The following is a 576716-nucleotide window of genomic DNA, read 5'->3' as shown; positions in this document are numbered from 1 at the left end:
ATGTTGTTTCAGTAATTCATATTAGTACTTTCTTGTCAAGTGTTGTCAGGTGATAAAAATCCAGACTTTTTCATTACAGGAAACATTGAAATGAACATTTACAGGTAAAGGACCCATCCTAAGATCTGATGGCTTTGTATTACCACATAATGAAAAAACCTCTTTCACAGGAAACGCACCTAGTTATCTACTAGACAAAAATAAAAATAAGAGTAAAGAAATACAATATATGGCCTGAATCCAGTTCCTCTGATCTGTCCAATATACTCATGACAGAGATGTTGGATTTTACAGCATGAGATCCAAAGAAATCTGAAAAACAGCAATATGTATAGTAACATATAATGCTTGCTAATAGATAGAGACATAAAATGTTTTATCAGTAGTGTATGGTTTATGTAATGCTGTTGACAGGTTATTCAAGTTCTTATCTGTTTTAAATACCACTAAAATTTGAGGGTACGAACTGTTCACATTTTCTGTCCTTCTGTTCAGAGTGCATTATATGCTGTTATTTAACAAAATAAAATTACCAAGTGATGGCATTAGAGAAACTAGGTTACACATATAAAATTTCAAAATAAGGTTTGGGGAAACTATTGAAAGGAGTAATGGTAACCTATGCCTTGCTTATCTTCTTTGACCTCTCACTTTTTACAGCACATGAGTGAATCAATGCATTCAGTGTTCCAACTAGTTATTTATTTTCTGTGTAGGATGCTTACTTTCCTTTCTTTTCCCCTTCTTTCTGTTTCTTCCATTTCAATTTATGCCTGCCTCTGTTAGATGTTGACATTTTTATTATGGTAAAATCTACTTTGAATTGTCACATATGAATCCCTTATACATCCACAGGATAGGTCATTAATACATCTGTTGACTGCCTGTCCTGTATCTAAGCTCTGTGCTAGACTGAACGCCTAAAAGAACGCCTTGTTGTGTCACTAGGCTCTGCTGTGTGACTAGTTGGACCCTCTGACACATTCATTACACAAGACTTCCTTATGCTGCCATGTATTTGCCCACCTTAGCCTTTTAGGATGTTTATTGTGACCTAGATACGTATATGCATGCTGCTATTCATTGAGGTGGAGGAGCACTGTGGGGGGAAGAGCAGGAACACATGTATCAGCATTTGTATATCTTCCCTGCCCTTGCACCTCTGGGCCATTTTTCTCTCCTCAAACTCCTTTCCTCTATGTGCTTGTAGCAGTGGGACACAAACTGGACTTGAAGACTGGTCTGTGTTGGACTTCCATAAAAGTCTTGTCAATATTGCCCTTTTTCTCTACACTTGTCATGCCAACAGTCTCAGTGTGGGAAGACATAGCATAGAACCTCTGTCTAAGAGATTTGTGGACAGGGCTGTTCTCCACAGTTTCTCAACCAGGCTGTCATATGAAGCAGATAGCAGAAACCTTCTCATGCGCTGGAGGAAATGTGGCAACCGCTGGCTCCTGCATACCAGGTATGCAGCCGGGGGCTGACGTGTTCCCATGTAGGCCGAGGGTCCAGCTCTCATGCCCAGCAGCCCATTATCACACCACAAATGAGGTCCATGAAAGACTAGGGCCAGTACAGCATCCAGGGTTAAAGCCTCTTATGCTCAGCCATACCATTATTCGGTAAATCCACAGTCTTAAATTAGTTATCTAGGCTCTAGAGAAATTCACAGATAGTTAATAAGTAAGAAATGATGAGGGAAACAAATGTCAGGGTCTTGTGATTAAGCTGCTTCAGAGGGGCAGGAGTAATTCTTCCTGACTGGGATTTTCAACCTGAAACACTGTCCTGGAGCTACAGACCCTCTTTATGCAGCACAGCCCGAGGAACTGGCAATTGTAAGCAACTTGTCCTGTGGTTAACACGCTCAGCCAGGATGCATTTAAAAAAAGGTTTAATTTCTTCCTCTGACAAAGGGGAGTTAAAGCTCTTCTACTTTGATTGAAATAATTGAATATTAATTGGGCCATGAAGGCCTGCACGAGGGCTAGAGCATTTATGTAGGTGTCAGGGCATGTTTAAATATTTTATAATAATTAACCACTGGAGCTGAGCATCAGTTCTCCCAGGTGAATGCCCTTCTCTTCCAGTTCTCTGTGAGCAGCCTAGTCTGCTTCAACACCTTCTGAATCTAGCTGGCTAGGTACATTAAAGACAGGGGAAAAAAAATATGGAAGGTGTCTGCAGAAGAGGGTTTCCTGAAGGACTGTGGGTATTCAATAGTCCTGCAGCCTCACTTCCATGACTTCTTCCTTGTTGATTTCCTTAAAAATGTGGCAGCAACAGTCTTTCAGCCCTTCTTTTTTGTTTTCCTACCTCTCTTCTTATGCAGAAAGGAGACTGTAGCATCTCCTAACACTCACATGATCAAGAACGTATAGCTCAAGATAGAAAAAAGAAAAATTAATTCAAAGAGTTGATTTGGGCAACAAGATCTGTCATATATTCACAACTGGAAATGTCCATAATTTATCTGAGCCTTAGGTACTTTCTTAAACAATATCAAGGGTCCCTTAGATGTGTATCTGATAGACAGATAGATACAGATGTCAGCATTTTTGCAAATTTATGGATAACCTTGCAAATCTTGTCCTACCGTGCTTTAAGGAGTCTTTCTACTTTTCTGGTTGTTTGCACAGGGCTAGAGCTCTAACGAGCAGGTTGGGGATGGGGGAGAGAGGCCTGCTTTTTCACAGAAACCTATGTTCACACATTGCCCTGATGCAAAAATAAGTCCTTCAGTAGAGAAAGGCTGGGGTGGGAGAATAGGGGTAAAGCTTCTATGCTGACAGTGACAGCACATCTCTGCTTCTTTTTGTCCTATGCCAAAAATGCATCCTTTCTTGGGACAGTAAGATGCAGAGAGGTCGTATCTGTTGCGGCATGCTTGAAGGCAGGGGTGAGGCATCATTTACAAGGTGTCCCAAAAAGACGAAAACTTCCTAGTAATGGAGCTATGGTCCTCAGCACAAGGCAATAATAGACAACAAGGTGGAAAGCCATAAGAAGCAAAAAGAATAAGAAGAACTACCATATAATTAACAATGGAAAACGTGCAAAATTATGCATTGAAGGAAACCTCAACATTTGCACTGGGATTGGAATTGGGCAACTGCCTGGCTCTGTGGCAATGCTGAACTAATACAGCATTGGCAACTGTCATTTCAGTCATTTTAACATTCATGATTTTTGTCTAAAACTGGAATCTGCTGTTTCTCAAGCTGTCATTAGTGATTGTCACCTGGAAGAAGCACTCGCTTATAGACTGAGAACAAGGGTGATCATTCCCCCAGCAAAGCCTTACTGATGTTTCTGTGTCCTCACTGCTTCTGCACTTATCTATGCTCATCTTGACATTTATCTCATGCTTATTCTACATCCGATTTTTTTCTTATCAGTTACACTGGCTGTGGAAAATTAGCCTCTTTTTTTATGAGGCACTATGGGAAGGGCACTGGAAAATGATTTCTCTTACTTTTGCCTTTTTCAGATACATGTTGTAGACCTTATGAAACTAACAGTGGCACTTAACCCATTCTTCAAGCAAATAAGCAATATGAATTTTAAAAACCCCTATTGTATTGTCCATATCAGTGGTAGGGAGATCTGAGTTAGAGATGAGATGAGAGCCTATATTATCTGTGAAATGGAGTCACTACTTTCAACAGTAAGTTCATCTGACAAGCCAAGGACGTCCCTTAAGTTCCTAAATACACCAAAATATATTAGCAACTTCAATGAAGATTTAACACATTTACAAAATGTGATAATCCTTCTCCTTCTTTTAAAACATAACAAACTGCCGTTCGTTAGTTCACTGCCTCTGCTTTATAAATCAGAGGCAAGCAGTAAAAAAAGAAAAGTATTTAATTTTTAACAAATATGTTTCAAATATCTTTCTACTTTAAGGTTAACTAAAATTAAACAAATTTTATTTGTAAAATGTGACAAATCTCCAAAACATCAAGAAGCAACACAGGGTAAAGAAGAGCAACTCTCTCCGTATTAAAACCCAATGTTTTTAGAGGCTAAAGGCAAAGAGTTTTCACATTTTGAATGTCACTATCTTGCTAATAGCTCTTTAGACTGACTTCACAGCAATAATGCACTGTTCCATAGTTACTGCCTCTAGCTGAATTCCAGCTTGTTTTTTATTCATCTCAGTTCCCTAACACTCAACTAGATAACACCATTAACCCGAGTATTTTAATTGCAGATGTGAAAATGGAGAGGTGGGTTCTTTTAGTCCAGTATTTCCCTTTAAATGGTACTTTTCAAGGGAACAACATTTAAGGAAAAAAATGCACAATACAGTACTTACATACCACTGTATTTTAATACATTTGGAACACAAAACTACAAGAGTAGAAGGAAAGAATTTTAGCTGCTACCATTACTATTAACAATGTATTATTCACCAAGGCAAATTAGCCAAGCTCAGTCCTGCGCTTAACAGGTGCAGCTCTGTAACAGTTATGTGTTAGATATCTCACATCACATAGCTGATGTTAAGCAATTCAAAGTGCTCATTTGTGAGCATTACTTACTTTTTCTTCAGAAAATTACATAGATTCAAGAAAACTGGGAGCTGAAAATCACACGCAGCAACATTTAATCATTAGAGCACAGTCCAAGTCCAGTAACTTCTAATCTTGATCCTGACATTGGCTTGTTCGACCTCCTTTTGTTCATTTCCTGACCTGTAAAATGGAGATAACATTTTACTTAGGTATTAAGATCCTTAGATATAAAACACTGAATAATGTAAAAAAGAGCACTGTTACATGCAACATATCTCTTTCGTCATAGTATTTCTTAATTTTTCCCCATGATACATACACAAAATAAATATAGATTTTTTTTTTTTACCCAGACTATAAATTCTCATATACATTCACACTGAACAAACCAAAACAGTCAGATTAACTTTGAGAGTGGGAAAGAAACTCATTCATTTTTGCTTGAACTGAAAAATAAATTTTACATCAACAACATATTGACTTGAAGTGGAGAAATGAAAATTGAGTCATGGATTTGAAAACTGCTATGATTTTCATTTAATACATAAATAATTTTTATTAATATGTTTGTGAGCTATTTCTCAGTCTTTTATGTATAAATGCCACAGTAAAACTATTCCTATGGGAACAGTTATTAGTAGTCTCTGAGTGTTAAACTAACTCTGTAGCTTAACAGAGTACTCTTACATTATTCAGATGTGCTAAATGTTCCTATTTTTCTGTGAAGTGTATGTCTGGAAACAAAGAAGGACATGATATTTCATTTTTTAGTAGCATAGTAAATAATCATTGAGAAAGTCAGACAGAATTTACAAAACTGTGTAAAAGAACTTAAGAGCACAAAGTGGTGGCTGTATGCACTGAACTGCTAGTACCAGCTTTGAACAACTAAACAGGATACCAAATCCCAAGTGATAAATGAGTTGTCAGATTTTTGACTCTGTCCCAGCCTCGTTGCTTCGCCGCAGGGAAGTGATGGCAGCCCGCATGGGGCAGAGATGCTGCTGCTCCCTGAGTCCCAGCCATCCGGATTCAGGTGGGGCCATATCCTGGCTCAGCACCCAGCCATAATTACAGTCTCTTTGCCCGAAGCAGAAAATAGCCATTAGACTAAACGTTTCAGACACGCCAGAGGGAACTGCCAAAAAAACTGTCAGATGTCAACCACGAGACGATCAGCTTGTGGCCTGGCTTGGGCTGGGCTAGGACAGAAATACGGTAACCAAGTCTGAGAAGTCTGGCGAGGTAAGGGACCTGGGGTGAGGTTCTCTGCCTTGATCAGCTCCGAGTTCAAAGCCTTCCTTAGTCTTCCGCAGTGGAGTTGTCTAATTTATGAAATGGGAGTGAAATCCTTATAACTGTTATGACGTGAAACTCTGAATGTAAACAGCTTCCTACATTCATTGCATGCTTTATTTCTGATAATTTATGTGATGGCATTGAAGCAAGCACTGTGCACTCTAATGTAAGAAATTGGTTTGTTAATTCTGGTCTTACTGAGACATATAAACAGACCACACACCGAACTGCAAAACATGAACTGCTGGATGATGTTCTGATAAGTCATAAGGCTTTGTAATACAAAATTACACACACCCCCCACCAGTGTGTTTAGGAATGTTTTTTTACGTTTTATAAAGCTCTAAAAAATAAGAAATAGGTAATAAAAATGCTATTCAAACTAGTAGAGCATTTTTTGTACAGGTAGTTTTGCTTGTCCAGTAGAACTGTGGCAGTTTCTCTTGTCTGAAATACAATTCAACTTTTGAGGTTGGTTTACTCTTGGGACCTTCCAATTTTTCTTTTACTTTCAAACTCAGTTCAAACATACAACTAGAAAACTTGGCACTTGGAGATCAAACATTCTATTCATTGCATGTGGCTCCAAGGATTCTCCTGGGAAAAAAAAAATAGGCTGCAAAATCTAATGAGTCTTAAGAATGAGGCAGTGCAGCTTCAGGTGATGGCTGGGACACAGGAGGGAGGTTTAGGGGACACTCATCTTCAGCTGCAGCTGAGGGATCCTTGGAGAAAACCCAGAGGTCAAAAGGGAGACAGGCTTATGGTTGCCTATATTCAGATGACAGCTGTCAATAAATTCCCTCAGGTAACAATCTTACCTAGAGGGGGTAGAGGAGTGCTGGCAGGCTCCACGTTAGTTGAAATCCATGAATTAGGCATTTTGAGAGTCTTAGTTGGCCTTTGGCTCGTCTGAGGTTATCAAATCCAACACAAATCTGTTCCTTTGCCAGCAGTGAAATAAATATTCAGTTGTTCAAAGGATTATAATCTTCCATGAATTCTGTATTTTCCCTGATTTTTAGAAAGATCTGTTAGGAAATTATCACCAGAGGTAGAGTGAGAGTATGTGTCTGGAGCTAAGAACATTGTATTGCGGTAATTAATAAATCTGAATCTAGAGAAATTTGCACAAATGTACTAGAGAACACTTTACCTTCCTTTCTTCTCATGTCCTGGTGGCTTTCCCTTCTACTGCACAGTGATTCTGGCATTTTGGACGCCCTTTCAGTTATTGATTGAAATAAAGCAGGCCAGTTTGCTGACATTAGTGTCATATTCCTAAAATAAACTAAAAAATTTATCACATCTTTGCATTTTCATTTCCTCACTTGCAAGACTTGAGTTGCAGTTTATTTTAGGCATTGCATTTCAGTTTTAGAAACTCAGTTCATTGGGCTTGTTGTGAAATAACATACGAGCAATACGTTTAATGGAGCATAGAATGCCTTTGTGTATGAAGCATGCCCAGAATTGTTTTGTGAACTAGATTGCTCAAACAATGCTTTATCTAATATAGAAAAGGCCTGAGAGTGGGAGTTGTTTATGCTATTGAAATATTCTACAGTTTGCTGTCTTTATTTTTCAATACTTTGCTGACTGGGAGGGCAAGTAAAATCTCAATCACCCCTTAGAGCACTGCCTTCATTGCTCTGCCACATGTTTTTATGTGGATGTGAAATTACCGTTGCAGTAACTACTGAACTTTTGATAATCTCTGTTGCCCTCTCAGCATTTCTTTCCCTGCAGTACCTTCTAGCTGGTTTCATTTTATCTTAATACTCTGGGTGGAAAATGGTGTTCCAAGGTCTGATTCTTGAAAGGCCAGACAACAGCACCATTTAATATAAGGCTGCAAGTCCAGAGCAGACTTCAGCACAATGCTGCTGGCTGTTGGAGAGCTGGCAGCAATCACAAGGAGACAGTAAGGAGGTCAGGATTCTCTCATTTTGTCGCTAATATGCCATGAGTGATAACTGCAAGACTTGAGTGGAGCATGCACAGCATACATGTTTTGTCTCACGTGCCTGATAAGTTGGCTGACATTGCTCACTTCCCCAGAGACAGTAAATTGAAGCAAAGCTCGCTCTACATGGGGGAGGCCGTGAACAGAATTATTCTGAACAGTTTTCATTAAAATACTGTCAGGAGCAGAAAACTGAGGATTTTATGCAACTCTAAGAGAACATTAGTCTTGTCAGAGATATGTGAGCAACATGGATAGTTAAAATGCTTTTTTCTTCATTGAGAAATGACAATTGGTCATTGGAGAATTAGAAGCAGTAACTGCTTTAGGAGAGCTTTGAGAAAGTCCATCTGACTAGATGTTTTAGGAAAGAAGTGGAAGCAAATAGGATAGAATAAGTGGGTAGTAGGAACAATCCTGGATAACAAAGGAAGAGAAAGGGAAAATCCAGTGGGATAGAAAGAAAAAGAAAATTGGAGATGGAAGATTAATTAATCCAAATCAAGGCAGATAACCTACATTATCTGCACTTTTTCTTCTTTGGATCTGGCCACATATAGGACCTCAAGCCTTCCTTTTTCATCAGTATGTGGCACTTCCAAATACCTAATCATGTTTGCATTGTTACAATATGCGAGTTGAGATTAGTTAGATTGACTTTGTACATCCCATACTGTGCTTTTTCTTCCTCAAAAGTGACCTCATCAAAGCATAAACATTACTTAGGAAGCCCTTTAGCTCTGCCAGCCTGGTCTTCCTCCTGAAGAATTTCTACTATTACTAAACTCTGGGAAAAAAAAAAAAAGTTTGATTTTTATTTAAGATAAATAAAAATAAATGCAGGGTTTCAACTGTCACTGAATGTGTTTGAGGAGCTTGTTGCATGAAGAATCTGGAGAAAAGAAAATGAAAAGTACATGAGGTCACTGATGCTTTCCTAGAGGAAATGAAGCAAAATTAAGAAAAACTAAAAGCACTGTGTTGCTCAGGCTTTAGATGTAAGTAGAATGGTTTAAGACTTCTAATCAAGTGATTCATCAAGAGAAAATAACTGGTCTGATGTGAGTGACTGCTAATACCAGACTCTCCTGAGTCACACCTGCCCAAAATACCAGAAAACTGGACAACCTTATCTCTGACACAGGTCAAGTGCCCAGCTGTGACACAGAAATATCTAAGACAAGAAGTATAGCTGTTTACTCTTTTATGAAATAAAAATCCCTGCAACTTCAAAAGGAAAAGAAAAACTGTTTTAGAAATTACATTAACATACTGAAAAAAAATTTTCTCACTATTTTTGCTTCTGTTTGACTTCACAGTCCTGCAACAAAAAGATCTTGAGGCTTTAAAAATAATGTTTTCTAAGAAGATAAACTATGTGCCTGAAGGTCAGGTGTTCATCATTGTGAGCTATTTCTACCTAGAAAAAGCATAAGAAATGAGACAGTGTGCAGTTTCCACAATATATAGTATCTATACATCAGAAAGCCTGAAAAGAATGTGCAAATTATGTGTACATCTAGTCCTTTCAGAATTGATAGTAGTGAATAATATTGTGGGAAAAGTCATACAAAATGGCATACAAGCTATGAAATACATTTTCATATACAAGAAAAAAAAAAGTATTGTCATTTGAGCAGGAGAAAAATGAGCTTCACAAGAGGAACCGCTGACTTCAATCACCTGTTCAATGAGCTTGCAATGTTACGCATCGTAAAGGGCCACTGGTTACAACCCTAGTAAATATGCAGTGTAAAAAAGACCTAATTCATATAACTCTGCTGGAAATCATCAACCGTTACTGCAGAATGAAGCAGACTCATCCACTTGATCTGGATACGCAAGAACAGATGTTTCCTAATTAGAATCTAATAGAAACTCATCAGCATTATGTATCTATTAGATTTGCAACAGAAGACAAATCCCTCTTTGATATCTGTTAATGTTATCAGCCAAGTATATTAGCAATTAGAGCACAGAAAATTTTCAGAAGATTCGGTGGTAAAAATAAAATACTTCTGTTTCATAATGGTAGTAGAAAGGGAAAGCTTTATGATTTCTTATCCCATGGTTCACTTAGACCATATAGACCTACAAGAAATATTAGGAACAGAGACAGTGATTTCTTCATAAACATATGAAATATTACAATATATTAAATATAACAACTTACAACTCATCAACATACATCATCAAGGGGAATTTTTTTTTTTTTTTTTTAACCTAACCTGGAAACATCAGTTGTTTAGGAAACAAAAGTTTGTGCACGATGAACTGAGTGACAACGATTGTGTGGAAATGTAAGTAAACAAGTGTTCACTGGAGAATCAGAGGAACATCCTCTGTGTACATAGATGCCCGAGAGGCAGGTGGAGTGCCTATTTGTGCTACTAATGGTACGCATTATGCACTTAAATATCAATTTTTCTTGCTGTCTTTGTCTTGCATTCATTGGACTCACACTTCTGAAAAACCATTTGATTTTACATATCTCTTGACACTTGTACATAATGGAAGGAATACAATCCAAGGGACCCAGAGATATTTTGATTTGGTCAGACTGCATATTAAACCAACATATACCCATCTTACTGCTGGTGCTTCTTTCCTTGAAGCCTGTGCCCTGGAAATCACCACAATTATGCGCCTCTGGACAGATCCTTAATGTCTGCCCAAGGTGTGGTTTATGGGCTTGAAGGTAAAAGTTATGTTGAATAATGGCAGGTATGATCTGAGCTAATAAATATTTCCAAATTGAATCTAGCATTGTATATCCCTGACAGATTCATAATCCATAATGAATTTAAGATCCAACAGACATTTAAAAAATAATCACTGATGGTCAGATTGCATAACCTGGTGTTCAGTTTGTGATGTATATTAATACTTTTGGCAGGCCTGCAGGTTAAAATATTAAGTTAAACATTTCCTCATCAAAATCTCGATATCTATACTACAGAGTAACATTTTAAAACTAGTACATCCATGTGTGTTTTGGTCTATTTTTTAAGAGGCAACATGAAAAGAGTAATGCCACTTAAATGAAAAATTATTGTACTAATAAAAAGCACATTTTTAAGGATATTTAAGAATGACATTCCATTTTTTTGGTGTTCTTTACATGCAACATATAAAGTAGCTTCATATTTTGATAACGAATATGTCACCTAAGTCAATGTTATATAGATGAAATCAAAGTAACAGACACCTCCAAGCAAATATCTCAGTCTTTCTCTCAGACTGTTTTACAGTCCCTCCCTTTAAGGACAGATGTTTTAGCTGTTGTCCTAATTGTGAGTAGTTGGTAATTTCCTCATTAATTTGGCTCTGCAGTCTGCTTAAGATGATAAAAGATGAAGGCTGTCTAAAGGAAGATAAGACTTTTCAAAGCAGTATGACATTAACAGTAAATACTGTATTCTTGTAGGCCACCCAAAAATCTGGGGATCAGAAATCGGTAGTGATTAAAGACCATGGACACATCCAGTTTTTCCACTAAACTCGATGTATCAAGCAGCTGCCACCATTTGCCCAGATTTCTGGTTCAAAGCTTTGTAAGGCTGCACTGCAGTGACTCACTCTTGAGGTGAAAAAGGCTGAGATCACAAAAGAGCTGCATATGAACAAAGTATTTACATCTCAGCTGGAGCGGAGAAGTGAAAAACAACATTCTTTACCAGTGCTGCCCTGCAACTATCTATCTTCCACAGAAAATACAGCTACTGTTGTGAACTCAAGCTAGAAAGGAAAAGCATTTGCTTTCAACCTTTCACTAGCATGACGTTTGTTGCGCAAGGCAGCCTCAGTCTTATCTGTATCAACTCCCATTCAGTGCCCCTTATCCATGCCCAAGCACCGGACCAGGTGTTTAGTATCACAGATCAGGTAGATCATGCAAAAGCTATTAACTTCCCTTCCAAGTACACCGGTGAGGCACTGGTGCCACCTCAGCAGTGTTCACAGAAGATTCCTAGTTGTAATTGTGTTGTAGCAGCAGAAGATGCTACTGCATGTGCCCGCACCCTCATTGCACCCTCCTTCTTGTCACTAGTGGTCCCTGCGTCCTCATATCCATCAGCAAAACTGCATGTGACGGTTACCCTACCCTCATTCTGTCAAAGAGGTTTGAGTGAGTCTGAATGCTTTCAACAGGGAGGCTGATGCTTGCTTTTGGTTGGGTTTTGGGGTTTTTTTTTCCCCACCAGTTTGTTCCTTTGACAGCAGCAGGTTACAGAAGGGAACATGTGTGATGGTGCCAACAGATCTGACAGGGCAATAATCTCCAGTGGGGAAATGGTGATAATTTGCTTAGGGAGGTAGCGTTTTGTCTTCTCAAACAAAACTTTAGACACCTTAGGACAGTGCGCCAGCTCCTGCCTTTTACTAGGTATGCTACTTGCAGAGTGATATGTTTATTTCTGTCAACCCTTCCTCTCACCCCCTCCTCCGAAAAAAACCCAGTACTATAGCAACATGTAATTGTCCTGCATTATGATTTTACATTTCATAACAATTTTAGGGAGAATTACACTTTTGAGCCCCTCTAGTAGTTATTTTTTGGTTTTCTGATCAATTGCAAGCTATCCCCAAACCGTTCATCCACTTTCCTCACTTAAAAAACAAAACAGGCAATAAAGCCTGATAAGTGTTCAATATTAGTTTTGATAGCTAACTTGCCTATTATTTAATATTCAAGTTTGTTTGTAGAACATAATATATGGAAATTAGTGATTTTTAATCTAAGAAGTCTTATGTCTGTGCACGTAGCCTGTAGAAAAGAATGTGAGGTTAGGAAAAGATGGCTGGATGGGTGTTGAAAGTAATGTATGTTCTGGTTGTCTGGGATTCTTGGCAGCTTTACGATTTGAGGAAGCACACTCTTTAAGTGGTGCTCAAGCATTACAGAGGCTTACCCTTCTCTTCCCCCTACCTTCTCTTCTTCGCACAAACTGCTTCACTGACTCCCATATCTATAATTTGGCCCTGAGCAGCTAAAGGTGGATGAACTCATCTTGGAAACAAATGAGAAGTAAGAAAAATTAAAATACACATGAGGATGTTTTACATTCCCTGGAGCCCCTGGTATTCAGCCCTCAAATTCCCTGTTTGCTTGAGGAGATGATATTAAAAACTGAGAATAATTACAAGCTAAACCTAGGCTTTTAGTGCTGTCACTTCTGCACTACATTCCCTACTATGTCCATTGGAAATATGCCTTAATTTCTAGAATCTGATACTGAAATGACATCAGAGACATAGGAGATCAAGCCAGAGCAGAGCCATTGTGAGGGGTTTGCTTTCTGGTTTGGATTTGGGTGTGTAGGAAGTTTGTTAGGATTTTCTTTTTTTTTTTTTTTTTTTTTTTTTTTTTTTTTTTTTTTTGACATGCAATTCTGATATCTAGCTGTTCTGCAGACAGCTTGAATCAATATGATGGTCAAACCACAGAAGACACCACCCACCCTCTCATGTTCCTTAGAGCAGAAAGGAGAGCACTTTAATAAGAGTGAAAAAGCTTTCTTGATGTGTCAAGTATGTCAGTTTTCTGTGCAAAGTGAGAGCTGAGGCTTCGCAGGGTAAATCAGTCCAAGAAATAACAAAGAGCTCTTACCCACTTTGGAGTGAAAAGAAAAAGCAGGCAATCTTTTTAAAGCGTAGCTTTGATTCAAGTGAATCAATTAGTAGTTAATCACATGCTTAATTTTAAAAGATTGAAATGCAAATAATTGCATAACGTTACTTGAATTGTTTTTAAATATAGTAATCAAGATTCCTGTCTTGGATAAGAGTGTTAGCTGATACTTCACTTATGCCCACGTACATTTCCATACTTACAGTCATTTATGCTCCCTCTGATCATCTTTGAGCAGGCTCTGACTTGCAAGACTGCATGCGTTAGTGAAGAAAAAGAGCACAAAGGACAAGTTCCTCTAGCTGTCCTTAACAGACTCCTGCAACAAAAAGGAGAATTTCCTCTTCCTAAATCCAATGAGCATGCGTGACAGCTAAAAGAGGGTGACGTGTTTGAGAGGACCCTTTCTCCCTCCTTTATTCACTATGCAGTGGCAAAATTGGACAGAAACATTGCATAGGTCCTTCACGTTCAGGGTGTCAGGAAAGCATCCGAAAAGCACCCTGGTGTGATCTCACCTGTGCCTTATTGCAAACTGCATTGACATGACTCCTTCAGAACTCACCCTCCTTAAAAAACATTACTTAGCCGTTGCTCAATAAATCACCCTCTGGAAGGGCATCCTCACTGACTGTATAATATCCTGATAGAGACTGTCCTCCCAACCTGAGTTTTTCAGCTAGGTTACACAGAGTTGTTTGAAACTCCCTTGTTAAGATGTTACAGTTACCTCACTTCAGATTTGGAGTAACTCCACATAACGTCAGTTTTCTAGCAAAGGTCAATTTTATGCTCTGTGTATGACTAAGGTATGTCTATGGAGTATTGAAAAAAGGAGACTTTCAAGTGTGGAAGAACTACGGGTTGTTTCCACTTCTACAATAACTTTCAGTTCCTGCTCAAGACTGGCCTTTGAGAGAGACCAGTTTAAGAAACAGTATTGGTGTCACTAAACTACTCAGGTGCTGTTTTTCCAGGTAGTCAATGATTTGGTAGTTTAAGATTTGCAAATTTGCAATAAAGAGTTGTTCTGATTTGATGTTAGTTTTACTGATAACCTGCAGATTATGTTCACTAAAATGCTATTTGAGTTGTGTTATTTTACTGTCATGAGAAACAAATGCATTATAAATACAGCTTCAAGCAAAGCATAGTATATTGAGGATATGTTCACTTAATTTACTTGTTAAATATCCACTCAAACTATAAACAAATAGCTACTTGAAAGCCTCTGCATTATCTGCATTTCTATTTGGATTAGTGACAATGTTTTTCCCTTGTCAGTGGCATTTGTTTTAATTTATTTTATTGTTTAGTTTTATTTGTCTTTTTGTTTCCCCTTAACTGACACACTTTCAAAATTCATGGTATTTTTCTTTTTTTAGGAATGCTGCTAAAGAGAAGCTTTAATTTAAAAATGTAAACAGTGTTTCCCTGGCAGGATTAGTCAATCATGTGAAGGGCAAGCCAGATATAGCTTCTGTAACAAAGCTGGAAAACACTGGTTTTAAATCCAGAATAATGAGAGAGTTTTTGCATTCCTCAACACCTTTGAAAGGGGAGGAAACCTCTACTAGCTCTTTCTTTTGCAGCGTTCAGGAGGAAAATTCTTTAGGTGAAGCCCAGAGCTTTGTGGTGTTTGCTGCCTGCATGGGCTGAGTATCAGGTGCATTCATATACTGCAACACAACATATTGGTGATATTTAGAGCTAGGGCAAAATAAGGAGCTTTGCATGAGATAATTCACCGCATTAATTTATCACAGGACAAATGTATTAGGATGGACAGAGAGTCAAGATATTTAACGCTGCAAGAAAACACCCCTCCGATACTGGTGGACTCAGCCTCCTGAACCATAAAAAGCTCTGGCTATTTCTTTCCTCTTAACTTCAGAAACAGTGTTCAACACCTAAAAAATATTTTAACAGAGACTCACTTTTCTGCTGAAATGTGGATGTGTGAAGAGAAGGCTCTGCTAGGGTCTTTTTATAACTAAATTAAAAAAAAAAATCAAATCAGAATGATTTTGCCTAATTCAGTCCAAAAGTTTAGAGAATGAACTAATACTGCTCAAAGCAGCAAGACACCTTGCCTCAGAATATAACCTCTCTCATACCATTAACATTAACTCCGGCATTTACCTGAAACAACTCTTTGTTTTGACGGGCCTTTGGAACTGTTTTGAACGTGCTGTTCAGGAGCCATAGAGCGTCTAAAGAGAATTTAGGAAAAAGTAAACGTACCATAGCTATTTTGATTGCATGCAGCAGAAAAAGAAATACAAATTAAAACTTTTGGTGTTCTGCAGACTGTATATTAACAAAACACCTAACATTCTCCAAAACCTGTGGCATAGAATAATCAAAACTTCAGAAAAATATGCACTGAGGTGCAGTTTGTTATGCCCTCAAAACCATCAGAGTGTCCAAAACATGTAGCTTTTTGTTATTCTTGGAATTTCTGATGCCTTTATGTGTCATAGGAAAAGCCTTAACATGTATGTTATCAACAAAAAGCCAGACCTGTGGGGTTTGGTTTTTTTTTTTCATTTTAAAGGAAAATTTATTAACATTGTTAGGTGTATATATGTGTGTAATTATATGTCACACACAGGCAGGCTAATTATTCCAATAATAATGATAATTCCAGAAGCCGACTGTTCCACAAACAGTGCCTTAGCTTTAGAACTATCATCTTAGTTGTACTTTCAGGCATTTCAGAAATTGATTTCATTCTGAAAAGAATCAACAAGATGACGAGTCACGGAATCTTTTTAGTATTTTTTACTTCATTAGTAAAGAAACCTCCTAACTCTTCTCTATTCATATTGATACTTTACCCAAACTCATATCATAGCTTGAAAGAACTTCATGTGGCAGGGAACACACTCATGGTCTGAGGTGCACCAACCTTCCAGTTACTACATCTAGTCTCTCTGTAGGCCACTTGCTTAGACTGTGTGTGTATATGTATATAATAAGATAATCTCATTTGTAGATCTGAAACAGCTGGTTCCTGGGGTGGGATTTCTGCAAAATAGTCAGCCTTTATTGGCAAAGACAAAGAAACCCAATTAACATCTTAACTGTTTCTTGTCAAATGAGCTTGGCTTGCAACTTCTTTATTGTCATGGGGTGGACAGTAGAGATCTTTTGACACCTAAAAAGTTCTCCAACAGCATACACAATAATAAGATAGAAAAGAGCTGATATTCACTGGGTCAAAAGCCAAACTTGTGCCAACGGTGCTGTGTTGTTGCAGAAAAGAAACTCGCCTGTGTAGACATGCAAACTGCTGGTAAGACCCATGGATAACCCTGCAGCTCTGGTCAGGAATGGTAGGACTCAGTGGGAATACTGTGTCCTTTAGGTAGCACATCTCAAGAGAGGTGTTGACAACGTGTGAAAGTCCAGGGGAGAGCCAGAAGAAAAAATCAAAGATGTTGGAAGCACAAAATGGAAAAAAATAAAAAAAATAAAAGCACCTTTACTTAAGACTACAGAAGAGAATCTTAAGAGGAAACAAGATAAAGCTCTCCAGTTACACAAAGCTCTTGCAAAAAGCAAGGAAAGAAGTTGTTTGTTGACAGGAGAAGCGGCTTAATCATTGGTTTGGACAGCAGCAAGAAAAGACTAGATTATATGCAGGAAAAGCTAAGGCTTTGTGAAAACAAAAACCAAAAGCCAGGCTGTGGTTACCCAGGAGGAGTGAGGACGCTCCTTTGCTGGATGGAGTACGCTAGGAAACATTTCACAGGAGTGATGTAGAAGGCTGATCCTGTATTATGGCAGAGGAGAATAGCAGGTAACTTCCTGATGTCCTCTCTAAACCTTGTTCACTGTGATCCTCTGAATTTATGTCTTAGTAGGAAAAGAGTAGAGAGGGATTGAGCCATAATAGTGTTAGTTCCAATCAGAGGAAAGACTCAGGGTGTCACAGCCAATGTTTCTGGCATTCGGCAATGGAGAAATCAGAAAAAAAGAGAAAGAATTGCTAGGTAATTGTAGCCCAGATTTTGAGAGAAATAAGCTACTTATGTGGCAGTTAGATACATAGCCATTTTATCAGCAAATAGATTGTCTGTACTACAGGGCTTATTCTTAAAATATTGTCATTACCCCAAAGAGAAAACTAGAATCTTACTTCTGCATGTCACTGCAATTAATTTCCTTGCTATGCAGCTTACTCATGCCATCAGTAATGACTTGCTGCTAAGGCTCAGAAAGACATTACAGAGCAAATTTACGTCATGTAACATCCTCTCTCTAACAAATATGCCTTCTCAAACTGGCAGCCTCTGAGTATCTTCATCAAAACCAAGCAAACACTCAGCACGTGTGCTTCAGAACTCCTCTACTGTGGTTGTAATTATAAAAAGTGTTATCACTTAAATGAATAAATAAATTGAAAGATTTGGCAGTGTCTGCCCTTGCTCTTCCTTTTGGTAACTTTTCCCTGTGCAGGGCTACCAGCAAGGAGAAGGCTTTGTGGCTCCAGTCTGTGCAAGAGCACGGGTCTGGCAGAGGTGAGAATACCTTTGACAAGGCGCTGGGCAGCAGCCGGCCGTGGCTGGGCAGCAGCCCTGCCCTTTGCTGCGGGGGGTGGGAGGCGAAAGCCTGGGAGGGGGCAGGTCTCATGGGAAAAACCAGGGATTTTTGAGTATTGGGAAAGAGTGAAGTGTATTGTCTGACAGACAGCTACTGACCTCTCAACTTTCAAAGAGTAAGGAGGAGAAGAGAGAACGAGGGAGAGGAGGAGAGTCTGTGACAGCCTATCCTCATAATCTGGGGGACAGAGATTGTGTTTACCGCAGCGTTGCTTCATCTTCCTCTTGCAGGCAAGCAAGAAGTGCATCATTTGGCTTGTGTTCGTATGCAGGACCGTGAGGTCTCACCTGGGTTTCCTAAGCTGAGCACTAGGCGGTTTCCGACATGTTGTTGGATAAAATTATGTCCTAACTTTTAAATTCTTGCATGCTAGGGAGTAACAGAAATTTCTGCCAAGCAATTAGTCTGTTTTAAAATGAAGGATAATGTCATAAAAATTATGTAATTTTTAAGGACATTTTTTATATAGAAACAAAATTTCTGTCTAAAAGACATTCTAAAAAAACCACAAAGAGTCACCTGTGCCTACTCTTTTGAAGACAAAAGTATGACAGAAAGCAAGCAGTCACTTAGGGTTTTCTCTTTGGTGTGTTGACCCTTAAATTTTGAATGGATAATTGAGTGTGAATATAAATATATGCATATTCAACAACATTATGTCACAAGATTTACACACTTGCAATTTATTGGAGTATTTTTTTTAAGTCGCTTTAGTCACTTTACCTCAATCGTGTCCTAAGAACACGTGAACTGAGGACAGCTGTGTGAAAATCAACACCTTCAATAAAAAGTTCATGAGTTTGTGACTGGCAAGAGGACTGGAGTTCACAGACTGGTTCAGTAACTACTTAACAGCTTTCCCTCAAGGTACAAGAAAAAAGTGTAGTTTGAGTTAACACTTTCTTTTACATTGCCTACAAATGTCTTGAAGCAATTTAATATCTTATAATGAGCTTGAAATTGGAAGCTGAAGTGAAGAACATGAAGGGATATGCCCTAGTGTGTGGCTTAAAAAGGTTTCTAGATTTCTTTTTCTCTCATTTTTGGATAAGTAAATATGTTTAATTTATTAAGTGTGTTACAGGTGACTAGTTTATAACTATTTAATAGTTAGAACAGAGTAGGGGTTGGATTCCCTAGAAAACTTGGGGTTAGTTATGGTATTGTCTGTGATTTTAATTTTTTTAAATTCATTTGGCACAGTATTTAAATTGCTGCTGCTTCTTATTTAGAGATGTGTGATGCATTTGGGGGGGGGAAACTCATAATCATGTTGTTCTACCTTTCTTCTTCATAAACTTTACTATCTTTACCAAAAAAACATTTATGTTGCATGAAAATCATTCCTTGTATCAGCTGAGATAGATAGCTGCTGACTTTCTTTTGACAGATCAGTAATTGTTTCAAAAACAATACATGAGTTTTATCCAATAACTTATTCAGAAAAAGGTGTTTCTTCAACTGAAAGTTAAGCCCCACATGTTAAAAAAAACTTTAATAATACAATAATATGTTTCTCCTTTCTGCTTCTTAATAACCTTTCTAATTTTAGTATTTAGTAGGTTTATTTTATCTTTTTTCCAAGACTAGGTGCTTAGTATCTAGTTAGTTCTATGTCTGGTCTGACCCTTATCACCTGCTATGCCGTGTCTTCAATAGCTCTCACAGAACTCTGTGAACTCCCATGCTTTTACCTATGCTGAAAGTCATGGCACTTTAATTTGTAGTTTATCAAACTTTAAGCACAGGTTTAATCTCTTAGCATCAGTCAAAGAAAAAGGTGAAGCTATGTAAGAAAGAGTGTGCCTTGCTTCATAGTCTGTTATTTTCCCCCTGTAGAGTTAGTGTGATGGCTTGGTAGTTACAGTCAAATCAAAGAATGAAAACACGTGAAGCTGTATATAACAAACAACATTTTACCTTATTAGTTTTTACTTTGTGTCTCGCTTCCAAATATGACCTCTCTGAACTTTGCTGGCTGTAGTGCTAAGTTGAAGAGCGGGCTGGTAAGTCTGATATCATGGAAATGTACTCATTAAGATCCCTTTTTGTTGCTGTTGGTTTATATCTGAAATTAAAGTAGTTGGGGGGGGGGCGGGGGGGCTGAAATGTAGAAAGGATGTGATTTTGATATTGTGGACCACTAAAGGAGGAAGGTCTAACAGTGACTGAAGCTGACTGAAGGGTTCCTTCAATCTGGTGGTCCTAGACTTTATATCGAAGATTTTGTTGTTGTATTTAAACTGTATGAATATACCAACCAGTTTAACAGCTTATGTTTGAATATGAGACATAAACTGCAGAATTCAGTTGGTTAAACAATTTCACATACAATTCTGTTTCCTGGAACTGGAAGAAAACCAGGCAAATGAAGAATTACAGATGCTACTGAAGCCAATACACGCAGGCTTACTGGATCTCTCCTTGTCTAGCTCTAAGTATGTGACTTTTTTTTTTTTTTTAAATCTGGGTGGAAGAAAGAGATTGCATTCTTTACTCTGTTTTCTGTTTGCACTGAAAATTGATTTAACAAATGCTTTTGTTAAAGCTTTACTTTTTTTTTTTTTTACCTAGGCTTAGAAATAATAAAGGAAAGTTTTATTTCTAGTAGTTGTAGTTTATGCGTTCTCAGTTTATCAATACACTGCATAGTGTATGTTTTTCGGTAGACTTAAAAAAAAAAGGCTGAAACATTATAAAGTGTTTTAGTCAATGTAGTTTGTGTTTATGTGTTATACTCTTACTGATCTTGAATTCCATTTCATAACAAAAATCTGGAATACAATTTAACATAGCACAAACAGCAATCAGAAAATGACTTATTTACTCACTTATGGGTGGAATAAAGCATTTGATTTCTCCACAGGCTAGTAGCAACTGTGAAATCAGTATCCTTGGCAGTAAAGTTGATGACCTTATATGAAATGTTGTGCTTTGAGAAGCACTAGGCTGTGCTTCTAAGTCTCAGTCTTTTATGTATGCCTACAGCTGAGACTGTCCCTGTAGATATGCTGCAGTCACCACCTGCTCTGCCAAACAGAGCCCAAGGCTCACACAGCAGCAACTGGAAATTTTACATACAGCTGAATTGCCAGAGAGTGCAGGAAAATACATCCCTATTTATGTTTGCTTGATGCAGCTCTGTTTCTGTGACAGGCAAAATCAAAATAGCTACAGATTTCATAGTTGATATTCACTCAGATGCTTTAGTCTGGATCTCTTGCTTGCTCTCTGCTGCCAGCTGTAATTATTTTCTATAAAGGTAACATACTCTAAAGCAGAAGGACCAAAAATTTGTCCTTTTTGGCAAGTATTTTTTTTCCACTGCAAAACATAATACTAACATTATTTGAGAAAAACCAAACATGCTAATCTGTATTAGCACAATTCAGTTGTTATTTGAGTTACCTGTGCATAAGGAGAAGAGATTGTCAAGTGAAGGTCATGAGCTGGAGCTGCAGGTCGTAGGCCCTCATGCTATTAACATCACCAGAGCTCTACAGTTTCTAGTCATATGGGTCTCTGTCATTCCTTTGCAAAGGTTTTTATCTTGCGTTTGAAAAATGGTTGCTGGGAAGACCACAAAGGCCCTATGTGCAGTAAAGTATACTGTCTATATTTTCTACATTTAGCACCTACATTGTGCATTCTTGGGGAAAACCAAAAATTTTTCATGTCCAAAGGAAATGCATGGTCCTGAGAAGATAAAAATGTTGCTGTGCACTGGATATGGCAGACTCCACTGACAGAGATCTTGCTGCTCGTTAAGAATGTGATGGCAGCTGCATCATAGTGGAGACTGGCAAAGCTTGGACATGAAAGAGCTAAATACCTTTCCTGAGGTCATGCCTGACTTCCTCTATCATTTTGGACACATTTCCCTTGTGCCCTTTTATTTGTGGTTGTGGTACTCTTACTTGATTACACAAGGTATTTACAAACAAGGATGTTTGGCAGGGTGTATGGTGCTATGCAGTTTTATTATGTGCCAGTTCAAAGAGATGTCCAATAGATAATTTCAGACCAGCTCATGCAAAAGAACAATACAAGGCATGTGTGAATGATATTGCTTGAACCAGAGCTAACCTGATGAGAAGCTGTATTTATTTCCAACTAAATGGAGGTCTATTACAGTAAAAGCTAAAATTACCATGTGGTGGTCTTCAAATCAGATGCAAGCAGCGTAATTGTCATTGCAAAACAAGAAAACAACCTGTGCATCTTGTAAACACTTGGCACCCCCATTCCTTTCTGTAATTCAAAGTTTGACCTCTTTGGCTATAGTTAAGCACAAGAACACAAATTCTTCAGATTTCGGAACGTATCACTGGTTTGTTCCAGCAAATGATTTCACTCATGGCATTTTCAAGTGACTTTTTTAGCGGCAATAGAAGCACGAAAGCTTAGGCTGTGCAATTCTGAAAGGACTTAGAAAGCTGAGTCTTGTTCAACCTCTCTATACCTATGCCTGCCTGTAGTCTGAAAAATATTACCTTTGTCTTTTAAATGAATTTTTTAAACCCTTTTTATTGCTTTTCATTGTATAAAGATATCTGGCAGTTTTGGGGTTGGCTTTTTGTGTTCTTCTTTTTCCCCTGCAAGGGGACCCATGTCTGTGGAATTAGAGAATTGACAAATATCGTATCCAACAATGTAACAATTTACCAAAATAAGTATTTCCAATTATCATTAGGAAGAACATCATGTCTGATCCTTCATATACACGTAGATCCAGGGGAGCTTAATGAAACATTTTTGATTGACAGCCATCCATCACCACACAATGAAGGAGTGGTGCTGGATCTGTGAGGAATATGAGGTTTAAGATAGGGATTTGAAGGGTGCATGTCAGTCAGTAGCTTTCCTGACAAATGCAGGTAATAGATTTTTGTAATGCAGGAGTTGTTCCTAGTGTGATGTTAAACTTTACAGATGGAAATCTTTCAATTAATCTTTTTTTTTTTTTTTCCCTGGAGGATAATAGCATGAACTGTCACAGAACTGTCTAAATTCCATTGATTTTAGAGAGTGCTTTAAGTGGGAGGACACCAATGTATCATGAAAACTTCCTATTCCAATGAAAAAAGGAAACTGATCTGGAAAGAAAAGCTCAGATCTCTGTTCAATAGAGCACTGAGTAGTACTTACACCCTGTATACTAGTTTAAGATAACAGTTTACTTCAAAACAGCACATATAAATGTTGGTGACCTTTGACTTCTAATGCATCATAGTCCCTCTCATTTCCAGCTGGGGCTCACTTGACTTTCTTCAAGCCCTTTTAAACCAAATGGGAAGAGATCTTGTCAGGCATATGGGTAAGGAAACATGAAGCTTGACACTTGTCATGGACATGACAAAAGACCTGTAATAAATACCGGAATTTTTTCACGTGACTTTTCACTGGGACCATTGCAAACAGCCTTTCCTATATGATATTAGCTTAAGAGAATAAATAATTAATTTGATCAAGTATTGCTGGTTGTTTTTTTGGCTAAGAAAAATGTCTAGTAGTAATCTGAAATAATTAATCTTGACTGATGAACTTTGGACTCCATAAGTCAAAGAAGCATTAAAGGAGAGTAACACTGTGCATGTGTGCCTACATGTATGGGGGAAACCGATATGCCTAGTTCTAACAGACATGCAGAACACTTGTTTGTGTCTAATTTTAAAGGTATAAGTCATCTAGTAGAGTTAACTGGCAAGGTTCATTCTGAGAGTAAGTGGATGTATGAGGAAAGCAGTTATCTGATGCATAACTTGTCCTAATGACCTTACAGCACTATGTCCATGTTATGAAGGAGAAATGTCAGAATATATGGGCTCAGCAATCCCTTTAGGACTGCAAAAAGACTTAGGTGAGCCTCTGAAAAACATGTGCCATATGTGGTAGTGTACATATGTACAAAATGTCCTACTGAGCTACTCCATTTTCCTCCTAAAGAGATATTGCAAATCAAATGCTGTATCTGAATTGGTCAAAAGTTGTTACCAGCTACTCAGGCATGTAAATCCAAGGAGCTGTTCAGGAGCTTTTAAAACATGCATTTAAACTCACTTCCCTGCTGCAGGTTTAGTTTCATGTTGTGATACCTTGGGGGAAAACACATAATGTTATCTTTCCTGTTCATCCTCATTAACAAGGAAGATAAAATAATTCATACTATCATCTTGGCACTTCTTTTTTTCCCTCCTTCTCCTTACCATGAAAATAAAATTTCTAGCAAAGCAAGTGGTTTCCTTCATATGGGCTTGAATGTATGGGACATGCCTGAAAAAGCTTATAGCTGTATTTCCTCCACTGTTTTAACCTTGTGACCTCAGTGGAGAACCATCACTGGTACAGCTTTTGTCACATGGAAGTTTAAAAGCCAAAAACTGTTATTTAAATATATAATTTAATAGAAACTAAGAGTAAAATTGTAATACAGACTGTTTGTTAAACTTAATGAAATTTCAAGGGGAATTATTTACGTACTTTTCAGTTTTGCTGTTGGGAAGAAACCCTTTAATGGAGAACCAGACAAACACCCATGAAGAAAAAGTTAAAACAAGTGTCTTTTGACAGAAACTGTCTAGCAGAGCAGTCCTGAAGTTAGTTAAAAGTCATTCTTACTTAGCTAGAGAGAACGAGCAGTGAGTATGAAATACTTTTCTAAGTTTCTGGCACCAGAACTGAAAACCCTGATACAAAATGGAAAGATATGAAGTGGATTACTACATTATGGAGTCTTCATACTTCCAGTACTCAATATGTTTACTTGACTTTTGACAGTAGGGGAATGAGGAAATGTTCAAAAGTGGGGTTTTTGTACACTGAGATAATTTGAAATACCTTCCTAGTGATTAGATTCCTTTGTTGAGCTGAGATTTTCAAGAAACTTAACCTGAAGTAGATACCTACATAATATAAAAAGATAGCATATGCTAAAGTGTAGATCTCTTTAAAGAACAAACAAACAAACAAGCTCCCCCCAAGAATGCCAAGTAAGTGTACCTACATTTCTCTTCAGAGAAGTCTCCTGAAATTAGTACATAAGCTCAAATTCTACTCAAGTGAAGCTATTGGAATTATGTTCTGATTTCGAAATATAACCAAAAAACCCTGGCACTTGAACAGCCACTGAAATCCTTGTTCTGTTTTAGACAATGGGAAGATTTAAAGAACTGTGTATATGCTTTAATTTGCATATATATGAGTATTTTATGGTAACTTGTATAGCCTTTTTATTCCTGCTTTAGAATTTATATACAGATAAAGTTGAAGGAAGGAATGAAGCACTTACTTCCTTTAACACAAAGCAAATAGCATTTATTTACCTAAATCATTGTTCATTGTCTGACATGATGAAAATTGGTAACGATGCACACTGTTATTCTTGCTTTTCCTAAATGAAGTCCTCAGGTTTAGTTAGGATGTTCCTAGGACTTTGAACATTTTATAACCTAACTTAATGTTCCGAGTATGGTAAAGCTGATAATTATTTAACATGTGGCTGACAGTTTCGTTTTGGGTGTGGTTTTAGCTTTCCTTACTGATGACATATCAGTAACTGATAGAAAAACTACTGTTGCAACAACTGTGATGTGCTTAAAGTGCATGTGTTTTACACTTTTCTAAATCAGCTAGACAAATAAATTAATATAAAATTAAAAAAGAATAGAATAGAAAATCTTGGAGGTTTTTGCTAGTCACACGGTAAGTCCCACAAGTACTATCAGCAGTTTGTTCAGTGAGATGGTTGGACCCACAGATCATTTGTGGCCATGTGGTTTTGAACACCGCTGCCTGCTCCAGGCTTGGGCTTCCCTCCTCTGTCTCTCACTGTTCCACACCAAGGTTTAGACAAGGTGGAGAAATACTACTTCTGGTGGAATTATAAGTGCGTTTCAGTATTTCACAGGTCTAAGACCACTTAGGAAGCACACCGTATCTTGGAAGAATACTTTTTTTTACTGCACCATCCCTCACCAATCTAGGGTTTATCACAGTGTCTACTACTGTGTTTTGCTAGTGTTTTGAAAAGTACTTATTCAATCTTTCCAAGTAAAGGTTTTTACCTTCCTCCATCCTCTGGAATTTATGCTGTATTTGAATGTGTTTGTTTCTCCTGATGATGGTGATGATCCCTTTTTCTGTTTCATTCTTATGTTCTTTGCCTTCACTCTTTTAAATACAAAAAGTACACTAATTCCCACTCTCTTGTCTCTTTCTGAGCACTTGAAATAACCTGTGACAGCTCTCCATTTTTGTCTTCACCTTATGCCAAGAATGACATAATTATATGGAGTAGAAATATTGCATCCCAGCATTATCTCATGATGGCTCTTTGCAGAAAATCACGTTGACCTTTTTTGCTTACTTATCACAAGCTTGCATAGCTTTATACTGCTAGCCTAAATTGGTCATGGATCATGTCATGGCAGAAATGGAGATATCTGCACAGCTCTATATGCTTTTAAAGGGGGGGATGATAGAAACACTATTTGACAACGTTAAATATTATACTAGCCTGGTTTGGATTTCTTGATATGGGCAAAGCTATATTATTCCATTGTTGTTCCTTTTAGTACCATGGTTTTGACTTTTAGAGCAAGTGATTTCTGATTCTTATATATCCGTACGTCTCGCCTGAGGTATGTTCCTGTTCTGTATTGCTTCCATGGGAATGACTTGTACCATATTTATTTCTAGAATAAAAGAAAATACCATAGAAATGCCAAGTGCCCTTTTTCCCTTGACCTTTCTGTTACAGATTTGAAGAGCAAGTTTATTACTCATTAAGAAGGATAAATAATCAACAGTCATTAAAGCAATGAAATATGTCTTGCCCACAGCACTAGAAAATAGCTGCTGTTACCCACAAGAAGTTCAGAAAATCAATTACTGTTGTGTTTCTGTCTTACTCCATGATAAATGCATGTGTGACCTACTTGCTAGTCCATAGGGCCAGATTCAAATGTGAGATTTGGTTGCATTTAGAAGTAGCAGCCCTGAAAATCCCCCTCTCGATGCTGCCCAGCTCTGTCAGTGCCTAGATTTGAAGGCTGTGAGAGCTGCTCTTTTTTTGTGTGCCCTCCCCAGTTGCTATCATTGGGATAACACTGGAAAGCTTGGCGTATGTTTCACATTCAGAATAGCTGGGGTTTCAAAAATAGGCATTCTCTGGACAGGCCAGGCCTGCACTTATTTTAAGAGCATGTCTAAAACGTAAGTTTGGTATCTGGACAAAAAATAATTGCATTGTTTGCTATCACTGACATCTATGAGATAGTGGTCAGAGAAGTCTTCAAGACAGACATAGACCTTGGTATCTATCACCTCCTAGGAGGGTACATGAATAAGACTATTAAGGGTATTTTCCTTTTGTTGAAACTGTTTTGTTGCAGCAAAGATTAGTTGCACTGCCTAGAAACAGATAACATATCTCTCCGTCAAAGTGAACTCTCTTCCCTGAGTTTTGATCCTGCTTTAAAGAGTATATGTGCTTCAGTTTTATAAATGGAAAAAGAAAATCTGATTCAGAAAGATCCTCTTTGTTCTTCCTAATTCACAGAATGTTACTGTTAACAATTCGGAAAACACCAAATGGACCTGAAACTATTACCGTTCGTGCAAGAGGTAAATCATGGTGCAGCTTCTAAACTTTACTATTATTAACAACAATATTTCTTATATGCACCTTTCCTCCTTTAAGCAGAAAGTGAGTTACTACTGAAACAAATTCTGTTCATATGGTTTTTCAATACAGAATTTCCTTCAACATTTATTATCTAAACATTGACAAGACCTATGACAAAACAGGGCCATGCCCTTCCATTCACAGGAAGCTGAGCTCCCTTATGGTGGTGAGCATGAATACTGTATTTGCCATCACCTCTGCCAGTAGGTACTTCACTAATGAGTCCAAATTTCTGTATTAAATGTAGCACCTCTGAAATTAAAGTAAAAGAAAAAATACAGTAACTTTGTTCTTCTTTGTTCCTATGTTGTTTGCATAGTAAAAGATGCACTGCAAGTATGACTAATAGTGGATTTGTCAGTACCTGTGTGGTAGCTGAAACTGAATTTTCTTTAGCCAGATTGTGTGAGTTTCCTTCCTATATTTTATAATTTTTCTTTGCTAGAAGTAGGGTTTCAACAAGGATAAGATGGAAGTAAGAGGAAGGGTTCTGTTTGTTTTCTTATTATTGTTTATTAGGTTCAGCACTGAAGATTTATCTATAAGCTACATCCTGTCAGAAATCCTCAGGGAAGAATGGGATGAGATCAGAGACAGAAAATGACACTGACTGCTTAAGAGGAATATGATACCATCTGCTACAGAGCGAGATGAATTGGAAAAGTTATATTGTCTTGTTTTGTCTGCTGTTCAAGCTACTCTTCTGTGTGCTAGCCTGTACTGAACCTGGGGTTCCAGTGGCCTGAGCAAATGGTAGAACCAGTTTATTCAGAAATTCTGCACTGCTCTTTCAGATTGCGTTCCTCAGAATGCACTCAAGAACAAACTGACTACTTCATCTATTAAAAGTGACTACTTATTGTAAATGGATAAAGCTCAAGTACAGACCATCTGCACAAGCACTACTTCAGGGGAAGTATTTTAATGATTATGCATCCAGTGAGATGAAGGTGCTGTTTTATCACTACAGTGGTGAAGAGTGTTAATATCATTTTAATTAAAAGTCGTGGCCTAGCACATTTTTTTACTCATCATTTAAAATCCTAGTGCATACTTTATTTCTTGGTCCAAAAGGAAAAAAAAAAAAAGGGTGGGGAGGTGTTCATTCTTAACTTTTGAACTCTCAAGAATTAATTTAGTGAGTGTACAAAAACATGTCAGACAGCATTCTGGAGACTTAAGGGCCTGGTATTTGCAGAACAGCAGCACAGTTTTTAACTTTATAAGCAAGTGCGTGTCAGAATCCTGGTTATACTGTCCAACCCTGAGCCGAGTATTCTCTGAACTGAACAGTGAATTTGCCATTCCTGAATTTGCAAATACTCTTCCATCAGGTGTGCTTCAGTCCCAGCATAGGAAAAGAACTTTTCAAACAGGTCAGCAAATAGCAACTGAGCTAAAGGTGTAAATCTTGCCGAGACAGTGACTTCCTTTGGTGACCTAGTGTAGAGCAGTCCGTATCCCTGAGATCCGAAACACAGAAGTGACAAGGGTACTGATGCTACAAAATTTTTCTGGCCCCTTCATTACTTGCTCAGGTGCTACGATGAAGTACAAAGGAATGGCAAGATTATGAATGATGGAAATAATGACACCAAGAGCGACTGGAATAATTGCATTGAGGTTTATCATCACCAGGGACAGAATGAAGGAAAAACAAGTGGAATAGAAGAGCAAATGGAATAGGCAACATGCAAAAAGAAAATTACAAACATTTTTTTATGGTTGTGGGGAAGGACAGAAAAAGGTGAAATACTTTTCAGAGATAAAAGAGGTAAAGATAGTGGACAATGAATATGATTTCTCCTTTTTTTATCCCCCTTCTAATTCCAGCTGCTCTGACTTCTCTATGTTCTGTGACTATTTCATGCTGGGTTTTCTACTACCTTTGCCTTTTGCTACTTCATTATTTGTAAGTGAATGAAATGCCCCTTAGAGCATAAACCAGTTTTGCCTATAGCAACATTTGAAAGTGTGCAATGCAGCAAATTAAAATCAAAACTAACTTAAGCGCTGCCTCTGCTCTACTCATTTTTTGTTGGCTTTGTGATTACAAAACATCATTCACTCTCCAGATGAAAAACAAGCTTCGAATAATATGGGCAATATGCAGAATAGCAAATTCTGTTGAAACTTGGGACACCAGCTGAAATAATAATGAATACTATTCTGCAGATAATATTTTGATGGAAATAGATGCAGTCAAATTATCCATTGCAGATGAATAAGAATGAATCATCAGAATGTTCTACTTCTGCCACAGGAGTAAAAGGGTGAGATAAATATTTTAAAGATATTAGCTATTTTAAAAAAATTTAGTAGTCATTAAAAGAGTTATTAAATAGTCAAGTTTGTTTTAAAGGTCTTGCCTAGATCTGCAGTTCCTTCAGGGCAAAAATCTTTTGGAAGAAAAAGCTTCAAACTCCTAAATACCTCACAATATTGCCATGTACAATTTGTTTTATTAACAATAGAACATAGGTAAGATTAAAAAACAAACAAACAAACCCCACCCCCACCCCCACACACACACATAGGTATGGTTGGTGTTTAAAAACAAAGTTGATTGATTAGCATTGTTTTAGCTATGTATCTGAAAGCCAGAAAATACCTGAATAGGTTTCAGCTGTTACAGACAGGGTTCTTCAAGGTATGTGGAAGCTCCCAGAGACTGGCTGAGGCAGAAGGATGTGAATGCACTACCACTTTGAAAACAAGCACAATATTTTGTGACATTACCTCACAATGAGGTAAGTACCACAGAGAGCTTGTGGACCAGTGTGTATAAATGTTCCTCAGCCACTGCAAAGCAACATGAAGTGCCTGAATATTGCTGGAGATTAAGAGACCTCATGTAACTGTCTCACTGCTGCTTCTGTGAAGATAAAAACCTCTGTACATAAGATTTCTTCATTAAAAATGTCATAGGATAGATTCTGCAATCATTACTCGTGCTGAGCAGTAGATTACCATGTGAACAGGTTCGCTGAATTCAATAGCTGCATTGAAATGTGGTTTGTGATGGGAATACCTTTCAGTAACTGATCCAAAATTAAGTCAAGGCTCCACAGGATGGTGTCCAGGAATGGCTTAAGGGAATAAGATAATTATCTGCAAGTGTATTGGTGGAAAAAAACAAGTCAATCCTTTGCTGCTCTAAACCCTGGAAGGTGCATAATTCAGAAATCTCCTATTTATCTAATATGAACACTAGTATAAATTGGATCAGTGAGGTGTTAAATGTTTGAAATGAAGGTGATGCGGGTCAGCAGTGTAGCTTGACCCCAACCACACCTGAAAATGCAGAACTGTCCTATAGCTTTGTTCAGCACCTCACTTTCCTGCAGTACAAAAAAAAAGTTCATAAAATTAAAGAAACTCACAAACAGAACATTTTGAAAAATTAACATTATTGTGCTGATGGCTGCTTGAAATATTAGATGAAAATGATGTGCATTGACGAGGCAGGATATTCTTCTTCAAATTACTTTTTAGCACACTTTGAAGTCAGTCTATCAGTCAGTAAACAAATGAAGGAATACATTTTGTTAAGAAAATCTACCATGGTCATAAAACGTGCAGCTGCAGTACATTGATGAACCCTCAAATCTGAACAAAACGTGTGGATGAGATTTGAGAATGAGTGGGAATAATACATGCTTTTGCACAAACACCTTTATTTGACCTGTCTTATGAAATTGCACTATTGGTAAGAGATCTTTTCTCTGTACTTGAAGCAGACATCCACCAAAAATGTGTGGAGAGGAGGACTTGTCTAAGCTCATTTTTAGGGTTTTTCATGGAACAAAGTTTTTGAACTGGAATCATGCTATCTCAGGTCAGCGCAGCACTGATAGGGAGCTTAGTAAAGCGCAACACCTGTGCTAGGTTCAAATAGGGGTTAATTTTTAGTTTCAAAGGAAGACCTGGAATTTAAAATCCATATGTGCAAAACCTAAATTCAATGCTAGCCTAAAATTTAGCAAAGAGTAAAATACCAAGTGTGTAACAGTTATTTCTTGGCTCAAGGAGACAGTTGTGGCAAGAGGTTGTGTGAAGTGTTCCCATTATCCTCCTAGGAAATTAGCAAGAAGCATTATCTGCTACTAATTTTCAAATAATCTGCACAATGAAAGTTAATCAGTGTCTGCCAACGATGAGTGTGATTTTGAAGGGCAGTTACAATCCTTGACTATTTTCATCAAGATATTAGTTTGCAAATAGTTGTGTTCTGACATGGGTTCTGAGTGACGATTCTGCCTGCTTGCTGGATGCAGGGAGTTCAGCCCTGTTGCCTGCGAGCTGCAGCCTGGCTCTCCCATCACTATGGGGTTCAGCAGCGTGACAAGATTTTTCCATAGAGCTCGAGATGCATTACCATCTGAAAAGTCTGTGTGGGTGATTGTCTCTTAGTTCATCGCTTCACCAGCAATGCTTCCTCCACCAGGTAGCCTGGGAGGAATACAGAGAAACTGTCCAAGGAGCCAGGGATCAGGTTAGGAAAGCCAAAACCCTGATGGAATTAAATCTGGCCAGGGACATGAACAGCAACAAGAAAAGCTTCTACAGGTACGTCGGTGATAAAAGAAAGACAGGGAAAACGTGGGTCCTCTCCAGAAAGAAACAGGAGACCTGGTTACTCAGGATATGGAGAAGGCTGAGGTATTTAACAAACTTTTGCCTCAGTCTTCACCAGCAAGTGCTCCAGCTACACCACTCAAGTCACAGAAGGCAAGGGAAGGGACTGGAAGAATGAAGAACTGCCCACCATAGGAGAAGATCAGAGTCAAGACCACCTAAGGAAGCTGAAGGTGCACAAGTCCATGGGAACTGATGAGATGCATCTGCAGGTTCTGAGGGAACCAGTGGATGAAGTGGCTAAGCCACTCTCCACCATATTTGAGAAGTCGTGGCAGTCCAGGGAAGTTCCCACTGACTGGAAAAGGGGAAACATAACCCCCATTTTTAAAAAGGGAAAAAAGAAAGACCCAGGGAACTACAGGCCAGACAGTCTCACCTCTGGTGCCCAGCAAGATCATGGAGCAGATCCTCCTGGAAACTATGCTAGGGCACATGGGAAATATGGAGGTGATTGGTGACAGCCAACATGGCTTCACTAAGGGAAAATCATGCCTGACAAATCTGTTGGTCTTCTATGACAGGGTTAAAGTGTTGGTGGATAAGGTAAGAGCAACGGATGTCATCCACCTGGACTTGTGCAAAGTGTTTGACACTGTCCCGCATGACTTCCTTGTCTCTAAATTGGAGACATGGATTTGACAGATGGACCACTTGGTGGATAAAGAATTAGCTGGATAGTCTCACTCAAAGATTTCCAGTCAACAGCTCAACGTCCAAATGGAGAGCAGTGACGAGCGGCATTCCTCAGGAGTCAGTATTGGGACTGGCGCTGTTTAACATCTTTGTTGGCGACATGGCCAGTGGGATTGAGTGCACCCTCAGCAAGTTTGCCAATGACACCAAGCTGTGTGGTGCGGTCGACATGCTGGAGGGAAGGGATGTCACCCAGAGGGACCTTGACAGGCTGGAGAGGTGGGCCTGTGCGAACCTCATGAAGTTAAACGTGCAAGGTCCTGCACATGGGTCAGGGCAATCCCAAGCACAAATACAGCCTGGGCAAGGAGTGGATTGAGAGCAGCCCTGCAGAGAAGGACTTAGGGGTATTAGTGGATGAAAAACTGACTATGAGCCAGCAATGTGCGCTCACAGCCCAGAAAGCCAACCGTATCCTGGGCTGCATCAAAAGCAGCGTGACCAGCAGGTCGAGGGAGGTGATTCTGCCCCTCTACTCTGCTCTCATGAGAGCCCAGCTGGAGTACTGTGCTCAGCTCTGGGGCCCCCAGCGTGAGAAAGACATGGACCTGCTCGAGTGGGTCCGGAGGAGGGCCATGAAGATGATCGGAGGGTTGGAGCACCTCCCCTATGAGGACAGGCTGAGAGAGTTGGGGTTGTTCAGCCTGGAGAAGAGAGGGCTCCAGGGAGATCTTATAGCAGCCTTTCAGTGCTTAAAGGGGGCCTACAGGAAAGATGGGGAGGCACTCTTTAACAGAGAGTGTAGTGATGGGATGAGGGGTAATGGTTTTAAACTGAAAGGGGGTAGATTTAGATTAGATACTAGGAAGAAATTCTTTACTGTGAGGGTAGTGAGACACTGGAACATGTTGCCCAGAGAGGCTGTGGCTGCCCCATCCCTGGCAGTGTTCAAGGCCAGGCTGGATGGGGCTTTGAGCAACCTGCTCTAGTGGAAGGTGTCCCTGCCCATGGCAGTGGGGGTTGGAACTAGATGATCTTTAAGGTCCTTTCCAACCCAAACCATTCTGTGATTCTATGATCTATGACCGGCCACTGTGTCTGATTTGGAATGACTTTTGCTTCTACATGCTCTTAACTCCTTGCCTTTCTATATACTCAAGGCTGCAAGCAGAAGCTCCTGAAATCACCTAAGTGAAACCCATGTCCTGTGCTAGCAGTGCATGAGCACTACCTCTTTGCTGTTACAGTCAGAGTAAAGATTTCCAGACATTTGTCGTGTTTGGATTTCTTTGATCAACTGTAATATATATATGCAACATACATCAGACAAAGCAAGTATTCCCAGTTTTATCAGGCAACAGTTGGAGTTTGCTGGTATTTGACTGGTTTTGTTTTTTTTTTTTATTTTTGTCCTGAAATTTTACACTGTCCTCCAAGATGTTTTTTTTCCTGTCAGTCAGGGTGACCCTAGACCACATCAATTTCCAGCATAACCAGACTTATGGAAGTTAAATTGTGACAGAATAGTGTGGTGCTGGGGAAGAAAAGAATGTGATAATGGAGGTAAACCACTAGAAACTTTATGTTTATAAATATTCTTTTTATTTTGATTTTTTTATGAAGGGAGAATGTAGTGGGAAAGTGCTACACAAATGGATATAATCTATAGATCACACAGTACTAATAAAATTAATATCAGTTGTTGTGAATCTGCAAAATTCCTGTGAAAACAGATCCATCATTGCGTAGCAGCATTCGAAGCTGGGAACTCATGCCGCAGAAACAGGCTGGGATTTCACAGCGAACGGCATACAACCTGCGCTATTTGACAACAGCAACCTCAACAAAGCGCCTGTTGCCAGGCCCAGCCTTCAAGGATCTGTGTCTGAAGGCTGTTGTAGCAGCGTGTTTACACAGAAATGAATGCGAAATGTGTTGCTGCATCAGTGTGACCAGCTGTCTCCCTGCAGTGACTCAGAGAGGCGTTTAGGTTGGGTTCCAGGGTGGTTTCATTACAAAGCTTTTCACTCTTTCCCCAGGACCAAGCAGTGATACTAGCATGTGCATGTTTGCTAGTCTGTTCTTGCAAGGCTGGCTGAAGATTTTCAGTACTTTAAGGACTATTTTTCAGTGAGTGGGTGTCGAAAGCTATCTGAAACGTGAGCCCACAAACAAAGATAAAAATTGCTTAGATCTGCAGTCAATTTTGGAAAATTGTTGTCAGGTATTTTGTCAGCCCCCTGAATCCAGAGGCAGTAAGTTAAGGCCAGCTTGCACACAGCCTAGATCAGTCTCTAGCTGCTCCTACACATACATACTTGTATGCAAGGAAGAATGCTATCCAGCTCGAGGCTTCTGATTGTCTGAATAATCTCGCTTCAGATAGTCTGACAAAAGTCTTTCCTAAGTTTGCTAGCTGCATTTTTAAAGGGTCCACCTGCTGTCATGCTATGTCATGGAGCTGCAAAGCATTTCAAGCTCAGGTGTTGTGTACTTACACTGTTTTTGGATCCAGAGCTTATTTACTGTGAGACAAGTGCCAACTGTGTCTTGCACAATGCAGAAAATTAAGAATGCACACTTAAATGAGATCCTTTCAAGGTGGTTGGCTGGGGATTCCCTTCTTGGAGAGCTTGTTTTATTTCTCTGTGATGTAGCTCCAAATGCTCGGTAAGCATAACAGTAAGTCTTCACATCACATGGATGTTGTGAAATATAGCTCTGTGTGTGAATCTCAACATCAGTTGCTCTGATGAGTGCCATAAAATCCTACTGTATAAATGACAGAATTTACATCATGCGTGGTAAAGGACATATGTTGAATGAGGAAGCCAGAATAAAATAATGAATTTCTGATCATGTAGTAAGTGTTCGTGATTTTAGGCAGTGCTTATAACAGGAATTTGTGATATAGTAGAATATGTATATGGAATAATGAAAAAAGTTATTGAAGTACTTAAAGATTGTGTCATAGCAGCTTCTTACAGGGAAACTGAATTAAATGTGTTGTTGGCTTTAATTCTGACATTTAAAAATTCCTTAATTTTTTTTTAATGAAGTTTTATAAAACACCAAAGTAAACAAAATTTTTAAACATGCTCTTATTTCCTTTGCCTGTTATATTTTCTATTTCTACTGAAACATGCTCATTAATTAATATATGCAGACATGTGTGTGCATGGGAGCAGTGTTCAAAATTCTCCTCTAGTCCGCCTGATCTCAAAAGTCACTGAATTATACCAGTGCCTTCATAATTCTCCTGGGTCTCAGAAACATCAAATAGACATGATCTCTCATGCTTACTTTCCTTTACCTACCACCTTCATGCTTCTGAAGGCAAAAGGAAATCCCATACAGATTCCAGGTCAGGGTGCAGGTGATGTTTCCACGTTATGGGCTCCAGTCTCATTTTGGAAGCACAGAGAGTATTTGTACCTTTACAAAATCATTTTTTTCTACTAAAATCATACATTTAAGGTGTAACAGATACTCCTGTCTACTGTTCTTGGTTTTGTTATGTTTACCTTCTGCTATTTCAACCATGGAATAATAAATATTTATGTCTGACACTGCAATATTCATTTCCAGAGCTCAGACACTGTTGCAAAGGTAGGAAGACATTGTTATTACACATTACAAATGAAAAAAACTGGAGTCAAAGAGATCAGATGACCTGACAAGAAACACTGACAAAAAAAAATGTGATAAGGTTTGTAGATCTCATGCAGTGCCATGACTCCTCCATTGCATCTGTCCAGAAATCACTGAAGAACAACAGGATAAAATGGAATATTCTGTGTTTCTTTCTCTAAAATACAGAGAGAAAAGGCAACAAACAGATACTGTTGAAATAAGCAGATGCCTAGACATTGTCTTTTTTTTTTTTCTAGGCATCCTGGAAGGAAAAATGCATTTTAGAAGGGATTATGAAGAGGATAACATCTTACTTTGCAGGTGTTCAAAAAGACCAACCTTCCCAGTCATGTATTATATCATCAAAGGTAGAACAGACATGTGTTTGAAAACATAAGGAAGACAGAGGCTGGTGTCATGGGATGATCAGAGGTAGGAATGAAACTCAAAGAGTGAATAAAAGATGAGCAGTGAAGGACCTTGATTATTCTTTTCATGCAGAAACAACTGAATATTTTAAGTTTATTTGAATATCCTCAGTTGTCAGATGAAAAGGATTAGCTCTCAGAATGACATTTCCAAACCCACATCCAGTGGCTTTTGTTGGGGTCAAGCTGACAATGAAGGGGACCTGCCAGAGGTTGGTGCTTTGCCCTACTTCTGTTGGCATTCCAGAAAAGTTGTGCCATTCCCACCATTGCAACATCCTTCTGTCCTTTGTAATGAAATTAATTCATTGATACAAAAAATTTGATACAGTCCTCAGCTTGGAAAGCTTAGTCAGGGTAGAAGTCACAGACTTACTACAAATTGAGTGCAACAGTCAGTATAATTTCTTGTATAACTTAAGTCCAGTCAGATGGTCAAAATCTTTGCTATTGGGTCCTACATCCTAACCATTTTCACCTGCATATTCCAATTTTCTGTGTTTGAATCTAGGAACAAGGGAAGAGCTATTTGGGAAAGAAACTATCTACAGATTGTCAATTATCACTACAACACAATAAAACTTACTGTTTTCTGTTAGAAAAAAGTAAAAAAAGTCTACCCAAGAGGGGTCCAGATACAGCTTGATTTAAAAAAAAAAAGAAATTAATAAAAGCCAAATGATTAAAGGGTTCCAGTTGTGCTATTTTATTTATAAATTCGTAAATTGGGAACATATTCATGTTTCCGTATTCCATCTTAGGTCTTCTCAGAACAGACTCGATCCCTAAAACTTCATCACAACAGAAGATAAACAAACTATTTTGAATAATCTTAATGACTTTAAAACCAATGAAACTGTAAGAAAAAAGAAATTATTTCATCTTAGAGAAATCTTGCACTATGAAACAGAAGAATTTGATTCTCGTATTTTAGCGCTCATAGGTCTATACTGCCAAAGGCAAAGACCAATTTTCCCTCGGTTTCTTTTCTCTTATTGAGACTATCCTGTTAAACTAGAGCTTAACATCATCCTAGAGTTTATCTTACCCTTTTCCAAAATAATTTTCTCATTAGCTACAGATGTATGGCTAACTGAATTAAGAAGCTACTACAAAAGGATATACTAAAGTAAATTAAACTCATTAAGAAGATGGGACAGACATTTGCATACGCTTAATGCTTAACCAGCCTACCATAGCATTAGTATTCTTATGAATTTTAAAAGGATGCTAGTTTCAGGATATCAAAACAGTAACATTTCACAAACACACCTGACTTCACAGATTTCCAAGTGGAAGAGCACTGAATTCAAGTAACTTGTGTGTTAAACTCTCTTCTTTCTTTTAGGTTTCTGTCACTAATTCTGCCAACAGTTTGTCTGGATTCATCTCTCTCTCACACCAGCCTATAAAGAGTAATGCCCTAATAGTAAGGATTAAAGTCTTTGTTCTCTTATCTTTTGTAACTTGAAACTGTCACTTTCAATAATATGCTTTTTTCCCCTCTTTTTTAAATGCAGTCAGATTATTTATATTCTGTAACATTAAGCATATACATTCATTTATGTTGAAAATAATGTTTAAACTTTTTGCTTTTTACAGTGCTGAAACAATATCAACAAACAAAGTAAATAAATAAAATCAATTCTCCATATTTTCTATGTCTGGAAAACTGATTGGATTTTATGGAAATCTGTTTGACATGGATGTACACTCTCTTTATATATAAAAAAAATTTCTATAGTAAAATAAATATCACTAAAAGAAATGCTAATAAATTTCAAAAGAAGCCAATCAATCTTCTCAGCCTAATTCTGTAGCTGTGAAAGTATTAAAAGACTGTACTAGAATTGAACAGCCCAGATAATTTTTTTTTTAATCATATGAGAAAAGTCTCATGAGTCACAAATGAAATGGCATTACTCCCTACCTTCATTGACTTAATGGATAGAGATTAGCTTTCAGTTTATTATTAAAAGGAATCTTTCTGAATGTAAAACATATCTTTCAAACCTTCTAAAAAGTGTGGTAAGGGAATTAGTTCCAGAAATATTGTTCCAGATGTTTTAGGTCAGGATGACAACTATGATGGTAGTAGTATGAGTCTGGTTTTTTCAAGCATATATCAGAAATGAAACTGAAGTTATGTGCCTTTATAAAAGAGAAAAGAAATTAAAAAAGGATGTTACAGTCAACAAAATGCAATGCCTTTGTATAATTCTTTGCCTACACTTCTGAAGTTTCATACAATGCATTTTTGTGAAAGATTTATTTTGACAATAACCTATCAAGACAAACAAGATACCATTTATAGGAACAAAAACTAGTAGGTCTGGCTGAGGGTTCATCAAGTCCAATGTTGCATCTGAAATACCTAAGGAAGAGCAAGCACAGAATAAAGGAAATGTTATACTTCCTCTGTCCCCTTCTCCTAGTCTACAGGTATCTTTCAGGGGCTTTCCTGGGACTGATATGGTTGGCTAGTAGCCCACTGTATATGTCTCTTGCAAGTACTTGTTTAGCTTCTCCTTGAGGTCCACTAAACATATTGCAGCCTAAGAAGCGTGTTCCTAATTTACAGCATGATAATCTGGTGTAATACTGCAAATCAGCTCAGGAGAGACTTCTCCATAAAATTATCTCCTTGTGTTTCTGTATTGTTCCCTCTCCTCAGAAAAGTGCTCAGCCTTCCTGCCACCAGGGACTTATGGTAACAACTCCCTTGGTCTATCTTATCTCAGGAAATCAGCTTTCTTATAGTTTCTTTCAAAATTTATGGTGACTGGAAGGGGAAGAAGCATATCTGAGTATATGTATCATTGCAGCAGCCTCTTCCTTGTTTCCTAGCGCTAATCCAAGTTTCAATCCTATTCCTGTCTTCAGCACAGCTGTCTTTTCCCTTTCCCTATGCATGGCTGTGAGAACGAATCCATAATTTACTGAACTGCTATCCTCAAGTTACTCCTGCAAAATACTTTCCAGTGAATCCATATCTTTTCTCTTACGCAGCTAGCCACTGTCCTCCTTCAACTTCATCTCCTGCCCCATGCTATTCATGTCATACTTCAAATTATCTCAAAACCTAATTATATGCAATGCCACATAAGGATGGAACTAAGTTCTCTTGCTAATTTTTGTAAAGAAATGACGAATGTGGACTGAGAAAAGACAATATCCTTTTGATCAGGCACAATGTCTCATTCATCTTGGGTGTGGAAGACACAGATAAACTTCAGTGTGGATTTTCTACAATCCAGCTACATATGCTTATTCCTTTCTTAAAAGGTTCTAGCAACAGTAAATAGCAAAACAGAATTCAGAAATGCTAAAAACATATTAACAAAAATCCTATCAAGCTATAACTGACTATTCAGAAGAAATAAATTTTTTTGTTGTTGTTCTTTAAATCCCTTTTAAAGTTTTAGTTATATCTTTAGCATAATAAAAATTAAATATTAGGGTAATGGGCAAGTAGATGTCAATCTCCTTCTTCAAGATTGTTCAAGAACAGTAACTCCTAAGACATGTAAAAAAACCCCAAGTACAAAGTACAGATATGTGCAAATGGTGAAGAAAGAAGAAATGCATAGACTTCTATAGAACACTTTAATTGTATTTCTTGAAAAAAATGATTAAAACTTTTATAATTGTCTCTGAAGTTATTTGTTTTATGCATACGTATCTTGGACTCTCAGATTAAGATAGTAAAAATGTCTATGTGGACAACAAAAGCTCCTAGTTTTTTCTTCAAGATGCAGGCCAAACCCATCTGTCCAAATTTAATAACATACATCTTGGTTTTGATGCAAAACTAAGGAGTACCTGGACATGGTCTCTGAACTTTGGCTTATTATGTTTGGAAAGTCAATTTACTGTTGCTGATAAAAAAAAGGGGTTAAGGCTCATCGTTTCATTGTGTGATATTGTAATTACATATATGATGCAAAATAGTTATAGAATAAGCCCACAAAAATACCACAAAAATACCATAACATTTTAATTTCTAGACTAAACCATCCCAGACATAAGATGTTCCAAAGATAAAAGATAACATTTTTTCCAGGATGAAAAAAAAGAAGCATATGCATCTTGAAAATGACTTGTTTGATTTTCCAATCAACAAAAACCACATAAATAAATGTAAACAGATGTTATTTGGCATAACATATTTGTTGGAAAACCAAATTTGTCATGGAGAAATAAATTAAGATGACGTCTGTGTTAAAAGTAAATCCTGGGTTTTAACATATTTTTCTTCATATGAGTTGATACATCCACCTTGCTTTTTACAGATACATGGACAAGATATATGATAAATAATCCATACACACTACAGATATGTATTTTATATTTCCATTTCACTTCCATATTGTATAGAATTATTTTCTGACTCGAAGGATAGCCAAACCCTTTCACTAGATCTCTTCTGGGCCACTGTCAAAAGTACTGACAAATCTTATGTATATGTTCACATATACATCACCCTCAAATTCACTGAAATTTTATTCAGGACATATGTTCTACAGAAACATGAAAAATTAATAAAAGCATCTAAAATATGCTATAACTTTAGGAGGGGGGTTTACATAAAGGAGATAAGGAACACATAACACTGAAACTCAAGATTTGGAAGAGAGCGGGATACTAACAGCATTTTACAGGAAAAGAATATTTAATTTCCTGGTAGAAAGCAGGAAAAGTATATCTAAGTTTCAAGTGAGAATGAATGACTGAATAACGCAAATATTAACCTATACCTGAAGGTTCAGAACCCTGAGAAAAACGTATTCTGGCTCTGTACTTTCCCCTCTTCTACCTCCTTTTGCCTCCTCCTCTGTCAGAAATGAACCTGGGCTATCACTATAAGGAAAAAGTAGAAAACAGAGATATGAAAGACAGAATTATTTACTTGTTAGGGCCATAGGTGCGTAGTTAAGCCATTGCTCTTCAGGTTATTATTAAAACACTTAGAGAGTCGTAATTCAAAATGGTTCATAATTGCACCTTGACAGGGCTATGGGGAAACTATTAGTGGTCTTAGACTGACTTAGTATGCACCGAGGGCAAAGTCTTCTCTTGGCTTAAGCTGAAAGGTTTTCAAAGATGCCGCTTTACAGGTGGTCTGGGGATACAGGGACTTTTAAAATCATATCTGAAAGAATTTCAAAGCAGACAAAGCACTGTGTTAAAATGTGAATTATGTATCATCCTCCCATGTACTTGAGCCACTCCTAAGCTTGTCTTCCCCTCCCTTGTTCCCTCCATCTCCCAGTCCAGACAAAACTGTAGTGTGACTCTCAGATTTCAGAAACACAACGAGACAGGTTATACTTCTGCCATCTCACATTTCTGACATCCTATTTGTGAAAAGGGACTAAACTGATCCATGAAACACGTAGTAATGGGAATGAGAGTAAGGAACAGCCACGTGGATGCAGTTCAGGATCAGCAAGTGCCCCAAGGAGAAAGGCTTGCCTGACCTTGGAAGCTAATTCGAATTAAAGAAGGGTGCGTGAATTTTACTGTGAGTGTGAATCTAGGCTAGAATGAAGCAAATTTACTCATGAGCAAGGATATCTATTATCACAGTTGCTCCAGAATAGCTGATCTTTACCAAGTCCTATTCAGTATCTGAAAAATAGTACTGCCAACATAGGACTGTTTTTAAAGATCGAAGGCTGGTGGTCATCCAGGACTAACAGACTGACTTAAAGTGAACTTTTTCACACTTTATGCTAGTGCACCATTTTTAAATCAGTGTGGCTCACTGGAGTTATTCCTAATTTAAACAAGTGTACCGAAAAAGTAATCATACCTTACAATTCTAAAGCCTTTCTAAAACGTAAATGTACAACTGTAGAAACACATGTCATTTTGGGGTGTGTTCATAGAATTTTTTTTCTTAAGTAAAGGCGTCAAAATTAAACCATGCTTAGAACTATATACAGAAAGTTAATTTTGGTTTTTTTCAGATTTCATTATTTTGATGTTTACTTTCAGATCAATCTCTCATTATTTTTAAATAGCCCATAAATGTGAATGGAAGCTGGGCTCTGGGTCAAGGGCATCAACGGGGTAAAACAGAGCCAGAAAATCTGGACCATCAAGAAGCTGGACAGATATATTCATAAATCTTACTAGACACCACCGTGTCACCTGGAACCCAGGGAGCTCTATTCGGTTTCACCTTGTTAGGAGACTTACAGAGGACATTGGTGCTCAGGGCAGATGTGCTGTAAAAAGAGAAATATTAAAAAACAAGAGCTGGTTTCATCACAGCTTTTTCTGGATTTCATTTCTATTAGATTCAGATACGTGAAACCTTTTTTTTTTTTTTTTTAAATGACCTTGGCATTTTCTAATAAAAAGTTGATTTCCTGAAGAATCTCTGCCTCATGTACTATGCACAGTGATCTAGTTCTTTCACTGCTTCCTATCAAATCTGGTTACAAGTCTAAAGCTTAGAAGTCACCTGATATTTTTTACTGCATTATGTTTTACAATGACATCCTATCATTTTTCTGGAGAACTATTTCTAAGTGTGAAAGAGCAGTTTAATAAACTCTTGTTGGAGTAGACAACCTGCACACTCTAATATCAAGCATGCTGGTGGTTTTGGTGCTGTAGATACCAATCCACAAGCAAACTTCTAACAGAAAACAGATCTTAATTATGCAGAAATGGTGGAAAACAGGACTGGGCTTTAGAAACATAAAGGTCTCTACTGGTGTTGAACAGACAGGGTTTAAGAGATAATAAGAAAGTGGAATGAAAGAAACCCAATTTCCAGATCAATTCTGACCCTTTCTAGAGTGGAAATGCTGTGTAGTATTAATAATGTACTGTTATTTCAAACGCCCTTCCGCTTGATGGCAATTGTAAGTTTATCACTTAGTTGTTCAAAGTGATGCCTGGTTGGTTTAATTTCTACTTGACATTGTAAATTAGTTCCCTGAGAAACTAGTGCTTGTTAGAAATGTCTCAGTTCTTATGCCAGCTTTCTCGCTAATTCACTTTGTGAGCTTGGACAGATCACTAATTTTCTCAAGAGGCTAGTCTATACGGCAAACTGACAGCGTAGTGCACAGATACACAGATTTTTTTCATATAGTTCAGATGTGAAGAAGGGTCTATGCATGGCAGGCCAGTGCTCTTCTGTGTAGACTGATTCACCTTGCAAGAGAGTTAGTATGCAGGCATACCCCACCTTCATTTGTTTCTTGATGCAGACCAGCGGACTGATAACACAGACTCAGCTACCTCAGAGGGTCCAGAGAGAGGGCTACACTGCGAAACAGAGGGGGATGGCAGGCATGTTTTCTTATTTCCCTAGTCCTGTAGGAGTACTTGGTACTCATCCCACAGCAAATGGCATATTTTACATTTGGGGACATTTCCAATGGATTTGGGCCAAGTTTTTTTATTGTACCCAGATTACATCTATTATTTTTCCTTTGTGTTGTAACCCTCAAGCCCTTGTACCCCTGAGAGTACACTGTTGTCTCCAGAAATAAGGCAGCAATTTTTATCTGTTCCCTACTACCCTACCTGAGAACACAGTATCTTTTGAGGATGATACTGTGTTTTCTTTACTAGCTCTATAATCAACAGTGTTGCCAGGGCTCATTAGCACACTTGATTTATAGAAAAAATGTGATAATGGAATAAGCCTTTTTAAATTTTGATTGTCTGATTTTATGCTTCATTGTTCTCATATTGCCTTGAGACTCAAATGTATTTCAATGTGCAACTTAATACCAAACGATACTAATAACTGTGAGGCTATCTATTCACCTGTCTCCTCTGGAAAATTTCATGTATTATGCTCTTTTATGCTACTTAGTCAATAAAAATTTCATGCACCATGAAAGATACAGGTGTGGGCTGTGGGCACAGGATAATCAACTGTTCTGGAGTAGAACTGGACTGAAAATTGGGTTGAAAGTTTGCTGGTCAAACAAATAATCTGTAAAATAATACCAGTCTTTCTTTTAAAAAAACAACTATCAATGAATTATGGTAAATGTCTTACTGAAGCTTTTTTATTCTGATGAAAGTCTAAGTGCTTCATATTAAAAACATCAAAACAACACATTTAGATTGTTAGGATATTTGTTCCCTTTCCCTCTGTTTTTTTGGCTGAAGTGGCTGCAATTCAACTGGGATTACGATTTGCAGTCATCCTGAACATGCTCTTTTCTGTTTAAAAACAAACATGTATTGTAACAACAACAGCAAATCTGAGGGAAAAAAACCCCAAACCTACCCACAAAAAACCCCCACTGAAGTATATTTCCAAATGAATTGACAAGCATATTCACCCCATGACCCCAGTCCAGCCAAGCACTGAATTACATACTCATCTTTATTTTGGGTCTTCTTTCCATTTACTTTAGTGAGTGGTAGATGTAATATTAGCCCAGGCAATCCCATAATCTAGGAAAAGTAGTATTACAAACTTCTAGCACAATCATAAGCAAGTGAAAAAAATGGTAATTGTCACTCCTGGATCAGTGAAGACTCCCCTGAGACTATAAATGAGTATTTTTACAGAAGTTTGTGTCTATTGGTACCTGACCCTATTAATTCTATCCTGTTTTTCTTCTTTCATGGACAGATTCATAGGAATCTGTTGTGGCTGAGAGAAACAACTTTTGCTTTGCTCCAAGCGCCAACAGAGCACTGATTCCCTGCTATTACAGGGGTCACCCTGTGGAAGTGTTATATTTTCTTCATCCCAGGCTAACCATAAACCAGGTGAAATAAGGTAATTTTTCCTTCTCAAACATTTTGATTAAACCTTGGGGATATTAGAATTTATATTCACAGCCACGGTAGAGTTCAGATCTTTCTGAACGATGACTGATTCTCCTCCCTGTTCACTGTTTTCTTCAGTGTTCAGAAAGCATGAACACCTGATTTTCAAAAAAAGTGTCAAGGTTCCCGAAAGTAGATCTCAGACATACATTATGAAATGTTGTTGTTGTTATTATTATTTTTTTTAATTATAAAACATTAATTTTTAATTAGATATTCACTTCTGGCCTCCCAGGTGCTGCTTCCCCATTCACAGTAGAGCCTCTCCCACTAGCACAGTGGTAAAATTGGTTTTGAAAACAAAGAACCTGATCTTGGGATATTGTGAGTGTAAAACAGAGAAGGAGGACTACAAACAAAAATAAGCCTCTCAAGAAGTCTGGCATGAAACTGTAATTTTCACATATTACTATTTTTGATTAAAGCTGTGTTCAGAAAGACATCTTCCCATACATTCCTGTAAATTTATATTTATATAACCAATTATAACAAGTCAGCCAGAGGAAGGTTTTTTTGTTTAATAACATAGCTTTAAATTATATTTTGGTTTCTGCAGCAGTTCACCAACAGAAGCATGATTTGTACTGGAAAAACAGAGGTAGCAGAAGGAGAAGATTAAGAACACCTCTAAACTCCCAGCCACTCTAGGTGGTTGGATTTTTCATAGTGGAAGATCCCAGAGGGCATGGGGAGAGTCCTTTTCCTCCATGATTATCACATAAGAGATGTGCAGTTATACATGTTCTTATTTTTTTGTAAATGTATGCGCAAATCCCACACAGTATGCTCTTTTTCTTTAGCAAACTAAAAATTGGTGAGCAGAGTAGAAGCAGAAAAGGAGCAATCAGCAGAGGTTGGTGGGGACAATCTTTGCTGCGCAGTTAGAACTTGATAAAATCTATTTGGATTCTGTAAGCTTCTTTCAATAAAAATATGAAAATCTTACAGAATTGCCCACTTTGGTGTTTGCCTACACTTAAAGAGGAAATTTGCTTTTTTGGTTTTGGGCAAAATTCTGAAAAGAAAAGCTGTCCAGGGCAAAGGTTTTGTTAACCTTCTTAAATATATACTATGTATAAGAACACGTGCCACAAGTATATAGGTAAAATACATACATACCTACATGTATGTAAAATATGTAGTAAGAAAAATACATTTACCTAAATTATTATGGCTAGTAACCTATATTCCCTTGTGCTTATACACAGTCCTACAACTTAGTTTACAAGGACTGTGGTGACTTTTTGCCGGGCTGTGCCTTCTTGAGGAAGATCCAACTTTTTGTTAGTTTTCTTCAGGGATGTTGTATATATTTTAAAAATGAGTAACCATTTATCCACACCCTTAGCTTGAGTCTCTTTTTGTCTAATAATTGGTAAGTAATTTTTTTTGTTGCTTTAGGCATTTGTCTTAAACTTAGAAGAGAGGTAAGGCAATGTCATGTAGGAGACACAATTTGTACAAAGTAAGTGGCAAATGCTCATTTCAGCTAGCATGCTGTATTGCAATTATTCTGAGACTGAAGTGGGCACAGTAGAGCCAGTCTGAAAGCATGGTAGCAAGCCAGCACTTCCCAGCACATCCTGGGGGAAGTTTTTCTAGAGAGATCCTATCAAACAGCATAGGAGGGCTTACTGCATTGCGGCACTGGTAGGTTTTGTATTGTTCAGTAAAACAATCTGAATCGCTTGATAAACCCTGCCTATTGAAATAAAAACCTGTAATACAGCCAAATGAGGAGTTTTACACAGCTGAGAAAAAAAGAATGGAAAGCGTACAAACAGAGCAGGAAAATAGGTGTCCTGGAAGAGGATGTCTCAGAGAAAATGATGTAGGGATTCACAGTGGATAGACATCTCAATTGGAGCTACCATTGTAATGTTGGGTCAAAAAGGCCTAATGCAATTCTTAAATAAATACAGAGAAAAAGAGTGAATAGAAGGAATGAAGTGATTTTGCTACTGTAGTAGAACGTCATGTAGGCTTTTTGTCTAACTTTTATAAAAAGGCTGTTGAAAATGTGAAAAGATACCAAAGAGAGATGTAAAAATGAGTGGAGGGGTATAGAAAGTCCCTTTCAGGAAGGTACTTAGAGCTTAGACCGCTTAAATTATCAAAAAGAAGTCTGAGAAGTGAGTTGAATCCTGGACATAAGTACCTTTAAAGGGAGAAAACACTGGAAAGTGAAAGGCTCTTTAATCCAGGAGAGAGAGGAGCAGCAAGGACTAGTAGCTGCAGACCAAACCCAGGGCAACCCAAGCTTGGAACAAGCCATATCTTTTTAAACAACAAATATGGTTAATCACTGGACAAATGGCAAGGGAGAGTAGATTTGCCATGCCCTAAGGTCTTCGTATCCAGAATGGGACCCTCTCTGGGTAGAGGGAAGAAAGCAGCAGATGAGCTGACTGAATTTGAGGTAACCTGAGACCCTGCTGGGAGCAGACCCTGCATAAGTCAGAAGTCCATAAAGCTTATTTCAGAAAGTAAGAGCAGCAAACATCAGGGGAACTACAGTCCGCAGCTTGGCTCTGGCCAGTTTTACCTAACCTGAGCCCTAAACACTGCTCTGGGTTTAGGAAGCATAGCAAGAGCTTGATGTCGGAAAGGTGAAAGAAGGACGAGCTGGGAGTAGTGCAGGTTTAGGTACCTGTTTTTGCCATAAAGCTGTGGTGCCCTGGGCAGAAAGAGGGGAGAAAACACCTTGTGAAAGGCAGAGACAACAGTCTGAAAGGGAGTGTGGGCACTGTCAGCCCTCAGCAGTGCCTGGGCTGGCAGCCCCATGAGACTCCGGGGCCCTGTTACGTGCCAGTTTGTTTCTATGAGTCACTGTCACACGCGTGGTCATATATATGTATATACTCCCCCATTCACTAAAAAAGCCACAAAGCTATTTATTATTCATGGAAAGTCCAATTTCAGAGTCATTCTTCCTTTAGTCATAGTCTCTATAAGTTGTTTTTTTAATTTAATGGGCCAGTTACAACTTTCATAAAAAATAGTTTCTAAGGGGCTATTCTAAATATTTTTGCATGTGTATCCTAAGCTAATTTTCCTTAAGTATACATACAGATGTATACAGTACAATTTAACTTGACTATGCATCTTTTTTTCTTCATTTTTGCCTTTCTGAATGATAACCTGGAAGGACGACTGCTTAAGCAAACATTTTGTGCTGGGGTATTCATAATGAAAGAAATGGAAACAAATATCTAAAGCCTCTGATACAGTGGTGGCATCCCCTGCCTTCATTTTGGAAAGCATAATATGGAAAGAATTAATCTGAGATCTTCCATATTTCAAGCAGATTTCTTCTTCTGGAGGGTAATCTATACTTGGCTCATATTTTTTCCTTTTCTCTGAACTGCTTCTCTAATTCTTATCTGATTTCAAACTGGATGGATGCACATTTCTGGCAAACATAACTGTTTATGGGAAGGAAAGGAAAGAGCCTCCTTATTCTAGCTTGAAGGTTTTTCTCTTTGAAAATGTCATTAGAAATATAAAGAGATGTGAATCAAACTCCAGCATTTAAACTTTATCCATGGATAATTTTTTCCAACAATTTTTCTAGGTGCTTATGTGGTTTTTTTCTTGTGAGAACTGTAAAAAATATATGGAGAGAAGGTCCTGCAAAATCCTAGATTTTATTTCTTCTTAGAGAAACCTTCAGTAACTATAAGTTATGGAAAACTGCTGTTGATGAGACTGGTACGTGTCCTACTGGTTAAGAATATGATTAAATCACTCTTCTTTCTTTGACATTCAGATACTACCACCTCATTTTGATACTGTTAAATCCTGAAAATACATTCCTTGAATACATCTGCTCTGAAGAAAAGATTTTACCACAAGCACTCTTATATGTCATCATATAGAAGGTGCTTTCATGGCTTCATGGATTTACTGCAGTTTGGAAAATCCTGCTAGCACTCTGGATTAACATTTTAGCTGTCTGTGTTGCTGAATCTTTACTGCTATTTTTACTCATACTACCTAAATGCAAATGTAACTACTTCTGCTTTTAGACTGAAAGCTCATTTCACATGTGTCAATGCACAGCTTTCAGTAGGTAACAACACATTTTAATTTTTTCTCACTCCATTTAGATTTGAACTGAAAAACTGGAAGAAGATATCATGTATCCATTTACAGTGCAAATACTAATCACCCATGCATTAGGGTTTTCTTCATTCTTTTGAAAATTAGTTCCTTTCCATAAGAAAATTATTCGGCTTCAAAATAAAGTGAATAAATCCTATAATGAGTGTTCTAAAAATATTAGTTCAATGTTTCTTTCTCCTGTCCCAGGAAAGGAGAACAGCTTCAAAGATCTATAAATCTTAATCCTTACAATATTATCCACCACATTTCACTTTGGTACTTGTGTCAAAATAAGATACAGCTGTAACTTGATGGAGTCAATCCAACAACGAAACAAAAAGTCATTTTCAAAACCATCTTTTCTCCTCAGCCTTTACTGCCCACCTGCTGTTTAACAACAGCAGCAAAGTTAGGCAAGAAAGATACCTCATAGCCAAGAGCACCGGTGCCAGCCTGTGTCAGACAAGTGGGTAAAAAGTATGGAGACAGGGCTGGAAACTCAAGGTAATTCCCTCTAGAAAGTGGCGGTGCAATGGAGGGGAGATTTTAAAACAGTCAGTGCTGTCGTGAGAGAGTGGCAGGTGTCAGAGAAAGAAGGGTGCTTAATAGAGCCCAGCCCGGGGCATGATTCATGTCTGCAAGTTCTAGAAGTTGAGTTTAGTGGAGGTGACTGCCTGGCAGCTGTGGCTTGTGCTCTCGGTGGCACGGGGACATCGGAGGTAGCTCGGGTTCAGACACAGGACCTCAACAAAAGGGTGAGAAAAAACTTCTCCTCCTTACTGGAAACTTATGTTTCAACACGTCATCATGTCTTACCTATGTGAGAGGGGAAGCAGAGCTTTCCACCTCACCACGGCTGCAGCCCTGAAGGGCTTTGGTGGGGACTAGCACAGATTTGCTGGAGGAGTGCCTTCTTTCTCACTTTGGCACAAGGGATAGAACTGACAGGGGAGACAGCTGGCTTGCTCTTTTCAGAAAACTAAATTTTATAGGCAAATACAGGCTAACAGGTGAGAGGTATTACCTTACATGGTATTAGAATAGTTTTACAGTGGAATAGTTTTACTAGAATAACTAGAATGGCTTTACAGCTCCTGAGACTGGGCCAGCTTAAATAAGCCTGAAGGGGGATTAGTAAATTTAAGGAAGAGGGACAGCAACTGCATCTTCAAACTGGAAGAAACCTCCCGCCGGAGTTGCAGCTCTAACTAGGCAATTAGCCTCCAAGAAACACTCATTGACTACCTTGTCTGTTATCCTGGGGATGAAGATTTATGTGCTGACATAGCCAACACTAAGTAGTCACAGCAAGTTTGTAAATGCATTTTTCCCATTGCAGAGAGGTAAGGAGAAGCCAGCTCTGATGGAGTTCACCCAGTGAAGAAGAATTTACATCTGTGGCTGTCTGACCAGAGCCAGTGGTAAAGGATTTGTCTTCATGATGTCCCTGCACCCTTCCCAGGAGGAGAAGTACAGGGACAGCTTAATGCTTTCCTTCTCAAAGCGTGAGGCAAAGGAACGTTATCTCAGAAGGGATCTGCAAGGAGCCTTCACTCAGCGAAAGTGCAGATAGAGCTGTAGCAGCAGTGTTTGATTCTCAAGGTAAAGGCTGAGCTTGTAAAATCACTAATTTTAAGGCACTGAGAGTTCTTTGCAAGCATCTATGCATATTAGACCATTATTTCTTAACATCCTCAGAGGGCATGCCCTGGTTAACCAGGATGGCTGCTCAGCATATTGATGGGTGAATTTATTCATCAGGGTGACAAATTTTCAAGTGGGGAGCACGAGATAAGGCTAATGGCTAACAGAAGCCCCTCCCAGAGATCTCTGGAGGAATGCGAATTCAGGAGAGACTACGGATGATCTCTTTGCTTTCTGCAGCAAGACAACCGAATAAGCACAACCAGCGATCAGGCTTCAGACATATTCCAGTTATCTGTATGTATTATCACATTTAGGGGCTAAACCAAACTTTCATTCCCTGATAGGGCTGCTGGATAGAAAATGATATCAACTTTAGGTCCTAGCCCATCGCTACTGAATAATCATTGTAAAGTTCTCATTAGTGGTACCTCAGCAAAGACCAGACAGATCTTGAGGGAAGCTGTGGGGGATTTTTACCTTTATTGGTTTTTTTCCCTGAAAAGGTCATCAGTTTCAGATTGTTAAAAAAATTGACTAGAAACCAGCTGGTCAAGCTGAAGGCTGGCAAGCACCTAGTGATGAATCTATATTATCCAGACTTCATTAATAGTGGAGACTCTGAAAATACAACCTTCGCCACCTTTCTTAAACTTCTGGTAACATGTTTAGAAATATATTAGTTTATCTCTCTAAGCAAGTCTCTGGCATCTGTCAAAAGTGGCAGATTCCTGGCTCCATAAAAAAAATGACAGTATCCTAGTCAAAATAAGAAGATAGCTGTATTACAAACACATACGTTGTTTCACAGAGCAATTAGTTCCTCCCTACAAATTTATGTAATTGCATTAGGTTCAGAATCTGTCATTATTTGCTTAATCTGACATTAATGCAATAGGAAAGTCAAGATCATTTTCATATACTATAATCCTTTGTCCTTTTCTTTGCTTTTCTGCCCAAAAGATGAAACATGAGAAATACTATCATTTTGGAGTAATATTCATTGCTTTCACCTGCCTGCAGTCCTTACTGTAGTTGTCGTTATAGAAGCAATACTTCCTTGCAGTGACAAAGAGGCCATTTCAGAAAAGTGTGGGGCAAGCTTATGAAAGAATTGCAGCAAGCACAGGGTGCTTTACATTGTCTGAAAAGTGGTATGATGTTGTATTTTCACTTATTTTGCTGAGCAAATGATGAAAGTCACTCACTTTTCTCTGCAATATCTTTTAACAAGCTCTCCTAGCTGTGTAGTTACAGTGCAATACTATCCAGGATAGTAAAGATCTTCTTCAAATGGAAAAGGGGAGCTTATGTTATAAAATAAAAGTGTTCCTTTTTTCAAGATCTGAAAAAAGGTGCCTTCAGGCAGGTGTATTTTCTATATTAGTCTGGTCCTTGTATTGTGATATATATCAGTGGGTGACTCACTGTAAATCTGAAAAGAATAGATTTAGCTTTCCTAGGAATTAAAGATACTCAGGTACATTTCCTTTCAAAAAGGAATATTAAAAAGAGATTCTCACATCTTCTAGGAAAGCCATTATCAGTCAGGTAAATGTGCATTTATACAAGGTTGATTAGTGTTATTAGAAAAAATGAAAAGAAACTTGACATTAAATAAATGGGGAACCTGATGCCATGGTAGACATCTGAACACATTAAACAAAGGATGTTTAGCTATTTTTGAATAAGCTGGTTTTGAACTAAAGGTCCTTATCTTTCTCTTGTGTTTTGTGCTTTATCAAAAATGTGTCTTGATGTAATTCAATGGGAGAGGGTGGAGGGAAAAGCTGAAATCTCAGGCTTTTATGGGAAGGAAAAATAATCTTTAACATTTCCCTAACTGCTTAATTCAAAACTTCATTCTGTAGCAAGCCCCTTTTATTCCCACATATAGCAGCATTTTGTCATCAGTCAGCAACTTGTCATGTTTTCTATAGTTTAACTAACCTACAGGAGTCAGAGGTGCCATTGTCGTGTTGTCTGATATTTATATACGAGAGAGTAGAATTTGAGCAATTGATTGTGGGTCATTCATACAAATAACGTATTTGATCCTTTGTTGACTGAGGCAGGCTATGAAGACAAAGTAGGATACCTGTGTACGTACTTCACCCACCAAGAAGACAAAAGCATGTGATCCAAGGGAAAAGGTGAAGGATGTATTGAAAGGCCTCAGAAGGATTTCAGGCATGTCTGTGGTTAAGGTAGAGTTATTTGCAGTTTTTATTTGGCATTTTAAGCTTTCTGAATTAAAATATCTGGATTTGACCTTTTGAAAGAGGACTTAACTGTGTGACACTGCCAGCTGTCTCTTAGACCATCAGTAGTGGCCCAGTTCTATTAATTACCTATAAAATGAAGACAAAACACTAGCAAAGAGTTTAGTGAGGGAAATCTATTTATTATTACAACTTACTCTATTCTGTGTATCTTCTCCATCGTTTTAGACGGAGAAGGTAGTGGAAGGAAAGGAGAGCAGGAAATATGTTAGAGTTCTCCAGCAAGGAATTTTCCATGCAGGAATACATATAATTATTGGATGACATTGTCTTTGAGACAGAAATTATAATTGCAAATTAATCAGCAGGATGTGAATTATCCCTTGATAGTTAAATTTGATTTCAATTATAAGATTTGGTTTGGATCAGAAACAAAATTTCTTGGCATGAGTGTCAAGTAACTACAATAAGAACCTGAATTTAATTTTCTGTGGCAGCCTCCTTTTTGCAAGAAGTGAGCCTGCATTTCCATTTTGTGGTAGCCCACAGCAAGAACTGCAAAGTGATTGCCCAGTGCTCTGCCTCGGAGATGCAGTACTGGAATTTCATGCGGTCAGATCCAGTCTGAAAACATGACAGGAAAGTGATAACAACTCTAATATAGCAAGTTCTTATTAAATGCATAGGTAAATGTTGTCTCAGCTGTTAGAGAGGGAAAAGGTAAATTGATCCTGGTGAGAGTCATTTGAAAAATTGTCAGCGCTTGATGTGTCAGTGTTCAGTTATGTTGCGGGCAACTTCCAAACTAGTTTCTGACAGAAGTGCTGCTGGACATCTCAGCAGGAGCAAGGGTGCGCCATTCACCGCCCTGCCATTGAAATACAAGTGACCTGTGCTGGCCACTGTGCCTGAGAAGAGACGTGGCAGAGACAGAAAAGTCCAAATGCCTGCAGCTGCCTGTGAGAAGGGTAGCTATGTCTAAGGGGATGTTCGAAGTGAAGTATTTACAGAGTCTCTGTCTCTCAGAGCTTTTCTGACAGCACACTGAGCTACCCAGAGGGAGCTCTGGAGCTGGCACTTATTTATAGGTTAGGAGAATATTCAAGAAAAAAAATCCTTCCTGACAGATTTAGCCTGGAAGATCAATTTAATCCAGGTGAATTTACCCAGTGATATCTAAGGTGTTGCAAAGCCTTCTACTTTCAGGTCCAGTTTTTGGGAAGCTACTGTGGTATTTAAAACATCCTCTTTCATTGTATTACCAAATACCTGCAATGCCTTACTGTGCTACACACAATGAAAACACTGATTACATGAAAATATAACACACAATCAGATTATACTGACTATGAATTTTCTTTTATGGAGGTGGCAAGTATCTGCCCTGCATGAGTGTGCTGTGCAGTCCTTTCAGAGACAGACAAGGATCATTTGTGCCAGGAATTATGATGGCTGTGCCCTTTGAAATTCACTTCACAGAAAATCAGTAATACAAGTGTGAATTCATGAGTTTCCTCCCTTGATGGCTACTCTTCAGCCTTTGTTTTTCTGTAGAGGTCCACAACGGTCAGCCCAGACATTTTCCCTGCTGTGCTCTCAGGCACAACATCCTCTTACTAGGTCTCAGTTAAATTAGGAGCACCTTTGAGAGCAATCTCCAGACCTTATTCTTCCACTTCCCATTAGCCATAGACACTGTCTAAACATCACCACTGTCTGAAGGCCTGACTTTTAGGCAAACTCAGATGAGACAGGCCTTACCCGTGGACAAAAAGATGGCAACAGGGGAGAAATGGTGAGGTGGGAGAAGTGCATTTAATTTTAGAATATAATAACATTTTTATTTACTTTAATAAAAGATACTTCATATATCATACTTCTCAACTGATAAAACTTCAGTGAGATATAAGATGACCTCTAGGCTTTTTGCCCTAAAAATATTTTCTGGGTTTCTTTTAACTAAAAATATTGAATGAGCATGTCTATAAGACTGTATTTATTTTGCCCTATGAACTGGAATATATTTACTGAATGGGACACTGCATCCAAAGTATGCTTATCCAAATATTGCTGTCCTGGAGAAATGCAGTACACTTGTTCTTCTCCTGCCACATCAGGCCACAGCACTAGTCCTGCATTTGTCATTGATTAGCAAGAATAAGAGTGATACAGAGGAAAGCGAAGAGTATACTGAGACAGTATTAATATATTGTTACAAGGGCAGTAACATTGCACAGAAAAGACAAAAAAGAGTCAAAATACAAATAAAGAGTTTATTTTTTAGGCTTATAGTGCCATTGATGAACTTAGTGCCCTCATTAACACTGGTGGAAGGCAATAGCATTAGATACTAGCATGTACCAAGCCAGCTTTCATTCAGAATGAATAGCAAAAAAATAAACTTGTATTAAAATTATGCATGAATGAAGTTAAAGCAGCACTGCATGGCACAGGTAAGTCAGAAATAGTATTGTCATGAACTAAAATATATTTTTATTATTTCTATGTGGTCTTTAACACTTGTTTGATCATTTCTAAGTATGTGTATCAAATAGAATAAAATTTACAACCACCTTCTCTATCTCATTGATTAAAGAGTGACAAAATGCAGTATTCTCATTCTGAAAGGCATCCCTTGCTCTTCAGTTTTGTCTGCTTGATTCACAGCGTAATGAAGTTTCAGTTCAGCTATTAAATAGAGCAGATGGGATGACAAGGACATATTCTGCTAGGGCAGAATTACATCCAGTGAAACCTGGGATCATTGTTGGTGGATGCCCTTCCAGGCAACCAGGGGATGTGAACACAAAGGGCAGCAGTGCCTGTCCACTCCACCGACACCTCCCTGGGAGCTTCCAGCTGCATACAACGTGGGGCCCAAAATCCGTTTGAGAGTGGTCATTGATAGTGATCTCATTTCTAAACCTGGAGTAAAGGCCTCAGAGCACCAGGCTGGAAAGTGAACTCTGCCACTTAAGCAAAGACACAGAGAAACTTTGTTTGAATTGAGCAAGTTCTTATCTGTCTCACATCACGGCATCTGTCAAAATACAAGAGTCTTCCTCTGTTGAATTTCTAGGCCATGTTTTATTCTGGCTGTTATTTTATATGAGCTTCTTCACTTCTATCAGCTTTTTTCCCTAGGTTTTGAAAGCCAAAAAAAAAAAAAAAAAAAAAAAAGGTTTATCTCACCCTATAGATAATGAGACAAAACTATGTGAACCAACTAAGACTACTGAAGCAAAAAACATAAAAAAAATGGTTTAAAAGGAAAGCAAATGCCTTTATGAAGAAAGAGTTGGTAGGAGAAGATGGTGACAAAATGGGAAAGCCAAGTAGCAAGAAACTATAGGAAATTCAGTAGCTTTTCTCAGCAACTTCTTGTGCTCTTATGTTAACCTAATACATAGAAATTAACACAGAAATGTATTCTTTTCTGCTATTTATTTCTTTGCTTTCCAGTTACAATAGTATTTTGATTCCTCTTAATGAAATAGCAATTGATAAATGCCCTGCAGAGCGTTTCACAGGGACAGCATTTAAACTTAAAGACAGAAAAGCAAAGCAATCTTACTTGAAGCTGCTCAAAGCTGAAGTCACCTCTAAATGACTGATGTTCACAGTTCAGAAACAAGATGTTCTCTGGCCTTGAATCCTTACTGAACAATGACACCAAAATCAACAGTCTCTACTATAAATCAAATGTTTTGTCGTTCACAAAAACAAGTAATAAATAAGCATTGACCATTCTGATTTTCTGCTATTTTTAGGGGAACAAGCTGCTTTCTCTCTGTCATGAACTATGGAACAAAATGCTAGTATTATGGCCTTCCAACAAGGCTTGTAAGGCTGTAGAAAAAGAAAATGGTATACCGCAGTGATTGATGGCTGCACAGTGATTTTCCTAGTACTAGAAGGGAAGACAATCTTTAGTGCAAGAATGACTTTCATAATTATAGTCCCTTCTTACTGCTATCCTTTACTAACCAAACAAAAAGGGGAAAAAATGAAGTGGTGCTATGAGAATGTTAGAGTGGGAAAAGAGCAGATTTGGGCAAAGAAAGCAAGGAGATAATTTTTCTGAAAGACAGACACTTAAAAAATGTATTCTGGATAAAAGAATCCAGTACTCACTTAATCTAAGACCAAAACATATTTGGGAATGTTAAGGAATCTAAGACAGGAAAATGAAAGTGAATGTCTATTCTTTCTAGCTGCATACATATTTTTCCCAGGCTAAGTAGGTGATTGATTATAAGATCTCCAAACAAGAGGATATTTGTATTTCCACTATTAGGCGCTTCTGAATTGGAGGAAAAGTATATTCCCAGAATGCTTGTAAAGCTGCCACACAGGGAAAGGTTTTGAAATTGTTTGAAAGTCTGGGTCTGATTCTCTAGGGAAGCCATGCTGCGAAGTCCCCTTTGCATGATGAGGTCTGCACCTGGCATCCATTCAGATCAAGGAAAATGTAAGAACATATGGGCCTAATGTCACGGGATTCAAAAGAGCAGTTCTGCGGGTATCCACCTGGGGTATACAATATGTTTGTTATATAAGATAATTACACAAAAAGAAATCATTAAAAGAACATTATTAAAGTTGCAAACTAAAAATCAGAGTTATTGATTTCTCTATGATTTTGCTGTTGGGCTCATGATTGTTCTATAGATGTGGATGCTTCTCATTTTTACATTATCTTTCTCAACACAGAAAAGACCTTAAAGACACAGTCTAAAGGACACAGGCTAAAGCACCTGTTAAGAGGGAAGAGTGAAATTAATTAGAATGCTGTATAGGCATTCTTGATGTTTTTCCCTAGATAGGAACATTCTCTACAAGAGACATTGTAAATGACACATCAGTGTTGAAGATGTCTAACTTGGGGTGAGTTCCTGAGTGAAGGCCACGCATATTTTCATTGACAGATACAGAGGCCTCAAAGGATTTTCAGCCTCCTTGTACTTTCCATGTGGAGGTACAGACTTTTAGAAAAGTCATCCGTATAGATGATTTTAGATGTGGGTTTTAGTTATCTTCCTAATGTTACTCTGTGGGAGAAGAGAGAGGACACTTACTAGATGATTAAGCGGAAGTCCAGACTTCTGCACCATTCTGGTAAGGTTCTTCAGAAGATGTGTATAATCTCCAACGTAAACTGTTGGGTCAGTACTACCTTTGGAGATATGTACATGAGGTCCCATATGACAAGAGAACAGCCAAGAGTCCTTGAAGTGAAAGACCCTCAAAGGCAAATACACAAAGAGAAGCCAAAGACTCAGTAAATTTAAAGACAATGCAAGGTAAAGGTGTTAGTCCTGAGCACTAGCCAGCCAAGTGAAAAAATGTTCTTGATTTGTTACTCTTTGCTACACAAAAGTGAAACTGAGACTCTAAATGACTCATCGTAAATCCTGTTGGGAATTCAGACCCAGAAGGGATTTCGAACTCTGTCTTGCCCGTTTGGGCTCAAAGACAGCTTGCTCCTCCTTCCACTCGATATCCCATCTGAGTCTTCTCTGAATTAACACAAGTCACTCAACATTGAAGCGTTTAAATCTAAATTACCATTGTCCCTGCACTTTTTTCAAGTGTTTTCTCATCATACTACTTACTTTCTATCACTTATCCTATGGATCTAATCTATACAAAATCTACAGCCACAGCCAGTTCTTTGACTGTAACAAGTCATTTAAGCAAGAATAGGTTTGAGTGGAGAATTCTTTGTTTCACGGAGGTGAATTTATGCAAAGATGTAGATTTTTCTAGGAATGAAACTGAACCTGCACCATAAACTCACATTGTAGCTGATTATTTCTAGCTTTCAGAATAATTTTAAAATCATGCTACTTTAATTAGAATTGGAAGAAATGAAATTTCACAAGAAAGGCCAAATTTCCTGGAAGCACTGGCTGAATTTTGAGTTTTGAGCATAAGTGAGCCCAATTATGTTGTCAGATGAAAATCATGTGAAACTGGATGGTTTGTTATGTGACAGTTTTTCATAGACTTTTTCTGATTATTTTCCTGTTTTTCATCAGTGAGCTACTGATTTATTCCATTCAGAAATTAAAAGCAAAACTCAAGGAATTAAATCCTGAAGTGGTTGAAGAGAGTGGGACTTTTACTCCTGAAACAAATAGCACAGTGAACCAACACTTCCTCCCTAATTAATTGCATTAACATTTGAAAGGAAAAAAATAAGGAAGTTTTGCCTCTGTCCGCCCAAGCAAACCCAAAGGTTGCATGTTAAATATGGTTGTTCCTATGAAGTACTGAAAAACTATTTTGGAAACTTTCCCGTCAAAGCAGCTGTGTCCTTTTAACTTGAATCTGACTAAAAGGACCCTGGTTTTCATTCACATAGCAAGAAATGCTGAATGTAAAGCCATTAAAAGGAGCTTTCAAGATCACTTGGGCAGACTTAACATTTTGTAAATGTTAAGGCTTTAGCTTTTTTGCAAAAAATACCTTATTTAAAAATGAAGTTCATCTAATAAAGTATTTTGATAGTCAATGATAAAACTCTTTTCAGCCCTTTAGTCTTAACAAATACCTCTTAATAGTTCCCATGTATTCTTCTATCACTGCTTTATTTTCTGTTTGGCTTTGTAATTTGTTTTAATGAGTTACATAAAATCTTATATCAAAATGAGTTTTTTTATCTCCTTGTTCTTATAGAGGCAAAAATATTACATAGTACTAGAAAGTCACTAGCAAGACTTTACAAGGAAATGTTGTTTTATAAAAATAGCAAAAATCTAACAAAACATATGGGACATTAGTAGAATTTTTGAAGCATTTTGGGGTTTTGTCATCAGATATTGAAGTATGGATCTCTTCAGTCACCAAGGAAAAAGGTGTATTCTGCGTACTGGTAATTCCAGTCCATGTATGAACTTCAGTGTTTATTCTAGCTAGAGTCTGCTGGGTCATTCACTCAAAGGGGATGTTTGTATGGTCAAATCACAAGTAGAACTGCAGGGTTAAATACCAGGACCAAGATTAAGATAAGAAGTCAGGCTGAGTGATCATATAAAGCCTTGATATGACTAACTTTCAATAAATCAGCATTTTTTCTTATGAACTTTCTTATTCCAAAGAAAGCCAAGTGAGCAGTGCTGTGAGAATATGAAGTTGATGTGCTAATAAAGTAGCTCATCCTTCAGTGATATATAAGAATTTGGTGTTCCAGCAGGAATAGTTAGATACAAAAATTTCCATATCCTTGACTCATTGTCCTATTCAAATGAAATGAAGTAGCCTTAGTGGCTAAAGCGAGGCAGAACAGAACAGAAAAAATGCTTTTCTCTTTAGTGATGGAGAAATAAAATACCATATTGATAATATGGAAATGATGAAAAGAATATTCCATTGAGGTACTATCAACTATGAAGCTCTTGTTCCAGAGGACTGACTCCAGGAAATTAGAAAAACAGTCAAAATGCTATTGGTTCCTATTTCATTACTTTGCTTCATACATATCAATTATAAATGTTAGTCCTGAATAACAAATATAAACGTTAGGGCTGACTCACTTGAAAAACAGTGGCTTTCTCACATCTGATTTCTCAACACCTGAAAAATTGCCATCCATGGGGTTATAAATACTGAAAAATATGGATGTGAATTCATTACTTTTTAATTACAATGAGAGAACATAGGAAAAAAAAACCTGTTCGAAATTCTGTTCTTTGCTGGTAAACTATTCCAATAATTATATTTATTGTTGCAGTAGTAAAGAGTGAACTTTATAGAAACAGAAGAGTATGTGTTTGTCAGAGGAAAATATTTCTCAAATTTAATTGTGCTGCAGTAGACATCAAGAAGAATTATTAAGTGTTTTTCATTTATATTTTACAAAACCCTCTTTCTGAATTTCTGTTCGACTTTTTGTATTTTTCCTTCTCAGAAATCAAGAAGATGTATGCAAAACTAATTCCAAAGAATAGTTATTTTGCTTTTTTATGAGTCTGTATTTTGTCATAACGAATACCTAGGTGGCTATTTCATGTTTAAAGTAGTTCTATAACAGTTTTCCTTTATTACTCTGTAATGTGCATGTCAGCAGTATTCACATGCAATTGCCTTATATGTGCTGGTGCAAAGACTAAATTCTAGCTTGTTTCTCATCTAGATAACTACACACTGAGAAAATGGAAGAAGCAACTGTTACTTTCAGAAAAGTTCTGTGCAAGATTAGTCAGTGCTATTGCTAATGTTGTTTTTGGAAAACTAGCCACTGGAGCTATCAGAAAATTTTCCTTTGAAACACTGTCTTTAAACTGATTTTTTCAAGGCTAGGGATCACTCCAGCTACCTCAAAGAGGTGGATTAGGCCATTTAAAATATTGTATTCACTTAAATGTTGTATTCAACTGTTCAACCGCTGCTCCAGGAAATCATATGTCTGTTGCAGATTTTATGTTAGTTATACCTGTTATGTGAAAAAATGTCTTAACTACCCTCAAGTATTATCAATATCTGGCACCAGAAAACTGCCTGAGTTGATGCTGTTCATTTGGGGCGCTGCTATTTTTATTAATAAAGTTTTATGGACTTCTTGTTTTCATTTGTCTACTGATATTTCTCAGAATTAATGTAGTAAAATAGGAAAAAGTACAGGTATGAATAATATTACCACAATCTTATGGGGTAGGAATGCTTCTATATTAAGGATAATTCACTTGAAACTTCTCCTTGGAAAAAAATGGTAGCTGAAGGGAGATCTAAGAAATTATACAGTTGTGAATGGTATGGAAAATGTAGGTTAAAAAATATTATTAATTTTTTATTCTTAAACTGAGTGTTATGATTGGGTACCAGACTGAAAATAAAAGGGAAGCCTTTTTTTTCCCCACAAAAGAGCCTATTTTTACAGGAAGTTTTTAGACACCGCAAACATAAGTAGGGTCAAAAGAAGAATTACTTAAATTCCCTGAAGGTAGATTCAGCTGTGGCTATTATCTATGATGATTTGAATCAAATTCTAGGTCACAAAATTTCTAGATCGCTGATTGCTGGGAAGGTAAAATAAGCCAAAGATCTCTGTGTTATTTGTTCTTATACTGTAATCTTATTCCAAGACAGATGGCTTGCTACACCTATGATCTGACCTGGTTTTCTTGGTGGAGTTACCTGTCAAGCAGGAAGCATGCTAAGAGGTAAATTGTGATCCTTATGGGAAATGGGGGGGCAGTGGTGGAGATGACACCAATCAGTGGGGTTGGGTGTATAAACAAGTCTCCTTCACTTGCCACGGATAGTCTACCTGACAGTGTGTGATTGTTGGTTAGCACACATGACACCATTCTCCGTATGCTTTCCTTCATTTCCTATCTGGCAAATTTACTCACTGAGTGTAAACCGCTGAGAAGGTCTGCTGTATTGCAATAGCACATGGCACGTCCTATTGTTTCTGTTTGGAGTTAGTCTACATTATGCCTCCTTGTGTACGTATTCCACTTGTGTCAGATATATCTCACCTCAAAACTGAGCATGGACTCATCTTCTTGAACATTCCTTTGCGTATTACTTTCTGTACCACAGCTGAAGTTGTAAATGATCTGGCTCATTTCCATTGCCTGACAGACTGAAACTGGAGTGGCAATGCCACTAGCCACTAACGATATGCGAGACTGAAAGCAGTAATAATCCACAGCAAAACAGATGAAAATCAGTAACAAATATTTTCAGGGTATGTTCTGCGACAATTTCTAACTATTGCCACTGAAAATTAAATTTCAAAGAACAAGTTCTAATAGTAAAGTTGAAGAAAAATAGGGGAAAATATAGCATAGATACAGATTCTTTCCACTGTTATTTCCATATTCTACGGTTTTGGTTTTCCAGTCAACTATTTCTGTGAACATAGTTACAGAGAGCTGTCAAGAAGTGTTCTTCCCTGAAACACAGCTGTGAGGAACCCTTGCCAATGACTCCAAGTGATTAATACTCATGGGACTATTTCATAAGCAAATGCAAATTATGATCTATTTTGCTGGTTTACCACAGTTGATTTCTTCAAATTTGTCTTTAATATCTTAGCCTTCTGTCTTTGTAGAAGAGAAGTCTGATCTTTGAAGGAAACTGACCCCAAATGCTGTAAGTTCAGGTCTTCTCAGCTGTGCTATACTGACAAGTATGATTAGACTTATTTTTCATATAGCCATTTGATAAGTAGCCTTATTGCTCTTACCCAGGGATTATAAAGATCCATTACAGTGCAAATGTTATAAAATTGCATAGCATGCTTTATTCTTTAAAACTTCCCATTTGTTTTTGCTATATTTATAAAACAATCTTGAGGTTTAAATATTTAGACCCAGACTGAGTAAAAGGTTAAAGGTTAAATGTTTAACTCATTGCAGTAAACTGACAAAAATTCCCATTAATTTCAGATAGAGAGTTTTGACCCAAACCACTTATATACTTTGAGCAGGATTCATTAAGTGTTTACAAGTCAGGCAAGACAGGCCAAGTGATTCATCTTGTTTATGCCTCCTACATGAACAACATGGGGAGAACAACTCTTGATATGATTGATCTGACACTGAGAGTTTCCCAGATAGGGACAAGGACGCCAGTCTAGAAATGCCTCCCTCCCTCCTCTGACGATGCAGGGTTTCTAGACAACAACTTTAAACTAGATGCCTATCTTTAGATGTCTAAATTCTGAAGAAATCAATTCAGAAGAAATAAATACCACTCAATGTCAAACATTTTGTATCTTTAAGCAAAATAAGTCCTTCTTAACATCAGGGTTCCATATCATGGAATCAAATCTTTCTTAGTCTCTATGCATATTTACCTCGAATTTTAGGCTGAAGGGGGAGGAGGGTTGGCTTTTTTTTTTATTTTTACTTTCCAAGGTTATCAATCGCCAGTTTCATTCATTCATTAAAGGACCAACAATTCTAACATCCAGCAAACACTAGTTACTAACCCACTTGAAGGAAAAATGCTATAGGAATATGTATATGGAGCTATAAGGCACCTTCAGAAAAAAAAAGCACCGCTTGTGTCACTGAAAGCTTGCAGGTATGTAAGCCAAGAAGGCAAGAAGCCAAGACTGAAGAAGACAGGAGAAGACAGAACAGAGGGCATGGATGAGGAAAGTTACAGCAAAGAAAGCCTGAGTGTTAATTTACGGCACACCTGTTATTTCAAAAGAATTAGCCAGAGGATTTCACATGCCTGCCCTATGAAAATGCAGGTAGGCTGCTTCTCACAGCAAGGGGCAAACTACCTTGTATTAACCAGATTTAGAAAACATGTGCAGAAACATAAAATCCTACTATCCTAAGGCTTTGAGGTTGTTTATGCACTAAAATATTCCTGTTTTCCTTATAACACAGGAAAAAGAAGAAACCTAACAATCATTTCTCTGGAGCTGAAGTGGATCCAAAAAAGGATAGCTTAAATAGCTTAAAAAAGGATAATATGCCAGTTGACAGTATGTCATTGAAAAAGTAGTTTAAACTGTTTCCTCTTGGGTTTGTAATGGTGGGATGTCTTCTGGGTCTTCTGTCTCACCTTCCAGGAAAGTGATGGGCAGCAGGTGATCAATTGATCAGAAGCTGAGTCAAAGGAAGAACCAAAAAAAGGTGAGAACTGACTAAGGGAAAGGGAAAGCAAATAGCAGAGATCCTGCCCTGAGCTCAGCATGGCTCAGTGAGCTTCCCCATGCTGAAGTAATTACTGACCTTGCTCCTGACTGTGCGGTTGCCTCCAGTGCAAATGAGTAAAACAGAGGAGCCTGAACCACGGAGGAGCTCTGACCTAAGTGAGGTGGAGGGGGCCAGACACAGGACCCACAGCAAAGAGACCCTGCAGCTCCACTCAGAGCCTCGCTGTGTCACCAGCATGTGGCCAGATGCTTGGGTGATGACTGGTTTACGGTACATGGCCAATGAGATTTGTCTAACTTTAAAAGCGGTGGTTAAAACCTCAGCAATAAACAGAAGATGATTGCTTTCTTGATTATGGTAATACGAAACTTGAAATGTAAAAGCTTCAATTTGTTTTGAGGTTGTTGACATTGATATAAATCACTTGTTACTGCACTGGGTGGACTGCAAACACCTTAAGAGACAGAGAATTTTTTCCTTGTATATCAATCTTATAAATGTTAGCAAGCAGTATAAACTCTACATTAAAAAGCAAAACCAAAATTAACCTCTAAAATTAAGAAAGAAAAATGAATGTTCTGTATAATTTTGTCCTGGTTTTGGCTGGGAGAGAGTTAATTTTCTTTCTAGTAGCTGGTATAGCTATGTTTTGGATTTAGTATGAGAAGAATGTTGATAACACACTGATGTTTTCAGTTGTTGCCAAGTAGTGTTTCAACTAAGTCAAGGATTTTTCAGCTTCTCATGCCCAGCCAGCAAGAAGGCTGGAGGGACACAAGAAGTTGGGAGGGGACACAGCCAGAGCAGCTGACCCAAACTGGCCAAAGGGATATTCCGTACCATGTGAAGTCATGCCCAGTATATGAACTGGGGGGAGTTGGCTTGGGGGGGTGCATCGCTGCTCAGGAACTAACTGGTCATCGGTCAGTGAGTGGTGAGCAATTGCGTTGTGCATCACTTGTTTTGTATATTCCAATTGTTTTATTATTGTAATTTTATTATTATTATCGTTATTATTTTCTTCTTTTCTGTCCAATTAAACCGTCTTTATCTCAACCCATGAGTTTTACTTTGTTTTTCCGATTCTACCCCATCCCACTGGGAGAGGGAAAGTGAGTGAGCGGCTGCGTGGTGCTTAGTTGCCGGCTGGGGTTAAACCACAACAAATTTGCAGAACAGGATTCTACATTTTTATGGGAAATATATTTTTCAGGTCCCTTTTCCTAGACACTACATAGGTGCTATAGAAAATGTTAAGATAGATGAGTAGCTTCTCAGTACCTTTTTTTCTGCATAATGAATAGTGGTTATAGTGTTTTTATGCAGATTTCGATTAGTTTTATGAAGACCCATTGTTCTGTTGATATTAAAAAGGAAAAATAAGCTGTTTAATCTCATCCCGTGTAAGGAAATGACTTTTATTTTACTAAATTGCATGCATGTACAATGTGTTTAATTCAGAAAAAGAGATGTCTTAAAAGTATAATACAAATTCCATTTGGATTAGATGCAACCAACTGCCAGGGGAGTAGCAATGACTGAGAGACTAACAGAATAGAAAGGATAATACTCGTTAATGCCTTTCTTAGGGATTCCACAAATTCTCTTGATATCTTCATGTAAGAAGAAGTGTACATGATGCTCCAGGCTCTAGCAGAAATTGCTGTGTGAACTGAGTGTTGGCCTGTGCCTGACTTCTGAACTGCAGGAAGGCTGTACTTCATTTCCCTATTGAAAAATATTTATCGTGTTTATAATCTTAGATGGATTGGAAGGACTTGGTCACCTTTAATAAAAAGTAAGTTTCAGTTCTACCTCTAATGTTTTATTCATATAAATTAACGTAAATAAGATGTCACCCCCAAATCCTGATAAAGACAAATACATTTTGCTTTTGATGTTCTATGATATTCTGAGAAGAGCACAGTAGAAATTATATAGAATTCTATACATCTTTTCTTATGTGTATTTCAGCAGAATCATTGTAAGAGACACATGTTCTGTCTTAGTTCTTATCCACCATTTTGGTACATCCACAGTCAAGCTAGTCTGTGTTTCTTTAGACATGATGTCTCCACCATCACAGAACCACAGAATGGTTGAGGTTGGAAAGGACCCCAGAAGTTCACCTTTTCCAACCCCCTTGCTCAATCAGGGTCACCTAGAGCTGGTTGCCCAGGACCATGTCCAGACAACTTTTGAATATCTCCAAGGATGGCGACTCCACAACCTCTCTGGGCAACCTGTGCCAGTGGTCAGTCACCTGCACAGTAAAAAAGTGTTTCCTGATGGTCAGATGGAGCCTCCTGTCTTTCAGTTTGTGCCCATTGCCTCTTTTCCTATCACTGGGCACCACTGGGAAGAGCCTGGCTCTGTCCTCTTTACGCCTTCCCTTCAGGTGTTTGTATACATTGACGAGATCCCCCTGAGTCTTCTCCTCTCCAGGCTCAGCAGTCCCAGCTCTCTCACCCTTTCTCCATCGGAGAGATGCTCCAGGCCCTTAATCACCTTTGTGGCCCTTCGCTGGACTCTCTCCAGTAGCTCCAGCCCTCTCATGTGCTGAGGAGCCCAGACGCAGGCACAACACCCCAGGTGCAGCCTCACCAGTGCTAAGTAGAAGGGAAGGATCACCTCCCTTGACCTGGTGGCAGCCCAGGATACCATTAGCCGCCTTTGCCACTTAACACAAAGCCGATCAAGAGCCTTACTTATAGCTGTTTGACCAACCCTTGATAAATGCTTGGATTATGCTGCTTTTACTATTATTCTTTTATTTATGTTTCAGGGAAAGGGAAGTTACGGCATTGCAAATTACTTAAAGCAGACATTTAAATTGTTTTAAGACTCCTTGGATGAGAATGGACATCACTCAAGTCATTTTCCTGTCCCCTTTGTGTTTCTTTCCAATATTTCACCCCAGGAGTGAAGCACAAAACAGGCAAAGAAGGGCTTTTGTAAAGCTTTCAGTTATTGTTTGCTTCTGGATGCATGTAGACAAATGAAATGCAAAGCAGATAAAGCACATCCATAAACCCTGTCACTCTTCTGCAGATCTGGGAATTGCAATGATGTCTCAAAAGTTCAGTCACTGTCATGTTGTTTGTAAAAGTTAAAAGCCACTGTAAATGCACATGGTAGAACACTGCAGCTTGTCTATCAATGAAATATCGATTGGTAGTCAAGATTCATTAGAAGAGTTGGTAACTACATAGTTTTTTTCATACCTCCAGTTCATTTTCAATGATAAAAGCATGCTATCTGCTTATTCCGTTAATGCAATAAAATTATACGTAATTTGTACTGGCAACTCACATATAGGTTTTAATAAGGTAATTTGTTAAAGGAATATATTCGAAATATTAGAGCTCTAAAGGTGCAACAGAACAATGAGAAACAAAGTTTTTGGCTTTTTCTCAAGCAAGGCTGTTATGCTTTGTTACAAAGGAATTGCTTTCCAATGATGTACTATGTGTCCATTCTACTGCTCACTATAATTATGGTCACAATTAAACCTCAAAAATTGTTACTGTCAGTTTAGGATGTATGAAGCTGAAAAGACAGTTTGCACTGCAATGAATTTTATTATTATTAAAGACTGGGTAATCATAGCCAGCTGCAGTTGATCAATCTGGAAATCTCACACATTTACAAACATGTCATTGAGCTGATTCTCTTAACTTTGGGGGGGGGGGGGGGGGGGGGGGGGAGTTGCAGTTAAATTGTAGCCATCTCTGTGGAAAGAACTATCTTAAATGTCTTTCCTCCTTCACTGCCCTTGTCCAAACCATCACAAGCAGAATAAGTCCTTTCTTTAGCATTTTTTAATGCAATTGGGAATTCTTTGTGATTAGGTTTGGACTCTTGTATTGTTATCATTAAAAAGACACTTCTATGGATGTGGAAGTAAGGTACAAAATGCTAACTTTACTTTCTCAAATTAGACCTTGGACTCAGAAAATTTTCATTTGAAACTCTTTCTTGTAGTATTATGAGGCAAAGTTCTGAATTTATAGGATTAAAGCATTTTTCCCTAGATTTTCAAACTCATAGCCTTTGAGTTTGATATACAAAACTTTCGTGCTTTAGTTGATGCTACAGTGTAATGTTTGGCTATATATCAAAGTATATAGATTATATTCTCGCCACAAATCTTTATGAAATAATAGATTAGATTTTGCTCTTTTGTTGGTTGGTGCAACTGGCATTTTGAATTGAGTGCTTGAATTACTGGAGTTTTATGCTTAGGTGAAAGAGCACACAGTTAAGTATTTAAAACAATCTTTATTTGTTTCAGTGTTAGATTTATTTTTAACTTCAGTAAGTGCATAAATTTTTATGCCACAATAATTTCTGATCTCACAGAGCAGGAGTATTTCAATTGCCATGTTTGACCTGTCCTACAGATTCCAGACTGTTTAGTAGGTAGAGCACTCAAGCCCTCGACACATACCAAGAACTTCTAATGCTTCTTTCTCTCCGGGACTTAAGTCTGAAAGTTTTGAGTTTGTAACATTTGACTTCTGTTGTAATAGTAAAAGCTCTGTTATGTTTTCCAACCTTCATTTACTCGTTCCTTAACTTGTATCTCAACTATAGGTTTTTATGTGTGGGAGAATGAGAAAAGTACAGGTTAGAACTATGAGAAATATTCTTTCAAAAAGTAATTATTTTTAAAAAAAGTCATGAAAATTTAGTTGTTGTAAGGTATGAAAGGGGAGTACAGATTTTGAATTGATTTCTATTACTATTTAAAAGCTTATTTAAATAGACCATTTCAATAAACACTATGTCACTGCTATTGTGATATGCATTTCTAAATGTAAGAGAAATTAATTTTCATTTTTTCACATCCATCTTATAAGCAAAATCAGTGGCATTAGAAAATAGCATCCATTTGCCAACTACAAAACTTCATTTGAGTTTCCTGTATTATACTCAATACAGCTATGCACTATGCATACGTGAGAGTATATAAGAAAGTGAGCATCTAAAGTCATGAGTATAGGAGACAGAGAAATGAATTAGAGGCAGAGTAGTGTCAAGAAAAGAGGCACATGAACAGAGCCTGTATGTCTGTGAGTATTTAAAGTGGAAACACTGACCCAGACGAACCTGCATGGGAATATGAATAGCTCCTCAAAGCAGTCTGTTGTCACAAAATTTAGACTTAAGACAGAACATAGGTTTTTACCTCTGTCCCTGAGCAATAGCTTCAGTAAGGTATAAAAAAAAAAAAAAAAAAAAAAAAGAAATAAATTTGATTTGTGAAATTGTAATTGCATTATAAGAATGGAATTTCTTAGACAATTTTGCCTGGTAAATCACAGTATCAAAGTACTCCAGCATTCAGTAATATTCAGAATCTCAAAGTTTTATGTCACTCTGTATCTGTGTTTAACAGCTGGACTCAACAATTTCACCTGAAGTGATAATTAAATCGGGATTTTTTCCTTTCTCACAAAGCTCATTGCCAAAGTCTCTAGTGGTAGACTTGTGCCTGAAGACAAGTATGAGATCTTGCACTGATTTCATTTAAAAAAATGGGCTGTCTTTTTGTATTTGACTCTTTGTTCTTTTCTATTTCAATTAACTTCAAATTGACAATTATACCTCCTTATAGCTATGGCAACAGCCACAAGCTTGCTCTCTTGGCTTTCTTTTTCACTGTGTGCATCAAATGTTATGCCAGTTTTAGTAACATGGTAGACATTAATAAAGACTTTGTTTTCAGTGTGCTTCATTTGGCGGTTAACTTTTCCACTTCTGTTGAAATAAACTCACCTGATAGTTTTGAAGTTCAGAGTATTATTAGTTGTTGTTCAATATTTTAAATACAAGCCTAAGCTTATGTCCTACAGAAGAAAATATCCTCAGCCCCGAAGTCTGAAATGATGTGCAGTTAGTATCATACGGATGGAGGACTCCATGTCACACTCCCTTAAAAAGAAAAAGAGCTAGGTTTCTATGTCAGTAAGACAGTTAATTTCATAGTATATTTATGTCATTTTTACCTCCTATATATTTATCAGTTTTCATGAGAATATGCTGTATTATCAGATGCAAAACACAATAGCAAAAGTATCCTCACCCCAAAGCATCAAGCCCATAAATTTTTGAGTTCATTCAAAATTTGAATCTAAGACATAATCCAAAGTTTTAAACTAGGAGTATTCCATATTCTGCATAGCATGGTCATTACACTTCATCCCACATCATGCGACAAGCCCAGTAACATCTCTGACTGAAATATAAGTTGTACTACTGATGGCTATGTACATGCTCCTTATCCGAGTGCAATTTTGTAGTCAAACATCATACTTCAAACCTGGCAGTAACTATCTTTGTGTGTAATTCCTGTAGATGATAGTAGTTTAAATACTATCTTCCTGAAGGACAATTAAAGAAAAGAGTATGAAAAGCATGCATGAGGATAAACTAATAGGAATGAAAAGAAAATCCACTATTCTCTGTTCTTCAGTGGTCTTCAGATCAAATCATTGTTTTCATGCTCAGATATCAGAGGATAAACCTTTTTAAACTGCCACTTAGATACACCTGACTCCTTTTTAACTTTGCATAATGATTATAGTTATCAGACCTACCTCTAAAGTTCACAGCTTTCAATTTCATATTAATATGTTTACTCTGTTCACTAATAAATGAATTAGAAATGACTACAACTTGATTATTGTGGATGATATTCGGATTTCCAGGTTCACCTGAGCTGTGTCCTTAACAGCAAATATCAGAATCCAACTACAAGAATTCTTATTAAATCTGCTTTTATTTGTATCTTTTGTAATTTCACATGCTATAAAGACAACTGTTTTCCACTAAAATTAATGGCCCTGGGAATTATCAAAGTTTTATTGTAATTCAAGTACCTGCAGTTATAATGGAAGTGACTGGAAAAACCTTTGAAAACATGTTTATCATATTTTCTAATCCATTCCAATTAATTTCTAATCCAAAATATCTCATTTATTGCATTACAGAAAATAAAAGGTAACTAAATAATCTTTGTTGTTACTCATAAGATAGCTGCAATAAAAATTGGAAACAGTTTCCCCTCTCTGATATCTTTCTTTGAGCATATCCAAACCTATACAATTATTGAAGACTTTTTTTCACACTTATCAGTATGCAATTTGTAGCAATACAGGACACTCGTTTTCATTCTGCATTCTGGTTTATAGGCATCTATAGGAATTACTTGGCTATTACTAAAAGAAGGTATATAAATTTACTTTATTTATCTTTGTTGTTTCAAAAGCAGGATCCAAATTATACATCCCTTTTTCTAATCCAACAGAACTAGAGGCAGAGGGATAAAGGCTATTGACATGTTCTTGGTATGGGCAATACACGGCTTGGGTCTTGTCTACTGTAAACTCTGTGGGCAAGTTAAAGAGTTTGAGCTCTTGGAACAAGCTCTAACTAAGTTTTGAGGGGGCCAGCATTTCAGGAGCCGCTCTGGTCCTGCGAATGTGCAGGGCTGGTGCATCCCTCAGAGCCCACTGATTGTGGGCAGACAGCAGCGAGCATTGCTGGAGGTGGGTGAGGAAGACTTCATTCCCAGCCTTTTGTGTTTTAAAAATGAAACCTGACTGTTGTAATGCTAACCCACTTTCTGAAAAAAAGTGAAAAAATGAATTAGTTTATTGGTATTTTCTCCTTTCCTTTGTTCTGCGCGTTTCTAGCCTAGAAGAATTCATCAAAGGTAATACCAGTGCTGAGTGGCCATTGCTTTGCAGATGAAAGCCTTTGGGGAAGCCCCGTGTCTGCGCTGGCCACCCAGACTGCAGACACAGGAGCAGGAGGGAGATGTTTGGTGCCAGGTGTCCCCAGCCTGACCCCACGCCGGCTCCTTCACCTGCAGAAGAGCAGCATTTCCTGACCAGCAAGAGCAAATGACTCTTGCTGGGGTGAGGTTTTCAGTTCATTCCTGCTGATCACATTATTGCGTGCTCTTGCCTTGTTACTGCTCTCTGAGCGGGGATATATTGCACTCGCAGGTTTCCATTACCCTTGCTGATGCTGTAAACTGGTATCCACCGATGCCCATGAAAGTCAGGAAAGCCGTCGTGTAGGATTAGTAGGAGGTAAGATAGCGTCAAAGACTGATGAAGCAAATTAAGCTTTCTGCCACTTTCAACATATTCCAGTATAACCTTTTTATATATGATTACAAACATAATGTACTGTAGCTTTTTATAATTTTCTAGTTCCCTGTTTGCAAACTCAAACTGTTTTTAACTCTCAAACTCTTCCCCATGCAATTAATTTTCCTCATGGACGAGTGGTTTAAAAATAACCTATTTGGAAAAAAGATATAAAATTTCCTCAGTTACTGCAGTGAGTGGTTTTGATATTATAGAAATACTTACAGTAACAAAGATACTGAGGATATCTCACAGCATTATTCATACATAATTGGCATGTTTTAGAGAGAAAACAAAAAGGGTGTATCCAAAGCACACCCTTTACTAATGGATCTCCAGTCCACGCTTTCTGTCACACAGAGGATCATACCTGAAATTATGGGGTCTATATATATTGTTAGAAGTTGTTCTTTCTCAGAGGAAAAGCACTGTTGCCTTTAAAAGCAATTAGTTTTACCATGGAGTTGACTGAACAAATGAAGCCATCTGTCTGCATTTACCACCATCAAACCAAGGCAGAGCCCCACTGTTAATTTCTGGTAGGCATTGGTAGGGCTCCACCAGCAGAATGACAGCAGACTGCAGCTTCAGCTGGTGTCTAAATTCACCCTCCACTCTGTTCCGGGGCATAATCTGGAGGCGGACGGCCCTGCTTCCCCGTGCAAGCTTGCTCCTCATGGGCATCCAAGCATGCATTCCTACTGCCCCACCAGGCTGGGACAAGGCATTTTCTGCTCCCCTTACAGAAGTCCTGTGACACAATGGTAGATATTCACCATCATTTTTTTAAGCTAGTTTCAGGCCAAAGACAGAACTTGCATCCATCTTAAAGTGCGCATTTATGGTGGGTGAAGCAGGAAGCTCAGCATGGGAGGCCACCAAGAAGGCCAACCTGGACAGCCTATGTATTTGCTTGGTTGAGAGGCAGGTTTTACGCTCCTTTTGTAAGATAAATTATTTTCCATCTCCATCACATACTGTAATTTTATCTCTTGTTCAGTTGTTGAGAATATAATGAACTTGAAACCTTAGTTTTCTCTGGAGAAAAATCGGAGATGTTCAGTGTGAGAATACTGAGGGAAATAACTGGACTGTTACTATTATTGTATGCATCTCTCTGTTCAAGGGATAAATTTTATAAATAACCCATAATGTCAATGGAAACAACTAATTACCACCTCAATATGTAAATAATCCAATTTCATTTCAAGTAACAGAAAAGTTAAACCTCACAATAAGCATCACTACTATGACAGCAAGGTCATAAATACATTATAAATGGGTAAATTTGAAAATTCACTTTCCTTTGCGTGCTGGATGAGTTTTACCTTTTCTGGTACATGCCTTGATAATAGAAAAATCAGAAAACGAAATTACAAATGCTAAAAAGAAGTTTTTATCTTCTACTTTATGCCTACTTGAAAATAATCCAATTGATTAAAAAAGCAAACAAGGAAACAAAAACCCAGACACTCACAACTTTCAACCTGAGGCTTTATTTTTATAATTTCTGTATTAAATATCATTGTGAAGAACTTCAGTTTGCATGACGTGTGCTTGCAGCTCGATGTTACCAACACTGAATCTTCAGGATTTTCAGAAAACTTTTTATGTAACTCCCAGAAAACAATAGTTTAATCACAAGGTGACATCTGGACTAAGGAGAATTCTTCAGCAGACCTCATACTGAGCTGATCCTGATGAACAAGAAATCATTACATGCTTTTGTTTTGTTATATGCAAAAAAATACAAAATAAAAAAATGATGATAAACTTTCTTCTTGCTTTAGAAAGGCCATTTTCAATAAGGGATAAATCCAGAGCCAAATCATCTAGGGCACATAATTAAAGATTAAAATTTTTAATTGAGTTGTTTCAGAAGGTTTTAATAGGTATCCAAAAATGTCACACTGATGAAATAAAAGAAGCTATAGTCTTAAAACAATAAACCAAGATTAAATCAGAATCAAAACCAGCTATAATAAAATTTAAAAAGGAAATACAAACAAAAGGAAGAGGATGTTTATAGCAATAAAGATAAACTAATGCTAGGAACTCAGAAAACTGAAAAACCTTCTAGAAAAACATAAGGGCATCTATATATATAACATAAGGACATCTAGAAAAACATAAGGACAGGTTGAAGGATAAAGAATATTTCAAAGAGCATGAAGAAAAAAAGAAACTTAAAAGAGTTGTATTGATCACAGTTTTGCTTGACTAGGGGGGTTCATCTTTTGACTGATAAATCAAGTCTAACTGATCAATGAGACTTGACAAGCTCTACCTTTTCATTTCAATTACGTGACAGGCAAAAGGATTCAGAAATAGATATTATGATAGAAGATGTCAGATGACTACTTCATTCATACCGTATGATGAACTATTTTCTATTGCATCAGTAACTTTGGGAGGTTTTAGCAACAGTTACAACAGTTACAGGACCTAGACATGTTAAAATGAGGATTTTTCAGACAACCTGAAAACTTACACTTAAATAGTTCAGGAAAAATCCCTAATTAACATATTTAATGTTGATTTTCAATAACTAATGGAACAGCCAATATTCAAAAAGGACATATGGGATGATCAAACTAGTTATGTCTGTCAGCTTGTCATAAAGCCTGAAGAACAGCATGGACAAACTGAAAAAAGACTTTATTAATAAAGATTTAAAGGAAAGTAATGTAATTCATGCCAATCGGCATGAGTTTATGGAAAACAGATCTTGTTGGACAAGCTTTATACCTTCCTATTGCTGAAAATAAACCCCATCATCTATGGAGAAAAAGGACAAGGAGCAAGCTGTAGATACAGGACCAAGGCTGAGGACTCGCATCGGTTGTAGGAAGCTGTTACCCTGATGTGTGCAGGATGCCTACCTGAACAAGAGATCCCACTGGAGTAGGCAGACCAAAGGAGCAACTCTTAATATCAGGGCCATACGGGATCACAAAGTGATATATCCCTTTTACCTCTATTTCCCTCAGCCTTCCCAGGTCAGGAAGGAGGCTGGAACTATTCTCAGTAGGTTTCTTGGCATGGTCATATTTTGGGGGGCAAAGGGGTCATAGATAAGAGGTTTTAATAGTATGAATGCAGACTGTTCTTTGCCAGATGGACTCAGCTCCAGGAAATAATCCTGGGCATGTACAATTTGTGGGGGTAGAGGCAGCCAGAGTGCCCATATTTGACACTGTTGCCATCTCACACAGGAATTCTCTGTATAGCCCAGAAGTTACTGATTAAGGAGGTTGCTGGCAGACAGAGAAGATGTCATGGAAAAGCCACAAGAACAGCTGGCAGACTGGAAAGATGCTTTAGAGTCCGAGAAGTCATCCACTGTGTCTGAAAGCTTAGCAAAGATTAAGGTGTGATTTGATAACCTCTTGTAAGTGCCTACTGAGGAAACAGGAGTTTGATAGTGGAGAATAGATGTCCCATGGTTACAAATGGATGTTAAAGATTTCAGACTAAAGAAAAAAAAGACACCATTTTTCAACTACAAGAGTTATAATAATAACCACTTAGCAAGGACTATAGTGGTTTTTTCCATTACTTGCTTTAAAGAACACGGTTATATATTTTCATTCAAGATACATTGCATGCAAAAGGGAATTAAGCCAATGCAACTATAAAGAAAGTCAGAACAGATGTGTTAGAGCTGCTGATTGTGATTCAGCTCACAGGTGTGATACAGAGGCTGTCGCTATCACCACAGTTTATCTGCCATAAACAGCTGTACGCATATTGCTGAGAACAATCTATTATTTTGAGAGACCATTAGCTGTCCAGACTTTTGGACCTACTCACCAGCTGGGAGGCATAGGAACTTGCTTGGGGATGAAATTCAGAGCATGCTATTGCTAATTTCAAAGGTGGAATTTCATTAAGGGACAACAACCTGGGAGCAATTACCCCATACCTTCAGGTGTCTAACTGAGGGATTGTACCATGGCAGGCACTGACTCTGTACATTGTGCTCCTGTCATCTAGCTCAGGGGAACATCTGACAGAGCTACCTTAATTATTCCACTGGCAGTCTAGGAAGCAGAGACTTCTAACTTTATGTGCTCTGAACTGCACCAAAAGTAGGTGCCTACAGTAGGCGGCATGAATAGCTTCCATTGTGGCAGCTGCTTGCACCAAGTGAAAAAGAAAAGGAAAAAAGAGGTGTATCACCACAGCTTGTCCAAGGAACATGCATAAGCAATGTGCCTAACTCACACTGGTAGTCAACAATGAGTAGATACCGAAAAGCACAAATGGCACTAAGCTCTTAAACACCTTTGACTTACAGAGGGAGTCAAGCAAGCATGCACAGCTTGACTCTGTGCAATTCTGCACTCCAAGTACCTCACTTCTCTCCAAATCCCAAGTTCAGAACTGGGACTACTGTGCAGGCCACAGAAATGGCCACATTGCTGGCCACAGCTGTTTTGTGCCCTACATACCCTTGGGCTGTTTAGAGCTGTTATTATCTCTCAAGAGAGCTGAGCTACACTAGCATATATATATATATATATGGATTTTAATCTATTCCTCTGAATTAGAGCCTCTACAATGCATTTGTGCTACAAGCATATAAGACCAAACATTTAAAGCCAAAATTTTTAAAGGCCCTTAAATATGCAAAAGCCAAAAAGTAAGGGAAGTTTGATAGTCATGTTGAGGATAGTGAGAAACAGTCAAAACATACTCCAAAGTTTACATTTCTAAACACCTTCTCTAATCTTGTTAGGCAAAGTTTTATTCCTTTGATGTACAGACGTAATTCCCACTGGTGATTCAGGTTATTTTCCAGATATTTTTCAGCCAATGACCTCGCTTGCTTCCTTGTATATGCTGTCCATATACAATAACTTGCCCTCGAAAAATAGCATGTAATTTTTTTTTCCTGACTCTCTCTAAGACCTGCCAAGGTTTCTTTGAATTTCATGCTAATAGTTACAACCTTCGTGCCTTGGTGACCCTTCATACTTAATGAGCACACCTTCTGTTTGCTTCTCTGGGTCATTCATGCAAACATTTAGCAGTTTTCTACCCTGCGGAGACCCTTTGGAGAGTGGAAACTGCTCAGCTTTTGATTTACCTGTGGCATTTTCATCTAAACCATGCTTTTCCAGTTTCCTTCTAGGAAAGGCACACGAGCCTGTGTTGAAAACCTTACTGGAACTGTGATATGACATCTGCTGTTTCTCCTCCATCCATAAGGCCTTTACCTTTTGTAGGAGGAAATGAAGCTGGTTTGGCATGATTCATTCCTGACACACAAAGGTTGGTGGTTATTCATCCCTCTGCTTTACTCAGTGTGTTCACAGATTGCTTGCTTATTGGCTCCATGTGTTTCTCAGAAGCGGAAGGAAGTTAGGGTATCGGCAATTTTCTAGCACGTCCTTTATAAAGCAGTGCACCACTTTTGCCTTTTGCTATTTTTTCATATCCATCTGTCACAACTTCTCAGAGGAAACCTAACACTGAGCTTTTATTAATGAATGCTTTCAGTGCTCTGGAAAAAAAACGTTATCAGATGAAGGCAGTTTGAAAACATCTGATTAAGTCAAGTATCAATTTGTTCCTTGCTACACCAGGCTGAAGTCTTGATCCTTTATGCCTGATATTAATTATGATAGTGTCTGATAGCAAATGAGCTTTTTAGAGAGAGTGAAAAAAGTCATTAAGTGTTTAGAAATTTTCAGCATCATATGTCAATCACTTTCAATCTCTGCAGGGGCAAACTAACCATCTCTCTTGTTTTCATCTTACCTCTGGAATACTTACTTATAAGTGGTTTCCTGCTGCAGTTCATTTCCTCCATGAGTTTCCTTTTGTGACTTTGTTTTTCTAACCCAAACTTTAATTGCAGTGCTGTGTTTTTGCACCCATCCTCAGTAGTTTGACCTGGTGCCCGTTTTCTATGTAGTTCTTTTTTGTGCTTAAAATGCCAACGAGATATTTCATCATATTTAGAGTTTCTCAGCTGTGTGCCCTTAATATTCTTTTTAATTGCTGATCTCTTTTACACCTTCTCATAGAAGCCATTTGAAATGATCTTTCCTCCCAATTCTCTGATTTCTTTGAGATCGGGCTTTCTGAAAGCCCTTGTTTTCATTCTGCCCTTACTTGTGCACTCTGAAGGGTCATGAAGTTACAATGTCATGTTCACTCATACCCAAGTTATCTTTCAATTTGATAGCCTCAGAGTTCTTTCCTCTTCATTGAAATAATATGTAGAATTTCTCCCCTATAAATGTCCTACAGTTTTGCTACTAATTAGAAGAACTTGTAGGGCAGTCAGTGTCTCTCTACGTCCACTTTTCATAACTTGTTTCTGTTATTAAACATCTTTACTGATGACTGCTTATTTAAGGGTTTTAAAGGGTCAGAATGACATCACCTACTCTGGCTTACAATTGCAACAAATATTTCTGCTCAAGATTGTTCACTCGCTAATTCTGTATTTTGTGAGACTTTGCCACTTAAATCTATTTCAATTTCTCCTTATTTGCATTTTAGTGGCAGTTATGAGTCTCAGCTATGGCTGAGGATTCAATATTTTGAGACACTCTGCACGCATCTGTAAAAATAATAATAATAATAATAATAATAATAATAATAATAATAACCTCCCCTGTAATTTTCATATGCTTTCACAATAAAATTAATTGTGCTCAATTCCTTTGCTTTGCCTGTGTTGCCATTTTGTCTTTAACTACTTGTTCAGCACAGTGGACTTGTGCATGTGTGTATGCATAAGTGTACGTGCCTGCACTTACATGAATACTGAAATTAGACAATGATTTTGCATGCTAAGGAGGCTAAGGAATAACAGAAAAAGGAGTGTTTGTCTGACTCCTAGAACTACAAGTGAAAACTAAGCTGCCTATAATCTGTGGAATTAAGAACTTCTGGGCACAACAGGGAGATCCTTGAGAACAGTTTAGTGACTGCAGCAACCATAAAAAAAAAAAGTTATCTTAGCTGTATATAAGCAGAAACACCTTCATAAAAACTAGGAGATTATTAATCTTAAAAAAACCTGTTCAAAATTTAATTTTAAAAAGTGTTTAATTTTTCTCCTGCTTTACCATACACCTCTTTGGTCATGTCTTTCCATTACTTTAGAGGTCTTGGAATTAGAACTAGACAGGCTGATTTACTTTGGTTGATGTTTCATATACGTCTGCATTTAAGCATCTTATCCATGAAAGACAAATAAAAAGAAAACGTATCAAGGATTCAGAGGCCTGAGAAAAGTGTGATGTTTTTCTATCCTGGAATTAAAGTACTGGGAATTATAATTTCAATCTGCATTAAAAGCAAACTGTATTTTTTAACCCTGTGTGTCCTTAAAACCCTGATTCAATGAGGCTTTTAAACACCTCCTCTACTTCAAAGTACACTCACAATTGCTTTATTGGATCAGGTCCTAATTCACTCAAAAACATAAATGGACCTTATTAAAAGTCAACAAGCTTGTGCTCTGTGGCTTACTTTCAAGTTATTTCATCTGAAGCCCAGGGATCCAATTAATTCCGATGGAGCTGTTTTACAGATATTAAATTTACATATTAAATACTAAGATGAGGCCAAATTGAGGATTACTGATGCTCTAAAGGCTTCCAGTTCTATAGCTGTCTGCAGTGCAAAACTATTTTTGCAGAATAGTTACCCGTTCTTAGACAATTTTATAAACTATAGAAATATAACTCTTTTCACCTAGCATTCACTTCATAAATACATTCATCTTTCTTAAACCACCAGCATATAGTCACAACATGATTTTCAAATATAGATAGTAAAATAAATTAGCGTAAACAAATGATAATGTTTGTCCACTGGAAATATTAGGTACTGAAATCATCAGAATTAATTTTTGGAACACTTTAGCTGTATCTTGTTAACATGAAGATTGGTTCTGATTTATAGGATCACTGTGGAGTTCCTTATTAAACTGTCACTCAGAGACTATAAGAGCGGAAAACCCATTTACTGTGTTAATTAGGTCTGTAGTAGTTTTCATACTCGTGGTGACAGCTGCCCACATGTGGCCTAGCATATATATTATCTGAGCAGCAACACTACCTCTGTTGGGGTAGAAGACTTCGCAGAGTCATGAGAAAAGGGAAAAGGATGTTGCTTTGCCCCTTACAGGCCAGTGTCACAATCTAGGAAAAAGCTTCAAAGGTTACATTTATTTTCTTGCAAAATACGTGTGAGGACAAAACATGCTTCAGCTTCAGTTCATTTTGCTCTTTTTTTATTTCTTTCTTACCCAGGGGTAGCTGCCTTGCACAAACACCCAGTTATGTTCATCTAGATACAAACGCTACTGAGAAAAAAATCAGATAAATTGATACCAGTGGACTATCTTCCTCAAAAACGTTGTGTTTCTTGCATGACCTCAGCCACAGGACTTCAGGAAATAATTCCATGATAAAATAGGTGTTTGCATTTCTGGCCCATACCAGGCTGGGCTTAGGCAATAGGTAGCCCCCCACATCTCTTGGTATCTTTCAGCTGTTAATGACTTTCAGTTTCAGCAAATAGGGGTGAGACAGAACTTTGTAATGTGCCCTTGTGACATGGAGACTAATCAAATTTTCAAAAGTGATCTTGAAAGGTATGTCCCTGGTCTTTCAATCAGACTTAGGCTGCACTATACACATTCGGTACTGTTAAGCAAACCAAGATATAACATTCAGATGTTTAGCCGCTCTAGAGCAAGTTCATATAGGCCTACACTTACCTGTGGTAAACGTGTAGTAGCAAGCCCCACCTCCATCAACAGGAACATGTTTGGAAACGTTGATGAACTCCTTCAAATTGCCTCGAATGTGCTCAAAGCTGTTATCACTTAGTAGCTAATACTCCTTATAAACCCTAAAAATCCATATCCTGACTAGTAAAGCATTCAGTCGTTCATGTAGCCAGCATGCTAAGTCACATTTGAAAAGCAGAATATTCTTTGCTAAGTCAGTAAAGCATGTCTTAGTGTCTCAAAACTAGATGCAGTGAGGCCCACCAAAAGCGATACTATCGCCTCCTGAAACCCAAGTGATTTTTATTTTCTTCTACCTTCAAAAGAAAAGTACTCTCTCTTTTTGGTCCAGCATTGCACTGGGAGATGCTGTCCAGCAGTGTGGCAAGCAGATACGGTACACAAACCGAGTCATTCATTAAGCAACTATTTGTGGGCTGACACTAATACCTATACTTAGAGAGCATGCTAAATATCTATTCCTGCACACATTGCTGTTTCCACTCTTTAAAAAGTAAAATAGACCAAACCAGAACCTGCCATGAATTCACTGAAGTCAGTGGACAGTCTCCCCACGCACTGGATTGGCTTTGTGCCTGGGTCTCATGCTGTGCCCTGCTGAGAAAAATGGCTTAATCCATTTTTCCCCATCTCTGACTTCAATGACTCCCTGGTGTTATTTTCCCCACATTTCCATTCCAATCTCACTTTCTTCTGCATACACCATTTCATCATATTTTCTGTCACGTTTTTAAAACTCATCATTTAATACTGAAAATTATGTAGAACTTTTTGACATTTAAAAGATCATGGACTTCTCAGCAGAAATAGGCAAAGTCTGCTAGTCAGGAGACAGGCCACAATTAGTGTGCAGTCAAAACTTCTCCCATGCATATAAATTACTCCCTCTCACAAAGTCAGAAAGAACATGTGGATGAGACACTACTATCTTGAAGTGCTGTTGATCTTTACTATTTAGGCTGAGCTCATGGACTTGCTTTTAGTCAAAGGACAGAATCCAGAGCCATTTGTCTGGAAAAAGACAGTTGCAGTCAGCTAGCAAATGAGAAAATTCAGCTAGAATATTTACAAGACAAAAAAAAAAAATTAACTACATCTGTCTGAGATCTTTGTGATCACTTAAGATGTTTGACTGAGCTACTAAATTCCAAGCAATGGCAGCTAGAGTATGAGAGAGAAAAAAGAAAGTTGTTCCAAGATTACCTACTCAGTGTTCACCGTCCATCCTTCACATGATGGAAGAATATAATGGTAGGTTAAATTTTTTTCTCTCTGAATTAAAGAGTCTCTGCTCATGGAACTCACATGTCATCTTGCCTCCATCACGACCTCCTTTGGAGGTTTCTACTGGTCGAAGGTTTAAAAAAGTGGCAGGTAATCCATGTTAGAACAAGGAAATCCGAAACATATCATCCTTTTGCCAACAAAAGACAGTTTATGTTACTAGCTTTCCTTAAATTACCTTTCTCATGATATGGGTAAGACCTTCCAGACAGACAGCAGCTGAAGAATCACACTTTGAAGCTGTCTCCACTAAAGCAGGGATGCTAAGAAACAGTGGATTTTCATAGAGTCATAGAATCATAGAATCATTTAGGTTGGAAAAGACCTTGAAGATCATCGAGTCCAACCATCAACTATGCCCACTAAACCATGTTCTGGAGTACCCCGTCTACACACTTTTTGAATACCTCCAGGGATGGTGACTCAACCACTTCCCTGGGCAGCCTATTCTAATGTCTGACAACCCTCTCAGTAAAGAATTTTTTCCTAATATCTGACCTAAATCTCCCTTGCTGCAACTTGAGGCCATTTCCTCTTGTCCTATCACTAGTTACTTGATAGAAGAGACCAGCACCCACTTCACTACAGCCCCCTTTCAGGTAGTTGTAGACAGCGATAAGGTCTCCCTTCAGCCTCCTCTTCTCTAGACTAAACAGCCCCAGTTCCCTCAGCTGCTCCTCATCAGACTTGTGCTCCAGGCCCCTCACCAACTTGGTTGCCCTTCTCTGAACACGCTCCAGCAACTCAATGTTTTGTAGTGAGGGGCCCAAAACTGAACACAGTACTTGAGGTGCGGCCTCACCAGTGCCAAGTACAGGAGAACAATCACCTCCCTGCTCCTGCTGGCCACACTATTTCTGATGCAGACCAGGATGCCGTTGGCCTTCTTGGCCACCTGGGCACACTGCTGGCTCATATTCAGCCGGCCGTCAACCAGCACCCCCAGGTCTTTCTCTGCCAGGCAGCTTTCCAGCCACTCTTCCCCAAGCGTGTAGCGCTGCATGGGGTTGCCGTGACCGAAGTGCAGGACCCGGCACTTGGCCTTGTTGAACTTCATACGATTGGCCTCAGCCCATCAATCCAGCCTGTCCAGATCCCTCTGTAGAGCCTCCCTACCCTCAAGCAGATTGACCCTGCCTCCCAACTTGGTGTTGTCTGCAAACTTGCTGCGGGTGCACTCAGTTCCCTCATCCAAATCATTGATAAAGATATTAAACAGAATGGGGCCCAACACGGGGCCCTTCAGAGGAAGGCACAAGAAATCTGGAGCTGCTATGAACATTTCCGGTTTTCTGCTGTTTTTATCAAACTTATTTTAATGTCTGATATAAAAGAGAATTCAGACCTGGGATCACAATCTGTTTCCTTGACTGTGTTCTCAGAAGCAGTATCTGTCCCTCCAAAAAGGGTCTGGATTTTTTTGTTCACCTTCATTTCTGAAGACTCATTTGGAAAATGGATTATCAGAAGTAGAAACAAGGGGGTGAAAAGATTTCCTCGGTTACAAACAGGATTAACCAGTAGCAACATTAAGTTATATCAAATTATTTAAAAATATTTCATATCAAGACAAGTCCTTACATATATATTCAGATATCACCTAGCATGTGAACTGCTACTTAACAAAATTACTTGAATTAGCACAAACTGATTAATCACTGCATGCAAGTTAAACTCTCTATTAGTGTCCATCACCTTGCTTCAAACTTGCTGTCAGAATCCAACCAACTCAAGCAGAAGAAGAAAAAAGACTGTCCTTATGATTAAAAAGATGGAATTTTATGGCTCCACAGCATTGCAGTTAGAGAATAAAATGCAAACCTAAAATCCTTCTTTTAGCAGCACTCAGAGCAGACGTTCAAGTTTTTCTAGGGGTTGAAAACTGGTAAGGGTGTAGTACGTGAACTTTAAGTATTTGACAGTTATGGTCCTATACCAGGGATACTTAGCTTATTTTGTATATCTAATAGAGAAATAAAGTGACATATCATTTGTGATTTTATATAGAGAAGAGTCTATGCTTTAGAAGTCAGTCAAATTCTCTTTTTGTTTACACCTGACCAAAAATAAAACTGAAAACTTCATTGTCAAAGGAAGATTGCTACATCCACAGGCATACGCTGCATTTTAGCATGCAGATTATTGAATGGGTGTTAGTGAAGGCAATGTGATTTAAATTCTGAAAGATTTCTAAAGGTATCTTAATTCAGGAGTCCATTCATAACAGAATTCAGTCTAGCAGCTCTAATGAAACTGGTAAGATGCATCAGCTGAAGTTATCATCAATTGCAATGTGTGCAACAGCACTAAAGTGAATTAATCACTATTAGTCACTCCTGAACCAGTTGCTTTCATGCTGATAACTGTGCTTATTCCAATAACCACTATGTATAACACCCAGACTATTTTGTTTCCAACAACAATAATTTGACAATAGAGGTGGAGAGGTATATACTTTATTACATATCTGAAGAAGAAAATACAAACCACTTTTTTTTTTAAACTTGGATTTGCCTTTCTACCTTAACTGATCTCTTACTACCAGATATTTAAATCTTACAGTATAATGTAGCAACACAAAACACCAGTCTCTCATGCCAATATGTTTATTTCCATGTGGGAGGTTAGAAGAGTATTAGATTTGTAACAGCAATGCTATAAGGAAACACTTGGTCTCCTAGCTGCCATAATTATTATCAGCTGCAAACTTACTGGGTTTCCTCTTATTAATGTTATCACTTGGCACAGAATTATAATGCATGTTTAGCCAGTTATTTAGCCATCTGTGAAGTGGCTTAACTCTGTAAGGGATGGTATTAAACAAAATTCATATTAGTTTTGAGGAACACACTGTTCATGGCGTTGTCTGCAATTCAGTTAAATAAAAATGAAGTCAGTTGGGAAATTGCTATAGTTGGACTAATTACATATAATAACATAGGAAAATATGGGGATTATAGATGAAACTAAATCTTTCAATAAAGACTCCTTATGATAGACGTTTTTGGATTTCCTTCCCCTTCTTGCCCTGCAATAAACTATGAAAAAATTGAACCTCTCGCTAAATTATTTTCCTTTAATTAGTCAGATTTCAAATAGAATATTTTTCATCCCTTGTCTTCATTTCCTGGCAGAGAACAGAACAAATAAATTAATTCCATTAAGAGCCATTAGAGGAACAATATAGAATACTAAATCTGGTCAATAATAGACTGACCTATTGAATCATCTTGTAGTAAATTAAAAATAATTTTAACAGCCCACAGGCTAAAGTATTAAAAACAACATCAAACCCCTTTTGGTTTCATGTGTAAGATTCAAAGGAACTAAAGGGTTGGAGTCTGAACACTGAATTCTCTGCTTATTCATTCCCATGGATCCCATCAGCAACTTCAGGCTTTATATCAACCACTGATACACACAAATGATGCCAAATCTTACATTCTTATAAACCAGTGTAATGTCGTAAGTGTATCTATCTGCACCAGTCTACATTGCTGGAGGCACAACTTTCTAAGGAATACACTGGAAAAGTCAGGATGCTCAGAAATCCAGCGCTAACACTGGTATGGAGAGACTTAAAAAAACAAAGTTATTTAGGTTGCCACTGTTTCTCCCTGAGAAGCCAGTATATTGTTTTTATCATGTCTGATGGGGGCTAGATCAGATTAAAAAAAAACCCAAAACCAAAACAACAACTTCTTTTTAGACAAAAATCAAGTATGCATTTTTTAAAAATAAAAATATGTCTCTCAATAGAAAACTTGTTAAAAAATGGTATCCAAATTAAGAGCAGTTCCTTATGAACACTGCAAGGAATCACAGAACTTTGTTGATGATTGATACTAACTAAAATTTAGGAGACATAATTATTTTATCAAGCAATAAAAGAATTCTCATTTTCCACGTCTTGTTTACTGGATGGATGGGAGTGTTCACAAATTTCATGTTCCTTGTTTGAGCTTTATATATATGAATATATATATGTATACATATGTGTGTGTATATATATATATATACACACACAAAAATAAAGTTCCCTCCAGGCAATATATAGTCTTCAAGGATACTGAAGGTTATTGCAAAAAGGAACAGAACGATCTGTTTGTGTCCATGGTGGCTGGTATGAGAAGCAGTGGATTTAACAGCATGAAGGAAGATTCAGATTAATCTTTATTAAAAGGGTTTGTAAAGTGAAGCAATATCCAAGAGGGAACAAACTAGAATAGATTACGTGGGAGGTGATAGAATCTCCATTTTTGGAGGTCTTTACAAGCAAGCTGGAAAATACCAGAAAAAAATACAGTTAATCCTACATTAGGGGAAGAAAGCAGATCAGATGATCTCTTGAGATGCGTAGACACTCAAAGCAGAGTTGTGTATATCCTTCCGGTGGCCAAAGACTTGAACTTAAGCTTAGGTGTTTGAGTGCATCCCCATGATTGTTTTAGTTTGGGTCAGGAAGATGATTTCCAAGTGAATTTTGCAATTGTTCTCACTCACTGCATGGTGCAGCGCTTGTGTAGCAGGGAGGTCTCAGTAGGTATGAACTCGGTTCCCTTTAGGTAAAACTGAACTGGAAGATGCACTCTGGGATCACACTTAATACATTTTAGCTGCTAACTGGCAATCAGTTCATGGGGTCAAACTAGGTTAGTCTGGAGGAAAGTGACTATAGTGCAGAGAAAGGTCCTTACACCATTTGTTTTGCTCTACAAAGCCTCTCCTGTCAGACCATTCTTCTTGCTAGTGTAGACATGACTTAAGGCTTTTACTGGTTATGACCATAAGTTCCTGAGGAACTGATGCAGCCAGGATCTGTTGTACTTCTGAGTCCTGTACCACAGACACAAGGAAAATAAAAGGAGAGACAGAACCTAAGCTCTTTTTAGTCCCTTTTAAAAGCAGGAATAATTTTATTAGAGCATATTTATACCATATATTAGATCATCTATATAAAACTCTATTTATATATATGAAAATACATTCATAACACTGAGCTTCAGTCAGTTGAAGGCAAGTCTACAGACACTGGGAGTTTGCTCAGGCATCACCATTCTTCATCTTTCCTGAACGTATTTTCCAAAGTAAACATTTCTAATACAGATTGCAAATGAAATACAAAGCTTTTTGCTAACAGATGATGCCTTTTATGCTTTTTCCCAAATCATATCTGACCTATTCTTTATCTTACAAACTATCTTTTGAAAATAATAAGTCACCAACAGAACATAAATTAGTAGATCACCTCACTATATGATGATGTCTCTGCTCTCATGGCCCCCCATGCTTTTGGCCATCATCCAGCCACCAACACATAAGTGCAATAGACTGAGATATAAAAAACTGTGGAGACCTGGAGAATAGGCTTGGGACTGATTTCTGATTTCGCTGACATTAGAAGCTCTTTCTGTTAGACTTCAGGCTTGTTTCTTTTGTCTCTCTCGGTGGTTCCTCAGTGCGTTTCACACTGCACTGAAACCCACAGAGGGGCACGGCCACAGCCAAACACTTTTCACCTCTACAAAAATACATGCAGCACATGGCTTCTAGCTAGGAGAACTTCTTTATAACAGGGAAAAGGAGTCCATGGTCAGGAGCAGACCCTGACAGAAAAACTGGGACATTAAAAGGACAGGAATGGCTCAACTTTCACAACTTTATCCTGATGGTCGCAAACTGCAGAGAGCTGCTGGAGGTACTGAATGAGAGAGGGCAATGTGCTAAATGTCAGTCAGCAAAGATTAGCCAAGGAGTGTTGTGTTCAGGTTGGTTGCTATATTCAAAACTGAGCTGTCCTCTTTTTACACTTTATCACTTAAGCAAAAGGTAAAGATAAAAGAGGTTTCACGAAGCTTATGTCTAATTACTTTTGAAATTGAATGTCCTTGGAAAGAGCTAAATGATAAACCAGAGTATCTGCACCTTGGCTGAAATGCTAATGTGTCCTGGTTTCGGCTGGGACAGAGCTAATTTTCTTCCTACTAGCTGGTACAGTGCTGTATTTTGGATTTAGTATGAGAATAATGTTGATAACACACTGATGTTTTAGTTGTTGCTAAGCAGGGCTTATCCTAATTCAGGGGATTTTCAGTTCCCCATGCTGTGCCGGCTAGGAGATGCACAAGAAGCCTGGAGGGACCACGGCCAGGACAGCTGACCTGAACCAGCCAAAGGGATATTCCATAGCGTAGGATGTCATGCTTAGCATATAAACTAGGGAGAGTTGGCTGGGAGGGGCAGATTGCTGCTCGGGAACTGGCTGGGCATCGGTCAGCGAGTGGTGAGCAATTGCATTGTGCACCACTTGTCTTTCTTGGGTTTTATTTCTCTCTCTCTTTTTTGTTATCTTCCTTTTCATTACAGTTATTAATATTATTAATATCATTATTCAATTATTCAGTTGTTAAACTGTTCTTATCTCAACTCATGAGATTTACTTTTTTTTTCCAATTGTCCTCCCCATCCCACCAGGACCAGGGGGAGGAGTGAGCAAGCAGCTGCGTGGTGCTTAGTTGCCAGCTGGGGTTAAACCACGACGTAATGGAACACGCAAGAGAGATTGTGGAGGTTTGGGGACAGCCTAATTCATTCTGACATCAAAATTTTTGGCCTACAGATGACCTGACCCCAGCAGCCCTTCTCACAAAGGCTTGAAATTCTCCTCTGAAATGGGCATATTAAGGCTGGAGGATAAAATCAGAGCCAAAATACTATAATACCCTGAGGTGATGACAAAATCAGAATTTCTGTACATATGTACAGTAAATATGCATCTCTGAGACACAAACGTACACACATATATAGTAATTACTAGTAAGTTAGCAAGAAGATCTGTTAATAATTTGTCAGAAAAAAATGAAATGGTGAATTGTCTAAAATGCAAGAAGTGGCTTCTCTGACCAGTTGCGTAATGATGAGATAAGATTCACAACTTGCAGTCTGCAGACTTTTTATGATCCAGCTACAAGGTCCTGCACATCTGTCCTCCCCCAGATCCTCTCATTTGGGAGGGATTTCAAAGTAGCCAAGACAGCTGAAAGAAGATGGGGGTGGACTATTATCAAGGATGCATATATTTAGGAAATCCTGAGCTCTTGAAAACCTGCCAATAATTGCCTCTCTGTCTTACAAAGCCATTTTTCTTTCTCCTAGCAGTGTGCTGCTTCTATTAGCTTTGATTACAGAAAAGCACAATCTCTTATTCAAATAATGAAGGACTGTCTTCTCTTTTAAACACACACTGAGCACTGGTAGGCTGCAGTATTTCACTAAACACTGAGGCTAGTCCGAAGATAACACAAGGAAGAAGATAAAAAGAGCAGCGCATTCCTGTGTGAAATGTTATATTCAGGTTGTCTCAGAATCAGACACCGACTTCCACCCCCTGAGCGCATGCAAACGGGCACCCGACGGCACCGCAGGTTATCGTTTCCTCCTGCCCAAAGTCGCAGTGGCAAGAGTTTGAAATTGCACCTGAGTTTAACTCTCTCACTGATACACGGTCCAATCTCACCAGCTGCTTACCAGCACCTGTACCACTGAACCGCAACAAATGCCGAGGAAATAGTAATTCCCTGGGGAGCTGCCCCTGCCCAGTGCTACCTTCTGTCTCCCTACAGGCTCTGACCTTGAGGTCCATAAAGCCAAAGTTTAAGAACGTCCAGCACCTGCCCAGCTTTGTTCCACAGAAAATGTTAGGTTTGGGGGACTGACATCTTTGGGGAGGAACAGATTTCTAGCTCTGACCTTTGGATAATAAAACCCACTTTTTACAAACAACAAAGAAACCTTTACTAAGGCATAAGTCAGTGATCTTGACTGAGTTGTCTAAGATGGCATTAATTTCATAATCAGTGTCCTTTTTCCACAGAAAGAATGAATGAATCCTCAATCAGGAGCTTATCTTAAAGATACAGAGTCTTGTTCTTTTTGCAGTCCATATCCAAAATAATCTTTGGAACTAAAAAATAAATTATTTTGCTCTCATATTTCACGCTAGTATCGACTGAAATGAAAACTAACTTTGACGCATGCAATTTTACTCATTTATTTAGGGAAATGTCAGCACAGTATTTAAAGTAGGCATGGCAAAGGAATGATCCCTTATTGCCTGCTTAGGCTATTGCAGGTGTCACATCTAAATTTTTTAGGGAGAGGACACAAGAAAAATAAATGTTGTACAGCTGGCATATAAATATTCCTTTGGATATTGTCCGTGACAGCTGGCTCTCATACAAGAACAGGTGAATTCCTCACAGCAGGAGAGTGTTTGAGGAAGTTGACAATTGCTGCAATAACTAGTGAGTACACAGTTCAGGTTAGAAATGTGTACCAGGAGACAAGGTTACAGATGTTTTCCAGAAGGTAGAAAACAAAAGACCAGTTATTTAACTGCTCCCGGTCATGGAGGACAGGAGAGCCAGACAATTTTGTGTCTCTGTGTGTGTGAATGATCCCCTGTGGCTTCTCAAGGGAGCACTTTTTTAACATACAAAAGCTCACATCAGCTCACTAACAGTAATACAGAATTCTAGAAGGACTTTTCCTGCTCCTAGAGTAAACAAGCAGTTTTTCTCCTGCTGATGTGAATTTTTTTATTAGTCTTATTGACATAGTCTCTAAAACCAGAAATCTCTACCACTTCACATAAACCATGAAGTTCTTCATGCAAATGTACTTGATAGCTTCTTGTGAGCAGAGACTCTGTGAGAGTGTTTTTCTTAAGGTAATCACTGCATGTGACTCATGAGGTCATTGGAGACTGCCACACAACGGGACTTTGTTCTCTGCTTTGCTGGGCAATTCTGACAACAGAGCTACTTACGCAACAGCACAGTTGCAGTCCTCCCTTTAGAAAATCACCATGAGAGAAGTTTTTATTTTTAAAAGTGTTGGATAATCTTACAAAAAACACATGTGGTATGTATTATGTTGTAGTGTTACAAAGTTACACTCTCCAAAGCAAATTCTCTTTGATTTCTAGAAGAGAAATAAACTGACAAGTAAACCCAATCTAAATAATGAATCAAACACCCCAAAATGATCGGCTTAAAGTATTTTTTCTTTCTTCTTTTTTTCTTCCTTCATGTAACAGAATTGTCTTTAACACCTTGTTTTGAAACCTGTAAGGTTCACTAAGGTTACATTTTTAAGCTTTTCTCTGCAACTACAGGGAAATTTTCCTCTTAGCCAAAAGTTAAGATTGGCATGGACCTGGGATTTGTGGCTAAAAGGAAAATGTCAGATATTATGAGAGTTGTGATAATATCATACTAAAGTCACCTCAAATATCCTGGTAGTAAGTCCTGAGTTGGGCACGGGAACAACTCGCATGAGGAGTTGACTGAGTAACCGAGGTGCCAGACTCAGGGTTCTTACCACGAAACAGGGACCGGGGACAATATACTTCTACCCTCACAAAGACAGTGGAGCATGTGCTTAGGCACAAAGATACTTCACTCTGTCTGTAGCCCTTGTAAGGCAAAGAACCCGTGGTGAGAGTACAATGCTGTGCTGCTCCTTCTTCCCCTTCCTCTGCCATCCTTCTGCGCTATTCCCACCCCTGCCTGAGTGCAGTACACAGCTGGGGTCCTAGGGCACCACTTTTTTCCAGAAATCACCCCAACAGATTTTTTTTAAAATCTTATTTATTGAGGAAACATTTATATCTTGTTTATTTTGCTATGGGTCATGTTTTGCTTGTCTCTTCTCCTTCCACTCTTGCCCCCTCCCAGTCCTCAAACCCAGGTGTTGTGTAATGCTGCGAATGAGGAGACTGTGCTAGAACCGGAATATCAGCTTCCCTGAGAGAGCAATGAAAAACAACATGAAAAGGTCACCTCTGTGGTAAAGTGCCCCTACACCTTTCTGAATGGGAAAATACAAGGCTTCTGTTGACTTTGCAGAACTAATCAGAAACAATGATTTGGATCCAGACTTCCCCTTTCCTTCAGAAGCCAGAGACTGATCCCCTTACATAAGCTGAAATGTAAGAAAGTTAACATGCCACTTAGTCTGGATTAAGAGAACTATCTGCAGACTACGATATCCTCAGTCGTGGAGTGACCATGCTTGGAAAGGGTAATTTTTAAGCATTATCAGCCTACACTTCATGAATCTGAATTCTGTTTTGCTACGTAAGTGTGAATCCAGAGCAGCTCCATTGACTTATCTGCATTCTTACCAGGGTTACTGAGAATAAAATCAGGACAGGACTCCCGGGTTTTTATCATTTGATTTCTAAATGGAGATGTATGCCCTTCAACACATAAAAGAACTATTTGTTAATTTTCATTTTAATGGAGTTTCTTATAGGTTGCTAATATGTTACTTGGGAATCACTTCAAATATGAAAGGAGAGGTAATTCCCACTGCTGGGAGTAAAAAGAGAGAAATGATGGTTTGAGATTTATTCTACCAAAATATGCCGAAAATTCTGTTGGAAGTGGCTTTGATTAAAGAATGCATTAAAGTAATTTTAAATAACATTGATTAAGAAAGTGAGCATATCAAGAGGAAATATTTTAGTAGAGAGGTTAATATTTACCCTGAAAAACAACTTCATGGCTTGAGTGAGTCAGCAGGATGTGTGGGAGAAGGGCTGGTGGAAGGCTTCTCAGCAGTGGAAGTAAAATTGAGTTATTCTGCCTCAATGAAAAGGGTACAATAAGGTAGCTCTTTCTGGCAAGGTGTCTGTTCTCCTTTTTTCTTCTCTTCCCTTCATCTCCATCTCCTCGTCTCCCATTGCAGTAGCTGCTTCCCAGACTCTTTGGATCATTGCTTGGAAGGCTGAGTTTCGTACTCCGCAGCTTTGTGTAGCAGGGTAAAGTGAACAAGAAAGCCACTGCAGCCTCTTTTTGGGACACCTGCTGTCCCCCAACACTCAGCCTGGCTATGAAAATGCCTGCTTTGCCCACACCGACAGTTCCAAGAGTCAGACCTTCCAACCAGATGCATCTCATTAAAAGCAGCTTTCCTTCCATATACTCAAGAGCAAGAAGAGTCAAAGTCCCTATGTGAGGCTGCTCTAGAGTAACCTGTCTCTGCATTAACTATCTAGAAGAACTGACCTCCCCAGACATCTAGTGCAGGTGTCTAGAATTAAATTTCTTATATCGCTGCATTATTATGCAAACACACTGTTACTCAAATTTCCCTTCTCCAGGACCTGTCTTTCTTACAAGAGTTAGCTCTGCAGAAAACTGGTCATTTGTACTAGTTATTCCTGCATATTTTGGTCTTATTTAGGGTGAAATTTAATTTTTAAATCCAATTTTAGTGACTAACAGAAGAACCTGGTGAACTGATGGAAAACTTCTTGGGAGATCTAAAGATATGATTGAAGCAGCAACTTTTGTAAGTACCTTCAAGTGATCTAGACAAATAATAGGTACTGATTTTTCCTTATTGAGGATGAAAGCTCATGTCCAGTCCTGCTTATTTGCAAGAATATGTTAGTGGTAGAAGTACAGGGATGTTGAGAAGCATATGTTCAAAGACAAAATCTTGGATTAACTTCAGAGGAAGCTTAAATGCTCCATTTGTTCTTCAATAATACATTTTATGTAATTGGATTTATTTTTCATTCAGATCCAAATAGGCAGAGGCTAAAAAATACAACATATTTCATCTTTCTGGTGGCTCCAGTCACTTTCAATCCCTAAGATACTGACTATCTGGGTCTCAGTATATGTATTAGAAATGACATTGTATCTTTAGCCTGGAGTTCAAACCCCCACTCATACCTGAGTCTGTCATACTTTTTTTTTCCTTAAGACCTTAAACCCTGAAACTGCCAAACTTCATTCAGCTACAAAAAAATTACAAGATTTTTAATGTTGTAAAAATCAAATGTAGGATATTTGAGTGAATACAGAATTCAAAGTTAAAATGAAACTTGTGTAGCTAGATCTGGCCTGCATCACTATTTGTACTGATTATCAGGCATTGTGTATTAAGGGAAAGTGGAAAAAAAGAAATAGATCTGTGACTTGTGAAGTCTGTAGCACTGAGTACGAGAACTGAAAACAAGACAGAAGATTTCATAGCTCATTTCAAGTACTTTTATGTCTGAATGTTCCACTGTTGGTGAACTTGCAGTATACCTAGAATATAACTAAAACCAAAGTTAAATCAAAGTGATGCTGATTTGAAATTTTCATACGAATAAGCTTCAACAAACATACAAAGAAGCCTCATTTCTCCTACAGAAAAATCAGAGCATTTCACTCTGATTTAAGTAAAAGCTGTCTTTGTTGAAAGAAAAGAAGTTGCTTTACGAAAATAACAGACTGATGTGATCTTTCAATAGAATAAGGTCCTGCATTGTAAATGGACATATTTGGAGTTTAAAATACGACTGTTAACCAAAGTCATAATCTTTATGTTTTGGAAAGGAGTAGTCACACCATATGAAGTATTACAGCATTTTATGTTCTACAACAGAAAAGAAAAAAATGTATATGTGAAATTTTGCCTTATACCTACAAAAAAATTGATGACACATTTTCTGCCTGTTAAATGGCTGCCTTCCAAAGAGTTCTTGCTACCAAATCAAGCTTCATAAATACTTCAAATGTGCTTTCTATTGAAAACTCAGTGATGTATGAGGATTATGTGGGTTTTCCTTTTGTTTTGAAGGAGTTATCCTGGTCATCCTTATATTCTTTGGCAATTAACACTCACTAGAAAACATGGGCATTAATTTCTGCAGGATACCATCCTAGCCATAGAAATAATGGAGAAATTTATTTCTGAAGCTTTAAAAGGCTATTCAAATTTCTATAGCAAATTCCTGTCTGAAGAGTCTAAACATCACCTTATCTTCGCAACCCTGTAATGCAAAAAAAAATTAAGTAGAGCTTTAAAGAAAGAGTTTGTGGACATGCTTTTCTGGTAACTGCATGTAGAATACTTCCACCAGAAGCTTATTTTGGATAATGAGGGCTGCAAGGACCAGGAGGCAGCATCAGTCTCCCTTCCCAAGTATAGCATTTATTGCCCTAGCTGTCAGAGCTGAATGGGTTTAGCATGTGGTGCTTACAACAACTCGTTAGCTGTTATATGCTTGACATGTGGCAACAGCTTAAAACCATTTGGAAGCAGAAGCTAAAGCAGGTTTCTGCACAATGAGGGATGACATTGCTGGAGCAAACATTATTGCACCTGTGAGGATAGCCTATAGAAGCTGCCTTTCAGTTCCTGGTTTCCATCCTACTGTGAGAAATCTGCCTGCGTGGTGTGAGCCTGCATTTTGGAAAGGCTGCCTGGTCATCTGCAGGGCACGTGAGGGAAAACCAGCCTGTGCCTCCCTGGGCCCCATCAGTCTGAAAACAGGCACCTTTGAAAGGGAAGGACTCGTGTTTGTTCTCACCTGAGATGTCACCAATGGCTGCATCAGAAAATTATTGTGACATAAAATACAGTAATATAGAACAAAACCAGCAAGAGATTTGGCACTCGATTCTCCTGGAGTAAAACGTCAAGCGCCAGGACTCTGCTTTGGAAATAGCAAAGCAGTGCACTTACCATGGCAGTCAGGCTGTGTCCTTTCTTCGAAGTAGTTGCAGGTTTGAAGCAAGAATTATTGGGAAAAATCCAGTAGTGCACATGGGGCAAAAGGCCCCAAAGAGGAATTTGATGGTCTTCTCTGGCCTTAAATTCTATGAATACCAGGCATAAATGCAAAGCTAATAGCCATAAAATTAGTGCTAAGTTCATCTTTCCTCTCTTACAGTTACTACTGCCCAAACTCTTCCCATTTTTATTTTTTTTTTTTAAATGTCTGTGGAAACTTGTGCACTGTTACCAACAGATTTGGGCTGGTCTAGACCAAGGAGGGAAATCAGTTCCAGGCCCTCAGCTCTCTCCCAGGTAATATTCTACTAGTTTTTGCTTGTGTTGTACCAGCTCTGCACAAGCTCACCTGCCTCTGGCGCTCTCAGCTGGGGAAAATAACACAAAGGGGGAGCAATTCTCTCGTGGTCTTCCAATTTATTTACAAAGAAAACAGAACTAGATAGCACAACATATATCCACACTGTGTCCTATTTTAAAGGAAGTTTTATCCTGTAATTGTTGTACAATACTTCTGTAGTAAATACAATCTAATCTAAGATTAGCCAGGGAAATAATAGCTTCATCTCCAATTAACTCTCAGGTTTATAGATATCTTTCCAAGAGATGCTGTTCTTTAACAATGCCTAACAGTATCATTTTATGGGAAACATTCATGTAGGCTTATTGTCATGGTGTCTAAGCACCTCACGTTTATTTAAAATATATATTTAAGAAGCATTTCAGTAAGGTGGAGAAAGAGCCCTTTCCTGATATTACAACTAGAGGCCAATGACCTGGCCCAAACAAGGAGGTACACATCTTTCTTTGAAAAGGAGAAGTGTATGTATCCATGCTTCTTCTTTACACCTAGTAAATAATTGGATAACTCCAGCAAGGTATGGAAGACATGGCTAGAAAATGACATTCAGGCCTAGACACTTCTCAGGAGTGACTGACTCTTAGTGCCAGACTGTTAGCCACTTAAGGACTAAGAGCATTTCTTCAATGTCAGTGTTTATGTTTTCGCCTTTGAATGCCATACTTTCAGATTTATGACCTGGAGAAGTGAGAGAGATTGCACAGGTCCTTTGCAGCTCTGTGAGATGGGGAAGAAAGAGTTTTTTATCCCTCTTTGCATGGTTCCTATGTATCGCTGTCCTCTGGTAGTTCAAAGTAAAAAAGTTGGAGCAAGAACCTCCTATGCACTGCCTGTGGGGCACGGCCATCAGACTGCAGTGTGGCTCTCTCCCTAGTTTTCACCTTCTGGCTCAATGACTCCTTAAATACTGCATACAAATTGAAACTTTTCAACAAAAATGAAAGAAAGTTCCCCATTCTCTATCTCAACATGTGCCCAACTAGACACATCTGAAGCATCTGTACTGGATTTCCTTGAAAGAGGTTTCAGCCTCTTAGACCATCTCTTTCATACTCTAAAAATGGAAACCTACTTTACTAAAAACTAAGCCAAAGGTTTCACTTTCCAGTGGACACTCTTTGAAAAATATTTTTGTAGAAGGCACTTTCACTCTGCACAGAGCGGTAATGTAATTTTGGATTACACAGAGCTTCAGGCCAATACAGGTCCTTGACACCACTGAACTTCTGGTGACCACTGGGCACAAGCAGTACTACAAGAGCTTAGGGAAATAAATACTTTCAGTGTTAGGCATCACCTGAAATGAGTTTTTAAACCTTCTCTATATTGGAGTCAAGTGTTTAAATTCAAACAGTCTAAAAAGAGTTTTGCCCAGAAAGCCTCTGAGGAAGGGTTGAATAAAATAGTTATTCCAAGTCTTGGGGTTAACAACTGCAACAGTGACTGATACAGTAAGAAACAGAAATTCCTTTCATTGCAGGAGTGGAGAGAAATGGCGTTTGTGAAGAAGGAAGACAAACCAGGTGTCTATCATGGTTCCTTCTGATTTTACATATCTGTGGAAGAGGTAAAGCCTCAGTAGCTATTAACCGGTTTTACTATATAGCTTGCCGAGACGTGAACAGGTCTCCAGTGCTGCCATCATCCCTCACTATTTCTTCTGTTCCTTTTATTTGTTTGCTACCCCAAATCACCACACTTCACCTTCAAAGAGCAGGCAAACCCCTGAGGGCAGAGACTCTCTCTTACTCTGTTTGCACAGAGCACAGCATGATCCTGACAGAAGCTGCAGGAGCACACAAGCTTAACTTCATTCATCAAAAACTCCTAAAAGGAAGGAGTATTTTTGAGGGAACAAACTGACTCTAGTGATTCTGGGGAAGTGTAGGCTGGTTTTTTTGTTGTTGTTGTTGGGTTGGGTTTTTTTCTGTGGGGGGAATGTCCCCCACAACAATCATCAGGTCAGCACTGTGCTGTATCAATGCTGCTTTTACCCTGGCACACCAGTGCTGTAACTGGATCACCCTTGGTTTGCTCCCAGGACCTCCAGACATTGAATTCTGAGTTTTGATTTTTATTTTCTTTTAAATTCAAGATTTTGTTATCTAAACAGACTTATCTATTTCTTCTGCTTTGATGTTCTCTGAGCATGTTCTCAGGGTATACATTTTTTTCCCTAACATCTAGGGACCCATCACCCACTGGCCCCAAACTCCACCTGCTTCTCCTCAGGTTGGGATCATAGTTAAATATAGTCTTTTACAGAATGCTAAAGAGGGTGCAAGTCCTCACTCCTGAAGACATTGTTCACAGAGTACCCCCTCATTGGCTTGTATGGTGAAGCTTAGGAGGCTGGGTCTGCTCTTTCCCTTAAAAGACAAAGCCCTTCCAAATCACAGGACACCAGTATATCAATTTTTCAAAGTAAAGTTTATTTCTACCTTATTAAGCAACTGCCTAAACAGCCTCTTTTCAGCTTCAGCTGCTAAAAATGATTGAAGAAAGAGTGACTATTCTCTCTTTTTTACAACTTTCCAAATCCGCATGAAAGGTATTTGGAAAAATCACCATTCGGCTACCTTAGGGGATTGCAGACTGGTTACCGAACCAAGTAGCTTTGCTGTTGAAGTGGTGGTCTCTCTTGTTACATCTCTGACTAGTGGGTAGTGTACTACCTAGGTGACTAGCTTCAGGGAAAGGCCAGATCAGGTGTAGCAGTCTCTTCTTGACAGGTTACTAGAGTTTCAGCACAAGAAGAATGTGAAAAATCAACAACAGCAAAAGGCTGCATGTCCAACATGGAATTTGGAGTTTCCTGGCAGCTTTGTCTGTTCCCAGAGTTTCTGAGCTAGAGAGGCCGACTCTCAAAATCCCACATCTGCCAGTGCCCCCTTACTCTAACTGCAGCAGTTCAGTAGGGAAACTCAGCTAATGTGCTTTCCAATCACTGGGTTTCTGGAAACTCATGAATAACTACAGCAACATAGGCTACCTTTATTCTCTGAAAAATTCAGTCAGCTTAAAAGTAATGTGCTGTCATTATAGATCTTTTTCTTAGTTTACTATTTGGTAATTTCTTAAACTCCTTGTATTAGTGGAAGCCAGGGAACAGAGGACAGGGAATTTGCACACACTCTTCCTGCAACTCATCTTTCCCTAACTGAATGGGAGGCAAACTAGGTGGCTCATTTCTTTTGCATCCTTCATGGCATCCCACAAATGCAAAGACAAATTATAACAATTCACCGGGATGGCTGGTGAATCGTGTATGGATTTGTCCAGAAACTAGCAGAGCAATATAACCACAGCATTCAACAAGCAGCTCGTGTGCTAAGGCTGTTTGCCAGCACTATGAGACAAATGCCGTTATCACATATCACTTTTTAAAAAATGGTACATAGCTTCTGGGTTTTTGTGGGTTTTTTTCATTCTAGAAGGAATTTTACTGAGCGTCAGTTTTCCCGTAACTATAGAAGATAACAAATGAACTCAAATCTAAAGAAAATAATATTGTAAGTGGAATGAAGCTGTGATGCTTTGTGACTGCTACAAAAATTCTCATGCTGAGTACAAACAAGGTGTAGAAAGTTAAACTCTGTATCACAGTGCTACAGAGTAAACAGCTTCTTGCTCTTAAGACAAATTTTATGAATATTGGAGACTGTTTCCCCTCTACACAAAATCCAAATATCTGGAAATAAAGAAACCCAAACACACAACGTCAAAGTACATAGTTTTTGCCAAAACCAGTGTGCTTGACATAAAATACATGAAGAATCAACTTTGGTTAATGAAATACGGCACAAACTGTGCTCACTTCAGCAGTTAGGATCTGCTCCCATGAAAACATGCTGCCAATTTTACGCTGAGATCCGCCCCCAGCAAACCAGGCTTCTTGAATCTCAGGAGAAGCTACATGCTGATCAGCAAAGATGTTTCAGATAATTCTAGGAGTTCACCCCATCGTAAATCCTCAAACAAAGCCTGCTGATGAAAAAAAAAGTACTTTCACAAGAGCTGTTGATTATACTCTTATACTAAATCAAGTATTGCTTTTCAATTAGATCATGGTGTGCTCAGCCCTGCAAGTCAGCAGGAAGGTTAGAAAAGTCATCTTGTCCTGAATTAATCTACTAGCGTAAGTGTTTGCGATGTTGTATGTCAAGCCGATCTAAACATAAATTGATACAACATACTTATTTAGAAAAAGCTGTGAAGAGGATATAAATTAAGGCTATCTTGGCTCACTTAAATTGCTACCTGAAGTTTTCCCTCATGCCTTTGTCTTCTTAACACTGCCTCCAAGCCATTGCAAAAGCCTCTGCTTCACTTTGTTCCTGTCTGCTGAGACAGAAGACTGTCCAAAATCGTTTGTCTTGTATTAACAACAACAAAAAAGTACTGTAAACCAGGATGAAGTTGTCAGGCAGGTTTCTAGTTTTACAGACATTATTACTCCTTTATAAGCTGTGGTTTACTAAATGGCAAATACTAAATCTTCCTTTTACTAAGAATTTTGTGGCTTTTATTATATTTTACAAATTAAAGCATAGTTCTAACTACCACTTGACTGACAAAGCTTCTTAATGAGATCCAGTAGATGGGAATTCCCATGTCCCATTAATGGTTTACATTTGTCACAGAACATGTAAGAAAAGAAAAAGCATTTTAGCCATAGATGGGGAACAGTCTCGGGCCTAAATTAATAAATACCATGTTATTTATTTCTTGCCTCCTGACCCAGGAGGAAAGGAGAGAATATACCAGGACAATATCCGTATGAACAGGTCTTAACTGCATTTGGCCCAAAAGTTTTCAAATTTTGAAGATATCTAAAGATATCTAGCAAAAAAGAATGGGAATATCAATAAGACCTCACAGCTCTACAGAGGCTGCAGGTATGTTTCTAGTTAAAATTTACAAGCAGCAGACCAATTCCTCACACCCTTCACTCCGGGTCTGGGGCTGAGGCTTTTGCACTTGCACCAGCACAAAGCTCTTGTCCCTGCATATAAGCTTCTACTGCAGGAAAACAGTAGCTCCATACAAGTATACCCCACCAAAACTTTAAGTTAGGCCAGTTTTGGGATACCTGATTGTCCTGATTTCAGCTCAGATAGAGTTAACTTTTTTCTTAGTGGCTGGTACAGTGTGTTTTGGATTTAGTGTGAGAATAATGTTGATAACATGCTGATGTTTTAATTGTCGCTAAGTAGTGCTTATCCTAATTCAAGGATTTTTCAGTTCCCCATGCTGTGCCAGTGAGGAGGTGCACAAGAAGGTGGGAGGGAGCACGGCCAGGACAGCTGACCCGAACTAGCCACAGGGATATTCCATACCATAGAATGTCATGCTCAGTATATAAACTGGGGGGAGTTGGCCAGGAGGGGCGATCGCTACTAGGGCATCGGTCAGGGGGTGGTGAGCAATTGCATTGTGCATCACTTGTCTTTTCTTGGGGTTTATTTCCCTCTCTTTTTTTTGTTATATTCCTTTTCATTACTATTATTATTATATTTTATTATTATTGTTATTATATTTTATTTTATTTTAGTTATTAAACCAGTCTTATCTCAACCCCTGAATTTTAACTTTTTTTTTCAATTCTCCTCCCCATCCCACCGTCCCATTGTGGGGGTGGGGGGTAAGCAGCTGCATGGTGCTTAGTTGCAGGCTGGGTTAAACCACAACACTTATGTATGAAGGCTATTGCCTTTAATTTTCATGAATGCTGTCTCCTTGCCACTTTACATACTCTGCCTGCATGGATTCTTTTCTCCTAAACTCTTGAGGGGGCATTAGGAATAGGAAAAGAAAAACAAAAGGAGAATATTTATATTCTGTTGGTAAATGTGGTTGATGCAGGGGGTTCTGGTTACTAAGGGGCAAAGAAAATCTCAAATTTGTGAAGAAGCTGCAAGGACATGTGACTTTGAAGAATCTCAGTGTTTATAAAACTTAAGATACATTAAAATGGTGAAACATTTAATGTTCCGTCTCTATTTTTCAGTCTTGGCTGCTTTCAAAATTGGTGTTTTAGGAGTCATTTGTCCAGTAATTCTGGATATATCTACACTAGCATTGCCAGAGAACATTGCTTGGGCAGTGAGAATCAATCGTCTGTGTTGTCAAACTGTGGGGATGTCCCTGGCCTGGTGTGGACCCAGGGTAACAAACAGTGCTCCTCTCTGTCCCTGGAGCAGTCTGGCTGTCAACCTGGGCCAAGGACAGAGGCTGGAGGTAGCTGTCCTGTTCTGGAGGAAAAGGACATTTCATAGGAGAGAGATGGGCTGTCTCGTACCTGTTGGTCTCAGTGCCAATCCATGTGTCATGGCCACGTGAATTTTTAATACAGTTGTAGTGTAACCCTCCTACACACCTGAAAAGAAAGTGGCGATTTCTTACTTTCACTCTGAGTTTCATTTCTCTCACTTGTAACGCTGGCAGATTTTTAGGGACACTTCAGCTCTGTAGCAGCACAAACTTCCACATAATAAACGTAAACAGATGAATAAATAAATCTCAGCAGGCTAAAACAGCCTGGTACAGACTTCTGGTTGTATGTTATGATTATCCACGTATTTCGTCAACTAATTTAGTGTTGCTTCCTCCACGACTAGCCTCTGATAAAAAATATTCTTTTCCAGAGCATAAAAGCAATATTTATCTGTTGTGTTATAGTTGACTACATAGTTCTCGTTCACTAGCAAATTACAGTGTCAACTTTATTGGCACAATTTAATTTTATTTACCAGGAAACAAAATTCTTCAACCAGATTAACTGGTTGTGGCTTTTATTTTTCAAAGTTACAATGAAGTGGGCTTTCAGAGAACAAAGTAAATATTTAATTAGTAACAAGTTATATAAACCAATTACCTCTATAGGAAGTGCACTTTCCCCTCCTTTGTGTAAGAGACTCATTGTTTCCAAAGACGAATTTTGCCAGAGTAATGACTGTATGACACACTTACATAAAAGGAGAGAATGTCATCCACCAGTAGTGATCATAAGTATTACATAGCCATTATTGCCTTCTCTTTTGGCAACTGCCGCCCAGAGTATCCAATGCACTTTAAAGAGGCTTCATTTGCATACCACATAAGGCTATCTGTGTTATAAGTGTTTATTGCATTGAAATCTCAGAAATATGTGTGTATTTGTGTAAACTGGCACTTTTACTAGCTGATGTATTCAGAAAGTGCCAACACCTTATTGCTTTAAATCACTGTCCTTAGGGCTGGCATTATGGAACACGCAAATATCTTTAAAAGCATGTAAAATCACCCCTCATGTCTTTCCTGGGGCATCCCTGTCCTACCCCCAGCACAGCTCACAGCATCCTCTTCTGACAGTCACAAAAGCTACTACAGCCTTGTCTCCCTCTGTGGCTTCTTCCATGAGCAATGCAGACTAATTAAGGGTAATTAAGAGCGATTAACTACTGAGATAGCCTCCCTGGGCTCCAGTTACTCTTTGTGAAGGTTTGCTCAGTCAATGACCCATCACAGATAACTTCATTGTCCAGAGATTGCAACAGTCAGGAAGGACCTTCTTACATGCATGACATGAGCGCTGGGAAAAAAGGACAGAGACACATAAAGGACCCTAAAAGCTCAATATTTACAAAAAGAGGTGCTCCCATTCCACTAGCTAAGGAAAACCATGAGAAATGGCCTCCTGAGATTATTTGCAAACATCACTGGGGACCTCTTGAACACTTCCATAGACTCATAGAATGGTTTGGGTTGGAAAGGACCATAAAGAACACCTAGTTCCAACCACCCTGCCATGGGCAAGGACACCTTCCGCTAGACCAGGTTGCTCAAAGCCCCATCCAACCTGGCCTTGAACACTTCCAGGGATGGGGCATCCACAGCATCCCTGGGCAACCTGTTCCAGTGCCTCACCACCCTCACAGTAAAGAATTTCTTCCTAATATCTAATCTAAATCTATCCCCTTTCAGTTTAAAGGGGTTACCCCTTGTCCTATCACTACATGCCCTTGTAAAAAGTCCTTGACATGGGTTGTTTCTCAGAGAGGACAACTGGACTGGCACTGTGTCTCAGAGTTGACAAAGAGGCTCACAGAGCATATAGGGATGAGCAGATATAATGCAGGCAGCTGTCAAGGCTGTCTGTGCCATAGGCGTGCTGGCCCAGGGAGTTGCCCATGAAGTGACTTTTCCTCATCTCCAGTCACTTTGGGTGCAAGTTCTGCACATTGACTCTCAAAGGTGCAGGTCACAAGTCAACAGCTTCAATGTGGAAGCAAGCCCCAGCACTTACTGTGGGTCTAAAGTCATGGTTTCACAGACTCAAGAAGTGAGTGCTGGATCCTGTCTAGTCTACATTCATTTGTCTTCACTGTTAGAGGACACTGAACGTACAAAATGTAAATCTGCACTGGGATGCTTTTTACCCAGTGCAGGATGCTCTTCCACTGACTGTTGTTTCCTTAGCAATCTGTAGGACACTGACCTCCCCCGAAGAATCAGATACAACATGGGCTCTTTTCAGTAACCCTTACTTTAATAGTCTTCAGCAGGTTAGGCAAAATACTGAAACTTTCTCCATAGTAACATGAGATAAAGTCACCTGAAGAGCGATCCTGTAAATGCTGATTTACAGAGAGCTATCCATGCTTAAAATTAAGCACTAATGGAAGGGTTTGGATGGCTGGGCACCAAAATTCTTAGTGTCTTGGAGTATCAGACCCTTTGTCAGTGTATGTAGCATAGATAAGCATGGTAGAATTGAGGAAATATTACACTACAGATGTATGCCATTGTCTTTATTAAAATTTTGCTTTTAATTATGAAAATATTTCACTATTTTATTCTAATAGTTACCATAACTATACAGATGACTCTATAATGTTATGTTATAAACTCTCTTTAGTCCTTCCAGTCTCAAAGACATGTGAAATTATAGAGACAGTCAGATTTTGAGGTTTAAAAAGTGCACTTGAGATATCTGAAAAAGGGAACGCCTGTCACATTTTTTCCCTTTTGTCTACCGAAGCATTTTAGTTTTGAATTAAAATATCTTAGGTTTGTGAATGCCAGGAGGGATTTACTGGAAACACAATGACAGCTGTGGTGCTGGCACTCAGAGTAAAATCAAATGCATGAAAAAGATCTGTTCTGTGATTCCATAGAAATATTGTTTCTTTGTTTAATCGGTCATAGGGCTCAGTAACGGGGACAATAGTTGTCCCTATGGGGAGTGTTGCTCTGTGCCTTCACAGGAGTACTCTCAGGGCAAAAGTATCTCTTACAATACAGAGCACTCCATAAGTGTGAAAACACTATCATTAACACTGAGTGGTAGCACCATAGTTCACTTTTTCTAGTCCGTGGATAGCAAGGTATAACAAAAGTTATGCCTTTATATGACTGAATTCCCACCTGAAGTATGAAAAATTGTATCCATTTTCTGCTTCAGAAGTTCTGTCAAACTACATGAGATGGGTAAACTGATTAGCTGTGGGGATTTTTATCTGATACAGAATAGGCAAAGGCTCAAATCCTACTTTTTGAACTTATATTGGGTTTGCATGGCAAGGTTTTGGTAGCAGGGGGGCTACAGGGGTGGCTTCTGTGAGAAGCTGCTAGAAGCTTCCCCCATGTCCGACAGAGCCAATGCCAGCTGGCTCCAGGAGGGACCTGCCGCTGGCCAAGACCAAACCCATCAGCGACTGTGGTAGTGCCTCTGGGACAACAGATTTAAGAAGGGGGAAAAGTTGCTGCACAACTGCAATTGCAGCCGGAGAGAGGAGTGAGAAGGTGTGAGAGAACCAACCCTGCAGACCCCCAGGTCAGTGAAGAAGGAGGGGGAGGAGGTGCTCCAGGCGCCAGAGCAGAGATTCCCCTGCAGCCCGTGGGGAAGACCATGGTGAGGCAGGCTGTCCCCCTGCAGCCTGAAAACCTGGAGCAGTTTTCTGGCAGGACTTGTGACCCCGCGGGGGAGCCATGCTGGAGCAGTGTGCTCCTGAAGGACTGCAGCCCATGGAAGGGACCCACACTGGAGCAGTTCATGAAGAACTGCCGCCCGTGGGAGGGACCCCACACTGGAGCAGGGGAAGAGTGTGAGGAGTCCTGCCCCTGAGGAGGAAGGAGCGGCAGAGACAACGTGTGATGAACTGACCCCAACCCCAACTCCCCATCCCCCTGCGCTGCTGGTGGGGGTACGTAGAGAATTTGGGAGTGAAGCTGTGCCCAGGAAGAAGGAAGGGATGGGGGGAAGGTGTTTTAAGATTTGGTTTTATTTCTCGTTACACTACTCTGATTTGATTGGGAATAAATTAAGTTAATTTTCCCCAAGTTGAGTCTGTTTTGCCCATGACGGTAATTGGCGAGTGATCTCCCCTGTCCTTATCTCGACCCACGAGACTTTCGTTATGTTTTCTCTCCCCTGTCCAGCTGAGGGGGTGAATGATAGAGCAGCTTTGGTGGGCACCTGGCGTCCAGCCAGGGTCAACCCACCAGAGTTAGAAATACAAAAGGACAAGGACAGAACAGAAAAGAAATAGAGAGAGATATTATGTGTTGATAAGTCTTGAAGAATATTATTGCATTATGGAACAAAACTTCAAAAAAGTTTTCAGTGAAAGGTGAAGTGAAAAGTGAAGAAAAGATATGAAAGTAATTCTATGATAATACAAGTGAGAATGAAGTGCAGTTTGCCATTCAGGGCACATTTTACTGCAAACTGGTTTGGAGCCATATTTAATTTGAGGTTCATGTGGGGAATCACTGTCTGAGATCAGTTCAGTAAACACATAGATTATTGTTTTCTATTCAGAACAGATGAAAAAACCCAAACACACTATTTTTAGACTTTAAAAGACAGATCAGAGAATAAAATATCTGGAGAGATTGTTTGAAGTTGAAAACTGAGAGCTCCATTTTGTGTAACTTGCCTGAGACTTACATGTGTGACAATAACAGAAGAGAGATGTTCAGGCTGGAAGACTCAGCAGTAGGCAGTTTGATAAATTTAAGGTGGCAAAGTGTACCTTTAGCGCTCAGGAAAATCTCCTGACGGTTAGGCATTGGGTTGAGACACAGCCTTCTTAAAAAGGCTTGGAAGCATAACAGGTTAGGATATTGAACATTTCAAACTAAAACATATACTGTTGTGACTAATCTCAGTCAAATCTGTTTGAGAACGGGGTGAATCAAGGGCAATTTTTGTCTCCTCTTGTCTGTGAGTGTATGAAACTTGGAACATTGAACTGGACCTACTATTTTGTCAGCTCAATTTTTATACAAGTATTTCCTAAGCAGTGTTTTGTTGTGTATCCTGATAACTCTTTAGCATTTGGTTGTATTCAGCTTGTGCTGCTCTTCTTTCATTGAAGACTCCATTAAAAATCTTGTATTCTGTTTCCGTGTTTGCCTTTTTGGGTGAGACTCTGTACAGCACTTCTTAGGGCTGCTTCATAAAAGTAATTGTCCAGACCTTTTACTGTCCTTCAGAGGGAATGATGGTGATGTGATTTCAAGCTTTTTACTGCCTTCCTGTTTCTCAGCAAAATGTTGCAATTTCCAATATAAACAGACTCAACATCCTCGCTGATATGGATCACTGATGTTTCTGTGATAGGCAACAGTACGTATTTGACAAATTAAAAGTAAAATTTAGCAAATATAATTCAGAAAATAAATATGCTACTGAATTGTCAACTCCTATGGACACTATGTCTGTGGTGATGCCTTATCAACCTCTTAGAGCAACGAGCAACTTTTTAAAAAAGATTTGGTCTCGTAACTGGCACCATCAAAATTCTTAGAATAAATTATCCTGTGGTTCACATAACAAATAGATGCAATCAAAGGCATGCATCTCTGCAATAAGACACACTGTACAAGCCAAGCCAAAAGCAAGAAACAATGCCTTATTGTAAACTCAAAAGGTGCTGCAAAACACCTGTGAGATGAAGCTGAGTGTCCACTGGGTACCAGAATGACGATGCCCCAAACAACTTCACTTGAAGCAGTAGACAGGAGCTACTTATCTATAGCCAAGAAGTGTGAAACAAATGTTGACTTTCTTAAAATGTCAATAGTAAACTCTCTCGAATTTCAGGAAAGACCAAATGTCACCTCTAGCTTATTCCCAGCTCTGGCAAGAGCTTCTTGTTCAGAATTTAAGGAATTACATCTCTGAGTTCTTACCTTTAACCATAAACAAATGCAACAACAATTTTCCACATATGTAAATTTGCTTTTGATTTACAAATGACAAGTGCCAAATGTTTATCATAATTTAAATAGGTTTGGGATGGTCAAACAATGTATTGATTACAACTCTGACATTTCTAATATCGCTGTCTTTATTAAAAAGAACCTACTATTACATGCATATTTCTAAAATGTAAACTTATATGTAAAATATAGAGTCCAGACAATAGGAATAAAATAGGAGAGATATATGTATATCTCATCCTAAAGGTTCAATATTAATAGAATATAATATGTTCACAGGCCATGATTTCTCTAAAAATAAGATTTATGTGTAGTGTCCAGAAACTTCACACAAACTTACTTGAAGGCTTCAAAGTGTGATTTCAATTATATTTTAAGTGACTTTTTTTACTCGAATGATGATCAATAAAAATGCAACTCCTTGTTCTTGCCATCTTTCTACAGAAAACGAACACTTTCATAACAGAAATAATGTGCGTAGCTGCCATTTGTCATAAATATTGTTTTTCTCTTGATTTTTGTGGTTTGAAAACAGAATGGAGTTTAAAAATTAATCCTCTCTGTGTGCTTATTTCAAAATGATGAATGAGTTCCAACATAGAGAGAAGTTTATTATAACATCTTTTGTGATCAAAATGGATTAAAATGATGGTACCTGTAACTGTGATTTTATTTACTTCTGCAGTGCGTTGACCCTGGCTGGACGCCAGGTGCCCACCAAAGCTGCTCTATCATTCACCCCCTCAGCTGGACAGGGGAGAGAAAACATAACGAAAGTCTCGTGGGTTGAGATAAGGACAGGGGAGATCACTCGCCAATTACCGTCATGGGCAAAACAGACTCAACTTGGGGAAAATTAACTTAATTTATTCCCAATCAAATCAGAGTAGTGTAACGAGAAATAAAACCAAATCTTAAAACACCTTCCCCCCATCCCTTCCTTCTTCCTGGGCACAGCTTCACTCCCAAATTCTCTACGTACCCCCACCAGCAGCGCAGGGGGATGGGGAGTTGGGGTTGGGGTCAGTTCATCACACGTTGTCTCTGCCGCTCCTTCCTCCTCAGGGGCAGGACTCCTCACACTCTTCCCCTGCTCCAGTGTGGGGTCCCTCCCACGGACGGCAGTTCTTCATGAACTGCTCCAGTGTGGGTCCCTTCCATGGGCTGCAGTCCTTCAGGAGCACACTGCTCCAGCATGGCTCCCCCGCGGGGTCACAAGTCCTGCCAGAAAACCTGCTCCAGGTTTTCAGGCTGCAGGGGGACAGCCTGCCTCACCATGGTCTTCCCCACGGGCTGCAGGGGAATCTCTGCTCCGGCGCCTGGAGCATCTCCTCCCCCTCCTTCTGCACTGACCTGGGCGTCTGCAGGGTTGGTTCTCTCACACCTTCTCACTCCTCCCTCCAGCTGCAATTGCACAGAGTTTTTTTGCCTTCTTAAATGTGTTATCCCAGAGGCACTACCACCGTTGCTGATGGGCTCGGCCTTGGCCAGTGGCGGGTCCGTCTTGGAGCCAGCTGGCATTGGCTCTGTCGGACATGGGAGAAGCTTCTAGCAGCTTCTCACAGAAGCCACCCCTGTAGCCCCCCTGCTACCAAAACCTTGCCATGCAAACCCCATACAAACTCTCAATTTAAATCAATTTATAAATGTTATTGAAGATTTATAATCCCCCTTTTTTTGAAAAATAATTTACATGCTACAATTACAAGAAGTATTTATCGTTGTAGTATCTCTTCACAGCTCAGTAGGTCATCTTTTATTATCTTTTCAGTATATATTCTTTCAGCAGATTGTATCCTTTCTTGTTTAAGGCAATAGGAATTGATAGAACAAAAAATATATTGTCATAAATCTTGCTGACTTCAAGTACTTTCTATCTATAATGTCTTGTTTAATTAGTTAATACTTCATATAGCAATAAAACGGTGCTTTACAGTAAAATACTTTTTCAAAATATTCACTACTTGCTGTTTATGGCTTTTTTAATATGAAACAGGCATGGATCTGCAATGTGTCTATGCACATTTACTCCTTTGCTTTTGAGCTATATACAAAGTACATTAAGTAATCAACTTCTGGGTTTGAATTTTGGTGCTTCATTCACTTTTCTAAAATCCCCCAGATCATCATCAATTTTCTTCATGTCTTTTAAAAATGCTGCTTAGTGGTATAGTAACTGACATGTTAGCTAATCTTTCTAACAGCCTAGAAGGATAAGGTAACCCTCACATATTCCATTTTAAGTACTTTTTTTCATCTTAGAAAGTTATTTCTACTGTCTTTTTTTGATACCTCTTTCATTTTTTTCAGTAATTTAATTTAGTTACCCTCATCTGGTAAACAATCTATGTTATATTTTGTGATATTTTTCTCTTATACATTTATGAGAAACTTTTCTTAATTTTTTTCTACCATTTCATTAAGTCCTAGTGGACTGCATGTATTAGATATTAATAATATTAAATTACTCTGAAGGGTTATTTTGTAATTGTTGGAATTTCTGCTTCAGTCATTAGGCTGGGAGCTGTGTCCCTTGTTACAGCTAGAACAACCCTATGTAGGGGGCACCAGGAAAATGGCATGTAGAGGGCCAAATGAGGAAGGAGCTTGCAGCTCCCAGGAACTCTCCTTGAATGCTTGAATGGCACTTGCAACAAAAGCAACAGCTGCACGAATACGCAGGTAGCACAAAGAAGAAAAGGTTGTGAGTCTATCACTCACTACGTATGCAGCTTTGCTCCAAGCAGAAGACAGAATTTAGATTTCAGCACAAGTTAGCATTTCATAAGGAAGAATAAATAATGGCTCAGCTGTAGGAAAAGATTCAAAACACAACTTGAAACTATAAAACTTGTCTGGGTCTGCATATGAATATGATATATTGCATGTGCTGCTTTCAGATTTGTTAAATATTACAAAACTAGTGAGTATAAGAAGGACTAATGTTGAGCTGCATTTAATGAAAGACATTGAGGATTAAAAAAAATGAGTGCTGCTTTTTTAAAAAGAAAAATACCTTTATTTTTTTTTTAAATTTTGGTATTGTCACTGATTGAAAATTCCTGTTCTCTAAATACCAACCTCTGGAATAATATTCTTGTGTACCTACATGATTTTATAGCTTTCTTCTGCCCACTTTTTACATGCAGGTAAAAGCACAAGTAGTCACTAGAAAGGGAATGCCTACATCAGCTGAACCTGAGATTCAAGGCTGGGCTTCAGCACAGGAAAGGAAATGAGGAGACACCACTTGCAGTATACTGACAAGGGAAGAGCCAAATGTTGAAATAGTCTCTACCAAAACTGGGTGGTTCACATCAGATGGAACTGAGGAAGAGACATCTACAACCTGTTCACGTCACTCAAATCTGCATTTCTATTGCTGCAGGGTGAACTGATCTGTGGTGTGTCCTTAATGTCTTACTGGCCATGGAACAGACTGGAAGCTCCTCTTGTACTCATGCCTTGTGCTGAAACTCTCCTACACATTGCAGTCAAGATGATAACCACATTGTGAGCCTCACCGGAATACAAACATAAACCCTAATAATGAGTAGTAGTAAAACCTAAAGGCTTTAATGCTTTAATTTACAGCATAAGCCAATTAATGTTGCCAAACGCCATACGACTTCCCCAGGATGGGTACCTGAGGAACTGCGGTAGCTCCAATATTTCTCTTTACTCCTCCTCTGCCTGAATACTTCCAGCCTATTCTATACGCTTTCTTTAAAGGTGACCATTTTTACTCTAAATCCACCCTTGTTCATAATAGGTAGGATTTGTGCCCTGTCTTGGATTTCAGATGATGTTGACAGATGCCTTTTGATTTCACTGTACATACATGTGCACGTGGTTACGTAATTACCAAGATTCAGCATAAATACCCCCTAAAGATTACAGCCATTGCAGGTCTCCAAATCTCTAGACCTGACCTTTTAGGGACATAGACCCTTTAGGATGTAAATTTTTCAGCCTGTTCTAATATTAAGTGGTGAATATAGTGACAGAAAAATAAAGACTTTGCAGTGCTGTGCAGGGAGTGAAAGTTCAAACTTGGGACTTGCACTGAATGTCCCCACATGTTATCCCCATGCCAGGGAGCACCTAACCTTTCACTCTGCAGACTCAGGGCAACTGGATGAAATCTTAGTCATACCGCTGTCTTGTTACTGTATCAAAATAAAGCATTGTGCCTTTTACAGGCTTCACAACTCCCTTTTGAACCAACTATATCTGTTCTGAGGTCATTTTTATTGTAAAGGACTTATTCACATTCCTGACAAAATTTAGTCAAACCCATTTAGTCAGTAGCAGAACAGTGAATCTCTGTCCAGCCCTGCACCCTCCACCCTATAACTTAATACCCACCCCATAACTTGATAGCTGATCACACTCTTATGTGTACGTACTTGCCCTCCCAAGGAGTTCATATGATAGTGCTGTCTTGGGCCAGATTTCACTTTACAAGCTTCACATTTCCAGGTTCAATCACTTCATGGTTTTCCCTGTTCCTTTCATAGTCATAGGCAGCTATCCTTCAAACGGCACTCTTCCAGGGCCGTTTACTCCAAATGGTGAAAACTGCTGCTCTGTGGCAATGCGATTTCTATCTAGGAGGGGGTCTGGATCCTTCCCCTCTTCAATTCATGCGTTTCACATTAGACAGCATAAGAGGCCTTGAAGCGAATCTCTCATCCAGCAAGTAATGTACGTTCATTTCAGATGGCATATAATGCCAGGCAAGCGCTGCATTCAGCTTGCTAATTAGGCAGTTAGTTTTGTCCCCTCACCTTGCTTCTGGCCCTTTGGAGAAGCAGTTTTTAAAAACAAGCTGGTAAGAACTAAATTACTCTTTGGAAAACTTTCCCTGATGATATTCTTTGCTTCTTTCTGCTTGGACAGACGTGGTTAAAGGTAAGGTATGTGTTACAGAATGATTCAGAAGCTAATGATATGTGAACTTGACTCTGGGGCAGCCAGAGTATTTGGATTAGAATTGGTATTAACCTCCAGCAAATCTCTATGGAAGCTCTGCTGTAGCTTCTTGCCTCTCTTTTTCTTTGTTAGAACGTGCTTTCTTCAGTCACCCTCTTTCCTGAAATAATATTTTTCTGAAAGTATGCTGAAGAAGTAATGTGGGTAGCGAAGCAGCATGAAAAAGTGTTGAAAGGTGGGGAAAAAATGTAAGAAATCTGTCTGGTTTACCTCAGCCAATTAAGAGTCTGATACACAATCTGCATACACTGCCTGTGGCATTTCCCGATCCTCTCAAAGATTTTGAAGCAAATTACTTTTGAGAAGAGGCTGAGAGACTGTGGTTTGGTAAATGTGGGAAAGGGATGGGAGAGGGGAGGGTCTTTTTGCTTTCTTCTACTTGTTAATGAGCAGTTACAGAGAAAGTGGAAAGAGACATTTATTGGAGGTGCACCCTGAAAGTCTGAGAGGCAGCAGGCACATATTTCAGCAAAGAACATTTCAATTAGATGTAAGAAAAAAAAATTTTCTCAGTGTTTGCCAAACCATTTGCCCAGAGATTTTTTTGGAAACTCCCACTTTGGAGACATTATAAACTCAACTGGAAAAGGACATGACTAACCCAGACTAACTTTTACTTTGGCCCTGCTTTAGGCAGGAGGTTGGACCAGACAACCTCCATAGGTTCCTTCCAACCTCAATTACTCTTTTTCAGTAATTTAGCAGTAGAACCTGTGTCAGAGATATGATTAGAAAGAAGGAACATATTTATCGTGTTCATGTTCCCATTTCATACTTTCTATCTGTTTTTTAGCTTTCTTTTTATTCTCCACCTCTGACATCTGTGGTACAACACTGTTGGAAAGAACACCTTTCTTGACCTATCAAAATGATTTGCATGATTGCTTAAAACTCTTCCTTTATCTCTGTAAGAATCATGGAAGTTTTTTAAAGTTATGACATTCCCCATGAAACTATCCATTATAAGGTAAAACAAAAATATTTACAAGAATCGGGATAAATAATTGGGAAAAAACCTGCCCAAACTCCAGAAGTTTTGAAAGCTCACCTTCACCTGAATGGTTTGCCTCAATATAAATTTTTCATCGTTCTTTATCAGATCAACCTGATGTGCTCTCCATGCTGTTAAGAAAGTCTCTTACCTTACCACAAGACTCCAGTGGTATGAAGATCAAAGAGGTAATGTTCATTATCATACCCCACTGTGGTTACAGTACTTCCAGAGAACAGGGGGTGGTACCTAATCAGGTAGGGCACGTGGCATTTGTTGCGGTACTCAGGTATTTCCCACTATGACACTCAGTGCATCTTAATTTCACCAGGACTTTAAGTATTTGAATTAATTTTCCCATATTGTAGCACTGTGTCAAGTGTAACCTTTTTTGGACAATTTCAGATAAAATTCTTTGTCTGTTTTCCAGAGTGAAAATAGACTGAAAATTGTTGTTCTTTGTCCTTCTGCAATAAAAATTCTAGTTAATTTTTTCCTGTGCAAAAACTGTACAAACACTGCACTCTGGAAAAGAGACTTGCGTCCTGTGCCATAATCTGCATAAATCTGTATGAACTTCACAACTTAAAAATTAAGCTTTGCTTTCACATGCTTAGAGAAAGTAAAATACCCCAAAGCTCCCGTCAGCTTGGGCTCGATCAGGTCGTTATCTGCCACGAGACCTTCGCATAGCAGTTTGGAGTGGGGGTCAGGCTGGGTGCGCAGGGTGCCTGCCAGCAGCATGGCTTTTTGCCCAGTCTGGGCAGCACAAAGGAAATCTCACATCTGACTGAGGGGGAAGATATAAATGTATTGTCTCAGAGAAAAGGCAGATGTTAAAGTATAACTTCTGCAATTAAAAATACTGCAGGAAACAAATGCCTATGAATAAAAGGCCCTCACCGACCACCAAGGTGGCCTCCCTTAACAGTGGTCATCAATTTTCCCTTGACATAAAATCTAAATTTTATGAGCTTAGATGAACTGCCTCTATATCCTGTCTGTGTGACTTATAACATTTTCATCATCAAATTAATTGGGAGTCCTAAAAACTATTTTCAGGTACAAAGAGTCTTGAATTTATTTTTTAATTGGAATTATGCAGCTTTATGTTAGCTAATTGCCATAGCTTCATCACCCAAATGTTTCACTTGGTCCTTACTTACATACATTTTAGGATCTTAAAATATTTATCTAACCTAAAATATACTTATACCTATGATATCTAATATAAAAAGAAATGTCAATGTCTCATTTTTTTGTTTTCACTGCAAGCACTTTTCTGTAACCATTACATGTTTTTCCCAGTTCACAAAAATTTCTGTTGTATATATTTTGGTCCACGTTTGTTTGCGATAGATGAGTTTTCTAACCTGCTGAACTCAAGTGCCTAATTTGCAAGTGGTTGTCAACTCACAGGACTTCAGTGATTTATTTTAAGCAGTAGATTGGAGGAGTATAAGAATATGAAAGTTTGCAAACTTTTTTTAGTCTCAAAGCTTCCTATAAGCAGTTGCAAGTGAAAATAAAAATAGCTCTGAAACTGTTAAACCAAAAAATGTGCTGCAGAAAAAGGTCAAGATTTGTTGAAGTACAAGCGCTTCCTTCTAGAAAACAAGCCAGTTTTGTTCTTGTTAGCAAGGTCATGCAGCCAATTCATTTCATCTAACTTTCAAAAACCATTTTTAAAGCACTCAATTTATTAGATTTAGGGCCTTGGGCTGATACAGATTGTTGTGGCACCAGCAAACCTCTGGAGTTACGTCAGCTTGGGATCTGGTGCTTAAATTTTTATTCTGTGTCTTGCCACATAAATAAAAGTGGTTATCACAAGATTTCTCCTCACAGGACTTTACAGGTCACGGATGGTGTCACCAGCAACAGGAACTTACTGAAATAGTTTGCAGGTTCTTGTGTAACAGGACATGCTGCTATGTTCTTCCCCCGCCAAAAGGCAGCAATACAGTCCCAAAGACCACAGAAGGTGTGCTACGTGTGGCTCTTGAAGGGATCCTGCCACAGAGATCCCGTACTGACTGGTAAGACATATATGTACTTCCCTGACCACCTATGCCTCCTACCAGGGGTGTCTCCTCCCTCCAGGAGGTGTAAAACCAATCTGAATGTCCTGCAGAAAAGGATCAATCCTAAAACTTAATATGGCTTCCAAATTTTTGGAAGCAGGTCAAATAAGATAAGAAGGCGGCCAAGTCACGGGGCGTGTGTTGGGCCCAAGGGTGCCACCGTTCTGACTCGAAGCCTGGTGTCAGTGCCGCGCCGCCGTGGGACCTGGGCTCAGTTTGACTGTGAAAGCGGGTAAGGTGTGAGAAGGTGCTGGAGCTAGAGCCACTAACTGCAGGTAAGAAGTCCCATGGCTGTAGCTGCTGGGGCTAGAACAGCTAGCAACTCAAGGCTTCAAGCCACCTGACATGAAGAAGTAAAAAAATAAAAAACAAAGGGAAAAAGGCGTTAAAGGGAACCATAGAGGGTAACTCAGCAAGACCAAGGCTCAGCCTGCTCTAGGCTGCAGTGAAGGCTCACTGGTCCATCCCTGACTGAGAGCTACCTGCAGAAGTGTTTTGTCCAGCCTGAGGAGCATATTAGTGCTTAGCCTGGCACTGTGTTGGTCCTGGCCATCTATTGCATGTGTCACCCAATAAACAAGTGCTGCGCTCTCTGTGCTGTGTACAGCCTGCTTGCAAAGTCTCTTTGCATGTGGTAAAAGGTGTCTGAACCAAGGTGACTCACGAGGGAGAGTGACGTGTGCTATTGGCATAAAGATTCCTGTTGACTTAACTTCAGCGTTTGCACTTCACATAAATATTTTAATTATTGATAAAAGCATGATAAGGAGGGAATGGAAAGGGACAATTAATGGGAAGGGACAGAGGAATGGGGAGGAAGGGAGAACAGCAAAGCAGAAATATTGCCTCTGAACTTTGCTTGAGGCACAAGTCGTTCATATGATATTGTACTCGAGCCAAGTATGTGTCCATGCATGAGCAGAGATCTCCATCACGAGCAGGAGAAGGTTGCTGAGGACTGCATGTGCTCCACAGACCGCCCTGCACCCCTACCCATGCTGGGGACAATTTGTCCCCAACAGCGGGGAGGGGGGGTGCACTGATTCGTTCAAATTCATTCTCCCCTGAGGTTCACATCAGGGTTGAGAATGGAGGAGGGAAAACAGGAAAAGAGCAGGGTGTGGGACAGAGAGGGAAAAGGGCAGAGGAAAGAAAAGCAACCTGCCTGAAAAAAGTGAAATAGTTATCCCACAGTGGAGCGGAGGTATGATCATTTGAATTTTATCACATTTTTCTTGGTCTAAGTGTACCTAGCCATGGACAGATATTGCAGATGAGCTGATTATCAGGTAAAATGTTAACCTTTAGTACTCTGTACTCTTAAATGTTAAAATTGGCTTGAAGTATAAAGTTTCTTTTTCTCCTAAAACTGTGTCATAGAGGAAACATTTAATTATACACTGACCAAAACAAATCCCCCATGTAATGGATTTGAGTGTATTTTCTTTTACTGCTGAGGAAATTCTGTGTGCAATATGGCACAAAACAGATCATTCGGTTTCTTCTACTACAAGCCTCCATGGAGCATGGAAAATCTCAGATATGTCTCATTAGCTTTTCTGCATGTGTGTCTCTAATTATAAAGTGCTATAATTGATCATTTTCCTTTTCAAATTAATTTATAACATAAGAAGATTTGATTGAGGAAATGTACAAAAGGAATACTTTGGTTTGACCTTACAGCTTGTTCCAACTCTTTGGCTGGTGTCCATCAGGATCATTAAAATCAATTAAGGAGTTAAGTACAGGCCATCTATTGTTCTGCCATAGAATCAATGGACCCTTTCAAATCTCCTGTAATTTTAGGGATCACAGCAGGCAGTTTAAAGAATTACTCTTTTGTAGAATCATAGGTTCTAATCCTGTATACAATGACTTCGTTAGGTCTATTTGCCTCTTTAAAGGCAAACACGTACACTTTGGGGGATTGGAAATATAGTGTGATCTATAAGAGGCGTTCAATCCACATTCCATCTCTGATACCACAGACACACTGCATGAAAACTAAAGTACAGCTGATTTCTTTGCTCCAATCAATTTCATTGAAATTGCTAAATATTCAGTGCACTAATCATTGGTCATTTGTAGCTGCAACTATATTTATAAAAAGGAAAAAAGAGATATTTGTATCCAAATAATGAAGATGTGGCCCATGTCATAGCTACGTGGCTGGATCAGCCAGTGGCAGTCATTGCAGCTATTGAAATAAGGAATGTGGGGAAGGACAGACTAACATAGTCCTTAAGGCCCAGAAGCTACACTATTGCAATAATAACGCGGAGCCAGAAATAAGCTTGACTGGTTTGGTGAAACAGGATTATTTCATGTGAAGCGTGGCTCCATTCAGAAACTGTAAACTCAGAGCTGGGACAGTGTTCGCTCATATTTACGTAGCACCTTCCAAATCGGACCGATAGTGCCTAGGGGTGTCAGTGCTAATGCTGGGTAAATGTTAAATGGCTCTTGTGCTTTTTATTATTTAGCAGCTATTGCTGGGCTGTGGAGGAGCTGGTGCTAAATATAATCATTTTCAATCACAGTGAAATATTATAGGCCAGACAGTCATTCTGGAAACTAAGGATGAATAGAGAATAATACCACACACCTTATTTATGACCGAGTTTAATACAAATGAAGGAAAAATGAATGAGGAGAGGAAATTCTCTAAAGTCAATGCCTACAGTTACACTCAAATTTTATTTATGGGCACAGAGGAAGGACACCTTACATAAATAAAGCCAAGAGTTTATTGCTCGTATAATCGAAACTGAAAGACTCTAATCATTTTTAGTCCACATCTAATTGTTACGGAAAAAGAAAGAAGAATAATAGAATTAGCAATGGTATACACACACATCTTAGTTTCTACCCCTTTTCCTGGGGTTATGCTCTCCCTTTCCCTGCTCCATGGGGGGGTGTTATGGCAAGCTCTCAGCATTTGGAGTCCTTCATCAGGAGGAACACCTTGTTCATGTTGATGGTTTCATCTCCCTTGGCATCCTGCTTATATGTTTGCTAACATGCTTTCATACCTCACTCTTTCTTCATTGGTCTGCAGCTCAATGTTACATTCAACCTTATTATATATGGCATCTTTTTTCTATGCTGGATATTATTTCTTTGTTCTTTTTTCCATCTCCAGGTCTGCATTTCTTTGACCAACCTTGGCTGAGGAGTTTATAGCCTCGGGGCCTCCAGTGCCAGCCACTGCCCAATCTCACCACTGAGCTGTGTTTGGTGCCTCCACTTCTCAAGGCTGCTATCTCACCAACCTATGTTTCTGTATGTGACATCATTACAGTAGAGTCATCAAATCATGGTGGTACACCATACAAAGACAGAACAGAAGAAAACAAATTAGCCATAGACACCTGGTAATTAGAAAAAATGTTGTTACAGCTGAACCATATTGAAGCAAAGCTGCTGGCAGATCAGTAAAAGTTCAGACAGAGCAGGCATGCCAGTCCTCAGACCTGAGGCCTTGCAAACTCAGTACAACACTTATGGCCACTTGCTAGCAATGGTAATACCATGTTGTAGAGCTACAGGATAACACTTAGCTACATGTAGGTTCAGCAGTAAATCCTTTAAAATTAGTATTTTCTTCATCTGACAAGATGCTTGGTTCAACATTAAAATATTGTCTGCCTGCAGTGAGAAATAATCACTCATTTTTTTCCACTGAAAAGCCAAATTAAATATGTTTCCATATCTAGTGGGAGGACTCCTTAAGCACTGATTACTGCATAATCTGTACTACACTGTCATAGAAAGTGTCCACATTAAAAAAATGAGTAAAGTATCAGTGATGTAACTTCACTTTATAATGTGGCTTCCAGCTTATGTAAGAATAAGACTAAACGTAAGCATAATACATCTTATAGTCCATAATACCATATATATTTGTTATCATCCACAATATAAGGGTAATTCAAAAGCACTTTCTTAATTTGGGAAGAAGCGCTCGATTTCTACATTGGCAATGTGAAGATATCAAAAATTATGTTGGTTCTTTCTTAAATTAGCAGGCTATCCCTGTTCCTCTTTGCTCCTCAAGTTCTCAAGCAAATACCCCATCAGGCTGCAATTAGCTCTGCTGCCATCAGGGCAGTGGCAGAGGCCAGCGTCACTTCCACCTGGGGACGCCCGGCCAAGCAGGGGCAGGAGGGAAACCCAGGGGGGCACGGCGGGAAGGGACGATGGCAGGGCAACCCCCTCCACAGCCACCAGTCTCTGGGGGTGACAGGGAGAGCTCTCCTCTCCCTCGGTCACGGATGAAGGTGCAACCGGTACCTGTACGACGGGCTCAGAGAGAGGACGGCGGGGGACTTTGGAGGATCCCTAGCATGGCCCCTGTGAAGAAGTGGGGGACAGAGATTCCTCGTCCCCTGTCGCCATGCCTCCAGGCCTGCCTGCCTTCTGACAAGCAGCTTTAACCCTCTGTCTCGCATAGGTGGGTACCAGGTCCATTTCCAAAAACTATGTGCTACTGTCAAAGCGAGAGACAGGAGTTAAGCACCCTGCCGCTCCTTGGCTTGCGCTAACAGCTAGCTGGGAAGCCGCAAAATGCTGACAGCTGAAAATTCATCATTAAAATGTTCTTCAGCGTCTGTCTTTCTTTCCCCTATCACCAGCAAGCCCACAACATCAAGACAAACAGGGTGACCCTGACAAAGAGCTGACTATTGCCTTGTGTGTGCCAGCTATCGGGTTTTACTACCGCTGTTTTCTCTCTTAGCAGAGCTATTCCTAATTGTGTGTCAAGAACATTTCCTGCTTCAGAAAGCAATAATCTATATCGGTAAAGAACCAAACCACCTAAGGTATCTCCATGAGCCAGTGTCCTTTTTCCTGAGCAGTACTTTGAGGGCTGAGCACCCCACTTTGGGTAGTGGTGTCTGGACAAGCCCCAAATCCCCAAGTAGCAGGGAATCAAAAAGGGGGAAAACAACATTTGCCAAAGGGCTTAAATACTTCAGAGTCAGCAGAAACTGCCGGGTTCCCCATGTAGCCTTCGCTTGAAACTCTTGACACTATGAGGGGCAGGATACGAGCAAACATACCTGGGGAACAAAGGAGCTTTGGCAAGAAAATGCTCTGTTAATACTCATTAATTTAGATCATTTGTGTGCACTGTGCAAAGCGGCACTATGGAAAAATAAAACGCTACATGCGTTTCTTCTTTTCTATGGAGCAAATATTGTAAGGACTGGCCTGCAATTTGTAATAAACTACCTGGTGTTTCTTCAACTCTAATGCTCTGATGTTTCAGATTGCACCATATTTCCCTCATGGAACACATGGGAAGAACATTTGCAACTTGGAACCCATGTTGAGAAAAACACCTGCACATCTATTATATTAATGTATTCCTAACAAAAGCAAAAGGGTGCTTCTGAATGCCATCAGAGTTTATACATATTTTTTTGAGCAGGTTGTAAATTTCTAGGAAAGCCTGGGCTCCTGATTTTCTGTAGTGCAATTGCCACACATGAACTGTTTATTCTGAATTTTTTTCTTTGGCAACTGTTAGCTATTTATACCTGGAAGATATGAACTTTTGTAGATCTAAGAAAGCAGCCATTATGTTTTTCAGCATTACAGACTGTTTTTTTCTGCTTCTTTATTATGTTTTTAAGCTTAAAATCCTTTCAGCCCTTTTTATTTTTCTTGAGAAATTAGACATATATCATCTTATGTTACTACTATAGAACATAAATTTTATCCTTACAATTTTATCTTTCATGCAGTTTGCAGTACTTTATTCTATGCAAACCATTGAGTACTCCAACTTCTACATATATCTAAACTCTCAGAAATACATATAATCATATTTTATTTTCAATGTTTATTACTTTTGGGAAAAAAAACCCTGTTTATTGTTTTAATTAACCATCAGCTGGCACAATCATTTTTGTTTCTTCTTTTATATTACACAGATTACAAGTTCTGGGAAAAAATCTATTAGGTAATAAAATGTCATTTAAAGAACTGAACCATACAAATGTAATGTAGTATACATACATTTCTAAGTGGCATGTGTTGCAGATAAAAGGGATAATGTACAAGTCCCTTATTTTTCAATTACTATTTTTACATTCAGAAAAGAAAATCATTAAACTTATCAGAATTAAAGCAGAATTAAAACATTCCCATTTAACTCCAGTTCCTCCACTGATTTTTTTTTCTGAAAAACACTTCAACAAAGGCTCACCAGAATATTTTACAGCAAAAATTCAATACCTGAAAGATAATGATGCATGATAGCAAACTTGCATATTGGCTTTCCCGACTCTGCAATAAATAGGGGGAAACGTTATATAAGCTCAATGGAGAACATCTCTCTTATGTGAGATTTCTATTTGCTGGATTTAAAAAATCATGTTATAACTACATAGAAAGAATAGTTCAATTTTTCTTTTTTTCTCTTGCATATGTAACTCTCTCCTAAATGAAATCTGGAGATCTGCTTATTACAGCCTCGCAACTTGTTCAGTAAGAAAAGGTACATTGTACATTTAATTCTGTATAGGAGGGAAACCTGCCTCTCAAATGATCTTGAACTGGAACTTTGAATGCAAATTACCTTCCCACACAAATTGGAAGATAAAAGGAAAATGAAACAATCATAAGTGCTTGTTTAGATGAAAGTCAAAGCAAATAAGTACTTTTTCAGAATTTTTACCCAAATCTGGTATAAATAAAAGTTTTGTTTACAGAAATTTCTATAATAATTTAAATCCAGGTCTCCTTCCTCACCCTTCTTTCATAATAAAGTTGAACCAATACAATAGGCTGTTGCTGAATGGAGCGAAGCCCAAGTGCAACAGGCTTTACCAATGGAAGCAACTCTCTTGCCCTTTGTCAGTGTGCTTGTATTTGCACTTTCTTATTGCAGCTCCTTATTCATGGGAACAGTTAATTTATGTTTCAGCCATATCCCATCTTCTTATTCTACTCTTCCATTAGTACAGGATCTGAGTGCAGGCAGACAAGCCTTATATATAGCCCAGGCAGTGCAAACAGATGGTTTGTTTGCATTATGCTGTCATTACTATGATTTATCGCAACCACTCCCAGAGTAAGACATTAAATTTACCTTATTGTCCCTCAAGGACCAAGTTTTAGAGCTTGTAGTGGAGAGCAGAGTAGAGTAGATGAAGGCTGTAAGGCTTCCCACAGTCACCAAATTGATTTTTTATGTCCCTGTGGTGCTGAACCAGAGATTCATAAAGTTAGGTCGAAAGCAAGGTTTTCATGAGAACATTTCAGACGCGCTGGTACGCAGTGATATGTCCTCTGTAAAACATGAACACGCCAAATGCTAAGTGCTTCCTACCCCAAGACTCTGGCTCCCTGCTGACACAGTAACACAGGAACTCTGTTAACTATTATTTTCCTTGCCATATAAACCATAACGGTGAATCAATTCAGAGTCAGAATATTAGCACAGTGGTCATGTCACCAAGAACAACTGCAGTTCTTCCTTCACCCGCACAAAGAAAACAGCTGGAGGAAGTGCTTATTTTAAATATTTCTGGGCTACCTGTTGTTTCTTTCAAAAATTTCTTACAGAAAAGGTTTCCTTTTATCCTGCTATGTAACCAGGTGTCTCCCATCTGCTTGAGGAAAGTGGAGTCTGCTGAGATATTCCTGCCTGGTGGTGGGAGAAGAAGAGACTGACTGAGTCAGAAAGAGGCAGCCACCCACATCTGCACCTAAGATAGGATTGTTCTTAAGGAAACAACACAATATGAGCCAAACAAACAAACTGATCATTCATTAACTTTACTAAAGGGGACAAGACAATCCACTGTTGACTCACTTGTAACTCTTGGGGTTGCGTGTCCATTTGATCACAGTTTAGGACTTTTTTAACATGGAGGTATGCAATAAAGCTGTGATCTAGCAGAGGTTGTTAGGCACACCACACAAAACCTCTGCAGAAGCAAGCAGATGAAACATGAATTCCCTTAGAACAATGTAAAACTCTGTGCTTTTGCCTTTCTTTTGTATTGCCCATGCCCTTAGCTGAGTGTTTCTCTTCCACCAGAGAAGCCAAACTCAATTTGCTGTGCTGTGCTTACCTTTTTTATGATATTTTCCATCTCCCTGCAGTCCCAGACCACTGAAACTCCAGGTTAAGTATGTTTTGGAGCTAGATACACCTGACCCAATAAACCTGTAAACCAAGCCAAACTTCAGCGTGTCGTGTGTGTTAAAGGAATTTAAAAATGCACTTTTTACTGTGGGTGGTTTTTTCTGACACAATTGGGCAGCTGTGAGTAATGATAGCACCTTATCAATTTAAGAAACTGTAAACTGAAATTCCTTGCCATGTCCATTTTTAAAAATAAATTTTTTAAAACCAGTAAAATTAAAATGTAAGCAAGTAACTTAGGTGAAGATTCATGCTTTAGAGCATTACACTTCAGTTTTGGTTGGCTTGTCATGTAAAGGTACGTAAGAGGTGCATCATATTGAGATTGGAAAGTATAGGTAATTATAGAAAAGCAAAAGAGAAGGATGTGCTGGAGGTTTTGGCAAAGAGGAAAGACTATAGGAGCAGATGACTAAATCTTGTATTTGTGTCCACAAAAGGCTGTGAACATGAACTAAGATTGAAAAAAGAAGATAAAGATAGGAAAGATAAAGACATCAAGCATGGAACACAATAGTACAGAGTAATGAAGAGCAGCAGCTACTCCCATGCAAAGATTTGAGGAAATCTGTAGTGTGCGAAAGTCAGTTTACAAAGGCAGTCACACCATGTTAGCCCATTCCTATGCTCTCCTCTTTGGCATAAGTAAGAACAAACTTTCTGCAGCACTTTGCGCAAAAGCTCTTGGCTTACCGAGTCTATCAGTAACCTATTGGATATTAGTACTGCCTGGAAACACAGTGAATTCCTTTCACTGTTAACACATTTCATCTGAAATCAGCATCTCGGCCACACAGAACATGCCACCTGAGGCAAGGTGTGTCCCCCCCCAGTCAGGCCCAAGGATGGGTCTTTGTTACCCCCACTTTCTGTGTTAGGAAGTACCTTTGCTTGTCGGTCAGCTCCAACAGGAGGGCGTCCGGAGCTGGCATAGGATGCTCCAGAGAAAAGCTCCTGTGGGGAAGCTTCTGCTGTGCTGCTAAGGAGCCTCGGCGGGTAGAAAGCTGGGGACATGCATAATTCAGAGATCATCAAAAGCAAATGAAAAAAGTGCTAGTATGGCCTGCCCTGGTTCTGGGCAGTTTGAAGTGGAGATCCGCAGCAGGATAACTTCCAAAAATATGTTCAGGGTTCTGGAAAACAGGCATTTCAAAAGAAATAGATAAAGTCCTTCTTAAGTGTTAACAATCACAAAAACTTGGCCATGTGTCTGTGACAATGAGAATATGAGAACGTTATCTGCCTTATGGACTCCTGATTTCCTCCAACATGTATCTGGATGGATAGCGTGTACTAATGTCAACATTTTTATTACCCAGGAAACCTTTGCATAAGAAAAGAAGTAAGAATGCATACTCCTGAAAGGTTGCATACTTTATAATAGGAAAGCCTTTCTGAATCATATACTTAAACTGAGTAAGGGAAAACTTATTCCTTCCCCACAGGACTGTGTGTATTAAATCTTGTGTATTACAATGTCTACACTGAAAATGGCAAGTCAGCTAAAATAGGGAATTATCATCTTTAGCCATTTTTCATACATTTTTCAATTGTTTTTGTACTTCTGCTTTCTTCCATATCTGTATAATATATGAAAATAAGCCTTTTGATACTGTCAAGCTTATTTTGCAGTTTCTCATTTACTGGCTTTTACATATCAGCATGAGAAATATTTTTCAAGGTATATCTTTAACTTGCTTCAGAACATCGTATTTCCTTTAACAATTATGACGATTAAAATCATATCTAATGCTAGTATGGAAAAGTAATTTTAAAATTAAAATAAGATGACAGAATGGATTCTGTAAGAGGTTTTACAGCTTAACTCATCAATAAGTTGAGTTCAAAACTACACATCATGATGAAGAAAAAAGAAACTAGACTCTACATGTGCATTCATAACTGTACTGATAGTCTTTGGAAAACAGACATGGAAACACACAATATAAAAAAAAGCATAGGAATCCTGTAAGCAACCAAATCTGTGGTGTTAAATATAAAGGAAACTATTTACACTTCAAAGGAAACATAAGAAAATTAGTCCCAAAGAATAATGCTTAAGAACCCCTCCACACCTTCAACCTAAATTTTTGAGATGCTGTACTCTTACAGTACAACTCTGTAACTGTTCTTAACAATATCTGCTAGTAGCAGACTGACTGGTGTTACTCTGAACTAAATTTCCCCAACTGAGTGAGAAGATATAAAAATTAATTTTGAAATATTTTTATATCTAAACATTGAGATAATACCCATTTCTCATGAGGTTAGGCTGTTCCCTGTTCAAAACCACTTCTAAAAAAGGTTAATAAATTCAGTAAATGTCATAAATGTCTTGTTGATGCTCTTTGTTTTCATGTTTCAAAAGCTTGCGGCATCCAGTCAGGAAATAGAAACAGTACCACGTGCCAGCGGAAGCATTCATATCCTGCACCTCACAAATTTTGAATTCTGTGCTTCATCAGTGTGTTTGGACTGTTCACTAACCCACGCCTAAACAGCGAAAGTGGTTTACACATGACTTGAGCTTTTAAATGTATAGGCTTTCTTCCTACTCATAGTAACATTTAAACCGAGCCTAGTATTATGTGCGCACCCATGTCATTTGCTTACCCAAAATGGACTGAGGCAAATACCTACATTCTTTGCCAAACTCAGGTCTTTGCTAGTGTTAATGGATTCACGCGTATGCTAGCTCAGATGAAGGCCATATAACTACACAAGCAGATGATTGCATGAACACAAGAATGATTGAAATCCTGGATAATACTTACAGAGTGCTGCCAAAGAAAAGTCTTTGGGAAGAATGAAATTATTAATCAAGACCGTACTATTAACAACCCACATATATTCCACTTTCAGTGCTCAGATATTCCTCTTTAGGACTTTCTGTCCCCAAGCTCGTCATGCAGCACTTGCAAAGAACAACAAAAAAAAGCACTTGCTTCTAGATTTAGCAATTTCTGACTTACATAAAGACACACTGATAGATGGATGTCTGGACTCATTAAATGAACTGGACACTGTTTTATAGGAAGTGGCAGCTGGTCTTAAATAGCTGCTTTGAAAAAGGTCTCTATGCTGCCTTTGCTAGCAAGCAGCTAATACATTATTGTAAGCAGGAACCATGCTTACATTAACATATTAGGCAAGATACAGCTCTACCAGTGTTTGCTTATGTTATAATAAATTACTATTTAGTTCAGGATAAAACTGAACACCAAAGCCCCTTTATGAGTCTATCTATTTGACATTGGCAGGCAACCCTCAAGTAGCTGCACAGTATCTCCACGGAAGGGAACCAGTGATCTGGAAACTCCTAGTGAAGAACTCATGTCAGTGTTTTCACAGTGATACTAACTGAGAGAAAACAAAAGGCAGCTGATTCTTTAAAAACTAAATATAGGGTTCATGGAGAGATGAGACTATTCAGGGAAACACTTCTTTCATCAAACTTTTGCAAGTCAGAATTAGTAGCCAACCTAAATTTACTTGTCACTGTTCCATTTTACCCTTGTGCGCTGGCAGGGATGCAACAAAAATCATCTACCGTAGCACAAAGCCTCACTTTGCAGGTGAAATGGTGACGAGGCCACTCTGCCCAGAATGAATTTACAGACCTTAAAGGAGGGACAGAGGTAAAATTTGACTTCAATGTATAACCTCTCAGCCAATGTTAATTTTCCTAAATTAATATTAACTTTGAACCAAGCAGAAAAAATAATCTTAAGGAAATACCCCTTGTGCTAAAAGAAATAATAGTCCTTCCCTCTTAAATGCTGTATGCCAAGTGATATAGAAGCATTTAGTGTCACACAATCAAAGGCTTTTAGAAGACCAGCTCTCACTGTGATTTTAAATTTGAGTCAAATTTCCCTGAGAATTGTCAGCAACTGCTCATTTTTAAATGTGAACTCTTATTACATGGTTTTATAATGAATTCTGTGGAATGTTTATACAAATGACAAGCAACAGCTGTTGCAAAAATATTCCCCAATTCTCTTCCTGTCCAAAGAATAATTTTATACTATCTTCAAATATTTAAAATTATTGCTGCTCTCCAAAAGAAAAGAAAAGAAAAGGAAAAGAAAAGAAAAGGAAAAGAAAGTAGCCTGTCACAACAAGTTAAGGATGTCATGTCATTTGATCTGAATGTTTCTGTTGTGCTGTATATGCTCTACACATCAGCATTAGGTGTAAGTGCAAAATAAAAAGTCTCACATTTCAGGGTAACCTTTTATTTTTAAGCTTCTCAATTCATACAATCACTCCAAGTCCTGTTCCTCATTTGTGACACTCTAACAAACCCTTACAACTATGTGAGAATCTCAATTTAATTCTTGTATGTATTTCTAAAGGCTTCTGTGCAGGATGACTGTGGAGAGAGGCTTAAGAACTTCAGCCAATCTTAAATCAAACCCAGAAACCTGAGGAAAAGAATACAAAATATTGTATCTACTTGTTTTCCTTTTTTTTAAAGCCCAAACCCAACACTATGCCACTTTCAGTGAACTTAGAAAAGTCAGTGCAGGTCTCTTGACCAAGGCTTTAGTTTTACATATATCTATCTGCATAATAAGGGCCAGCCCAAATTACCATATCACAACTACATCATATACATCCAAGCCCATTCTCAGACATGGGCTTCATAAAACCTTCAAATAGTTAAGAAATGATGTTATACTCTGAGCACTTCTTAACACAGATTTCAGTGAATCTGTCTTTCCCACCCGGCTCTGACCATCCTCTCTTAGGTCACATATCTGCAGGGCTTTCTTGGAAGGAAAAGTTGTTGCTTGCCACCAGAGGAGATAAGACTAAGCTCAGGCTTCCTGTGAAATAGTAAGGACAAGGTCAACACAGCTGTGCAGAGGAGGGTCAAGGAGCATTCTGGAGCTGACAGCTCTTGTCTGGGAATAAGAAGAGAAGAACAGCGTGGTGGCTAGGATCTAAATTGACTTTGACCTCTCTTACAGCAGTGAATAGCAGATGACTGAAGAAGACTATCAGAAAAGGACAAATTGTAGTTTAGGGATATGCTGGCCCAGAAGCAGATCTTTGTGTTTAACAGCCTTGGCTTTTTTCTTTTCCTTTTTTTTTCATTTTTCTTTATTTTATTTTAATAATATATTTATGTAATCACTTTTGAAATTATGCAGACTTTTGACATCCTCAATATTCTGTGGCAAGAAAGTTCAGTTTAACCCTGTGAAAGAAACTTCTACATTTGTTTATTTAGAATCAGATTAAGCCAGTGGGTTGATGACAGGGCGTGAGCAGTCATTGCCTGTTACCTGTTCACCTGCCTCATGGCACCAAGGACTGCAGAAATCACTACCACTCGTCTTCTTTCATTTTGAAATGCAGCCATCTTTTAAATACTTCCCTGTGTGAAGACTATCGCATAACTTTGGCCACCTTTGTCACTCTTCTTTTACACTTTTGTGATTCTATTATATTCTTTTTTGAGATGGGAATCAGGGTTACAAGAAACCCCTAAAACAGAAAGGTGTTTTATGGATTAGTGCGGTGGCAATGTAATGTTTTTCTTGAAATTTTCTAACATTTTTTTTGCTTTTCAAATTATTGCTTTTCCTTCAAATATCATGAGTATTGATGATTGCTCTCAAAATGTCTGTTAAAAATAAGCAAAAATGTCATGATAATTTCTGTAATTACTAGGCTTGACTGTTATAAAACCACCCTGAGTTCATGAAAATTACAACTACTGTAACCTGCTGACTCTACAATGTAGGTGGATTTTAGCATTTGTATGTACTCCCAAATGATCTCTGGCAGATTGTCATCACTTCCTGAAGTGTCTGTTAGCATTATGGTAAATTACACATTATAATTATAGTTTGCTCCTGCCTGCTCCCAAATTGGTTATTTGTGTTTCAGGTATGATTGTTACCTTGTTTTTGAAAAGGTAAAAATATTTGTGGTGACTGAATAGTTTTTGTAGATTATTTTAAAGGCGTTTTCATCTTGATATCTAAAAGGCATACCCACTGATGAGTTCTAAGGATGACATAAAGAATGACTTGTCTTAAATAAGATCCATATTTTCATCATCAGTTAATAAGTAGAAATGTTTCTTGCAAGATTCATCTTAAGTATGCCAGAAACTGCCATCATAAAAAAAAAGCAAATAGGCTTCTTTATCACGTTGAAACAGGTATTCTCTAATTATGATTTCTAAGTTTGATTGCCAACCTAGTCTAGAGATACCCTAAAGCAGTGGAAAATACGCTCTGTGGGTAGAGCCTAAAACAACTTCCCTGAGGACAGAATAATTGTCTCTCACTGAAGATTGGGTACATTGCTAATGCATACCAAAAGATTACCTGGATTACCTACCTCTCTACAGTGTCTTATATTTGTAACTCTTCCTACATTTTCTCATCAGTAATTGCAGAGCATGCAAAGGATGCCTTGATGCAGGCACAGCACTGCAAACAGGACTAATCAGAAATAAGGTTTGCATGTGGCAGAACAGCTGGTGCAGATGGCAGCTCTGTGGATGGCACTGCAAACGCAACATCCATCTGGGAGCAGAGCTGGATGAATGTAGCATAATGGGATTTCTGAATATTTTTGTGAAACCTGCTGAGCTTCACGCTAGTGTCATTGAGGGCCCCCATACCCCTTTTTTCACTGAACAGCAAAACTGGAAGGTTTTTTTATTATTCATGTAAGAGACCTGCACAGTTGTAATAATTCAAGGATAATCCAAAGGAAATAATGGGGCCTTCCTTTACGAACACTTGTATAGAGTGATTTGATGATCACATAATATGCTATGAATATACAACACTCATTGCAATTAGTCACAGGCAATTTACTTGTCTAAACTGATGGTGCCAGCAGTTCCCCAAATAATTATGAATAGTAAATGTACAATAATATATGTGGTTTGAGACGTGATTATTCATACACAGGTATAGATACTATATCTAGTAATTGGGACAGAGTCCAAACCCAGTTCATTCTCAGATTGATTACCCCTGGCTTTGGAGCCTATGAACTTGAAGACCACAACTCCTACATAGACTTCATAGCCACAACTTTTTAGTCAACTGTAAGAAAAGCCTAGAGCTGACAAATCTTCAAAAAATCAAATTCTCCTTGTTTGATGGGTACTCTGTGTCATTAGGCTGACTCACCTTTGAGAACTCTGCAAGGACATATAATATATCTTTGTTAATAACTGATGCTTTTTCCCATGACAGTCTCCAAGGCAAGGGAGAAACATATGGTGGACAAGAACACCGGCAGGTGGAAAAGTGTTAAAGGAGTGGTTACCAGTGGGTCATTATCAAAGTAGAAGCCTGGGGTCCTGGGTGTGGTTACAGTCAAGAATTTCGTTCATTGTGTTGGAAGTGCAATAATCATATCCTTTTCCATTTTCTGATGAGGCAGAGGAGCAACGTGGAGGACGTGACCAACGCAATATCTTTAGATACCACTTTTATAAACCATGTCTCTATATGTCTCAGCTTTGTTCAGATCTGGTCATTATTACTTAGCAACATCTTCCTGGAAAGGATTTCAACTCAAAGCATATTCAGATTAGTTTGAAATAGATTTTATTCAATAGAGGTGAATACAGGTTATTATATTTTAGGCTAGGGAACTGACCAACTGATTGCAAGTCCTGCAGGAGACTACGCAGTTGATCATGATTCATAAATTCGACATGTATCAACAGTGATGCCTGTTCGAAAAAAAAAAGCAAAGCACCTCACAGGATGTGTAAGCAAGACATATATGAAATGTGAAGTAATCCCCCAGCTTTACTCAACTGTACTTCAAGAGCCAACTTTAACCCCTGCTTTCAAAAAAGGTGCTGAACATCTAAGACAGCATCCAAACAGCAAAAGTTTATGGAAGTGTAGAAAAAATAACCTTCAAAGAGGGAAATGGAGTTATCCACCATACCAAAGAAAAAACCAAAGAGAAAGACATAGTAAGTATTTTAACATATAAAGAACAGCTACAAGAAGGAAGGAAATTAACCCTCTTGCCATAGTCAAAGAAGTTATAGGCTTGAATTGCAGCAAGTGCAGCTGAGGTTGCACTGGGAAAAACTTTCTGATAGGAAAGATGATGAAGCCCAAGTATGGAAAGGGAATGTTGCAGAATCTCCTGCTGAGAGGTTTGTAATAGCATATAAATTAAACAAGAACCTGGTATAAATGGCTCGGGCAGCATCTGGACAGGTTCTTACTTGAACCTGTTTTCTGTGATCTTACACTCCTTTTGCAGAAGCAAAAAACCCTATTCTTTTTGTTAATGTAAAATAATAAAAAACCCCTGCTGTTGTTTTCCAAAACACATGGAAACATGTATACTGATGTTAATGGAGGAAGATGATGTTACTCCATTGTCAGTGATGTTCTTCAACTCTGTTTCTAGGTATATTGATTTTAAGACAGACCCCCCTTTGGTTCATCCTGATGATTAGGAGATGGACAAATTTAAACCTGATGGAAGTTTAATTTCTTGATGTCAGTGAATCCAGATTCATGTACCTTGGATCTAAAATTGGCACTGAGAGCATGAGTGCTTTTACTTTCTTAATTTAAAAAAACATCATTGCTAGTTGCATGGGGACAAGCCCACCCATTCATTGTTCTTATGGTCAAGCCACCCATCCATTCTCCTTTCTGATCCCATTTGTTCTATTTTAACTTCTTTATCTTCTTTATTTCCTTCTTGAATTCTAATATTTATTTTAAACAATAAATGCTAATAAGATCTGCCAGAAACTTAAAATTCAAAACTAGAGATTACAGGTGATTATAATGTTATCTGAATTGTTATCTAACTGTTGGCAGGTACTCCACAGTCACCACTGAAAACTTCAGTAACTGAATTTATTGAGCCTATAATAAACAAAATCAGTGAGTTTAAAATGAAAACATTAAAAATTTTTACATTGAAGAATGAATTACCATTGATATTTTAATAATATGTAAAATAAAAGTGAACCTCCCACATTGGAATGCCTTTTCGTTATTGCATAGAAATAATTGGTTATGCATGTGCTCAGGTATTTCTAAATGCAGTTAATGCAAAATAAATGCAACAAAATGCCAGCTTAAATGCCATTATTGATAACTGCATCATTGCATATAAAAAATAATAAGACACATTCACCAGATTTTAGTTTCATGAACATAGCCCATCTCCTGTGGCTTGAAGACTAATAGTTCCAACTGAGCCACCCTAACTGAATCAGCTGTATTGTGTTACTGCACTTACAGTGTACCATGCCTTTGGTGAGTGAACTATATTTCTGATACAAGCAAACACATTTTATTCAGCACTTGCAATGTGCCAAGATCGTGCATATCGCCAGCTTTGATGGCTTATCTAGCGAGAGATAGTTTGATTGCTTGCAATCATTCTTTTTATCCTAAGATAAATACTAGGTATATTGGCTTTTGCATCACAGGCTGGAGCTATAGACAGTGTTATGTTTATGACTAACAGAATTTGATACATACTCGCTGAGCTGAAAACAAGGATTTTACTAGCACAGGACATCAACCAATGAACATTGAGATGCAAGTGATGTGAAACCTCTTGCAAGACAGTTCTGAACCTCCTTGGGACACTGTCATTACAGAGATCATCACCATCAGAGGCTGACCAAAATACTGTGGACCCCCACCGACACTTGTTCTCTATTCCCTGGTCAAAGAGCTCTCTCTTTCCTTTGGTGACAACACGTTTCTATTTTGGACAATAATAAACAATACGAGCATCTTTCAAAGGAAGTATCAGCACCACATGAACTCCCATATGTAGCGGTAGAAGGCATTGAGTTTTAAACTTAACTTGTGAATCTACTTTTTCTACTGTGTAAGCCTTCTGTCCTCTGAATCAGCATAAATAATATGTAGTACATTGCATTCCTTATGGTCTTCTATATCTCTCATGATATCTGAGGAACCATTTACTCTAAATATAGGAAAATGCCATCAACAACATCCTTTAAGAATTATTAGGAAATTGTTGGATTTCTTAATGGCAACTACTATCTTTTTTACTACTGACAATTATAGTGTCTTAATATGATCAAAGGTTGTTATAAAGCACAGTGCTATAGTTCTTTACATGAATATAACAAGTACGCAACATAATTTTAAGATAATGCCACTAGAATCCCTCCATGCAGCATCAATTGGTCTTGGTCGCTGTTGCACTCCAGGGCTACGCTGCCACCTTGCACACAGATTAACATTTTAATTATGGCCCTTCTCAGAGATTATTTCACATAGGACTCATACTGCTGCTGTGGACTAACTATAAATATATACATGTCTTTCTGAATCATCAAATTAGTGTAGGCGACTGAGTCCCAGTTTGAGAAGGGACTTGTGAATTTTGGGCCCAGATACCACCTATTGGATCTTGGAAAGGTTGGGATTTGGAGAAAATGGAGAGACATGAGACAGGGAGAAGAAGTAGGTGTCAGAAGATTGCAAGTCATGATAGAGGAATTGCTAGAATGTAGTCTACTAAGATGGAAAGAAGAAGAGCTTGAAATACTGTGCAAGTATAAGTAGATGGTACTGTAACGACTTACAAACAGCTACCAAGACCCATGGAAATGCAGTAATGGGAAACAGATAGATTCTTTCTTACTTCTCTGTGTATCTTTATCCAAAATGTCACTGTGCATCATGCAAACTTCGTTCCTAATACTTTTTATTAATTTTTGCGTATATATGATGTGCTGTTAAAAACAATAAATATGTAGATTGATATTGTGCAATTTCAAAACTTCTTTTGTAGGAAGCACGTGAAGTGTGTGTGACAAGTTGAGGACTTTCCACCAAATGCTCAAGGTTTCTGCCACTTACTTAGTCCACAGGAATTGTAATTTGACATGTATGCTCCAATCAGCATCTAGTTACCTGTATGAAAATAATGAGATGATACATAGACAGAGAGACAGAAAGAAAGAAACCTATTACCAACAGCAAATATTGAGAAACTCACTGTGGAGCAGACAACAGCTTTCTAACTACGCAAGTCACTGGAATGTGAAAGAATTAAATTAAAGCCCCTGGTCTGAATTATTAAGTTAGATTTTCCTTATTTGACTATTCTAAATGAATCCAGAGCCTCCTGTTTTCACAGGAGCAGAGCTTTTGTCAAAATTAATACAGATCCAATGAAATACAGTTTTATCTGAACAGCCATAGAAGTCTAAAGGTTAAATCTTATCTTTTCTTCTTCTCAAAACCTGTAAATCCTTTAAGACTAGAACATACAGGTGTTCTTATCCTTGACTGGCTTGATTGGGTACAGAGGATACTGAGTAGCTTTTAATTTAATGAATGTTATTCCCCTGTCTCTTTCAAAATTTCTGAAGCCCATCTCTCAGACTCCACCTCTTGAAAAGGTATTTTCTAATCAGTGCCAACCTGGCCCACTTTACTAAAGCCCGTGTTTTTCTTGATTTTCTTACAGCAGCTCCTGGGACTCTGATGAAGTTTAACTTCTTCCATTTTTTATTTTCAGTCACTGTAGTGGAATAAACTTACTGCTTTGCTATACTGAAATTTTCTTTGCTGTCCCATGATCTTTGTGCAAAACAAGAGCATAAATGATTAGTTTGACTGTAGTACAACAAGTTTTTCAGTTTTAATAGTGGTATTACTTGTGGGGCAAGCAATATTATTGTCTTATAAAACTGCTAAATCATTAAATATTTTTATGTGTTATAAGAACATAAATTCTTAGGCAAAGAGTAGTATAGAATAATTAATTTTAATATAACTTTGATTTATAAGATTTGTGTTGATACATACACATAATTCAGTTGATCAAAAAGTCCTTTCACGCTTTTATTAAGCAGTCATAACGGATCTGAAATGCACATAAAGCACAAGTGTTGTTCTACTTTATAGTTACTCTCCTTTTTATGGTCATGCTCTATTTAGTTCACAAAAATGCCCCTAATTCATAAGCAAAGGAACAAGTGAAGGAGATCGACTATTAAATTACAGGCCTATTCTCCCTGCTTATGGAGGAGAAAGGCCTTTATAATCCTGCCATAAACCTCTAGCCAAAGGTTTTACTGTCAGATGGGAATACCCTGTTTGTGGCATGCTCTGCGCAGTTGTCCCTCAAAGCTGTCAGAGGAAGCTGCTAAGAGGGAAAAAGCATAAAGAAAAGGACATGGACTTGTTCTCCACTGACATGGAGTCCATGAACACCCTAGAAAGTTTTGGGCCTGCTTCACTGTGTGTCGAAGCCAAGTTCTAGCCCTATGTATCAAGAAATCATAGCAGCCTTCCTGAAATGCATTTATTCCCTACACATTGCCCTAGCTAGAGAAAGGAGATAACAGAGCCTGTTTTGAAATCTTTGCAAGCTGATCTTGATTGTTGTATTACACAGAAGCCAGAGGGCATCTGGGACGAAGAACTTCTTTTCCATAGGGTCCTCTTTTGTAATAAAAAAAAACCAAACAAGTGAAGATATGCACAGCTTCTAATTATCTCATGGGAGCACTGTTAGGAACATCCCATAACACAAGAGAATATGACTAGCAGTAAAAATATAATAATATAAGGTTAGCAAGTGATTGCCTTTTCAGTGGAACTGACTCACAAAGATGTTATTTCTCAGAAGTGCCCATTGAGGTTCTTGGGAGCCAGCATCTTGCTCCACATTAAAACTAACTCTCTTTACATCTTGTGAAAATGTTGTTCTGTATGTTTGTAGCATATTGCTACCCTTTTCCACCAGACTAGTTCATCAAAATTAATTTCTTTGTGTTCTTTCTGTATGGGAGAACTTGATAGTGGGGCCAGGTATTTCTTTGCACACATTCTTTGTAAATACAAAGGATTACGTCAAAGTCTGATTCCTCTGAATGCAACAGGAATCAAACAAGAAGGGAAAGTGTTTACTCCCTACTCCAGTATTTTATAGTACATATTGTTCAAAGACTGTCTGAGATTAATTTCAGGTCATACTACAAGCTCTTTTTTGGCTGTCCACTGCTTTTTGCTGCTTTTTTTGCTGTCTCTGCTGTTCCTCTCAGACACAAACACACTGCTGCAATCCAATCCATATCTTGCCCCACCTCTGTTAGCAGAAGTTCAGGATCTCCTTATGGCCCGTGGCTTAAGTCCTGCTACATACTATCATACATAATCTATTTTGGCAATCCAGTCATATTGTTTTGGATTACTATTCCATGGAAAATACAATTTTCTAATTTCTCTGAATAAAAGGCTCCCTAATCCAGTTTACATTATGTTTTCTCATACCTTAACTGTGTTTTTTATGGATTAATGGTAAGCCTTCTCAACTAAAAAATTCTAAGGAATTTATCTGTCTTTTACAGTTACTCACTGCGGTCAGAAGAGAGGACTGATTGATTACAAATACCCTACACACTGCTATTTTCAGGAGGTCCTCTCTAACACATAGTGATAGCTCAACCTGCTGGTTGACTGAAATCATCTACTTTATCTTCTTAAAATGTTGGCAGTCAGTGCACAGTGGAAGGTGCTGAGGGGGATCCCAGCCATACTAAAAGTCTGTAAATTTCTACTGAAGCAAATGAAGAAGTCTGAGTATCCGGAAAGGCAGAACAGGGCTGAGGATTTTGCGTTTCCCTGACTGGGTAAGTGATATTCACCCCCAGAAGTGCAAGGCAAGTTAGGTGTTTCCTTATTCATAACAGTGGTGGGATAAAGCCTGATACAATTACCTCTTCCTGAAGCATCTCAGGGATTTCAAACTTGAAAACGACCAAGTTGGGGAAAAGGGTGTGATTACTAGAATGATACCAACCCCACCCTACCCCACCCCCAAAAAAACCCAACAAAAATATTCCCTTTACAGTCAACATCAGCAAAAAATCGAATCTTAACTAATACGGAAATAAATTGACCTTGAAAGAACTTATTGGATTACACAGTGAGAAAAGATCAGACAAATATGTGGTGAATGTTATAGTGACATTTAAGGCTTAAACTCCATTTAAGCAATTACTTCAGAAGCGCTGCTTCTAAATAGGTAATTTATATGTGTCAAATGTATCTGCCTGTCTCTGGCTTATTATAATCAATAGTATGATTTTTCAAGTCAGAAGAGAAATAACTACACAACACACATAGTAAGGGAATATGAGGAAGAGTGGAATTGCCAAGTGTAGATTTTATACCTGTTCCTTCTTCATTTGACTTGGGTTTAGGAAAAGCTCCTGTTTATTCTCAGATTATTTCCTAGGGAGAATTGAGCAAATATAAAGCCACATACTTTTCCTGGTGCAGCTACTCAAATTCACACCAAAATTAAGAGATTCTGTTTAAAGCATCAGATAATTTTACCCCAAATATTTGCTCAAAATCAGTGCATATCCTGAGTGGTTTATAACATATCTTATTCTATTGCAGCAAATCTGCTGTGAGTCAGTAAGTCTTATCCTGCAAATAAGATGACTCCCACAAAAGTAATTCTCTCTTTTTAAAAAGATGACCTTTTTCAGACTGTTCCTCATCTCACTGGCAAGGAATGTACAAATTCCAGCTCATTAAGTCTTCCATTGTCCACGTGGATCATCCTGGAATGAATTTATTCCTTCTGTCAAGGGCACACTTCAGCAGGATAACTTCCACCGTGCTGCTCCATCTATAACAGGCCATCCACAAAACTGGGGGTTTACTCCAATTCTGTCAGAATCCTCCTGCTCGTCCTCCAACAGCACCTTTTTTAAACCATAGTGCTTATGAAAGGATTATGCAGCAATGGAGTTTCCAAGACATGTTTGTGGTGGTATTAATAAATCAAGGCCCAAGTTTTTATAATGCTTTTCTCATTCCCAGTTATGAAGTCTCCGATGCTTTTAATTTACATTTAAATCTTGCAAGAACTTGTTGTTTAAAAAAAGATGTGAGGCAATTCATATTTTAATTCACTGTGAACTAATTGCCTTAAAAAGTCATGATGGGAATCAATATTTCGTGTACTTAAGATACATATGCTATGTTAAGCATTAAATGCATGTTGCTAGCTTGGTGTTAGACCTGTCTGGAAGACAGCCAGTGAAGCTGAAACTAGCATTTTGACACATTCAGAATTGCAGGAAACCTCTTAATGAATAATTATTTCTACAGAATTGTTTACATTCAGAAGTTTTAACCAAATCTAATGCTTGCTTTAAGTAGAACCACATTTGTCTTAGCATGCTGCTAAAGTGCATATAAATCATAATTTACCTTTGCTGCGTAACCTAATGCAATCTGTTAAGGAAATAGTTCTTTTAATAACAAGTCTTCAGGAAACAGAGAGCTCAATCACACACAAAGAGACAATAAGATTACTGTTAATACACTTTTAACCTTTTAATAACTCACTCTGATTAGCACACAGAGCTGAAAGGATCAGTGGTTGTTTCCCTCTTTATGGACTGACAATTTTGTCGCCCCCGAAAGCAAACCCATGGGCCAGAAATGACCTGGTGTCCCACCTCGTTCCCTCGTCCTCCTGGCAGCAGGGCTGGGCCCCGAGCACGTCGCTCTGGGCAGCTGCCCATACGGAGGGGTGGGATGCACCAAGCACCGTGAGGCTCGTTTGAGCAGAGGTGTTTTACTTTGCAGTTGGGGCAGCTGTAGACAGCTCTCATGGACAAATCACTCGGAGGTAACTCAGTAAGCTCCTATAATTCAACACTTCGGTCTGAAATGCCATCTCCTAAGATCCCTTCTTCTGCCTTTAGCCACACTACTGGTCTCAATGGAAAATGTATTTACTTCTTCCGTACTTTTCCCTATATCAGTCTTTATCAAATATTTCAACTTTTCTGAGAACTTTGACATTCACAGCCAATATTTTTCTAATTAACAGAAATATTTTTTAAAAGGAAAAAAAGGATGCCATTCCAACATTTATCTGTGGTTCAAAATATTCAAGAAAGAATAAAATACAAAACTCAGAAGATAAATGGACCCTTTCATGGCTTTCAAAAATTACAGAATTTTAATATTTTGAAAATATTTAATAATCCTTTTTTTTTTGGAGGCTATTTTTATTTGGTCTTAAAGTTGAAAAAAGGCATCATACCCACTGATGCAAAGATTTCTAACCTTCACACTGAGCTCAAATTGTTTACCCCTGAATAGTTACAAGGGATTGAAATTTACAGTCAAAATATTGATTTGTTTTACCAGAACAGGTTTATAACATGCTACCCACAAGCAAGAGACTGTTCAAAGTTTAAATGATGGATCAATGTGGAAAAGCATTGAGAATTTGAAGCAATCAGACCTCTGGCATCTGTAAATCTCAGGACCAAACTTTCTTTTAGGACTGACAGCACCTTTCACTTCTGGTCTCTGGCCAGTGCCAAGCTGGTCCCAGTGCCAAACAAGTGATGTCTCTGAGGATTCCTCCATGAAGCCTTAGCCACAGCTGCAAATGCAAGCTGTGTGCATTTATTTCCAATTTTCAGAAAGTTTGGTCTGACACTTGATGCTATGTCCATGGGTGGAAGGAAGCTGTTGTTTTTCACAGGAGTTTGTTGGATCTGATCAGGAGTAGAAGCCAGTTCTCACTGTATTTTAGTCTTCCACTTTCTTTTCTTTCTCGTTTCAGGCAACTTGGTTAAACCATTGATAGCTCACAGGAAACCTTGAAGTTTGTTTCAGAAGAGCAAAGAATTTTCTAATCTCCCTTATTCATTATCTGACTGGTGGCTGGCTGCTGAATAGCCAGTAAGCAGACAGATTAGTATCTCCCTAACAAAATAAAAACAACCCAAAAAGACACTCTTGACATCTGAGGGAGGCATACACAGATTTTCACAGCTCTTTTTTTTAAATGTACCTGTATAACTCAGGACTTTGAACTTCCTTCCAGGAAAAGGACGCACTCATTAAATGTACCCAGGGACATCTTTAATCATAGACCGCATACTGAACCAGGTCACACTTTGTTCTGGCTTACAGCGTGTTCCTTCCACATTTTGCTGAAGGGTTTTGTTTAGTCAGCTTTGGCTCTACAAGCCACTTTTGGCTGGTGGCATCCTCTCTGTCTTTTAAGCGACAAAGCTCCAAAAGCATTATAGATTGCAGTTAGGTTGGGAAGTAGGACTTACTGGAGACAATTTCCAGCTTTCTGTTATAATTATGCCTCTCCCTGAGCTGTAAATTTTGTATTAGCTTATTCAAAATACAGCCCGCTTTGCAGCTCGGCATCCTGGCTAGGCTAGCTCTGCAGCGCGCTGAGAGCGTTGAAGAGCATTTCACGGGCCTCTCCGCCAGCAACCTGCTCCCACCCGCACCAGCCCTTCGCGGTGCCTCCTCTGGGCTTCTGCAGCCTCCACAACACGCGCGGGCCCCTGGCACAGCCCCAGGCCCATCGGCCCTCATGCTGCTGCAGGGACACCCCACATACCCTGTGGTGTCCCCCTATGAAGCACTCTGAAATAAGCCACCAAAACCAAGGGACAAGGCTGTAGCTGTTGGGTGTAGGTGGCAGATAGTACTGGAGACCATCCAGGAAAACTAAACCCTAAGGAAGCCTGTGATTAGCCGAAATATTACACACATTTTACATAGAAGTTTTGAGGAGGGTAACTGCTTCTTCAGCTGATGGACTTCAGTCATTAGTGTTCAATTCTGTAGCCTCAAGGACCAGCACCAGCAAACTCCTACGCCTGATCTTTTTGAGGTGCCATACAGACCTCGGGAGCCTCGTCTTTATGGCAAATGCTGACTACCTCCATATCCATGACAAACAGCAAAAGCTGATCATGTGCTGTTTGTGCAATCAAAAGGATAGATAAGACCGAAAGCACATAGAAAAACAACAAGGGAAAATTAAGCTTTGGTTAAAAATTAAATAGCTACATATACACGTAGTAAAAATATGCAAACAAAAATATACATTATATGATAAAAGCTCTAGGTAAGAAGACAAAGCTTAGAGTTTAAAATATAACCAAAAGAACCTTTAGACACATCTAAGTGTAGAGCTTGCTTCTGTATCACAGGCTGCTCTCGCTCACAGGTTTGACTTCTTCATGGCTGATCCCTTCACCTCAATTCGGGCCATACACTTGAGGAGAACATCTTTACCTTGGTTTTACTTGAATGAATGTTCACAGAAGCCACTCATTGCAATCTTCTCATAGGGGTATTTGAAAAAAAAAAAAGGAGTATATTTAAAATATTAGGCAGAACTATTTGTGTTGTAGTGCTTACATACTCTTCCTGTGAAGAGAAACACATGAATATTGTTACCATTATCCAACACCATTTAAGTAGCAAAAAGCTACAAAAATTATTTCCAGTGAATGCTTGCACATTTTTATTAATTTATTTACTAAAGACTAGAAGTAAGTCATATTCTCCCCAGGGCTATTACACAAGCAGCAAGAGTATCTAAGTGAACTGAAAATACCAGTTATAAATTATCTATTCAGCTTTTCTTCTCAAATACTGGCAAGCAGAGCTCTGAACTACTGGATTTAGGCTTCCTTTCCTCTTCAGTGGACTATAAAGAAACCTCCAATGTTAAGTGGCAGAGCAGAATACTTGTAGTCATCCCCCATCTTCATCCAACATCAAGCTTGAACATGTATCACACCAGGAAAAACTGCTACTCCTGCAGCAGGTTGAGAGTTTTTTTCCTTTTTACAAAATGGTTTTGGAAATGCAGAATTCTCAAATCTGAAACAGTTGGAATTCTCAAATCTGAACAGATTGGAAATACCAAATTCTCAGATCTGAACCTCTTGGGCAGGAACATACCAGCTTAAATTTAACTGAGTCTGCCATGAAGTTGCTGACCAACATGGAAGTGGCGGATGCCAGAACAAAAGATAAGCAGGTAGTTGGGTTGCAGGTTTGGAATGTGATTAGCTGAGATGTGAAGGTTTTTGGACATTGAAAATAAAACCTGGCCCAGACTGTTGCACCTCTCCTGTGCAAAGAACAAAGGTCTGCTTTTTTTCCAAAGCTGGTCATATCTCCTCACTATCTTTGGAGATACTCTTCAAATTCTAAAAAGTAGTTGCCATTTCCTGACTATTAAAATGGAGGAAATAGCTGTTCCTTAACTCTTTTCTTTCATGCTTGGATGAGTACTCTTCTGTTTACCATCGGCAGCTTTTCAGAAAACCTTTGTTCATTTTCAGATACTCTTACTTTCTACAATGTCCTTCTTAGAAGAATATATTTCCTTTCTTATGTATTCACTGCATAATAAACCTTTGCCATTCAAAGATGGTTTTTTCCTTAACAGAGAACACAATCTCTATATAAATGCTAGTAATAAAGATTGTTATATGTAAAGTTTAGGGATTATGAAATGGTTATAAAATGACCATAAAGTTAACTTTCCTGTTGACTGAACTGCGCGTTGAAACATTTTTGTTCGCTTGCTCTCTCAGTAAAGCTGCTGTCACTTCACTTCAGAGAGGATGACAATTCTGGTTTTCTCCACCTTCAGCTTGGCTTCTCTGATTTGGGTTAATGTGTTTTGGTTAAACGAGAAAAGGTGATGACTGTTCTTGCAGGTCTTTTCCAATTTGTTAAGATGATATACTGAACAATAGCGTGGTCTTCATTCTCAGTCTATAGACCAGACATAGGATACAGAAATATGTACTTTTTCTACACTGTTGTTTCTGGCTTAGCTAAGCTTCATATGGTCATGATTATCCAGTTGGCTATACAACCAAGGCATCACCAGGCAAAATAGAGCAGAGCAATATAGTGATTAATGCATAGATGATTTAGACAATACATTATATAGTATGACAAGGACAGAAAGAATACCTCTAGGTGGCATAACATGATGACTTTTCCTGGCATGCAAGGCCAGTTGATAGGAACCAGAAGCCATTACCTTGCCAAGAAACATTTAGAAATAACGTGAAACACTGGCCTAATGCAAACAATTGATACTATTTTCCAAAGCTAAGAAAATACTCACCTAGTTGCTTGAAGTAAAATAATTCTCTAGTTTATGAATGTTTCTGTAACTGAAATTCCAGAATTCTCAAAAGATGTCAATAGTCAAAAGCAAGGAAATTCACAGGACAAAATAATTTAAAAAAATGTAATACAAGGAGCACAGTATGGTATATTCATTCCATATCACTACAAATATTACCTGGTAGAGAAATTATGTATGCACTCCTGAATGGTTTTTGCTGAGTCTGGATGTATGAGTGATAAGCAGTTGGGAATGGCTGCTATGGTCTGTGTCACTGAGAAAGCTGCCTCCACAGACGGTGTGTCCCCTCCTGTCCCAGCAGTTCATTGTGATGCACTGTCAAGGTTTGCAACTTCTTCTAAAGAAACCAGCCATGAGTGAGATAGACTTCTCCTGTGTCTTCTGTGTATCTTCTGCGCATAAAGCAGAATTCCCATGCACCCACCTATGAGATTCCTCACCATGTGGTTACTTTTCTAGGCTTCTTTTACGGTGCTCCACAGCTTTCCCATGGTCCATATTGGCCACAAGCCATTTCTTTTTATTAATATGGTACTAAGCCAATGCTAATATTCTTTTCCTCTCCAGCAGGTTTTATTAAATTGGGATAACCTTAGTTACAAAGCTTCCGATTCAAATCTGGCTCACATTTGAGTGCTTTGGAAAGAGGAAAAAGTTCTTACATAGCTATCTGCAAAATTTCATTTAACTGTAGTCTCCATTGAAGCACAAGGTAAGAGTATTTTATTGGCTCTAGTGTTGAAATTTTTAAACTGAAATCAGGTACTCACAATTTAAAAGCAGACAATCTTCACAGTTATCTATCATTTTAAGTAAAAGATCTAAACTCTATTTTGAGAGTTTTTGAGGCAGAGCTGGCTGACTATTCACAAGAGACTGTGAATGACATAAAACTTGTTATCTCACTCAGAATAGAATTAAAGTCCTATGCATCCATATCCTTCTTCCCTATAGAAAATGGGTCTTTTCCTGAGCTACCGTATATCCTATAATTTTTATGTACTTTGTACTGCAGCTACTTACTAGCTGTTTCTGATGCTTCTGCTTTCCCTGTATATGCTCTGTAGGAAACATCTATAGGACACGCTCTTGAATTTGAAGTCAAAATAATTTATCTAAGAGCAGTTGAATATGTTTATTCACCATACTGCACTTAGATCACAATCTTGAAAGTGACTTTGAGTGAAGGAAGAGCTTTGAGAGTTCTTTGAAAGCCCATTTCCTAGGGATTTCATCATGAAATCTGATCAACTTGAGGGTTCCCCTAGTGACTGCAGCAAATACCTATCCACAGGCAGTGGTTTAAATATGATTTCAGTTTATTAAGTTGGTGCTTGGATTGAAAAAAAAGTTATTACTTTCCACTTGTCATCCAGGTTTTTTCTCACGTTTTTAGTTCTAATTTTCTAAACTCTACTTATCTCATTATCAGAGTTTAGTGAATATGCTAAAATTGATCATTTTTTGCCCACAATTACTAGAAACCATATCTTCTAAACATGTTTTGCCTTCCTTCTCTCCAAGTCATTTATTTTAGTCTACAGGTACTTAAATTGGTTTGACTTGGTTTATTAGTTCCTGATACATCATGCCTATTAAATTGTCCTTTCCAAATGCATCCAAATGTATAATTATCTTCAACACATATCCACTCAACAAATATCTTAGTGTAGTCATCAGATTTTTTAGGTCTATAATTTCCATAGCACTTGGGGGGATTTTATCCTTTTTAATAATGGAACTTTATTTGTGTTTTCTCCAGATAACCTGAAACTTCTGCTACATTAAAAGATTATTTTAAATTACTGACAGCAGGATGCTTTCTTCTCCAATGCTGCTAAGGTTAAATTCTCTCACATGCAGAGTCTCTGGGTCCCTCAGAATGAATTCTGAGGATTTAAATGTTGAATAGCCTTGGCTGAGAAACCCCTCAGAATACAGAACATCAGAAAAATTAGCCAGGTTCTTGTCACTTTAGTTTAGTCCAGCACCTCCTAAAGTAGTGAAAAAATTCCTGTTGACCTCAAAAGATCATGCTATCTTTGCATGCAGACTCTTTGAAGTTAATTTAGAGCAGGAGACCAGGGCAAAATCTGACACGTAGTCCATTAAAGCGGATGGAACTTGAATTCATCTAGTTCTCAAAGACCTACTTACATCCTTACTAACTGATAAATAAGGGAAAAGCAGTATGCATTGACAACATTTTGTGTAGGAGCAGTCTATTTTCAAGTGTAAACTCCAACACCCATCAGAGCAGGTGAGGGACATCAGACTGACTTCATTGTGCTTTTTATACCCCAGTGAGGTGATGTACAGAAAGGTATGTAAATAACATAATGCTGTGTGGGACTGAGTTTATATAAGTCTGACTAGTTCATAGAGTTTAATATAAAGATACATATGCACAGATATTCACTAGAGCAACACAGCATATTTGTCGTCAAAGTGCTTATTTGGTACTAGGCAAAAGGTAGTCAAGTTGTCCCTTGTTAGCAAAGAAACGACATGTATTTATACATATACACAGGAAATCCAACAGAAGGGAACGTTAACTGTTCAAGTTTCACTTCCAAACTATAAACTCATTCTTCCATGGAGTAAAGGCAGTTACGTGCAGAGGCGAAGAAGCTCCTGTTGGCTAAGTCTTTGGATGATCCTTTCAGTTTTAAAATTAGCAAACAATTCATCGTGATTCTTGAAAACCTTTCAAGTCTGAATATTGCCTACAGTATACAAGGTGTAATTGAAACTCCGTTTGTCTGAGATCAAACCCAAGGGAAATTACCTGAATTTGAGTGCACTAGTCAGTTCAATTTAAAACTGCCTTCTGATGACAGCATGGGCTTTGTTTGTTTGCTTGTTTATTTTCTAATCCGGCATCTTCCTACCAATTGTTCGGTAAAAGTCCTTAATTAAAGGTGGGTGTTATTGTGAGCAGCCAGCTTAGTTTTATGAAGAAGCAGAGTTTCTAGGAAAGCTCTATTATGATCAGCATAGAAGGAAGCGGCACATTTGTCTTGTTCTGTGTCAACCTTATTTTTTCCTTACCGGTAAAGTAGTAGAGTTTCAAAGCCAGACACTGCAGCTTGGGGAAAGAAATGTCAGACACATTTTGCATCAGAAATGCAAGGCAAGTAATTGCAATTGCCTTTAGAAAAATCCTAACAGGACATCTGCCTGTGTGTGAAGCGTAGGCGTCTATCTAACAGCACACAGACATACTGTTTGCAACTTTGCGGGACACTTTATGTAACTTTCATATGTTGCAGAAAGTTAAGAAAAGCATTAAATGACAGTGGGAACAATTCTCTAACATTTTCACTCCCCTGCACAGGACAAAGGACTCCACGAGCTGGAAACCAGTTGATCCGACGCCTGCTTATCCAATAGCAGGAACAACAATGCCCAGAAAATTATCTTAATGGGTTTTTTTCCTTGTGTTTGGGTCGCTACAATTCTATCCTAGCTACATTTACTGGCAAACTTACTAAACAAACAAGGCTGTCCAAACTCTCCATCTTGTATGCTGGCTGAAAGTGGAAGTTTGATTATACACGCCCTTGTTATGGACTGATCATTATCTCTTTGTATATGATTTGTGGGGTGCTATTTTTGTGAGACAAACAGGGCCAACAGAACCGCATAGAAGTACAGTCTGTAGGTTTTCCATCTTCTGCCAACTAATTGTTAGCAATATATCTAGTGAAGGATCTATTGCTTCACTTTAATTGTTGGGAAAACAATGCTTACACCATGTGCACCTTTCAGTGGGTGGAAGCAAAAGGTGCTTCCACTTCTTTTAGCCATCCACAAGAAAAGTGTATGAAACCATACATAAAACTTCACTCTAGCTGGATTCTCCCAAGCTGAGATACACCTTCCCAGTTCAGTCACTTCTTTCAAATTAATGATAATACTTGAACAGATCTCCTGCTTGGAGCAGAAGAGTGAAAATACAGGATATGGGGAGCATCACTCTTGCTCTACAATGCAAGTCCTAAGAGTGAATTCTTTCACATTCTTCACCATAAAGCATATTTTTAAACTAGGATATTAATTTAGATTATTTGTTTTCACTCTGTGAAACCTTGCCACCATGACACCGCATATAAGTTTGAAGGATGAAAAGGAATACAAAAGTAGAATCACTGACCGTGTTTGAAGGGTCTGATGCAGAACCGTGAAAAACAGCACAGCTACCACAGAGGTCAAAAGCTTCTTGGAAACTTCTTTAAATGCTTAAAAAAATTTACTGGTGCCTTGGGCCAGGTCTTAAAATTCTACCATGTATTAATCTCTGTACCTCAAATTTTAGATGAGATCTGTCATGCTCATTACAAATGCGCATTGATATTTTTTTTCTTTCCCTACCACAATACTGTGTCTTATCCTGATCTTTGCAGTTTCCCAGAAAGTCAATCCTGGGAGACTAGTCGCAGGGAAAGCTAAAGGAGAGCTCTGCATGCTTCTTTATATACATAGCTAGGTCTCAAAAAGCAAATAATCTGAGGGATAATCTGTGGATGGGATTCAAAACCACTCGAATACCAGCCACAACTGTTCTGCCAAAGCAGCTATGTTGTGCCCATATTTAGGGAGAAAAGCAAACAGGGCCAAGAGCTATTCTCCTATGTTTTGCATCTGACAGAGCTGTTTCATGTCAACATCACCAAAAAGACCATGGTTTTGGGAGAAACCTGTTGTTGAACTCAGTCCACAAAAACAACGTGAGGACCATTTCCCAAGAAGAGAATGGCTCAGGGGTAATTTCAAATGGGGACAAAAATCTAGGCAGGACTGGGAGTTCAACTAAGTTTTGCATTTGTTTGCCCCTGGGCCACAAACAGATGATTAAAAAGCCAGAGCTGCATCCTTGTAACCATTGCTGAGCTCCCTCCTGTTTCCGGACCTCGCCTGTCCCGGGTGACACCTGGTCTGTGGTCCCCAGCCTACAGACCTGGCTTGCTCTGGGTGTGTTTTGCAAGACAGCAAGACTGTCACCCTCGGGGCTTGCTCCTCCATGTTACAGTTTGTTCCATTCAGTTGTTTACATAGTCAGGCCCTCTTCTAGCATGTTTACCCATGGAAATAATTTTAACCCCCCAGTACCATTTTCCTAGCAATTTTACACTATTTATCACAGGAAGATAATATTATTTGGTAGGCATCCCAACTTTTGCACATCAATGCAGTTGAACTGTTGTGATTAGAGTCTGTCCTGAAAACAGTATGATATAACTTTGATTACAAATAACTATTTTAATGTTAAAATGACAAGTTTTGCATTTCATCAAGCATAGCCACAAATGAAAACCTGAAAAAAAGGCATATGACAAAAAGCGCTATGAAAATAAGATATGAAAGCTATAATTTATTATTCAACAACCACTGATTAGTAAAATATTAAAAAGACAGTGCAATCATAAAGTACAAACATAAAAAAATCAACTATGAAAAATCCATGAAAAAGCAGCAGTGGTTAATCCATGTAACCAGATACTTTCTGTTTTGTAAGATGAATTAGTAGAAAATGGAGAGAGGAAAATACTAAACTTCACATTGAACTATACTGCTCAACTATTAAATGGAGCCATCGTTCTATTTTTATACACTTTCAGAGAATGTTAAACTTAGTACCGTTGCAGATGACTAGTTTGGAAGGGAGGATGCTGTGGGTGAAACTCTTGTGTAGAATAATTGCACTTCAAAACTTTTTAATGGAAGTTCCTTATGCATTTATAAACATACCAGCAGAGAAAAAATATGTACGCTTTCCACTTTCTCAGAAAAATGAAATTTTACACACACAGCCTATATACATTTCAAAATCAGTCTTACATGTTGAAATGGTACTTCAAGGGTATATTTAAAAGTAGATTGATGGCCCTTCTGGGAAGGAGAGTAACACTGAAATTCGAACATTGCTGTGTAAGAATAACCAAAAGTTTCCTGGCTATAATTTACAATTTACAATTCACACCGGTGGAGTTGATTGGACCCTAAACTCTGAGTTGCCACCGATGGGCTACATGGCCTCTGTCTGCAGTCTGGTGAGGAGGGAGGTTGGTTGTAATAGTTACAACAGAATTACTAAAAATACTACTGTAATTATTGCAGAATAATAGTGATCGCAGTATTAATATGACTCTGTTTTTGCAGCAGTAAGCAGTCACAAAAGAAAAATGCTCATAGGCTGGTGTATAAAAATATTTTGTACGGTTGCTGTAACCCTCTAGCCCTTCCTAAATCCGCCTGATGTTTGTGATGGAAGGGTGTCCCCGCTCCGAGGACCGGAGGTGCAGAGGCACTCAGGACGTGTGGGGGAGGTGTGGGACGCACCGTCCTTGGAGGAGGAGCGCAGGCCTCGGGCACCCTCCTGACCAAAAAGGCCCCAGTGTCTTCCCAGTGCTGTGGCCAGGAGGCTGCAATCTTTGGAAATCTGCACCCCAAACAGCTAGTGGATCCTGCAGCATGGCTGCACAGGAGAAGACTTTGTGTTGTTTCAGAAAGATTTCATCCTGTTTTTCCAAAGAAACTCTTTTAATAAATTTGCTTTTCATGGAAAATGTAAATATTGTTGAGTCCTCATTCCCACTGAAAACAAAAGCTTCAAAATATTGGAATTTTGCCCAGAATGAAAAGTCCAAGCTTTACTAAGCACCTCCCTTTGTTTGTCTTTTTTTTCTGTTTAATGTCTTCTTTGGTTTGGATTTCTTTTTCATACATTTTCATACAACATCATGAGCTGGACAGTTGTTTCTTGAGCAGCTTGGCAGAGAGGTTCTGCAGCACAATTTATTTATCAGCTGAATTTTCAAACTATTGGATGTTATTGGATTGACTCAGAAATTGCAAACATAAAATGAAAAATATATTTAAAGCTATTAAATATATTCTAAAACACTAGCTAGGGGAAAAAAAAAGTGGGTTTAAGTTTATTTTCAGTTTAACAATATCTTGTCCCAAATTTGGATTTTCTAATTTCTCATTTCTCATGTTTGATTACACATGAACAGGAGGGTCTTCAGACATCAAGACCGATCCAGGTGATCGGAGACAAGCATGTCCCTTGCACGGTCCTTTCCCAAAATAGGCAGCTGTCACCTTAGCATCAGTTAGACCTATCATCTCAGACATGCAAAGGTGTTGGGAAACAAAAAATATATATATACATTTTAGAGTTCTTGAACTTCCTCTAGCTGCCTCACTGCTGCAGTCAGTGAAAACATCCATGGTGATAGTGTGGTCAAACAGGCTAATTAGCCCTCCTTGGGATTTAGCCCACAGTATCAGCCATGGTCTCTTTCTCATACACAAATACTTCCATCCCTACAGCAAAACAAAAGCGCAAAACCAAAAATGTGAAAGCTGGGTTAGCAGCAAGCACAGGCTCTGGTACCGTGACATTTAAATCTTCATCAAAGCTGCTACAGACCAAGCTGACCTTTTGTTAACAAGAGCTAGCGCTTCGTGTTGTTCAAATAAAAGTTTGCTTTAACAATTTACTCTTCAAAAGTGTAAAACACTTCATGTTTGCTTCTTAAAAATTACTTTCTTGTTACATTTCAAAGTTACTACTGATAACAAAACCTACAAACCTCGAAGTAAAAAAAAAAAAAAGGCAATGAGAAAGAAAACAGAACATTTCTGAAAAGGTTATAAAAATAACTGTAAGAATTGTTAAACCTTTTTTCTTTTACTTTTGGATAGAAAGTATTAAGTTTGCTTTGCATTCTTAGGCCAATAAAGCACAACAGGCCAAAAGATTTTAAAACAAGTTTTAAAGTAGGTAATTGCGATAGCCTGCATTAAAAGGCTTATACGCTGCTGGATCTTCCACAGCCCACACCACTTGTTACGTGCAGGCAAGAAGGCTTTGAACCTCAAAGCTATGGCTTTGGAGAAGAAAAAATACCCAACTATTTGTCCTTTGAATATCCACATATGTCCGCATCCCGGTACCGCAAGGTTTCGTTGGCTGCAGCACCTCCTTCCAAAGGTTTGCAGGGCTTCTCCGTCTCCCCTTCTGCCCCTGCCACTGGGGATTGTGCCCTCGCCCGTCCCTGCCCCGCGCCTTGCAGGGGCCAGGCAGGGCACACATCCCCAGGGGGGCACTGACGCAGCATGAGCAAGCAGGGGACCCCCAGCCTCCTCTTCATCCTCCCGTGTAAGATCTGCTTCTCTCCATCCCCTTTTGCTTTGCTCAGGTTAAAGGTAGAAGTCCCATCCTGAGATGGCATACATGTTAACAGACAAGGAAGCAGCTAAGCCCAACATGAAACAAGATGTTGATGACAAGTATTTACACTACAACTCTGTGCTTTGTAAATTCTCTCTTCTCTTTAAATTTTTAATTTTGTCTTCAAAGTCCCCTGAGCACTCAGTGTTTCATATTGGTTCCTTTCATGCTGATTAGATTTTCCTCTTTCCTTTTCATTCTTGCTGTTTAACCCATCTTTCTCTGCTAATAAAATCACTCTGGCAATCTCATCTTGTACTCTCGTTTCATTTGTGACAATCCCAGCTGTTGTTTGTTTGTTTATTCTGAAGTCCATTGTTAGGTTTAAATAATGCCTTTCAAAGAGTCCATCTTTTGCTTTAAGTGTCCTTTAGCCACCCATGACCTTGGGTTGCATTTTGGTACTCTCATTCCTTCTTTTCCAAGTTCAAAGGCTAAATTCTCTTTCTTTCTCATTCTCTTCTTTCGATGCAGTCATCTGAGGACCCTGGTTAATAGACTCTGAATTTCTTTTGGCCAATGCCTTGTGTGCTTCTTTCAAAATTTCCTTCAAAAAAGCCAACTCCTTATCCTTTTCTCATAATCTCCTTCCTAGTTCTCCCTGTAATGTTGCTACACTTCCCTTGGCTTTAGAGTTTCACTTCAACACACGGCCCAGCTGCTGAAACAATACCCTGTGACCGACTGTTGTGCTTTAAACCAATAAAGCAGGTACAAGTTGCCAGCACTGATTAAACAGCACGCTGAGGTTTCTGTTTTGCACTAACCTGGATTTTTTAATTTATTTTTTTAATTCCCATACTTCTTTACAGCTGAATCACTGATTTTTAACTTTATTTTATTGCAAATAAATCTTCCAAAGAGCATGCTCTCCTGCGCCACGCTTACACACACAGCGCAGGGGGAGAAGGCGCAAGTAAGGAAGGACTCTGCCTACAAATTTCAGCTCTGTTCAGGCTACCTTTAATGCTCTTTGAGTAGGACCATGTGTTTGGTGCTTAGGCTCCTTCCAGGCCAAAGGGACACAATGGGTTATCGCAGGGTAGGTCCAGAGGCAGCGGCGGAGGGGAGCATGGCCAGGAACCATCCCACCCCGGATGCTGTGCTGAGCCCAAGCCAGTAGGGAAAAGCTTCAGCCCTTCCCTTTAGGAGGCTTATCTGCAGCCAAAGAAAGTAGTGAAGGAGGCATGCGATAGCCTTTCTTTCAAATGCCCGGGTGGGCACCCTCAGCAGTGCCACCGGAGCCCCCAGAGCAGCTGCCTGGAGTGGACATTTCAGTCTGAATGTCCTGGCTTCCCCAGACCACCTGAGGCTCCTAAATACTTTTTTACAGTTAGCTCTGAGGGTCCTAACCCTTAAGTCTCTGTCAATTCCAGTGAGTCATAGCAGAATTAAAATCCTTTGAAACGTATCATCCATTGCTGGTTTGAAGCCCTAGAGGTACGTCAGAGAGAGGAGTAACTGTTCATTATCCTGGAGAGCTGAAAAGTCAGAGCTGAGGGAAGGGGGCTGTGAGTTTTCTTCCTCTTTTTTTTTCCTTGGAAGTTTTGGCATTTTCCTGCTGGTTTTTGCCTGTCTGGAAAATATTTTCACTCAAAGTACAGCCTCTACCACCAACAACAATCCAAACACAGAAAAAGGAAAATAACCGATATAAAAAAAGCCTCCAACCACAAATATCAAAAAGAAGCTTAAGCAACAAAAAAAATTAATAATTGCAAGAAGCTAAGAAAAATATGAAAACCAATGTCATTAACACAGCAGTAGTACAAATCAGAGATGTCTGAAATATGGTCAGAATAAATCCTACGGTATTGCAGCAATAAGCCAGTTACTTCTTCTATAAATCAAATTATTTGTTAACAAACCCTTGGGGTTTTTCCAAACCAAGTTTGAAAAGAAATACTAATTTTCAAAAGTACAAGAACTCCAGGATATTTGTTAACCTCCGGGCTCCTGGCTGGTTTATCAAATTTTGCTGTGTTCATTTTAATGTAATAAAAGACACCTAGATTGATAATCATGTCGGTATGCATCATTCAGCGAGTTCTTGGAGATGTAAGTGCACATACCACCGCTCACCGCCTATGGCTGTGACAGTTATTAACCATCTTGCTCTCTTATTTAAACATACAGAGAAATAAAAGGGAAAAACAAGTGTAAATATCTGTTATTGGTGCAATCCACCTTTTTTTTTACCTTTTGAAAACTGCGGAAAAGTTGGTGGACTGCCCTGAAGTGCTAGTGAGGCTGTCTTGGGCACTGCAGAGTCCTGTCCCCTCCGGGAGGGCAGCCGGTAGGTGACTGCTCTCACCGTGACTGTGTCCCCCTCGTCCTCCGGCCCAGCCACCCAGAGATGCAGTACCCTCCTGGAAGATGTGTGCCCAAACTGCTGTGGATTCTCCTTTTAATTATCTCCTGCCCTTCCAGCCTGAGCAATAGGCTCACCACGGTTTTTAAAGGTTGTCTCAGAAACCACGAGTAACAAATTGCTCATGGCAAATAAAACCAAAAGCTGACATTTTCTGGAAACAACATGATTCTATGAGTTTAGGTTTCAGAGAAATAATGAATATTGCAAAGTTCTATGACAACTGTATGAAATTTGTTAGGACTGCACGGTAGAGGAATCCAAAGATTTTACATGCTCGTAATACAGCTTGTTCTCACTGCTGTCCAGTACAGACACTGACACTGGTGGCAGAGAAAGGGGGGGAGTGGACAGGGTGAAGTTTCTCCAGATGTGACAGGAGTTGCTCTCACTGAAAAGCACAGCTGCTGTGAGGTTACAGCACACAAGACATCTTGCTGCCTGGGATTGCTTTCAGTGGGTGATAAAGTCTGTCCATCTTTACCATGTTGGAAGGCTTTTTATGAAATTGGCTCATAAACTCTGATGCAATCACAGCATAAGGTCCTCACATGAAGTTTTTCCTATGCAGATCCACAAGCACTTAACAGGGTTAGCTCTACAGTTCTTAGGAATCAGTTGAAAACATTTTTCTTCAGTCCAAGAGGATCAAAATGAAAATAAACAGTGCTGGAATATTTTGCTGGTCTGATAATTTAATTAAAATGCAGGTCTGCTCCAAAATCCCTCCTCTCCTTCACTCTGCCCAGGCATTTACACTGGGCTGCTGACTGTTCTCTAGTGTATTGATCTCCGTGTGTTTCTTCATAAAAATTAAAAAGAAAAACATTTAATAACTTTGATTTAATCTCTGAGGCAATTTTGCAAAACAGCCTAAACCTTTCGTTTGAAATCTCTTTGGCACGGTGTTAGCAGGCGGCAGTACCCCTACTCGCTGTAAGCAGAAGCCGGCAGCAGAAGCAATTCACTCAGCGAGCAAGGGCAGACCTTGAACCCGAGTCCCTCAGAATTTGCTCAGTGCCTTGGCACATTGCCTCCCCCCAGCCTCCTCTATTTGCCTTTTGCAGAGTGAAAGCCCAGCCCCTTGTGCCCGTGGGTACGGCTCTGCTTTGGCTTTGACGGGTCTGCATGGTCCTGCCTGCCTGCGCTCCTCGGGCAGGGGTGAACGGGGACAGGATAACACACAATGTAAGGTCAATCTCATCAAACATGAGGCTTCAAAGGGAAGTTTCTGTTCACAAAGCCGGAACTCTGCTGGCAGTAGTGTCACAGAAGTGGTGAGAAATTCAATTTTCTTGCCCTTTTTCTACTTCCAGGGTCATAGTCCAGCAAATAGATAGAAAAGTCATAAGGTTGTCGTATTTTCTTTTGATGAGTATAAATGACAGTGAAAGAGAACCGGCAATGATTCTTGTGTGCTAATGTTCATATTTATGAGCAAGAAAAGGCTCCTAGAGAAAAACGAAATGTAGTGTGTTTGAAGTAGACAAGGATAATTTCATTGTATTCTCTTTTTTGGCCAAGAAATAGTCTTTCGAAAACTTAAAGTGGTGGTATTTTGCACACTTTGAATACCTGCACACTAACATTACCACCTTTAGTTAAGAAATAAAGAAAGTATCTGCACAGAGGCAAAACTCTGACAACATCAGATTCGATTTTAATGACAATAGGCCTCTCGTATGGATAACAAGAGGAACTGACAGATCGTGATTCTCCTGCTACTGTTGCTTAAAAAGGCATCGGGATGAGGGAACCTGAAATTCCTGGTTAGCATTCACGTGGCATGTTGACAGTCCCTGTTGTGCTCGCCTTTAGGCCCACACATCGCACTTCAAAAACAGGGGCTTTTTCTGGCTCGCTGCCTTCTGTTCTGCCTGCATTTTCCTGCACCGAGTCAGCCCTCTTCCACCGCCCGCAGCCTTGCCGATGGGTGCGTGGGGCACTCTCACAGCTTTTTCACCTCCTGGTACATTATTGCTTCTTAGCTTTACGCTATTTCATGACAACTGTAAGTGTAAAAGTAAAACCTGCCTCCTGCCTGACGAAGCTCTGTGAATCTCAAACGTGTTTTTCTATCAACTCAAGAGAAATTTTTTTGTCTCAGGAAGAGTTTTGTGCGGACATTCCTGTGCCATTTGCAACATACAGCTCAGCCAGGTGGCAATGCCAAGGGTTTTTATTCTTCTTTTAGTCCCAGCACACGCCTTGTCAGCATGGCATTTTATAGATTTCCTACCACCATCTATATGGAGATAATTTTTGCAAAAATGCAATCTGCGGTATAAAGAAGTGACACTTTTCCAAAGCACTCAGTTCGGAAACACCTCTGCTTGAACACGGCTGTATAAATAACTGAATCTTCAGATGATTTGAGCGAGAAAAGCAGGAAAATAGCTTTTTGGAGTCAACACCATAAAGTTTGTTCAGTCAAAAAAGCCACCTTAAATACAATATTTCAGTTTTACTTAAAAGACTCCTAATACAATAACTAGATTTCTAGACAGAACATTCTACTAATGTTTTTAGAACAGAAAGAATACAGGGTATTTTAGACAAAATAAATCTAACTATTTTATTCTTTATTAGTTAGCTTTGTGGTGAAAAATTGTATCTAACAAGTTCATTCAGTTTTATTCATGGGTTTATCTCTTGGATTATGATTTTTAAAAAATCTAACCTTTTTGAAAGAAACCTATATCACAATTTTCAGTTCAAGACAATGCTATAATTGGCATCAAGGGTTTTTGTAAATGTTTTGTAAAAAAATTACAATAAGTTACTATAATGTAAAGTTTAAAGAGATTTAAAATGGTAAAAAGACAACATAACTTTTCCGTGCAGAACTAATAAGCATTCTATTTAACCTAAAGCATTTTATCTGTTCAGCCAGTGAACTGAAAACTTAGTGATTGCAACGTGTAATAACAGTAATGGCTATGTCTTGCAAAGCATTTCTCAGCCATTGACATAAAACACTTTACAAAGAACATAAGCACCAGTTTCAGGCAGGAATAATGATAAAAGCTCCATGTTACTTACTGGCTGAGGGGATCTTTGCAAGGCAAGGGACATGATGTGATGGCAAGGCAAGGCAAGGCGAGGCATGGGAAGTGGGGTGCATGCTGGGGGTCCACGCTGCCAAAAGGGCGGTGCATGAAGAGAGCGAAATCCGTCTTTGTCTTTCTGTCTCTTTACCCTCCTTCGTCACCATGAACTAAATCCCTGTTGAAGATCTGAGGTGTATTTGACATCTGGGCCTGTTTCTGTGAAAAGCAGAATTTTTCTAGGTGTTAGAGAAGTGACTAGATTTGAAAGAGCTCATCTCCTTGGAGAGGCCTTTACGTATTAGTTTCTTTTTCAATGCATACACTGACTTGGCATGCAGGGATCAATACAAAAGCTGTGTATTTTTACTTGCTTATTGTAATAATAAAATGTCTCTGTGATATCACTCTTCTGTGTCTCAAAATCAGGGAAAAGATGAGACAAACACCTCCTTCCATCAAAATATCTAGAAGAACAATAATAGCACTGGGCACCCTTGCATGAAGAAACAAACATATTAATGGCCAAATCTAACAGCAGTCTACTATTTCAGAGAGGCCTGGGTGGGAATCTATAAGCATAACCATTGGGGTTGGTGGCTATTGTCCCTCTCTTGAGCTTTAGCTAGAACTGGAAAATAAATCTCAGTGTTACTGAATCTCCTCTACATTATATACACATGTATGCACATGCAATACAGTAAGGGATGCCGGTATTACATGTAAACACACACACACACAAGTTGCATATACTTAACTACTTTTCATTCTTTTGCTATGGAGCATAACAGTGAATGTTCAAGAACATGGTTTCAAACTATTCAAAGATATGAAGTTCCTGGATCAGCAGGGTTAGCCAAATTCACGAGTAAAATATTTTCAAATTAGCAGAAAACATGTTTTTCAGCACCCATGGTAACAGAATTAACAGCATTTGAAACTCTACCCAAAACCATACTTTTTTACCTCTGGAAGAGAAGTCGTCTTAAATGAATAAACATAAAATAATTATACAATAGTCTTTTAAAAATAAAGTAATATATGTTGTTAGCATTCCAAGCCAAAATGTTTTACATACTGCATTCAAATGACCATATCATTTTAAGACACAAGATTAAGGTTTATTAACCCAAACTTGCATTAGTATGCATACTGCACATTTTTTTACAGTTGTTTTGCACTAAGTGTTTAAGAGCTATGGAGCTAATTCCTAGCAAGTTGCTACCTGAGGCAATCAAACTGAGGAGATAATATGTATATGAACTATCCTTCAGAAAAAGACTGTCTTTATTTTCATCTGCCATTGAGTGGAATGAACAGGGTATGTTTCTCCAATATGGTGACATGGGGAATAGTTTTTTTTCTGAATTTTTTAATTAATTTTATTCTACATTATGTCTGAAACATGCTACGAATTTGCAAGATTGGTGTTCTAGAGGATTTTATGATATTGCAGGAAGTGTTATTTACTTGAAATCCAGGGTTTTTTCTTTTTCAGAGGGATTTAGGCACTGAATGTTTCCATGTCTGACATGTATGCACTGGAGACGATTATGTACCCAGAGTCCTCAGGCTTCCTACAGACGCCTTGGAGTAGGAGCCACAAAAGTCAGCTTGATTAACAGGATGCTGTGCTTGAAACCAACAAGTTGAGCTGTCAGTTTTCTAAATTCAGGCTCAGGTGACCCAATGCCCACACCTTTAAGGTACCAGAAGCACGTTCCATGAACCACCTTTGCAGCTTGACTTTTGCTAACTAGGTAGCAGAAAGGTCAGCGCAGCTGAGAAGCTCTGAACTTCAGCCAGGTGAGTGAAGTGTCCAGGGAGAGCTCAGCACAGTCACTGCGGTGGTAACCATAGCTGGATGCCTCAGCCTTCACTCTTTGGCTAGAGAAAGAGGATAGTTGTTTTGGTCTTTTGTCTTGAAAACCCCTATGTAGTAAAAGATGACATTGATTTGGGTCAGAACAGGAAAACAGGGAATGCTAAAGATACTTAAGGACTTTTAAAATGACATCTTCTTCATGTTCCTAAAATAAATATTAAGAGAAAAAAATATTTCTTTCCTAAAAACAAAGTTTTCTTCTGTAGCTGTATTGTAATTGATATTGTCTATAATATAATACTTTCAGGGACCATCTTTCAGAAATAGTTTCACCAATGGGAGTATTTGCTATCCTATTCTGCTTAAATAAGAGAAGTGGGGACTAGTGTCTGTCCGTCAAGAGACACACACTGTCTAAGGTTACCTCCTTAGACAGTGGGTATAGGAGGCTCCAAAGCTTTCTGGAGAAGTTTTGCAGGACTCTAGGGAGCCAAACCTAGTTCAGTCTTGGGAAGACTGTAATTTGGGATCCATCCTTGGAATGAGCTACCTCCAGACTGTCCTTGGAGAGAGCTAGTTGATGTGACCCTGCAGGAGAACTGGGGAACAAGCTAATATTGAGGTCGGACAAGCAGGGGTCCAGTACAAAATCTCTCCCCAGTCTTCTTTTATTTTGCAGCACAAAAAACCTCTGGAGTCATTTAAAAGAATAGCTTCATCATAATTATCCATGACAGCCCATGAAGTGCACAGCCACAGCTGCACTGAGGAGTCATGGTTGCATTGAAACGTGATACCCAGGGTAAAAAATCCACCCCCCCGGCTCCTTGCAAAAAGCAAGCACAACACCTACATACTGTTTATACCCCAGTCACGTTTTACTCTGACCTGAATGGAAGTAAGATATAGACCTTGTTTTATGAGGGCAAGTATTCAACTCAATAATTAAATTAAACTCAAGAAGGAGACAAGCTGTATCATATGGTTGAGAAATCCTGAGGCTTCTGATAAGGATCTATCCAATGCCTGACAGGTGTAGCACGAGCTCTTAATCTGACCCTCTCCTCTACTCATCAACAGTATTAAACACTGATCTGGAAGTGATGGCTCTTACGTTTCTTGCTGCTGAAGTCAGAGCTATGACTCCTCACCAGTAACACAGCTCCTGAGAGTTCACTGCGATGTCTCAAGGAATACCTCTGCTGCAGTGTTCCATGCCATGGCTTCAACAGTGGCTAATGGTTTTGCTATTACTTATTTTATTTTGGGATGACAATGACAGATCTTTGTTTTAAATATAGATGTACTCATTCCAGTTAGCTGAAATATAATGTCTAAACTACTTGGAAATATCTCTTTAAACACATATGTAAGGACAAAGACTTCTGCATTGTAAAGCAGCAAATTTTAGTAAGTGAAGAGAAACATAGGGCAAAGAAAATATATTTAATCAGTTCTATAAAAGCAAAAGGATTCTGACACCGCACAAGACCATATTTTTCACTCCTTCTCTATAAATTGCAGTTAATTATCTCTTAAAACAGGAATGTGATTCTGGATTTTGGACAATGGCACATTCAGTCTTGGTCCTTCTTTGCCCAACCTCTGCCAAAGCCCATCCCCACGTTGTCATCCACATGTGCCCTTCCAACCATCGTCCCCTCCCTGAGGCTCAAGAGTGACATTCAGTGGAAAAGGGGTTGGGGGGAAGGCTGGTGCTACAGAGACCTCACCCTCCACGTCCTCCCTGCCCACCTTCCCATCTTACTGAAGTCACCCCACGCATTGCTCTGTGGGGTTTCTGAGCCTCTTTCATAGAGAGCTTTATATGCCACCCTTCTGCCTTGAGGGACACATTGGTGGTTGGGTGCAGCATAGATAAGCTCAGCAGTATGTGTAAGGCCAAAGGCTGCTTTCTGCCATTGCACTGTCAATTCATACGGGACGTGGAGAAAGAGACTGCTTTACAAAACACATTTTTATTAAAATCTCTGGGATGAAGAATTGCCATCAATATGAACAGATGCAGAATAATTGGGTACTAAATGTACAGCATAATTGACTTCCACTAAAAATGGGGCTTTGAAGGATAATTGCTGATATCTTTTTCTTATATAAAAAATGGTTTGCAGATTATGAATAAATAAAATGGAGGGAATTGAACCTTTTTTTAAAAAAAAAGTTCACTAGCACAAAATGTCTTTGAGAACACTAAGTAACTACATGAATAACGACCATGTCTTAAGAAGATAATTTCTTGTAAGGATATGTTAAATTATACACTAAATGACGTGTTACTATATCTAATACTTATGTTAGGGCCATGCTATCCTAGATGGTGCAATAAGACAGCTTCAGGAAATGAAGCAGAAACTATTCCTGAGATCGTGAAAGACACTGTGGGTCTCTTTGAGCATGCTGCTGTCAATCACCCTGCTGATAGCAAGGAGAGTTGTGGGGAGACCCCAACCCATCTCCGTGCTCTCCAGTCCGGCCAGGCACAGGTCAGCTCTGGTCCAAAAGCTGCAGACCTGAGGTGGGGTGGTGCTGAGCATCGACTTCGCTCACCCAGGCAGCTGGATCAAGTCCAAGCAATTTAAAATGCAGAAGCGAAGTAAGTTCATGTCCATCTTCTGACATCTGTGTAGAAAAGCTCATGGTATCTCAACATTTCCCTTCTCTGACTGAAGAGTGAAATCCTTTGCATGTCTCTCTTTCACAGCAGGGTGCGGTGTAAACCAGCTCCTGTTTCGTATTCTGGAGCTGTTGAAAGAAAAACACGACAGGTCCTTCAGGTTGTATTTTCCTGCATGTCACAATTACCCACATTGTTTGGGGTCTTTGGACCCTAAAAGAAGGAGCACCTAAAGATAATGCAAGTCTCCCCCATGTAAGCAGATCACCTAAGGGACCAGAACAGCATATATTCTTTAGTTGATCCTATAAGTAGCTGCAAATTTCACTCCAGTAAGACAAAAAAAGGGTGATAGGAATTAGTGTAAACCCAACATAGCCCTTTTTTTTTTTAATTTATTTAATTTTTTGTTTATTTTATTACTTTTTTTGCTTCAGAAAATGAAGAAATTGCTAACATCATTTAAACTGGAATAATACTGTTAATGTTTTCAGTGCACATAATACTGGGATTTTGTGGTTTACAATTAATTTGACATTTAAAGCTGTATTGAAGGTCAAATCCAAATGACCTGTGTTATATTGCCAAACCCGTCCACTAAAGCTTGTTAGGAATTTTTTAATTAAACAATGTTTAATTCAAAACTTTTCCTGGAAAAGGTTCCATCTGGAATTCTAATCAAATGAAAAAGAAAATTAGTGAACAAGATGTACAGAAAATAGCCAAGGAGTAAACAGTCATGGCACTCTTCAGGACAAGAGAAACTCTGGTTCATGCCTTTCCTGTACTCCTGAGCTCATTTCTCAATAATATTGCTATAATATTTTCTAAAAATTTTGGATAGGAATTTAAAAAGTATTTTAAACATCATCATTATGTAGGACTGGGAAATTACTTACTCTTCAGCCTCAGTAGCCACAACCACCTGAAACACCAATAGCGTAGTCACACAGTGCACGTGTAGAAGTGCACACATTTCTTTTTACCGAGTAAGAGTAAACGTCAGGCTTGCAGAACAAATCTGGGTCAGTTAGATCTGTGTCCATCATGACTTCATTCCTTTCAAGAGCTGCCTTTATGCAGCAGACAAACAATAAGGCTGTAATTTCATATGGTAGCTAATACTCGTTTGAATTGTATAACTTCAGATAGAAATACATAGCAGCAGGAAAGCAAATTATGGTAGCAAAGCAGTGGCAAAGTGGTTAATATTTCTTTATCCACTGCGCCCTTAGAAAATTATATGTGGAAAAGATGACTTTTTCTATTGGTGGTTTCCAAAGGAGCCACAACATAAATACTCAGCTATCTCCAAAGTGTTGCATACTTAATTTAGGTCAAATCCTTCTCTAGCAAGCAGGAACTTAGTATTTACCTAAATGGAATAGCAGATATGAAACAAAAATGTGTCTGATGATTAGATACAATGTTTATCAGTATGAACAGAACTTGTATGATTATGTGACTTCAAGAAAAAAAACATCCAACGGAAATATTTATTTTCACAATCTTCAGTGCTTTGAAAAATAGCACCCTTACCTGTGAGAAGCAGGCTTTGCCATAGCAACTCACACTTTTTTTCCCCAGCTTAGATCATTGCTCCCGATAAATTAGTCTAAGCTGTCCGCAAATGCCACCAAGAATGACCGGGAGTGTCTCTGGGCACTTCCAACGCAGCATAAAAGGGCAAGAGCAAACCACGCCTGGGAGACAGGGAGTGCAGCTCAGAGGACTCGCTTGAGATGTACGTAATTTGGGCAAGAGATATTCCAGAGACCTCATCCTCTCCAGCTGCTACTGCCAAGAGGCCACGTTCTTAAAATCTCAAAGCTGTTATTCATTTATTTTGGCTCAATCGTATCAGAGGACAAGGCAGACAACACAATACATTTCAGAAGCTTAGCAGGAGAAAAGAAGTTTTAAAAGCCTGAGATGCTTTCAGTGACACGATGTAGGACAGAGTATCTCACCACCTGCTGCTGTTGACAAATGAACTGAGGAAACTGCCTGTATTGTCTGAGTGGTATGATAGCATGGATGTTTCCCAGAAACAAAAATTACAGAAAATACAGGTGTGGGGGTAGTCCATTACACCCCCTCCCTGCTGCAGGGAAGGATAAACTATACCAAAATCATTCCCAGTAGAGAAATATCTACCAAATCAAAGCCAGATGGGTTCCCCCTTTGATGTCCATCCCACAGGCTTCCCACCCAGCCTGCTTTGTGCCTGGCTCAGGGCACACTTTCTCTGTGCCCGAGGACAGGGAGATGGCAAGGGCCGATCTGCAAGGCTTTTCTTCTCAGGGGTGAAGGACAAGCCTGGATGGAGAGGCAGGAACAGCTCCTGCTGTGCAGGCAGCCTCCCCAGCAGCAACGGCAGCAATCCCTTTGCAGCCCGCTCCTCTTTCCTTCATGCCAACTTTTTCTCTTGCCACAGTAGTAGAGTGAGACTCTGACTCTGGTTTTGGCATTGTGGCACCTGCAAACACTGCCAGGAGCCAGGAAAGGCTCAGGGGGGTTGGGGAGGATGCTCTTGGAGGGGTGACTCCAGCTCTCCATCTCCTACAGAGCCTCAAAACACCCCATAGCTCCTCCACCCCCGGGACACCCCCCTAAAACTGCTTCACCTTTCTTTGTCACTTGCAGCCCTCCACTGACATCCTTTCCCACTGCAAGCTCCCACACGTGAGCCCTCGTCCACCCGGGAATGCCCCATGCCCCCCGCGCCTCCCCCAGCACCCCTTCCTTCCCCCTGTACCCCAGCTGCTTCGCCTTCCATGCCCAATCCTCACCCAGCAAGGTCTTTCATCTGACCGTGTCTCATATTTGTACCAGGGCTTCACTCCGAGCACGGCACATTTATTTCCCTATCATCAGACTCGTACAAAAAGCCCATTAACAGAGACATATGTCTGCACTTCCATAACACCTTATCTAACAGAGACAATCTTTTCTCTTAATAAAGTGCACATGGCACAGCCATTAATAGTGAAGGCTCTGCAGCACCACTATTTGTTTTCAGAATGAGTTAACACTTACTTCAACATTTTCAGTGTTTGCTCCCCCATCCACTCTACCTTGTGTTTGAGCTTTGGCTGAGCACAGGAAATGGTTCAAATAATTATTCATCTATTTGGACAATAATGGGTAGCCTCTCCATAGTTACAACCAAAATCAGTCTGTCTTATTTTACACTTCTATAATTTTGATTCCACAAAATGAGTTTGACGTGCAATTTTAATCCAGTATTACCTCTAGATTCAGAGAGAAATAATTAAACTGTCTTTAAGCTAAATTTAAATAGTACAAAGGAAAAGGCAGTAAAAACTAGTTCCAGGTTTGCATTTTCAAGTAACATTCCTTTGTCTACCTCAAGCGTCTTAAAAATTCATGCTCAAGGTATACTTGGCAGTAGTTTTATAATTACAAAGCTATTAAGCTTTTGTAGGGAAAAAATGAAGCTGTTTTTTTCCTAATTAGCTAATCATAAATTTTTCAGGGAAATAGTCTTCTGCTAGAAAATGATGATTTGAAGAGGCAAAGTCTTCAGCAGGAGTATGTTGATTATAATATATTTTCTTACAAAAATCAGTACATATCCCCAGTTAATTAAGTCTGTCCTTTGGTAACAGATCCACTTCTCTGCCTGGATAACTCATATCCTTCCTCCCACTGGTGCCTTTAGAGATGCTGCACAGTGAGGTGCCAGGAAATCAAGCAGCTAAAAATGCTCATGACCCCATCAATTCCATTCTGAAAAGTTGAAACTTCTGTACCATTATTTCTCAGTGGAATTCCTGAATTCTGTGGGAAATATTTATGTTTATAAAGGAATGTTTAGCAAGTTGGAGAAATTCTTATTAAATAGATTTCTGACTTCTCCATCTAATGCAATGTCATTGTAGCTTAGACTTGTAATGCATTGTCCCAAAGACCACATAGAACCTGTCAATATTAGCTGTCTAATACAGACATGAGAAGGCCAAAACTGAGGATACATTTATAATAATGATAGCTCTTCACTGTAAAGGAGATACTCATACCTGGACCTATGATTATACTGTTGCGTTAGAGAAAACAAAGATTCACGAACAGACTGGTAAAGTAACTTACTGCTTAATGATGAAGTAATCATCGGGTGTATTTTCCTCAATACACACAAGCCCTTCCTTCTGCTTGCAGAATCCATCTTAAAGATCCAAAAATATTTTTCTCAAGCCATTTTATAATTCAACATGAGACACATATGTTCCTGGTGGGTTTCAGCCATTAAAGGAAAAAAAGGCTTAGCAAAAAGAACAAAGTGGCTGTATTCAATGTACAGAACAAACAAAAATCTTTCCACACCCATTCAGTCACACACACCCATACACACATGCACCAACAGTAACTGAATTTCCTGTCACAAGGAGTTTCCACCTGCTTTTGCAAGTTGTTATGAGAACTCTTTCTTAAAACTCACATTTAATATCTGATATCAAGCTGGCAAAAGGCTTCTCCAGCTTTTAGGCTCAAAGCAAAATCCTTCACCAAGGGTGAAGGCAGAGTCTGCACATCTGCATTATCTAAACCGATTTAGGGAGCTTGTTGACAAGAACTTGAATGATTCTTGAATACCTAAAGCACAGTGACAGCTATGCTTCCCACTGACCTCTGAACCCAAAGTTAAGTGTGACAGGTAGGGAAAGAAAGGGCAATAAGCCAGGAAATTGGTGAATCTCCAGTGGGAAATGTTTTTATTGCTAAGGAGGGTGAGAAACTAGGAACTGGAAAGTGAAGGCAGGAGACCTTATAAGATAAGATGATCTTCCTCTAACTCCCCAATGAGCAGAAGACTTTTTCTACCATTCCTTATCCCCAGAACAGAGGATTTATTCCACTTCTTAGGGGGTTATAGTCTGAGTTGCTCTCAATCCTTCCCCCATGTTCCTGAAATAAAAAGCTAAGAGAGATCTCATTTCCTTTGCTTAGCAATACTCAGAAAGGAACAGTTTCCAAAAAAGAGAGTGTTTCATTGAAGATGTCCATTGTTCCTCCATCCTAATTCAGTATTTTCCATTGCCTCTCAGTCACTGTGTCTGGAGAGTGTGAAAATAACCTTGGTAGTATAACAGTAAAAAATAAAAAATGTGTGTCTGGCTTTTCAAAACACTATTCATGTAGTGTCAGCCTCTGAGGACATTCTTGGGCACCCGAGATGCTCATAAAGCTGCCCCATTACTATACCCCGTTACTCCACCACCGTACCTCTGAACTCTTAGACCCAGAGACGGACAGAAGTTGCAGTCCTGAATTTTTACCTCAGGGCAGTATAGGGGGAAGCACAAGTGAATAACAGCACAATAAAGGACAGCAAGAGAGGAAGGAGTCTTTGCAGCACATCCTCCAGTCTTTCCCTCTGCCTTTTAGGCATCTGTTGCCTTAAAAGCACCACTGCCTTAAGCTCCTAGTGAAGTCAACAGAGCATGAGGGGCACACCTGAATAGGGACACCCCATAGCTGAGCTGCTCCTTTTGAGCTGCTGCACCTCCCTTCTTCGACAACATGGTGTGCCTGCATTACTGATTTGATTCAGAGCAGTGTGTAGCTGTGGAGCAAATGCTCTGGTTTTATTTATCCTGTGCGGTTTGGTTCTTAGAGCAGTTTTGGTGTACATGAGCTGGGTTCACTTTGGAAACTAGGACCTGGAGGAGGGCACAACGCAAGTCCGTTGCTCAGGAGAGTCATTCCTTTCTCCCAGAGTGAGAAAGGCTCTGCACCACCCTCTGTCTTTCTATTCCCTGCCAGGTTTCCTACTGCCAGCCCTTTGTCCCAGCACCTCCATGCAGAGCAGCATGCAGGTGCACTTCTGTATCCCACACATGGGCTCGCCTAAGCAGCCCCTGGTAATTCCATTCCCCTAAATGACCCATTTTTACTAAGGCCTGGGAAGGACAGAGCATAAAGACGCAGGCTTGCAAATGGAAGGAGTAGGTAATGTGGGCTTATTGAGCTGGCTTCTCTAAACCAGATGAGAAATGTTTGGGGATGCAGTTCAGCCCTCTCACTTCTTTATGTGAGAAAGCATGGAGATGAGCATTCAAAAGTTGCAAAGACATGCCTTCAGGTTCAAGAGAAAATGTGAGGCGTGAAGATAGGTCGAGAAAATTCTGCAACTGTGACAAGGAGAAAGCCACTGCTTAAAGAAAAATAACCACAGGATTGATAAGATTATGTCATATTCTGTCATTTTCCTTAGGAAGAATCTTACTCAGTGAAAGATGTGAGGGTTATAGGAAAAGCAGGTTGGATGAGTAAGTTCAAGGTTGTGAAAAGATGTCTTCTTCAATGAAGCAGCAAAAACAAGTTTCCTTAGTTATGAGGAAGATAAAATCAAGAGGGCTTAGAGATTCCTTTCCTTGGAGAATAATAAGAGAAGAAAGACAGTTCTGCAGGAAAATATTTGGCAGTCCTATGTCAGTGTTGTTAATATTACAGGTTATATAAATAATTTATTATGTAAATAGCTATTTAAGCTAATTGACAAATCATTGTAATTTATTATGAACACTGTACGTGTAACCATAGATGCACTGCCAGTTTGACTGATAGAATAATCAAGGCCTGAATTAATAAACGATGGTGAGAGATATTGTTGACTGACATGTCTTCCATTTTGGAGGCTGGCATTAGCCAATTTGGCCTTAAATGAAAGAGAAATCATTTTCAATCTACATATCCGTTCTGTTTTGTTAGCAGATTGTCTACTTTTGTTTGCAGATCAGCATGAGTTCCTGATGACAGCTGACTCACACATGCTGTAAACCAAGAAATATCAAGTAAAATGATGTTTGGCAGCAAAGTAACAAAAACATATAACCATTTAAATATTGACACTTGACTTTTGTCATATGAGCAGCAGCATATTTTGTATGAGTCTTTTTCTTTTCACGATGAATCTAGCATGCTTAAGATCTTCTTGGTGCATGGTGTTTTGTCTACCGTGGAGATATCTTCAACACTCTAGATGTCAAAAGTGGCCCAGAAGTGATACAGACATTTTTTGCTGAACTTGTGAAAAGTGAAGCACAGGCAAGGAGTCGCCGCTGCATGCACAACAGTGATACTGTTGGACTTCTGCAAGCTCTGTTAGAGGCTACAGGCTTCTGCTATGGGCAGAAGCAGGGGTACAAAGTGGGGCGTTGTGGGCATTTACTGAAGGCTGAGGAGAGCCGGAGGTGCCTCCCAGTGGGGCATCATGACAGGACAAAGGAGACGCCAGCTTATTATGTAGAGGGGTGAACTCTTTGATTTCTACCAGGTGCTGTGCCAGCTTACCAGAGCTGCCCAGTGTCACAAAGCTGCTCAGGCTTTCCTTTGCTTGCCCTTCACTTCTGCTGCAGATGTCCTTTCCAGAGGTACAGCACCAGTGCTCAGACCAGGTTTTCCAAAGCTTGGTCATGCAACAGGCGCAGCAGCGTCCAAGCTAGGGGGAATTGAGGGCAACCCGCAGCTGCCCAGACCAGTCACTAAACTGGTGGGGTTCTCTACCAAATGATCCAGTATGGTTCGAGAGATGGAAAAGATATGCAGAAAGAACAAAGTATAACAAACCTAGTGCCTCCTAGTTCAATAGGACCTTCCATTTAGATACAGCTAATGTATGTAAGGACATGTTTCCAAAGCACAAAGGAGAATAAAGATGAGACCAATCAGTTTTCTTATCTGTATAAAGAAAGGAAGATACATTATGCCTTACGTGTCATTTTTAACAGGAAAAATGCCCTTAAATACCTGTTACCAGCATTATGCTTTTACAGATTGTATTTATTCTTAAAGCTTGTTATTTTGTTAACATTATTACACAGAAATTCTTAAAGACAGTTTTACATAGAAAGAGAAGCTTCATAGTCAGTTAAACACAAAGGTTTTCTGAACTGTTCATTTTTGGTTTGCAGCAGGGCAAGTGGACGTACAGTTTTGAACTGAGGAGCCAAACCTCTTAATAAGCCTAAGAAATTATTTCTCACTTGGAGCTGTTCTAGGGAAATTATTTTAAGTAAACTGGTTTTTGATGGGAGTTAGATTCAGTGACATGGAAAATTAATTAATTTATTTTAGTTTTACCAGATTATTCCTTTTGGTATTATAATGTTTTCTTCTGACATTTTGAAGAAATTGAAGTTTCCTTCAATTTGAATGTAAAGACTTTTAATAAAACTAACGCTCAAATCCAAAATAGTATTTGTGATTTGTCAAAAAGTTGACTTTTCTGTTTGGTTTTGAGTTGATTAGAGTTGAAATTTTGCCAGCCAATGAACCAATCAACCAACTAAAGAAACCAATTAGTTGCACATGCTTAACTTTGAAGAGCAGCTGGAAAACAATTTGATTCATAGCTCAGTAGTACGGCAAAGAATAAATGCTAATGAATATAGTAAAGTTTATTCTCTTCTCACATGCTTCACACATGCTGGTTGACTTTTCTCTTTTCTTTTACCACTGATATATCTCTCCATTACAGAATTTATACAATATCATACTCTGTGAAAAACTGTACATCAGTTGGGCATCCCAGGAATCCTCTTCCAAATTGATTTTTTCTCATGTAAAATATAACTCTGTGTGTGTAAGGGTGCAACCACAACAGCCAAAATTATGTCAAATTAAGTTAGTCTTGAGTCTAACTTCTTCAATACTGTATTAGAAAAATTGTCTCAAAAGATAGAGGCTTTGAAGACCTACTAATAAAGTGAAAGATCTGACGCTGTTTTGAGCCAGGAACACCGTTCTTTTCATTTCCTAATAGGGCTCAATAGTAACTCTTCTGATTAAATGGATCTTAATAATTAGAACTTTATTGACAATATCTCAAATGGCTTTACTGGGAGTGGAGGTCAACCAGTGAAAATAACTTACAGGAAAAAAAATTATTCAACAATTTTCTGAAGTGCTGTAGATTCTAGGTTACTGTATTTTTAAGTTAAAAATTATTTTAAAGTACACTATTGACTTTCAAGACAGAAAAAAAAGCGTGGTTTATATTTTCTTGTATTTTTTGTTGTTCTTAGTCTGTGTAAGGGGTTTATATAGGATGATTTTGTTTAAGTTTAAAAGTCTCAGGCAATTCTAAAATATCTGGTGGGGATATCAAGCTTTTCTGGTTGTTGTTAATGCTGACCCACACAGATTTTATCACATTTAAGAGCTATACTTTGGGCTATACTGTGCTTCTTGCATCCTACAAGAAGCAGAGTAAAAGTAAACATCCTTGAGGAAGAACACTGGTGTGTCTCAAAGAGGTGCTATTTTTTCATGTTACTCCTTGTTTATGCTCGGAGATACAAAATGGCAGCGTCCCTTTGTAAGGCAGCACCGTTCTGCCCACACTGTGAGCAACCAGACTACTAGCTGCTCTGCGGTGCAAAAGCTGCCGCGACTGCGCAGGCTCTTCAGTCTCTGTCGTCCTCGGGTATCACACAGCCTGGGCATGCCAGGAACAGAAACAGGAGCAAGAATAGATCAGCTATCATAATTCCTAATACAAGGTCAAGTTTGCCAGAGTTAGGCTCATCTGTAAACGCCACTTTGTCTGAGAATTCATTTATAGTGTATATAGTGTATAGTTAAATCAAAGACAAGGTTTTAGTCATTGCTTCTGCTATCATTGTTTCTTGCCCAGCTGCAAAGGAAACTAAACTTTGCTGCAACTGCTTTTTGTTTCCATGAAAACTATAGCACATTCATCTTCATGTGGTTTAGGAAGATATGATAAGAGATGCACATAAAGACACTGTTTTCTCTTTCTATTGCCTCTAATGTCAATATGCTGTGTGAGGGCGGAAGCTGGGAGGAAATTGAAATTTCCCTCTGAAAGACCATAAATCTAGATCTGTTACTCATTAATGAACTCCATATAGCTCTTAATTGCCAGAAGATTTGCTATGTAGAAAACGCATATGGTAGAAAGTCAAGAAGGCATGCAGGCAGCAGGTGTGACCAGCACACTCTCTCCTTTAGCTTGCTAAGGTACCCGATAGCCATATTGAAAAAGCAGAAAAATTTTGATGGAACCAAGCCTACTTGGTCTGCATTCATCATCAAATTGGTAGCAAAACCAGAAGTACTTTCCACTTAGGACATTTCCTCAGAGGAAAAAAACCCTCTGCCTGTTAGGTTCAGTTTGGTGATGAAGCTTGCCCACCTCATTGCTGTGTCAGCTACTGGATTTGTAAGAGCTGGCACTTAGCCCGTGGTCCTCTTTCTGGAAGCTGCTGAAAGAAATCATCATAAAGACAAAGCAGTTTTTGTACAGCCTCACACATCTCAGCCAAACGCCAGAGTTTTAGGCCATAAGTAGCTATTTAAACAAGCTGTATAATTTCTACAGTTGTAAAACCCCAGTGTAGATGCAGCCTTTGATTTCTGCTTCTAGCTCAGCTGTGATCATATCAGTTTCATCCTCTCATTCCCGTTCACCATCCTGCTTTCTCTTTGTTTCCGCCATCAGTGTGCAGACAAAAACCTGAGCTGAAGTATTGTTTTAGTATTGATTTACAGTTTTAATCTTTGCTTCTGCTTCTTCATTCCTCACCTTCCAGAACTTTATACTCTCTTTTGTAATTTCTAATTCATGTTGATTTTTCTTTTTCTCAGTTGACCCTTATACATCCTGACCTCTAGGTTCCAACCATTTGCCAGCAGTCCTTTTTCTGCTCCTTAGGCTCTCTTCTGAGATCTCATATCTGTTCTAGGGTAGGAGAGGATGAAGGGGATGGGAATGAACGCAGAGGAGAGGAAGATTTCAGGCTTTACCAAAAGGTTTTTTCCTTTTGCTTCACATACAGGTTAATTCTGTACTGATCAATGTAGGTAATTGACTAAAATGGATTAAAACAGAAAACAAAACAAAACAAAAAAAAAAAAAAAAAAACAAACAAAAAACCCAAACAAACCAACCAAAACCAAAAAACTATCGAAATAGCAGAATGTGTGATTATTGGTTGCTCAGTTCTGATTTATCCCTGGTTACAATAGTGCATCTACATTTAAAATGCCATTACATGTTATCAGTCACACTTTTTAGACTGTACATGCTGTGATTTTAGATACATTCTTTATCAGAATTATTTCTTAAATATATCTCTTTTCTTTTGGGGGATTTTTACAGTCTTTCCAGATCTGCCTTTATTTTAAAGAAAAAGAAAAATGAAAAAAAATTTTTAAATTAAAAACCTGAACTTTCATTGTTAGATAGCTAAGCTATCTGGAAACAAACTTCTCTGCAAGGATTGCCTTCACATAGTTAAATACTGCTGTCTGTTGGAATTGTCCATTATTTTAATTTCTCCAGCTGACCTTAACAACATCTCAAAGGTGGTCAGGGCTGTTATATTTAAATGGTCCTATTACAAAATTGGATGGTATAATTCATCACATGTGAAAAACAACCGTGCCACTTTCATTGAAATACTCAAGTGTCCAAAATACTACCTGAATAAAATCAGAAACCTGTATTAATTTGTGTAGCTCCTGTACATTGACTAGTCTTTCATACAAACTGCTGTTCTGAACCCCAGTCAGCAAAGCAGCAAACTTATTTTTCCATAGATGAGAACCAGGTCATGTCTGACATAATTAGCTTGGAAGTATCTCATACATGCTGAATAATCAAAGGCATAATATCTTAAGCCATGCATGTGTGAGTGTGAATAATGCTTTATTGCTCAGCCCCCTTAGTTCCTCATAAGATGCTAAGACAAGTTTGCTCTGCTGGGCTTGGGTTACACACAGGTTTCTAACCTATTTATTTCATTTTCTAGGACTTCACGTCACTCATTCTCTTTACTTCGGGTAGAATTCATTCTAATAAATTTGATTAACAGGCTTCATCCTATGTCTTTTCTCAAGACCTTTTACTATGTCGTCTGAATATCAGAAGATGACTAGTCGTCTTTCACTCCAGTAGCAGGTAATGTGCTGGAGAGTTTTCAAGCAGCTCAGAAAAAAACCCTCTGACTCCACTCACTTTTAGGAGGAGAAAACCACAGAGAGAACTCTGGCAAAGATCACCGTAGAAAGCATGTAAGTTTTTCAGCTGGGGAAACTGAAGCGCAAAAAAGCTTAAGTGACTGCACAGCAAGGAGGTGGTAAATATAGAAGAAAATGGAAATTCTACTATTGTTAATCTAAGACTAATTTATTACTGATTCCACATCTCTCTGTAGTTCTTTCTCTCTCAAAACTGACAAAATTGGATTTAAAAATTAACTTTCCACTAAGATGAATAAGAAAGGATCATTTACCACTCATGCTTTTTTTGTTCTATCTGAGGATTTAGTAAGACATCACAAGAAAATTCATTTTCCCCTACTATAAAATTATAAAGCACATAATACTGTTGACTCCAGAGCAACATCACATCTAACCCAGAACATAAATGTTAAAAATGTTTTTTTTGTTTACAGGTTCTTAACACCATTTTCTAACTCACTCTTCTTACTTCAGCTTTCTTAAACCATTTCATCCTCAGCTCCTCCTTTTGCTGACATTGCTGATAAACTTGGGAGATTTTCGGGTTTTTACAGCTCTTTATTGAGCTATGTGGAAGAATTGAAAAATTGGGATAGAAATCTCAGCCTTCTCACCATTTTAGCTTGTTGAGGACTAAGATTTATATTCAGATTGATTTTCAGTTATAATGGATCTACAAGTCAATAATAAGGCTGATAAAGTATGGTTTCCAAACAGCAGGATATTAAGAAGTCTGCATTAGACAGAGAACAATTTGGACCCAAGCATCAGACTGTTCTTTTGAAAAGAGAAGAGCGAGTCAACACAATCAAGTGAACCAAAACTTTTACAATTGTTACTCTTTAAATTGCCATAGAATTAATTAGCAATGACTAACTGGTTTATTAGTTTGTTTTTCTCATTTGGAAACAAACACGTGAACTTGGTTGCAGGTTGTGAAATGTTACTTGTGCTGGTATATGAAAGAAATTTTAAACTTTGTTTTTGCAAAGTGCATGGTCTTTCAGAAAAAGTCTTCCAAGCTTTGCAAGCAAAATTCCTGCAAAATTAAACTCCAGTAAAATGCAACACATGATAAATGCTTGAGTGACATCTAATTAAATTAGTAAATCGATACTGGGTTCTGAACACACTTCTGGATCAGGCAGAAATAAGCATGGCAGTTGCTTGCCGCACAGTTACATGTTTCAGATTCATCCAGCAGAAGTGAAGCTCTTGACCTCAGGCTCCTGTGAGCAGTGCCTACCTCCCAACACGTATATCCTATATAGGCCAGCCCGGCAGGCAAGTCGCCCTTCCTATCCACCTTCCATTTCTTAGTCGGATGCCAGTGATCCTCACAGACAATAATCATGATATCTGAAGTTAGATAAAGTTCTTTCCTGTTTGATTTGAAAAAATACTTTTTAAGAGTTTATTCCCTATGTACCACTTAAATATGGAAATTATAAAGTAGACTAAGAGAAGCCTTCAAAAGACCATAGAATCCAGCCCTCTTTTCTTTGGATATAGGATCAAATATTTATTTACATATCGCCTTGGTCAGAAGTCTGTCTAACTTCAGTGTAGAAGGAGAGATGAAGGGAAAATGGGCAGTATGCAGACCCAGACTCCCGTGCACATGTTGCTGACGCAGTTACACATAGCCACTGCCCAGAAGTAACTGCTCTCCTCCCGTACCCTGATAACTGATTTCACAGTTTTACATTATATGCAGTTTGAGCACACATTTTAAAAATACTGATAAATGTGTTACCTGCTTTTTTTATCATGGTGTGCAAGTAAATACAACACTTTAAAAAACAAGCATTCATTTTCTTTCACTGCCCTTTAAAATATATGGACTTTCTGTGACTTCAGTTACAGAACTTTGACTAGGTTTTCTTACTCCAGTAAAACCTCAGGTTCTTTCTGTCTTTGTCAGTGCATAAACAGATACTACATTCATCAGCCAACTATTCAGTCTTCAGAACAAAACTCATAAACTTTGACTGCAATAGCACAGACCTCACTCATACACTGAGGCAAAAAAGCAATGGCATCTGTCTGGATAAGTCAGGCAAATAAAGGCCTGAAAAGATCACTGAAAAACAGTCACTTCTTAGTCTCCTTGCTAGGAAACCCATCTTATTTACCTGGGTTTTTTTACTTCTGTATCTCAACTTTCCTAGGCCCCTTCAGCAAGGGCTGACATATCTCCTCATTCTAAAGCTTTCCTTTAGAGTTGTGTTTAATTCTGTGGTTACAAAAACCCCACAGGTATATGTGCTCATTTTAATATTTATCTTTAATTGTCAAACAATGTAAATTAATTTTCACAGGTCGTGATGCTACTGAATCAAATTTCAGCTGCATTAATTTCTGAATCTATACTGTACAATGTACACTGGTGGGGATTAAATCTTTTTTTTTCTTTCTAAAAACATACATTCTGGCTGCTCTGAATATATAAATAGCAAAAGAAAAAGAAGGAAAAAAAAATTTAAAAAACTACTATCAGCAGGCTGAATGCTTCCTGCTTTCCTGCAGTCTATAGGAGACATGCTGCTCAGCGTTTCCCTGGAGAAGGCCATCAGCAAAGAGCACAGGTAACTCCTACAGTGATAACAACCTTCATGGAGCCCTTGTGCACAGACCCCAATGTTCTTCATCAAATTAAATAATGTTACCCGCACTGTCTTGCGCGGGAAACCAAGTCATAAGAAGCTGGGTGACAAAATTTACTGTCACCCGGTACAGTGACAGGGTACTGGGGACACCCAGTAGTTACGGGCTGAGCTGAGGACACATTCAGCATAGGTCCTTCATCATGTGTGTGTGCCTAAACATCTTGCTAACTGTTCAAGTACACAAGCCTATCTACATGTTCCAGTACCTTATTGGGAAGTGATCCTGGCGCACTTCCTGCAGAATTATGCAGGTGCCACAACAGAAATCTACAAAGATACATTATGAGATTAATTGCCGTAGGCATTATGTAAAATAATTCTTGAGGTATTGGATGGTGAAGAAAGCAATTAATTCCTGGAGAGTATCCACATTTTCCATGTACGATTTCCTTTAGGAAGACTTTGTTTCACATATTTTGTTTGCTTTTGAAAAAAAAAAATCTATTAATAAATGTCATCTTTCCTTTTCCTGTGGTTTTTTTCCACTTCCCTTTCTCCCCTTCCAATGTTTGCTACCGTGTACTATAGTACTGAAGGGGTAGCCTTTACTTTCTCTTTTGTTTTCCTATACTTATTTCAAGTGATTCTTCAACTGTAGAAAAGTTGCAGAATGCTACAAAGAATGTAAGGGTGGAAGGGAAAAGCATTTTTTTATCACTTATTTTATTTGGCCCATGTTGCTGCAACTCATTTATGCATAACCCACTTTGTACAATTGTTTCTTCCACCCCTGCATGCACTAATAGATATACAAAATGCTGCAAAAAGTATTTTAAACAATGCTTATAGGGAATTGATATTTCATATCTCAGGCTCTGACAACATGTGATTTTTAAAACTGGAGATTTTTCATTCAGTCCAGGCATCTGATTTACAGGCATTTGTACTGTACAGGTATTGCATTAATTACAACCACTCACAGATGGAAGAAAACAGAAACTCTCCATATTGTGCTGAAGTTCAAGTTTAGACCAGCAAAAAGGTGATGTGATAGGTCTCTTTATTATCTAATAACAGTGCAGACAGTTTTTCCTTTTGTGTCTAGTGGTAACTCAGTTTCATGGTCTACTGTGTAACTAGACTCTATGCACTACTAGAAAGCATGGGAAAGATTAAATTTTTTATGTCAGCATGTTCCTTATACAGATATTTAAAGAATGACTTGAGGAAACAATTATTCCCTTCTAATACCATGAAGGCAAATTTATTCTCTAAGGCATAACTTTGGAAACACAATAATTCTGAAGTTACATCAGAACCATATGCCCTAATTTTTTCACTTGCTTGAAAGAATGAATGGCTCTCACTTGCCTTAGTCAGGGACCCTCTGATCTACAAATGGGATCCCAGAATCACAGAAAGGTTGAGGTTGGAAGGGACCTCTGGAGGTCATCTGGTCCAATCCCACTCCTCAAGCAGGGACACCTATAGCCAGTTGCCGAGAACCATGTCCCGATGGCTTTGGACTATCTCCAAGGAGGGAGACTCCACAACCTCTCTGGGCAACCTGTGCCAGGACTCAGTCACCTGCACAGTAAAAAAGTGTTTCCTGATGTTCTGACCAAACCTCCCGTGTTTCAGTTTGTGTCCATTGCTTCTTGGCCTGTCACTGGGCACCACTGGGAAGAGCCTGGCTCCGTCTTTTTTATACCCTCCCATCAGTTATTTATATACTTATATCCCTTCTCTTCTCCACACTGAACAGTCCCAGCTCTCATCTTTTCTTCGTAGGAGAGGTGCTCTAGTCCCTTCATCAACTTGGTGGTCCTTCATTGCACTCTCTCTAGTATACCCACATCTCTCTTGTACTGGGCAGCACAGAACAGGACACAGTCCTCCAGATGGGGCCTCACCAGTGCTGAGCAGAGGGGAAGGATCACGTCCCTCGACCTGGTGGCAATGGTCCTCCTAATGCGGCCCAGGATACCATCAGCCTTCTTTGGTGCTGGGGCACATTGCTGAGGGAAAGGCAGCATTCAGTACTTCAGCCTTTTCCATGTCCCATGTAACCAGGTCCCCCATCTTGTTGAGCAATGAGCCCGCATTTTCCCTAGTCTTCCTTTTGTCACCTATGTACTTGTAGAAGCCCTGTGTGGGATGTGAGCTAAAACACGCTAGATTCCTTCTGCAGTATTTTGGGCCTTACTGTAACATACTGCTTCCAAAATTCCACCCCCCTGCCAAAAATTGATTTACCATATCTTAAACGAAATCTAAGTTCTACTGCTTTTTTACTGCATGCTGCCAACAGGGTATGTAGTAAGCCCCAGAGCAAAACTCATCCTTTTTTGCATCTATTATTGTGTAAACATAGAGACTGGGAAAACCTGCATCTCTACCTATATAAAAATGCTTTTACATCTTTCTTTATGGTTTATGCAGAGATGTGCCCTAGCTCAAAAGACCAGTGAAAAAAATAAAGTTATCTTGCTAGAAAACTTTCATTCAGCTGCAACCTGGTGGCTTTTTAATTCAGCTCTGCCTAGGACTTTTTTTGCTAGGTCATGATCAAGTTAGTTAAGGAAGCCCTAGCTGAACGAAGGTGAGCATGATGTCATTAGCTACCATTTAGCAGGATGGCTGGAGCTAAAGTGTGTCCTTGGCTTCCTCCTTCCAAGGCCAGGAGAACAGTTCTGTTACCCATGTTGCAAGTTTTTAGCAATGTTTATACATAGTGGAAGTGTGTGAAATGAGATGCATCCTAGTTAACTAAGAAATTGATTTCAGTAACTAGAATAAATGTTTGCTAAAAAAATTGAATAAATATTTATTTCCTGGCAGGTATTTTTGATGTTTGCTAAGAAGGTAGGGAACTTTCTGTCATTAACTTTGTGCATAAGATCATGAATACAATTGCATAAGCTTTGAGTTTCTAACTGAAATGTGAGTTCTCAGTGGTATAGATCTCTACCTGAAGTATAAGTCAAAAGATAAACTTCAGCTTTATCTACAACTCCCCCACCCTTCAGTCATACTAGGGAAGATGCGAGATTGCTGGCCTGCCTATTTTTCATGGCAAGTTTTCTGAAGTCTGGGGTCCGTAGGTCTTTGTTCCTAGGTAGGACTAAGCTGCATCTGGAGTTGTATTTGGCAGAATAAGAGCCTTGAATATGCAGCAGCTCTAGGGATCCACCTCCCATGATCTTTGAACTGAAAAATCAAAAATAAATTATCTAGCAATGGACCATGACAGAAAATCTGGACCAATAGCAGACGAGCTGGATCCTTTCTCTCATTGTGATAACTGCCATCATCAGAGGAACGAAGAGACCATTAAAAAAAAGGCTGTTGGATGCAAAAGATAGTTTTTATTACACTTAACAAGAAGCAAAGAAGAATAAAATGACCCATTTCATCCTATGCATAGAGAAGAATGTTGGACTTTAAGGTGGGAAGAATCCTGCACGGTTTTATTATGTTTAACATCTGATGAACTGAGAGCCAAAAACAGCTGGATGGTTGTACAGATACTGTATAGACATTAACTCTCATCATAACATGGTATCAGTTGATGATATCAACAGCAATGAATTCTAAGATTAAAGTACAGAACAATGTAAATGCTATGTCCCATCCACTCACGATGGAAATACTGTATTGCATATACAATGAAATGAAGATAATCACACCTGGATACTACTTAATTACACCACAGCAACTTTAAACATCTAACTGCTATATGGTGACTTTTTCTTTTCTACTTTCTTTTTTTTTTTTTTTTTCCTTAATTGTCTGTCGAACTCTGAGTGAAGGTTAAGGAAGCTCCAGCATCTGTTCCCTGACCCTGTCATGGCTTTTGCAGAACCTAAATTGGATGAGGCAAACAGGAGAGAAGACACCTGTCACAAGTAGGCCCTTTTTCCTCTATCATAATTTCCTTAAAAAAAAAAACCCAAACTATTCTTTTTCCTTTCTCTGTTATTCCAAAGTAATAGTTCAAATCCCAATTAGAGGCATTGAGCTAATTTTGGTCTAATTTAGTCTAATTATCAGGTATGATTTTTTTTCCTTTTAATTCTCTGAATGTACAGTGAGTTTGTTCCTACTCCATGGAATAATTGAGCACCATGCAGTCTGTTGTTTTGTGGATTTTCATAGGCCATCCTAAAAAATCACATCCCCTGCAATTACTGTGTGAAAGTACTGTGGTATTTCTTGTAAGTGGAGGATTTGTTCCAGTGTCTTTGTGGAAAGTTTCTTATTTCTGCTAGGAGTTCTAAACTGGTTGTTCTTTTACTCTAGAATTGACTGCCTCACAACTGTGTGATAAATGTTTCCCTACACCCAAGGAACCAGACTACCAAGCTGTCTAGATACCTAATGATAACACTTGTTATTAGAGCGTGTTTTAATTATCACAACATTTAATGCATTTCTAATGATACTAATGATTTTAAATCTGGACATATTCTGAACATATAGTACAACATATTACAAAACTACTAATTTGAAAACATAAAGAACAGGTTTACCATATGGTAAATCTAATGTCATACAGTTCTCCAGCAAAATCTCACTTATTTATGAAGAAAACCTAAGTGAAAAGTGGTGTCAAATACTATCAGATATGAGCTCTGGTAAAATGCAGGTGGCAATCAGTCAAGATGCCTGCCTTGCTATTTCAGCTGGTCAGAAATGACCTGGCAGAAAGCTTTTCATTTAAAAATACAGAATCAGCAAACCCAAAACTTTCTGCAAGCATGCGTTTTATGTATGTATGTGCTTACAAATATATCAGTCTCAATACAGTCAGTTTTTAATAATAAGGAGGATTTCTTGCCATCAGAATGCAGTCTGTGGGGATAATATCTCTTCTTTCACAGCAGATATCCACTGGCAGTCAGAGCACTCACCCAAGACATGAGGGAGCTGGGTGTTTTCTTGAACACAGACTAGACACCTTAGCTCATCAATAATAGAGTTAATAATTCCATTAAATAGCCACCCTCAGGGTTATTTTGGCAGAAGTTTTCTCTCTCAGTTTCTTTTATTGAAGCTGATTTACTTTGTATCAATAAACTAAATATTCATTGGTCTAAATAGAGAAAGTGTGGTTTACTCTGTTATCTTAGCAGTTACATCACTCACCAGCAATACAGGAAACCATAGGTCAAGTTCTTGCTCTGGTTAATGCATATGTGACAAACTGTTTTTGGACAAAAAGGGGGACCTGCAATCCTTAAAAGTAGATCTTAATGGAGACACTGTCAAGTCCATTGCTGGTTTGACATCATATTGCTTTCTACATCCTCAGAAGAAGCCCTTGGGCAAGGGACAAAGGGCATGCTATAAACTTGACCTTGCTGAGTCTGCCATCAGCTGGAGTAGTCCACGCTCCACTTACTGAATGCCGTCTTTCTCTCTGGAAGTTAAACTGTTAACTTATCACCTACCTCCAGCACTTTCTGCAATGAAACAGTTTTTTTCCCAGTGTGAAATATGAGGAATTGGACCAGTGTGGTGCTCATGTCAATGAACTAACAAAAGTTTTCTGTCAAATTTAATAGGGCTTCCAACCAGAATTTTCTCTTTTCCTCGAACATAAACAAACAAACCAAAAAAGGAGACATTTCAAAATGTTCAGATTTCGTATTTTCAGATATTCAGATTTGCATTCAAATCATGACACTGTCTTTAGAACCATGTACGTGTACTTTGTTTCAATTTTGATTCTCTAGAGTTCAGAATGGAAGTCTTGCCTTTGAAAAAATGGACTTAGAAAAGAAAAGGAGGGATGTAGGAAAGGTAAAACAAACGGACAAGTTCTTCCAGCAAGTGGAACTTCTGAAAATCATCAGATGGTGCCAGGTTTATGGTAAAGTTATCAGACTTCATCACTTTCATGGATTCTAAGTGACAGAATTTTGAGGTCAAACAAAAAAAAATCTTACAGATTTATCACAACCACTCATGACTTAAGAATTCACCTGAGGATTTGTTGAATGTTTTCTTACTAGAACTGAATGAGGCTCAAATTAACGGGGGGGGGGGGGGGGGGGGGGGGGGGAGACGAACGACACGTGTACAGAAAACCCTGAAACAACATGGAGATTAAACATTATTCACAGCTTTCTCAAATAAAACAGTTAAATTTTACATGTCATAGTTTTAAGATTAGGGACAGCAAAACTTCCTTGGTTTGCAGAACTCAGGTAGATGTATCGTTGCAGATGTATCAGTACATTACAGTACCTTTTCAAATATCTCCATCTAATTTTCTGTTTTTCTAATACTGAGATGGAGCTTAAGTCTGATGAGCTCTGTTTTTCCTGGCATAGAGGGATGGCATAAAAATGCCAAATAAGAGATGAGTGAAAACTTGCTTGTATGTATGTGAATCCTTATGGACTACCTTCCAAGCATAACAAGGTAACAAATGTTGGGATGCAAAAGTACATGTGGGAGCTCAGGTATGTTGCAGAAATCTTCTTCTGAAGGAACAGCTCTGCCATATCACAGGTCCAGAAAGGTCCAAAATCAAGAGGTTGTAGCACAACCTTGTAAAGCACCTTTCAGTTCATGTCTGCTGCAAACTATTTGCTTCAGACCTTTCAGTAACTGTAGTGTGCTGGAACAGTTCCTATTCCACTTTCCCCTTCGCTTGCTTGTCTAGTGCCTATGAGAAGGTGGCAACACCCAGAACTGTGACTCCAAAAACCCTTTCATAAATAGCGACTCTGGAAATAAAGGTGAGCCAGAACCAGTCTAGAGGAAGCACCATTATCCCAGGAAAAACAGAACATAAACCAACAGTAGCTTCCCCCGGTAATTATTGGTTTTATCCTTTTACTACATGTTTGGGTGAAATTATGAGCAGGCCAAAGTCTAAAATGTTTCAGAACATTTCCCTGAGAGGATAATACCTATCCGCTATGAATGAAAAATTAAATACTCACTTTTGCTTTTTCCTGAGTAAATTGCAATTTCTGAAAATCAGGGTTTGATCAAACATGCAAACTGAGAAAATTGCCTTTGCAAGTCTCTTTGCTCTGTTTGAAAAAGAATTCAAAGCACTGAAATAATGATGTGCTAAGCAATAGAAGTGGCATTTTTCTCAACCACTACAACTTGCAGGCTATAATTTTCAGCCTGCTCAGGGACTTTTGACCATGCAAACTAAATTGAACCATTGCATGAATGATATAAAAGTTATGGTTGCTTTTATCCAGGACTGAGTACTCCAGCTGAAACACCCCAAATTAGACCACGTTTTTGTCACCATCCTGTCTACCTGCAAAACTCTACATGGGTATTTGCATTCCCAAGTAAAACAGGGATTATACTGGAAAGAGTCTGGGGCAAAAGATGGAAACAAAGAGATACTGCACTATTTGAAAAGTACCCAAAGATATATCTGAAAGTAGGTCTCCCTCCCTGGCCAAAAGAATATACCAAGTACTGCCAGAGGATGTCCAAATGCACAGCAGGTCACTCACTGAACCAAAACCCTTCTTTTACATCCCAGTTGGGTCACAAAAGCCAGCAAGATAATTTTACTGATAATAATTTTCCTTCATTACCATTCCCATTCACCACATACAATACAGCTAGGGAAAAAGAAACCAACCACCCAAAACAAACCCAAAACACAAAAAAACCAAACCACAACCCACATTCATCACTCACCTATATTTGGACATAAAGAAACTAGAACAAGGGTTGTGTGTTTGTTGTCTTGTACCTTTTTACCTTTTGCTGCCTTTGTTTCTGTTTATTAATTCTATGCTGGTTTCACTGGTGCTACTATACTTAGAAGTCAGGAGAGCTTCCACGTTTGCGTCTGAGGACTGCCAACACAACACCCCAGTTGGGGTGGATGCTTCCTTGATGTGTGAGCAAAACAACAGTAACTGAGTGATGGGAAGTACGCAGCAGACTACCTATATAACTGGTCATAAACAATCACCTAAAGGACAAAACCTTTCATTTAGCAGCAGAAAGTAATCTTGAATAAAGGTCAGAAAAAAACATGTCAGAAACAATGGGAGTACTTCAAAGACCCTGAGCAACACAGAGTCTCCTAACAAGATGAAACTCTTCAACTTCTTGCAATATTTTTTGATGCAAATAAACAATATTTGGTAATATTTAATAAAGTATAGACCCTTATTGCCCATGGATATTTTGGCTATTCAACAATGAGAACTAAACTAAAGCCTTATAATTCATCCCTATAAAGGAGAGGGAAGGAGGAAATGCATCCACCTGGGAGCATGTACTGCACTGACTCATGTTAATGGAGACTGGTGTCTATCCCACCAGTATGTAGAACAAATGAATGATTCTTTGCCTGGTACAAATTTTTATTTTCCCCCAATTCCACTGCTGAACTGAAAAATTAGTTTGCAGAGTTCTGGCCAGCAATACTGTATTACAGTAGCAGAAGATTTTCTTACTACAAAGTTAGCCCCACTCCTATAAAACAGCTTGGTGATATGGGAGCTGCTTTGATCATCTTTCTGAGTCAGTCTGTTACTCAGTTAAAGGCAATGGCATACTAAATACAGAGTCCATGAAATTTGTGCACCATCCTGCCTATATATCATTGATGTCACTCCCTAACAATTTATAAATGCACTTATTTGGTGCATTTTGTATTTCAGAATCGAAGCCTAAATTAAGTCTCAGGAGGTGAAAGACTCATACATTTCATCTACTGCATAATTTGGCACTGGATTTACCTTTTCAGTCCCACATGCCTTCCCAGAAGACGTGATTTAGTCAAAAACAATTACCAAGCTCGAGCCAGAGCCAGCATGGGGACATTCTGTTGTCTGTAGTAGGCAATCTGGAGAGGCGAGCTAATGGCACCTGCCATTAGTGAATCTGTGTTTCTGAAAAATGTATTATGTTTTGACTACACCTGTTGATAATGAGGGAGAATCCAAAGATAAAACAAAACAAAATAAACCACCTTTAGTAAGCTAATTAAAACAGCTTTAGCTCATACACCAATGCATTCTTGACTTACAAATAAAAGTCCTAAGCAGACTTTCTGGCTGGCAAATAAACCCAGTTTTTAAGGAATTTGATTGATACAGTTGTGGAAATTAAACATGCTGCAAAGTAATTCATCATGGAGCACGTCATGGCTTCGAGCTAAAGGTAAACACAGTAATGTTTACATGGCCAGAGCACCAATTTATGCCTAAATTCAGCGGAGTATTCCATGCAAAACTAAAACTTTGGATGTTGCTAAATGCGTAAGTAATAGAAAGTAGTCACCTTTTCCCCTGCTGCTTTTTAGAGAGTAGTTTCCTTCAAAACATTTGCATTCTGCTTGGATCTCCCACATCAGCCCCAAGGTAGCCCGAGGATCATGCCTTCAGGGATTTGGGGCCAAGGGAGGAGCGGGCTCCTCTTCTACTTTTTTGCCATGGCACCTGGAAAATAATTGGCACACAATCACAAAGGGTGGTTTTCAGCAGCTGTGACATGAGAGGATTATAGCCTTAGAAGAAATATCAGTTCCCAACTGAAATTTTCCAGAGGGCTTCACCGTGCATGAGCAAGATTGAAATGTGAACTCAGGGATAAAGGAGAAGCCTCATGTTTTTATCTGGAGTGACAAAAGTGCTTCTGGCATGTAAGAGAGCAAGGAGCAGGCTTTCAGACCACTTCTTCTTCCTGAACTGGGATAACCAGTGGTCACCACTCACATCTTCCATGAGTTCAGTTGTTGAAGTAAACACAAAATCTATTAGTGGGTCTGCTTTGTAAAGGAATATTTTGCTGCCTGTTCCACAGTTGTTCTCGAGAAACTTTTCGTGTGAACTCAGACTGCTTTAGCTTGACCATCAGCGTAGAAATCGCACCAAAACCTTCCCTACCATGGAAGGAGAATCCTGAAACAGTTACTACTTTGATCCAATTTAGGTAACTATCCAAAACTCAGTTATCAATGTAAAATTAACATGGGCTTCTTGGAACTAATAAATTTCATTTTAACAAATTTTCACTGTAAAAAAATCATGAAAGAATAAGCTCCCTAGCTAAAGCCTGGATGAGAACATAATGCAAATAATCATTCAAGTCATATGTCCATTTTATTCCCCAGTCTTTTAGTTTAGGTTTTGGGGTGGGTTTTTTCATTGTAAATTCTTTGGAACTAGGGTCATATTATGTGTCTGCATGTTCTGACATTATTCTCATAGTAACTAAACCTGAATTTTAGTCTTGACTAGATTTTCAGGAAAACCTATCAGCTCCAATCCCTGTTAGAGGGTTCTGCTTCCCCATTAGAAGAGCAATCAAGACTGTAATAACTATGTAGTCTGAAGCGCATTAGTGATCACACTTCAAAATGTAATTTCATATCTTCCTACCTTTCTGTCCCACTTCTCAAGCTCTGAGTAGAGCAACTGCAGAAGAATGGAAGGGAGGTGGGAGGGAACTAATCAACTCTTGTCAACCTCTATTGTGCCATTTTAATGACAGGTTCACCTTCCGTGTTCCTCTGGGAAACAGAGCAAGATGCCAGAGGATCAAGTGAAATAAAGTGATAGTGGAAGTGCAAAATAAGTTAGAATAAGGTAGACCATGGACAACAGCTAGAATAGACTAAATGAGGGGGAAGTGGAAAGCTGGAATTGGAGGGAAAATAGAAAAGTGGACCAGATTAAACTTAGTGCAACCTGAGAAAGTGAACAGCAAATTTAAAGGTGCAGCAAATGGGATGGAAAAAGCAATTACTAAAAAGAAGACTGTCTTCTCAGAGAACAGAAGCAGAAAATGAAATGGTGTTTAAGAAGATGTAGGAGAAAGATTCAACAAACAAGGGTGCAGAGCAGGTGAGAACGCAGGGGTAAGAAAAATAATAACAAAAAGAGTAGGAATGAAGAACATCATTGAAGAAATGGAAAGCCAAACAAAAGATGCCAAAGAACTGGAGATGGGAAACAAGGTAGTGTCAAGAAGCAAATGAGAGTATAGGCAATGAAGAAGAAGAAATTTCATTCATAGAAAAAAAAGTATGGAGTAAATAAAAGATATAAGCACACATATAAACGACAACGACAAAAGATGATGACCTTGTGCCATATGAGTATGGCTTAAGTTTGCCCTAAGAACAGGTAGTAGTTTTCCCACTGCTGGTCTTGCATTTGTTGAATAAAAATATTAATATATTATACTAGGGAAAACATATTTCACAGTGAAAAGTTGTGTATCCATAATAGAAATGGACTTGATGTCAAGATAGTCTGAGGAGGGAGGTTCAGATAGTTTGTTTTCTATCCTTCATTGTACTCCCTTATATAAAAAAGGGACCTATGGCTTTATTCTATCATTCTGATACATGCTGAGTAGTACCATGACCTGCAAGTGATTTGAGTGAAATCAGTAGGACTACTTGCTGAGCAAGGACTTGATTGCTGCTTTGCCTGGGGTCAACAGCAGAATTCCCATTTCTTCCAGTGAGAAAAGATCAGGCAGTAAGATAATAGTTGTGAGAAAGAATGACAGAATTGCGTACTATACATAATAAGTACATGTACTGGGATGGGTACATGGCAACATACTATGTTATATATTAATGTAAAATATGAACAGGTCTTAGGAATATTTCCCATTTCCACCACCAAGTGCAGGTGAAAACCACTACAAAACAAAGGGATATCAAATGAATGCCTTCATTTTCAAAAATATTACATTGATAAACACCAGCTGGACTTTGTGTTCAAAAGGTATAACAAGGTCTTTTGCACAGCTTATTTATAATCCAATGTTAGATAAATTAAGTTCACTTGGAAAATTATCATGAATTTTTATGAAAAACATATATTACACAGTCAGTAGATTTTGGGTGGATAGCAAACACATGCTCCATTTGTTTTAATACAGCATAAATAGATAGAATGGGTACTGAGGATCAGCAGATGTAATGTGTTTAATCACATTCTCTTCCATATCTAGCTAATAGGCTTCCATCACCTTGAAATTCTTAGATGATCAAATGTCCATACAATAATGTATGGACCTTTTTTCACCAAATCAGCAAAACTTTTAAAGATGTTTGTAACATAAGCAATAGTTCATTGCTAAACTTTTTATGACTTTGACCCTTCTGGACTTCGGGTATCTTATGTTTTATAAGGATAAAAAGGAAATATTCTCTGACTTAATGCTCTTTAAAAAAAAATCAGGAAATTTTCTCAGAACTGGTTTCACTGCCCTGGACTGGGTCAGAATATTCATTTGATTCAGCTGTAGCTTTTTCTCCATTTGATTCAATAATTTGAATATCAAGAGAGGAGAGGGATTGTTTCTTTTTTAACTGAAGCTCTCCTTTTTTATACTTAGGCATCACTCTTTTAATATTTCAAAGGCTCATTTCTGAACACACAAACTCACTAAGGGTTTGAAGTTTTGACAGTGAATTATCAAATTACACTTGTACCCAAAAGGTATGTTTGTAAATCTAACTTTCAGGGAAACCTCTAGGGAAAAAAAAAACCTGTAGGTCACTCAAGAAACAAAGCAAATAGATACATAATGGTGAAACCAGATAGTTCAAATTGCACGATTAAACAGTCAAAGGAGACTGCAAAGAGTAGATAAAGATGTGTGTGGGCTTATAACAGCTGGTAGTTTTCTGACTATTGAAATGAATTGTCTTTCAGTATCCACAGTATTGAATACTGAAACTTATGGTTTTAGTTAGCATGACTAGAAAATTGCACAAAAGGGAACATTTGAAACGATGAGGTGAGGGGAGGAAAATGAGAACCAGTAACAAGAAGATAAATTCTATTATCATATTACCCATTCCTTTCACAAAATGCCTCCTACTGAACTCCATGCTATTGGAAATCTATCCAAGCTCATGTTTGCTAACTGACAAAAAATATCACACAAGGACCCTCTTTCTAGACAGATCTTTGCTAAATGGGTATTCTATATCTATGAATAATTTTATTTTACAGTTGTTTTGCTTGCAATGAGCCAACACACTATGGAGACATATCCATGAGTGAAAATAAGTTCATGTATCTTCATATATGACTACAGTCATGCAGAAAATAGCAATCAATCAGTCACAATAAATCTAATAAGAGAAATAATGCCAGAAATGAATGTAGTGCTATGAATTTTGTCACACTGTCTGGGTTTGTGATTCAATAGGATTTCACAAATTAAATAAGCTGGGGCCTAGTATAATAAAGTTGCATTCTTGCAGACAGATTCATTTACCAGATCCATCATGCAGGCGTCTCATGAGCCAGGTCTGGACTCCAGCCCTGCCATCCCAAAGCCACCAACCTCTCAAGGATACAGGGAGCTAGTTACCTGCCTACAGCTGGTGATATGCTCTTGTCTTCTCTGTAGTGCAGCTACTGTCAGAAGAGATGAAGCAAAAGCTTCAGCCAAGTCTTCATTCAATTCAGAATAAACATTATAATTATTTTTTAAGAAGGGGTGTAAGTGGAGGCGAGGCTGTTTTCAGTTTATCAGAAAAGTGCTGCTGTTGCAGTGACTACAAGAGAGGGCTGTTGCGATGGTGACGTCCTGGCTAATCAGGGCACCAGATCCCCAGAGCACTCCCACAGCAATCACTGGGGCTTCACCCAAACCCTCCCTTCAGCATCCACCTGGGAAACAGCATTGGGTCTCCCTAAATTTTGCAGCAGCAACTAGATAATTCGTTCTCGAGGACAAATGTGCTTTGGGCAGAGTACTACATGCGGTATCCCAATGTAGAATAGATGCATGAACTCCCTCAACCACATTCTGCATGAAATCAAAATAGATAGCCTTTCATTTGTTCAGAAAACTGTCCTTCCATTTATTAACTGCCAGGTTTCATCTGTATCTTGAAATTCTCCCAGCGTCATCAACTGAGAAAGCATATAGCTCTCATCTTCTGCCTCCTCCCGACAACAGAGGCCACACTTAATTTTAATCTCTATAAAAGAAATGGCAAAAAGAATCTTGAGTACTGTTAGTCACCATCTTTTCAAGGTTGGGATCTCTAATGATATATTTTCTATAAGACTATATCTATCTCATTTTTTGTAGTGCTGCAGTATCTCACACATGGTCCCAAAGCTGTGTAATTTCTGTAGACTGCTTCTGTGTTATAAATAAAATATCCATGGTGGGATTATAGAAGAGAAGAAATCCCAGTATTTATCAACACCTCTTCCCCACAGTCCTTGAAGATACTTAAGTATCTAAGCCCTGTTATAAACACACTAAATCTAAAAAGACTAGAAATGCTACAAGGCATATATGAAGGTCAAAAAATCAGAGTATATTTAAGACAAACGGTCATTTAGGTTGATGCATTTGCACTGCGTTGGCTTAGGGCCCACAGTGGGATGCCAAAAAGGACAGAGCATGCTGAGGAGGGTTTTTAATAAGCTGACTTTCCAAATGCATCTCCAGGTCTTCCCAGCTCATTCCAAAACTCAGACATACCAGGCTGTTACTAGCGTAACTGAAGCCAGCACACTAGCAAATCTGGTGCCCTTTGTGACAAGTACCATTCCTAATACTAACTCTATATAGCTATCACAATATTTTTTATTAGATGTGCTTTACCTAAAAAGAAGAGTCATTTTGGAGAGGAAAAAAAAAAAACTTTAGGAACCGACTTTAAAAGTCAAACCCAACCCCAAACCTTCATAGGGTATTTTATAAATCACACCAAAATGTTCAAATCACAGTGTATATTTTTGGAAATTAAAAACACTTATGTGGTAAAAGTTAATTATTTTTTGCAGTAACATCAGCTGGCCTAATTTAAAACAGTGATGTCTAATAGTTCCCATTCATTGTGCAGGGATGGAATTCAATATATAGTGAGATACCGTGACGAGTTACCTGAACCATTGGAGGCTATTATTTATATCTTTTTTTCCAAGGCCTGATACCTCTGTAAATATACATCTCTGGATTTTTTCATGCATGTTGGATCAACATGCAGATGGGCTGCCTCTAATAAAAAGTCCATTTGCTTCTGGAAGAGATTCAGAAAGTGTCATTAACCCGCTCTCCACACTACAATCACTTGGTACTCCAGTATGGCACTAAAGCTACTATGCCTCAAAGAAACAGAAAAAATCAAGGTTGTTATCACTTGGGACTATTACAAGTCACAAGAGTGGAAGTGCTTTTTAGCATGCTCTGCTATCCACAGATTCTCCCAGATTTCATTTACTATACCATCCATTATTTCTGTATGATATAATATTATTCATTGTCCTAGATCTTTGTTCTAGATGTCCTAGAACAAATCACAACAGTAGGAGACCGGTCCCATGGAATTCAGTGGAAATATTTACACTGTTTGGTTTAAGACTGCCTGGGTTTGTTGCTACCTGTTTAGTAGCCTTGAAGCATTTTGCTGCCAAACAACAGACATATTTCACTTCTAAGTGTCTAGCTTTTAGGACTGAGATGTTTCCAATACTGATATGAATTTATGATTTGACTCCCTGATTTCCATATATATGTTGCAGCCATTCTTATTTAGATACTGTAATAATTCATTTATCTCCTTATGTGAAAATTTCAATCGCTCTATTACATCATTTCACATTGTAAAGGCATTTTAAAAGAAAAAAAACCCCACCAACCTTGAGGAACTTGTCTTTAAATGTTTCAAAATTCAGTAAACAACAATAATCCAATCAGGGATATTAGCCAACTGGCAAATCAGTATCACTTGTTGTTTTTACTGACAACCTTCCAGCAACTTGACTATCTCATCAAAAAATCTTCCTGTCCTCTTGGAACAATTTCATGTGCCTTTAACAGGCGGTCTGGATCTATCTGCAGCTTTTCTAACCAGAGCTGGCCTTTGCTATATCAGTCCCCTGAAGAATGGAAATGCATCCACCCTCTCCTCTGTATCCCCATAATTTACTGCGCTCACCAATTAGAAACCTCTGACTGAAATTGTGAAAGGGGAGACACACAGTCTTTATGTAGATGGAAAACCTAATAATGTAAACTTGAGTGTATTCCAGGAACAGAACAAGCAAATAAAAAAAATTGCCCTCCAAGTGAACAGTTCAATTTTTTGTAGTTTTGGTGCAGTGTCCCCACATCAGCACAGACATACACGTTTTGCATGTGCCTCTTCAAGAAGACAATGCCACCAGGGGTTACTCCACACTCATCCTGGGGGAAAACAGTTTACTGAAAGACAAGAAATTGCCTTTTTGTTGCTTTACTTGTTTATTTTGCTAATACTAAAGGCAGCTAAAAGGGGAGGTTTGTCCAGCAACTCAGTTGTAATTCAGACAGTGGACACCCCACCCCAGCCCAAACTGAGTCCCCTGTTGTGGCTGGGGACCCAGTCCTTCCAGAGGCCCCAGTACTGGGCGCCTCCCTCAAAGGCAGCACAAGCTTCCTCACTCCTGCTCGTGGCCTCGGTGACCAAAGGGGCTTTCAGGTTTAAGAACAGAGTTTCCCATTGATTAGGGTTTTCAAATGAAGCCCCAAATGAATGAAAGTAATAGCAGTCATGCAAGCTGCCATACGAGCCGAGACATACATTATCTCTTAGACCTCTCTGCCCACACTCACATCCTCTGTATCGCTATTGCTGCCCTTGGGGTGCAAGGGAGAGGCTAACGACTGTTTTCACAGTTCACGGGAAAAGGATTAGAGCTACATTTTGGGTAGATATTACCTTTTTTTAATCTTCAGAGAAACAAAGACACCTGAACGGATCATACACCAACTTTATCTTGCTTTGCATTCTGTACCATGGTCTTCTGTAAAGTTACTCCTGAACAAGACTTTATAAGTGAAGAAAAAATTGGGACAACTGTCTTTAGGCAAAAGGAAACTGAAACCTACCAGATTATAAGCAGGGATTTATTAGAGCATCTTATGAAACAGACAACCTGTATATATGCACTGGTTTTCGCTGGGATAGAGTTAATTTTCTTCATATTAGCTCACATGGTGCTCTTCTGGATTTGTGACCAAACCAGTGTTGATAACACAGTGATGTTTTAGTTAGTGCTGAGCAGTGATTACACAGTGTCAAGGCCTTTTATTTCTGTTTCTCACACTGCCCTGTCAACGAGAGGGCTGGGTGTGCACACAAAGTTGGGAGGGGACACAGCTGGGACAGCTGACCCCAACTGACCAAAGGGATATTCCAGACCATATGGGAACATGCTCAGCAATAAAACTGGGAAGGGGAGAGGGAGAGAGGGAGCGAGGGAGAGAGGAAGGGAGGGAGGGAGGGAAGCTGGCTGTGGCTGCTGTTGATGGGGGACAACATCAGTTGGCTGGTGGTGAGCAATTTGGGGTTTTTTTGCATCACTAGTTTTCTTGGTTTTGTTTCTTTTCCTCTTTATTGTTGTTTTTTGTTTGTTTGTTCTTTTTTACTTTTTATTACATTGTCTTTATCTCAACCCATGCGTTTTCTCACTTTTACCTTTCCAATTCTCTCCTCCATCCCACTGGGTGGAGGAGTTGAGAAGCAGCTGTGTGCAGCTGAGCTGCCCACGGGGGGTTAAACCCTGACACCATTGTATTAGCCCTGTACATGGAATCAAGTCTTTTTCAAAGTATTTTTAGGATGGGGGCTTGAAAATAGGAATCAAAATGCTAGAAATTTGAGTTTTCATCAACTTCTGTATTTAAAAGTGTCAGAACTGTGCTAATTGCTCTTAACTGTAAAGGATTGTCTTACAGTCATTTTGCATGCTAATGGCAGCTATTTATCACTGTTGAAAAATTCTGTTATGTGACTTATCATTGTAAGAAAAAACCATAACTGATCATGTTGGACTTTCACTATGCTTTTTTTTCCTTTTTATATGCACTTAAATTGCTGTATCTTAGGTTAATGAAGGGATCTTTTTTTTTCCTGGATACATTATTGATGAGAAATTCAGCATTTATGCCTGCTAAAGGTCATGGTAACGTTATGGGGTTTTTCATTCTTGATCCAGTCTTTAAGCCAACAAGGGCAACAACAAATTTTGTAAGACCATTAGCAAGTCGAGAAACAAAGCAATAGCTGCACTTCCATTTAATTGGCATTGGGTTCTTTCTAGATTCAAAAGTATGCCTTGGAGCCCGAATGTATTACACATATTTCATGATTTTTATAGTACTGATTGTAAGAACAAAATAATGATTGCTGTCACCTCCCACAGTGTGTGTGTATGCACTCTGTATCATACATGTGTCCCAGGTGGAAGACAGAATAGTAAGGAAAATAAATTTGTTTAAAAACAAAGATTCCTCTTCTTTTACTCTTCAGTCTAGTGCAATGTAGCAGATAATAATGCCTGAAAAAAACCTCTCCTTTGTGATCCATTTGAAAACATACGTATTTCTGCTTTCTTTTAAGTTGCAGTTAAACATTACAAATTTTCAAAACTGAGTATCATTTGAAACAGAGGCCTTGCATTTTCTAACTGAAAATCAAAGAGACTGATGGAGGAGGACAGAAGGAAAGGATGCAGAGTGGGAAGAAAGGAGTGAGTTTTTCAATAAAGCAACGTTCTGGGCTGAGATTTTTCTGTGACTCATTTGTTTGGAGACACAACAATAAAGTAGGACAGTGGGATGCTGAGATGCTAATCAGGAATAGAGACTGTTCTTCCCCACATGCTGCAGTGTCACTGCAGTTCTCCTCTCATCTCTGGAATTCAGTCCTTAAGACATACATTCATATGGGCGATATAAAAATAAGTCTTAAATTACAGCCTTTACCATGGTAGTTGTCTGGTTTTTGTCATCCTAAGTTTTATACCTTGATGCTCTTCTTCCTTCTGTGTATCTGTTACTGTCTTTGTTCTTGCTGCGACACGGGGGGCAGCATTATCCCTTTTTTTTTCCAAGCTTCTTATTCTCAGACCTAATAATGTCTCTTCAATATCTGCTGTGCTATGATGGGATGTGACCCAGGATCGATCTTTTATCTGCTGTCTTGGAATTGATGAAGTGTTATAGAGGCACTCAATATCACACAGGCTTTATAATGCCCAAATATGCCCAGCTTATCCTATCCTATTTGTAGTGATTTTGGTACCAGCGTCTTTTCTAATTTCCCTTTATTCATTAGTTTTTAATTTATTTCAAAATATTTTGCTCCAAAAGCTGCACTGAATGTTGCTCTTTTTGACTTCCATCTTATTATTTAATGTCACAAGTCATTTTTTATTATGTGTTTTTACTTACACAGATTATAGGAACTTAAATAATAAACTCCCAAGGTACTCTTTCAATGGTTGTAACCAGAGTGGCTTGAGTGGTGACTGACGTAAACTAATATATAGTAAAGGATCAAAGGAAAATAAGCATGCAGAATGAGTTGAGCAGAATTTGTTTGTATTTCCACACAAATAATTCCTTATACCAGCTGCCTGTCTGGCAAACTTATGTGCCTGTATATGGGAGAAACAAACTGAGTAGGTGTCAGAAATCACACAATAGAAATAGCTGCTCTGATTTTAAAGTTGATCTCCTAATGATCTTTCTGTGTCATAGCTTAGCTGCAGTACTTTCTTTCCCCTATTGTATTGGCAACTGTGGAGAGGACCTGCTTTCTTTTCGCCTGCAAAAAATACAATCCCAGCAACTAGTGGAGGTCCAAGCCAAAGATTTCCACAAAACTCAGCACGTACACTACTTAACTGGAGAACAAATGTTTGTCAGATACAGCAAGGAAAAAGTTGAAGGATAAGTGAAAGGTCCAAATTGTCCTGGACATAGAAGTTCACATCTATCATTCACTGATCTTTCATTCCGGCTGTTTCCTTGCATAGCAGATTGCATGTCCTTTTTGCACAAACCCCAAAGCCGGGCAGGGGTGCAATAACTGCAGGTGAACGCTGTGCTGGGCACTGCCCCTGGAGCATGGGTAGCTGACCTGATGCTCGGTGTGAAAAGGGCTTGGGAGAAGACTGGGAAGCTGCTCTGCTCCGAGCTCCCAAATATTTTGTTAAATACTACAGCTTTGTTCTAGGAAAGAGAACTATGGATGCAAGGGAAAACAAGAAACTAGCCATGGCTCTCTGATCATAACTGTTTGGTGCCAGTCCTGTTAAATTTTCCCAGATCAGGTTTATGGTTTGGGACTAGGCTAAGGGTTTATCTGCACATTCCCAGTGTCTCAGACATCGGGTTTCTCCCTGAGGTCCATATTTCTGACTGCTTCCCATACTCTGAGGCAGCAGCTGCACCATGCTGCCATAGTCTTATCACAAGACCATCAGTAAGAATGAGGTCTCTCAGTCAAAGTCAACAGTGAAGTTATGAAGCAGGAGAAATCACTTTTCCTCTGAAACCTGTACAATTTCTGTAACTTAACTTTAACAGACCACAGCTGCCATTTGAAGGAATGGATGAAGAGTGGGGCAGGAGGGATGATGTCGGTATTAGCGTGAAGAACACCACAGCTGTTCTGTACGCAAGGAATGTTGCTGTTGTACCCTTGTCAATCATTTAAGTAGGGACAATGAGTCAGCTGGTGGTCTCCTAAAAACTTCTTTCATTGCTGTACCTTTAGTTTCCAGCATGACCAAATGTGTGCTATAGGATTCTGCAGCTGAGACTTGTTCCACAGCCACACGGTGCATCTCACTGGCAGCTGCAGGAGCAGATCCTGATGGTAGTGGCGGAGGTAATGTCTTTCATCCATAATGTGACATTTTTGGCAGACCAGTTTCAATTATGGGGTTGTCTCAGAGCAAGAACCTCAATTAAAATTTGTGGATGCAATAATATTTATACTGTCATCCCCAGGATATTTTTTCTGAGGTTGTTTTCAGAAGTTTGTTTAACATGCGTTAGGAAATCAGCTCAGTGGGAGAAGATGCTTCCTGAAGGTGCAGAAAGAGATTGAACAGCACTGATTTTCCCACTGCTAATGCAAAGCTTCTTCATTGCTCACATTACTATCTAGCAGTTAACCTAGCAACTATATAACAGGAAGGAGGCTGGAGTCAATCAATTAACATTGATTCCTATGCAGCATAAGCCTAGCAAACAGTACAATTTGTATTTGCCGTTGTATTTGTGAATATTTGTCTATTGCAGAGGAAACAATCAAGGCTGTAAATAATAATATTTTTCAATGATTTCTTTTATCCAGGAAAAAATTCATTAAAAATATTAACAAATTCTCAAAGAGTTCTAGATATCTGACATTTCACATAGTAGTCAGTTGAGAGGAAGTGCTTATGTGAAATTAAGTTAAAACAGCTACAAGTCTAGACATTGTTATTATAAATTATGTAATAAATAATGTTACTATATTGTCATGTTTCCTGTCAAAATTATTCCATCAATCCTTCTCTTTTTAATAGAAATTTTTGACAAAAAGTGAAACATTTTATGGAATACTTTATAGAAAAATATGGATGTCTCATTAGGAGACCAAACCACTCCAAATGAAAAAATTCCTGGATCAAAAAAATAAATTCTCCCAGCTTTCATTTTGTGACAAATCAACAGCAGGGAAAAGAATAAGCCTTTCTTTCTATACTAGCCAAATTAGACTTTTATTATGCCTCTTTCATTTGGGCAAGCAATCTGTCCAAATGTGGTCTGGAAATCCTATTTGCAAATGTTAAAAAAATATATTTGATTTCCAAAGCTGCAGATATCTATTATTAAATATTTGAGGTTTGTAATCAGTAGATCCCACGCAAAATCTTTTTTCCCCCTTCTTCCAACAGAATAGTGAGCGTATCTAGAAAACCCACCTCCTTTCTCAGGAAATGTCCAAACATTTTCCATTTTAAAATACTCCATTTATATTTCTAGCAAGGAAACTTTTCCTTTTGTTTTACTGTCTTCAGTAAGAAGGCAGTAGTTGTAAGTCTGAAGAAAATTCAGTGTTAAACAGGCTATCATAGACTAGCTGAAATGTAAAGAACAAGAGCTTTGGTGCTTCTAATAAAACCATTGTCTAACTAATAACTACATATGCTCCCCGTAACAACACTAATTACTTCTGCTTTCAGAAGTAAAAATGGATCCATGCAAAAAATGACTGTGCAGATGCAGCCTCAGGTGTGAAATTTTAGAATCTGTTTACTTCTTTTAAATTGTAATAATGACTTTTAGTTTTATTTTTTAAATTTCTGTGCATTTAAATGTAGTTTAGTGTATAAGTACGTGCATAATGATCCTAAGATGAAATTATTCTTTCCTTGTAACTGCTTCAAGTTATCTTGAAGAGAGTAACTATAAAATAATTCATCCCAAATGTTTTTTGGTTTGGTTTTTTTTTTTTCAAAAGTTGCTAAACTTCCCAAGTAGGATCTAGGATGAAATACATTTACTTTATCTCTTCCATAAGAGCAGCACTGCACTAGCACTGCACTAGCATTACTGGGATACTGCTACATCTGGGAGGGTCATTTATCTTTCCCTGCCATAATTTGCAGGTTTGATGTTTCTTCTGTGCAACTACAAGCGAGCTTTCCCATCTGTTCTGCAAAGCAAAAGCTTGGAAGTTGACTCTTAAATTTTATGAGCTCACTCTGCAGTTACTGAGTTACGATTCCACTAGAATCCCTATTTTATCCATGAAAAACAGGGAATGAAAAGTTTGCTTCACTTTAGTTTTGGTTTTCCCTCTTCTTTTCTCACGTGGCTCAGAGTTTTGCCTGGCACTGAGTCAGGGCTACCCCCTGGGTCTGCCTCCGTCAGGCCACCCCGCAGAGCTGGATCATGGTCCAGCCTCCCTCTCCACGCACAGCACCCAGCAGCTCTGCCTGTCTTGCTTTCCCGCTGAGCCTTTGCAGCTGCATCCAGCTTCTTGACTTTTACTTTGTTTTCTACACCAATTCCGACATTAGAATCATAGAATCATAGAATCATTTAGGTTGGAAAAGACCTTTAAGATCATCGAGTCCAACCGTCAACTCAACACCACCATGCCCACTAAACCATGAAATGGTTAAACGGTGCAAAGCTGAAACAAGTAGGTAGTTTTCATGCCGGCCTGTGCTAAACCTGAAAATTACGATGGTTGCAAGGCAAAATTAACCCAAATACAGTGCATCAGGCTTTTACAGGTTGGTAGCTGTCGAAGTCTAAAGACAAAATTAATATTGACCTGATCGCGAAGGGGATTGAATATTGACAAAAACCCCTGTGGAGTCAGTGGAATTTCAGCAGTCCTAAAGACCAAAACATAATGCAGTGTTCTGATGAAGGCAATGTCTGACCATAGGAATTCCTGAAATTAAACATTTTCATGACAAAAAGACAAAGAAATCACCATTTGGACCAGCTTAATTATGTCAAAGCTGTGAGCATAGCCAACCTATTCCTGTACAGTTTTCCCCCACATGATGTTTTCTATTGATTTTTAATTAAAGTGAAATTAATTTAAAACATGACTCAGAGCAATCACTGAAAGCCTGTAACAGCAAGGCCTAGTAGCAGGCTTTCCTCATTTTTCCTGGCTTTGAAAGTCGGCTTTCAGTTGCTTTAAACTTTTCACAAAACACAATTTTTTGAACAGACAGGTGGAAGCACCAAATAGGCAATTTTTGCACCTTGAGAGCTCCAAAAAATGTGGTCCTTAGTTAAAAAGGAACAAAGCTATTCTGGAAAATGGCTTTTAGTTGTCTGTCCTGAGTACTTCAAAATGGGCCATGAATTATTCTAAAAAATCTTGGGTTTTTATTCCCTGGAAAACAGCGAGCCCTTCCTTGGTGCACGATATGGGCTATGTTGTGATTCCTAGTGTCTGGGTTTTACTTTCCTTTTTGAATTTTTTAAGGTCTGCTTCACAAACATAAGACTAGTATGTTATGACAAAGAAAAACTAGATGTCAAAGATTAATCCATGGGCTGAAGATCTTTTGGAAATGTGTATAAGAATGAGACTGTTTTAATAACACAGTGATGTGTTTGTTAAAAGACTTCTCGGGTTTTTTTAACTGGGACTATATTGGTCAAAGGTTTGGGGGACTTTTTCAAATGTTCAGACATGACATTGATAAAGAGTTGTTTCTAGCACTGAACTCCAGCCAGCAGGAGCTGGCTCCATACCCCTGCTGCATGGTTTTACCATATCTAACATAATGGAGGAGCTGAATCATAACATCATACTTTGAGACATGTCGAAGCAAGGACATCTGGTTCAAAATATTGTAAGGCAAGAAGGGTAAGACAGACTAGTGATTTGTTCAGGGCAGTGCCACCAAAAGACAACCTGAAATATCACTGAGTCCAGCTCAGCCACAGAGATGTTGGAAAAGGACTGAATTTTAGATTTTATGTAGAAGGTAAAAGTCTCAGGATACTAGCAGTTGGATAACAGTGGACCCATAGGGGTGATGGGATGGACTAATTTTGTTATATGATGTTTTGAAGACAAAACACTACTGAAAAATTATGCAGTAAATAGGACATTCATATTTTAAATAGACTACATGGAGACAAATTGGAAGATTAAACACTAAGGTTTGTTTTAAGCGAAACATGACGCTGCTTGTACATATAAGTGCTGGAACAGCTATACAGAGAATAAATCCAATGGAGATATGCCCTCTCTTGACTACTGCTTTCTATGTGGTTGAAAGTTATTTTTTTATTTTTCAAGTATCTACCACTGGTCCATTGTGGACCTTGACCACAAACATTTTAAAAGTTTATGAATCATGCATTTAAAATAACTGTGCAAATGGATTTTTGTGCTGAAAAGTCTTTTCATTGGTGACAGATTACTAATGGAAATTTTGTACCTTCAATTGATTATCTGCTTCTTTGGTGATTGAGTGGCTGTAGTTCATAGCTTGCAATAAACATTTATTGTTTCCTACATCCATTTGACTTTTTGCTCTGTTTTTCTAATTAAAAAAGTTAATGAATATCAAATGAAAATGCAACTAAAAAAAATGAGGCAAATATCAATAATATATGCATTTATACATTTGCATTGCGCATATCCAAACCACAGAAAGGTCTCAAGTTGCTCCAATTGTTATATGACAGATTTTCTGGAATCGATACCCTCGTGAACACATCTGAATGTGCTGCATGTGCTGAGCAGGGCACTGAGGGGCTGTCTCCAGCCACCTTGGAGGGGGACTGCTACTGCAGATGGACACTCGCTGCACAGCACCTGTGTCGATGGAAAATCTTGCTCTACTCTTCTTTCACGGGCAGAAAACACAACTTGAGTGCTATGTGATTTCACCATCATGTGCCACCTTGCAATAAGCTGGTGCTCTTACTGTGTTATTTCTGAGAGATGACATGCCCTTTGACCAAGAATGGAGATAGGAGAAGTATCCCACATACTTCCTCTCTCATCTCACAGCCCTTCAGGGACTCTTAGGGATTCACTATGGCTAGTTGAGCTCATGGGGTTTAGTGCCATCTCTAATTAAATTTAAACAAGTTAAATCACAGCCTTTCATGTCCGCTAACATGAATCAATCTAATTCTGTTCCGGGATTTTCTAACAACAGGTTTGTTAATTGAATTGATTTTTACTTTTCCTATTCATCTGCATAGTTACAGCAATAAGTTTAAAGTGAGTTAGTGCTGTGAGCTGGGTTAGAAATTTATTTTCATACAATTTCTGGAACTAGACTGAAAAATGCTCAGCACCTCCAGAACCAGGGTTTCAAAACTTAAAGGAATCAAAAGAACTTGCTCTATTGTTGTGTCCAATCTCTCTGCTGTTACAAGCAGCCATAGTATGTGTGGCCTCTTTTCCTGTTTAGCCAAAACAACTGGCCAGATTTTCAAAATCAAATATTGTATTGGGAGCCATTTAGCACAGGATTGCCTCTGATAGCAGAGGAATCAATGACACCAGGTTTTTAACTCCATGAGACACAGGCCTGAATATTTAGAGAACTTGGAATGAGAACCAGGCCTTTCAGGCAAAAACAGAGACTGAAAGTGTTATGAAAAAGAATCAGGACAGTGGCTGGAGAGACCTGGATGTACTTGGAACTGGAAAGGAAAAAGGATTTTTTTTTTTTTTTTACACAGAATCATTGAAAAAAGATTTATTGTGCTTTTCCTTTTGTGTGGCTTAAAATTCCTGCAAACTTAAACCAGTACCATGTACTTTTCAGTAGTCACTGCATTCATTAAGGACCAACTGTCAAGTAAAACTGTAGCAGCTCTGGCCATGCAGTTGAGTGGGGCTCCAGGCAGCTGTTGTGCAAGTTATGATGAAGAGCCTTTACCAGGACTGAAATGAGGATGTTGTTTTTGTTATACATGTCAGATTGTCCCTTCCTGAAATCCTTCTAGAGAATGTTGTAATCCCTTAGTTTAACCCTGAGCTTAAGTTAAAATACCTAAATCAATGAAAGGATACTTTTTGGTTGTTTTGGAATCTAAATTCCCTCCTAGTTTACTTAACTGTTTGGTAGAAAAATGTTTCTTATTTATTGACTTTGCATTTGATGTAGAGGAGTAAGATGTGTAAAAGTGACTTGACTTTGAAATCCTGATAGTTCCGGGAGGGGGGTGTCCAACACTATCAGATTTTTCCCTTGTTCCAGCCTTTAGCACTCTCAGTGAAAGCAGTGGAAAATCTGACTTTACTAGGAAAGAAAGAGATCAATATTTCAAATTATTTATTTATATAATTGGCTATCTTGAAGGAAATCAAGCTGTAGTTCCAAAAAGCTTCATATTTCTTACTGACAGCTGATCAGATACTTGCAGTGAAAGCCATTAGCAAAACCCACGTGCAGTATTCACCATTTGTGTGGCGTATTTACCATTCTTTGCAAAGCAAGTGGTGGAGGGGTAAATAATTTGCCATACAGAGCAATCCGAGAGACTGTTTTTCATTAAGTGTAGAGTTACACAAGCTCTTACAGAAGGAAGACAAGTTGGAAACGGAGTTAAATCTCCAGGGAGAAAGTCACTGCTCCAACAGGAGACACATTTTGAGAACTTTTCTGAAACACGAATGTGAAAACCTCAATGCCCCAGATGCATCAACTTTCAGTTGCCATATGGATTGTTTATTAAGTTCACCACAGCCTGGATTTTATAGAGGTGTGAACAAGTGTGACACAATGGTTGGACCATAAAATACTGCTAAAGGCTCTGCTGCCGCTGATCCAAAGTCTCTAGCTTAGCTACAGCTAAAAAGTGCCCCGTGTCGGAGCAAGTGCTGTACGCAGCAAGCGGGAAACCTGTTCTGCCCAAGTTCAATGCACCTCCTCAACCAGCTGAACTCCACGTATCCCCCATCAGTACAAGATCAAGAGAGCAGTGTTATCTGAGAGAAAAGTGTCCTTCTAGGCTCTTTTCTTCCTTTTACAGCGAGCCTCTGGCTGGCTCCTAATGGAGATTAGGTGACAGCTGTCATCTAAGAGTGGCACTGTGAAAACCTAAGGTGTGGGTGAGGTGCCCAAGGTCACCAGTAGGAAATGATGTGAAGAAAGGCTGCATCTAAACCCTCTTGAAGAGCAATCTAAAGGACAGAGACCCCTTCAGACTAATTAGAGAGGAGAGTATTCAACCTGTAAGAAATACCCTGGAAGAAAGCACAAAGAGGTTTACAAAGGTGAGAGGAAGGGACTGAAGGACAGTGCCACTGGCATGGCAACATTGACTTTTCAACTCTGTCTAGGAACGCAAAGTTTGATTCTGATGTGGAGCAACCCCTGAAACATTAATGAAGAAAGCATCGCTGCTACAGCCCAAGTCATAAGCTTTGGGCTTGCACATGCAAGAAAACCCCCAAACATGAGGTTTATTTGCAGTTCTGTGTACCTGCTGGCTTTAGGGCACAGAAGCAGCACATAGTCTGTGAGCTCCGTTACCCTCCCTTACAGAGCCCCATGCAGCTCCAGCTGGGACATGGGTCCCTGCCGTCTGTGCTGGGAAGGGACATCAGCACAGATGGCACTGAACCATCGCCTGTCTGAATATTGTCTATCACCCAAGACAAAGCAGAACTGGCTGCACCAGTTTATTCTGCCAGAGGGAGGAATCTGCAAAATTATTAGGTGCAGAAAACAAAGCAATATCTTTGAGCATAACTATCCAAGCATTCAACCCTAGATAAAAAATTACCAAGTTGTCCTTGGATAAATTAACAGTGAAGTCTACCTAATTGCTAGGTCCTTGGTCAAGAGTCACATTTAAACTTACACTGAGTTCTGAAGACAACTTGATTCAGTTCATGTGATCAAGCAAATGATGGCATAGAAACATATATTTTTTAAAGAGATTATAAACAATATTGCAGCAAAAAAACCCAAGAGCCAGAATGTATTCTGGTGATGCTGGAAGACATATATATATGGAATGTGTTCATTTACATGAAAGAAAAATTGCTGCAAAAATGTTACCAATGATCTCTGTGTACAGACTGAAGTTTCAAAAAGAAAAATTTTGGTCGCTTGTGACATTTCAATACATCTGCTATCTGTGTTTTCAGATTTCTGTCTGCAACTCAAATGGTAAGGCAAAATCAAAAATGTGGCAGGAGCAGAAAGCAAAGTGCCTCTTTGCTCTTGGGACTCCTCCACAGGAATGCCTCCTCTAAAAGTAGAATCCCTGGAGGGAAAAGAGAAGGGGAAGACAGTAAGCAGCAATTGCTTCATTTATCAATTCAAAATAGTGACATTTATTCAGCACATAGCTATTAATATTTTAAAATTTATTATGACTTCCTCATCAAAACAAATTATGAAGTATTTTTGCTGTGATCATGAGCTTTTCCTGACTCTTGTCCTTTATTTGGATGAACAGTCTCATTTCCCAGGGAAGGTAGCTGGAAGAATGGGAGCAAGAAAGTGTGAGTTTTTCTCATATAAAAGACTAGGAATCTTTAAAAGAAAGGAAACAGCAAATTATTATGACACACAGGAGCTGAAACTAGGTATGCCTACAACTGAGTTTAGGAAAAAAATTCTAAAGAATTTAAAAGAAACTGGCTGGAAGAAAATTGTCATGTACATCTTGCTGAACTGCTGATACTGAGTTCTACAGCTGAACCGATCTTCAGATTTGTTAGCAGAGTTTATTTATTTTGTAGCTTAACTAGATTTAGTTGCTTAGTTGCTTTCCTGCTCAAGGTGAGAGCACTGTAATATTTGCCCCCTTTATATTATTTGCCCCCCTCTACATTTGCTTTATAGCATCTCTTTATAGGATATCTCCTCTTACTCATTTTCTCTCTAAATGAAACAATATTTCAATTTCCTTCCATAAAGTAGCCTTTCTGTAATTCTAATAACACCGCTTGTCTGTTTGTGAACCTCTTTTATTGCTGTCATATCCTTTTCTGAGATAGAATGATAACAAGTGAGCCAAATATTCCAAAGAAGAGCCTATAATTGATCCTCGTAATGACAGTATAATATTTTTTTGTTCTGTTTTCTAGCTCATTTTCACATCTCATTCTTTCCAGCAATGCTTTGAACTTGAACAATTATTAGAGCAGAAGACGTGAGTGGCTCGAATTTCTCTCCCATTGTACAGCAGCCTGATTTTTTTCAATAATTCAATTAACTGACAGCTGTATTCCCTTCCTCCAAGCATTCTGACCTCTCTGAAGGTGCTCAGAGCTTTCTCTAAGTTATTTACAGCTCAAATGTTTGTTCCTCAAATATTCATGCTGAAGTTGTCCATGCTGCATCACAAGATGCATGCGAATTTCCTCTTTCTCAGCAGCTCCCATACAGTCAGTCACTTCTCATAACTTTCCAAGAATAATTAAAAACAAGAAAAACCTGAGAACAAAAACAAGGGCTTGTGACATCTCAGGTTGACTTTCCATTATAGTTCTCTGAGGGGCTGCAAATGTGTCAGATTAACTTCTTTTTACTAACTTCTTTCACCATCTGTGAGGAGGAGACAAAATTTCCTATCAAATGTTCCGAAAGATGTGAAATATTATTTATACATAATAATAAAAGAGTATTTTTTAAAGGAATGGTCCCAAACATATCCTCCTCCGCCTGAAGCTGGAAGCCAGTACCCAGAGACTGACAATATCCACGCCAAGGGACAATCTATGTGTTTGTCTTGTGCATGTCTCCCCACCTCCCAGCCACTGACCGCTTTCCCTGGCACCCAAGCAAGTCCTCTTTTCAGGTGTCAGTGCCTGTATACCGTGGTGCTGCTCCTCTCTTTTCCCCTCTTGCTTCCCTTCTCCTTCCTGCCCTTTGCCCTTCAGCAGCCCTCGGCTCCCCGTCCCCATCTGTCCCTTCCCACCGCAGGTCCCCTGCCCTCTCCCGCAGCAAGCTGCACCGTCTCCTGTCCCCTTCGCCCCTGGGGACTGGGGGCGAAAGCGGCTGGGGAAGGGGATCACGCCTGCACCCCGTCCCCTCCGTCACTCCTGCTGACCTCGGGCCAGGCTGTGTCCTGGTCTTGGCATAAGCCCACCTGCAGATGTGCCCCAGAGAAAAGTTTAGCCTTTTCATTTTTGCAATCCTTTTAGCCTTTTGTTCCCCCAAGACTTGCTTATTCAGGGAGTGCACACAGCTAACACAAGTAGCAATGCTTTGCTGTAGACTTTTGCAATTCATTGCATCCACTGCCTTTTCAACATTCTCATGGTATAATACTTACTGTTCTTCCCTCAGGTAGGAATTTTATAATTCTCTTAAAAGCAATCAGGACAAATTTATGCTGCTTATTGCTTACAACTTTATAATTTTCTGTATATATTTAAGGGCTTTTCTCTTGCCATTTTCCTTACAGAGTGGAATTTTATAGATACATAAATATATTAAATATGTTTGTCGTAAAATATTGCCTACATTTCCTCACATGCTGGTGCACCTCTCGATTAAATGACTTATACAGATCAATGACCCAAAGGCACTTTATACGCAGATATATTCTATGTTTATCCTGCAGACCACCCACTGCCAGCAAATACAATTATAATTTTATAATTGGAGGAGAGCTGGAGGGATACCGGAGTGCGCGTGCACACGTGCGTGCATGTGTGCGCGCGTCTCGCTTGCTGTATATGTGTGTGTATGTACATGTGTATGCATGTATAAAATGCACATGTGCACACTCACCGAGGGTGGAAAAAGAAAGGAAATCAAGTGAATTAAAATGTCCTGGCTAATACGATTACAGCACATACAGAATGTAGCATACCGGCACCAAGTGCGCTGCAAATGACTATGAAGGTCCCCATTAAGTGCAAGGCTGGTGGTATTCCAAACCTCCTGCCCAGCCTGGCTTTGGTAGAGCATTTAAAACACAGCAGTCAAGGAACGCGATGGGGGAAGGGTGGTGCAATGGTTCTTCCTCACCCACAATCACACCTTTCTGTCACTTCATCTCTTTTATGCAATTAGGATGAATTAAGGAAATAATTGCAGGAGATTAAATAATAAGATTATATTCTGCCAGAATGTGTTTTATCGAGGCTTTAAAAAGAAAGGCAATACAACAGCAGCAAAACCTGGAAATAATAGTTTTGAACGAAGAAGACACCTTGCTGTGATGTGATTTGTAGCAACAGCTATGATACAGTCACAATGACTAAGTGTTTGCAGTGCTAATAGGTGTTTACTCCCATACAGAGATGGCTGGGAATTTTTCATCAAAATGGGTTTTGAAGTAATCATGCTGGTTTTGTCTTAATTCTCAAATTTAATTTTCTTGAAAAAAATTAAATATGGCATAAGTTTCCTGTCCTTTGTGAGAGGTCATCCTAACTTATTAGTCAACATACTCTTTCTATTTTGGTATCTTTTTTCTTTTTTTTTTAAATATAGAAGTATTTCTTGTTTGCTTTGCAATTAAAACTGAACACTGGATATTTAAGAGAATAAAAAGGACGTGTTTGGTCTGAAAAATAAGATAAAATGTTTCAGGGAGGTAGCAGCTCTCTTTAGCCATGTTAAGAATAAAATCAAAGTAGGACATCTCAACAGCATTAACATGCACTAGTGTTATGCTAGTGGCTGCCATTTCTGACAGTGAAAAACAATGAAATAAGAGATGCAGCTTTGAAGCTTGGAAATAATTTTGAATTTTTCCAAACAACTTAAAACCCAAATGTCGAGTTTCTTTACAAACGAATGCTTTTGTAGTGCCAGAAGGGGAAAGATACTTGAAGAGAGTGGAAATGAAAACTACAATTATTAATGTCACTATTTATTTTACATATATATTTTTAGACAGGCATTACACAATGAAGACCAATGTATTGCATAAAGTAGGTAACTACAGTTCCCATGTGAGCAGAATAGACTGGAATACTTTCCTAGGCTTCACAGCAAAGCTATCACAGGGAAGAGGAATGGATTGCATGGAGCTGGGAAGCAGAAAACAGTTTTGACAACCAAGACCTCTAGGCAAGTGCCTGGGCAGAGCAGAGGGGCAGCCCTCGGCTCTCTCCTTCGTTGGGGAAGGCGCGGGTGTGGGTGCAAAACCCCAGCCAGGCAGCACAGCACCAGGCAGGGGGCTCAGAAGGGCAGGAAGGCAGCAAATTAATGTGGGAGATGTGACAGCTCTGAAAATGTAAAACTCCACGTGTGTGCACGCGAGCGTGTGCATGAGTGCATGTGTGTGTATCTCTGCCCTGCTCTTTTATAGAAGGATTTTTCGGTGACCTTTCAAAAATTGTTAGTAAGCCAGAGGAATTTCTGATTGCTACTCATGACAAATACAGTTCCTGTGTAGCTGCTTACATGTGTACTTCAGGCCATATATTAAAGGTGTTAGGTTTAGACAGCAATATTTTTTTAATGCACCTATCCTTCAGCCATCTCACCAGACTATTCCAGTGGCAGCAGCTGGTCCCTCTCACAGTCCCAAGTGGTTTCTAGAGGCAGATGTTTAGCAAGGAAACATCTTTTGAATTTATTCTCCTATGAGCTTTAGGCAATGAGTTGTTTGAGTTTTCAGTTCATGAGATTTGGATAATTATTTTCCCTTTTTTCTAACTAGTCACCTACTTTTCAAGGTAGAGGTCTGCTCTGGACTTACATGGTGCTGTGTCTGGGAGGAGACACCATGACCTGCCCATGCCCACACCAGTGCAGAGCTTCGCTTGGGGTCTGGAGCTTTTGTTTCCTTCTCATGGGCCTTTCCATTTTCATCCAGTTGCCCATTTAAATCAGGTGCTGAGGCTACAAAATAACCCTAAGCACTTCTTTTCCTACCAAAAGTTCCCCTAACAGAGAACAGCTAATGGAGTGCGTGCAATGGATTTTATATGACGGGATTTTGTGGTCACTTTTAATTCATTTTCAGCTACTTGAAAATGCAATGTAGAGATCATGACCATGGGTTTAGACCAACATATCTGATTTTTTTAAAAGGATGAAAAAGTGAGTGCATGTCCTTTAATATTCATGAAGACTACTGCCTTAATTTCATGAAAGTCAGAATAACTATCCAAGATTGAGATTTTTGGACAAATGAGGTTAAAAGAAACTTTCCAAATTAGTTAAGATAATTTAAATTTAAATATTCAGTGAAAAAACACACAGTTTCTGCAAACAGCCTGTTAACATGGAAGTTCTAGCGCCTGCCAAACTCCAACAGCTTCTTTTTTTTCCTTTTTTAAGTAAAGATAGAACAGTGTTTGCTCACTTGAGTCATTTATGTCAGTGCCTGGAGAAGGTGAGACGCAGTGATTCCAGTGAAATCCTGTGTGTTGTGTCAAATCTGCTGCCTGCTGCTGCTCATCAACCATAGCATTCATTTCACATCTTATGCATTGTGTGATCGGAAAAGGAAAATATTTTCTCTTCTGTTTCCCCAGTTTATAGTGCCAGTGCATCACTGTATCACTCAGCATATGACACAGACTCCTCTCTGGCAAAGGTAATGAAGTGAGATCACCCATCTCATAATTTTCATGAGTTTAAATCTGTATGCCTTAGTAATAAGTCAAGAATGCCAGCTATTTGCCAGCAACATCATTTAAACATTATTTAACATGTTACAAGGGTCCTGCCAACAGGGTAGTCGAAATATAAATGAGCGTCTTGAACTGAGAGACTTCCTGGGGATGGGCAATTAAAAACCTGCAGTCTTTATAAGAGGCACAACAGAGGTGGTGGTGGCAAAACGTTCTCCCCGCTATGTTGAATTGGTGTGTTTCAGCCTTGGACTGCATGGATCACCCGCAGGGGTGCAAGGAGAAGTAATTTTTCATGCTTATCTTGCAAGTCCTGACTGTGACCATGGGTCTTAATTAATGTAGGGCACTGGAAACAGTTTATTTACAATTTATTTATTCCGATAAGCTATCTCCATCTTTTGTATCTTTGTTGCATCATATTGAGGCAAAACATTAGAAAGTCTAAACAGAATTCATTCCTGTAGAAATAGCTCTTGACAAAGACCTGCCTCGAAAATGTATTCATGTTGAAATTCCAAGCAAAGGACTAATTTGCAGCATTAATACTGATTAATTCTCCATTTTCTCTTACTTTTGGGAAGCCTGTGTCTTTAAAGCTTGCTGAAACATAGAAAAAACCCCACTGATCAATCATGGTCATGCATGATGCCTTTCAAAGAGCTTTCTTGCTCTCCTGACTAGCTTCATCTAGGCTTAAATTGGATGCTGCAAGCAAAAAATTACAGACTATATTTAATCAGTCTCCTGAAACATCTAGTCCTGTTCAAGAACTTCCTTCACATGCAGTTATTAGAACATGGTGGGGAGTAAAAATCTCCCCTTCCTACGTGACAGCCCACACCATGAGGCCACCGAGTAATTTTCTGAATGTCTTCCCTCCACGCAGAGCCACCTTTCACTTTGGCAAGAGCTACTGAAGGCTTCACCCAGAACAATCTGGCCCAAAAAAGCTGACAGCTACTTCTTGCTTTGGTGCAAGAAAAGGTCATCATTTTCCAGACTCAGAGTAAGCAATAAAGCTCATAGGGAAGGTGAACCAAGCAGCTCCTTCCCCCTCTTAAATTATTTTTACTGTCTTGAGCTTAGCTGTGTTGCAGCCCCACAGCCAGGTTCTTCCCTTCCATCAGCCTTATTTTAAACATTTTTCTCTCTTCTGTTCCTCCGATGTCCCGATCAAGAGTCCAGTGAAGAAAACAGATAAATTAGTCTAACGTGACATTGTTTTCTGTCCACCTCCTCTCTGGTTTGCACTCTTTGCCCCAGTCACTAGGTACAGGCAGCCTTGGCCTGGAAAAACAGATCAAAACAAAAATTTTTACTGATTAACCTGTTGGGGTTTTCTTACAGTGAAGTAGAGGAGGAGAAAGAAGTTTGCAATTGCATTGATTTCTCTTGACCTTCTGGGCATTTTATGTTTGCACATTCTCAACTTCCAGCTTTCCTACACCTGCAAGAGCTTCCTCCAGCACATTCCTGCATTGTACTGGAGGACTTCTCATCACTCCCCCAGCCACTATTTGATTGTACTTGCCTTCAAATTTTCAATTTGCATCCTCCAGTTAAGTTTTAGATCCACTGAAGGGTTAGATGAACTCTCTTTAATTAAAGCTTTTCTTCTGCCTTCTTTGTAGATAATTAGTGATGACAATAATTCAGGAGCATTGATAGAAATCAGATAATGGTGGCTATGATGATTCTAAGTGCTTCTTAAAGCGGCTACATTTTAATCTAAAAACACAAAACAAATCTTTATTTATGGCATTAAGCAGTCTTGAACTGTCCCCAAGATGAAATGCACTTTTCATTTTGGATGTATAGTTTCTTCCAAAGCATTAGTGCTTTTGGTTGGCTAACCACTACATTCCTCCTACCAAATTATTAATTACACAATCTATCAAAGCAAGTAGTCAGATAAATGGTTTGCCCTGCCTTCTTTGCCTTTTTGCTGTCTCAAATCATCTTCACACTCACGTGGAAGGATGAACACCACAACATACCCTCCTTCACCCTTAACCTGAAAGAATTCAGGGTTTGGTGCTTGTGACTGAAGGGTGTGAGGAAAGAGAGAGCTTTTGGGGTGGACAAGAGGAGCACTGCTCTCCCCTGCAGTCCTGGGCTGACTCTGCAGCCTTCACATGGAAAGGTAATGCAAGCTACAGTGCTGTTAACTATCCTAAACCTAAATTTTCTGATAGGAGGAAAGCCTGTAGGGAGTCTGGGAGGGAGGCATACTTGATTGTAATTGTTTCTGTACTGTCATGATACTCATTTCTCTAACATTGCCAACTCACTTGACCCCACTGAACTGGTGGAATAAGCTTTTCAGTAATTAAGGTATTAACAATTTAAAAATAAAAATTGAAACTCTGTTCTAATTCAGCAGTCAGAAAATCATCCTTCTTCTAAAACAAGGGACCTAGTGCCTGGCAATTCATATTTCATATTTCTTGAATAGCACAGCCTTGGCCCCTAAGACTCTGCAGAACTCCTTCCAGTCTCCATTACTAATAACGCTCTTCCAGAATCTGTTCTGTCTGAAATTCTTCTGTTATTTGTTCAAAATCATGCAAATCATTTACAACTCAAAGCTAAGTTTAAATCTTTGCCTGCCTCCTCATGTACAGCCACCAGCTACCCAATTTGATCCACTTGCTTAGAGGAAATAATTATTCATTTTATTTGCTATTCTTATCTTCAGTATTCTCTTTAGAAAAATAATAATTTCCCTGTAGCCTCCAAAAAACTTCAGAAAACAATTTAATTCCATGTTTTGTGCAGAAATTCAACTCTTAATAGTTCCTTCTGGGTTAAGGAATCAGTTTACTCCTGCTACACCTCTTCTTTGTTAAGTGTTTTGGAAAATGGAAAATATAGCCTGTCTTGCTTGAAATATTCTGATCCCACATCAGCTGAGGGTTTTAACTTTGATCTTCTGCATACTATAAAAAAAATACATCTGAGTAAGTGAGGAATTTTCCAAGTGCTTTCTCCTCTTGCATTGGAACAAGCCCAGGGTACCTCTTTTCCAGCCCTATGTCCCGCAGTGCTTGGAGCTCAGCCCTGAAGAGGTGACCACCTCCAGCTACCCAACATGTAGACTTCACCTAATTAATCTGGCCCCTCAGTCCCGACAATAAAGCTGATATCACTGTGTGCCTTGTCACTCCTTAATTCTTCTCTGTCAAAATTATTTGGACTCAAAAAGACCTGCTGGTGGAAGTGCCTGAGCTAGCCATGTCTCCTTGGCCAGCACCTGGATGCTAACTTCTGCTATTGAGCAGTACAGCTCTGGATTTTTGTGTTTCTTTTGTTTTGATCCCCTTCTAGCACACAAGCTGTATTAATCTAGCATTGTCACTTCAAATTTCAGAAGTGGGAAAATGAAGCACTTGCCGTGTCACCAAAAGCTGCAATGAGATGTGATAATGGTGCTTCTACATAACAGCTGCTGATTTTCCCATGCCGCAGTGAAAATTGTGACAATGTATGAAATCATCTCTGTAGCTGACAGTTCAAAACGCATCCAAAAATGCTAGTATGGACACAGATAGGTGTTCTTTGTGATCAAACATTTCTAGATGGAGAGTTTTCAATGTGATTTTTCATGAAAAAAAAATTATTAAGGGACAGGAAGAACCTGGAATGTGTTAGAATAAATCTTACAGACCATTGATTTGATATTATGCAACACTTCTTGATGACCAAAATTTTACAAAAGAATTTTTTTTAAAATGAATATGGTTGTATTGATTGCAATGAGATGATACAGGCAGCTTATATTTTACTTGTATACATTTGTTATCACTTAACCCTACATTAGGACCACATTTTTGTGTACTGATGAAATCGAAAAGAGACAGCTTCTAAGGGGAGCAAATTTAGGTTTCAAAGCCTCAAAAAGCTCTGTAAAGCTGTGTCTACAATAAAATTAAGTAGTATTTCAGTCACACTCCACTCATCAGTGTTTTCTACTGGCTAATGGAAGCTGTTCAACATGCGAACTGCTGTGAGTCTTTCTTCTGTGTAGAAGATCACTCTGCATTTTCTACAGAAGCAGTAGGTCTAACATAGGAAAGTGGGTTTCAGTTCTGGCTGCAGACACATAAATGTAGGTGTGATGACATTTGCTATACATCTCCAGATAAGCAGTACTCAGGGCTGCATAGCCTTTTCTGAGCTATTTTAAGAGGGAAGTGTTGGCTTTCAAGTGGAAGAGTTACAGTCCGTATGATATCTGCTTTCTGTCTTTGGAGAGAGTGTGTGTGTGCAGACTCAGAAAAAAAAGTATGCTCACATAATGATTTTGTCAGGTTAATTTGATCCATCCCAACATGAGATTTCTAAATTCAGTCCAGATCCTACTATTTTGACAAAGATGCTGCATATGTAGGGCAAAAATAATAACTACATTATACTCCCTGCCAGACTGAAATGGTGGAAGTGATGGATTCTGAGTTTGAAGCCACTATAACTTTAATTAACATTAGGAACTGTGATGCTCTGTCTGGCCACGTGACTAAATTAACTTTCTTACTGTTAAATGATTTTTGCTATTAAAAGATAAGGAGGTTGCCATATGCATTTGTTGCATTTCAGTATGCTTTCAAATCTGTTGGCAGCATTCAAATGTTGTCCTTAAATATGTAAGTTGTTTCAAAGTTGAGTTAATTTAAATTAAAAAAATCTGTACGCCTTATTACTCATTTTAATATTTTCTTGCTACTGCTGGAAGAGCTGATTGCTTTCTTCAGTCAAATATTGACCAGAAGAGCATCTGCAATTATAATCACCTAATATCCTTTCTCCAGAATGAATATTTATAGATTTAAAAAAAATATATCCTATTCCTGTTACACAGTTGGTCTAACTTCATGGACTCATCTACAGCCCTTTTCATTCCTTCATTGTCATGATGGGAACCTGATGGACCATGCCTAGTAATAGCTTTTTACATTGTTCCTGTACCGTGTCTTTTGGTTCAGGCAGGCAAGTAAACTCCTACTGCCACTGATAGGTCCTGCCTAAAAAGAGTGCTGGAAGGGTCTAGAGGGACACTAAAAGATTTGGTTTCTTCCAGAACAAGTTCTTTAGAAGTATTTTTATGTATTGCCCCTTGGATATGCAGCAGTGGCAGCTTTTGGTCGATTTGGAGGGGAACATAACAGGATCAGAAGCAGCTCAAGATTTTAATTCCCTGTGTTCCTTTCTGATCTTTCCTTTCACATGGTACTCCCTGGAGAGCCTGGGTTCAGGTCTTCCTTGCCGAGCCAGTGTTTGTAAGGACAAGGAGCTGAGTTTGATGCACAGCTGAAGCAAGCAAGGGACCCCCAGGTGGGGATGCGCAGAGTACCTATGTATACATAGCTGGTGTTACAGATTTCTGGCGACTCATGTCAACTTGCAGGTCACATTTAGATGTTACAATGTCCCAGTTCTCCACAATATGCCACAGCTCCTGGAATAGGCCATGGCCAATAAATCATAAAGCAAAAGCAGACAGAGGGCCACCCATCAGCTCTTTTTTCCACCCAGTCCTGTTTGGTTCAGTTCCAATACTTTACAGAGTTCAATTTCTATGAAGGTTAAAAAGAAAGCAAGCAGGTCTCTGACCTAGCAGACAGATAAACATCTGAGAGAAGTAAGGACCTGCTCACCGAGTGCCTGTTTCCCCTTACCCTGAGCTGCCAGGGTCTGGTATTCTGGGATTGGCATCTGAGACCTCAGGGTTTCCCAGCAAATCCTGAAAGGGCACAGGAGGGACCTCTCCAAAACTCCCATGCAACCACCTTTTCAATGGTTTTGTTCTCTGTGGAAACAGAACAGCATTGCTTTACCATAAAGTGGTTTTCATTCCTTTCCTTCCTGAGCTTTTAAGATCTGTTTTTCTTGTGCTCACTTCTGTGTGCTTGCTTGCTTCACAGAGAAATGTATTGGCCAACTGGGAAAAATTAAAGGATGGAGTGAAACAAAAGAAAAAGTCCTAAATGTATATGCCTTGATTAACAGATGGCTGAGGAGAGTGGGATGGCAAATCATGATGGTCTATAAATAGCTGAAGGATGGAGTTAAAAGCCAGTGTTGGGCTAACAGAAGACATCTTTTATGAAATATCAAGATTTTATCATAAAAGTATCAAGATATGTTATATAAATGTTTAAAAAGAATGGTCTATTGGAAGACTGTCTCTCCTCCCTTATCTTCCATATTTCCAAAATGCCACAGAGGGAATAAGCTATCCTTTTCTGTGGATGTGATGTAATTACATGCGAAAGCAGCATTTGAAAATATTACAGTTAATACCCCAAGAAGCTGCTCTTAAATTAAAAATGTGTCCAGATAATGAAGGTGATCAGGATCAGAACTAATGTGGCCAAAGTCATGATCAGTCATCTTGCCACTGTCGATAACAAGATCCCTCTCAAAAAAAAAAAACCCAAACCCCAAATAAAAAAGTAAAACAAAAGCAATGCATTTAAGGGCTAAAGGCTTTCTTTTTATTCATTGTGTTTGTTTCTGTTTGAGGTATGTCTGGTTAAACTTTGAGGCAAATCAGAACAAATTCCTTTTCCACAATAGAAGTTAATAAGGATTTTGATTTACCTATTTCAGGCGGAAATGTCCAAAACAACACCATGAGTTTACCAAGGATTATGCAGACCAGACTCTTCAAATGTTAAATTCCATGTGGCATGCTAATCCTAAGAGAAACAGTAGTAGCCTGTTTTGTTAAGGGAAGATAAACAAATATGCTGCAGATTTGCTGCATGCCTCTTTCCTTGGTTGTTTGGGGTTTTTTTCTTTTTTTTCTGTTTTGTGTCTTAAATCCTTCTGATGCCATGTGACTGACCACGATTTGTTGTAACCTGATGTCTCCTCAAAATTTGTCTGAAAGCTTACTGTGGCCAACTCTGTGTATTTAAACACTACTGAACCGTTACCTGAATAAAGTTGAAGGCAAGGGATAATAAAGGACAAAATTTGCATGAATTGTAAGTAAAATTCAGATGCATAAATTCAAAATTGCAATCTGAACTAATTTGCTATTAATTTTTAAAATGTCTGAATTTTATTTACGTCTCCCACATGAAGAAATTAGCTAAGGATCTTAACTTCTACTCCTCTGAATACCCGCTGCAATTTGAACATCTCGGTGTCTAGCTTCTAGCTAACACTTGGGCCAATTTGAAAGCAAGCATGTCTATACTCAAGTTATATTAACATTCACATATTAGTTCAGATCAAGAAAAGTGAATTTCTTGATTGTCTCCATCTACCAAGGTTTGTCCTGCCACGATAAAGCAGTCTCACAGCAGGCGAACTGGGGGTTTTTTTGGATGAAACAAAATTGGAAGATATGCCCACCAGTGGGCTTTCATCTCAGACTCTTATAAAATGTAGACACGACTTCTGTTAGTGGTTAGAAAATTCATGCAGGTCTCTATGTTAAATGCCCTTCTCAGCAAGGGGTGGGACACAATCACTACCTGTCCTAGAAGGGGCGGCTCAAGAGGGAACATGGATCTGTGAATTCACATCTAGGGTGCACTCCTTGGAAGAAGTTTACAGAAGTTAGGCATGAGTTTTTAAATAATTTCTAGAGAAAAAACAGTCTTGGCAGCTGTCCCTAGAACTAATTCTGATCTGCAACCAATGCAGCCAAGCCTATCAACTGGGCTTGCACAGCTGTATTCCTTCTCATGCTTTTGGGTTTTAGCATTGTGAATCTTTCGTTGCTTTCTTAATCCTTCATTGCTTTCTACACGGTGTCATAGTCCCAGCAGGAGGGACTGATAAGACCCACTACAAAGCCTGTGACTTGGCCTGAGAGCCTGTCGGTGGTTACAGCACAGTCGATAAGCTCCTTGAAGATGTTCTCTGGCTTAGTTTTGCCAAAAAGGACACTGGTTTCTGTGCTCCCAGGCTGTTCCACACTGCAAGCCAAAGCATAGAAAAGGGTGATGAGGACATTTGCTTTGAAGGTGCCCTTTTGGCCCAAATGAAGCCTTTAACACAGATGTACCCTGTAGAAATCCTCTTAAAAATGGGATACGTTCCTTGGGCACCCTGAGGATGAAAACAGTGTCAAACTTCAGTCCCTAGCATCCTGCACAAATGTTTTAGCCATTGTGCTCTGGCATAAAAAAGGATACAATAACCACTCCAGCAACCCTCTTCTAGGTCACTGCAGGTTTGGGGTCGCTGCTCTGTCCATTGAGATAGCAGCTCTCAGGGCAGCAGTCCCCGCTGAGGCTCGGTGCCTGTTGGCAGCAGTGCCTCCACAGATCCCTGAGCCAGGGGGGTTTAAAGTCCTTTCTGGATAGCTCTGGATGTTGCCTTACTTAACTGAGGAAAGTTTTTTGGATCGGAGTTTGGCATCTCCTCTGGAGGCCAATGACCTACTTTGGGGATTGGGTATCTGGAAGTTGGGCATTACAGTATTAAACAAATAGAGAAAGAAAAAAAAAAAAAGAAAAATAAACATTAGGACTGTCTCCTACAAAACAGAATTTCACGGAAGCTAAGAGTTGCAGAATCAGAATATACAGATTTCGTATTTCAGGTTCAGAATGACACCAGCAGTACATTCTTCAAGGAAACATCATTTTCATGATGTTTCTTGCTGACTTACTGGGCATCACTGAGTCCTGTCTGCTGGTGGCAGTGCTTAATTGGCTACTTCTGCCTCTTGTGCCTGCTTTCCTTCTCTCATACAAACACAGCCAATCCCTAGCAGTAGCCTTTTACAGATAATTTCAAATGCTTGTTCTTCTGCCTGAGAGCAGGTGAAACTTCCATATTCACTTCTCCACAGTTTAGCAGGCTGTCATACTAAAAAATAATAATAACAAAAAAAAAAAAACCAAAACACAGAAATGCAAGCACCAAAATTACATTCCTGAAATAAGTAAGTACAATACACCCAACTTTGCGAAAATAAATAAATTGAAAACAGCTCACCATATGGGACTCTGTCAAGCTCTGTGCCTGTGGGTGTAGGCTAATCATCACAAAACACCTCTTTGTATCTGAATGTTCTTCTTTTTAAAAGATATAAAGGCAAAACAACAACAACAGCAATAATAATAATAAAAGGAATATCCCAGTATTTTTCACACTTAGTGCTTTCCATGCAGCAGATATATATGAACCCAGAGTAATACAGGCAAGAGTGCATACACCCTCCTTCTGTCCACCCACATATACAAGGGCAATGACAGCCCAAATGACAAGATAAGTTTAAAAGATTTTTCTCCCAGCTTTTGTGATTTTTATTGCAGAATGTCATCTAGCCTGAATAATAAGGGCCAGAGAAGATCCCTGATAATTTACATATATACACCATAACTGCTGTTTAAGCTGCAGCATATCTTTTAGACAGACTGCCTTTTGGATAGAAAGCTTTAAAGGCTGGAGAATCCTGTATTTTTCTAGGTAAATTGGTACAGTGTTTTTTACTCTTGCTACTAAATTGCATATAATTTCTACTCTGAATTTGTCTAAATTCAATTTCCAGGCATTGGATTTCATTATCCTTATTTTACTAAATTAAAGAAGTCATTATAGGAAGTCTTCTCTCCACAGAGGTACTTCTGAAGGCCATGATCACATCACGTGTTAGACTAATTAACTACCCTGAGTCTCTTAATTCTCTCTAGACCTCAAATCAAGTTTGTAGCTCTTTCCTGAACTTTTCTAATCTTTCAGCATCTTTTTCTGAAGCATGGGTAGAATCAGACATGCCCCTGCCCCGTAGGAGCCTCATCGTGATGACACAGGACTGTCACGTCCCTATCCCTTCCTGGCAATCCTCAGCTCAAATGTCTGAGGACTGTGTTCACCTTTGTGGCTTCAACACTGCAATGGGAATTTGTATGCAAATTATTTGGCTCCTAGATGTCTGACTTTTTATTAGATATGCTGAAAGGCATTTCCCTCAGATAAAACTGTATAATTACTTTGTCCTCAGCAACATATAGCATTTTACCAGTTTTTGTCTAATCTAATATTTTTTCTGATAAGGACATTTTATGTTTTCTCCAGATCATGCTTACGGTTACTGAAAAGCACTAATCTAAGGAGCTCAAGAAATATATATGCATAAAAGGATTATACTATTTGAACATAATGAAGCAATTTTTAAGTCATACAATGAAGACTGTTGGCTTATTGTTTTGTGAAACAAAATAAGATACAAGACCAAATTATTTGAAGATGTTTAAAGTTGATATGATACACTGTTCTTAAACAAACTTCTAGTTTTAATTGAAAACAGAATCTAATTTGTTTGTCAAGAATAAGTTCCTTCCTCAAATCCATGTGAATTTGCATAAGCTGTACCTCCACCCTTTGGGTCACCTCAAGGAACACTCCCACGTAGCACGTATACAGCTCAGCTTGCACACCATGCCACATAGTCAAGGTTGAGTCCTAACTAGTCTTCTTTATTCCCAAATTTCTATCATTTTCCCACAAATTTTTTCTTCACCAGTGAGCCTAAACTGTTTAAAAACTTTCAGTTCCCTGCCTGTGCCTGGATTTTACTTGCAAAGTTTATTTCACTGCTGTAATTTAACTTCCTGTACCTTTAAAACGAGGTATCCTGCAAACTTTATCAGGAAACTTTACTCCTGCACAAACAGCAAATGGAAAGCTTACAGTGGACGCCACTTTGCATTGGTTTTAACTCACTTTTCCAGCCCTAAATACATTAAATGTTCACTCCAAAATGAAGACTTAAGAGGATGAAAAGCCATTATTTTAAAATTGGTTTAGTTTGAAAGTGTCCCTGTAAATTTGTTTGATTTCTGCTCAGAAGACCTAGCGCCTAAAAGCAGTCAGTCAAATATTAGACACCTAACAGGAGTGGGGTGTAGCTCTCCTTTTCGAATGGCAGTGTGCTAAAAAGTGCTAGCAAACCTATCTGGTTCTGGGCTGTATCCCAGCTGCCGCATCAGTCCTTCCTCCAGGCTCTCGTTGCAGAAATCGGGGCTGGAGATCAGGGAGCCAGAAAGAGCCCTGTCTGCTTTTTAGTGTTCATCTGGGGGTTGTCGAACAGGACATTTGGAAAGAAGATTACTTTCTCCTTGTAAATGGAATATGAATTTTATCTGCAAATCTCAGAGAGAAAATGATAGTGGAATCCGCAATGCCACTTCCACAGTCATTTCTTGGAATACAGTTGTGTTTTAAGAGCATTTAAGAGGTTACCTTGCCTGCTAATTTGAGGATTCAACATAGTTACTTCAACTATAAAGACAATGCATTTGGAAAATACATGTGGCAGATTTTCTGTAGATTAATGAATATAATCACGAAGAACAAATTAAATGAAGAAGACTTCCAGAGGGAGTAAATTCACTTAACAATCTGGAGAAAGGGTAATTTATATCTAAATAAAGCTCTGCTAAGGATGAGCATCCATGAACCCACAGCTCTTTTCGTATTCTGGGGGAGAGTTTCCTCCCATTCAGGTTTCTCTGAGCTTTTGTTTTTCCTTCACGGAATAGCAAACTGATAAAAAATATTACAAAAGGAGTTTTTAAGACTGCCAGGATGACAGGTTTCCTCCTTCACTATTGTGACCTGATTCATTCCTGGCTGAGAAATAAGCACTCTCAATCACACTTAACAGGTTTCCATGAGAGGGAAGGTATGATTGCTTTATGTAATATAATAAAAGTTAAATTGGGTCCTGGTCTCAGCTAATTAGGATTGTATACACTGAGGAAGCAGCTGAATGCTCTGTCAGGGCAAATAGATTATTTTTTTGTATTCACAGTGCATAACTGGAGGGACAGCATGCTCAGATGTTACTCTGTACACACACACAGCCCAAATTTCAGAAGCATTCTTTCTAAAAGGGAAATGCTGTCGCTTCTTGATTCCTGACAAATCAAGGGGCAGGCTGCAAGATCCCTCATGCAAAACCTTCTTTTATTTTTTTTTTTTTTAAATAATTAAAGATTTCTTCTCAGGTAGACTAGAAAAAGTCTTGAGATCATTTGAAGATTTCCCAGGCTAGGGACACTGTCTCCTGTCCTAAGCTTTATTAGAAACATAAGTCATGATTTCCTTTGACCTTAATGAAAGCAGTGTAGTTAAATCCAGAGTAATCATTTTATGAGACAGAGCTACATCTCTTGAGCATACTTGCATAATAATAAACTGAAGCAAATTTTCAGTAACATCAGGGCAGCAGAAGCAGAGCTGCAGAACATACCAAAGCCATAGTAGATAGGCTGGTACACTTATTTGTCACATGTTTATTTAAATAACTAGCTCAATTGCTTCTATTGAAGATGTCTGAAACAGAGAAAAATCACCTGAATTTTAAAAAATAGTTATTCTTACAGCTGTTACTCTAAGTACTGTTTGACTAATAATATATCAATATAATATGACAAATATGAACTTAGTCCTGCAACAGTTACCAGGAAAGCACTCCTTATTTACTCAGCTGTGAAAATAAATTCAGATATTCCCTTGATAACTGTTACAAATATATGGTTATGTTAATGACATCTATTGAGAATGAGCCACAAAAATGAAGTTTACTTGGGAATATTTCCAGCAACTTATATAATTGCAGATTTCAGAAAACATTTCCTTTGAACAATACATACTACTTCTATGATGCTATCATCAGTCTTGTGCGTAATTTGCTTTTTAATAGTCCCTTTAGAAAGCTGATAGGTCTAATCAAAGCTTGGATAATTTCTGTTTATCATTTAGGAAAGTTAGCAAGTCTTCACCAAAGGAAAACATCTCTGGCAAATAGCGCACCTCAGCTCATTACTGAAAGATGTGGGCTGGTTCTCTGATGCAATTACTAGCAATATTAGTGGTAACTAGAAAGTTATTTGTGTCCATAAACAAATATTAAAGGTCTTCAGATTTATATTTATAAAAAAATCATCTGGTTTTACAGCAATAGTAACTGCACTCTTACTAAAGTAATTGATTTATGAATTAGTAATTTTTATTCCTACTAACACAGCAGCCAGTAACTACTGAAGCATTTTTGCACTTTGGTGAGATGAGGCAACCAAAAATATGACAGTTTTCCTTTCCTGGTAAAATTCAAGTTTTGTTAAATCAAGCTAAGTTTAACTATGGGAAGTTTGGAGATGTGCAAAATTCTTAGAGAAATATAAATATTCCTAAATATGAAATACACAAGAACCGGTGTTCTTGCCAGCAGACAGATATAATCATCTGTCTAATCGGCAAGAATATTGGTTAAAAATAAACAGTCTTTGCTTAATGGCTCTATCCCTTCCGCTGGTGCAGGTCTAGAGGGAATCCTGCAGAGGGACAGCCACAGACCTGTACTCTCCTACTGCAGTGTAGCCGGGTACTCGAGCTGGTGTAGCAGCAGCCTTCTGGTTTTGTCATTGCGAGTTTTACAGAATGGAGGACTTCCTCTTTTGTTTATTGTTATGAAAATTACTACTTAGAAATGCTTTTGTTATATTCAGCTGACTTTAGCTTTATAGAGGCAAAAGTGCCTTTTTCCATTAAATGCAAAGCCTGCACCCCTCGTCCCATGTCTACTATTGCTCTCACTCTCACAACTTTTGATACTATACAGTATTCTTGCAGTCTGCACTTTGACTAGATTTCTTTCCTGAACCTTATCATGCATAAGGAGATAACATAGCCCACTAGTATATGCGAATACAGATTATTTTTATTATTTGTGCTTTCTTTAATTGTATCAAAACACTCTTAAGACTAATATGCAGATGGATATTTACTGAATTTAGTTCCAGCATCTTGAACAAACACATGTTTTCAAAGCATTTTGGTGGGTGAAGGAGTGTAACCAAACAAATGTTATGTGTGCAGTAGTGGGTGAGAGACTGTTTCATGTGCGCTCACTTTTATTTTTTTAATCAAACGTAATTTGAAATGCTATCTGTATATGAGATTTTATTGCGGACTGGATTGTTGAGGCACTGTGGAAAACAAGAATGAACAGCATTAAGAAGCAAGGTACAGGACTATTCATCTTGTGGTGTGGTGGAGGCTTTGAGCATTTTTTTCATCATACAATCTTTAAACTACAGAAGAACTTTACAGATCTCCAAGTTATAACTAAAACCACTTCTAAATGATAATGCATCTGATTTTAGCAAGAACTAGAATGCAGAAGACATTTTTTCTCATTAATAAAGAAAAAAAAGATAGGTTTGTGGTTAGGATAGAGTAGCGAAATTCACAAAACCCAGGGCACACCCTCCTTGGTACTGCATTCGGGTGCGTCATGTATGCTAATGTAAAGGCTACCATCAAAACGATCCCATTTGAAAGTTACTGTTTTCAGGGAGAAAATAACTGCACCATAAAGTAATATTTATCCCTACAATCCTGCCCATTGTGAATTCCAGTGAGTTCACAGGATATCATGCAGTATCTCTGTCTGTTCCTTGAAGTGTAAAATTAGCATAATACCTGTTGATCCACCTGAAAGGTGGATTTGAGACAAACGTACAGATACCTGGAAAGAAAATGCTTCAAAAACACAAATCCAGATAAGCTATCCATCCCCAGCCTTAAATGCTGTCTAGATGTTGTGCATGCCTCTTCCTAACTCATCAGACCAACTAGAGCCCATTCACTACACCTTTGACATTGGATATCACCTTAGCTGTGCTTTTTTTCTGGGTTTGTTTTTTTCCCCTGCTTCTCACTGCTGTTATTTTTTTTCAGGAGACAGACATGACTCCTGCATTGTATTACTATTTAAAGCTACTACCTGATTATTTTAAAAATCTGTTTTTTCAACAGATTCTTAAAATTTATTGAGGAGAAGAGGAAGGAAAGTTGAAGTTTTCTATGTTTTTTCTATGTCCTACAAACATATACAAAAGATAAGGAAAGCATTGTCTTACTGAGTGTGTCAGTTTAAAATACGATCTTCAAATATAGTGCAATCTGGAGATTGTTCACTAGTAATATTCTAGAACTTCTATTTTTTAAAAAAATATTATTTCTCAGATACTTCAGGATAATTTAAATAAAGTGTCTTTGGGAATGCCAAGTATATATTTGTATGTCAAAAACTCCTAATCAGAATAGGATTAACAAAAACTCCCTATAAGAGATAAATAGATCAGCCAAGTGAGATTTGAATCACTAAAGATGTAAAAAATAGATGTTCATCATGAGATATGTAGCTCATACTCAAAAGATACATAACCTCAAGGCTTTCAATACAATGTCCTGGATCACTAAATTTGCTTATAGGGAACTGATAGGTGTCTGCCTGAAACAAGGTGGTCAGCCCTGTGTTGATAGATTCCCTTACAACCCCCTACTTAATTTTTCTGAGTATATGGCTTAATCATCAAGTCAAGGGACTGATTCCAGGTCTCAGCCAGACAAATGACTGCCTAATTTCATGATGTGGCTACCTGGCTTGAAGTTTAGCTTTTGCAATGATAGCTTTTGAACTGTAGTTTAGCAATACGGACTAAGCAGTGTAAACTGCCATGGTCAAGTATCATCCAGAGCTTCCCAGCCAGGGTTGCAAGGCCTCACAGCTCCCAAGAAAAAATTGATTTTTGTTTCCTATTCTTTTTTTCCTCAGATCAAAAACTTAATGGTACTGAAGAAGTAAGGAGCTGGTTTCTTAATTTAGCACTGTCTTACTCAGCAATTTTTAGAAGCTTTACTGGAATAGGAAGGATACAAAATAGACATTGGTTGAAACTAATATTTTTCTTCTCTTGTGATCAAATGGTCAGATTGGGTGGTGCATAAATCCTGGACAGCGGTCTGGCTTTCCCTATGCCACCATCCCAGCTCCTGTATTTCAGAGAACTCTGCAAGACTGTGACAATTTCCCTATACGCCCTATTAAGTGCAGTGTTGGTAAAATACAATTGCAGCACTGGTATACTATAACTTCCTATATGGTCTATATATAATGTATACAAAATATATGCATACATGCGTGCTTGTGACCACGTGTGTCTGTGTGTGCACCTCTGAAGAGAAAAACTGTATATAACTGTACTGAGCTCCCAATTTGTGCAACAAACATTATCTGTTCAGTCATGTCTGCCTGTACAACAGACACTCTGTCTGAGCAAAGACACTCTCTGAGCATGAATTAAGTTACCGTCAGTATGAAAAGCAATTTATTGATCCAGCCCCTGATAGATTTCCTTTTCACTCAATTTTTACCTATTGTTAGCAAACCATAGAGCTTTAAAGGGAAAATTCAATCACTGCCGTTCCTATTGGGTACTGTGTATCTGGAAGACCTAGAGCTTTAAAAGCATCTGAACTTGTAAGAGGACTCCTATTCCACACCAGAAAAAAAACAAAGCAAAAAAGAAACAGAAAGCTGTAGCTTGCTTCTCTGGCGAGATCAGGAGAGCTAGACTTAAATCCTTACTTTTCTGAGCCAAATCAGAGAGATGAATTTAAGTATCATGAAAATTCTTCACCATCAGGCTGTAAGCCATTTATTTCCCACACTTCATAAAAAAAGGACCTGCTTCAGTCTCTGGACAAAACACAAAAAAGCTGAAATCTCAGAAATATTTCCAGCTGTAGTTCTTTGAGATGTATAACTACTATTGGCATTTTTCTTTGGAAAAAGTATTCTTCAAAAGAAGAACGTATTCTTCAAATGAACAATGCCCTGATTTATTATGACAACCTGTTTATGAAGTTTTTGTTACACCAGGAAGATTCCTGCTTTTCTGTTTGCTTTAAAAATGAAGCTAATACATTTTTGAAAGCTTTTGTATCATCCTAGTGAGGCGTATTAGTTGGGGTTTGGGAGGAGAGTCTCACTTTTTCTGTATACAACTTCCTTTTTCCTCCCCTCCCCCATGTCCACGTGTAATTTTTTTCAGCATTGCTTCGTTTTTCCTATTCTTTCTTGATTTTTATTCTAACATGGGCAAGTCAGACTTGGTTAGAACTCCTAATCTTTGCCTAATATGTGTGACAGGTTAGACTTGGGCCCTGGTTTTGCAGTTGGATCTGACATTGTGCATGCCCCTCTGCAGGGACTTGCTTTGGCATGGTGCTGTCAGTGTTGAGCCATTCACATTCCCTGCTGTATTACTTGTGAGTAACCATTTGGCCTCCCTCCGTGTAGCTTTCTTTGCTTTCATGCCAGTAAAACAAACAATAACAACTTTCTTTTCCCTCTTCTTTATCGCTTTATTGTACTATTGCTGCCTTAGTAATATCAGGTGAGTGATATTGGCAGCTGTCTTCCTACAAATGCCAAAATACTAATTGCTTGCTGCCATGGGACAGTATAGTGTTCACATTCCCAGGACTCATCACTCTCACACCAAATATGAGGACTTCAGTTAAGACCAATACAACTTATTAATAAAAAAGACCAATCATTAATGAGAAATGGCTCCAAGTGTACATCAAGCATTGTATAACCATACAGAGAGATATGCAGGGTTTTGTGACCTCAAATACTCAGATGCATTCAACTTAATATTTACAATGAATTACATTCTTCCACAATAGCAGAAATACAAAGAAGTTTATTTTGACGGGCTCAGATTTCATAAAATAACACCTTCCCATATAACTTCCCTATCCTCAGTAAAACAAGTAAGCTTTTGTGTGTTCCAGTACTAACACAGAATGCACATCTTGAAGAGCATCTTAAATATATTGAGAGGAATAAATGGTTGCATGATCTTAATATGATTTAATACAGGATACAGCAAAAGATATAAGGCAGCACTTCCCAGATTTTCTTCAGCAAAGTCAGAATCACCAGAGGAGACACTTACTATGAAAACTATACTATAGCCTTTGGCGAATGATGAAGATAAATAATGTGAGTTAACAAAAAACTGGGAACAGAGTATGTTTGACGAATTCAGAACAGGATTTGAAGTTAAAGAATGACAGGTAGACAGAAGAAAAGATTTCAGAACACCTGGAAATCAAAACCTCATATTTAAAGGAATAGACTGATAGGTAGGAATTTTATTCCCAGTTCTGTCCTTGACTTGCAACGTGACCTTGGGTTAGTCTCTTGACTTCTCTGTCAGGTTTGGCATAATGGTGTGCTGGTTTTCTTGCAGAAAATGACCATAAGAAAGATTCCTTTCATTGAATTTCTTTTTTTTTTCCGTTGGAAACAAACAAACACTGAACCACCAAACATTTTAAGTGAAAAAAATACTGAAAACTTAAAAATTTAAGTTAAAAATTGCTAATGGAATTCTTCATTTGCATTTCCCATCAAGGATTTTCAAGGAATGTTTTCAAGGAATGCAAGCATTTTCAAAAAAAATGTTTGTCAAGAAACACATTTTCCCATCAAAATTAAGTTTTAGGAGAAAGACACAGAGGTAATTTGGCCAACCAACATCATTACATGCCTACTCATCTATATATCATGAAACAAGAGTTTTCAGTGCCCAGATGGATATGGCTTTCAGTTGACCAGGTGGGCTGAATGACATGGACCTAGCAGTTTTGGAGTATGTGACATGGTCCCTGCTGAGGGTCCCCTCCATCTCCCTGCAGTCTCTTCTCAGCACCATGGCATACCCTTGGACACATCCGTGACATACCTTCTAAGAATATACAGTGCTAAAACAATTTCCTCTTAGCAACAAGTCAATCCATGATTCCTTCAATAACATTTATTTATCTTAATCTCTTCCCTTTTAATTAGTCCAAATGATTGTTCGTTGCTTTCTCACACAGCTCCTACTACCTCATGTATAAACTGGCAAGGTAGTGACAGAGTATGCCTGCTCAGCTGACAATAAGATGGAATTATTTCTGGATTCGTTCAGACTGTAGCACATACAATGACATACATCTGATAGGGATGTGTTGAATACTCCACAGTATCCATAGGGTTAATTGGCACAGCGTAGAGCAAAATGCATACAAGGTATAGACAGTAGATTGCCAGGCCTGCAATGGAGTCTTTTACCATAAAGAACATAAACTGGCTAAGATGTCATAAGTCATAGGATAAGTAAAGAGGAAGCACTGAAGGCTGGTGAACAGAATTAGCTTTGTCCAACACATAGTTCATAGGATCTCCGAAGAGTCTCTATGAAATGCCTTTCTTACTCCCTCATTTCCTGATAAAGCCAATGAAACATTACTAACTTCTCAATTTCATCACACATTTTTTTCCCTTTCAAAGCCAAGTCCTCGGTTCTTTTACTTTCCAGCTTCCTGGAAGTTCACATGGCAATGAGTTAGTTTCATTTTATTAATGCAGGACTGTTTTGTGGTGCTAGTTGTTCACACATCCCTCAAGGACACCTGTAGTTTTCAAACAGCTGGTTTGGCTTTGACTGAGCCAAAATTGCGGTTGCCTTAATATTTTCCCAGCTTCAGTGAGACTGAGGTTAGTTCTTCAGAAAGAGAAGACAGATAGGGAGTGTTCCCAGCTTTCGCTCTGCTTTTACACCCTTGCTACATAAACATGGACAGTAATTTATAATACCTCTAAAGTCATTCTGGTTGTTGTCTCATTGCACTCACTATGGCTTCTACTGGATCAAGCCTAGATAAACTCTTATTTCATGGCTACAGCTGCACAGTTACACCTGTCTCATGCAGAGAAAATCTTAAGACAATAGTGAGCTTGATTCCTGCCTGTCTTGTGTAGTCACGTACAGGTAAGTGGATATGAATTGTTGCTTTTCTGATTTAATATTTTGCACTTACTTTGGGAAGATATAAACAGAAGAAAGCACAAAGCAGGGAAGAAAGATTAAATCATTGGAGAAAAGGATAAATCTTTAATAGCTCTATGTAAACTATGTAAATTAACTAATCTAGAGCAATTATTTTTATTAGAAATAGCACAGGTTTGTGCTGATAGCTTCTTAAATATTTTTTCTTTATTTGTCATCAAATGTTACCTTTGATTACTGGATAATAAACTTTTAAAGCAATTATTGAAAGGGCACAAGCCCAATCAAGCATCTGTGACCCCACCAATTATCTCTGCTAATTGAAATAGCATGTCTCTTCCCCAAGTCACTAGTTTAAAAACACTGCATGACAAATAGATCAAAAGCTCCTATTCTGTGATATACAAACAAAATTAAGCATGTGTTCTTTCAAAAAAAATGTTTATTTTAAAGATTACTAGCCTTTCAGTTAAGTTTTTCTGAACAATCCTGACTGTTTCAGAATATTACTTGGCCATTTCTATGCACAGTAGATTAAGGCTTGGCATAGTTTAAATGAAATTTTGTATTATTATTGTTGTAGTTATGATGATGCATAGTATTTAAGTCATTATTTAGATAATAGAAAAAAGAGACTTTTTAGGCAAAGGCATTATTTAAAAGAAAAAAGAAAGATTTTTACATACATGCAATTGGATACTCAAGTTATTTGAACACATAAGAATTTTTCAACATGAGGAGTCTAGCCCTGAAATGGATGATACTGAGTTTTCAAAAGTAGCCTTTCATAATGCTTGTTAACTTGTTAGCAAAACTGAACACCTCATTTCAACACTGGATGCCTTCCTTATGAGTTGTAAACTGATGTCCAAAGAGTTGTCTGGAGGCTTTCTTAGTATCTATTTACAGGTAGTCATGTAATGGCTGTCCAAGAGTCTTAAATGCTGCCATGACATCTCTGAACTTGCTGGACTGCTTGCTAACCAACAAATGTGCTCCAGCATTGCCTCCCTGGCCCATGCCCAGCACTGACAGGACTGACTGACAACATGTGAATTCCTGGCCACATCAGCTCTTAGACTTATAACAATTCCCTGGTATACACAGATAAGAAAAATCACGGTATTTTTCAAGGCCAGACTCAAGGGTTTTTTGGGGTTGTTTGGTTTGGTTTTGGGTTTTCTATATCTGTCTGTTTTATCTATCCATCCATCCATTTTGGTATACCATAAAGTTCAGAAATTGAAGGCAAGCACTACTGATGACCTTTCTGAGCTTTTATTTCTGTTTCGAGCACAGAGATTAATCCTAAGATTCAGTATATCACTACCAATACTTCTCTTTAATTTCAGTAACAGACTGTAAAGTAGCATTTCTGAAAAAGGTGAAGAACTGCTTTACGATACGTTCTTTGTCCCATATTAGGCACTCTTTGACCCATTTTAAAATGATTAACTCATGTAATATGGCTTCTACTGGGTCCTGGGATACAAGTCAGGAGGAAAAACCAAGAATATTTTCCCAAGAAAGTCAGAGAAATCTCTGCTTTTGTAATGTGATGGGTAGTGCTGAGCATCAGCTGGGTACATGACTTAAAATTATTATATGACTTAAAAAATATAATACAGTAAATAAAGAACAGCATAACAAGGAAAAACATAATATAGGCAATTTACAAAATTTATGAGTATGCAAATCATAGAAGACAAGGAAAATATATTGAAAAAACTTTTACACTTAAAATTAGAATTATTCTCGAAAGAATATAAAAAATATGACTACCCTATGAAGGAAGAAAACCTTACCTAATTTCAGAGGCTAGACTTCAAAGGTTTGGGGTATGCACAGATGGAAAACCTCAGTTTGAACACAGCTTCAAGGCCAGAAAGACACCATATTGGAATAAACATTTAATTGCTACTAACATAAAATTAATCTTTTTAGAGTAAATAAATCCCTATCTTTAATACAATACAATGCAAATCTATATAAAGATAAGATCCTTAAACTACTTCTGTGGTTTCTATCCTGGCTCATTTCTTACTTCTGAAACATTTAATGTTTGATGTTTCCCTATCACGTAATTTCCTATTGCCATAACTACAATGAAGTCAAATGTATACTGCTTATAATGGTTTCTCACATTTGCTAAGCTTTTATTTATTTTATATTGTCCCTGAAGGATATTTTATACTATTTTTATAAAATCTTATACCATTTAACACCTATAGGCTGACTAAATGAATGAACATTAAGTAATAGGGTAGTAGCAGAAGTATAGCAGGAACAAATGCCATGAGAGCAGCTTGCTCTGAACATCTGCTCAGGAAGGTCTGCATTAAGGCCGTTGATATGAAAATGCTGCCCTTCATAGGTTTATCTTTTTGTAGTTGCTTCCTTTATGTTCTCTATGGTATTCGCACCTTGATCTCTAGCAGGCTTACAGTTTTTCAGAAGTATTTCCATAGACCTATGGAACTATACAGTGTGCACTAATATAGTGCTCTCAAATCATATTGATTTGGGGGTGTTTGTGTGGTATAACTTGTACTGACAGAAGTTCTTTGGATGTGCTACAAAGTCAGAGGTTTTCCAGTCATTTTTCACTCAAGTGAATACACAATATTCTTGCTGTGCCAAAAGATAACAGACTGTATTACACTAAACTGTAATGTTTGCATTCACAGTTAAGGCCGTAATATTGCAGTGGCACAACAGAGTTCTTGAAAAAAGTATTTCTACATACTGTAAAATTTCATTACTCCTGCTACTACCTCAGGATCCAGGATTTGCTTTCCTGAGGGCTTCCTTGAGGGCTTCCTCAAGTGCTTCTGAAAAGGTCTATGTTTCCTTTTTTATAAAAATTCTGAACACAATAGAGAAGGAAGTTAATCAGAGCAGTTAATCCAATAACTCCATGTTTTGTCTTTTTCTATTAGCATTCCATATCTAGCAGTCACTGTCTACTAATATGTTAATTTCCTACTCTTTAACTGACTGTGGTCTCTATGCACATATGCACGCTTATCAGTATAAATATGTACATTTTAGGCCTTGGCTTCACACAACAATGAAACCAAATATTTACAAAACATACACAATAGAATCCTCCCTTTGTTAGTGTGATTCATGTTTAACATTAGTGTGTAATAAATTCATGTCAGTGTCCTCATAACCATTTGCTTGCACTTTTAAAATGCTCTTCTCTTGTAGGTGTATTACCTTGCTAATAAATCGTCTCTTGAAAAAGTTGTGCACCCAACTTTGAGAATAGGTCACCATGGGCAAAAGTGAAATGTGTGGGAAGGTGGAAGTTAGGATCAGTCACAATAATAACATGCAGAGTAAACTACAAAAAAAATTGAGAGAAAATTCCAGCTTCGTTTGGTTTTTTAATATAAACCGTGCTGCATACTCTACCTCAATCTCATTCTGTGTTAGTGCAAAGTGCTTTTCAAATTTACGAGTTTCTCGATCAATTATCTTAACTGATTAAAATATCTGCTGGAATGCCCCAGAAGAATATATTATTTTATGGGCATGACTTTTGCATATGGATATGAATATGAACATAGAAAAAGTACGAAAAATCCACTACTGACTCTGAAGCAGATAATTAGCCTCATATTGAAAGCTATTTAAAAAAAAAAAACAACTTGATTTGTGAACCTTTTGACTGCATAATTCCCATAAAATTAATTATACTGCAAATTCAGAAGAGTGGAACTTCAGCACTTACAGGTTGTTCATGTTGCCTTTTTCATTCAGAGCCCTCGAAACAGATCACAAATATTAATTTATTACAACCCGGGATCTCATGCTTTCTCAAAAAAAATGGTGTCCCTGCCCCCGCCTTTTTCCATCTTACCTTTCAAGAGACTGCTGTTTCTCCTGGCAGCCCCAGCCCAGAAGCGAGCATTTTGCAGCGGCCCTTGGAAACAACTTCAGCCGTACAGATCAACCTTTCCCTATGGATAATTTCCACTTGAATGTAAGGATCTTAGGGAAGCTGTCAAATCCTTTTCCTACACTGCTGAACTGCAGGGATTTTGCTGCTGAGATGGCACCTAACTATACCTCAGGGGACTTTTATGAAAATTTGTTAAGACTCCTGATGATGAAGGCCAACAATTATTGTCTTTATTTTTTTCAGATCTCAGTAGGACTGTACTTATTGCTCTGTAGTCTGCAGCATGACGTGCTTTATTGAAGTGGTATGGCACAGAAATACACATTTTCCTGTATTGAGTGAATTGGAAAATCATGTGTTTTTAATTAGCTGTAAAAGGACACTACAGCAGCTGGTACTACAAAGCATATGAAAAGATTTGCCTTGCTTTGGCTTTGCAATTGGAGAATCAAACAGTTAAGTGCCTGCTTTTCTACAGTGAGTGATGAATGTGAATTATGTGGATTGGAGAAGGCGTGGGGTTTTAAACACAGGCTCTTCCCATTTCACTTCGGTGCTGCCGTGTGGCTGCTAATTTACTCCTGCTCTATTGCCTGTTTCTGGATCATTACTGAAACTGTGTTAGTCATAGACTCCCTGAGATGTTTTACAACATTTCTTGAATATCAGACAGCTGGTATACATCAAGAGCACACCATAGAGGCTCCAGTCCTCCTTATACTCACTTGTATGCTCCCAGGCAGGGGAGGACAAAACACAGAAGCCTGCAGAAAATCTCTGGGGGGAAAGAAGGAGGCATCCCCAGAGTGAGATTTCTGCCTCCCTCTTCTTCTGTAAGCTGCTCTGCTCCAAAAGAAAGAGAACAAGAATTGCAGGTGGCCAGGCGGCACATTTGTCTCCCCTGAATCTCTGCTTTGGCTTCTGTGATGGGGAATCATGCAATGGTTTGGGTTGGAAGGGACCTTAAAGATCATCTAGTTCCAACCCCGCCTGTCATGGGCAGGGACACTTTCCACTAGAGCAGGTTGCTCAAAGCCCCATCCAACCTGGCCTTACACACTGCCAGGGATGGGGCAGCCACAACCTCTCTGGGCAACATGTTCCAGCATCTCACCACCCTCACAGCAAAGAATTTCTTCCTAATATCTAATCTAAATCTACCCCCTTTCAGTTTAAAACCATTACCCCTCATCCCATCACTACACTCTCTGTTAAAGAGTGCCTCCCCATCTTTCCTGTAGGCCCCCTTTAAGCACTGGAAGGCTGCTATAAAATCTCCCTGGAGCCCTCTCTTCTCCAGGCTGAACAACCCCAACTCTCTCAGCCTGTCCTCATAGGGGAGGTGCTCCAACCCTCCGATCATCTTCATGGCCCTTCTCCGGACCCACTCGAGCAGGTCCATGTCTTTCTCACGCTGGGGGCCCCAGAGCTGAGCACAGTACTCCAGCTGGGCTCTCATGAGAGCAGAGTAGAGGGGAAGAATCACCTCCCTTGACCTGCTGGTCACGCCGCTTTTGATGCAGCCCAGGAGATGGTTGGCTTTCTGGGCTGTGAGCGCACATAGCTGGCTCATAGTCAGTTTTTCATCCACTAATACCCCTAAGTCCTTCTCTGCAGGGCTGCTCTCAATCCACTCCTTGCCCAGGCTGTATTTGTGCTTGGGATTGCCCTGACCTATGTGCAGGACCTTGCACGTGGCCTTGTTGAACTTCATGAGGTTCGCACAGGCCCACGTCTCCAGCCTGTCAAGGTCCCTCTGGGTGACATCCCTTCCCTCCAGCATGTCGACCGCACCACACAGCTTGGTGTCATTGGCAAACTTGCTGAGGGTGCACTCAATCCCACTGGCCATGTCGCCAACAAAGATGTTAAACAGCGCCAGTCCCAATACTGACTCATGTGGAATGCCACTCGTCATTGCTCTCCACTTGGACATTGAGCCGTTGACTGGAAATCTTTGAGTGTGACTATCCAGCCAATTCCTTTTCCACCAAGTGGTCCATCCATCAAATCCATGTTTCTCCAATTTAGAGACAAGGATATCATGTGGGACAGTGTCAAATGCTTTGCGCAAGTCCAGGTAGATGACATCCGTTGCTCTTCCCTTGTCCACCAACGCTGTAACCCTGTCATAGAAGGCCACCAAATTTGTCAGGCATGATTTGCCTTAGTGAAGCCATGTTAGAGAGTTAGAGAAGCTAAGAAGCAGTGCCAAATGTGCTCAGTTAATATTTCTTGTAGCTGTATGAATTTGTCTCACATATTCCGTGGTACTCATTTTAGGAGGGCACAAACTTCCACTCAGGCTTCAGCTTCCCAGCAATCAGCAATAGCGTCACTTAGATGAAAGGGGTACTGCACAAGAGCATTGAAGATTGGGATGGGCAAGCAATGAACATTAACAGCCAATTAATATTTTCTGTGTTTTGCTACAGTTTGGCCTCAGCCTTTGGAAGTATATACAGGCAACTTTTCCATCACCCTCTACTTAATTCATGGACACACAGACTAAAACAGATTTGAACTTTTCAATGTTTTTTTCCCTTCCTCACTACCACTCTCAGATTCTCGTCTATTCAAAACTGGTAACATTTACTAAAGCTTGTGAGACTTAAGTTCCCTTCAGCATCCAGCATCACCACTCACAGTTAGCACTATCATGCTATTGTGATACCATGGAAATGGAAGATGTATATGAGTGCTAAATAGCCAGTATTATTTATTGTTATCAAAATTATATACCCTTCAAGATCCGTGTATATCAACCTTAAGGCTCTAGAAATGAGTCACATTTTTAATCATATTTATATGGTTTCATGTACCATGTTCTGGGTACTTATGTGAAGAGTTTCCATGTTTTGATAACTAATCTGATGTTATTACAGAACACTTTGCTGAAGTGCTGAAATCCCAGCTAACATCGCAGCCAAATAACCACAGACTTGTTATGCATATACTTACTTTGGTACACCTTCCAGACTGATTAACCTCTAAACACTTTTCTCCTCCTTCCAATTTCTGCGCAAGTCACTACACTTTCAAAACACTCCTAAAGGTTTTTTCATTGTTTCTAACAAAAATAATGGAAAGTGAATTATTTAATATAAAGAGTAGCAAACACATACTCTTTCAAAAATTTCCAGGTCAATGATCAAAAAATATTACCTGCATCCTAAAGGTAGAGTTACATGAATTGGCACAGTGCTGATTTCTCTCTGCTGCAATGTGTAGAAGTACCTTTTCTACCTCATTTGATACTCCACTGAAGAATTTCCTCATTCTGTTCTCTATATGAGAACTGGCCTCAATCAATTTCTATTAGTGAGAAAGCTATCTCTGGGAAAAAAAAAAAAGTTTTAACTCACCATAGCAGAAACACCATTTCATTTTTTTAAACCTGTCAAAAATGAAATTCATGTTGGCTTAAGCAGAATAAGTAACTCAGGTGTGGAGATACTAAGGATAGGTGAATGGGTATTTGTCTCTACTGACAGTTAGACTATTCCCAAATTATCTTTTGGTCCCCCAAAACTACTGAACTTCATTCTTCCAAGTTATTTTCCAAAACAGCATCAAATAAGCCAGTAGATGTACTCGCTTTTCCCCATATAGCACCTACACAACACCATAGGTTGCTGTCCACATAGATCCCCCAGCAGCAATTGCAAATTCACATATAGAGACATGGTGGGTTGATGTTGGGCAGCTGCCAGACACCCACCCAGCTGCTCTCTCAATCCCCCTCCTCAACAGGAAAGAAGGAGAAAATAAAATTAAAAACTTGCAGGTCAGGCCAGAGAGATCACTCACCAATCACCCTCACAGGCAAAACAGACTTGACTTTGTGAAAATGAATTTAATTTATTGCCAATTAATAACACAGTTGGATGGTGAGAAATAAAGACAAAAACTAGAACAACTTCCCCACACCCCTCACCCTTTTTTCCTAGGCTCAACTTCACTCCTTCATTTCCAGCTCCTCTACCTTCCCCCCAAACCGGGTCGGCACAGGGGGACGGGGACAGGGGCTGTGATCAGTCCATGGTGGCTTCTCTCTGCCGCTCCTTCCTCCTCGCGCTGCTCCCTGCTCTAGCACGGGGCCTCCACGGGCTGCCGTCCTTCAGGATGAACCTGCTCCAGCCTGGGCTCTCCGTGGGCCATGGGCTCTTCAGGGCATGTCCGCCTGCTGCGGTGTCGTCCTCCCCAGGGTCTGCAGGGGAAACCCTGCTTTGGCACCTGCAGCACCTCCTCCCCCTCCTTCTGCTCTCACCTTGCTGTTCACAGTGTTGTTTCTCACAAGTTTTAAAAATTGTCAGGTGTTTTGCCCTTTCTAAAACATGCCTTCCCTGAGGCACCACCAGCGCGACTGCGGGGCCCGGCCGTGCCCTGCGGTGGGTGGGTCGGAGCCGGCTGGAACCGGCTGTGTCCGGCACGGGGCAGCCCCGGCCTCTCCTCACAGAGGCCGCCCTGCAGCCCCCCGCCGCCAGCACCTCACCACCGACACCCGGCACGAGAGGTGAATAGAGTCCTAAGCGCATACCTTGACACATCTTACAACTGCATGACCTAGTCTTAAAAGCGTTTGAAGTACATTAAATGGATTTTAAAGGGATGCGGCTATCTAGACACTCTGAGGTAATGGAGCTTGGCCTACACATTTCCGATGTGCATTGGATGTTCATACAATGCACTGGCATAATACTTACCTAATGTTTATTTTTATGACTTAGAATCAATTAAAATATGTGCTTCAAGACCTGAACCTTACCAACCTGAATAATCTGAAAGATATTTATCAGGTTAAAGTATTCAGTCATAAATGCTTAGAAAATTATGCCAAGCAACACAATCTGCCTCTGATTTCTGCCCAGCCGACCCTCTCCCGATTTCTCCGTTACTGTGTCACCATCCATATCTGATTGATGGCACTTCAGTACTTCAAAGTCTGAGATTAATGATCAAGTTCCCACGTCTTGGTCACCTGATTTTGAAGGAAGAACTGGGATTTGAATTGTGGAGGTTAAAAAAGGAAAATATTTTTCTTGTCTTGCGATGGCTGAAAGGTCATTCTTGAGCACAAGTGGTTTAAATAATTTATCATGAGCTACTGAGTCATAACAGAGTTACTGATCTGTCTTTTACTACAGTGACGTTCTATTTTTTCAACTCTGTATTTTTTTATTCTGCATTAGGATTAAATAGCACTCAATCTGCAGTAACCAGAAATGTTTAAGCATGCTGCAACTGCATAATGATGCATCAGGTCTGTACCTTCTACGGTCTGACTAACAGAGAAGTCCTTTGATGGTACTACATGCTAAAAAGAAGTGTTTTGCTTGGGAACAGCATGCCTCTATCAGCTTTGAGTGCATTATTTATTTTCTAAGTAGCCTGTGCATACTCACTTTGCAACAGGAGATGATTTCAGACTCCAGTGCTGATCTACTTTTTGCATTTCTGCGTTGGCACTGAGAGTCTTCCTACCTCGTTAAACTTGTCTTCTTTATTTTGTGTGCTTCATTGTTCTGTGCAGTCTAGGGGGGCTAATATATCCCTTATTATATCTTTTAGTAACTCTGCAAAGTTGCCTAGAAGTTAAGACAATTCTCATGGCTGCTAGTATTTCACAAATTTCATTTTGTCCTCAAGGCAAATACCAAATATCAAAATATTTTTGTTTTCCCCACCTAACTTAAAATATTTATATGTACCGAAGACATCCTGGATCATATTCCCTGAGAGAATATGGAAGTTTGGCCCCTTGAAAAGTCTATCTACCGAAATGTCTTTCCAGTTTCTTTCTACTTTGATTGCAAAACCTTCCTTCACCATAACTGCAAATGCTTCTCGTTGCTGTGTAAAACAGCCTGAACACCTTTCCTTAAGAAAGACTGCACAATCTTCACTCTGCTTCTTTTTCCTTGTCTCTTCTTCTCACCCTGAACAATGATTATGGACAGGAGCTAAGGCCTCTGCAGGGATATGGGTCTCATTATGAGGAAAATGTGCACTTGGCAGAATTTCTGTAGTTCAAGAAATGGGGAGCAGTGTAAAACTGTCATGGAAAATAAGAAGTAGAGGAGAAAAAAACCCACATAAAAAAGAAAACACTGGATCCTGTCATGAAGCTGTTGGGCTCCATGCAGAGTTAGCCCCTATGTTGGTTGTGTTTCGGCAACATAGCCTGGCTGAGGTCAGCAATTCTTCTGGGTCCTTCTGCATGGGCAAGGGGCCCATGGTCTGCCACAGATTTCCACCCTTCCAGCTCTGCAGCCCAACCACCCCTTCGAGCCCACTGGACTGTCTCCTCATGCAGTTTCCCCTCACCTCTCCTGTGCAACCTGTCCTGCCCAGGCTGAGCTGGGGCATCCTTAGGAGTCTGTTCCCTCAGCACGGAAAGAGATGGAAGCTAAAAACAAGCAAGAAGAATATGGGATCAAAAAGACTATGGGAAATCATAACACTAAAAATGAGCTATGGAAAATCTGGGAAGAGATTACAGGGAGTGTACACTCAGTTTATACTTCTGCTGGGCATTAACAGGTGCTGGAGGAAGAAGGTAGAGTATATATGTTTTTGCTGTATTACGTTAAAAAAGACAATTTAATTTCTACTTACTTCATTGTTAGATCTGCTATTGCTATTGCATCTGTTTCAAAATTTGGGAATAATGATATTAACCTTATAAAGGTCTTGAAAGGATTTATTAACTGTTTTGGAAGTGTTCCCCATTATGTGAAATCAAAGTGTTATAAAAATCAAATTATTATGTTACCAAATAATAGGCCTAGAACCTGAATTTCAGTCTTGACTAGACCAGTTTTATGTAGACAAGGCTCCACCTGAACACACTTTTCTGCTTGTATACGTTTTTCTCACAAACTGTCAGATGTTCTATCCAGTGATGTTTGAAATAACCTATCAATTTGGAAAATTGTGAACCACTGTCATCCGTGTTGGACATTCTCTGAAACTGTTATGCAACATGAATGAAACCATATTCTTTAGATTTATTAAACAGTAGAAAACTCCACACAAATTGTGTCTCGTCTTTTCAGATGTGCTTAGTGTTTGGTTTTAGTGTGACCTTGATAATCAGCCATTAACAGGATTTTGATTTTGCTTGCACTACAAGGATCACCTGACTTTATGGAGTGGTTTGCACTGATTTACACGATCAAAAATCAGATAAAATGCAGAGTGAGTAAATTGTGCCAGACTAACTTGATCCCTTTTTTAGACAAGATAAATAATTTTCTTGACAAGGGTAGTTCTGCAGACTTGATCTATTTGGAGCTCAGTAAAGCATTTGGCACAGTGACACATGGGGAATTGTTAGTTAAGCTGAAGAGGATGAGGATTAGTACAAGAATGTCAATACAGTAAGGCATGGGCCAAAGGGGAGACAATGAGGTGTGTTGTGCTGACAAACCACCGGGCTAGATGCATACTGCTGGTGAAATTCCTCAGGGATCAGCAGTTGCTCAGCCTTGGCCAAAGGGAGGGATCTGCCAGCTGAGGCTGTTGGTGAGACGATGTTCAGAGGCGCTGCCAATGCTGACTGATGAGTATCTGGTGATCAGATGAAAAAAAAGGAGTGACCATAACGTCACAGTATGGTCACACAGGCATAAAGTGAGAAATACAGCAGGGCGAAATAGGATAATGTATGTAGGAGCTAAATACAGGAATTCCTGATATGAGCTGGGGGTTATCACCCGGAAACAAATGAAGCAGAAGAAATACTTGTCGGTACTATTTGGCCAGAGGGTAACTATTAGCCAGCAATGTGACAGGGCGGTGAAAACAGCAAGGTGAACACCAGCTTACAGTCCAGGGCACTCTCACCACTTCTGAGCTCTTTCTAACTTGTCTAAAGTGGTATATAATTTCACCCATATTGAAGGAAACTCAACTCAGAAATAAAGATGATGCACAAATGCAGCTTGGATAAGCAGAAAAGAGGAGGACCCACGTAACGAAACAAGACTCGGAAAGCACAGGTTTAACCTAGCAAAACTATGGAGGGGGCATTATAAAGATCTTAAACCACAGGAGAATGGTGAGCTATCTCAAGGCCAGTATTGTCAGGCAAGACAAATGGCTATAAAGTATTCAGAAATAAATCGAGGCTTAAAATTAGAAGTTCCTAACTATTACAGACACGAGGTCCTGCTGTTCCAGAGGAGCAAAAAGGGAGGGAGCAAAAAGTAAAAGATGATCTTAATCATCTGAACTTCTGAATGAAACTATATGATTCCTGATTCCATGTGATGAATGACGCCATAGAGGAGGAAGTGGTGTTGCCCAAGAAAGTCCTTCAAGGATAACTTCAAGGAGTGCTCAACAGAGATAACTGAGTTGATTTCTTAATGACCTTGTTTGGATCTTACTTGCAAATACATGACTACAGAACATCCAGAGGATGACTGCACAGACTCTGGGAACAGCAGTGGCACGCATACAGGCACAAAAAGCAAAGGAGGCCAAGGATGCAGAATCAGTATCAACAAAGACAATGCTGCAAATTCAGTGGTCCTCAACAAAAAGCGTGTTGCACATCAGCTTGTCCAGTCATCCAACTGCATGGTGCTCCCTTGTACATCCCCACCCTTCCTGCAGCGCTGTTCTCTGCGAGGGCTGGCATGTTCATGGTGACTTGGTCTTGATCCTCCGGGGGTCCCAGACAGCAGTTAAGTTCTGTGTTGTTCAGTCAGGGGAGAAATAAATCAAGACGTTGAGAGATGTGCAACTTCTGACGCCAGATTTGCTTCTTACTCCCCTAGATACCTCGTGAAAGATAATCAAGGAATATTTCCTAGTCCAAAACAAAACAAAACAAAACAAAAAACCCAACAGTCTTCTAATTAATCTTCACTATGTCCCTTCTTAAGAATATATTGTAAAGACCTGTATTATACCTAGGAGCTGTACTATGCGGGTTTGAACCTCTGGTCTCTGCTCAGCCAAAGAGCTTGTTAAAGTCAATGTTTTTTTTCCGTAAAGGGTATTATTTAGCAGTGTCACTGCAAAATTTATTCCCCTACCTTAGTCTTCCCTAAACAGTTCCTTGACTGTCTTGACACTTACTTCTTTATACAAGACATTACCCAATATGTGTTTTCTAGGATCATTGATTTTAATGTGTATACGCTTGCTTTAAAGGCTCATTTTGCATGACTCAAGGTTAAATATATTTATGGTACACAATTGTGCTAGGCAACTGGGCCCTGATTTATAAAGTATTGGTATGTGTCTTAAAGCTAGGCAAATTCAAAGCCAAGCTGATCTCAGCTTGCTTTCAATCTTAAAAAAACATATTTTCTAAAATACATTCTGCATTATATACATAGATGATTTTTGCCGCAACCTCAGAAATTAATGAGGTTGTGGTAGATACAAAGCTAGCTACTTTTTGACCCTGGTCTAATCATACTGTGATTTACCATTTGGGATTTTTTTCCCCTCCCATATGAATGGTCTATGTGTTAATGAGATCATCTTAGCTGTATTTTGTGTGCTCACAACTGGGAAGCGCATAAACAAAAGTAACAGCTAATACAAGAGACAAAGGGGAAAAGACGATCAAATTACCTAGGATTTTTTTTTCAGCTACAGCTTCAATGGCATAAAAAGAAATACACTATTTCTAATATACTCTTAAAAACCAGGGGTGCATCCTGTGACCTCATCTCTGACACGCAGGGGTGCTGAGCCCTCGGCAGCCGAGGTGCAGAAACTGCAAGGACAACCATGCCTTGAAGGGTCACCTGAGACGGCTCTGTCACGGGGGCTCTCGGCTGCTCTGAAACCCCAGCCTGGTGTTACAGGGTATAGAGTTATTTCTGAGGCTATTTTTAGATGCAAGGTAAAAGGAAAAGCATAGATGGGCAGTAAAGCAAACATATGCAGAGCTCAAGAACAGAGGGATCTTTGCACACCAAAAGGTCTTGATTTTTTCACGCGTAAGAAATTTTTTTTTCTCTTTTTCATCCCACAGGTATTTTTTAGAGCGTTATGAATTTATTCATTGACTTCATTGAAAAACAGCGGATTCATAATTTTTTTTTTAAGTGTTGAAAATTTAGCACCCAAATTTTTATATATTCTTTCACAGGCTCTGGTCACGACTCCTTGTCCCTAAGGATCCTACGGCATGTTCTGTGAAAATCCTGGCGTCGGGGTGTAGGACGCAGCCCCTCGCGTGAGTGACTCGGCACCCGGCGGGCATTGGAGCAGTGCGAAGGGTGAAGAAGACCCGCCACCCAGGGCCGGCTGCATTCGAGCGGCAGAGGAAGGGACCTCTGAAAAGCAGGTAATCCCTTCTTCACTGAATGCCTAAGGTGCAAGACAGACCCCAAGTTTTAAAAATTCCTCTCTGAAGGTAGTAGATAATTGAAATAATACTATTTATAAAATCAGTAGAGAATTAGAACCCTCCAAAGTATACACTGCTGTCTTGTTTCTATTTTCCGGAGCACCAGTTTGTAAACTTTTCTCTTACATGTAACCAAGAAATACACTAGCAGGCAAACAGAACACACCCTGTGCACCCTTATGCCAGAGCAACTTTACCGCAAGCAATGTGGACCGTGAAAACAAGTTCTAAATTCTGAACTTTGTGTTGAATGATTTCAAGTTAAATTTATTAATCTTTTATGACAGAAGAAACACAGAACCGTGAGGCACCCCAGTTTGATGTAATAATATATCACGTACATTTACAGCATCTTTTTAGAATGTGAAAGATTTCCTACGTTATTCTGGTTCGATGCGTTTTAATTGTGCAGAAGCATATATTAATACATTATTCGGCTTTCTGTGAGTTCGTAGCGTACCCTGATTAGCTGAAAGGGGAGAATATTTTAAGAACGTCTTTTGAAAGATTGCTAGTAATGAATCAATAGCATATTAATATCTATTAGGGAGCTATATGATGATATGTGACTTGGTTGATGTTATATGCCCCATGAAGAGGCATATTTAATATGCAGCAGAAAATTGTTTACTTTCCACAAACAGGACCACAATCTTCAAGCAATAGCAGCTCATATGTCTCAATTAAAACTAGTAAAAATGGATTAAAAAAAAAAAAAAAAAGAGAAGAAACCACCGCAGACTACTGGAAGGAAGACTGCCCCACATTATCTCGTTTCCGTGAGTCCTTTCTACTTGGCAGGCAGTCTGCAAGGCCAGGCGACGTTTCTTGCAAACCTCTGTTTCCAGCTCCCCGCACCCCGAGGCAGGGGCCGCGGGCAGACCCCCGCCCGCCCCACCGCCACTCCCCGCAGTGTCCCACCGGCTCAGGGACGCCGCGGGACGCCGGGCCACCCGGCATCGCGCCTCGGAGGTGCCGCCCGGCGGCCGCAGCCGGCCCGCCCTGCCACCGCCGGGCTCGCCGCGGGGCGGCCCCCGGGGCGCCCGCTCGGGCCGGGCCGGGCCGGGGGCGGTGGGCGGGAGGGGCGGGGCGGGGCTGGGCCCCGTGAGGTCAGCGGCGGCGGGCCAATGAGCGGCGCGGCGCGGCGGGCGGCGGAGCCACGGTGCCCCTCGTGCGGCGGCTGCATGGGGAGGGCGGCGGCGGCGGGCGCGGGGCGAGGGGTCCCGGCGCGCCCCCGCCCACGCAGGGGGCGAGACTGAAGGGGGCGGCGCCGCTGCTGGCCGGGCACAGGTGCGGCGGCGGCGCGGGCGGGTGCGGAGCGCCCTCCTCCCGGCGGCGCCCGGCGGGGGATGTGCCGGCCGCCGGGGGCGCGCCGCCCGTGGGAAGCGCGCTCCTAACGCCACCTGGGCGGCGCGGGGAGCGCTCGGCGCGGAGCTGGGCGGCGCGGGGTCGCCGGGCACCGGGCAGGTAGGAAGAGAAACGCCGGTCCGGGAGGGTCTGAGGGGCTTTTGTTTGGTTTTCCTCTCTTGTGTGCGGGGGTGCCGGTGGCGGGGAGCGCGGCGGGGCTCCCCGCGGGAAAAGTTGCGGGGATGGTCCCTGCGGCGGGGCGGCTTGAGGAGCCGCGGGACCCCTCGCCTGCTGCTCCCCGTCCGCCCGGGGCGGGGTGGGGGGGGGGACTGCGCTTGGGGCGGTGGAAGCGGCGGCGGCGGCCGCCGGGGGGCTCCGCGGACCGCGGCGGGGCTGCCCCCCTCCCCGCGGGGCTCGGAGGAGCGGCCGCTCCCGAGGACTGCTGCGCCCCTTGAACAGCGAGGCGAGGTGCCGGCCGCCCCGCCGCGCGCGCCCGTGGGCTCGCCCCGCCGGTGAGGCCGGTGGGCTCGGGGACGCCGGCCGCACGGCACGGCCGTCCCGTCCTGCGGCGGCTCACGGCGAGAGCCCCGGAGCACGGCTCGACGTGCCGCCGGCTGCCGGGCTTGTCCCGCTGGGGCAGTGCGGGAGCGCGCAGCGGTGCGCGGCTCCACCCCCCCTCGCCCCGCGGCTAGTCGGTGTCCCCGCAGTGTCCCCGCGCACTGTGTGCGGTGTCTGCTTCTCTCTGGATCGACGAGGTTCCTCGGGGCTGCGTACCGGAGTGCGGGCTGTCGCGCAGCTGGAGTTTGGGAAGGCATCAGTAGGCAGGGTGTGCGCTGCCGACGGACCCGCAAGAGTGTCTGAAGCAGAGCCCAAGTATTATTTAAAACTAGAGCTAGCCATATTCCCTTCACTGTGTGAGTCTCAGGGCGGGGAGACCCGAACGGGCTCATGTGTGCAGCGCTATGGATCTGCTCGTGTGGGTTTTCTTGGTGATTAACAGGCTTCTGATTGTCTGGGATTGCTTTTTGGAAAAATGCAAATCTGAGCAAGTATCTGTGCTGACCATATATAGAAGTAGTCACAGACAGAAGAACTGTAACTTCAATATTGCTGACACATGTCGAGAAACTTTAAAAAAAAAAAAAAGGGCAAACAAAAGCCGGGATGTGTCCCAGGGATGTTTTTGCCCAAGCAATATATTTTTCCTGTGTTTACACCTTACATTGAGGTGTGTAGGTACGAACATTTCAGTCAAAGTCAGTGAATGATACATTGATTTTATTTCATCTGCTTCTGTATGTTTAATCCGACAGTGTTTGGTTTGCCTACTTGTGTTGGACCAGGACTGCAGTAGGTAACTCTGCTTTTTCCAGAATGGAAGCCTGGTTTGGTGGCTTTCAGGACTGTCCTTCAGCATGGAAGCAAGCTGGTCACTTGTACGGTAGCAATTCTTCGTGGTATGGCAGAAGTATTGCAGGGTTTTCTGATGTTGTGTGTCCTAAAAGTTTTCATGTTTTATGCTTTTTTTTTTAAATTTTCCTTTATTTTTGAATAGTTCTGTTATTACCAGAAGCATTTATGTGTATGTTATTGCCCTGTAGAGCAATATGAAGAATACATTTTCCAGTGCTGAATCTCATTCAAAGTAATGTGTTTTTACTTCGGTGCTGTGTGCATGTTAACAGGGTAACTTCAGCTTTAGAGAAGAAGAATCGGTTGAACTGAAACACTGGAAACCATTCTCGTGGACTATTTTGGATGTAGCAGTTTTGCTGGATTTTAGTAGCAAAGCAATGAAATACTCCAGGGATAATCCAGTATGAAATTCATCTGACTTGCTGCCAGCTGTATGAAAACAGGTTGCAAGTTTTCTTCTTTTCTTCTACCAGCTGCACTCTGCCACCAAACCCAGAAATTCAGTTTTGTATCCTTTCACATTTCATTCAAAACAAGTAGAGCCTAATTTATTATACAGAAACTGTTGTGAGGTGCAAATTCACGTCAGTTTAAAGTAGATGAATAGTAACTTTCTGGAGGGAGCCGACTGAATGCTTTATATCATATATCTGTATATTGTCAAGTGCAATCCATTTTTATTTCTGTTACTGAAAGAAATTTAAATTTCATTTTACTCATAGTAATATAGTCTGCATCTAACAACTTATCAGTATATTTTAGAGTAGCAGTCTCAGAACTAGGTTTTCATGGTGAATACCAACCATGACCATATGAAATGTCACAAACACGGTGCTCAATGGTGTCTTAAATTACAGTTTTAAGTATTAGTGTTAAGGATTAAAATGCCCTGGTTAATTTGTAAGCTGGTCTAAAAAATTGTCACACTTATGACACTTCATTCTAAAGCCATAGTTGCTGCTTTAAAACTATCCAACCTCCCTTTCTTGCATTAGTATTTGGATTTTTGTCTTAGTGCTATGAATGTTTTCAGGATCAAATCCTGAAATGCTAAAGAAAAATCTTGTGATGACTAAGGTGGAAATTTCTTCTACATAAATACTACAACATTATGGTTCTTGTGTTTGTACTTTCCCTCTTCCCTCAGCCTTGATTTTAGCAGACAGAAAGCCTGAATGCATACTTTTTGCTGGCAATTACTGAGCTTATGCAGTGTTATGTGACTGGAAGGGGAAGGGGTGCAAAAGGTGCTTGACACTAGAAGAAATTTTAAAGTGATCTGGATGACCTTAATTAATTTTGTCCATTATCATACTATGGCTTGTTTGCCATTAAGAGGTGGTGCTCTTGGGATGAGACAAAGTATCTGTGAGATATTTGAATGCAATGAAGGGCTCTTTTCAGCGTGTGTGAATGTATGGTTGCTGAGTTTAGCACATAATATGACGGAACAGTTTACTAATATTATTAGTATCTCTTACTGTAGTGGCAGCTTTTCATTTAGTGAAGACGTATAATTAGGCATATAATTAAAATAAGGAGCAGTATGGATAAGCATATATGGGGGAGGATACGCAATGCCATCTCTCTCAGTATCCTCAGCTATATTTAAGTACCTTAGTTTGTGAATGTGTAACAGATATTAAAATGGATGTGTAAGCTTGGAATGAAAAGAAAGAGTCTGGTAACACCAAAAGTTGTCTGTTTTGCACATTCATTCAACAGTGTTGCTACATCCTCCATGACTTCATTCTATGTCTTCCTTCAATAAAAGAACATCAATTCTGCTAGACTGCACGGCTTCTGTAACGTGTGAAACTCTGTCAGTTAGAGATGCTGGGAGAGTGTATATCAACTATACCTCTAGATGCACAAACTGTGCCTCTCAGTCTATCAAACAATGAGTGTTGTAGAATATACACTGGGGTATGTTCCTGATAGTGTTGGGGTGTAAAAGAGAATAAATGAATTTAGTATAAGCCTGGTGTGCCATATTTAGATTGGGACTTCAAGCTCAGGAGTTGTTTATGTCTTATTTTTGTTTTAAGAGAGGATAACAGCATGCTGCGACACTTTCTACTCCTTGTGCCTTGGTTGAGTGCCATCAAAACACAACCTTCTGCATGCACGCCTGGCTAGGAGATTCAGTGAGGGCAAGGAAAAGCCATTCTCCTGAATATAAATTGTTGAAATTACTGTGTGTAAAATAGGAGAGGATGGAAGATTAACCCTCTCACCTATTCCGAGTATGTGGTTTCATGGTGGAAGCATCAATTAGTGTAAAGGAAGGTAGGCTTAAATGAATTTCTTCATTAAATGTTTGCAAGCTGAAGGCAAGGTCCTTTCTATGGTTGAAAAATTTTTTGAAAAACAAAACCAAAAGATGTAATTTGTATTACAGATGATAAATACTCAGTTGCTGAAATGAGAGCTAGAGGCAGTTTGATACTTCTGTAAATTAATCTTGATGGAAATAGTTACAGAGAAATATTTAATAATACAGCTACAGTATGGATTATGGGAAAATGCTTTCCTGGATACTATTTGAAAATGCAGCCACTTGTCAATGCCATTACCTTTCCTCCTCTGTTTTCTGTGCTTTCATTCTAAAGTTGGAGTAAACAAAGCCGTAACTGTTTAATTTAGAAAACTTTCCTGCAAGCAAATTCAGGGTTTTGTTCACTTACCCAGATGCAATACAGCAGTGTAACCACAGTATTACAGAGCTCCATGCAGCCCAACCATCTGATAATTTGCCCAGTCTCTGTTGTCAGCATTATGCCTGGTATTGATCTCCAGGAGGTTGTGGCTGCTCTGCTAGTTTGTAGGACGTTCTTGTTGGGGTGGTGACTGTGATTGAGGGATTCAGGATTGTCCAGTTACTTTGAACAGTTGATGGAATGAGTATTTCTGATTTTTTTTTTTTTCTTCCCCCCCCTCTGAATGAGAAGGCAGTGTGATGATGTGTAAGGATAATCTCTCACCATGTGTAGATGATAATCTGTCCTTCTGCATTCCCAGTGTATCCCCATAGAAAAAGATTAATCGTGACATACAAAAGCTTATAATACAAAAAGTCAGAGGTTTCCCTCTTATTTATAAATTCATAGAGGATTGAGAAATTGGGGGGGTGGGGAGCGGGATTAAAAAAAAATGCTTGTGGTTTCTAGGATATGCCTCTGTTGATGTGCCTCATTTCTGCTAAAGAAAATGATCTACTCTCAATGCGTGTGGTTGGCTATGGTGTTTTGTGCAATGTTGTTTGCCTGCTTAGCTCTAGCTGTGTCCATGTGCACCGTTCTGTCCATTACTACCTTCCTTGACAGCATTAGGTGTACTGGAGCCAGATGCCAGGGGCTTTTCATGGGCCTTGGACCTCCCTGTGAGATGTAAAGGGACCTCTTTTTGGGTCAAGTCTATAGAGTTGTGACAACATGCATTGACCTGCAGCCTCCTTATCCCTGCCTGTACTTCTCCTAAGCAGGAGAAGGCCCCTCCAGCATCTAGGATTAATGGGTTTTGAGAAATCTTCTCAACATTCCTGCATGAAGGTCTGAGGTATCATCTGTAGCATCTAAAGGAAATAAACATGACAGTTTTGAAGGGAAAAAAATGCTATATATCACCCACAGGGATTTATAAAATAGCTCTGAGGGGGCAATCTGCCACTAGCCATCATTTCGTTATGAAATAAGTAAATTTATTGTGTTTGGTAATTATGTGGGTTTCTAGTAGCAAAAAATACATTATTAAGGCTGTCAAATCATACTTTTAAAAAAATCTTACTGAATACATACTGAAGAAGCAAAGCATTTCACTTCCGAAAGCCTTGCATTATAAGCAGTTATGTAGAGCGACACTATTCTTTACAGGATTGAAATAGCAAGTCAAGCCTAAAAAAACCCCTCTCTCTAAAACCTTAAATACCTTCTAGAAGGTACTGGACTGCAACAGAACCAAATAATTTGGTGAGATAATAGCAGTTTTAGTGTAGAATATTAATTACTTCCTTTGGTTTCGTATGACCTGGAAAACACTTACCAGCTTCATGGCTATTACTCAGGAATGAGAGCAAGCAGGTCATTATCTTGAAGCAACATACTTGCATTCACTAAAAATGCAAAAGAGAGGTCTCTGCAAAACACTGAAAGAACAGTGTCAAATCCGTAGAGAAAAGTATTCAATTCGCCTTCCTTATACTAACGTAGAGGACCTTGTCCCACAGGGTGCCATTATGTGTGAAAGGAAACACATCCCTGTGCTCTTGTAGGACTTCCTGAAACACAAGGGAGTCTTGGTCCATCTTGGGTTATTCAGGCAGCAACATTCATGCTGCACATACTGAAGCACGAAATATCCATTATGCTTGGTTTTATAGCTGCAAGCTCTATATTGGTCACCTATGCAAAATCTTACTGCTTTTTTTGGCCAGAAGCCTTTTAGCACTCTCCCATGTTTCTCTAGTAAAAATTAATAGTACTAATTGCCACTTCTTTTATTATTAATTTCTGAATCAACACGATGTATTGCTATAGCAACAAATCCTTTCAAACTTCACTGCAGACAATTAGTAGGAGCATTTAATCTCAATATGTAATAAGCACAATAGTAAGAAGTCTGCAAAAGATTAAGGAACTTTCTTTTCAAAAGAAGGGGAGTAATGCAGGCACTCAAAACTGTCATGGAAGAACAGAATTTGAAAATTTTCAGAAATATCTTTTTATTAATCATCTCCAGTTGCTGTACAAAGATGCATATGTGCTTCTAACAAAATAATTACAGCATGCTGTGTCTCCTCGGAGATAAAACATATCACCCAGTGGAATACTCTGCAGATTTTTATCTCTGATGATGATGTTTCACCATAAACTGCTTCATCTTCTCTCAAAGCGTGGCTGTTCTTTGGCCCTGACAGTGCATGTGTGGGAAAACCCAAAGTAGGTTTCAGGAGTAGCTGGACATCAAACAATACAAATTTATGAAGTCAGAATTAGATAGTGCTTTTTCTCTACTTTTTCACCAGCTGAAGCATCCTTCTCTCTTTCATTGAAATGGATTGCTATTTGCGTTTTACCTTGTCATCTCTCTTGATAACAGGCAGATGAGGGAAGTTACCCATATATACACGCACACACACACAAATCGGGAGGGCTAAGGGGTGTGGAAGTGCCAAATAGCTGGGGAACAGGGGAATAAAATGGAACTGTCTTGGACTGCGGGTCCATAATTGGTGTTATTGTCTGTGATAGATTTTGAGGTAGTGAAAGCTTATAAATTTTTAGGGGGAGCTAAGTTTCTGAGTATGTTGATTGCAGTGGACACAGGCTGTATGAGAAGGGAGCATAAGGACAGGTGAAGGGTAAGAACAAGAAAACTGTAAATTAAGGAAATGAAGAGGATAGTCAAAGGAGGAGTAGTGCTTGTAGGAGGGAAGTCTGAAGGGAGTCTCCCAGGAGCCTGTGTCTCTTGCATATATACAGGACAGAGAAAAGAAGAAGAGGGAGCATAAAAACCCCAGAAAAATGGAACAACATGACTCCAGGTGCTGAGGGAAGAACATACCTGTGGCAGAGATCCTGGGAAGGAGGTGGCAGGTTCCTGAGGAGGAAGGGTCCCTGTGTGGGTTCTTGCTTCACCTCATGCAGTGGGTGTCTTCTTCATAGTGGTGCTTCACTGGATGTCAAGGCTGGCTCTTTGGTATATGATTAAAGTATGTTTCCTTGTATGTAGTGCCCCTGCCACCCACCAGACCTTCTTTGGTTCCGCTGGCCAGGCTGTTAAGCTCGCAAGTAATAATTGGTAGAAGGCAAGTATTGAAAATGCAATTGCTTGCAAGGCCACAGCTCTGCAGCTTTCTCTTGTCAGAACACCTCTTCTTGGAGAGCCCGCCAGAGCCCTTTGCATAATGTCAAAGTTACCATTTTCAAGCAGTCAAAGCTTGAAATCTCTCTTCAAGTTGTATCTCTTGGTTGTTCCTTTTATTAGCATAGTGGTCTGGCTTCGTCAACTGGGAAATCTTAAAGGAAATTCTGTAATAAAAGCTACAAGAGCATTACAAAAGTCTATAGTGAAGAAATGCTGAGCGTGTTTTACTTCCAGGATTCTTGGAAGACAAATAATCCCTGGAATATTTATGTATGTAAATATCTTTATAAAATACCTATTGCAGAAAGCATCTCCTGATAAACAGAGAATGAGCAAAGTCATTTTATCAGTGTCTCTTAAGGAGGACTGAAGAAAAAAAATTGGAGTCCCATCTTGAGTCTGGAGCTGCTGAGGTAAATTCAGGGAGATTTAAATCTAGTAAGAAGGCTTGGTGGAGGATAGAGTTATTTCAAATTTCTTTGTTTGTATTCTTTTTCTAGTTATTGTTTTGTATAAAATTATCTTGGATTTCCTGTGGAAAGAGATGGAAAAGTTCACCCTTAAGAGAAAGGGCATAGATTTTTCTCTGCCAGACAGAAAAAGATGATCTTTAGCATCTGTACGCAGCTTAAAGCTAACAAAGAATGACTTTAGGAAAAGAAAGAAAGGAAAAGGTCTACACTGGAGCAGACAATTGAATGGGCTAACCTTCAAATGCATGTGGAAGAGAAGCTTACAGGACTACAACTCTAGGGGTAAAGGGTTGTGCTGTAGAAAATAGTTGCTAAAAAGAATGCTGTACAATGTAAAGGGAACTAATATAAATAGAAGAGCAAGGAGAATAATTTGTAGCTCCGTTTCTGGAAACTGCAGTTCAGTAGCTACTGGCTAGTGATGACGTGGTAGGCAAATGTATTGGTCCTCCTATTCCTTGGTTTTAAACTGCAGTGTGATAAGGGAATATATCAACAAAACTGAAGACAGTGTTTGACTTGCCTGTTGATAGGCAGTCATAGGTATGTGCCTCGGATTATCAGATTTTTCCTTTTCAGTCATACATGCAGTTTTCACTGAAAAAGCATAATGCCTACTAAAACTTCCAAATAAAAATGAGTGACTATTACTTTTCCTCCCGCTCCATATCTCCATTCAAAAAATTCAGTTGTTTTGTGAAAGCAAGTACATGGAAGGTGCAGATACTTGTGAAGATGAACTGTACTTTTCAGAAGAAGCAGACGGTGTTTATACTATTCGCTACTGAGTCAGTAATTTTCATTCTCACTCAACTCAATGAAAGCTGTGTTTGTTTGCCAAAGGGAATGCTAAAGAGGCAAAAATGTGCAAGCAAGATTGAAAAAAAGTTTATAAAAATAGCAGTAGGTTTGTTCATCCTTGGAAAATGGTAGGAGATGAAAAAAAATAAAAGCAAAATGGATTTAATACAGAAAAAACTTTCAGTTAGTCTTTAAAGGCTGCCTAAGATGTGATCACTTTCTGCTGCAGCCTGTCTAGAAATTTCTGATTTTCTTCTGCGATTATGTTAGCCTGAATGCTTCCAGCTTGGGTTGGATCTCATGGATAGAACTTAAACTAAGTTACAGATCTGTGTGAGTTTGGACACAAAACTGTTGTGATTATCTTTGGGAACTGGTGAGTTTTTTGTGCTGATACAAAAATTTTAGATTCATACCCAGTGATCAAAGATATCGAATATTTATTTTACTGGTAAGAATTTCATTAAAAGTATTCATTGAAATCTAATTTTCATTACTATGATTCTGAAGATCATATTTTCATATAAGCTATGTTTCTCGTAGGCACAACCCAAGCGATCCATCGTTAAAAGCACATTCTTACAAGCTGCAAAGAAGAGACTTTTAAAGCTATTTACCTTTCCATCCAGTTTGGGGAAGAAAAATGTCATTTGTCATATTCACTTCGGCATTCAGTGTGATATATTGCCATCCATGAATAAAATATTGAAGCTAAATAGATGGCATGATACTTACTAGTGTATATTAGTCTGCTTCCCTGCCTCCTCCACAAATAACAATGCTAAGTTGTAAAATGAAAATTGTGGTTCTGGAAAGACTCTCTCTTCAGGAATGCTAAGCAAGCATGGATTTAGTTTTAGAGATTTGTACTAAACACTTTCTTGAATTAGGTTGAAAAAAATGAATTAAGTTGAAAAAAAAACAAATGTAGGACTCTCGGCCACTCATTTAAGTGTACGTTCAGTCTGCCATCCAGAAGTATGGTTCAGTAAATAGATACTTGGAGTGCAGAACCTTTGTGAAGCATTACATGCTGAAGCTTTTCAGGGCACTTGTGAGCAAATCTGCTCCTAATGTAAGCTGCCAGGAGCAGCTCTTGAATTATGGGTGTGATAAAATCAAACTTTTAAATGCCTGAAAGAGAGGAATGAGGATTATGCGACTCTTGTAGGCTGACAGCAATGATCAGGAGATCCATTAAGATCCAGGATATAGCTGAAGATGTTGAGGCCTAAAAAAGCAGGTTTGATCTCAAGTGAACTTAATTTGAAAGAAAATAATACACAAAAAAGCACATCTTGCCTACTTTATTCCCACAACATTAGCACACATACACCACTAACTTGCCGTCATATTTGCAAATTAAGAAAATGGATGTTCAAAGATAAATATGATCCTATATGTTGTTTCCAAGAAGAAAATACTGAAATTGAAGCAATCTGTAACATACTGATTACTACTTAATGTAGCTAAATGTCTGATATCTAACAGCTTGCCCATATTAGCATGCAGAGGTCTTATCCTTGTTATATCAGTTTGAAACTTTCCATGGTACAATGAGTCATATGGGTGACCAGTATCTTTCTCCGTGTCAGATCTCATCAATTTATTTCACTTGATATGTTGGTTGGTTGGTTTGTTTCTAGGAATGATGCATTCATTTTATAACAGCTATACAGTTTCACTTCTGCTTGTCTTAAATTTCGTTGTCGTTACTGTTTTTATAGCTGTTATGGAGAGCAAAGGTTCCTTTAAAAAAAAAAACAAACCCCAAACCTCATCCTTTTGTTTTTATAAGGTGGGAACATTTCCTTGATATCGCTCACGTAACGGGATGGGTAAGAGTTTATTTGCACTGTGTATTGATTTATATAAAAAGAACAGTTGAATACTGAGAACGCTTGGGTTGTAGCCTTTTGTGGTTGTGTGAGTTGCATGACTTTGATTCTGCTTTCTGTATTGTAGTTGGAATCGGGCATTGCAATGGCATAAGGAGAGTGTTTCCAAACCTTAATGTTGGACATACCAAAAAACTGAATTTCAGGATTGTTCCTTTCAATTACTTCGAATGTTTTTATTGATCATGTGTTTGAAACTGTGGCCTTTTTTTTCTTTTTTTTTTTTGTTGTTTAGCAGCTATTTTCCTTCATTATGTATTTATTTTTTACTATATTAAAAATAACTTTTGATGGCCTTTCACTGGGTTTTTCAATTGGTAATGCTACTGTTCCTGATCTCAGTGTAAACAAATGCAGGGCTTTGTGGATTCATTGGCAACTGGGTTGAATCTACAATATTAAATTATTAATTTAATTTCTGCATGGATTGTGGAAGGTCTTGCATTCATGGCCAGTTCCAGGTTAGTATTGGCCGTTGAGGGAATGCAAGATAGTTACCGTACTGTTTTTGACAGAAGTCCTAGAAAGAAATGTTTCTGTAAGAAATTTGAGAAATCTAGTGGTTAAGATGGTAAATTATGCTTGGGCCTGAGCATGTATACTAGAAAACATTAGTGCCGACACCTTCCTTCCCAGCCCCCAAACTCCAGTGCCCAGTCTTGGATTATTAATAATTAAGAGCAATGAATAGATGCAGAAAAGCTTCACTCATCATGCTTGGCTAGCTCATGCAGAAGGTTAAGCCTAGAAGGTAAAACATTAAGAGGAAGCACTATAGAAGTGTTCATAAATTTGGTGGTTGTATGTATACACCATCTTGCTGCGTTTCTGTCTTAAAGATGTGGGGTGACACCTAGCACCGTTAAACTAAAGGTTGGGGTTTTTGTTTTGGATTTGGACAAATTGAGATTTCAATTTAGCCTGTATTTTGCTTTCCTTTTGTTTCCTTTTTTAAGCTTGGACAATGAAAAGTATAGTTTTTTCTGCTCAGTTTTACTTGTGTATTTTCTTTATAACATTTTTTTCTGAGTTTTCCAGTAGCAGTGGTCCAAAAATCCTCCCATTTTTTCTACCGAAGACATTACCCTCTCCTAGTTAAAATGAAACAGAAATGTGAATTCTAGAAATACGAGGCCAGTTGGTCTCGTTTTGGCTGATGATGTGTGTGGAGTGTACGTGTGCAAAATATACTTCAAGGCCTGTCCTAATCAGCTTAAGCAAAATAAATTGAAATAAATGTCCCCAAACTATTTGCAGCAGTTAAATGATATTAATTTAAATGAGATTAAAGCTATAATATGCATAGCTATTTTCATGTGAAGATAAGCTTAAGCAGTATTCTTCCTCTGATCCTAGTTCAGAGTAACAACCAGGCCAGAACCCTTCATACGAGGATTATTATTTCACTTCTGAATTTCTAGTCTCCTTGGTTTTTGGGGTTTTTTTTTGTTTGTTTTTTCCTCTGCTGGTTAGCTCTATAATTTTTCCAAATATTCTTGTTTGTGTGTTATTTACAAGTTTTGTTCTGATGCAGTGATCCGTATATATATTAAGACATTTAGTTGCGAGAATCATGGAACTGGAACAAATATTCTAAATAGCTAATTAAGCACAAAATCATAAGAATAAAGGTTGTTATCCACAGCCTCAGGTAGGAATTTTTGGTTTTGATTGTGCTTGTTGATAGATCTCAAGTGTGCAAAAAACATGAATCATTGGGGAAACTTGAGTGAAATGCCACACATGGAATAGAGTTGAAGTTCTACAGATTAAACCCCAATTGTATTGTGTGTGTGAAGGGAAGAAAGTCATATTCTGAATTAGCCTGTAAGAGTGGAAGATCCTTGATATAGTATTACTGTAATAGGAATAGGATTAATTATGGATTTATGATGTTTTGGCATTTAATCTTTTCAGCAAAATTTAGACGGAAAGAATGCTGACTGAAAGCTGAATAATATCTAGAACAAAAAGATGAGCTGTAGTGACTTTTAGCAGTCAAGCAGTTTTCAACAGCTTTAACTTGGTGTTTCAATGATATTGATTGATTGCTAGACTGCATTATTTTGTAGCAAGGCTTTACCTTGCCCAAATTTCTGATTTGGGAAAAGAAAAAGTCATTAAAATATGAAAGTTATTCATGAGCTTGTACTGTCACCAGAAGATATAAAGTTGAATGTGCACAGTATGTTTAACTGAAAGGCTAGTTTTACTTTTGTAATTGTAAATATGGTGTGCAAACAGCTGTAGAAGTGATATATTGCAGCATTTTAGCCTGAAGAGCTTAATGTAAAGAAATGTGGGCTAGCGTCTGGGTGGGTATGAATTAGCCACGTCCCATTAGCTCATATTTACTTATGTCAATTTGTAGCTCCTCTAATGTCATCTTCAGCTTTGCACAGAACACCTACTATGTGCACTCAGGTTCTGCCAGCCCTGAGAATTTTAAATACCTGTAGCTGAAGCTTTTTAGGCCTCTTGGGGGGGGGGAAGAAAAAGTAGTATGGAAAGGCACTATGTAGATGGACTGTGTACCAACTGTTTTCTTTTCCTTTTGCACACCCTTGGTGTCCTATGCTTCTGCGTTCCTTCTATATTGTTTGTTGATCTTTCTGAGATGAAAGTTACTGAAAATGTAAGCTGAGTATCGCAGTTTCCATATTGGAAAAGCAAGTGCATAAGTATTGAGTTGTGAATTCCCGTGTTGATATTTGGAAGCTTTGACTGCCAATCCTGTATTTCAAAAGTTCCTTGAAATTGTTGTAATGAGAGTTGAACTTAAATGCACAGAAATTCATATGCTACAAAGCAACTTTATTGCATAATAACTTCAGTACAGAAACCTGAGAGAAATAACTCTGGACTGAGGAATTTGTTTACTCTTCTGACAAAGCCTGTAAAAATTAGTCAACTAGCTACAGTCAAGGGAACTTATCTGATTTTTCAGGCATGATCGATGGATCTCTGCAGTTCCATAACAGCTATATTACCACCTCAGAAAACTTTTACACTCTTTAGCTTAGACAGCAGATGGACACAATACCGTCTAATTTTCACTGAGTTTAGAGCTATGGGACTTCCCCCTTCCTGTTCCTGTTAATCCTCTCTGTTTAGTTGAAATTCAAAGAAGGGAGATGAGGACAGTTACCTGACCGCAGAGACAGGCTGGCCACCCAAGAGAGTTCAAAGCTTATAATAACTCTAGTTAATGGGGAGGAATTGGGGAAGTTTAAGTTTCTGTCATTCATGGATTTGAAGCAGCAGTGCTTTAAAACTTCAGCATTACCATTATGCCATGAAGATCTAGATAGATATTTTCAGTTTCCACGAGATGGTAGAAGTTGTCTGATAGTGAGGGCCTGGGAGCCTGGAGGCAATGGCAGATGTGAGATAATGAGAAATGGTGTTGAAATAGTTCACCAGCATGTATTCCTGACTTGGACACTTGTAAGCATTCACACAGGCACCTCTCAATGAGGAAGAAATGTTCAGATTGGGCTCCTGGAAGCCTTTGTATGTAATTGTAACATGACTTCATCATGGTAGGATGCAGCTGCATCTCAATATGCTTGTGAGTTTGTAAACTGTTGGTTACTAATGAATCCTTTATGCAAAGGGTTTCTTTTTTTGCCCTCTGAAAAATGGAGCTGCTAATCTGCTTCAACAAAAAATTCTTCCCCGCCCCAAAATTTGCTTTATTCTGTGGCAATTAATTCCTTGGGATGTCGACCACAAGGTGGGTCAAGTGATGATGTTTTTTCCGGGTGCTCAGCTTGAGGAAGTAGTTTGGAAGTGGGTTTCCAGTTTTCCAGCCATCTGTTAAAGCTTTTTTCTTGAAGCTGTTTGTTATTTCTGAGACTGCAGTGTATTTCTCACTAAACTATAAGGCTGTAATAGCCAAAGATTCCCCAAGCTGGGTTGCTGAAAAATCCTTCAATGACAAATTTAAATCAGTACTGCTATGTGTAAGTATAGCAGGTGTTTTGCCATTAATGTGAACTGTAGTCAGAACCATGTCACATGAGAGAAGTGAATTGTGTATGTTGGAGAAAAATTGAGAGAGTATGGGGGACTGTGGACTAAGGCATTTGGGAGCTCTCGTACAGGGGAAGAAAGGCAGAATTAGGGTTGATACTGGAAGTTTATAGGCTTTCTTTATACAAAGACATGGTATTCTAAATCACATAACAGATCAGAAGTGAAATGTTTTCTCCCTTACAGTCAGGGGTGGTACATTAGCAGGCAATTTTCTAGCTCACATTGCTCGTAGTGACAGGGCAGTTTTGAATTAGGTAGATTTGCCAGTGCTCTTCTGCCCAATAGCTGTTGCTGTAATCAGGGTGGAAGGAATTCCTCTGTATGCTCACGCAAATAGAGTCCACGTTTTTTTGTCTGCTTACGAGTCTGCTCTGTGCAAAAGGGATTCCTGTGCTCGGCCACAGTTGCAGACCGCTTCCCCACCAGAAGCATGGTAGTCTGGCAAGCCAGCAGAAAGGGTGAGAATGTGGACAGCAATTGCCAGACCATCACAGTCTATTAATTTTCCCTTAATTATACTTTGGCCTGTGATTAATACAGGTCATTGCTGCCTGGTCACATTGTAGATCATGCTGAATATTGTACAATGACAAGTACAACTCCTCTGAGCCATTTTGACTCCATGGCTTAAACAATCATTGTTTAAACAGGGTAAGGAAACTGTTTATTTTAAAAATGTTTCCAAGAAGTCCTAATCCCCTTTGGGGGTAAATGGAAGAGTTTCTGCTATGAGGTTACTTTTAACTGTAGAAAGCAGTCAGGTTGAATACTGAAAAGGAAGCAGAAAAGATAATTTAAGAGCTGTTCTGCTTTCTCAGCAAGTAAAGTGACAAAATTTCTTTGGATTGGGTAGACTTGCTCTTTAGCCCAAGGGCTGGATAGAACATCTTTGCGGGTCAAGAGATGAGTTGATCAGGCAGAAAATATGTTCTCAAAAGAAGTCTTGGACCAGGAGTGCTTAGAAGCAGCCTAGCTCAATGCCTGCCCATCCACAAAACTCATCACAGTGGTAGGAGCATCAAGCATAAGAAGGGGGAAATCATTAGCTTAGGACAGATCATTCATTCACCATACAAGGTAGCATCACATGCTTTGTTCTGAGGAGTTTTGAACGTTGTTGTGGTCTGGAGACTGCCCCAAACATCCAGCTCTTCTGGTTTGCATTGCTTGCAGATCATGGTTACGCCTTGTGTAATCTGCTAGCATCCACCTCAGCAAGAGCTGCAGCGTTGCTGTCACATCCCTGTTTCTTCCTTAGCAAGCATGCCTCCTTCTGTCCTAATTGCAAATCAGATGTTTTCTTTCTCTGTTTGTTTCGTATCACATGATATAGCTTCAATGGGAGGGTCCAGTGCCTGTGTCTTACGAAGGGAAGAGTTGCATGTGAGTGACTTGGGAGATGGTCATCCTGTAGCTGTGCCCCCTGCTGTCACCATGCAGACCACTGAGCGGCCCTCCAAGTGTCATGCTTTGTCCTGGGGTTTTCAGGGGAACTGCAGTTACCACTGCTTTGCCTGAAAGCATTTGACTATAAAATGCAGAAATCCTGGAGCTACCTCAGGAGTAGCTGGGCTGTCTGTGCAGCAAGGGCAGGAGCACAGCTGGGACTTACAGTCTCTGTACCTTGTTCCTGTTCATTCAAAGCCTTTGAGACTATACTGTTTTCCTTGGCAGGGCTTTTTCCAAACTTAAATGTGTTCTTGGGAAGTCCAAAATGTATGCTTGAACCTACAGGTTCAGTTCCCCACTGCCTCTGAGGATAGTGTTTGGCCTGAGTGACAGTTGTAAACCCTGTGCATGGGCTTTTCTTTCAAACCTAAGTCTGTATTTACATGCCTTTTCCTAGCTGGTTGAGTATAACCTAGTTGTTTGACAGAAGATGATTCAGTTTGGTCTCTGTTTTTCCAGAAAAAAAAATCTTGAACAATAGTAATTCAGGTTGAACCCCCCCAAATTAATTAAATCTGTTGGCTTCACAGTTTTATTTAAAAGACAAAAGATTTATACTTCTGAGTTTCTTGTGTGTTTATATAAGAAACAATGTGAGAGGATTAAAAGTTGAGTCACTTCAAGACATAAAGCAAATTAAATTCTTTGCTGACAAAAACACAGCAAAAAATATTAAAAAAAAAATCAAAATCAAACCAAAACAAAAAACCCCAAGCCAAAAACCCAAACTGAAACCCTTCACATGTGATCTTAGTAGAGGTTATATTCTTGGGAGTTGTTTGTTTACTGGCACCTTCTTTCAGGAGTAATGACTAAGTACATAAATGTATGTGTATGTAAGTACAGCTCTGCAACCGCTACTTCTTGTTCCAGGATTGCAGGAGTCTGGCAGGAGCTTCCATAAATGGCGACTGCTCTTCTCTTCAGTTTTAATTACATGTGCGTAGAGGTAGTATGTCTTCAGAAGCTCAAAATTCCCTTCTTGTCATCACGTACAGTTATGTGAGAGGTTTTTTGCTCATAGGACCAGATGATAGCTTTATTGCAGTGATGAGCAAGTGGGAGTAGGAGGAAAAGAGCTCTTTTCACTGTGAGTCCTACATAATTACATTTAAAATGATGGAATGAGTCAAGGCTAAGTTGTCTGGGCATATATGCATACTTATAGGCTAATATAGGTACAGTAGTTGAATTTCTTAGATCATTTTCTTATTCTTTTTGTATAAGTGTTTGCAAGAATATGACAATTACATTCATTAATTTGTCAATAATTACTTTCTACCAATAGGCAAAAAAGTAACAACAGAAAGCTCTCCCTGCTATACCTAATTCTGTATACAAAATACTTGAATAATTTGACCACAGAAGCTGTTCCACACTCATGTACATATATTCTTCATTGCCTTGGTATCTCAGGGAATTTTGTTCTTGTGTGTAAGTAAACAAAAATGTTCCGTCTTTGCTATTTTAAGCAACAAGTGGAAACTTTCACGGGTGAAACAAAGAGTTGAAATGTAAACTGAAACAGCTTTCAAGTTGAAGTTCACTTTTGGGGTTATAAACTGCTTTTGTAAGACTTGACTGTAGCTTCATTGCTTCTTTCAGATATGGGTATGATTGCAAACGCTGTTAACGTTTCCCTGAGGTAACGGGAGGGGGTGAATGCTTGTCTGAGAAGACTGAGGAGCTGGAAACCTTCACTCTTTCATTCAAAGTCTCTGTTGGCTTCTGTGGTGGGAACTGAATAATGAGAAAAGCATTTGACTGAAAATTGTAACTGCCTACTGTGTTTTGCCTCATCTTCCCTTCACCTGCTTTTTGGTCTGTTCTAGATGCTTTGTACATCTAGGGTATAGAAAAACTGTGGTCTCAGCCAAACCTCTCTTTAGGTGCTATTATGTTATAAACATATCCTTTTGTTTATATTTTCAAATTTTTGCAGGATGTTGGCTCTTTACCCACTGTCAAAATATAAATTGTAACTACTGGTATGCCTCTTCTCAACTCCTATTTTTGATTTGCATTTAACTGAAGATAAGGTGCCTGCAATTGCATGTCAAGTTTGGTATGTTACTCTGCTACAGAGATAACAGCCAAGTAGAGATACCAATCAGTGGTAGAAGAGTCATAAAACAATCGTACAAAGCTCATAATGATCCCGATTTGTTCCTTTGGATACTGAATAGCCTTTTCTGGGGTGCCAGTGTAGATCTGTGAGAAATAAGTTGAACATCCTTTTGATCATCAGGTGCTTAACTGAGATGAACGTAGCTGGAATCGATTCAAGTGTTGGGCCCAGTACTTTCCAGGCAGCATGCTTGAGGCAAATATGTACTGAAGTCTTCCTCTACAAGAGCCAATAGAAATTAATGAATTCACCTCTACAATTAAATTTATTATGTTGGGCTGAAATTTCTTCCTGATACCTGTATAAAAAACTTAAGAGGAAAAGCTAGTGGCTCTTACTATGCAGGTATGTGAGCCTTATTAGTGCAGTTCCAACTGCTTAAATCTTTCAGGTTTGCAGCATCTGCGCAAGAACTGAGATGGAATGGTGGGGTGTTTGGTTTTTTTTTTTTTGTGGTTGGTTGTTGGTGTGTTTTTTTTTTTTTTTTAGTTCTTTCTTAGCATCGTGTTAAATTAGTCTTAGAGAAGCATTTATCTTTTCTAAAGTCATCTTTTTACTTTGCTGTTTTGAACACTGAAACCATGATGGACTACAAGGCAAGAATACCTGGATTAAAGTTCAGTTTATTTTGAGCCTAGGGCTATAGTATCAGTACAAGAGCAGCCTGAATCAAAACATTCAATTTTTGGAAGACACTCCCTCTTTAACATGGTTTGAATTTTCTGTAGCATGGACCTTTTCTCTCTAATTCTCTTATTTTTTCCAGTTCTATTTTAATTAATTACCATTTGAAAAAGTGAAAAGCTTGCTACAAATGAACAAAGAACTGTTTTTGAAAGTATAAATTAAAGTTTCCACCTGTGTAAAAGTTAGTTCTTCATTATTTGGTTTTTAAATTCATCTTGGAGGTGAATTCAACTTTAACTAGTTCAATTAGTCTACTCTGTGCCTATGCAGAGTACTTAAGGCACACTAGTGGAATGTCTGCAAGATAAGGTGCTTAGCTTTCAGCTATGGGGGGGTGCAGACCCCTACTCCACCCAATGTATTTTAATGTTACTGTTCCTTTGAAAAATTCTGCTTTATGCCACTATTTTCAGTCTCTAGTGAACGACTGTATGCAACAGAAGAAATGAGCACCTCAAGTGCAGCTCAGATGGAATTTGGGAATTTCTGTCTAGAAATTTATACATCACTTGTTAAGTGACAGAGGCCAAAAATGTCTTGATACTCTAATATTTCCACCACTATACAGGGAAAAGTGAAACAGCATGTGGAAGGCTGTGTACCCACTAGTACTAAGTGGTTTGGGAAGGGAGGAATGAAAAAACAATGTCTGCAGTGAATGAGTGTGAACTGGAGGGAAAATAAAAGCATTAGGAAGCTTTCTGATTGTTGGCCTTTCTCTCTCTGTAAATCAAAGGAGAGCATTTCTTTCTTGACTTCTTCAGACTTACCAAAGCTTTAGGTGGCCCCAGTTACCCCTGAGATTTCTGGCTGCTCTGGTAACGGCTTAAAAAGAGCTGGCTGATACTGGAGCTGGGAAGTCAGCCCAGGCTGTGCAGCCAAGAAGGGAAGGAAGGTCACACAAAGAGAAACCATGTGAGATGCCCGAGGATCACATCACCTGCTTGAGGAAGACATAAGATCAGTCCCCTGTAACAGCCTGAAATGTTGAAAACTGTTCCTTTTCTGGGAGGTACCTTACCTGTACTGACTGGAAGGCAGCAGAAGCAGCACAACTTTTGCAGTCCATTGGCCCTTGCTGGGAAGGGAGAGAGCAGCTTCTGTTCCTTGCTTCCAGGACAGGTTATGCGTCATTTTTAGTGAGTCCTAATATAAGATGTGTAAGCAGTCCCAGAAGCAAAAAATGGAAGTTGAGAATGTGCTCATCACTTTATTGCACTAACTACATTATCCATAAAGCATATGCTAAATAGATTAAGATAAGAATAGGCTGCCATCTCAAAAGTGGGTCTTCAAAATGAAGCCTGTCCATCTCTTCAGAGCTTAAAATAATTTCTGTTATTGATCTAGAAACAGGTGAAATCATTGACAATGACGCTGTCTACACATTTTATCAAAACAGTAAAAAACTATGACAGTGAAATCAAAGGAGTTATACAATTGAAGCAGGCAATTTCAGTTTCAACAGTAACCGAGTTCATGTCCCTACGTGGTGCTGTAGAAGAAAATGCGGTGATATTCGTATGTTCATTATATATATAGATATTAAATATACAAATATATATAGGATTATAGATATATACACCTCTCTGTGTGTGTATATATATACATTTATATTAAAAAACTGGTGCAGATTGATGAGACTGACCCTAGACAGCATACCCTTTTGGTATTCATATTGAAAAGAAGTGTTAGGGAAGTAGGAAGAAATGATTGAAAAGAACACATGAATAAGAAGTTAGGAGAAATGCCTCTGAAAAAAAACCTCCAGAGCTCAGTTTGCTAACCAAATCAAAGATTGGGAAGTTAACACAGTGATGGTGCAGAGGAATTTTGAGGACAGAAAGCCAAGAATTAAAGCATTTTCCACTCTGGTGCTACAGACAGATGCAGGATGACAGAGAGCGAGGTCCAGATTTTAGCATCAGCGGGGACAAGTTGCCATAATCTGTGGAGGTTCTCCAGCCCCCAGCACTCCTTCATCACACCTCCGTGCCTTGCTGGCAGGTCTGCTCTGGCAAGCTAGCACTAGCAGAATTAAATACAGTAGAATAAATGGTTGAAATGAGATTTGCAACATACAGGAGATCAGAAAAAAATCTTTGTGTAAACATATAGTGTCTTCTGACATTAAGTTTGATTAAATGTTCTTATACCTCAAAGGAAAGTTCTTGATGTTTTACAGTTAAATTGACTATTGACTACTGTTGTGATAGGACAAGGGGTAATGGTTTTAAACTAAAACAAGGTAGGTTCAGACTAGATATAAGGAAGAATTTTTTTATGATGATGGTGGTGAAACACTGGCACAGGTTGCCCAGAGAGGTGGTAGATGCCCTATCCCTGAAAACATTCAAGGTCAGGTTGGACGGGGCTCTGAGCAACCCGATCTAGTTGAAGATGTCCCTGCTCATTGCAGGGGGGTTGGACTAGAAGACCTTTAAAGATCCCTCCCAACCCAAACTGTTCTACAAGTAATTTGTCTATATAGGGATTGTATGACAGCCTTACTAACAAAGTGGTTTTGATTAAAATGTAGTTTAGTTGCATTGCATTGGTTAGTGTCACTACTGGACACATTCCTTTAGTGTGTCCAGTATCTCTGTCTGATGACAGATCACTTAATTTCTCATTATTTCATCATGACACATGATTGAATTAATCTTATAGAACAATTGCTACTATTACCACAAAATAAAAGGAAAAAAATACACCCTCTTCTGGAAAACTTTGACTTAGTTTAAGTCTATATTTCTTTTTGCCTTGGCTTTAGATCTTGAAAATGATACTAAAAATACTCCTCTTTGAGCATTTTTTAAAAACATTTTTCAGAAAGGGTAAAAATTTGCATTTTTGTCTCTGCACAGTCTGTGTATTGAGATGTTTCTGAAAAGTGGTATTACTGGTATTGAGTATTTTTTTTATAAGCCTTTGAGTACTGCTTGTTAAAGGGAATTAGATTATTTCTTCTAAAGTAATACGTTCTTGTGGAAATTAAGGTCTCAGAGTTTACTTTGTAATGCATTTTGGTTTTGTGCTGAACCTCTAACTTCAACTATTTGAAGAGAAATCTGAAAAGTGCTATTTAAAGTGGGGAAACTTATTTTTGATGAAATTTAAAACTCATAAAATCCATTTTCCTGAATCTGTGTGCCCTGTCCCTCCTGCTTTAACAAATTGTGTAGCAGAAATACCTCTCCATAACATTTGATTTCTCATTGAATGGTAACAAAAGGAAGACCTAATGAAGACCCTAGTCTGAACCCTTATTGCCACGGTTCAGAAGAATTGAAGATAATGACACATTAACCTTGGTGTGCTAGTTGTTTTGGAGAACTCTAGGGAAATCATTCTTTCACCTTGCACTAATAATCAGGAGACGTTTAATTTAAAGTTTCCTTCCAAGAAACTATGATTAATTTTATATTAATGCCTAAGTAAGGATTCAAATTGTGTAAGGCTTAAATAATTTCTGTTCACTTAAAGAAGATTCAGTCAAGCAAGATCCCCTGTGCTTTAAGACCAGAAAAATATTTTTAAAATTTAATGAGGTTTAATTAAAAATGCTGATGTTTGTTTCTTCTGGTATTACTCTAGCGGTAAACTACTTGCCTAAAGAATCCTTCAATAATGTTAGTTATTAGTGGTAGTTGTGTGGGGTTTTGGGTTGTTTTTCTTGTTTAAACTTCCCAAACCACTGCTGTTCCTTCTCCTCATCACAACAACCCTAAATGGGAGCAGCAGAGCAGAGGGAGATCTGTCTTGGTCTGTATCCACAAGTGATGCCTTTTTTCCAGTTCATGTGCACAAATGCTGCCAGGGACTTTTCATTCGACCCTGAGCAGCTGGGAATGGCCACTTCCTTACAATTTGTCTGATCAAAGAGATGGAGTTCTTCAAGAAGAAAACCTCTGTTTACTTTACCTTCATCAGTTCCCATTCAGCATCTCTGAATAGATGGGTGGCCTCTGGACAATTCAAAAGAAAACGTCACAGTGCAGCTGTCTGTCAGCTTTGTCTCCATTATATCAGTTAAGTAATTTTTTAAAAATAAGGAATAAGAAATTAATTCAGGTAACATTAATTCAGTAGCTGTTTTGAATATGTTAGTACAATAGAAATCTTGTTACATTAAAAGAAAGAAGATTGAGGCTGTTAACTTTCAGCACTGATCACACAGCAATATTGTTAGTACTCTTCTTTTTATACTCTTCCACCCTATGGAAGGGAGAAAGATAAAGGGAAGGTAAGACTTGTGTGCTGATGTGCACCTCATGGCTTGTTCTGTCTCTATGCTTATAATTTCTGTGGGTTTTTGTTTGTTTTAGTCCAGGAAACAGTGTGGTATATTTATTGAAAGCAGACTTCCATAGGATTTTGAAATTTATCATTTTTTTTTTTTCTCTTCTACCTCACATGCAGTGTTTCCTGAGGTCAGTACATGTGTGTGGACAAAGAACTTATATTTGCATTGTTTTCTGTTCAACAGTTAAATCTTTTTGTTCTGATCATTGTCTTAGGGTCTTTCACGTGCTTTTTTCTGTCTGTCTGACTTTCTGACTGTCTGCACCATGAATTTCTTTAAGTTCTTGCATGGTGAAATTCTGAGAGAAATCTTGTATCGTGGATTTGGATGGTAGTAAGGCAGAACATCAAAACCTCAAAATTTTCTCTCAAGTACTCTGCGTTGCTACTAGGAAAAACAGCTCTCAAACTAAAAGTTTCCACTTGAATTCTGTGAAGGTGCTTTGAACTGCATGATGTTCCCACCTCCCAAACATTTGCTTCTCCAATGAACTGCTTGGATCACAGTTGATCTGTACTTGACTACCTCTGTAAGTCTCCTAAGTATTTGTGGCTTCAAAATCTTTAGCTCTGTGGTGCTGCTGCAGCTGCTATCAACAATTTTTTTTCCCCTATTTTGTTGCATACCTGCAGTTGGTTATCTCTGCTGTTGCTTTCTTATGTATTCTGTAGTTGGTTAAAAAAAAAAAGATGGTTTTGGCCTGGTTGTTATGCTAAGTGTCACTTATCTATGGTGATATTCCATCATTTAAAAAAGGAAAAAGAAAAAAAAAAAAGGCAATTCCCTCCTTCCTTAGCATAAAAACTTTTAGTAAATGGAAGGTGGGATGGGCTGGGAGCCAGGAGACCGGGTGCTTTTGTGTCTTCTCTGCAAACGGAGGTTGGTTGTTCTGGGCAGTTCACAATCCCTGTTGACCCAAGCCTCTGGTCCCGTTTTTAATGTTGATGTAACTAGCATTTTGTATATATTTAACTGATGCTATATGTAATCATTTTAGTGAGTATTTGAAACAGTGTTCAAATCTCAGCTGTTTATCACACTTTGATCTCATACTTCTGGCATGAATGTGCAAAATGCATATTCAGTGGTATCTGTTAACATCTGACTTCCTTAGTAGGGCACAGTTTTGCTTCAGAGATGAGCAAGTAACTTGGGAACCACAGCATTGGACCTGCCATTGTCCTGTGGCCGTATAAACAGTGGTATGACTAGCAGCACAGAAAACCGTGAACAGAAAGGATGTCTTAAGGAAAAAAAAAAAAAAATCCAATGCTAGCTGTTAGCTGTGAGCGTCTTCAGCAGTCCGTGGTGCAGCCAGCCGTGTTGTCTATTCCTTTTGCAGCTTTTCCATTACCATGGGAGGCAGAGAGAGATCTAAAAGATCATGTGTTCATATCCTCCTGTTCCACTATATGAAAGGAATAGTGTGGGATGGGCATTTATTATGAAAACTGTAATAGCATATGCAGTACTCCTGCCCTTGTGCATTATGCATTTTCGTATTAGAACTTTCTGAGCATGTCTCCCCTCTCCTCCTCATGCTACTTGCTGTGTTAAAGATTTTGTAATAATAGAAATGCTGAAGAAATAGAAGGCTGTATCTATAAACAGATTAGTAATAGATTTTAGTAAAAAAAAAAAAATAAATTTTTTTTGGAACCTTAGTTCTACTCCTTGATCACTTAGTGCTTTCTGCCATATCCTGCTGTGTGAAGACAAGTAGAATTACTGAAAGGGAAGATCTGTAGGAAGGTGGTACCTATCTGTGTCTTGCTAAGCCAATAGCTGTTTGCTAGCATTCAATTAAGGAAAGAACAACAAATCAGACATCAGTTTATTACAGAAATACGGGTAATATAGCACTTGAAATATTTGCGCTATTAGCTTCGTATAAAAACTCAAAGATCTGCTCGATTTTATTTGCGTATTTGAGACTGATGAAAAATGGGATTAGAAAGCATGCGAGTACAACCTCTGTAGTGATGTCTGAACGTGATGGTGTCTGAGAACCAGTCTGAAAAAAGGAAATCCCAGTTTCCATGTAGGAGGGAAAAATACAGTAAGAATATTCTAGATTTCTGACAACAATAATAGATTTCTGACATAATGGCGTTATCTAACTTTCAATCCAAAGCATGCATAGCATCTAACCCAAAGAAACACACTGAAGCAAGGCAAAAGAAAAAGTCTTTGGAGGAATCTCCAAAATGCAAACAGATTGCTTGAAAGGAGCTGTGTGAAGCATGGGGCAGAGATGCACGTGTACTGGCATAAGAAGTATTTTCTCTTTGGACGGAGAGACTGGATTTGTAGGGTGGTTGTGCTTCTCACAAAACTGAGCAGAATAGAACATAATGTACCTAAAAAAAGAAATAGAAGTATACATATCCTGCAAAATGAAGTGATTTGTTTAATAAACTACTACATCCCCTAGTTGGAATAATTTCCTTGAACATGATGGAACATCGGTGTTGCTTGTATATTTGACAGTGAAACATGAATTGTTAGATAGGTGAAGTTGAAGCGGTTGAAGGTAAAATCTACTTATATGTGAGTATAAGTAAAAGTTAGGTGGTATAGTAGCTAAATTGAATTTGTAGTTGACAGGGAAAGCAGTACACTTGATGGCTGAAAGCAGGTGGAGACTACAACAGTGAGTATGTACAGCAGTTTAAGTATAATGCTGGAGGGGACATCAGGAGCCTACTTAGTCCCTCCTCTATTTTCTGGTGACATCTGATTCTATAAGTAGTGATGTTTCATATAAAAGTTAATTTAAAAACAAACAGAACCAAATGAATGAATGAATGCAAGGGCATTGCACCACAGAGAAAAATAAAACAGTAAATATACCGTGACTGAAGATCACCTCAGTTAAACTTTCATAGCTACAAATGATATGCACATAATGTTGAAAGAGGGCCATTTCAAAAGCCAGCAGTCTTAGACCTTGGGAAGGGGCTGGGGGATGAAAGGGCAGCCAAGCAGAAAAAGTATTAAATATCTTCAGCTTCACTGTAGAGGTAAATGTGAGTGCTTTGGGATGGTGCTCTGATCAAGAAGAGCTGCACATAAGGTCACGGGTTTTTTTTGTGACCAGAGGTTTTCCAGAGTTGGTCTCTGCTGCTCTGGTGAGGCTGTCTGGAGGCTGGGTCCTCAGCAGTGTACACGGAGCCTTGCCCTCCTTCCTCAGGTCAGTCTTCTTGTGTGTGTTGGTTTGACAGCTGCATTGCAGTTTCATCCCAGGGGGTCCATCTCTGCGTTGCTCTCTGTCACCACTTACTAAAAGTACTATCAAAGACTTGTGGATATAAGACACCAAGCTATGAATACAACTGCAGATTCATAAACAACGTGTACATAAACTATCTGGTAAAGGTTGATGTACAGCTCCATTGGTGTGAATCACAGAAGCACTGGTTATGCCAGACTGAGAATACTTTTTCTTCTACTGGAGAGCTGGAAACTTTGCCACATCATCAGGCTTTCACAAGTTCACATTTGTGTTATGTGGGGAAAAAGGTGAGGGGCAAACTGCAAGTTCCTTCTGTGCTCCCAAAGTAGCAAGTGAGATATTGGCTACATTGGCTATGTTTCAAAAACCACTGGCAGAAGTCAACAGAAAAATGAGGTATCGATGAATTTCATTCCTACCTATTTACTGAAATTTCACCCTGGGTTATCTGGGGTATGAGGAAAGGAGGATGCACTTACTATTTGTTTTCTAGAAGAGGCCAAACCAAAGCAGTAGTGAGAATGTGTCATAAGGACTGCAGCAGGCAAACAAGGTAGGAATCGGTGGTGCTATGTGCCCACAAGTGCTTACCGCAAGGGAACTCCGCAGTTGATCTGTGCCTCTCAGCAATAGGTAAAAATAATAATTCAATGCACCTATCACTTCGCTTCTTACTGAGTTTTGTGAAGAGGGGTTCTGATCTACACTTGCATTAAATAATAGCTGTTGTTTCAAAATTATCTCCCAATTGTAGAAACTGAAATTTACTTAAGAAATCCAGGTGTTTTGTCTTATGGCTTAATCATTATTTCTTATTGATGATAAATCAGAATTCTTAACATGGGTCTTATTTTAGCCTTGTTAAAGGAAAGGGAACTAAAATGTTTTGACCTCAGTTTGTGCATGGTAACTATTGGGTGTTGTGGGAAGGTTCCTAGCTTTTGGATGTGTGCGCATGCCCTGCTTTCCAGAGGATCACAAAACCAAGCAGTTGTTTAAGCGAAAGACTCTTGAGTGTGTGTTTCTGGGTGTCTACTGTGAGAAGCCTGATGTTCATCTGTTGGTGTTTGGTAGAAGGATCCATGCTTCTTCTCCAGGAATATGGTAGCAAGGTCTATTTGGGTGGGTGGAAAAAAATAATACCCCCCCCCCCCAAAAAAAAAAAAACCAAACCCAAAACCCCGAACCCAAAAAACCAACCCACAAACCAGTCTCTGGATTGTTGTGTTAAAAACATGACTTATGTGTTTAGTGCTGATTTTAAAAATACCTTGAGGGATATGGATGAATTAATTCGTGTTTGTGATTTCATCTCCCTAGACCTTTCCAGCCAGTCATACTTCCTGGCTAGAGTGAGGAACTTCATTTTCTTGTTGGTCTTCTGATCTAATTGAGCAGATGGCAAAATAACATTGTTGATTAAACAAACAATTCAGTGTTTATAAACTAGGTTTTACTACACTTTCTTTGTAGGACCCAAACATTTGGCCCAAGTACTGCACCTTAATGAGTTACTGTAGTTCAGCTGAGCTGTGTTTTTCCTTGAATTTGCAAGGAGCTGAAAGTGTGAACCTGGCTGATGACTGTCAGTTACTTGACGTGCAGCATCTGAGTAAGCCATGAGAAGGCAAATTTATGTCAGAGGTCTTTTGGAATCACTATCCAACCACATCTGACTGCAAATAAATTTTTTTTCAACTCTGTCATGCAGAGTGTTTCTACCCTGGAGAGCGTGTTGATCCCGAGTCACTGATCTTGAGTAATTAGAAAGTAAAGCTTTGTGTACTTGATTTAAATAGTGGGAATGCCTGTGTCTGTACGGAAACTCTTGTTTAAGGTTGAATTTTTAAATCTCTAAAATTTATTTTTGTATAGCTTAAAATGGATCTTGTTAGACTAAATATAATATTAAACTGTAGGCAGATTCGTGTATGCAGGTGATTCCACAAATTTAATTCAAACTTGTTTTAATTAATATTTTCAGTAAAAAGGATTTGACGGTCTTTTATTGACGAATCTGATGTGTTTATAGCATGCAGACAGCAGTTGGGTGGTTGTAAATAGGTGGGTGGTTCTCTGTGTTGTGTTACAAGTAAAGATTGGAGTTTTTTGCATTCTTCAAACTCTGTAGCTAAAATTAAAAACAAAAGACCCTAAAACCTTTCCATTCTGCACTGGAATGGAAGCAGCAGCAGTTGAAATGTTCAGAGTAAGACTTCTGTAATCAGGGGTAGGCAAGCATTTGCTTGAGCCCCAGAGTACTTACATGTGGGAGAAGGGGAAACCTTGGTACCCATCCTTGCCTGTGGGACCCTAATGTAGTGTCAAGCAGCTCCTCTAGCCAGGTAGCTATTGCTTGAGTGGCAGTGGATGGGGTATCACCATACCACCTCTTTTCTGTGCCCCTCACCCCCTTCCTTTTTTTATTTTTTATTTTTAAAAGAAATATGTAAGTGCTTGTAAGGTAGTGGGCAGGCTTGGTTTGGTGGGTAGTTTGAAGATCCGTGAGGAGTTAAGACGGAACACTGTTGTTGTTTTGACATTTTTGGACAACTAGGGCTTGTATGGAATTGGAGGTTGGGCATTTAAGGATGTTTGCTTGTGAAAATCTAAATCCCATAGGGATTCAGGGACTAGGCAGGATATTTGAAGGCTGCTGCTTTCAACTTGTGTACCTGAATTTCTTCTAGTCCATTGTAACTACCCCATAGGACCAAGCATAAAAATCTTTCCTAAATAATAGGAAAAAAAGATTGGTTTAAGCATGTTGCTTAAAAACAGATACTCCCTGTGGAAGAGCTCTAATGGAAACCAATGTATCATGATGCTTTTTAAGTGTGCTTCAGGGTGCGATACTCATGCTTATTTCAGTAAGAAAATATGATGGGTTGCAGAAGTCTGATGTAATAACTCTGTATAACTTGCTAAGGACTTCTTAGGCCTGCATTGTCTGTCCTCCTTAACCCCAGTTCAGTTTGTAACTGTAGATAAAATTAACTTAAGGGGGGAAAAGAAAAATCAGTAAAACTTTCTATAGTAGCTCTTTTTTGAAGGGCTGTTTTTCATGTATATTCACTGAAAAGGAAAATTAAAGCTCTACAGAAGCAGTAAAAAATACAATATTTAGTGTGAATTCAGGGTATGTAGTATTTTTAGAAAGAATGTAAAATAAAAAACCACTAACTCCCTAACCTGGGAAATAGGGCTTAATTCACCATCAAGTTGTTTGGATTCATCAGTGTGTTAAATTTAATGAATAATTACTTAAATAAAAAAAAAATTCAAAACCTATTAAGAATAGTTTTAATTAAATGTAAAGATACAGGCTGACTTTACAAGAGTCATATCAAAGTGTGGCAGCATGTAATTGAAAATTTTGTTGTTAACACTGAAACTGAAGATTAAGTTTTTCATATATACAGATTACAAAGAACTTTATTCAAAAGTCAATTTGGAAGAGGATAAAATGTTTTAAAGCAAAGTTAAAAGTTTTTGACTTAAAATTTCCAAAGTATGTAATGCATATCAGCATTTTAAAAATAAAATTATTGAAAATAAATGCCACTTTATGGAGAACTTAAAAATGTTGGTTTTTTTTCATTCCGATTACAAATGAACCCCCACACAGACTTCAAAAACTGTCAGAAAAAGAAATCTTTTGAAATTAAATGCCAGCACAGTGAATGTGATTTTTGAGAAGCATTTTGATTTCAATAAAGCAGCATTCTCTGGTGGATAATTGTTCGATTGTAGTTTTTTGCAACTAGGTCTAGTATAAAGTGGCTTATTTATGCACTTTTTATTTGTGCATGTTTTATTTTGTATGGCACATTTCCATTTCATCTTAGGAGTTTTATAAAGATTAAGCTTTATAGAGCCCTCTTCTGCAGATATTATCCCCATTACACAGGAAGGTAAGCAAATATAGGGGAAGGTTAATTGAATTGCCCTGCTACCGTATGTGAGTATTGGAGCTCGAACTACAATTTGGGAATGATCGTTCCCAAGTCAGTACTTTAATCTAATATAACACAGGAGTCTTTCCTCTGGTATTGTAACCATAGAAAAAAGAAGGGCAGAAAATGCAAAGTTAATAAGATCTTAAAATTAAGCTCTAAGGTATTGCTTTTCATCCTGTTAAGGCTGTGTTTTCCTCTTTATACGTTATTTCCAATAACAGCCTTCTTTCCTTCATGCAATAGCAGGTAAGAGAAATGGGACCAACTGTGGCCAATAGGAACCTTGCTGTTCATTTTAGGGCCCAGAGTTTTAGCTGATCGTACCTCTTGGTTATGTTTTTCTATGTATTTGAATAAGTGGTAAGGCGCAGATTTTGAAGGGCCTTTAGAAAGCCTCACAATGAAGACCATTTCAAAACTGTTTATGTGACTGATGAAGGAGATTGCCTTGTACTCATAGCAATGACTTTGTGGTATTGACTGTTTAAGCAAAATACATATGGTAACTATCCTGATAAAAGTAAATCCTTGACACTCTGAAAAGCTGTACAAATGATCTGTGACATGTATGAGTGGTTGACTTCTACCAAACTAGTGTATATATTTGTTAGAGCTCTAGCTCCGGTGTTATTGTTTCACTTAAATCAGGACTGAAAGTTGAGATCTGGTTATGAAGTATATTGCATGATTTTCTGATTTTGGAATAATTATTTAGTTAAAGCCTTTACTTTCTTACTCTAACTTGAGTTTCTGTGAATCACATAGTTTGGCAATCCTGTTGGACTTGTAGTGGAAATTTAGGTAAGCAGTGCTGGCATGGGGCTCATCTGATGCCAAACCCCTCAAATACAAGGTTGTGCAAGGAGAAAGGGGGAGCACAGCAGGGAGGGGAGCTTTGACCCTTCCCTGGAAAGGGTCCTCATGCATGCACTGTAGCAGCACCAGCCACAGGTACAGTGCTCTCTTTCATGGAGCCTGTTTAAGGGCAGCCTTTGGGCTTTCAGGGAGGGAGGGGAAAGCTTGTTAATGGTTGGGAAAGGAACGTGCTCAAGATCTGCTTTCTCGCTGTGCTCTTGGAGCTGCATGGCACTCTCTGCTGACTAGAAGCAAGGCTATGGATACGTTGCACCCTTAGCAGGAGTGATTACTTTGTAATTCTGTGTTTCAGCTGCTCATTATCCTGAGCATTTAGCACAAATGTGTTTATGGAATATTTAAGACTTTTATGTGGTAGTGGAGGGGCAGCAATCTCTCTTCCTCCAGGAGGGTGTTTTAACAGGAAGCATTTTTTTGTCAAAGCAAATGTCCAACTCCTTTATTACTTTGCTGAGACTGTTTTTAGATTAGTGTAGCTTGGTTTTTGAACTGCATGTCAAAAAAATGATTTACCACAGCATCTGTAAAATGTTCTGGGGACCCTGGCAAATAACTGATAGTTTAGGTCCATCTCCAGATACTGGGTCCTATCCCAAAAATAGTTTTGTGATAAATGGATGAAAACTGCTGGCAGGTAAGCATGCGAAGAAAAAAGAATTCGAGATGAATTGGTTTTGTTATTTTTAAGAAGTGTCTTTTCAGTAGATTTCTTTTATGAAAGATGTTGCCAGAGCTCCTGTTACAGATAAACTTGCTTACTTGGGACTACAGTTTTAATGCAGGAGCAAAATTTATGTGCTTCCTTTTTCTTGCTGAACCTTTTAGAAATATAACAAAGCTGTAATACTTTTGTCCTTTCTCTAAAAAACTGAAGAGGCAACAGAGTCCAAATGCATTTGATTACTGTATGAGTATGATAAAGTAGGCTAACTTGTCTCCATGAGAGGGAGGTATCCAGGGCTCTTTGCCTCCTAGGGAAAAATAAGGAAAACATCTTTCTATAAAAACGTGGTAACTGTAGGTACTAGGGAACAAGGGAATGTACTTTGCCATTGACAAGCTGCAAGTTCAGGATCTAATTTACCCTATGTTAGGGTGTTTGTATCTGTAATTACCCTCTAGTTCCAGTGTCTATTGAAACTTTTACTTTTCTTGCACAAAGATTTGCAGTGTCTGCAACCAGGAGCAGTTCTGTTATTCCTTGGCAATGGGAATACTCAACCTCTATAAATTTTTTCTAGTTTTGCATGCCTCTGTGGCAACGATGCACAATACCAATTGAATGTTCATTGTGAAGGATACAGAAAAACAAAAGCATATTGAGATACCATGAAACACTCTGGGAAGTATTAACTTTTAAAATCAGTTTATTGAAACTCCACAGATTATTCCTAATGAGTGCTGTTGAACTGTGTTTTGAGGGCTGTGGTAGAGCTGGTCTACCACATGAGACCACAGCTGTTAGGCCCTTCTGTTACCTTGTCATACTGGTAACTTTTTCTGCTCTGTAAAAGCCACCGCTGGTCTTAGCTGTACTTCTGGTTTTTGAGAAGCTTCAAGTAAAGGACTGCTGTGACAATTCCCTGCTCTCATGCAATATTGACCTACACTGAAGGAGGTGGGGCAAGCAACCTGGTTCCTTCTTACAAACTATTTCTGGAGTGAAGGCAAGCACTAGTGTTGGTTGTCCTGGGCACTTCAAGCTGAAGTCATAGCACAGCACCTGCTGTACATTCATCTCTTTGTAGCAGCTGCTGAACTTTTCTGGTTCAAAGTTGCAGAAAAGAATTTAGAGACTTACATAATTCTTTTTACCGTTAGGCTCAACAGGGCCTAGCCAATTTTATAAAAGTCCAAGGCCCATGTTCACGATTGAGGTAGACTTTTCCCTTGCCTCTGCTTTTCTCCCACAGTGATTCCAGTGGCTGGTGTAAATGCCTTCAAAGGAAGGGAGAGAAATGCAAAGAGAAATGTAGGGACCATTTGTGGCCTGGGTTGTTTCCCCAAGAAAACACAGACCTATCTGTCCTGTACATACCATATAATAGAGAGAAACAGGATTGGTGTCACAACCATCTTTGAGTTGCTGGTCAGCACTTCCGATAAATACTCAATATAAAATTAGGAGACGTGTATAAGTTTCCTGTTTATGAGACAGAGATCACTAACAACTTGCTATTTTTGTCTGATCATTGAATAAAATTTTGCAGTTCTCTCGGAAGAGATATATTGTGGAGAAAAAATATTAATGGAAAACTCCAAAACGAACCTGTCTGACTTTAAAGAACAAGGCACAAAGACCAGGCTACGTGCAATAGCTAGGCATGCATTCTTCCTACCCAAAAGGAGTTATCTGCTGTCAAGAAGACCATCTTTTGAGAATGAAATTGTGAAGTAGTTTAAAAGCACAAGACAAATATAAGCAAGATAATTGACTCTGTTTATGCTATTTGTGAAATAATATGTGGGAGGTATACAGCTGCGCAGTTAAAACTCTGCCCTCGTAGATCTGGAAAAGATGAAAATGCTGGAGGGGGGAAGCTTTCATTTCCTTCTGCAAGCCCCAGGACAGGGCTAAGGTACCAGTCATGCTTGTGGTTACCTGTCTGGTCCTCAGGCTCAGCCCCAGTTGCAAACTGCTGCAGGATGCCTGGGCAGCAGGGATAGGCTGGGGTATGGGGAAACCTAGCAGGTAAATGGTCCTATTCTCCATCTGCCCACCTCTGCTGCAACCATGTTCTTTACTAGCCAAACATTCCCGTGGCTTTGGTTAGTTGACTGTGTCTCCGTTAACCAAGAGGGCTGGAGTTACTCCTCACTTTCTGGGCAGCCTGCTTTTTCCCCTGCCACCCCAAGCTTCTCTCAGTGGTGCCATGATCTCCTGGAGGCACCTTCAGGCACATCCAGAGTAGGATGAGACCAACCTGGGGAGGGGGAAAGGCCTTGGAAAAGCTCTGTTGAGCCCGATGGGAAGGGTGAGAGGGAGGGAAGCACCAACACGTGAGCCCTTGCCTGGCACCGTGTTGCATGTTCTTCATCTCCAGGGCTGGAAGTCAGGAAATAATATCTCAGGTTGAAGGGTTTGGGTGTTTTCATTCACACTGGGGTCTGATGGACTGCAGCTGTCACTCTCTGGTTCCTTGGAGAAAACTCTCTTTTGGCTGAGCCTGTGCATAAATACTGACCTGTTGTCTTTGGGGGGGGGGGGGGGGGGGGGGTGGTGCCGCCTGCAGAGGCAGAGCAGAGCCATGCTGACCAGTGATCTCACCTGAGATGTGTTTGCTAAGCAGGCTGGGCATGGCAGGCGGTTAGTGATTCCTCTCCTGCTCATGACACCTGGCAGCAGATGGCAGGGCAGCCGTTTGACACCTTGGGGTGCCCAGCTCTGGAGCCTCCCCATCGGCTCAGCCTTCCCCTGCCCAGGCAGTGTGTGTCCCCCCTGTGTGGTGGCTGCCTTTCTTGGTGTGATGGCTGACATTGCTATGTGCTTCTTCACTTTTCCAGCCCACCCCAGATTAATGTAGCTGGTCTGAGCCGAGGCCTCAGGGCCCTGAACAGGGCCTGGCCCGCAGGTGGGCTTTGCTCTGAGGTGTGCAGGAGAAAGTCCTTTGACCTGCACGTGCTCCCAGGAGGAGGGAGAAGTTAAAAAAAAAAAAAAAAACCAACCAAAAACAGAAACAAACAACCCCAACAGTTCTGAATCCTCTTTGTACTGGATAGCATTCCCCCCTCATCCGCATTGTTCTGTGTCTTTAGGTCACCGTACCTCTGGCAGCTATCCCTCGGTGTCACAGCAGAGTCCATGGGGCATGACTGTCCCTTTTACAGGCAGTGGAGCCAACCCAGAACAAGTGTTGCAGCTCTTCTGTTTAAGAGCTGAAGTCTGATGTGTCTGAATAATAAATCCCAAGAAGAGTCTCATGAACTTGAATGGAAAACACCTGGATGTCTTTTTTTCCCCCCCTCACATTATAATCCCTTTGGCCATGTGCTTTTTCTTTCTCTCTCTCATCTTTTTTTCCTCTCTCTATTTTTCTCTTTCCTGCTTTTTCTTTTGCATACTGCCAACAAAACTATTTAAAAAAAAAAAAAATTCTTAAATGACTGGTTGCAGAGCCTGTGCAGGTACAGAGGCCAGCAGGGAGCCCTTCAGAGGGTTAGGGTGAGAGGAGATGCCTGCACCTAGAGTGGAGGCAGAGCCTAGTGAATAGTGGTGGGCTGTGAGCTGGCTGTCCTCTCACACTGATGCCCCCTCAGCTTTGGCCACCTTGGAGGTGTCTCCCCCAGAAAGGAGCTGGGGATGATCTAGGAAGAAGCGTGTTCAGGTCTCTGCAGCGCCTGCAAGTGAGGTGGCATGTCCAACAGCTAGGGCAGGTACAGGTGTGATGGCCTTTCCCTGCTTCCTCTGCCCTGGGAGGTGAGGAACAAGCAACAGCGTGCCCTTCTGTCTTCCTTTCTATAGCTTTTTTCTTCCTTCCCTGCCTCATCAGTTTAACCTGCACCTGCAGGGTGTTTCCAAAGACTTGTGATGATATAATTCTTGTTTTGAGGGAAGAAATAAATATTTTTTCCCTTCAGTTGTGTATAGAGAACCTAAGCACAAATATCCACTAATTTTGGAGTCCCAGACTCCAAAATTCAGGGGTTCAGGGTGCCAGGAGGGTTGCTAACTATAATTGAGGCTATGCACTCATTGTACCAGCTGCTTCAATATCCTGAATTCTTAGAGCTAGTCTAATATCAGCTAGCATGATAAACTCTCACAGTTCTTACCTGAGAATTTAGCTAGTTTTATTTTCTACTTTTTTTGAAAGGATTACAAATTGAGCTTCTGCAGGCTGGTAGGTTTCTTCAGTGGCTCCTTCCATTGTTCCAGTTTTACAAACAAGGACCTGAAGCACAAAATGATGAACATATGCATTTGAATTCTAAAAATTGTGGATGTACCTTGGTGCTTCTCCTGCTGAGTACTCTATGTGGGCTTTAAATAAAGGACTGACTTTACCTGCTGTTGAGTATGTGTCTCGAAATCCAACAACCTAAGGTTTTCAGGGATTATTTTTCCTTTTCTAACTCATAGAATACAACAATATCAGAATCAAGCTTGACTTTAGAATACCTGAAGAGACACTGAGCATTATTGTTTTCTAGGTTTCAGATATAAATATAACTATTTTTCTATTATTTTTCTATAGGTTTTACAACCTGTAGAGGTGGTCAAATTAAACTAAATTTACAGCTAATCCATGTCCAAGAGTGAGAATTAAATTGAAACTTTGGATTGCTGATTATTTGGGTTTTTTAAATAATTAAACTGGACCATTAGTATAGGTAAACTAAACTATTATTTTCAATAACCAAACTAATTTTAATTTTAGTAACTAAAATGACAAAGTGAGGAGTAAAGAGCTAAACAATATGTACGGTTTGAAAAAGATCAGTGTTGCTACTTTGTATTGGATTTTAACACAAGGGTTCTGTTTATTATAACAGTTTGTTACCATAGAAGTATAAACTGAAAGGTAGCAATGATGACTTCGTGTAATATGTTATATTAAATAAACTTGTCCTGTTAGCGCTGCATGCAAGGCTTTATTTACATTACAGTAAGCTGTTTTCTGCTGCATTTACAATTCTGCTATACAAATAAATTAAGGGATCGCATGACTGTATGATTTACTTTCTCCCCGCAAACTGCAAAACGTTAATATTTTAAAGCATATTTGCTTGAAGTGGTTACATTAAATTTTCTGTTGGGGCACCATCAAACCTACCATCTAAGAAAGGAAATAGATGAAAGTCAGTCTTATCTTCTTGTTCCTATATTTAAAGATGGGCAAATATTAGGTACTGTGTTTAGAATTCAGTGCTATTGCAAGCAATATTGAATAACCCTTTAAAATATTGCAGGACAGGAATATAACAGATGAACAGCCACAAAATGAAATAAATTTAAAAAAGCCAGTACAATCACACACAAAGCTTTGACTGTTTGATCTTCTATGTTGTACAAATGTGCTTTTTTGGAAATCGGTGAATTTATACTTCAGCTTTTGTCTTGCTGAACAAATGCAGCTGAGTGAATGATTTGGCCCGTAATATTGGTGGTGGTGGTGATAGATAAGCTGTGAAGGAAAAACTGAGTCTGAACTTCCAGTCCCAGGATAATTTGCAGGGCTGATAAATTGGGGGGTGAGGGTAGGGAAGAAGTATTTCTGTTTAGATAAAGGAGCAGATGTTGTCTGCACTCCAGGTACAAAGGCCGCGGAACATCACAGTCCAGTCTGTTTTTATATAATATTGTCATTAAGATACATACTTCCGACATGATACAGGTATAACTCCTTCTGTGAACATCTGTTCCTTTAAAAAAAAAAAGTGTCAAGTATAATTTCGTTTCATATAAGGATAGTGCTCGTAGAATTAATTTGAAATATCTTGATGTAAGTATTTGGAGTTAAGCTCTTCCTCTTTCTCCCTTCTTTCACTAAAAGCTGTTTGACAAAACACAGGGTAACCTATTCTTTTTGTAAACATTGCCTCCTTGGGTTGCTCAACCTGATGCAGTTCCTATTCATTAGGAGCTGACAGCCTGGATCCTGGAAGGAGAGAGATGCTACTCTAGCATGCAGCTGACTCCCTATGCAGGACACCGTATGGCGAAGTCCCCCCCCATGAGGGCACATGGCATCAGGTGTTCTGAGCCACCAAATTCAACATCATTTGAAGTTATAAACTACCTAGCTAAAACATTTACGGGATTTATAGTTATTTATCTGATAAATATTTGTAAGTAATGCAGCCCTTTTATCTGCAGAAGCTCGCACACTTACAGAAAATGGTACATATCTGGCTTCCATGATGGTATTAAGCATTCATAGTTTTATTTCCAGTATACATAGGAGCACAAGAGAAATGCCAGCTCTGCTATGCTCAGTTGATTGTGCTGCGAGCCACACTTAGCTGTTTGTGTTCTTCCCAGCTGGACGTGTTTCTCAGTTACAACTTTGTGTTTTGTGTATCTGTGGTGTGGTGTTGTCGGTTCCAAGGGCCTGTGTGCTGTTCAGTCTGTTTTCAAAGAATTTCCTCCAGTGTTCAGATTTGGTTCAATGCTTGTAAAAGGCAGCGAAGTTGGCGGGATTAATGCCCATGGAAACTAAGCATTGGTATCTGGAAAAACTCTAGCTATTCCTATAGTTTTAAGTAATTGGAGGAGTGGGAGTAGGAGAGAGCACTCTCTTATGCCCTGTAGTAGATCACTGTGAAAATGTTACGCTTACTTTTATTAACTATTTGCTTACATTTTTCCTTCTTTTATTTTTCATATTTTTCCTGTTCTTTTCCTGGAGCAGTGGGGTGGGGGAATAAACTTGCAATTCTGTGAACTATTTTTCTCAGCTGTATACCCTACTTAATACTTAAATGCTGATCCTATGTTTGTTTTTTTTTTTTTCCAGAATGAGCCTCCCATTATGTTTCAATGGAACAAAAAACTTGCAAAGAATACTGATAAATAAAAATAAGCAAATCTCACAGGAAAACTTAGAAATTACTGAAATGTGATTTAAATGTTACTAACCTAGTGGATCTGCTTTGTCTGAAAGCACGTTAAAAGTATGATATTGTTTTGATTACTGTAGCAAAGTTATAGTAGTGTGAAGTGTTTTTAAAAGAAATATTTTTTCTAGTTTATATAAAGGCTCTTATGTAACTAAAAATGGACTATTTGGCTACGGTAACACATTTTCTCATTTGATATATCGATTTAGTAGTCATCATTAATATTATATTGAAGATTTTTTGCATGAAACAAGTAATGCAAAATCCCTAGGGCTGAATATCAGGTAATAATCACGTAAACCAACCCACCAAAATAACCCAACCAACAAAAGAAAAAATAAGTAATGATGTGTAATAGAGGAAGAAGCTACTTTTTAGTGTTCTGAGTTGAACATAATGATGACTTATCTGGGAAATTACAAATTATCAGAGAGCGATTGCTGCTGATTTGAAGTTTCATTAGAAAATACTATTATTTTGCCATTTCTGGTGAAGGTGAGCTGAAATGAATTGTGTAATGTGTCTGCAGCTCTGTAAGCTGTCATTCAAATATAAATTGATACTACCTGACCTCTCTTCATAGTTTCTCAGTCAGTAGAAAACCTAACTGAAAGCAGAGCTTGATACTTTATTGCTATATGGCAAAATATTAATAAGCCTTGTAGGAAGGCTTTATGCATTTATCAGATAATGCTTACAAAAAGCTCTAAATCTGGCAAATGTAGAAGAGTTAGAAGACTTGGAAAGAGTAATGTGGACAAATTGGCTTTCTGGTATTGAGTCTCGGTGTCGATGGACTCCTAGGAGGGTGCAGGGCTGCCTGTGGTCTGGGCCATCTCCAAAAGCCTCAGGAGTTGTCTCACTTGCCTTAGCATGTCTTAAGTAACACGAAGTACCTATGGTTAGGCAACAGAAATGACCTTTAGATGTCTATCTTATTTAACAGACCTATAGACACTGAAATATAGGTGTGGAAATCTCAAAGCGGACCTTGCACTTGGAACTTGAAATTTTTCATTACAGCATAAAGCAAGAACATATTGCTTTTTCTTCTCCCTAAAAACCATTGCACAAGGTCAAGTTTGCTGTCAGTGTTTCTGAATGTGAATACATTTTGTAGATTTATCACTGATATTTTTTCTTGAGTTTGTTTTTTTTTTTTTCTATTGTTATGACAAAAATTTGGAGTGCAGTTTGTGTCATCAATGTGAAAACACTGAGAAAGTCTGACCCAGGTCATCTCCCACCTAGTTCAGAATTCCCCTTATGTACTTTACTTTGACATATACATGTGTAAAGTTTTTTCTTTCACTGCTTAGCTTATGGTTTTATCCTTTCAGAAGAATTAAAGGGAAAAAAACCCCATCATTTTTCATGACTTCATTTAATCTCGTTATTATCAGTGTTAAAGTGTCAGTACTTACATGAAAAGTTTGCTTCTTGCACTGAGATGACTTTAGAATATGTTTTCCTGTATCTAGAGTTGGGCATATTTCTGTGCGAATGTGTTATTTTTTTTCAAAATAAATTGTTCTATCATCTTGCTCATTTTTGTTGCTCCAACCTATCTGTAGCAGTTTACCAGCCGCATTGCTAATGGAGACAAGCTTCAGCTATCCTAGTATGGGTGGAATCGAAATACACTTATATATGAAGGGTCCCATTTTTATACTTTATGATGTTTTTATGTGGTTTAAAATTATACTGGCTGTTCTCTAGTCCTGTTGCATAACATTCAGGTTTCATTTTGAATTTGAATTAATTTCCTCCAGGGCTCTTACTACTGTTGCTTTTCAACTTCTCCCTGTATACAAAATTATTATGAGGACCCTCAGGTAAGAAGGGCCTGGTAGTGCTAGAAAACCGAAGAGCAGAGAAACAGAGGTCAGTTCTACCAGGGGAGCAAGAAAACGTTTATGTCACTAGGGAGCTGCAAAAATCTCTGAGAGACGTAGAGAGCAAGGTTTTTTGCCATTGCTGTAGTTTCTTTCATATCTAAATCACTATTAGTTTAAAGACTTTGTTGTTAAGAAATAGTCTGGTTTTGTAACATTGCCTTTTAGTGTTGCATAAGTACTGAATATGTAAGTATTCCCTTTAATTGATCCCCCCCCCCCCCCCCCCCCGGAAAAGGCCAAATACAAGTACAAGGAAATGCAATAACATATTTTTTGGTAAGTATTAGCCAATGGACTTTTTCAGTCCAAACAGTATGCATTAAAAACATCTGTTATTGATATGTAGCTTATTGACATAGTAAATATGTTGTCAGTGTCTGGACAACTACCTATAAAAGTTTTATGGTGTCTATAGATAATGTTAAGATGAAGTGAGATGGTGAGGAATTTACCAGACTTTTATTCCACTGTATAAAGGAAATGCAGGTTGTTTCTACTGTTTTGTTTTGTGGGGTTTTTTTTGTGTGGTCAGTGGTGTGTTTTGTTGGTTTTTGTTTTGTTTTGGTTTTGGTTTTTTTTAATACTTTTTAGTAAGTATAACCATTTATTTGTAATATTTCAACCTACAAAAGAGAATTTTGGTGAATTCCCTGGGGAGATGCTTACTATCTGCATTATTCTTCTAACTTTTCAGCCCTTGTCCCTAACTGTTAATTGTGGTAGAATATCAGTACCTAATGAAAAGGTAAGACAGCCAATTAATCTATGTAAAGCTATAAAACTATATTTCTGTCAAAATATCCAAGGTAATACATGTCCAGAAGTTATTTTAATTTAGAAATGTGGTTTTTTGCTTTGTTGTTTACCGTTGAACTCCATATCGTAGCTGGTGGCAAAATGCTCCATGGAGTCCTGCCTGTTTGTCTCTTTCAGTTAATGTTTTGGTTACACTTGGAAAATATCCGTGGATTTGGGTTTGGCCCTACAGGGCGCACTGATAGGCCAGGATGCTCCTTTCCTGTGCAGAGAACAGAAGCAGGGGATGTAAGGACTCAAAGAAGAGTGCATGTTCTAAACTGGGAATTAGGCAGGGAGAAAACATAAATAACAAAAAAAGTGTTAATTGATAAAATTTCTTGATGGATACTTAGAGGTTTTCATGCGACTGATTTAAAAATTGCTCCTGTGGTAGCAGCTCAGCAGAGACAGCCTTTGTGCCCCAGCCCCCTCCCAGCAGACATGCACACTTTTCCCCATCTGCTTATCACTGCTGTCAGGGAAATTTATCTTGTGGACTTCATATGAATCACGTACAGGTACTGGAGGAAGAAATTTCCTCTGTGGTTTAAGCAGCCTTTCACGTGCTGTCATTGATTCCTGCCTGGGCCAGTGATAAACTCTTGTTTCTCTTAATTCTGGCTTTGCTTGAATTATGCAGTTTATAACAGTACAGATCATTATAAAAATAAGTGAACGTTAAAAGTGAACATGCATCGAAAATCTTTAGAGGGCTCTTTATTATCCAAAATATAGTTTTTATCAATGTATGCCTGGTTTTATAAGAAACTTCCTATCTAGAGGCTTTTTATATCACCGCTGTCAACATCAGACAATTCACCTAGGTTTTTTTTTGGTTTTTTTTTTTTTACTTTTTATTGTTCTTAAAAAGTCACCTTTCCCATTTCTCCTCAACTGATCATGTGAAACAGTTTTCAGGAAGGTGCTGCGTGTGGGTGCGATCATCCACAAAGTACTAGGAGGAACTGTGGGTGGCTGCACTGCCGGCATCCTGCTTCTCACTGTACCTGAGGGCATGGGGCTGCTGTCCTCCCGGCAGTTACAGATGGGATGCTTCAGAGTTGAATGGCAAATGCCTGTAATTTTTAATGGGATTTGGCTGCCAGAATCTCTTGGGCCACTTTTAAAATTTTAAGCTGTGATTGACTGTTTCTTGGGAAGAGACTTTCCCCAAATACTGATTTCTTATCGGCTAGAGGAAAGTGGGGTTTTACTGCGCTGGTTTTTGAAGCTCAAAGAATCAGACTTGACTGGCAGTATTTGTTCTACATAAAATATGTAATCATATAATTCTGAAGGATGATGCTGTCTGTATACTATATACCAGTCTTTTCAAAATTGTTTCTGTTGACATACCTGGTCTGTTCTTTGTGCCTTTATTTTTTTAATTATATCAAGTGCCCTGGTGTATTATTTTTATACCTCATACTTCATGTAATATTAGGCTGAAGCATTTACCGTAAATTTCTGATCTGATACAACAACATATACTCCTATTATTTTCTCTATATTGTCTTTTTTCTTTACATTTACATTCTAGGAAATTTCAGGTTGCATGCAAGAAAGCTCTCCTGTTCATCGCCATGACCTGTGTAAACAGCTAGCAGATAGGCTTTGATATCTGGGTGCAAGTCTAACCTTACAACAACAGGATCAATTAGCCATAATCCAAGGTTTCAGGCAGGATGGGGAGGTGCTGCAGGGAAAGGTGTGCTTCAGACACATGGGCTAGCGGGAGGCAGGGCAGTGTTCAGGAAGGTCAGGTCCCCTCTCCTGTTCATCCTTTCTATTAAGTTCACTGGTAATTCAACATAATAAGTAAATACCAAAGCTATATAATGACACTCTCTTTAATAATAAACCAAACCTACCCAGTTCGGAAGAAGTCAAATTTCAAAATTACTAGCGGGAAAATTATGTCAAATATGACATTCATCTGAAGCAGAACAATTAGGGTTGGGTGTTTTGGTGTTTTTTAATAATTATATAAATAATATATGTTATAAAAGTGGTGAAACAGGGAAAGAACAAAGTGGCTGGGTACTGCTTTTGATAATGTGCTAAACTATTAGCCCGGTGATGAGGGTGGTTATGCTAGACAGAGTAGACTCAGATTCAACTCACCTTTTTGTCTAAGGACACTTGAATGCGCAACTCCCCTCTCTGAAGAAAGTGCTCTGTTAACCAGGCTAGAAATAACTCGGAAATAAGGTCTGTTGTGCTGCTCTGTATACAAAATTAAACATTTGAGGAGCAGGGACTGGAACCAGATGTCTCATTTCCCAGGTGACTAATCTAGCCACCAGGCTAGAGAGTTGCATTTTCTCATTACCCCTCCCTTCCTCCTTTTACATACAGTTTATACATGGGAGACAGTACCAATTGGCCTGTAACATGAGAAATTATCACACTGGCGCATAATTTTCCACAGGGTATAATTGGACCATGCCTAATTCAAGTGCAGGAGGGAGTGACTAGCCAAAAGATATTTTGGTAGGTCAAGCACCAAGACCTGCGTGGTTCATCATAGAGACAAAGCGTTATTATTTTTGCTTTATCTGAGGAATTTTTGTGCCCTTGGGGTTGCCTTAAGGAGCCAAGAGACGTTCAATTCCAGTCTGAAATGAAAAGAATATGAGGAAATTGCCTCCTGACCTGCATTAGGAGGAGTGTTGCCTGCAGGTTGAGGGAGGTGATCCTTCCCCTCTGCTCAGCACTGGTGAGACCACATCAGCAGTGCTGGGTTCGGTTCTGGGCTCCCCAGTACAGGAGAGATGTGGACATACTGGAGCAAGTCCAGCACAGGGCCACAAAGATGATTAGGGGACTGGAGCATCTCCTCTATGAGGAGAGGCTGAGACTGCTGGCACTTTTCACCCTGGAGAAGAGAAGGTTCAGGGCGATCTCATCAATGTATACAAATACCTGAAGGGAGGGAATGAAGAGGAGGGAGCCAGATTCTTTACAGCGGTGCCCCCTGAAAGGACAAGAGGCAATGGCACAAGCTAAAACCCAGGAGTGAGTTCCTGTCTGAACATCAAGAAACATCTTATTACTGTGAGGGTGACCAAGCACTGGCACAGGTTGCCCAGATAAGTTGTGGAGCCTCCATCCTTGGAGATACTAAAAACCTTACTGGACATGGTCCTGGACTACCTGCTTTAGCTGACCTTGCTTGAGCAGGGGGGTTGGACTAGCCAATCCCCAGAGGCCTCTTCTGACTCAGCTTTTCTGTGGAAAAACGTGTGGTTCTGCTATCTTCTTTTACTCACCTATACTCATTGACCATATAAACATCATGTACCTAGGTTTCTTGTTCTGTCAGATTAAGATGTGAAATCTATAAAAAACCCAAAGGCAACAACAAAAAGAACCCAAAACACAAAAAAACCCCACCAAAAAAACCCAAAAACAGAACCCTGAAAAAAGTTAAGACGAAGATGAAGTCTTCCCTTAAATTCCTAGATGACAGAAGCCAATTAGACTGATGATATTAGTGTGATTACATAAAGCACAAGTAACTTTTGGAGCTTAGATAAACTTTGAGGAGTTGTTTGAAATGAAGTTTCCTTGGCAAATGCTTATTTTAGCTTGTGTTGACTTCTACTTGCTTTTGGGATAGGGGATTAGGTGGCAGAAGAATCTGTCCTTTGAGTCTGAAAACCATATGCAGGTGACTTGAAACATTGTTTTCCTTATCTAGACAGAGTAATTCTTGGGACAAAAAAAATTTAAAAAAAAGAAAATCTTTGTGAGAAAAGGTAGAAAAAGTGTGAAAGCAGTGGGTTCATTTCAATGTTAACCTGATGGCTTTTGAGTCCCAGAATACCGCAGCAGTAAGGAGCAGCACATGTGGTCCTCATTCCCAGTGCATAATCACTGGGAATTTTGGTATGTAGTTTGAAGAGGGAAAGCTGTAGCAACATTTTTTTATATTTTTTTTTTTCCCTTACCTCCCTGATATTGGGTGCCATTAAAGCTGCAATTATAAACAAGGCTTCAACAGAGAAAAATGTAAATTAGTTTTCATTAATGTATTCAAGGAAAGAGAAGATTTTTAATAGATTCTCTTAAAAAATTTAATCGTAAAGCGCATCTTGCTAAAATTCTGAGCCTCTCTGTTCCAGTGTGATGTTGGGAACCCACTTCTGCTTTGGAGGGTCTTTGGTATGTTCGGGTCTCCATGATCTGGTCTCCCATGGCTGACTTAAAATGCAACTGGTATCAGTGGAAAGGTCTTTGTTTACTTTCAGTTGGAGCTGGATAGTGTCTCTAATGATCATAGGTTTTGCCTGGGAAAACAGTAGTACATAGGATATTTCCACGTGCTTCTCTCTGGTTGAAGTGGCTTGAGCCCTCCGACACTGCAGGTTTTGTCTCTATGTTCGAAACCAGGCTGGCTGGGGCTGTTCCTGTGTTAAAGATTTGGGCGTCATTCCTCTCGGCAGTTCCTTGATAGCTCACCTGGCACTTACCACCTACTGCTTGTCCCTGCGCGCGGTCGCCTCAGTTGTGATGCAGAACGGCTCGCGGGACTGTGTAACAGGCTATAGTAAAGCATGGCTGGAGGCTAAGAATAGGCATTTTTACAGAGCTGTTTTCCACCTTCATCACTGCCTTGCCCCAGATCACTGCCTTCCCCGCTGGGCCTGGACGCTTGAATTGGTACGAACACTGCAGTGGCTGCCTGGTGCCCACGCTGCTGCCGGCGGAAAGGGCTCTGCGGCCCACATATGGAAATGCAGACGCTAGACGTTGTATGCCATAGGGAATCAAGTGAAGAAATATTGTATTTCTGAATGCAGTTTGCAAGCTGTGTGTATATATTAACTCTGTATGATCAACAACCGTATTTCTAAGAGTTGTCATTTTGGTCATCTGTACAAAATTTAAGTGTCACGCTGTGGAGCCTTGGGTTTTCTGTGGCTCTGAATATGTTTTGACACCTTCCCATGTAACTAAGCGGTTACTTTTGTCTTTCACCATCGTATTTTCCATTCTTCCAGTGAAGATTTCTGTACTTCATCAAACTTCATAAAACATGGGATTCAGACTGACAACAGAGCAAGGTGTGAGTCCTGAACATCATCTTTCAAATTCCTTTCTTTTAAAATCTCATCCTCTTCCTCCTCCCATTTTATTAAACTGAATCCTTTGCAATTATTAGGAAATACAGCCTGGGTAAACTTGACATCATAACTTGCAGACAGAGACATCAGTCATGAAGACATACCTTGAAGGGGGTTGGTTAATATTTGATTATAGTAGACAGTGCTTCTAAGTTTATTGACTCAATTTGTTAGCCAATCTACTAGTAAATGAGGTAGCACATACTGAATATCAGAGTGGCAAGGTCTGTCACTTTAAAGTTTTTTTTATGACATTTAATATTAATCGTAAAAAGAAAAAGCCAAATCCTCACTTACACTACGTTCCGAAGGAGGAATGTCCTTATGGCTTTTCTTTTTACATCCTTTCAATGAATCTCTTCCTTCATTTATCTTAACTGAAGGAAATCAATTGTGTCATTTTAATAGCTATCAGCAAGCAGTCTGGGACAGCATAGTTGCTGCTTATTTACACTTGGTGCTTTCATTTCAGTCCTTAGTGGTGATTTTTTTTTCTTAAGTTCATTATTGATAAACCTAATGAAAAGTTGATTTTTTTTTTTAAAGATGGAACTGAGAAAGGGAAAAATTATGCATTATATGTTTTATTACAAGAAGTTTAGAAACAGGCAGATGTGCATACATATGTGGGGAAGAAAGGGAGCATAGGTGCTAAACAGAAGAAAATTACTTTTTTCACCTATTAATTTTGGACTACTGCTTAGGCTATCCAGAAGCTGGGTACTGAGGGACTCCTAAGCTTTTCAGTATCAGAGTAAGCAATTTTGATTGCCAGCAAAGATTTTTTTTTTTGTCAATCTTCTTTAATACCTGTATAAAACAAACAATTATAAAAGGGAACATTCAAGAGCTGGAATGTGTTAGATAAGTTAGCTAATTCATATTTCCTCAATACGTTTCATAATTTTACTTTGTAGTAATAAAAAATAGTGGGCAACAGCTGAACAAGCAGCATAAGTAAAGAGGAGAGCTTCTCTATGCCTGTATTATCTGTTAGTTGCAAATTATAATAGATAGAACAAAATCAGTAAAATAGCAACATTTGAATTGCTGAAGTTTCTCTTTGTAGATTAAGGGAATTGAAAGTGATGGCCCTGTTTGACATCAGATTGATGAGTCAATTTCAGCTAATTTCATTTCAGTGGTTGAAAATAGTTTAAGACATTTCCATGTTTTCCTTGAGAAGTATTTTTTTCGTTTTGTTGTTGATTTGCCTGCCTCCATGCTTTTCAGAGCTGCTTAATTATTTCCACTGAAATATTTTATGGCTAAACATTCTGATTCTTCACTTTTTTTATTGATAAGTTTCAACTTTGCTGGAAAGTGTAGATGCAAAAACGAAAATTAGTTTCAGCCTAACCTAATTCAAGATAGTTTCTTCTCTGAATATGTCCACAGAATTTTATTATAGGTCAACAAAATATTTGATGATGGTTTCCTGAGATTCATTTGAACTTCCTTGAACTGCACTTTCCGTAAGAGAATGTAGCTTGATATTTTAGTTAATTTTCAACAACAGCTACTTTTGAACTTCATTTTCAGTTAGTTTAACAAATGGGAATGAAACAATTTGTTATCTGGAATATCAAGGAATATTTATTATTTCAATCAAAGAATTCAGGTTATTTAAATATTTCTAAACTGTCTTATTGCTGTTGTACAAAATTTTTGTCAACATATAGAAATGTTACCACATCAGAAACAGGAACAGTTACTGTTTATTCTGCAACCTTGAATAATTTTACAATGGCATTCCAGCTAATTTCTTTTATAAACATCTATTTTCCTGGTAAGTTGCTTTTAACATGTTTCTTCAGTGATTTTAATCTTCCCTTAGCAATTGGTAATACATTAATTCTTCAAGTCGTTCACATGTAAGTTTTACTGTCCCTAAGGAGAAAAAGCTGTGCAAGAAGTATCCATTGTTAGTAAATCTTGGTTTTGACGTATCCTGAAAAATACAGAAAATTAGTGTCTGCAACTTGTTGGTCCTCCCAAGGGAAGGATTCTTGGAGTTGCTTAACAAGTCCTCTCTCCAGCTGTTCCTTTTCAAACCTGTGCTGCTGTTTATCCCTCAGCAAGGCTGCTGGACCGTTTGTTAGGTGATACTGGGAGTGATCATGGCAGTGATGGGGTTCATTGCTTATCTGAAAACAGGGAAGCCAGGCAGCAGCAAACTTTTTAAATCCACTTCTTTTCTGGACAGGGGGCTCATGGAGCTCTTCCTCAATGCAAGGTGCAGCCTGACCCCCTGAAATGCTTTGATTAATTTCTCTCCCTGAAATCACTTTCCGTCTCTCCTTTGGCATCGTCTATGAGCATACAGGTAATTTTTTAAGTGAGTAATTCCATTAGCTTTGGTAGGATAACTTGAATATGTAAAGCTAGACATACTTGGATACTTTATTGAATCAGGGACCAGATTTTTCATAATCTTCTCTTTATTTTTAATCTGAATGAGTGGGTCAGTCTCAGGAACCAGATGTCTTACTTTCAGAGCTCTGCACTTTGTCAGTTGTGATCAGTCTATACTTTTTTTTTTACCAACAATTATTTGATGTTTTTTTCTTCCAGTCTATGGAAGATAATGGGATTCTTACTGTGTTAACAGCTCTTTTAAAGAAGGCATAAGTAATAAACCCACCAAATGAACAATAGCTGTATCTCAGCAGTACCGCTTTGGGAAGTTGCAAAGTAATTTTTAAATTTCCTTTGAGATAAAGACAAGTAATTCTGAGGCGGCTCTTTGTAGGTGCATCTTGCATAGTGAGGTTAAATTACAGTAAGTGAGCTAGGTATTTAACATGACTTCTCTATGTTGTGCATGCCAGGGTGCCTGACATTACTAGAAAATGACATCAGGCTGAGTTAAGTGTTGTATAAAATATTGAAGAAACTCTTTTTAAGCTTGGAGAGTAGAAGATTCTTAGTGTGCATATTTCTTTGACCTAAGAGATGTCTATGTTGTAACTACAGGGGAATGTCCTCCAAATGGCATTATTTCCAACTATATGCAAATTTTGTTTCCTTTCATACTTTTCCAGAAATTTTTAGAAGCTTTTATATTAGCTTGTTAGTGTTTTGAGGAGGCCTAAGTGTATCCTGGAATAAACTACATGTTTTCATTCACTTGATGTTACATGTAGCCTATACAGTGTTAACATTCAGAATCCAACCAATCGTTTAAAATTATTCTTGATATTTACAGTTTTCTGTATCAGAAAGGCTGGTTAGAAGCTCATAAGAGTAAAGTAATTGCCTGACTTTGGAATGGACGTTAAGTTCCATTCAGGCTGCCACAGTAAGTTGGCCAATATTGCATAGCCACAGTATTTGTATTTAGAAAAGGAAACATTCACTTTTTTTTAAAGTGAGAACAAAAGTTGATTAGTCTGAAGTGGTGCAGTAGCCAGTGGTCCACTGCTAGTCTTTAATGTGTTTATTTTCACAACGTTATTGGGAGATCACAAATCCTAATAAGACTCCAGCTGTAACATGGATATAAGGTACAGAGACCATGGCAAAAATTTATAGGTGCTTAAAACCTATTTCAAGAGATAGATACTTTTGAAATCAAGAACTACCTCATCAAGAACTACCATTTTACAACACCTTATTTTTTCCCCTCAGTTGTTAAGCAAGTGGTAAAAACCTGGCTTGTTATGTCTTAAATTGACAGAGCAAGCTGGAAAAGAAAGAGCAAAGAAATGGAAACTTCTGAATACCTACTAGGGTTAATTGCAGGGTATTTTCTGAATTCAAGTTTGTAAGCAATTCAGTGAAAGTTTGATGCTTTTTATATTTTATTAGTTTCTTAATCAAGATACTGTGTTCTACCAGGTCTTAATAAAAACAAGGTTACAGTGGTAATATACTTAACCAAGTCTATAATCTTATAAGTTTCACAAAAGTAATGTTCCAAAAACTCATCTTGAGTAAACATTAATTGTATTCACTTCTGTTACTGCTTTTGATTAATTTATCACTGTTTCTGTTTTGTTTTGGCAAATTCATAATACCTGTAGGTTTTGGTTTACTTATTAACCTTGCTAAATACTTGTACCATAGCTTGCTTTCAGTCTTCTGGAAGTGTTGCTGAATTCCAAGTGGCAGTCCAAGTGGTAGAGTACTTATTGGATGGATCTTGTAAAATTTTTGAAAGGTAATAGTTTGAATTTGCTGATGAAAAGTACAAATTTGTAGCTGCTGCTTAGCACTCTTCTTATGTATTATCATACTAGCTAATACATATTAAATAAATATTGCCTGACTTTGAGCTACGTATTGGTGACTTTTGCCATTTGTCTATTACTCCTTGTTGAAGTACTAATATTTTATAAGAAAGTAGTTTTACTTTTCTTCCACATTGTAAAGAATGCTGGATCATGTGTTGTTGGTCAAAGGTTTCTCAGTATGTATGTACTGTATGTACAGTTACCTGTATGTGCTTCCTGGAGAAGTAGCCCATCACTGGAAAGATTTTTTTCAATTATAAATAAAATATTTTATTAAATTTGGTCCTTTTTAGTAGAATTAGTTTTTCTCTTAAAATCAGACATCAAATAGATCACATTCCCAAAGATAAAAATATCTGCGTGAAGGCAACTAGATGATAACTATTATTTTATCGTTTTAATGTCTTCTTTATATAGCATTTCACAGATTTTTCAGGAACAAGTTACCATGGACAGTTTTCCCAGTGTGTTTCATTAACTCATAAATACACCAGCTTATTGTTATCTCTTTCTTCCTTAACTAGTTAAAGTTCATATCTAAATTTTGTGGAAGAATGGAAAGATTATTTTTCGTGCAACTTTATTTCTTACGTTGATTCTTATATGAGATTTCTGATAAGAAAAGCCAGGGGGTTATCCATATAACGAGATAGTCACATACCTTTTTAAAAGTATATTCTAAGAAATAGGCCTGCTGTTCAATCTAATCTTTCATTTGCTATTTCTATAAAGCACCTCTGAGTGTTTCTTGAGCTTAAAATGTTCAATCCCATGTGCTGTCCTTTTGTCTCCTTTTTGTATCTTTTCAGGGTTTCTGATGTCTTTGAGTGTCAGTGTATCTTTCCATGCATTTCTTCATATTCCTTCTTCAGATCTGAATATAATTCTTTCCTATATATCTAATTCATGTCCTTCCCTCATGCTTTCCCTATTATTTTAGTATAGATTTCTCCTAGATTCTTCTTTTCATTAGATTTGTTTGAAGGCACTGTGATCAATCAATAAGTTACATTAAATCTCTTTTACAAAAATCTCTTCCCTTTCTGAATGACTGTCATTAATTCACAAAATGTTCTAAGATATTCTTGCTTATGTATAAACTATACAATTCTTATTTGTATTTGCAATTCTAATAACCTTGTCATTGTCCTTTTTGTTGCCATTTGGGAGTTTTGCTGAAAGAGTATATTCATGTACTGAATCTTCTGTCTTTAAAATCTGCATTCAAGTCCATTATGAGGCAGAATTAAAATAATTTTGGGAGTGTTAGTCTAGTCTTTTCTTGAATTTCTGTCCCATAATAAAGCATAATGCAGAATAATTGTCCTTTTCTGCTTCAGTTGGTTTGAGTGTCAGGGATACTGCAGGTCAAGGCTGAAGTACGTAAAAGCTTGCTCAGCACATCACTACTGTTTGTCTTACCACATTAAATTTGTCTTAATATATTTCTTGAGATCATTTAAAGTAAAAAGGAAACATTAAGCTAAACTCTTCATGAAGAGAAATACAGGAACGAATCATCCCATTTTTATGCCATTGTATAAATCCCCAGTACCATGAAAAATGGCATTTTTATCAACATTTCCTTGGTTTCAACTATGTATTCATCTTTTTGGTCTGGATCCTTAAACTGTAACGTTAAACTTGATAACTCATTTTGGTCATTACATGGTCTGTTAATGATTGCATTGTTTCACATTTGCTCATGTTCAGGACTTACAAGTATAAAATATAGATACATTCTTATGAAATATAATACTTAACATTAATTACTAATTCTGCTTTGCAATGCAGTAGTCTTGTTTGAATGCCATCATCTTGGGTAAATACAAAATGATTAGGCTGTATTGGCAATTCATTTAGTTTTACAGCTTTATTATGCACTCCTAGGTAACGAACCAGTTAAGTGTGGCTTGTGTTATCTGAACTCACAAAGCAAAACAGATCAACCTTTTATTTGTTGGTGACTAATCCTGATGCTTTCTCACTGTTACACTGTACTTATAACATTGTTTTCTAATGATGCAAAGTATAATTATAGATATCAGAAATTGTTGAAGCCTGCTGCAGTTGTTAATGATGGAGACAGCAAAGTCTTGATAATGTTCATATAACAGAGACATTTACGAAGGGAGAAGATAAAGAGCCAATAGGGTAGATGGCATCTTCCAGGTCCTTCCTGGAAGAGTAGCTGATTCGCACTCTCATGTATGCTGGTGAGCGGATTACTAAAGGAGGAAATGCTGTAAATGCTGTGACAGTGTAAATTGCACCAGTTGTCTTCTCAGTTAATACACAGGAAGGAAGTGACACCTGTGAAGAGGACACAATTTTAAAACCTTCTGTGTTTTATCTCAGGTGGCAGCATCTAATCAAGGGGTGTGTTCATTCTTGCAGGTATGTTCTCTTTAGCTTCTGTGCCCTGCTTTTTTTCAGCCCACCTGGTTTACCCCTCTCGCTCATATGGGCTAGAATCCTTGAATTTTCATGCTGTTCTCTCTCTTCTGTTTGAAGTGTGGATTTAGGATTTTTTTGGGGGAAAGGGATCAGATTTAGAATTTTTTTTTTTCCCCTAGTAAATTCCAGAGACTGCCCATGCAATTCAGAAATTTCAGTAGCTGAAAGGTAAAAGGCTGTTTTATTTTCTTCTGTGATACAAGCCACTAAAGATTTTTATTACCATTACATCCCAAATTATCCTTTTGTTACTCCAAGCAGGTATATTTGTATGACTAAATAGAATTAAATTCTCTGTGACTTTCTCCACAGTGAAATCTACTTGGTGACAATTATATTTCTCTTACAAAGGTCCGGTGCCGTCAAAAGAACGATCTAAATGGATGACTGTAGGTGGTTATGAATGTTATGGTCATTATTAAAGTATTACTCAAGAAGAGTAGTTGTAAATGGCTTTCTGGTCATAAACTTTATTTTCTGGATATATTTTTCTCTTATCACTAAATGAGGTGTTTAAGGTCCTACGCCATTGCTGGTAACCTTAACCTTTTATTAACAAGAATTTCAGCAGTTTATTTCCTTGCTGATTCTGCTTTTAATCAGAAAGAAAAATATTCGTATTAGTAGTCAAGTTGGCAGCTATGATTATTGTTTTAACTTACTGTGCCTAAGAACAAGTAAAGGGTAACCTCTAAGTAACTCTTCCTTTATTTATAATAAAAGGGGTTTTATGGTCATTCGTGGAAGTATGGGGAATATTTTATGATAGAGCTGATCAGAAAACAAATCACAGCTGTGGACTGTATTTTAAATGCACAGGGATTATTCTAACATTAGGCAAAGAAGGAAGGCCTAGTGTGTGCCATGGGTTTGACTCTTTTCCTCTCCCCCATCTACAACCAAGCTCTTGTCTCTTTAAGGAAGCCATTGATGTTTTAGAAAAGCTTTTATAAAGCTAATGTGAATAACTGTCTTTTTGGTTACAAAAAAAGCAACAGAAGAGGAAGGATGTGTTAAGAAAACGGCTGCAGATTAAGTAATTGTCTTCTTTTTATAAAATAATTCTGTAACTTGGGCTCAGTTCCTTCCTCTGCCTGAAAGGTATTTCCTCCCTAGGACGGTGCAGTGACTGCAAGGCTGTAGGAAATTTAGGTGTTTTTAAAGGCTGATTACAGTTGGCAGTCCTCTTAATTTCTGCAGGTCATACTGTTCCTGTTATTGCACTCTTTGCAAAGGGGGGAAAAAAACCCAAACCAAAAAGGGAGGTTTTTTGGGTATGCAAGTGGGAGGAGCTGTTCCAGGGACATTTGGGCAGGTGTCTCTTGTCTCCCATGTTGGGGAGAGGAGCCTGGATGCTCAGAGAGCCGATTCCTCATCCCTTTTCCCTGGTGTCAGCACACGTGTTACAGCAGAGGTGTGCAGGGGTTTGGCAGGCAGCCCCTCTCCAGTTCCTTCCATCGCGTGACCACACTGCATGCCCCCCCTGCCTTTTTTTTTTTTTTTTTTTTTCTTTCACTGCCCCCAGCCCTTCAACCTTTGCTTCTTATCTGCCTGAGTTTGCCACTTTTCTTTTTGGCTTCTATGAGAATTATTTTTTCCCATTCAGGGGGCTTCTTGGTTTTAATTCTAGGCTGGCTTAGGTTCAGCCAGACCCTAGTTCAGGTTTTTTGGCTGCTAGGGGTTCCTGACAGCCCCTAGTATAGATAGGGCTGACAAGGTGCCTGTTCCCTATCCCATCTGCATGGCTGCAGGTGATCTCTCTAGAGAAGGCCAGTGCTTTTCAGATCCTGGGGGTTATACATTGAGTCAGCTTTAAAGGTGCTCAAAGGCAGGACTGCATTCCAGAGTTTGTGCATTTCAAAGACGTTAGCTGGATTTGTCAATCTTAAGAAATACTGCTCAGTTTGTGGGGCTATGTTTTGGTAATAAACAAGCTCGTACATGAAACACTGCAGCTCCCTTGCACTCTGGTGAGGCAGGATAGCTGTCACTGCAGAGTGGCTAAATAATTGTGTGTTTTGGAGCACCTACGAGTCCATCGTTACTTATGGCAGGGATTTGCTGTAAACCACATAGATGAATTCATCTTGCATTCAAAGTTGGGAAAAATTATCCCTAGTTTGGCGGGTACCCTAAACCATTATTACATTTAAGATAAATCATTACACATTCTCAGTTCAAACCTGCAGTTTCAGAATTGCGGTGGCAACATCACTGCTGTAGGTAATGCCTAAGAAAAAATGGCCCAAGTGATTAAAGGCAAATGATTGTCAGAAACTTATAAAGAAGGGAGGAAGAAGAAAAAGAAAGGAAGCATACTATTTAGACTACAATAATATAAATTTGGACTGCAGTGTGTGGATACATTCCTTCAGACAGCTGGGGCGGACACAGTTTTTTATTCTGAAAGAGATACCACAGCCAAAAATGAGAACAGTTACTTTTTCTTTTCCCCAGAAAAAGAAAAAACCAAATTTTTTTTGCTGTTCTGGTTAAATTGTTTTCTTTTACTTACTCCAAATTGTATTTTTAATGTACAGATGATGCCAGAACGCATACAATACTTACGTATAATACCAGGACTGACTGCATCATTATTAAAAATTATCAACAGTAAGAGATGTGCGTGATAATCCAGCATGGATTTAAATACATGAATCTGTGCTATTCTGTAAGTGTACATACTTTGTGAAACTGGGTGCAAATATGATAAAGCATCTAACCATTTGTGGCTGTTACAGTGCTGTACAGACATATGTGAAAACGAAGTTAGGTCAGAAGTATTGCGGTATTAGTAGAAACTGTCTGTGAGCTTAAGGCTGAATGTAGACACATTAATCATTTGCAGTTTCTTATTCTGTGCACTTTGCATATGAAGAGACTGGGCTTGAAGTTATGTTTTACCTACACTGTCTGTAATAACATTATTTGCATTCTCTTTATCAAGGGACTTATTTCAGAAAATGTTAATTCTTAGTTGTTCTTCCAAAGCGAGCTGATCAGTCTTTGTTGTTCTCTGAAAATACAAATGGAACAGGAAGCCATATATGGTGCTTATTTAGGTGTTGTTGCATTTTCCCATAAAAGATACAAATTTTAGCCATAGATCATTGGTTAGGGCTTTTTCTTATATTTGAGATAAGAAGCTGAAAAAGTGTGACTCATATAAAAATGACAGTTCTTTGTGTTTTTTTCCATCCACAACAATAAACACTAAGTATTAAAAGGTACTGCAGCTCTTATTTAGAGTCGTAGCAGCTATTATAAACATCCTCTTTGCTTTCCATGTTTTTTTCTTCTCTAAAGTGTGAGGTTTCCTTTTGCAGGAAGAGGGATAATGACTATCTCATTTTACCCTAGGACCATCTGTATGCTTATCCCTTTTAACTGTTTTCCACAGCATCATGTCTTAAAAAAAAAACCAAAAAAAACCCCAAAAACCAAAAAAAACTTTTCACTTTGAATAGTTGTTGGTTTCTGTTGTGTTTTGTTTCTTTCCCCCCCTAAATACTTCCTTTCTTCTTGAGGAAATCTAGGTGATCTAGGCTAACTCTTTTCAGTGAACTAGCAATGCTCAAGAAATCTGGTGTCAATGGTACCCACACTCGGGGTACCATCCAGCCTGGCTCTGCTTTTCTAGAGTCCTTTAGCAGTGATGCTGAGGCTAGTACTTTTTGGCTTGTGTACCCATTGTTATACTTTTAGCAGGTGTTTCAGTCTCTTGTTCTGGCCACCAAAAGGACTGGAGGTTATACAGTATCTGAGAAAGTTACCTGGGAGAAAGTCTTGTCAAAATGGAAACACTCTTGCCAAGTATCTGTGCCAACAAATGGTATTTCTGACTAGAAAGACTCTGACTAGTTATGATTGAAAGCTGTCTTTTTTTCCTTACAGTTCTGTGTCTGAGCGCTGTAGAAAGGGATGGCACAATACTAAAAGGGCTTGGTTTACCTTTTGTTTCCCTTCTGTGATTACAGTCAGTATCTTCTTAGCACATAAATCTAGCTGAATTTCATTTGCAAGATGGGCATATGTATGAGGAAAGATGTGGACTAATGTGTGATACACTCTGTAAAATGTGTGATGTAATTTTCAGTTGTACTATGCATCAACTTCATCATTTCCAAAGGTTTTATCTTCCAGTTACATTTTTGAAAGAGGTTTTTCTGACTCAACTATATTTATCTCCAAACTTGACTAAGTTATGTAATTTATTCAGATTATATTCAACTCTGGTTAGATTTCTGTGACTTTCTTGTACAAGTTACCTTTACCTTCATTTTTTAAATTTAATGCCAAGGGAAAAAAGAAAAAAAAAAAAGAAAAAATCCATGGGCAAGATGGTTTCCAAACTCGGTTTTGTACTTTTGCTTCAAATTCTTAGTTAAGATTCTCTCTGGTTTTTGTTTCAGTATGTTGCCACTTCAGGGAAAAAAGGCTTGCCTCATTGCAGTTTGCTAGCATGCCCCTGTGAATAGTGAAACTGTGGGCTATTTGAAAGAAAATTTGTGAGAAGTGGTGCCATGTGCTGAACAAGGAGCTGAGTGAGCTCTGTCCCATCCCCATCTGGAGAAGCAGCATCCTACTACCCAGTTGGTGCCTGTGAACTGGCAGTCCCTCAGGGAGATGGCCTGAAATCAGCTGCCTTGTATCCTGCGGGGAGCTGGGGAAGTGGGAAGGAGCGGGTGGCCTGGCTGCGTTTCCTTCCTCAGCAGCTTCGTGCAAGAGTTCAAAACTTTCTGTTCCAGTATGTGCAAAATGTAGTTGCCAGCCCTCTCCTGTGGAGCACAAATGTGCAAATAGTAATCCTGAAAATAGTACTTCTGCTTCTGCGTAGTAGGGTTCTTTTGGTTTGTTTCGAGTTAAGAAACTTTTTTCCTCTACTTTCTTTTTGTGCTTCCTTGTATTTCTGTTCACAGTGGCATATACTTCTGCAAGTTAAAATGGGGAATGTCTCCATTCATTCTACTTCATTTGTATGTAATGTCTTATGAACGTAATTTCCTAGTGAATTTTCTTTCCAAATATGACTTGAAAACACATTTCTTCTTTGCCTTTCATCTTAATATTTCTTCCTATCTTTGATGTATTATTTAATTTGGCAATTTTATTATTTAACACCTGAGAACATGCTGGAGTACAATTTCTGAGAAGCCCACTGTATAGACATGCACACTTTAAAGCTGGTTAGAAATTATCTGAAAACAGACAAACAGCAAATATCTTTTGGATATGGAATCAATCATTGGAAATTGACTGAACCTAAACATTTCATTTTAAATACCTGGGTTGAAAGAACTTTGCCAGTTTGAAGGGAGGAGTCTGATGAGAACCCGTCAGTGACAGGAGCTGTGGCTTTCTTCAGATAGACAAAAGGAAAGTTTGGGGAAAAAAAAAAAAAGGGGGGGGGGGGGAAGGCATAATTTTATTATTGAACAGTCAGTAATGACAAAGAGAAAAAGAAATCATTTCTGGCTCCTTGCTCCTGGTTCCTCAGAAATACCATAAAAACCGATCAGAAATCAACTCACGGTTCTGATTCCACGGACCTGAGTCCTTCACAATAAATAGCTCAAGTGACTTAAAGTCTAATTTTGTATATGCAAAGCAACTCACACATGAAACAGAAGAGAGAAGTGAATATTGTTAAATAAAGATTAGTATTTGGCATTGAGCCCATACTTCTGAAAGCACCACTTGCCTATTCCTCTGGGATCAATGGTGAGTACCATCCTAAAGCAGTGGCAAAATATCAATTTAGTCCTAAGATTCCCCAAGCCACAGCAAGGTCTCCAGGAGGAGTTATGGCTTACAGCTGGCTGAATTTCATTCTTAGACTTACTCTATATCAGAACAGATCAGTGTTCATTGCAAATGGGTCCCTTGCTTCTGGAAAATGCCAGCAAATGGTAATTTTTCTGTTTATCTGTTTATGTGGGATATCTTTTGCCTTGATTGTCTACTAAACGTGAGGACTAAAGAAAAAAATAATTTACAATACCTGTTTAGAATATAGTTGCAGGAAATGACACCTGACTTTCTCAAAGGCAGGTAGTAAAAATACTATTGCTATGGTCCTCCTCCACGAGAGATGACTTTTCTGCAACACTCCTGGTACATCTATATGCACAGTGTTCTGCCATGTGAAAATAATTGAGTTAACCTTGAGTAACTAGTGTAGCCTTGTCAGATGTGTCTTCTGCTCAGGTTAAATGCTGCTTCTCAGCAGTGCTAATTGGAGTGTTGCACTAATATTAACTAAACTGCCTTCTTCACATTAGTGACCTGGCACTTTTGATTCAACTCAATTTCGGTAGTTTGGACCTTTGGATTTCTGTACAGTTCAGGATATTTTCCAGTTACCATTCTGTGAGAAATAATTGAACATTCAAAATTATGTTCTCTGTATTTTCTTATATCATTAAGACTATGCCCATATACATCAGTGGGTTTTTGAAAGATGCAACAGTATTGCATGCCTGAAAGTAAAACAAACAAACCAACCCCCCTTCGTAATCATACCTTTCCTAGTTTTGTGTTTCTTGCGATCTACTTCAAGTCCTGTTTAAAATGTATCTTTTTGACCGGTATGAGAAACAGCTGAGGGGCTGTCAGTCAAATGCGATTTCTTCATCTGATAAAAGAGATTAACAAGACAAATTCAAATATGTAGTTCTACATATTACATCTTCTAGGAAATGTGTAAGTATATATTTGACTGGATAATGCTACAACATTTTTTTACATTATATGGAATTTTTAATATATTTACATTGTGTTAATCCTGGATTTATGGTCTAGAACCTGAGCCGAGAGACCAAGGACTAAAACTATTCTCCTCAAGAAGACCCACAACACTGTGAAAACGTTAACTTATATTTTGTGTGGCTTTGGGCCAACTTCCTTAGAAAAGTAGACTAAAAAGTTGAAGTTTTTTTTTTTTCTTTTAAATTCTAGATTTGTTTTAATGTTTCAGTAACATGCTATAACCATAAATATTTCTGTACAGATGCAAAGTTAATTCTTTCAAAATTCTTATTCATGATTTAGGTTTAATCAGATTTGCCTTCTAGCCATAACTTCAGATGAGAAACTGATCTTTCATTTCTCAAAATTTACATTTCATTTTAGCCCTTAACATGTAGAAAAGTTGCTAGACAGTTCTAGCTGGCAGGATTTGATGTCATGGTGCAGCTCAGGAAAATACATCCAGGACTTACCTACCTGATAATCTGCTGCTTAGGTACTGAAAAAGTTGCCTACTTAACTAAGCCACGTGCAAATATTTATGTACTACATGACACCCCCATGATGCCATAAAGTGGCATTCTACACATGGCAATTAGCAACCTATCCCTTATAACTGGTGTGTGGTTGAGATGGTGTAGGCTGCCTAATAATCACTTGTCAGCATGCCAGTTGGGGGAACTGTGTGGCCTGATAATCTTCATGTGCTGTCAAATTGCAGGGTCAGAGAATGCTTTTTCTCAGAATTTCCTTCTCTGTCATGGTCCACAGTTGTTCAGAGACAGCCTCTCTGGAGGCACAGGGGAAATCTGCTCATATTACAGCATTGTAGTGGGCAAAGGACACCCTCTGAATGCGAAGCAAAGCATAAGTTAGGTAAACTGGAGATGTTAGGAAAAGATATTTTAGGTGGCTTTTCAATGTACTGAGGAGTGAGCGAGAGCCGAATATCTAGCTTGACAGCAACTAGAAATAAAATGGAGACTTAAAGCAAGATAATTATTTTCCTAAAATTTGTAGAGAGGATTGATATACAGCCATGCTCATACCAAAGAATCCTTCATCCTAAAGATTGTCTTGGAGAAACATTGATAACTGTCATGCTATGTGTGCAGGGGCCTAATAACAGTCTTCTGCGTTCATCCTCTGGGAAGGTATATGATGAAGACCCTAATAGCTTAAGCCAGGCCATAAAAAGGGTGGTAGATCATAAGTCTGTCTTTCCAAATGCTGTATTAAGGGCACACTAATTTATGGCACTTAGCATTATCTAATGGTTCTGCTCATAAATGCAAATCTTTATTATGGTTTCAGTAGCTTCATCATTTTAGACACTAGCTTCTGCCTCTCTTTGATGCAGCCAGATAATTTGAATTATACCATTAGCAGCAGAAAATGTTTTCATGCCAAAACCTCTTGCCAATCAGCATCTCTTATATCACCCTTCTACTTTGCTGCTGTTCTGCATGACATTTCTGTACGTATTTCTGCTGAATCTCTTTAACTTTCTATTTTCGTAATGACTTACCACTTAATTAAGCTAGCTGGCTGAGTATAAACAGAACCAGTGATGATGGATAGCATCTATACATAAGTTAAAAATATTTTTACCATAACTCATTAAAACAGCTACTTAAGTTCATGTTAAGTGTAAGGGGAATGTGGGTGGGAAGGGCTGTGGAAACTGGGTTTGGAAAAATTCTTGAAATAATTCATTTACTGAAGTTGCAGATATATATTATTAAAAGATCCAAAGCTGATGAAATAATCAGGAAAAAGTGATGTTTAAAATCAGGCTTGGCATTGCCCAGTGGATGTACTTTAGCAAGCTTCACCTTCTCGAGGACAGTTCTGGTGAAGTTAAACTTAGCTTTAGTGCTGCCTTTGTCACATAGAGCTTCCCTTGATCAGTACAGCAAGGGCTGGACCAGTGTGGGAGTGCCTCCTTTGGGTACTTGTGCTATGGAACATCTTTTTGTTTGTTGGTTTTTTGGGTTTTTTTTGTTTGACTTGACTTAAAATTTGTGATGCTTATTTCATCTAGCCTTAGGTTGTTACTGATCTGACTTAATTGCGAAACTAATGAGTTTAGGAGAGCATATAATATTTCATAGTTGATCTCTAAAGGTATTCAATGTCAAAAGTTTTGGGTTTTTTTTTGTTTTTGTTTTAATAGATGGCAATTAACATTTATCAGAAAACTGAAAGAGAAAAGTTCTCCTGTGGAAGGTTCTTCAGTTACTGTGGTATGGTGGATAGCAGGATCTGTGTTATGTGCTCACCTGAGAGAATTCAAGTCCTAAGGATCATCAGATGGTGGTAAAATTATTTTAATGAGAGGAAAAGAAAAACAGGAAAAAATATCACTTGTAGTATTTCTATCAATTTGCCTAAAGCAGCACTACTTATTCCCACATTACTTTTAAAAGGCTCTTCTGTGTTTAAAATAACATTTATTTTTAAAAGAATGTTAAGTATTAGACTTTGTTAACACATGGCATATTTTCCATCTCCTTGCTGTAGTAAACTACTGTAGTAATACTGTTTAGTGGTTAGCCTTTACTCTGCTTGAATTAATATAACTACTTTGAAGGGCTTGATAATTGAGTCCTTTCTTCCAAATTGCAGTTCAGACAAAGATGGTTCATAAATCTTAACGTGTCCTGAATGGTAGAAGGACAGCAATTGTTCATGCGCTAGGATAATTAGGAATAATGTATTTTCCAAGAACCTACCCCCATGTATTCAGTTAAACCCATTCTCCATGAAATTTAAACTGTAAAGCTTCTAGCAAACCTGTATACCAAAAGAAGACGATCCTTCTTTAATTGTCAGAAAGGAAACAGAAAGATGATTGAATCACCAGCATAAGTGTTGTGGCGATTTACAGAAGAGGGCTTTGCTCTGATTAATAAGGTGTCAAGTTGAGCACTGGTTATGTTATCAATTTCATGGAACAGCAGTTCTAGCAGGTTGACAAAGCTGAAAAGACATAATAAAATTAAAAAAGTTAAGAAAAAACAAGTTCAAAGGATGGGGCAAACTCATCTATGTGTGACTTTGATGCTTGATACTATTTCCCTGTGGGAGTGTTCAAAGTCAGTAGCCTTGGGACTGACTAGCTTGAGCCTGACTCTGTCAGCTCTGCTGCTTTTTTTGTTTGTTTGTTTGTTTGTTTTCTTTCCCCCCCTCAAGGAACAATATTTTGGCTTTGCAAAATAAGTTGGCTTAAAAGAATTGGTTATAGTTTAAAACTTGTTTAGTAACTAGTGACTTTGCTGAGAATCAAGGCAGCTTTAAAGAGCCCAGCTATCTTAGAAATCTGGCTGCTTAGGTGGATTGACAAATAGTAATTTTTAGGTGCTGTGCTTCGTTAATAATAGGCAGATTCTTTGTTTATGTAATTCTACATTGATAAAATCCAGTCACAGGTAAAAAGCTAAAACCTGCCCTTATCCAGGTTATATATTTGAATTTCTATGAATTTTGGTCTGAATAAAATAAAAATTGAATCGCTAATGACTTTTTGATATTATTTCTGTCATTAAGAGATCTGCTTTTGGTCCCATGCCTTTACCTGTTTCACAAAAACAGTCATGCAGCAGGATTTGTGGCATAGTATTTTCAGTTCTTCCTCCTCTGCGCAGAGAAGTGTTTTATAGTTAGAAGGCAGCAAACACAGTGTGAGGCATCTAGCTCCTCTTCTAATGTAACTAAAAGAAAATAAATAATAAAGCTAATTTGATTCTATGTAAATCAGTTTCTTTAAAGAACAAAAGAACATCTATTGCTGCTTGCATGGCTTGAGCGTTGGTGTTTTAATGAAAAAATCATTTTGTTCTGCTTCAATATTTCAGTCCTTTTATCCATCACTGGCTGCATATGCATTAGTGTTTGTTTCTGATCAGTGGTGTGGTTTTAATGCAAATCCCCTATTGGTCCCTACTTACTGCCTACTTAGTGCATGTTGCTTCATTACCTGGTTTTGACAAGCATGAACTGGCTGCTTCTCAGAGGAAATTAAACCAGAAGTTCCATTTCAGATCCATACCAATGGAGTTTATCCTGGTCTCTTTTCTACATAGGGTAGTTACATGATTTGGATTATAAAATTGTTTGAAATCTTAAATCTGGCTTATCATAATTTTTAAGGCAGGTAAACCAAAAAACATAGTGAATTGTGCTTCGTAATTTTCTTTTTTCCACCCTTGGTAGTTTGCTTTTAAATTAATACTTAAATTAATTCTTGGGGTTTTTTTTTCCCTGTTTGGCAATTTCATCATTTGATTCTTATAGCATTTTCCTAGTGCTGAGTTTTGAGCTATTCCGTCTATGTGGAAATAGAATAAAGTTTTCTTTAAAATTCACAATGGTATGGGCAACTATTTATAATTTTTAAAAACTATATATATAATTAGTGAGTTGTTTGAAACTATGCTAAAGGAAAATTAACTTTTTTCTGCCTACGTATTTTGAAAATTGGAAACTGAAGTTTCAATTTATACTGGTTCAGAAATGACATATATATTTGGTCTTTTTTATTAGTGTTTGATTAGTTACAAAGCAAATGTAAACTTGAAAATTAATTGGTAGGCTAATTGTAGAAGTAAAACGGTAACACAACCATTAAAAAATCCTTTAAGAAGATAGAACAAGCATCTTTCTTTCCTTTGATTCATGAAAGCAATTGAAATACACTGCAGTATTATCCTCAACACTTATTATATCTAATGGACAATTAATTTAAGCTTATTTAAGAAAGTTCAGGGAAGAAACAAAAGGGTTGGGTTACCATTAAGAGAGGATGTGAACATCAAGCATAGTGGATCAGAAATGAATCAGCAATTTGCCTTTTAAAGGCAAACATCTGATGTGATCTACAGCTTTCAAATGCTCGGAGCTGACACTGGATATCAATGTTGTAAGGGATTATTGCTAGCACTGGTTGAAAACGAAAAAGATTGCTTTGAAGAAAGCACTTTCAAATTTGTGGTTTTGTTCCAATGAGGAACCAAAAAATGAAGAGACTCCATTTTCTCTTGATAAGAGAGAAGACGGTTGCACTTTCTCCCACCTCCCCTTTGTCTGGACAGTGGGGTGTGGGGTGTGGGTTGGGACACCCAGCTTCAGTGAAGACCTTGTTCTGGGCTTTGTGCGGTGGGTCTTGCTCTTCCCTGCTTTGCAAGCCTATGTTCTTGATCTTTTGAGAAATGTTCTTCATGGAAGTATGAGTACAGGGATGCTTTCTGGTGAAGAATGTAAGAGTTGAAAAATTTCCTCTTAGCCTTAACATATTCAGTCATGTGCTTCCTGTCCCGGTCCGTGTTATGTTGGTGTACTTGGTTGTGGCTTACGTGAATTACAGACTTCAGAGTCTTCTCCAAGTTCCTAGCAGACAAATATCTACATCAGGAAAAGAAAATGTCATTGTAAAGCTGTTTCTGCTGGGGATTGCTGGGACATGGTTTTGGGGGTTTTTGTGGTGTGTTTTTGGACTTATGCCTCTTTTCATCTTCTCTTGTATCCCTGCTGCAATTTGGGTGGAAGAAACAGTTAGAAACCTTCCACAATTACTGAAGCAGGAGGGGTTATGGTTTGAACACGTTTGGTGGACTGAGCTGGTCTGGTAGTATAAAACAAGCAAACACAAATGTGTTTTGGGATGATGTGCACATCTAACATGAAATCAAGCAAAAGTAAAATAAAACTATGTTTTCCAAATAGATTGCAACAGTGTGTTTGAGAGGCTATGTTATTAATAAAAAATAAAAATTACAGTTGGTGTTGGGAGGAGATGGGGAACATCCATACCATTTCTTCAGAAAGGACATCTAATGTAAGGGTCACCTTGTCATCAGAGCAGGTGGGTAGCATCTCTGCAGCAGTGCTCTGTTACGCTTCAGTTACTATAAACTGACAGCTGAAATGTCACCATAAGGAAATTGTTCCAGTTCCAACCCGTCTGCTCTCTGTTGAGTGGTGCCATTTTCTAGCACGAGTAAGTCTCTGGGCAATGGCTAGTTCATTAGAGTGTGCTTTTAGGGCTTTTACCTGTTGTGGCTTGTGTCGGAAGGGAGACAGCAGCCTTTATTTCAGTAAGCATCACATGCTTCTCTCTCTGCTTTGCAAATATTTTTAAACTGGCTTTGCTAATCTTGCTTACGTCTTTAAGACTGATATATTCTCTGAGTTATTTTTAATTGGCTGCTTTTTGTCTGCAGCTTATTGGTACTGTTTTTTCCCATGATGGACTCAATGTATCAGTGTGCTCTACTGAATGTATTTCGTGGTCATATCCCATCTGTATGGCCAGCTGGCCTTTCCTGTGTCACAGGGGCACCATGTGGCTATTGCTAAAGCACTCCCCTACTCAGGCTTCTTCTGTGGCTTCTTCTGCTCCCCCCCATCAGGCGGCTTCTCCAGGTTTCTTTCAAATAAGGCCAACCGTGAGTATTAGTAACACAGACATAGCCTTATGCTGTAGAACCTGGGAGAAGTTGTTAGCTTCTGGGTCCACGTGTCACCCTAGTTGGATTCTCTCACTTCATGTACCTCTCCTCCTCTTCTCTCTAGGTGCTCAGGCCTAAAGATGAGGACAAAGCTTTCTGAGCAGTCCCCTGGCTAGGCAGTGAGGTGCCAGCGTGGCCAGGTATGATGCTGGGGATGCCTTGCAGAGCTGGGACGACCAAGGCTGGCAGGGCTCTGTCATGGTTTAACCCCAGCCAGCAGCTAAGCACCACGCAGCCGCTCACTCACTCCCCCCCCACCCAGTGGGATGGGGGAGAAAATCGGGAAAAAGAAGTAAAACTCGTGGGTTGAGATAAGAACGGTTTAATAGAACAGAAAAGAAGAAACTAATAATGATAATGATAACACTAATAAATGACAACAGCAATAATAAAAGGATTGGAATGTACAAATGATGCGCAGTGCAATTGCTCACCGCCCGCCGACCGACACCCACTTAGTCCCTGAGTGGCGATTCCCCGCCCCCACTTCCCAGTTCCTATACTAAATGGGACGTCCCATGGTATGGAATAGCCTGTTGGCCACTTTGGGTCAGGTGCCCTGGCTGTGTCCTGTGCCAACTTCTTGTGCCCCTCCAGCTTTCTCGCTGGCTGGGGATGAGAAGCTGAAAAATCCTTGACTTTAGTCTAAACACTACTTAGCAACAACTGAAAACATCAGTGTTATCAACATTCTTCTCATACTGAACTCAAAACATAGCACCGTACCAGCTACTAGGAAGACAGTTAACTCTATCCCAGCTGAAACCAGGACAGGCTCCCTGGGTGGCCATGGGCAGGGCATGATCCCGGGGAAGGCACTACAAAACAAAAGATCCCTCTTTGGATGTGTTTTGGTGCTGGGTGCCTTGATGTCACTGGCAGCGGGGGCTCACCCCCCGAGCTGCTGCTCCAGAACCACAGTTCATGTTCACAAAGGCCAGTGTAAACCTGGAGTGAAATGCATGTGGAAAGTCAAGATAGGCTCTTTCCTACAAAGAGAGTATGTTCCTAGTGCACTTATCTGAAGACTTGGTTTGGGAATGAGTGATATGTAGGGATTTCTTCTCCCATGAATCCTGCCACTAATAATAGTCCTGTTATGCTTTTACCACATAACACTCTACTTCTGAATTTAAAAATAAATGTACAAATTCTGAGCAGTACAGTAACAGTTAATCATAGTAATCCTGAGGGGTTCTGTGTTTTATGTGTAAGCTGCACAGTGTGTTGTGACAATGTCCTTTCTTTAGTTTCGTGGTGACTCCGTGCCTCAGTAACATGTACTATGACAAGAAAAATACAAGTATATAAGAATTTAAAACACGGTTTGGTGTAGTCCAGGTGATTGGCACCACAGTGAGAGAAAAAGCTCCCTGCATCCCTATCTCTGTCACCAATTTGTAAGGAGATTTCAAGGAAGTTATTTAATATCTGTTCTTCATTCCCTGCCTGAGATTCACTCCTGAAGATCTTCAGGAAGTGCAATGTAATTCATAGATCTTTTATAAAGGGAAACCCTGCTTTCTGACTTCAGGCTGTAACTTCTAGGGAACAGATAATTTCTGTTGTATGAGATGTTGACAGTGTCTCATCATTGAATGGTTAGATGTTCAAAGAACAAGTTTTGGTGACTGTGGTGTAGCTTGATTTATGCCTGTCCTGTCAGTAGAGTAATTGGAAAACTTCTGACAAATTTAGTTGCTTTTCCTATTACTAGTACTCTCACATTGCAGCATGGAGACAAGTCTACTGGCATAAATCTGTGCAGAAAAAAATTATAAGGTATTACACGTGTGCTGGTTTTGCCTGGGATAGAGTTAATTTTCTTCATAGTAGCTGGTATGGAGTTATGTTTTAGATCTGTGCTGAAAACAGTGTTGATAACACAGGGATGTTTTTGTTACAGCTGAGCAGCGCTCACACAGAGCCAAGGCCTTTTCTGCTCCTCACCCCACCCCACCAGCGAGGAGGCTGGGGAGGGACAACAAGAAGTTGGGAGGGGACACAGCTGGGACAGCTGACCCCAACTGACCAAGGGATATTCCAGACCATATGACATCATGGTCAGCATGTAAAGTTTGGGGAAGAAGGAGGAAGGAGAGGACATTCAGAGTGATGGCATTTGTCTTCCCAAGTCACCATTAGGTGTGCTGGATCCCTGCTTTCCTGGAGATGGCTGAACACCTGCCTGCCCATGGGAAGTGATGAATGAATTCCTTGTTTTGCTTTGCTTGTGTACACAGCTTTTACTTTACCTGTTAAACTGTCTTTATCTCAACCCAAGAGTTTTCTCACTTTTACTCTTCCAATTCTCTCCCCCATCCTGCTGCAGGGGGAGTGAGCAAGTGGCTGTGTGGGGCTTCGTTGCCAGCTGGGGTTAAACTACAACAACATTACAGAAAATGGGAGAAAAATAGTCAGGGGCAAAAGAAAAAAAGCTTTCTACAAAGACAGATGATTCAAAATAAAATAGATATGAAAAGTAGCATTAAAAAGTAAAAATACAGAAAGCTCTATCTGTTATCCTGTGGTTGTAAGGCTGAACCCCCTGTCTTGTGTACTGCCGATAACTGTACATCAGACATTATTGATGGCTCTAGATGTTTTAAAGAATGAGTGAGAACTGATTCACTATGTGTAATTGCTACTTTGCAAACAGCTGAGTCAAATGTAGTAAAAATGCTGGTCAGATAATGCAGCAATCGGTATGGTATGTGGGATTTTTTGCAAATGAGAAACACCTTTTTTTTCCTTTGAGACTCAGGAGCTGTTCTTTTCAATAAGCATTTTTAAAAAATAATTCTGGACTGTCACATCACTTACACTGGCACAAATCTGGAGGAATATACATGCCTTGGAGTACCTCTCTGCCTTAGTAGGCAGAGACACAGATTTACTGAACAAACTTTTTCCCAAACTCAAATTGGTTTTGATTGTGAAATTAGTATTTTTACCCTTAGTCTTTGAATTCCTAACTGTGACTTCAGGTCCTCCAGCATAAATCGCCATGGTTATGCAGAGGCACCTGGAGGCACCATAAATTCCTGCACTGGAATGGAGCAGAGCAGTTTTATGTTTTCTTGGCTTTCTGTCCCTGGAGCTGAGGTCTCCTCCCTGTGGCTTTCTGACAAAAACATGGAAAGTTAAAGGTGGTTCAATATGTGAAGGCTTCCTGTAGCTCTAAGAGACATCTGCATTTCTGAGATGAAAGTGTTGGGTCCCTTCACTCCCCTCCTTTGCCCATCCTTTTTGGTTCGTTTCCTTTAGTTCTTTCTGCTATCCTAAACCTAGTTTAATCCAGTTGGACATCAAAGTAATAAAGCAGAAATGAATCATCCATGCATCAGATGAGATAGACATCTTAACATGAAGTTTTATTTTAATTGCCTTTTATGGAGCACAAGGGAATTCTAAATAGCCAAATGAGCCTTCTGTAGATATCTGTGATTAGTAAAACTGGCCATTTCCAGAAAATGATAAACCAGAGAAAACTTGCATTTTGACAATTGAAAAAGGAATACGATATAAATGAAAGCTCATTTTTTCATATTATTTGGCTACATGCTAAAGCATTTTAAGTGCTTCAGAATTATCAACACATTTACAGCAGGAAGCATTAATAAACATTTAAAAATATTAATTTAAATTTCCACCTTTTTCAGAAGCCAAAATACATGTTTAAAAAATGGGAATCCCTTTTAGGGAGAATTGATGAATCTGAATCCAGGTGCAACCTGATTAAACTGGGTTCTTGATATAATTCCTTATAACCTGATAGGCTCTCACACACCTGAATCCTCTTCAAAGGTGGAGTATGAAGTAGTTAAGGAACTTTCTCAAGGCCTTGCAGGAATTGTATGTTAAAGCAAGGAATGGATCATCTTCTTGTGAAAGTCAGTCTGGTACCGTAATCACAACAGTGTCTGCTGACACTGCTGTCTTTGAAAGCAGATCTCCTCCTGACACTCGCATGGTATAAACAGGTGACTCCAAGGACATAACATGTCCAGATTTAATTTGGGTATCTCTAGCCAAGCAATGAACTGAAAAATAGGTAAGTTAGCTGTGAGATGTTAGCAGATTTCAGAGAAAATTGTACAGCTACAACTCCCTACCTGGCACAAATTGTAAGGAGAATTTTGCCTTTTAATTATTCATAGGGGAAAAAACATCCTTTAAAAGACTCACTTTCTCACATGGTATTGAAGGTGGCTTTGTACATGGACACCTGGTAGGTCCTTTTCACATCTTAAACTCAAAGTTTATAGGATTTTATAGACCTCTCTGATTCTTTGCCTTTAGGAAACACAGGTGACATTTTTTTTTAATTGTTGGTATATAGGTATGTACAACTGGAGTTGTCTGTCCAGCCATAACTTCATAAAACCCTTTATGACGTGCAGTGTCATTTAAATGCTTTTATCTGGAAACCCAGAATAGTTGGAGTAATTGAAGAAGACAGACATTTTTTCAGTGCTCACTACAGAGCTACACTTTAGAGAATACTTATCTTTTAGGGAAGAGCACTGTAAAAGCTCTACAATGGAGAAGACGGACATTACTTGTTCAGGCCTAAGAATGATAAGGAATGCTTAAGGTGAAAATTTGTCTGAGTATCAGTCTCTTAAGAGAGCATTATTCTTCCTGCCTGGAGCTGTGTCTTAGTTTTTTTTTCTTTTCTCTGTGACCCTTTCCTTTACGCTTTTGCATACATGATATCCATGCGCAACCACTGTGCTCGTACCACTCCTGCCTTCCCTCTGCCTGTATTCTCTTTGGAGCCAGCATTTCAGAGAAGAGAAATACACAAACCGTTTATTCATTCATTCATCCCTTTCCTGCCTTCTCCTTGTTTGCAAAACGAGCAGGAAGCTGTTTGTGCCTGGTGACTCACCATCAGATTTTATGAGGGGATTATGCTGAACATCTCTGATTCACACACTCTCGGCCTTGTCGGAGGTCAGTGTCTTGGCAGCATTCCCCGGTAAATACCATACAAGTACTGAGCTGTTGATCTCGAGAGCTTGAAGTCATTTCTGCCTTCCATGGTAGCGGCTGTGCGTCTTGTTCAGAACAGTTGCAAACAGGGGATGAGGTGACAAATTCTGTCTCTGTATCGAATAGAGAAATTTCCTGACGTTCAGGTGGTGCGCGGGTACCTGCTCAGCAGCAGCCTCCTCCCCTCCCCTTCACCCTGAAGCATGCACTGATTTTTACTTTCCTTAATTCAAAGAGCTGTTGAGACGAGCACATAAAATCTGATTCGATATTGTTCACAGCCTTTCACTTTGTGATTCTCCTCCCCTCTTACCACATGGTTGCTTCCTGCCCCTTTATATCTATTCTTGCATTTTCTCTTGCCTTCCTTCAGGATGCTAATCTTTTAAGGTTGCTTAGCTTAAGGAGCTATCAGGTCTTTGAAATCAGGGAGATTCCCATGAATTTTAAGAGTTAGGCTACAAAATCCCAGCCTGGGGATTTGGCATTTACTTGTTTGTGTTTCTCTAACTCTTTCTGCATATTTCTGGGCACATACACGTGATGCAGCAGTAGTAAGCTGTGTATTCAGTAGCGTATGGGGAGGTCCAAGAGGTAGTCCTGCAAGCAGTAACACAACTGCCTAACTAACTTTGTCTTCCCGACCCGTGCCAATGACATAGTACTTGATTTCTTGCAGAATGAGCCACTGTACAGGTTCTACACAAGATCTTGAAAAGGAAGAGGTCCGTTGAAGGCTTACCGATAATGGCAAACAAGAAATGTCCTATAGGGTTGATACAAGTTTGAAGATGATGTTCTTTGTGTTGTCATCTTCAGATTTTAAAAAAGTTAAGTTGCTTATTTTACTTTTAAAATGCTTTGAGCCTTGGAATGTTAAGATAGAAGAGCTGAAGGAAACTTTCCAGACATGAATACAGGTTTACGCCATCTGACACCCCCAGTCAGTCCTAGTCCTTTCTCGTTCCCATGTGTTGCTCTGCTTCTGCAGGACATTTGCTTAGAGCCCTTCTGTCTCCACTGGAAATACAGAGCTCCTCCAGATCTCACCAGGAAGGCAAAGATTATCTGCCTTAGAAAGGCTCTTGTATAGATGAGCTCTGCTACCACCAGGCATGCCACTGGGTGCTTTGTTTGACTTGCTGATGGAGACTGCCAGGATGCCCGTCATGCGATAAGATGAGGAGCATTCTCCAAGTTGTCCATTCAACGCCGGGTACATGTAATTTTGCGCAGAGCTCAGTATAGGCGCAGTTCTTCCCCTCTCTCGATATCTAATATCTAGTCAATTGCAGTCTCTGTACATAGGAGAACAGTAACAGACCATTCTTCTTCCTTTTTCACAGCAATGGGGTTTTCCCTTTGTGATGTATTTTCTTACAGAAGAATAAAAATGTGCCTTCTAAGCTCTGCTACTTACCTTTCTCACATACTTGCACAGTAAATTCATCCATTACTAAACTATTGCTATTACCTTTGGCTGCTTCATACACTAGTATATCATAGAATGGTTTGGGTTGGAAGGGACCTTGAAAGGTCATCTAGTCCAACCCTCCCTGCAGTGAGCAGGGACATCTTCAACTAGATCAGGTTGCTCAGAGCTCCGTCCAACCTGACCTTGAATGTTTCCAGGGATGGGGCATCTACCACCTCTCTGGGCAACCTGTGCCAGTGTTTCACCACTCACCATAAAAAAATTTCTTCCTTATATCTAGTCTGAATCTACCCTCTTTTAGTTTAAAACCATTACCCCTTGTCCTATCACAACAGGTCCTGCTAAAAAATTTGTCCCCATCTTTCTTATAGGCCCCCTTTAAGTATTGAAAGGCTGCAGTAAGGTCTCCCCAGAGCCTTCTCCTCTCCAGGCTGAACAACCCTAACTCTCTCAGCCTGTCCTCACAGGAGAGGGGTTCCATCCCTCTGATCATTTTTATGGCCCTCGTCTGGAACAGCTCCAACAGGTCCATGTCTTTCCTGTGCTGAGGGCTCCAGAGCTGGATGCAGTACTCCAATATAAAACAGCATCTTTTTTTTTTCCCCGATATTGGCGTGTTCAATTAGATCTGGAATTTAAAACAGTTTGTTCTATAAGCAAAGAAAATAAATAAACTTTATTTCCTGTGGATTTGTTTTCTGTCTTAGGCCATCCACATCTTCCTATCCTTTTCTCTCTGGATGGACCCAATTCAGAAAGGACGGTGCTAGAACAGAACTGCACATGTGCCTGGTGCCAGCAGGTGGAATGGCTGCAAGGCAAAACAGATTAAGGCTGAGTGTTTCTTGCCCTTTTTTTCTAGACATTCTTTCATTACTAGTGTCTGTTTCCAGTACCTATTCATCCTGAAACTTGTAGAAACCTTACAATTTGGAGACTCAGTGTGCTGGTTTTGCCTGGGATAGAGTTAATTTCTTCATAGTAGCTGGTATGGAGCTATGTTTTGGATTTGTGTTGAAAACGGTGTTGATAACACAGGGATGTTTTTGTTACAGCTGAGCAGTGCTCACACAGAGCCAAGGCCTTTTCTGCTCCTCACCCCACCCCACCAGCGAGGAGGCTGGGGGGGGGGGCACAAGAATTTGGGAGGGGACACAGCCGGGACAGCTGACCCCGACTGACCAAGGGATATTCCAGACCATATGACGTCATGGTCAGCATGTAAAGTTTGGGGAAGAAGGAGGAAGGAGGGGATGTTCGGAGTGATGGTGTTTGTCTTCCCAAGTCACCATTAAGTGTGCTGGATCCCTGCTTTCCTGGAGATGGCTGAACACCTGCCTGCCCATGGGAAGTGATGAATGAATTCCTTGTTTTGCTTTGCTTGCGCACACAGCTTTTGCTTTACCTGTTAAACTGTCTTTATCTCAAGCCACAAGTGGTTTCACTTTTACTCTTCCAATTCTCTCCCCCATCCTGCTGCAGGGGGAGTGAGCAGGCGGCTGTGTGGGGCTTAGTTGGCAGCTGGGGTGAAACCACAGCACTCACATCTGCATTCCATTTTGAAGAGTTTTCACTGAAAACTGGGGGGAAAAAAAACCCTCATTTTGTAAAGAGGATGTTTCTTCATTTTGTATTATCGTGTTTTCATGGTAGCTGATGTTACAAAAATTGATTAACCTGACATTAGAACTTTTAATTCAGGTGAACATATTTCTTACTGGAGAGCATCTGAGTGGCAAGGTTTGCTGATGATGCAAACTTATGTGGGATAGTGATGGAAAGCGTAAAGAATTGCAGAGGGATTTTAGGAGCTGGAGATAATACCATACACAGAAGCCACCACCACATGTGGCTTAGTGATTTGTTAAGTGTCTGAAGGGTGGGAAAAAGGTGGGGTGTGCTTGGGGATCACTTATATTACTGCCTGGGAATTTGCTTTTGGCCACTGTTGGAAGTGACAGTCTGAGATTGTTGGATCCCTTTCAGAGGTAGTGCAGTACTGTTATGTTCCTACAAGTTTCTGAGAAGACAGCGTGTTTAAGAAGAAAAAGTTGTTTCAGGCACGAGAAGGAACTAAGGAAAAGCACGAAAGGAAAGAAAAACAAACAAACTACTCATGCATAAATTGTAATTTGGAAGAAACAACTATGATATGGAGAAGTTATGATGTAGTTCATATTTTACATAAAATAAAATGTGTAAGCCTGTATTTCTTATTAGAAAGCCTTCAGCTGTCTCACTTCGATGGCCTATGGTCTGGTTTATAAAGGAAGATGTTCGCATCTTTGGGAGAATCAAGTGTTTTCAGGTCACTGGGCAGGAAAATCTTTAGTTTGGCTGGATGTACAAAGTGAACTTCAGCACAAATTCCACAAGGTGAGATTAAAATCATACATTTACAATTACTGTCTTTTAGAAACTTTTGGAGAAACAAAATTTGTTACAGAAATGGTTTGTTTTGTCTGGAAAGAGATGGTCATTAATGTTTGTTGACTTACTTTGGTCACCATCTAAAATATAAACATAGTTCCCTGTCACCAGACTGTCTGAGGAATTGCTGGTTAACTCTATGTGGAAGGAAAAGTCAGTGTGTTTCAGATCTCATCCTGTCAGAATTGTCATGTACTGTTGCAATTAAAGGTGTAGATAGTATTGATCTTTATTGATTTCATTGGGATGTATTGAAACTAAATGCCACATAGGTAATCAGTATTTCTTTTTTTTTTTTTTTTTCCTTTTCCTTTTCTTCCCCCCCCCCCCAAAGATATCTTAGCTGTAGAAGCCAGCCTCGGAGGTAACCCTAGGGTTGTTATGGTTTTGGCATGTACTTCCTCAGCAGCTTTGTTCAGGATTTTTTAGCATCTCATTGTTTTCATTAATTCATGGGTGATTTGCTTTAAAAGCAAATGTTTTTTTCAGAAAGGAACGTGCAGTCTTCAGCTCCTCTGTCTCTCCTTGTATGACTGGTACATCGTTCGATGAAGTTATTGGTGAAAATAAGAAACCTACTATCTCAAATTAGGGGTTTTTTTCTGGAGAAGACTCCTTGGGTTTTTTTGGTAGTTACAGCCAAATTATCCCTTCTGAGGCAGCAATCATATCACTTGGACTTGTTCTACTCTATTTACCTCTCATATGCATTCATCTGCCTGATTTTGAACTACAGATTTTAAAACTAAAAAAACTGTCCAGTGAAGTTGTGATCACTGCCAGTAAAAAGTATTAAGCCTGCTCTTAAACTTGTTTTACCATAATGTAATCTACATTTCCTCTCAGTCTCTAGTTTTGTCACATTTACATTTTATGCCAGTAGGATTTGGATAGAGAAACCAGAAGATTTGAACTCAGTCAGTGCTGTAATTTTCTTACAGCTAGGCGTTGCACATTTTGGTTAAAAGCTTGATAAGCTTAATATGATATTTCTATTATTTTGAATGTCTGAACTTGAATTTTGATACAGTAGGAGTGGATGTTCTATGAGTACCTAAAAGATTTATAGGAATTTCACATGTATCCTTCTAATTATTTGCAGGGGAGAATAGGGTTAAATTTGATGCCCTTCTTCTGTATGATTTTATTTTTGCACTGTTGATGTACTGTATGGAATGCTGTAGTATTTGAAATCTTGATTTCCTGTAGCTTACGTGACTTTTGTTTGAAGCAAATTGCAAAATGAATGGACACAATGTACAGTGGGCTTTCTGGGAAGAACATCATCTTTCTATTAAGAAAAACAACAGTGGTAGCAAAATACTAATGAAAATGAAACACTTATAAGGCATTTTTAGCTATCAGATTTTTTTTTTTAACAAGGACTCCACTCTTTCTTAAAGACAAAAATAACAAAACACAAATCTAATTAAAAAAACATGTTCCCCTCATCCTCCCTTATAACTTATTCTTTGGAAACAAACACACACATCTGTTTTGTGTGTGTTCAAAACTCAGACTAGTTTTTCAAAATTCTTTAATACTTTAAAAAAGCTTGCAACTGGTAATAAGGTTAAGCATCTTCCATGTGAAAAGGATGGCTCTTGAGCAAAAAATGCGTCTCAAACAAAATTTTGGAATTTTTTAGAAGTTGCAAGTTCCAGGATACCATGTACTCTGGAATGTGCCTGAATGAAATAGAAATCACTTTTTACATGTAATCTCATATGAAAAAAATAAAAATAAAAAAAGGAGGCAATAAATAGATTGTATTTGTTAAATGAAATAAATAAAACAATTTCTAGTATTCCACCAGGGTAAAACAATCATAGCTGCCTTTTTTTTTTTTCTTTCCCCTTACCCTTTTGATACCAGTTGTTATACAGGATCACAGTTTTGTACTCTTGTAGGATTTGTTAAGAATGCAATTATCTTGTTATTTTGTATAAAGCACAGTTATAAAGTTACATGGTTCTGTGGGTAGTATGCGATAACGATCATGAATACTAAGGATAGAGGGATAAAGCTGTGACCACAGAAGAGTATTGTGTTTTAAGGAAAGCATCTTTCTTTGTTGATGTTCTATTGAATTATTCTAATAGTTTTGTTATGGGATTTTCAAATAGAATGTAGAATAAGAATGATAACCTGTCTTTTAAGCCTTCACCAGCCGTGCAATCATTCTCCTCTCAGATGAGTTAATTGTTAAGTGACAGCAAGTGTTGGGTGTTTCTGCTCTTCTCCTTCAATAGCTGCCTGTTTCAGAGGGCAGAGGGAGAGTAGCATAGTGTCAGTGAATACTTGTGGCAGTACATGCCGGTGCTTACCATTCAAACACGGTGTTAAAACAGTTTTCTTTGCACACTGCCTGACCTCCTTAATGCAGGTAGAAACCTGTCAGCCCGTCCGTCTGTAGCAGGAGGAGCGAGGCTTTGCCGCTGTGCTCACAGGGATGTCTGTGAGCATGGGGGCCACCTGCTGAACTCTTCAAGCCTGGTTACCAGGCGAGGAAATGAAGTCAGCATTTGGGCTGGGTAGTCTGGGGTTTCCTCAAAGTATAAGTTCAAAATGACTAAAATATTCTCTCTGGGTCTTTGAAAGCAGAAAAAGTCCATTGGCATAGAAACCTATAGCCCAATTGGTTGAATCAGCAAAGTTATAATCCACTGAGAAGCGGGTGAGGAGTTGTTTTATTTTGAATGTAGAAATATTGCTGTTTCTTATGCACAAGCATTTGTATCTGTTTCATCTACAGAAAAGGTACAGTTTAAAGCGGAGTTTCAAAGGAAGGTGTGCTACTGAAGTCTATCAAGACTGAAAACTGATTTCTCTTTCTATTTATATTTCTAACACCTATTCTAATGAAACAAAACAAGAACGATATGGTTCTTCAGACATCTACCTAAAGTTTATGAAGTGATTATCCCTCTCTATATAGCATGTTCTTGCTTGCTTTTTGGAAGCTTTTTAATATCTGAAGTTTAGCCTTTAGGTCGTAGGTTTTATAGGTTTAGCATAAGCCTTTAATTTCCCTTTAATGATTTTTGTGTGTAACTTATTCTCATAATTATTACTAATAAATCTACCACATAGCAAAGTACAGTACATCCTTGTAGTATCTGAATTCTTTATTTGTTTATATCTTATTAGCAGAAAAAATACTGCCTATCTCTTCTTGTTTCGCCCAAAAAAGGACCTTCCAAGACTCTATAACAGCACAGAGCAAGAGTAATGTAGAAAAAGGATATTCAGATTGGGCTAACATCATCTTGGTCAGGGAAGCAGTGTTAATTTTGAGGGAAAACGTTGCTGATTTTTTTTGTCTTTTTTTGTTGCCTGGGGTTAAGTTACAGTAAGAATTATGCTAAAACAGTAATAAAAATAGGTTTTTAAACATTGGGTTTTATCACCCATATAAAAATCAGTAATATAACTTGTCTGGGGTTTGTACAATATGTACTTATGCCGCAATAACAGAAGACATCTGCTGAACTAATTTGCTCAGCAGTTTAAAGAGCTGCATATATTGTGAACTGATGGATATTCTCTGTTGCCTCACAGCCTTTTGAACTTCATACATCTTTTTCATTATAGCAAAATTACTTGTTCCTTAGCGATTTTGCTATATGGTATTTTCACAGAAAAATAAATGTAATGAAACTTTCTAACTCTACTTTCTTCCCATTTCTTGTGATTTTCCTCCTACTTTCAGGATGCTACTTCCAATACAATTCTTCTCTCAATGAGAATAAAATTTGCTGACTATGCCTCTGGTATCTCCCATTATTTTTTTGGTTGCTTGCTCAGAGGAAAAAGCTCTGACAAATGGGCCAGATGGCTCCCTTCCCAAGAGACAGACAGTAATTTTCCTGGTTCCTATATTCCCTGATTTGAGGTTCCACCCTTCCCTCTCCCCAAACCTGCTGCTCTAAACAGGCAGCCTGTGAATTGCTTAGAGCATCCCTAGCAAGCTTCGGGGTAAAGCAACACTTCAAACGTTCAGTAGCTGATCCATGTACAGGGTAGGTGAGGTACAGTACTGACACTTTACAACTTCTTACCAACCACTTTTTAAAACTTGTTTATCCTCCAGTGCTATCTGCTGCATCCCTTGAGAAGTGCCCATATGTTTCTAGCTTGAACCTCTAACTATAAGATCCCTGAGGGTTTTTGGCTGATGCTTGACTGTACCTTTGTAAGTGCATAAATGTTGGCCATGCTTTAGCTAGGTAGTATGGTTTAGCAAAAAGCAGTATGCAATGCGCAGAGGAGTTGAGAGCTCAGCACTTGTTTTATTGCTAGTCAGCAGAGCAGGATGTGGAGTTTTGGGAAGATATTTGACTATCCTGTGTGTTTCTGAAAGAAAAACTACCAGGAAAGTTTGTCCTGCCAATAATCCTCAAATCTATCAATTTTGCAATAACCCACTTTCTCGCACTGCCCCCACTGAGTTTTCTTCAGGTTAGATGACACAGATAAGTTATTTTCCATTCTGAAGTGCAACTTTTTTTTCCTTCTCATTGTATTTTTTGGGGGGGAGGGGTGGGTGGGAGGGAGGGAGGAATCGGCATTTCACACCTGGATCTGTAGAATTGAGCAAGATCTGGGGCCCCAGAGGAAGTCTTCAGAGCAACCAAGTACATGACCGTAAGGGAATCACAACTAATAAACTCTAGACAAACATGTAACATCAAAAGTTGCCAGATGAAGACAACTAATGCAACTAATATGAAGGCCATGAATGGAAAGACAGATGAATAGTTTTATTTATAGGGTCATGATTAACATCAATCTGTGCACTGCGTAATGGTCAATTACTGACTGCTTAAATTACCTTATGTAGTGAGACTTCATCCTGTAATCCACAGACTCTGAAATGGCTGCTTTCTTTCCCCCACATCTTAAATTTCATCTTTGCTCCCAAGAAACCAGGATTATTTTCATATTTTATAATCCCAATTAATGTGTATGGTGGGTATTTGCTGCACCAAGTTGGGTGTCCTACATACCAGTGAAGAGGAGGATGAATGACCCTTCTGAGGAGGTTAAAACCAGTCTTCATCCCCTCACCTCTGAGTCCAAGTCCACATTGCTGGTGTTGACATCCATTAAGGAGGAGGTGCCATGAAGCTGTTGCAACCTCATTTCTCCTAGGCAGGTTTTATTACAGTGTAATATAGGTGGTATTTTGAGCTTTATTTATTTTTTCCACAAGTGATGATGTGGCTGGTGTATTTAGAGGTTTATTGTTAATTAACACCAGTTCATTAAAGGATTAGTTCTGGGGGTACATGCTAAGGACAGCCAGTTGCTGCTGTGTGAGGGTGTTGACCAAGGGAACCATGTTCTGCTCTCAGGCTCCATCCAGTCAGTCTTGGATAAGGATTCTTTCCTTGATAAAGAGTCATTTTCTTTAGATCTTGTTTTTTCTAATGAACTGTTATTGCTAGATAGTAGAATAGCTGCTCAAACCATCAATTCTGACCTTATTCATTGCCCTCCTACTTTATTCATATCTCATACAGGCCAAAGGTGATGAAATAACAGTACAGAAAAAGTTGGGTTTGGTTTTAACTGTTGTGTAGCACAAGAACTTCTGTAGTTCCCCAAAATAGTATTTGGTTCATAGAATATAAAGATACAAATACTTGCTTTGCCAAGCCCTGTCAATGGCCATTCACAGAATTGAAATGTGTTGAGAAGCAGTAGTTTTGCATGTGACATCTCCTTTCTGTTGCTGATATGGTAAAAATATTCTCGTGTGTCAGCTGTTTTCTGCAAGGTGGAAAAGAGATACAAAGCCATTCCTCTAGCTTAAAAAGAAGGAATAGGTTGTTGACAGGGACAGAGCACAGTTGTTCCTGATGTCCATTGGTGAAGAATCTGTTAGAGACTGTATACTGCCATGAAAGTTAATCTTGCATCATAGAAAGGATGTGCACCGCAGCGCTGGAGAACAAATGTCACATTTTCATTACATATTTCCTCAGAACAGAGCTCTCTCACAGGAAATACATTAGCCCTATTTCTTCACCTGATGTCCTGCTAATGGAAGAGAGTGAGTGACAAGGGAAGTTCATGGACTGATTAAGGAAGAAAGTCTCTTTAAAATTACACAGCTTTTAAAAATTATGCTCAGATGACATTAAATGCACAGTTTATTACCATGCATATAAGAAGTGATTTTCAGAACCTGTTGATATAAACTGAGATGTTAACTCCACTGTTCTGTTCCCTTACAGCAGCAAAATGGGTATTTTTCCCACAAAGAGCTTAAAAAACGTGCAAATATCAACATAGCATTGCGAGGCTTCATGCAGATCTGAAGTAAATAGCCTAAACGAAGACCATGGTTTGAATGGCAAATTAAGTGCAAAATGTTCATCCAAATACTCAACAGAAATAATAGATACCACTAGTAACTATGTGAAGTCCTACCTAAATTTCAAACCAAACTGACACTGTTCATCAGGAATTCGTTACTAGAATTTTCATTTTAAAATAAATTGCAATAAAATCATAAATAATTTTATATACATCCCAGTGTTGAAGTGTTGAGGCAAATAACCTTAAATTCATTGCAAACACTGAAGGAGGATGTAGCGAGGTGGGGGATCACTATGGAGAAAAAAACGCAAAGAAAGATGCAAGAGAAGTGTAAATTATGTTTCACAGTTTCACTTGCTCTACTACAAGCAGTGTTCACTGTTCAGGGATCACAGGTAAATAGTCCTTCCTTCCTGAGAATGAAAATCTATTGTTTGAAAAGTTAGTATCAGCCAATTCTTTGTGAAAAATCAGATTTTTTTGAACAATGCATGCTGCCAGATGCACTTTTAATTAACTGTGCTCTGAATGCAGCTTCATTACATTTATTTTTTGGACATTTTTTCTTTTTGGAAAATAGCATCTTAATGGCATATCATATCCTTTGGCCTCTGAGTAGTAGATTTTTTGTTGTAAGTGTAAGCTGAATTGGTTACACTTTGAAAATAGGTCAGTGGCTAGTAGAGTTTGTATAACAACTAAAAAGCACTTTATCAGTACTCATTAGACATTGTGGTTATAAGGTCTCACTGTTAAAACAAACTTGAGAGTTTCAAGCAATAATATACTACTCCACAGTTTTTAAATATTGCATATTCGTAACATTAAACAAAGTTTGATTAAAACAACAGTTACAATAGTTGCCAGGGGCCAAAATGTTTGGTCATTTGGATATGATCCAGTTTTGTTCATTACAGGGGGACAAATGCATCCAGTTTCTCTTCCTGCTGTAAACAATTAATACATTGTTATTCTTCGGTGTCTTATAATAATCAGTTGGCATTTAGCATGTTGTTGATGCAAATCTTAGCATAACCAAACCTAATGAGAGGTTCTCATTCAAATAAAGACAACTGTATAAATAGCAATCAGTTTGAATACAGTCAATGATTTAAAACAGGCTGCACGTTGAGTGTTTTATCATGAAAGCTCTTTAACACTTGTATGCATTTACACAGTGTGTCCGTCCTGGTTTGCACAGTGTGTAGCTGGTAGCACTGCTGGCTTTTTGTGTTTTCTTTTTGCTACGTTACACCAGGCAGTAACCATGGGTTTGACTAATTTAAAAAAAAGAAAGAATGAGGGTCAAGAGTTATGCTTAGAATGAGAGGTACAGGTACACAAAATGTTCGCCTCTGTGATAGGGTTTGATGAGTGAAAATTAATGTACCCAACAACTGACTATGTATCCAATACTTGATAGGTGTTTTGGCTCAGAGGGATGCATGCAGAGTAGCAGAGGCAGACAGCGCATGAATGACCGCTCGCCACTCTGCCCTTGCAGGTGAGCAGCGCTGGGACAGGCTTGTATAACCTGACCGTCAAGGGTGTGCGAGTGACTCATGAATTTTATCTGAACAAGCCAAGCCATTTGCAGTTAGCTATTCGAGATTAGCCTTTCACTGGTTGTGAAATACATGAGAAATACCTGTGGTTTCTAATTAGTTTTCAGTGCAGGTTGCTTGCTAGGAAAAAGCCTTTGCCTTTATTGAAATGACAGCTTAGATTTTGATAGAGAACAATGCTTTCAAACTACTTCTGTCAATAATTTTCACGTCCTTCAAAGCAACTTTTCTAGTTAATGAAATGAATTGCTAATTCATGTTCCATCTGGATACTTACATAGCTGCATAGGACACTCATGAAATTGCCTTTTTTTAGAAAGGCTTTTGTGGAGATGGCAGTGAGACGTACGTACAGTCTAAAACTGTCTCCACGTTTCTGAGAAGTGAATCCAGGATAAAATTTTTACTTCATCCTTGGAGACCATCTGAGACTTTTTGTATTCTACTGAGCTTAGAACCTCTGCTCTGGGACCAGGCTGCCCTTCATGATGGAAGTGGTTACTGGTGCCAGTCCCTGTACCTGTGCTGGGGCACTGCTGACCTTGCAGGGCCTGGCTGCAGGGACGTGCGGTCCCTATATAATGCTGATGCACAGGGACCGCTTTTCTCATGCAGTTGTATGTGCGACTGTATTTCAACCAGAGGTTTTGTGTCCAGCAGTGAAGTCACAAATAAACTCTTAATTGTGCACCTGTGCCACTTAAGGGCTGGGAACAGATTGAGACTCTGGCTACAATGAGCAGATTTCTAGTTGCTTGCATTTCAGGTGTTTTGTAACTTTCACTAATATTTAGTAGCTTCCTTAAAAAGCCTTATATTCTGAATACTACCTTATTTGGGTTTGTGTGTACTGAAAAAAATATAACGACGTTAAACCTTACAAGGTTTATTTTTCTTTTATATTCTTAAAGTATTTGAAAACATCAAAGTCTTTTTATGGCTTTTAATTTTATGGGCAGTCAAAATACCACAGGAAGGCCAAAACTTGTATTGTTTTGGCTCTGCACATCTTCTTGAAGTATTAAGGCAGTCAGCAGAATGTGTAAACACCATTTCCAGCTTTTTAAGTTGGTCACTAAAGCATCCTTAAGAGCAGCTTGGGACCCTAGTCCTGCAAGACAAAGCCCTCAATCATATGATTCAATGATGGTCAGGGGCTTCTGTTAAAATGTTCTAGTAACTTTGCACTTCACAGCAGTAAGTCAATTCACTTGCATTTGAGACACAGTGGTTGATCATGTGTATGTAACTAGTCCATTGACATACAAATACGAGTGCATTTACTTTAACTGCAAGTTTACCTCAAGTTATGACAATGTAATTATTTAAACACAGGTGTAGTTATTCAGAAATTATAATGTGACTGCAGCAGTTATCTGACCGGGCCCTGTTCATTGTACACACTGATGGCTTTCTACATTCTACAGCTTCTGACACTGCAAAGAAGAATATGCAAAGTTTGTGAAAATTTTGGGGAAGATACTGCTTTAGTGGAAAGGGGAGCATGTGCTGATATAAAAAAGACTCTTGGATTTTTCACATTAACTTTATATCTTTTAAAGGAAAGAACTAGGAGAGTGGAAAATTGTCTCCTCACTGTTTTCTGAAACATAAAAAAAAACCCAAACCTTAAAGTTTTTTTCCTAGTTTTGTGATTGTTGTTGTTGGTTGGTTTTTTTGTTTGGTTGGGGTTTTTTGTTTGTTTGGTAGGTTGGGTTTTGGCCCTTTAACCACCTGCAAGGAAGTCGTTCAATGAAGTCTAAACCTGTTCAAGGAGCAATGTAGGGGAAAAACTAACTAGCTGATTACCCACCTCACTGTCTTGGCAGGGCCAGGCTGATGCCCTTTCATAAGTTCAGAGCTGGAAATGCAAGAAAGTTATTTGAATAAAATAACAAATAAATCACTTTATCTAAATAAGTTACGGGAAGAACTTGTCGTAAAGGTATTGTTTCTTACAGACTTTGAGGAAAAAAATAGAATATCCTGTAAAAGACCCTAAATAACCATATCAATTCTGTTCCACATTTTTCACATTTTATTTGAATTTAATTTTGTCTTTCGAAAGCCTTAAATTTTAGAAGTTTGTACTGCATAATACATTGACAGCAAAGCTGTGAGCTTGCAGTACTGGGTTAAAATACTAATGTATTCATAGAGATACGGTCTTCACCGATAAAATATTTCTCAAAACAAGGGCGCAGTTTGACGTGCATTTCAGTAGTAGCAGTGGCAGGTTAAGCAGTTTATATTCTCCTCTCTGTGCCTACCCCTGCGCTACCTCATCCGTTATGCCAGCGTTGTGGGTTTTGTAACCAAGTGGTGAACTGAGTGGGGAAAACAGACCTGCCTTTAAAAAAGAAAGAAAAAAAAAAGTTTTTGACAAGTTATTTTTTGTTGAACCAATTCCCCACTCCTGTTCCCTTGTGCTGAAAAGACAGCAGGGACACGAGAAGTAGTGGCAATAAGTAGCCTGGTGTAGGATCTGCTTAAAGTTGCTGGTTGTCTGAACAAAGCCTGACTATACTTGAAAATAGGTAATTTTGGCCTTTGAAAGAGCATTAGAAAATGAGTACAGAAAAGTATTTGGAAGAACATGCACATCAAAAACTATTGTAAGAGAGTAGAATGTCTTTTCCTAAGCATATTTGTTTTGACTTTCATGCAGGTCTCCTCCATGATGAAATATTCTTATATTTAGGACAATTAAGAATTTATTTCCCTTGTAAAATAAATCTGGATAAGAGTTGGTTAGAGTAAATTTGTGTGATGACATTTTCTACCCATCCAATTTTCATAAATTTACGTATCACTTGGCTGAGCCTGTAATGCAGCATTTCTAATGGGTTTTTAGAGACGAAAGGCAGACCAGAAAGGTTAAATGTTTCGAAGAGTTGTGTAGCTGCCCTTAAGCTATTAACAGAATTTAGATGTAGAATTTCAGCAGAAGGGGGCAAAAGAAAAGTGTGATTGATGCAGACAGAAATAATCTGTGGAAAATGGTCAGAAAATTATATTCATTTTACCTAACCTTTTCTCATTAAAGGTGAAAAGAAAATCAATTCCTTAGCTTTCAAGATCTCTGCAGTTCTATGGAAAATGCAAAACCCCGCTTCAGAGAGATCTTTGAAATCTCATTCTGTATCTGATGAAAAGTGTGTTTTGGGACCCCCCACTTTCAAAATGTTCCATGAAAGAACCACCACAGTGCTGGGATCACACTTTCACTTTAGTCTTGACTTTCTTTTAACCTAAGATTTAACATTAAATATAACTGAAATAAAAAGCCTCTTTTGAGAGGAAATGTTTACATCTGAAACTATTGAAATGGGATGCTTCAAGAGTGGTAGAACTCTCCCATTCCTTTTCGCTTGGAGGGGAGGAGGAAGGAAGCAAAAAAACCCTCAAATTTGTCAAATTTTCAGTTTGAGCCAGTGTTTCAGTTTAAGAGGCTGCACTTTTTGGGAAATTGGAGGAACCATGAAAGAATGGTTCTGTAAAAAAAAAAAAAAAAAAATTCAAGAAGCTCTACTGAGTATTTATTGGGAGAAAACAAGATTGCTGAAAATTACTGACAGTAAATGTTATTCAGTGGAACTCCATTGTCCTTTACCTCAGTGCTATACAGCCACTTGGCCTGGAGCCCACCTCTCCTGCCTTTCTGCCCATCGTCTGTGTTTAAAAATGCAACTTTGAGATCTGCTCCTCAAATAAGCTTTGTATCACTCTGGCCTTCACCGCGTGTGCTCCTAACCCCAGTTAAGCAGCGTACCTTGCACTAGAGGTGTTGGCGTTGTCAGCCACCGGCTGACCCCTGTACCAGGCTGCGGGTCCAACCGGGCTGCCTGCTCACAGCCGTCTTCCCCGTCCTGCACAGTTGTAATTAATTTTGGCATGTGGATTTCGTGCTTTGGTGGAAAGTGCACCGTGAAGTCCAGCATAAAAGAAACAAAAGGGAAAATAATATAGCGCTTGAAAATGTTGTTTTGAGTAAAATGCTGATGCATAAAACTGTCATCATTAAACAACAATGAATAAAAGAGCTGAGTCCTGAAAAGTCAGCTGAAAGCCAAAAAAACTGCAAAAGAACTACAAATGAAGTATCAGAGCAAAATACATTGCAGTGGTTGTAAGAAAAGCTCTTGCTGGATGGCGATGGTGTGCAACAGGCTGTTTTCTGTCTTTTTAAAAGTATGCTTTAAAGAGCAGTGAAATTGTAGTTCAAATAAGGAATGCTCAGTCTTCACTATTTCAATGTCTGATTGTCTTTTGTGTGTTTTGTTTTTTGTTTTTGTTTTTTAAGATCTTGATGGTTATGGCAAAATCTTTCATCAGCATATGGTATAATGGGCTACCGGTTGGATGATTTACAGTCATCTGAAACATGATACATACTTCTCTTCCTTGTCCACGGTAAGTTTTGTTCCTGTACATACTTATTAAATACTTGACTGCAGAGAACGAACTAAGTTTGCAGTGACCCACATTGGATGTCATTCCCATTGTTTTCGTATGGACTAGCCTAGAGTTGTTAATTTACTGAATACATAAGAAACAGTTCTTTTTCTTAAGCTGTTTGAGGATGTTTTAAAAACTTAAGTTCAAAAAATGACCATACAAAAATTTTCTCTCTTTTGGATGATCTTAGAGCTGTGCAAAGATCCTGATACACAGCTTGAAATGTTATCTTTCCCTTCAGCCTGAAAGCATCTTCACCTCCCTGTGGAGTGTCTTAGTTCAAATTAGATTCCAGCCAAATGTTCTTTTTGGTATGACACATACCACAACATATTTAAAAACAAAATAACTGTAACTATGTTACAAATATAATTCAAAACACAGGGAAAGAAAAAAATTGGAGCAAATATTTAGAAAGAGGTTTTCGGTTTTATTTTTGCATTGCTTCTATGTTTTGTGCCTACAATTAATCTAATTATAGTATCCATGAGCAATGTTAAGTATTGTATAAACAGTAATATTAAAAGCAAGGCTCCTCATAGTATAACTGAACTATCACTTCTGATTTACAGTGTCCAGACATGGAATAATGAGATCCAAAGCACTAGTTGTTCATTTGGCTATACGCATTGACAAACCAAATTTGGTTATCAAAATGTTCCACTGACTGCTCTTTAACACAGCAGAAATAGCAGCCCAGTCTCCTGTCCAAATATCAGGTTAAGCATTTGAGGTTAAAATCCCCACTGTCTTGCTTTTCTCTTTTTTAAGAGTTTTGACATGGCTCTTATGCCAAAGTTTGTTTGTGAATGGTACTGAATTTTCTGGAGTAGTTCCTTAGCCATTGTGTCGTGGTTTAACCCCAGCCAGCCACTAAGCACCACGCAGCCACTCGCTCACTCCCCCCCACCCAGTGGGATCGGGGAGAGAATCGGGGAAAAAAAGTAAAACTCGTGGGTTTCAAAAAAGACAGTTTAACACGACAGAAAAAGATGATAATAATAATAATAGAATTGGAATATACAAAACAAGTGATGCACAATGCAATTGCTCACCACTCGCCGACCAATGCCCAGTTAGTTCCCGAGCAGCAATCCACCCCCTGCCAGCTCCCCCCGGTTTATATACTGGGCGTGACATCATATAGTGTGGAATACCCCGTTGGCCAGTTTGGGTCAGGTGCCCTGGCTGTGTCCCCTCCCAACTTCTTGTGCCCCTCCAGCCTTCTTGCTGGCTGGGCATGAGAAGCTGAAAAATCCTTGACTAAGTCTAAACACTTCTTAGCAACAACTAAAAACATCAGTGTGTTATCAACATTCTTCTCATACTAAATCCAAAACACAACACTATACCAGCTACTAGAAGGAAAATTAACGCTATACTGGCAGAAACCAGGACACATTGTTAAGATCTGCCTTAAGTCTGTGTCTAGGGTTCAAGTTAGAAAAGGTGTGACATGCCAGCGTGAAAAGTATCTTTCCTTTTCTATTCCTGTTCCAGATTTCCGAGTCCTTAGAGGTATGCAGAAGTAGTGAGAAGAGCAGAGAGATGCAAGCATTGAATAGAAGAATCAAATTAATGGCATTAGTCAAAGCCATTCTTATGATATGCTTAAGTACTGTAATGGACTAAGACAGAGGCAATACAGTTTCCAGAGGTGTGTTTGCACTTGATAATGGAAAGATGTGTTTAAATACCCCATATAAATGGATAGAGATATTTACCAGCAAAACTGGTTACTATTATTTTTGGTGGAAGTAGGTATTTACACAGTGAAATGGACAGACACATAGCACATCTTTGTTGTCCTTTGGAGGGTATCTTCTGCCTGCCTCTTTGTTACCAATTTCAGTTCGCTTTGCATTTTGAATTATGTGTCTCCCAGGTACTAACCATACAACTCTGAAACCAGGGAGCCAGATAAATAACAAAGAAAACATTGCCTCATTGGCAAATTATTGGGAAAAAAAAAGATATTGTTCGATGGGTTATCTAGCACCTGTTGATTCTGCAAGGCAGTTCCCCGGGTATTCATTGAGTTCTGCATTGTTCCCTAACCAGGCTTTTTATTTGCCGAATTAGCCGATTTGCTTCAAAGACTTGACCTTTTCTTTTCTCCTCTTCCTTATCAGCAATGTGCCATACATTTCTGAGCCTGTTTTTGCATCCTGAATATGCACTGATTCATGATGAAATAAGGCCTTTGTGACAGGCCTGGTGGAAGAACTAACTTCTTTAAACAGAGAAAAGGATGTCTATCCCATATGTGTAAACACTGCAGGATTTTGTCTCCCTTTTCCAGAGGTCTGCTACACCACATTTTACTGCAATTAGTCCCTGTATCCACCAGCATGAGAACAGAATCCAGTCCACAGTGTTTCCTTTGTGGCTAAACTAAAAAAAAAAAAAAAACCAAAAAAAAACAAACAAAAAAAACAAACCCCAAAAAACTGTGATGTCTTAAATTGTTTAAGAAATGCTGTTTTACGTTGCCCTGACAATTAAAAAAAAACACTGCTTGCTTTGGCAGTCTTATTTGTCAGAATTGTTTCTCTTTGCAGTCAAACTCTTCAAGCAAAGAGGATGTGTATGTGAAAGGGCATCTTCATCCCCCTCTAACTATTGTATCTGCTCAGGACTCATGTAGGCACTCAGAAGCCCAGTGAGTTCCCCCACTGCTTCTTTCTAACCAGATTAAAGCTAAGGTGGACATCAGGAAGTAAACTGAATGTCACCACACATGATATGAAACCTAGAGGATTTTCTGCTCTTACTACAGTAGCTTGTGGAATGATATCTGGAGGCTTAATAAGCCTTACTTGTCAAATTCAAACCCTGCAAGGGAAGAAATGATGTTCAAAACAGTAATATACGTTTAGCATTTGTAAAATAATAATGATGATAGTAATAGTTCTTGTTTGTTCCCAAATCCTATACTCCATTAGCTAGTCCAGGGAAACCTACATCAGAAAGATACGTTAAGATGATGAAGTCAGGCTTTTAGAGGAGATGGTGGGATATGAGAACTTATGTGAAAGGGAAATGGAATCTCTTACAAGGAAGGAGTACTGGAAATGCAAAATTTTACATCGGCCTGTAGTTATTGTGTGTCTTCTGTGTCTTCATCCTGCTTTGGACCAGCTGATATCAATTTTGGCATTTTTTTGTGGCTGGAAAGCAGTCAACTCCACTGAGATAAAAAACAAAAAAACCTGCAAAACCCAAACAACAACAATAAAAAGTGGAAAATCTTTATTGTCTCTCATATATTGAGAAACTTGATATGGTATTTTAATATTGAAAGGATTCTTTCAAAGATACTGGATATGTAAAGTCAGCACAGAATGACAAAGAAGCTATAAAGAGCAGAAGCCAGGTGCTGTTTAGGAGACATTTATGATAGTTAAGAAGAGAATATGTGAAACATTAAAGGTCAGGACATCTACAAACAAGATAAATGGTTCAGACCATATGTTAAGTTATAAGACTAATGAAGGAATTTTTAGTACATAATCACATCAACTTAGTTGGAAGGCACACTGAAAATAAGTCTAGGAAGCTCAATAAAAAAAGCTGTAGCAGGTATCCCAAAGTTCTAATACCTGCCAGCCGTGTTTTCTGAGTGTTATATAGTATAGACAACAACTTGAAGGAACAACATCAGCAACTGCTACGTAGTGTTACAGTTCTATTAACTGACTTAAAAAAAAAAAAAAAAAAAAAAAAAAAGAAAAAAAGAAAGCAACAAGAAGAAAACATGGAGAAAGTCTAGCCCTGGATCTCAGTTTCTCAACTCAAAACAATCTGTCAAAAACCATGAACACTAAGTAATGGAAAGCTTGCATTTTGGATGTTTCTGCTTCTGAACTCTTGTTTCAGCCTCTCTGTGCCAATGGCTCGTTGCAGTTTACAGATGGTGTTGTAACTGAAGTGGACATTTTAACTGTAAATCATGATTAATAAGTATTAAACCGAATCAATTTTTGTTATTTCCATTGCTTTCTCCTTATTGTTGAAATTCAGGGTTCTCTAGACTGCTACTGATTGTGCTTAGAGCATTGCTCCATCAGAGTTCACACAGATGCATTCAGTGAATCTGGGTCTGTCCTGCTATGCCACTTGCTAGCCGGACTGTCCGAACACATCACCGGCTTCGTTTGGATGCCAGAATAAATGGCATGGCAGGTACACTGAGAGAATCAAAATGAAGCATGCATTATTTATGGAGGTAATCACAATCCTACTGAGATATAGCCTGAACTGAGATGCCTGCAGCTACTAAACGGAAACAAAGGAATTACTGTTAGTGTTTGTCTTCAAAATTTCTGGTTTGGGTGAATTTAAGCTAGGTTTTGAATGCTGCCTCAGTACATTCACATGAAGTAAGAACTCCCCTTTGCCCTTTTACTTTCATTTCCACACACTTCTGTGTACTTCATTTTCAAGCTGATATTGTGATCTAGAAGGACTGCACTGTGTCAAGACTCTTGAATAAATTCTGCCACAGGAGCTTCAAAAGCTACAGAGAAACTAGCCTCAAAGTTAGGTATTGGTTAAAAGAAGGCTCAGTAATCTAAGAGGCATTGCTGCTGATGTGCTGTCTACTAATGATTTTCTATTAGTAGGGAATCTTGACTAATGACTCTCTATCAGCGCGTCCTGATTGATGCACTAGTCAACGGATAGGTGCGTCATTTTATTTCCTCTTAAAGAACGTCCTGCTAATGTGAGTCTGATAGGATTTGGCTTTAAATGAACTGCTGCAAGCCACTTCTTTATCTGAATGGAGACAGGAAAATATTTTCGCTTTCTTTAGGTCTGAATTTGTGCATAGTTTTCTTCTGAATTCATAAATTATTTGTGCCAAGTAACTACCTCTGTGGGCTTTTTGCATTTAAAAAAAGATAGTAAATGAGTAAAGATGCTTGGAGTGAGAAGAGGCTCTGTGGTAACATTAGTGTTGTGTTTAAATTCTATACTTTTTAACTGCACCAGGCTCTTAAAGAAAGTGCTGGGTTTAAAGCTCCAGCAAACTTGCTTGAAAATATATCCAATGAATTAATATTTAATTTTTAGCCTTTCTACTGTGCTACTGTAAAAAAGCAATGGCAGCCATTTTCTACAAAAGAGTAAGGGTTTGCCAGTTTTATTAGGGTAAAAAAAAGCCACATGCAAATACCAGTAAACTGATTATTTGTTTTTCTCCTTAGAATGTTAATCTAGTTTTTTTCCCTCATTAAAAATTAGTGATATAAGAATATACTGCTTCAGATCTGTTTGGTTTTCTTATTCTCCTATGAAGGTAAAGCTTCAAAACTGCAAAACCAAGATGCAGTACAGAACTATCCAACCCATTATCAGTTTGACAGGGGAGGATCCTGGAAAGCTGGAAGGGTTTAAATAGCATGCGATCTAGGAGAACCATATCAGTGATCAACTTACTGAGCTGCTGGAAATTAGTGCTACTAAGTTGGTGAGAGATCTTTTAGAAGGAAGAGGTAGCTTTATTTTAGATAATCCATAATTGAGTTGATTTTACCCATTTGTGTTCTCACACTGGCATGGTCACAGCACTGAAATACACGTCCAGGTGATCGGCCAGCATCACTTGTGTGCAAGTCTGGAGGCCAAGAGATGCCAGCAGTTGCGTCCTCACCACTTCTCTTGGGTTCCTCTTGGTTGGTGGCAACAGTTGAGTTTTGGGGAAGCTTTTTCATGATATAGGACCCAACGGTTGCTATATTTTGATCGTTCACCTCAGAATTTTGCTTTTTCAGCCTCTGTAAGTGCTAGGCAAACCTGCTGCCAGGTGTTCTTTCATGTTTCTCAGTGGCTAGGCTGGCGGGAGGAGGCATGTGGCATCGCCACGCCATCGGTGTGGTGACACCTCTCTTGCCTGCCTACACTTCTGACCTGCACAGCAGCCTGGGTTACAGTGTAATTAATTACACGGTTTTAATTCTGGATACGTAGCTTGAGAAAATATGCTAAATGTTTACTATGAAAATTGAGGACCTTAAAGTTATCTAGGATTAATCAGCCAAAAATGTGCCTAGAAAATGGAGCTTTGTTTCTTTTTAAGAGAAACTAAATATATCTGTGTCTTGTTTGGCGGACGTTGACTGCTGGAGTCAGGTGGTGCTTCCCGTATCCCTGAGAAACTTGAGTGATAACTGCCAGAGTTTCTCACAGAAAGGATTCAATAGGGACTTCTGGAAATATAATAATAAAAGAAGTATGCTGCTTAGAGCAATCAGTAATTTTTTCTTTGTTCTTTCATAGTTAGCAGGCAAAGTTCCCTTCTGAATGCTTATTATTTCGGAGCTTTTGAGGGTTTGTGTTGGAACAAAATATATATGTTGCAACTAGATTTTTATATGAGCATAATTCTGAAATAAACAAGATAATATTGAGATATTTAAAAGCTATGTGCCCCCAGCTGTGGGAGAGGAAAGCAGGCCTTTGGTAATCAGAGTAAATAATATTTTTAAAAAAAAGCAGTTTTAAAAAGACTGAATTACATTTTTTTTTTCCCAATCATCTAAATAATTAGAATACTTATGAGTATTTCTAAAACCCAGGGACATGTTGGCTGTAAGGCCCTCGGGAGGGCTCTTCCCACTCCAGGCGGGACCATCGCCCACCCGGATGAAGGCAGCTGCGGCTCTGCCCTTGCTGGGGCTGGCTGCCCATCCCCTCCGCTCCTGGTCCCTGCTCACGCTGGGGGTTATTCTGTGCCACGAACCCACCTTGGCACCTGGGGAATGTCATGAGGTTTCTGTTGACCCAAACCTCAAGAGTATAAAGGTCTTTCCAGCTAGAGACTTCTCCATGAGCCACGTCAGCACTCCCCCTAATTTACTGTCAGTTGCGTATTTGCCAGTGGGAGCTTTTTGGCAACCAGCAGGTCACTGATGAAACCGTTAAACAATATAGGCCACTGAAATTTACCTGTACAATGAGGTTTGAATTCATTTTTTATTTTATTTTGAATTATTTTCAACATACCAATGTTATCGTATAATTTACCTAAGAGCAGAGAATTGTTATAAGGACATGTGCCCGAATTAAACATAGTAATTTTAAGACTCATTTGAAAAGTAGCTTTGCAAAGCAAAATGCAGAAAACAGGTAAGAATCACTGCAGTTCTATGACATCCAACTCATCAAATACATATGGTATCTATATCTCTGCTAACTTTGATTATTCTCTCAGCCAGCATCAGCAATAGGAGAAAAGGGGGAAAGAGGAAACTGGTAGAAAAGACACAGCTTCTGAAAAGCAATTTACATTTCTCTGCTCAGGGAAACAAAATCTAGGCTTTTGAAAGTACTAATGAAGTGCTTGAGAAGGGGAGGAATGAGATTCATAAGTTTAATTCATGCTGTTACAGCAGGCATCCACAGTTCAATTCTGCATTCATTGCTTTTAGATGAGCTCTATATTAAATCTGAGTAAATTTATTCAGAAATTCAGATAAGACTTTTTTTTTTTACTTTTACTTTTGTCAATAAAAGCATCTAGTTATTGGCAATTTGTTAGCTCGGATAGAACTATCTCATTGAGATCAGAACTGTTCGTAGAAAACTAGATCAGTGCAGATTTTTATAAGTAGATCAGTCATACTTTCTGATAGAATAACTACTGTTTGCAGATAATGTTCACCTTTTCAGACTCTCTGGTTACACTGAAATGCTATTGGATAACCTTCTTTACCAGAAAATTAACAAAGTTGGAGTAAAACGGCATAAAATCCTTGGAACTTTAAGGAGCATCTTTCGTGGAGTTGCTGTTGACAAAAGCAACTTAATCTTTAATATCCTTCTGTGTTAACGTCTGCTTTTCGTAAAACCATGTAACACTTCCTTATCAGCTTTCCTCTCATTTTATTTCCCTTTGTATTATACTGCTTTCTACATCTTTACATAAACATGTCTTCTGACTGCATTTTATGTGAATTGAGTGCATTTTACAGTGGTTTGGAGCCACTAATTTGGGCTATGAATTTCTGTGGGTAAGCATTTCTCTTGGCAAATTTTAATTTTTCTGCTAAATTATTTGCTTAAATGCTGCAGTGAATAGATTTGGTATCAAAAGTAGTTCTTTGCCATGCTGATATTAGGGAAGTAATAATTTAGATACATCAGACTACCGATTTTGAATAATTGGTACCACTGGCTTAGTGAGACATGATATTCATTATTCTAAGAATTAATATATGCTGTTATATTTCAGTATTAATTTGCTGTATGTCATTAACTGATGTCTTTTTTTTGTGTGGTGTATATATATAGATATGTGTGCACATATATAAAAAGATGAAAGAATAGTTTAAATTATACTGAGACACTTTAAAAAAGAAGTTGTTTGGGGGGGGGGAAGAGGATCGCCCTCTTATGAGAGATGAGCAAACTTGGAAAGTAATTTCTTTCCTTTAAAATAAAGCTTGTATTTTTTTTTTTTAAATTGCATGCTTTATCTGTGTTCTGAATCCATTTCTGTGCATCTTTTATTACACAGGTCTTTATAATAAAGGTAGGATTCATCTGGTGTCTCAGTTGTCAATGGGGAGAGGCAGGCAACTCCAGAAGGCAATTCCTCTCTTACATCTATCTTAGATACTTATCTTAGAAGGGGATATATTACCCTCTGGAGTTGGCTGTGCATGGAATATTGTTATTTCCTATTTTAAAAACAGGCCAAGATAAGCATGAAGAGCTCAATGCTTCCTATAGTTCTTTTTATTTTGTTGGACCTATAGCAATTGCCTCTCTGGACCAACTGCACTTGTTCAAGTGTATTCTACATTTTAAGTACAAAAAGGCGCTCTCAAAATGATAGAAACTTTCAGGCTGGAAAATACAGTACTTTACCACTGTGATTATGTAGCACAGTAAAACAAAAAAGTCTTCAATTATACTAGCATTTAATTCAAATTGGTGGTGTTCTCCCAATCTTTTGTTTGCTTGGTGGTTCGACATTCACAGAAATAACACACTTGCTGTGTTGCATTCTACCTGCTGCCTTTTTATATATATAAGCAGAATGTTACATTTATTAAAACTAGGAGTTTGTTTGCAATAAAAATAAGATCAGGAGAAGCGAGACTTTTTGAACTATTTTCTACTTTTTCTATTTGTTACTGGAAAAGAGTAATGTCTACCAATAATATTCATTTAACTAATTTGTGCAATATAATTTCTCTTATATTGAATCCTGTGATACCTCTTCTCTAGAAAATTTTGTCTGTCTTATTATTTTATTGTTGTTTTTTTACTATTTTTTCTGTTTTGGACAAGCTCGGGTTGCTTGTTGCCTTTCATGTTGCCTATACTAACTGAACTAATAAAAATCTTTGCCTCTGTTAGATTCTTTTGCCTTACACAGGATCACCTATAAAAATACAGCGATGCTTCAGTGTTGTGTCAAACTAGAGTCTTGCCTACGTTTACTCACTACAATAGCTTTTCCAAATACTTTTCAATTCTAGTGTCTTTGCCATGTCCTCTCTTTGGCAAGAGCTTTACCGCTTTAACATGTTTACTCATCTGTAGTTTTCCATGGATTAGACAGTATCCATTTCCTCTACTAAGTGAAACAGGTGTTGTGGTGCTCTGTTAAATAGTCAGTGTTTCACCACAGTAATGTGGGCATTTTAGTGGTGTGGAAATTATTTCCCATTGGAGAATATATGGCTTTATTCAGGACTTAATACTTACAGTCCGAGTTTTATCTTCAGCCAAGTGAAGTTAATGGCTTGACTCTGCATTATACAAGACCTTCTTGTATAGTGCTAATTAATCAATGCCATGTATTAAAGCTGAAACCTTTTGGATAAGAAATAACAGCCAGGTTTCAACCATTTATACTAATAAAAGACAATGTGCCATTTGGGGTTATCCTGACCAGATTTCAGCTTGTATTACATCTTGCATAATAACCTTCTTGCTACATTTCAATTATATAGTCTACCGTTCTTTAATTCTTCCTCTAAGCTGTTTTGTTGCTTGGCACAGTTGAGCAGCTGCTGTGTTCCCTCCTCCAGGTGTCTTCGCTTCAAATGCCTGGAAAAAATTATTCCACTTAGAAATAGGTAACACTGCAGTAACATATAGGAGGTATTTAAAATATCTCACAGTCCACTTTTTCCTGCCTGAAAGACTGTTGATATTTTGGCTTTACTACATTAGAAGAAGGAGAGAGCATTTTTCATGTTAGGAAAATCATTTAATTGCTTTATAGGCTGCCCAGCTACGTAGCTATCAAAGAGCAGCTGAAGGCTTTTGAGAGAGGATTTGTGGGTGTGATTAAACTCAGGGGAGAGGAAGGAAGTGAAGGATCTGCCTCAAAGTGGTGAATCCTGTGAGAATTAAGGCATCAAACAACCTTTCCAACAAGAGCCTGAAGCAACACATTAGCATCTACAGCAGGTGATGCCAATGAGTCTGAAAAGCTCAGATTAAATGAATGCAGGTGTTGGTGTTAGAAAATCAGGTCTCTAAAGAATAGTGCTAGTTACTATCAAGGGATTGTTCTTGCCAAAAGAAGTTTGGAGGTAATTTAAATTACAGTGCAACTCAACTTTGTGTTGACTCCAAGCAAGGTCATAAAATAGTCATGCATATGATTTAGTTCTGAGTGTGTCAGCTATGGAGCAGGAATACTCTTAGATTTTGTTTGGAAAATTTGCATACTTGAACTGATTCAAGCACAAGCTCACCACATTTGTTAAAGATCTAGTACAAATTTTGAAAACCAGAAGAACTAGAGCCTAACTGAGGAGAAACGATCCAAAATACATTTCTTTTTTTTAATAAGAAGTTTGCCAGTTCTCTGTCCTATGCACAATAAGGAAGAACAGCTCTTTCAAATAAATCAATAAATAGAAACCTTGGAGTGTATGTAGAGGGCACTATTTAAATCCTTTTCAAGTATATTAACATTGTGAATAAGCAAGATGGGTTATTCTTAAAAAAAACGTGTTCTTGTAAGATGTAGGAACTTCTTGTCCATTGTGTTTGGGTGTAATCTAGTTGCATGAGAGACAGAGAACCTTTGGCCATTTTTAAAAGGATGTGGCTTTGGGAAGGGGTGACTTCATTTCTGTGTTTAGAATGGACATAGTGATTCCACATGTTGTCCAGTGCTTCCAGTCTTCTGTGGGTGACACAGATGAGAGAAAGAAGGAGTTTTTAACTCCGATGCTATCCATGGGAGGGCTGCATGCATCCTCTGCCATTACATATGTCTGTAATCTTGAGCCATTCGTAAGATAAGGGCTAATTCAACTGTTCCTGAAGAGTCATTGTTATTTCAGAGGATAAATAATGCTGTCATATTATCATCACTTCACTGAGTATTATGAGACTGCTAACATTGACATCCCCTCTATTTGGTTAGTTTAAAGAAAGCTATAAACCTTGCTTGTAAACTGTGTTTTGCACAGCTGCTTTTATACCACATTTCTGTGAGCCGTATCATTGTTGACAGAGTTTTTGATTACGTTTGACTTTTATTTTTGCTCCCAGTGTTCTGTGAACTTTGGATTGAATTCCTGATTATAAGGTGTCCGATTACTGATAAGCTCCTAACTATTCGAAGGACTGAAATAAAGCTCTTTTACCTTTCTTCTGCCTCTCATCTCCCTTTCCTTAAATTAGTCGTGTAGCAGAAGAAAGCCAAAGGAAGATACCAATATTCATGTGCAAAGAAATTTGTCATAATCTGGTTATGCTGTTGCTAAGAATGCTTTAACTTGTTGAAGGTATGTGATACAATGCACTTAAAAAGCTACCTGTGCTCCGTCTGAACTAAATTATTGGGATAATTGGATACTTCTCAAACCTGATGGACTATATAACTACATTATTTTTTCAAATACTTTCATTAATCCTTAAGGTTTCAGTTTCCTGATGTGATAGGTGAAAAATCAACAAAGTGGAGAAATGTTTTTGTGACGGCATGATTAGCCATCCCAGCCAGGAACAGCACCAAACCACCAGACTGGAGAAGGGCTTGCTCCGCACAGAAGCTGAACATGCTCCCCTTTCCCTCCTCCCCTGTGTCTGCTCCCCAGACAGCAGAGATGTCACTAATTTCCAGCAATATTTTGCCCATCCCCACCAGTTCTTAGGAACTGGGAGATTCCAGGAAGTTTTTGAAAACTGAGGTTTTTGTAAGTTTCATAAACTCATGTTAACGTTTTCTAGCATCCCAAAATAAGGTTAAATTCTGTGAATACTTTTTTTCCCCACTAACTAAATCCCTGCTGCTTTTCCAAGAAATTAATTTAAAAACTATGTTGTTTTTCCAAAAGGGGAATTTTGTGTTACGCCAATTAGAAACAATAAACCATCATCCTTCCCCCTCATTTAATATGGGTGGGGATTCCAGTGTAACTAACCCGTTGTCCATGACTAGCTGTTAACAGTGTGGGTCTTCATGTGCCACCCAGTTTATGTGAGGAATTGCACTAAGCATAAGATGTAAGAGCTTCAGAATTTCTCTACTGTGGCAAAAGAATTTTGCTCACAAAGATATGAGCATCTGTTGGCTGTAACCCACTTCATTTCTGCAGAGATCATACTCGCCTGATTCAACTGAGAGGACAGTGGGTGCTCTGCCCCGGCACAAGCTCATTAGGAAAAGCCTGTCCTTGCTTCAGAGGGTCTCAAGGTGGAGGAAAATAGAAGGGACAGGCATTCGGGGAAACAAAAGGCAAGGATAAAACAAGGCTGGCCATCTTGAAACTGTAGTTGCACAGCAGTAGCTAACATTGAGGTTTCAAAGGGAAGCCCCATGGCAGAGTGTCATTTTATGACTTTAGGACTTGCTGCTATTCAGACATGACATAGTGCAGTTAAGAAAATTACAAGTTAGAGAAGCAGACTTTTCCAGGAGGTTACTTCACTTCTGTGATATCCGCAGAAAGTTTGTCAGAGCTCTTTTGCAGTCTCTTAAAGTTCTGCAGATCCCTGAGATCTGGGGAACCACGTGTCTCGTGGCTTACTGTGATGAGTGGTAAACTAGTGTTATGTCTGTGTTGTCACTGCAGTTGTGGGGCTTGTCCTCTACTTATGAGGTATATAGATAAATTAAAATTCATAATACAGGAAAAGAATAGGTGAGGTTAGTTTAAGACATCTGTGACTCCGTGAGAAGAGACCAGCAAGTCAGGTTAGTAGCTAGTTTGTGTGCTCTTACACATTTTAGAGATATAAAGAAAATAGAGCAGAAATCAGGAATAATTGGGGGAGGGGGGCGGAGGGGCTTTGCAAAGAGAGGAAAAAAAAGTGCATATGTAGTTTGAAATAAAATATCTTTTGTTTGGAAGTTGGAAAGTTTCTGCTATTCAAGGCCTTCTGCTACTTGCCTCTCAGGGTAGGAGTGCTTCTTTGGAAATCTCTTCCTTAGAAAGTAGGTCAAGCAGCTTCCGTCACCGTGATGTTTTGTTTATGAGGGAAAGGGGAAAATGAAAATAATTTACTAGCAATACTTGAGAACTGTCACCATCTATTCCTTGATGGAGTGCAGATGACAGTAAGTGGCATGTTAGGGTATAGGTTAAATTAGCAGTATTAATTAGCTGTCTGAGCTCTCTGTTTATTGTTTTTCCTTCTGTGAGTCTATTCTAGACGCATCTTATGGGTCATACAAAATATTATCAAAGCAGTTGACTCTATATGTATTTACTTAGCTCTGTTTTATAATGTACTTGTTCAAATGTGCAAACTGCTCTGATTAACTGCTTGGTTAATCTGGCCCAGAGTGGTGGTGTTTGTGTCAACTTTTTTGTACTTCAACATGGAGATTTTATCATTCAATTTAATTTGAAAAAGTATGTGGACTAATATTGACTGATACAGGAGTGATTTTCAGGACTTTAAACAGATGAGAAACTGGAGGTATATCGAACTTACGATCTGTAAATTCATCAAATTTAGATTGAGTGGAATGTGGAGATATTTTTTAATTATGCAGCTATTCAGCTTTTTCTTTAGTAAAAGTCTGTAAATGTGTTCCTTATAATTTGGTTTTTGAGCCATGTCTAGTCTGATCCAGGATAATGATCTTTTTAGTAGTGTCAGGAGAGCAGTTATTAACCTTAGTAAGGTGTTTTGGACTGTCTTAGTCAGTTGAAAATCAGTTTGGATGTAACCTTTATTTCTGGAAATGAACTCTTCTCGTATTGCTTGCAGAAGGAATTACAGTGATGTGTAGTAGAAGGTGCAATACAATATAACATCTAGCATTTGCTTGTGTCCGCATGCGCTGGAATCTCTGCCTGTCCCAGCACCAGCGAAATGAAAGCTGTTGGTTTCCCCATGCATCGGCTATGATGCTGACATGGCTGGTTCTCTTTGCTCAGCCCGCCATCTCCTTGCCTTTCTTCCGAGGGCAAGGTCAGCTGCCTGCAGGTGTGCCTGCCCAAAATCTGATCCCGGGCTGCAGTGGCAGGTACAGCTCTGTCACTCAGGAGGGGTAGGATGGAAAGCCAGTCCTGAGCTGTGCAATGCCAGTGTAGCTTAATGCAGCACTCCAACAAAAGAGTTTAAATGGTGCCTCGAAGGCATGATTTGTGACCTTCTGTACGGAGAGCCTGGGCTGCTTCTCCCAGGCACTGGCATGTGTAGTGCAGAGGGGACGTTGTCCAGACTTGGCACTGCTTTGCAGTGCAGCTCCCGTCCCCCTCTTTGCCAGCAATGCCTGATTGCTTGTGTCCCTCGCTCCTCTGTTCATTCAGAGGCCTCCCTTGTCGATGGGGAAGGGGCAAAATTTTCCGTGGTAACAGTGGAGTAGTTACTTCAAGTATTCTTTGTAAGTTCTGATTGGGTTTGGTTTTGTTTCCTATTTGTATTTAGCGATTTGGCAAAATAGTGGTTAAATTGGTGTCCAGATAATGTTTGCAGTGAGCTTCAATACAAATAGAAATTTGCTCTTTTTTTTAAATGGACCTCTTCAATATTTAGTCAGTTCTGTAGGAGGGCATGGATATGGTCCGATGACTTGGTTAAGTCTCTGTTTTATCTGTGTCTGCTTTTATATAGGCCTTTTCGGTCACGACTGGCACTTGTTCTTGCTTGTGAAAGAGATTGCAGGATGTGTTTTTCTCCCTATTTACTGATGGATTTATTTATGGATTCAAAACCGATTATTGCTTTGTTTGCTGCCACCAGTTGTTTTTCAAACTGTTTTGGCTTTTATTGAGGTGCTGGTGCTGTTCTGGGGTAGGGTTTTTTTGTTTTGTTTTTCTCTCACTGTCATTATCCTTGAAAGAGAATAATGAAGACCAACCCTCATTAAACGGAAGAGTAATTTTTACACAAGACCAAATGTTATAAACTATGTATAAATGTGGTTTAGGAGTTAGAAGGGAAGCTCTTAATCATTAGGGCAGTTGGACTGTGCAGCAGCTCTGAAATACAAATAATGAATTTGATAAATATATTAAATGGATCATACGACCCTTTGCTATTGAGCACCTTGGTATCTGAAGCTCACCTTGGTAGATCCATACATACACAATCAGTGGTTCACAGAAACAGGGTGGCTTTTAGAAGCATAACTGCTTCAGTAATTTATCAGAGACCAGTGGGACATGGTGGCATAGTAACACAACAGGACTGATTCATTGTCAGTTAAGTCTAATCTGGTCTGAAGAACGGCGTTGTTTATCCATATGGGATCCCCCTTAAAACAAGCAAATACAGAACTTCCTAGCTCCAGCTCTTTTACAGAGCAGCTACTGGCATAAGGAAAAGCAGAATAGATAGTGTGGTACTTCGAACTGAGTCTTTTTCTACAGACTGTCAGGGCTCAGTAATCTAATCTGTTGTATTGATGATAACTGATGGAGTTAAGCACCACAGGGTAGGGCCAAAAAGGAAGTTATAAACAGAGGTCTCGCAGCACTGGGGAAGTATATTGAAATCATCCTTCTGAACGGTGTGCATCACAACTGCTGGAGTGACAGAAATGGCATGCAATGCTTCAGCACCTGAAAGGTATGTTATGAGAGTCTTAGCACAAAAAACCAAACAGATCTAGATGTTAAAAAGCAAGATGTTAAAATATATTAAAAAAAAGCCTTTTCTTACAGCTTTGAAGCACTCTTGCATCTGACAAAAACCTTCATGGGATTGACACGTATCCCCCTCCTGCTCGTGCCTACCCTTTCTTGTGCAGACAGTTCCCCTTCTCCTCAGCTAATCCTGCACTTAGTCATGAAGCCGAATGCACTGATGAAATTGTTCTCTTTCTCTTTATTTTTTGACTGTGCCCTGTGTTGAAGTCCTCCCCCCTCCCCAGTTATTTTCTCAGACTCTGGAACATTTAAGACTCACTTTTAACCTGAAGTCTCTGTTCTCCCACTTAAGATTTGTCAGCTTTCAGAACTCTAGCCACTCCTACAGCCATGGCAAAAGATAATTCCTCTGTAGCATGAGACTGCCAGTTGAATGCGATCCATAAAGGCAATTCATTACTTTACTCATTAGCTTTTCTTTCATCCTGATGAGGCACAAATTATTCCCTCTGCCTTTGCTATGTTCTTTTTCACATCTGGAGGCTGTACTTGCATGCCCTGAGGTAACTTTATGGCAGCTCTTTCTTTCCTGGCAGGTCAGGCACTGCAGAGGTTACCCTCAGTAAGTTTGCAGAGGACACCAAGTTGGGAGGGAGGGTTGATCTGCTTGAGGGTAGGAACGCTCTAGAGAGGGATCTGGACAGGCTGGATCGATGGGCCGAGGCCAATTGTATGAGGTTCAACAAAGCCAAGTGCCGGGTCCTGCACTTGGGGCACAACAACCCCATGCAGCACTACAGGCTTGGGGAAGAGTGGCTGGAAAGCTGCCTGGCAGAAAAGGACATGGGGATATTGGTCAATAGCTGGCTGAACATGAGCCGGCAGTGTGCCCAGGTGGCCAAGCAGGCCAAAGGCATCCTGGCTTGTACCAGAAATCATGTGGCCAGCAGGAGCAGGGAGGTGATTGTCCCCCCGTACTTGGCACGGTACGCTGCACCTCGAGTGCTGTGTTCAGTTTTGGGCCCCTCACTACAGGAAAGACATTGAGGTGCTGGAGCGTGTCCAGAGAAGGGCAACAAAGCTGGTGAAGGGCCTGGAGCACAAATCTGATTAGGAGCGGCTGAGGGAACTGGGGCTGTTTAGCCTGGAGAAAAGGAGGCTGAGGGGAGACCTTATCGCTCTCTACAATTACCTGAAAGGAGGCTGTAGCGAGGTGGGTGCTGGTCTCTTCTCCCAAGTAACAAGCAATAGGATTGGCCTCAAGTTGCAGCAGGGGAGGTTTAGATTGGATATTAGGAAAAATTTCCTCACCGAAAGGGTTGTCAAGCACTGGAACAGGCTGCCCAGGGAAGTGGTTGAGTCACCATCCCTGGAGGTATTTAAAAGACATGTAGATGTGGTGCTTAAGGACATGGTTTAGTGGTGGACTTGGCAGTGCTAGGTTAACGGTTGGACTCCATGATCTTAAAGGTCTTTTCCAACCTAAATGATTCTATGATTTTGTGATTGTTCCTCCTGCCCTCTGCCAGATCCCAGGACGGTGGGTCTGTCCCCCCTTGGCCCAGGTAGGTGGGAGAAGTGCTGTGTCCCAAGGACCAGCGTGAACAGCCGCCTGGAGCCAGCTTCTCAGGACCCCGTCCCAACCTTTCCTCTCAGCTGCGAGATTTTGGGCCCTACTGTGCAGGTCCAAGAGGTCTGTGCAACCTGTGGCTCAGATGCGTGTTGTTTGATCCTTTCTTCAAGGAGCCCAAAGCCTTGAATCAAGTTTCTCAATCACTGTTTCCTACCAAACCTGGTAAAACAAGTGAGGATTTTTGTGGGGGAAAAGGTGGGGATGTTGTGTGCACTAGCAGTGACTGAAACCAGCGAAAGCTTTTCCAATTAGGTTTTTCCTTCTTTTTTTAATTTTTATTTTATAATACAATGGTGTTGAAGAAGCTGAGGTGCTCTTAGCTGCAGTGGTGGAAGCATTACAATTTCATGTGCTGCAAAATCAAGAACAGTGTGTTGTTGATCTTAAAGCTTAAAGTTCCTCTTCTCTAAAGTTTTAAAATGTCATTGATACAACAATTTGCTAAACTCTGCTAGCACTGCTTTACAGAGCTGTGACATTTTGCATTATAAAATACTTCTTGAAGCAAGGGGGTTATTTATTATCTCATCCCTCTAGGCTGATAGCCAGTGCAGAGGTTGTCACTCAAGAGACAGATTACAGTACGTAACAAAAATTATTTAAATTGTTTCAGATGTATTTGAGCAAGAGATACAAGATATGCTAACATTAATTTGTGATCTTGAAATTAAAACCAGATTTGTTTTCAAATAAAATTGGTGCATTACAGAAGATTCACATTTCAGAATATCTGACCATAATAATAGGATACAATAATAGTTTCATTTTTCTCATCTGAAAGGTAAATTAATATTTAGGCACACAAGTAAAAGTGGTCTTGATCTCTTTTTTTTTTTTTTTTTTTTTTTTTTAAATCCTATCCTAGAAGCACCGGGTCTACAGAAATTTTCTGTACTCTGCAAATGCAACTGGTTTTTTTGTCTGCAGCTTGACACAGTGTAATTTTAACACTGAAAAGCTAATAGCATTTTCAGGGGAATAATTCATACACTTCTATTGCTTATGTCACTGTCAAAAAGGAAAGAAATTTCCCAGACCTGGGTAGTTGTTAAAAGGCAGCGTAAGCTTGAACAACTTTGTGAGGGGTGCACACGTCCTTAATGGTGCAGAACCCTGCCCGCCGGTTGAGAATTGAGGACGTCCTTCAGGTTTCAGTTTCTGGCTTTCTTTTTGGTTTTGGCAGCAATGGATGATATTGCTGAACTTTCCTTTGAATGCTCACAGTACTTTCTGCGAAATCATTTTCTCATGCTTGGCCTGTTTAGGAGCATACCTGAGCCATGAGCGGGCTGAGAGACCCCCCCTGACCCTATTAATGTGCTGTAGAACAACTCGTCTACTAGGATAGATTTGCCTGACCCAGTGAAATGATTGTGTTAGTTTTAAGTTGTGCTTTGCTCTTGTTTTTAATATAGCTTCACATTTTCGGGGCATAATCTGGCTATTTCCCTACTGTGACTTTCTCTCTGAAATTCAGCGGAACTGCTTGTGTATTTAAAATAAAACATGTGCCTAAGTGCTCTGGTGGCCAGGGGCCAGAGCACTCAACATGTTGCAGGCCAGAGCCCTAAGTGCGCGCTTCTTTAATGTATAGTCTTCTCTAGCCCATGATAAATCAGTATTAACTCTGTAGGAGGTGTCACAGTACTGTGAGGATTCGGAAAATAAGTCACTATGTGGAGGATAGCTCGGGCTCCTAGTAATACAAATGCAATAGAAGCAATGCCTGTGGCGTAATGCTTTTTTAAGTTGTTGTCAAGTGAGGTGCTTTTTGTGGCTAATGAATTGGTCGGTTAATTTTCTCATCACCGCGTTCAAACTTGTTCCTGCTGTTGAACACTGCTCTCATCTTTTCACACGTTGTTGAAGATGGCATTAACTTAACCTTCTTTCCCGTTATAAGGGCTTTAAACGCCTTCACACTAATACTGAATAAATGGAATTTGTGGTTTAATCTGCACATAAAGTACATTATTGCTGCTGAGGAAGCAGAGGGAGGCAGGTGGGAGATCTCCATTCTCAGTCTTTCATTCCCGTTAGACCACAGAGGCATTCCAGGGTCCTTATCAGCAAAGCAGTTTATGTGGGTTTATTCCATGCTAATAGTGACATAAAGTGTGATATAGTTCAGATGTGCATTTTGGCAAGTATTATTTGGTAACTAAGTTTTCAACATGTAATTTTATGCATATTCTATTTTTCTATCAATTTCTGTGAGGGAACTTTTTCACTTTGGGGGATAATTGAAAGACATCCATTTTATTTATTTTTTAAATTACTTTCATTTGAATAAAAATCTGGGTTATTTTGCTTTAGATAAGATACTTAGAAGATAAGAAAGGGGAAGGGTGATGTTAACTGTTGTATGGTTGAATTTTGTTTATTGATCACTGAACTCTGGGTGGCTGGTTCTATTGCTTAGTTGTCTGGTCTACTCTTGTTCTGCTTTTATTTTTCTTTGGGTGGTTTTTTTTTTTTCAGTCAGCTAGTTTTACATAAATTGTTACACAGCATACTGAAGAGGATTTTTTGAATGGCTGGTTTCCAGAGGATATTACTTCCCTTATGCTTTCCAATGCTGGCCTGTTTCAAATCCGACTGGGCTGAACAAGTTAGTTCCAGCGCTCACAAATCTTGGGGGGAACATTTAAAGTGCTACTCAAGCAAAATTCAGGAATTGTGTTTACTGAGTCAGTGAAGCATGGAAAAGGGGCAAGAGGCTTTCCAGTTTCCTGTGGGCAATCTCTTGGCTTGGTGACAGGAGATGAAATTATGGGTGTAGGACAAAAATAAAATGGAGTATATGGAGCTAGTAAAGCTTAAAAATATGAAAGCCAAAATGTATAACCAGAGGGCTGGAAGTGGGGCAGGCGTAGGGCTGGGAGTTGCAGAACGCAACATGGCAGAGGGCCACGGTTTTGGGGATTTTCTCAAAAAAAACCTCAACCAAAAAAACCCCATAAAAACCCAACCAAACAAGACAAAATCCTGCAGTCTCAACTGTGGTGATGGAGAGGTATAAGTGATACTGAAAATAACACTAGCAATTCAGAGTGGTTGCAGTGGGTTCTCTATATCACAGCTGGGTTTTGTTCGGGAGGGGGGGCTATTTCCCCCCCTTCCACAATGACAGTTCAGTCCTCAAGTGAACTTCCATATGGTCGTTTTGGTTTCCTAAACTTGCCTTGGCTACTGTAGCTGATAGATGATCCTGCCGGGTGGTACTGCTGCCTGCCAGCTAGCGTGAAGTGGCTCAACACTGTTTATTCCCCTACCTATTGCAGTTGTTTATTTCCAGGCAAGTTTAATTGTGTGTTTCTAGTCACAACATATGCTGGCATCTGCTAAGTGCTTACAGTGAATGAAAATAAACGGAGCATATTGTTTGCCTCTTTTCTTCAGAAATTGTAGGTAGTGAAATCACAACTGTTAAGCCAGGTTTTGTGCTTTTTTTTGTATCCTCTGCAACAGTTTGTACTTGCCAATCATACCTATTTCTCCACAGTAATTCTGAAGCCCGTTACTTGCCTTTTTCTCCCTCTGTGCCTTTTTTCAGTGGAGATCAAATCCCTTCTCTCTACATTTTTTTTCAATTTACTTTCATTGAATGCATGGAAAAAAAATGTCATGTACATGAACTCCAGCGATCTTGTGAGAAAACTTTTGTTGTAGAGTGCCAATAAAAATAGAGGATGAAGAAAAATGGTCCAAAATCTAAAATAGGCAAAAGGTCCGAAAACGTATTTATTGGAGGTTATGCTGCTTGATGGATATATGTGACTTCCATCCTTGCCAAAATCTTCAGGTTAGGAGGCAACAGAGAAACACATTCCTGTGTTTAGGGAGATCTGCCTGTATGCTATTCAGATAATATTTAAATGGTCCTTAGAAAGTATTATACTCAGCATGAAGAAAAGTTAGCATAGAAGTATGCAGAAAACAGAAAGAGCTAATGTTGTTATGCTCAGACCTTTGCACTTTTCGGGGGGAAAAAAAGCAGCAAAGGCTACTTTATGGTGGAAAGGATCTCTGGAGGTACCTTCTTCAGTCCGCTGCTCAAATCAGGGCTAACTTCATAGTTCAACTGGGCTGTGCCCTGAGCCTTGGTCACTCGGGTTTTGAAAACGTCCAAGGGTGGGGCCTCCCACCCTCCCTGGCTTCTGGCATTGCCGGACCATGTGAAACCTGTGAGATGGTGAGTACAGAGCTTTTTAGCAGAAATACAATGACCTCAGAGATGAGAGAACAAAAATGCACCTTTAAGATTTGAAAAGCAAAATAGTAGATGAAATAAGCAGGTTTCTTCCACTTCTGGTAGCAAGTGCTGTTGCTTTGATTAAAATCTGGAAGGAGTACACTGCTACCTTGCTAGAAAGCAATGCTCGCATTTTTCAAAGGGGAAACAAAAGTTTCATCTTATTTAATTATGTTGGAGATTAAGAGCTTTCTAAACAGCAAAATCTTTGCAGAATACCATAAATTGTGCTAAGTGATGTCTTTCAAGATTGCAATAAAATATGACTATGTAGAGCATAGCTCTATCTTCACTAGTAGAGTAGTATGTCTTTGCTAAGTGGGTTATCAGTGCCAATAGTCAAAAATTGCTCTGTCACAAGCCATTGTAATTCACTGTAGTACTAAAATATATTTATTTCTTACTGAACTACCCTCAAACACCCTACAAGATATTTCAGGATACGTGGTACTGCAGTAGTGGTTTTACATAATATAAGGAAATAATAGGCTTTTTCATGTTATATTGATGTTTGTGATTTGAAAAGTCAATATTTATTACCATTAAAGGGTATGTTGTCGAGAAAGAGTAAGCTGATGTTTGAAGATATAACTAATGCTACAAAAGACTGATTAGGAGGATTGCCAATTGCCTTCTTTTTATGGAGCATAATGACAGGCTTCAGATGGTTTTCTACTGAGCTCCCTCTGAAGGAGCTCAGCAACCACAAAGTAATGATGTCAGAAAGCAGTCTGTGTTTCCGCTCGATTAGCTCATGTCACTTTTGTCTCTTTTCTGAATTTGCTTTAAAATCCTGCTGAATCCTTCCATTGCTCTGTACATACCTCAAGCCGTTCTGTCAGATCATAGGGAGGGGATGATGCTTACGAAAGCATCTTGCTGAATCATCTGGAGCATCTCTGGGGTTTCTCTGGCTATAGGACGGCAGGGCGCTGAGCCCAGGGAGGACGGGGCTGATGGCAGGGAAAGGCCTGTCCCTCAGAGGGAAGAGGGCTGCCCCCAGGGGACATCCCTCCTTGGTGGCCACCGGGCAAAGCCTCTAGTCCTGTAGGAGCAGATTATTATACCGTGCGGCCACCTAAATGCATGGTCATAGCCAGGGTCCCCTTTTGCCTGGTCTGGAAAGATAGCTCAGAGGCTGTGCATGATGCTGGGTGCTTTGGGAAGGATATTTGTTCTACTCTTCCCAGCAAATCACATCGTGAACTGTCTCCTGCACGTAGAACGATTTATTCTGAAATGGTACGAGCAAGTGTTCCTTTGACAGCCACCCAGCCAGGAGCATTAGCAGAAAGCAGTTGTAGTAGCCTGACTTTGTAATAAAAGTTACAGAAATTTGTAAGGGGGCTCATTGTTGTTGCTCTGCATCAGAGCGCTTGAGCAGGTTACAGTCCTTGTATGTCCAGCGATGGCTATAAGCCTGCTGCTTTTTCCTTATCGTGGTTCTGGGTGATCTGCTCACCTCCAGAGGGAGAAGAGGTGTGGGTGTGTGACAGACGAGAAAAGTGAGAAATCTTGGAGTGATACTAGAGATGCGATTGTGAGGAGATACCTCAATGAAGTTTCAGAGTCTGACTAAATGCAAACCTTTAGGGAAGTGACTCTGTATTCGGTCAAGTCCTTGTGCTGTGGTTATTTTACATAGCTTCAAGTTTTCCCTTTTGTTCAATAAAACAGCATTAAAATCTAAACCAAAAGTAAACCCAACAAAAAAATATAAATCTATCCTTTATAATATTGTTCCAGGCAGCACAAAAGGAACAGATAACATTAAGTAGTGACATTCAAAGTTTCCTTTGTTTTCTGCAGGCTTCTGTGTTTTTCAATCTTTCATTGCTATTTATCTATGAGAATAACAGGCGTAAAAGTTTTCTAACAATGTATCAGCAGCTTGTTCTGATTTCTGTACACTAAGGATGTGTCCTCTACCAGGTGTTGGGGGGGGGTAATTTTAATAATCTATGTAATAGTTCTCATAATAGATCACTTACAAGAAAGGCAAAATCTCTAATAGAGAGAGATATCTCTAATACCAGTTAGAGTCTAACAACATCTAGAATTAAACTATTTTATCCTTTGATAAATTACCTGTAATTGTTCACAAAGTGCTGTATCCTAGTTTGTCATTTTCTGCTGCAAAACAATAAGTATTGATGAAGTGGTGAATGCTTATAAAGCCTTTTCATGGCATGGTATCTTTAATGAGAATCTTGCAGTCTGCAGCTGGGATCAGGATAATATAATGCCTGTGACTAAGCATTATGGAAACTTTCCGACTTGCTTAAGATCAAAGAATTCAAAGCTTTTAACTCTGTGTGATTGTTACCTTAGTTGATTGTAGACATACATACACATTCATATTACATAGAGCTGAGTTCATACATCACACTTAAATGAGGTACTGAGCAGGAACTTGGGCATCCAGCACAAAAGTGTCCTAATTCCTTGGTGAAGGATAGCTCAGAAATGGAGAGCTGGTGCAGCTGTCATCTGGAAGGAGGCATGGCAGGACTCCAGCCTCCTGCCTGAACTTTCCATTCGTGTTGAGCAATGCAGAAAATGGCTCAGGTCTCTTACAACTCGGAGCGTTACAGCAGAGAGGATATATAGGAAACAGTTGAGACCTGGGAACTAATCATAGGAGCACTTCTGCAGTCTGTTCTGGAAAAAAGTGGAGAGGTGCCTGTATGCTTAGGTAGAAGTGAAAAGGAGTGAGGGGGAAGGAATATTCAGCTCAGTGAAACTCCTACAGATGAAAAGTCCCTGTCCTTGCATACTGATTTGGATATATAACAACACTCCATAACAGACCATTTCTACTATAGAGCAAGGGAGACTGTGAGGGAGATGCAAAAATTGCCATCCCAAGACAGAGAGGAGGTCTGGATACAAACCTTAGCTTAAAATTCATCCTCCCCTGAGATACATGGGGCCAGCCATGGTTTGCAGCCCAGCCATGAGCGCTTCACCTCCTGAGGCTCTGCAGCTACCAGCCTTGGGCTGCCCCGCGCTGCCCCGGGGCGCCCGCTGCCTCTCTTCCCCAAAGCCCCTGGGGATGCCTTTGCTCAGCAGCTGCCTGGCACAGCTGCTTGGTGTGATGTGCTGAAGGTATCCAGGAGAGGGCAAGGGAGCTACAACAAATAAAGGCAGGCTAAGAGGGAAGCCTGGAGCCTGCTCTTTACGTTCTCGTAGCAGAAGACAGTAGCTCCTTGGCCCTCCTACCTCTGAAGAGTTGGGCTGACAGGTACAAAAGATGCTCTCTCCCATCCTTTTGTCAGCCCTCACCTCTGCCACAGTCGTCTTCATCAGTCAAAGGTTACCTTGCAACCACGCACTTAAAAATCAAAAGCAAAATTTGTCTTTTAACTCCTGTTCGGCCTCCCTGCTCCAGGTTTTTTACATGATATTAGAAAGCAAATAGTCTCTTCCGGGCCAGTTTTCCTTTCCTTTTCATGTTTGTTTGTGTCTATGTGTGTAACTTTTCTTCCAAGCCTAGCTCTGATCTTCAGCAGGCTCTCCCTGGAATCCCAGAGATGAAAAGCATATGCCAGGCAGGCAAGCATCATCTCTCTCTTTCAGAAACAACTTCCTTTGAAAAGGGGCAGTTGCTTTTTCTCCTATAGCCTGTGTATCAAGTTTAACAACCCTTCCTCCTCGAGACCTTTGCCTTTCCTGTCATTGAGGTCACTGGTGTCTAGTCTATTACTCTAGGTACCGTTTCAGTGTTGCAGTGGTGCCCGGGCACTTCTCTACAGGCTGTGACATCCAAGCTGACTTTCAGCTGGATGCCATCCTTGACTTTCATTTTCCTCTCTGGATAGTTGGAGAGCTGCGCCAGACAGCACAGATATTTTTATTGTAATGTAAGTATAGAAGGGAGTATCCTCGTAGGATAAACCTAGAACAATCTTTGTGACAATTTATTCACACATCTGGACACACTGGTCCTGGATCTTTCTTGAAATCATTTTTTTGACTTAGTTTTTAAAATAAAAATTTATTTTGTTTTTCATTCAAAACATTACCTATTGTATTGTTGTGGATTTTTTTTGTTATTACTATCTAGGCAGTTAAGCACTAGACTTTGAGTTTTGAGTTGCCTTTGTCTTCCACCATATGAGTATTTTACTGGCTTTTATTCGGTTCTTACTAATTACATATACACTTTGGTTTGCTAGTGTAACAAGCTTTGAAAGTAGTATTCAAAAGATAATTAGTAAGATTTGCCTATATAATTAGTCATCTTGACCATGTTTATAAATGTTGTGTAATACAGTGCCTGCAGTAACAGGGAACCCCAGTCACCAAATCAGGAGGTACCTTCTGATCCTGCAAAGTTAATGGCTGGAATGCAATAATATTTTCTGCAATGCACTGATAATATGCACCAAGATCTTTGTAAGAAAAGAAAAGTATGTTGACTTGTTACATGGCAAAGCTAATCTCAGAAGTACGTAAGCATACTCATCTTTTCTTTTTGAGATTGCTCCCTATCCTGCAAGGTGTGGCTGTCATGAGAAATAATTCACCAAAATTTTCTCTTCAGGCAGTGACAATGAATTACAGCATTGGACTGTTCGAAGTATTACATCTCCAATCCTGAAATGAGTGCACAGATGAGTCAATAAAATGCTGGCTCATATTAATAATTTATTATAGGGATAATTATACAGGAAATAAAAGGGACAGAGAAGGCTATCGTCTACTTGCATCATTTCTGAACACAGACATGCATTGTATGTCTGATGTAGGTTCTTAATGCTGCTTAAGAAACATTGGCCTGTAACTATGCAGAACACCTTAGAGAACTATAAACACAGCCCATAAAATACTGAGAGACTAGTTACATATTAAATGTCTGAACATCAGGGAGAAATAGTGCAGCTTTAAAAGTTTTAGCTGGGCTGAACGGTAAAGTTTTAATTAAAAAAGAAAAAAATTGTTAGAGTCATTTAACATTAACAATCAGCCTTGTCAATATCTCGCATACTTTTTCACAAGTACGTTTTTCATGCCCAAATATGACTTTTGGAGGATCAGAATAATGAGCACAGAACAAGATCCTCTCTTCTAGAAAGGTGGGACAGACTTTCTGTTAGCTTCCACAGATCCAGGTTTCATTCTGGCATCTTCCTGCAGACTGAAAAATAATGCATTAATCAATAAAAAGTCCTGTTGTACATATAAAATATCCTTATTTTCATTCTAAGTGAACATGAGGATCGTTCATAGATTGAAGCCAGGAGAGAGCATTGAAATCATACAAATTCTCAGGCTGTAGCAATATCCTCAGCTGATTTCGGCTGAACCAGAGATACTTTCCCTGCCCCCACTCGAAAACATTTTAGACTCCCCACCCTCCCACCCCCGTCCTAGCCAATTTGGATTTTTAGACTTGGTGGTGGTGAATCTATATGAATTTTAGTGAAGCATCATATTGTCCAACTTCTTTGAAGACAAACCACCTTGCATGTCATGTCCATGCTAAATGCTGTCGCTGAGATGATAAGACTGATTTTTTTTCATAAGAAGAAACCACACAAACCAATCACTTTGCCCCTTGATCTTTTTTTGTTATTGAACTTAGAAGGTTGGGCTGACCGAGGCAGGTGAGGATGGTCTAGTTAACTTTAATTTTAGGTCCTTGTTCTCGTTTGATTGCCTATACAGTGAGAATAATTTCTGTAGAGAAATTACCCACGGTGCCAAAATTAAGCTTAGGTGGCAAGTCCCGGGCACTGAATCTGATCTCTCTCATTTCAGGCCAAAAAAGTAGGTGGGTTAGTATTCACTCATTTTTCGTTTTCATTATAGCTCACGTTTCCCAGCACTGTGTCATGTTTTAAACCCAGTCACTGGAAGCAATGTGCCCTCATTTCTTCAGGCCTTGCTGAAGCCCTGAGGCCAAAGTTATGTTTTTGTTGCACGGAACTGAACTTGTTACAACAACAGGGGACAACAGGCTCTCTAGGCACATTTTTCTTACAAAATCTCACCGGAGACCTGGTAGTGAAGTACTGGGGCAACTCTCCATCCTGCAGGCAAAAGAGAGCAAGGATGCATGATTACCTTCGGCTGTTCCCCCGCACACACAGTTCCCTTTTCCTCAGGCTCCCTTACCCTCTCCTGGATACCTTCAGCACCTCGCACCAAGCAGCTGTGCTGGGCTGCTCCTGAGGCTGGTGGCTGCAGAGCCTCAGGAGGTGAAGTGCTCGTTGCTGGGCTGTAAATCATGGCTGGCCCCATGCATCTCAGGGCCGAAGGATGAATTTTAAGCCAGGGTTTGTATCCAGACTTCTTCTCTGTCCTGGGACAGTGATTTTGCATCTTCCATGTAATTTTCCTTACACCATAGTAGAAATTCTCTATTAGTTTCCTTGGAATTTTCTTTTGAGAATTAATGCTTATGGAGTGTTGTTAAATATGCAAAGTAGTACAAGACAAAGCTTTCTGTTACTTCCATTGCGTGCCATCACCAGCCTTTTAATAGGTAATTTAAACCATTTTCATTTGAGTGGGTTTTGTTTGTTTGAGAAGAAAGTTTATTGTATCTCCCTGAAGAGGTTAGGGAATTAGGATTGTTGCCTCTAACTTCTGTTTTAGTTTTTGGCTTAAAGGAGAAAAGCTTTGTCCAATGTAAAGAAATTTTAATGCAGACAAGCAGACTTTTGAAGCACAATAGGCATTTAAACTGTGATTTTAAAAATTGTTTACCATTATAAAGAGCAGCTCTGATGGAATCATGGAAATATGGGCGGGGGGGGGGGAAGGATCCCTTCCATTTCATAAAATATACCTATACTGAGCTATTTACATGTATTTTATAAGAAATAATTGAATTAGCCACTGTAGAGGGTGTTCCCTTAGACATGTAATAAAGCATTCTGTTTGAAGAATGAGAATCAAAGCAGTTGGTTTGAAGCATTGTAGTCTCTGTGCTCAGGGACATAAATGCTGACTCGTGCCTTGTTGAGATGAGGCTGCATGGCCTCCTCTTAGCCAGTCAGCATGGCGGCAGGGAGCACGTGCACTGGGGCAGGGAAGAGTCCCATCCCTTTTAAAATTCCCCAGACCCAAACTTCTCTCTCAAATGGACATCTCCTTACTGTCAGTGCTCATGGCTGAAGTTTTTTTGTTTACGTGGAAAGGGTTCATCCCCATGCACAGGTCTGAAAAAGGTCTCTCTCAGCCCTTAAAACAAATGATGTTTACGAAGAACTGCTCCCTTTTAGGATGTATTTCAGAGGCTGTTGCTTTGCATTTGTGGGGAGAGCTGGCAGCGTGCTCTCTCCTGAATGAGAGTGGAGGCTTCTGGGGTGGCTGCTCGCTGGGCTCCTGCAAGCCGCCCGTTGAGCCGGGAGGTTTGCTCAGGGGACGGGGGACCGGTGTGAAGCAGAAGCCCTGCAGTGCCTGCGTGTGCCCTGCTCGCAGCACCCGCTGCTCCGCTGCATCGCGCCAGCTGTCGTGTGCCACACCGCTTACTGATGTCAGCGTAGCCTCTGATTGCTCTCCGGAGACAGATGCGTTCAAAGCCCAGGAGACAAAGAACATTTCGAAGAGGTTCCCCCCCCCCGCTTTTTTTTCCCCCTTTTCTTCCTTTCCCTTCTTTCTTTTTTTCCCTGGAAGCTGAAAAGTGAGTGTGAAGCACTTTCGATAAAATGCTGTTGGATGGAAACACAAACACATCATATGGGACAAGCTTTTGAAGAGATGAGAGCTTTCCTAATGTGTTCGGTAGTCAGAGTTAGTTTGAGGGAGTGACAGCTCCTTTTGATGTCCTGGGCACCAAATATTTAAGGAGAGTGTTGCAGGAAAGGAATAGAAAGCTGGTAATGTGCTACTTTGTTCTGAAATCATGAGCTGTGCAAAGAAAACCTTGAAACTGCAAGATTTAAGAATGAGAAATGTTCATGCCTCAGGAGAGAGATTATGAGTCCTAAGAAGCTGAAAATCAGGTAATTCTTAATTCTGTGGTTTGATGTTTTGATCTGCATATCATTTTATCTTTTGTGCTAATTCACTCAAGTATATGTGGGCTTTGGGTTGCTGGGAAGGTTTTAATTAGAAACATGCTGAACAGATTAACAGTAGTTGGAAATATTTGAAAACTATGTCTTTGCAGCGAGTTCTAAAGAAGGCAAGATGTTTACTGTTACGGTCCCTCTCCATCTTCCCTTTACAAGTAGCGTTTGAATGCTGAAAAGTTAGTGACTGATGGCATTTCAAATCTAGTTATGTGCACTTTGTCACAACATGTTGCAATCCTTAGAAAACATTTTAATAGATAATTTCATAGTGGGTAATTTAGGATGGCCTATGTTGAACACAGGTGATGATTTCATTTCAGGTCTGCCTATTCCAAGCCGTGTTGCTGGGAAAGGGAAGGAATCCTACGGTTTCTGTTTTGATAGCAAAACTGCAGCAGTTTTCAAATTTTCCATTTCTGTAATGGTACCATAGCTCAATTCTATCACTTCAGCTGATCAGAGAAAGAACTCTGCATGGTCTTTGTAGTAATTGGTATTTTATTCCTCTCTTTTCTTTAAGAAGCCCTTGTTTGGTACATGTTATGACCATTAGTACTTCTTCATTTCAGGAAGAGTTATCTGCTAAAACTTTTCCTTGTCTTTAGAAAGGGTGAGGAAGTGGCTTAAAACATTTCGGAAGAACCAGCAGATTTTCCAGACCTCTCCATCTGGCAGTGCAGATATGTATGCATTCCCAGTGAAATGGTTTTTTGAACAGTGATAGCATAAGGTATGCAAGCCACAGAAGGTGCCCTTAAACTATCAAAATGAGTCTTAGTCTGGTAGTGTTTGTGCTGCCATGATGGTAAGGAAGGAGTTTTCATGTTAGATCCCCCACCAGTAGCTCCATAAAAGAAATACAGGGCGACAAGGCTAGCTGAGTGTTAAAGATAACCATCTCCATCTCTACTCTGTTTAACACAGTCTTATTTCAGTGGAGTCATACCAGTGTAATTCTGGGGTAGTGAGGTGGAGAAGCTGTCTCCAAGCTCATTTGGTTATTCTGAGCATAAAAGTGGTACTATGCCTTCTGTTCTACTACAGGAAGAGTGTACTGTAACATCTACAGTAATGTTATGCTACATCTACAGCATGTACATCTACAGTAAGGTGATGCTGCTAATCAGAGAGTTTACTGGCTCTCTTCAGGGGCTCCGTCTAGCACACTGAATTTGTATTTCTCATATGAAAGGCCAGATCTTTCTACATGCAGGCAACTTATCAGTGTATGTAGGATTTCCTTGGAACCTGCCCCAGCATTTCCCACATTCTGTGGAATCACAGAATGGTTCGGGTTGCAGGGGACCTTTAAAGGTCATCTAGTCCACCCCCCCTGCAATAAGCAGGGACATCTTTCAGTAGATCAGGTTGCTCAAAGCCCCATCCAACCTGACCTTGAACACTTCCACTGATGTGGGGTCCAAAAGGCTCTCAGGACAGCAGGAGGTGGAAGGATCCCCTCCCTGCTAGGGTGGGGCAGAAAAGAGGAAGGTAAATGTAAAAGGATGTAGTGAAATCCAAACACCTCACTGTAGTATCAGCGTTAGTCGTGACCATCAGGCTATGGGCTATTCTGAGCTGCCTCCGTATTGTTTTGACTTGTAATTTGATTTGGGAGAGTGTCTGAGTAAGACCTCTGTACTGATCCAGGAGCCATCTTCATTCATCATAATAGTACCCACGAGATGTAGCTGAGTCACCAAGCTGGGTTATTTTTTCTAATGGGCATCTGTGTTTTATTTGATTATAAAGTCCAGATCCTCCTGCTTTCTGTTACAGGCTTTTTATCTTACTCTGGTCGTGTCAAAATCAATTTGTAATTCTGTGGTGTACACATGAAATTAGTTTTAATTTGCTATGTGTTTCCAAGGGTGACTGACATTTAATATTTTGTTCTGAGGGTCTCATTAGTACTGTGTACCCATAATCTATTCTATGGGTGTAATGACAGAGGGTAAGTGAGCTATTGAACAGCATCCATCTGTACACTTAGCGAATGGCCAGAGGGAAATACAGGGAAAAAAAAAAAAAGAATAATTTTCAGCATTTCTGTATTTGTAGTTCAGAAAAGTCAAATACAATACTGTGGGTTTGCTGTGAGCTTCAAGGATTTTGGCCTTGCATGGCCTGGAAGATGCTTCTTAATAGTAATTTGTACACACCAAGCGATGAGAAAATCATGGCAAAACCTGTAGAGACAGAACTGATTTTCAAGTATGAGAACAATTGCTACACTGTGAAAGCAGTAGTGCCTTTTGTGTCCCTAACCTCAATATTGAGAGCCAGAGTAACTGCGGTAGAAGGAGAAGTATCTCAAAAATAGAGCAATGATGTTTTAATGGTGAGGTGCTATGTATAAGACATGCCACTGGTGATTGATGTTACAGTGCTGAGGCTTCTTCCCACTTCTAATCTTTTTGCGCTTGCAGCCTTATACGCCATTAACTTCCTGGGAGAGAGTGATGTATAGAGGAAATGGGAGTGAGATTGTAACCTTCAGAAATGTTATATGTCTTCTACAAACTGCTGTCATACTTACCTGAAAAGATATCTTTATGTGGGGTATTTTAAATATCTGTGGTATCTTTAGAGATCCTCGCCATGTTTAACAAGAAATACTGATTCACAGAGAAGCGTTTCACTGTAAACTTCTTTGTTTCTTAAATGTCAAATGAAAGTCATTTTTTTTATACAGGTAAGATCTTTGGAGAACTTTGTGTTGTCAGAAACAAACTTCACAGTCTTGGCTTGTTAGCAAGATTATAACTCAAGTAAGTAAACTCAGGAATAGTCAGTGCAATCAGTGTAAATATCGTAGGAAAAGAAGCAAAGAAAGAAAAATGCAGTGAAGTGATTCTGTGATAACAGAAACCTGTGTGAAAGTAGTTAAAGAGAATGAGGACTTATTGTAAAGCAAAGTATTTCAAATCTCTTTCGTCCTGGAGAATTCTTGAGATTAATTATTTCAGGACATTCACTTTTATTACACTGTGACATAGTTCACGTGAATTGTCTTGGTGGTTTTGGTTTTGTTTGTTTCTTGAGAAAAAAAAGAACCTGTAAGTTTTTTTCCACTGACCTTTCTTTAGATTCCTGTTTAAAATCTATTTTCTACTTTATGTTGTTCTCTACCTCTGTCCGATAAAATTCCCTTACCTCACGCATTAGGGTTGAGGTGCCTGTTGTGGTTACGCAAGAGCAGGACAAACGGTAAGGGCAGAAGAAAGAGCAGATTGTACTCTTAGATTGCGCAGTTAGTTATGCCAGTGCAAAGGACAGGCAGAGGATTGCTTTCCAGAACAACTGCTCTTATCTAGACTTTACAGTGCTTTTGAAGTTGCATCTGGTGCTTGTAGTGTCTGTTGTCACTGAGCCTTTGACTTTCAGCAGTCCACATGACCAGCTATAACACAACATCTTCTCATTTGGAGAAAAGTTATTCTGCACTGCAGCGGGGTTGCATATGTTTTCCTTACATTCAATCCTGCTATGAATTCTTGCTTTTGTCATGTGCATTTCCATGTCCTTTTCAGAGAAAACATTTTAGGTGATTTTTGTTCTTTTATCATACTGAATTCAGTAGAGCTTGTACTTAAAGAAATTGTAAAATTATATTAGAATTTATATTTAGGTATATCTATATATTTACATATTCTATAGAAAATACATTTAGATATGTAGTAAATAATAGTTGCCTGCAATATTTACCCTCAAAATGTTTTACAGCATTATATTAATTAACCAGCAGTGGTAAAACATTAATTGTATCTACGTAAATCTTAAAACAAAACAAACAAAAAAACCCTCCCCATACTTTCATTTGACAATTTTTAGCAAGAAATGGAAACTGCAAGAATCTGCCATAAATACATGCATCTTGCTACAAACTCTCCAATATGCTTTTAATTTCTACTCCATTTGTATAGATACTAGTTTTACTTTCTATATAAAATATAGACCAATCTCATTTGCTAATCAGTCACACTCAGCTGCTCTCATGCCCCATATAAGAAAATTGTATGAAGCTAGAAAGTTCAGTATTGTCTTAGAATCATCTTTATATATGAGAAATAGCATCACTGTTTATCGTGAAGCTGGTTTGGTTGTGTATAGGAATTGGCCATCCTTATATGTAGATAACTCCCATTTATGTTAATGGCATATGAAAATAGAAAAGGAAAAAAATATATTCTTGACATTCTAAAGTTAAAATATTTCTTTCCTTATTGATGTGCAGTGATTTTATCAGAAAGTATTATCTCCTGAGGACAAGAAATGCTGATGTTGGTATCAGCATTTTTTCCTTATAGATTTTAGTCTCGGTGACAACGGCTGTTCAAAATTATTCTCGCAAATGGTCTAACCATTTGGAAAAACGTGTGAAGGGGTGAGAGGGTGGAAAGGAGAGGCCTGTCTCCGAAATTTGTTTCCCATACTGAGGAGTGAAATATGGTGGACAGGCTATCAGTTATGAGAATGTGCTCTAGCTTTTATGCTCTCAAACCCCTCCCGCACCTGAGCTGGCTTTAATATAGTTTGGTCACTTATCCCTAGACTTCCTGGCCTGAAGCAAGGCTGCTTACTGCATTTTAGTCTATCACAGCAATTATATCACTTCGGAGTTCGGCTAAGCTTGTCAAGCTTGTCTGCTCAATTTAAGCAGAAGACAAGAAGGACAGGAGAGAGCAAGACACGGGAATGAGGATCAAGTGCTACATGAACAAAAAAAGAATGGAGCAATAAGAATCTGAAATCTGTGTTTAACATATTCAGCCTATTTGCCTATATTAAATGTGTTTAGCACTGGCACCCTAACAGAGTACCAGGCTGTTTTTACAGTCGTCTTCTTTTGGACTCCAGAGACTAAGTGTTTGCTGTTGCAGTTTCAAGGGATTTTGCCTCATCCAGAATTGTGTAGCTGCTGGTTTGATACCTCCTCTTTCAAGAGAAAAATCAAACATCACTATCCTATCCAGTTGAAGAACGAAAATTAATTTGTAGTAATGAAATGTTAAGTCTGTCTTTTTGTTTTGTTTCTTGCTCCAATGTTTTAGGCCATTAATATCCTAGCTTATAACTTCAGTCTGTATGAGCCAGTGTCACCATGAGAGTCATAAAGTGAACAAAGACTAAAAATCTGCCTAATTCCTAAAATATATCTTGAATAAGGGGCTTTAACAAAGCATGGACAATATATATGTCAGATTTTCTCATGCACCTACAGAGGTGCATGACCATTTTTTGGTCAAAGAATGCACACCACTGAAACAAAGACCCACAGATTCTGTCTTTTTAGCTTAGAATATTTTGTTCGTTTTTTCTTCCAAGTTTTAGAAAGAAATATAGACTTGGAACATAAATGTGCTGTCTTGCCAAAAAGGAAACCCTCTTTCAGTTTGAACTGTCTTCAGTTGAAGTGGATATTGGTCTTTTCTCATTGTTTCTCAAGTAGCTTTCAGTGGGTGAGTTTATACAAATATAAATGATATTCTTATAGTCACATAACAGCAAGGATTTTGACTCTGCAGTTCATCAGAGTCAAAAGCAAATATTAAGTGTCACACAGTCTATTATAGTAACTGTCTAATGTGACTATATATACAGATATCTTGTTTACATTTTCCATAATAGGAGGAAGGTGGTTGACAGAAACGAACTATGTCCTTTTGGTGACTGTTGGTCTACTGAGAGTTTTAGTTTAGCTCAAGAGGGCACCTTTGGAGCAAGTCTCCTGATCTGCAGTTTTGTTCATGTTGCAAAGCTATCCTGATGCATGCAAAGTAGGTGCATGTGGTGAAACTAAACTGGAAGAAAAATGGAGTTTAGAAGCAAAAATTGTAAGTAAAGGACTTTGGAGACTCTGTATATTTCATGTGCTTTAATTCACTGTAACCTCTTCCTCAAAATGCTTCACTTGTGACTTCGAATCTCTCCACTGAGCAATGAAGCAGAAAACAGTTGATGTGGGTCTGCAGTCCTTGATTTTGGCCTGAACTTAGTCCAAAATCTAATGCAGCATGTTTTCAGTATTTCTAGGTGGTGATCAGCTTGTGAAATACAGAGATTAAAAAACCCAAACAAACAAACAACAAACAAAACAAAACAAAAAACCCCAAACCAAACTTTAGTATTAATCCATGGTTTTTTACTTTTTTTTAATAAAGCTCCACAATATTTTGTTTTATGCTAATGTAGCAGAAAGCAGAATTAGCTTTTCTCTGTCTCCAACCCTTCTACTCTTTGTTGAATGACTTTCAGAACTGATTTTTATATAGAAAACAAAAGGGCTCTTATGTCATTTTTTTTGATTGATGGATTCATTTCACGTTAATATTAAGAAAGTCTCATTATGAAGCCTTTCAATTTAGAAATATTCTGAAGCTAATTTTAAAAATCTGTATGATTCCCAGTCTTTATTTCTGGGGCTTCAGAGTAATGTTGTCTGGAAACAAACAAAAAACTATGAGACGCTTTGAAATCTTAAGTGTTCTCTTATTCCCTTTATCCATTGTCTTTGGTTTGAAATTTTGGATTTACTCCATCTGAAGAACAACTAGGGGAGCAATTGTTTGGAGCCTTGTTGTAAGAGAAATAAAAATTGTCATCAGTCTTGAAGCACCTATAGCTATTTGGAGGTAACAAAACCTCTTATCTAAGTTTTGATATATGCAGGATTAAAGACTATAAAACCTCTTATTGGAGTTTTGTTATAATATATGTAGGATTAGAAATATTTGTTGCCATGCGTTGTGGCCTGTTTATCAGCTTTTGCTAAGGATGCATTGTTGGGATACAATTCTACAATCTGGGCTTATTTTCAGGCTACAGATTTAAAATGCAAAAAGGTATATCCTGCAGTGTTTAAACGTATTAAATGTAAATAAGAGGACTTGACAAGGCAGATGAAATTAAGCAAATCACTCGCTTCTGTGATCTAAATTTTGCTTTATTTGGAAAAAGTGCTATGTATTTGGAAAAGAAAGAAGTCAAAATACTTGAAGGATCTATGTAGAAGCTATGGTGACATTTTTATTTTTTCTCATTACTAATAAGAATACTGAGTAAGTAGGATAGTGAATAAGGAGTATGAAATTGCTTGGTGCTTTTTACTCTTCTAAGTTTTGGTAGGAATAATGCATATCTCACCACTGAGAACTGACTGAACACATCTGTGTAAAACATTGTCTCAGGGGCATCTCATTTACATTACAGACCAAAGACAACATTCTGTCTGGTGTTTTTGCAGAATAACTGTAAACAGGGGCAGACAGAATCTATATGCTTCTGCTTATCAGTTCTGACCTTTCTAAAATTTTAAGACTGCTGAAATTTCACAAAAAGTATTTATATGAACTAATTAGTTGACATTTATATGAACTAAGGGTGACATTTAGATATGACATGCTAAATGATGATATTACCAAAAACCCCCTTATGTGGAAAACCTGTTAGTATTGTCATTTGTGTCTCTATAGGCAGTGCAGAAAGATCCTGAAATAGGTTCCAGTCTGTATTATGTTGATATATCTATTTATTCAGGGGGCTTCCTCAGAATTTACACTGGTCTGACGTTAGCCGGAATGAATTTTAGACTTGAAAAGATCCCAGGCGGGACTCCAAACTCTTCCTTTTGAACTCTTGTGATGATGTAAACTCACTGGCTTCCCTGAAGTTGATATGAATTTATATTCTTTTTGCCTTCCGAGTGAAGATTTTTTTATATATATAAGAGTATTAACATGTCATATCTAGCTGTTAGGTGTAAGTATACAATATATACTGCAGAGCCTTTCATGTTAATTCATTGTAGTCAGCAGTGGGTGTGACAGTGAGGTGTTACTACTGTAAAGAGATTAAAAAGTACGCTGTACCGACTCACCGCATGATTAATTTGCTCTGGTTTGGCAGCAGCAGAAGTGAGGAGTGGTCTGGTATCTCGGGGCTCCTCCTCTGCTGGTTCTTCCCCAGCACCCTCTTTACCCCACTGGTTCACTGCAGGGACTCCTGCTGGCTTTGCTAAAAGTTGGGCTGAACATGAAACGCAGGTTAGCTAAGTTTTATTAGAGTGCACTTTCTGGCCCATGGTAATAAAATGAAAGCAAGTGAAATTGGGAGAAAAGAGGAAGGGGCAAAGTACATATAAGTCATGCCATAAGGGAAGATCACCTGTCATTCTCAAGCAGATTACTCTGCTTCGGAAAAGCAATGCAGATATTGAAAGTGACAAGTGGCGAAATCTGATTTATACTGTAACTTTTATGGTGTCTTTACATCCTATGTGTATATATAAAAAGAGATATAAAATCTATGAATTCCCTGCTTCAGTTCATCTAAAGTTCAGGAAGATAGAAAGAGCTGTCATTTCAAAGAAACACTTCTTCAGTCCCAAGGTGCGCTGAGAGCACAGTGTACAAAGGGGTAATCCCACATACTATTTTCTGTGGTTCTCAAGTGTCTTCAAATATGTAATTGACTTTTGCAGCTGTTCCCAAAACTCACAGCTCTTCCTATCTTGTTTGTTTTCTGTCTTGCGCAACCAAACGAGAGCACTGGGGAGACAGGGGGGCTAGTGACAGCTCAGGGGTGATTGATCAGGTGCCTCCTTTAGGAGTTTGGGGAAGGATGTCAACAGTGAAACAACATCAAGGTGGGGACTGATGCTTTTGAGTCTTATTTGCTCTTACAGCTTCAGGTTTTGCCCAGCTCTAACAAAATGGAAAATTGGTTCTAGGGAGCATTTTGGATGGCAATGATTTTGGATAATTCTCTTCTGCCGAGTTTTCTCTTTGCTGAGATTACTGTTGGGTAATTCTTCACATCTTGGAGTGTCCTCATCATTAATAGGAATTTGCACATTGTCAGAGATATGTAACCTTGCAATACAATTGCACATGAAGAAATATTAGAGCACTATTAAGAAATACAACCACCACTACATGGGAAGTCAGAGATAAGTGTGAAGAATAGAGTTAGTAAATTCTTTACTCATACAGAAATGTCTAAATAATGAGGTGTTTTCAAACTAAGCCTTCAATTTCTATTAGATATGAGAATTCCATTCTCTGTTGGGTTTTAAGGAGTTATTCTCTGTCACCTCTTGGTAAGGGCACTCTGTCCCTACATCATCCTGCCAGCAAATAGAAACTGGAAACTATTCAGTATGGTTTAGGGTTTTTGTTTTTTCTTACAGAGAATTTCTCTCCCATTATCCACTCTGTTGGCACAGCCAGCATATAGCCAGTTAAGATTGAAAAGAAAAAAAAAAAAAAAAAAAAGGCTTAGCTGCTCTCGAAATCTTTATCTAATTGAAATGATACATGGCACAACTTAAATTTCAGTAACATAGCTGCAGCCAACGATCTTTTGCTAAGCATGGCTGACACACATGCTTAATGGACTAGATCTTATTTTGTTCATCAGAAACGTGTGTCTTACTCCAACAAAAGGCTCAAAGGATTTTGCCAGGATGTAGTCATGTGGCTAAATGTTGTTCTCTGTTTAATACCTAAGCAGTTCTTGGTGCCTTATTTATTTTGTTTTGAATCTCCATTTAGGTTGTGTAGTCTTGCCAAGCAAGAAGTTGCCACCACCTCAGAATGCCCAAATTTCAATTTAGTTGAGGTGTAAAATAGCTGTTAATAATGGCTTTTGGATTTGAGGAATTTAGCAGATTGTTTTTAATGATCCCTGCTAATTTACTGAGTTTGCAACTCAATATGTTTTGTTTCACAAAACCCAAAAGAAGACAGTAAAGTTAATTGGAACCTTGTTAGATTTTCATGTATACCCTTTATTTAAAGTGCACTGGAAATGAGAATGAATAGTTTTCTCACTACAAAAAATTGCTATGATGACATCCTTCTTACTAACACATCATTATAAAGTATATTATGTGTGAGTTATGTCCATAATATATTTCACAGTTTTAGCAAAAAGGGCTTCAGATAATCATTGAATGCAACAATAATCAGTGAAGCATTGAATGTTAATTAGGTTTTTGTATAAAATAAGCTTCAGTAGAACAAGAGGAACTTACCGAACTGCAATTTTTCATAACTATTAGAAGTTATTAAAAAGATGTATTTAGAATGCATTGTATTTCTTAGGTAATGTATGCTATCAAATATGCTATTCTGAAGGTAATACAGCATTATTAATTACTTGTATGTAGTCCAATTTGATAGATTCAAATGACTTTAGGAACTGTGCTGCTTGTGAAAATATTACACAAGCCATGTAGGTGGTGTTTTTAAAAGATTAATCCAGAGGCATATATGAGATTTGTTGGAACACTGAGGGGATGTACATAAGTACTTTCCATTCATAGTTATGCTCAGAAGCAGCCAAGAACCAATTCAGCTCTTAGACCAAGCCTCTGACTTGCTCTGATTTATTCTGGCTGACGTAACAGTTACATTAGTTTCAAGTCCAAAAGAAAAAAAATCTTAATCCATTGATTTATCTGAAAAACTTCACTTTTGATAATTCTTTCTTATGAAGCCTTACTTGATAAGCAGCACATGCTGACTAATGAAGTAAGAAGTAGTCAAGCCTCAAGAAAATTGCCTGTAATAATCAAAGTTGTGGTAATGAAATCAAGGCACAGAAAAACAATGTACAGGAAAGAAATGTGTGAAATATTCTCAGTGGCTTATAGCTATAAAAATGCTATTGTTAGGGTAATAATATAATCAGAATTCTTCCTTTTGCTATGAAGGACCATAGAATGTGAAATGACAGCCTCCCTCTGCAATTTCACTGAAAGTGGGCAGCAGGATAGGCATAAGCTGCTCTTAAATGAGAACGGTAACCCCATGCTACATCTTTAATCAGGTTAAAAACAGCAAACTCATAGATGCAATGAATCCTGGAATGTTTCAGTGGCTTGATAAGGTTAAAAAGATTATCTCCCCACAACTGCCCAAAATGACCCAAAAGCACAGATAGTGGTCCAAATCCAACAATGACACAAGCAATATTATAGGTTACATGAACTAGAAGTGATTAGGTATGTGAACTAGGTATTTCCTAACCAGCTGTTAAACCAAGTTTTTGGAGATTTCTGCTCAGGGCGGGGGGGGGGGGGGGGGGGGGGAAGTATATAGTACAGTATTACTGCTATAGTAACTTCATTAGCTTTCATTCTTTTTAAAATGATGAAACAGAGACAAAGAAAATAGCCATGGAATTTAAGGTGATGTAAAGATTTTAATGTACTTTTTGATGTGATTCTTATAATTCCTGCAATTTTCTTCTACTTGCAAGTGATGCATGTAGTCCAATCTCATGGCAATAAAAGCTTTTAACACAACAATCTATCATAAGTCTTGGCGTGCATTATATGCGCAGGATCATTCTGTTAGTTTCAAAAAGAGTAGGTGGTTTTTTTTGTCTCCTCTTGACTATCGAGCTTACTTGTCATTATCTCTGTGAATGAAACTCAAAGAAAACCTTTTAAAACTCTTCTCAAAATGGCTATTTCTTTACTTCGTGCATGTATATGGCATTCAACGTTTGCATCAGCTGTTACAAGTCAACAGGGCCAAGACTGGCATTTAGTGTCCACTAAAGGCAGTTCAAATGTTCAACTCAAGACAAGAAAAAACAGATTCACTAGTCATTTGAGAAATGTCCTGGGTAAATTTTCAGAATTAATGTTCATGATGGTCTTCAGACACTGTCTAAATTTCCAAATGGCAGTACCTCACAATTTAGCTCAAAAATGTTTTGCCTTGTGGCAAAGGTGTAAAGTTAGCATTGTTTGTTGATTAAAACAGGGAATTGGCTTCTTCTGGTCTGAAAGGAAAAGTCAGTTTACATTAGCTTCATTTGGAAATCATTGTACACAAATTATTTTCCCAGTTATAAAACTTGTCCATCATGCTTCTCATGGAAATTCTCCTGGTGAAGCCCACATAAGGTCAGGTGTTTAATAATCCCTGTGAAATATATCTATAGTTTATTAACATAGAGATCTCTTCCAACTGCTGTTACTTCTAACTCAACCTGGGATTTAAGAGTTTTAATTGGATTCTCTTCTGTATTTAATCATGAACAATAATTAGGCAATTGCTAACTATTTCCTAGCCATTTCCATCTTCTGTGGGTATGATGGTTCTGCAGTGTCAATATGAGTTACTAACAATAGTTAATAACTGTGCTAATAGTAACCATGCTTCTAAACAAAGGGTAGATCTGAGTGAGCAGGTTCTGCGTTGTTTCCTAATTGTGCGGTTTCAGTTTCTGCAGAGATAGATGGTGAACTTTAAGAACTCTGAATAATTCATTTGTCTCCAGTAATGTCATGTGAAGGCAAGGATACTCTGCGGACAACTTCAGAGCAGTATTAATCCTGGGTTTCACAATACAGATATCCAGCTATGCTGAAGTCTGGTATTTTCTGCCTGTCACACATTCCTGTGTTACCGCAAAACTCTTTGTGCAGCTATGTGGTGAAACAGATTGGAAAACTAATTCATCTTTTTTCTTGAGAGAGGTAGGAAAAGGAAGAAAGGAGATTGCCAAGAGATTGTCTAATGGTTTATATCATAAACTGTGGTTTTAAATCTTTCTGTACGCATCCAGAGAGATTGCTTACTGGTTATAACCTCCATTTGACAAAAGCAAAATAAGTTACAAGATTTAAAGCATCATTCAGAAGCATTTTGCAGTTGGCTCTAGAATAGTGTGTCTAGTTAAAAACTGGTTAAATGCTGTATAGTTCTCCTGATACAAAGATGTAACTGTCACATTGTGAATAACTCTGCTGCTGCCATTCAATAGTAAAGCTGCTGTTCACCCAAACTGAAAGAAAACTGGCTTTGGATGTGGAACAGTACCAGCAAAAGTGGAACCCTTCAAAGCTTTGTAGTGCTCATAAAAATGTTAGTACCTTGGGTACCAGCAATTATCACTTTCTTTTATAGAGAAAAAGAATAATTCCATTATTAAATAGAGATGTTTCTAACTTCAGCATTTCAGGCTATACTTTTATAGTTGTTAATAATTGATCTGTGCCCTACAGGATCACCCAGAAATGCAGGTATAATCTGCACCAAGAAGAGGCAAAACTCTTACGTTTGTTTCTGTTCAACCTTATTAACCAGTGTGATAGGGAGTTTCTACCACTGTTTTCTTTCTATACATCACAGTACATCAGAATAGTATAGACGGCATGTGGGAGCAAAGAGAAACAGTAGTGAAAGCAGAAGGTTAAACATATTAGCCTAAGACAGTTCTAGTCCAGAAATGAGCATCTCACAATTTGTGGAGTTGATTGCTTAGCAAAAGTCAATGTCAAACATGTAGCTCTCGGAGAGCCCAGTAAGAGTGCAGCATGAAATGTAAAAGAGAAAAATAGTGAATGACTGTTGCAGTGGAGTAAAGGCTGGGTGCTAAGGCAAGCTGTGGCAGTGCTGTGTATTTCTCAGGTTCATTTCAATACTTTGCTGTGATCTGTTATAGCTGGCATTTGCCTGTTGATCCCACTTCAAAAAGCGAATTACAATAATGCCTTTTTCCTGCAAAGTTCAATTGATACTGTTACTCTGTGAAAAATGGAGAAGCTGCTACTTGTAGTCACGTTCTCCATTCTGGAGAACTGGAGTAAGAGACCAAATGGTGCGCTCTGCCAGAGTCGGTAATAGAGCAGGCATTTCACCGTTATAAAATCTGTAAAAAGAGAAGATGGTATTTTCCTAACATGCTCCTTGACATGCACAGTGCTGTGGAACATAAAGAGATTTAATATGAGCCAGTCAGGCACAGGAGGAATAAATATTTTTTTTATAATATTTGAAATGGACTGAAAAGCTGATGCTAGGAATTAAAAATCAATCATTTTCATCAAAAACAATCATAGCAATAGTATTGACTGATACTATCAAGTGATCAGTAACATCATTTCAATTTTCAGTAGAAATCAGTCATATCAATGGTATCTTCTGCTTAAGTGCTTTAATCTGCTTTAAAAGCAAAAAATTCAGTCCACTGATATCAGAAGTGGACTTGCTTCTGTCAAAACAAAATTTCTGACATACACTTCTTATATGCTTGAAGTGTCTTAATTTACATTTACTTGGACATTTCAGAGTTTGAATGTTGATTTTCTTCTGGAACTAGCATTGGAGATAAATGTGAACGACAAGCATTTTTGCACAGGATTTGCCTTGCTGCTTACACTAGATATGGTCAGGAAGAATTTTGTGAATTTTGGTCTGGTTTGGTTTTTTACAAGAGTTTTAATTGCATGTAATAGAAGAAAATGCACAAAAGTGGTGATGAGAGTACTGACACTAATCTAGTTCAGATGCTAAAAGGTCTTTGGGAGGGACATTGTCAGAAAGTTTATTCTGGCCTAACTGTTGATTAGTTTTATTTTGCAGCCATTAAAACATGGAAAGTACTCCATTTAAGCTGCCTGAAGTATTCATCATCTAACTAGACCACTTAAAGCAGATCAGAACACCTAAATCTTAAGTAAAATATGAAAAAAAATGGATGTATGTAGTCCGTTCTTCTCTAGACGTTCTTCTACTTGATAGTCACCAAAACTTACTCATCTTTCTAATGGTGTGAAGCTTCTAGCTCTAATTTGCATCTCTCTATGGAAGTAATGCTAAAGTTGCATGAACAATTATATCTTTTTAATCTTAATCTCTTTACAGAAAAAAATATTTTCTTGTATTTTTGTTTGCCAGCAGTGCTGCCACCCAAAAGGTTGGCAATAGCTAGAAAGAACTGAGTAGGCTTAACATACTTTTCCAGTTTTGTGTATGGCCTAGTTCCTTTACTTTCCTGTGGTTGTCAGCAGTTACTAAAGATGTTACCTTGCTGTTCACGTAAGCACTGTTCCTATCAGCAGACACGCTCTTCAGAATGGGATGTAAGATACTCTTCTCTATGTTTATCCTCTATTTACAGGCAGATTCTTCCACCTCTCTAGCCAAGTCAGGCTTCAAACAGTTTTCCTTTCACTGATGGTTCTCTTTCTGTGAACTCATTAAAGTGTGTTAGCTTAAATTTCCTAGAATTACCCAGCTCTAATTGGAATAATGAAGCAGGGCCCCCAGAATCATGGAGCTGGCTTTGAAAATGGCAAAATAGAAAATGGGATGTGACATTATCGTTTTACGTGTTGGATTGGTGTTTGTCTACAGCTATGAGGCTTATATTTATTTTATTTTCATATTTGTGAATAAAAATGGAAGTACTTACCCAAGGGCATAACTGTATAAATCTTGGCCTAAAACAAGAACAGAAATGTCAGAAGACTCTCAGAAAAATTGTCAGCTAGGTGGCTGGCTTGTTCAGAGCTTTCTTCTGTTTTCTGATTCTTCGGCAAGTTTTTTTCAGACCAACTCATCTGATTTTTATAACTTCCTTTGGAAAGAAATCTCCTCAGGCATTTTAATGATACCTGGTAGTTCTTTCTGATCCACCTGGGTGTTTTGCTCTTGCTGAAGAGCCTTTTCTTGCCAAGACATACTAATTCCTAGATTTCCATTTTTATGTAAATATATAAGAATTCTTAGAAAGTGAAATATCTTGTCAAGATTTATCATGTTATCATCTGAGGAAGCAGTTATATTCCCTGTAACTCAGATTATATCCCCTTGTCTTCATTATTAATTTTCTAAGCAAGACTTTAAAAAAAGAATGCCAGGAATTGAATCTTTGTGTTGTTTTTTCTTTTTCTTTCTTCATTGTTTTTTAACAGGTGTGTGAAAGCAAATAGTATATCTAGTTTTCTATTCAAATGTTATATTATAAAATATTAGTAATAAATTTCACAATTCTTGGACTTGCTTTTCTCTTTCCTATGCTTGTATTGACACTGATTCCCAGGGTTTTCCTTTACAGGCTTTCGTAGTTGTAGTTCACAACTTACAGTGTGCCTCATCACCATGTTCATGCCCTCCTTACCATAGTTGATAAGGGACATATGCAGAGATAAATAATTGCAACTTACACACTGGAAAAGTAAATTAAAGCAGAAGTAATGCATTTCCTTATCTGTCTCTCTCTATGTCACTGTTAGGGCATCTTTTTGAAATAGGTCCACATTCTAAGTGTCCTTTCTACCCCCTACTTGAAGGCAAAGGAAGGCTCTGCTCCGCTCTTGCTCCTTTGGACACAATGGTGGTGGATCTCCATGTCCTGACTGAGTTAGAGGCCACCTCTTGCCCTTCTGAGGGCACCTGGCAGTGGAAGCTGTTTGGGGATGAAAGCAATATGTTTGTGTCTTCTTGTTTTGAGATTGCTGTTTGCAAACTGTCTCCAGCTCTTTTATGGTGTTTACTTGCCTCTGCTTCCAACTTTGCTCTCCTCCAAAATTCCCATGAAACATCCCATTCAGAATACAAAATAGACTGTGACAAAAGAATTGAAAACACACCATTTAAACATCTTAAACTTCCAAACTATTGTGGCACTGATGCAGCAGTTCAGACACTACTTGTTGCTGAAAAAATATTATCAAGAAGGATATCAAGCAATTGCTAAAAGAGGGAAATGGCTCAAAGAAATGAGATCTAGTGGGAAAAAGGAAAAGGAACAGGCAATGTCTCAGTAACAAGGAGAGACAGAGGGGAAGGGTATGAAAATGAAAAGGAGATTTTAGAGGCTGAAGGATGCTAGAGGCACCCACAAAAAAACCTGCTACAGCTCAAGAAGAAGTAAGTTAGAAGACTGAATTTGTGTTTACAGAAGTGGAAGGGAAAGTAAGGCAAAGAGGAAAAAAAGGATGAAAGAAAACAGACTTAATTATTGCATTTGTATTACTATATTATAAGCTAGATTCTTTTTTTTTCAAATGTAGTGTGAAATTTGATATAGTGGGGTTCAGACTTCTGCTTGCTTTTATTTTCAAAGTGTTCTTTGAATATCATATCCTACTTAATTTGGGGAGGGAAAGGGGAGTCTTGTTGCTACCTTGCCTTGCCACAGTGGGCTGGTCAGCAACGAGGTTGGTCATGGGTTTAGTGTGAGCATCCTCATGGAAGAGACCCACTTGATCAAGTGTGCTACAAAACATAATCAGAAGGAAGAAAAAGCAGAGAGCTGCAGAGAGAAAGTGTTGGATCTGAAATCAAAACACATTTCTCAGCAAAGGCTCAGGTAGCTTGTAACACTGCAAGCAAACACCTGTAGAACCAGGGGGGTGGGCTGTTGGGGATTTTTTTGGGGTGGCGGTGGTTCTTTTGAGAATAAAAGCTAGGTTTTGTCATCAATTACAATGTATGTAGAAGTCACCTATGTTTTGTGTTGACTCTTGTACAAAAATTAGAGAGGGTTTTTTCCCTCCAATGCATTTTATAATATTCCTTTTGTTTATACAGCTACTGGACCACTTCAGCTGTCTCTTTAGAAAACACTGTCCTTTTCCTTTGACTTATGTTGTTTCATGACTTCTTATCCTACATTAGGAAAAAAAAAAAAGAAAAAACCCTACAACAACAAAAAAACCACTGTCCTTTTCCATTTACTTACATTGTTTCATGACTTCTTATCCTACTTTAGGGAAAAAAAAATCCCCGATGCAAAAAAAAACCCACAACAACAACAAAAAAACCACTCAAAATTCTACTTAAAAAATATCTGTCATCGAGTAAAGTGCTCTGCATTTTAGACTGCCATAACTCTTGAGCCTGGCTAGTAACAGTATCCTTTCATCTTATCTTGTAAGAGCTGGAGTAAGATTTGATAAATACATAGAGGTAGTCTTTAAGCTGCCAGGGTTTAATGATCATCCCAGGGATGGTTGGAACAGGAAGGATTTCAAAGAAATTGTCATACTTTATAGGAAAATACTTTATAAATAATCCTGTATGCTACTTTTTATTAGATTAAGTATATAATCAGAAAACTTTTTCAGATCCAAAACTTTGATTGCTTTGAAGTCACAATTCAAAGGGAAAGTTATCTGATTGTTTTAGAGTTGAGGAGTAAAATATTGATGGGAATGCTGGTTCAAGGAGAGTGCACGGGTTATGGACCATCTCTTCCTTTGAGCTCCATGTATATCTCTGGGAACTTGTAACAGGACAAATTACCCAAGGCAAAGTGTGCTCAGGCTGTTGTTTTGTTTTTTTTAAACTGCCTTTCTCAGTTTCTCCATTCATCTCTACTAGCTTTTGAGCAATGACCTTCCTTTGGTCTGGATCTGCTAGAGCTAATATACAGCAGATACTGTGTAAGAGTAGCTAACAGAGGATGCTTCTGGTCTAGTGATGCTCCCAGGATAGATAATGCACTGTGCTTAGCTTCTCCGTGATTACTGTCACTCACTTGATGATGTTCAGGGCAGTTACAGAGACAAGAGAAGCAGAACAGAGATTACAGCTAGAATAGTGTTAAGATCCAGTTTTCCACACATGAGACTACAGAACAGTCTCCTATAGATGTTCAGTTTGGTTTAATTTGTCCAGGTTTGGAACTCACTTGGCAAAAAAATAGAAAATGTACCAGTTTCCATACAGGGTAGACAATAATTTGCTCATTACTCTCTGGGATGTTTGCTTACTCTAACCTTTGCTTTCTGTAGTAGGTGTTCCTGTCAGGAACATGAATGAATGAGATTCTTAAATACTTAATGAATTTAAAGAAATCTTGTGCAAACTGCTTATTTTGGATCTATGAACTGTAGAATTCAGAAGCAGTTCCCTAGAAATACATGCTTTTATTAGATTTCAACAAATCTTATAAAGTATGCAAAAAAAGCTGAAAAAAGTATGGTTTAAGAAGTGTCTTTTTAAATATATCTACACATTTATAGGTATTATTTCTAATAGTTGAACAAAAACTTGTCTTGAATTTTTAAAATATGTTAATCTGTCCATTTCAGTATTCATTTATTGCCTGCTTGTAAACCAGGTAGGGGATCTTGTAAACAGTACAGATATGTATCTCCAGGCACAAGTGAAAGAAAAAAATAAGTGTTAATTTTGTAAAATAAAACACAAGACTAATGCAAAGGAAAAATAAACTACCCCCATCACATTTACCATCCCAGCTATTCATAGTGTCCCAGAATTCAGCTACATGTATCTTGCTGTGGTAACAAGCAAGTTATGTTTACCTTATTGTAAAAATATGTAACTAATTGGCAAGACTAAAATAAATAAATAAATAAATAAATCTGTATTTTCCTTGCTAAAATATGTTTCATTTTTGTTAGCAAACATGCTGTCCATCATTAATTATCTGTTAATATTCATCACTTACTTCAAACACTCTTGTAAATCATTTGATCAGGATGCAACTCTGCAGGGATTGCCAACTATTCTGTCACATCAGATGGTTCCTCCACCTTTTTTCCTTCTTGGATGGCAATCACAGGATGCAAATGAAAACTTCTTGTGAGATATTTTCTAACGTCTGGTTCTTGATGGGCTCCTCAGGCAGCTGGGCTAGACACACTGGAAGAACTTCTGAGCTACTCTCATAATGAAGTGGCTTCCTGGCCTCTTAAATGCAGTGTCCTCTCCAAGTGCCCTTTGGATGTGAAATGATCTGCATGTTATGTCTTGCCACAGAGTCCAAAGATGCAAATTATTATACAGCTGGAAACTGCAAACGTATGGTGTGAATCGAACGTGCTGCATAACCATAAAGCACGTGGACAATTGGGTAGTCTGTTGTGATGGCTGCTGTGTTTCACATCAGCATGTGAAAAGCCCAAACACCCAAGCTGTAGCAAATTATTTCGCAAGCTTCTGGAGTAACAAGGCTCAAAGTAGAGGCAAAAGGAAAGAAAGTTTAGATATTTTAATTTTAAATTGGAAATGAAAATTTGCTTTATGAGATTTTTGTCTGTATGCTAATTTTTCTTTTTTTTGCTAGGTATTCTTAGGCTGTAGTTCTGTATTACAAATAGATAACCAGGGGCTCTTTATAGCCTAGTGGGCTTTCAGGTACCCCGAAGGAGAATGTTTACCTATAAGTACAACTCAACTGCATTTTTTTTTTATGGTATGGAGTTTCAACTTCAAGTAAATGTGAGGCTTAATATCCAAGATTGCAAAACGTGTACCAGCCTAGTATGTTAACAATGGTAACAGGAAACCTAAAAACAGAGAGCCTATCTTTTTGTCAATTAAATTAAATTGTTGTTATCTAACTACACAAGTGGACTTGACAGTTATTTGTAAAATACCTGCTTTCTGGTTTTTGTCATTGATTATTGTCTTAGATAATCAAGATTGTTGTCTTGATAACTACTTGCCAGGAAAAAAAAAAGAAAAACAAAAGATAAAGCTTGGGGAAGTTTAGATATCACATTTAAAAAAAAAGTTAAAAAAATATGGGGTTAAAACCAAAACTTCATCTCACTTGAACAACAGTTTTCCAAAATGCTTTTGATTTTTTTTCAAAATGCAACAGTTTTCTGCAAAAATTGTACCTGATTTAGGTAAAACTCTGAAAGCTCAAAAAATCATTTCAATTTGAATAAGCATATAAAACTGGAATACTTTTGATTTCTGCTTGGGTTCTATTTGAAGAAATAACCTGGATCGAAAAGACTGCATCTGGCTGGATTCTTTGAATTCCTTTGGCAATAAAAAGAACTTTAAGTAATCTTGAAAATGTCAACAGTACATTGATGTACTTTACAAGAATACCTTCTTGTAAAGAGGAACTTGTTTTTTATTGATGCGAGTGAAAAAAATGACATCAGAGAAGTTACAGATAATGCATTAGGAGGAATTAGACCATTTTCTAATTGTCCTTTTTCCTTTCCTTGCTGTAATGTTAGTATTTGAAGATATGTCAACCTGTGGTAGGAATTTGCTATTTTTCTCATTTCTGGACAAGTAAAAGAACTTCTATGTAATAGCAAACAAAGGTTTTTCATGATTAAAATTCTTACAAGATTTCAGTTAGACTTTTCTCTGGTCAGGTGGAAAAAACACTCCTCAGCATCAATTTAGGTATTATAACAATGCAGAGTTTAAATTTCATTCTTTTGTTTTGTTTTGGTTTATTACTTGATCTGTATCCATATTTTACTCTTGATGTTATATATTTACTAAAAGGTTTTTGGGGCCTTTTGATCTTGTGAGTTAAATTCTTACAGAATTCCCAAGTAGCTGTTCTTTTGATCCTGTGGATAGAAAATTAAAGTTACTAAGTACAATTAATCTGGACAGAAGAAACTTCAGTGGTTCCCTGGCAAAAGAAAAATTTAATTTCCTTTTAGGGAATGAGCTACAGCTCAACATATTTTTCGGATATGACTTGCAGTGCAATGTTCTGGAATGTGCCACTGTGGAGTGTGTAGCAACCTTGCCATCTTACAAATTCTTGTAGGAGAATTGAGCAAACTAGTTTCCTAAACCAAGAGTTAGAGGTAGACTGGAGAGTGTATAGATCAGGCACTGTAAGTTAGGGGAAAAAATGTTCCTATATCTAAGAAGGGCCAGGAAAGAGAAATAAAGAAAAGTGTAGCTGGAAGTTTCTCTGTGAGGCTTTGTTTTGGAGCACCTGTGTGGCTCCTCTGTTACTCTGGGACTAATCCTGGCATGAGACTTGCTGGTCTGTGTGAGGAGCCCAGGGGAACTGCTGCGCTGTACAAGCTGGTTGGCACCGAGGCTTTCAGGGTGCTTGGTGCAGCAGCATTATTTCAACAAAGCCTACAAATTCCTTCCTACAGTACAATGCAAATTCAGGATCACCCTAAACTCTCTGCTCCTGGCAATGTTTGGTTGGTTTTTGGCTGAGTTGGGGGTTTGTTATTCCCCTAAAAGCTTTAGTGTCTAAGAGTGAATAAGTATAAATGCTATGCATAGATTTATTGCAAAATTATATCAACATCATCTTTTAAGTAACAGTGATCTTGACTCTTCACCTTGAGCGAGGTGCATTCAAAACTGGAAAAGAGTGACTTCTTTCCTTGTACCTCCTCCTTCTGAGTTGAGCTTTGGGTTGAGTAGAGTAGTTGGGTTGGAGCAGCTTTAATTAATAATTGGGCTTTTTGGCAGGCAAGGATATCACTCCAGAGCAACAGAGTATGTTGAGGGTGAGCTATTTTTCTAGTAACCTCATGTGAATTTAAGGGAGTTTTAATAATCTCAGACTTGTGAGAAGAAACTAGGGTAAAGCCCAGCAAATCTGCTCTATCATTTAGTAAGTACTGTTGCATCGTTAGAAAGATCAGAAACAAACTATGAAAGATACTTGTTCAGAGTGGAGTTTCCCCCCCTTCCCCCAAACAAGGTACATGCTTCTTCATTAAAGTATAAAATACTAGAGAAAAGGTCATGTCTAAAGTAAACAGCCATGGATTGGTTACACATTGATTTACTGGAGAGAGTATCATGAATTTACCAAGTCATTTGAATGCTAGACAGTTGTGAAAACATAGGCTTCTTTTAAGTAAAAGCAATTGTCAAAGTCACATCCATTATAAAATTCTATTCTCTGCACCAGAGCAAATCTCTGTCTCAGCTAACATTGCTTTGAAATGCATCACGTTTAAATTTGCAAGTAAACAACCAACAGCCACTCTCTCTGCCCAAAATAAGAAGATGATTCCACCTGGTTGAAGGTTTTCCTCACCTGGGAGCTTGCATTGCTGGACCCTTACTGTTACCCATCATGTCTTTCCTTACTCTGCTTTCTTCTCTTTCAGAGCACATAGCGGTATGCTTTTAAATAGGTGATATTTTTACATCTAATGCATATATAACAGCATTTGAGGGATCAACACACTTTTCATAATTTCACACTGCTTTTTCAAATTTACAGGCTTATTAAAATGTTCCAAGTTGTTCCTTTTGTTTGCTGGGCTGAGAAAGAGCTATTCCAACACGGCGTAACCAAACAAATAGTGGGGCCTAGAAAGTTCACTTGTTTGAAGTTACGTGGTAGGGAAGAAAGTTCTGTAGATGGAATTTATTTATCTGCTGCAAGGTAGAAAGGCTGTCCTTGAAAATGACTAGCTATTAAAGTGTAACCACCCTGTTGTTTGAACTGATATTCCCGTTAAATTAGCTCCCCATAAGAAAACTGTACTACTCAAAGGAATAGATGACAGCAGAAGCAGTTTCATCAGTGCTTTGCCAAGCTTTCTTCCAGAATAGGACCAACATTGAGCAATTAGGAATGCTTGCTTCTCTTTTTACATTGTTTTTGCTTCATGGGGGTTAACGCTGGATTTCTTTTGTTGACTTAATGTAGAATGAGATTATGACCCGATTTCTAAACTGGAGAAAAGCACATACAGACAATTTCTTTTTTAAAGAGACGAATAACTCTAGGAATATGATAACATTCAGAGTTGAAGCAGCTAGTGTTCCTGTCTGTAAGCAATATATTTACTTGGCTGGCAGCACTGTTTAAAAAAATAGGAGGGCATAAAGTACTGCCTTAATGCCTGTTGGAGCTGAGCTATGCAGTACCAAGGTGTACAGAGAAGGGGAGGATGTCTGCAGGACCACTGAGACCCCTATGCTGAAAGAAAGGTAGCATGAGTGGTGCTGAATGCGTGGTATCGTAGCTTTGTGCTCTCCGAATAATCCATTCATTGCACGGACAGTCTCTTTCCCGTGGATACGGATGGTTAAGTGATGCATTATCTTTGGAACAAGGAGGGAATTTGGAGCAGACGTGCAGAGTAATGCCTTGCTCTCCACTCTGCCTCAGGTCTCAGTTCAACAACACGCTGTCCTTGGTAGAGTTCATGGCAAAGCCAAAGTTTAGTTATGAATCATGAAACCAACTGATTTCTCCACTGACATATGTTTACAAAGGTTGGGGTTATTATTATAGAAAACCATAAAATGTTAGCTATTCCTGTATGTGACATTTTCTCATTATACGTTCTTAATGGTTAGATTTCTGTTCAGAAATGTTGCTAACTAAACAATAGCCAAACAAATTATGTAGAAATATAGGAATTACTGAGTAAGTTGTGTTGCTTTGGCAGACTTGATATAAGCTTTAGAAGTTTAGTTTAGCAATCAATGGATTTCAGACTATTTTCAGATGGCTGTGAAAAAGGTGATATTTGCTGGCTTGGAAAATCTTTGGAACTTGATTGTATCACTGCTATATAAGAAGGAAAAGGCCAGATTTTTATTCGGACTCTTGACTTAGTTTTGGGTGGAATCCAACTTGCCTAAAGTTATCTGTCTAGATGTTGGGTGTTTAATCTAAATTAGCCATTGGGTTTTTTCCTGTGATCGTGGAGAGGGGCTGCTGCAAGGGATGATTCACAACAGACTAAAATAAATAGTTAAGTTACATGGTATCAACAGCCCTCTTGAGGGCGTCTCCTACGTCACTGGGAAATTGAGCCATAGGGATATTGCTGAAGGAAAAGATGCGGTGTTTTTTAGAATTGATGCAGTTATCATTTTTGTAACACTGGAGTGGTATTATTCCTCCCAAAGTCAGTTAATTCAGAAGTTACCCGTATTGGCCCATTTTCTGCGACAAAAAAACAACACAATGAGTTCTGTTGGGTATTCTGCATTGGCATTTCATTACACTAATGCAAGACTGCTATCTGAGCTCAGCCTTGGGGGTTTTAACTCCGGCTTTGACATTATTCCTCTTACCACATTTAGAAGAATAGCTGAGCTTTCTGTCTCATTTTCTGTAATGTCAGCAAGATACATAATTTCTGTAATTTCATTGTTAGCTTGCAACAAATCAGGACCTTACTTGACTCATGAACCCCATGATGATGATCACAGAATTTTTGTCTGTAAAGTCTTTATTAAGTAATTTAAAATCTTATCCCAGTGAGAGCCCTTGGTTGGGCTGATTGTATGCTAATGTTGTGTTGCCGTCCAGAGGCAGCAACTGTCATAAGGCAATGTTGCTAAAGATCTTAATTGTCTCAATACATCTTGGTGTGCTTTAATGCCTCTAAATTAATTATGCAATTTAGTACTGTTATTAAGTCTTGAATTGCATTACTTCAGCAGAAACATAAAGCTAATGTGATTGTGTGCCATAGGAATGGAAGCACCTGTGTTTTTAAGGATTATCCCCCAACATTGCAATTATTCAGTGAATGTCTAGTTCAGAAGGTTCACAGAACATTTTGCTCATATGCTCCTGGGGGCCACTGAAGAACTTACATGTAACTTATGACTTACAATAAAAGGTCAAAAGCCACAATTACAAGATGTCTCAGAAAGAGATTATAAGAAATGAAGGCCATTGCCAATAGCTTAAGTGCCTGTAGAAGCAGAAAATATTTTAAATAAAACATATTTGTAGGGAATACACTGTACTCCATATTCCAGGGAAAAGCAATAATAAACAAAACCAAAAGCAACAGTCCTTGCTAATCTAACTTGGCGACTTTTCTTCTTACCTTCAGATTTGGTTATTGACTTAAAGGTTATTATTCTTTTTTTTTTTTTACAGAACCTAGCTAGGTACCTGAAAATTTTAGTATTGCTGGCAGCATTGGTTCACATCATTTTGAGATTGGTCTGGTATGGTTAACCTTTCCTTGAAGAGGAAAATGGGCTTTTAGTATACTTTCACCTCTGCCTGTAAACAGAAAGAAAACAGATATGAATCCTCTTCCCAGTTTCTGAAGCTTCTTATATTTCTTAAATATTTAAAAATCTAAGTCACCTCCACTCATATCATCTATCAAAAAAACCCATCTTTTTCTTTACTTCCTAAAGCATCACTGTGAAAACTATATATACAGGAAAGACAGAATCATTATGCTTTAGGGCACATCACTTCTACTGTGAATGTATAGAAACAATACTACTGCTCTTTGATTTAAATTGAAATAGAGAAGGAAATATGTATAAGCAAAAAACATGGTTAATCCCAGCTAGAAAATGCAACTGAGGTTACAATCAGTTCTCAAGGGAAATGTGTACTTTTACATTTTGTCTAGATGACAGCACTTCCATTACTGTGATGACCTGTAAAGTCACAGAATAGCAAAGCAGCACTGCAACGCAGGAGTGATTATAGTGAATCAGCCAGAAGTGGCTGTTCTTATGATATTGCCTGTGGAAGTCAAAGCCTACATACAGTTCACAGAGCTTCTGGTCCGCACCAATTCTCTGTCCTGGTAGGGTATAGGTCATTCTGTTCCTTTCATAGATACATCTCATTAGAGCTTAATCTCATATATCACCAACTGAGTTTATATACTCCTGGAGTTATTTACAGTATTTTTGTCGTATTAACTCATTTGAGTAAATGTATATCAACAACGAATGTTGATTACTGCTTCCCTCAGTAGTACTCGGTTGCAAGCTTTTTCCAATACTCAATTAAATAAATCCTGTGCAAAGCCAAACCTGTATTATCTGAGCAGAAGAGTTAAACGGTGATAGGAAAGCCATTGGCTTATTTCTCCTGGGCTGTCTGTCTAGTTTTAGTAAGTATTGGCATTGGGATGACATCCTATACTTTGTAATTTTGGGAATCTGATTTGTTGATTAAATTGTGAATTTAATGACACAATGTGACGTGACACAAGGGTTTTATGTCAGGCTTGTTACCTTCCCACATATCATTCCTTTGTTTTTTTTCTTCCTCATCCCTTCTCCCCAACAGCTGAAAGCTGTTTAGGTTTTTAGTTTGTATAAACATTCAAACAATTTTCAAGATATTGATAGGGAAAGAAATGTCTGAGCTGCTTTTTCCAATACTGAAGTTCTGTATACTAATTCAGTACAAAATTAATAACAGATCTTTAACTTCAGTTGCACGGAAAGCCACACTGCAAGTGATCTACAGAGGTTAACAGATTTTCAGATGAGCGAAGGCATGTTACAGTCCCAAAGCTTACTTACGATGTTCTCCCATAGAGGGTCAGGAGTATGTCCCTGCAGTGAGTGCTTCTCTCAGTTTTTGCTCCTCAGGCCTGATGCCTGTGTGGCTGTTCACAATAACACAGAAAAACAGCAAGCAATAACTTGCATTCCTAGCAATGAGAAATTTTAGTTAAAAGTCAAAATTGGCAGCTTTTCCTACACTGGTTTCTGTTACGTTAGATGTTGCTGTAGTCTGTAAATGGTACATAACTATACGTATTCAGTCCTGGGGCTTAAGTACAGTTAGGCTTTCATATAAAGAAGCGCGGATCTCCCTGGTACACACCAAGACCCAAAACGGGCAGCCTGTCCCTCTGAACACTGGCATCAAAGAGGGCAGCGGCTGCCAGACCATGCAAAACTGCCTTTGCTGGGTAGCAGAAGCACCCTGATGAAGTCTGGGGTTGTGAGCCTCACCAGTTCATTGGGTGTTTCGTACTGGATGGAGCTGTAGCCCGTGGGAGTTAGTTCTGAACCTAGTCCACCCAAAGAGCAACCCTTCGGGGCACCGCTCCGTGGACCAGAGCAGCTGAGCTGGTGCTGAGTCACTTTGTGGTGGCACAGGGGGACAGGGGCTGTGATCAGTCCATGGTGGCTTCTCTCTGCCGCTCCTTCCTCCTCGCGCTGCTCCCTGCTCTAGCACGGGGCCTCCACGGGCTGCCGTCCTTCGGGATGAACCTGCTCCAGCCTGGGCTCTCCGTGGGCATGTCCGCCTGCTGCTGCGTGGGCTGCCCGGGAGCGCTTTGTTCTTCTCCAAACACGCTTTCCCCGGGGCACCCACCCGCGGCTGAGGGTCTCGGCTGTGCCCGGCCCTGCGGCCCTTGGGGCCGGCTGGAACCTCTCCTCACAGAGGCTGCCCTGCAGCTCCGCCTGCTGGTGCCTGGGCACGGACACCCGAAGCAGAGGTAAATCCAAGGCCCGTTAGCTGGTTTTATTTCATCCTTTAAAGTGACATTTGCCCTGGAGGTTACATCGATGCTGCCGTGTTTGCTGGTGTCTCCGGGGCGTGCAGGAGCATCTCCCTCCCCTTCCCAGGGAGGGACGCCATTTGCGCCGCTTCCGCCGGGCGCCTGGGAGTAGGCGCCGCCGCAGGAGATGGCTGCGACGCCTGGGTCGCAGTGACCCAGGGTCCTGCCGCCGGGCCTGGGAGGCCGCCCGCTCCACAAGGAACTGGCATTCAGGCTGAAGCCGGGCTGGTGCCACCGGGCCGCCGTGGGGGCTGGCAGGTTTAGTGCCGGTGGGTTTATGGGCGAGGTGGGCCTGGCCGCAGGTCACACCTTCACCCCGTGGTGGTTTTACAACAATCGGTTCCTTTCCGAGCTGTAAGGATTTAAAATTACTCTTTAATTTAAAGGAAGAAAAAAAAAAAAAAGGTGATTTCTTTTCTTCAGCTCTGCAAATAGATTTAGGGAAACTTCTTGGATAAAGAGGTTTAATTCCAGTAGATGGAATTACAGCTGTTGTGTCTGTAACTCTTGGGTGTGGAAGGAGTTGAACATTTAATATTTCACCACCTTTTTTCTTTGCCCAGAAACATAGTTTTATATGTTTGAATGTAAAAGCTGCATTGCAGCCACTGTCTGGGTTCATTTAGGGAGTTGCTTAAGGTTTGCATATACATACTGTTAACTGTCTTTTGATGTAGAAGAGTGGACTTCGGTAGGTGAGTGCGGGAGATTATTGCACCTCTTGCCAACAGCTTCTCTCTTCTCTGTGCTTATAAACATCTTCATTAACCCCATAATTTCTCATCAGAAGTTTCGTGAAGACAATTGTTGGGTAATTTTGTCTATACTTGATACAAAATGGAGTTTAGAAAGAAATTAATGATTACTGAGATTTTCCTCTGTTGCCTAGAAGGCATAGTTAGGAAAGACCAAATTATGGGACATTTCCTACGTGGGTACCCCAGTGAACAGGCAGCACGTTTCCATTAACAGACTTACCATCCCTTTTCAGGAAAGTCCATCTGCTTCCAACTGATAAAGCAGCATATTACTCATAGCGCATTCAACTGCCTCATATTATAATTCAAAACTTTACCTGTGCTTTCCCACTCTCTCTGATTTAACACACCAGACACGTATCATGTACATAAGTCACAGCCAAATATTTCCTGAAATATTGAAATTTCTAATGTTTCCTTAGTTTGTTGTTTTGGGTTTTTTTTTTCTGTTTAGTGTAATCAGTGACACTGAAAACCACAAGTGGGGGAAACATCTTTCTCAATTGCAGTGATAGCTGTAGAAAAGGCTGTCAGTGAGAGGGTCATGAATATCTTAAAATTTTGGAGTAACTGTTAGTAGTGAAACTCTGTATGGAAGAAACGGAGCAGTATGTTTGCTGAGGACATCTTTTTCAGATAAGGTTGTCTTCCATGAGAAAGGGGTATGTGGGTTTTTTTCATGCATATATATATATGTATAGTGGATCCTAATCTCACTCTAAATGCCTGGATGGATCAGAATATTTATAGACTAAACAGTGGATGAAAGGGATTTGTAAAAACAGTTATTATGGATACCTATTTATGATCACGAGAAGTGAACACTCAGGCTGGGATTCATCAAAGCAGATTTACATGTGCTGTGTAATGGATGGAGGACATGAGATACTCCTAAGGCTTGCTTCATCTCATCCTAGGGACAACAGCTAAAATACATCAGCTCTGTTGAATGGTCCTTTGATGTGGCAGCTTTTGCTGTGTTAACTTCACAGAGTCTGTACAGCTCAGGGGTAGATGCCTATAACTGTAAAGATATCTAAAATTAAGTGGGCCACTTCCTAAATTATTAAGAAAGACTGATAACTATATACCAAGTAGTGACCTTCCTGGTTTCGTCTTTTTAGCCATGGTTGTCTCGTAGTGTCATGTAAATAATAAACAAAAATAATCTTTGTTTTCTTAAAAACACAGCTGCTAGAAGTCAGGCATCAGTAAGCACCCAAAGGAAACAAAATCTAAGAGAGATTCTAATCACTTCTGAAATTTTAAAAAGCTTTTGTGATTATATATCAGATACATAGAAAATATAAGTAATAAATAGCAGTTAAACTGAAGTACTCTCCTAGTAGTTGTTACTACTGAATATATTCAGACACTGTAGTACACTTATGAGATGCTTTGTACATGAACTGAACTAAGTTGAACACTTTTATGCTGAGCAGATCTAACTGAATATTTCCAAAATAGCCACTCAACTTTGCCAGTGAAATGCTGAAGTCACTATTCTAGAGTGAAACAAACATGATATGTCTAGGCTGAACAATTTTTGAGCTGTGAGACTACCAAATTAAAATCATACCTCAAGTGTCTGGATTTTGTTTTACCATACTCCTCAGAACTTCAAAACAAAATGAAGCCTTCTAACATAGTTATTCAGCAGCTGAAGCAGATTTGGCTGAGTCAGTACTATAAATTGACATCTCTTCATTGTCTAAATTCAGGATGCTAATCACTAATTTTTATCTTGATTAAACTGGATGAAAGGGGCATAAAATTGTTGCTTTCAGTCATCCTCAAAAAATAAAAGTTGAGCAAACTGAATGAACTGTTGTGTGACATTAAATTTGTCCCTTTATTTTGGCCATACAGAATTTCTGCTACAACCTCAGAAATGCAGAAGATGATTCAGTTCAATGGGGGCTTAGTTGACATTTGCACAATATAGGAAGAATTTATCTTTATAGCTAGTGTTTAGAACAGACACAGGACATCAATCTATCTTTCAAGTCAGAGTTGTTAGAATGAGCCTGTGCCTCCTTCTTCCATCTAATTTATAGGATATTCTAGAACTGTTCTTCCTTAACATAGCCTTTTGAAGCAATTCAATGTCAAATACAATATTAACATGTTTATTGGGCTAGGGTTAGAGAAAAGATGATCCCGTCATTTTGGATTTTGTGTGAAGGGACCACTGGTAGCCAGTGATTGCAATGAGATCTCTGAGCACATCAAGTGATTCATCATTTTACAGACTATTTCCATAACAAACATGGAGCTAAAATTAATCTTGTGCTTCTTTTAAATTCCATTTGACAGGTCTCGTCTCCAAACTTCAAGCAGTGAGTTCAGGCCAAAGACATTGGCAATAGAAATTAGTGAATAAATAATAGAAAAATTCTGACAATATCTCTCTAGTGCATTGCCAGAAAATTGCAAACAATTTTGTTTCACTTTTGGTCTCTAAAAAATTTTGTTTTATTTTTTTAATGCAGTTTTTTGACTCTCCCATATATTATTCTGAATTCATGACCCATGTGTACTTTATGTATCAATAGTGCTAATTTTTGAGATATTTAATCAAAAAGTTGTACGTTCAGTAGTACCTCAACTTTTCAAAATTCTTACCTACTTCTGACCTGTGCTGGCTGGGAGTCAAGTCAGCAGCTTGTGCTTGGAAACTGGCTTGATTCCTTTTGTCAACAATACAAGAATCTCTCTTTATAAACGAACTCTTTCCTTAAGGTAAAAAAACCTCTAAGAATGTGAAAATAAATTAATAACAACAACAAAAGAACTGTTCCCAGCAAGGAATTCTGTCTTGAGCTAGGTGTAGCATGTTTTCCTCTCATATCAGTGCAGAGGTGCTTTTCAAGCGTATAAACATTGCAGTTGCAATCTCTTAGCGTCCAGCTTTGATCTTGTCTTGGTCCAGAATGATTCTAACCTCTTTCTAATGAGATCCAGCAGACGAAGTGCGAGGCAGAGACACCTCTTTCAGTTTGCAGACTTTTTTATACCTGCAGCTCAAGAATCAAAAGATTTTCTGCCCTTTAAAGTCCACTGGAAATAAAAGCTGCAGGGCTGATATTGTAATACGCTTTTTTCCGGATTTTATAAAGTCATCAGGATTATATCCATAAAATTATTAAGGTACCTTTTATCTGTGTAGGTACACCTAGAGACATTTTTTAGGATGATAAATGTGATGTGTAGTGTTTTGTTTTATTTTTTTAATAGATTATTTAGACAAGAAAATACAAATAAGTAACTAAGTGTCTCCAATTTTTGAGACCTTTTTTTTCCACACAGAAAGGCAAAAATTGCCCAAAGTTCATTAGAAGAAAAAAAAAGGACCCATGAGATCATCTTTATCTGTTGATAAACACTCAGGTGAAATACCCATCTGACTATGTATGAAGTTTTACCAGTCTGATAGTGAGAAACCTACTTTGTGATACACCTCTGTATAAACACAGGAACTCAATTTCTCAGTGCAGAGTCAACGTGTGCAGATTCATCTTACCAAGTAAACAAAGCAGAAACTACTGTATCCAGTGTTTTGCTTTCCACAGAAATAGTTCTCTTATTTAAAGGCCTTTCTGACACTCTAGTCTCAAGTGAGTTTTTATCAAAAATAAATAAAAAGCTAAAGGCGGCACACAGGTGCACTTCTTGTTTTACATAGGGATTCTCATGAATATAGGGAAGGAATCATACAAGTCATAAAATGTGATCTTCAGTTCTGTACCTGGAACACAGTGCGCCCACCTGTCCAGAAAACAGCATCTTTTAAGGTATCGTAATCATGGATGTACTTGTAATACCACAGATCTCAGTCCCCTCCTCTCCATAGCGTGCCCACGTGTGCAGAGCCTAACTCAAGTTCCTCGGTCATGCTGCCTCCCAAACCATGCCCAAGCTGAAATCCTACTAGGACCAGTCTCAAAGTTTAAGAGCACAGATTGAGTGCCATTGCCTAGAAACACCCTGCAAATTAAATTTTCAAGCATAGACATATAGCAGTTGAGGTTGGAGGTGGCTGATGTTGGCTTAAATATGTCCAGGATTCATGCTGATAAGAGGGTGGGGTTTTGGGGAGTTTGTTGGTTTTGGGGCATTTTTGGGGGCAAGTCTCCCGGAAAGAATAAAGGACTAATGAACTGTATCAGCACAGAAGAATGGTTCAAACCATTGTTTCCCAGGTGTAAAATACAAATCAACCAGGTTTCCATCCTCCCTGATTTTAAGGGGTTAGCAGCTGCGTTTTATGATGTCTATTACAGGTCCACCCTCACATTACCTATTAGCATCTACCTCCAAATGCTTTGTGTCACGTAGCAGCCTTTCTCCCTTTTCTAAGAGAATCAAATTGAACCAAGGTGGAAAGATGCGTGGGGATAAAACTTTGATGCGGTTGCTTCAAATGGACCGTGATATTCTGCACAAGCTGAATCGTCAACTCGTTTTAATTGCTTTTCATAAAGAGTAGAGTTTATTAGTTTTGTAGCTGAATATACAAACAGCACAAGCTTATCCGAGGAGTCTTAGTTTATTGTAAATTAGGGCAATGAATTCCACAGCTCTGAGTCACAACCTGCGTTGTTAGGGGAGTAAAACTGGATTCTTGATAGTAATAGCATAAAATTAAAATACAGTAGAAAATTACTGGGAAGAAATTTCTTTATTGAGAATAGCTTGAAAAGCTAATTTAATAATGAATTAGTTTATTGCTAACTAAAAACATAATAACTTGATATGAGGGAAATTATTAAGCTTTATTAAAATTCCAGTTTTAATTGTCAGAAACTGTAATTCCTCAACTAAAGAGAGGCTCAACTAATTAAAAAGAGGCTTCCCTTTTCAATTGTTTTGCAGTCTTAAAAGTGTAAAAGTGACTTAAAACTGACTTTGGTCATGAAGCTGATTTTTTTAAAGTATTTTTCTGCATTGCTACTGTGAATGAGAAATGCTTTTCATCCTTTATACTTTCTGTATAAAAAATAATTCAACAATTAATTTTTTAAGTGTTTTAAAGTGTAATTCTCATTGTTGTTTCATGGGTGACAGTACGTAGAGTTTCACCAAGGACCTTTCGAGACCTCAGTTAAACAGTAATTGGTACATGCTGTGCAAATTACAGTTTTAATAAATGAGTGAATTACTAAGGTGTGGATTCACTGCTGCGTCACTGGAGTGAAGTACTGAAACCAGACCTGCTGTTTTGAAAAGTCTGGAACCATCCTTCCTGAGCCAAAAGATCAAGCTCTCCCACCAAAGGCTCCATGATGTCCTTACAGAGCTTCTGCGTCACTTTACAGAGTGAAAGCCCTTTGCAGGCGCGAGGCGGTTAAATGATGTGCGTGAGCTCCCTGGCTGCTCCTTGCCTCTTTCTGAGGGTTTTGCTTTCTTTGCTCGGTGACCTTCGGTGCAGACGCATTTCCTTGTGCTGCGCTTCCTGTGCATTGTCTGCCTGGGAGCAGTGGCCGGAACAGAGCGTTTGAGTAGCGGTGTAACAGCTCGGCACAGAAATGCCTTGGAAAAGAAATGCTTCAGGAAGTGGGTTTGGAGCGGTTGTCTTTCATCTATACGTAAATCTGGGCTGAGAGGGTATCAAAGCCTGCTCTTAGGAAAGGGTTTGCCACACTGATGTGTCCAGGCTCGTTCCAGTTAAGAATTGCATGGCGCTATTTGTGAGACAAATAGTGTGTATTTCTTCTTTCCTCCCCGTATTTAATCTGATCTGCTTCCTTTCCACTCGATTCTTGCAAATACAGCCTCTTGATTCTTCATTTGGTGTAAGAGTGTGTTCAGATTCACTTCCACTCTAATGCATTGCGCTTCTTGGCTGTGCAGGGTTAGTGGAGGGAACAGCTGTCTTCCAGGAGAGTGTTTTACCAGAGGATGGGGAGACCTTCATGATTGATGGTGTATCAGAGCTGTGTTAGAAGTGCTGTGTTGGCGTGCAGCAAGGTACATGGGTAGTAAATTTGTATTTTCTTCTATTCTGAAAAGGAACTGGAATATTCAGTCTCAGTCTTGTTTGTTAATAATCTCAACTTTCTTGTTCTTGGTTTGGTTTGTTTTGTTGGGTTTTTTTTCCTGAGAAACTGAGCATCCAGTATAGCCAGTGTGTTCTCTCTCTGGTCTGCTGCCTCCTTTTTATAACACCTGGGAGTGAAATCCTTTGGCATGCTGGTAAAGGATGAGATACTGAGAAAACACACGGAGCATCTGTAGACTCAGAATCGCTTTTCTGTGTTTAAGTTATTCAAAGGGGTCTTAAAGCCTTAGGCTGCAATGGCATGCAATAAATGGGATAATAATGGCACATGGTTCCACTTGGTACTAATTTTATATAACAGAATGGAACATGGTAGTCAGTGGCTAATCCTTCTCCTACACTTCTGACTTCAGGAATTTACAACTTTTGCAGAGGAAAGTGTGTTGTTTAGGTTTTAATTATTGATATTTTTGCTTCCTCTGTAGTTGTGTCAACTTTTAAAAGCAATGGTATATTAAATGCAGCTGGAAATATAATGTATAGAATACATTAGGGGGGGTATTTTTCTAGCTTTTGACATTTTTTACATGAAAATTAATATTCCAAACCAGCTTTCTAAATTGGTTAGCTTGAGAGACTGCATAATTTGGGGAAGAAAAGGAGAGCCCAGTTCTTAGTTCTGCCCCTGTGTCAAGCTGCTCCTGGGTTGTGAGCAGGCCCAGCATCCCATGTCCCTCTGTGCCCAGAGATGCCAATTTCCAGGCACAAGCCAGCCAAGCTCCCTTGCTGACTCAGCTGCAGACTAGCTTGTGCTGTCTTGGAGAAACTGTTATCTTTACTCCAATTTGGTCACTGGGTTGGAAAAACCATCTGAAAATACTGTGATCATACATAGCCCTTTGGGGGTAGGTGTGAGCAGCCCAAACGCTTGTCAGTACCATCTTATTACCACTGCTCCAGATCTGTGTGATACATGCACACTTGAGCTGTTCTATTTTCAGCTAGGTCTCCAAGATTTTAAAAAAGGCAAAAAAAAAGGATATTATTCAGTAATAGAAAGTATTAATAGCTTTTGTCTTCTCTTGGTCCAAAGGAGGCCTTTTGGCTTATATGTCTGTGCCTCCCCCATGTGTCTGTAATCTATTTTAATAATTTTTCTGGCGTCTTTTGTTTTGTTCACAGCCTACATGCTGACACACTACCAGTTTTGTTTCCGAAAGAGGAGTTCACAGAACTACGCAGTGCCTGATCCAACCAGCCGCTTTGATGTTCCTCAGTGGACCATGTAGGTACAATTCAAAGAAACATATATTCATACTATATTGTTCCAAGTATTCAACATACCGGGAAACAGCAGATTTTTGGTAACAGTGCTCACTTTGTGAAGTCAGAGTCTTATGGAATTTATGGACTACAAAATCATTTATTAAGGCCTTCTAAGTTTGTGATGTGTTTTATCATCAACAGACACATCTATTTTAAGTTGTCGTGGGTGCTGGGAACACTGCGATGCCTATGATTCCTGTAGGCATACCTCAGCTAACTTTAATAGCAGCTGCAGTGGTGCAAATTTCAGCTTAGGCACAAAACCCGGCAGAGAAATTGAACTAATTCTCAAGCAGTTGGCAAACTTTGTGCTTCTTGTTATTACAACTGCACAGCTAGCAGAATAAGAGCTAGCCTGGGTAAGAGCTAGGCTGAACAGGTTAAGAAGAGTAGAACAGTATCATGTTATTGGTAATCAGGAGAAAGATGCCTTCAGGTTATTCCTGTTGATCATCTTTAGCTTCTGCACAAACCTTCAAGTTTTCTATGAGTTTCAGACAAAAAATGCAGCTGATATTCCACCTCCAGGATTTCCCTGCAGAATAATTCAGTTTTGCTATAGTAGAGGTGAGAATCTAACAAGTTAAATTCAGTTTCTTGAAAAGTACGTTTTCACTCCTGGTTTTGATGTGCTAGCTGGGTTTAGTTTCAACAAGTCATTTCCCTCTGCGAGAGTAAACCTAGACAAAGAACTAAATTGTTCTGATTTAATTGCCAGAATTCATTATCACTTGACTGCTTTCTCCCTTGTATGTTATGCTGGTTTATGTCTCAGTTGCAGTAGCATTTAAAATAATTTACATGAATTGGTAGGCTGCAGCATTTATGTTTACATTATAGTTGGTGTTTCTTTTACATTCCTTACACATTTCTGTAAAACTTCCACTTGGGTTTGCATTTCTAATTTTGTGGAAATGAACTGTAAACATGGATATGTAGCAGTGGTTTAGATGGCCTGTATTTACACGTGCTGGCACACTCTCCTTGCAGAGAAAACGGCTCTCCTCACATACTTGCTTTAGGGACTGTGGCACTGACAGTTTATTGTGATTGTTTCTGGAGTGTCTTGAGATTTCAGTCACTCAATTCTGTGTGGAGAAAGCTACTAACCAAGTCATCTCAGGAAAGCACTTTCATAGCATAGTGGCTGAATCTTTATGGCTTCAATACTAATAACGGATGTCTTGGATGAATCCTGAAATGATGCTTAGCCCTGCTTTCATGTCCTGAAATTAGGACATGGTATCTTGCACACTGTTACACAGCTCGCCATATTCAGTTACAGTTGGTTTTGCCTTTCGTGTTGTGTTGACCATATTCCAGCTTTACTTACCTTTTTTTCAGGTATTTTGTGTAAGGTGAAAGGTTGTGGGTTTGGGGTTTTTTTTTGCTGATGACAGATTTTCTATGAATAAAATTCTGAAAACACATAAATTTTCTGGTTTAGTAGTTAAATTTAAATTGTCACAATTCATAAGTGGGTTGCTAGCTCTAGGTTGAAGAAGAGGTTCATGTTCTCTGTTCTGAGTATCCAAAATCTTCCCCAGTTGTAACTGATAGGCAGGAAAGCAATCTCAAAAGACATTTATTATGCTGGAGAGGATATCGAGTCTGAGGAGAATGCCTTTTCTGTAGGTATCAGTGGCACAACAATTCCTTGTCAGGAAATTTTTAAATTTGTGCCAAAATTCAGAGTACCCCAAAGGAACTGGAATTGAACTGTATTCAGTTTTAGCCTAAAAGGAAAGTAACAAAGAAAATACCTGAATTCATATAATTAACTTCTGCAAATTTTGTTACAGTCCACATCTCTCTCCCTGTATAAACATGTATTATTTGTCACTTAGACTCTGATGTGACAGTGGGGAAACAGTGAGCAAAAAATAAAAGGTTAAAGCACCAAACCATATAATCCGTCTATAAGAAATATACTAACAAAGTTTTCAGAAAGCCAGAAATTAGTATCTTCTTTTTTTCTGGTACTAAATTAGGAACAACGAAGCCATTATGCAAATATATCTAATGGATTACTTTAGATTTACACTACACTGTCATGCTAGCTCTTAAGAGACTATATGTATAAAGAAATAATAAAATAACATGCTTTACTACCCACAAATGTGCAGCACATTAAACAGAATTTGTCAGTTCATCTGAACACGTTACATTAGTCAAGAGGAGCAGCATCATTTTGCTTAGCAAATCTACACCAGCTAGACTGTTTGGGCTGTCAGAATCTTAAAATCTTGCCTCAAATGCAAGGGTAATGGTCACTATGACATGCATTTGTCATTTAACACAAGTCATGCTTGTGCTTTAGTAGCTTTTAGCAAAGTGTAGATATCTGCTAAGGTTGTGGTACAGGTGGGCTCTCTAATACAAAGTGCAAATTCTAACACAATTGGTGTAACTTTCAAGTGTGAACTAGATAATGTCTGATCTAAGAAGAGCCAGAGGAAATGTCTTTTCTTAGAAGGTTTGTACAGCAGTATATTCATGTCGATTATTTAAAGAAAAATAATAATGTGTTAAAATTCATTCATATTTGTTTCATATAGTCATAAATGTGATTAAAAATACTTTTTCTGCATTTAAATACCTACCTGAAACTTTGTGATATTGATAAAATCTAACTCAATCAGAAGTTTAACTCCAGAGCATTGATACTTGTTATAGAGAGTAGTGACACAGAAATATTCGTTCCTATACATTATCCCTTGAAAAATGATTCAAGCTCTTAATCCAAAGCTAATGAGAACGTGTATTTTTATTTATTTATCTATTTATTTTTTTATAAATTTTGATAGTAGGTTAGAGCAGAAGAGTAGCTTTCACAAAAAGAACAACCAATTCAAAGCATATGTAATTTCTGACTACAGCTGTCATGAGTTCATGCTGTAAGCAGTTGTACAATCAGCCAAATCTTAGAGTGCTTACTTGCTTAGTCCCTTTGAAGTGACTTGGCTTGGCATTATTTCAGGAGAAGCATCACAGCTTAGACCATTGTATATCTATGGCTGGCGTGTTGAGTTAATGGTTCATCCATGAGGATAGGGTACTATTATGTTTTAAAAAGATGATTAATGGCCAAAATTAATTTCCTAGAGACAATTTCCTCTTTGTCACATGTTATTTAACTAAGTCTATGCAGTAGCTATTGATGATGAGGAGAGCACGTAGACTGGCGTTCAATTTATTCATTCATAGTTGCTTATTTATTCATAAATAGATTATTTTAATTACTTGGAGGAAAAAAGATGACACAAACTGGTCATCTGTAATTTGCAGCCTGAAAGAAAGTGTACTTTTTATACTGGAATTAAATTTTTTAAGGATTTGTGATTTAAATGAAAAATGGAAATATTTGCATATTTAAATTTAGGTATACAAAATATAATTACTTTCAGCTGAAACTCCCTCTAGGGTATAGTGTAAAGAATTCTTTTTCCATTACATGCATTAAAAACTCAAGTGGAGTGATTATGGCTGAGTTCCGTTCCCTCTGAAAAAACATAACTTTTATCAACAAAGATCTTTCAATACCTTTTTTCAGAGGGAAGGCTATTAGTCTGCAGAATTACAAATTTCTATGTCCTCTGGCATTTTAAAAAAAATCTTGAGTTTTCTTGTCACGTACTTCACCAGACTGATCATGTTTAAATTGTGAGGTCAGACTAGTTTGCAGCAGTAGGTGGTATGTGAAATACAGACTTCAGGAAGAGCATGATTTCCGTAACCGCTTCAAAGGAAATACATTATAAATAAAATACATTTCTCTGGGGGCTTACAAAACTATTCTGTTTATAATTTAAATTACATTAAGCTAAATAAAATAGTACAGTAAAACCCTCAAGGGAAAAATACTTCATTTAAGTTTGAACATTACATTACTGCCATTAATTGGAAGTATTTTACTCTCTCTCTAATAGTTTATTTTTCATTGAGTATATATAATTAAAAGTATTGTCATTATAACAGGAGACATTCTCTTCCATTTTGTGTTCCAAGCCCTTCTGTTCAGTAGATCACGATAGTTTTATTTGCCTACCTTCCTTCATTTCTCACTGCTTTATTCCTGGTGACTAACCCTCTGAGCATCAGTGTATGACAGATTACCATCGCTGTGTCACGCATGTTCAACTTCATCAAACTCATACTGGAACTGACACTCTCAACCAGCCTGAAGTTCTATATTGAAACCACAGAGTGTGAGACTTACTTCTGCTGGAGTATTTTAGAGTCTGCTCGTCCAAACCATGCAGCTTCTTGCTTCTTCTGGCGTGCTCCCAGAGTTAACTGTTGAGCAGGGGCTGCAACACAAGCAAGAGAATCCATTAGTCTCCCTACTTTATAAATGTAACTTGGAGGCAGAGAGGAGATGCTGTACATACGTACATGCATACGTGCATGTGTGTATTTTGTGTATCTACAGTTTTAAGGTCATACATGTTTGTGCATGTGTGTGCATGTGATTTGCTGGTATACATATGGTTTCCTCTCTTTTCTTGCTATAAATTTATGCCTATTCAGTTTCATATGGGAACCTGATAGGATATTCCACTTCAAGTCATATGAAGATAATATGACTTCCAGGAGAGGGTGACTAGGAAAATATTGGAAAACTTCAGTGAACTATCTAATTGTAAGAATGATTTATTCTACCTTCCTTTTTCACCTCGTGACAAGAGACCATAGAGTCTGAACTAAATCAGGTTATTGTTCTTAACAGCATGGAAGGCAGTACATCTGTAGTGTCGAGCTCCTCTAATATTGACAGCTTTGAAATACAAGTTTCTGTAGAAATTGTCTAAGCACATATAAGCTTACAGAAGCTGAAACAGGTTTGTATAATAGAAGCAGGTCAGTCCCATATGCAATACTTATTCCCACTTCAGAGTCAGCTTTAAACCAGCCACTAACTTCAAATTAATCACCATTTAAGGTCTAAAACAAGCTTTGTGTTTCATATAAATTAAATTCAAGTGATTAAAAATATTTTTGCCGTGGGAAAATAAATCTTTACAGCTAAATATTAACAGTATCAAAATATAAAAAAGAAAGAAGCCATGCACAAATTTTCCCCTAATTTATAAAATGTTTGCTTTTTTTTTAACGAGCACTTTCAAAAGGCAATCGTAATTAAAAATAATGCTGGATTGAATAAAAACTTTGTTGACTAAACCTTAGAGGGGGGCGGGGAGGAGGTAGTACAGAATATCAAAGCTTAGACATATTTTCCATTGACTCAGAACCTAAAGGTTTTATGAAAAAAGTAAGAAGAATTAGTCACAAAAGTCTAAAGAAATTACTTCTTCGGTATATTTTCCAAGATTTTCATTAAGACTTAAATAAGTTTACATTTTCATTGTATATCCTTAGGAAATGTTTCTTTTTCCTTTCTGCTTTATAAGATTAGGTTTTTTTCTCCAGTATTATTTGTCTGCATTTTAAAACTAGCTTTTGTTCCTACTATAAATGGTCATCATGTGATTAAATAATAGAGGTAATGAACTCCGTAATGAAATACTGTATTTACTATACTGTGGCAAGTAGGAATTGATCTGAGTTTTTCTGTATTATATTTAACTTTCTCCAAATTGGGGGTACTGGTGGATGAAAAGCTGGATATGAGCTGGCAATGTGTGCTCACAGCCCAGAAAGCCAACCGTATCCTGGGCTGCATCAAAAGCAGGGTGGCCAGCAGGTCGAGGGAGGTGATTCTGCCCCTCTGCTCCGCTCTGGTGAGACCCCACCTGCAGTACTGCGTCCAGCTCTGGGGTCCTCAGTACAAGAAAGACATGGACCTGTTGGAGCGGGTCCAGCGCAGGGCCACGAAAATCATCAGAGGGGTAGAACATCTCTCTCCTGTGAGGACAGGCTGAGAGAGTTAAGGTTGTTCAGCCTGGAGAAGAGAAGGCTCTGGAGAGACCTTGTTGCAGCCTTTCAATACTTAAAGGGGGCTTATAAGAAAAGATGGGGACAAACTTTTTAGTAGGGCCTGTTGCGATAGGACAAGGGGTAATGGTTTTAAACTAAAAGAGGGTAGATTCAGACTAGAGATGAGGAATAAAATTTTTTACGATGAGGGTGGTGAAACACTGGCACAGGTTGCCCAGAGAGGTGGTAGATGCCCCATCCCTGGAAACATTCAAAGTCAGGTTGGACGGGGCTCTGGGCAACCCGATCTACTTGAAGATGTCCCCATTCATTGCAGGGGGGTTGGACTAGATGACCTTTCAAGGTCCCTTCCAACCCAAACTATACTATGATTCTATGAAATTTATTCAAAAATAGTTTTCATTATGCAATTAAATTACACTATGATTAATTCTTTTTTTTCCCTTTCTGGTCTCCTATCCCTTTCCACCACCTTCGAAGTTAATAGAGAATAATTTTATGATTTTAATAAATGTATATGCATATATCACCACATATTTTGTTTAGCTCTCTGGCTGGGATGGTTTGTGGTAGGCTGAATAAAAAGTTAGTTCCTCATTAAAAATCTGAAAGTGTTGTGCAACAGAAGTCCATCTTTCTGTAGGTAAATGTATGCTTGTATCGCCAACTAAAATTCAACATGCTAAGGTAGTTCACATCCTACTCTCAGGGCTGACTGCTTGATCATAACAAAGAAACAAAAGCCCTTGGAGAAATTCAGGTCGGTAGCAAACACTGGAGAGGTGGGGTGGGAGGGCAGCAGTCCCTCCATCCCCTTTCCCAGCTCTTGCTGCAGCTGCGTCCCCCTCGCGTTGCCTACTCCTCTCCAGACCCACGGTAAGTGAGGTGACGGTCATGTTTCCCTTGTAACCCCTCATGCGCAAGGACTTAAGGAGGAACTTCTAGTCATTACCTTAGTGATACAACCTTAGGATTTTGCTGAAATGTCTATATGTAGTTGTCATAGAGGTACCTACCTGAAGCTGCAAGGTAACTAGGTTTTCCTTTAAGGAGGAACTGCAAGACTTTAAAATGAGGCTTTGTTCTGAATTTGCAAATTTGTCTGTTTGACTAGTTGTGCACTTTATCATGTGCTCTGTCTTCATACACACACAGCTGCCAGCCAGCCAGCCATGCTCTGAATGACAGCAAGGCACTAGATTCACATGTTTTATTAGGAATATGAGTCATAGGGGAACATAGTTGCAAGTCCACCAAATCTGTTGTTTCACTGTAATTTATAAGTAAAAATCAGCTTTCAAATGGACAGTTAATGTGGAAAGGAAAATCTTTTAATTCCAAAATGTCCAAAAATTTTATTACAAAATATTTTCAACCTTCTGCACATAAGATAACACCTTTCCTGGTCTGTTTTTCTAGTTACATTGCTCTGAAAAACAATCTCATCTCACATTTGTGCCTTTCATATTGTCTCTCATGATGCTATAGCACTGTCTTGAAATAACCCCTCAAAACTATACTCTTTTTTTATTATTATTTTGAACACTGTAGTGAGCAAGTGAAAATGAAAGATTGAAGTACTAAAGTCAGGTATACTTCAAGATGTGTTAAGTTACTTAAACGTATAAAAATGTTTTTAACACATATATAACATAAAACATAGTGCATTTATATAGATGTTAGCCATCTCTTTCTTGTTTTCTTATTTAGCCTATGAGATTTCTGGGAAATGTATTGTGTCTGATGTGTTGGTGGCTGCTATCAAAATACAAATAATAAAAGATATCATAGTGGAGGTGTCAGTCCAGCTGCAGGTAGTAATCAATGCTGCTTTGAAGCAGAGAATGTAGGAGGAAAGGAAATGGACCAAACAAAGAAGCTGTATTCGTACTTTTTCCCTGGGGTTTTTCAACCTTTTTCCATTTTAGACATCAGAAGAATAAGCGATTATGAAACTGAGCTTTATATTCAGTTCTTGGGCACAGTGTATCACTTGTGCCTGAAAGCTCAAGGGGTTCACAGTCAGCTCTAGCAAGATGGTCACTGCTAATTTGCCTGGTGCTGGGCGAATTACAAAGCTTGTGCTTTCATGCTAGTGCATATCTTCTGAAAAAATGCCTGCATTTTATTGGGATACCATTGCAGAGCTGATCCTACCAAGATGCCAAGGGCTGATTCCCTAAGATATACTATGTCAGCCCCTGTATTGATTTAATACAGTTGTTTGCATGTGACAAAAAAAGAAAGATTCCTCAGTGTTCAAAGCATTTTAAAATCTCTGGTTTTTTCAGTGAGGATTTTGAATAGGTGACTTTGAAGCTGATTGTTTCAGAACAAATTAAACAGGTCCAAACTTATTCTTGTAGCATGCACTGATACAGTGTGCATGAGAGAAGAGTTAGAATCACATTCACTGCAACCTGTAATTACTTTGTTGGTGAGTTCGTAAAACTTATCCTAGTGATTAATAGAAAAGAAGAAATTAGTAGTGTGCCTCTACCTTTTTTGTGAAAGATACTCCATCCCTTCTGTTAATTTATATTAACAGGTTGACTATGTTGACAGACTGACACTAAGGAAAGGAGGTTATGAATGATTGTGTCACAGAGTCACGCATAATCAAATCCAACAGGTGTTAAAAGTCAGATTTATTCTTCAGTAAAAAGTTAGTTAGAACTCTGGTAAAATTTTATAAACCACAGGCTCAATGGTGTAAAGGGAATTAGTGCTACACAGCCAACTTAAGAATCCTTAAGATTTAAAAGTGATGACTCAAAATGCGCATATCACTCACCTAAAAGATGAGGGCTCTCAACCTCAAGGAGTTACCTAGGGCGGCATCCCTGGCTGCAGACCCACTGCTCCGAGGAGGACTGATTCCAAAATGTCCTCCGGTGGGACCCCGTTTATACCCTTGTTGAATCTGATCTGTGGTCATTTAATCCCTATTGGCCAAAAAGGTCACTCAGTGTACCTGGCACGTCTCGATTGGTCTGTTCTATGTTCAACCTGCGGCCTCTAGGGTTTGGGGTGTTTTTTCTCTTCTCCCTACCTGGAGAAGTTTCGTTTCCTGCTGGGGGGAGCGTACTGCCACAGGTGTAAATTGAATGATTCACTGTGATTCTTCAATTTCAAACTTTTCTCAAAATTAATTAATTAAATTATTCATTTAACTAATTAAAAGAGTTGTTGTTGCTTTGACGCTTATCTTAAAGTGAATTGAAAAGTATTTTCAATAACAGCACAACAAATTTGCAGTGTCACACTGTGGCCCAAGAGATGCCCAAGACAAGGTATTGTAGCTCTTGGGAAAGATCGACAGAGAAGTTGTACAACCGAGAGCAGAGCTTTCTGTGGCATGGTGACGAGGACTTGGACTCAGTAATCCAAATGCCCTCTGCTTCTATTTGTAACTGGCAGTCTGCCCAAGCATTTTCAAGATTTGTTTCCATTTGTCTTTGTGCTCACATTTTAGCATTTACCTCTTAGATTTTTCCACTGCTCTGTGACATCTGCAGGGTCTGATGACCAGGATCTCAAAGTCTTTGTGTGTAATCATTGACCATTTCCTACATACCCGCTAGGTGACAGAGCTGCAGGCAACACAACTTGCAAGAGAGGACTTTTCGGCCTGATTTCTGATTTTCGGGTGAGCTCTAGGCACCACTCCTATACCACTTCATCTAAGTTTATTGCAGCCCTGGTGGGACTGTGCAAAGGGTTTGAACAGCTGGAGGCTCAAGTGGGCTGCAAAACATGTACTGGGCTGCTGATCGGCTGGCATTTACCAGCTTGACTGTCTTCTAAAAGAAACTTGAGAAGCAACATTTTGACACACAATTTTTCAGTGACATTCGTATTAAATGGATATAATGTCTGTCTTCAAAAGTACTGAGCTGGATCTGCAGGCTATATTACTCTGAATAATTTTTAAAAGTATATCTTCCCTTCTGAAACATTTATTGGACATTGTATGGTTAATAAGAACTAGGTGTACTTAAAGGTCCCTGAGGAAAGAAACAACAGGTGGTTCGTGTCAGTCGTCTTTTTTTTCATATGGGGAACATTAAGTTGAAGATTGGCTGCGATATACTATATTGGTTTATTTGTCTCTCGACAGAAAATAAGTTGCGTTTTATACCAAGGTAATACATAGTGCATCTTGGGGAAAGGATGTGGACTCTTAAGTTTCTGGTCTTTTGTTTGCCCAAGCCAGTGCCTTTTTGATGAGTTGCATTTCTACTTTCTTCACACTGCATCCATTCCTAGTGATTCCTTTTCTTCTAAATAGCAGCCAAGGTTGAGTAATTATTATTATCTGTTATCTTTATGCATCTGTCTCTTTGGGACTATTTGGATCATATGCCTAAAACCCAGTCAGGACTGAGAAAGATTTAACGTACTGACAAATCCATTTTCTTATTACTCTTCTTTTTAATCGGGGCAAACTCAGAAACCTAAGGACTACCAATCCCTACATCCCCTTTTCTCACTAGCCAACATGTTTAGCATTGACAGGGGTTCTATTAGCAATTTTTTGGTTATCTGTAATTGCTGAAGAGGCCTTTGGGATGAACTGCACCAAGTAGCTACCAAAAATATATAGGGTTGTATAGTGCATTAGATGTCATTAAATGCTTAAATTAGATCCCTAGCGCACACATGTACAATCATTACTACTTGTAATATGTATCAACAGTTTCAGCTCTAAAAATTTAAGCTCAAGCTCTGTAGTAGCCACTGCCATTAATTTGCTCAGACTGTTTGTCAGTACACATAGGGATTTGTTGGAGAGGGTCAATAATTAGTGGGATATTTGCTGAGGTTTCTTCCTCATTTTAAAGATAGTTTTAAATTTTGTTTCAGTGAGTCTGATTAGCTTTTGGCAATTTAAAGAAATGAAAAGAGTAAATCTTGAACTGGAAAGAAATGCCTGTATTCTTCTGGGCCCTGATTTCTGCTAATGCTGCCTGCAGAGTAGAACAATTCTACAGGATAGCGTCTATCACTTATACTAAAATGAGAATCAAGGAAATAAAACTTAAAAAACTTCAAGACAAGAAGGTAGGGAGCTGCCTGGAAAAGAGAAATATCCTTAGAAAAATTATTTCAAGTTGCTAGGACTTATTTCTGAGGGGGAAGAGAGAGAAAAGATGTTATATTTAACAACACTTAGAGGAGATAGGACTTCATCTCTGAAAAGTCCTGTGGAGGACCCCTATATGCTAAACTACACAGAATTTAATCTACCTCCGAAAGATGAAAGGATGAGGTAAACCTGCCAGAATTTAAGCCTCTGCTTCCAGGGAGTCTAGGTTTTTCTACCGTAGTGATTAGATCTCAAAGCTACTTTCTCTGGCTATAAATCCCTCTAAATCATTGCTTTAAAGAATTGTATACAAACTGACTGTAGCTCCATGAGGTAGTGAGGAGCCTCCATTATTTCAGTGCAGGGACCAAGAGGATTGAGAGTCAGGTATTTGAGAAAAACACAGGCTATTCTTGGTTGGTTTCTTCTTGCTCAATCCTTTTTCATTTAGAATACTTGTGGCATAAATAAATAATACAGCTTTGATTTTCCAGTTCAGTTTCTAGTGTAAAGATCCCAAAATGTAGGGATATATATTTCTTACATATCAGATTTAGAAAGTTCCCTGCAGATTAAGCCAAAGGGATTCCTTTCCTTATCTATGTTTTTAGGTATGTATGCATTTGTTTGTTTTATTTATTGCATTTGCCCTGATGACTACAAGTTTAAAACCAGTGGAATTCTGTTGTTCCATTTTTGTGAGGTTTAAATAAGCATATGATAATGGAAATAGAGAAAAACAGGTGACGGCTCTTGGTCTCCTATTAATAGTTCAAAAAGGCTGGACCTTGTATTCAGAGTTTTCTACATAAAAGCAGTATGTTTTATTAAAAAGATAATAGTATTGTATACAATTAATATGAATGAAAACATCTTTTTTCTTGAGATTTTTGATGAAATGTAATAGCACATCTTTTCATTTTAGTGATGTCTATACATTCTCTATCATCACAAACTGACTTTTTAAGTTAAACATAATCAGATATATCAAATGTTTTTGCATCAAAATTTTTTTATTTTAAAATTATATTTATTTTTTTCATTGACTCTGAATTTTTCATGTAGCGTGATATAAATAACCTAAATAATGACTTCTTGCATCTAGGAATGAATTGTTTGTGAGCTATCTAGTTACATCAATTTTCAGAAGAATATCGAAGATTTTCCCACATAAAAGTAGATAGAATAAGTGAGGCTTCAACATTTTGGCTTCAGTACTGCTTCCTTTCTAGCGCTTTTCAGTGGTCTGGCTATTAGTGAACTGTACGTGTAGATTTTTATGTTTTCAACCTTTATGTGGTTGCTGTCATGGATGGAAAGCACTTGCCAAATAATATCCAGATCTTTACTTTTCATTAATTAAATATAAAAATGTATATAAGAAAATAAAGGAGAGTACAAATTGATTAATACCTTTTTTTTGTAAGACAGATGTAATAGCACCATCTTTGTGAAAATCATGTGAAGGAGTAATTAGGTTGTGGGTTTCTGGAAGTGTCTAAAGGAGGTTAAACTTTCAACAAGAAGTTTTAGATTTTTATTTTTTTTTTTTAAATAACCTATTTCTGAGAGTTTCCTGACCCAGAATACCAAACTTACCAGATGTTGGCAATGGCTGTAAACTCAGTTGTAAGTGAGGATTGGGTCAGAGAGGAGAAGCACGATTTCTGCGTTTTGTGCCTGTGGGAGGGACACAATCCCAAGATTTTTCTGCCCCATTTACAGGGAGCTGAGTAGCAGCAGCAACAGTATTGCACTGGGAAAAGCTATGCATTCCTTCATTTCTCACCTTTGTGCAGATGTATGAAAAGCAGGGTGGTTGCAATAGTCCGCCTTATCTATTTTTCATCCGAAAAAACCAAGCACAATCAGTCCTTTTATATGTGCAAACACATCTCAGAAAAAACACGGGCATCTGGCTGACAGTGACTGGATGGGCTTATACGCGTGTTTCACAAATGTAATAGAGCAAGGAAGCAGAACATTTATATGATACTGTTAATCTCAGAATAGTACAGGTGACTTTTATCTGCAACTTCCAACAATGAGTGGGTAGGAAGCATGGATAAACTGTGGGAGACTGCCAGCTCAGATTGGACCTCTGTGGGCAAGGACTTGAGAGCACAGCTGTCTGAAGGCAAGCACGACTCTCTCTTATCCGCAGGTACTGAAGCCTGTATCAAGGTACCTGTTGCTATGCTTAGCCCTCCACAGAGTTATACGACAGCTGCGCAGGAGCGGATATGGTCTAAGCTTCAATATGATTTTAAAGGAGATTAACTAATTGTCCTAGATCAGTATTGCAAGCAAGAAATTCTACAAAATCAACGTGATGGAAATGTGATCTGTTCAAAGCATGACTTCTTAGAGGAGACTGCGCTAGAACAAGCTGGCAGGTAATACAAGGGATAAGGTTGCTGTAGCACAAAAATCGCATGACATGAAAGTACAGCTGTCTAATGCCAATATGATTTCAGTATTCCATTTTAATAGTTGCAAAGTAAATTCTGGTGTAATGTTCTTCAGAAGCCACTAGAAAAAAAATCTTTAGTAACAATACTATGCTCAGGGTCCTTTCTGATCTGTACAGTCAGGATCGGTCATTCTAAATGTATGATTTTTTTTTTTTTTTTTTAAATAAACTATTTCCTGTTAAAAAGGCTGAAACAAGAAAACAGAACATACATCAAAACTCTTAATCAGGGGTTGTTTAGAGACTTCTTCAAATTTGGATCATAATACACACTCTTATCTAGTAAGCAATAGGTTCTGCCAACACAAAGCACTTCTTGTTTTATAGTGGGCATGTTGATTGCTTGCTAGATGCTGTTCTCCATCACTTTTAATGCTGTCCTTCCCATAGCAATATTGTAATATCTTTTGAATATGAATTGATCACTTATCACATATGCAAAGAAACACGTCCAGTATTGTGTTCTGTTGTGGAAGGGGTTTCCTGAAGCATTCACATTGCTAGGGAAGGATAAAAAGTATTGAGGCAAGGATGTGCTTGGTTTTGTTTCTGTGGGAATTCACTTCTTGTGTTCTGGCTAATTTCTAGGAAAATTTCTCTACTTCCCATGTAATCAGTATCCCCATAGAAATTTCTATTATGCCAAAGAAGTAAAGTAGCAAGTTTGTAAAAAGACAAAGTCCCTAGAGGACAACTTGAAATATTATTCCCAGATGGATCAGCCTGAACAATGCATTGCCAAAATGTAATCGTGTTTAGGGACCTGCCCATTAAGCAATACTGCCATTAGTGTTTATGACATTTTTGTTGTGCAGCTGAAAATATCATGCAGTATTCTTTTCTATTCAGTATTGCATGTCATGTAACACTGAAGTCCTCTCTTTTGTTCTGCATGAAGTTTCCTCTGTAAATTGCTTTCCTTCAAAAACAAAGCTTCTGCCATCCTGTCTGTCCTTTCCTAGTCAGTCTGAACGGGGACGAGTTAAGGGAATTTGTCACAGTGGAAGCAGTGAAAGAGCTTCAGGAAACTGGTGAGCAAATAGATTAACTGTCACTGAGCTCAGTTGCTGCTCATGAGGATGCAGGAGGGAGATACTTTGAATGAAGGAGAAAATTGCTTGGTTTTCACACCTTGAGAGGCATCAGGAACATCCACCCTACTAAGATTTCTTCTATGTCTAGGAAAAATCTCTGATATACTGCACATGCTGCTGCCAGTCACTCAGCCATTAGGAAGACTTCTTCCACTAGATTTTAACCGTTGATGAGGTGGAGAAGAAATATAATATTTGTAAAAACAAAGAATTAACCAAGGGATATTTTGCATTTGTATCAGTTCTATTACTTGCTGTTTCTGTTGGAGCAAGGTCACCTTTTAAATAAGCAAAATGCTAACTCTGGCTTCCCATCTCTTGAAAATGAAACAATATCTAAAAAGTACCTTCAAAAAAGTATCATCAACATGATATCGTAGTCATATCTTGTGAATCTGCACAACACATTATTCAGTCTGCAGGCCAAAAGACTATTGCTATCTCTTAGTCCACTAACTTTGAGGATTCAGGTAGTCAAGATAAGCTCCTTCCATCTTCCATGCTTTCATCTTCCGTGCTTTATCACCTGTAGTCAAGGCTCTTTGAACTTACTGTCAGTCCATTATTATTCATTGCCTACTTATGAGGTCTTCAATTATACCTATGCTTTTCACAGGTGCTACCAAAGAAATCTTAATATAATGTGTTTCAGAGCTAGCTGAGGCTACATACTTTTAAATGCTAGGAATATTTTATGAAAGTTCAGAACCTTATTCAGCCTAAATCTGTATATACAGATTTATATTTTTTAAGTAAAGAAGGAAATAAATCTGAATTATTTTAATTCTATGTGGGCAGTGTAGAAAAGAATAAAGCTAGTGAATGGATGGCAGTGTTGTCCATAGAAAAAGTAGGAACAACCTGGTTTCAGTGAAATTTTCTTGGGGGAACCGGGGGGGGGAGAGAGAACACAGATTCAGAAAGCACCAACAGGAGTAAGAAAGAGTTGGCCCACCTCAGGAAAAAAACATTGCTTAAGGCACTGACACTGGGCTGGTTTAGTCTGGAGAAGAGAAGGCTTCAGGGAGACCTTATTGTGACATTTCAATACTTAAAGGGAGTTTATAGGAAAGATGGAGACTTTTTACCAGGGCCTATAGTGATAGGACAAGGGGTAATGGTTTTAAATGCAAAGAGGGTAGATTTAGGTCAGGAAGAAATTCTTTACTGTAAGGGATGGTGAGACACTGGAACAGGATTCCCAGAGAAGTTGTGGATGCCCCATACTTGGAAGTGTCCAAGGTCGCATTGGATGGGGCTTTGAGCAACCTGATCTAGTGAAAGATGTCCCTGACCATGACAGGGGGGTTGGACTATATGACCTTTCAAAGTCCCTTCCAGCCCAAACCGTTCTGTGATTCTGTGATTCATCCTATGATTCTGTGTAGGTGATAGTCTTTGCTTTAAACCAGACAAGCAGAGGGTTTGAAGAGATATCTCTGTATTCTCATGTAAAAGCTCCAGACCTTGTGTTAGTAGATATTCTGGTAAATATAAGTCTGTGTATCCTATTTATACTTTTAAAAAATTAAATTCCACTTCTCTCCTGATAAAGAACAGAAAAACGCAACCACGATCTCTCAAATGTGAGGACCTTTTCCAATAAGATCTACTTGGGTATGCATTTTTGTTTTCAAAGGTGGTCTCAGCACAGGAAAAAACATTTCACTTTCTTTTCCTGGTTTTCTGATTTGAAGAGTGGAGACAATAATATCTTTTTATGAACTCTCACGGAACTCCATAGAATGTTAAGTCATTTACTACTACATTTGCTTCTATTACCCTAATTCTTGTTAAGAAATGTGTTCTTAGATCTGTATAATGATTTTTACCTGCATCTGGTTTTATATTTTGAGAGCATCACTATAATCACCAGTCTGCTTTATCCCCAATCTAAGGTAATTTCATAGACCCTTTGTGAGGGCTTAATATGAAGCTGTATCCCCCACTTGCTCCATTTCTGTCTGAGCCATTTTCAGACTTCCCTCACAGACCAGGGACGCTGCACTTACGTAATGCGGCAAACCCTCCTAATCTGCCAAGGTTTTAAGACCAAGCCCTTCAGTTTCTCCAGAAATTTTCAGAGATGGGTTCAAGATAAAGTTTTAAATCTGTATTGTTATGCCCATTTAAAGCATAGCTGTTCCTGTAACACTAGGGAAAAACACTGGCTGCATTTCAAAGTTGAAAACATATGTTAGCATTTCTTAGCTTTTCTGTTCCTGTTCCTACTTTTCTGTCATCATTTTAATGTAGATATGCTAAATGGATTAACGTGCTCACTACAAATCAAAACTTTCACAAAGGGGACCCTGTATCTGTGGACTTCTGTGAGGAATCTTGATATCCTGCTGTGGCTCATGTTTTCAGCCTTATTTTCCATCCTTTCAGTTCTGTCAGCCACAGAGATGACTGGGAAATATAGTTAACACAATCGTTGCTATCTTATTCCCAAGTCACCATGCTGCTTTGTTTTTTTTAATCGTGTATACAGTAACCTATCCTAACTTGAATACTCTGTGTCAGACAGGGACAAAAAAAAAAAGTAAAAATAACAGATTAGTGTTTTTTTAAAAAAAATTATGAACAAGGGGAAATTTTGCTTTATTTTTTTTTCCTTTGTTAGAGATAGCTGTAAATTTTTAAATACCTTAATGTCCTAATCCTTGGGACTGTGAAGAAGTTTGCCTCTGACTTTTTCTTTAAGATTTTTTTTTTTATATATAAATAGAGCTATTTGAAAGATGTTGTCAGATTGTATCTTTCTATGCTTGCAGAGATATTCCAGGAACAAGAGGACAGTTCCCAAAAGAGCGTATCTCTATTTAACTGGAGTTAAGGCTAGTTACACCAGTGATTACATTAGCCTATCACACATACTTTTCTTCCCAAATTAATTTCCTCTGTGATTTTCATCTGGTTTAGATAACAGTTAAATGATGTTTGTAAACCACCTGATCCATGACTATGAATTTTTTTCCTAAATAATATATCATGCCAGTACCTAATCAAAGTAGCTGACCAAGGACTGATCCAATGACAGACTGACTTTGGAGGAGTAGGGAAGAAAGTGGGGAACTGTCTTGATTTTCTCCCTGCTTATCATAAACAGGTGCTGAAAGCATCAAGATCTGATACTCTGGGCAGCAGATTTTGCAGAAATTAAGAAAACTAAATTATAAATTCTAGGTTTGATACAGATTTTACTCCAGACCAAGCCAGAACCCCCAGAGAGAGCTGGATTCCTCCTCATACCTGATTCCTGCTATATCTGCCCATCCTTTTTGTCTCCTCTTAGCAATGCACATTTCCATTTCTTCTTGGCCCACATGAACATGATTGGCTTGGGTTCTCCTGTGCTGTCACTGACCTTTTCAGGAATTAGCTGCTTTAATATCTCTGAGGGTCTGTACTGAAATATGTGAAGTGAGGAAAACTATAGTGGGAACCAGATCTTCGTGTGGTGGGGCAACTGGGACAGTTAGGATAAACATATGAGTCTAAATAAGTCCATGATCTAAAATGGCAGTGATCTACTTTATCAGAAAAAAAATCCACTTCTCTTTCATGTCCTTTTGATTTCTTGGATTATTTCTTTGTTTTGCTGCCAGTCACTATTTAATGTTGTTTGACCTTATGCCTGTATTCTACTGCTTTTGTTATAATTTACTAATGGATGGCATTTGCAAATTTGCAATAATAGCCATTTATGGGAGAGAATGGAAAGAAATAACTTAATGTGAGACAGCATAGTCATCTGTAGGTAGCAGTAGATTTATTAGATATGCCAAATACCAAGACAAAGCTCAGTTTCCAAGGCTTCTGGGTGGGATTTCAGATCAAAGTATGTTTGCTTTGGTTATGTCCATTGTGAGATTTTTGGAGTAATTGTATCTTACATGTGAAACTCAAAAGATGTCTTAAGATCTAGACTCCACAAAACTATGGAGGAAACTAGATGACACCTTGCTGCAAACTGAAATAGCTGTAGTTTACAAGTATCTAGTATTTCTCATCAAAGTAATAAATATCCAACTTGATGCCTAGTAGTCTAGTACAGCACAGCATATTTTGTGTTCCTGCTGAATAGTTCTGTTATGCAGGTGACTCTTCAGTTTCCTGTAGTAAAGTTGTATTGCTGTTGAATTATTATTAATTATTTAGGCAAGAAATGGTTATAAATTTTGTGGGGGATTATTTTTTCCTTTAAAATCTACAATAAACTAAGTATAAATTAGAGTAATCTTCTATAAAATTTTATAAGAGTAAACTATGAATTTTTATCCATAAAGAAATTGGCAAAAAAGGTGAAAGGCTGCTGTTGTCATTTTACTGCAGTTTTGTCTCTGAATAATTTTTTATATTCATTCAAGGTAAAAAAGATACCTTTTTTATGGGTTCAAGGGAAAGAGAGTAAGTCTCCCATTCTGCCACCCTCAAACACATCTTAAGAGGGACATAAACTCCTGCAACATTGTAAGATCTGGAAGGAGGACAGTAAGGGGCAGCATCTGCTGGTACTGCAGATAACTGCAGAACTACAAAGTGCCTAAAGCCAGCTTGCATTTGCAAGGGTTTATTGGGACCTCTGGTACTTAGTCTTGGTTTTAGCCTTGTTTCCTAGTAGAGTTCATTGAATCAATAATTCCCTGTGGTGGTCTGTGCGTGAAGCTCCTTGGAGGAATGAAAGCTACCTAGGAGAGAATCGTGAGAGCAACAGTGGCCTCCCCAGAGGTGCCGTCCTCTCGTTAAATAGTAGCTATTATTTTTGATAATTACAGTCAGCATTGTTCCTGCGTAGGTGAGGTCATCCTTAGATCTCATCTTTGTTTAGAGATGAATTGGTTCATTTTGCCAAGCTTCTTGGTTCATACTATTGATATTTAAGGTAAGGAGAACTAGAGCATTGATAAAAAATTATATGTATAGTTAATCTCAAAGATAAATTTAAAATTTTTGAATTACTGGTTTTTCCTTCTTAACTTTCAGTTAGCAAGGTGAAAAGAACGTGGTGGCATCATGAAAAGTCCTGTAAAATGTATATTGGTCTGTTTTCAAAACAGGCCGTGGAGTATTTATCGACCGGCCTATGATAAACTGATGGCTATATCCACAGTGTAATCACTCAAGATAGTGTGCCTCATATAAACATCTCGCAGCTGGCTTAGAATTGCTGGATCTGGGATAATTAGAGAGTTAAGTTCAAGTTAGCAGCCTACATATCTACCCAGCTTCTCAGATTGTGTTCTCAGTGTGTTAACTGACCCCGGGCTTTATGTTGCCGCAGCCATCATTAACCTTTGCTGTCATCAAACTAAAGGCTCTTTGCCTATCTAACTATTAAACCTTCTAGAATTTTAGCTGAACAGGGAACACAAAATGGACTGTCAGCATCGGTCTTTGCATTGATTTTATGGGGCATGTGCAATCACCATTTCACCAATGGATTTTTGGTCAAATGGAATCAGACAGCTGTTGTTCAGCTTAGACATTGGAACTGAAAATGATAATAAAATACTTTTGCATATCTTGGATAGTCTCAAACTTTATAGCTATGCTTAAAGGTAGACGCAAGATGAATAAACATCCCTTAAGAGTCTTTAGTGGGGTAATACGCCGGATTCCTTTTAATTTAAAGCAGCGTGCTCTGCAAACCATACTGACATTGGCCATATTGGATTTTAAATTATGCCGATTACTCTGCAGTGCCTCAATCCATGGAAGTATTTGCAGGCTTCTTTTAGGCTTTTTTTGGCTCTGAAAAGCCAAGTCCAGGGAATATATAGCAAGGCCTGATGTTTATCTTTCATAAAATACATCTACAATGTCAGTGCTATTCTGAGCACAGCCAGAATACATTTTTAATTAGGGTCTGCAACCTCAAACTACAAAAGGTGAACAATATTGTCATCTCTGTCCAGAGAGCACATCTGAGTTGTTCCAGCAGGAAGCCCAGGCTGAGTAGAAGATGGCTCTTCTGAGTTTTCAAGCTTCAGAGGCTCGATTTTGCCAGCTAATCAACTAAGCAGCAATGACAGAAACACTGCGCCTGCTAACACAATTCAGAGTTGTGCTGCAGCAGGAGGTTGCTCTGTGATCTTATGCACCTCCAGAGACGTTTATTTTTCCTGATTTTTGGTCTGTATGCGCATGGTGGCTGCTTTTCTATCTGGCTGATGAGGACTGCAGTTTGGTACGTGGTTGGTGTGCACAAGTCGCAGCCTTGCATCTTCACTACCCCTGCATAGTCCCCGTTGGAAGAAGCTGTCCCTTCGTGATATATGCAGCGCTTTACATACAGTCGCATGGGCAAATAAATTCTCTGTGAGTTGCCCTCATAATCCTATGCCATGATAAGGTTAAGCAGAATTTAATAATGAAATATGTGCTGAACTCAGCTTCAGCATAAGGGAGAATTCCTGCAAGGCCCTTTTCAAATTAGAAGAGCATCTATGTTTGATTTATTTGGCCTTTTGTGTTTATTTTTTGATGTTTGGGGGTACTTTTTAAGCATTCTCAAAGACCTACCTCTTCTAAATCCACGTTTTGCATATGTGTCATCAAGACAGCCTACTTATCTTCTGATACAACAGCTGTTGATAGCAAATAACCTCTCACTTTACAAATTCAATTTCTGAGGAACATATTTACCCCTTTCACTCTCATTAAATGAGAATAAAACACTTGTATATTTCTCCCTGGGTGCAAATAAGGGAAAACTGTGGTCTTAAAACAAAATTGATACGTAAAACAATCTTCTCTCTACTGATCTTTCCTGCTCTCCCATCTCAAATTGCAAATTAAAAATTCAATAACCCAGATGTATTTATATAACATTACAACATTTTTAAACTTAAGAAAACAAAAATTAAACCACTGTTTTGCTGGACTTTGATGAAGGATAAACTTTGCCTTGGGGGCAGGGGTTTTTTTGGTTGTTGTTTGTCTGATTTTGTTTGTTAGGACTTATTATGTGCTGATATTATATAAACACATCCAAGTTATTGCATTATTTTATTTGTAACTGGAGAGCAGCAGGAATCAGGAGACAGAAAATGTCTCTGGGATGAGAAACGCTACCAAGAGGACTCAGGTGTCAGTAGCGGGTGTCAGCAGGGCACTGGGCACGAGCACAATGTTCAAATCGTGGCTGGTACATCATGATGTTGCTGTATCCACACTTGTGCAAGAATCTGGCATGTTTCAGTCCCTTAGATACCATTCAGAATAAGATGCTCTGGATTAAAAACATAGAAATATAAAAAGGAGAGTAGACTTGACAAAACTGCGTGATGTGCTTGCACAACTCACCATCAGAAAGTGTTTCAAGATACAAAGTAAAGTTATATTTTCCTGGATTTTGCATGTTGCAGACAAGATGTTGAAACTACTTTATAGGATGTTCCATGAGCCATTTGCAGTAGGTCTTCCTTCATTCTAATAATAACCACTTTTTTCTAAATCAGTGCAGGGCTTACAATTGGTATGACCTCTTACCAATCTTGCTTTTGTTTATGATTATTAATCTTATATTGTCACCTATCTTACTTTTTTTGGCATAGGAGAAAACACAGAGGGCAAGAAAATAACATTATAATCAACAATTGCAAATTTCCTATTTTTTATATTCATTCATCTTACCTAGTATGGCAAATTCATTTCTCCTTCTGCCTAGAAAATTCAGGACATGATTAAAGTGAGTATAAGCAATAACGATACTAATCTATGGTAGATTTCTCAAGTAATACTTATGGTTATAATGAAAGCTTATTTCACTGAAACTGAAAAGGTATTGCTTTATATGGACAAAGACAAAGCCAGAACTTCACTCATGAAATTATATGTTGTCTATAATAAGAAAAGTTTAAAATTCCCAGATCTCAGGATTTATCAAATTATATTTAATGTACTCCAGATGCTACAATTAATCTTCAAAAAACATATGGAAGAGTTCTGTCTTCTCCAAATCCATTTATTGGTGTCTTTTCAGTTACAACTGAACTGCTTTGGGTCCATGTATATATTTTCAGTTATATGGTTTTGAAGGTAACTTATTTATGGCTTATTCATAGTTAATTCTGTCTTTTGATCAATCACTGTGGGGAAAACTATGTAATTATCAGGACCAAATTATTGTCAGACCAACTATTTTTTAATCACTGAATGGTTTTAAAGGCCATAAGATAGAAATAATGTTGCATTTTTTACTATTGCACCAAATACAATATATCCAATATATGTATATAAAATATTTCCTGCCTCAAAGTGATTAAAGTTATATAAATAGTTACTTTTGACTTCTAATTCAGGCTCTATTCATAATCTTTTGGCAAGGGCATGAGCCCTAGACATATGAAGACTTAACTAGCTCTTCACTGCAGAACACTGACTATTGCAAAACTGCATTTTTGCATGCTATACTGTCTTACAAGAGCTTAAACTGTGAACCTAGCACCTTCTACAGTATATAGGCAATGGCACATAAAAAGCCATCACACTGCATGGGAATCTCCTTAAAAGACCCTCGGGGAAATGCTGAGGAAGGGAGATGGCGTCTGTGGCACACCTTTCATGCAGAGTAAAGTGAAACATCTTCTTGCACTCGGTAATTTTCTGTGGTAGTCAGTCAGCAGCCTTTGGCACACACTGTAGTTGGAGGAAGTAAAGTATCTTTTGCTTATTGGTTAAAACATTTACCAAGGCTTGAGGAAAATCATTTGCTTGAAGGGGAGCCGTGCTTCCTGCTCCCAGAGAGTGTCCCAACAGTGGGGGTGAAGCCGTGTGGTTGGGGCTCGCCCAGCAGTGCTGCCAGCAGAGCCCTCCTTTGCCTAAAGCACCAAAGCCCTGTGGTGCCTGCAGAGCTAGAGATTGTGGCCTTCAGAGAGCGTGAGGCTCCCCTCCCCTCTGAGTAACTTGAATATTTTCACGTAAATGCAGAGATTTGCAGTTTGTATCATCTCTGTTTTATTCTGCAGCCAGTTTGGTGACTCCTCTGAAATCCTGAGCCCAGGGCAAGGTGTCAGAGAAAGCCAAAGAAAGGGCTGTGTGCTACTCTGTCTCTTTACATGTTTTGGGGGTTTGTTTTGGGGGGGGCCTATGAGGGAGGTTGTGGGTTTGGGGGGTTTTATTCCCCTTTAGGGCATCATTTTGAACTGAGTAGTGCATAATGAAAGAAAGTTATTGAATTCTGTGTAGTGTCTCTATAACTCAGTGTTATGAAGAAAACCTTCAGTCAAGCATGATTTTAATAACTGCAAACTGATGCCAAAATATTAATGGGTTTAAAGGATTTCATCCTTTCAGGTCTTCAGGAGAGTAATTTAAAGTTTTTATTTTTCCTTGGGTATTTTTTTTCTTCTTAAAAGTTTTCATTTTCAAATATCAGTGTGTTTCCTACTTTTGATATATTTGAAGGGGCTTTATGCTTTGTCAGCTCTCAGTAAAAATGAGGTTTTTTTCAAATGACCTGATTATCCCTATACAACATTGTTCATACAGGGAAGGAAGAGGAGTGGAAATGACAGCAGCGTAACAACTGAGAGAAGAGAGAGACAGGGCTGAAAGGTGTGGACAAAAATCCTTACAATTAAGGCTCCATGATAATTGAGGTTGAATTGTTTCAATAAGCATGTCTATACCTAACTTGAAATCTCAATAAATGAGATGGAAGTTTTGTTTAGGGAATGGTCAATATTTCACTTATTTGACTTCCCCCAAAAGTCTTTTGTGTCTGCAGTGTTTTAAGATTGGTGATACCTTCCTGTGTTGAATCCCCAGGGAGTGTTGCAGAAGTGAATGCTGTCTCCCTGCCACCCGCCTCGGGTAGAAGGGCTTTAGCTCGTGCCTGAGGGAGATTTCTTTGCATCCTGGCACTTGATGTTATCAGTCATTGACACTCAGGGCTTGGTCAGAAATGCATCTTTTTTCTGAGCGGCCTAGGTTTGCTCCCAGTTGCAAGGATTTTGTCTGCACACTATGTATTGGTGTTACCTTCTTGAGAAATAATGTGCCTCCCACCTCTCAGGTTAGCTTGAGACCGCTCTCTATATGTTTCACCAAAAATTCTATTGTCTGTAGAAAATCAAAGGCTGCTTCTTAATTGCCATATGTAGCTTGTAAATGTGCTGAGGGAGTCCCCACCCCAGAGCTGCTCTGCCCCAGCAGCTCTCCTCGACGGAGCAGTTTCAGCAGGGGAGCAGAGGCAGGACCTCTGTCCCTGCCCCTGGGCCAGCCCTGTGCTGTGGTCCCTGCTCTTGCCATGGCCCTACCATTTGCAAGACCACAGGAGGCTGCAAGGGGCTGACCAGGCTGAACACTAATTGCTCCAGGCCTGAGCAGTAGGAGGCTGCAGCAACCTACGCTCTGATTAAACTGCTCCATAATTTGGGCTCATCTGCTCCATCCCCTCCCTGAAAGTGCAGTCCCTCTCCTCTCCCACATGTGTGTTTCTTGAAGAGCCTTCTTGGTCCTTTCATGCAAGAGGAGTGGATTTGAATACAGCTGTGCCCGTGATATTTGCTCTTCCACCTTCTTGTGCTCCCTAAACTGGGTTATAAAATCAGAAGCTTCCCTTTCGCTGGAGATTGTCTCTAAATTTACATTTTTACTATATTCTAAAGTAACATTTTTTTTTTTTAATTTAAGTGACTTCTGATTGCTCACAGTGTTTTCATGACTGACAGAGTATTTTAGGAATCACAGGCCATAAAATGTGCATAATGTGCAAGGACTACTTCTTAAGCTGCCCTAAAACCATGCATGACATACTGACGTTTTAGGTGTCAAGTTGGGAACTTGGGGTGCTTTTCGCATGGTAGCTTTGTCCTACTCTTTCAACTTTAGCAGCATGTAACTTTACATGGCCAGAGACCCCATTTCAGCTTCAGGAGGGCACGACTTTTATAGTCCCTGTTCATTCAACTCTTCTATGTGAGCCCATGGCCCGTTTTTCCCTGTGTCACAGCTGAATGATAAAATCTTTAAGGCTTCAGCTGTGTTTAATGCCAACCTCCAAAAGTAAGCTGAGAATCATTTTACATTCAAATAAAGATAGTGCAGTCCTACAAAGAGTGGTTAGTTTCCAGCTCACTCATCTGGTTCACAGGTGTTGGTGCTGGTACAGTGACAGAGCTAGAGTATGTGGCTGGTGACTTCAGGAACAGCAAGCCCGTGGTTGCCTTGATTTAAATGAATTGTAGCTGCTGTGCAACCACACTAGAAATTTATATTCTGAAGTTACAGGAAGCTGACAGACCAAGTGATCTGCTGCCAAAGAGAAGTCCCATTTCTGCTTCCCTATTTCCGAGGTTCAAAGCAATGTGACATAATTTGTCCCCTGTCTTATTTCTAAAGGTAGAGGTAGATTTCCCTTGCATAGGACATATCACAAAGCACAGCAATAAACTGGTGTGTCACCATTTCTTTTTTATGCTCCAGAAAGAATGAAGCATCCTTTGTTCCTGGTAAATCCTGAGTGGTGGGGTTGAATGAATGAACGAAGCTCTGCGCTGAGCACAGATCTGTGCTTTTACTGAGGACCTTTAGTGGTATCGCTGCACAGGTTCCAGAGGCAAACATCAGTTTACATGTGAATGTAGAGTAAAAGTGATGGTACCTACATTGCACGTGACTGTGACACTCAGTTCAAAGCATTCATATGTTTCTGGGAATGTGTGTAATTCTTCAGGCTCTTGGGTTTGATTTGGAGCCTGATTTGTATATACAAAAACTGTGGGAAAATTCAAATTGTCTTCACTTTCTATTTAAAGGAAGACTTAGTGCGAAAACAGAATTTCGTCACCATTTTTGTATTGGTTGATAAGTATCTGCAGAACTAGTGCGTGTTACGAGATTACTGACACAAAATAGTAAAGATTCCACAGCAGAGACTGAATATTGGCCAGATTTCTCAGCAGAGACCATGGGAGGATATTCCTTCTTCATTTTGTCTCTCTGCCAAGGAAGTGATGCAGATCATCTTTTTACCACAGAGAACTCGCTGTTGTGTGCTGTTGCTTTGTTGTCACAAGAAGTGTGTGTGCGAGTGTATATAGGCAAGTATGATTCATTAGTACCAGCAGCCCTACCGTTTTGTGTCATTGGCTAGCAAAGTTTCCAGAGATGGACATCAGTTTAGTCTTCAATGCATAGTAAAAGCAATAGTACCCTCATTTGATGCATGTGACTGAGAATTGAGATAGTTGCTTATGCTGGTTGGATTTGTAGTTATATTCGGGTTGACAGAAAGAAGTTCAATCTTTCATGACCTCACGGCTGTTCCAGAAAGAGCCTACTTAAGGAAACACTTTGCCATGGTATTTGCTGTGTTCTGAATTTATTCCTTGTACTTAGCAGAGAGATTACTTCTTAAATAAAGGTAAATGTATCTATTTATCCTTAACCACTGATCTTAGCAGGGCTACAAGTGGTAATAAAGAGCAACCATAGAATCACTTGTGCCTCTACATCAATGCCAGGATAATCTTTATTTTACTGCTGCACCTTAGCTCTTATCCCAAGGATTCGACTCCTCTGAACTTATGCAAACGTGGCAGATGATTTAGCTGTATTGCAGTGTATGTTATTTATCTGCTAAACTTTATTTCTCATGAGATAATGGCAAAATGTTTATTTTTGTTCATGTTATATTTCTCTAAGTGTAGGCACTCAAATCCTATGGTTATATATCCAAACCTTTCTTTTAATTTTGTGAAATACTGGTCATCATAACTACTTTTTTCTAAACTTTTTTTCTGTGGCTACTTTTTCCTGACTTAAAGGTGATGCAGTCTATATAATCTGGAAAATAACCATTGTCTCACTGTTGCTGATTGCTGCGACAGGATATGAAAGTAATATTAGCTGTCTTTTTTCTAGTGCAGTATTAATGGATCCTAAAACGCAAACCTTTTCCAAATGAAATAGCTGATGAAATGCTGCAGCTCTAAAAGGGAAACTGTCCAACAGGTCAAAGCAGGCATGACTACATCCAAGAGCAGAAGCCTCATGGCTTTGCAGGAAGGTGCAGAAGACAGGACTGGCTGCTTTGGTTGATAATATACATACGTCTGACAAAATAAAACATGAGGTTTTGCTGGATCCATCTGCCCTTGATCCAGGGGTTTTGCTGACTCTCCAGGCGACATAAGTGGGCATGGATGGAATTTCCTGTGGGATGTCATTATTTCACTCTTCTTAGAAATCTCAATGTTTATCCATTAGAGACTGCTGTGTTTTTCACTGATCCATAGGCTAAATTTCTGGAAGGGTTTCTTTGGGTCCTTTTTTCATGGATGGTGTTTTCATTATTTTAGTAAATTTAAAAGGCAGGAAAATGGCAAACAGAGTAAATAGATTTTCTTTTCATATTGAGAACTTAAAGTCCACTTGAGAGATTTCTCTCATGGGAGAAAGTTTGGGAAGTTATGCCAATCCTTTCATAATATTTTGAATTACATTTGCATAAACATTATACTTTTACAGAATTGTTTAAAGGAGAACTCTGGATATTTTAAATTTCATAGTACTCATTTATATGGCTCAGAAACAATAACACTACATTTCCTATACTCGTAAAGATAATAGGTATAGCACTCTAAGTTCCTGGCTTGTTCCTCAGTTATCCTTTTGGTCCTGTAATATTTGCCATTTGTCTAACACATAGCTGTCTGTACGGAGTCTCTAGATTAGATTGGAAGTGAGCTGATTTTTACCAAGCCACTGGGTAATTCTGACCACTTCGTCTGACAATTTTAGTGCTGTGCCATGGCAGCTGACCTATGTAAGCCAGGGATTCCTCTATCACCAGCATGCCGAAAAATGTCTTGGAGCATTCTTTCAGCACATGCCTGTTAAAGGTAAGAGAGGAAAACACTTGCTTTCTGTGTATTAAAAATGTAATAACTATTACATGGAATTAGGGGATGAGCTCTGTTTTCATTCTGGGTTTGTCAAGGCTTTGAAGGAAGCAGCCATGTGTGTCTGTCATGCCATCACATTGTTTTTGTGTAGAAAACATGCCATTGTCATTGCACTGTTCTTCTTCAATCCAGAAGGAAAATCATGGCAGGTTCTTCTGGAAATTTGTTACGCTACTGTGAATGTAATATTTTAGTGGGGCAAAACTATGAATTCCCTATATTAAGGGGTTTTGTCTGTACAAAATACTTAGCAGCAGCAGTGCTCAGTGCTTTTATTTCAGCTCAAAGACCAGCATTTTCTCTTAGTGTGAGTGCTGAAACAATGCAGCATGTTTTTCTTTATCATATTTAGTGTTGCATGAGGAGTAGATAATCCTCAATTCAAGCAGATAAGCCTAAAAGGGATTTCAGCTGCTTGTCTTTAGCAAAAAATCTTTTCTCCACCTGCTTTCTTTTTTGTTGTTGGTAGGGGCTTTTAATAAACAGTTTGTATTATCAGTACAACAGGAGGGTATTTTTTTGTCCAGCATGACATTCTGGCTGGCTGACCCATCAGTTTGGTGTAAGATACAGAAAGAAAAATAATAAATTCTGATCAAGGCAACAATGTGATCATGAATCATTCTGTCCTGTGAAAAAATAACGTCCTCTGTAGGAAGCATCATTTCATAAGCAAAACCAGATTGTAGAAAACTGCTCTGGCACAAATGTATGCTCTTAAATAGGCAATGCATCATCCAGGAAACTCACAATGGCAATCCTTACCGATTAGAGACTAAGGTAGCCAGTTAATGAACTGGCTTTTGATCTCCTTATATGCCTTCCCAAAGATTTAAGTCAAGAATAGGTTCCAAAACTTAGCATACAGTTTGCATAAATGATTGCTGTTCTTGTGATGCTCCTCTCAGGAAAAAAAGGCACTAGTTTCTACAACAAGACTGAGAACATTTTGTTTTACAGTTTCTCGTTTTTCTTCAGCTCTGTAGCCTGGGAAATGCAGATCATATTGTGAATAATTTGGAGCATTCACAGTAATCCTCATATCTCATTCTGAGATCATTAGAGCCTTTAGCTCTTGGCCTTTTCTGAGTAGCTTTCTGAAAGAATAAGATGGGGAATAAAATGTTTTCTTCTACCTGAGAGCCAAGTTTGCTGCACAGTTCAGCAAGGAGAAAGTGTAAGTGGCACTGAAATTGCCAGCTCACTAACCTGACCATCTCAGTGGTTGTCTTCAGTGCCTGATGGTTCTGATAACGGCTGACAGGCTTTGGGCCCATTCTAAAACTTGTATTTTAAGCCAAGCATTCTTAGCTACTTGCTTTTTTAAAACATATTTTCACTTTTTCCTGTTACAAAGATATGCCATATTCAGCTCTTTTATAAAGATTTTCAGACTCCAAATTTTCCTTTCATTTACCTTTGTTAAAGCATAGGCAGAAGTCTCTGGTGAAAGCAGACTAAGACAGGCTTTTACATTAGGAGCATTATAAGGTACATTGCGCAATGCCATTTGTGCTGATACGATGTTGTTAGATGAGTGAAACTGAGGAGAGAGAAAGCCAAATTCATATCAAGTCAGAAACACTAATACTTAAGGGAATTGTTCTATGCACTGCGTATTAAAAGAATAAATGACTTTTCACGTAAAGAGCACTGCACATTGTAATTTTTAGAACTCCCACTTACATGAGTAGTACTTTTCCATTTGTTGTAAAGAAAGACTTAGTGTTTTAAATACTGATATTGGAGAGAGGATGAATAAAGATCCTTCTGCAAGGTATTTCATTTGAGGAAGGCAAAAAAAAAGAAAACATATTTGGTGGTTTGGGTTGGGTTTTTCTTTCTCCTTGTTAGATGTTTGCAGATGAAATTGCATTACTGGAGTAAACTATCTTAGAAACAAAACATAAATGCAATTCCTTTACTGCCCTATGCACCAAGGGAGTGATCTTCTGGGTTTTTTTCCTCCAGAAATTGAGCTAGATACCTGCTGTCAGGACCGAATCACCTGACTGGTACTTGAGTCCAACTACTCTGTTCCAAAACCAGCACCTACCTACGCTCCACCCTGGGTAGCATATGATGCATATGCTCATGCAGTCAGCTGGTCAGGAAATGCAAATTCTAATCAGTTTTTTTCCTCCCTCGCTGGAATGATTTATGATGTGCATTCTCCAATATTTAAAAAAGTATGGTCACAATGAAGCACATCTCAGAGCCTCTTTATCACATTGCCTATGAATTATGATATTACCAGCCAAAATTATGGCCCTAGGAATTCTTGCAAGGATCCCATCCATTTCAACAAAAGAAACTGGCAGTTGTGTCAATAGCCTGGCTGCCCTGCCCACTGAATCCTCTTGATATTTCTGTATCTGAGCCAAGATTTGAAAGGAGATGAAAGGGGGAAAGAACAGAGAGGCCAGGATGGCAAAAAACATTCCTGTCTCTGTAGCCTGCTACAATATGGCTAAAAGAGTCTTCCAGATGATATAATGTTATTAAAATACATAGAAAATAAAATTGCCTAAGCTCCTGAGCTCGTGTGCTGTGGAGGAGCGTAGTACAATAACAAAACATCTAGGTACCACAGCTCCATTCGTTTGTTCTTGTACTCGCAGTGAAGCCTGGGGACCTGCAGTTTTACAGAAATTGTTGAATATCCTCATGACTTGAACTGGAGGACAGGTCAGAGCTTCTTAGACACCATCTCGACTCCTCTTCAGTGGTGCTGAACTTGGCTCTGAGTGTGTGCTCACTCGGTACTGTTTGTTTTCTCATCCCTCTCTGAAGCTTCTCTCACTGATTACTGCTCACAGCTTACTATTCCTGCTAATTAGGTGATGATTTAATAATTGATTTGTAGGTGTTTGCTAATTAAAGTTAATCATGAATGCACACTTGTAATTTTATCTCATTCCAAAGGAGTGTGATCACAGCCAATGAAAAGAGGACAGGAGGGAATGATTCAATGTGTGTGCAGGATTTTCTTGAAAACCATGTAAATGCTTTTCAGATTTTTAAATGCTGTAGATTCATCTACCAGTTGAGCTGAAAATGCTGCCAGTAACTGAACAGAGAATCGGTTATTTGATCTAATGAAAATCCTACCTGAATGGCTAAAAGCTGAGGACTGGGAATCCTCAGACAAACCTCCAGGAGGACCAAGCACATGTAATGCAACCTGTGGTGACGTAAGTGAGAGTTGGGCTGGTTGAAATTTGTCAGCATCAGCCTCTGTATTTACATTTCTGTACCTGTATTTATTCTTCATTCTCCCATCTACAGTTTATCCTGTAGGTGTAAAACATTGGAGAGTTTTAGTCTAGCATTAGTCTGTAAGTGTCTGCGGATTTCCTCTCCTGAGTTAAGTGTTAGCTGGTAAATATATCAAAGGTGGGTTTTGCAAGTCATCCAATGAGACAACAGTGAATATAACCTAAGTGAATGTCTTCCTTGTCTTTATGCCAGTGAATTTGAACTCTTTACGTGGCGTTCTAGACCATCGTATTTGCATCTAAATCTTGCTGTGTATTATTCCTGGTGCAATTATAGGTGAACTTTGGCTAACAATGTATTTGTCCATGCCTTTTAGTCTCCCCTGGACTTTCCTAAGAATGGAATTGTCCTCCTGGTCTTTTGGAAATAAAAGGGATAAAGGATATACAAAATATTTCCTTCTTTTCCCTGCATATCAGGAAAAGATGATTTTGAGTTCAGTTGATAACAGGGGTTACATTGGTTTGAAAATGGAAAAAATTCATCTTGGTGTAAGGAAATGTGGGCTTTGCAGTTCCACTGTGGACATAGCCATGAACAGCAGTGCCAAAGCAGAGAGCTGCAGTGAGGCTGCAAGTGTAAAAGGGGTGTGAGCTGGTGAAAGTGCAGAGCTGCAGCTGGGGAGGCCACCTTGTTATCTCCTGACCTGGAAAACAGGTCATAAGTTATTTCCCTGTTCTAAATGAAATAAATGGGTAAGGAGGTTTACTTTCACTTCCCACCTCTGAAATGGGCTGGCAGCCAGCCAGAGACAAGTACAGCATGGGAAACTGCTTGCATGCAACTGAGCAGCTGTGGACTAGTTTCTCACACATGAAGGGGGCCTGAAGTGCATTTAGCACCTTTGCTACGCTCCTGCCACCTTTGCTGCATGTCCTGCTTTTCTCACCCCTGGGTGCATAGTGCCGAGGTGCGTGCCTCTTTCTCACCACCCGGGGAACTGTCATGAAGTGTTTGTAAGAGTGTTTCATTTGAAACTGAAGTGTGCTAAAGTGCTTCAGAGAGTCAACTTCAGCGATGGCAGTGTAAGTGCTTTGCTGAGCAGTATCTTACAAATTGCAGGTATGAATCATAGGCCCATTTTTTCCAGACATTTTGCATTTTGGGTTTTGGGGGGGGGGGTCCCCCTTTTCTTATAGCTTTTAGTAACACATCATTAGACTTATTCATCTGTTTGTACAGCTTACATTCGCTGATCCCAGTCCTGCCCTGGCTGTGTGCTGGACTGCAGCCAGGCGCTGTTGTAGGACAGGAGTCAGGGTTAGCGATCATCTTCTGTACTCACCAGCTTTATGTTGTGGAGCTGCTTCAGGGGTGAGTAACAACATGAAAGTAATAGTATGTAGGCTTTAAGTACAAGATGGGTCAAACGAGCAGGAGGGCAACTAGTGAGCTTAATCCTGTGAAATTGCAAGGGGAGGCTGCGTCCCTGGCTGCAGCTAACCCATTGTAAAGTGCCTGAGCTGCTCCTCCAGCAGGTCTGTTCAGATGCCTACCTCAAGCTAATTTTCACAAAACATACCTAAACAATGGCTCAAAGAGGAGAGAGGACAGACATGTGAAGAATAGGAAGAGGTTTTTCAAATTGGTTTGTGCTACATGTCTGTGATGAGTTGCTCTGTGCCACTTGGTGATGCAGAACAGCCATAAAGCTGGTTTAACAACATGGTTTTTCTGGATTTACTGCTTCACCAGAGCAGTACAAAACAATTGGAGTGTAATGATGAATCAGTCCTGTTTGTTTAATTTTGTTTTGCATACTTGAGCTTTACAGCAGCATTATTAATGGCTAAAACTTAAGAAACATTCATCTTTGTTTATAGCAGAAGCTGAAATAATTTGAGAAAAAAGATGTTTTCCTCTGATCTTCACATTTTTCAATTAAACCACATTTGAATTTTGAATCTCTTGAGACTCATTCCTCATTATCTTTTCTCAGGGTTGTGTGTGTGTGTGTCATTTCCCCAGAGCTGAACTCCCTAGGGCTAAAAGTCACTTTACATATTCCTTAAATATGAGGCAATAAAGAACAAATGCATTGAACAAATAGAAAGGAAGAACAACGCAGTAAAAGTAAAGCCATCACCATGTGTGGTTATAATTGTTGTGTGTTGTCTTCTTTTGTATCTCTGCTTTACCTCGGATATCCTCTTACATACTTTTCTGTGCATACACTGTACTTAACTGTAACTTAACTACATATTGGACCAGTTCTTCAGCAAATAGACTCTGCTGATGACAGAGAAATTGGAGGTTAACAGTGTATGTGTTGTGAGTCCTGCCAAAGAATTTAGACTGTTTCCATTGAGTTCAAAGGTGACTTTAGCAATTTAAACTGTGGAAATGAAATCTTAAAGTGTGGTGAAAATTATCAGCTGGATTCTTTAGTAGCTCCTTAGAAAGTTTTGGTTCAGTGCAGATCTTCTCTTGGGCTGAGGAGTTTGGCATTTTCCTTTGTATTCCATTTATTACTCTACTACTTCTTATAGCAACAAATGACAGTGAAATCTAGAGCATCTCTCTTCTTGATTGCATTTGATTAGGAGTTTTCTAAGGCAGTAGTTTTACAAGCCAAAAGTTGAAAGGTGGGCTTCACATATTTGTGTTCAAATGGAAAGACTTTGTCTCTACCCACTGCCAATTTATGGCAGTTATGTTTATTCATTTTCAGCCAGCTCTAAAGGACAAACTTAGGATCATAAACACCTAAAACTGAAATGCAATGAAATTCAGTAAAATATAATTTCTCATAATACATCAAGTATTTTTCCCTTATAGATGGCTTCACCATCCTGATGAAATTCAAGGAAGGGTCTATATTTGTCATTTCTCTTACAACTTGCAGCCAGAGCCAGTCTCCCTTTATTGCAGAACAAGGGTCCACATAGATTATCCTGCAGTGGTATGAACCATTCTCCCATCCACCAAACACAACTCGACATACATCTATCTCTCAAGGTCCATCTGTAAAACAGAGCTGCCAGCTCGGGCCCTTGTATGGCAAATCCTTTACTCCAGTGCACCATGCTCCAGAGTGTGCAGAATGATGGATACACAGTGTTTGCAGGGGGAACAGGGTAGAAGTCACATAGATCAAAAAAAGCCATATATTCTCTGCCAGAAATCAAATCACACTGATTTTTTTCAAAACAGCTAAAGAAAGTTGTACACTGTTTATTTACCTGTGGATTTTTAAAATGTGATTTTAAGTGAAATACAGCATATTCACATTGAAATTATATTGATCTTCAGTTGAAATTTGGATTTCATGGCTTTTGGTGTCTGTGGTTATCCACTTAGTTATTAAGAGCAAATTCTAATGGGAAATAAGCCCATTATTACATTCTGACACTGAAAATGGTAATTCTGTTGCTTCATTAAGCAGGTACCAATATGTTCTATTTCCCATCTGAAATATTTTTCCTAAGTCACATTATTGCAAACATCTGAAACAAATCCACCCAGCAAATCTGATTTTTCTTAAAACTGCCAGTGAATAAACACACCTGGAGAGACATCCTACTAACACTCCTCCTTTCTTATTGGGTTCTACTACTTAGAATGTCATTAAAGTTGGTTTTAAAGAATGCATCATTTTGACTCATTAGAGAAAAGGCACCCTCGACGACTTTAGAAGAATCCATGCAAATTTTAAGATTTGTGTGTATTTGTATAGCTGCCTTGCAATTTCATGTCATCTTCTGCAAAGTTAGTGGTAATCATTTCATAGTAAATTTTATCAGTATGTACCCGTGAACACAAAATTTTCACTTTTTTGTAGTACAAAAGTTTAGCTCAGTTTAGCTTGCTTATAAGCAACAGCTTTCTTGTTTGCATAAAGAAAAGTAAGGAGGCTTTAGCGATATCCGGGATGGGGTTTGCCACTTACTTCTTTGAAGCCGGAACATTGCCTTTTGTTTTGCTTTTCAGTTCCCCCCTCTGCGAACTTGCCCTGCCTCTGGGTTCTTGGCATCAGCCTTTTCCATGTTGTGCATCCCCGGGAGCGGCTGCTTACGGGCTCGCCTGCAGCAGTGCTGCCCACATCCCTCCTGGCTCTGGCCCCGAGAGGCCTCGGCACCCACGTTTCAGTGGGTCTCCCTGGGTCTCACTGGCACGGTTTGGGGGACGCTGTGAAGGCGAGGGGTTTGCACGGCCACTGGTGAGCCTCCAGTACTGCTGGGCCATCTGGCTGGGAAGGAGAGTATCGTGTGACTGCTTCGAGGCCGAATGTGTGCAACTGAGTTTTAAACAAAATCCTTTCAGCCTGAGGATCACTGACACAAAGCCTTCCAGGTTTGCTTTAGAGCCAGGTTTGGCTGTGTGGGTGGAATTTTTAAGCATATTTATTTGATAAGACTGCAGTCTCTGGGTACAGAAAGCACCCGTTCATTGACAGCTCCTGCTTTCCTGCACTATGAAGCCGCTGGCCTGCTTGGAAGAGCCGTGCTGTCAGGTGGCTGCAGAGGCACTGGCCTGCGCCGGTGCTTTCACCCAGGCTGTCAAATTACTTTGAAACTGGGTGTTCACTCAACAGCTCCAGGACTTGTGTGGAATTGGCATAAAGCTGCCCTGGTGTTTCCTTCTCCGCGTGAAGTGAAGCACCCAGTGCTGCAAAGTGAAGTCCAAGCTCCTTACTAGTGCAGGGAAGTGTCCTGATCTGCTAAGCCAATACAGAGCCGCCTGGTTTGTGCTGAGCAGAGAGATTAGGGTAGTGGCAGCTTGTTTGTTATATTTATTTTCATTTTCGTTTTCAATTCTAGCTCTCCAGGGGCCTGCTTCGAAACCTGGTGAAGCCCCTCAAAGGCTCCATGGTGGGTTTAGGCTAAGGTAAAATAAGCAATATCTTGCTTTTCAGTTCCGGAGGAGTGAGTGCCAAAATACACCTTTTAAAAGGATAACTTTTGAAGTTGAAAAGTTGCCCGCTTTCTCATGGATGACCCTTTCAACTTGCTCTGGCATTGTGAATTGTTTACATTTCCTCAGGGAAATCTGAAGAGATTTTGCTCTTTTTTCCTTGATGTTTATTGCAGGACTTATACTGTAAACTGTAAAGATACTTTGGTAGTTAATTCAGTTTGTGGCTCCGCATTAACAGGATCATAATGACTTTGCTCCATTTCTTATTTGGAGTCAAAGTTGTCACAGGTGTTACCAGACTTCAGGTCACTAAAAGTACAGTAGCAGTAGTAAATTTGCTGTACAACTCCATGGATTTCATAAATGGAGTTGAAACAACCTGATAAAATGAATATGTGCTATTTTCTGTGAAAATGTGCTTTCTTTTTCTTTAATCCTTGATAATATTTTTATTCAAGAGCTTGAGTCCAAGAACATTCTTTGAACACAGCTATAATTGCTTATGAATATTCCAATTATGGAGAAGGCAGTGGTAAATCATCTTGTCTTCATAGAGAAAGAGGAGTGTCGTTGTGTGATGAAGACTGTGGGTGGGTAATCAGGACTGTAGAATTTGAAATACTCTTTTTTGCCATTGACTTTTTGTTTGACTTTCAGCAGTCATTGCTACTTTTCTTGCTTCAATTCTTCTAGATCTGTCAATAATAGAAACAGTCAACTTAGAGGGATACTTAATATTTGCGAAGTGCTTTTCAGCTTTTAGCAGAGAAATGCAAAGAAAAAACAAAATTAATTTATTAGCTTGCTAATTATTAATTTTCTTTTACTTGTGATATTCTAAAATGAAAAGGAAGTTATTTTTCAATGCTTTCTTGATGTAAAATTGCTAATAACAAAGATATTTGAATGGTCTTACAGTATGCAGATACTGACACAACAAAAAGTAATACAGCTTTTTCTTTCATTTATTAAGTAAGTTCTGGATTCTTCCTTCTTTTCTAATAGCCCATTTTGGTTACTATTGAAGTAAGAGTAAACTTAGTTCGATTATCCATTGTCTTCAATAGAGAGTTCAATAACATGAAATTGGAACAGTAGAAATTTGGGGGGCTTTCAGTAAATTATTCAAAAATAATTGAATACTCTGTGACCAAAGTAGTTTTGAAAGGGTTTTCAGGTTTTGGCAATTGCCTCTTTGTTTTCCTCAGTTAAATATGATTGGATGTATCTTACATTTCATTAGGTTTAGCTGAATTTTGTGCTGCTTTTAATTATTTGTAAAGCTTCAAATGGAAACACAGAGTCTAGGCAGTGTTGAGAAGAAAAAAAAATTGCACATAATATCCACAGTAAACATATTAGAGCTACACAGAAGTCTAGTGAAGCTTGAAATACAGGTGAAAAATACACCTTTTTTTACTGTTTTGTTTTTGGTTTTTTTTAATGTAAGCAGTGTGACAGTCACCAGTTCAGAGGAAGAATGACTAAACAGCACTGATTGCTAGTTATGTCATTCTTATTAGGGATATTCTGACCTTCCACCATGAAAAAGGGATGGGGAAGAAAAAAAAACCCATACAGCTCTCAGCCCTGTCAGGAGCTCCTCTCTCCAAGTAGAAGCTTTTGAAATTCAGGTTCTTCAATTCTTTCCATCTTCTTTTTTAATCTCTTTATAATTGTTAGATTGATGCAATCAATATTTCTTCTACACATTTTCTAAGATAGACGTGTTTTTAATTAATGCCATATAGATTAATTCAGGCGCTTCCAGTGCTGAAACCATTATCTATTAAAATGTGAGGCTCACTTGATGTTCAGAAGAGTACAGGGTGGAATTTGTACTAGATGCTCATCTCTGGTACACATAGCCAGTGAGGAAAATTTTCCTTATGTTTTGTTTTCTAATCACAGTGTACTTAGTGCTTCCTAAGTGGGTGTTTTGTGCGGGTTATCTCCTCCTCTTCAACTCTTACTGCCTGAAGTTCACTGTTAGTGTCTTAAGTGAATTTAGTGCCTTAAGTGAATTACGTTTGTCCACTGATGTGTGACTTTATCACTTGTTTTATCAAACACCCTGCAAAAAACTGATGAGGTAATTGCAGGTGAAACAGTGCAAACGCCCTCCCAAGATACTGGCTGAATTATTAAAAGCAATGCTTAAATGACAGTTTAGTCCTTCTTTAGAGTAATAATAACACTTAGGACAAGGTCTGCAATATACTTCCTACACAGAAGTAATTTTAAAACATCCTCCAAAATTTATATGACATTTTGAGAAAGGAGTGTATCTTCTGTGTCTTCAGGTCAAGTGTTACGGATAATATCAGTTATGGTAAACCATGTGATATAATTTAGAGCTCCAGAAAGTAAAATGCCCTAGATCCTTTAGCCCGAGAGAGGAAAAAAAATGATTAATCATCTAGGAGCTTCCTTAAGATACAGAAGCACACTACATTACAAGAGTGAAGTAGATGTCAATTAACCGTATTCACTATGTTTTTATGATGGATTGTTACTTACCGAATTGCATTGAAGCAGTAATAAAACATGACAATGGTGAGATCAATTCCAAACCCCTTTATTGTGCATTTCTTTGGTTGTAGTCGTGTTTCAGCTGACATCCACTTGGTAAAATGAGCTGCTGCTTTCCCTCATACTCCAAGCTATGAGTTCGGCACTACTTTGTGAAACACAGTTTGTGAGGCAGAGGTAGGTTTACTGTGTAAGAATTATTGATGTGTCTCTGAAAGTAGGATTTATGTTTTTGGGCTCTGTCAGACGGGAGGGGGAGACGCGTCCTCGGCACTTTCACACAAAGACAGAAGGCGCTCACGAGGCCAGCGGTTAGGGCTGAGACATGAAAAGAAAATGCTAGAGCACATAGCCTGCAGTGGTGGCATTTTAGCATTTAACATGCACATGGTGGCAAAAGAAGTCAGTAACCATGTGCAAATATTTGTGGCAGCCCCTGAGAGATCATGGCCATCATATCTAACTGTGCAGTGCTGTGTCTGTGATGTGTGGCACCGCTAGCCCTCCCAAGAGTCTGGGCTGTTGATATGAGGAAAGCGTTATTCCCTTCCTCTCAGCATGGACTGGTATGCATGTGCATGCAGTAATCTTGGTGCAGAAAGGAGGTTATTTTGTGCTTATAGTCTCTAATAAAGGCAATTAAAGTGAAAATTTTCTTCCATGTGTATAGAAAAAAAAAAGGTTACCTCTGAGTGTTAACCTTGTGTTAACCTGTATTATGTAAGGTTACACTGCCAAAATATATGGACTCAGAGACAAAAAGAATTTATAAAAATAATTTACACATAAGAATTTATAAAAAAATAAAATTTAAATTTTTATCATACAGTGGACACATAATTTCACAAAGTTTCATGTAATGAATGTCTTATGCATTCCTTTGTTGTTTGTTGTTAATGAATGAAATAATGAAGCTATTGATACTGTTGCATTCTGAATCGGTGATTTGAGATGAACGTGTTTAATGATGTAGCTTCAGATTTTTTTCCAAAATATAATGCATTACTTTTATGTGAAATAAAGGGATAATATTTAATGCTTCTTTAATTATAGTTATCATAAAAAGTTAGAATTTTTAACATCAGCTGGTCACAAGCGAGCCTCTTCTCCTAACCCTTATTTCTGCTTAAGTTCCTGCTTTTTCCTCCGAAGCCTGTACAGTTTAGGTCACAGGTAGACACCCTGACTCGTAGCAAGGTTGTGCTACTGGTAGACCTCTGTGCAGCAATTAAGTATAAACAGGCTTATTAGTCAATTTCTGTATAGGGTATACATACATATATAAATATGTATGTATATATACATGTGCACTTGTAGTGTTTTGCTAAGAAAAAATGCTGTTCCTGTTAAAGCTTTGCATGCAGAATCGATGATTACAGTAAAATTCACTCTTCCTTTTGTTTCACTGGAGTACAGATAGCGATATTTCATTCTGCTGAAACTATTAAGGTACAATAAATTCACTGACAAAAAACAAAATTGGGAAAATATGTCCACATTATGATCTATTTAAAAATGCCTTGAATTAGCTCCTTCAGGGCAATGCAAATGACTCTGGCTCTGTTTTTAAGAATATTTCTTGGAAATAAGTTCCAAAGAAGCTTACTTAGAGTGACTGAGTTAACAACAAAAACAAATTTGGATTTCAGTCGAAAAATAGAAACTGTGGGAACAATAAACAATAATGGTGCTGCCACCCTAATCACTGTGGACAGAAAAAAGTGCTGTAAGGAAAACGTGTTTCATGCTAACATAATACATATTTAGTTTCCCTCATTTAATGTGAAGAAAATTAGATAATTGATGCAATCTGTAAATCCAAAATTAAAACCACATGTGTAAAATAAATTCGGACAATTTATCAGTTGGAATAAGTGTGCTTTTCTCTAAAAAGGGTATGAATAAGCTCAGCACATAACCTTTTTTTATACACAACAGATGTTATGTTGAAACTATCCCCTGTGGAGTTTGTTTCACAGTTAAATACATGACCTGTTTGTCATTTTTCATATGTCATGAGTTCATGTTGTTTAGCTCTGTCAAATCAAATGTGAGGTTATGGATTTTCCCTAGTTTTTCTAGAGTCCGGTGCAGAGGACTTGCTTGTCAAACTATCCAGTGGACACCCTGGCGATATTCAGCACATATGAAAATAAGGGAAAGTGAAGTCAGCAGCAGAGGAGTTGCAGGGACAGCAAAATATCTCCAGCTTCAGTGAGGAGCTGTTCAAGCAAACCTTCGTAACTACATGTTTTCCTGATACTGGGCAAAACTGTTAGTGAAAGATAAGTAAATAAGCGTGTAGTTACATGAGTTTGCAGCAGTGTAGGAGCCTCCTTAACTCCCCTGAATTCATGCTTCAACATTCTGACTCTTTCACACAGACAGAAATAATACAGGTAGGAAATTAAGCACATTTTAAGCACCTGTTATTCTCTCCCATGGGTTTTCCTCATGTCTGTAACAGAGATGCAGACTGTTAATATTTTTTGTCTAGATGAAGCCCATGCTTGTGACCCTGTTTTGCCCACTTTCAGTGGAGAGCAGAGCAAGGTTCATCAACGAAGTAGCCACAGGGTGTACACTGAGTCCCCACTGAAGCCCGGCCAGAGAAGCACTCCTTCCAATAGGTGGAAGCATCTTCTAGCCAGAAGATAAATGCATGCTGCTTGTCTGTGAGATAAGCAATGCCTGTCAGGCCAGTGGAGGGGCAAATAGCATATCTTTTCAACCAAATGAAAAATTCAGGTGACTATTGCTGGAGGAAGGGGAGTGGGTATTGTCAGAGCTGTAATACGGAGTAGAGGATAGGAGATACGGGTACAGGAGAACTATTATGGTAGGAGGAATCAGTGGGAAGAGAACAGGGTAGGAAAAAGAAATATCATTTTACGTTGATAATGCCTTTCTGTATTACCTGACCTAGGAATGCTTGTCCTAGGTTCTCAATCCTGAAGAGGATATTTGTTTAGTGGCAGTTCCTCTAGTCCCACACTATTGATATAATGCAGTCAAGCCTCTCTAAAGTCTTGATTTTGAAGGTAAACATTACAGAAATATCATACCTGTAAGCAGTGACGTTGAGTACCATTCATGTGTAGCCAGCCTGAGGCATTGCTAAGCCTACACAGACTTACGCACTGCAAATACTCTGGGACCTGCATCTCTTAAGGACTCCCTGCATGTGTGTTCTGCAAACTCCATTTTTTGAGGGTTTTCAAGAAAACAGGAACAGAGTTTCTCTCTCTTCATGCTTAGGAACTTACTTTTTAGTTTGGAGGTTGAAATTGTACCTAGTACCCTATTCCCATAGAGAAGCTTCTAGGACAGTCCTTAGAAATAAACCTGGCTACCTCTCTGAAGAGTTTTATGATAGAGCCTTTATCCACGTGGTTTTTTTTCATGTTCTTTGAGCACAATGATCCTGTTTTCACTACAAGCTTTTTCTTTCTGAAATACTGTGATCAGCAAGTCAATCCTAGTCACTCTGAAAAGGATCATTACTTATTCATTAATTATGAATTATTCATAAGTCATTACTTATTACTTAACCTTCAAAAGCAAGCAGAAGGTCACACGACAATAGGACTTTGTGCATGTGACTTATTTACAAAAGCTGCTAAGGAAAAATAAGAATATAAGTTCCCTCCAAGTTTGTTAGCTCCATATCTGACAAGGAGGAAAGACCTTTCCTGCTTTCAGGCTCTCTGTATTACCCCTGGTGAAGCTGACAGCTTTTGCTATCATTGCCCCGGAAGCCTGAACTGTTCACTATGCTTCTGTCTCCACCAGTTTCCCAAAGCCCCGAAAGGTTTAATATTCCCTCATCTCTCTGTCCTCTGCCTTAGCAGTTACGTCATGGGCTGGACAGGGCCAAGGAGCTGTTCCTGTGTGGCTGTTGGATTGGCATTTATTATTTGCTTGGGTGCTCCTAAGTAGCTTCATTACTTTTCTTTCTCTGTCTGAAAACCTGTAATGTTTAATTCCATAGCAATTTGCTTTGATTGCAAACACACAGAGGTTGGCACTTAATTCAGAAAATACGCAGTGTATTTTCATAACTATGCAGTGTTTCCTTGTTCAGCTTGGCAGTGCATTCTGCCTCAATAGAAGAAGGTAAATTTGAAGATGGCCATAAAGGTATTGTTAACAAAGAAGAAAGAAAGAAAGAAAGAAAGAAAGAAAGAAACACTCCTGCTACCTAAATAGGAAGAATGTCTTCTACCAAAACAGTCAGGTGAATGGCAATGAGAGAAGACTTCTCAGCTCCGGCTGTGATTTACTGAGATTGTTAAATAGCTGTATGCCAGTTGTATTAGAAGAATCTCCTTTAAAAACGCTAAAAGAAAAAAAAATGTGGAGGATGAACTGAAAGGGAAGGTCAATGAAAAGCTGAGAAGCTGGGAAGTCTCAGGGAGACTGCTGCAAGGAGCTGGGGTTCTCTTTGTGACTCTCAGAAAGCCAAACCTTCCTCAGCTGTGAGAGAAGTTGTTAGTCATGTATATCTGTGTCTTTTTTGTTTGGTTGGTTTTGTACCTCCTATAGATATGTTCTCATTTAATATTCAGAAATCATTAAATTTCACCAAGTTATTCTTGTGTTTATCTAAACCACTTTAAATTAAAGAGTAAGTGCCTTTCTGAATGATGTGTAAGACATCAAGTGATAGAGGATCTGTTGCTTCTTTCAAAGGTTTTCCTAGTGGATGACTATTTTCCGTGACAATGTGTGCATTTTGCTTGTTTCAAGACATTTATTTCAGCTTCAGGCCACTAACTCCAGTGTTTTTCTTTGACAGAATGAAGATCCTTTTACTATTTTCTCTTTTTGATAGCACATATACACTAAATAGATTATGGGTCAGTTTTCTTTTAAGTAAGGTGGAAAAAATATGGTTTGGAAAAAAATAGCTCTCTGTACTGCAGCTACTCTGAATTTTCTATTTCTTTTACAGCATTTCCACCAGAATTGCATATATTTGTTTACTATAAGTTCTTCCAATTTTGTCTGCAGAGATAAAATTACCTTCTCCCTATATATGTGTGTATACACAGCCCTTGTTCATATGGCTTATTAGTCTTGTAACCATTTTATGAAAGCATCGCTCTAGGAGCATCTCTTAGTCTGCTTGAACCAATAGGTCTTCTTCATATTAACTACTTTCTAGGTTGGGTACCTGCCCAGTAAATAAAGACCACCTTTAAAATAATGTGTCATGCAGATCCTGAAACCAGAGCCTTCCAGACCAAATGCTCCCCCAGAGGAGGTACACAGACTTCTGTGGGATTTTTTGTGGGGTCAGAGATTTCCTTTCATGCAGCTGATTACAGGAACGGCCTTGCCCTAGGAAATTATATCCACATGTCCTTTACCATTAATTTGCATGCAGTCTTATGTATAATATGCCCCTTTTGCTTCTCTGCTGTGAAACTCATCTGGTGGCACCAAAATGAAAAACAAACAAAAAAACCCCACACTATCACTAACATTTTTGTTAATTTTGCATTGTCAGTTGTCATTGCTGTTTATTAAAAAGATTTTATGTGCAGCCTGATTTTCGCTGCCTCCTCGTTCTGCGCTTAGGGCAGAGAAAATATGTCAGTAAATATTGAACAGCAAAGCTGTATTATGACTGACAGTTATCCTAATTCTTTGAGATACACTGGTATCAGTAAAGTAATGGCTGTTCAAGAATGAAGTGCCTCGTTTCGCTTTGTTTTGATTGCAGAGCTGATTTGGTTCAATCAAAGAGCGATGGCTGGTATCATTTTTAAGGCAGGTGTCATATGTGCTTTATTTTTTAGTTCTGTGGTCCAAAATTGCAAATAACTGATCTTCTGTGGCATGGTCATCTCTAAATATAATGATGTAAGAGCACAAATACAAGAACAAATCATTGGGTCATCTGTCTCAGAAGCGTCCAGCAGAACCTGTTCCCAAATGCCTCTTGACCTGCCATGGAAGCTTCCACCAGCTCCAGGGCAACCTTGTGGGTAGATAGAGGGTCCAGAGAGGCCAGCCAGCTGTTGTAGCAGGCTACCTGTGGTCTTCAGCTATCTCTGCACTTTTGGCAGGCTTGTCTCTGCCCCTCTACTAAGTGGATATCCGCTCTGAATCTCTGCCACCACCCTTCACCTCAGTTTTACTTTACATCTGTCCCAAGTGCTTCTATCCTGGTCATGCTCACCTACATTTCTTTGTCTTTTCTTCTCTGCTTGAGCTGTCGCTTTCTTAGTGCTCCCTTCCCCCCCTCCTTGTCCCATCTCAGCCTCTTGTTCTCTCTTTCCCATTGCAAAACTAACATTTGCCGTGATTGCATTGCTCACCGCACTCATTTTTTGTAGCACTTTTGTACCTATATTTTTTACCTCGTCTATAAACTCTTCAGGATAGCTATGGTCTTTTTTTGTGTATCTCTGCATACTACAAAATCCTACAAGGCTCATCTTTTGCATGGTTTTAGGCACTAGTGTAGTAAACATGATTAATAATACTAACACCTACTGTAATGTACTTGGTTTATAACTGCACCATAAATGAAAATTACTTACTCACCCAGCTACTGATTGTACTTTGTGTTTTGTCTACTGTAACTGTAGATACATGTCTCCCTCTATAAAATACTTTAATAACCTAAATTTTTCTGGGCTGAAATTGTAACACTGATCTATTCCTTAGTTTTTTCAAGCCAAGTGAGTCCAGCTAGTTTGACCTCACTGAAGTTCGTCATATTGCCCCTGAATCAGGTAGAATAGCTTGTCTGATCATAAGAATGTTATTTAATTGCTAGTATTACTACAATGCCCAGGAGCTTTCTTGCACAAAGCACAGTAAAAATACCAAAAAGAAACAGAAAAGAAGATAAACTGTCCCACTGACTTACAACTGAATACAGGGAAACAATGAAAAACTACTCACTGTGCCCGCACCAGATGCACGATTTATATACATTGTCTGGTTTTTTTGGAAGTCATCATGGTGGAGGAAAACTTTAGGGAGACATTTCAAGGAGCCTAAGCAGGGGTGGTTTTATGATTTCTTTTATGCTGCCTCAAGTGTTTGAGGACTTCATCTATCAGGGTACTAGTCTGGCTCCAGAAACCTTAAAAAATTGTAACGTTAGCTGGAAAAAAATGTTTTGTGTTCCTTTCCAAAGCACTGAAGAGCTGTGGGCTCGCACAAACCCAGTGTGATATAGCACATCTTCGTGCTCTAAATTATGGTGAAATTGGGTCTGGCGTAAACCCAACCCAAAATTAAGGCAGCTAGCGTGGCTCCCTTTGAAGATACCTCAGCACCTGCATTTACCACTTGTTGAGAACAAAGAAGCAGAATCTATGCACTAATATTGTTATTAGCATTGTATGCATACTACCCACACCTGTATACCTCTGCAAATGCTACAGAATGTAATGGGTCTCGGTAACCTATCTTTTATATGCTCTGTTAGCAATCCTAGTCATGTCTGTTCCCCACATGAATACTTCTCTCTCATCAGGGTAGTCTTATACATTCATTTGTTGCATTTTTTGGTCTTTTGTTCTGAAAATAACATGGTTGTGGTTTTCTGCAGCAAGCCCTTACAGAACTCATTTCTTATATCACTCTGTTATTTTGAGAAGAGTAGGGAAAATATTCATTTCCTGTAACCTGAATTATACTGCCATGTTGTCATAAAGAAAATACTGAAATTAATATTTACCAAAAATCCCATCTTTATACAACTGTCTAAGCTAACAAAGCAAACGATGCACCATACCTCACTAGTGTTTTCTAGTATTAAAAACCATGAAAGCTTGAAAATAAAATTCTGCCCTGAATATAGAGCTGTATATATTGTATGTATTACATATACAAGCCTTCTCAGAATAGTAGTACAAAGGATTGCTTATGGTGTTGGTTAGGTGAAGTTGAAATCATGACTTCACTAAGACAAAAACTGATTCTAATATAAAAGGAAATTTCTGTGGTCTACAGCAGCATTGTAATTTCTACAGGTGCTTGAGAATTTGTGCTGTAAAATCAGGTTTTCCTGTTGATTATCAGCTGACCAACCGGACTGGTTGCAAAGCCCTTACTGATAGACATACTGCCCAGTTCTGAAACTGAACTCATACTGATTTGCTTTTCGAAATAGAATTCAAAATCTAGATTTTTGAAGTTCCTATAAATGATAAAAGTAAGACAACACAGTGATTTTTAGACTGACAACATAAAGTACAGGATATGCAGGTAATTATAGACAATTGAAGAACACCTGGCACACAGTAGCTGAAATACAGATAATATTGAATAGAAACTATTTTCACCCGAAATGAATTAACAAGTAAAGAAATGAGCCCAAAGATATGAGTTTTCATACTTTTGGAAATGTGTTGCAAACTCTTTTCCCCTTCCAAATACTTTTCCCTTCCCAAATATTTAAACTTTGCTATTTTTCAATAGGGTTCTCGTCATTGAAATGAACGAATGCTTTAAAACTATTAGTTAACTTTATAACTTCTCTACGATTCTGGTATTATTCTTTATTTAATTTATTTTTTTAAATAATAGGGAGACAAATTAAAATCTTGAACCAAGCTATGTGGGAGCAGGGTCATTCATAAAATGTCATCTAGAACTCCCTTAAAACTGACTTAGGGAGTTCAGTTGTCTTCTATGGCTAATACACTTGAGAAGATAAATGTAGGTGGCCTGATAAATGGTAGGTAGGTATACCCAAGATATTTGCAACGTGATTGTTCTGACATACATTTAGTTTAGAATTTTTGTCCCCAGTGTTTTCCCATATGAAAGTTAGGCATCTTGTCTCAGCTAGTGGACATCCTAGAGAGAGGTGCTTCAGAAATGGGTGGTTCATCCAGCAATGGGTGGTAATGAAGGCATGTCAGGTGAATAAGTCTCCAGAGGAAGGTTTTGTCTGTGAGCCATTTCCTTCTGAGGCTGAAGGCCAGACATTAGCAGTCTCACTGGATTCCTATTAATGAATATTTATGTATGTTCCAGTATCCTAGTCTATTTGTATTTGCTTAAATACATTCTCTCCATAATTTCAGTTAGGAAAAATTATCTTTCAACTCTGAAGCTACTATGCTTGTGTTGTCTTGTACAATTAAACTACCATAACATTACTTATAAACTTCTGTGGTTTTAGCTGTTTTATACCAGTTTGCAAAGCTGAAGAAAGTCCCTGGCTGTAATTTCAGCGAAAAGGCACCTGAAGTGTAGATTTAAAGATTTTCCCCAAGTAATGCAGATGGTCACTGGCTTATGAAAAGCAACCTGTGTCTTCACAGTCTTGGTCTAGTGCTGTAATGATTAGGGAAAAAAACACACTTTATAATCTTCAATAGTCTGAACCCCTCATCCTGTAAGTTTGTAAATACTTCCTGTGCTTAACTTTGACACATACAAGTAACCACACCAATTTAAAGCTAATCAAATTTAGAGGAGTTTACGGGCTCACAACCTGTTATTGTATGTAGTTGCATTTAATTCAGGTAAAACTTTTCATTGTTTTTGACAATGCTGATTACCATTGTTAATTGCCAGGACACCTTAAGAAAAAGATCAAATTGTATTCTAACCTTCAAAATACAAACAGTGTGAAACACCTTGAAAAGATACAAAACTTCTGCTGCAGATTTCTTTGACAGCAGGGAATAATGTCCATATTGTCCTGAGAATAAATCCCCTAACAGGTAGAAGATAAAGAATGTGGAGGAAAAGACCAGGGAAGGCGATAGCTTTGCTGCATCTTTTAAACAAGGTAGCCAGCACTTTGCTCTCAGAACTGTGGTGGGACTGAGATGGGAAAAACCCTCACAGTTATTTTCCATTACAGTAATGCAGGAAAAATTAATTGTTTCATATCTTATGGAAATGTTCTGAAATGAAAAATGTTGTGAGATGAAATGTGGGAGGCCCAGGTCCTCTCATTCCTGCCTTTGGATATATTTGACTCATCGTGAGTCTAACAGACTCGCAAACATGTCGTCAATCACACCAAATGACGGCTTTAGTAGAACAAGTTTATGGAGAGTCACAGACACAGCTGCAGTGTTCAGGTACCTTAATTGGTCCCTCCCATGACAAATGCATCGTTTCTTGTAGCATTTGATGGATTAAAATTGTATAGGCACCACTGAAACATACTAGTTATTGTGTTAAAAGAGATCTCTCTTTGATTATTCAGTAGTTTTGGGGTGACATTCAGTGTTAACGAAAGAATAAAATGAACATGAAATAATTCGCAGGCATTTTACAATTACCTAAGAAAACTTGAGTGGTCAGGATAGACATCATTCTCCTTACGTAAGAAAGCACTTTGGCAACTGATCTTTTATAATGATAGACTATCATATTATTTTCAAGTTGACATGCTTGATATTACATTTTGTATGTTTTCTCAAAAGAATAGAAGTACCTTTCTGCCAGATGGTCCTATTGGCTGGTCAGTTTGGAACTAAATATGCTTTCTTTAATGAAGGTATCATAGCTCTCCTGCTGATTAGACCACGGATCCATTACCTGATACCCTTTTCTGCTGAAGCTCTGTTTACACTCAGTGGGAAGACAACATTCTCTTACCCTCATAGTTGTGTATCATATTGTGGGGTAATAGAAATTTCCCTGCCTTCTATCGGGTGAGAAATAACTCTTTCTAGTGCAGCCTGAAAATATGCCTCTGGCATATTGCTAACTTCCGTCTGTCCAGATATACTGATAGTCAGGGTTTCTGAAAAAGGATCTGCCTGTGGTGCTTTTGAGAACCCCTGACTGGCTGTACGCAGAACAGCTTAAGGGGTCTCTTGCTTCTTGCAGCAGCAGTATCGTGGTTACGAGAAATGTTCTGAACTTCTGCAAGTGTTAGAATAAAGGCATTTCAGCAAAATGGAAATACATGTTCTGTTCAAAGCCTTAACTTGGCTTCACACCTTCTGAAGGGTGAGTGCTTTGCCTTTATGTAAGGAAGAGGAATGCAAGATCACAGTCCGACTGCAAAATGGTAATGAAATATCGGCATGATAGAATAAATCACTGACACCAATGCTTAAGAACCCTTACTCAGTTTAGCTTGGTTTAGGCCTGAATTCTATTCTCCTTGGTAGAGACTAGACAGTGTTTCAGTACGCCATGCTATCTGAAATGACACCTCAATTAGCATTTACTTTCTAAGGTGTGTTTTCTGAAAGACCTTTAGGACCAAATTCTGTCCCACACAGTCTTTCTGATTTAAAAGGTCATTAGAATCTGCCTGAACATCTCCTTCTGCTGTTTTTCTCTCAGGCCTGGAAAAGGTTAAGAGGCATTTGTTGGCTCAGTGAGACAGATGACTCATAACTTCTGGATATAAGAGGGGGAAGTGGCTGCCTGAAAAGATAGAATCTAGGGTGTGGGCTCCAAAGTCCCAAAGTAGTCATCTTAGCAACAGGCTCAATAAAATGAAATGGCATCAACAGAAGTTTTGAGCTGAAGTTATCTTACTTTCTTTGTTAATAAAGGCAAATCTCTGAAAGGCACTGGAGTAGGACTTTATGTAACGTGGACTCTGTAGAGAGCAACCGACTAAGGTTCGTATTCACAGAAGGGAGCACCAAAGACTAATGCAAAAGGTTCATGCCAGATGAGCAGAGCAAGATCAGAATAGTGAACTAAGTGATTACACCAGTAAACTTGCATAGCCCAGTTTATACACTTTTCTTAAGTTTTGTGGGGTTTCTTGCAAATATTTTGTTGAAATTTCTTTTTTCCTCTATATGAACTGATGCCTGTGTTCTACCTTGGCCTCGCTGAAACAGGTACATAGCATGCAGCATGCCTAGAAACAGAAATATACCTTTTGGGTTTTTTTCTGTGTGGGATACAAAAGAAATGCATTCAAAGTGAACATAAGAGAAAAATAAGAGAAAAGTAAACGGAAATCATTTAGCTGTGTTTTCCCTCTGACATTCTGATTTCCTGCATGGAAAAACGTCTCGGTGTATATCATAAAAACAATCTCTTATATGATTATCTCCATGCCACTGCTAAACTCAATTTACCCTTCTTTAAAGCATCTAGCTGCTGAGCAGACTTTTCTTTGTTTCTGAGCTCAAATCATCTCTTCTGTCTGCAATCTACATCAGGTTGAATTTTTCTCCCATTCCATCATAACACTTTTGATGAGATTCTGATTCTCATTATCTTCAGAGGACCAAGCCTAACAGCGCACCTCCTTTTATAAAGTTCGTATGTTCCTACAATCTCATCTCCTCAAGAGACACTGGTTTCTGTTATATTCAACTGATTATGTTTTCCTGACCACAGCTGAAATTCATGTCTGTGTTTAGCAACTGCTGTCTTTGCTATAGATGGATTTTTATTTTGCTAACAAACTTGTTAGCAAATGTGTGCTTTGCAGTAACAGGAATTGCTTCTAATCCCTTGTAGTTCTACTTTATTGCTTCAATGCTTGCTTTGAAATTAAGGCATATGTAAATCTTTCACATCAATCATCCTCAGTAACATTAGCATTTTGACCTAAGATTGAAAGGTTAGGTAGAGTGCAAGAACATGCACGGGGAGGACAAAGCTATCCCTGAGCCTGTGTTGTGCAATTTGGGGAACAGAAGCAATGGGACATTGTTTTGCAAGCCATTCCACTTTGTAGCAGTTCAAAGCCAAAACAATATGGATACAGGATCTCTAGGCTTTTTATCAACTTAAATATTTGTGAGCAGGTAACAGCAGTGGATGTGTAGCCAGAGCTTATTGTATTCCACTAATACCTATTTGCCACAACATTTATGGATTGTTGGGATGGGAATATATTCTAAGGAACTAGGAATATACTCTAAGAGAGAAAACAAATCTTGCCTTGAATTCACCTGGTGTTTACCAGGAGGTCTTGTGGTACTTTAATTTGAGATACAGCTCAAGCTCACAGTCTGCCATCATCCTAGTTATCTTTCTTCTCTCTGCTTTTACAGCCCCTGTAAACTGTTTATTTCTCTAGGCATTCTAGCCAATCTCCTTGTCTTACCATGTACAGTCAATATTCATGTAAATGTGATTTTAGAAATGAAGTTTCTGCAACCTGTTTCTGTTTTTTAATTCAATGAGATTTTATGTTAAATTTTGAATTTTATGTAGCTCCTGATGTCTTAAGAGTTTATATTCACAGCTTCCATCTGCCAGGCTAACCTAAGAGTGCCATTCCTTCAGTCCTTTTTTTCAAAATTGATTTCTTTTTCTTCTTCAAGAAATAACTCAGATTGCCCTCAGTTGAGTGGTTCTAATTAAGAAATATGAACAGAATTTCATATTTTGCCACTCTTTGGCAAAAAAGGATGGAAATTTACACCTAAGCAATCAGTTCATTGCATAATTCTTGCTTAATGTTCCCTTTACAAGTGTTGTAAACGAGACAATGGCAAACAGGTGCAGTCGCAAAAGGGTATGGCTCATACAAGTGATCTGTCAAGCACAGAATTCCTTTTCTGACATTTTCTGAGTGCTTCAGAATCTTAGATTCGAATTCAGAAGGAGCACATTGGTTTTATAAAGACTAGACTTAGAAAACTAAGTGCCAGGGTCCTCTCTTAGGCCATTTTTCATTAATATGACACAATTAGCTTAACAAAAGCCATCTTTGATTTACATTGGAGTGAGAATGGAATCTGTGAGGCAGTATTTTCTTATGTAGAAAATTAAATATTCTCTGAATGCTATTTTTTGCTCTCATCTCCAAGTAATTAATGCTATTGTATTTCCATAGCATTCAGTGCCACACAGAACTATGTAGACATAGGATGTTTGTTACAGTTACCACTTTTTAGGGTAATTGACTAAAGCACTCCATGAAAAAAAAGAAATCATTAGCACAAAATCTGGGGACACCTACCAGAATATCCAGTCAATTATTTGCCAAGCCTCAGGTGCCCCACTTTCCCCTTTATCTCTGCCTTCTTCACTGTATTATATTATAAACACAACAAATACACTCTCACCCTTCCTTGGAACTGCACTGGACAGGAGCTTCTTCCCTGAAAACAGTTTATTCCATTAAGAAATCACTATAATGTCTGCTAAATTTTGTAGCGTCTAAACCTCCTCATCCAGTCCCTTACCTCTTATGCATGTAATGGCACTTAACACTATACTTCTCTTATCCACAGACTAAATACATCTCCTGTGTGTCTGCTACGAAACCTCCTGCTGGAGCACCTTTCCCTTGCTGTCTGCATAACACAGTAATGAAAAGAGACATTCAGCACCATAACTCTTTTCTTTCACTACACTGAGGTCATCCCCAACCCTCACTCAGGTACATCATCCCATGAAGTGATATTTCTCCCTCTAATCACCAGCACAACCTGCTCAGCAGCTCAGCCTTGCCTGTGCACCATTCGTTACAACCGTACCATACAGCTCACACGGTGGCATCCTCACAGATAATCTATCTGCGTCAGCCTGGCTGATGCGCATTTGGGAGAGAAAGCTGGATGGACATGTCTTACTAAGTCATAGGTGCTAAAAGGTTAGGCAGCATTCATCTGAGATTAATAACAAGCTATGTCAACATTTTTTTCTTATATATTCTAAATAAAGATTTTGCTTGTAAGAGTTAGTGAGCATTTAGATAACTGTAGTTGTCCTGCTGGTTTGCGTTTGACATAGTAACAGTTGAGTGTATGATACACTCGGTAACTATAAACTTGCTTGTCAGCTCTGGGGCAGTCGGTAGTAATGGAATGAAAGTTTGCCATCATTGGAATATTTTAAGTGTGATGTTGCAAACACAGCCAGTGAGAAATCACAGATAAAATCTGTCCTCTGCATTGTTGACTATCCGTTAAGCAGTAGCACAGGAACTTTTATCTTCTGAGAGAAGAAACAATATATGAATTCTTCTCTCTCCTCTTTTTTCACTATCTCCTTCAGGATTCAACACTGCCCACCACAAATCTCATCATTTAACTTCATTAGCATGAACAAAGTTGCCCTCTGTTGCCTATTGTCTTCTGCTTTATACCTGTTTTTAGCACAGGCATGTCTGATTGGATTGACACATCTTTCCTTGGTTACAGTACCTGACATACACTGACAGGTAGATAATGTTAAGCCTCTTGGTCTCTCACATCCAGGTGTTCAGTCATTTTTAACAAGTCACTCACTCTGGCAAATGTTCTCAATTCAGGTAATTTTTAAGTGATCTGTAGAGACTTTCCAGGATCCTTTTAAAATTCAGTTCACCTAGGTCCAGAAAGAATTCAGACTATAGAAGGAAACCATGGCCTTGCAAGCAAACCTTGTGTGGTCTTTACACTTATGTAAGGAGGCGAAAATAACGCTCAAGAGCACCACAGATTCTGGATCCTACAGGTGCGTAGGCTTAGACACAAAGAGAGAGGCAGGGAAGCGTTACCTCTGGATCATTTATTTAGCAAATTTGTTTAGCAAATCACTTTGCTATTTCCTGAATATGCCGGTCAATATTACCCAAAGAGGCAGGAGGATGCTTTGCAAAAACTGGGTGAGTTTCCAGTTACTGAGAACGTTCAACCCGTGACAGGAGTCGTGCTGTTATTTGCAGGTGTGCATGGAAGGAGGTTTTAATATCTGCCAGCCTGCAAGAAAAGCAGTATCTGCTGGGTGATTTATCCATGAAAATACTGGCTAGAGTGACACCTAAATTTGGTGTCTTTACTATGCTGTATTCCATCAGGAGAGACACCAAATCTGAATGTGTATTTTGGAGAACATTGTGGTAGTAGATAGAACTGATGACCTTCAGAAAGACATGATTCACAATATTGGTTGCAATAGAGCTAGTGGTCCGTATATTAAAAGTTATGATGAAAAAGCTGTGTGAGGTTTTTTCTCTACCCGATTTCTGTCACTGTTGTTCAACACTGGGAAAATACCCATGGAGCAGCAGTGACTCAAACACAGGCACTAAGCTGACCCGAGTGAATTCTTGGAGATCTTAGGAAAGAAACTTGGCAAGCAAAAGACTTTGAAGGAGGGCAGCATTTATGCCCATTAGTGTCAAGTCTGCATTATATTGCATTTCAGGTGGAGATTCTTCTTTGTTTTCTAGTACAGCCTATTTTAACTTGTTTGTTGTAATGAAAGTGAACACAATAAAACATTTATTATAAAAATGTTATAAATAATATTATTTATATAGTAAGACATCAAGGAAGGAAACTTGATGGCTGAAAGAATTGCTGAGTGACCATATGGTCAGCCTTTAAGGAAGAAAAAACAACAGTCTGAACTCACCATACCATCCTGGAAAATCTGAGCCTTAAAGTTACTAATCTTTGGAGTCTGTCTATCCCGCCTATATCCACTTCTTGTCCCATCGTCTCAGCCACCTGGCCATTGCTATCAAAATGCTATTGGTGCTGAAAAAGGGGTTTAGAAATACACAGTGGAAATAACTGTACTGTCGGAGATGTGCTTGAATGGGTTTTCCTAATCAATTTTCTTCATAATGTTTCCTCAGTCAATAGGAACTGAACTCTTCTGAGAGGTCTAATGAGATTGGCTAAAGACGAAATGAAAAAAAACACCCAGAGGGATTGCAAGGGGTAACTATTGCCGTTACGCAAGTATCAGTTCCTCCTTTTAAGCAACATAGGGATCACTGTTCTTCCCCTGAATCAATTCAGAACATGGAAAAGTCCCCACAGGTTCAGACTCACATCTAGTGATTTTCCTTCTTTCATCTGGGCACTGTGGAAAAGTGACATCCTAAGACACAGCTCTGCCCAGTTGTGTGCAGGCCTATGAACCCAACAGCTTGAAAGAGCACCCAAATCCAGCATGCTGTTCTTTCGCTGCCAGATGTGGCAGATTTACTGCTGCCCAGCCTGTGGACAGATGGATTGGAGTCAGTGCACAAGAACTGTCATCACTGTGGTTACTTTAGTGAAAGCTTTATCCATTTGGGGGGGCATATCCATTTGCACCACATCAGAGGCAGAAGTGGTAGTCCTTCTTGTCCTGCCAATAAGATGGCCTTCTCCTGCCTCACTTGTCTTGCCTCACCCTGTAGAGAGGGTTAATGCTGCAGGTAGTGGAATATCTATGAAAATGCTACTTCTGCCCTTAAATGGAGTCGCAGGCTACAGTCATTGACCAGTAAAGTGTTCCAAGCAGTCTTGGCAACAACAACAACATCAAAAAAACAATGCCTTCCTGTTCCACATTTGTGGTTGCTGCAGGTTGTCTTGCTTCATCAAAATTACTTGGAATACTCTGGATGGTTTATACCCCTCATTCATGTGAATGAGGGCACGCAGCCTCGTTTACAGTCATGGAAAGAACGTGCTCGAGATTGCAGTTATTATTGTAGTGCAACTCTGCAAAGAGCTGTTAAAGTCAAACCTTTCATAATGGTTCATTTTTCACTTCCATGATGTGGTAGCAGTATTGTCTCTGTGAGTGCCTGTTTTGGTAACCAGAGCAGTAACAGAGCTCAAAACTCTTAACAGTTTTACAGTTCAATTCTGTATAGGATCCTATGCTGAAGGGCAAGCAGCATGCTAGTCATGCTGAGGAGAGTGCATCTCATGACAGTGGGCTCATTTGTGTTCATATTTATACAGTAATTTGCTTTCAGCAATTTAAAAGCAATATAAAGTGTAAATCATAGTCTCCTCCCGGTAAATTAGAGCAGTCAGAAGGAGGCTGAAAGCAACAGGAGCTAAACAGGAGAAGCAATACTGCTGGTGTTTCCCACCACTTACTTGAGAGGTTCTGCCGAAGTAGCGGGCATGGCCCCACAGCCATTCTCCCACTCACTTGTGCAATGCAAAGGCCAGGTGGAGCAGCAATTTGGGGAAAATGCAGCCTAAGCATCACAATTGGTGCCGTAGTCTTCACGTTTCCTCCATCTCTTGTGATGAGACTTGTATTTTGTCTTAATATTTTGTGCATTAGCAATTAGCATTTTTTTCTCCACTTCTCTCTCTGTGGGATGCTTTCCCAAGAGGAAACTTACTTGATTTTTAAAAAAATCTCTCTTTTGGAACCATAGTGAGAATCAGATGAAAATTAATTACACTGATTTACATCTAAGAACGGGGGGTGAATCTGATGTTAAGACTCCAGCAAGGTGTAAGGATTGTCAGTGAAGTCTTACTTTAATTCTCCTAAAAACTTAGCTCTCCATTCAGTAAATATGACCAGAAATCTGCCCTAGAGGATCAAAATCAGTGTATAATTTCATAAAGATATTATGCTTGAAAAAAATGCATTTGTTAAGACCACACTTATGTAGTGAAATACAATTAAGCATGTATGAAGAAAGAAAATCTTCTTTAAAAAAATCACCCTCAGGATCTCTGCTCACTGTGTGGTAGATACAGACTCAGATCGGAGAGCCCTCTACAGTCCATGCAGAGCTTTTATTTCAAAGGATTTCGGACTGAAACTGTGAGTGGCTAAGGACTGGGACAGTCCACGAATTACACTGTACAGATAGAATGAAAACATTCTGCTCAGGAATCATTTTTGCCTACTTTAAGCTTATCACTTACTCTCCATTTGAAAAGGGGTGGTGAGTCTTATTAGTTGGTTTACACATCAGTGTTTCCATAAAAAAAGTCCCTTCCTCCTTTGCTTCCTGCCCCAGATACTTCGGCAACTTTCTTGCACTACTTCCCAAATGAATTTATTTTTTTTTAACCAGTTTAATGCATTTTTATGGTTAGAAGCGTGTCTAGTAGCATATGAAGAAACAGAAATGCTTGTTCTAAGTTGAAAATACTTATGCTAGGGTAGCTATTGTTTCATGGAAATACCCAAGTAAGGTATTTCTGAAACACGAATTTTACAAGTGGTTATTTCCTGTGTGTATGTTACACTTATTTTTCTGTGTTGAAATGGCTGAAATTAAAATAATTTTACATCTGTCCTGCATGTATCACATATCACATGCTAGAACCAGAGAGGCTAAACTGCACTTCACTTTCCCGTGCCAGAGTTCCTTGTTGGTGAGGTCCTTCTGAAGGAAGCCTTGGGTAGCTCAGTAGGATGTTTGGAGAACTCAATCTGTGCATGAACCACTGTAAAACATTAGCACTGTGAAATAAATGCACGCTAAGTATAGACACATCCTCGTCACGGATGTTTCTCAAGCTAAAGAGTATTCACTGAAAGTAGGTAATAGCAGGAGCAATATCGTCCACTGTGGTAGGCTTGTGAAATATAATATGCTAGAAATCTGCCAAGTATTTTTGCTGGGGAAGAAAGTTACTATAGACAATAGAAAAGAAAACTTACTGAACCTTGATTCAGCAAATAATGACATATCCTAGGTTTGGTTCATACCTACACATTCCCAGAGGAGACACGAAGTATTACTCAGGATACTTAAAATGTTCCAGTACGTGTTCATTGGTTGGGTTAAGATGACAGAAATGACAAATCCAAGGATTCAGGCAATAATTTGAAGGAAACTTCTCTCTTCTCTGGCCTAAGTAGTGTTCTGAACATATCACTAACTAATGTTTGTCTGGTTTAGGTTCTTAATTGTATTGTTTTGTTTTTCCGTATAGTATTTCTATCCTCTACTTTCAAAATATTTGTTAAAATTTAACATTTATATACAATTTTATTTAGATTGGTGATTCAGTGTCAAAAATGAGTTCTTTTCCTTTGAACTCAGTCTGAGTTTAATTTGTATTCATCCCATGATTATGTTGGCTTAGTGTGTAGTGAGGTAAAACAAGGAGGCTCAAAGCAAAGCTGTTTCTGAGAGAACCCTGGAGAGCTGATAATATTCTAGGAAAGAAGAAAAGATTCAGGAAACCACAAGTTTAAACAACCAAGGCAGATTTAAAGGAAAGTTCCCCCAGTCAAAGGACTGGTTAATCTTCTGGTAAGTGTGACTAGGGAAGTTACCTCTACATAAATGTGTATTTATATATGTACTATATATACTGTTCACATCTGACTTTGGAAGTGAAGATCCTCATGTGTTTTGTCTAGTCCTGACCGAGTGGAAAACAACTGATGCAGCAGCATTGTGGTTCAGAGCCTTGCCTGAGAGTAGGATATTGCAAAACTTCACCTCACAGTAGACAGGGAATACATACGTAGTGGGCTCTTTTGCAATTTTGAAGTACTCAGTGTTGAAGGACATGCTCATTTTCACTTGGGATGAATAAACATGGGTTAAATTTGTGACTATTTGACTCAATACAAAGTTTAGTTGGTAACCGTAGTAATAGTGGAATGATGGTCATATTTTAGAAAACAGTAAAATTCACAGGAAATAGGTTGTTCCCTGGAAATTGTGAATGTTCAGGCGTAGAAAAACAAACATGTAATATTACATTAACTATTATGTATCTTAGAGAAATGATGGCTAATGAAATAACAGATCTGTTTCATAAGAAGAAAAATACATCAAATGTACAATATCTTTAAAGAAATTAAAACCAATAGTGATCCAATAATTTAATTTTTTAGCATGCTTTTGATATTTCACAGTAAAAAAGTTCATTAATATCTCCTTAGAGAGAGGAGGAAATGGGATCACCTCATTTAATCAGAAAGCCACAGACATTTGACTGATCAGAAAGTGAAAGCCTTAGCCATAACTTTAAAGATTATTCTCTTTTTATAGATTTTTAAATTTCATTAAAAGTATGCCTGTGAAGTCCCTTCATTCCCTGATTCTATATTTAAATATGTGCATCTTGCTTGCGTATTCTCCAGAGAAGGCACAAGTTATACAGTACAATTTTTTAATTAGATACCTGGCCAGTTTTGCTCACTTCAGGTTTTTTAACAGTATATTAATTTACAAGAGGAAAAAATCTATCACACAGAGAAGAGTGGAAGTGATTCATTGCCCCAGAAAAAGTCTGCTGTAAACAATGGTAGGGTTTTTTATTCTGTATTATTTCAACAGCTTTGAAATGTGTCCCTTTATAGAATTACTTAATGATTTGTTTTCATCTCCAGCAGTACTATTAAGCCTTTAGTGTGCTTGACTTTAGTAAAGCCTCAGTTTATTGTTTTGTGGGAAAAAAATGAAAACTGTACAGTCTCAAGATATCTAGAACACAGGTGTACAATCCAACAAAAACAACTTACTTTGAAGAAAAGGAGAATTATCCTTTCAGTGAAATGCTTGGTTTGACTTCATGGAGGAAGCTGTGAGGATGTGGAGCTTTTTGTATCACCCAGGAGGGTTTCTAAATGTGACAACTGAGTAATGAGCAGAAATTTCAAAGGGGAACTGCTCCTATTAAGTTCAAAAGGAGTTTACTTGACCTTAAGATTAGTAAAATCGAACCTTGTATTATTTTTATAACATATTTACAAAGAAACTCGCCTTCTGCCTGCAGCACAGTGCTGTCCGTGGTACATTAGTTTCACTTTCGTCTTGCTTGAGCTGTCTTAAATGTTTCTTGCTGCCCACTGCACCTTGGGAATGGAGTGGGAAGCAGAGCCTCCTTCTTGTAGCAGTCATTTTTGGTTTTTAATTAAAATTAATTATAGATTAAAAATGCAACAAATTTGTTTCTGTGGTTCCTCCACGCTCAGGACTGTTAGCTAGCACGTGGGTGATGTTGCAGTAGTCCTTCTGCAGAGGTGGCTAGCGCAGCAGGACCTGCTTCAGAAGGGGGCTGTGCATGTGAAGGATTTCCAGGGTGCTGGGACTAGGGTGGAAGACCATTCATAGCCAGCAAATGTGAAGGGCTTTAGTGTAGTCTTCCTTTTGGAGGTGGGAGGGAGGGGGGAATTAATTAGATGGGGTTGGAGCTTGATATGTTTATGAATTACATTATTTGATTTCTTAACATTGCCTTCACAATTCAGAAGATGCATTCTAGTTCTGTCTTCCTAACATAAAGTTGCACTATATCTAGAAAATAGGACAACTGTAATGGGGAAATCCTAGCAAATAAATACTGTAAGCAGGAAGAGTAAGTGTACTTCAAAAGACCAAAAAGAATCTCCACAAATAAATTTATACCCCCTCTTCACATTTCCTCGTTCCATCCTTTAGAGAAGCCACTGAAATTTGAGAGTGAAGGTTACATGCAAGAGCATTAGCAATTCTTAATCTCTTCTAAGTCACAGAAATCCCAAATATCAAAGCAAGAAGCTAATTAAAGACACGATTCCAATTACAATGAGGTTTTGTGCTGAAAGTAACTCAAAAATTACATAATGAGCCTCCATTCTCTTTCAGTGATTTGAGAACAAAAGCAGCTAGTCTATCAGGAAAAGATAAACTTCCTCCTCTAAAGTCTCACTCTGCAATACGAGTCTGCGATTTAAAAACAAAGTTTTAAAGCTCATATGTACTTTGCTTGCTAGCACTTCCCAGAACGGCACAGTGGGTAGTTCTGTTCCCCAGGTTACAGCCGCACATCATGTCAATTTGATAGGCATGAAAATGAGCAAAGTCTTTCCCACCGGTCCTCAAGACTTTTTATCCTGCCGGATGCCTCCCTGCGAGCATGTGCAGAGCGGAATCAGTAGCCTGTGGTCTCCCCACCACTGCGTGGTGCTCTGATAGTGTCTCAGAAGTTCAGTGTCAGATCCGGTGGGCTCCAATTGTGTGGTCCTTCTCCAAGAGGCATGTCCATTCATGCTTTAAGATGGCAATGCTTACAATGATTAGAAAAAGCATACTTAATGTGCAGGTAACGCATGATTTCTGTGAGATTCAGTTTGAGATTAAGACTACATAAATATAGGTGCCTGTGGGTGGATGTCTTCATATGAATGAAGCAGGTAATCTTCTACTATGGCCAATGGGGATCTTGCCAGTAGTCAGTGAAGTCTAAAGAAAGATTTAGTTTAGCTGCTTTAATTGTTTACGTAGTGAATTAAACCATCAGAGCCGTAACACAAAATCTGTGAACATGTGCTCCCTACAAAAGAATGTTTAAAATCCATGGACCCTACAAATGCTCAACACAAAGTGATTATACTATATCTAGCATATTCATATGCCCTCTTGGAAATTTTAGAAAAACATCAACTATGACCACCTATGGACTTGTACAGACAATTGACTTATACAGACAACTGATAAAGAATAGAAATACTAAGCTACTGTTGGAGGCTAATTCCCCCCAAATAAGCACCTTTTATTGAGGTTAAAGCCAACCATCATCACTATGAGATGCATATAAAAAGTATTTAGAAGAGTTTGGGAAGTGAAATTCAACCCTTCTGATGTTACCAAAAAATAATGGACTCAGCAGAGACCTTGGTTTTATGTCTTCTTACAGTCTTTCTGCTGCCACATCTCTTAATCTCCGATACCCTAAACTCTTTTGTTTCCGTATCCCAAAGTCTCCTAGCCTATCGGTTCTTCTGCCCTTAAATTGCGCTACCTACCTGTTTTACCCAAGTAAGTGAAGAACATTGTAAGTTTAAGCTAAGGAATCTTGTGCCTGACCTGTTCCAACCTGGGATTTTGCTTCATTGTAATAGCTTGGATGAGAGAACTGCAAAACTGGATTTCCACAAGGGAACAGCCTCAGTGCCGAAGTGTTCCTACTCACTCGGACCTGCCCAGCACCATATTCTGCCATTCCCTCAGCTTTTCTGATATAGCTGCTTACAATGTCTTAACCATATCGGTGAATCAAATTAAAAGAAAAAAAAAAAAGAAGGAAAAAAAAACCCAAACCAAACACCACCTTTCCAAAAAGGAATAATTTTTACCTGGATTACACCAATGATAAAATTCATCATGTGGCCCATTACCATCTGCATCGCAGCAGTGGTGGTGTGAGGAGCTGCAATGTAGGGATAGGATATTTTTCATGCTGGCTTCCTTGACAAAGAAAATATATCATGTAAATCTGAATCTAAAAGTTGCCTTCTTTTCCTAATTATAACAATTTGTCTAATTGAAGATTAATAGATTACCTATGCCTTCAGGCTGTTTCCCTTGTATACTTATACCATCACAGATGCAGAAAAGCTGTTTTAAAGAACAAAATTAAAACTTTTTTTTAAGTAAATAGGAGTTTGAATAGCAAAAAACATATCTGCTGAATAAAAAGCTGGATATTTTACAAATTCATATTTTCTTGTATAGAAGGAATATTCAATTTAAATCCAAATCGGTGACATCAGTATTATATTTTAGTTCCAACCCCAAAGCACAATTTTGCAGGTGGCTTAAGATTCACAGACACAAAATTTATTGTGCTTATTCAGTAGTACCTTACCCATTATTGATATGCATATAAGTAAAAAGGTATCCAAATTTACTAAACATCTCTTGCAGACTCTTTGTTTCAAAAGATGTCATGCTTACTCATAATCCTTACTTATATTTCCCATCACAAATAAACTCACAGTAGGCTGGAGCTGTGATCCCATATTGTGAACATTTAACTTAATAATGGGTACATCTAGTGCAGTTTACTTCATATTAGTATTGATTCAATTCTTAGCGTAAGGTTAGTAATATGAAATTAATTACTTTTCCTATCAGCAATCACTAATCCAATTCTGTTATTGACGCATTTTTGTGTGTCTGCTGTCTGATTAATTTGGCTCTTTTTTCCTGTTAGAAATAGAAACACAGCAAGTACGGCAGGGAGGAGTGTACTGGGTGGAAGGCAAAAAAGGTTAGGTGATAGCTGGGCAGTCTGCAGCACCGTCCAGGTGGTAAGCAGGGGAGCAGCTGGGGCTTCTTGCTGTGTGGCTCCCACGTGAAGGCTCTTTCCCCCCTCAAGCTGCAGCTGTCTCTGTCTGGCAGATTATCTGGTATGCGGATATGTCGAAACTGAATCTGATTTCCAAATGCATTACCCTCAGTAGTCAGCCCTCTTTCCTTAAAGACTATGCAAGGGTAAATTAAATTGTTTTGCTGTCACAATGGTTAAAAAAAAATTCAATTAATGAAAATTAAAAGATGGTTATTTTAATTGCTCTTGTTAGTTACAAAATTAGCTTAGATGCTGAGTTCTTTTACATCGGACTTGTACTTTTAACAACGAACAATTTTGAAAATCCCACCTAAATTCCCTTTTTGTTTTCAAGTTTTCTACTTTGTCCTTCATTTGTTTCCACTGATGTTCTTTCCTCATACTCCATATCATTCTCCATTTCTTTGCCTTTCCTGTTTCATAGTTCTTTCTTTTGAATAGCCATTTCAAAACAATGTTTGTCTGGTAAGACAGTTCATATTTAAATATACTAGAATACCAAAAGTTTTGCTGTGATTGAACACCAGTCCAAAGACAACTGCAGAGTTTAAATACAGCTATATGAAAGGCAGAAAAACATGTTTCTGAAGAATTCTGAGGGCTTTGAAATGTAGTTTCATTTTCTATCAGAATTAAGCCTCTAAATTCTTCATACAACCCAGTAAAAATAAATTCTGCTTTGAAATGATTCAGCAAAATAATCTGAAATTTTGATGGACTCTCTAATGTTTATAATTTACCATGTAATGAAAACATCAAAACCAGTTATAATGCCAAATTGAGGATCACTACATTTTATTCAGCATATGTTATAACTGAATATTTCAATACTTTCAATGCATCTTTTTTTTTTTTAATGTTAATTCAAAATGTTGGTAACATTGGAAGGAATTCAGAAAAAATTTTGACAGTTCATTTAGTAGATTTGATAGATTTGTATTAAATATAACTTAACACAATTTTCAGTTGATGAAAATGGTTTCTTTAGCATTTCTAACTGTTCTCTCTGCTTGAAACTTTGGGACCCCTCATGTCTTCATTTACATGGTCTTATTTATTCTGTACTCAACGTGTGTCTTAGGTATTACTCAATTTACATCCAGGATCCTTACTTTTCTTACTCTGTGTAACTATATTTCAGTCCGCATCTATCAGATATGCAAAATTAGTGAGGTTTCCCTTCACATAAGTGTAGGGAGTACCTCAAATATACACAGAGATATTACCGAAAACCTGAAACTTCAGGAGGAACAATGAGGAAGAAAGCGGTTTCATTTTCTCACAGTGATGTTCTTACTGGGGACTTCTTTAGTTTTGTAAAATGTGAATTCATATGTTTATTTTATTATGGTGTCTTTCATGGGACCTATACTCCCAAGTACTCACTGAATTGAATGACTGGAACAGGGACATTTGAGTTTTGGGACTTTCCTGTGGCAATATCTGCTTTATGCTTTACATGCAGAAGAGTAAAGGGTGTCACTGTTTATTAAAAACAGTGTTTGAGTGTTACTGCCTGCTGGTGAAGTCCACGGTAAGGAGAGAAGCCAAGCCTGCAGGGGTGTTTGCACACGTATGGTGTTGAGAGAGATGCTTTATCCATCGAGTGAGGAAGGGAGGAGGGTTCCCGACATAGCTGGTGCCTTGCAGGAGCTGTCCCTGGGGTTGGCTGGAGCGGCACCGCAGCCAGGAACCGAAGGACCAGAGGAAAGTGCTTCTACCCACTTCCCAAAGCCTGCAAACCCAAAGGGAAATCAGACGTTTCTCATGTGCCTCTTTTGCTTCACACCTGTGGGGAACTCGGCAAAAGAGGCAATGTGTCAGTCCCTGACGGAAAAATGTATTGTGACCTGTGTGTGAGGAACCAGAGGGGATGGATGTGATTCAAAACCAGCTACAGCGAAGTGTACTTTAATCAGTATAAAATCTTGTAATACCATCCTTAGATCCACAATTAAAGGAGAATTGAGGGTCTATTAACTTTAGCTTTGTCCAGCTTTCTCCTTGGCAGATTGCAGACACCAGCCAGAACCATATAAGGCCTTAAAAATAAAAATAGGTCACAAAAGGTCTCATGTCAAAAGCCTTTATTTTTTGAAAATGCTACCAATAATCAGATCCTTGAAATGTTCCTGTGACATATAACTAAGCATATGCATAAATATATGAGTGTATTTATACATTTTTTTATCATTTTATTATTGACCTTCTGCCATAGTATATTCAGAGTGAATAGAACCCCTGTAATTTCTTTCTCAAGTTATTTTCTAAAGTGTTAGGATCCTTGCCAGTGTGTGTGTGTTTTACTGACCTTTCTTTAATTGTCCTGGCATTTCCATTACAGCATTTGAAAATTGCCATTAGTTTATTTGCTGAGTTGCCAATGCTTGTATTATGTTTGCCACCTACAGAGAACTGCAGTAATACTTGCTGATAATATCACACGTTATTCTTGGCTGTACTTTGGCTCAAAGAGTAGAGGGGAGCTGTGTGTCTTTTCCCTAGCTTTAGTGTTCTTTTTTTTTTTCTAGATAAAATCATTTCACTAAGATACAGTGTCTCTTTCCACTCAGCAGACCAGTTTAAAAGGCTCATCTCTGAACTTAAATGAATTTTCAGTTCACAGGATAACGATAGCAACACTGAGTACCATACATGTAAACTGATAGATGCTGCACTGCGTGAATAAAAAAATCAATATCTCAAGCATATTTTTACAGTTTATTTTCGTAGTTGTGAATTTTAAAAATATCTCAAGCATCATGTTAGTTGAACTCCTGTCACACACAGTAAAGCAATGCACAGACGTTAATTAAGTGGTCTTCTGAAAGTCTGTGTCCGCTGACTTTGTTTAGGAGAAATACATTTTGCAAAAAGTAAAATTCTTGTTAAAACTGAAATTTCCATAACACTGAGAAGATGTAGAAGTCTTAACAAAAATACTGTAATAGGATAGAGCTTTTTTGTATGATGATAGACCCACTTTCCATGTGACTATATTCAGATTGTTTTTTCTCAGCTGTATATACCTGCTTTTCTAAAAAAATGTATATATTACATGTTGGGGTTTTTCCTAATTGTACATGTTTTCTTTCTGGTTTTAATTTGACATTATTTGCTGTCTATTTGTATTTTGGTTTGTATCACTATTTCATCAGATCCTGGTGTGTTAAATCATGCTTTACCACCATCCAGAGTGGAGCTTTGCAAACTTTCTAGAGGAATTTAGTAATCAAAATCACAATAACTCAGGGGGATTACCAACCTGTGGTATTTAGCTCCAATTTAAATATTTATTTAAGTAGAATCATGGAAATACTTTCTGCCATGGAGCCACCCACAGTTGATAGGTTCCTATTTTCTATCAATCTCCATCAGGCATATACATCAGGTGGAGAGTACTAATCATCATTGACTAAGGACTTTCTAACATTTATCAGGGTGTTTTGGAATGTCAGTTCCACCACTCTTTGTATTAACCTTAATTTTCCATCTCTATTTTTTTTTTTCCTTTTTTCATTAGCACCTTGGTGTCCTCCCAGTCAGGGAGGATCTTTCCGTCATATGTAACCTTTTCTAAAATTGAAGATGTGAAATCTACTTATCATTTGAAATCACAGACATGGCACATATGTTTAAGTTCAGGAAAGTTAATATATTATGCTTCTGTGGCAGTAGTAATACTCTGCACATCACCTGCTCCTTCAAAACACTGTTTCTGATGATGCTAGTTACCTGTTCCTTGCAACCCCCAAAAAGCATACAGAAAGGTCACACTTAATACTACTAATTAAGGGCCTCAAACGAAAAGATGGATTTATGTATTGAAAATTTATTTTATTGGGGAAAACTGAAATCTAACATTTTGCTGTTGACTGTTGGAGGCAAACACAACTGAATGAAAATGATCTTGAACACAGGCTGGTTTTTTCTATTTCTTTATCGTTTAGGACCCTTTGACACCTATGCACCTGGGCCAGTTTGTTCCAGCTGCTTTACAAAATACAGCACAAAAGAACAGTGCCTGTACCAAATTTGGGAATTAACATGGAAACATATTAATAGAAAAAGCAATAGTGATGTGAGTTTGCAAAGATGTGATGTGACTTGCTTGTGTGCAAACTTTTAACATAACAGGAATACTGGTGAATCTACACCTAAAACTTGACTCTGGACAGCTGGATGTTCCTAGTGCTGACAACGCTTGGAGCATCCAAGTAAGCTATTCAGAAAGGGTAACAAAGGGATCAATACAGCTGAGGCACCAAAGAACTGGTTTACAAAGATTAAAATCACAAGTGTACTTTCTAAGAGGAAGATAAGATCTGCAAGCATTTGAGGGATGTAAGCATGAAAAGAACTGATTAGAATACTCCAAATGGATGTGGCTAGATGTGATGGGATAGATGAAAAGGATTTGAATTTGACAGGGAAAGGAAGTTTGTTAGCTCTGAGATCTTTAAGCTGTTTAACAGTCCACATACAAATAACAGGAGCTTTATCATATAAGTTTTAAATCAAAGTAAAAAATATATGTTAGAGGATTAATTTTGTATAGGCAGAGGAGGAATGAGATAATTTTCTGACAATATTATATCATTGATTAGTTAACTCCTGAGTAATCAGAATGTAATTTTCCTTATGAGAGCTCATGACCTATGTCTGGAGGTGCTAGATCAGCCCTGTGAGTTCTGAGGAGTCAAAATAAAAGAGATTTAGGTCCAAATCACATAAGCATGAGAAAGATCCGTAGCCCAGTTCTCCTTGTCCTTGAATCAGCACCAGGACACTGTGCTAAAGCAAGCTGCACAGCTGTTACCTTGGTTCACCCGATAAAGGTGGGTCCCCATGTTGTGTTAGGAGAGACAAGGGCACTCATTTATCCATATAAATGTATTGCTGGGTCTACATATCTGTCTAAAGTTAAAATCCAAGAGAACTCTCAGCTCAGAGAGGGCACTTGTAGGTACTTTCAAGGTTGGACAAAAATTGCGGTTAAGAGAGCTGACTCACTGGCTAGTAACCTCTTGTTCATTATATAGACTTACAGCATTTTAATTTTCTTGAGATTGTTATATTCCATCCTCACTTATTCTGATACAAGCTAATGGAGAGTCAGACAATTTTCTTTTTCTGAGGAAAAAAAGGAAAATAATAATTACAGATGACATTGTTCCTTAGAAGTAGGCACTTAGTGCTAATATATTTAATATTGCACCTGAGGAAATACTCTTGTATTGACTCTCAGTACTTGTTCTTATAGCCAGAGCATTCCGTCCTACATCGTATTAAGTTAGTGAGACAGCTTTTTCACTGTAGCAGATTTTTGAGTTTTTTCAGATCTTTGTATGAAAATTTATTCTGACAGCTCCATGTTTGGTCCATCACATTTGCTAACTGTTCTCAAGTTGCTAAGCAGTTTTTTGCATTTCCTCCCCCTGATTTTAAAATGAAGGCTTTTGATTCTTTCAGACTTCAGGTTTATTAATGCTTTTTGATCACTTTTCACAATATCTCTGTACAATGGAATATTAAAAATACCAAGCAAAGTCTTATACTTGACTGTCTTCTTCCTTGACGTTATATCTGTACCTCAGCATAGTACCAAATAATACCAAATTAAAATGAGCCCTGCTGTCATATATGGGTCTGATTTTACATTTCTGGGGAATTGGGAACTGATACTACACGGTAAATACGTGCTTTATTTGTAGTTATATGCTATCCAAGTGAAAAAAGAGACAGTATGGTATATAGTATTAGCAGGAAAAGGAAAAAAATTATGAGAAGTGAAATGAATGAAGCTTTTACCCAATTGATCTATTTGTTCAGATGAGATTCTCTGGTTTTTAATAAGATAGACATTCTGATGCTTTTCCTATAATTGAGACATTTTTAACACCTCTTTGCTATCAAAGTTTAGGGACATATTTCTCCAGAATACCATGTAGTTAGGGTCTCTCTCTTTAATCCAGACACTAATTTTGATGAAACTTGTAGGCATTTCATACTTCTGAGGTCTATTTTTCCATATCAAATGTGAATTAAATTGGCAGATGACTCAAAGTCTTGTAAGAGGAGAACACGAAAAGTGCATATACATACACATAGATACAGTTTGATACTTAAGCCATGTCTGTGTAAGAAGCAAGGCTAGAAACTACACTAAAAACCCTCTAAAGAGTTCTTAAGCGCCTTTGGTCCTTGCAAATCCAGTTCTGTCCTTAACGTATTTATTTTTCCTATGTGCTAGAGAAAAGCATTGAAGAGGCATAAGAAGAACAAGCAGAATACTTAACCACAAATGTTTGTCGTATCTGTTCATTACCGAGGCCAGAGTAAGTACCTTGAGAAACTAGAGACAGCATCTAAATGATGCAGGCATTATTGTACCGTGACTGCAGAGTTGCGTGTGTTATAATATTCAGCCCAGACATAACTAGAAAAGAAGTCCAGGGAGCTTAATTTTTATAAAATTATTTTCAATCCAAAATCGTTGGTTATGCCTATTAAGTGTGAAGTACAGAAAGTAGAATAACTGGAAATTACGTGATGCTTCTATTTGTCTAATCAATTAAAGCATGGTGTCACTCAGGCTTTGGTCTCAGGCCTGCATCGTTAGTCAGCGTGGTGTAGCTGCAATGCAGAGTGGTGGTGCAATAAGCCAGCTTCCTTACCCTCAAATGCAAGGGTCCTTATGTCCACTGCATCTCTGTTATTAGTTCAGCTCCACTATATCGCCTAGCCCTTATTGTCACCCATGTTCCTTATAGGCCTGCCATGCACATGTCTCTGCCACAGTGCAGAGGAGAGCTGGTAGTGAGGTCTTCTTTAAAGTCAAATCTTCCACTTTCTTTTTCCAGTCAATCCCAAGACAAAAAAGTGGGCTTAGGAAGCAGGCAGATTTGCATCTCAATGTTAATCAAAATGTTCTTCTTTTGCAGACTTGCTTCCTCAATATAGTGGCAGCTCTTTCTACTGCAGAAATTCTGAGCTTCTATAATTAAGACAGTAATTTCAGTTTTTGAGGTGTGTTTGTTCTGGTGAAACCAAAGGAAAAATAAAAACTCAAATTCAGTATTTGACATTAAAATCAAATTGAAAGACAGCCTGATGCTTCACATGAAAGACTTGGCAGCCATACGCAGAAGGGATGTTGGTATCTACCAACATGAAGGCAAAAGGTACGCTGTTCCAGACAGTCACTGAGAAGTCCTGTGTTAGCTTAATGTACAATATTATATCCTCCAGAGACGCAGACAGCAGTAATTCTGAACATCTGGCTTCTTCCAGGAGAGAGTTCACCTGGAAAAGTTTCTTTTGCATTAACTTACCTGGGTTTGAGAATAGGAATCATCAAGTCCCACCTCAGAAACTCTGCCCCACTGGTGCCCCATTTCTCATGTGGCTCGGAGGGGTGCAGGATGCACACTGGCCAAGAGCTACTGAGGGCTGGTAGGGCATGAGGTTCAGCTATAAAGCCTCATAGATCTCTACAGCCACTTCAGATCTCAAACTAGCCATGTGTCATGCCCACCTCCTCTTTCTTTCCCCTCCTCTCCTTTGGAAGTTCAAGCTCAGGCAGGGAGAGCTCAAAAGGCCCTATCTGTCCTGTCTTGTATTTTCAGAGGAACTGGTGGGCAAATGTTATTTCTGGGAAACTTTGATATTTTGATATTTGGCTTCCATACATAAAAATCAAAACTTGCATTTAATTATTTTATTGCTTGGAATTAAAGTGGCCTTACTGCAACATAGAATTTTAGTATGTAATAAAATATATAGAATGTATAGAAAAAAAGTATAGGTATAGCATATCATACATTATCACATATATTACTTCAGCTGAATGCAAGTTTCATCAAAATGAAATACTGTATGTTGGAACTGAATTGTTTTGAAATGTTTCCAATGATGTAATCAAAGAGTTATGTTCCAGCAAAACATTTCAAGTCTGACATAACATTTTCTGACGAAAATGTCTTCCATCAATTATTTTTTCTCTAACTAGCTGTGGCTATTAAACATTCTTTCTTGTAGGGAGAACATGACATTTGTTTCACATAATTCATACTGATTTACAGGAGATGCAGTACCGAGAGATAACTTCAATTAATGTGTGATGCCTCCACTGTGATCTGGATACTGTAATGTTTGCCTCTGTCACTGTGATGCCTTGCAATAATTGTACCTGCAAAAAAAATGGCAAGGCAGGAGCTCTTTAGCTAATACAGAAAGAACAAGGCGGTAGAAAGTTCTCTGAAAAGTAGTGGCCATTTTTCTCTTGTTCACAAAACCCAAGCTTTAGGCCACTGACCATATTTCTCATTTAAGGCTTTTTCTTGTCCTGAGGATTGAATGAAGGGGGGGGGGGGGGGGGGGGCGCTCTGTGATAAAATTTCAACTTTGAATATCAATTATTCAGACTCCTGCATGTGATTTTGTATGCAATCGGAGAGTCTTCATTGGCTGTATTTTTAATAACATTTTTTATTGACTGTATTTTAAACAGATATTAGTTGATGTCTTGAATTAGCAGGGTGAAGATGAAGGGTATTACCGAACAGATTTTTAGCTATTTCCCTTGCCAATTTCTAGCAAAGTCTAGTGGGCATTTTTGCCAAGAGCTGTTCTGCATAAAGCAGAGTACTGGCCCCAGCTCTATGGAGCAAACCAGGCACACCAAACCACTTTCATAGCTGGCATAGCAAGCCATAGCTGCTCTTAGACAGACTGGGAAAATGGCAGCGTCTCCCACAGAAATGCAAGAGCCATCACATACATGCGGCCTTGGCCAGATCAAAGTTTACTTGTGGTCTAGATCCAAGTCAGACTCCTCCACCTGAGTAATTCTGGGTAAAGAGTGGAGTCAGGGCTTCTTTCCTCCATTGCTAGTTTTGATACCAACCCACCACAGTGGGAAAATAATTTGCAGCTCTAATTTTCAGAAAGAGACACTCTTTAAAAGAAGCCTCGTTGTTTATAAAAAGGCAGTCCCAGGGCCTATTGAAGTGTTCACCTAAAAGAAGAGATTGCTTTTTCTCAACTGGTTCTCTTCACTGCATTATAATTCAGTGTCAGTATTTGCAACATTTTTCGCATTTCTGTCGTCAAAAGATCCTGAAAAGCATCCCAGTCCATCAGTTGCATTTCCTCCCTTTGTCTGTGAATTCTTTTATGCATAAACACACACACACACAAAATTGCTGCATGACAGCTGTCCTGCCCTAATGTTGTGTGCTCGATGCTGCATTGAGATAGGATGATAGAGCTCATGCCTCTAGAGCGCAGCCAAAGGCATCTTTAATCTTTTTTGGTGCTTCTGCCATTTTAGTTTTGGCTTTTGTTTCCTGCCCTTGTCAGCCCTGAGTGGAAATTGTCCAATATCTCAAATGGTTAAATACCATTAAAAGGATTTACAGCTTTAAATGAAGTGTAACCTCTTTCCCTGTGGCTGTGAATTAACTCAGTTCCAAGCTACTGAGGTTTCAAAACATTTTTAAAGTATGAGATGATAAGACTTCAAACATCGTAAGACCTTTCTCATTTCCCTAGATGGTCACATTTTACAAATTGTCAGATTCATCTTGGTTTACTAGCAGAGGATAAAGTCCTGGCTGCTTTATTTTAATTCTGCAGTTTTATAGCCCTTTTATATGGCTGAAATTCTGGAGATTAAGAAAAAGGGTCTGAGAAAGGAAAGGTTCAGAACATAATTTTTAACAGTTACTTAATTGGTTGTCTCCCAGGGAAAATAGTCAGCTAGTTAAGTGACATAAGTAGGAGAAATGTCCAGGTTATCTTTGTGCTTCTATCCTACCCCTATATGTTTCCATATGAATTCATACACGTTTAGCTATGTTTTGTTTTACAAGCTGCGGTATTGTACATGCAAAATAGGAGGAAAGGTACAGCTTACTGTCCTCCTCCTACTTAACGAGACACAGCTACAGGGAAATGCCCATTAGGAAATGTTAAATAGAGTATCGTATTCCTTTCTGCACTTTATCCTACACTGTTGCAGAGCACCGTTGTGTGCCATTAAACAGTTGCTGTGTTCCACGCGAGAAACACACTTCATTTCACTGATTGAAAACTTGTCAAGATAGCAGAGACCATGTCAGGGTAGGAGCGCATGGCTGCACTGGCATCTGCGCTGTGCGTAGAGAATGTTCATCCATATGCTCACATGCTGTGGACATGACTGCATGTACAACCATCGTGACACAAAAACTTGACTGAATATCAACTTTTTTTCCCACTGTAATTACAGAACTTTCTGGGAGCTAAAATCCTATTTATATTCTCCTATATTGCTATATTATTTGTAAGCAGAACAGTAATTTTAATGGATGGCCTAGCTGATTTTTTGCTTTCAACTCCAGGGCATTCCATGCATTTTTTAATCTTAAAAGAGCACATCATTGCACAGATTCATGGTAGACAGTTGATGCTTCTTCACTCTGAAGAAGTTACAACTCTTTTAACTAAGAATATAAATCTAGTGCAATGCATATTGAGAGACTCAAGTGAAATGTACTGTGCAAAAAGGGTAACAACTTATTAAATCAAGTGCCGTTTTCCATCTGTCTTGGGATGTATAATGGAGAGCAGATTTAAACTATATTTTGACCTTTTTACGGATATATTCAAATACTACTGTGACTCCCTTTACATCTGTTTTTATACCATTGTACTGTGCATTTGCTTTTGTTCATTGTTACCCTCCCTTTTTGGGGAGGGGGAACGAGTTGTCTGTTGCTGTGTTCATGGACAGAAGTCATGCTCCTCAGCCTCCAGCATGACTCCACTCCCAGGATGAGTCCCCCTTGTTGTCCTCATGGGTCTTCTCTGCTCTTGCTGTGGTCTGTGGTTCCTCCTCCTCCTCCACAGGAGGCCAGAACTGCACAAGGTATTCCAGACCATCTCTGCTAGAATTGTAGAATCATAGAATCATTTAGGTTGGAAAAGACCTTTAAGATCATCGAGTCCAGCTGTTAACCTAGCACTGCCAAGTCCACCACTAAACCGTGTCCCTAAGCACCACATCTACATGTCTTTTAAATACTTCCATGGATGGTGACTCAACCAGCTCCCTGGGCAGCCTGTTCCAGTGCTTGACAACCCTTTCGGTGAAGAAATTTTTCCTAATATCCAAACTAAACCTCCCCTGGTGCAACATAAGGCCATTTCCTCTTGTCCTGTCACTTGTTGCTTGGGAAAAGAGGCCGACACTCACCTTGCTACAATCTCTCTTCAGGTAGTTGTAGAGAGCAATAAGGTCTCCCCTCAGCCTCCTTTTCTCCAGGCTAAACAACCCCAGTTCCCTCAGCTGCTCCTTATAAGACTTGTTCTCTAGACCCTTCACCAGCTTTGTTGCCCTTCTCTGGACACGCTCCAGCACCTCAATGTCTTTCCTGTAGTGAGGGGCCCAAAACTGAACACAGTACTCGAGGTGCGGCCTCACCAGAGATGTTTTGCTCAGCAAAAAAAGTACAGCTACTTCTTCTGTGGTATAGGTATAACCCTACTTCAGTTTTGAGCATATTTGCTATCTTTAATACCACATCTTTTCTTGACCATCCCCTTGATTTTTTTTCCACTTTAATTCTACTTTGGATATTGCATTTTGCCATTTGATTTTTTTTTTCCAGTGTCAGGCAAGCAGTGTGCTCCTATCAGCTTCCACATATCACATAGCTGCAGCGCGCTTTCATTTCCTCTTCTTCCCGGCCATACTGCACTTCTGCAACTGTGCCAATACTGATGTCTTTGGGCAAAACATCACCCTGTATGACATCAAACTGCAATTATTCTGTCTAGTCTTTCCTGAAGGGAAAGTTTTACAGCTTTAAAATCCTGTTATGCATGGCATCTTATAAAGAGAATAGACAAACAATGATTAACAACATTTAGTCTAGACTATGTAACATCTATGTTCTTTGTAAATTATGAAACTTGATCTGTTGCTATCAAAAGGAGCGTGAATAATAGACCCTTTATAGTCAACTGCCCGTACCCCATCAGTAGGGAAAGGACGGTCAAAACTCTGGAAAATAGAAATGTGCGGGTAGGAGTTTTGGGAGGGGAAGGAGGGCTTATATTCAGCTTACCTCTGCTGCAGCTTCTTAGGCTCTCTTCCCACAGCAGAATTTCTGTGAGTGGTGAACGATGCTGACAGTACTTTTTTTCAACAGTTACAAGTGAGTTCCTCCATCCTATTTAGTAGGGGAATAACTTGTTGGTTTACAACAACCAAAGTATTTATTATTTACGCCTCTGCTCAGTGTCACACATCAAAGATTCCTAATTGGCACACAAAGAGGCAGTATTGTTTTGTCCATTCTACAACATAAGATATTACCTACATAAGTTAGGGCTTCTCCAGACATTCCTCATTTCCTTAGCTGCTTTTTTTTTTTTTTTTTTTTTTTTTTTTGTCTTTTTCTTTATGGTGGTATTGCTTTAATGGTAAGAGTCTCCAGTTATACCATGAAGGGATTTTCTATTTATATTGGTTTTCTCCTTCTTCAAAAAATAAGGCATATTATGAGGTATTCTTCTATTTGGACAATGTTGGATCAGAAGGAATTTTTTTCCCATCTGGATTAAGCAAGCAATGTCTCTGTTCTGTTCTGAGTTCCTAATTCTAATATTCAAATATTAAATTCCTTTATAAAGGTATTTCTATGAAGTCATCTGCATGGTGGTATAGTGCCTTGGAGATCTAGTATCTCATTCTTGGGTTTTTCCATAGGATCTTTTAAAATGATGAAAGGTTCTCTCTATATAAGAATATTTACTCTTACTATTCAGGAATTATTAGGATGGTTACAGATTAGTCAACTAGATCCCTGTCTTGTTTCCTAATTTAGTTCCTAATTGGCTTAAATTCTAAAAATTATGGTTGTCTAGTTAAACTGGTCATCTACGTGGGGTGAGGGAACATGTTATCAAAAGTCTATAGCTCCTAGAGAAGTCAGCTGTGTTTTAAGATTTGTTTAAAATAGACCATGTGTTTAGGTGACTGATACATATTGTTGCTCAGTTTTGTCCAGCTGAGCTGCTATTAAAGCTAAATAAAAAAAATGTGATTCTTTTTATCAGGAGACCGGCCTATGAGTCAGCAGGTACATCCCTGCAGAGGAGTAAGGGTACATCATTTACATTTATTGTCTGAATTGCATGTTGCAGGACGAGAAGACCGACCTCCCTAGTCAAAAACCAGAATGGACAGAGAGGATCTCTTCCAGGGCTGCCTGGGGCCTTTGATGTGCTTCCACTGTGGAGGAAATAGTTTGTGCTAGATATTTGCTGCCCTGTATTGCCTCTCACCCCTGCCACAGGGAGACCAAGGATGATACTATAACTATGTGACATTTCTCAGTCCGTTCATGGGGCAGCTCCTCTTTGTGCTGTGCCTTGCAGGAGGTTAAAAACAAAGCTGAGATTCAACCCCAGGTTATATAATCAGTTAATAAATAAGAACATAAAAAAGAAACAAGCAGTCATAAACACACATATGGGGCTTTGTTTCAGAGTCTGTATTTCTTGTTTCTATTACTAGGATCAATGTAGCTCAAGGAAATTCACATTTGTTTTCTCCGTACATGAGTGGTTCTGACACTTTGTGTTGCAAATGTGCATATAACAGCACCTTTATTTAGTGTTAATGTCAACACATACAGCCTCGCAGCATCTGTGGAATGCCCCTAGAGTGCTTAGAAATAAGGCTTAAGGGAAAAAATCATTCAAACTTCTGTTTCTTTCAAGTGGAGCATGGAGCAATCAGACTTGTATGAAGCAGATTTATATAGTCCCAGGCAGAAGGTATATCCTGCTTTCAACAAATACTCCACTAATATGATAAGAACATGTAAGAAACAACATTCTCTTTATCAAACCTGAGTTGAAACTTTACTTTTAAAAAGAGCATTGAGACTTCCTGTTTACACGTTTTAGGAAAAAGTGATAGTATTGTCAGCCACTATAAAGTCCATTTATAACATCTACGAAAATCAGAAGAGGCATTTTTCAGTTCATGCTGCTTCTTGAACAGGTACAGGATGCAGCCAGCCTTCTGCTCATGGATAGAGGCAGCTGAGGGACTTCCTCTAAAAATAAAGTTTTATGCTAAACTAAATTTTTCATAGGGAATTTCATTCTCCTCTGTTAACTTTTCAAATGTAAAATAAAAATAGGAAATTTTAATTTATAAATTAATAATTTTTCACGCTTCATCAAGGTTTTCCAAATTTTTAGAACAATCCTTAGATGTTTCCTGTCTGGCACTTCTTTTTTACCTCTAGTTCTGAAAACAGTACTTTCAGTACTAACTGCTTTTTTAACTGTCAGAAGCTGGACAGCAGTCAGAAACTGATAAATCTAGTTTCTGAATGCCTTCCAACTTTTGCCAGCTAGAAACACAGTATAAAAAGAACAAGAACTGCAAAAATTATTTTATTCATACAAAAAGCCTGAACTAGAATCATAGCAAGAAGAATCTGTTAAGTTCAACTTCTAAGAAAATTCATGCTGACTTCTGTGTACTCAGATTCCCACACAGTTTCTTTTAAACTATTCTGTTTCTAGAGTTGTAAACAATTTCTTTAGACATTTGTCCAAACTGCAATTAGGATTAGATAATTGCTTAATGCAATGGTCTTTATGTGAGGGGTTGCAATTACTGCAGTGAAGTCCATGGCAGAAGTTCTGGCTGAATTCCCTTCAAGGGTCTGGAGTGAGTGCACACAGGAGAGGCAGCTGTACTGTCCTTTGGAAAGATGATCCTTTCTTCTCCATCTGTTCCACTGCCAGCCAACTCCACTTGGCCAGGTCTCTATCCTCACTGGGCAGGGAGCACAGATGGCAACCTGTGGATTTTCTCCAAATTAGCTGGAACTAGGGTGCCCAGATTTCCTGGGACAGGACATATTTTCCCACGTATTTTTGAGTCTTTCATATTTTTTCCCTAGCTTTTCTTTTAACTGAAAATTGTGGAAGCTTCAACACGGAGCTGTGAATATTTCAGCAGACTCAGAATTTTATTCTCCCTGTTTTGGCTAAATACTCTACCCCTGCTTTAATACTAGAAATGATCTTGTACTGGAGATACCCAAGAGACATGTTGATATGCACTGTAGAATAAGAAGTGCCTACTCTTGAGTGTTGTCACGTGACATCCAAAAAAAATCCATTAACTTTGTACAATCCTCTCCTTATAGGTCATAAGACTTTATTTATTAATATAAATCTTCTTAGGTGATGTGCACCCTCAGCAATAACCACTGGTGAACTGAGCTGACTGGAGCAGCTGGAAACCATTCAGGTCCCTCTCCACAGCTGGAGCTGTTGCAGGCTGCCTGGACTGGGGCTGGGGCTGCCATACAAAATGCTGAGAAAACAGGATTTTTTCTCACTGTGTGGGTCAGTCAGGCCCATTTTGGTATCATCTGGGTTGTTGGGCTTTTATTAGGAGTTTTAACAAAACACTTCCTAGTTTTTGATTTGATTTTAAATCTAAGAAATGTTTCTTTCTCTACAGTCCCAACAGTGCAGTTTCCTTTAGCTGTCTGTCTTAGCGACAAGAGGGATCCCACGTAAGTTAACCTGTGCATGATGAAAAACACCTGCCCACATTCACGCCTGCCATAGGGTCACATCCCGGCGGTTCTGAGAGGTGGTGCAGAAGGAGCTTCAGGGCTGTATAGAGATAAAAGAATCTATGTGCCTTCAGGAAAATTTCTTGGGGCATGTAAAGGAGAATGGAGGAAGGAGAAACAAGACCAATATGTAAAGTGCCATTAAGAATTTCATCATATGGACAATGACAGTTTTATAGCCTGTTGGAAAACCAGAAAATGGATTTCTCACAAAATCAATAAGCCTCCTAGAAGATGGTTCCAAGAGGATAGAGCAGCACATATCAAAGTAATCAAAAAGCTGAAATAGAGGACTATTTAAGCTCTTGGATACAAGGGAACAAGCTGTTAAAAATCAAATGGTCTCCACTGAGTTTTCTATATTACTCTACTTTATGAATCTATCCTATTTAATTTTCATCATATGAAAGGCTGACCATTTTTGAAAGGAAAATGTAAGACTAAAATAAAATTTTCTGTAACGCTTGCTCATAGCTATTTCAGGAAAGTGTTTTAATTAGGTGGGTGAATAGGCAATTAATAAATTGCCTGAGTAACCCGAGTACCAGTCAAAGTGGATTCTCAGAGGACTTCCTTAACTTGTCCTGCGGTTAATTTGCCACATTCTTCTTGTATTATCAGATTTTAAATTTGATTCCTTAATAAGGGAGACTTGGGAATATATTTGGTTGCAGAATGGTGTTTTTCAAGCATTGAGCTGTAACTCCTCCTGAGTATCACAAGGGCTTTGAGATTGACTGAAAAGCTTTAAGAAAAGCTTAAGAAATTCTTTCTTCTAAGACAGCTCAGGCCTTCTGCGGAAGCAATACAGACAACCAAAAAAAGAGGAGTCAGGTTTTCCAAAAGTTAGAGAAACACTTCCATAGATTATATCGTATTTTGAGATTATAGCCTGAGAATTGTTTAAAAACAAAACAAAACAAAACAAAAAAATCCAAGCAAATAGATTGTGATTCAAGGACTGTGTGATTAAAATGAAGGAGTAAGTTATAAGGGGAAATACATCACAGCACCCTTCTGATCCAGAAATCACACAGTCTCTGGTGTCCAAGGGCTGCACACGCTGTTCCAGCAGCCCCTGCTTCTGCCTGCTGTGGGGTGGGCTAACGGAGGATGAGGTCAGCTAAGGATTTATTCTGATATGCAAGTACTTTTTAAGGGTTGATGATTACTTGAGGAGTGAACCATTCTCTCAATGTCACTGATGTAAGGAAAAACTAAAGCAGTGGCATGTTTAGACAGAAATGCCCATAGGAAACATGGAGTGAATCCATTAAGAGTAAGGAGGTAGAAGCACTCCAAAGAGCTGGATAAAGCCCTTAAAGCAACGGACAAGGAGAACTAGATGGGGGGAAAAAACCAAACTCAACAAGTTTTAGGTTTCTCTTTCCATACCTAAAGTTCTTTGCTGTATCTGCAGGGTTGGATAAAAGTAAACCAAAGAAGATCAAAAATACCATCATTAATTCTGTGCAGCATGGAAAGTCTACTTAAGGGGAGACAGGACATGTCCCAAACTTGCAAACCAGGTGGACAAAGGAGATAAGTTTCCAGTTTCCATTGTCCTGTAGTGGCCTGCAGTCATGCACATTGTAGTTTCTCGCACTTCAAGTCTTCCTACAAAAAGAGTTGGAAAGCTTTTGTGCTGGCATTAATGTAGGATGAAAGCAAATATAAAAAAACTGAGAATTTTTCATGGAACAGTCATTGTCTTGTCAGTGCTGCGAGGAAGTGCTGTACCATTGTGCCTCTATATAACCTTATCTTACAGTAGATTTTTTTTTTTTGTCTTGCTGTTGTCGTTGCTGTTATATGACTTTGCTTCAGAAGAGTCTTCTGATCCTCACACTGGACATCCCTCACTGGGGTCCCACTGTGGTTGTATTCAGGGTAATGGGATAGGGAGCAGTCACACCCCAGGGGAGAGGCTACCACCATCCCTATCACCTTTGTGGCTGCATCCAGCGTTTACTTACCTGTTGCAAGATAAATATATGGAAGAAGCCAAAGTTAATGTAATTCCTAACTTCACTGCTTGATGACTTAGCTTCAAGTGTGCTAATTTTCTCCTGCAGTACTTTAAAATTGTGTTACCATCTTAGCTGATGCTGCAAACTTGTAAGCATTTCTTTTTAGGCTGGGGACTGAAGGGCCCAGCACCTAACCTTTCAAATTCTCTGACTATGAAATCTTGAAGGACTCCCACAGAGTGAGTGTTACAATAGCATACACCTGGCTTAGCTGGTGCTTACTGGAATTTCAGGTGCTGTCCTGTTTACCTATGTAATTGTCGTATTACTGATTTTCTTCTGTTAGGAGCCTGGCAGTCTGCTAATGCAGCTGAATTTTGAAGAGCTGCTGTAGCATTCCTAACACCTCTAGCCTTTGGACAGAAATATTCATTGCTCTTGTTTTACAGAGTATATTTAGTTTTATTATTCAGCTTGAAACAAGGTAGATGAGTTCAGGTTACTTACCAAGTCTCTGATCTGGATGTTTCTTGAGGGCAGTTTGTTTTAAAACAAATGCCATGCACATAAGGCTTTAGGTAGATCACATTAATGATTGTTCCATTGAAAGCCTTGAGCTGTCACTGTTCAGATGCAGTATTCCCTGCTATGTTCTACAGTTTTCTGTCAAGCACTGGCCTGCACTGTTACTAGTCCCTGATAGCGGGTAGCACTCCTACCTGCGCCATGATGCTGTTTGCTATGACGATCCCAGGGGCAGGGAAGCCTGTGCAGAAACACAGAGCAGCCTGCAGGTCTTCACTCTCTTTGAGCATTGATGTATTCAATGCTCAAACTGTCAGGTGGAGCTGCAAGGGTCAATAGTGCCCTGCTAGCCCTGGCCATCCCTTCCTCTCCCTCCTGTGGCCGAACACCAGTGGCTCAGCGACCCGATCCAACCACAAATTCACCTCACAGATAGACAGATACATGGAGTTTATCTGCAATAGCTCAAATCCTAACGCTGACAGAAGGCAGAGGCTGGAAGGCATAGCTGGGAGTGAAGAGGAAGGTTGTCAGCAGTTACTGCTTAGACTGAATAAAGCAACCAAGACGCCTCAGCCGCAGACCCAGTGAGACGCACCCAGACAAGCAGGTGGAGGAGCTTGTTCTGGAGGGGCACAACTGAGGGCTGGCTCTCTGCAGCCAGCTGTCTGACAGCCAGCTTTCTCACCTCTGTAGAACATGTCCTCATGCAGGGACAAGTTTCTGGAGCCTCAGCACGCAGCCTCTTCTCCAGAGTCCCATGCCAGGCCTCCGTTTATATGGGTGTATATCCACCAGTATACCTTGGTTTTCCAGACCAGCTTAGCCCAGTACAGTTGGAGCTAGTTACTGGCTAAGACAAATGGACGGGTTCATCAAATTCCACCCAGACAGTAATTCAGGAAAGGGGGCGGGGAGGGGGGAGGGAGAAAAAAAAAATACCCAGGTTTTCCCATAAATCTGATAGATCAAACTGAAGAAAAAAAGAATTTGCTTCTCTTCTAGCTCCAGGAGTTGCAGTAAGATTTAACCGAATTTTTTTAAGCACCACAGGATGCCAATCAGCATTTGACAGGATTTCAGAACCACTTCTATACTGCTCTGCTATGGATTTGGTTTAGCTCTGACTGTGAAGGCTTTTTCTTTCAAGCGCCTCATGTCCCACATTCAGGGTTCAGAAAATTAGTGTTATGCAGACACCTCTGAAGGCTGCCACAATGGGGCATGGCCTCATATGATTATGAATGAGACTGTAATTCTTGCCTTTGTAGGTTGAAGTTTGACTCAGTGTTGTTTACGTAGGTTGCAGTGTTCTAATTCAAGAGAGGTGATTAAGTTTTGAGTGTGCCATTGAAGCTTGAAAGCACTAACTTTCCAGACACACAAAATTGAGGTGAGGTTGCAGCTGAGAATGTAAACCAGCAATGTTGTCATTAAGTTAAACCCCAGGATAATAAGTGAAAAAAAAAATTCCAAGCCCAGGTTAAAAATAAAAAAGCCAAACATGTTAAGATATAGGTAGTAGCAGTTAGATCTTCCAGGAACTTTCACTGTGCTAATAAATGACGAAGTGACAGAAGAAATAAAAAGGAAAATGGTAATGGACTTTAACAAGCAATTTACTGAGTTTATAAATACTGCAATAGTTTAATAATTAATAGTATACTTTAGCATGATCACAGGCAAAGTTTGCATTTGGTATTTTTAAAGTTATGTTTTATTTTTTATTCTGATGTTTGTAATGCTTGCAGTATTGAACAAAGAAGTATTGTCTACCTTGATAAAGACACTACATGGTAAAATGCAAGAGGATAAGTCGGGCAATACTTTCCGGGTAACATTTGGCAAAACAGTTTTTTTAATTTTTGAATGAGCTTTTTTATACAGTTTCAGTACCTATGAATACAAAATGACAAAACATGCACAACAGAGACTGAAATAAGGCCTGCTGAATAAAAAGAGTCCATTGCTGTCCTACCCAGTGTCTTAGGCCATCCATCCTTAAGAAAGGCTAACTCTAATCATCCAGGTTTATATTTTTTGGTGATGATATGAGGGAGATCAATGGCCTAGAGATAAGTATGTTATCCAGAGCCTCCTTTTTCCTTCAGTGTGTTGTGGGGTTCAGAGAGTAAATCTCCCGGGTCACCAGTCTGGAGCCACTGGGCAGTCTCAAGAACAGTTTATTCACGGAGGCAGAGGCTGAAAGAGGCTGGCCCAGGAGCAAGTGGTGTTGAGGCGCACAGCTACACTGTGAGATTAAATATGTCGTGGGATGTTGTCTCAAGTTTGACATCAAAAGGAGTTGAATGTGATATCAACTAAGCAGATATAAGGCAAATCTCATTGCAGAATCAAGAAGTGATAAAGGAATATACAGGAATGTCCAAAACTGAAGTATATGAGCTTGACTCACTTCTCTTTTCCTTAAATAACCCTGTTCTTTCTATGCGAACAGCTTTCAAATGCACATCATTCTGGACCCTTTTCCTGCCTCCAGCCTTTCAGTTCTCATTTTCTCTAGGACAACTAGGACATATCCTTCCAGATAACTTCCTGTCATTTTATTGTACTGACACTTGTCCTTCTTTTCTGTTTGCTCAATCCCCTTTTCACTATTTGAGTTTACTTCTAATGTCACGCTAAATCATGACTGTCCACCCTTCTGGGCAGCAGCTGTATCTTTATTAGTGGGTGGCCGCTTGTTGAGACTTAACTGATACAAAGCTCCCACTAAAGGCAGAATGGGTGATGTCTGAGTAATATCAGATTAACTTTTGTTCATACAATCAGTGAAGACTCAAAGGAAAGGTTTGAATATAAAGCAATTCACGTAGTTTTTGTCTCCCTTTTTAATTAGCTTGCAATACAAATTACATCAAGTATCATGTTCTGTGGTATCCATTTATTTATTTCTAAACAAATACATTCTGAGAGGCAGTTTCCTTCTGCAGATGGATGTTTGCGTTACCATTTCCTGTTTATTTTCCCACATTTCATTTCCTTGTAAATCTGAAGTTTATAGTTTGTGCTATGAGATGAGAACTGATTATAGTACTTAAACAACATAGTGAGAATAGCTGAAAGCCAAAATGCAGTGACAATAGATCCCCTTAGCAAATCATTGATACATTATGAAAGTCCATTTCAAAGCAGTTCTCTTTATATAAAATACAAATATTTTTTTTACTTAGCTTTTCTGCTTTATTTACTGGGATACCTGTAAGAATAAGGCCTTTATTTTTTGGTGCAACCCTCTGATATTAAAAGGAAAAAAAATCACTAAATTAGTTTCTGAGAAGACAACAATGATAACATGGATAGTGCAATAAGTTACATTCATATTATGTTAGCATATAAATCTTTTATTTTGAATGGATCTGTTTATTGTTTTGAAGTATGAAGTACTTCAGATGAGCACAGGTATGTGCCTTTTCAATAAAAAGTCAGAAGCTCCTCAGAGCTTTTCATGGATGGTGGCAGACTTTAACCAGGTGTTGATGTTGTGCCTGTTGAGCAAGCCAACATTATTCTTCTGACTTTTGCTGGAAAACAGGCGAGTAAGTTCGTATTAGTTTGAAGATAGGAGAGTCAGTGAATCGGAATAGTTCCCTGAGCCAAAAAAAAATACTGCCAGGAAGAGAATGATTCTGTGGAAATTTTGTTGAAATGTTCAGCCAAAATTTATGTCACATTTGTATTTATCATTTGTTTCAGTTAGCAATAGAAGAAAATGACAGAAAGGAGTGAAATACAGCAGTATGATATGTAATTTAAGGAAAAAATAACAATTTCACGGTAAAATAAGCAAAACACATTCTAATAAGCAAATTAGATTATCAAAATTGCCTGTTATGGGGAGCTTATAAGTCTAGCTGTCACATCAAAGGAATTTATGCACAACTTTTGCATAGATTTTTAAGGTAGGGGCTGAACTCTTTCAGTCTATTTGGAAAATATTTTAGAACTTTCTTATCATTTTCAGGTTTTTTTATGTTGTTCTAAATTATAACCCCTTATGTTATTACCTACATGGTAGTTTCAGTGAAAAAGATGTAACACTTGGTGCAACTTCTGCTATGATGTGCCCTGCCCACATGTCTTTATTGAGGTATTACAAAGAACAGCCATAGAAGGAGACCACTGTACAATGCAGCACACGGTTATAATTTCTGAATCCGCGTGGGTGCAATGACAAGAACTACAAGTGTCTTCAGCACTACACCATTCTTAATGCAGTTTCTTAGCTTGCTATACCATTATTCTTCCCTTAATAAAGATAATTTTCAAGCAGCAATTCATATAACAAGTTCTTAACTGGCAGGGTCCTTGAGCCCTGGGATTTCTGGCAGGAAAGCCAGTGACATCGCGTATGGTGCCAAACAATCCAGATCGTATCCAAGATAATGTATAAGACGAATACTGAGAGCGTTCTTGGAAACCTGCTTCTGTTTGCTCTTCCCTTTGTCTTTCTCTGCTTTCAGGCTTTCAGTCATTTAATGTGTGGAATGATGGGGCTAACTTGTCTGTTCCATTTAATTATTTCACTTTATGAAGAGGTAGATAGAAACAAAGCCAGCTGCAAGGTAATTATAACCTGAAAGGAAATCATGCTGGATTGGGACCCTAGGGTGTTAAATGACTGTCACGAGGTTGGAAGCAGGTGTAGTGGGGCTGTGGGGCAGAAATACTGCAAAAGGAGCCCTGGCTATTCCCATGAGGTTTCCTGGGAAATGTACCGGGGAGGTACATTACCATTGTGACATATTCTGCTGCTACATGAAATACCAGCACCGTCAGCCCTCCGTTTCCCTGCAGGCAGAAGATGAATCCAGAGTAGCCGGGGGACCCAGAGTTGGCAGAGGGGGCGGCAGCGTCTCTCACTTGGGCTGGATGAAGAATTCAGGTCCATGTGCTTTCTGCGTGCCCTGGGAGGTCCAGCAATTACGGAGTGACTCAGAGTTTCGGAATCAGAAGCTCAGATTTATGCTCATACATTTAGGTACTTAGGTTTAGGTATCCAGTTTTGGAAACGTTGGCACAGGGCTTTACATCCTCGGCAAACAGGAGCACAGCAGCAGGTCTGCTGGTTTGCGTATGATATTCACATAAGCGGAGGTTCACACTTCTGTTTTCCTGAAATGACTGCCATGAATTCATAGGATTGGCTTCCATTAAACAGTAGGAAATGATCAAGGGTAAGAAAAAAAAGAGTAAACTTCAGTAAATAGGAATGAGGTAAATGAGTTAAATTGGAAAAGCGGCAAGAATTAATGTGCCTTGGGAAAATGACTAAAATGATCTATGGGGAATGACATTGTTGAAGAGCTATTGTAATTATGCAAAGTAGTCAGCAAATCCAGGGAACTGTCACATGTTTTATCAAACAGGTTAATTTGCTCTGTCGTTTTTAAGGACATGTTCTTCATCTTACATGGTCAATACAGGCTTGCAATAATGCACATTTCCTTCATTTGGCAAAGCTGTTTCCCTTTGCATTTAGAGCAACCATTATAATCCACCTCCTTCATTGTCAAAAGACTGCTGATAATTTAGAAATAATTAAAAGCTTGTACAAGAAACATTCATCCTACTGTTCTTTTTCTGAAAAGATGAAATTTTTGTTGAAGATTTTCATTCTGTTTTTGATTAGCACTGCCTGTCTCAGCAAGGTTTTGTGGAATCACTTCAGTACAATCAATACACAACTTTCAGCCAAATGTCAGGCTGAGAGGTATTTTAATGCTCTTACTGTTTATAAGAAATCAGTATTCTGAGCATTGGTTTCTCACAGGCTTTTTGGTCCCTAGAGTCCTAGACTCCCACTGTTTATTTATTTATATATTTATTTGTTGTCAGTTAAGTTTGTTAGTATTTTTCCAGTTAATTAAAATCACAATGTATGACTATCTTGTGTCTAGAAAAAAGGAAAAGATGTCAATATATTCAGACTAGGAGCATGTAGAAAATACAGCATATAAATGTAAATATATTTTTCTACGGACAAATCAGGAAAGAATCCTTAATGAAAGGATTCCTCAAAACAATTCAGACTTTAGATCTTTGAAGAGCTGGGAATCAGAATTACACGCTGAACTCCATGTTAAAAGGTCCATCCATTATTAGTGTTCCAATATCAAAAGCTCTGCAAAAATAGGAAATGTCAAAATTGAGGTGACTCGCGCATGTTGATGTATAGCCTTGATCCCTGACAACCTCACTGCAAAGAGCAGCTTGAGGAAGGGTGACAAGAATATTTCCTTTGAAATGTTAAAGCCTTTCTCACCTCTTCTGCTCTCATTCCCTTTCTTCTCCCCTAGCCTCGTCATCCAATGTGCCCTCTCCACATTGCTTCTTGTTCTGCTTTAATTTTTCAATTTGTTTTGAAAGAAAACAAAAATTTCTTGTCAAGGTAATATTTCAAGAGATGGAGGAGAGGAGCACTCGGCTCAGACTGGCGGTGCTCCTGCAACCCGCGATGCAGTCTGCCAGGGTCACACTCTAACACACTCACTTCCAAACCTGAGGATCGTTTCATTTTCCCCCACACACAGTGCTCCAGCTAAGCAGAGAGCGAAACTCTCTCTTCTTTCATAGTCTCCTCCTCCTTTGTCCTGTTTAGAAGGACAATTCAGAAAATAAGCATTATTTTTTACAGGAGTTTTGCAACATTTGTGTGTGAACCACATCATCTAAGCATAGAAGCAACACTGGCACTGTGTGGATTTAATTTTTTTAAAACAAAATCTGGCTCCTATTTAGGTATTTCCGAAGCAGCTGAACTCTTTCCAAACTTAGTATTTATTCTGAGTGTGGCAGCCATGAAAACCTGGCAACATACTTAAAACTGAGATCAATGCATCAGAGATAGCAGATAATAATTTGGTTATAGAGGCACCAGACAGGTCCTGCAATATCACAGATTTGGGATTCATCTGCTATCACGCACGTTCAGAAGAGCAGTTCTGCCAGGGTGCTCGGAAGCTTCCCAACCCCTTCACCAGGAGGCTCTAGGGAAGAGGAGGGCAAGGAAAGAAGCGAGGCAGCAGCAGGGAAAGAGCAGTGCCTGCAGACCCTTCCGCTGATCTCCTCCTGGGGCAGTGCAAAGGAAATATTTACGTGTCTGTTGGTGACAACATCACCTACAAGTGTGCATTCTTAGGCATTATGTGGGAATCTGATAAATACGGGAATCTCTGCAGCACAGTTAAATACTTCAGAGTCATCCATAGGGTCATTTTGGATGTCTTTTTTTGAAGCACAAACCCCATATTTGCACTAGAAAGTGAAAGTCTCTGTTTCCAGAAGGAGTATTTGTACTGAACACTTCAGTGCCATTGCCATAAGAGACAAGAGTTGCGTGTGTCATGCCAGGAAACTTTTTCTGGTAATTTAACAGCCATTAATATATAGCAGTACAACTTTTAAATATGTTGTAATGTCTCTTTTTGTGACCAGAAGCACTATTGCCTAGGGTATGAATAATGAGATTAGTATTCTCTGTGTGGCAGACTCTTTGTGTGTAGCTTTTGCATTTAATAAAAGGCAATTACTTAAAAGTCTGGGCCGTCATTCTCAATTTTGTACATGACCCTTATGCAAATAAGGAAAAAAAATACCAAATTTTCTCTTGTGCTCCCAAGGAGAATTCCTAATTAAAAGTGAAAAAATAATTCTTCTTGGAATAAGCCAGTGCAAATAACCATAGGCCCTTTCTTTATCTGAACAACACTCCACCAACTTTCTTTACAAACCTCAATTACAGTTGCTATATTCTATTTTGTTTGCTTTGCCATCCTGTAGAAATAGCTGTCACAGTTTATGAATGCTACCCTATGATAGAAGGTCTGTGTATCCATACAAATATCCAGCATATGCTGCCTAGTTCTTTTTGCAGACGGAAAAGGAAAGGAAAATGTTAATACCAATCAGTCCTTCTTTATCACCAGAGCTGGGAGTGGATAGTTTTAGAACTGAAAGGAAGTTTAACAATCCAAGGTCCATCTTCCTGGTTGTTATCTATAGTCAGAAGAGCAGTTAAAAGCATTCAAATACCTGTCTTATATTATTCAACGGTGATTGGATGACCCATTAAAATTAGAAAAGAAGTGCTGTGTTATTTCAAACTATATGTTTCAGAAACTGTTTACATAAGTATATGATAAAAAATATTCACCTCCATGTAGTAGCTTCTTCCCAGTCTTCCCAGGACATTTGATGTAACTGAGTGCGAGAGAAAGAGAAAGGAGGAAAAGAGTGTATGCAGAAGGTGGTAGGGTTTGTATGTGTGTCCTTCCTTGCAAATCAGTTAAATGAAAACAGCAAAATCAAATACACAGGAGTTTGGAGTATGACTCTGAGTCTGGAAAGCAAATCTTAGCATAATGTCAGGCAGGAGACTGTTTAGGATGTGATTAGAGGGGAGGACCTGTAGGCAGCAGTTGTACCTTAATGAATTACCGATGAATAATTCTGATAATGAAACAAAACTCGTTATTTGTTTGTCATGGCAACTGTAAAATGTAGTTTTTAGTTGGTGATGCAGACAAGGCTTGACATTGATGAAAATTAATTTAGACTGGAGGGAGTGATGTTTTGAACTATTCAAAATAAATCAGAGCTGGTGCAAGTTGCAGTATTCATAAGAGATGAAAACAGGCATTTTATCACCCAACGTGAACATCAAACCAGGCCAGGCTAAGCAGGATTACAGTCTTTTAGCTCCATCTTCCAAAGTCCCACATATGTGGATATATCCACAGCTATATGTATACTCGTACGTCCTTAGTTGTGATTTTTCATGCTCGTCTTGAGAGTTCAAGGGCTGATCATCTTAGAAAAATGATTATCCTTCAGCTCCTAGACCATCTTCTGATGGTCTCTAGTCAGAGCAGAAAATTAATGGTAGCTCCTTTTCTTTTGAAAATGACACGTTTGCAGAGTCTTATGGAAATATAATCTACTGGATAATTTCTTTAATTTCCTGTAGCCTTTACTGCTCTTTAAGGGACAAATCAAGGAGAGGAAAGGTTAATGGGACTATATTTTACTCTAGTTCACATCAGCGTAAGCTTGGAGTGACTCTGATGTTCTAGTGAGGTTGCTCTAAGTTTACACTGATATAAATTAGAAAATAAATCACAAGATACACAGTTCCTGAAAATTATTTTAACATTCCCAAGCTTTTCTCCACACTACCCTGAAATTTAAAATGCAACTTGAAGGATTAATGTGAATGTTACAATAGCTGCTTCTAGGCTTTTCTTGAAGGTGATTTAATCTCAGTTTAGAAATGAATTATTTTTTATTTAGTTTTGTATTGCTACTTTCTTTTCAGAATCACAATTTCAGCCCATGTTATTTCAATTTCAGTGTACTAAGAAATACTGCCTATCAGACTGCAGTGACCACTTTGCAGCAAACTAACCAGAGGTTCTGTAAGTCCGATTCTTAAATTTCCCTGAAAGCACGCAGTCAGTTCAACTGATAGTAGTAAAGAGAACATGAAATATTTTAAACCTTTTGGTGGGTTTTGGCCATCCAGCACAAGTATGAATGGATTGCTGATTGATATATGCTATTTAGATTGGAACCACTGTGTTCATTGTGTACTTACTAGAGGTATATAGAAGACATTATTTTTTCATACTAAAAACAACTTGCTGCTTTCTTTTAACGAAAAACATCTCTGTGTCATGGCTAAGAGATAGCTGGTTATTTTGATGATGGCAGCTAAAGTTACGTGATGTATGAGAGGATCTGATGTATTGTAAGATCTGTGTTTGCAATGTAAGATTCAACATTTAATGATAATAAAGGAACTTCTGGATTATTTAGCACTTCCTGCTAATAACCAGATGAAGAGTAATGAAAGAACAGCTCTTACAGTAAAGTTTGGGCTTCCTACTTCTGATTTGGAACAGGACCTAAATGTAGTGGCAGTTAATAATTATAACCAATGGGAAACGAAGCCAGCACATAAACATTTTAAAAGTTTGTTAGAAAATTGATTGCTTTTTTTTAATGTTTTGTTGCTTCTGCAGAGGCACAGGAATCTCCTAGGGAGGAGAAGAGGGAGGGAAGATGTGGGCAGCAAGAGGTGAAATGTGTGTTTCTCAGGAGGTTAAACTGATTAATCGGTTTTAATCACAGCTCAAGAGACTTGTCTTTCCACATCTGAAACCTGAACTCAGAAACGTGTAACTATGCCTTCTCTGCACTTCAGACAAAAACAGAGATGACAGGTTCGACAACCTTCCATCTTGGAGAAGCACCAAGAGGATTCAGGAAGCTTTTTTTCTTTGGCGAGAAGTGTTAGGTCAGTTGTACGTTGAAGGCACAACTGTGCCTGGAGTTACTGCAGACACCAGTCACGGGGTGACCCGTCACTGTAGGGAGCTACTGCAGAAACACGGAAGGAAGGGATGGTCTCTGACTACAACCTAGTTTACAGTCAGAACATCTAATATAACAACACTATCAATCACAACTGTTCCTTCTTTTTTTCATTTATTATACAGCAATTTAGCTGTGTGATCCAGTGTTTCTAATATCTTCGTTGCAAAATTTTGCCAAAGTTTTATATCAATAAAGAAAATCCTACAGAAAAAGTCAGACCAGTCAAATGCAATGAAGCTGTGACTTTCCAAACAAGCCTGGCTGGATATGAAACAATCCAGTCTTCTCAGTTAAGATGAAACCATAAGTACATTTTCATGAAGCAAAATTCAAAACTTGTGGACACAGTTCTGTGGTAATTTAAATGAATTAAAAATAATAATTCATTTAAGTTACTACAGAAATATATGATCCTAACAAAACTGAAAGATTACTCTAATTTTTAGCTATCACAGTTCTTCTTTTTCTTTTTTTTTTTAATTTCCAATCACTCTGTATTACTGTAAGATAAAATATTTGAAAGCTGGGCAGGGTTTGGTGGGTTTGTTTGTTTGTTTGTTTGTATTTTATCTTTGACAAGATTATAATTACACATAGTTTGAATATCTTTGGCAAATATAGTAAATAAGAAACTGCAATTTTATTATATTGCCTCATGTATGTAACAGCCCTAATACAGATATTGTGCTCTTACCTGGACACTTTTACCTTAGAAACTCAATATGCTTTGCAGGCATACATAAGCTGCTTAAATACTGTCTAAGATGAAGGCACTTTATAAAAGTAAAATCTACTATTGTAAGAACCGATACTATTTTGGTACTTTCTTGGTACTCTTTTAGATTAATATTTGGGTAAAGATTTAACAAAAGTATTCATTTAGGATGAAATAAAGTTCTGTTGAGAAGACTAATACCGCTTTAGGAAGAAAATTAAGTCAAAATTTGATGACCTTACTGGGACCTAACTGCTGCATAAACTTTGTGCTACCTCTCTGCATAAGCATGTTTTCCAATTTAAAAACATATCATAAAGAGATTGCGTTTTGAAATTGAGTTTGAAATTGGAGAGAGTTTAAAATTGAAATTGTATGTATCTACTTCTGTTTTTCTTTTGTGTTTTAAATTCAAGAAGTGGAGAAGTCCTTGAAGTGTGGAAAATCACTGTTTATTCAAGATTTCTCTAATGCATTTTTTGCAGTGACAATCTTAGGTCTATCAAATACAGCATTTTTAATACCCTAGCTGTAGCTAAAGTAACCTTATATAGTTATTATTTTGCAATTAGCTTTGCTATGTTACAACCTGCATTAAGACTTAGGGAATAGAATTTGGCTGCTATCAGTTTCAACTTTTCCAAAAAAAGATGTTCCAGGTCTCCTGGAGCTCTGTTGCTCTTTATTGCTTTAGGCTTTACAGCCTCTTAAAGCCCATGGCAAGAAGCACCGTCCTGAATGACCACTACAGGCATTGGGCTTCCCTAAGCTGAGACACTCACTTGCCCAATCTCTGCTCTCCACAGGTCATGAATTAGTCTCTCACTTGCTGCCTAGGGTAATTTAGACATATCTACAAGTCTCCTTGGCCGTGCTTTCCTCCCTGACTTCTCTTCAATATACAGATCTAGATTTAAAGGTGGATGGATGCAGAAGCGTCTTCCCTCCTTATCTTCTCAAATGCCCACCACTTCATAATACACCTTCTATGCAGGTGGGATACCCACCTCCACGCTGTCGGTGGGAGCAGTCCCTGGTAAGTCCCCAGTATGGTGCTCAGGTTTTACGTCACCTATTTGCAAAGTAGGGGAAAATTTGCGGTCAAGTCTCAGCCAGATTGTGCCATCACTACAGGCTAAAGTCCGTAGGAAAAATCCCTGGGTCCCCACAGAGATCAAATCAGCTTGAAGGGAGAAAGGTAGAGAACTATGCCCCAAAATCTTGCACAACGCATCAAAATTTAAGTGGTTCTGGCCCTCATCCCCAGCAGCTTTCTCCTCATAACTTCATTTTGCTTACACTAATGAAAAGCCTTTAGCCCAGTTCTGAGTACAGCCCTCAACCAGAAAAACTAGCAGGCCATAGTAAATAACACGTGCTACCATCAGTTATACACTAAAATAGCCAGAAAAGAGATTTTGCGTTTGAATTCAAATCCCTTTCAGGAAAACATATACAAAGGAACTTCATACCAAGCCAAATCCATCTGGATCTCACAAATGAACAATTGCTAGTTTTATCTGTTATAAAGAATATGGTTTATGGTGCCCCATACAGATGCCCTATACAAATTCAGTAGTAAGGCTGAGGATTGTGTCCATTGTGGGTGTTTACTGAATATATTTAGTGACCGCATAAATCCTATTTCCTTAGGACTAGAACATTTCACTTGGTTTGCTTTCACTCATAAACCTCTCTCTAAGTTTCACATGTTTCATCTCTTCCTGAAAATCCTGCCAAAGACTGATAAAATATATATCTATTGAAATTTTAGATTTTTCATTTAATTCTGTCATGGAATCCCATAATTCCTCACTTCTTGTACTTTTGCCAACTTTTGTAGGTAAGATGCCAGTGACACACAAAAGTGGCACCTCTGTTATGCTGCCTGTGCTCTGGCATTGGAGATGTATATATATATGTATACCCTGAGCCAATATGAATCAGCGCAGAACATGCATGGCTGAGACTGGCTGGAGACTCTGTAAATGGCCAGAATTTCTGCAGCACTGTTGATTAAAGCAACATCTCTCTTCTTTAATTTTCATTGCTTTTGGGTAGGCACAATGTAGAGCTGGGCCCGGATGCAAGGCTGATTGCTGCTATATCAACACTATTCACAGATGGAAAATTACCACTCGTTCTGCACAGTGTGGTGAAATCTGTGCAGGTGCCACATCCGCTTGAAAGACAATTGACTGTCTGTGGGATACATGGATTTGTGTTATTCTGAGGCGTTGTGGACTTCTAAAACACAATATCCAGCCTTTGCTCATAAGAAAAGACTATGCGTAGGGAGGGCAATTAGGCCTGAGGAAAAAGCAGACAGCTTTCTTCAGATGCTTTTAGCTGATGTTCAGGCCTAGTTTTCCCACACATTACATGGTTTGTTGGCTGGAGAGGACTGCAGGACAAAGCATGGGAAACACTTGTTCGTGAGTGTTCAAAGCTATGAAAATCGTGCAGTATGTTCACATGAGATGGTAAGATGTTGTGAAGTAGACCCTCCAGCTTAGGTTGTGAGCTGTTTCCTAATACATTTCGTATCCTGAAGGCCTCTTCTTGCTTTTCTAATACCTTGCTGAGATGAGTCACCCACTCTAAAGGCTTCTAATATCTGTTTCAGCAATTTTACAATATGTATTTTACCCTTTTTTGTCACTGAAACTGGTTGTAGTTTGCAGAAGAGTCACGGCGAAGAGAGTCAATCCTGATGTGAGGCATCAATGGTTTCCAGCTTTTCTTTCTGAAAATCCAGTGAAGTGGTTGACTGTACTTTGGGAAATGTTGGAGATCCAAATCATATGTATTGCATTTGAACTCACAGGTAATCAGCAGCTGCCCTTAGATACAGGCCAATGTTCACATCAAGTTCACATCACATTTCATCTCCTGGTAAACCTCTGGAAGTAAGTGTCATCTAGCCAGGCTACTCATCATGATTTTTTTCCATTACAGGTTAGGCTACTATGCGACAATGCAAGTTATGTCTTAAACATAATTCACTACCAATTTTTTTTCACTCTTGCTGTCTTTGAAGAAAATGGACATAACCCTATAGACTAACCTGCCTACAGTTTAACACTCTACATAGTTGGTAGTGAATAAAATACATTCCTCTTTCTTTGTTTCACAAATAAACTTTAATTAGAAAATATTTTTAAATAGTCTTCTTTAACAGAGAGGATTAGAAACGTAGCAGCATTGAACATTTTTTTGTAACTATTATCCACAAGCAAATTCCACTGTTCTACAGCCATCACTGTTTTCAGCAGGGTCTTTCAGTTTATATTTTTCTTCTGTTTGAGATTAGCTTGCTCTTGTAATTGATTCCTGCAGGGATTTTGTATCTCAAACTTTCTTTTTAAAGGATATTTCCAATTAGGCTGGCGGTTTGTTTGTATGCTAGGATAAAAGGAGCATGTCATTTTCAGTAGAATAAATCCATTTTTACTTTGTAAAGAAAATGTGTCAAGGATGTCTAAGATCAAAGTTTTTAACCAAACTGACAATAAAGATTGTCACAAATGAAAAAAATGTCTCTCTGTGGAGAAGAAAATCTTTGTAAGGATTTGGTCATAAATGTAAAGCCTTCAGTACACAGCCTCCAAAGTAAAAAATAGATTTGCAGATATGTTTGTGATTATTGGTTTGTATATACCAAGAAGAAATGCAGTGTGAAAACTAGGAATAAATATTTTTGTTAATGATATCTATTATTTTACTGTGAAGAACCATAATTAAAGATACAATTATAGCCTGTAATGTCACACTTCTAATACTGGGGGTAAAGGCAGGTAGGAGTGAAGGTGTAACAGAAGTTAACAGACACTGAGAATTTTGTCTGTGGGTATGCTAATACAGGAAATCTCTTGTTCATAGCAGTTTTTTAAGGATGAAAATATGTTGCTTAAAATGAGTCATTGCTGCAGTTATCTATTTCCAGCATGTATATTTCTCACATAGAAAATACAATAGAGGCTTTACCTTAAGACCCAACATATTTCCTTCTTAATTTCCAAATTTAGCCCTGTAATGTTTAGAAACAAGTGTACTATGAGCAATTAGAAGTAGTCCCTGTAAGTAGACTGTTTTCTTTATTGCAGTCAGTATGAACTCAGAAAAACTTTGTATTGACCTTCTGCAGTTAGTAATAGCTGTATTGAAATGTCATTTACAACAGAAGACCATAGTTCATAAAGTTCTCACTAATGCAGTAGTTTTATTAATGCAAGTGCATTTTAGTAATTGTCTTCAGTATTGCTTTGCTTTAGTTTTAAAGGTGAGCTCTATGAAACAGGACTGATAACACCTAGAGTTTCAGTATTTCCTTTTAGTTACTTTTATTTATTATTCTTTACTTGACAGGAGCATTTCTTTCTTCACTGAATTTGCAAAGGTCATTTAAATAACCATTCTCCAAAAGAAAACTCAAGAACTAGTTATTAAAATAAGTCTGTGGTCTAAATCTTTGTCTTGACAGTCTAATTGAAGTATAACTCAGAGTAAGAACACTTGGTCTTAATGGATTGTTCCACCAGTTCATTTCCAGACATGGAATCACATATCTGTTGTGGGTCCTATCCATGTAATCTGGATTTCCCATATTCACAGGAGACATTACAAGTGAGCTGCATTGGCCAGGATTACAGCTTTTATGTGTGTGTTCCACTGTGGCATGGGACTGTCATTTGACTGAGCTAATGCAAAAGCAGGAGTTTTCACCCTGCCATAGTCTCCCGCCGACTGGCCAGCTGATGTGTGACCGTAAGAGCAGGAGCGCGATGAGCCACCACCTGCAGTGGTGTGACTCTTCTGTTCACGCTCTTTCACTTCACCTAAGCGAGATGAACAGTATCTCTGTCTTACTGAGCTAACTTCTTCACCTCTCACTCTTTCCTCGTTATCAAGCTGTGGCAGAGACAGGTTTTCAATAACATCCCACTTCCATCAGTCAAATAAAGTTATATATATATATTTTCTGATTACTTTGATTACTTTCCTGAGGTTTGCACATCAATTTTGTTGTTCAGCCCCAGTTGAGAGAAAAGGACAGACTCAGAATAAAAAATCTGAGGGACCGTGATCATCATCAGGAGACATAGTCTAAAATAATAGTGCCTAAATGTCCCTACTCCTGGTACAGAAGTGCTTTACCTCTCATTATCATCATTGTTGAGCTCTTATTTCAGCAGGGCTGCATGTTTCAGCCTGGTCATCCCATAGCACAGGCTACATCTGTAGCTTTCAAAGCAACAGGAATTTTTATGCTGGATGGAGTCCATGAACAGTAAGTCATCATTGGTGGGTACGATTACTCAAATTACTGTTATTAGGACTTTTTGCATGAATGCAAGCAAACCATAACTGACTCCAAAAAAATAAAGGAAGAAAAGTATTTTCATGGGAACTGAAAACTGACAAGATCCTACAAGCACAAAAGGGCACAAAAAATGTCATTCTTGTGCCAAAAGATGTTGCAAACCTTTTTTACTGTAGATAAGAGACCTTCAGAAGATGAAAACTTTAAAACCTGTAATCACATTTTTATTAAGTTTTAAGTGTGAATGTTGTGAAGTGAGCTTTTTCCGTTACAGTTGCTTCTGATGCACATAACATTTGATCTGGAAAGGTAAATATGTTCTCAGAGTCTATAATAGCAGAGAGCAAGTGTCTTTCATTTCTCTAGTACTGGTTTCTTCCATTGTGAAACATTTAGGTGCCAAATAAACTCTTCTCTCAGATTAAATTAAAAAACTATATATTTTCATTAAAAAACTATACATTTTCATAGATTTGTAAAAACTATAGAGAGCTAAAACTCGTTGGACCCTCTAGCCCACCTCCTTGCTAATACGAGTTTCCTCCTTACAGTGCTTTTCTTCTCACTTTGCCAGTTTAGTCTTTTTAGTTTGTTTGCCAGTTTAGCATTTTAAGATCTTCCTTCAGAGCTTCAGACATATCCTAAAGGCTGATAGTTCATGGTGCCAGGAAATCTTCCCTCATGCTCATATAAAATTGTGTACCCTCCTTATAACACTATATATAATCCTGCCTTTCTTGGAGCTACACTGCGATTGGTTTTTTTTCCCCCACTGGCAGCCTGTGCATTATTCCTGAGACACTTGTGCTTCATTGCTGGGAATAATTTCATCAAAGATATAGACATGACCTGTGAGAATAATAATGTCTCACTGATTCTGATATGATTTCCAAAGTTACTTGGTGCTCTTCAACATTTTAAGTTTCTCTTGTACTTGTCATTTTGCTTAAACAACATGTTTCCTCACTCCTTTCCCATAACTCAAGGACTCCAATTCCACATACTTTTCTATTTTTCTTCTTTCATCTTTAGTTAGTTTGTAAGTATCTTGTACAGATCACATTGGCTGGAACAAAACTCTGTTACACTGTGGTACAACTGACGTATCTTTCAGCCTTCAGTCTTCTCAATATGAAGTTATCACAGAAATGCACATAAGGCTCTGGGTCATGAAGATGTCTAAGGTAAACTGAAATTCATTTATAACTAAAGGATAAAAACATTTGTATGTATGAAAAAAATTCTTACAACCATGTAATTTTTTTTCTTTTGTTCAGATGGCAAAACTTCAGTTCAGAACCTTGAAAAAGCTTTCTCCCTTTACTGCAATATATAACATCACCACTGCTGAAGTAGTGTAGGCATATAGCTGCCAAGTAGACTTAAAGTGTTAAGGATGTCAACTGCTGTAGAATCAATTATGAAACTTTAAGCCTGAAATCTATTCCTGCTTGTGAAGTTTTCAGTTCACCTGTTAAACAACTACTAAAATAAGATTAATTCATGATTAAAGGAAAGACATCACAAGATGAAGATGTCTCTCCAAAGCAATTTATTTTTGTAACTTCTCCAAAAATCGGGGTTAATATTATGAACTACCCAGTTAATCTGGACAGTTAATATTTCAAATGAACATGACCGTGAAGTATAGCATATTGTAAAAATAACTCTCTCAGAAGGATTTTTAGAATTCTTTTCTACTTTATTCCACTAATTTTTTTATATATATACTCTGATTCTGGACTCTTAGTCTCAGATTTGCAAGTGATACTCCATTAGTGAAGTCAAAATCAATTGCATAGACAATTTTTTTGCATAGGCAATTGCACAGGTACTTGCATAGTAATTTTTTCTGATCAGCACTAGTGGGTTTTCCAAAAGACGCTACTGTGAAGCAGTTCGGTAGTGCGCAGGGACTATCCATTGGTCCTACACAAATATGTAAAGGAGGGCAGCCAATGCAGTGTCCGTTGGCAATGATTCAGTATCCATATTCTCTCCCTTATTTTAGCTTTTGCCCACAGTTCACTTACTGTCTGTCTTTGAGGATTCTGATTCACTAACAAATGGGACAAAAGAACCTTAATATTTCTAGTGAACCATGTTTTGCTATGAAATTGAGTTCCAAGTATCTGTCAAAACCAGATTTGATACATGTATTATAAGTGTGTGTGGTTTATATCTAAAATATGCAAAATTACCTATTTGGATTGAGGAGCTTTCTAATTCAGATATTTAATATCTGAATTGTATTCTGGCTGGTTGGTAATTTAGGTGCAGATAATTTTTTTTCTGAAAATATTTACTTTCCAAGAAGTAAAGTATTTGCATGAAAACTTTCTGTAGGAGTATTCTCTTGGCAAAAATCAATATGAATTTTTCAGGCTGATTTTACTCAATAGGCAGTAAGTCAATTTTATTTTTACCTGGACTCAGTATGTCTTGGAAGTTTCTTGCCTCTGAATATTGAGATAGCCCTAGCCTAGCCAGAAATTAAAAATGGAACTTGTAGAGATAGTGCATGGCTTAATACTGTCTTATATAGATGCAAAGTGCTGTAAGTCATTGCGGTCCAATTTTAAAGGTGGGCCAAAATTAAATACTAGAATGTCAGAAGTTCCTGCAGGAAGGGAGAGTTCACGTTTCACTTGCCTCTGGTTGCTGGTTGCTTAATTGGCATTGTTTGTGACAATTAGAATTTGCAAGCAAAGTTGAGTCATATATGCTACTGTGATAGAAATATAAAGTATATACTGATCAAGCTTTTTCTTAGAATTTCGTAGAATATCAATAAACATTTTTACTCTCAAACAACCATTGCACTTACCTGTACACTGTAGTCTTGAGAATTATGTCTGTACAAGGGAACTGTTAGCAGGAGAAATCCAGCCAAACTTGCTACATATGGCTGGTTCCTTTTCGTGCCGGGGAATCCTGTGCGCAAACCCGTGTGGTTGCAAAAGATCTGAGAAGCTTCAGGGATTCTGTTGAAGAGCCCTTGGGGATCTCGGATGGAGATACAGAGGCAGAAGAAAAAGTAAACGAGAAACTGGCAGCAGACCAAGAGGAGTGTTCAAGCAAAGGGGGGGCAGGCAACCCTCAGCACTTCTGTTGTTGCTTCATTTATTTGTTTGTTTCCAGCAAACATCCTTAGCATTTGGCACTCTATAAAAGGAACAGCAAGCTTCTAGCCTTTGTATATGGGACCTCCACTACCACCTAGAAAATCCTTATTAGCTGAATTAGTAACCATGAAAGAAGATAGTGGGAAATCTACCCCAGCCTAATTCCTCAGTTTTTTCAAAGTAATAGGTATTTGGGAATTGCAGGTTCTGTTTAGTGTAGTACAGCTGGTGCAATAAAATTAGGCAACTCAGGCAACTGCAAGCATAAGTGTGAAGGAGGAATTTGAGGATGTAAATTGCTTCTTCCTCAGAGTTGCTGAAGTCATATTCAAGGTTAGATTATTACTAATCTTGCACGGGTGCTCAAGGCAGAAAGGACAGAAACTGCAAAAAGCTGCTGCCTCCCTGTTTGTGCAGAGAGATGCAGTTCCAGGTGCTGTTCTCTCTGAGTCAGGTGTGTGCCATACCAGTGCTGAGAGAGGTACCAATCGCTTGAAAGTAACAAGCTGAGAAAAGCCATTTATTTCTCAACAGCCAGTGCACCTCTTGTGCCTGGGTGGAGTAAACTCTGAAATAATTTTTCAGGGAGCAAGTAAGGCATCTCAGTGCAGCCTGCCTCCTCAGGAGGGGAGACAGCTGTCTGTGTGCTACAGGAAAGCACTTACATTACAAAGAATTCATTCCTCTCATTTAAAGACACAGAAAACTAATAAAGGCTGTAGTAGAAACTCACTGATGTATATATTGTGTTGCTCACAGAATAGTTGTGGTTGGATGACAACATCTAGTAGATGCTTGGAATTCTTGATTTCTTTGCCTAGTTATTTCCCATTTCACTCATGTCTTATAAAAAACGGCTGTGAAAAAAACAAAATATGGTGTATATAAATAGTACAAGAAAATTATGCCAGCCATAAAAAAAATTGATAACCATTCTGTTCTAGTTTCATGGATATTCCATAGTCACTCAGAAGACATTCCAGAAGAGTTGTATATGTATGTGTGCATATGAATACACATACTGTCACATGCATGTCTTCACTTCTAACTGATAAGGCCAGCCTTGATTAACCTGTCCCTGATAATAAACTGCCGTTAGCAGGAGTTAAAGATGTGGTCTGAGAGAAAAGTGGCAATCTTGCCAGCAGTCTCTGTAAATGCGCATATATATTACAGTGGCATAGGTAGTAATAACTCCCATAATCAATATATTAAACTGTCCTATCTTTGCTCCTATTATGATGTACTTTTAACTTTTAACAAATGTATTTGTTTAAGTTGGAGTGTGTGTATGTGTTTATATAAGTGCATGGACTGTCGTGGTTTAACCCCAGCCAGCAACTAAGCACCACCCAGCCGCTCGCTCACTCCCCCCCCACCCAGTGGGATGGGGGAGAAAATCGGGAAAAGAAGTAAAACTCGTGGGTTGAGATAAGAACGGTTTAATAGAACAGAAAAGAAGAAACTAATAATGATAATGATAACACTAATAAAATGACAACAGCAATAATAAAAGGATTGGAATGTACAAATGATGCGCAGTGCAATTGCTCACCACCTGCCGATCGACACCGAGCTAGTCCCTGAGCGGCGATTCCCCGCCCCCACTTCCCAGTTCCTATACTAGATGGGACGTCCCATGGTATGGAATACCCCGTTGGCCAGTTTGGGTCAGCTGCCCTGGCTGTGTCCCCTCCCAACTTCTTGTGCCCCTCCAGCTTTCTCGCTGGCTGGGGATGAGAAGCTGAAAAATCCTTGACTTTAGTCTAAACACTACTAGCAACAACTGAAAACATCAGTGTTATCAACATTCTTCGCATACTGAACTCAAAACATAGCACTGTACCAGCTACTAGGAAGACAGCTAACTCTATCCCAGCTGAAACCAGGACAATAAATGCACAGTGTATTGGTCCCTGGCAAGGATCAAACTAGTGATCTGTTTTGTACAGATCTACTGCCAAATTGGAAAAGTGAAAGGTAAAGTTTGGCAGAGGAATAGGTTTTACTGAGGAATGACATCTTCTTTCATTGCTTAGGAACAAGCTGGTTTAGACTTAACCAGTTTTTTAAAAAAATTATGGACTCTTACCAAAGTTTGTTTCATGAAGTCCATGAACTAAGGCAGTGGGTGCAATGAGGGGCTTTAATACCAAATCTGCAGTTTCTGGAGATGGTCTGGCACTTTTTAAAAATTTAATGTGTAAGTTCAGGCTTCAAATTAAATTGCTAGGTGAGTAATACGTCTTCAAATTTTCAAACGTGCTGAGTACATTTATTCCCATCAATTTAAACCTAAACTCAAAGAATTAATGGGGGGGAAAATAAAAGGTATGTGGGTACATAACCAACCACAGTCAGCTGTAACTGACTCTCTGCTCTGACAAACTTCCAGTGCCATTTAAACTGGACCCATATCCTACCTGAGTATAAGACTTCCCAAATCTGATGCTTTCCCGTCAAATTTTTCCAGGTGACGGGAGCAAGGCCGGGTGCTGCTGGCACGAGTGTGGCTGTGGTTGTCCCCCTTATGCCCCTTCCTGCCTGTGAAAAGACTCATGTTGCTTCGGCACTGGCATCTGCACTGCAGAGCGTTGCTTAGAGGTCCGTGATATGTTCCAGAAAGTGCTGGAGTTATGCCTTCATCCTTTAGGTAAAGACGTGCCTGTTTCACCTAGTCCCTATTTCTGCGACTCGGCGATGACAAAAGCTTTGGGCTGTCTGCCGGCTGCCAACAGAGGTGGCCAGACACCCCCGCAGGGTTGCCTTGCAGCAGTAACAGAAATGTGGCAGTGTGAGGAAAAGGTTTCCTCCTGGATATAAAGCAGAGCTCCAACACCGTGAGCTATCAAGCTGGCAAGGTTGCCAAGCATAGGTGAGCAGGAAATTCAAGGACCTGGGAAGTTGCCCTTGGTGGGAAATGTGTTCTGTCAAAAAAAACCTGCCACAATATTTGCAGCCTTTAAAAGGTTAGCCATGTAATGCCTTGCTTCATTGCAAAAGGTGATCCATGACTTCTATGATGGTGCTTGTTATAACTCTGCTGGTTTTTAATAAGGTTTTCAATCCATATGGAACTTTTTTTGTTTGCTTGGAAAGGGTACTTTGCAGTGTGTATAGATACTAAAAAGTGAAAGACGTATTAGCAATTCTTTGAGAGTTTAGGAAATGAAAAATTAATTACATAGACTCAGTGCACTTGTAAATAATTAGCTATAGTTCAAAATAGCCTTGCCAATTAAATAAATGCTTTTTTTTTTCTACTCGGATAGATCAACTGAGGCACAAAGTAGTTAAAAGCCAAGACCTTAAAACAAAGTTTATGTGAGTCTGTAGTTTGATGTTCAACTTGAGCCATCTTTGGTCTTCACAATCTGGACTTCTAAGCACTTTTCATATACAATAGTCAATAGCTCAGAGTGAAAACCAGCCTTAATACCTTTGAAACTGATATTGTGAGGAACTTAGTTTCAAAGTCATATAATCACTGTCAGAACTAGAAAAAAAAAATGTTGACTGCTAGACTAAATGGTTGACCTGACCCTCAGCAGTGCTAGGAATGTCAGAGGTAACTACGTCCTCCCTTCTCAAACAGCTGTGTGGCAGAATCACCTCTTTGGAAGTATTGGAAGTTTAGCCCTAAAATTATCACTTTAACTTCTTTGTCCTTAAAAGTTGATGAATTCATCCCCCAGAAACCTGGGACTTTGGAAAAACTTCAGCTCCAACTAGTTAACTGAGGTTTGAAAGCTTTGATTTTAATTATGATCCAAATGAGAATGAAGTGAGTATGAGTTACAGTTGTAGGACAATACTTGAATGCCACATACCACATGTTAATGGTTTCTAAAAACATACATGTATAATTAGCATAACCTTATATCTGATTCTGGCACTGGGCAGCATCCCGATATTGTCTCTAATGGTTTACTCCTGTATATCATGTCAGAGATTTTTTTCATGTCTTTGGACTGTTGATGCTTTAATTCCTTTGGTGACGGTTCTTCTAATTCTTCATATGGATCAAAAATGTGTGCTATCAGATCAATCCTTCAGTTTGGGCATGTATACCATTTAGAGAACCAAGGGAGACCCACTGTATTCTTGTAATTTAGTTTGTTCTCCTGAGCCTCCTGCAAAGCCTTTTAGGTCAGTACTGCAACAGTACCTGATGGAAATAGGTCTCATGCTTGATACATAGCCTTTTAAAAAAGAGACTCAGAAAAACTCTACTTTGAAAATTTCTAATGAGATTTTGTCTGCACCTCAGTGGGGTAACAGATAACTTCACATCTATAAGCCTTACAGATAGAGCTGGACAGGAAGCTTCAGGTGCAGCAATTTCCACTGCTAAATGCATTTTTCAGGAAATGGAAGACTTTCTCTGAAATATAGCAATTCTACTGAAATTTTAGATGTGAAAGGGTCTAAATGCATCATGTAGACTACCAATTAATTAACTACTAACATTTTTTAAATTTAAATATTTAAAACACTTTATGACATTATCAAAGTAAAATATTTTGACACTGAAATAATTTTTCTACATTGTCAAAATGAAAACCTGCTTGGATTAAAAAAAACAAAAACAAACCCAAACCTTCTGAATTTTATCTATTGGCTTTTCATTCCAACCAAAAAAAGGAGCAGTTCCTCTGAACAAAAATAGGGTTTTTCACATGCCCAGTTTTACCCATGGTCTGTCTTGAGCTGCTCCAACCATTCTACCAAATGAGCCTTCTTCAAAACTTTCTCTGCTCAAAATCATGGGTTTTATACCATTTTTACACTGATAAGTCCATATACTTTTTTGCAGTTTCATGAAGGATACTGGGAAAAACTCTGCAACTGGAAAGTTGTTTGTTAAACTAGAGTTTTAGAAGTCCAGGTGCATTTTACCCTCCCTTTGCCTGAAGACATTCATTAATTATGGCCTCAGGGATACTTGGCAAGTAAATCTACTTTCACTGAGCTACAAAAATGACAACTGTCTTTAGATGTAGCCAGTATTTTTTCCATAGTTCAGAGAGCACCATTTTGAAGCTCTGCCATCAATCACAAAATTATATGTAAATTAAATTGTAGATTCTAAAAAGCTTCAGGAGAAATAGGTAATAGTGAAAGTCAGAGAGAAAATATTTTCCACGCTGAGGTCTGGAAGCAGCCGGACTTCCTGTAAGTTCAAGGGATTTATTTCATTGGAGACATCAATTACATTGGAGATATGGGACCAATACCTTTCAGATAAGCTAGTCAAATTCTGAGGGAGGGGTGTTTTGTGGTATTCGAGAAAGCAGTCATTGATTTGATATGATTTATTGAATTCTCTGTTCAGTGTATCTTATCCTGCAACCATGCAGTGGCTAGGGAGATTAAAGGACCTCCACCAGGATTCGTGCAGTGGTTGTATAAGAAGCAGCTGTATTTGGTTCAGGAGATCTCCTTCCATTTGCTGTTTCAAGCAAACTGCCATCAAATATTCAGGAGAGGATGTGGCACAGAGGAAAGGCTCCTTAGCATATACATGTTGGCTGGCCATTCACAGAGGCCGGTGTTGAAAGGGCAAAGTGATCCACAGGCCATATTTGTTGTCAGGGCTACTAAATGGTCACAGTTTGGTCCGCGGCAAAAAGAAGTAAATTTTTCAGTTCTTTTTTCAACAATTACCTTTTCCTCTATTATTCTTTTCCAGTCCTTGAACTACAGGAGAGGTTAAGAAAAAAATCATAAAATCTATTGAACGAGATTAGGATCAATTGTGCCGTAGGCTGGTGGAAATAGGTTATGAACGATAAGCGTTATTATTTCATTGGGGTTTTTTACCATTTTGGGGGGGCGGTAGAGTGTTTCTGTAGTTAGAGAAAAAGTCCAAATATTAGTAGACAGTGAAACAATGAATATGTTACACCCTGCTGTTGGGAGCTTTATATAATAAATTTCCAATATTTGATAAAGCACAGTGTTTTAAACACACTCTGATGGATGTCAACAGTAAAGCAGAGTATCAGCAGGATTTATTTCCTTGGAATCTTAAAAGCACCTGTGTAAAAACAACACGTCAATCAAATTAACTTTTGTTTCGTTTTAAAATTGAAGAAAATTACATTCAGGTTGTGTTATTTTTCAGGTTTATCAGTCATGACTGTGTGGTCTCTACAGGAAACATACTCTCTACAAACATAGTAGATTTAGGCACATTAAATCTATAGCAGATTTAGCTGGATTTAAGAACATGCGTGCATGAAGAACTTAAATTCTTTTCTGAATGAAGACCATATTTTAATTAGGATCACAATTCTGAGGGTCACATCATGGATTATCTAATCCACACTCGTGTTTCCATCAGACAATATTCTTCAGAAATATATTGTGCTTCCCCTTAAAGTTTTAAAGGTTTTATGGTTTTGTCACCACAGCTCTGATTTGGACAGTGATTTGGTTTGGTTTGATCTCCAGCGAAACCTTATTCTTGGCCAATCTACAGCAATATGTAACATTGTGTGATAATTTGAATAACAATTCAGCAGATCAGTTGGCAATAATAATTTTCTAAAACTGTTGCTGAGGGAAGATGTATCAAAATCTTGGAACAGGACTATCAAAGGTGACTACGGATATAAAAATATGTGGGAATCCTGCATGTAGTCAAAAACTTGTGGGAAACAACTGTCAAGCAATACACTGGAATTTATCTTTTAACAATACTTGAAATATCTTTAGAGTGGCAGGTCTGGGCAGGAAACCAAAGTCAACCTCTGGTTTAGTTTTTTTTTAATATATATATACATATTTATATATGCTATATCTGTGTAACAGACCTCCATGCAAACTTCTGCTTGCAAATGATTTATACATTCTGTAAAAGGTAATAATGAAATTGTAAGTTTGACAGACCAAGCAAGATCCTGCTGACCCACAGAGGATGTATGAATGGCAGCGAGGATGCAACTACCTCAGCACACAGGCCCATGCAGAGGTTTTTTGTAGGGTTGAGCTGCAGAGCACTGAGGAGCTAAATGTTTCCCAGGGGTCCTGCTGGTTTCCTGCACTCAGACCCTCATCCATCTAATCCCTGACTGCTACACATAGTTCAGGATTAAACCATCTCTATTAGTCTAATGGTGAACTGCTACATGAGTGGTTGTCATCATCATTCTCTGATTGCAAAAAAAGCTGGTGGATATATGCTACCAGTTCTTTTAAGGAAAAATAAAAAAAGTTAAGTATATAAGTTATGTATATCCCACATTCACTCAGAACTTGGCTTGCACAGAAGGTCAAGTATCACCCAAGCATATAGAAAACAACAAGCTTGCAGATCATTATTTTCCTGCTGGGTAGTTAAAATGTGGAAAATATAGCAAACTATTTTGGCGCATTATATCTTTTATGCAGTTTTGATGCAGTTTATAAATGAATTTTTCAGAATCCATTCTGTAAGCTACAATTCTAAACTTGTAGGGAAATAAACACTTCTATATAGGCAAGCGTAATTGGAAATGATTCTTTCCTGTTGAGTGCATTTTGAATGAAGACATAAATGCTGTCCTTCATTTACTATGAGCCAGACTTAATATCGTTTTTGCAGAATAATCCTTCTTTGCTACTTTACACTTTATGAACTTATTTGCATCTGTGAGTTAATAGAATAAATCACGAATAAGAACAGTAGGTTTTTATTCCTGTTTTGCATGGATGGAAATGAGCTGAAAGAAAAATGAGAGGTCAATACAAATTTGCAGAAAAGTCATATTAACACAGATACAAGGAACCTCCCAAGTTTGTGTATATTTAGAAGAGATTAGGGTGAAGATCTTATGCCAAACAGAAGAAGAAAATTATTAAAAATAAATCAGGATTGTTTGTTATTTAAAAGGCTAAATCCAAATCTATTAAGAGCATGATAGTGCATAGCAGCCTGGAAGCGAAGAAGTCGAGTTCTCTAAGAGAAGCCTAATGAGGACAGAAGAGTCAGTCCGGGAAGCCTCTGAACACAGAGGACTGTCGGTGCTCAGAGCCAGGGGGAGTCTCCCATGCAAAACCCCTTGCAGACGAGATTTCAGGCTTTATTGGTTAACAGCAGGCACATATAGAGAGATCTTGCAAAGGCCCATAAAATTGAGCTGGTAAGTACCAATTTACTAATCCAGTTGATGGCAGCTTTTCACAATGCTGAATGATCTGAATTTCCCCACTTAGTTTGCTTGCATTATCCGTGTCCACGCTACTGAACAAGAGCAAAGGGAGCAGAATCAGGGTCCTGTTGAGTGGCTGTTCTAACCAGGTATGATAGCATCGCTCAAGAGCTGTGAAAGTATTGCTATTCCATTTGGATTTCTCAAATCAAATTTCAACTAGACATGCAAACTAAGGTTTGATATTTACCTGGCTTTAAGGAAAAGGTCAAATTAAATAACTATTAGCTATTTCCTATTAGCTTTAAGGAGTTTTCTTCCGAAGGCATGAATATGTCTTACGGAATAATTCAGTTGGGACTCGGACATCACAATTAGGTAAATGGATTTTATACCCATTTATAAAAATGAGGAATTAAAGTGACTTGCAGAATGACACACCAGTGACTCCCGTTAGGAACAGAGCCCAGTGTAGCCTCTTGACTTCCCTAACCATGCAGCATTGCGTCTGTGTGTGTGTGTGTACGTGCACACACAAGGGACTCTGTGCTTAAGTATATATAGGGGAAGATGTTTGAATGAGTCTTTTTATTGGAAAGTGGTGACTTATGAACTGGTTTTTACAAGTTCAAGGGAACCAAAATGGTTGGTTGAGTTATTTGGAAATTTCTTTACATGTTAGAAGAAAAAAAGTAACTTCTTAATTCCTAAAGAAAGAAGAACCTGATTGCCATCCACTTCTAATATGCACTTACTAGACAATTAAGTGATCTGAATTTGCTTGCATTTCACTTCTATCGATTAAAGTTAAGTGGACATTACAGTGAAAATTACTTAATGGAAAAATCTGCCTTGAAGAAACCTTCTAATGGAGAAATTATTTTTGTACATTCCCTGAGTTTGCAATAAGACATTCCTATTTAATATCAATGTAGATTTTTTTTAAAAAACAGTGTGAGTGAAGATTATAATATTGATATGAATCAGACTGGGAGGTGATCAAGTACTTGATGCAGCCAGGAAAATGAATGATATATAGCAAAGGGAAAGGCTAGTGAAGGGAAAGCCCCATGGATTCATTCTCCAATTACTGCTAAAATGAGGCATCCCAGAATCCTGCCCTGTGTGTGCGCATATCAGTTATCCCTGTACATTTTGTTAGCCGTGCTGATTTTCTCTCCACCTCTGTCTTTAGATTATGGCTGGTGCTCCCTGCCTCTGACTAGAGTAAGGCACTGTAAGTGCCATCAGCTGAGATTTGGTTACTCAAATTTTGGCTTCCAGGTTTGATCTCCTGTTTTTCTGGTTGGCTTGATTTCTGCCCAGGAGTTTCAATGAATAAATTAAAAAACCTAGCAAACATCACTGACAGTCTCAAGTGAACTCTGACCTGCCATATTGTGAGGGCTGTTACTGGGAAGTTACTTTGTGATACTTACTGCCCAGCATCCCCACTCAGCAGTGCACCGGGATGAATCGCAGCCAACTGAAAGCACAGCGAAGTTAGCGCTCGGGAACTTGGAGTTCAGATCGCACACTTGAGACCCTGCTGCAGTGGCTTCTTATACCTGGGGGGGTTGGCACACACGGAGAGTAAAATCCCAGCCTTTCATCTCCTTGGGTAACGAGGGCTCGCAAGCGTGTTATTAGCCCTAGAGATTTTGTGCACTGTATGAGGCACAAAATCCCGGAATCTCTGAGTGTGAGCTCCCTATAAGCCACATCCCCATCATTCCCTGAAACTCTCACATACTAGGGACTATGTTATGGCTGGAGCTTTGAATGTCTTCCATTTCCCTTCTCTGATACCAGTATCTCTCTTACTTTCTTCTTATGTTAGGGGTTAGGTGTGCTCCCCATTTCCAGCTGACCTTCTCTTTGCCCATGCCAGAAAACCTGCGCGTGTATTCATGTCTCCAGTTTGTCTTCCCCCAACAGCCAGATTTTGCAGTCTAAGTAATATTAAGGCTTGTTTTAATTTTTTTTTCTTTTTTTTTTACATTACAAAATACGAGGGGCGAGAAGCTTTGCAAATGTGCTAAATTACTCAAATGGAAAAAAAGAAGTTGAAATTACAAATGAAGTGTGTTGAAATAAATTCGGTGTGGAATCTTGCAGCATTAGAATTAAGGACACTATTTCCAATTATGTCAGCATTTATTATTTCCCAACTCTCGCATTTTTACAAGTAGAACACACATTTTTATTTCTACTTCTCAGAAATGCTTTTCCTCTTTTTTATAAAAGGAAAAACAAGTATTGATGAGTAGAGAGGCTCTAGTGAAACATTGATTCATCTAGGTCCTATAATTTGAAAATTATTTCTAATAGCAAAAAGCAATGTCGTTTATTATGCCGTTTTGAATAAGATCATGGGAGAGAAACAGTAGAAACTCTCATTTCTGCTGACACTTTGTGTCTCAGAAATTGTTTCCTCTGGTACACTAATGAATCTTTTTTTTTTTTTTGCCCTTGTCTGACACAATTTACCTCTACCTTGGCAGGAAAAGTCACTTCCTCCTGTGAGTAAATGAGTGATAAAGGACAGATGAAAGGGCAGAAATGTGCAAGTGCCATCAAAACCCTCATTTTTGAGTTTTAATATGCTGCAGCTGCAGACGTGGAACGTTTCTCTTGCAGTTGAAAGCACAGCCAGCATGGGAATATTGGTAAGGTTACATGAATCCTTAAGAGTCGCAGCTTATTTGTATTCACTAATAAACTGGAACTAGGAGGATACTAACTGTATGGATACATTTTCAGCTGGAAACATCATGAAACAGCAATAAAGATTAGCGAGAGGGATTGATGGGGAAACAGAGACATTTGGAAAAGCAAGCTCAGATCAAAACAGGCTACAGTGAGATTTAAGCACTATTTTCCATTGCAAAAGCTAAGGTAAATATTAATACATAGCAGAGACTGATTCAGAACTGTCCCTCGTGGATATATTTTTCCTTTTGAAAGACTTACCAGTGCTCTGGCAACAATTGATATTGTTAAGTGTCAATAATTAAGTTAGTATTACTTCCTTCAAGATCTTGGAATTCCTGTATGAATTCATAATTTATCACTAACTTCAGTAGAAATGCAGATAATCTGAATCTCTGAAATTGGGCCATGTTTGCTGATTAAGGGTAGGATTTTTGAAAAAGCCAGAATCACTGGATGCTAAATCCCTATTCAAATTCAATAGGTACTTTTCAGTGATGGGTAAGTACCCCAATGCTTTAATTTTCATTAAGCATTTAGTTAGAAAATGTATTTTTGGCACACAGTATTGAGAATGGCAGGGAAATCCAGCACCATTTTGATGATAAATTCACAATACAGCAAGAAATCCAGAAAATCCTGATGTGTACTATATTGATGATAGAGCAATTCAATTAAATGTGTCATACTTAGTGGTGTAGGCACAAAGTAAATAATAAAAGCACCCTCAGATGCTGTTATACCTGGGCTAATGCACCTTCGTTTTTACCCTGATAGTGTTTCAAACCTGGTATGATAGAATTTGTCACTACTGGAGGTACCCATACACATGATAGCTGCTTCTGACATAATCTAGACCAAATGCACCTTTAAAGAGTAAATAAATTAATAAATAATGAACATTTTAATGATGCTAAGTAATGTACATTATTGTTTTAAAACAATTGTATTCAGGGACCAGAACAGTATTGTTTCTTATCTCTTTGCTCAGGATTGCTAACATCGGTTTGATAAGAAATTCCAGTTTTATGTCTCCCTGAAACATTATTTTGGGTGTGCAATCCTAAGAAGCAGAGGTCCATCTGGTGTAAATTTTTGGCCTCTGAAAGGAGCCAGCAGCCAGTGATTATGGATCCACCTAAGAGCAGGACAGGGGTACCAAGCTGCCTCATCTTCGAAAACCCCTTAAACATTGCTTCCAGCTGTTACACCACCACACCACCATGTCATTGTTTGGCCCCTCTGGTCAGACTATATCACAGTGACAAGGGTCCTGCATTCCTGTTCACAGCTGTAGTTCAATTTACTGTTACAAATTCAAATTAGTCTTCTTGTGCTACAAGGGAAAACAATACATCCTCCTGATCTGAGTGAACTTGTCCTAATATGCCTTCTTTGAAAGATCATACTATTAAAACAATTTGGACAAAGTTAAACTGGCGATATAGCCAATACCGAAGAGAAGATAAAACTTTAGGGCAGAGACAATGTGGACACCCAGTTTACACGTTTTTTTATTTTGGTGGACCTTGAGCGTCTTGTTGTATTCTATGCTCTCAAAAGTCTCTTCAACATTTTTAGAAAGAAGAGCTCTCTTGGACTAAAACCTAAAATGCTAAAAACTGCTTCTTTCCTGGGAGACTAGGGACACATGTTGTTTTAACTGACCACTGATGTGATATTTCTCATTGTCTGTAGAGTCATAAGGGATTTATGACATAGAAGTTTTTGTGTATAAACAACTTCGAGCTCTGCTGCACTACCAAGGGAAGCAAAGCAGGGAACAGTGGTTGTATTTTGTTTGTTTGTTTGTACGTCTGAGAGCAATACATTGTAGTGCACAGAAGAACTCAGGATGCAGGATCCTTGTAGCTACAAGGATTACAAAAAAATCCCACTTTGCTAGAAATGCCGTGCATAAATATAGCAGCTCAGGCACATTCCTACACTGTTCAGTCTTGCTTGGCTATTGCTGGCAATAATCATACAATGCAACAGTGTTTGACCTCCTGAAGACCAAGGTTTTTCAAATGTTAACACAATATTCACAGGTTCACTTTCCTCATAACATGGTTATATGCCTTGCATGTCACTTCTGGACTGGCCTGTGAAAAGTATTAGTTATCACTAAAATATGAATGTCACTTAAAGAGAAAAGATAAAGAAGACAGTCAGGATGTAGACTCCAGTCTCTTATCGTATTTCAGCACAGAGCCACTTGAGGAGCCAGCTCCAGTTTCCTTCCATGTGCCCTCTCCCCCTGTATTTCATGTGCATGCAGATAGATCCAGACAGTGCCTTTTCCTTGTGCCCATGGGTTTATTAAGATACCATGCACTCGCTCCCTTTCAGCGACCGCTGCCTCCCAAGGAGCAAGGAGTCCTTGGGGCTCCCAGCACAGCCAGCACCAGACTGGGTCCGTTAGCTGCCTGCTGGTATCACCGGGGGGATCAGCGTATCAGATGGGCCACTCCTTATCTGTGCCTTTCTTCTGCTAAAGCAATTCACTGATGTGAGGATAGGCCTGAGAACAAGTTGCTTTTCTTTTTCTCGTCTGTCATTTTTAATGTCTTCTTGCTTTATTGAGACTGAGTTTTCCCCGCCTCCTTTCTCTCATAAAACAATACTGAATCGGCGAGGTCCCGTGCAATGACGATTGCAGGAGCAAGGATGGTGGATTTGCTGAGACACTTGCTCTGCAGCAGCTGGAGTGGCAGGAAGAAGGACTTGGCTCAGAGGCTCACGCGTCTGTCTGCCATCACCTGGCCTCAGCTCGCTGCGCCGAGTCACTGGCTCCTCCGTAACGCCTGGTCTCTCTGGAAACCTGATTCTCTTTTTAGCTCTGTTCTTCATGCTACCGTACCAAGCATCTGCGATCAGATCTCGGTCTCAGCTGAAATGGTGTAAACCAGAAGTAACTGGGTGAGGGATTTTTTTTTAAATTTATTTATTTAACACAAGGGGTGGGTTTCCTGAAAGTCTGGGAGGTAGTGTGCCTTGTTCCTTCTCTTCACTGAGGTCATCGCTGGCACTTTTCCTGTCACACCTATGAGAAATAAGACATTGGTTTTTTTATAATATATGCCAAAACAACTTTGTGCACTCATCTTGCTCTGTAAAATTCTGATATTATTAACAGAACCCTTGTTCTTCCCTTCCTACTCTTTGAATTTGTATTTCTGCTGTGACAAACAAAAATTTAGGTTCTTTAGGATAGAGGCATTTTTTCCAGCAGCTCTCAAGCAATTTTTTTCTTGCTTAATTTTGAATAGTTCATCACTGAACATGCTTATTTCTGTAGAAGGGGATTACAAGCACCAGCTGTTCTTGACATCCTCACTCCATTATAACTGGACTCCTCTCCTAACTATAGCTGTGGTTGTAATAGTCTCACTTTCTTACAGAGTAAGCCATGAGGGCTACCATAGGAAGAGGGAGGACTGATGACAGAGAATTGCTGCTCCAACTAATGGAAATGTCTTTTTATTTCAAGTGATTTTGTTGCTACTTTGAGATACAAGAATACTTATCCCAAAAGGAATGATTGCCTGCATGCCTTCCCTGCTTTCCACGCTGAGTTCAGGTTCCCATAAGGAGTTATCAGATTGCATCTTAATAATCTCTTTACCATGCTCTACCTATTCAGTTGTTTTACCTTCTGTCATTCCTTCCACTGTATTTTATAATCCATGTTCCTTTTATCTTTATCCAGATTGTTGTTGTTTGTACAGTGATATTTCATGCAGGGCTCCAGGAGCTTTTAAGACACAAACAATCACAAGCACGTGCAGTTTACACTGATCATTCACTTTTCCCCTAGTGCAAACCCTGGCTGTACCTCTTCCTCTCCAAAGAACATCCCCTGGCCCACAGGGCAGGTTTTTTAGGAGAGCACGCTGACACTACAGTGCAAGCTTCTCTCTGAACACAGGGAACCAGCTCACAAGCCCTGCAAACTGGGAATACTGAATTTAAAACATCTCTGGGAGCTGTTGCTCAGGTCATGCAGGTGAACAAGAGGCGGAGCCCACACTGGCCCTTCTACAGTAAACCTTTCATCCTGCAAGAAATGGGAGGGGAGGGTACCAAGAGCAGCAACTGAGGTTTCCATTTGTCCTTTGCTCAGATGTCCACCAGCAGAAGCCCAAAATCCATTTACCTCATCTGGAGTCTGTCCATGGATTGCTGCAGATACTTAACCTAATTAAGACTTCTCAGTCCTAGGAGCTTTTACCCACATGTATCACTATAGGACTGCCAAGAAAGGTTAAAAAAACAACAGACAAAATACTCTCCTGAATGGCAACCTGGAAGTACAGCTCACTGGCAAACCAAAGCATAAAAGTGGGGCAGCTGGAAGATAAAAGCAGATGAATGGATGGGAATACTTCATACTTAATGAAGCATTAATACTTCTTTTTTTGAGCAATGGGACTCAGTGAAACCACGTGGCATGCATCCCTATTCTTAGTTCAAGCATTAAAATTCCTCTGACCTTTCAGGGCAAGAGATATTTTTTTCTAGGTGCAGATTCTCTTTCTTCTAGCTTTCCACTTCCTTTCTGGAAGTAACGTATTCTACTTGCCATTTGAGCAACACCATCAAAGCTGGCAGAACTATTTTCCTTCTAATTTAGCTAGGACTGCTGATTTTAAGTCTCTTGTTGATTATCCTAGACTGTAATGGATTTGCAAAATGCAGGTTTTGTAGGCTTGAAAGAGCAAATGCAAACAACCATGAGTCCACTTTACCTTCTTATTTTAGAAGCAAAATCCTGTTACTTAGATAGCAACCTTTACAGCTAATGTAATTATATCTCCATGTCTTTCTATTTGCCATATCAGAATGCATGAATCCTCAGAAATAGCAACAAGGAGGGAATGCAGAGTACAGTGAGCGTGTTAGCTAGATAGTGAGTAGAAAACTTGTAGTGTAGTAGATGAATATATAGTTGCTGAATTTAAAAAATTGTCTTTTTTGTTGATTGGATGATTTTAACATTTTAGAAGCATGCAGATGAAAACCTGCAAAGATGTAGTTCAAGATCATTCGTTTTGCAAAACTGCATATACAAAAGGTGAAGAATGCCTATGAGTTACTAAATTCAGCTTTGCAGTATCCTTTCAAGGTACGGTGATATTATTTTAAAGATCTGCATAAGTCACTCCTCCTGTACTGTGTGGAAACCCCGTGACAGAATTAGGAATACACTCAAGTTACTTAACTATGAGTCCTTCCTTTTTCCTCCTCATTCTTGTGCCTCCTTTACTACATACCTCCTAAAACCATAAGGCAAGAGGGTCTTAAAGAAACCCAGTCTCTGCTGTGCAACTGCGATTAATTACTGGAGCATGTCCATTCTGCACACTGAATAAAATCACCGCTTTGTGAATGTGTATCCTTTATACTAGAACTGATTTTTTAAGACTGTAGTTCAAAAACTTCAGACTCTTGGGATATATTTCAAGTAGGCAGAAAAGGCAGATATTCAAGCAAATAAACGTGTAGCAACCTCATGAAATGTTAGTAGGAAGAGGACCCTGTCACAAGGGTTACCAACAGGCATTTATGTAGAATAACTCAAAATAAATTTTTCATTACCACCTCCTCCCTCTGTGTCAGGACTATTTTCATTGGACATGTCTCCATTTATCTTGCTGTGTAACTCAAAAAAGCAAACAACTGAAAAAAAACCAACAAAATAACCTTGCGAGCAAACCGTAAAAATGATTATAACATTAGAGTATTATTTAATTACTTGTCTGTATCTGAGTAGAGAACAATTGCTTGCATGCATTAAAATCTGCAGTGCCTGCTACCACCAATTTCCCAGAGACTTTACAAATTCCTGGCAGCATGCATACAGGGGGTTGGAGTTTGGAATGGGCCATTTTGATTAAGTTATGGAATTCCACCGGGACTTTCAGATATGTCTATTCCAGAAAAAAAAAAAAAGAAGTTAGGCTACAGCACAAAACACATTTTTTGGTAATTTGGCTGCTAGTTTGGTTCAGACCAATATTTGGATGACATGCATTTCTTTTAACTGCTGTCCCTATCAAAGAATAGATATAATTTGGTTGGTTATAATTTCCATGTATAAGACATAAGCTTTATGAGAGGCTAGTTGAGATTTTGTTGCAAAGTTCAGACTTTTGCTTCTGAATAACTATTGTGCCACCTAGTGGGTATTAAACTACACTTTTAAACAGAGGGAAAGATTGGCTTAAAATATACCGGTGAATAATGAAACATAGCATTTATACAAATATTTCCAGTGACATGTTGAAACAAAGCATTTTCCCTTTTTGTCTGATTATTTACCAAGATGTTCCATTAAGGTAAAAAATATTCCATTTCAACTATATCATAGCATTTTGCTTACAACTGTATTAATGAAATATAGTTTTTAAAAAGGGCACACACAGAGTTCTTCACCTCCCTGGCAATAGATCCATTCCTTAATAAATTACTAGCACATTTCATATACTTTTATGCTTTGATCAAATTATCAGTATGAAAGGATATCCCCAAATCTCAGCTGTTAGGAATTTCCATTCTGTAATACAATTAAATAAATAAATACATTGAAAATGTTATTTTCTGACCAACTATGCCAATTTTCACTTGAAACCAAACTAAAATGCTTTAAAACATTATTATGATTGCATGATTTAAAGCATTATTTAGAAAAAATAATAATGTGATTAAAAACAACATTCTGACACAGTTTCTCTCATAAAATTTCTTTTTGCATATAAATAGTTCCAGTGTCCAAATACCTATATAGATTTCATTAGCTAATAGCTATTTCTTAGCAATTTTTCTCCTCTAGCTGAAACGTCTCAACAGTTGTGTTTTTTTTTCTTTCAGCTTTTTAAGTAAACCATCTGTCCAGTGTGGGAGTGTTGGTTTTGCTGCAGTAGATAGAAATAATATTTTAATCACCAAAGCCAATAACAATAAATTTCCCTTAGTGGAGTGTTTCCTAATATTGTTCAAGTCACTTCATTGCATCTTATGTAAATTGCCAAACTATCTATCATCGACAAAGGCTATGGTAGGTGGTCTGCATTTTTAGCACCTCCATGCAATGCCATCGTTACAGTAGAAAATGTAGTGGTCAGCAATAGTACAATTTAGAACCTTTTAGATTTCTCTCAGACTCAAGAGAACTTTAAACTCATATTATTTAACACATTTAAACGATGAACGCTAGAGATCTTTCATATAACAGGACCTGACACCAGGTAAAATGTCAGCTGGACCAGAGGCCTTGATAGCTCTTTGCCAGACCTTGATGTAAACACAAGTATTTTTTATTATTTTCCCTAAATAAATAACAAAGCAGAACTCATCTGCTTTCAGCAGCGTTTGTCAAAAAATATCTGAGATTCAGCATGAAGTTGACAGAAAATGGAATTACTTTCCAAAGAAAAAAAACATAGTTTTTGAAAAGGCAGAAAATCAAAACTGTGGTTTGAGTTTTCATTTATGTTTTTTATTTATGTTTTTTAGTTTGGGCTATTTGTTTTCCCTCCATGGAAAGGATTTCCAGAAAAAATATTTTCAATCTTCTGGTTTCAAGGCTTGACAGCATTTTGTCATTTCATTTTCTTCTTGCAGACAAATGAAATTGAGAAGTGTGTGTCAGGTGAGCTTCTTTAAAGCTCAGTGTCCAGGCTCTCTGTCTTCTTTGATACTTGAAAAATGTTTGTACTGTTTTCCAGTTTTCCCTGGTGGTATATTGTGTCAGTGAGCAAACGGTAAAAGCAAAAATGTATTTATGTTTACAGCATAATCAATTGATTACTTTGTTTTAAAGCAGTTTTGTTAAAGATAGTAAAGAGGTCTGCTATTGAGATCTGTTGTTCCCTGTAAAGGTTCTTAAAGGCTAATACTCACATTAAATATGGATTTTAAATGCATGCAAGGATTACTAAAAGTAGGACTGGATTACAAATACAGTAAAATTTACTTGTTTTATGTAGCATTGGTAACAAGCTCATCTTGTTATTAATTTGCTCAAACATTATTATTTTTTTAGAGAAGGATGCCGTTTTAGCAAAAGAGAAGAAATTCACTTAGAAGGCTTGAAAATTTTTTTCTCTCTACCTGGGCACATATTTTTCCATGTCTATTCAAGGTATTCTAGCACTTAACATCAACTGGGAGGACAATATAGTTAAGTGTAAGAATTCCCATTGTTTCACATGATCAACACTTTAATGTGATCTTTAAATGCCACATTGGGAGGGTTGTCTGTGGTGTCAATGGACTATTTCATAAAGAGATAGCTGAATGTACAGTGAAATTTTAGATCATGACTTCGATTCAACATCATAATTAATAACAAAATATTAAGAAAATCTATGTAAAAAGTGTATATATAACAAATATTAAAATGAAGTCTCTAAGAGGGATAGGTTTTTAATCAAAGGAAAAAATATGCACCTCACGCATAAACGAGATAATTAAATTGCTGGTATTCTTCTTTCATCTCAAGCTAATATCACGTTTAAATTCAATGCAGTAACCAACTCCTCAGCCAAACCTTCCTGTCCCCAGATACCTGCAAAGTCAGTCAGTTGCTCAAAGCGAGTAAAACTCTCAGTATTTGTTTGTCATTCTGACTACGTTTCGGACCGCATGTCTGTTTCCTCCAATATCAATCAGACAGATGGGATGTAATTCCAATAAAGCTCTCTGAAGGAGAAACTGCCTGGAATTCAGATAATTTCCTCTCTTCATAAGAATGCACTTTGTAGATTTAACTGTTTGAGCTGATAGTCAATATTTACTGTAATTTTAATTAAGCAAGACCTGATTTGCTCTGGTTTTCAAGCATTTGAAAATTGTAGACACATCCAAGCTCAGGCTTTTGAAGGTTTCACTTTGTTCTGTACGAGTTGTTCAGACAATAACCACCAAGTGCACGTGCCTGAGAAAGACAAGTACCGTTCCTTCAGCAAGTCTGCTGCTGCTACCCGGGCTAAACCTTCACTGCCCTTAGGCCATATCACAACTGGGATTAGTAGCTCATTTCTGAAGCTTCTCCCTGGAATCATTTTAGAGGATTGCAAGACAGGATTACTTTGAAACTAAAAGCCATGGAGTGAATGAGTATTGGGTCACTGAGGCTAAAGAATAAATAAATAATAAATAGCATAGAAACACTTATTCAGCAAATGTGAATATCTGTTAAAATTACTGTCCTTTAAACTATGCAGACTAGGATGTATGTTTGTTATATATGGCATATTTGCAAAAATTATGCAAGAGAATTAGACATTTCATGTAAAAAATTCAATCTTAAATGGAAGTCTTAAGTGCGTGCAAGGGATCAGAAATAGCCATCTGGATTTTTGAAATGGCAACAGATGCAATATGTCTGAGATTTTTTTTCTTTTCTGGTCCTAGTGGTAACTCAGTATTTATTCTTACTTTTGTAGCTGTGTAAATAAGCAGATGTTTCCACTGAAATCACTGACCATTAAAACACATTAGTATTCAAAGTTACATTTCTATCATAATATAAAAACCCTCGGTGAAGGGTTCATACTACATGAAGTAAGGTGTTTGGAAGAGTATAAGCAAGTGAGGCCCGCAGTGGCTGGTGCAGGTGCAGCTGGGCAGTATGAACGTAAGCCTCTCAGTCCAAGTGAAGGAGATGGTAGATGTTTGGCAAAAGCTAATTGGCAAATTAAGGCATAAAAGAGGCTTTTCCCATGGCCCAGCTTTAGATACTGAATTTCCTGGCTGTGTTAGGTGGGCAGTCCCAGGTGCTCCCGGTGTGGCATCCTTATGCGTCCCAGCAGGAACACTTGAGGTTCTCTTCCCCGGGAGGGATGCTCCCTTCTGCTGCTTGGTGCTGTGCATCAGGTTCTCTAAACGCTCTCCAAAGTAATGTAAACAATATGTATGATTAAAGAAATGAGTTCCTACTTTGCTCATGCTAGACCTCACACACTAGCAGCAACCACACTGTAAGCAAATAATAAGCAAATCTAATTCATTAATCACAAAAGCAATTTTAAAGCACTGACATTAAATCTAGGTAATTTTGGTAAGTGTAAGCAAAACATCTTTATGGATGGAAAATGGAAGAGCTTAGGTTGAAGTGTTAGTGGGTTATGTTTGACTGAGCTTTATCTATATCAAGTTGATAGCTAATTAGTGAAAGATGCAGTCTTTCCATAAACCAGTATGTGGAATAATGTGACAAAAGTATGTGTATATATATCCACAGATATATGTGTGTGTGTATATATACACACATATGCGTAGATATATACACACACTCGTGTGTATATATATCTGCAGATATATACATATACTTTCATCTGCAGCTATATACACACACACTTTTGTCACATTCTATGTGACATATTTGTATGTATATATTCTTACGTGTATATGTGTATTCTTATGTGTATACATATAAAAGTATAACAAGTTATTTGTATCTACTGTGAATGTGTAAGACAGTGGCCAGGATATTTCATAATGGGATTGATTTCTATGGCTCTTATTCTCATCTGCAAAGATCAAAACTATATTGAGTGTAATACATTTAATAATTAGTGTAAGTAAGTCATGGTCAATTTGGGGTCCTGTTCACTGATAATTACACTATGCTTCCTGTTATCACATACACATTCATAAGGAATCCTGTAGCTTGTGCTACACTAGCTGCAAGTGGTGTGAGCTGCTGTATAATAAATGAAAAACTGTGAATGCTAGTGTGATTACTTGCATCTTCATTTTTTTCATTTCAAGTTTTTAAAATTCTTTATTGTATTTGAGAACAAACTCTGTGTGATTTGAAAAAAAGGTAGATGTAATCTTGGGAATAATTTCAGGAAAACTTTAGGAAGGAAGGAAAATGAGGAAAATAGAAAAATAAGGAAAGCAATTTTCTTGTCTGTGCAAACAGATGAGATGTGAAATTCTTCAATCGTAAAGGCTTGCGGGTTTTGAGCTCACATCTAGCCAAGGCCATAGAGTGCCGTCTGACTTCCCGGAAAATGCATCTTAGATCGCTTTAAAGACAGCGAGAAAATAGACTTCACTGCAAAAATGGAGGGTGTCTGTTTGTGAATAGGAAGGTTTAAGGAAAGGAAAAAATTTGGTGAACTGAACTGTGAATTATTCACAAAACAGCTGAAATATGAAATAAGCAGAGAGAAATGCAGTGAAAATGTGTGACAGAACTGTTCCTACAGTCTATTCTATTTTACTTTCTATTTACAGCCATGTGGAATGAATTAGACTATTCCAAAAATTCAGGCTTTCAAATCTGTTATACCCATTTATTAAAATTAGCGACCATTTCTGTAGCTGCTTTCTCCTTCCCTGCCAATGGGTCTTAGTGGGATATCTAATATCTCAGTCCCTCCAATGGGGCAGGGAGCAGAGGCACACTGGGAAGGATGTATGTGAATGTTTGTATAGCCATTGCCTGTACTGGGCCTACACTTTCCCTGAATAACGCTGGGAAGTGTACATTGCCTCTGGTGTTCTCTGGCCTGTACCTTTCATAAGCTTTTATTAAAAAGCAGAAACAAGAACAAAAAAAACCCAAACCATGGTGAATAGCACAGAAGTAGTCTTAGGTAAGTAATTATATATTCTTGGGCTAAAAACAGTTTCCTTTGTTACTCCCTGGCTTGAAATTGTAATGTAGTGTATCGTATCAGTAATTTGTAAACTCTTAACCTGGTATATAAACCTCTAATCATTTCACAGTTTGGTTCATTTGCCTCACTCAGGCTGTGCTGCACTGTTTGTTTTGCCAAAATATTTGTGGCTGCTTTCCCACTTGGTTGCACATCGTTCTGTCTTTGAGCCTGGCTTGCTGGGCAGGTGCTGGCGGGCTGTACTGCCCATCACGCTGTCGTCTTGTCGAACCCAGGACGCTCTCTCTTTCCCTGTAGCACTTCTTATAGTGAAAGCAGAAAATGCCTGTCTGTTTTGGAAAATAATGGGTAACTTAGCTTGCTTTGGCTTCCTAAAGGCAAGAAAATCCTGTTGCGCTGATCTGGTATGTTATGGTGGTGGTGGCGGTAGTGATAGTTTTTTCCTATGCAGATGAGCATATGGGTAATACATTTTTTATTGAATTAAACGGTTCAGTTACAAGAGCTTGTAGAAGAGCCAGAATAACAAAAGACTGTACCCATTGTCCTGCTAGCACTTCCGTTTTATCAAATAGTCCAGTCAGTGTGAGTTTAGGGGTCCCTTTAGTGCCTGAGGATTTTAAAAAGCCGAGTTCCGGCTTGCAGGATTGCACTGGGCAGCAGGGAGCTGTCGGTGGGTTGCTCTCAGTCCCTCCTCTTCCTCAGTTACTGTACTGCTAAGGATTGCGCAGGTTTTCATTGAAGCAGTGGCTTAGAGAAGTTACTTTGAAGTCCAGGGATGGGAGAACTGACCTGAGAAATAAAGGTTTGGCTCCAGCACTTGCTCGGCGTCTTGAAAGACTGCAGCTGGTTTTCCCAGGCTTCCTCATGAGGAGTGTTTCGAAGCATGGCATTTCCGAAAGGATTTATTGGTTTATTTACATTGAAACTCCATTTCAAAGTCTACAATTAAACAGAATTCACAATCAGTTTATGGACTTAGTGATGGATAGTGCAGCATTTACAATTTTGCAAGATTATTTGTATCTTTTATGTGGTGGTTGTTTTGGACTTCCAAGGCTAACACTTAGGTTAGTTTATGGTTGTATTATGCAATGCAAATGGGAAGCACTACCAAACTGTCAACTATTTTTATTTCTTAGTGATACTGTTATTTCTACTATCACTTCTAAGTGATACTGGTTTTTATTCTATGCCCTGTAGTGAAAGTTTAATTTCCTTTATCAGTATCTTCTGCCTGGTCCTTTCTTGTGTATTAGAAGATACTAACTTGTCTTTGTTTATGATAAAGCTGATGTCTGTGGAGTGGATGCTTTCCGGCTTTCATCCTCTGCTTTCTGTCCCCAATGTCAGTGAAGGAAGGTCTGCACCCTATAACATTAATCATTTCTGGCATATATTTAGCAAATATCGTTATTTTAGATCTCTCTCATACTATTCTGGTTTTGACCTCATCCTATCTGACAGCTCTGGAAAAGATGCCTGCTTCCTAGGAAGACATTGCAAGAAGGACAGTTTCCAGCAATCCTGTTTGAGTCAAAGTTTTTTCCCCCACTGTGAGTAACCACCCTGGCCCATAAACAACTGGCAAGAACATTGTCAACACTTGCTTAAGTGGTTGCTCACAAGTGAACTCTGTGTTTGTTGCACCCATGCATTGGAAGGGGCAAGGCAAACTTGAATACTGCTTCACTGTCTTCATTATCATACATTGGGTTTCCGTGGGCCTTCGTTTGTAATTTTTGAGTATGCGGGATCTCCATTTTTATAGACATGTAAATGAATGTCGTCTTTGGTCAAGGCAAGGGAGTGAGCTGGTATGAGTGTGCCTGAGGGGGTGTGAATGAAAAACAAGAGAGCGTGCTTCTTGTCCAGACCTCTGCTTGCCTTTTTGTAAATGACTTTCTGCAGACTTTCATTTCATTAGTGTAGGTGGGATGAGTCTCTCTCTCATGCAGTGCAGATTTGACTTCTTCAGCTTCTTTGAAGCAGTATGATAGGAATCGATGAGGACGCATTGCTGTATGCTTGGTGGCCTGAGCTACACCAGTTCCATAGTCAGAAGCAGTATATCTTGAGGAAGAAAAAAAAGAAACATACTGTGTCCCACAGCTTTTCTAATAGATGGCAAGGACATGATGAAATTGTGTCAGAGAAGTTCATTTAGATTTTCCTGGGAAAGGAACAATTGAAATGGTAAAAAATACTGAATATTTTAGAGCAGCAGCTTGAGAAATTTTCAGAATATCTTTTTGCCTGAAATTTCATGCAAAACTGCACATTTCTTTCATATGAACTTTGCATAGAAAAGAAAACTTGGAATGCCAAAGTTTTTTGATAAAAGATCATTTTAGTTTCAACGTACTTTGATTTTAAGAAAATCAAAGTTATCAATGTTAGGTTACAGCTTATAAAAATCTTACCATTTTTCTTTTTAGAAATTGTTTGAGTTGCTCCAAATTTTCAGTCTTTCTATCAGGAAAAGAGTTAAATTTAACTGTGTAATTTCCCAGAGCAATATTTACTGTTGTTATTATTATGTTCACATCCTGTGTGTTACAATGATGAATGCATTAAAAGTGGATTGAATTAGATTAGAATAAGGCAGCATCATCGTAACTTTGTCTTCCTATTAATAAAGAGAAAAAATAATATTTCATTTACACTAGATATCAAAATATGGGAGGGGTTGTCTTAGTTATTGTGCATGAGCTAAGGGAAGGAATTGTTGGTCTGTTTACTGCATATGGCAAAGAAACTGCACCATTTAAAATCACATATTGTCTTCTGGCTTGCTAAAAAAACCAAGTACAGTTCAAGGGAAAACAGAATTTAGAAATTAATTAATGAACCAAACCCCAAACCTCTTCTTTTGGGTAAATATTTTGTGTAACACCAGTGCATTGGGATACTCATTGTTATCTCATGCCATAACATATTGACTCTGGAAGGATTCACAGTTAGAAAATGAACAAAATTTCTCTTTGACAGCATATTTTGTTGAACATTTGTGGTCCATGAAGGACTTTTTGATCAGAATTCTTGCTTCTTGATGATATAATTGATTTATTACAATGAATCTAGTCAGTTGACCACAGAAGTTAATGAAATAAGGGAAATCCAAATTCCTATTCTGAGCATGTCTTCATTTTACATAAGTTCTTGGGGAAAAGGATTAAGGCTTAATTATGAATCCCTTTCATGCTTTTTTCCTCTTTTCCTAAAGTGTTTAACGATTGCTTTAACATACATCTGCCAAACATTTTTTCCTGACTCTAGAGACCATATTTTCAAAGGAAATTTTACATATGTTACCCCAAAGACATTCTGAAGTCATTAGATGTACAAAATCCTTAGTCCAAGTATAAAAATGTGCATGAAAAATGAATATGCATGAAAAATGAATATTGGCATGTGCAAAAAGCGCTAATGAGAACTTCTAGTACTTTTATCAGGTAGCCGAAATGTAGATGAAAATGAAAAGATCTTTGCAGCCTCACAGATTAGAGTAGCTTCACACAGTGAAACGATGCTGGCTTGTATCTCTATAGTTTAAGGAAAGACAGAACAATATTTTTGTTTGTTATTAGCTGTAGCTGGAGGCAGCAGAGGCTGGGGCTGTGTTTTGCTAGTGCCAGGATAGCACTGGGGACCAGCATGGATTTGAACTTGGAGGATTTGTGGTTGCATGTGTCTGGCATTTAGTTTTTGAAGGCTGCAGGATAGGGGGCTGTTGAGATGTAGAGTTCCGGGCAGATCTATCAGGGAGTGTTTTAATTAAGACTTAGAGTTAGGGGGCATTTTAATACTACCGCTGGTTCAAATTCTCCTGAGATTTTGGTTCCTCTGTGACAGACTGTTTTTAAGGAAACACTAGCGATTACTACAAAGAGCTCAGATTAATCAAAGCTGTAAGCTGAGTACTACCACATACATGTTTGACTTGGAATGTGTCACAGGCAGCTTGGCTTTTAAAGACATCTTTCAGAGTGCTGAAGGGATTTGATGTATGAGTATGAGGACGATTATCTATTTACCATCTTCACCTGTTCACTTGATTTTTGTTTGTTTTTTCCCTGCTGCAGACTATGTCAGAGAGCCACAATGATCATGCAAAATAATAGTTCAGCCTCGTCCCTGTTTTCAAATGTGAGCTCCTTCTGGAAGAGAGATTCGCATGGGCCAGGACTCCTTGATGAAGCAGCATCGCTCATCGGCAGCTATGATTTCCCTCAGACCACAGAGAGTTTTCCCTTCTCCACTGTGGAATCAACAAACATGTCCCTAAATGCCACAAGCAAAGACCCTCTGGGTGGACACACTGTCTGGCAAGTAGTTTTGATTGCTTTCCTCACTGGGATCCTTGCACTGGTGACCATCATAGGAAACATCCTAGTGATTGTTGCATTTAAGGTTAACAAACAACTGAAAACGGTCAACAACTACTTCTTGTTGAGTCTTGCTTGTGCAGATTTGATCATCGGTGTTATTTCCATGAATCTTTACACCACGTACATCATCATGGACCACTGGGCTTTGGGAAACTTGGCCTGTGATCTTTGGCTCTCCATTGACTATGTCGCCAGTAATGCCTCTGTCATGAATCTCCTTGTCATAAGTTTTGACAGGTATTTTTCCATCACTAGGCCACTTACATACAGAGCCAAACGAACAACCAAAAGGGCTGGGGTGATGATTGGTTTAGCATGGATCATCTCTTTTGTTCTTTGGGCCCCTGCCATCTTGTTCTGGCAGTATTTTGTCGGGGAGAGGACTGTGCCTCCTGATGAATGTTTCATTCAGTTTCTAAGTGAACCTGTCATCACTTTTGGCACTGCCATAGCTGCCTTTTACTTGCCAGTCACCATTATGAGTATTTTGTATTGGAGGATCTACAAGGAGACCGAGAAACGCACCAAAGAGTTAGCAGGGCTACAGGCTTCGGGCAGTGAAGCAGAGGCAGCACGCTTCGTCCACCAGACAGGCAGCTCCCGGAGCTGCAGCAGCTACGAGCTGCAGCGGCAGAGCATGAAACGCTCCACCCGAAGGAAATACAGACGCTGCCACTTCTGGCTCACAATGAAGAGCTGGGAACCCAACGCAGACCAGGGGGACCAAGAGCACAGCAGCAGCGACAGCTGGAACAACAATGATGCTGCTGCCTCCCTTGAGAATTCAGCCTCCTCTGACGAGGAAGACATCGCTGCAGAAACCAGAGCCATCTATTCAATCGTGCTGAAGCTACCCGGTCACAGCGCCATCCTCAATTCGACGAAACTACCCTCCTCGGAAGATTTGCATGAGTCAGGGGATGAACTGCAGAAATCTGACACAGAATCGAAGGAAAAGAAACCTAAAAAATTGCACCCTCCCAAAAGTGTTCAGGATGGTGGAAACTTCCAAAAGAGCTTTTCTAAGCTTCCAATTCAGCCAGGGTCAGCAGAGACAACCACAGCTTCTGATGGCATCTCATCAGTGACCAAGGCATCTGCAGCCCTGCCCTTGTCCTTCAAGGAAGCAACCCTGGCAAAAAAGTTTGCCTTGAAGACCAGAAGTCAGATCACAAAGCGAAAACGAATGTCACTTATCAAAGAAAAGAAAGCGGCACAGACGCTCAGTGCCATTTTGTTTGCCTTCATCATTACCTGGACCCCATATAACATCATGGTTCTGGTGAACACCTTTTGCAGCTGTATCCCCAAAACTTTCTGGAACCTGGGGTACTGGCTTTGCTACATCAATAGCACGGTGAACCCCATGTGCTATGCACTGTGTAACAAAACATTCAGAAACACTTTCAAGATGCTACTGCTGTGCCAGTGTGACAAACGGAAACGACGCAAACAGCAGTATCAGCAAAGGCAGTCCGTCATTTTTCATAAGCGGATCCCTAGGGAGGCTTCATAGAATAGTATTTTTTAAACAATTTAAAAAAATAACGAAGTGGGGATGGGATGGGATGGGATGGGATGGGATGGGATGGGATGGGATGGGATGGGATGGGACAGGATAGACAGGATGGCACGGGATAGGACGGGACAGGAAGGCACGGGACAGGACGGGACAGGATGGGATTGGACGGGACGGGATGGGATGGGTTGGGATGGGATGGGATGGGGTGGGAGGGTGGTTCCAGGGTGCTGATTCAAACATTTAAACATCAAGACGTGAAAGCAGCTGCCAGGCTTATGTATCCTTTTAATAAATCCAGTTTAATACAAAAATCAAGTCTGCATTCAGCAAAAACTAACAAACTTCAATGTTTTTACTAAGGAATGAAAGACTTAATAAAGTTTTCCTACAAATTTGCAAGAAGCTGTATAGCAATTATAAACCCATTACTGATCTGCCCAGCTCTTTGATTATAATCAACTCTGGGATCTCAGGTAAGCACATCTAGCTAGCCCAACTCTTCTGTTTCCAAGGAATCCAACAACTTTCAAGTCACATACAGATGTAGCAAGCTAGCGAAACAGGATTATGAAATTATTTGAGACATTGTATAGGTTGAAAAATTGCTTCTTGTTGTACAGGTAGAGCTTCCTGTCTACTTCTCTTCTGGTGTATTGTTAATTGTACCCCTGATTCCTGATTGCCGAGTATCTCTGTGTGCAGCTCATGTTATATGTGTGTGTGTGTGAGTGTGTATGTATGCATAACATACATTCACACCTCTAAAATACACACATACCAGGAAAGAGGTGATCTATTGTTCTAGGTTTTACAGGGCACCCCATCACGATTACATGTGAGTGAAATTAAGAAATAAAAAAATCAAATCATATTAAAAATATATATCTCATCATTTGCCACCTGAAATTCAAGTTTATCTTTGAAACCAAAAACATGTTGTCCACATTTCAAATGGAGAGAACCAAAGGGTAGCCTGGGAGCCTAACAGTCTACAGACGTTTATAATGGGGCACATGCCCAGTAAAACCTTAATCTTGAGCACGGTATCTCTTCCCCAAAGTGATCACGCCTCTTTAAAAGACACGAAGGTGAAAGGAATTGAAGGCTACATTCAGGACACAGTATGAAGTTGTCTTTGTAGGGTGTAGGATGACAAGAGCCCACATCTGAGCCGCACAGTACTGATGCTCGAAGGGAGCTGCTCAGGACCCAGGCGGGCGCAGCCATCCGCAGGAGCCCCGTTTCATGCTTGGGCGGCTGCAGCTGCGGCTGCGCTGCTGTCGGGGCACGCACGGACGCTGCAACACCTTGTCCTGAGTTGCACCGTGTGGATGCACCGCCCTTCTCAGAGCCAGCTCACATCCGATGCACGGTATCCGTACGGCTTCCAACGAAAGTTCAATTTGTAATATTCTGTCTAAACTTGGTGGAGCTCCCTGCTTGCACTGTCTGCCCAAGTGACCGTCAGATGCAAAAGATTTGTGTAAAAGAAATGCTTTGGTTTTGCACATGAAGGATGCTCACTAAAAAGTGTTTCTTTTCCAGAACCTGTTTTAAACATCATCAGGAGAAGTGTACCTAAATCCATTTAATGCCAGGTTATTCTGTGTTGCGAAAAACGTGATATTGCCAATTTGTAACCTGGCAATTTTTGATAAAGAAAATTTTAAAAGGGCTTTAATATTTATAGCTTAGGCATGACCAGTATTTCCTGGTATTTGTGATGTGGTCTGCACCAAACATGATTTATAAAAGTCAGAGATCCCCTGGGGAAAGGATTGTACTTTAAACTATTGTTCTAAATCCGATTTAGTTACATGTTGAAAGATAATTTTGTATTCTCCTTTGAACTGACCAAAACTTTTTTATTGCTTAGACTCTTATTTTGCTGAAAATAAAACAAAACAGATTTCTTCTTTTAAAAAGGGGCATCAGTGTTGTGAACACAGAACTGATGTTAAAGCTGCTTTTGTATTCAGTGTGAGATGGTGTTTACAGATGATTTTGACAACAGTGGAAATATATTAAATGGTGTCTGTGTATCTGAACTATTTAATTTTGTGTTATGTTCATATGAAGAAATATTTATACATACTTCACCAAATGTTTTATTTAATGTTGATAAATATTGCTCTTCAGTCCTCAGCTGTAGTGTCCTTTAAAGTGATTCATAAAGGTCTGCTTGAGAAATGAATAGAGTATACTTCGCTTTCTTGTCACTAAAACAAATACTCTTGACATACAAGTCTTTCTTTTGTCTGAGTTGTTTAAAAAAAATCTGCCTAAAGGTAATCTTGTAAATGATATTGCAAGTCTACTGCAATTACAAGTTCAGTATAAAACACGCAAGTTAAAGCTTCATCTGTAAGTCACAAGTGCATTTTGAGCTAAAGATACCCCGAATTGGTTTACCGGTTTGGTAGCCACATACAACCAAAGTCTTATAAGGCACCCATGTTGCAAAGAAAATGAATGACCTTTATTTATAGAAAGAATCATATATTTGAAATACATTCATTACTCAAGTTGACCTAACTAATGTTTTAACACTTAAATATATATCTATACCTATATATATTGCCATATTATTATCTTCTGATATCTAGAGTAGTGCTGTGCCCCTAATACACAAAACGTGAGAGCATGTAAGGAAGCCAGAGTTCATCAGGGGGTTTTATAGTATATTAGTATTGATTTTACAATGGGAAACTATTATTTTTAATGAAGTTAAGCTTTCTTGAAAGCGGCTGTCACCACTGTTTACATAATAGGAAGAGTTAAACCCTTGGATTGTTTTAACAGAGAAATAAATGACCTGTCTTTTGATGTGTGAACAGGCTTTAAAATGTTATTTACAGGCATCATAAAATGTGTATGTACACACATATTGTAGCATAGATCAATTTAGTTATTATTTATTTAATGGAATATGCACTATAAAATATTAAGAATTTGGCTGTGTTACAAGTACAGTGGGGATCAAATTAATTTGTATTTTATATGTCTATGTGTTTGCTTTAAACCCATGCACACACAAAAATTTTAGCTATATGCACAAGTGGATATATTATTTATGAATACAAGCGCACATGATAGGTTGCAGAAGATGAACAATGCAAGACCAAAAGGTACAGTCTGACGCAGCACTACTTTTAAGTACGAATGATGTAATATTTCATCTGTTTTGAGGAAAATTAAGTCAGAAACATGATAGAAAGCATCATTCTGAGGGCAGACAAACAGCTCAGTCCCATTATCACTCCTTACATGGAAAGCTGGCTTTTCAGAGACCAGGCATCATCCCCATTAATTGCAATAATACAAGATTAGACTCCATATGAAGAGGATCAAAAAATCAGAAGCGATAGCCAGACAAGAGCCATTGGGCTGTCTGGAGAAAGCTTTGTAGAATAGACCCCAATCACTGTCAGCCTCCAAACAGCTCTAAGACAACAAAATGCGTTATAATATATGCTTGGCTTTCTTGATGTAAAATTGTGATAGAAGTTTATTGCTTCTGTACCAGTATAGGCTGTGAGAAATGTCTGATCCAAAGATCCAGGGACAGGTGTCATGGTGCAGGAAGCACTTCATCCTACCCCAGCGTAGCACACGTCCTACAAATGTAAGCTGCGGATCGGTGCGGCACTGTTCTAAAGCTGAGGGAGTATAGAAAAGGCCTGAGCACTTCCCAGGATCTAGACCTGTGGATTTATATGTCCCGAACCATAAATGACCTAAAGGAATCTGGCAGTTTTGTGAGGATACCCACACAGATGTTCTGAGGCAGTTGGTGACCTTTCTCAAGTATGTACAACTTCCTTATTTTGTTGTCTTGATTATTATATTTCCTTCTGCAAGAATATTCTAAAAAGTCTTGGCTCATTATCAACCTTGTATATGTAACAAGTGAATACAAGGCCCAAAGTACACTCGGTTTGCCTCTATAGAATGCACACATCAAAGCAAAAGGAAATTTTTATCTTTTTTCCTTGATCAGCAGCATCTGTAATTTTGAATATACGGTTATCATCATGCTACCATATATACAGTAGGGATAGTCATGGACTGTCATGCTGAGCTATTTATAAACTGCATTTCACTTGTCCCCTTGACCGTCTGACTATTTATGCATCCCTATTCAAATTCATATTTGAGATTCCAAACCCTCATTCTACTCCAAATGGTTCCCAGATTCTTTTCCTAAAATGTGCTTTACAAGCTTGTCTTGGTATCAGGCTTTTTTTTTTCCTTTCATAATATTCCTATGCAAAGTTAATGTGCTCTTAGACTATCAGAAGGCACATTACTAGCTCCAGCAGTTGTAGTGTTGAGGTCTGATACTTTCTTTTCTAAAGATACATAAGGCTTATCAAAAAGAACTGGAGCAGGATCCACATAGTCCAGGTCCTTATTGGCAGAAATGGTCTGTACCACGGTTTGGCTGTTCACAAGCCTGACCTTCTTTGGGGCATCTGGGGATGCCCTGCCCCTAAGGACGTGCTGCCAAGCCCCCACTAGCTTGATCGTCATCCAGTTCATGAATTGTCACGTATTTTAATGCATTCTAAACACATACATATTCATTGTGATAACTGAATATTCTTTGACCTGTGTAAATCTACTGTCTCTTTTCATAACTTGCTTCGAGCTTCTGTGATTTTCTATTTTATGTATTCCTTTTATCTTTTATGTATTTACCCATGCAAATACCACTGCACTTGCTTCTGGGAGCAGGTCAAAGTAATATATATTTGTAGATTGCTTCTTGTTAACCCAAAGGATATTTACAGAAGTCTGGTAGAGCTGAGGTGTTCGTAATGATGACTGCCTTTTCTGTCTCATGAGCTGCACTCCCATGATACCCAAGCACTTCTATTTGGAAACTTAGATAAAGCATATATGGCATTCTGGTTTTCATAGAATTAAAAATCTGATTTAATTAGGATTTTCTGCCTTGTGTCAGGCATAGATCATTTGTAGGTTCTGCACTTTCCTACTTCTACTTTTAGGAGCTGCCAGACAGATACTGGGGAAAATACTAATTTGTAATGTCTGATACCTGGGCATTTTTGTACTTCAGCTTTTAAAGTAAGCAGACAGGGAGTAGCTAATCCAGTTGTGCTATTTGTTGGAAATGAGCATGAACAGGGATGTTTGGAACTATGTTTGTTCTATTTCATACACTGTGGCACCACAATTGGCTGAGATTGACCATCACAGTATTTGATGTCACTGACAGGTCTTCACAGTTTTAATTGGCAAACTCATTAACTGTGCCCTACTGGCATTCAGGACTTGGACAACTTTTCACCACCCACATTGTACATTCAAAATATAACATAGATTGCCATTTGTTTTCTCAAGAAAGATTGTTATTTTCAGATACCTTCCTAGATGCGCTTGAGGATTTTTTTGCTTGATTTTAAATATTAAAATGGCTCATGGGAGTTTCAGTGAGCCCTGACAGAGATTGTTTAATGGAAGGAGTACAGGTAACACAGGAAAACATTAAGATAAGTGCTACTTATTTCATGGCTTATTCCAACATGTATGGTGTGGTATGCATATTGTACCTATACATCTCTATGCACTACGTATATCTCAGAAGGATAACGTATGTATGACATAGTATGGTGCATGTACATATAGAGAGATGCACGCACATCTAGAGCAATGTATACGGATGTATATACAAACTTACGCTGAAATTGTCAGCCGTGGTAAACATTGCCTTTGATGCCTCATCAGTTGTAACTGGACGGTGGAACTGTGTTTAAGTCTACTCTGCTTAGCTGCAAGAAAAAGTTTCCACACTTTTCCTTAGTGCATATTTTTCCAATTGCATTGTCTTTATTTCTGAATGTGGTGTTTTCAGTGTATTGTACTGGCTCTTCAGTCATTACCCAAAATTTAGAAATGCATGACCAGATTTCACTTATTGAGCTATTGCATCAATACTGCACTAGGTTTAACTTAACCAAAATCACTCCGGCTTTGCCAAATAGGAAAAAAAAGGCCTTTATTTCTAACAGTAGATTCCATCTAAGTTCACGTAAGAGAAACTCCTATGTTCATGTGAACATCACTGTCAGTTTCTCAACATGGGTACAGGAATTCAGTCACTATTAAAACAGTTTGAGGCAAATGTCACATATATATAAAGGCAAAATAAAGCAACTCACCACTGCAAATTATTTAAGGTAACAAGAACAGCACTCCTCCCATTAGAAAGGAGAGGAAAGAATTATCATCCTCCCTCACTCCATCCTATTGCTCTGCCCTTTCTGTTGCATGGAATAATACTTTTCATTTGCCTGACCCACAGGTGGAATTGTGCAAACTTTAAAAACCTTGTTTGCCTGGTAGGGCTGAGAAGTGCACAGTATATCTAGACTATTCACCCTCTTCCAGTTTTGTAAACAATAAAACCTTGACTGAGTTTAACTGGGATGTATGATGCTGGCCTCAGGGAAGGTCTTCCGAAAATGGTGATAAAACCATTCAACTCAGCTGTAGTGAGGAGAGCTAACTTTTTTCCAAGCTAGTGAAGCTACGCAATTTATTTAACTTGGCAGAAAGCATGGAAGAATACCCAAGACGTTGAAAGTTTTTATAGATGTGAACATCCTTCTTGCATAAGGGTGAATAAACACATGTAAACAGTGCCCAAAAAGTTCAGTGTATGAATGACTCTGGAAGCCAAAAGTACACGTCACCATCAGCTACAGTGTTGGCATAGCAGCCTGACACCCCGCTCAGGCCTCTATGAAAAGATCCTTATTATAGCAGTCTAGGACTAAATAACTAGGCATTAATATGAAAGCAGGATTTGTTTGTCTGGGTGCATATGCATTTTCCAGAAATTCTATGGGAAATTCTTCATCTCTCCAGGACAAAAGTTATTTAGTGCAGTATCTGGAATGAAAGAACGCTTGAAATGCTCTGTTAATCATTACTCGGCCATGGCTAATAATCAGGAAAGCACAGGACATTATTGTACAGAGAGAACTAATAATCAGGAAAGCACAGGACATTATTGTACAGAGAGAACTTAAATTTATTTTTCAAGTCATTCATAGAGGCATAGTAAATTTACTTAAAATACTCACAAGATCTGAAAACTTTTACACTATCATGGAAATAAAGTCTGGACAAGAATCTGATTCCTTATGTGGCTTCAAAATATCCAGTCTTCCTGAGACTATTTTTTCTTCTGGACTGAAATCTTTGGGTAACAAAGCAACTGTACTCACTCCAGAAATACTACCTAATCTGGAGATGTCAAAGGGATGAGGAAATGGCCTTCCTTAATTTGTGCTTAATGAGTCCACATTAAGAATTATTATTGTGGTGGCACAGACCAGTTAACACCATGAGGGTAAAAGGTATAACCCAATTTACTTTGAACCCAGCACAGTGCTGCACTCTGCGTTGTGCGGATGCATCACAAGAAATAGACCTGTGCAGTATCTCCTGATGCTCAGTGCTTTTCTCCACTCATTGCTTTTATTTTTCATATGGATTCAGGCCCTCCCTATTGAATATACCTATCAAATATACCTATTGAATACCTTCTACAAAGTATGAAATCCGATGTAGCTGGAGTTAAGCAGCTTTTTTTCCTCCAGTAGTGTGAATTTTTCTGATTCAGAAATACATTCCATTTGCTTGCCTCATACCTTCATTTATGATGTTTATTTTACAACTGATAGTAGGACAAAACCTTTCCACTGTTCGGGCTGTAGAAATATCTCTGAGGAAATATTTGGTTCCTTTACTCAAAATGGGTGTGGTTTCTTGACCATAGGCTAATCTGAACAAAAACTTCTGTGTATAAGAACAGAACAAGCTTTATCTCCTGCTCTGCCCATACACTTCACTGAATATGATGGAGGGTCCTTTCAGACTTGTTTTCAAAATAGTATAGCTACCTTAAGTAGCTGCACATTTCCCCACAGTTATTGGTACTGTCTGAGGAGGCTTAGGCTCATGCGTTTTGCTCCCTGCTCCGAGGCAGGAATTATCAGTATGAAGAACTACAGCATTGAATGTAAGAGAAGCTTAAACTAATATGCACACGTGCCATTTTTTTTGTACTCCGTACAATGCATATTGACTGACGCAGTATCCAGCATTAGAGGTGAAGTATAAAGACTAGAGATTCATAACTGCTGTCAGAAGCAAGCTGCATAAGGAAGGATCATTGAAATCCCTATAGTCAGTACACAAAAGTGCCTATTCAAACGTTAAAGCTTAAAAAAGCATGAATTACTATTCATTGCTTTCAGGAAGAACTAAGAAAATGCTAAACATAACGTCAAATTTGCAGTTGTAAGCTGCAAGACGTTAGAAGATGTCGGTGAAGGAGACATAATTTTTTTGACACGAGTTACCTGGGGTTTCTAGAGGTGTCCCCTCACCCAGCTGACTCTTACCCCAATTCTTCCTGCCTCGGTGTTGACTGACAGTCACGGGACTCCTGCCTAGCGCGAAGCTGGAAGTGAGCTCCTGCCCCTTCCACCCCGCTGGTGCAAGGGTGTGGGCCACACCGGTCAAGACAAGTTGTTACAAGAGTCATAAGCTTCCTGCTTCTATTTGGAGATAGCGGGTATTTTTGTGATAGAAATAGAGATAACATTACAGGAATCTGATGAACATATTTTATGTGTGTCCTGATATGTTTTTCTGTTCCTATTACTTGAAAGCTTGCAGTGCCATTCTTCTGATTATGGAGCAAAACAAGTTCCAGAGGCAATATCTGAATATATAACTTCAGGCTTGAATATTTTAAATAAATTGACATTTTCCTGGTTCTTTCTGATTTGAAGTATATGGGCAAATTACATGCAGTAATTAAGAGGCTCAGAAATCGCTTTCATAAAAAGGGATTTGTAGTTTTACTCCTTATCAACCGCTGATTTTCTTCAGCCAAAACCAGTGGAGCTGAACTTACTGTATACTGATGACATAATTAGGAAGCAGTAGAAAGGAGACCCTCACCTTCCGCTACATAAAAAGACAGTGCTTGAGCATTCACTCAACATCTGGTGTCTATTGACCTAGTCGTAGCCATCCGTTCAGATACTATACAAAATATTAGCATTTTTTAAATTATTGGCCAAGTTGCTCTTTTTTTGCTAACAGCTGCCTTACTGTGTAGCAATCCTCCTGCTGACTAATTAAATTCTGTGTCTTGGTAAACTCTCAGAAAGAATAATCGTTCCTAGCTCATATTGACGGCAGTTTACAAAACACTAGCACATTAATTGGAAGCGTAGAGGAAGATAATGATGGAGAGCAATTGTTTTCCTCAGTAGCAAAGTTTTAGAGGAACCTTCCCTTTCTCAGCCAACAAAAACAAGAGTAAGAGAAGACATGACGAGACAGACTCCAATGCTTTTGTAGGCGTCCTCCCCTCTGGAATGACCACCGGCACTCCAGTCCTGAGGGCAGAAGGTGGATGACCATGCGTTGGTAGAAAAAATGAACGCTTTGACCCAGGTCAGATGTCCTACGAGCGCTCACATTTCTCCTTTCACTGCATGGGTATCAGCCCAAAATGTGCAGTCAAAACTTGGCTCCCACTGAACTATCACAGTGGAACATTGTGCTCTTAAGAGATTTTCTCCTGCCAAGATGCTTTAACTTTTTTTTTTTTTTTTTTTTTTTTGACCCTCCACGTAAACCTAATCAGGTGGCACCTTCCCGTGTGGAACTTTCCTTGTAAATATATTATTGTAATCTAGAAATTACTTTTACCCTGTATGCCCCTGATAACAATTGCATTAATATAAGCTGATAAACTCATTTCTTTAGTTGCTGCTTGTAGAGTGGCTTGCTAGTTAAGATAAAAAGTAAATGATGTGATATGAAAGTCATATCTGATTGTACAATAATACACTGTGTGCCAAGCAGTTGGTGAGGTAAGGTTTATATAACCACTAGATGTTGCTTGAACTTGTGAGATAAATTTCCATGTTCTTTTTTCCTCTCTGAAGCCAATGCAGGGGCAGAACACAGAACAAGCAATTAAGAAAAATGTAATTGTTTTGATTAAAGTAATTTGAGATTAGAAGTTGCAAGAGAGGTAAACAATCTAGAGAAAGTGTTTGGAAGTCTTCTTCGTGTAGGTCCTTTTCTTTGGTGAAACTGTCATTCCTCTCAGCCTGGCAGGCCTCTCTTTGACTCCATTCATATGCTACAATGTTCTTTGGCTGCTATTAATTCACTTAATGACAGAGTCGGTTGCTCGGTGAAATTGCTCTGTGCTCTCGTAGCGGCTGCGAACGCCAGCCTTTTCTGGGGGCTGATCCAAGCCCAGCTCCAGCTGGTGGAAAGACTCCCACAGTTCTGCTGAAATGCCCATTTTCCCCCCAGCCACGGCGCAGGGCTGCGCCGCACGGCCTCCCCTCCACGGCCCCAGCCTCGGCCCGTGCCGGGCTTCATCTCACGGGGCACGAGCCTGCAAAGAAATTCTCTGGGAGAGCACAGAGCAAGCCGAGCGAGCCATCAGCGGCCGTGCATCTCCTTCCAGTTCCCTTCCTCCTTCCTGCGGCCCAGTGACGGCATATTCACACAACAAAAACGGTGGCCTCTAAAATCCTTTCCAGCTTAATTGTAAACTGCAGTGGCCTTTTTTCCCAATAGCATTAAAGAAAAATGGAAATGAGGAATTGCTCGTCTCTGGCCCATTTATGACTTCTTTTTATTCTTTCTCATTTGAATGATGTACATATAAAAATTATTTGTTTGGAGGAAAGGCTCCAGGTTACTGATGCAGCATTCTGGTGGATATTTTAGCATGTTCAGAGAAGAGAAAATTCAGTCACACAGATAGACATCTTGGATTTCTTTTTCCTTTATTACCAAATTCATCGCAGACAGTTTAAGACTCACCTCTGGTTGCACAAGTGTCTTCCGGTATTTTTGACGATTTAGCAATTTTCTCACATGTGCCAGTTTGTTCAAATTTTTTCCTTTCTCTGTTTCCTCACTAATGGTTTCTGCATTAGCGAGCCTTTGCCCTTTTGGTGGTGCACAGAGTCCGTTTGCACCAGGTTTAGATTAATGACGCAGTCTAATGTATCGGGAGCAATCCAGCTGCGGTATGAGTCTCCTCTACCTTACCTTATTTTACAGCTTGAATTAGACCCTCGACATTCTCAATTATCACACGCTCACAGACAAGAAGTTTTGTCCAGTGCTTTTAATCTTCATAAAATTTAATAAAATAATCAAGTGCATATAATTGAGGAGTTAAAAATACCAATCCATAATCCATCCTATTACTTTAAAGTACCATATCAAATACATTTTCCTCTTAGTTGTAGAAGCAAATATCTCAGTGCGTAGCCATGACTAGCTATGTAGCCTATAATGAGATGTAATACAAAACAGATATTCTTCAAATATTTCATTAAATAATGTGACCTAATTCATCCTGGCTGAACAGACTTAGTTTAGCTCAATCCTGCTGTTAAGCCTTCTTCAAAATTCTCATTAGCATCAATGGAAATTCTAGCAAGAGCAGATAAATCAGTCTCTCTTTATAGGACAGATTAATAATGCTTTGGTTTTGTATTTCTAGTTAATAAATGTAATCAAATTACTCTAAAATATAAACACTCAAAGCCTGTTCTGTGCCCTCAGGGAACCCCTTTCACTATCCCAGTGCAGTAAAGCTGCATATAGCAGGATCTATTCCACTAATACAGTCAAAAATATATGGGTGTATAAGACTAAACAGCTTAAAAAAAAATCATACTGTAAATGATGTGATTGAGTGAAATTGTATGTATATTTTTCAAGTCTTCAGAATAGTTGAAGTTTTAACTTATTTCAAATTTTTAAGTTGAAATCTATTCATATTTGGAAATTTTGTACAACCTTGTAAAGTTAAATACTATGTCACTGTAATTTATTTTTGTTGTCATATATTGACACATGCTCATTTATATATGAAGTGTACTGTTTATCAATTGCTTCTAAGGCAGCAATAAAAACATGAAAGTTGTTCTCATTTTCCTGTCACGGCTGTCATTTATATCCAGTATATTTTTTTACTTTAATACTTTTAATTCTGTTCCTTACTAAAACAGATAGCGTACTGAGTTTTTAACTGTACGTCTTCCAGTGCTCAGTCAATACATGGCCTATTCTTGCCTGGGGGACTTTGGAAATACACTGTGCAGAAGCCCTCAGAAGAGATTGCCACTTCAGTGCATCACCCCAGGAGGATGTCAGAAAGTGAATGGGAACAAAAAGTCAGAACTCCTTCTCTTTTCCTACCAATTTTGGTTTTCCTTTTTAACTGAAAGGTTGCCACTTCACACCACAAGTCCTTTCAGGCTCTGTAATGTGAGGGGCATTCAGACCTCTCATGAAAATGAGGGTGAGTAGAAGTTAAGAGTACCTTAGAAAATCAGTTCCACTGTTGAGATTTGACTCAGTAAAATAGCTCTTCTCCAATTTCCCTTCATCTTGAAGGAAGTGCTTTAAAACCTTCCTCCACAAGCATGAACTGTGGGGGGCTGAAGTACTTTTGCCGCCTTGTGCACCACGGGATGTACCTGCAAATTCCCAGCCGTATGGAGTGGTTGCACATGTCCGGCTTTTCCCTCAGTCCAACCCAAAGTCTAGGTGTGTAATGGAGGGCAAATGTATTTTCTGTACGTCAAGGAGCACTTGTTGCTATGAAATGCAATCAGCTACAGACTTCTGAGAGTCATATCTACAGCCACTGTAAAACAGAAGGCATGTGAGCAATGGGCATAACTGGAGGAGTTTCCTACAGTGATTCAATTTCTTTTCCTCCTTGCTGATCTGAGGAACATAAATGTAAAGGTAACATTGATAGTAAAGGGAGCTAGAAACAATAAATTCTGCTTTATATGACGGTCTCTGCAGTAAAGTAATAGAGGAAATACACAAAATACTAAAAAACAAAGGGAAGATCCTGGACATTGACGACACATAATATAAAATGAAAACAAATGTGTGTTGTGAAGTGGGTTTGTTTGTTTTGTATAGTTACTACAAAGGTGGACTATTTTCTTGCTGGGTGTCCTTTGGTATCTGCTTGTGTCATGAGCCTTTCTTTTTGATCACTGTCAGATTTCACCTGTCCATCTTCCTTCCTCTCATTCCAGGATGGAATGGATTTATTGTCACCCTTTCAGGAACGAGTGTGAACAGTGGATCACAGAATAACCCAAGCAGCTGGAGCACAGCTGGATGCAGCAAGCGGCTGAGGGTGCCACTCCTCCAGCCCCGGCCAGCTAATCCACGCTGAGCTGCTTGTCCCAGGCTCGGGAGGGAGACGGGAGGCAACACACACTAGCAATTACTGATGCTCACCTGAAAGCAGTAACTCTCTGCACTCAGATTAGGAATGCCTTCTCAGCTGATATATACTAACCTATTTACACTGCAAGAGAGAAAAAAAAAAAAAGAAGAAAAAAAAAGAGAGACTGATGCAGCTAACAAGCATCAGCTGAGAGGTGGAGGCTGCTGCTGGTTGTTGTTTCTGGTGAGTGTGGGACCCTCTCGCAGGGCTCGTGTGGCTGAAATGGCCTGGGAAGTTTGCTTGGCCCAAGTGTGCAGCATAGTCTTAGCCAAGGTCTGGTTATTGGGATACCAGCAGCGAAAGCCCTATGCCTTGAAAATTATTGGTGCTGCATTTGAAGACCAGTTGCTTCAAGTAAGGCTAAGGCAGTGATAGGTATAGATTAAAATTCTGCATTAAGGTTTTAAAGATGCTTTTAAGCAATTTTAAAGTAACTCTGGATTAGGACTAAAGGAAACTCCTGGTGCAGGCACCTTGAAAGAGGATAGCCCAGCTCCAGTTCAGAAGCCCTAATATAATTTCTTACAAACTATTCATTCCTAATTCTCTGAACACTCTCCACTTTCTGCTTAATGCAGAGGGCTCTGTGCTGCACTCAGTATAAATATGTCAGGCTGCTTTATTAAATAAAACAATAAGCTATCCCCATGACTTGTAACCAGAGTAATATCTGTCTGCCACGTTGGCAGCTAAATACATCTGCCTGATACAAGAAGAAACTGTAAAAGCACAAACCCTTTTCTCCAGCCAGCAAGCTGTTTCCTGATGAGGCTTTCAAAATGGAAATTTACTTCTGCTTCATTGTACAAATATCCATATGCTGTGTTTTTCAGCATTTCTGTCAGCCAGCTGATACAACCCTTCACAGCTTTTTGGGTGTGCTACTTAATGCAACTAGATGTGGATTCCAGTTAGTTGTTTGTATCTCCTCTGAAGCCATTTATTCTGCTGGGATATAGTAAGTCAGCGGGGAAGCATGGGAATTTGTTGCCTTATTGAAAATGTTTCCCAGCAATTTTTGTGTTTCTTCCATTCAGCTGGGGTCAAAGAAAACGTAATGCAGCTCCTCATGCTGCTCAAACAAAACCTGAGGGTATGTTACTCAGTCTGTTCCTCAAAGCTTCCCCCACTTTCTTGCAGTTATTTCAGCAAGGATTTGTGCTATGACTTTACTACACAGACCTGCGGCTCTGAAATATTGTGGATAGGTATCTTTTTGCAGCTATGAAGTATGGCTTTTTGGCAGACTTTTACGTGGCTTAAATTAAAACATGCTTATCTCAGAGAAAGAAAAGACAGGATTTTTTTCTCCAAAATGTCCATCAGGGATACAGAGCAAGAGCAGCATTGAAGTCTCCAACTAATACGATGCAGTCAAAAAACTCAACTTTACTTCAGGTGGTTTTTGCCGTTTTAAGGATTTATCGGCCTGGTTGTAGCCAGTCTGAAAGATCATTACCTTAAAGCTGGTGGTTCTAGGCAAAACAAACCAGGAGGGATCTTGCATGGAATGAATGTGCCTTGCTTTTGGATTATCTAACATAGCATGAGAACTGTTGCAAGAGTCCCTTGACAATTATGTTGTCAGCAGATGTTAGAAATGAGGAAATAGTTGCCTCTTGCCTCTCCTGTCTGTAACAATACAAGGCTACAGATACTGTGGAACCAGTACTTCCCCCCGCCCCAGTATGTGCCAGGCTGTGAAGATTGTGAAGTTCTTTGCCAAATACCTTTTCCTCTTGACATACAGGAGGACTGAGGGCAGGACAGGAGCCCCTGGACACAAATCTGATCCATGCAGGCAAAAAAAATCTGTACGCTGCTCTGACCACAGCAGTGTTCCCTGTAGAAACTTAGCAGTGGAAAGACGGGGCAAAATGAGAAGTGGATATACCTGTTAACAAGAGAGACCTACTGAGTGCAGAGAAGGATGATGTGGAGCAACTACAGGTTTATGCATAATTATGGATATTCCTAATTATTGTGGGTATATAATACATAAATGCGGCTGAGCATGCTGCCTGTTTTTTTGAAGCTATGCAATTTTTGCCAATGTCTTCCCCTCTTGAGAATAAACATCACTATTCTGTTGAAATGAGGGGGAAGGCAAAAAGAAGAAAGGACCATGCATGGAAGAAAATAATCTAGGATTTTGACATACTTCATTTTAAGAATTAGCATCAGATTCAGCAGCTGTTCTTTGACTTGATGTGTAATGAAATTAAGTTGTCCCAATTCTCAAGCCTAAGTCTGATCTCTCTCTCTCCTGAATAGGGATATATTTTGCTTGAGTGATTTGCAACAGTAATAGGACATGTAGAATGTCCAACCTTTCCCCTGTATATTGTTCGTAGGAAAATAAGGAGAATGACTAGATGGTAGACAGTTAGGTGAGATGGAATATCTCCAATGGTAAGAACTATTAAGTTGCAATAAAAATGAACTGCAAAATTGGCTGCAAAAATATATGAAGCATACAGAGGTTGGTCTAACAGTTACAGAAAGCAAGAGAGAATAACATCTTGTCATCAGTCTTCTGAACTTTCTCATAATTTTCTATTTATTTGAGTGGTTTGAATTATCTGTCAATACAGAGTGTTGTTAACCTTGTTTTGAATACCTTTTCCAGACGAGACCAAAGAAGAAAGGAGTTGCAAAAGCCACCAGACAGCTACTCCTTCCCTCCTGCAGAGAACAGGTCTTTGTTCATAGGCCAATTTCTCCGCTGCTGCTGCTGAGTAGTGCTTAGAAAACCACCCAGGCTCAGTGACTAGGTCTAACAACATTTAACTACCAGTTACTGGTAGTTACTATCAGAAGACTGACTTAGTTACCTGACTGCCAGATCATCTAATCTCATGTGATCGCTTTCTTCAAGCATTCCTTCATACTGCAGTTCACCATTTAAATGAAATAATTAAAAAATTAAAATTATTTTAAAACCTCTGGCTTCTAGCTATTGTAGCTATTACACAACAGTCCAATACTGGCCATAGAATGGATAAACCAATGGATTAGACAAATTATGGGCAAGTTAAATTTGCTATCAGTTCATCTACTATTTTTGTGAAGTGACAGAAACAGGACAAAAGTCTCTTATAAACCTGGGATGTTATGAGCTGACTGAACCAAAGGCAGGACAGTCAAAACACAGGGAGGGGGGAAACGAAACTTCACTGAAATGGATTAATCCCCAAAAGTCTTGACTTCTTTCTTGCTTTCTGAAGACGCCTGGGGAGACTTGCAATGGAATATGAAGCTGCCTTCCGGCTAGAACAGTGGCTCCAAATGACAAGGCAAAATGAAATTGCAAGAATCGGAAGGCATGATGCTTTGCTACATGGGGACACCTGCCAGCTCAGGTGGCACGCAGTGCACAAGAAAGTCCTGGCTCTCCTGCTGCACCCATTCCCTTGCAAGGAGAGGACTGGGTTAGGTTGGAATTTGTTACCATCAGCAATAAATGTATCAGATCGGAGGAGGATTAGATGCTATAAGGGGTCATCATCTCTAACTATGTATGTATATGGACTATACAGATTATTATTCTGTCATAAGAAACAATACTTGCAGAGATAACATCATGACTGGTAAATCTGTGTGCAACACCTGGCGATAGAGCGTACCAGATCAGCACCCCCTTATTCAGTGTAGCACAGCAATTCTTCTTGTGTGCTCTAGAAGGATTATCACTGGTAAATAGCTTGTTGCTTGTGGTTTAACTTTTGGGGGACATGTAATACCAGAGTCAAGAATTATCCAAAGAGAGGAGGTAAGTAATAAATCATCAAGACAGTCTTAAGGATTGCAGCAAAGATTTTAGAGCTCCAGCTGATGTTGAAGAGAGCATCAGTAGGAATGGGTGTTAGTAGCATTGATTTCTTCTGTTACCAACGAGTAAAGCTTGAAGATCACTGAATCGAAGAGCTTAGCTCGCAGTACAGAAGATGCTGTTTGGGATCATGATGTAGCCTTTGATTCCACTGAGTGCACACCAATCAATTCCAACTAAAACCCACTAGAATGTTCAAAGCACTGAGGATATGATGTGATATTCAGTGATGTATTAGGTACTTGCTGATAAAAGTAGAAGTTGTTTTACACTTTAGGTGAACTTCATCTGTATTGTTGCAGAATGACTCATCTAATGTGGACATCTAATAGAGGCCCTCATGAAAGAAGCTGTTTGTCTCGATTGACTATAAGAGGCATCTCTACAACTAGCTCAGATTAATATCTCTGTTGCAGGTATTTCAAGTTAAAAGTCAGGATTCATCTTGCCATCTGTTGTAGAGGGGAAAAAATCAATGCACACACAAAAGAGGAGCATTTTCCCATCGTTTGTGTTCTTAGATTGCAGTTGCCAATACACCGTAGACACAAATAAACCTGGCGCTCTACAGTAGGCAGGTCAGTGGTTGCTTGCTCCAGGCAAGCTCTAGATTGAAAGCTAGATGGCTTCATTAAGGTATCGATGTGCTCAAGCAAATCCATAAGCCTTGCTGATGGCACACTTGCTTTCAAATCAGACCCTGCTCACATCTAGCCAGCTTGTTTAGATAAAGTGAAGGTAGGTCATTCAGCAGTGGTGCACCCTGCACACACTTACCCAGCAGTAGTTGGGGATGAGCACAGGAACCTCCTAAGGAGAACTGGCATGGACTACTAAAAAACTTGAGGTGAATAGACATGATGCTGTTAGACAAGGGAATGAGAAACATCGGTTTAGTAATGAAATTCTATGATAAAAATTTCTATTTAATAATGTACTTCATAAAGTTTTGGTCTGTTTGGAAATTCCCTTGCTTCCAGGTGTTCTCAATCCTAATTTACCTGTATAGATTAATAATAGTGCTCTCACTCTGCCATAATCTAGTTTATCTGATTCTACCAAATTACCAAATCTAGGTAGCTCTGAACAAATCAGACTAAGGGGGAGGGGCGGAAATAAAGCAACAAAAAAAAAAGGGCAAGGTTTTTCTGTATCAGGGAAAGAATTAAAGTCAGTTGTGGGACATGAGGATTTGTAATTTCAAATGCAGGAATGAAGGTGATACATGCTTGTTAATGCTGGGTCCATTCTCTACTACACCAACAGTGCTCAAATGCCCACAGTCATTCTCAGAAAAATACTGGACCAGTTTTCCAGAGAGAGGAGCACATGCATCCCATCTGGGCTGTGATCTCACAGGGTCCTCCAAATTGCTAGGTTATAACTCTGTTTAATCTCATATATTGCTATGTTTATATCTCTGAGAATAATATGAAAGTTTCTTCTTATTAAAATGTTTAACAATTTCACTTAACATATATTCTAGGCACATACAACATATTTTCTTTCTCATAGTGCCTTGAAACTCAGATGACTGCTTCTAAAGTAAAATCACATGCAACTTGCTAATTTATCTGCATAACATAAAATACAAATATACTAAATATCTAAGTCTATATTTAATGTATATATTTGTCTCCTAGCAGTGACTGTCATAATCTATAAATTCAGGAGCTACATAGAGATCTTATGGGGAAAAAAAATAAAGTAAATGCTTGAACTATTCAACTTAAAACTATTAGAAGGAATTCTCTGTTTGACTTTTAACATTTTAATGAAGGGATTGGTTCATGAAAATATTTAATTTTGGCCTTCTTTTAAGCAGCTCCTGGTGCAATAGTCATTAAAAGTGTCAACGTGTTTCTTAAGCAAAGATATCTTTTACTATTTCTAATATATTCTCAACAATAATTTTACTGATGGGTTAAATGGTAATGCCAGAAATTGCTATATGGTAAGGGTGTTTCCTCTCTAGAATACTTGTAAATAGCTCCAGTTTAAAATCACTTACTTTGCCAAGCATTCACTGGCAGGTTTGAAGCGTATGTGAATCTTGGGTTTGCTGGGACTGGGCTGTGTGCTCCCCTGTTGTAGTGCTTCACATACATTTCTCTGGAAACTCCCCTGCCACATTCAGCATCCTTGTGTTAGGAGAAGCTCTTACATTCAAGCTTAAATTACCATTTTTAAGTATTTTGTATACACGCAAGTAGAGCATGCAGAGTTGTACGAGTTTACAAACTGTTTTCAGTTACACCAGTGAGATACAAATCTGATTGTTTCCAAAGTTTGGGCCATACTAAGCTCTGGGGCTTTGGTGTGAGACTAATTGTAAGAAGAGGATAAGGCTAATTACAACAGAGTAAACTGGCCTAGTAAGAGAAACCAGATCCTTTAATCCCATAAACATACAGATCAGTTAATCGCTGACACAGTAGTTCTTATGCGGGGGGGTGGCAGAGGGCTATGGAGTCTCACAGACCGTTCCAGTTTAGTAGATGACATCTCACAGAAGTGAAGCAGCTTGCCCAGAGTCCTAAATCGAGGAGGTGGCTGTAGCCCTGCATGCCAGGTCTGTGGGAACCCAATGAGGCACACGCTGCAGCTCTTTGGGGGTTGTACAATAGGCGTTTTGTGAAGGAAGAAATGAGAGAGCCTGGCCCTTGCTGGAGACGAACGTGCAGGAATGAGGAGGTTTTCCCTGTAAGAAACATACTGAGCAAAACTATCTTGGGGTTCCTGCTATTAAAATCACTGAGCAGGAGGGTAGCTGTCTGTACCAAGCAGTTTGTAGTGAATAGCTATAGGAAAACCCCAGAAAGATATAGGAAGTCAAAGGACATAGTTCTGGAGAAATACAGAGCTGTGTAGCTGTGCAACTGGAGAAGGCAGTGCTCAGTATCCTGGGATTCTGGAACTTGAAGTACAGTGTGGTCACAACAGCAGCTTCAGCCTGCAGAAATGCTGCATAGCAAAGGCAAAGAAGTTGGTGCTTTGACCCTTTAAGAAAAAAAGATAGCAAAGGAAAATGTATATTGATTATCGCAGGGAAGGTGAAAGACTGCCTTTAAAAAAGCTGTAGGCATTGGACTCTTGCTTGTACCGGAAGGCAAGAAGTTGTATTTGCCCAGAACACACAAAAATCACAAATCAGTTGGAATTACTGTCTGTAGTATTGCACTCAGAAAGGCTATCAGGCAGATCAGCACAGTCTTCCCCCTGAACTTATACATCGCATTTAACAATTCCATCCTCTCCGTAAATGTTTATTTTCAGCTTTATAATGTTTAGTTATATATAATGCATTCTTTGGGCCTAGGTACTGTGGACTTCTTGGTGGTAATATTACCGCAACAGTGAGGGACAGTGCATTTTTCTGGTTTGTATTTCCTCTGATTAAGAGAGCTGCAAAGTAAAAATTAAAAGAAAATTTTGTTTTCAGTTTTTAATCACATTTGGAAAATTATTTTTGTTTGCAAATATATACGTATGTATTTTTTGTGCAGGATGAATCAAAAGCCTATGTTATCATTTAGTGCATATCTGTGTCTATTCCGGCTAGGTACTCCTACTCACAAAGCATTAGCCACCTCATTACACATGCATTAAGAGAACAGGTTTTGGTAACAGGCAACATCACATGCCTGCCTTGATAAATGGCATGTGCCTTGGGAAAAGTCCTGTCAGATGTGGGGAATGCATGGCAGATGTGCAGGAGCTGCTCTGTGAGCAGCCTGGTGGCACTGATTAAAACTCTGTTAAATTGTATTAGCAAGTAGGTTTGCTATTGCCAAAAAGAAATGAAATCTTTCAGTCAGACACCTATGACAGTATGCAGAGAAACAGTGTTTATATGTGACCGGGCAGAGGAGCTATTGCATTTCCAAAAGGAAGAAATCTATGGAAGCGTGGTGGAAGCCAAGGTTTGACCTTAGAGAAACACTCTGCCGCGCAGTAATGTAAGCACACTTCCTCTGAACATTTTGGAGAAGAATGGTAGCAAGTGAAAGCAAGCTGTGCAATTTGCACACCTACCTGTAGTGATGCCTGTGCACCACGGTGAAGGTATTTGTTTATTGACAAAGCACCTGAGATGAGAATTTGGCTGTGGGAATCAAGTGGAGACCTCTGTAGCAGCCATAGGGGAAGGACAGTGCGACAACGAGAGCGCGACGAGTTTTGCAAAAGCTTCCCAATGGCCACGTGTGAGGTGGTGGGGACCGACTGCCTTGTGCAATAAGCCACAATGCCGTATGTGAACTTAAATAAAAATAATATTCTTGTCAATCTATAGCTGGACTAGCTTTATAGAACTCAGTAGTGAAAGAATTAAAAATCTGTGCTATATATTTTCAGTCCCTGAGGCTAGAAGAGTTGGCTCAAAGCAGAGTCATCTACTGGTTAGCAAGATTATTCTGAGGCTACATTTAGAAATATGTCATTTTAAATGTATTCCTGAAGCTGAATTTCTTCACGTATAATGGAGTTACACCATAGATTCTGTCCTCATTGCCCGTGGTACTTGCATTAAAGAAATCTCTTGCTACCTGCATCTTGAAATATTTGATCTTCATGGATTAAGGAGTCTCAGCCCCTTCTGCATAAAAAAGTACCAAACTTCTGGGGGAGCTTTCCCTTCATGGGGTATTGTGGAGAGATGCTGATTCATTATATGTTTCAGGGTTTCAGTGCTGCTTATTATAACAGCAGTGTCCAGCCGTGAGCTCAGTTGTTAACTAGACAGTATATTCTAGTTTCAGATTTATGGGAATAAAACTGGACTTTTAAACACAATTCTGGTAATTTAGAATTGTTTATAATATTAAAGTGTCTGGTGCAGAAAACTACTTCTCATATACAGAACAAATATGATTTTCCTTTACTCTGAAAGAGGGGGTTTTATTTATTATTTTTCAGAGTATGGATACTGTAGCCATGACAACAGTGGGTGCCTAGAAGAAGAGTGTGGAGATGCAACAGACATGCTAGAAATACATTATATGTCAGGATAAAAGATTGCTTCGAGACCTCTGAGTCGCAAAACCAAAGTCCCTTAGAGGGTATTTTAACTCATATTACTTTTAAGCCAAGAGAGGCAGGGTGATCTCCTCAGCAACACAAGTGAATGAAAAAAAAAAAAAAAAACCCAAACAAAAATAAAAACACCTTTACTCAATCCCTGTCTGCATTCCACTTTCTAGGACCTTGACTAGTTTATTAGAGTTACAGCACTCAGTTTAAAAAAATAAAAGTAGGGTTTTTTTCTTTCCTTCTATCTTAAAATGGTAAATATTTTTCAAATTTCAGTTTCAATAAAATGTAACAACATGAATGTCTTTGCAGAAATCTTAATGAGAAGAACTGAAGGAAGGAAGGAAGGAAGATCTGTTCCCTCTGCCCCTAGCCAGATATTCATAGACTTGGCTCCCCTTCCTTCCCAGCTGGAATTTAGGACCAAGGACAAAGGCATCCCATCAAATTCAGTGGGAATCTTTCTCTTGTATTCAGCATGTGCTGGTTCAGGCCCTCAGGCTGTAATTTCCCTTGTACCCAGAACCACAAGGCAGGCAATGTACTAAAGTTTTCAGGCTCCTGGGAGCCTTAGCAGGCTTCCTGATTTAGCTCCATGTAGACTCGTGTGCATATTGGGGTAGGATACCAGCAGGTAAGTGCCACCCTGTCAGAACGGTGAGGTAAGTTTTGGGTTACTTACAAACTTCCAATGCCATTGCCACATTACGTGGGGTCTCACCCAGGAGAGGATCCCTTGGCTGACTTGATTGCAAATCATGCTGTAAAGCATAGGCACACCATACCTCAGTGTACCATGTGCCTGGTCCATCCATCACACAGTGATGAGAGTCTTCATCTTTCCCCTTTGGGCAAACTTACAAAGAGAGCCTGCAAGACTGTATCCACAATGTAGGTTTAAATTAAGTTTGACATTGAGACTGGGTTTTTGTTTGTGTTCAAAATGTAGGTATGACCTTAGAGTGTACCTGTTTTTAATAGAATTAACCCCATTGTGAAGGGTGCAAGCCTCAGCCTGTATACCTATGGAAAATGTGCCTGGTAATTCCTTATCCCTCTGCCCAAGCATACAATTTGCAGAAGAAAGAATTGTGGGGTCCCCCCTCCCTACTGCATGTAGCGCTTGAGCTGCAGCACAGAATAAATGCTGCCAAGCATTAAACTAGCTCGGTGTGCCGTGCTGCAGTGAAGATGATTGCCTAGTCACTGGGTTTGCATTACCTCTCTGCATACCTTACCACGTTACACATTTCCAGCAATGTTGTTTTCTCTGTCTTATCTTGTTTCAAAGATGCTCAGAGTGTTCAAGGGTTCTCAGGGAACTTGTGATCAGCTGAGGCAGTCATCGGAGCCTGAATGAAAGAGTAAGTCCCTGAAGTACCCTATAGGTGGAAAAATGTGTCATTTGTACAAGATTTCAGTAAACCAAGTCTTCATGCTACGTGCTTATGGACTAAAGAGGTAAAATCAGACATTCGTCAGTGTTTCAAGACCTAGTATGTTCCTTGCAGTGATTTTAGGGATGATTTTTTTCAGCCTAATATTTGTATCTAAACACTTTCTATTGCAAGTGAGCCATAAAATGTCAGAATTAATTAGCCATCAGTTTTGATGGTTTCAGCGTGAAAATAGACTTTGTTTTAGAAAGATAGATTTGCTTAAATATAGCCGCAAATTCTGCAAAGTGCTAGGCAAATATGAATCCATATACAGCTAACCCTAAAATCTGTATATATTTTATAATTTAGGAGATGATTCTCTACTTGCAAGCCAACAGTGCCATCCACTGATTTTTGTACGTTTTCACACAGATATTCTTCAAGATGTTCTAAAACAACAGGTGATCCTAAAAGCATTTTTAAGGATGCCTGTATGCTGCTTAAGAGAACAGAATCCTTTTGAACAGACCCACAAATGACAAAGAAAAAAGTCTATTTCATAGTCTGGTGCAGTTTTTAATGGATTTCATCCTCACATCTGCAGAGGGCTTCTCTGCTTTTGCAGGAAGCTGACCTGTATTAGTTAGACACCTTCTCATCCTCACCTGCCAAAAATTCCAATGTCAAACAAAAATCTAAAGATCAGATAGACATGAAGATTCTGGTTATAAAATATTAACCTTTATTCATTTATCAAAGGACCTGAATTTGTGCTGATATCATGCATCACTGTTTCAACCTGTTACATGCTTTAGAGGGCATCCAGAGACCTGTACAAAATCACTCCTCTGGCAAAGGCTGTAAATACACTTACTTTCTCTCTGGAGGGAAAGTGTTTTGACCCAGGATATAAAATCAGTTTCCACACTACAAATGGAAAGGTCATGCATTAGTACTCCCAGAATTAGGGCTGTTTGTTTACATATTTATTTATTTATTTATAAAGGAAGACAGGAGGTAGGAGGAATTATTTAATTCATACTTTGGGGTTTAAGCCTTTAATGTTTGTGTTTTCAAATTCTGTTCTGTAGTGGTAACTGCTAGAATCATATTTATTTTTGTTTGGTTTGGCTTTGGCTTGATTATGTGAAAGCACAGATTACCACGTAAATTCCTGAGATACGGATCTATAGAAAGACAGAAAACTTTTCATACAACTGTGAGAAGCTACACCATAATTTTAAGAATCAGAAAGCAGCCATTCAAGCCACTTTTATGGTTACGTTATACCTGCATAGTTACTTTGAGACTGACCAAACTGCTACCGTTGTTCTGCAATCCAGTTATGAACTGAAGGGTGTCCTTCTATGAACTGCAGGAGCAGCCCCAATGAATAGCACTGTGTTAGTGCTGCAGGCTCTCATGTGCATGCTTACACTGTTATATTTACCTGGGGCTGCAATGTAAGCTACCTCTTGCTCTTATTTCCATAAGATCTTGTCAAGTGTAGAGGGAAATTCTTTTTCTCCAGTTAATTACATTGTAATAACTGCTCTTCTCAAGCATGACTTCTTAATTGCCTGTTAGAAGTTTGGTAACTTTGTATGTTGTTCAGATAAACATGTTTTGTATGCCATAGTAATAAGTGTGAGCCTTCTAAATTTGAAATAAAATAGTTAAATTTTGAAATATTCTATAAACAAACGATGTTGGAATAACATGTTGTTGGGGGGGGAACAAAACGACCCCCCTCCCTCCCAACAAACCAAGCGAATCACTTGTCTAATAACCTATTAGAGGAGTAATGGGTTTCAATCGTACTGTTTTTCTGCAAACTTATCAGCAACAAGTAGGTGGCACTGCATGATCATTTGAGAGACTGCAGTTTGGCATGCAGAGCTGTGCTCACTCCCCAGGACATCTTCACAACTCCATGAGGAACAAGTACTGTCCAGTCCTCGGGCTGATGGCAGAAGCAGTCTAGCTACAAATAAATGTTATAAGAAAGTATGAAAATATTTCAAGATAGTTGATATCTCAATTTTTTAAAAATTTAGATTGTTAACAATGGATTTAATACGTTCTCCTGTTAAATTTACTTGTAGTATTTTACATTAAATATATAGCTATATGAGTATCTGCATCTACAGATCTATATATACCTACACCATGCACACCATCCAAATAAAATAAAAGTGTACATGATGTTAAATTGTATTTATTCCTAAATTCTGCTTTCTGGACAAGCAAAAACCAAGAAAGTATCTCTTCGGTAAAACAGTTCTTGATCATTGTTCTTGACATGTAATCGAACATTACATGTCACAAGGAAAAAGAAAACCTGTAACAGAACTACTTAAGATTGTTCCTCTGGTGCTTTCTTCAAAGGCAGAACATCTAGGAGCTAATCAGGAGGGGTCAGCATCATCTCAGGAGTTTTCACTCTAAGCAAACACACTCATCTTATTACATCCTCCTACTCCATATTGCCAACTCCCAGGGCACCCAGGCAGGCAAATATTCAAGGCGTGCACCCAAGAAGGGCAATGTCTGAATACTTGCTCCACAGAATGTCTCCCTTTCCAAAGACCGTGTAACCCAATGCACATACAGACTGCTGGAAGCAAGGACTGGAAGGCAAGGTTCGCCTTTGCAGCCATACCACTGAGCAAGTCTGAGTCTCTTGGGCTGGCTTTCCTTCCCACTCGGTGCACCTCGCCGTGCCGGCTGGGCTGTGCCCCACGCTCAGCAAGTGGGCAGGGGCTGCCTCCCACCTCCCCTAGCTCGTGCCCTTCTCTAGCTGGGGGCCAGAGTTTCTCTGGCCCTAGTGACTGGGAGCTGGACCCTCACCAGGTTTCCTACATCTTTAACCATGCCCTCCTTGGTTAGAAAGCTGCCCGCCGGGCAGAAGACATGATGCTGTGAATCCCAAGTACGTGGATACACCTATCTCAGAAACTGGAAACTGTTGAGATATTATCTCAAGCTTTGGATTTTCTGCTTATTGGATGTAGGCAGGTTTTGTTTGTATTAAAGGACAATGAGTTACCATTTGCAGGAGCCTTCACCTCACCACAGGCTCTGTGTGTAACTAAACTGGATTCCCCGAAACGCACTGCTGGGCTTGGGGTCTCCAAGGCTTTGCCTCGTTTATGTGGGCCACTGACATCAAGAAAGATGATTTTTTTTTTTCCCTAGTACAAATGCTTTAATTTCAAAAATATTTATCTTATTACATTGCTGTCCTTCAGGTTCCACTCATCCAAAAACGAATAGCCTCTAGGCTATATAATCCGTTTCTTTCTACCCTGGAAGTAAAGGATCGTCATTCTTTCAGTGTTCTTCCCCTGTTAAACCCAAATGACAGATGAAAACACTATAACTTCTCAACAGTCCCACCGTCATACCGTGGGGTTTTTTACATTCATTTCCAGGTATGACTTGTTTCATATCATTTTAACAGAAAAAGACGACTCTTTTAAAGTAAGAGCAAGATCCAAGAAATGGAAGAACAAATAATTGGGGCTTTGGGAAAGAAAGCAGTTTGAGGGTATACCAAAAGAGGGGTCAGAGAAGGAGCCTAGGAAGGGAAAACTTAGGAACAGGAAAAGAAATGCAGTGATTTTCAGAAGTTGCAGCACTGACATCTTCTGTGGGTTTGGTGTTATGCTGTGGTGTTTTCCTTAATGCTCCACTTTCTGGAGTTGGATAGTTATATGAAATTTCATATTTGCATGGTATAGGGGAGAAAAACTTGTTTCCAAATCTGTAAGGTATATTTGAATAATTATTCAAAAGAAATTGCTAGCTTAAGCCATACTTATTTATTTAGATGCAGAAGAAAAGAATATACTGAACAGTATATTCTTTACACTGAACAGTAAAGCAGACCCACATACCCTTTTGTAAGTGCTGTCTTGCTGACATCACTGGCAATACTAACAGGGAGATTGATTCCCAATTTTAGCATTAGTTTTTTAATTTGGTGTCTAAGCCTAGCTCCACTTAATTAGTTTGCTCTATCAATAAATGTGAATGAAAACCCATGCCCATAGACTGTTTATTTTCCCAAGATGCTATTTTGCTAATCAAACTATGCAGAAAAGCCTAACAAATACATGTGAAAACAAAACAAAGCAGGTATGCATTTTATGATCAAAACCACACAAACCTTCACAAAATGTTTCACAGCTTAACTATAACTGCTTCCTTATGAAAGCATAGCTGATAGAGTTATAACCAGTGGTATCCAACCTACAGCTTTTATTCTGTTCAACCAAGCAGCCACATGCCTGTCTTTACACAAGTACTTAAACCTTATTTGATTAAAAGGTAAATCTAGGACTTGATATATATTCTCATACTCGGGCTATCACCCTTACTCTCATGGCTGAGTTAAATACTTTGTAATGATTTCAGTTAAGTGATACAAAAATGGACTCTGTGCAGGTGGAAAAGTCTGCTATGTGTGTGCTCATTTATATCACATTTTGGGACAAAAATCTGAAATTATTAGATTCACAGTACAGTAAAATGCTCACAAAAAATTAATTTGGGAATAATTGAAGAATCTGTAGCACTGCTTTTGATTGAAACATAGTATTTGTCAGTGCCTAAATAGGAAGATTTTCCTGGGGATTAATCTCAATTTATGCTCTAATTATTGTGCTGTGCCACAGGTATCTCCTGTCTTCGTTACTCTGCCTGCATCCAGCTTTCTATCTGGGCAGCACCTTCTCTGGTCTACACCTGCGAGTTTAATGAACCTCACTGAGGGTAGCTCTAGCACTGCAGAACACACACCAGACGTTGTTGTGTAGGAGACAAACTTTTATCAGCCCAGTGGAGACAGACCAGCCCAAGGTAAATTCCACAGTGATGATTTAAAGACTTTGTATGCATGGGGAAAACTGGTGTTTCTTATCAATGTTAATGCCAAAAGACTGAGCGTCATACAGCTACTGTGCTAGTTGGCTTGCCAGCCTACAGTGTACGGCTCTGTACTGTGAAGCCGTGTTACATCTGCTCTGCCTAAAATAGGTCCAGAAGAATTCAGCGCCAGCCCTCGCAGTTTTCTGTGTCACCATGCAGGCAAAGCGAAGATGATCTGCTACCAGCGAGGAGGCAAAAAACCCTTCTGCTCTGCCAGCAGGACTGCCAATCTTATGGGAAGGCATTCAACAGCTTGCTCCTGCTTGAAAGAGTGTGGTTGCTCCCTGCAGCCCCACAGCCCCTCGTTTTAGCAGTGTGCTGAGGCATCTCTCTTGTGCACAGCCCCATTAGCCAGGCTAAGCCCTGATCCCCCACCAGCCACAGTGGACACGTGGCTGGTCCAGGGCTGGAAAGAAGGCCCTGCTGTCATTGCCTAAAACAGCCTGCTGGGACCCTCCTCTCAAGGTAGCCAGGCTGATCGTTGTGCTCTTAGTGAATGCGGGCCACTCCAGGCCTTTTCTGCCATGTGATGTGATGCAAGAAGTAAGGGCAGGAAAAAAAAAAGTTTGTGCCATATTCTTTCTACCTAATCTCTTTTTGTCTCCTATTCTAGTTTCTCTCTTGCCTGCTTATCTTCATTTTCATCTTATTTTATTTCAGCTGTTTTCTCCTTTGTCCTGTTCTATTCTCTGCCACAACATTCATCTGCTTCCATTCAAATGTAAGAGGCATGTATGCTCACTTAAGGGTATAAACGGGGGTTACCCTGATGCCTGTGCAGCTCATAAATTGTTATACTAATAGTCATTAGCAGAATAGAGGCTTTCAACTTACGCTCTTCAGGGAGCTTTTTCTTTTCCCCTTTTCCTGTAGTTTTAAGTCTTTATCAATTCTGGTTCCTCCCTGCAGAGTCTTAACACAGCCCAAGGAGAAGGATACATGTAAATCCTTTGCTGACAGCCTTAATATGGTGCTGACCCAGGCACTGGCACACCTGTGGCAGAGCCAGGAGCGATGGTAAAGAGGCACAGGTGCAGCTTCACAAACCTGCAGAAATGTTAATTTCTATTGTTGATCTATAAAAAGAGGAAAAAGTAGGTCTGTTTTTCAGTGCTCAAAGAAGATACCTAGGCAAAGCATCTTAAAGCTGAAATTCTGTTTATCAACTGAGTTCTTCATCCCAAAATTTGTAGAAAAATTGAATTGTCTCCTTCTACATTTGGAATTGCATTTTTTAAAGGGAAAACTAAATGCAGCAACTTTTTTCTCTGATCCTAGCCAGCCAGTTCTTAATTGTTATCTTCTTGACAGTGTTGTCTGGTACATGCATTTCTCTGGAAAGAAAAAGAAAAATCTTCCTTTTTCCTCTTGTAAAGAAGCATTATCTAAATGCTTCTTGGCAGTTGATGATAAGAGCACAGCCTGTAATACATTTCTCCAATTAATTTCAGGCAAAAAGCCAGATGTTACTGCCATTCAGTTTGTCAAACCTATAGGAGTGCTTAGGTTTTGGCTATCATTTTTTTTTTACTATTACAGAGGTGGAGGGAGTCAGCATTAAGTCTTGCTCTAAGCATTTGATCAAGTACGAGGTAAAAAAGAAACAAGAACCTCCACACTGATTCTTCTGAAGGTAAGTCTTCTGCCATTTTAGTGAATTCCTCAGACTTCTACTAGGTCTTAAGATATTGTCTTAAGAAATGTATCTTTATATATTCATTTAAATCAGAATTGTTTAAATGTTTGGGGTGTTTTATAATTTTTAGCCAGTATTATTTCTATTACAAGTTATAGTTATATTTATACCATAAAGATGTCTTACAAGAAGCCTTCTGCAAACAGAATTAGTTGTGGTTTTTTTAACCACATTGTTTATATAGCTAATGTTTTACGTCTTAAGGGTAGGAACCTTTTAACTGGAAGCAAAATGTAACCTGCTTTATTTCAAACTAAAACACAGAAATGTTACCAATTTAAGAATGGGAATATTATGGAAAAATTTCATTCATGCATATATCTTAAAATATCCATAGGTTACTGTGGAGGGAAGAAAATGTTCATAAGAAAATTTGTTTTTTCAATAAGAAACTGAGCACTGAATGAAGAAAAACAACTGAATAGGCAGGGAGTGGCATATAAAGCATACAAACTCTACATCAAAACAAGGTGCTCTTATCCGTAGCAAACTTCAGGTTGGTGGGTTGGTTTGAAAGGTAATGTGAGAAAACCTGTCACAGCACTTGTAGCTTCAGCTTTAGGCAGGATATGTTTTTGTAGCAAGTGTTTGAGAATGTATCTCTATGTGGCCACAACACGCTGGGTTTCCTTTCCATCTCTTACCTGAGGAACAGTTAAAAGGAGATGGTTTTATCTACATCCAAATCTTCCTCTCTTTGTCCTTAAACAGGGCGCCTGTCTTATCCAGTGCAATTTGTGGAACCAAGCAGGTACAGCTTTAGACCTTTCTGAGCAGTGAAGTAGAGCCTTTTCCCAAAACAGGGACACAGCTTTAGTTAAAGCGATGGGCTGCTTTTAAGGACTGAGGTCTTCAGTGACTTGGGTACAGGCCTTGGGCTTGAGGCAGTCCTGTTGCCTAATTACTGGACAGCTTTTGGCAAGGTACATCATCCGTCTGTGCTTCCACACTTGTAAAAGGGACACAACAATACCAAGACATCTGTGAGATTTCTGCTGCTGTTGCTAGACCCCTCCTGATTCATGTGCTTGCTGAGCATGCAAAGCATTAAAAGTTCAGCAGCATGAATTACCCAGGATCTGCTCAGAAAGTGATGACAGATGCTAGAACTAATTCTCAATTTGGATGGTGAAACACTTTCCCAGTCCTTGCAATTGTTAGAAAACAGCTCTACAGTTTCCTATAAACAAAGTCAACAACTTTATTTTCTTAATGATCAGTCTAGCTTTTACCTTCTCTTTCTTTTCTCGCTATGTTTCTCTCATCACAGACATTCTTCTCTTCTAGAGGCTGCAGGATAGACGCAGTAGGCAGAGTGTTAGAACTGGCAGTATATTCACTGACGTGCGCCTAATTTCTGAGGCAATATAGTATATCCCATATACTGGGATTATGATTCTCCTCAGGCCCACATACATGGAAAAGCCACAGGCAATCCTGCCTTGTGCTTTTTCCTGCAGCCAACAGCAGCTAGTGGAGCAATGAAGTTGCTGTTTCGAGCTGAGAGCAAGAGTTGCATGTTTCCCAGTAGTCTAGTTATTGTAGACATTTCTCTACTATTTCTGGCTGTTTCTGCTGTCTGATTTTTTTTTTTTTTTTTTTAGGGTAATAATGTACCCTTTCAACAGTAGTCCTGTCTGTCCCAAAAATGTAGGACTTTTCTGGGAATTCTGCCTCAGCCTTTGAAATGCAGAATATGATGTAAAGGCCAAGCTGATACTCTAATTGCTTTTTGACTCTCTGTCTCCATAAAATGAGTGCTATCTCTGTCCAGGATACCATAAAATTTAATAATATCTATCTGGCATTCTGAGGATGCTTTATATTGTATAAAAAAAAATGCTTATGCAAAATACCTACCTTAACTTATTCTACGCAGCACTCTGCAGGACCTCTGACAAAGCAGTATGTTCAGCAGTATTTCAGTAAGTGGGCTTGAAATAATGACCAGAAGGTAAAATAAAGGTTAAAAACTAAAGACCAATTTATAGAGATTTATTGCTTAATTTCCTATGGGTTTCTGTGCCAGAGAAATTATTTACCTGACAAAATTCCCACAAAAAAAAAAGATATTAGGAGATTTTCTTTTTATCTCCCTGTATGTGTAAAGTAAGATACGCTTCTGAGCAGTAATAATGGAAGCACAGACATTCATGTTGCTCTATAATTTGGCATTTTTCCCATGTCCTTTGAGTGCCTCCACTGAGATGTGATCCTCTTCTATCTTGATCAGCAACTCAGTTTAAAATGCTTAATTTTTCTACATGCAAGAATTTCAGTGCCTGAATCATCACAAATACTGGCACATCACATATTTAGCAGAACTGAGAAATCAGCTCAAATAGAGTATCACAGGATTTGAAAGCAGTGAAAGAGCTTGCTCTGTGCTGAACTTTCAAGCAAAGGAAAGTGTACTTACTGAACATATTTCCTTATAATAAAACTATTCTTTTTGCTGCTTTGTATTTCTGAAACAGTGATGTTCTCCCCGTTACAGTTCTTAAGTTTCATGCTGTGTGGCTTTCAGTCCTAAACCCCCATTTTTGTAATGGAAGTAGGATTAGAACTTGGTGGGCACTTAATGGTTCCTTCAAAATCTAATGTAACTTTTCATTTCCAGTATATGGAGGGCCAATAGCAAAGCTATTACATGGTACTTAGCTGTAACAATCAATTTCTCTGAGGAGACCGTTACATAAAGAAAGCAGAGTTCTGACTTAATGTCAAGAAACTCTGCAAGATTCTTTTTCACAAAAGCTTTTGTATGTGGTGACTCAATTTCTGAGAAATATTCCTAGCTTGCCTTCAACAGTTTGTGGGGGGAAAAGGCAACTACTCTCAGTTAATCTCATTCTAGATACTACTTTGGACAGTGGAAAAAACATTCTTATATTTCCAGGCATGACTTTTGGCAGGGCAATGACTTTAATGCATATTACCTTCTACCTATATTTCACCAAAGCTAAGTTGTATTTGTATCCTGCACCAAAAAAAACCCCAAACCCTACAAAAAAACAAAAATAAACCCAAACCAGAACAAACCAACCAAGAAAGCAAACAAAATACTGCTACTACACAATGCAACATCATTCTATTTTTTTCCCGACAGGTAGAAACAACAAATTAAAATCCACTTTCCTGTCTTGACTGACTAGAACCTTGGGAGACATGTTGTAGCAAAACATCTCCATACGGGTGCTTTCTTTGTAGGGCATCAGCTTTGATTGACCTTGTCTTAACATTAAGATAGAATTACTTGGTAATTGGAGGAAAAAAAGGTTCAAGAGCAATTTCTCTGACTTGCACCTGCAGTTAAATTAGCTCAGGTACTGCTAAAGACACAAAATTCACGCACATGTGTGACTCAGTAAACGACCAGTGCATAGCCCTCCTTGGGGGATTGAAACCTGGATCATAAGTTCAGGAGATCCCACACACAGTCTGATAACTGAAGCAGAGGGAGCTCTGTAGGCTGGTGAGCTGGAGCATATTCAGTCTCTGTTTAAGTTACTGCTGTGACTGTTCTACAGACAAAATGAATTCAAAAGGAAGTTTTCCCATTCAATTTTTAAAGCAATCTTACCAGTTGGTTTTGGTTTTTAGTTTGGGGGGTGGTGGCTTTTTTAAACAAAAGTTATTTTCTGGCCCTCCCGTGGCTTCTTATCTTGCTTGCGCTATCTTCCTTCCTCCAAATACCTTCACGTAGTTTATTACTTCTTGAGCTGACTTCACGAGATAATCTCAAATGATGCCTTCATGATAATGTTGCTAACCTGCTCAGGCAGGATAAATCACCCTCTTTTGGACTGTGGAGTTCACAGATGGTTATGATGTCTTTGTTCTGTCTAATTCAGCGTCTTAATAATGATGATGCAGTCAATGTGGGGCAGGAGAAAATAGTGAGCTACCAAATCTCCTTTAGGTCTATTCCTTTAAATCTTGGGTTGGGGAAGAAATCTCATGAAACAGGAATACTGTGATGTTCCTACAGCTGCATTTGAGGGCTGCTGGAGTTCTTCCTTCTGGAGTATCAAACACTTAATTCTTTAACCGTAATCTAGACTGAAAACATGACAAAGAAACAGTAACATCTTCTCATGCTTTCAAACTAAAGGAAACAACTGTTCTACTCGCTGCCTCATTATATCTAGCTTTTGGAATGTATATACAGGGTTATGATGGAACTAGTTTTTCCCAAGATTTACATAACTTTCAGGAGAATTTTGAAAGCAAATGACAAGATTACATCTGTTCTCAATTATTTGCAGGCATCAGACAGATCTGCCAGTGTGGATGCTACACCGCAAGGATAGTAGCTCTTACTGAAACACCACCTACTATATACCCTAGCCATTTCTGTGGAACACAAACACTGGCTGTGTAGCTCGTGCTCATTCAGTCTAACGTGCTTATTGTATCCGAAATGCGTATGAAGGGGGAGTTCTTTGATATTAATTCATCTTTGAGGGACACGATCACTAAATTAGATTGCCTTTAGCTTCTGAACAAAAAAATCCAGCTAAGAGTATCCCTTAGTAAATGGCTTTGCTTCTTTCCTTTGGCTGCCCATACCAAACATACAAAATTAGCCCCTTTCTGACAAATGTTTGATGGACTTAATGTACAAACATGATACAGGTGATCTGCACATAGTTAGGAAGTCTGACATCCATAAAATGTGTATAGGCTTTTCCTGCAAAGCATGCATTAGACAGCAGGTATTTAGTAGCTGTGTTAGAACAACCGCTCTGCACCACTGCACACCTATCAATTTCTTTTCCCTCCTGTACATAGCACGGAAACTTGGTTTGCCAGTGGTTTGGTCACCTCTTTGGCTTAAGGTGCCAAGAGCTGTAGGAACCATGCTAAGGGGGAAAGAGGAAAGAACTATATAATTTCCTTTTTTCTCTGCTTCCCCTTATAAAAATATCAACATTCTGCTCCCAGAACCATGCAAAGGTTATAAAGGGACAATGTGCGTGTATTGCTTTAATCCATATATGTTTAACTGGGTTTGAGTTATTTTTTCCTCTCTCACTGATCTTGAGAGATGAAAGATTTTAACACTTGTGAGCGATCCTTGTAGGCTTCATGAGGTCTTCAATTCTTTTTGTTCACTTTAAAAGACCAGAGAGTGTAGAAGGAAGCATCTCGGGTGGGAGGAAGGCTTAAACTAATCCATGTAACTTAGGTTTACACAGAGACAAATAAGAGTCTGTCAGATGCTTGGACCCAGCTACCTCTTATCCTATAATACAATGATTCAGGGACATAGCTGTGCCCCTTGAGGTCACCTTCTGAACATGAGACTTCCTCAGAGACTGAAATCAATTGGAACAAATGAGAGCTAAACTGTGAGTGCCTCCATTACTGCAGTCCTGTGAAACGTAAACCACAAATCTGTTGTCTTCCCTGCCCTGCAATGTTGCAAACCTGATGGAGAGCTCCTTCAAATTTAAGACAATAAAAATAAATCCCTTTACAAAATTGAAGAATGTGTTTAAAATAAATGAAGAGAGGGAAGGGACTTTACTGGAAGCTTAGGTGCCAATCACAGATTTATTCTAATTCATCACTTTTGTCATCCAGAGGTGGAATTCATCCCATTTAATTTCTCAAACTCTGACAGCCATTTAATATCAAAAAGTCAGATTCCTTCCTGATTTGCACACAAGTCCTACTTCAGTGAGCTTGTAAAGACATGAAAGTCAGGACAGAACTTTATCAATATGGTTTGCTCCTTAACATACTATATAGCTATGTGTCATGTTATTATGAACACTTATGTTATGCTACTGTTCCTCACAAATAACATGCATACTGTATTTTTAATAACTTTTGTGATAAGTCTTTCAAGCAGTGAAATTTCTCAAGGCATTTATGGGTTTGGGGTTTTTTTTTAAACAACATTCCTGCAAATGTCAGTGGCTGTTAACATCTGAATCAAGCTGTTCCCAGTTCATGTGACTGGAAATGGTGCCCAGAGCAAAAAAGCCAGACACTCTGACTCTCACATAAGTATAGTCTGTGTGGAAATGTTACTACTGAACACAAGTAGAAGTTGCTGAATCCATATCAGAATACATTTTGGCAGGAAATAAGGTAAGGTTGCATTATGACCATTTTCTTATTATTGTTATTATTATTAGTAGTAGTTTCATTAATGGTATGGTTTAGAAATGGTCTAAGAGATGAGGAAAATCACTATGAGCTGCTAAATAAAGATTCTGGATAGACACAAGGCTAACTGGCTCACACATTGCTGGCAGTATCTGGAACTCTCCTGAGATTATATTGGAATTATCTCACAGGAAAGAAGGCTGAATTTGGGGTTTTAGCTTATAGCCACCCCAGGGAGCAGGTCTGAATGGCCTTATGTTCTTAAGAGGCTTTCCACCCTCTAAGTAGAAGGAATGCCATGCAGTAACCAGCTGTGCATAAGGGTAAAGGGCATTTATAGCAATGAAGAATGAATGAGATGAATTCAAACTCTATGCACATGTGAATGAGACTTATTTGGGGTGTCACATGGGTGGCATCAAAGACAGAAAAGTGCCAGTAAGAGATGGCTGGACTAGGAGCAGCTGCAGACATACACTTGCATTTTACCTCCAAAGATGTTAGTGTAGCTAAATATATTTCAGACATAACACATTGACATATGCACATAATTTCAGAGAAATTGGAAGGTCTGAAAACATAGCAGAAAATATGTAGCTGAATCCTTAACTGCCTATGAAGCTCACACTCTAGAAGAGAAAAGCTTTTTCGTTGTTGTAAAAAAGTTGATCATACTTATAGGCTCAGATGAGTACTCTAAACTTCATCTGTCATTTAAGAATAAGTCTTTTTTAAGACCAAGAACGGGATGGCCTATGGCAGGTAGTTAGGGTGCATGCGATGCTAAGATACAACTTCACTGACAGAAAAGAACAGGGAACAGAAATTAGCTCCTTCTGCCCAGCCTCCAGCTACCTTCACTTATTGTTACCCAATGCTTTTTGCATGCTTCTGGCTATGTGGAAAAAAAGTCCATGGCTGCATAGACCCCTCCCTCTCTTCTGTGGTGGCTTTGAGTCCTAATGCTATGGCAAAATCTCTCAAAATAAGCAATAGCCGCATAATATGACAGCTGTAGTCCATTGTACTTTGTTTCCTTTCTCTTTCTTCCGTAGCCTGCTAACAGTGTGTGCTTATGTAGGAGAGAGGAACAGGACAGAGAAGTAGCTATTCCATACCTCCACTATAGTCACAGGAGGTTTGCTGCTTTGGCAGCACACCACTTGTGTTCCTATGTAACTAACTACAGGACAGGGTCAACAGGCTGCCCACGTAACACTTGACTAACATATTCATGGGACCCATGAAGGGCTACCTGCTTGAATGGATGGATTGGTTTTTACCTTTTCTTTCATCACAAAAATTCTTTTCTTTCCCGCATGCCTTCAAGAGGGGACATGGTAGGGGTAAACTAAGAAAAATAGGTGCTCAATTAATTTAATGGAGGAGGCTTATATCATGTTTCCAAAATAGCCTTGGTGTAGTGCCAAACAATTTGTACTCGCCCTATCTATGCTGGATGTAGACTTTGATTTAAACACAAATCCTCCAAGAAAAACATGATGAGTGCGTTAAATAAATAAATAGCAGATAATGAGGTGTTACAGCAGCTCGTGTTCAATCTTCCAAGATTGCAACTGATCTTCCTAAGCTGGATCCTTATCATTTCTAACTGATACAAAGCTATGAGTTGTCTAGAGATGTCAGGGGGGTGATAATCTTATGAAAGACAAGAAGCTATATACCCTTAGCGTATGAAAATAACCAACCAAGTAGGTGGCTTAGTACGTCAGACCCATTTTATCTGATTTGGGATGATAAATGAGGTAACAATATAAATCCAGTTTCTGTGAATATTTCTTCTAGCAGCAGAAACAGTCTGCAATATGTGCAAAAGCCACAGACTGTTGAGATAATTAATACCACATAATCCAGCTACATCTGTGTGCCTGTAGAAACCAGTTGTGCTCAAGAATGCAGAAGAATTCAGAAGCATCTTGTATTTGAGGTTTTACTAAGAAATTGTTTTAACAGAAGAAAGTGAGGTTGAATGCACGTTCATGCAGTCATTAGACAAATGGTTCTATAAAAAAAATTGAGATGTGCTAGGTAAAAAAGACATTAAGGCAGTGAGAACTTAAGTTAGATAGCTCTGAAATAGTCTTGTAATCAATTCCAGTTATTGAAATTATTGGTGTCTACATAACGCCTGTAATGTATCTCAGTCATCAGATGACAACAGCTCAAAAATACCCAAAAACCCAGCAGTTTTCAAAGTTCATCATGCTGAACATATACAATGATTTTTGCAGTTTGCATGTATACAACCCCCTGACATGGATCAAACTTCTTTTTTTGCATTTTGCAGCATAAGAAGAGAATTCTTTGTTCCATCTGAAGTCAACAAATGTTTATATGTTCAAAATTTTAATCCTTACTGATGTTAAATTCTCTATGATGACGTCTTCATATCTGAACATAAGAAAACTCAGTTTCATTGTGTTGAATGAATTTCTCTCCAACATTTTAATCATTACATTCTGACCTGAAGGTTTTTCTGCTTCATGCAACAGCCTGGGTCTTTACTATCTTTTCCATTAGAATTTTATGACTATTTGTTCAATGTTCTACTCTGTAGCACAGCAGTTTATGTACAGGCTGTCTTTTTAATGGAAAGTTATGTTCTCTAAAGCTGCCTTTACATACACTCATTATAAACATTTCAAGGGTCCCCTCTCTGTACTTATTTTCATAATAGAACCAGAAGAGAATGTGGAATGAAACATAATCAACAAAGAATAAGAATACCTCACAGAAGATGCTATCACTAGAGTTTTTAAGTAACTTGACATTCTATCTCTTTGAAACATAAGGCATACTACATGTTAAGATTTGCATAAGGAATAGTTTTCTAGGTCACGAACAAGGTATTTCTGTTTTTTCTCTGTATGCCTTCCTCAGAAATCAGTGGGCAGGATCTATTCATTTTAAGCTATACCAACTGGAGTATCAAGGGTTCTAGGACACAGCTGGAGCAGACCCCAACTGAGGGAACAAGGCAGCTGTGTCAAGATACATGTATATTTATAAATAAATACAACTTTTGTGGGGGTTTTGCCTTAAGGTCTCTCTGAAATCTTCCATGCAGTTAGGGCTTTAGTTGCCAACAAAAGCAGCCTTATTAATAAATGATTTAGGGTGATGCCAGTTTAAGGAACTGTAACTGTGCTGAGGACCATAGGAGCTGAATTAAAAATATATCTTTAAAAAAATTTATATATATATATGGAAATTATTTGACTTCTATTCTCAGAAAAATCTTAGATCCTGCATACTACTAAACAGATGTTCATTCACAGCTATTTCCAATGGACTTATTCCTGCCTGTATGGACAACCTTGAGAACTGTGGTTTAGCGCAAAGCCATCTGACTTCCTTTATGAGACAGAGGTGGACTTTCACATCAGAGGGAGACGTGTCAGTCTGCCAATAATGCAAAATTTCACACAGAAACATTGGACTGCTTAGACCCCTGTTGTGGCACTTGAGATATTTTAGATTAGTAGTGAGTTAGAGAGGACAGAAGCAGCTTATTTGTGTCTAATCAGATATTGACATGATGCTGGAAGAAAAACAATAGCGTCATGAATAGTCCATAATGGGAGTGAATAACAGTAAATTCAGTGCAGTGGAACAGAAAAAAGCAGGATGAATTGTCTGCATATATTCTGTCAAACTCTTTCCTCTCTGTTTCTTAGACTGATGTAAGATAATTATCTGACAAGATGAAAATTATGAGCAGTATTAGAAAATACACTGAGTGCTTCACCAGTAATCTTCCTATGCCCCGGAGAAAAAAACCAAACCAAAAAAACCCCACACTAATAAACTTCTTCCCCCCCCCCCCCCCCCCCCCCCCCCAAACCCAAACCCCAAACCTTGTCTTCTGTTATGCTTACAGAGTGCTTAGTGCACAGTGAGCCCTTGATCTAGATTAGGGCTTAATGTCAATATGGATCCTGTGACAAGAGTTGCCTTCACTTGTGAGTACTCATATTTGACTACAGCATCTTGCCACAAAAGCAACAATGGTAACAGTAAGGGTTGAAAATAAAGCTTAGTACATCAACGTAATTCTGTATTCCTGTGATGGGGCAGGAAAAGTCCAGCACTTTGGTATCTGTGAGGCAGCAAATGTCTTCTTCGCTCTTTCAGTGCTTGAGAATTTGTGTATTTGGATGAAATGAAAACATGAGGCTAATGTCTAGCCCCACAGCTGAGCCACCCAGGAACCAGAGTTCAAGGCAATGCTCCCTTATGATGTATTACAGAAAAAGATTGATCTTCTATCTGTCTTCAGTTTTCCTTCTCCAATACTTCCTTATAACACTACATTGTGATTGAGCTTTTCATGTAATATTCATCCCACGTCAGTGACATGTATGCTCTGTACTGTCCTGAGCCTTTCTGTAGTTTATTGCCCTTTGCTTTGAATGTGCTGACAGATTTTGTACTCTTTCCTTTCCCACCTTTACGCATACTTGTGTGGTGCTGTACACATGAAATGACCACTTAATTTTACTAAGCCAGGATGTCTATCCTTTCCACATCAAAAATCTTTCTCGAGTTCATAATTTCTGGAGGGCTACTGATATTTGCCCATCAAATGCCTATTCACTGCACTGTGGTGCAAAAACAAAAGCAGTGAAAGGCAGGGGGAAGTGAACAAATGTAATTGAGTTAATGAGGTTATGCATGTGAGTCTACTTAGACTGTAAGCTTTCTCGGGTAGGAACAGTACTCTTGTAGCATTTTGCTTAGTGTTTGGTGCAACTAGTCCCAGCTTTGACTGACATGTCTGTGAGTGCAAAATGCAGCTAACACAGATAGTGAGAACACCCTGAAATACAGCACAAGATTGGAGTTGTAAGACTTATTTAAAACAAACAAACAAACCCCCTCCCTTGCCTAAGGACACACATTAACCTGGATGACAGGCTTGGGGAATAAAATTTCCCACTGCTTACCTCTAAGGTGTTTCCTGCAACATTGTCTGTACTGACCACTGCTAGAGGCATGATGTTGAACCAGATGTACCATCAGTCCAAATACCAATTTTTTATTTTTAAGATGATATATCCTGAAATATTCTGGTATCTGTGGATATTGGGAAGATTTCTGGCACAGAGGTAAATAAATAAAGTGCCAGATAGCAATGTGAATGCCCTATTTAAAAGTCATGAGTCTTCTCGTGACTTTTTTTTTTTTCTCTTTCTTTTGGCTATGCTAAGGTAGCCTAACGGTACTTTAGTAAAGCAAACACTTCCTGTAATAACACCCCAGGTAAGACTAAGCTGGTTCAGAAAAGACTGTCAGAATTTTGTGAATTGAACATTTAACCTTTTTCCTCCAGGTAGTGGTTTTTTTCCTCAGTGCTGAGTACCTTATGTAAAAAACAGAAAGATAACCCTTCTTAGGGCATAATTCATCCTCCTTATTGTACACACATACAAAAAGATGAGCTGCTATATTGAGAGTTCACACAAAGCCTCTTTAAGTTAAATTTAGGACTGCCGTTAAGCATTTCAATCTTGTTTACTTGAACATCTTCCCTGAACATAAGTGAAGTAGGAATGATATATCTCATGCTATTTGATGAGTAAGGCTGACCAGCTTGGATGTTAGGAAGGACTCTATTTTCTAAATAATTTTATGTAAGCTTTTAATATGATGACATTGGCAAGGTTGGGGATAGAGCATAATAAAACATTTGCTTAAAAGTTTTCTTGCCAACTGTTGCATAAATCAATGCTTTGGTATTACTTCAGGTTCCATAACTAATTTCCTAAAGCGCTCTAGGCTGTGGCATTTTAAACTAAAATGTTTCAGGAGAAATTAAGACCTTGAGATGTGATGCAAGCATTGTCTGAATTATAACTCTCCACACTGTTTGCCATTCTTTCTCAGAATCGAAGCTTGTACTAGTTAAATGTAATTGTTCTTAATCTCTTTTCTACATGTTTTCTCAGTGGAAACTGTCTATAAAAAGATAGGGAGGCAAACAATTAATTCTTTCCTTTTGTTTCTGACCAGCTGTTTGGATTGTGACACAGAAGACTGGAACCAAACTCAGGGTTCCCACAAAGGTGAAATGAATCTGCTGCATAAAGCTAAAGGAAATTATATAAGAATTACACAAATAATAGATTATGAATACAGAATGTCCTTTACATGGTCAGTCATGTCTTGACAATATTTGAAAGGCATGGGCATTAACATTTAATAGTGTGAACTGAGAGCCAGGATATAGGAGAGTAAATAAAAGCAATGATAATATCCAAGCTTTAAACCTGTGAGATAATTGCATTGTATTCCTTACCCACAGTAATGGGTGAAAGACAGTGAAGTTTAGTCCTACGTGCTTCCATTCATTACTGGCTATCTATCAAGAGATGCAAGTAACTCCTTCTATTATAGCCACAGATGTGAATCTAGGTACAGTGAAGAAGATTTTGCATTAAAAGATAAAAAGAGTAATGTGATGATATGCCATTTCAGGACAGAACTGTTAACACATACAGGAGAGAATGGGGATGGTGAGCAGAAGGAAGAAATGGCACTGCAAGGGCAGGTGCATTAGAAACTGGGAAACTAATGTAGGTCTTTGAAGTGATCAACAATTTCAGACAAAGAAATGAATGAAGATAAACAAGTACAGGAGAAGAGATGCCATTTTGTAGGTAGAAGCAGGTCACCCACCATATTAGAATGTTCTTGGTCTGTGGATGACCTCAGAGAAATCATGAAACAAGATGAGACGTCACATGGAAAGATCTTGGATACAGTGATGGAGATGAAGTCAAAGGACTGAAGTCAAAGCTCAGGACAAGAAATTCAGTCGGACAGTTGATATTAGATACTTGGTCAGATGAAGATGTTGAGGTTGAGGAAGAAAGCCGTAAGAATATGAGAGACTGGGAATGGGTATAGTGAGCAGAAACAGTGATCTGGCAGAATTTTAACTTGCTGTTGCTCATGGGAGGGACTTTTCATTCCCTAACTGGATCACACTAGTTGCCCTATGTATTTAGCCCTACAAAAGCTGTAGTTCAATGGTGGCCTCTATGCATGGCATAATCCTTTTGATATGAAAACATCATCATCCTAATTGAATTTCCTGACCTTTATCTGAGCATCTGGGTTATTCAGCTGCACCATGATTCTTTTGTCTTATTGTAGTCAAATAGATTGCCAGCTGTTCATCTGCAATGTATTTGCTTTATAAAGACAATCATCAGCACCAGAACTTGGCTTATTATGACAACTGTTCAGCTAACAAAAGAAAAGTGATTTTAACTACAAAACCAGTAGGAATTCAGTGTGGTAATTAGGGTTTGGGTCCCTCATGCTAAGGCCTAGCCAAGGACCACTTTACATAGTTGCACCTGTCTTAATGTACATAAGTCCTACCTAAGCTAGTTCAGCCTAGTCAGGCAGCCAAGACTGCTTGGACATTAGCAAGTACTGTATTTAGGTGGATTTGTAGCCCAGCTGATGTCCTGTGATACTGTGGCTGATTAACTACTGCTGTCCCCCAAGCCAGCTGCTTTACTACACTGCAGAGTTAACAGAACAGACAAATGACAAAATACCTGAATACAGATCAAATTAATTGTGCCAATAACAACACCCATTTCTGGGGTACTTTGAGGGGTATTCATAAAGCTGCTCTGCTCATGTCCTTTATATGGGAACTTAGTGGAAAGAACTAGTATTCTGCAGAAATGATTCAGTTCAGGAAATCAAATTTAGGTGTGCTAAGTTGTTCTACAGCTAGCCTTTTTTCTACATAAGAAGCCCAGAAAGAATAGATCTCAAGGCCTTGAATCAGGTTTCATAAATTCCTCTCACTTTCCTGGTCTCTCTTTCCCCTATTATGAAAATATATAGAGCCCTAAAATAAAAGTATTGGGCCAGCTAAGGCTGCACATGTATAGACAAGGCAAGGACTTTACTGAAGAGGGGTCACAACTCAACCAACAACTCCTTAAAGTCGAGGATACTATTCCCTGTGCATCAACAGCTCTTAGCAGTATATATGCTAGAGACTGCATCTATCCAGATTATTCACCGCAGTAGCTTCCCCTGATGTCTACTTAAGGCATGGACTTGAATTGTTATAATTGCTATACCAATTTCAGTTTGAGCTGTTCTGTGTAAATAAATAAAAGCAGAAATCTGAAGATGGCAGTTATGAACCCCCATATGGATGACTCTTGCTGATCATCATGTGACAACAGCAAAGGATCACAGTAAGAAGAAGTAAAACCGTGAGGCACTAATGTTGTATAAGTGATCCATGCTACTTCAGCTTTCCTTTCTGGCTTCTCAGTGCTTATCTTTCTCTGCACTGGATGCTGGTTTATAATTTTAGTTTCGTTACACTTTATTCACTCTAGCTGCAAAGGCCTTCATCCTATGAACTCTTTATCAGATGGAGGTATTCACATTTGTTCATTAATACAAGTAGTGTTCACCTTGCTAATGTTCTTTAACGAAGTAAACCAAAGGCTGGGAAATAGATGTTCTTCCCTATCTTGCCAGGTTGGATTCATTTAATTCCAAATCTGACTATGGAAATACTACAAAAAATGAATTCTAATTACTAAATCTATTTGAGACAATGCAACAAATTTGTACAAAAATACTGCCTTAACTTCAAAACCATCCCATTTTTTAAACTACCCCAGGTGATTTACAAAGTGAGCTTGCCCCAGGGTGGTTCTCTCTAGGGGGAACATATTTATGGCAATTGATAGGATGATGCTTGTTGTTTTAGAAAGAACTGAAAGCTGATCAATAGCTTGCTTTTTTATTTTACCCAGACTCTGTACATCCACATGTGTATGTGTGAATGTCTGCAATAAAACAGAAACTGATGCCTAAAAGAGGGTAAAAAGTGATGATTTTTTTTTTCTCCCCACATATTTTTAAAAACAATCCATGTCACTGGTTGAGATCTTTAAAAACTGAGAGAACAACATCAGGAAAAACTTGATCTTTGTCAACTTTTC

At 38.9% G+C, this 576716-nt stretch overlaps 1 protein-coding gene and 1 long non-coding RNA gene across 10 annotated transcripts; one reads left to right on the top strand and one right to left on the bottom strand.

The window, feature by feature from the left end:
* Positions 1–4467: 4467 nt before the first annotated feature.
* On the bottom strand, positions 4468–125546 carry LOC115350273. The gene is made up of 3 exons (XR_003926374.2): positions 125459–125546; positions 125012–125126; positions 4468–4703 (listed from the first exon to the last, which is right to left on the bottom strand). It is a non-coding gene; the product is annotated as an uncharacterized LOC115350273 (long non-coding RNA).
* Positions 125547–247801: 122255 nt separating this feature from the next.
* Positions 247802–531462, top strand: CHRM3 (cholinergic receptor muscarinic 3). 9 transcript variants are annotated; one of them, XM_030036072.2, is made up of 5 exons: positions 294344–294396; positions 320394–320618; positions 335463–335572; positions 401271–401373; positions 529537–531394. In XM_030036072.2, exons 4-5 carry the CDS (start codon positions 401276–401278, stop codon positions 531356–531358), a joined length of 1920 nt encoding a protein of 639 aa, XP_029891932.1. In that variant the 5' UTR covers positions 294344–294396; positions 320394–320618; positions 335463–335572; positions 401271–401275; the 3' UTR covers positions 531359–531394. The 9 variants fall into 9 exon arrangements, with proteins under 9 accessions (XP_029891933.1, XP_029891929.1, XP_029891932.1 ...); XM_030036070.2 differs by lacking the exon at positions 294344–294396 and adding an exon at positions 314467–314544; XM_030036073.2 differs by lacking the exons at positions 294344–294396; positions 320394–320618 and adding an exon at positions 247802–247883.
* The last annotated feature ends 45254 nt before the right edge of the window (positions 531463–576716 follow it).

Source organism: Aquila chrysaetos, chromosome 13 (assembly GCF_900496995.4).
Source record: "Aquila chrysaetos chrysaetos chromosome 13, bAquChr1.4, whole genome shotgun sequence".
Classification (NCBI taxonomy): domain Eukaryota; kingdom Metazoa; phylum Chordata; class Aves; order Accipitriformes; family Accipitridae; genus Aquila; species Aquila chrysaetos.
Note: the sequence above shows the minus strand (reverse complement) of the source record. Positions and strands in the feature narration are given on the sequence as shown.

Excerpts from the sequence above, each read along its gene's own strand:
- CHRM3 (XM_030036069.1), top strand. The coding sequence starts at position 401,276 with ATGCTGACACACTACCAGTTTTGTTTCCGAAAGAGGAGTTCACAGAAC. Across the intron at positions 401,374-529,536 it reads GATGTTCCTCAGTGGACCAT|ACTATGTCAGAGAGCCACAA; the intron begins GTAGGTACAATT and ends TCCCTGCTGCAG.